The sequence below is a fragment of the Thalia democratica genome, chromosome 3, assembly GCF_965202585.1.
Source record: "Thalia democratica chromosome 3, ktThaDemo2.hap1.1, whole genome shotgun sequence".
Taxonomy (NCBI): domain Eukaryota; kingdom Metazoa; phylum Chordata; class Thaliacea; order Salpida; family Salpidae; genus Thalia; species Thalia democratica.
The window spans coordinates 26,559,283-27,135,998 of NC_139167.1; the positions used below are offsets into that span (position 1 = coordinate 26,559,283).

General features: G+C 24.3%; 1 protein-coding gene and 1 non-coding gene across 2 annotated transcripts; both read left to right on the forward strand.

Annotated features, from left to right (window-relative positions):
• The first annotated feature begins 56,416 nt into the window (after nt 1–56,416).
• Nucleotides 56,417–56,490, forward strand: Trnan-guu (transfer RNA asparagine (anticodon GUU)). Its single transcript has one exon. It is a non-coding gene; the product is annotated as a tRNA-Asn (tRNA).
• Nucleotides 56,491–392,269: 335,779 nt separating this feature from the next.
• LOC145831322 (programmed cell death protein 4-like) lies at nt 392,270–418,215 on the forward strand. Its single transcript, XM_082938532.1, has 13 exons — nt 392,270–392,425; nt 394,660–394,773; nt 397,109–397,206; nt 397,801–397,914; nt 398,201–398,242; nt 398,971–399,091; nt 401,432–401,550; nt 402,080–402,174; nt 403,108–403,219; nt 409,312–409,419; nt 413,971–414,081; nt 417,028–417,167; nt 417,436–418,215. The coding sequence occupies exons 1-13, from the start codon at nt 392,311–392,313 to the stop codon at nt 417,527–417,529; spliced, it is 1,383 nt and encodes a 460-aa protein (XP_082794658.1). The 5' UTR covers nt 392,270–392,310; the 3' UTR covers nt 417,530–418,215.
• The last annotated feature ends 158,501 nt before the right edge of the window (nt 418,216–576,716 follow it).

Here is a 576,716-nt window from a genome sequence, read left to right on the forward strand (position 1 = left end):
ATTCTTTTTGAGTTTTAGAGTTATATTAAGAGCTGTAAAATCGATTTTAAAGCATATTATTTATTTAGAAAAGTCTGAATTTTGTATTCGTAATTAATAAATGGTGCATATGCTTCTTGAACAAGTTATATAGTATTTCTCATGTAAAACTTAGGTTTATATACTTTGTAACTTAATTTTATACAAAATCCTAAAAATATTAAGCTACTCTTTAAGCAAAAATTTTTTTTTACCTCAAAAAAGCTAGCTAACAAGGTGAATCTATTTTAAAATTTTTAAGACCAGCTTTTACTTTTTGTTTTTTTTTAATCCTATTATTATATATAAAATTTTAAGTACTTGTCTAATAATGAAAATTTTTACAAAGAAACTAGTGTTTAACTTAACTTTTGTTGATATAAAATTTCAAAATGCAGGCTTTAACGTATGCGCAAAGATTTAATTGTGACGTAACAAGTAAAACCCCGGTAAAATTTCTTACAAAGCGTAGATATAATCTAACAAACATTTAGTGATAATTAATTATTTAAATCATCAGTAAATTTTCTACAAACTTGAACGCTGTTGTAAATTCAGCTTCTAAATAATATTTAAAAACTATTAAAAGTTTAACTAAATAACACAAAACAGGTCGTTTATTGACCACAGTTGTAAATTCGGCTTTTTCAAAATCTCTTTATATTTACTTAAAGCTTTAAAAATGACAACTGGACTAAAACTTTTCAATATTCATCTATATTGAGTCTAACTTGTTTTACGGTTATTGTGTTGTAGCCATATATTTGGCTTAAAGTTTAAGTAGATACGTAGTTGATATTAATAACTTAACTAAAATAAATATATACAAGTAATGTATTTTAATTTTTACGAGTATTATTTATCATACGTCATTTTTACAATTTGATGCTTTATTTTGTATTTATATTTAAATTAAATTAAGTTTAGTTTAATAAGATTTCGGCTTAAAATACGTCTAAATTAAATCTATATTACGAACTAGCGCTTAATTAGGTTATTTATGTAAAATAATTATCAATTTGAGGATTTGTAACATTTAATGACGTCACATAGTTTTAATTAGCATATTTAAGTTCAATTTTTAAGAATGAATTAAACCTTATTTCATACGCAATGGTAGGTGTTCGTAAATCCAAAATTTAAAGTCATATAATGTGGCTATCTAAAACAGGGGTCGGCAGGCACTTGGTGCTCGCGGGCCAAATTTCAAGTTTTCAAAACCTTCGCGGGCCACAGTTTTAGTTTTATTGATATTTGAGTAGTCTTTTGGCTTTAGTTTTGGTCACACCAGAGATAGTTTTACTTTTATTCATTATATTACTTTAAATGACTTTTAGCGACACATAGAATGCCTATCTAGTAAATAAATATCTATTGGAATAGAATTTAAATTGTTTGTTATACTTAAGTCTTAATACAGTATGTACATTTTAAACACTGAGTAAGTTAAACTTAATAAAATATTTTTATTATTTTACTTACAACCTAACTCTCTATAAAAACCGAGCTTGAAAAACATTAATGGGTCTCATTTATATGTTTTTTATATTAAGAACGACCTCTTCATAAATAAAAAAAATATTAAGTTTTGAATAAGTTTTTGCGTCTTAATTGGTTTGCACTCTTTAAGAAATTCAGTAGTAAGTTAATTGAATAAAATTATTACTTATTTGTACTGTAGAAAAGCTAAATAAAATTTTTTAATGCTGGAATACTTTAAGAAAATACCTTATAACTAACTAATTAGTTATTTACACGGTTGCCACTTTAAAAGTAAAATTTTTAAATTATATTTTAAGTTTATTAAAAGTTAAAATAGCTAAAAACTTTCTTTTAATCAAGATTAAATACATTAATAAAACATCATTATTTTAAAAAAGCACAATATGTAAATTAAAAAAAAATACAAATAGTAATTTTCATTACAGCCATAATAACTATTTTGAAAATTCAAAGATTTATTCAAAGTTTTTGAAATAAAAATTCCAGATACACCTGAGTTTTATAAAAGTTGTTAAACAGCTTTAACCTAGTCTGAATTTAAAAATAATTAAACTGGCCTGTTTGTTTGACAACCCTGTTTAAAATAAAGTTTTTACCGAAGTTCATAAACAGTGAATTAATTATATAACTAAAAAAGTTAATATAATTCAGCTTGAATGAACAATTAAGTTTTTAATCATTTTTAACAAATGTATAGAAATTTATTAAGCTATTAATGAATTAGAAAAACCTATTTTTTATTGAGCATTATAGCAATTCTTTATCTGCAATAAAAATATTGCATTTCAAAAGAGCAAATGTGAATTATAAAAGGATCTATAAGAATTATAATACGTTAGTTTGGAGTTATTGAGATAAACAAAAGCACAAACAAATCGCTTAAGTCAGTTTCAACCACGCACATGATTATTTTCAGTAACTACTGAGTGATCAGAAAAAACTGTTAAGGCAAGCAAAAGTTATTTTAAAAATATATAAACCGTTTAGAGTTGAAAACTTATTTGAATAGTTTGTGTTTATCTTAGTAAAATTTTTTTTTTGTTTCTTCAATATCAACAAGAAGTCGTGTTTAAGAAATGTCTGAAGATTATAAAGCCTACTAGATCAAATTAGGACTTAAATCAATCTGTTAAGATGTGAAAACTGATACGACAGATATTGCTCATTTAAGAATTTTTATTACAGGTGGTATTACTAATTTTGACATTTTAGAAGAATTTCTAGGTCTAGTTCCAATACAAAGCACAATAATAGGTAAATACATATAAAAAGCACAACTTTTTGCTTCTATTTTTAGTATATAAATAAATTAAAAGTTAAAAATAACTGTCTTAAATATTATTAAAATATCAAAGATACTGTTTTGCTACTTTAAATGTGTTTTTAATTAGGAACATTTATATGGTAGATTTTTGGTGTCAAATCGAAATTTCAAATAGAAAATCAAATGTAATTACTTTACATGTAAAAATTAATTAAAATTCCAGGTTTTTTCGATAATTTTCAAATTTAAGGCTTTTACAGGTTTTTTAAATATAAAATGTCAAATTTAAAGTTTTTCCGGAATTTTTTGGCAACACTAATTGTTCACACTTATATGTAATCATTTATTACAAATAATAATTCAAATTATACCAGCTGCAAGACTTAAAATTAAAAATTAAGTTTTAATTCAAACCAACACTGTGCATTGAACAAAACATTCATCATAAATTTAATTTACCATTTTTTAAAGCAAAATATTCAGTTCGAGTGACCGAAACTAGCCTGATATTTTAGCATACAAAAATCAATTCAATCCAAAAACTAAAAAAATGACTAAATTGGTCTGAGATTTGAAGCCTTCAAATAGTCTTAGTCTAAGTGTGGTAATTTCTATTTGTTTTTTGGTCGAATTTGAACTATTTTGATTAAAAAAGTACAAACTTAATAAATTACCATTTTTCAATCTAGTTTGTATTAAAAAGGTTGTTCCAAAAAAACAGCAACTGTGTTAGTATGCAACGCATAAAAGTTAACTCATTTTTCTCAAAAATTTCTTTTTAAAAATAAAAAGTATACCTAACAGAAACCTTTTTTAATTTATGTCATATATATTGTTTTAAATGTGTCTGTACACACTTAGATATTACATGTAGAAACAATAATGTTAGAAAACAAACTTAATTTTATCTCATTAAGTATTAAATGAAAAGTGGTTTAAATATGAGCATCTTTGTTCATTGGTGTGCATAGTAATTAATTTAAAATGCAAAGAAAACTTCTAAAAAGTCAAAAGTGTCAAAACCAAAATAAAGTTAACCTTATTTATTCTTCTTCTATTGTTATTATTTTTATTTTTATTATTATTATATTATTATTATTATTATTATGTTATTTTTATTTTTTTTTGTGCACACTAGAATACAAAACTTAGTAGTAGAACATCTGTATCAAAAAGTTAGGTATAAAAAACGTGTGAAAAATAACTAAACTGTAAAGAAATGACATTTTACTTAATAACTGTGCTCTACTTTTGTACAAAATGGAAAACATTTGCATTTAGTTTTTACCAAAAAGGTGTAATATAACTATCTTACTAATTCAAAGCACTCTTTTTTCATAAATTTATTTGCTGTTGTATGAACAAAGTATATGAAATTGAGAAGCAAAACCTGGTGAAATGCTAACTATTCTTTTACACATTTTAAGCTAAATCAGTAAAGTTTTTAAATTGTTTGAAAATGTTATACAGGAACTTAAAACTAAATTAATCAAACAGATTTAACTAAAAATATATTTTTGCTCAGCGGGCCACATTTACATGCTCGCGGGCCGCAAAATTTTCTTTCGCGGGCCGCATTCCATTTAAAAAAATAACGTGCTCGCGGGCCGCAGATTTAACCTTCGAGGGCCACATTTGGCCCGCGGGCCGCAGTTTGCCGACCCCTGATCTAAAACAACGAACTAAATGTAAAACAAGAGCTTGTAAAGATTGTTTGCATCAAAAAGTGTATAGGGTAATCTTTTTATATTCTTCAATTAACGTTTCATATTTTTTGAACCTAGAATATATTTTAATATAAGTTAAGAATGAGATAATAATTAAATGTAAATTTTGCATTGTAGTCATTTAATACATAATTAACTGTACAAAAAACATTAGACAGAACAATTGTCTTTTATATTTTGTACAGTAAATGTTTAAAACATTTTTTGTTTTAATAAGCTTTACTATCTTTTGATCATTTTAGTAAATACTTCCCATATATAACTAACATTCATTTGTACAAGTTTAACAAAACTAAAGCGTGCCGCAACAGTATTTGGATAAATAAGTTCTGTTATGTACAAAACCCTGCCCAATCAGATATATTAACGTCGTCGAATATTGAAAAGTTCTACTATAACTGATTTATTTATAAAAAACTTAAACATTATTATTTCTAATAATACATTACATATAACTAAGTATTAGTTTTTCATGTAAGAAACAAGCCAAAGTAACTAAGAAATAATCATGTTAACATGATTTTATTATTACAGCTCTGGTCTTGTATGCCATTGAAGAGAAAGTTTAGTTTGTTTTGATTATTATTTTTTAAAATAACTTTATTTTTTTGAGGCTTTATTTTTAGATATTTGCTTAATCTGGTGTTAGCAAAACTTTTATTTAATTTAACTTAATAGTTTCAAAAATGTTTAAATTAGAGAATTTATTAGCCCTAAGATCATGTTATTAAATTAATTGTTAGCTTTTTAAATAGTTTTAGATGTTGCTTTTGTACGATACTTCTTCAACAAAATTAACTTATCAGTTGAAAAATTTTACAGATATAAACACATGCATAAAAAATTTACAAAAGTTCTTTGTATTTTTTCAGTAACAAAAATATACTACTACAAGTTTGCTACTACGTACTTGATAAAAAATAATTTTAATTTTGGTTTACTGTATTACCTGAAACATTTGTAAGACGTTTTGTTTATCGGGAAGTGTTAAAACTTAACAATATTTTATTTTAGAAAGCTAGTTAATTTAATTTCGTACAGTAAAGCTATATGAAAAATAAAAAAATTATGGTTTTATTGACATTAATAGGGCTTAAAACTTTCATCAATCGTTTAAATGGAAAAATTTTTAACAATAAAACTATAAACTTTAAGTTGGTTTATAACTTTTTCGACAATGTTTAAAGTTGTTTATTTTACAGACTTACGATTGAAAGCCTTACGAGTAAAAATTAAATTTAATGTGTTATTTATCTTCAACTTTTATAAACTCCCATTTATTACATGTTTAATTGTTAGTGAGGTTTAAAGAACCTGTGTATAAGTAAAACGATGTCAGCTTAACTAAATTTTATGCAAACAAACTATAACTTGTTTTTTAAAAAGGAACATAAACTTGTTTTTGAAGAAAAATGTAAACACATTCATACTACAAAAGTGTAGTTACTATAAGCTGTTACTATAAATTGAGCATTGAGTTTAATAATTCATAACAGAATTTAAAGAACGTACTTTTTTCTATAATTTAATGGAACCATAGCTGTATTTAAAAGCTTGACCGTTAAAAAATAATCCAACAAACGCTATTTGAACGATATTTTGAATATTTTTTTTACATGTTAAATGTTTGTAGTTTGTGCATTGCAAACTTTGAAGTCATATTAGTGAACATATCTAAACAGTTAGAAATAAAAACTATAATAAGAAACACATAAATTAGTCGTTATAAAATTAAGCTAGCACATTAAAACTATTGATTTAGATTAATTCTGATTCTATCTCTTTTATCATTACAATTAAATATTTTGCATATACAAAATTAAGTTTGTTAGTTTAATCATAAATAGTTCTATTGTTTTAATTTCTTCAAAAACTAACATACCCTACCCTGTTATTTAAAAAATTTATTGAAATAGCAAATAAATCATTTTAATGACTAAGCTTGGTTTTCCGCTAAAATAAAGTTTTAAATAAGTATAATTGTTTGTACTTATCGAATATATCTGTTAAATTTTTCTAGATAAGTTTTAAGCCATATATATGGCCGTAAATAAATGCTTTATGATGTTAAGTAAGAAAGAGAAATGATAGATAACATAAAATTTTATTAATAATTTAGTTTAATTAATAAGCAGCCATGAATATTATGTTTGACAAAACACGTGTGATCTATATTTTAAAAATACATTTTTAACATCGAACAGAGCATAAGCATGCACTTTTATATGTCGTAAGACAAGCTAAAAATAATATAGATGTTCGATATTACCAATTTGATCATCAAAGTACAAGTTTTTCGTAGACTGAATTCTATAATTTTGTCGCAAAAAAATAAAGTACTTAAAAATGTATGAATTTATTTTATAACGATTCATTGACTTGTTTTTGATATTCGTAATGCTACTTTTTATTTACTTTCAAACTTTAGCCTTAGTTACACAAGTCTTAACTTCTATTCAAAATAGCAGATGAAACAAACAAATTTATGCATAAAATAAGTTGTTTTTCATTATAATACTCAGACGTTGTTTTTAAAACCAAAAACTTTTAATCATAAACTTAAAGTATTATGTTTTTTTTTTGAAATACCTATAGTACAGTAATCTGTACAATACCTATAACAAGTTAAAAAAAATTTTATGCCATATTACAGCTAACTTTCTAAATCTATAAAAATAAATCAATTTTGATTGAGATTTTTTAAGTTAGTCTATAAAATTTTGCTAAAACTCGTTATAAAGCTGTTATAAATAAATATTAAACTTGTTTTGCAGTGTAGGTAAATTAAATTAAGATGTTTAGAGAATAATTTACACTTGATGAATTTTCTAATAACTTAAGTAGATTTTTTAAAATTGTAACAATAGTATAAAACCACAATTGTTACAATTACATAGTCTTTTAGCTTCTTTCTTCCCTTTTAATATTTTTTAAAAATTAATGTTGGCAAAATTAAGCAATAATTCGGTAGCAACTAAAAACTTAGAATTGTTTCATCGAATATAATATATATATAATTATGGGTTAGTAATGTCAAGCTCACCAATAAGTTTAAACAAATCATCTAATTGAAATAAAAATTGTTAAACCTTAAACAAAATTCGGCTTTAAAAATATAATTTAAACACTAATTTCAAAATTTTAAATTACATAAAGTAACTTATAAAGTATAAAACCTAAATTTCTTTTTTTTCTTGTTCTTAAAACCCTAAAAGTTAGTCAAAGTAATTATAATATATTACAATAATAACGGATAATAAAAAAGTATTAGAAATAAAAACATTTTTTCTTACAATGTTTTGCTAAACTTAAACTTAGTATACACAAAATTGAAACTCAAAAGTTGTTTATTAGTTCAAAAATAATATTTATATATTTAATAACGACTGAAATGAATGTTTACTTTTTGTTATAGGGTATTTTGACCAGTTCAATATATTAGTTAAAGGTTATAAATATGCTATGTCTCTATGCTAGTATGTATTTATTAGGGTTTAGTCTTATTTTTAATGTAATGTATTTTTAACAAAGGTTGTAACATTCGAGTTTAAAAGTTTTATTTTCTTTCATTCTAAAAGTTCATTTTTAGTTTGTGAAATCTGTTCTAACTATAGTACTTATTCCTGATTAGTTAAGAAGTAGAAAAAGCATTAAATTTGAGTTTATAAAAAGTTTATACACGGTTCAATAGCAAGTTACGCTTAATAAAAGTTTTTTAAACCTTAAATGTGATACTTAGCTATACTATTAACCGATTAAGTGTAACATCTCAGTACAGTAACTAATTATTTTAATATTAAACTTTCATAAACACTTTTAAATTCCTAATGATCTGTTTTTAGTTTTAAGTAAATTTAAGTTTAATTTTCAAGGTACTATAGCTTAAAGTAAAGTACTTCAGGGTACTTCAGACTCGGTTCAAAAAATTAACATTTTTGGGATAGTTTAGAGATTGCATTGTTTGGTTGCATATTTTCAACATTAGTCGTGAACTTATTATGACGAGTATAAGATTATGCTATAAGTTTTTTTATGTGACTACATGTAAGATACATTAATGATTGTTTTAAAAACATTGTTCAAGGTTAAAAAAAATTATTCTAAATGAAAATTATCAAATTTTATGTGAGAACAAAAAGTATTAATCTAAACAAAATTTATAGCAAACTAAATTATCAATTGTTTATTTTAAACAAAAGATTGATATGGAAGTGCTTTTCCATCAAATTTTGAAGCTGTTAACGGGCTTCAAAATAAAGCTTAAGTTAATTATGGTGAAAATATTTTCAAAAATTTAATACAGTAGTCTTTAAATAAGTTACTTGAAATATTTTTTTTAGTTTTTATCAGCCATTAATAAAGCTTAAATTTAGCTACACATGGCCTTCAATCTATTTTAATTATGAACGTTTATCCTTATTCATCAATCCTTTTAAGTTAACTATATTAAACTATTTTTTTAGTATATAAGTGCTCATCTTTATTGCTTATTTTTTAAAATAAAATTTACGTTTTATAGAAATGATTTTTACGTGTACTTTAGTGTACTAAGTTTATATTTTTTGTTTTTCTTCAATTCATAATAATAAATTATTATTAAATTAAAGTTAGTACTTTTATAATTTTATTTTTTGATCAAGTAGTTCAACTTAAAACTTATTATTTTAAATCTTTAAAAATTTTAGCATTTTCCTTGTTTTTATAAATCTGTTTTTTTTCATCATACTGCAAGAAACTTTTTATTTTCTCGTCTAATAACATAAAGTGGTTTATTGCACCAGAGCAGCTATTTTTTTTATGATTAAAGTCATACTTATAGTATTTTTGTTTGACAAAATATGAAATTTTTTATAAATCATAAAAACAGCTTAAAAACTGTTTTAATTAAAACTAGCTTTAACATATAAAATAATACTATGTGTATGTGATTTAAAAAATACTACAGTAAAATTGTAACTAAAAATTGATAGACTAAATTAAACACATTTATTGTTTTCACCTGAAAACTAAATTTAATTAGTAGCTATGCTAGAACTTGCAATACTATTATGAATTTTACCTTGTGGCGAAAATGTTAAACAACTACATCTATGTGTACTCCTTTCGAAAACCATTAACTTTAATTATTTTACTACGATTTTTTTTTATCACTTCTTTCGAATCCGTTTTCAAAAGCTTTTTTTTATTAATGTTTAATACTAAGTTAGTAAAAAAAATAAAAGTTAGTACTTTAATACCAGGTAAATTGTAGTCACATAAAACTAGTATAATTCGCCTGTTTTATTATTTTTGAAAACTATAAAGTGTGTTTTTAGTAAACATTTGTGATATTTGAATTCTAAACTTTTTTAAGTATTAACTACTGACTGACTGATTCTTACATTAATGTATACTGACTTTTAAAAAAATTATCCGGTTTTTACAAAGTTGTCTAAAACTTAAATACATTAAGAATTACTGGAAGACTCGTACATTTTTACACAAGAAATTTTAAGACAAAACACATGTCAACTTAAATGTAAGCTAAAGAAATGCACTAGATTAGCAAAAAGTTTGGTTATGAAAACTATACAACAAACTCAATAAAAAAATTTTTGCAGTCAGTTACAGTCATATTAACCAAAAACAAAGTTAATTTTTAATGATTTCAACTAGTCAAAGTTTGTTTTGAAATAATTCCTTAAAAATTTTAATTAGTAAATAATATCTAAACTCTTTAAAAACAAAATAAAAACATTAATATTGAAAATGATGATAAAGATATGTCGTAATGATTAAAATACACAGTAAGTTGTTTTACTTGTAAAGTATATAAACAGATCGTGTTTTTTAATAGTATCACTTACTAATAGTACATCAAAATGTTCTTTTCGTGTTTGTGAGGTAGTTAAAAAAAAACAAAATATGGATAAACTTAAAATACAAATGTCGATAGTATTGTACTATAAAAATATATTACTATATTTAATCTGCCTTTAGTCTGTTAAAAATTAAATTTGATTTAGTATGAAATTTTGTTTGAATTTTATGACGTCATATGTGATTTGCTTGCAAACTAATGTTTTACATTAAGTAAAAAGTTTTCAAAATATTGTATAAACATACCTTTGTTCTTTGAGCTGTATTTTAAGTCACGCTAATGTGGCTATCAAGAATATATTTGTAAACGAAAGCCATTCTAAAACAGAAATAAAAAAACAATTTGATAATTTATTAGGAAATTAAACTATGTTGATCATTTTGTTAATTAATGCTTATTTTTCTTGAATGCAAAGTTTTGATACCAAATCGATTTAAATATAAAAATTTTAAAGCTATAACCAAAAAATATAAAATAACTGATAAATATCTTGTTTATTTTTTGAATTTGTTTATTACTTCTGTTTTACTTTTTTTTTTAATTGACGTTTACTAATCACTTATTTTTATTTAAAACTCTAAGTTAAACGCTTTAGAAAATAAATTAAAAACTAAAAGAAACCATTAAAGTAAATTGTAAGTATTTTTTTCTTTTATCCTAAAGCACATGTAAGTATTTTAATGTAACAATGGAAAATCAGCGATAAATATTTTTTTTTTAATTTCTAAATACTTTTTATACCTTTATAACTTTAAATTATCGCTATACAGAATAGAGAAATCTTAATGTATATCATTTGTTAAAAAACTACTCATTAAAGAACTACTAGGTGTTTATAATTTTTTTAAATTGTATTAATACTTATTTTAGTCGTTTAAGCACGTTTTAAAAATATCGGTTTTTTTATTTTAAATAAGTGAAGTTATATATTAAATAGTATTAGATAACAGCTACTAGTGTAGCTAAAACTCCGGTAGAATAAAAGAAAAAAGACAAGTGTCATACACTAGTTCGAAACAGATTTCCATTTAAATGCATTTAGTACAAAATTTACAGCTTTCCTGGCTTCATGTATAAAAGTAGTTTAAAAAGTATATTAATTTCTGTAGTTTTAAGAATGTTTTTATTTAGTCAAACTACATGTTATGCTTTAAGTAAATTAAAGTAGAAACTAATTTAAACACTAGGTTAATTTTTTTTAACTATGACTCAATTCTCTTTTAATTTTACTCTTAAGAAAAAATTGTAAAAGTTTTGTTAATAAATTAACATAAAAGAAGCATTTTTCTAGATAAAACTAGATCACGGTTCCTAAACTTTATTAATCTCCTTTAAAGAAATTAAAAAAGTCATGGCTTCATTCAACAAGATTACTGTATTTTTTTGGTCATTACCAACAACTCCAGAATATCTAGTGTAATTTTCAAACTATGACCTCATGGCCTTCTATGTTGCTCCTTTGCTTCTCATTGTCTCCTAAACATATGTCATGGCCCTTTGTGGAAAACCCTTAACCTGATGAACAATGCAATACTTAAGGATGTGTTTTAGTTTTAAATAGCATTCTTCGAATAACTAAAACTTTTATTGCATAAGTTTTATGGTTAGACGCTAAAAATATATTTCTTGCGAAAATATGTTCGTTGCTGTTACAAAAGAAACTTTTTAAATTACATTGGCAATATAAGTAAACTGTTTTAAATTAATGTTTCTTTCAAGTTCTGTTATTGAAGTTATGTTTCGGTTTAAATTTAAAAAGCTAATTTATGATATAACCTTTAATTTCAGTTTGTATAAAAAAAACTTATAAATAATACTAACTTAAAATAAGTTTAATTTTCAGGTTTTTTTTTTCTAGTATTATTTTAAAAGTATTTTTTATTTAAACTCTGTTTAAGAATTGCAATACTGGAATTTTAAATTTTTATAGTAACTTGTAGTTTTATTCAATCTTTTACTAGTATAGTAAAGTAGCTACTGTAGTTTTACAATTATATTTACGTATTCGATGACACAGTTTAAAATACTTAATTAAGTGTAATTAGATAATCCTTTTATGTAAAAAAATTACAACTATTTGATATAAAATAAATAGACCTAGAACAGCCTTAGAAGTATTTTTTAAAAAGTTCTTTAAATATACTTCTAAGCCTCTAACACAAAGTGTAAAATGTTACTGTGAAAACTCTAATAGTTAATACCTTATTTTTAAAAAGAAGAAATTATTTAAATAACTTATTTTTATTTACTATGTACAACTTCGTTTGCTTTTATGTGTGGTAATTATTATTTATTTAGCTTATGGTTTGTTTTCTATTCATTTTCTTATTGACACAACTTTTTGTACTAATACAAACACAAAATTATCAGAAATGTAAAAACATTAATAATAACAAAAAAATACTTTGCTACTATGCCAATTTGAACCTAATGTATTACTCAGATAACTTATTGGTTGAGTTATGCGAGCTTATTTGGTTTTTAGAATCGATTTATGTATCAACTTTTACGTTTCAGACTTTAAACTAATTGTTTTAAAAACATAAAAAAATATGTTTATTAAGTTCTATTGTAAATCTTTCTAAGTTTCTTTAGAAATTTCGTTATAGTTTTAAAAATATATAAGTATTGAAATTAAGGATCAATTGAAATAGAAAGATAATGTTTGATTTAGATTTCTAAAAAACGTTACATTTATATTTTCATTTTATTGTTATCTAAATATTACTTATTTTTTACAAAATATTCTAAATCATACAACTTTAAATATGGTTGCATAACTTAACATGACAAGGTATTCTACATATTTTATATCGTTTTTTGATTTTTTAAAAGAAGAGAAAATAAAAAAATACAAGTTCGTGTAGCAGTTTTAATTTTAAGCCTTATATTTAAGCACATAATAATTTTAATTCATAATTACAAAATTTTAAACATAAAATGCAGTTTAATCTGCAAAAGTATTTATAACAGAAAAATCATTTATTTTGGATTTATTGGATAATCATTTCATGATTTATTTATATTTGTGAATCAATGGTATATGAATAAGGTTTAAGCTAAATTTAAAAACAAAAACAAAAGTTTTGTTTGAAATTAGTTTTGAAATGTTTAACTGAAATTAACAAAACTAATTAGAGTTTGAAATTTGTTATCAAGATTAGTTTTTTTCTTATTCTAACCGAAAGTCTTCGATTTTTTATTTCTAATCTAAGTTTAATAAAATTGCAAATATTCAATTAAAACTTTTTAAATTGAAGTCTTTAGCCCTACTATATAATCAACAACACATTATGTTGTCAAAAAATGTTGTATAAATTTTTAATAGCCATTGACAAGCTAAAATATTGAAAACAGCCAATCGTAATCACTATATTAATTAAATACTTTTTCAGTTTCCTAGCATTAGTTATTTACTTAACTTACGTTACAGTTACTAAAATTTGAAGTAAAAAAGAAAAGACTAAATGCGCAATTATTAAAACTGTAATAAATAAAAGTATGACTAAGGTTTAAATTTTTTTATTAAACTAACAATTTATTTAGTTATATATAACTTACAAAACATAAAAGATAAGCAAATCAAAACAATTTATACGATTTTATTAACTCAGATCTCAAACAAACACTTGAAAATTAAAATTTTAATTAAAGTGTTTTCTTAAAGTTTACTTAAATGGTTTTCAAAAGTAAAAATAACAAAATTAAAACCATCAAGTAGCCACAGAATTAACTTTAATAAAGCTAAAGATTTAGTTGTATCAAAAATTGTGAACTTAAATTTAAAGTTACTATGTGGTTATTAGTTTTAGTTATTAGTCTAATAAGATAGGTCACAGCCAATTCAATTGTTTTTGAAATTTTCGAGAAGGATTGTAAATTTATATAATATATAAGACATTTATACATACAAAACATACTTAAATATTTATTTAAATACATAATGCTTCTACACGTAGTTTATTTAGATTTTGAAATCTACTAACTAGATGACATTAAAATACTTTCTTAAAGCAGTGTAATTTGTAAAATGCAAGCAAGTCAATTAAGAATTTTCAAATACAAACAATTTTTTTTCAATTTAGCTAAATAAAAAAGTACCGTCTGACTGTATGTTATTATTTATATTAATCAAACTGAATATCTGTTCGAAAAAAGACGTCGTATAAATATTACAGCAAATATCACAAGTTTAAATTAAAAAATAGTAAGAAAATAATTTCACCATTAACTAAAAGTATATTTTCAAAATTTTAAGTTGTATAAGCAACTTTTAGCAGACTATTTCAGAAATACATAGACTTTTGTTAAATTCTAGAAATTAGGTTTTAAAATATTTAATGAATTTAAGCCTAAACTTCTAATAAAGCATTAGCAAAAATCAGCTATATATTAATAGTTGCAAGCTTATTGAATTTAGTTTTTTACCACCTGAATTAAATACCAAAACAACATACCCTGAAAAAAGTACCTTTTGAAAATTAAAAAATAGAAAATATAAATTTTACAATAAGCCACTTTAACTTTAATTTTTATATAATTCACTAATTCTGCTACAAAAAAGACAAAAATGCTTACTTAATACATATAAAACATGTCTAAAACAACTTAAATGAAATATTAGTTTAAAATAAACGTCATGGTTCTTTATGGTTAACGTATTTTATAAATTAAGAATAATAATGTGGATTTCAAATTTTTAATGAAATACTAAATTTTATACCCTAAGTGTGTGTAACATAGATAAATAAGGAAATAGTTTAAAAATAATGTAATACATTACGCTTTAGTATTTAAAGTCGCTTATTGTGGTTATCATCATACCTTGGAAGCATAATTATTTTAAGTGCTCAACCTTTGTAGATAAATAAAACTAAAATATTTAACTATATCGATTCGAATCTGGTATCTTATAAATTAATCTTTAGTAAAAATATACATATTTATTATAACATTAATAACTACTAAAACACTGAACTCAAATTTTTTATGTGTTTTATTTAAAGTACTACATAAATTTAATCAAACTGCATAAAAAAATGTTATGTTCATCATCTTTTCAAATTTTTAATTAGTTATTTACGGCTATTTATATGGCTTAAAACTCTAAACATTGTCCAATTCCAACTATTCTTAATTGTAAAGAATTTTTCTGCTTTTTTTCTAACAATATTTTGGTGGTAATAGCTAGAATACATTACAACGGTGAAATCAATTGTCTTTTTCATTTATAGTTGTTAAGACAACAGTGGATAAAAGAACCCCTTTTTCCCCAAGTAAAACTACGAATATGGTATATGACTAATATTATAACCCTAAATATAAAGGTATTAAATTAAAATTGTAATGGTTTTAATTTTGTAAATGAAAACATAGTTATAAAATTTAGTTTTGATACTACTATGCTTTTCTAAACTTAAGAAATTATTATTTTACATTTATTATGACCTAAAAGGCTAAAACTGTAAGCTGTAAAAGTTAGTTGTTTCTATAATTATTTTTAATTTTCAATTTAAAATAAAAGTTTTTATGTACAACAAATTATATAAATGTATCTATTTATTATAACGTAACGAATCCTAACGCATTATTAAAATAAGATATTTTATCACTAAAGTGTTTTGTATTTTATAAAATCAATAAATTTTACAAACCAAGTGAATGAATGTAAATAGTTTCATAAAAGTGGGTTTATAGACTTTTTTTCCAAGATACTAAAACATAACATTTTTTTGAAGTTTATTTCAATAAAACTGTTACTGATGAATAAAAAAATCAAAAAAAAAAACTTGATCATTTTTTTCTTAGCTCTTTCCCATAGACAAATATAATCAGTGTATTTAATCACTTTTTATACATGACAAAGTAAATTTATTTCTAACCACTTAAAATCAGGTTTCAGTATAATTTATTTCTAAAAAGTTCCAAAAACTCTTAAAACTATTTTTTAAATGATGATAAAATAAAAATTAAAAAACGAACCAGATAATTATAGTTTAGCACGTAGTTGAAAAATAAAGCACTTGCTACAGTAAAAAACCTTAACTATTTTGTTTTCGTACTTGTCGTCAGTTCATAAGATTTCTAAGGGCTATACGTAATATAAATAGTTGTTTCGCTCGGTGTAATTGAACATGTTACTTTGAAATAATATTAGAAATTAGATAATATTTCATGAAAGTTTTCAACTTGTTAAAATCTCATTTTAAACCTTTTTTATATTTTCAAAAACGCATTTTTGTATGAAATTAAAATCAGTTAGTAAGTAAAACAATTATAGGAATTGTGGGAATTACATTTTAGAGTAGTTAAAAAAGTACTTAATAATATTTTTTAATGGTTGATAAAGTTGTAAAAACTACTATTCCCAAAAAACTATTAAGTAAAAAGTTAAAAATACTATAAAAAATTAAAAAAAATAGAAATCTTTGATGACGTTACTAATAAATCGCAACAATCGTTATAAACGTGTAAGAAAGTAAATTTGTGAAAAAATCAATAACAATTGTTTTATTAATCTGGTAAAATTTTTAAGCCATTTAGGTGGCTATGCTCAAAATCATTTAATACTTTTAATTGAGAACAATATTTGTTGTACAAAAAATATAAAAATAGCTAAATTTTTAATGAAGTACTATGAATTATTACAGAAAGTTTTGACCGTAGTTTGTTTGGATGGAAATCAAGCTAGAATTGTGCGCAGGTAGGAACTGAGCCTGTAGTACTGTAGTCTTCTCTACGTGCACACATGCATATTAGTGTGGATGAAATTTTATAAACTCAATTATAAAGTTACATTATTAAGTTTTTGATGGAGAGGAAAAAAAAAGTTTTTATTCATACTTTTGTGCTTTTGGTGCTAAGTTTTTTATTATCTCAATTTAATATGTACATAACTTAATTACCTTAAAAACGAAGGAGTATTATAGTTTTCTAGTATTCTAAAACTTGCTATAGTGATTAGTTTAGCACGTCTAGAATATGTCAAAACATTTTTTTACGATTATAATCATGAAACTTAAACAATTTAAAATAAGCGACTGTAAAAACTAGTAATCCATTTACTGATAAACTAAAAATTTAACATTAAGACTCAGTACAGTGTGAAAGTACTTAAATACTGACTAATACGGCCATTTTCACGGCTTAAAATTTTCTGTATTTTTTAAAGAAGATTTATTAGAAATTGAATATAATTAAATTTATTAATAATTATAGATATATTTACTATTAAAGTAGAAGATAGTAAGATATTATTGTTATTTACTGTTACGTCGTTAGTTTCTATTGTCAAATTTTTATTTAGAAAATGTAAAATAATGATGTATAGATTCTTCAGATTAGTTGTCAATACAAAAAAGATTTTGTGTTATTTAAAGTTGTGTTTATACCTCAAAAAAATATTTTTATGTTAACAAAGTTTCTTTCAAACTAAAACAAATTTAATTTAATGCTGAGGTTTTTTAAGTATTGTATGTATAATTTTCTTCACAACTTAATTTAACCTTATTTAAACTCAATGTATTTTTACTAGTTTTTTTTAAACAGTTTAATCAAAACAAATTATCTAACGTAAATTTTATAAAACGATATATATAACTGGAGAAAATCTTTTATATTTGCTAAATTTCAGCAGTTTTATAGTTAAAAATCAAACTCAATTCTATTACTTGTAATAATTTTTACTTATATTATTTACAATCAACGTCAGCGAGCTTGTTTTAGAGTTTTTTAAATTATTTAATCGGTATAAAGTTAATCGGGATGCAATAATAAAACACAATATTAAAAGTTTTAAATGTAATAAAATGATATCAAAACTAAAACAAAATTATAGCTACATAAAATTTTAAGATAATAACAGTAAAAATAGTTAATTATTAGTTTAGAAAATTATTTGAAAAATAATACGAGTTGTTTGATGGACTGAAAAATATTATATGTTTCGCTTTATTGTTACAATCTCTCTTGTAATCTAATTTTAAACGTCTCCTAAAGGTTATTTCTACGTTTTAATGAAATTCGCTTTACTTAAATTTTGCGCAAGTTTAAGTTAGATGCAGTTTAAGGTAAATACTTAAGATTTTAGAGATCATTAACTTGTCAGGAATAATTTTAAACATATGTCATTTCTTTTATTAAGCAGTTAAAGTATCAGTACATGAAGTTCTATAAAGTATTTGTAAAGTTTAAAACGTTATATACAAAAAAAACAATTTAGGTTTTGTTAGTTTAGTTTGTAATTATAGATTTAAAGCTTTAATCAACTGTACAGTGCTTAATAAACCTCTCAAAAATTATAACTTTAAAATATTTGTTGCATGATTTAAACTGCTAAAATATCGTTTTTTAATTATAATCATATTTTCTGCAAATACTTTTCTCTTCATTTCTTTATACTCAGGCTAGCATATTGGTGAACTTATTTGCCATACAAATGGTCTTTGTACTAGTTTACTGTGTAAAATCACAATCAAAAGACAAGTTACCATATTCTAAAAAAGTTAAAAAGTAAATGTAGTTTTTTTTTAATTAGAATGAAAATTCGGAAATAAAGTTTTAGCTTCTATAGAACTGAAGAAAAAGTATAACTTTAGCATTCCTAAAATGTTTTTAAGTTTAAACAAATTAAGTACGGAAAACTTTTATATATCTAAAAGCATGAAAATATTAAGTTTTGAAGTTGAAAAGTTTAATTTATAAGATAAAACCATTTAAAACAATGATTTTATATTCTATTTGCTTGCAATTAACAGAGTTACGATTTTACTAAAATAAAAACTCACGACCATTAACAACAAGACGACCTACGACCGGTTTCGTCCTTTTTAGGAATCATCATGTAGGCTTAGTCGCGAGAAACCGCTGTTTTCTTGAAACAAAAACATATAACAGCTGTAATGTATAATGACTATATGTTAGAAACCAATTTTAGCTGTGAAATGTAAATTTGCTTAAATAAATATCTTAAAAACTTTAAGTTACGATATTAAGTAATATAAATATTACTGTTTATAGTAGTAATACACTATAATAATATTTTATAAAAACTTACATTAAAAAACTAACTATATATTTGAAATTTAAGTACTTCATTTAAAAATTATTGAGAATTTAGGTTCTTTTATGTTCTTAAGTCTGTATAACAACCTGTGGTAATAAAACAAAAACTTTAATTTTAAGTTATTCTTCATGTAATGTTTAATGGTACAAAATAGACTACTTAATCAAAAGATATGGCTTAAAGTTTCGTTTAAGTCAGTTCACTTATCAGCAAAAGATCTTACATATTTATTATTTTTAATGTGTATAACATTTGTTGTAATTCATCTAAGATGTTAAAAATGCTTTTCTAAGACATCAATTCTGGTATTTTTAAATTTGTACACACATCAATTAAAGAACATGCTTAAATTTTAAATAAAAGAGGTGTTTTGTTTTTGCAGGTTTAATTTTGTTTGTAGTTTTTTAGTCTTACTTATGGAGTGTAGTTTGTATATTTTACTATTTTTCAATACAGCAGTTTAGACCACTAGAATTTACTTAAATACGTAGTACAACGGTTACAAAACTAATTAAAGTACATTTAATCACTGAATTAAAACATTTTGTTTTGAGTTTTTATGATATAACTGTAAAACTTTTAAGATTTTTTTCTACCAAAACTATTTTACACTTTTATGTCGTTACATTTTAACTAGTTTAGGTCTACAGTTGTACATAAAATAATTGTGGACATTGAGTCTTCGTTGTTTTACTAACTTTCATAAACATTATATCGAGACTTTTTTTAACTTGTGTAATACTTGAACTTCGATAAGGTTGTATTTTATTTTACCATCTTTATTATACTTATTAAAAGTCAAAAAATCGAACAATGAAGCAATAGTTGTTTACAGATAATTGTTTGAGTAAGTAAGTATAAACTTCATAAGTATTTAATTTTTTTTATTTTACCATATGTTAATAAGCTTTTTTTATGCCTTGTCTTTGTATACTTAAAACTAACTTACAGTAACTGGTTTTTTTATGGTTTCATAAAAATAACAGTTTTATAACAAAATTTTGAGCAATAAAATTGAATCTTTTAAAGTAAAGTTAAGTTTTGTCAGTATAATAAACAAAATAACAATAAAAATGCTAGATAATGTCTGTTAGTTTAAGTTAAGCCTAGTACTTATTATTTAACTTCAAAAATATATATGGCATACTTATATGGTTACAATTCGAATCTACATTATTTATACTTAATTTTTAAATTATTTAATAAACATTTATTTATTAATTATTTTGTAAAGCTGTATGTTTAGATTTAAAACATTTTGTCTTAAAAAAAACTTTTTTTAAACTAAGGTTTTTAAAAAGTGTTCCGAAAAATACCAAGAAACTTTGTTTTTAAAGGCCAAAATGTTTTATTTTAATATTTATAACTTCATTCTTGGCCATTTATGAATCATCATAAATTTAAACAGGTACAATGGATGTAGTTTCTATAGTTTAATCAATTTAAAAAAATGATTTCAGTTTTATTTTTGTGGAAGTTTTTTAAGATGTCATAAAATTTTGTTCTAAGGTTTGTCAATCAAAGTTACAAAAAATATTGTCAAAGTATATATAAGTACATTTCTTTAATGCATACATATAGTTAATAAGAAACTACAATAAAATTCACTATACCAGTGGTCTTCATTGCAAATGAAACAAATGAACACTATACGGATAAATAATCCTGTCCTATCTAAGTGATGAATAAAATTGTCGAAGAAATCTTCGTTTAAATTTAGCTCTTTACTATAAATCAAAGATTACTTAAAGGAGAACTTTACATTACTCACGTTTTGAAGCAATCTATCAAAATAATTTAAATAAAAAAACTAATAACTGAAATTTAAGACATAATTCGTTCAAAAACATATATATTCAAAAAAACAAGACAAGTAAAATCGATTTCAGCTAACTTTTATCTACTGCTAACCCTTAAAACACGTAAAGTGTAGCAAAAAAAGTATTTATAATCAAATTGTTGTTATTAACAAATGCTGACAAAACAATACGTATTTTGATGAGTTTAAAATTTATTTTTAACACAATAGAGTCTTTACAATAATAATTGACATTAAGTAAAACAAAATACCGTTATGTAAGTATGCCACAAACAAGTTTTAATACTTTATTGATATAATAAATTATCATTGAAATAGAAAGTTTAGACTCAATCAACTATTAAAAACTACACTACATTTAGCAATTACTTGCTCATTAGACAACATTTAACCAAAACAGAATTTGAAAGTAAGTTAAAAGTAAAGCACTATCTTTTTCTTTGAGTATAAGTTATATACTTGAATTAGCCATCATACATAGAGCAATTGAAACAAATTAAGTTCAGATAAACAATTCTACAATTTGAAATATCACAACAGTTTAAAACAACACATAAGCCATAAAACTGACTAAAAAGCTTTGATTAAATGGAAAAACGAAATTAATCAATAATATTATTTTTTTTTTTACATAGGTGTATTTAAATGTATAATCAATTAAATTCTCTCTCTTTTCTAAAGCAGCTATTTTCACAGCTTTAATTTCAAAATTCTAATTTTAATCTTTTATGATGTATTTAATAACGTATAGTTCGTTTGTTTAATAAAAGTGCTTGTAACCAGCAATCAAAACATTAAAAATCGACATTTCTAAAAACTAAATAATTTATTAATATTCATTCAATAAACGGAAACTTTCATTCACCTATTTACTAAACAGTACTTGATTAAATATAGTTCTAATTTCTATAAAAACGGTGTTGTTTTCAATTTCAATAATTTTGTACGATTTTGTAACAATCACATTAAAAAGAAATTAAAATAATGACACAGTAAAAAACTATCAGCAAAAATGTAAACATTATTTTATATAACTTTTTGAAACAGTTTGGAATAGTCTACAAACAAATACTTTAAATTTTAAGCTTCATAAACGGCTGTGACTTCACAGAACATTACAAAACAATGAACTTGAAAAAAGTCATAAATATTGTTTAATCGAACACTTTAATAATATTTATTAATTAAAAAAAACTTAAATATAGTCAATTTAATTCATTTAAACGTTATTTTGTATTTGTATTTAACAATTTTTTTGTAGAAAAAGTTGTAGTGTAAAAAAGTTATGATTTAACAAAAAGTTGTTTACTTTTTTTAAAAATTACATTGTTTTGAATAATTCAACTTATTCGATTTTTCTTAACACTTTAACCTTTGTTAACTTGTTTAGATATTTTTTAGTACATCCACTACAAGTTAATTTTTCTCGTTGATTAAGTAAACTAGTTAATATTGTTTTTAAAAAAACCTGACTTATTATTATATTTTTAATTAAGTATTGTTAGACTCAGGCATACGTTCCGGATATTTTTATTATTTGCTTTTAAGCTTTAGTGATAAATTTCTTACTCAAATTTAATTCAGTTAAAATAACAACATGTTGATAATACATTAACAAACACCTCTATTAAAAGATTTAGTACATATATGTTTTATGTTTGATCAACATTGACTGCTTTGTTTTGAAATATTTTAAGCCATTCTAATGACTTACTTAAAATGATGTCATTTAGATTTTATCATTTGGAAAATATTCTAAATATTTTTTTAAACTATTTTCCAACTTGAACCGTATACAAAAAAATACTGTCGCTAAATAAAACGGATATACTTAAACTGTTTATTTTCTTTGAATGTTTTCGCGGACAACAAGAAATTAGCTTAGTTATTTTATAAGAAAGAATCATTAACATAGCTTAGAATTTTTCAGTCCTAGCCATTCATGTGACTCTAAATTTGTTTTCAACCTACGCAACAAAATCTTTAGTAGCAAACATATTTTGTATGATAGAGAAGTATTTCGTGTGGAGGTCTATAAAACGTCATTAAACGAAATTTGTGAGATTAGTTGAAACAATAAGACAATAATAAATAAACAGTTAAAGCTATATCTCAATAACCAAAACACATTTTTATAAACAAATTAATCCCACCTTTAAATTTTTATTTTACATTTATTTTTTATACACAGAGAAAACTATTTCACAAAAACTTTCTTTTAAGATCATAAATGCATTATAATAAATGTCGTACACATTTAATAGAGAATAAATACTAATTTTTGAATCCAAGTTTTATGTCGTCTAAACGGCGCTATGCAAAACTTTAAATTTTTTTAGTCAAATAATTAATTTTGTGCTTTCTTAAAATTAGCTAATTATTATTTTTTTTTTATTCACCATAATTTATAGTTGTCTCAAAATTTTTGCTTGACATATTTGCAAATTTAAAGTTTAAAATGTGTTGGAAATTTTGATAACTTGTTATTTTTATAAATATGAGTACTGTGAAACAATTTTTTTCAAGAAAAATTCCTTGTCTTATTACATTTGTTTGATATCAACGTGAAGGTCTTATTACTTTCACGTCAATTGTCTTAAAGTCGAACGTATTTATAGTTATTTAAAAAAAGCTTCGTTTTTTTTTTAAATCATAAAATTCATTCCTACAAATATCACTTTGATTAAATATAATAAACAACCACTAGTTGATGCATCGTATTAAACGCAATATAGAATCAACCTTCGATCACGCCGGGTTTCATGGTTTAATCAGCATGTTACATCATGCAACCATGTCTTGAACAGATGGAATTGTTATGTAAGAAAGAAACCTAAGTAGCCCGGAGTACATCACTATTAACCTAAATGTTTCCTTTTTATTTATTTTTAACACTAATTTAATCTTTTTATGTTTTTTTTCCGCTGTTACTTAATAAAATTATAGTTTTTAATGTTTGATAATAATTACCCAACCATTCTACTAGCAACAAAGGAAAAACAGAGTAAATTGATTTTAACTTATAATTTATACTTACCTAGGATAGGGTGTGATAATTTTCAAAAACGGTTAAAAGAGAAAGTGCAGTAGAACATGAGTTCACTTTCTGTTTTATTTATTTAGATATTAAATAATGTGGAATGAAGTACTTGATAAAAAAAAATTTAAAATCTGATGCAATAACATGAAATAACAGTTATAAGAAAATTAAGAGTCTGATGTAACATTGCACAGACACTTGTATATTTATTAGATTTTGAGCTATACACATTCGAGCCAAAAAATTCTCCCCAATTTATGTATAATAAATATTTAGATCTAGAAATTGACATAATATCGTTTCATTGTTTTAATTATTTATTTTTTATTTATTACACTGTGTTTTTGTTACATTTTTTTTTCTTCTACTTTTTTTTTTTTGATTTATCGTTGTATTAGGAAAATCTCATTTTATACTAAACAGTTTTCAAAACATCTATCATTAGATATAGTTAACGTGTAAAGGATTTGGACCCATTTAAAGTATTTCCTAATGCATACAGTTTTTGATATTAAGATTTAGCGCATGTTTATTTATTACTGTTAGATTTTACATTTGCTACTTAATATAAAACATTACCACTAATGTCCATTCCTATTTATATAATTTGTTTAAGTAGCACATGTAGTAGCTTATCAATATCATTTATTTTAAAGTAAAATTTAAAATTAACTATGGGTTATTTTAAGGATGTAAAGTATACTAGAACCAAACTACTAGTAAATAATAACTAATATTTATACATTAAAAACTATAAAATTATATTGCGTAATACATATTTCCTACTGAAAAAAAATTATTTAAAAGAAATGAAATCAAAATTATTTGCTGCTAAATTATAAGAGTTTATGGTTTTAACAAAAATAGTGTTATAATTTAAAGCTTGAAATAAACTTTTTAAATAAAAAATTTTGATAAATTTGTAAATTAAATATAAATAGATTAAGCGTTGTCAGATTATCAAAATTCTTCATTTTAAATCAGCAAAATTATTAGTTTTCAATTAATTAATTTGTATAGGTGGTTTAAAAAAAAAACAGTAGAAATATTTTAGTTATTTTTTGTTTTAATAGTTTGAAAAAGTTACAATGACGTCTAAGTTTCAAACAATAGCATCAAGACAAAATATAAAACAACTAGATACATTAAAAAACTCTGTATTACCAGATTTTCAAGTTTTAATGCCATTTTAGTGGTGTTCATGTTCATTTTCAGTATAAAATTAATATTGATCCGCCAATTAATTTTAAAATAATCTAATACTTCTGCAACTGAAACTACAATTTAGAATTAGTTTATACTTGATTGTATTTTTTTTTTTCTCGTTAGCTATTGTTAGATTTTCAACTTTTTAAATATTTAATTCGTAAATAGTTTTTTCATACATTATATTTTGTTCCAGCTATAAATAAATTATTTATTTCTTTAAAAAAAAAAAGTTTTTTTGAAATTTTTTTTTTGAAAAAATAAAAGACGTGATATTTCAAACAACTGTGCACACAACCGACGGTTATTCTTCAAATAACACCTTGGCGCCTTCTCACTTTTCATACTTTTCATTCACCTTCCACATACACACACACATTCACTTAAGATATATTAATACAATTATATACCCTAAGTAACATATTGTTTTATTCATTTATTATTTATATCTATTTACACAAGTCACTTTCTATTCTCCGAAATTTCATATATTCACTTAACCCTCCTATGACTTTTATTTAATTATTTACAGCCACTTCAATAGCTCAAAACTCTCTACAATGTTCCGTATCAAACATATTTATTCATTTAACTTTTTTATATATTTGTTTAAACTATATTTTAGTGGTAAAACCTGACTTATGTCACTACGGTGAGTTTATATTATATTGTATATATATATTTTAGTCAATAGTGTATTAAAAATGATGTTTATCAAAAAAAAATCAAAAACTTGCTGTTTAATATTAATTGTTGTAATATATATACACACCCCATTTTCAGATAATTTTAAAAGTATCAAGTTCCAAAAGTTTTTTTGTATTGTATTTTATTTATTTATTTACCTTTTTATTGTTTCAATGAAAAAATACTCCATTTAAGTATACAATTGTATATATACATATAGTATATTGCAAAAATTCGAACTAAAAAACAAAAGTACATATATTTTATATAAACAATATAATTAATTTTAATCATCAGCTGTATATTAAATAAAAGTATAAACATATTTTTTACAAGCTTTATTTAATTATTACTCAATTCTCTTTTAAATTTACAATTAAGCAAAATTACCAAAACTTTTGTGTATATATACCATATGCTAATAACTTTTCAAGAAGCATTTTTTATAAAAAAAATATTAGATAAACAATGCCGTACTTAAAATGTGTTTTAGTTTTAAATAGTGTCTTATTAATTCAAGTTCTTTATTTTATCAGTTTTTTATTTAGGCCCTAATAATGTATTTTTTACGGAATAATGGTAATGGATTTTACAAAAGAAAATCTTTAAACTACTTTAGCAATATAAGTAAATTCTTTTACAATTAAGTTTTTTCAAGTAGTGTTATTGAAGAATTGTTTATAAGATATGTTTCTGATAAATTTTGAAATTAATTTATGATATTACCTTTAACTTCAGGTTGTATAAAACTAAATTAGAATAAAACTACTTTAATTTTACATTTTTAGAATTAATATTCAGGTTTTTTTTTTGTCATTTCAATTTATAGATGTTTTTTAACATTAACTTCGTTTGGGAGTTTAAATACTAGACCTTTAACATTTCATATGAACTTAGAATTAAGTACGACTCCAAAATGTTAAAATAAAGTAGCTATTGTAGTTATACAAAAATAGTTACGTATCAAATGAAATACTTTAAAAAATTAGTTAAGATACAATTTAGAAAATACTATTATGTTCAGTTTAAAGTCACATGATTTGAACAAAAACTTCAAAGAGTAACCATAAAAATATTAATGACGAAATTGTTAAAATAACTGTTTAAAATACACTCTTGAGGTTCTAATTTTAAGTGTGTCATTATACCTTTAAAAACTTAAATTTTAAGACCTAGGAAATAATTTAATTAACTTAAATTTGTTAAATATGTACAACTATATTTGTTCTTATGTAAAGTATATGTCCTTTATTTTAATTGTTTTTTTAATATTTATTATTCTATTGACACAATAAACTATAATATTAAAAAGAATTTATGAAAGTAAAAACAATTAATTTAAATGCTACGTAACTACTAAGCTTATGTAGACTCAATATTTAACTCATCAAAATTATAAGTTTACTTACTCAAGCCTAGTTGGCTTTTATTATTTTTTTATATATTAACTTTTACATTTACACTTAAAAATTTTTTTTTTCTTAATTAGCAAAAAAATGTATTTTTAGAGTTCCTAGAAGTTATGTACATTTACTGAATTAGTTTTACTGAATTGCATCCTTTGTAAACTTTTTTATCAATTAGTAGTTATTGTTTAGAGAGTAAAAATAAACAAAAAAAACATAAAAAGAAAGTAAAAAAAAAATATATATATATATATGTAAATACTGACCGAGGTTAACGATTATGGGTAACGGTTATAGTAAAAAATAATAACTAATAGAAACTACTATAAAATTAAAGAAAAATAATTAGACAAAAATAATATAGTTAAAAAATAAGTTACAGACCGAGGGTAGGGTTAAAAGTAACGGTGATATAAAAAAATACACTCAACGTAAGCAAACTGTCTCCGTGCAAAATTGTCTGCTCGTGCAAAAGTGTCATTACTCAAAAGTTTCTTAGTCCAATTTAATTCAAGCAATTTTATCCCCTTGTTCAAAAATGTCTTGGTGCAGTTTTGACAGCTAACCATATTTAAAGTTTTGTTATATATATTTACATATTTATATATATATATATAAATATATATAGATTTAAGTTATTTAACTTGATAAATTTTATCTTTGACACTGAGCCCACCTTAATTGATGAGTGATGAGTGCACGAAACTCGAGTCCTTTGAATTTTACATCTTGAGATATAATTTTTTATATACCTTTTTTTAGTCAGCAATTAAAAGTACAAGCTTTAACTAAAATTTAAACATTTAAAACTTATACATTTTGTAGTTTTACTATTCTATTAGTAAAAAATTACAAATAAATTATTTTAATATTATTAAGTATGTGAATTAAGGTTCGCAATGGAATTTTTTTAGTGGTACATCACTATTTTACTTAAAATATAGACCAACATGATAACGAAAAAAACAAAATTACTTCAACGAGAGCTAGAACTGTAAAGTAAAAATTTCTTTAAAAAAGTAACAGTATTTTTCTATTTTATAAATATTTAGTAAACAAAACTTTTTTTCAATTGTTTTAAGGAGTAGCCACATTATCGTGACTTAAGATTTAGATCCACAACCAAAGTACTTTAGCTTATATATATTCTTAAAATTTATATATAAATTTACGAGATTAAGTTGAATGATGTAAGCAAAATTCTCAAAAAATGTTTTGCTTTAGTAAAATTAGGTATACGACTATTTAAGTTTGGACAATTTATTTTCCAAAACTTCAAATTATATAAATTTTGGAGATTGTTAATCATCTATTTGTTTAAATTTTTACAAAAAGCTAAAAATAAGACTTTTTCACGAATAAATAAAAATCATCGTATTTATTAAATATTTTATAATTTATCATTTCTTTATTGTGAAACTAGTGTTAATGAAGCTAAGTTTTAATTAAATGTATTGTGAAAAACAGTAAGTTTTAGATAATACTTGTTTTAAGTTATTGTTAAAATTTATACAAATAATTATAAGAGTATGTTTTATAGACTTTTTTTTATTAATACTTTAGAAAGTTTACATAAAAATTCAAAACATGAATGACGATCTAATGTACACAATTTTTTCTCTTTATTTTTGATGTCTTTTTTTAGAAACTACTTAAAAAGTTGCAAACTTTTAACAAATATGTTTACTCGAACTTTATATATAATAAATATAGTAAAACAGAATAGAATTACAGAGCATTTTGAAGTCATAAGTATTTTTAAAACGATAAACATAATAGTTAACATAACAATTGTTATACACAGCTCAAAATTAGAATAAATCATCTATTTCAATAATTAATGAAAGTTTTAAGCCCTGTTAATGTCGTTAAAACCATAAATCTTCTTTTTCTTTTGGCTTTCCTGTACGAAATAAAGTAACTTGGTTTTCCAAAATTAAATACTTTTACGTTCCAAAACCACCTATTAAGCAAAAACAATTTACAAATGATTTAGGTAGTACAGTAAATAAAATTTTAACTATTGATTATAAAGTACTTAGTAGCAAGATAGTGTAAAAACACTTTTTTAAACAAAACTGCTTTAAACTTGGCTATTGGTTGATCTTATTAACTGTTTAGTATGATTACAGAACTATAGAAACATAAAAATTTAAAGCTTTTACTTACAGGTTACTTTAAATAAGTTTGATGAACTTTTTTATAAAATACAATAAAACTATGTCTTTAACTGTTGAAATAACGTTATAGTGACAGAGGACCTAAAGAATCATTATATAAACTAAGTATTACTATAAAAATCCAACCTTGCTAATACATTCTAAATAGTATCTCTTTGTGATATTTACCTAAGTACTGTTCAATAAGTTTTACAATTTATTACACATTACAATATATACAAAGTAAACACACATTATAAAGAAACCATAACATAACAGTCGATTAAATAATACTCAGCTTAAAAGGAGTTAACAGGTGACTTTGGCTCACCATTCTACCAAAAGTTTATTCAAAGTTATTATATTTAAGCATTGAGAAATTAATCTTTTTTTTGCAATATCTTCTCTTATACAATTAAGAAAGCAGTGAAGCATGCATTACTGCTACACTCCCTTAACCTGCTTTTTTTAAAAGTTAAAATTTGTTTCTTAGATTTCAAAATGAAAACATAAATATTTAATTTAGTTCATATTAGGTTCTTTCCTCCCTTAGGAAAACTAAAAAATCATTACACTGGTTAAGTTATATTTATATTGCTATTCAATACAATAATAACTTTATAGATAGTATCAATAGGTTTGAAAAAAAAAACTTATATACATAACATAAGTGCACATGCAAAATTATAAGTGAAATATATGTGAAGTTCTAACACTTTTTACAAAAAAAAAAACACTTAATATGTTTGTGTTAGTTGAAATGTTTATAAAGTCAGTCAACTGAAGTCCACTTCTTTTCCTATTATCTTGTCGAAAAACTAACGTCTAATGTCCGTACAACTTTTGTGTTGGGTACAAATAGGAAGGTAGTTTCCGCCGACTGAATGAATCCGAACATAAGTCAGACGATGACCTTTAATAAAAGTTGAAGTTGGTGGTGAATTGGTTCATCTAATTACATCGAACTTGATGATCTTCATCAAACTTACGGCTGTGACGTGATAATAGGGTGACATGAACTAGATTGTTCGTTGTAGTTGTCCATTGATATTTTGAAATATCTTTAGTTTTATATTTTTTAAATACATATTATTTTTAGTCACTCAAGATTAAAAGACACTTTGAATGCTTTAAATTTTAAAGTTTTTTTAAAATTAAAACAAGTGTTTCACCAATAATATTAACAAAGTAACTTTATTTTGTAAAGTATTTTTTAATAAGTTTTTGAAAACAATTAAATTGTAATAATATTATCACAAAACTATTAAGTTTTTAGATAAACCTTAAATGAAAAAAGTAATTTAAAATTAGTAAAAAAATAGAGGAAGTAGATGTTTTTAAATATCTTATAAAAAAATCAATTACTCCTTTTCGCTACACAATTTCAAAACAAATGGCTTGAAATAGCTTTAAATATATAACTATCAGACTTCGTAAATAAGAAATAAATTTATTTTTAAAACAATTGTTAAAAATAACTATGAGAGTTACTCCTAAAAATTTTTTAAACTATTTATCAAATATATGCATCGATGAAAATTACTTTAATTCGTAAAATAATGTTTTAAAATCATCCTAAAATAGCTTAAACGAAATTAAGTGATACTTTTAATTGAATGAAAATAACGTCATAAGAGGAGTGCAAAACTTAACTCCCTTTACACATGTACATCAAGTTTTAGTAAAAAATCAGCTATTATTGTTTATTTGTCAAAATATACATTTGTTTAAAGACTACTTAAGAAGCTTTTTTTTTTAACAAAAAAATTTTTTTTAAACTTCACAATAACACACTAACGTTTATTAGCTATTTTTAAAAACTTTAACAATTAAGAGTTGTTTTAATGTGAAAACAAATTGAACAGTTTTTAAAAAAAAGATTTTTCTACTTTCCTGATTAAATTGCTACTTTTTTCGAAGCAATAAAAGTGCTTAAATGATTTGCTAGTACATTAGCTGCTTCCTAAGACTATTCATATATTCTTAACCTCTAGTATAGAGTATTTGCTAAAAATTTTAAGAAATATCACTTTCTTTTTGACTAAACTTATTTTTTCAAATCGAAAGTTTGAAGTATCATTACACATAAGCAACCTTTTCGCAACAAGATTTAAAGAATTACTTGCTCATAACTTATAAGGTAGTTTTTTGCCGTCTGCAGTTATTTAGAATAATCTTTTTCATAACATATATTTTAATTTTGTTACACAAAAGTAAATATAACAATGGCTACAGGTTCAGTATATCTACAATATAACCATTTGTAGCTTACTTGTGCAAAATGCGAAACATTAGTTAGAAGCTTTTAGTAGTAGTTGAGAATAAAAGTCAACAAGAATCCTATTCATCGGGCTCATTTTTTGCTATAAAATATTTTCGTGGTTTAAAAAGTTACTCCCTATACTTTTATAAAAACAATTGCAATGTGCATTTATAGCGCTCGGTTGACGACTTTTGCGTGTGTTGGTATCTTAGATAAACTGCATCTTTTGCTTAAAACTGTGCACCTTAGTACTTTAAAAAACATAAGGAAGGTAAAAAAAAATAACCTAAAATTAGAAAAAATTAAGTATTTCTTAATTTTGGCTAGCTAAAAAATTCCCCGAGAAATAAACATTATTATCTTAATAATATTCAATAGGCTACTACTACATACTTGTAACTTTGATTGTGGACTCACTGTATCAAAAACTGTTGTTAAAACAACTTTTATTACTTTATCGTAGAAAGAAATGCAACAAAGGAAAACTTATACTAAGTCTTCATAAGCTTGTTAAAATTCTAAGTAAATGCTTTCTTAAACTTTATGATTAAGGTATAGAAATGTCTTATTCCTGATTCTCAAAGAAAATATTTAAGTTCTTTTATTGCTGTTTTGTTTTTGTCTTCACTAAAGTTTTTTTTTTATTCAGACTGATCTAATCAAAAGGTTGGCAATTTTACCAATATAACCGAGGACGCCAATATAGTGATAGAGGACCTGAAGGCTCATTATATAAACTAAGTATTACTATAAAAAGCAAACCTTGCTAATACATTCTAAATAGTATCTCTTTGCGATATTTACCTAAGTACTGTTCAATAAGTTTTACAATTTATTACACATTACAATATATACAAAGTAAACACACACTATAAAGAATCCATAACATGATAGTCGTTTAAATAATACACAGCTTAAATAAGAGCTAACAGGTGGCTTCGGCTCACCATTCTACCAAAAGCCACGTTTATTCAAAGTTATAATATTTAAGCATTGAAAAATTAATCTTTTTTTTTTGCAGTCTCCCCTCTTATACAATTAAGAAAGCCATGAAGCATGCATTACTGCTACAACGTAATATAAATATAAGCACACAATATTACAACATGTATAAATATATAAATGGTTTAAAATTTAGAAACTTAATTTAATCAAAGAGCTAAAAATCTTTAATTATTTTATCAAAAAAATTTATGAAAAATTTTTAAGGTTGAGCGTACGACGTAAAACTTCAAAAATATTAAGTTTCATCAATGAAATATTCTGACAAATTTATGAAGAAAACTTTATTATGGGACTTCATATATTTAAGTAACAAAATTAGTTTAAATGCTTTTTTCAAACATTGTAATAACGTAAAGTTATACTCTCACAACAATTGAATTCAAACTTGTAGTTAAATTTGTCAAATGTTTTAAAAACTGCCTAAAAGTTTTATTTCACGAGTATTAAATCATATTAATGGCTATGAATAAGTTTTGGTGAATTATATATGCTTATTTAAAACAAAAACTAATTGTCACTATTAATGAAAATAGTGGAATTTATGAAATTAGTTCTTGTTACTACTTCTCACTACTTAAAAAATAAAGCAGCCATAAAATATGACTAAAAATTTTTGAGAATTTTTTTCTTAATGTTTTTATTAGCTCAGTTATAAAAATAATTTATTTACGATAAGGATTTATGGGATTTCTAATGTCACATCACTACAACTGATAAGGTTTTAACTTTCTTGTTTAGTTTTAGTTTTTCTTTTGATTGAAACTTTATTGAAAAACCGCTTAATATTATTAATTTGTTTAAGTAATAGAAAAATAAAAACTTTAAATTTATAAACTTTAAAGCTTTAATTGAAGCTCACATTTGAGTTTTGTTTTACAGCTTTGAAAAAAAAAACGTTATTATAATTACTGATAACTAATATTAAATTATTTAACAAGAAAACTACATTTGCAGGATTAATAGTACAATTAATGGTTTACAAACAACGAGCAAGCACATTTTTTGAAAACAATTCTAATAATTTCTAATTCTAAGTAGTATAGTGATGTTAAAAAGAAGGAAAACGATATAACATATTTCATTTCTGTATTTCACTATTTGTCGTATTTTTGAAATATGTACTAACAGTAACCAAATGTTGTTATTCTGACCATCTTAACACTTTTCTAAATCATATTTTTAAATATTACCTTTTTATTTCACTTGTATCAAGATAATTTCTGAAATTAATTTATCTAAAATCTATTATTTAGTTTATTACACAAAGTATACATTATATTTCATACAGTGTTAGTTAAAATAAAATCAAAAAGTAATAAAGACCAGTTATTAAGTTTGTATTCACTTAATATTATATTAATATTATACAACAAAATATTGAATTAAACACAATGAAAAACATACTTTTAAAATTTTAATGTTTGTTTTAAAATATTAAAATGTACAATGTGTTTTCACAATTGTTTGCATCTTAATTCTAAAAAAGTAAGTTAAAATTATTTAAGATATTTAAGAAACTTAAGTATATAACAAATTTTAAGTAATGTAATTTATTTACTATATATGTTACAACTAACAAATTGTTTTGATTATTTATATTATAAATGTAACAATACTTAGAAATCAAATAATAATAATAAACTATTAATGATAAACAAAAGAACTTTCCAAAAAAAACTTGAAAAGAACAGGTAAATAGGATGAATAGAAAGAATGTATCATATAATTAATATTTCTAATTTTAGGAAAAAAATATTCCTTTAATATGTATTAAACCTTTGAAAAATAGTAATAAATAAACTTTGCTAACATCAAAAACCGCTATTTAAATTCAACCCTTAACAATTAGTTTCAGTAAATATTTTTTAATTGGATCATCATTGGGAAAACCCACAAACGCTTGCTGGTAGGTTTTGTTTTAAATAAATGAATAATTTACCACAGCTTTCAAGAAATCAACAACATACTAAGTACTTTCTAAAAGCAGCTAATTAAAACTTTATTAATTAAGATATGCAATGTTAATTATTTTGATTTCAAAAACTATAATAGAAATATGATACAATTACAGTTGTATCATTTTCTGTTGACAAGGCGTTATTTCCATGGTGAATGACTCAAAATTAAAATGTTCTTTGTGCACCAAATCTTTAAAACAAATATTTTGAGAGTTTTTTTTTGACGTTCAATAAACAATGATACTACAAAACTTTAAGTTTATTTTATTTATTCACTATCTAATAATAAAAACTATCGCGTTTTTTTAAGCTACAAAGCTTTTTGTTTTTAAGTTTACAAACTTTTTGTTATATCAGTTGTATGTATTAAGTTTACATAAAAACATAAAATTATACATCTTCAAAATGTTTGAAGAAGTCCGAGATATGATTGCACTCTGCCATATTAGTAATTATACAATTTATCACTTGTAAAACAAAAAACGTATGTTTGCTGAGATAATTGTTTAAAGACTTTCTAGTAGAGTATAGTTTTAATGTTATTGATTTAATTTAGTTCAGATATCGTATGAGTCTTACCATCATTTTTTACATTACAACTTTTATAACTAACTTACTTTTAAAATAATTATTAACAAATAGTATTTAGCTGTAACGTAACTTAAAACTCAAATTTATAACGTGTGTACAACAATCATTTCTAAAGTCGATTATCATTTTAATAAACAAAATTTATTTTCCAAAAAAGTAGTTAATTTAGTAATAGACTGTCTAAATATCTTCATAATTTGTAAATTTCAATCATCAATTTTTTTCATGCTTAATTACTGTTTATATAATTTCATTGCTGCCATTAAACAATAAACTGTTACTACTGAAGTATATATACAGGGGTTTTTTTAGTTTTATTTACAGCCACTAACGTAGCTTGAAGTTTTAGAAGAATTGAAATACGCATTTATAGCTGTTGCAAGATTTAAATACTTTATCCCGTAATTTAATTGTTGTGGGAATACTTGAGACTTTTTACATGTTTTTTATGTGAAATTTTACGTTAAGAAATTCTAGATTATTGTACTTATTATTTACGAGAGATAGTTTTAACACTAGTTAGTTTAACAAAAGTTTCGTACAAGATTAATTCTGAATAATAAATTTTTGAAAACTTATATAATACAACTGTAAACTAAAAGATTAAACGAAATCAATTAAATGTATTTAACAATTTTTAACATGATGAAAATATGATAGAAAAAGAGAAGTGATGAGTAGCTGTGGTCTTCGTGTACGGTACATGATCGTCCTCGTTGATTGGTAATGATAAGTGGTTTTTTCAACCATCGCAGTCTCGTTTAGCTCTCCATGTTCACGCTCAAAGTTTCTCGGGCCGATGTCGTGCAAAAACAACAGTATAAAACGTATTATCTATCGTAAACTTGAATTCTGTCAAAAACGAGTAAAATATCTACAAAATTATGTACACTTAGTTAGTAACAACATTTTATCTTTTTTGGTCTAGTTATTTGTGTAAAATTTAAACTCTGGTATTATTTTAAGAAAAAAACGTTAAAAATTATATAAACATAAACTGAAAAAAGTTGATACTATACATAAAATTATGCACACTAAACAAAAAAACATCTGCGTTTATTGTCAAAACAAATTAATTAACGTGTTTTTACTAGTTCAATTTTAGTTGTAACATTTTGAACTATACTTGATAACTTGGTTAGATCTTTATATTTTTAGATCGTCTTTTCGTTCTCTTATTTAAAATGTAATCAAAAATTGTTTTTCTAGTTTTCATAAGTGGCATATATAGAAGCATTAAGTATTTGGTATAATTAGTGGTAGTACTAATTTAATTTGAAATTTTATTTTAAATATTTACGTACGTGTGTAATATATTATAAGAATCCAAGTTTGGTTTAATGTATTCACATATTATTTCGGTTATTATATAGTTGATTAGCACTTGTAATATAATCCGAATAAATTAAAAACACTTTAGAGCTTAAAACTTTCTGATGGACATTTTTATTTTTATCTTATCTTTTGTTATAAAAAAAAACATAGTTAAAATAAAAATTTTATTTCGAGTAGTATTTCAGTTTAGGGTAAAAATTACATAAACATTTATATAAAAAACTTTAAATACTTTTTAAAACAACCAAATAATAAATTATAAAGCCTTGTGAAAACATCTGTTTTAGAAATAATTTTAGCACTATTTATTTAAATTAAGTTTAAATCAATGACAATGTTAGCAACTTTTTTTAAATTATTTAAAGCCTTTAACCAGGCTTTAAACTTAAATGACAAAGCAAAGTGTGTTGTGGTAATACAAAAAGTATATAGCTAGCGTGCAAGTATTTTGTGAGATTTTGTGACGTTAACAAAAGATTTTCATACTTAAAGTCATAGTTATGCCTTAGTCTACTTAGGGTAATATGTAATTTCTTTGTTTTTAAATTACTGTTAATTTTAACCTAACTAAACTAAATAGTAAAACTAAACAAAAACAAAAAATTATAGTAATGACGTGTTAAAAGAAATATCAAGTTACAAACATTGTACAACTTAGACATGTATAAAAAAGTGTTATTGAAAAAATTAAGAACTTGTAGACTTAACTATGATAATTATTAATTGCAATCATTTAAAAAAGATAATTACTATTTTCAAATTTAGCTTTATGTATCTACAAGTATACGAACATTAACTTGTAACCCTGTTAAATTGTTAGTATTTTTCTAAAAACTAAGTTACAGTCGTTGCAACAAACTGAAACTAAACAGTTAAACGTTAGATAACAAAAAACAATATAAAATTCTTCTTATAAAACACTTTAACACTTACATACTACATTGTCTAGTAAGTTTCTTAAAAAAGTTAAATAATATCTTAATAAATACTTTATAGAAAACATTGCAGATAACAGTGGCTAATAATATAAGCCGTATTTAACAGTCAGAATTTAAAGAATATAATACAAAAACTTTCCAGGACACAAACTAATGTTCGTTTATTATTTTTCTCTAACATCATGTAGATTAAATAATCGAATGAAACAAAAATTAAAAACTTTTTGACTTTAATGTGCAATTAAAACCCGTGTTAATGATGGAAAAAAAGTTAACTCTTTACTACGCTACACTGCTTAAGAACATTTTTTAGTTGTTTAATGCGATATTTTGCAATTCTCTAAGTTTTGAGCCATGCTAACGGCTAACAACAATTTTATTACGGTTAGTTATTTAAACTTAAACTGTTTAAAAAACAATACGACCTAGTTAACAGAAACGAAGTTTTACACACCTATATTCCATATACGTGTGAATATTTAGTGTTGCTAAAAAACTTGAATCCCGAAAAAGCTTGGAGTTTGAAAATTTATGCTTAAAAATCTAGAAAAAAACCTTTATTTTGAGAGTTTTGAAAAAACTTGTAATTTCAAACAATTTTTACGTGTAAAGTAATGAAATTTCGATTTGACAAAAAAAAATTAATTATAAATAATTAAAATTATATTTTTGAATTTTAAGAGTTTGGATATTTTTAACGAATGAACTATTTTTAGGAATGTACTTAAAAACAACTTTAACTAGTTGAAATCATGGTTCAGTAAAAGTTAATTTTGTTTGTGGTTAATATGACTGTAAATGACTGCATAAAAACATTTTATTAGTTTTGTTGTATAGTTGCTATAGCCAAACTTTTTGCTAATCTATTGTAAATTTTAGCTTACTTTGAAGTTGATATAGGTTTTGTTTCAAACATTCCTATGTAAAAGTGTACAAGTCTTCATGTAATACTTAATGTATTTATGTTTTAGACAGTACTATAAAAACCGGTTCATTTTTAAAAGTCAATATACATTCAGGTAAGAATCAATGCAATAGTTAATACTTTAAAAATGTTTAGAAATCAAGTTCCACAAATGCTTACTAAAAACACACTTTATATTTTTACAAGACAATAAAACAGGCGAAGTATAATAGTTTTATATGGCTACAATTTAGCTAGTATTAAAGTACTAATTTTTAATTTTTTCTAAATAAATAATAAACATCGCGATAACTATTTCATAAAGCGATTCGAAAGAAGTGGAAAAAAAAATTGATAGTATTAACATTTAAATAAAGTATATCGTTTTCGAAAGGAATACAAGTAAATGTAGTTGTTTACGTTTTTGCTACAAGGTGAAATTCATAATAGTTTTGCAAGTGTTAGAATAGTTGCTAATAAAATCTAGTTTTAAGGCCAAACCAATGGATTTGGTTAATTTTATCTCTCAATTTTTTGTTATAATTTTACTATAGTACTTTAGAAATCAAAAAATCACCAGTTTAATGATCAAAAATTGAAATTTAAAACAATGTAAATGTGATTCGCAAAGGTTTAAGTTACAATAACACGCTTAGTTTCTTGATAGTGTTGTGATCCAATAAACTACGTAAACAATAAAGAATAGCTGTCAACTTTGCACGAGCGTACAAACTTGCACGATAAACAAAATTGTAAGAAGACACTTTTGCACGAAGAAATTTTTGCACAGGTTTATTTTTTATTTTTTGATTAATTTAAAACATTTTTGTCACTGTTCTATATAACACTTACCTTCGTTCAGTGAATTATTTTTTTTTTTTATTATTATTCTTTTTTTTAATCATTTTTTCTTGTAACCTTTACTCTCGGTCAGTAGCTTTTATATGGTTAATTATCATTTTTTCTTTTTTACTAATTTATTATTATTTTTAATAATAATTTTTATTAATTTCTTTTTTATTTTTACTATCACTATTACTCTTACCCCTAACCCTTACCCTTTATCCACAACTTTTTTTTTAATCGTTTTTCTAACAATTTAAGTTCTAGTTTTATTTTTTTCTGTTTTTTTACTCTCGTGCAAAATTGTATTTTTCCAATTTAGTCCCCTCGTGCATTTTTGTCTCTGTAAAATTTTGACCCGTTCCAAAAACACGAGTTATCACGTTTATTTTAACTTGATATTTTTTGTAAATTGTTTTACAAAAGAGATTTAGGTATTAAATGTAAGCATTTTTTCTTCGTTGAATTAATATGGTTATATATTAGAAATCAAGTAGCTATGATTTGTTTTAGTTTTTATATTTTTTACTTTTAAATTCAAAAAACTATTATTCTAGAGCTTTGTTGATTTATTATTGAAAACAGTTGGTTTAGAACTAAATTTAATAAGTTTGCAACTGTTTAAGTTATAGCTTTTTATTGCTTAGGTTTCATTATAAATATAGACTCATATTTATAAATTATTCTAAAACTTGGTTTTTGAAATTTAACAAAAGGAAACTTTTATTTAGAGTTTATTTGTAGTCGTTTAACGACTTACATTTATGGAGAAATTTCTTCGCTAAATTATTTTATATGAACTTCTATCATTTGTTGTTATTTTCATACGACGTCATTACCTTTAAATGAACAAGTGTTCAATTATATTAATCTGAAATAATAAAATTTAAACGTGAGTCACTAATTTTCAAAAAAGTTTATCAATTAAATTCGTTAAGCCAGCTCTCAGAATAATATTGCTAAAAGCAATTGATATTTTAGTGTATTTTTAGTTATGTACAATGAATTTAAAAATCTAGCTAAAAATAGTTACGTCATAAAATATAAAAGTCTGTTCAAAAAGTTTCAATTAGAACTGAGCTGTACTAAGCTAATTTAAATTAAATTACAAGACAAAATTTCTAAAACAAAAATATTCGAAATAGTAGAATTTTCTTTATCTAAAACTAAATTAAATAAAAAGCAGATTACAAAGTACGACAAAAGCGACAACAATAATACTACCTTTAATAAATTAAATTCATTAAAAATTGAAGAAAGCTTAAAACTAACTAAAATGAAACTTTCTAAATAAAAAAAGAAAACTTAAAATAAATATATTCTATTGCACATTCTAATAAAACTTCTAACTTATACGAAACTTCAGTGATTGACTAGAAAAGATTATTAAACGACAATATTATTAAATACTATGTAAAATGTACAGATAAAATTTCAAAATATATTATTGTAGTAATTTTGTTGATACCTTGCGTTGTGAAGCTAACAACAATAACGAAAACTTAGAAAATTAAGAAATTCAACAAGAAGAACTGTCAAAATTATTAATTAACTTGTCTTTATATTAGTAAAACATATTTTATGATATGTAAATAAACTGATAAGTCAGTCGATTCTATTTAAGATAATTTAGCTAGAAAAATTAAATTTTGATTTAAAAATAAAATGTTTTTAAAAACGATTCAAGATTTAATTATAAGTTAAATTTTAATTTTTATTGTTAAGTTTTTTGAATGTTATTCTTTATTATGTAGTTAGTTTTTATATCTGAATACCAAGTAGTTTTATTCTTAATTTAATTGTACATTCTTAAAGTATGTTCCTGTTAGACTTAATACTTGTGTAAAAGAATTGACCACATTTAATGTATTTTCTGATTGTGATGTTCTTTATATATTTAATAATGTTTTCATCTGATCTTTATATAAATTATAATAAATAAATTTCATGCTTAGTTTGTATAAGTAGCACATAATTTGTTCTAAGTATCGATAGTTATCAGTATCAAAGTAGTTAATGTTTAATGTGATTAATAGGCTGGGTGTAACGCATATTGTAACTGTATAAGTTTATTATCTTGATAAGCTTTAAGTAGCTGCCAAAAACATAGGTAAACATTTATATTATCTAGGTTAAGTCTTTATTGTGTGTAAAACTACATAAAATGTTCTGTATTTAAATTTTATAGATATAATTTAGATAATTTATATTTTAAATAAAGTAACAATTTTTAATAAAAATATCTGAGAGAATATAAGTAATCATTTTAAAATAAAGTTGAGTGTTTTAAAAGTTTTATATTCCATGACATGATATGAAACTTAAAGTTTTTATTATACAATTTATGATAAAATACTAGAAGAATTGACTTTGTCTAATGATTTTTTAAATAATAAGTTTACAACATACATTAAAGGTAAAAACATAAGAAATACGATGCAAGTATATAAAATCGCAGATGGGTTTTGCATCTGAAGCTTGAGCCGTGTAAACAGCGATATAAGTTTTTAAACAGCCATTACTAACATAATCAATTGAGTTAAATATGTTAGTCATGCATGTTTGTTAACTATTTTGCAATTATTTAGTTTAAGTATTGTTTTTAAAATTATATAATAAATACAAGTTGAATTAAATCATTAATTCAAAAACTTCGATTTTTAATCTATAAAAAGCTTTGTAAACGCCGTAGGAGTAAATTTGTTTACAGCCGTTAATACAGCTTAAAATTTTAAAGAGATGACTCATTTACTTTAATTTAAATTCTTTTATAAATTTTATAGTTTCAAACTTGCATCATTTGCTTTAAAATTTATATAACGTCACTACCTTTAAATGTACAGATTTTTAGTTATATTATTTGTCTAACCTTTAATATAAACGTGATTTAATTTTTAATTATCTTATTTTAAAAACATGTGTCGTATTTTATTAAAAAGTTTTAATACATTTAGCTTAAAGCTTTAAACTTCAAGTATTTGTTGTAAAACCTTACTGATACATTTAAAAACAAACCAAAATAATCTTTTTATGTGTTTTATACTTTTGCAGTTAGCACTGCAAAGTTTTATGCAGTGTTAACGGCTGTGATTTGATACAAATATAAAGAAGTAAATGATAAAGTGTCAAATTTAAATAAAAGTTCAAAAGATGTTTCATATAATCAAACAATAAAACACACTTTTGAACTAACTTAAGTTTAATTTTCTCCAGTGTTTTACATGAATAAAAAAGTATTATGACTTTTCAGGTGTAAATAAATTAGTAAAACTTTAACTCATACTTTAGCTGAATATTAAAATTTTGCTTTGTTATATTTATAAAAAGTATTATTTCAAATGTAAATTTAACTAAGGATATTGAGCACTAAAAGAAAAGCAATGCTTGAGATAACGTTAGTGTTTAGTTATCAAAAATAAACATTACAATTGTCGATATAGTTAGAATAAAATGTTATACTACAATTAAAAAGCTACTTAGTATTGTTAATAATTGCAAATTATTACATTTTGTTGATAGATTGCTATCTTAGGATGCTTAGTTAGAAAATTGGTCGCTGATACCAAAAAGACAACTAAACAAAAATAGTTTTAAGTTAAATAAGTTAAGAAAAAAATTTCTTTAAGCGGTAGTCACTTCCTAAAAATTAGTACAGACATCTTTATAGAATATAATTAAAGTACTGTAAAATATTGTTTTTAATTCATAAATTGTTTGATTGTCTAGGGTGGGGCGCAAAAATATAAAGTTTTATAGTAAACTTTTGTTGTCAATTTTTTGTAAAGATTTCTGTGTTCCGCTATTACAACATTTATCATTTGTTACAACTTTTAAATGTGTTTAAAACTTCAAAAGCTTGTTTATTTATAATGTAAATAAGTTAAAAACAAAAAAATTACTAGACTTCGACATTTTTATTAATATCTATTCCAAGTATTTTATACATTTTCATTTATTTATATAGAATGATAATTTTAGTTATTTATAATTCTATTGACTTTAGTCCGGTTAAATACTGTTTCAAAACACAGTTTTAAAACTTTTATATTTTAAGTGATTCGGATTAAAGATTTTTGCTCATGAAATATAAACATTTTTAACTATTTATATAATCAAGAAGGTTTTGGCTCCTGAAATTTTTTAAGTAGTTGTTTTGAGTAGTTTACTTAATCTTTTTAAATATTTAATATTAAATATTTTCTTAAATATACCTACACGTTAGCGTGACTTAAAATTAGGCTAAAACCAGTAGATCATTAATATGAAATTTAGCTTCATTTTATTCTTGAAATTAATTATTATTTTGGGTGCTAATGGTATATTACGTCATAAAGCTTTTAAAAAAACTTATACTAAAACAAATTTAATTATTATCACACTTAAAGCAGACTAAGTATAGTACAATATTTTTACTTTAAAATACAAACTACATTTTCATTTTATGTTTTTATGTTCTATTTTTTTTTATTCATTTTAAAAATGTTTAAAACACAAAAAAAAATAATTGTGTGCTATAATAAGTGTTTTTATCTTTCCATTTTGTTCACTCATTTGTTATTTGTAATGAATCAAATAACAACAAATAAATATATTTTGTTTTTAACTTTAGCTGCCTAACAAATTTTTAAACAAAATCAGTTTGTTAAATAAAATACTTATATTTCGACTTTCTGATATTTAACAGCTAGTGATTTCTTTTAAGTTGTTTATTTTTAGTCCTTTATTAGTTTAGTGTATCGAAGTTATAAAAAGTGTTAAGTTTTAAATGACGTTAATCTGACAAACCTATAACTAATTCAAAACATAAATAAAATCTTGATACTTTGTAAATGTCAGTTATATTAGCTATAATAATTGAAAAATTACATAAAAGTTATAAATAAACAGTTTTGTATTTTCGTATTTTTAGAACATAATAATGTTCAAAGATGTTTAAATGACGTTTAATCCCATCTTAAAATCTTACAACATTATTATGTGTAAGATGATGTGTGGAGACGAATAAGTTGAAATTGAAGATGATGTGTAGAGACGAATAAGTTGAAATGGAAGATGATGTGTGGAGACAAAGAAGTTGACATGGAAGATGATGTGTGGAGACGAATAAGTTGAATTGGAAGATGATGTGTGGGGACAAATAAGTTGACATGGAAGATGATGTGTGGAGACGAACAAGTTGAAATGGAAGATGATGTGTGGAGACGAATAAGATGAAATGGAAGATGATGTGTGGAGACAAAGATGTTGACATGGAAGATGAGGTGTGGAGACGAATAAGTTGAAATTGAAGATGATGTGTGGAGACGAATAAGTTGACATGGAAGATGATGTGTGGAGACGAAGAAGTTGACATGAATGATGATGTGTGGAGACGAAGAATTTGACATGGAAGATGATGGGTGGAGACCAAGAAGTTGACATGGAAGATGATGTGTGGAGACAAAAAAGTTGACAAGGAATTCACGAAAAAACTTACATTGAGTTTATTGCATCAAAAAAATGAAAAAACAATATTTAGGTTTTGTTATAAGTTTTTTATGTATTTTTAATTACTTAACTTTAAATAACATTCAATTTTCAAATTAACATAGACATCAGTTTATTTTAAGATTTAATTAGCTCAAAATAAGATTTTTAATTCTACACACACTTTTACTTACATAACTCCTGCTCTGCAAACAGGCAAATAAAAAAATTGAATTGTAAATATGTATGCTAAACAATGATTGTCTATGTTTATAGTTTTTGTAACACCAAACTTAATTCTTACAAATTATGAATTACTGAATCAATTAATTATTTTTACTTTAGAAAATGTTTTGTTATGGTTTGTAATTTTTTGCCGTGTTTCTAATCCGTTACCCACTAACTTTTTATTAACATTTCAATTAAACTTTATATTTTAAGCACCAACAACAATTTACAGTTTTTTAATTCCAAAATTATAATTTTTTTTAAACTGAGAATTACTGATTTAGTTAGTTAATTTTAATTAAGAAAAGTATATACACATGTAATTAAAAATACCATATTCTTGTTAAATAATTAACTTATGTACAATTTTTTTTCTATTTACTTGTTTTTTTATCTTTTTTCTTATTTTTTATTCTACCAATGGTTTCGGAAGGAGTTTGTGGGTACAGGTACTAAATGATAGACGTAAATGATTATTGATACATTAAAAGGTAATGTTGATATAACAATCTTAAGTATAAAAATGTTGATAAAAACTGATACTAAACAGAAATAGAATTTTAAAAAAAATCTTAAAATGAAGACAAAATAGAGAGGTAAGGTAAGAGACTAGATTTAGAAAAATATAAAAAAAAAGCAAGAAAAAAAGAAAAAAAAAATTAAGCAAAAGAAAATGTAACGAACCAATCATTACATTTTATGTTTCGTTTTATTTCAGAAGAGTTAAAGTTAAAGAATTTCAATGTTTTCAGTCACGTCACATCTAGTATTGAGAATAGAAAATGAGAAAAAGAAGCGTGAATTAAATTTGAGAGAAAGAGTTTAAAACTTAGCTTGCAGACGCGAGTCGGCGGATTAGTGACGGGAGAGACGCGAGTCGGCGTATAACTGCCGGGGAAGAGAACGCACACAACGACGTGTTGACGATAGAATTGCGAATCGTATGATGAATAATTGAGAAGGGTTTTGTTGATAGAATGTGGATAGAAGAATTTATCGTCCAGTCTATTTTCTGTACATTTCAACAACATGTTTAGTTGTTAGTATATGTGCCTACTGGGCTCTTATCAGAAGTCATTGGTTTTAGTTTCTTTTCTTTCACTTATTTCACGATGTGTTTATTAATGTTATATATAAAATTACGTGCACTAATAACTAGTTTTTATATTATTATTTTCATGGTAAGTACTAGTATATCAAACAAAGCCTGCGTTCCATCTGAACGTCTGTAATACTTTAAATAACCGTTTTTTGTTATCTTATTTAAGAGAAGCTAAATCAACCTAACAACATCGTAATTGATGACGGTTACAACTTTATAAATGTATTAATATTTTAAATTTAAAAAGTTTGAAAATCTTTAGAAATAAATACTAAATAAATAAAATTTGTAAACAAATTTTTGTAATGTTTCAAAAATTATTCAGGAATAAATGTTTTAACGTTTTAAATTTTGTAAATTGCTGTGACCTCACACAATAGATAAACGTAAAGTTGTTGACAAAATTATGTAAAGCATAAAAATATAGTTTTTAAAACGCATCTTTTTAGTTTAGTCAAGTGTCAAAAAAGTTACACCAACGTCAAAGTAAAGTTATTAATTTCTTTTTTTTTTGTTAAGGTTTTCTTCAAAAAAGAAATCAGAAAACTTTAAAGCTTTAATGATTGAATCAATAGTTAATTACTTAATGATTGATTTGTTTTTATTTACACTAATTTTGATCTTTTTTGACTTGTTTTATTTCTGTTTAAACCATAGTTTTAATTTATATATACCCTGAATAACAGTATAAAGGAGAAAAACTGTTGGATGACTAAAAAAATCTAATAAAAGTTTTGATGTATTTCTAAAATCACTGATTTTGTAAGTGGTACGAATATATAAAATAAGGTGAATATTTAAGCTAAATCACTTTCGACTGAGCCTACTTTTGACTGAGAGATTCAAACTGTTTACCAAAGTGCATATATAACTATAATATAGACAAACTTAGATAAAACTATAATTGTTATAATTTAAATCGTTTATAAACGTAGGAGTTAAACATTAGTAAAATATATTTGTTTATGAATACTAACAAAAAACTGACAAACAATTTTGAGTTATTAAAGACTCATTTTCAGAATTTTTACCTGTTTTTAGTGGAGTCCCTTAAAGAAAGGTTATTGGCCTACAACAATTTTTTATTTACATAAATGACTTAGCTTCAGAAGCTGATGTTAGCAGCAACATTAAGCTCTTCGCAAATAACACAAACATTTTATAACATATTTATAGCTTTAAAAAACTTATAATTATGTAAAACAAACTTCGAAGGTACTTCAAAAATGAAATGAAATATGTAGTAAAATATGTAGTAAAGTACAAAATAGGTTATTTTCCTTGATTTTTTCATTGAGTTTTTGTTGACATTTGGCTAATATAGAAAAAAATAATTTTTTAGATAGTTTTTATTCAACTTAGATAAATTTTTAGAATTATTTTAGAAAGTTCTTAAATCCGTTTAAATTTTGACTACTATGTTAATTTAACACAAGTTAGATTTAGAAATCTTCAGCGACTTAGAGTTTTATTAATGTTTTGTTGACTCTTGGCTTAAGACCACAATTTTAGGCAATTCTTAATTTCATTCAGATAAATTTAAGGTATAAATATTCTATTATTATTATTATTTTTGAATTCTGAATTCAGTTTTTTCTTTGACTTATCATATTAATATTAATTCAATTCGTTTTTTAAAAACTAGTACGAATTTTACCTAAATATACTCTGATATGCTTGAATTTTTGAAGATGCGACATTTTTGTGTTTGTTTATATTATTCACGCATGAATAAGTTTTTAAATAACAGTGTAATTAACTAACATTGTTATATGCAGTTTCATATTTTTTTTGCTTGAAAAGGTCACAATCTCTTGCCACCGAACCGGTCGCGAATAAAATATACAATATGCATAAATCTATTTTTCTTGTTTTAAAGATATAAAAAATTTAATATTCAAAATACAAACATCTTATTGAACTAAAACTTTAGTTGAATAATCAAAATAACTTACATATCTTTTGTAAATTGTGTTGTAGTAGAAAGGTTTTATTACAGCAAACTTTTAATAAATTTATTACAACAAACTTACTACTAAATAAGCGTAAAAAGCATCTAGGATTCTGCTTATTAATTTTATACAAGGCTTCTAACTTAAATTATTACAAACTATTTAAATAGTTTTGTTATAATGTAATAAGTAGTACACAATACTTTTACCATTATTTAGTCAAATGTGGTGACTTCAGATTTATATAACTACAAAAAATTCTACATTGAAAGACGGTAATGACGTATTGATAACATAATTACAAAACGACGTTAAAACATGTAGTATATATCTGTTTTATATTTGTACGATATCTGAGTAAGCTGTATCTGAGTAAGTTTTAAGCTAAACTAGTGGCTAAACTTCAAAAACTATTAAAAAAATTTAGCGTAATTTCTAAATTAAAGTCTCAGCGACAAGTTTGTACAGTTTTGCAAATACGTTTATCAAACTATTATATATTAATACAACGAGTTTAAAGGTGTAGTTAAATTAAATAAACTTTCTCAACAAAAAGATTTGACATTTGTTTTTTCTATTAGCTTTAACTTAGTTTTGTTATTTTGGTAATGTTACCACAAACCTCGGTTCTTTGTTTCTCTTTATCATTTTCAACTTATGTTTGGAAACTCAGGCGAAAATTTAACAGCAACTCAAAATTTATTTCGTCAAAACTATTAAATAATTACAAACAAATAATGCATAAATTAAAAGTGAGTTTATACAGTTCCTCTAGTTGAGATTAAAATTTAAAATCATTGACTAAAATCTAATTTTAATCTTCACATACTAATTACAAAATATTTAAAGATTAATATTTAAAAATACTAGGCTAGAAAAAAGTAATTAAAAATCAAAGTTTATAAAAGATAAAAATTTCACATCGTTTAACTTAGCTGAAAAGATGACTTTAAAATACAAAATTATAAAAAAAAATATATATATAGTCATTTACTTTTACTTAAGGCTTCTAAGTTTAATTACTACAAATCATTTAAATAGTTTGAATATAATGTAATAAATAGTTTTGCATACGTTTACCACTATTTAGTCGAATGTGGTGACTTCAGATTTATATAACTACAAAAATTTTCAAATTTAAAGACGGTAATGACATATCGATAACATAATTTACTGATCTACATTAAAACATGTAGTATATATATGTTTTATATTTGAACAATATCCGTAGATATTTGTGAGCAAGTTTCAGGCTAATTAATGGCTAAACTTTTAAAATCTATTGAAAATTTTAATTAAAGTCACACCGAAAAGTCTTTACAGTTTTGCAATAAATATTTTTAAACTAATATAAGTTAGTTTAACGTGTTTTAAAATGTAGTTTAATTAAATAAACTTTTTTATTAAGTATTTGTAACTTGATATATTTTTCTATAAATCTTTATTTAGTTTTGAGACTTCTGTTACCACAAATTTCAGTTTTTTTTTGTTTCTCTTTAAAAATATTTTAATTTTATTTCGGAAAATCAAGTAAAACTTCAACAACAACTCAGAAATAAGTTTATTTTGTTAAAACTACTTAATAATTACTAATAAGTAAAGCTTTAATTAAAAATGAGTTTATACAGTTCCTTCTTGTTAAGATTGAATTCTAAAAACATTGACTTAAATCTGCCATTAAATTTTATACACTAATTGCAAAAGAAAAAATATTTTATATTTTTGTTGTTCTGAAAACATTTATGGTTAAATATTCTGAATGTTTTGATATACGTAATTAGATAATGATAAGTTTTCAAAAAACGATTTCTAAACTTAAAGTTATTACATACAAAATATATTACAAATTTGTTTCTTTATTTAAAACTTAATGTAAATAACTTGACAGATTTTATAGCGTTATCAGAAACAGTAATACAGATATATTTTTTTGTTTAAGTGAATTTTAAATTTTTTTAACAATATAAGTTACTTTTATGATATTTATGAATAGCCTTTAGGAAAAAAATAGACGAAGACCTTTTTGTACGCTCTTCTTGTTAAACAAGCAATTTTAGGCTGTGTTAAAAGTGTGTACTTGAGAAAAAGACTGCTGCAATTTGTTGAGCAATGTACATAGGTTAATATGTTTTTTATACACTTAGTATGAAAGTATTCCAGCCTAATTTGTTTTTTTAAGTTTAAAGCTTCTATAGAAAAATTATGTTGTTTAAGAGTAATACAAATCAAATATCAATTTATTCGGAATAATATTAGGCTAGATAAAAAGTATAAAAAAAGTAAATAAAAACTAATATTTTTTACATAATTAAACATAAATAAAAAAATTACTTCAGAATACTAATTTATAAAAGTATATATATATATATATATATTCAGGAGCAAAAATATTTTTATATAATAATTCTATTATTAGTTTAATATTAATTAAAACATTGTTTAAAACTATATCATTAATACTTTGTAGATTGATAAATTATAATGTTTTTAAAAAATGTTAATAATTAAAATGTTTTTATTTTAACTATGACATCAAACTAAACCTATGTAAACAATAAATAAGTGTCTAATTTTTCTAAAATTTGATTTTTTTGATGAAATATTTTTTAAACTTCCTAAACTTAAATCTGCTTCAACTTAAGTAAATATTCACTTATTTAGTTTAATTTTAATTAAGATTTATTTATGTGAGTATAATATGAGAACAATTTAATTCAATGTTCTGTATCCTAAATGTACATTATTAAGTTTTATTAAGAATTCTGTATAATATTTTCTTAATTTTAAAAGTTTTATGTTTTAATTTTAAAAATAAATTAAAAAATTATTAAATACTAGTTTATAAAAATGATTTTTAACAACTTGTAAATGTAAACAAATAAGTTTTATGAGTTTAATATGATACTCAACAACACTAGTCTTTAGTTAAATAAAATACTCTATTATATTTATTGATTAATTTTTAAAAATTTGCATTGTGAAATAATTGTAAGTTTTAGTTTAATTTGCGGTTTTTAATTTTTTTGTTATTAATTTTAAATCAGTATATAGCCTTTTATAAGGCTTAAAAACTTTGCGATCAGCTGTTTTGCAGAATCAAATAGTATAGTAAAAATATTTTAAAGTATTTTCTGAACGTTTGTCGTGGAATTTTTTATGACGTCACTGTTAAGCTATTATGATATTTTTTTTTAGAGTTATTAATATATTTACAACAAATTATTTGTTAATTTAAAAACAGTAACATAGTTTATTTTATTTCTGTGCTATTAAAAAATATGTTTATGTTACCTAAATTTCATAAAAAATCTTTATAGAATTTTATTTTATTTATTAATAATTGTTTATTATGTCAGGTCACTGAATTAAATGTGTTCTTCAATTACAGATATGACAAAATTAATTTAAAGCTTAATTTTAAAGTGACAGAAATTAATTTAGTACTAGAGGACTTTTAAAGTTTTTCATAAGCTAAACAGTTAAAAATAAAAAAGATTAAGTAAATATATTTTCTTTACTAAAAATTTTTAAACCTACATTCTGACATTATAAAAAGCTTGTTTACAAAACTTGTAAACAACTAACAAAATATAATTTAGTGAGTTCTTAAATAATCAGACGTCTGCAACCATTAGCAGTGTAAAATTACTGTATACTGACTTTTGTTCTATAGATAACTAGATTAAGTTTGTAAAACTTAAGTTAAAATAGTAGAGCCTGATTAGCTTTTATAATAATTATATCAGAACAATTGAACTGAAGTTTGCATAGAATGTTAGAAGAATTACGTTTTTTTATTTAATTAATTCATGATTCAAAACTTTTAAAGTTATATAATTTCTTAAAAAACAAGAAACTAAACTTTAGGGATACTATTAAAGGATAACCATTAAAGTAATAAGATAACCAAAATATAAACAAAACACCAGAATAATGATGCAATATGTGATTAATTGTTTGTATAACGTATACCCAATATTTTTTATAATGATTTAACATCTTGAACTAAAGGAAGTGAATATGAATTTTGTTTCGTAAAGACTTACATTTAACTTAATAAACTGTTAAAGTTAAAATAATAGCTAAGGTATAAGTTTTATTAATATTATTAGCACTTCAAAAGTAGTAGTAGTTAAAAATAAATATTTTATAACAAATAGTATTATATTCTTTTTATATTAAACAAATTGATTTTTTTTTATTGAACTTAGATTGATTCAAAGCGCTCATTAATTCTGTTTCCAAAGATAACTTCTGATTTTTGAAAAAGAAAATAATATTAAAACTTGTTTTGTTTTTGAGTAAAAATTTTTATTAAAAATTAGTTTTTATCTAATTGTTTAAATGCTACTTTCCATCTCTGTCACATATCTTTTTTAGATTTATTTAAGCACTGACGAGATCTTTGACCGAAACTTAGTTTGTAAAATAAAGTTTTATGAAACCAAGATATTATTTTAGTCGAGTGAGAAAAGCAAATCAGCTTCACTGGCCGATCGCTGATAATGTCGAAGACCTTGTCATCCCATATTATTTGACAAGATATATGGGCAATGATGTTGACGAAAAGTTTTTGCTCGCTGATAGTGGAAACGTACCAAATCGAATCTTAATATTTGGAAGGTTAATGTTTTATTTGAATACTTTTTTACTCGAGAAACTAAAATGTATCAAACTTTAAAAGGTTTCTTAAACATTTTTTTCTTTTAGAGAAGCCCTGTTAAATATTCTACTTGAAACTAGCTGCGTATCTCTTGATTGCACATTCAAGCTCGCACTACCACTGTTTTAACTGTTTATTGCAAGTTAGTTAGAAGTTAAAAGTTTTAAATTAGTTTTTTAAATTATTATAAATATTTTTTTAGAAATATGTTATTGTTTACATATATACAGTACTTAGTTTAGTTTATATTATAGTTTTTTTTTTTTTAAGTTGTGTTTTTGAACTATTTTTTTTCATCTTATAACAAAGCCCAACAAACATATTCACAAATGTTTCAACTAATCAAAAGGTTAATACCAAATTTTTAACCGCCAGCTATATCAAGCGACTTTGAGTTGGCATTGATTAACGCTGTAATCGTTAGTTTTTATACACTTGATAATATGTGAGATAATGTGAAGTTTTTCTATTATTAACATTAATTTCCATACGCCTGCCCGTGACAGACTATTAATATATTAACTTTCTTTTATTAATTTTGTACAAAAGTGTTTATATGTACTAAGTTGTCGCGTTCTATATAAAGCAAATAAGTCTAAACATAGTAATGATTTTTTTATAATTTTAGTTTTGTTAATATTTTGTCTATGTAAACTTTTTGTTGAATATAAATGTTTTTTGATTTTATTTTTCTCATTATTTGTCCTGTTTTAGTGACACAGGTTTTGGTGCCTGAGTCAAACATTGCACACTAAACAAAATAATAAAAAATAATAATAATAAATTATATAAGACCTTATTGACTTTAAAATGAATTTCCGAGTTGCATTATCAGAGGTTGCCTCTTCCATTTAGGACAGAACATTCTTAGAATAATACAAATATGTTGACTGCAGACTAGGTTAATTTTTACTTTCTTTTTTTAATATAGAAGGCTAATATCAAAAAATCTTAAATTGCTTTGATTTAGGTCAGATGTTAATTTTAATAAAGATGCCAAAATGATAATTTCTCTGGCTTTTCTACAAAAGGTTGCAGATGGTCTTCAAGCCTTACTTGCTGCTGTTTGCGATGAACTGGTGCCCATTGTTACCTGGTTCAGATTCACCTACATTGTCAGCCAAGCAGCAGATTTGAAGCCTTTAAATAATTCATCTGAGGTACATACTTTTAAAAAATATTACGATTGCATAAAGTGTATTCAATATTCTTAACCAAATTTAAAAACCTGTGTTTTCCAGTTTTTTAATAATTATTTGATTAAATTATTTTCAATTTTTAGCAATATTCATTTTTATCAAAAATAATCTTAAAACAACATTAGGTGCCAGAAATCAGCCTAACTTCCCTCCTCATCTTTGGAGTCAACACGAAAGGATTTTGACTGGTGGAGACAGAACAAATAATTATGCCGAGGCTGCACATTGGGCTCTGAATAGTGTTCTGTCATTATGACATAATTTTTTAAACAACTTTTTCTTTCTAATATAGAATCAATAAAAAGTTGATCTGTTTTCTAAAGTTTATGGCAAAATTTAATTTTAAAACCATTTTAAATTAAAACTGTAACTTTAAACACAATCTTAAATATACTTTTTATGTGTCTCTAACGTCAGAAAACCTTGCTTATTTCATTGTAACTAAGATTATTATATTTCATAGAAATTCTACTAACATTTTTATTGAATATTTGTTGTTTAGAAAATTGTCCAGAATTGTAGTATTTGATACTTAGAGATTTTTTATCTTTATAAGTTTAAAATCTTAAATACTAAAGTTTTTTTTTCATGAAAATTAAAACGAGGTAATGTGGTTGAGATTATATTTGTCAACTATTTAAATGGTTTTAGTCAGGTAAACTTATCAAACAATTGCTATTAAAAACTAATATTTGAACTTTGTTTAATATGTTTTTGCTATCATTTCTTTTAAAGAATTTAATAAACATCTTAATGTCTGTATCAGGGGCGACTTGTACTATTGTGATGTAGAGTTGGTATTGGTATTGTGCTTGAAGTTGTAATGAGATCTATTTAGTAGAACTTAATTTTATATTATTGCATATTTATGATTTAAATAAAAAACTTACTATTTAAACAATATTTAATTTTAAAAGAAATGATAGCAAAAATTTGAAAAATGATTTGTTTGGTTACAGTAACATTGGTTTAGTCTAGGTTTTAGAATTTTCTATCTAGTTATACTTTAAGATTATTCTTTAAGATTACTATTTTAAATTAAGTTCAGAATACTTACAAATCTTTTTATATGCTTTTAAACTTTTTTCTTATTTTTCTAGCATGCAAATGTAAAAATTAGTTATAGATGTTTCAAATTAAGCAAAAAGTAAAATTTAAGTAGTAATCTAAGATAACGGTTTCTAGCAACCTTAAGTTAAAAAATCAATTTTTTTTTTGAGGAAATCAGATAAAAAATTCTTCTTGTTTATGTTTCCAAATGTTGCTCGATTTTTATTATTACGATTTTAGACTCGGACAATCATTCAAAAAAAAAAGTATGTTTTGAAATAGAAGGAAATTTGTTGTTGTTAAAATCATTATTCTTAAAATAATTATTGTTTTTTTTTTTCTTATTAAAAGCATAAACTTAACAGTACTTATCTTAATATTTTCTTTTATAAAAGTTAAGTTCAGTTATTGCAAAAATCACTTCTTTAAAACTGTTAAACAAATTTTTACAATAGTAAAATACAAGTGTAAAATTGTTTTTACTGTTCAAGGTAAATTATTTAAAAAATAAAAATTATCTTTTTATCACAAAGTACTTATAAAAAAAGCTTCATAAAAAAATTCAGCGTATTAAATTTTAATTTCTTTAAAAAAGTTGTAACTTATAATTCAAGTATTCACACGTTTGTTATTAGTGTTGTATATCTACTTTTAAAAATTAATTTGAAGTGATATATATATATTTTAGTTTATATGTTACTAAACTAAATTTACAGTACATTATTAAACACAAAGTTCAGTTAATTTTCGTTAAGTTTTATTTTCTTTATTATTCAAGAATTATAAAAGTTGCTTCATGTGAAAGCATAATAAACCGCTTGTAGATTGACGGCTGCAAGTTTTTCGGTTGTGACTGACTGATGAGTCCTAATAAGTCTACCGAAACTTAAGGTCTGCTAATCGAATTGGCATGATCAACCCTTTTGTTATTTTTTAAACAGTGATTCTCAAGGTCATTAGTAATCATTCCTACTCGTCTATTTACTTTTGTTTAAGGAATTAAAAGTATTTGTCAATAATATTTATGAAAGTTTGTAAATGTAAGATATGTTGAAATAGTTTAGGTTTAAACGTGCAAGAATTTTCTGATGATTTGCAAAAAACAACTTTACAAGCTGAAGTAAAAACTTTAAATATATATACAAAACAAGCTCAATATTAAACAAGTCTTCGTGGCGCAATCGGTTAGCGCGTTCGACTGTTAATCGAAAGGTTGGTGGTTCGAGCCCACCCGAGGACGGTTTTTATTTTTAAAGATGTTAAGGTTGATAAAATATTAAAATTTAATACTTTTGTAAAAGTTAAAAAAAAACTTTTCTTACAATGCTTCATATACTGCTTAAAAAACCTATTAATACCTAGTAATTTAATATCTAAACTGAATTGATTGTAAGTAAAATAAAAGTACTAATTACTATTTTTATAGGTACTGAATTACTGTTGATAAATTTTAACTCACTATATAGGTAATAAAAGTTTGTGGTAAATAATTGAAAATTTAATTTTTGTACCAAATGTTTTCAGAAAAAAGAAGAAGTTATTTTAAAGTTTATTATTTTTTTATGAATTAATAACTGATATTGAGATTTACTTAATTTAGCAAATAAAATAGAGGTCTTAACCTAAATAGTAATTAGAAGGTAACAAAGTTTTTGCAAAAATACATATATTTATAGTTTACTAATGACATTTAAGTATGAATTTTTGTAAGCAATTAGCTCTTCTAGTTAAAAATATCAAATAAACATTTTTTAAGCTACTCACTCATTAAAAGTTCATAGCAAAGCATCTATATCTAAATTGTTATATTTATTCCTTTGAAGGATAATGATTTATGACCTATTTTGACCACCCTCATCTGTGGAGCTTCATTTAGATGCTTAAATTAACCCAAAACTCTCGCAATCTTAACATTGAACACATTGTCTCGGGAATAAAGCCTGCTGGTGAACAGTTAAAGTATAAACAGGCAGATAAGAGAGTTCATCGGCTCGTTTCTAACTTCAATGATAACAGCAACATAGTTGAATTTTTGAGAGGGATCTCTCGTAACTTTACCTTAGAATAATTCTAAATATTCTTTTTTTCTTTTTTTTTCTTTTTGTTCATTTATTGTGGATCTTTTGAATTGTAAAGAATAAATAGTTGATGATTGGGTTTTAAACAAATAGCTTAGTTGTTATTTTTATAATTAAAAAATATTCTTTATCAAAATATAACTTAATCTTAAATCGTATAAACTGATTGATTTTTAATAGTTTTGATAGTTATAGTTAATTATAAAAAAAATATAGAAGTTTGCGCATGATTTTAACTAACAATTAGAATTTAAAGACTACTAAAAAAATTTTTATACAGTTTTTTCGACTTTTCTATTGTACACTGTTTTTAAGTTGAGATATTATAGAAAATAATTAATACAAAAGTTTTTATTAAAAAGTTACAAATATGTTTCAATTTATATAATCATTCTTTAAAAAAATGTAGTTCAATACATTTAAATATATAATTTTATCTGAGTACATCTTTTAAGTATAATAAAAAATGCACGCAATAGAATTATGTTTTTCTATATGTTATAGATCTAAAAAAGGCGTTTAATTGACCTTCATGCAAAATTGATGCTCCGTGCGAAAAAGTCATAGTGCCAAAATGTCGCTGTGAAAAATTTCATAGCAAAAAAGTGACGTTGTAACAAAATGTATATTTTGTTGTTTTTAAATGACTGCCAGGGGCCGTTAGACGATTGTTTATCAAATCAACACACAATAAAACTTTAGCATTACTTGTTATTTCGCTCAGTTAAGCCATTTAGACCGTGCGAGAGGCACACTAATTGATTATAAAAACTTTTTTAATATTGTCATTTTATAAGATCTTGATGTTTGTTTGCATTATTATATTATATTCTGCTTAGTTTAACCATCGTTGTACATGAAGCACGACATATATTAAGACTCTGTATTATTAGTAGTATTATTAGTAAAACCTATTTTGTATTTAAGATTTGTGACATTCAGACACTTTAAGAACTTTATTAAGACATTTTGACTTGAAGAACTTGGTGTTTACTTGTTGTGGTTATATTCGCAGTTTTATTCAACTGATTTATTAGCTGCTTTATTATTTCTACTTCCTAATTTTCACATTAACATCACGTTTTTAATAAACTAACTTCATTAAAGAAACTATATATATATTAAGTCTATTACATACTTATTAATTAGCAAGTAAACCTAATGAGTAAGGTAAATTCAGTAAAAACCTTAAAAGCTAAACGCGTTAAGAGTTTAGCACAAAAAGGGGACTTCCCCCAATTAAAGGTAGTTCCTACCACAGGCCCTCTAGGACTACAACGTTGTGCAACGATGCTGCCGTAAAAAATTGTCATCATGAAAAAATGTCGCCTAGAAAAAGTGTCTCTTCTTGCAAAAATGACTACGTGCATAAGTGTCTCCTCGTGCGAAAAAGACACCGTGCAAAAGTGTCCCCTCGTGCAAAAGTTACGCTCGTGCAAAAGTGTCCCCTTGTGCAAAAGTGACGTTCGTGCAAAGTTGACCCCTCGTGCAAAAGTGACGCTCGTGCAAAAGTGTCCCTTCGTGAAAAAGTGACGCTCGTGCAAAAGTGACACCTACCCTTATTTTTAAGTTAGCTTTAACTTAATTGAATTTTTTCCAGTTTAGGTTTTAGCAATAAATAATTTTAGTCGATTATTAAGCTGAAAATTATTGTGCAGTCTGATTTTATCCAGCATTAAAACGACTATGATTAAAAACGCATAAGACTTTTCTTGCTTTTAGTCATTAACTTCAGAATATTTAGTGAAAGTTTTAGCATTTTTACATATTTTGGTACTACTATCTTTAATAAATTTGAGTTTTGTTTCCTTACTTGAAGATTTCTAAACTAAAAATTCTTTCATTAACTGTCTCTAAAAACAGTATCGAAAATGTTTATAAAACGAAAGATCTATGAATTTGTTAATTTTTATTTTATGTTAGTTAATTTATATTGTTTACTGTGATAGCCTTTTTATTTGGTTTTTAAAGCTAATTTATTATATATATCTGACTGTCCTAAACTATGAAGAAAAGGAGTACATAAATAAGCATAAATTAATATTTTTATTGAAGTACTACGAAATGCTGTACACTTGTCGATTAAGAACAGTTAAATATGTAATAAATACCTAATATATGTATTGTATGTACCTAATATAGTATCATATTCACCTACTTTTTTTTGTATTTTTTCATCAATTTCTTATATTTTTAATAAATTACTAACATTATTCTTGAAACTGGTTTTTGCTAACATTTGATTAAGCAATTTATAAATGCCTACTAATTTAAGAAAAAATCGGCAAAAGCCTATCATGACAAATCCTGAACTTACGTAATCCGTTGGACAAGCTAACATTAGCAAAGAAATGATCAACTACCTGATCTTACGGAAGTTTTTTTGGATAACTTTGAATTTGATAATCTAAAAACTATATTTTGTTTCTACTTTGTTTTCTCTAAACTCAAATGAAAAAAAAAACTTTTGTAAGCTTTGTGATGTAAAGAACTTAAAACAAAAAAATTAAATAAAATATAATTTTCAAATGTTTTAATTAAATTACACCATTATAAATCTTAGAAAATACAACTATTATTTTAAGCTTAACCGTTAGTACGTGTTTTAAAGTATTTTAAAACGTTAAAATAAGTTAAAAATCTCCATAATATTTTAGAAAATCTAAAATAGTAAGTTTATCCGTTTAAATGGTATTCAAAACTAGTTAGAATTAAAAAACTAAGTTCATCAGCTAAATCGTTAAAATCAAGACTTTTATATTTATTACTTACGACTACATTAATCTGCTTTATTTGTTATTTACTTTGATAAGTAATAAGTTCGTACAGTAACATTTACAGGAAAGAAACTCAAATCAATAATCTATGAAAATAGACTAAAACATTTTTTTAGACTTTTAAATTAAGAAAATTATGATTTTGATAAACTACTTCGCGAACCGATTGAGACACTGATAATATAAAAATTATTTAATTTTTGATTAATAATTTAATGTGGTATAAATTTTCTTATACGAATTATTTTAAACTTTTTAGTTTTTAAGATCATCTAAAAGTATTTATTACATTTTATGGTATGATAAACAATAAAACTTCATTTATTATTATTCTAAGCATGAAAGTAATTAGTCGTATAGTTAAATTACTAGTGTCCAATTATAATAATTTAAGTATTAATTACATATAACGGTTTAAATTTACATTAGAACTCTAAAAAAAAGATTGAAATTAAAGAATTTAATTAAATTAAAAATTTTATTAAATAATTATAGTTAACATATAATAGTAAGTTGCATTGAATTTTTATCTGACTCAGTTGTAATGTCTATGTAAAAGAAAGGTTTAAAACAATTTTTTTTACTATTTATATGAACTAAAACAACTGAATTGTTCGTAAAAATAACTGTTTTAAGGGTTTGCGACATTGTTTATAGTTTTGTCAAAACTTTTGTTTTTCTTTAATGTTTGTATAGCCCTATGTATTTAATAGTTAAAAAGATGACGCCCTATCGACAATGTTTTTCTAAACTTGCTTTTGATACATCTTTGTAATTAATGTATTTTAAACTTAAAATACAGGACTAACTATATAACACAGTAAAAAAAAACAAATAGAAAATTAGTGAAACTAATTTTTTTTTCATTAAAAAATAGAAGAACACAAATATGAAAGAAAAATACTATAAAACATCTTCTAAGATTGTATTTTACATTTTTAACAATATCTACTTATTTTACTATCGAAAAAAAAGTTTAACTAAGCAACTAAATATGTGGTCATTAAAAGAGTAAATTTTAATATAAATTGAAGATACTTCAAGGTAATTAGAATTTATTAATAAAATTATTCTGAATGTTCCTGAATCACTACTATATATGATATTTTAAAAACAAGGTTCCGTATTGTCTGTCTTCTTACATGGACCGTCCTGAATTATAAGGACTACGATAGTTGATCTGAAAACAAAACAAATGATTATATAAATTATATTTTATTATTTGAGTTTAAAGGTTTATTGTTTGAACACTTTTGCGTAATAAAATCAAAATTTAAAATGTTGAATTTTTTTAATATTAAATTTAAATATAGTTTTATAATAAACCTTTTTATTTTTGTTTACGAACTAATTTTTCCAATAAGGCAAAACATTAAAATTAAGTTCTACTTAAAGTAGTCACAATAAAAAAGGATGGTTAGTATTTACAATATAATGAACAATTAAGTTACATACCGCTATTGATAACAGCATCAATTGTTTCATATTGTTGGTGATACTCCGAGTATATTGATCTTTGAGTACTTTTAACACCAATATTACCTATAAAAAATAGATTTTAAACGATGTAAGTAAAATAAACATACATTGCTAACCTTAGCTATTATTTTCACGTCAAACTATAAAAATAAATGATGATAGAATTAAAGATAGCCAACTAAAAAACCTTTCATATGTTAGAACAAAATAATAGTTTTTATACTAACTTGATGATTCTTCAATAATCGTCACAGGTTTCAAATCATGCAGGTCAGAAGTAAAAGTTTGCGGTTCACTGAAATTTAAAATATCTTCCTCATTACTATAATGACCACAACTGTCATGTTCATAGTGAGAATATTGTTGTGAATTATCGTGATATTCTTCCATTTTTTCTTCCTTCTCCTCCAACTCTTCTACTAATTTTTTTTATAAAAGAAAAAAAAAACGTTTAACTTAACAATAGAAGCTATAAACGAAATACAACTTAGTGCGTATTATAAAATAAGTATGAAGTGTATAAGCCTTAAAAGAAAATTTTTATTTGTTTCTAATTACTGCTAAATTAATATCTAGACTAAGCGTTAGGTTGAAGCAAAATTTTTCTTGTGTATAAAATATTTTACATGTTTAACTTAACACAAATAAAGCATTATTAAATTGTTATGTTTCTTTAAAACTAACCGTCACATTTTTGTTCAACAAACAAAGGTTTTTCAAGTTTTGGTGTTGTTTCTATCAATGATCTTTCTCTTTTTATAATTTTCTTTAAACTTCGCCTTTGAATTTCGTCCAGCTCAATTTGTATTTTAAGTTTCTTCCTACTGTTCTTAATGACCTAATAATTAATGCTTGTTAGTATAAAAATAGACTGTGTTAAAGCAAATCAGTAAAACAACGGAAATTGAAAATTCTTGAATTTACAGAAATAAAGCTAGAAAAAGCTTAGTCAAAGAAAATAGTTAATGCCGAAAGTTGGCTTTAATTTAATTTTTTATTGGTTAAAATATACATTAAATTTTAACCTTAAAACATTGAATTTTTAAATACTATTACTTTTGTTTAAACATATTTAAATATTAGTGTCATTGTCTTTACGAAATACTAGTACTTTAAAAGAAAAAATTTAAATGATATTACAGTTTCAATTTTTAAATTTGTGGTAATTTTTAATTGTTTCTTTTAAAATATTTGCTATCAACCTTATCTGGATCAACGTCGGTTTGTACTGCTTCAATTTTAACGAGCGCTTTCAATCTTTTCATCTGTACTTCTGCAGAATTGCTCTCATGGTTATGATCATTTGTTCTTTTAACTACCTGTTAGAAATGTATTAGATTTATATTGTCGGCTATAGTTGTATAAAATAAAAAATATTTATATTCTGAATATAAAAATTAACAGTTTTATTTTCTTTTGCGGCAAATAACAATACTCAAAACTGTTAAATGTCTAAAAAAGAATGTTCAACTTTTCATAGTTTATGGTAAAAAGGTATTTGTTTCGATTTAAGTATAAGACACTTGATCTAAATCTAAGTACACAAGTTTGAAATGTAAACTAAGAGATTTAGTATATTAAAATATTTGTGCATTGTTTACAATATTATTTTTTAGGATTTTAAATACGTTGTAAGTTTAGTAATAAATATAATAGTAATGAAAATGAGGTAGTATTTATCATTAATGTTTTCTAATAAATAATATGCAAATAAATTAATTTAGGGTTTTGTACTTTGAATTAAAAACAGTAAAAAATATTATTTTTGATTTGTTATAAAAACTTTTGCGGAAAAATATTTTGAAAATTTAGGTTGAGAACAAACGTTTACATTAAAATTTCAATAAAAGGTTTTTTAATAATCACTATCATGAATTAATAACCATATTAAGATTACATTTCATTTTCTTTTTACTAAAAACCTAAATTTCAATAGATTTTCCTTTTTTAGCTGAATACTAAACCGCAGTCTGGAGATTTCTGTAAGTGAGCAGGATAAAGCATGTTATGTGTACGTTACTAAGCCCCTATTAACGAATAACAGCAGAAAATAAAAACAAAAACAAGAAATAGAATTTACGTCTATAAACATAGTATATACTGATTTAAGCTTTTAAAAACACTACATCAATATTTTTATCAACTACTTAAGAGTATCAAATTTTACAAAGAATTTTAAAATTAAGTTATGAATGTTACCAAACCATCATGTTTCACACAAAAATAATACAAACCTTGTTAGTTCGCATATCGGTGTGAATCCTAGCTATGCATCCGCCACCTCGCTTATCGCACCTCCAAATTTTTGACGTCATCTTCTTGTTTGGCTTGTAGTAGTTGAACGTGTGGCCCCTGTCGACAAACTTTGCCGGTGGATGTTTGCGCGTTTTACTTCTCTTTTTTGCTTTTTCTATCTTAAAGTTGCTTTTAGGAAAGTGCTGGTTTCCTCCTTGAAATTTACAATAAAATTAACATATTAACAATCGAATACTGTTTGAATCAATACATGATTTTAATTTGGTGTCTAAATTAAATTGAGTTTTAGCATCGTGTGCACAGTATTAAAACAACAAACAATGATCTTTTATCTATAAATTACTAAATAAACTATTTTGTTGAACCTTAAGATAACTTTAATTTTGATGACTTTTTGATATTTTACATGTAAAATAATATCGAATTTAAATTATTAAAAGTTTTTTAAGTTTACAAGTGTTTTTTTGTTCTTAATAAAAATTTAATGTCGTAAAAACTTAAATACCAACTAACTTGTACGTTAAATTATAAAAAAAACTTTATACTTGACCGACCATAGTTTGAATTCGTCTGATGCACACTTGTATTATGGTCAGCAGAGTTTGTGTATAAAATGACTTCCTGCTCTGACATTTTTAGTTGATCTGGTATTGCATAAAAATCAGATGAGCTGCCAAGCGTTTCTGCTTCAGAAACTGAATAATGATAAAAAGATGAAGTTCAAAAAAAAAATAGACTTTAAGTTTTAAACATTACAAAAAACTTTACTTATTTAATTTACTTAATATTTCATTTTAATTTTTCATAACTCTTTTGAATGTTATTATATAGGTATAAAATTGGGTAGTAATTCACAAGAAACCTCTTATATAAATTTATGTGTTATTTTTGTACTTCGAATTCATAAAAAAGTATGAATACCTGAATGATCAGAGTATGAATTGATCTGAAACATAGTTGGATTGTGCTCAGTAGACAAGTTATTTGAATAACTGTTTTGCTGTAAACTATGTTGAGATGTTTCGTAGATTATAGAATTTTCAACGTCAATTAAATTAGATGAGCCTGCCATTTCTACGGTACCTGTATAATAAAATAACAGTTTTACAAAAAATTTGTCAACATAACTACTAGTGAAAAAGTTAATGAAATACCTGACTATCACTTAATTTGATCATTAACTTTTGTAGTAATTCTATAAAGTACTTTATATATGTTTTTCAGTTATATACTATATAACAACAAACAACTTGAATAAATTTTAAATTAATTTTAAGTAGATACACATCTAATCACTGCACCTGATTGATTGGAGTTTGTGCTTATCTGATGCAAACTAGCATTGTGTTCTGTGAAAATGTTAAAAAGATTTTCAACATCAATTAAAATAGGTGAGCTAGTCAATTCTTCGGGATCTGAGTGTTAAAAAGAAAATTTATTAATATTTTTAAATATAGTTAATGGAATAAAAACTATAAAATTTATTATTTAAAACTGGTCATATCTCCGGTAATTTTTTTATGGTATGCATCATTTATATTGTTGTGTAGTTCATTACAATTTACTTTCTGTTACTTAGTTCGTAGATGCTGATAATCTTTCATACATCATGTAAGTGACTTTTTTAACGACTTACCTTCATTCATGATTATAAAGTTAGTAATATCTTCCATTGTTTTTTTTTATGTAATACTATTATTTTTATCTGAAAAAAGACTAAATTATTAATAATAAAACTTGATACTATCAAAAAGTCCTCAAATGGAAACTTTCACGACTATTTTATTTAGTATATGTTTAAACTCTTTCAAAGTATATACCAGCGTTTTTCAATATTCTTCATAAACGCTAACCTACTATAAATTTAATACAAAAATACTGCAAATTTACTACTAAACAGAAAATATGCTTTCAATCCATAACTTTTGTTGGCCTTGTGAGTCAAGACTTTTTTTTTCTGTATTTATATGTATCTAAAAACAAGTATGAACCAGTTTCAAAAAAGAGTAATATTTTACTTATTCAACTCATTAAAGATTAAATAATTAGAACTCATTAGAATAATTTTAATTTACAAAGAGTAGTTATAAGTTTAAGATACTTGAAAAAATCAAGAACTTGTTGTTTAAAAAAACATTAGAATAAAAAGCAGCCACACTACTGAAAAAAGCATTGACAAAACCAATTAACGTTTATTAAATCAGTTGTAAAAATTTATTAAGGTTACAAGCAATAAGGTTTTTTTTTTTAATTTTAATGTTTTTAAATTCAACTGTTTAAATTAATACTTTAGAAATAAAAGTTGCTTTTATAATTCAAAAGTAAATTTTAAAAAACATCAGAAGAATTGAAGTTTATTTAAAAAATACTTATAATATGTAACTATTGTTACAACTATAATTGATTTAAACTATAATACAAATAAATATTGTTTAAGTAATACTTTTTCTAAACAAACCTTTGAAATACACTAGCTAATTTGCATGCAATTTAAACTAAATATTGAAGGTCTTAGTCTCTAAGTCTTATCAACAAAATTAACCCTACATAATGACAAAATCATGGCCTTATACACTTGTGTTCCGCTTAAATAATTTTACGGCACTCAATATTCGAGTTATTAACATTTAATAACGAAACAGTGGGATAATTCATATAGCTCAATGACAAACTTAATAAGATTTAAGTAGGTATGGTAAAATTTGGCAGAAAGACCATTAAAGTAACTTTCCTGATGAATATTAAAAAATGTATAGAAAATGAAACGGTAGAAAAAAGAGAATGCAAATGAAAGAAAAAGAAAAGAAATGAAAAGAAAAAGAAATTAATTGAAATAAAAAGTACTTTAAACAAGTAACTAATTTTACAACTATAGTTTGTTAAAATCTAGAACAAATTAAATGTTGTTAAAGTAATACTTTAATAAAAAAAGACATAAAAATGCACTAGCTTAATTGAATGCAATTTTAACTTAATGATAATGGTTTTTATCTTAGTCTCTGAGACTTATCAACAACAACAACCCTTTATAATGATAATATCATGGCCTTATATATTTATGTTCTTGTCGACTTATTTTGTGACAATCAATGTTCAAAGAATTAACAATTAATAACCAAACAATGGGATATTTTAAACAGCTAAATGACAAATTAGATAAGATTAAAATAAATTTGTTAAGATTTGGCAGAAAGACTAAAAATAAAATTTGGTGATAATCTTTTAAAAGGGTTTAGAAAAAAACTATTATAAACCAAATGTAAATTAAAAATACACAATAGAATATCAAATTGAAATAAGAAATATTTTAAATGAGTAAATAATTATACAACTATAATTTGTTAAATTCTACTAAAAGTAAATATTGTTGAAGTAATACTTTTATAAATAAAAAATAAAAATGCACTAGGTAAAATAAATACAATTTTAACTTAATGATAATGGTCTTAATCTTAGTCAATAGGTCTAATCAACAACAACCTTTCACAAAAATAATATGGAGATAAGTTCTGCAGAAATTCAGTGTTCATACACAAGAAAATTCTACAAATACAATAAGTACTTGAAATTAGGGAGAAATCACTAATAGTATAATATTAAATGATTCTTACTAAACTAAATCATATGCTCAGTTGATAAATTATATCATAATATATTATTATAAAATTAAAAGTAAAGTTTTTCAACCTGCAAACTGAAAAGTTTATGTTAGCAATCTGAGTTAAACTTTAATTTTTTTTTAATTAAACTATAACTTAATATTAAATTTAGAAATAAAAATGAAAACCATCTATAAAATATTAAATCTGTTTAAAATATAGACTTCTTGTGATTGATTAATTATTTTTTAGTGTTGTTTATTTTAAATATGTTTTTGAAAGGACTTTCAGAAATGTTTTTGTGCTATAAGTTGATAAATTCAACAAGACAAGTTTGTTAGACTGCCTTATATTTTAAATAATGATACGCATGAATAGTTTTGCATATATATTTTCTTTCCTAAATATTCTTTTTTTTTTATTGTAACCGTATAATTTAAATTTTATTCAATTTATTTCTCTAAACCTAACCTCTATACATTCAAGCGAATCAGTATAGCACTGCGAGCCTATGAAGCAGTTTTACGAATTTTTCCTTGTTATATTCAAGCAACCCTATAAACTCATAAAAAACTCAGGAAGTTTCTAAAAACAATACATACTAACTTGCTTAAAATAAATTATATAGTTTTAAACTGGCCTGAGTTGACTTTTTTAAAACAGTAAATTTATTTGTGTTAGTTAGAATATTTGGAACTTCTAAATGAAATACATAAATGATATTTTCTTTCAAGTAAGAGTGTGCGGAATTCTCCAAAAAAATGTAATTAAGTCAAATGTTAAACTTAATGTCAGGATAGTTTTTTTTTTCAACAACAAAAACATTACTTATTTTTATAAAAGCTCAAATACATTTTTAATTGTTTTGTAAATATCATTTAATGCAGGGTTTACCAATTTGGGCCATGCCATGAGGTCATACTTTAAAACTTATACTAGATATTTTTGAGTTGGTTAGGCAAAAAAAAAAGTCTCAGGTGTTTTAAAAAATGTTTTTCGAGTAATCTGGAGAGGGCCATAGCATTATTAGTTATTTTAAAAGGGGCTTTTTGAAAACAAAGTTTGGGTAACCTTATTTTAGTGATTATTTATAAAAAGTTTTATATTTTCAATAGTCTAAAATAATTTCTGAATTTACCAAGCTTTAACAATTCACTTTAACTCATGAAATAAAATCAAAATATTATTAAACATGTGTCACAACCTACTAAATAGATTGCAGCAATTACAAAACAGATATATAATAAAACACAAAAAAATTCACAAAAATGTCATGTATATGCAAACCTCTATGATACTAGTTCACAACATTTCATCATGTTAATGCTCTTTGCTGCCTTAGTTAATAATAAATATTGTCTTTTTCTATTATGCATTTAAGATTTAGGAGTTTTACATAAAGTGCAATATGACTCACTTTGGCTTAAAATTGGTAACAACTTTTTGTAACTTATTTATATTTATACTTTGTCAGTTCTACTTTGACTTTTTTCACTAAATTTTGTCAGTTTAATTTTGACTTTTATAAACTTGAAATTTGTCAGTCATATTTTGACTTTTTAATCTAAATTTTTTCAAATTTCTTTTGTTGTTTTTGACTTAAACTGGGGTAAGACCCCTTGTAACTTATTTGACTTAAACTTTGTCACATACTTTTGTGACTTAAGGACTTATATTGTGTCTTTGTACCATTTTGGTTAACTTAGACTAAAATTTTGTTACCTATATTTTGTGATTCAAAAGTTCAAAATGTAATAATGTTCTTTATGGCTTTCTTTGATCTATGCATTGTCACCAACTTTCTGTGACTTATTAGGACTTAAACTCTTTGTATACCCTTCTTACTTAATACCTATCCCACTATAATACTCTAATCAATATGAACCCTGATTATGGGTAAAAACTTAAAGGCTTTTAAATGGGCATATAGTCAGTGTGAGTACTAAATATTAAAAAATAATTGCAATATTTGTTGTAAAATTTTTTTAAACCTACTGTTTAATAAAAGGCAATATATAACAAAAATGACAGAAATATCAGAATGTAAAGATAAAAATGTGATAAATACTGCCTTAAAAATAAAAGGTATTGTACTTGTTTGGGTAAATTACTATCTTAGTAATATTTAACAGTTACCAAAAAAACTGGTTATTTTTAACCCCAGGAACCGTGTAGTATTCTAATGTAGTGTACAACCACACTAAAAACCATAATTAAAATTAATATACACATAATGATGATATTAAACAATATTTCTTCAACCCTATAAGTAAACTAGGCATGGCAATGAATGAATATAATTTATATTAAAAAACTATTGCAAGCACTTACAATTATATAAAGAACATAAAATTTAGAAAAGGCTGTAAATATGATCAAAACTTTTACAAAAGAATTAAATCTAACAGTAAAAATACTTTTTTTAAAATAAAGTGAAAATTAAGTGCTTAAAATTAAAAAAATAAATAAAAAGAAAACATTTAATATTAAAACTACAAAAAAAAAATTAATTTAAACAAATGTCTATCTTTGATTAACATGTATACTGCAGGAAGGCTGTTGCTAAATTGAGCTACCACTCTCTGTGGCTGGTTTATATAGCATTTTTTTTTAATTTTCACAGGAATTTCTTATCACCTTTTTCTTCCTTAACTTGCCCCAGTATAACACTTGACTTTGCAAGCTTTCTTTTAAACGCTTGGATGAACAAAGATTTTAGCTCAAAACACTTTCCATAAAACTTAAACAGTTATCAGTTGCAAATTGATGTCCTGTTACTAAATTATCGGTTTGTTTTAAAAATTTGTGACTAAAGTCTAGTTGTACTATCTAAAGTCAACAAAGTATTAGATTTTATTACAAAAATGTCAAACTACCAATGTGCTTTCTTTATTAATAGGCTTTTATGAAACATATAATAATTATTAACTTAAATATTAAGTGTCTAGTAACACAGGGTTGAAACATACTCATGATACTTACTATAGTAAGGAAACTTTGTACAGTAAAAAAAAAATCAAAATCTCAGGACAACTCAGGCTGATTTTAAGTTTTATATTAAAGCATGTCAGCTTTGGTTATTTACTATAAACTGAGATAATTTTTAAGATTTTTTGAGAATATCAAGTTACTTTATTTTTAAATCTTGAATGAGACTTAGTTGTTCCTGTTTTAAAAATTTAATACTTAATTGCCAGGTTTTCAAAAACTTGATTTTTGTAGTTTTAAAAGAGTAGTTAAACGTTTTATTTAATCATCGTATTAAATTTTGAAGACTTAAAACAAACACTTGATTACCTTGGAAATTTTAAGTTCATTCATTACAGCTTTGAGTAAATTTTTCATGTGAAGTAACAAAGTTTGAAATTGAGACCAAAATAATATATATATATATATATATATATGGTTATTTTTTGTTATCTATTTTTTTCTATGTAAAGAAACATTAAAAGTGACTTAATAATATTTTTTCAATTGTCTTTTACTGTTGAAAAGTTTTTAATAATATACTAAAAACATGTACTTTGAAAAACCTTGAAAAATCTCTGATAATGTTGAAATTTATTTTAAAGGTCTTTTGCAACCTTGTAATTTGTGAGGATTTAAAAGAAAAATATTTCAAATCTTAGGATGACTCAAGACAGTTCAAGGTCACTTGAATAGATTCTCTGGTTCGAATATAAAACCTAGTTTGTCAAAAATTCAGGCTAGTTTTACCTTAGAAATTTTAAATTCATTCATTACAGCTTTTGATCACTAAAAATAGTTTTTTTATTAAAAAGTGGCAACCCTGTAACAGTTGTTTGAAAACAATTAAATGCTAGAAAAGGTAACACCAATTTCTATAACCAAAAATAATCAATAGTAAAAATTTAAAGTTTGTTTTGGTATCATAGATAAAAAATATTAATATATAAGTTAAAGTAACTATCCTTATAGGTAAATTAGTAGTTTTTAAAAAACTTTTAGTTTTATTTAGAGTACAACAACACTACTTTGTAAATATGTACTAAGAAATATTCTTGAACTTCAAATAATTTCTCACTTAGAGTATTTTTCCAATGTTTCAAATTAGCTCAACTTCACTAGATAAATGTTATTAAAAATGGTTTATTTATATGAGTGCGTTTGCTCTGATTTTAACTAGAGAAAGAAAAATTTAGAAAATAGCTTCAAGTAAAAGATATACAAAGTTGTCCCAACTGTAATCTAATCTGAACTTTTAAACTTTTAATCAATAATTCAGATTGAGTTTTTTTTTTTTGCAAAACTGAAGCTAGTTTTGAACTTTTCTCAAATTTCAGGCTTTATTTTTGGCTTTCAAATATGTTTTTCTTAAACTTAATAAATAATATCTAGTTTTTAAGTCATTTAATTTATACAAATAAATAAAAATTATTTTTTAAAATCTTGATTTCTTTTATTTTAAAATTAAAATTAAGTATATTTGTTAGTTTCACAGTTTCCAAAACCCTAGAATCCTAGAACTTAACTATTTAGGCTTAAAAATCTAGATTTTTTTTTTTAATTAAAGTTTTGAAGAAAACCACTTAGAAAAACCGGAATTTTTTCAATGAAGTAACAGATTCCAAATTGAGACCAAATATGTATGTATATATATATATATATATATATATATATGTATATATGTATATGTAAATACAAGTAATTACATTTATATATGTATATATAAATGTATACGTATATATATATTTACATTTTTGTTATCTAATTTTTTTATGTAAAGACATGTTTAAAGTGACTTTATAGTAACTATTTAATGGTGTTATACCGTTGAAACAGTTTTTTACCTTAAACTTTACTTTATAATAAAAATATACCAAAAACATAAACTTTTAAAAACCTTGAAAAAATTCAGCTAACCTTGAACTTTTTCTTTAAATATCTTTGGCAACCTTGTAGCTTATAAGGATCAAAAAAGAATTATTTTTAATCTCAGGATGACTCAAAACAGTTCAACGTCACTTAAATAGATTCTCTGATTCAAAAATAAAAACCTAAATTGTCAAAAACTCAGGATTTTTTTATAAAATCCAGACTTACTCAGGCATATTTTTTCTTTAATTAGACATTTTTTGATATATCCTTAATTTTTTTTTTTACTGTAGTGTCTTTTATTACTAAAATAATTAAAATTTTAAATTTTTCAAACTAGTTGAAAGTTTAAAGCACGTAGAGACATACAGTATATTATCAAACAGGTTTGCCACCTACTCAGTATAACTAAGGTTAGTTAAAACATTTATTAAATTATATGGTTGTTTGGTTCTTTTTGTAAAACACAGGATAGCTTTGATAATTTTCCTAAATAATCTAAACAGTTATTTGTTGACTATTTTTTAATTTTAAATTTATTGACTATTAAATATTAAGTCATGTTATATTTAATTAGAAGCAAAATGCACCAGAAAAGTAATAGCTTACCTATTTATTGAAGTACTTGTAAAAAGGTATCTCAAACTTATTTATTTTACAATTTTTTTTTAATAATACATAATTTTTAAAACTAATTTCATATTTTAACTTAAAAATTAAGTAGTTTTAAACTTGATTAAATTTAAAATGCAAAAGCTGCAACACCTAACATTTAGTAGACGGAAAGAGAAATATCAGCACAGCATCAGATAAACAGACCAGGAAAGTAGGCACATAAGACAAGTAATAAGATGACCAGATAAAAAAGCTTTTAATGGACTTAAATATTTTTATTGTTTTTGTTGTGTCTTTTTTTCGCTTTGTGGTTTATATGAAACAAAAATAACAAATACAATAATAAAATGAAAATAAAATGCGCAGTGATATAATTATGCATTTTTAGATGACTAAGTACCAGTTGAATGTTTGAAATAATTGTGCTAAAATAATATTTAAGTTAGAGGTGTGAAACTTTTTTATTTAGTGGAACAGATAAAAAAAATTAATTATTGATTTGCCACAACATTTAAGTTTTATTTGATATACGTAAAAAGTTAAACTACTTTTGTCTAATGCTAATTTTGTATGTTCTTATTTAATCAAAGATCTGTATAACTTTTAAACATTTTTAGTTCAGTTAAACATAAATAATAAGTTTTTAGTAGTGAATCAAAAAAAAAAGTAATCAAATAAAAATTAATTAAATCAAGTAAGCCGTATCCGGGGTCAGAAGAAAATCCAATTCACTACTTTTTCAGACGATTGTAATTTTAAATATTAAATCAAAAAGGCTATAATAGATCTCATAAACAATCTGTCAAGTGAAATACAAACCGAACTACCATTTACAAAGCTTTCATCTATTTATTACACATTTTTAATATAATAAAATAAACGGCTATTATAAACACAAACACGTTTTAAAAATAAATAAAAATGTTTTAAAAAAATAAAGGCAAAAACTACTTAATTTACAAAATTTAGATAAATTCACCTTTACTTATTAACACAAAAAAATTATATTAAAAAACAATTTTTTTTTACTTAACACTTAAAATAATAAAGTTAGCTTAAAAAAATAAATAAAAAAAAGTACAAATTTATATACAATAAAATGTTTTATATAAGCGAAAAACTTCAAAAAAAAGCATCACCTTACAATATGTACTTTTACTATTTTACCCCTATAAATCACTGTATAGTGTTTTAGCTATATAAATATTTGATTTAAGTTTATTTATCCAAAAATGTTCTCTATAATCTAATTTTTTTAAAACTAGGTCGTTCCAAAAAGGCAACTTGGTATGCGTCATTAAAATTAAGTCTCTCCAAGTTGTTATCATGCTTAAAATGATAGTGTCTAAACAGTGCAATTTCATCTGATGTATCTTCAGAATTAAAGTTTGATATTGATCTGTTCCATATAAATATGTGTGCTGTACATCTGTTACTAAACCTTATTTTAGTTTGGCCTACATAACTGCCATGACATCTTGTGCATACTGCTACGTAAATACTATAACTCTTACAGTTCGGAATTTGTTTCAGTTGTATAGTTTTACCCTCAATGGTTAAAATTTACTTATCTAACACCATGTTTTTATGTTGGCCATGATTTCCGCATAGTGCGCATTTTTTGCACTTTTTGCTGGAAACAGTCTTTGTTTGTTTTTGTTTGGCGGTTTGACTATAGTTATTTAGTTTTGCATCTTTAAATAAACTTTTTTATTAATAAAGCCCTCAAGGTGGGCTCAGTGAGAAAAACTTAATTTATTAAGTTAAATAACTTAATTCTATATATCTATATATATATATACATACATTTTTGGTCTCAATTTGGAATCTGTTACTTCATTGAAAAAATTCCGGTTTTTCTAAGTGGTTTTCTACAAAACTTTAATTAAAAAAAAAAATCTAGATTTTTAAGCCTAAATAGTCAAGTTCTAGGATTCTAGGGTTTTGGAAACTCTGAAACTAACAAATATACTTAATTTTAATTTTGAAATAAAAGAAATCAAGATTTTAAAAAATAATTTTTATTTATATGTATAAATTAAATGACATAAAAGCTAGATATTATTTATTAAGTTTAAGAAAAACATATTTGAAAGCCAAAAATAAAGCCTGAAATTTGAGAAAAGTTCAAAACTAGCTTCAGTTTTGCAAAAAAAAAAAAACTCAATCTGAATTATTGATTAAAAGTTTAAAAGTTCAGATTAGATTACAGTTGGGACAACTTTGTATATCTTTTACTTGAAGCTATTTTCTAAATTTTTCTTTCTCTAGTTAAAATCAGAGCAAACGCACTCATATAAATAAACCATTTTTAATAACATTTATCTAGTGAAGTTGAGCTAATTTGAAACATTGGAAAAATACTCTAAGTGTGAAATTATTTGAAGTTCAAGAATATTTCTTAGTACATATTTACAAAGTAGTGTTGTTGTACTCTAAATAAAACTAAAAGTTTATAAAAACCACTAATTTACCTATAAGGATAGTTACTTTAACTTATATACTAATCTTTTTTAGCTATGATACCAATAAAAACTTTAAATTTTTACTATTGATTATTTTTGGTTATAGAAATTGGTGTAACTTTTTCTAGCATTTAATTGTTTTCAAACAACTGTTACAGGGTTGCCACTTTTTAATAAAAAAACTATTTTTAGTGATCAAAAGCTGTAATGAATGAATTTAAAATTTCCAAGGTAAAACTAGCCTGAATTTTTGACAAACTAGGTTTTATATTCGAACCAGAGAATCTATTCAAGTGACCTTGAACTGTCTTGAGTCATCCTAAGATTTAAAATATTTTTCTTTTAAATTCTCACAAATTACAAGGTTGTAAAAGACCTTTAAAATAAATTTCAACATTATCAGAGTTTTTTCAAGGTTTTTCAAAGTACATGTTTTTAGTATATTATTAAAAACTTTTCAACAGTAAAAGACAATTGAAAAAGTATTATTAAGTCACTTTCAATGTTTCTTTACATAGAAAAAAATAGATAACAAAAAACAACCATATATATATATATTATTTTGGTCTCAATTTCAAACTTTGTTACTTCACATGAAAAATTTCCTCAAAGCTGTAATGAATGAACTTAAAATTTCTAAGGTAATCAAGTGTTTGTTTTAAATCTTCAAAATTTAATATAATGAATAAATAAAACGTTTAACTACTCTTTTAAAACTACAAAAATCAAGTTTTTGAAAACCTGGCAATTAAGTATTAAATTTTTAAAACAGGAACAACTAAGTCTCATTCAAGATTTAAAAAGAAAGTAGCTTAATATTTTCAAAAAATCTTAAAAATAATCTCAGTTTATAGTAAATAACCAAAGCTGACATGCATTAATATAAAACTTAAAATCAGCCTGAGTTGTCCTGAGATTTTGATTTTTTTTTTACTGTACAGAGTTTTCCTGACTGTAGTAAGTATCATAATATGTTTCAACCCTGTGTTACTAGACAGTTAATATTTAATTAAGTTAATAATTATAATAATAATAATAGATAATTATTATATGTTTCATAAAAGCCTATTAATAAAGAAAGCACATTGGTAGTTTGACATTTTTGTAATAAAATCTAATACTTTGTTGACTTTAGATAGTACAACTAGACTTTGGTCACAAATTTTTAAAACAAACAGATAATTTAGTAACAGGACATCAATTTGCACTTGATAACTGTTTAAGTTTTATGGAAAGTGTTTTGAGCTAAAATCTTTGTTCATCCAAGCGTTTAAAAGAAAGCTTGCAAAGTCAAGTGTTATACTGGGGCAAGTTAAGGAAGAAAAAGGTGATAAGAAATTCCTGTGAAAATTAAAAAAAAATGCTATATAAACCAGCCACAGAGAGTGGTAGCTCAATTTAGCAACAGCCTTCCTGCAGTATACATGTTAATCAAAGATAGACATTTGTTTAAATTAATTTTTTTTTTGTAGTTCTAAATTTAAATGTTTTCTTTTTATTTATTTTTTTAATTTTAAGCTCTCAATTTTCACCTTAATTAAAAAAAAATATATTTACTGTTAGATTTAATTCTTTTGTAAAAGTTTTGATCATATTTACAGCTTTTTCTAAATTTTATGTTCTTTATATAATTGTAAGTGCTTGCAATAGTTTTTTAATATAAATTATATTCATTTATTGCCATGCCTAGTTTACTTATAGGGTTGAAGAAATATTGTTTAATATCATCATTATGTGTATATTAATTTTAATTATGGTTTTTAGTGTGGTTGTACACTACATTAGAATCCTACACGGCTTCCTGGGGTTAAAAATAACCAGTTTTTTTGGTAACTGTTAAATATTACCAAGACAGTAATTTACCCAAACAAGTACAATACGTTTTATTTTTAAGGCAGTATTTATCACATTTTTATCTTTACATTCTGATATTTCTGTCATTTTTGTTATATATTGCCTTTTATTAAACAGTAGGTTTAAAAAAATTATACAACAAATATTGCAATTATTTTTTAAGATTTAGTACTCACACTGACTGTATGCCCATTTAAAAGCCTTTAAGTTTTTACTCATAATCAAGGTTCATATTGATCAGAGTATTATAGTGGGATAGGTTTTAAGTAAGATGGGTATACAAAGAGTTTAAGTCCTAATAAGTCACAGAAAGTTGGTGACAATGCATAAATCAAAGAAAGCCATAAAGAACATTATTACATTTTGAAATTTTGAATCACAAAATATAGGTAACAAAATTTTAGTCTAAGTTAACCAAAATGGTACAAAGACACAATATAAGTCCTTAAGTCACAAAAGTATGTGACAAAGTTTAAGTCAAATAAGTTACAAGGGGTCTTACCCCAGTTTAAGTCAAAAACAACAAAAGAAATTTGAAAAAATTTAGATTAAAAAGTCAAAATATGACTGACAAATTTCAAGTTTATAAAAGTCAAAATTAAACTGACAAAATTTAGTGAAAAAAGTCAAAGTAGAACTGACAAAGTATAAATATAAATAAGTTACAAAAAGTTGTTACCAATTTTAAGCCAAAGTGAGTCATATTGCACCTTAAGTAAAAGCTCCTAAATCTTAAATGCATAATAGAAAAAGACAATATTTATTATTAACTAAGGCAGCAAAGAGCATTAACATGTTGAAATGTTGTGAACTAGTATCATAGAGGTTTGCATATACATGACATTTTTGTGAATTTTTTTGTGTTTTATTATATATCCGTTTTGTAATTGCTGCAATCTATTTAGTAGGTTGTGACACATGTTTAATAATATTTTGATTTTATTTCATGAGTTAAAGTGAATTGTTAAAGCTTGGTAATTTCAGAAATTATTTTAGACTATTGAAAATATAAAACTTTTTATAACTAATCACTAAATAAAGGTTTTACATTAAAAATTTACATTAAAATAGTTTGCTTATTCTAAAGAAGAATTTTTTAACTAAAATAATTTCTGCCATAAGAACACTAAAACCGCCAATTAGCAGATAAGCTATTAAAGTAAATTCAAAATAAAGCATCACGGCTATTTATTAATTTAATCTTTAGCTTATTGTTTAAATAAACAAAAAAAAAATTTTTATCTCTTTTATATATCCTAAAAAAATTGTCACCTCTAAATTAGTTTCGTGCACCCTAAAATTTTTTGTGTTCTAAAAAAATCTTTTGTATACACTAGTGTGCACCAGTGTACATCTTGATGATTATTGTATTAAAGTCATAAGAAAAATAAAGTATATGTTTTATTGACAAGGACATGCCTGCAAACTTTCATCAATCATTAAAATAGATAATTTATTATACGAAAAAATTATAAACTTTAAATTATTTAAAAACTCTTTCGAGAATGTTTTAACCAGTATTTGTTTATTTTGTGGGCTATAGAGTGAAAAAAAACTAATGTGTAATTTACCCCAACTTCTATTAAACACAAAATGCTAATGTTATTCTTTACTTTATTTAAAATGCATAAACATGCTTAGAGCTTGATACCCTTCAACTATACATATTAAAAATTCCAAAAATGTTTGAAATTAAAGAGAAAAAATATATTTTGAGTAAAACATGAAGTTGACACGTTAATACACCTCTTTTGAAAAGATAATTTTTTTTTTTTAATTGCAATATAATTTTAACTAAAAATGTAAAAAATCGCACATATACAGTAGTAATTTCTAAGGCGAGCATAAAGTTATTGTTATAGGAAAATTTATTAATTTTTCAAAAAACATAAAACTTTAATGTCAATTATTTTCCTTATCTTAAAAGCTATCTAAAATTTTTTTTTTTATTTTAGAGAACGCACCTTTGCCTTTAATTTAAAAAAAATATTTAGTTTGGGGTTGGAATTATTTCATGGGGTCCCTCCAAAAAAAAGGTTTTTTTTTCGTTTTTTTTCATCAAATGGTATTAGAACCAAAAATAAATATTTTTTTTTAATTTATTTTTTTGATTTCCTTTAGTTTGCATGTTATAAAAACTCTTAAATAGTTATTTTATAAATAATGTTAATATCTTTTACGATTTGGCCCAAAATCAAATTGTAGTATATTACACTATCATTTGCCTTGGCCATTTCCTAGATAAAAAATTGATAAAAGGAAAAAAAAGTTAATAAGAATGTGAATTACATCAAACTAAATTAAAATAAAATAATTTAATTAAATTTGTTGTATATTCACATTCTTATTAACTTTTTTTTTCCTTTTATCAATTTTTTATCTAGGAAATGGCCAAGGCAAATGATAGTGTAATATACTACATTTTGATTTTGGGCCAAATCGTAAAAGATATTAACATTATTTATAAAATAACTATTTAAGAGTTTTTATAACATGCAAACTAAGGGAAATCAAAAAAAAAATTTAAAAAAAATATTTATTTTTTATTCTAATACCATTTGATGAAAAAAAAACGAAAAAAAAAACCTTTATTTTTGGAGGGACCCCATGAAATAATTCCAACCCCAAATTAAATAATTTTTTTTTAAATTAAAGGCAAATGTGCGTTCTCTAAAATAAAAAAAAAATTTTAGATAGCTTTTAAGATAAGGAAAATAATTGACATTAAAGTTTGATGTTTTTTGAAAAATTAATAAATTTTCCTATAACAATAACTTTATGCTCGTACTTCTAAGTCTGTAATTAAACTACTGAAGCAACCCAATTCTAAGAAAAAATTTTTCAACTAAATAGTCTTAATTGACTATAAATTATTTAGTTTACTGTAAATGTTTAAATATACACGAATTTGGCTCTAACTTAAATTCATAATAATAATAATTATTATATGTATCATAAAGGCTTATAAATAAAGGAAGAACATTGTTAATTTGAAATTTTTGTAATAAAATCTAATACTTTGTTGACTTTAAATAGTACAACTAGACTTCGATCACAAATTTATAAAACTAACAGATAATTTAGTAACAGGACATCAATTTGCACTTGATAACTGTTTAAATTTTATGAAAAGTTTTTTGAGCTAAAATCTTTGTTCATCCAAGCGTTTAAGAGAAAGCTAGTTTTGAAATCAAGTGTTATACTGTAGGGGTAGGGAGTTCTTGGGTGATGTTTGCTAGACACATGAGGAGTCTTGAATTGGATGTGTTTTGGTCTAATTCAGAAGAATTATGAAAAAAAATTAAAAAAAAAAAAAAAAAACTGCACCCTAAAAAACTGATCTGGACCCGAAAAAATCACATAATTTTTGATTTTTCGACTTAAATAGTAATAAAGTCACTCATACATGTCCTAGACTTATAAATTATATCTTAAATGATTGCTAATAATTATAGGCATACCTTTAATGACATTTCAACTGCTTTTGATATATTATGACGTCATAATTACACAAAATATGCAAATTTTGACTGTAAAATGGAATTTTTTCTATTATAAAAAGCAAATTTTTCTGCTGGTTTTATTTTTAGTTTCTATGATTTTGAATGACGAATTCTGAAGTCAATCAACCACAAAGATATTACTAAGTCATTTCAATTTTTTGTTGATAAAGATATAAAAAACATTCTAAACCACTTTTAGATATTATGTTTACTGAGAGCACCTGAGTAAAAGTAAAAGAATTAGACATATATTATAAGAACTACATGTAAATTTATTAAAATTAGTGTTATTTTATTTTTTCATTATAAAGCAGGGTTGCCACTTTACCTGAATCCTGGAAAAACCTGGAATTTGATAAATTTTGAAAAAAAACTGGTAAAACCTGGAATTTTTAACAATTTTAACATGTTAAGTAGTATATTAAAGTGTTAAACCCAACTTCTGAGATATGTTGTAAATTACTTAAGAAGATGTGTCTCCATGCCGCTCAAGTTTTTAATCGCCAAACAGGTAGAGAATATGGTTTTGGAAAGTTTTGTTTGTCAAATCCACCACGTGCTACTGAGCTCAACCTATTAAGTAATGAAGAACTGGTTGGACTCCCAACAAACAACTTGGAATCTGAAAGACACCTTGCTGGTTTTGGAAGGCGAGCAGCAGTGGCAAAGTTTAGGAACCAACGATTCACAGCAAAAGGGATAAGAAATGACTGTACATTACTTATTTCTGATTCTTTTCAAACTAAACTTGAAAAAAAAATTAATAAAGTTGTTCAATTTCTGAATGAAATGGTGTAAAGGTGAGTAGCAGATCAAAAAAATTTAAAGCTCAAACAGATAAAGGAAAAAATTGAAAAAGGGAAAAAAAGGGATCAATATGTGTAGAAACGTCTCAAACTGTGTAAAAGTTGGGGTGGGCCTGTAGTGAGCGTGGAAGAGCTGCGTTCTATTTTAAAATCTCATCCTCATTGAAATGAAGTTATTGTTCGTAATGAGTTAATTTACTTTAGAGAGTCTCACAAATCTGAAGTGTTATACAATCCAGAACTTTCAAAGTTAATGGTAATACTCACGAAGAAAGACTTCTAAACTTATGTGCTCTTTTTGAAGAAGATGATGAGTACTCTCTATGTTCTTTACCAACAAACACTGATGCATTATTAATTGTAGGGGGTTCTTCCCCCAATATACAGAAAGAAAAAAATGAAGATATTATGGAAGGGAATTTTTATGTCACATAATTAGTGAAAGGTCATCAGACACATGGTATATTGCTATGTGTGAAGGTAAAAATAATAATGGGACTTTCAAGATGGACCACCTCATGAGAGTTCAAGACAGAAGTAATTGGAAGTGGAAACATCCACCTAAACGTGATTTGCTAAACTTGCATTTAGATTCTATTCTTGATTGTAAATTTGGAGGGGATTGGGATCTTTCTAATGAAAGATCTATTACTTTTTCACTGAGAAACCATGTCCAAATAGATTTAATAGTAGAACAGATGTCTTTTACATAAAGTTAAAAAGTAGTTTTTATGTATTTTTATGAGTATTATGTACATATAGTCAGTTAGATTTTTATCAATCATTTGACAGTTATTTTATACTATTATTTTTAAAAGTATCAGTCATTTTGCAGTAATCTTAAGTGTTAATACTAAATGATACAGTGCAATGTTCGTTTAATTATGCAATGTTCTTTATTTCTTTATTATACTAGTCTCTATTTATTTTGCAATCATTAACTTAATGTTTAATGCCATACAATATTATGTTGCCTATAACAAATTATAACTTTTTTTTTTATTTCGTTATGTTGTTGTAATGCAAATTGAATAACATTCTTAGGTTATTTTTAAATACTTATAGCTAAATGATTTACGACATCTAATATCCCATTAATATACATACAACATTACCTAAATTTTAAAGGTAAGTAAGTATATCTACAAAGTTTTATTTTGAAATATTATGTTTTAATTAGATTAGACAACTAGCTATGCTTCTTAATTTTTCAAAACGCACCATTTTACAGATAAAATTTACATATTTTGTGTGATTATGACGTCATAATATTCCAAAAGCAGTTGAAATGTCATTAAGTGTATGCCTATAATTATTAGCAATCATTTAAAATATAAAATATAAGTCTAGGACGTGTGTAAGTGACTTTATTACTATTTAAGTCAAAAAATCAAAAATTATGTGATTTTTGGGGTACAGATCAGTTTTTGGGGTGCAGTTTTTTTTTTTACAAATTTTTTTAATTTTTTTTATAATTCTGCTTAATAATACCAAAACACACCTAAATCAAGACTCTTCATATGGATTTTACAACATGACCAAAAAAATGTGCTGTATCCCCTACCCCTATATACTGGTGCAAGTTAAGGGAGAAAATAAATAACAGATAAGAAATTCCTTTGAAGTGTGGAAAGTCCTGTGAAAGTTAAGAACATTGCTATATAAACCAGCCACAGCTTTCTGCAGTATACATGTTTTTCAAGGATAGACATTTGTATAGTTTAATTGATTTTTTTTTTTATTACACAATGTTTTCTTTTTATAAATATTTTTATAACTTTAGTTTTAAGCAGTTTATTCTAATCTTAATTTAAACAAAGTATAATTGTTGGTAGATTTAAATCTTGTGTTAAAGTTTTGATCACATTTTAAGTTTTTCTAAATTTGATGTTCTTTATGTATTTGTTATTGTTTGCAATTGTTCTTTTATATAAATATGTTTATTCATTGTCATGCTTAGTATAATTACAAGGTAGCCCAATTATTGTTTAATATAATCATTGTGTAGAAGTTAAATTTAAATTGTTAAAATATACTCCTGTTGGGTTTAATTTTTTAATGTAGTTTTTTTCTATTGTAAAAAAAACTATCAGTCTCAGACTTTTCTATTTACAATGATTAATACTTTCTGGAGAAAAGTAAGTGTGTCACATCATATGTTATTTTACCTTCCCCAGTAATATTTTACTTTAATTATCCATAAAATAGAATAAATTAAAAACTATCTTTTAAACAAACAAAAAAGTCCTTGGTGACACGTCATTTGAAGAACGCTTACAAGGCTAAAATCTTAACACAAAAAACCACAAAGTTTGGGAAAATAATGAAGTTCAAAACCCCAAGTAAGTGTTCACTGACACTACAACAAAAACATTACACCAACAGTCCAATCATGGGGTCACCGCCATAATAGTGAACTCACATATAGTTGTTAAGAAAATACATTAAACTAGTATTATAATGAGTACATTAGCACAAAATAGACATCTTAAAGTTGGATAACTAACTATTTTACTGAAATGTTTCTCAGAAAAAATTAAAAATTGAATTTCAATAAACTAAAACGAAAAATGTGGGTTCTGAAACTTGTATTGGTAAACTTAATTTCACAAGAAAATAATCATGGTTAATGTAATTTCTAAAGTATGATGTTTTTTTATTATTTAGTATTTGATATGTTCTTTTATATATAAAATAACCAGAAAAAGTCATGCCTAGTTTATAAGTAGTATTGATTATTTTTAAGTATCATTTAGTTCTAATGTTAGATTAAATTGAATTCTTGTTTTTAGTGTGGTTTTACATAAAGCTATGTTCTTACAATATTTAATGTTTATTTCTACAAGAATTAAAAATGTGCGGAAAATTTCTTTACGAAAACCATGAATAATATAACCCTGAAATAATAAAATCAAAAATAAGCAGCTTACGTGTTTTTGTTGTTCATATAAGTATAAAATGAATATTGTTTTAAAAATTTAATGTATATTTATGTCTATTCATCAAAATTTCCTTTGTATCTTAAAATTCTTAATAAAACTTCATAACTTCCATAATGTTAACTAAATTTTTTTTTTAATTTTTTTATACTTAATCTTACCAATTTTTTTTCAGTAACGAAATTAAAATAATTAAATGAATACTGATAATTTGAAATTTTCTGAAAAAGAAATCAGAATTTGGTTGAACATAAAGACTCACAAGGAGATAGCATTCGATATTAGGAGCTGTATGAATATCAAACTGAAGCAAAACGATTCAAATCCTGCTGTTTTCAGTCTGTTTCTGTCAGAAAAACTGGCAGAATGTAGAGCTGAATTTGATATTAAGACAATAAAATATTATTGTGGTTTTATTGTATCCATTACTTTTGCTGCTTTGAATATTAGTCCGTTTACTAAAATCATCGAAAGAATTAGTTCACAATATATGATAACTTTAGCTTCCAATAAAGATGTCGGTTTCGCCTTTCAAAAAATGCTTTTACGGTCGCTCTTTAATGGTGATATAATAAGTAACGGAATGCAAGAGACAAGTTTTATAACATTTCTTTTAGATAAGATTGTAAAGCTGCATGATATGAAAAAATTTATAGGTTTATGGATAAATAAAAATCAAAGTTTAGATAGTTTTAAAATTGGGCTTAAGTATCTCAAAAACAGATTGAAAATTCTATCCGAAATAAAGTGTTTTGTCGGAAAATCTAATAGTTCAGAGAGGTTCATCTACTACATTGTTGATTTGTACAAAGAATTTCAGTTGAAAACTTGGATTGAGAGCAAAGAGGAAAAAGTAGCATTTTCGATATTTTTAAAAGCATTTGAAATGACTTTTAGCATTTTCAAGTTCCATCGAGTTCAAATAGTTTCAAAAATAATTAAGTTCTGGCCTACATGTTACAAATATCAATCTCCTGTAATAAAAGTTTTCATGCAGTTTTGTAAAGAGCTTGACACTGAAGAACAGAAGATTCTTGAAAAAATATTAGTTCAAAAGTTTGATGAGTTATTTCTATATTCACAATCTCTAGTCTTTGATACAGCTTGTTTTGAGTCAAAGGAATTAAGCAAAAGTTTTGTAGGTTTTACTAATGTTTTAGGAAAAAACAACAATATCTTTCAAAGCAATTTGTCTAAGGCTGCTTCAAATAAAGAAAGTCTTGTGGGAATAAGATCACGCCAAGAAATCATGGTAAAAGTAGCCAACGAAAAACAGAAGAATAGAAAAGTAGAAGAATACGTTTTTGAAGCTATTAAATCTTTCTAATTTTTTGTTATGTTAATTTTATATTAATTAAAGTTATATTTGGTGTCTCGTCAAATAAAGTATGTGTTTTTCTCAAACTATTACTTCTTAGATACTAACAGAATGAATATAACTTTAAGTTTGTTAAAATACATTTTTTTATAACTGGAACTAAAACGTCATTATACGCACTTTTAAATAAAAACGTGTAAGTTTTAATAATTTTCTTTTTATATCGTGCTCAATTGAATAACCGTGTATTGGATTTGAAAACAATGTTTTTGTTTAATATCTGAAAAAAATTCATCAATAAACCAAAATTACGAACTTATACGATATGAACTAATTTTACTATTTGGATTGATTGATTGCTTATTGGATTGTTTTATTAATCATTAAGAATGATTAATACAGTAATTAAAAGATTTAGCCTTTTAAAATAAGAAAACACTAGCTGAAATCAAAAGAAAACCTAACTGTTTAAATTTTACTTTCTTGATAAAAATAATAAAATTGCTATAACAAAACTGTTAATTTATTTAGAAGCTGTTATACTTAAAGTATCATCAATTACGTAAACCAGAAAACACGACATTTGTGAGCTTAGTTAAAGAATATTTCACATATAAAACCTGCGTTCATAAACTTTTATAATCTAAAGTAAGGTACTGCAGATAACCGGTTCATTTTTTTGCTAAAGTTTTGTAACATCATAAAACATTAAAAAAAAACTATTATTATTATTAAAAAAATTAATTAAATATACTAACTATTAAATAATTAAACTACGAGAGAAAAACACATTATGTATTTGATCCGTGATTATAAATAATAATAATGATAATAAATGCTTTAAAGGTTAAGTGTCAAATAATTTAAATTTTAAGCTTGTATGTTTTTTTGATTATCTATTTTTGCTTATAAATTAATAATGTAAATACTATTTCAATTTAAATAATTAAATAATAGATTAAAGATAAAATCATCAAGTTTAACAAGAAATTAGTTTTCCTATTTGACTAAAAAATATTTAACTTTTATTTATAAAATGAGTATGAGCAAAAATTCAAAGTTTTCATACTTATAAGTTATATTAATAAACGTTTAATTGTTTTAATAACAAGTATTAGCTTACAGACCTGTGTTTATTTTAATAAACATTTATTTAAAATAAGAAACTTTTGTATAACCAGTTTATTAGTAAAATAAATATTATGTCGCTTTATAAGTACGTCAACGTAAAAGACAATTCAACTAAGGTACGTATATACTACAAAGCTAATAACTTTTGAAATAAACCTTTTGATTCAAAACTAACTAAATTATACTTTTTTGTTTAAAATCGTACTTTTACATTAATAAAATATCTAAAAAATAGTCAATAATAATAGAGCTATACTACGAATGCTGTATGTATTTAAAATAATGTTTGTAATTTAGTATTTTTTAGACATTTACAAACAGGAAATGTCCGGAAATATTTCGGTAACTTTTCCCTAAATTAATTTATCAACTGGTAAATAAAAAAACTGAAAATGTTTTTTAACATATTTCCAACTACTTAATAAAGTATACCACCACAATAAAATTTTCTAAAACCGTAAACAGTTAGAAACAGTAAATTTTTTTTCTTTGGTATCTTATATTTCGTTTAGTGATCGATTAAAAACGCTTTCATAGCTGTTTAATTTATTTTAATGCTATAACGAATTTTCATACATAAAGTTAAATGAATTTTGTCGTATTTTAAAACATTTAGAAAAATATATAGCTAACAAATGATATAGCCGTTAGCTTGGACTCAAATCTAAAATATTATAATGCATTATCTCCAAAAAATGCAAAACAATATTAATCTTACGTTGTACTGAAACTTTGTTGGAAATAGATTATATATTTATTTTATTTACTATAATGCTCCTTTGTAAACGGAGCTTTTGTTTTTAACACTTTTACATGAATTAACCTACTTCTCGCTTATCTAAATCGCTTTTATCTTTTAAAATAAATATTTTTACTACTTATTTATATATATTTTTTTTGAATAACAGTACTAAAACGACTTAATGACCTTACCTTTTCTTAAACTTATTTGTGCTCTATGACAGCTCTATAGACAAAATAGAATTAATTATGATATTATGTTAACAACAAATTAGTTTTCTAAACCTTACTTTAAGTAAAAATTGCTTTACTAATAATGAAGTATATTGTTATTTACGTAAAAGTTAGAATTGAACTTCAAACATCAAATATACTTTGTTTATTTATAGCTTTTGTAATTTTATTTCTAAATGTTTTTTATAAATATAAAGACTTACATGAAAACTTATTATGTACTTTTTCTGAAATGTTTTCAGTCGGTTTAACTATTCATTAAATTAGAAAAAAAAGATTTAAAAAGATAAATTTTATTTTCAAAAGGGGTTTATAACGTTTATACAAATAAAATTTTTAAAGCTCTTCTGTTTCTATAACATAACATAAGTATTCATTACGTTGTAGTACTTGCTATAATTTTTTTTTAAGTTTATTTTAGCTTAATATGCTTACTATTTTCATTAAATCAAATAAAAGAAAATTGAAAGCAGTATCTAAATTAGAAATCCTAAAAACGGCACAAAATCTACGTTATTTTGTAAAACAATAAACTAAAAACTAAATGTAAGTATATGCTTAGCTATGGTACAAATAAACTTGTTTGTTCGTTGAATATTTTGTTCAAAAAAATTAATATTACTTAAAAAAAAAGCTTTAGCTCGTAGATTAATTTAAGTTTGACAAATTTAAAACATTTATAATGTTGTTTATGTTGTAAGATTGTGTTCTTATATATATATATAAAGTCATTTGAAGAGTTATTGACATAATTTTATTCTAATTTTCTAAAATTTATAGGCAAATTTAGTTAGAGTAACCTGGTCACAATTTTTTTTAATTTTTATTTTTCTATGTTTCTACTATCAAACTAAATATTTTTAAGATTAACTATTAGCCAAGGTTAAATCAGTTTTGTAAAGAATAGTTTCTTCACTATCTTGCTACTAAGTACTTTAAAATTAATTATTTTAATTTTTATTTACTATACTACTTGTAACTTTCGTAAAACATTTAATTTTTTTTTAAAGTTATCAAATCTAAAAACGTAAAAGTATTAATTTTTGGAAAAATTAACTTTATTATGTACATTAAAGCAGTGGTCTTCAGGCTGATAAAACATTGTGCATTTTAAACTGCGAATAAATTTTCTCTGTATCCCCTAAACTACGCCATTAGTGGTAAGAATAAAAATCTTCAATTTTATTTATAAGTATACTGCAGCAATTTTTTCGCTTTATTTTTAAAACCTTGCTTATTTATTCATGTAAAACTATTACAAATTCATGCACTTCTTTATGTTTTAAATGCTATAAACTACTTCTTATTCTTATATTCAAAAAGTAGTCTTTTTTGTATCGCTTAATTCTTACTTTAGGAACCACAGAGAATAAAACTATTCTGAAACTACTAAAACTTAAAGTGAATCCGGACAGGAGAGGCAAAACTTACGTTAGATATTCTAGGAAATTAAAATATAAAAATTGTAAGTTTAATTTATGGGAAATAAAAAATTTCATAACTAAAAAGTTCATACAAGATTAGCGTTTTTGAAAAAATAATTGACCTATTTCATGTTTCAAATAAAAGTTAAATGTTCTGGCGAAACAATAATAAAACTTTTCCATTTCTTTTCCACTGAACAAAAATGTTTCAAACCCCTAACTTAAATATTAATTTAGCACAATCATTTCAATAAATTAATTGGTACTTAGTCATCTTTGTATGCTAACAAACTATCTACTACGCATTTAACTTATATTTCCTTTATTTTTGTTGATTCTTATTTTATGTAAATTAAAAATCGAAAAAAAGACACAAAAAAAGCAATTAAAAAAATTTGAGTCTATTGAAAGCTTTTTCTGGTCATCTTTTCACTTGTCTTATGTGCCCACTGTCCTGGTTTGTTTATCCGATGCTGTGTTTATAAGATATTTCTCATTTCGTTTCCTAAAGGTTAGCTGTTATTGTTTCTGCAGTTTCAATAATATCAATTTTAAAACTAACTAATCTTAAACTTTTAAGAAGAAATTAATTTTACAACTGAAGTACCAGTCAGGAAAAAAAAAAAATTGTAAAATCAATGAATTTTAATAATGTTTTTACAAGTACTTCAATAAATAGGTAAACTATTACTTTTCTGGTGCATTTTGCGTTTCAATTTAATAAAACACGACTTAATACATAAAAATTAAAAAAGGTCAATATAAACTGTTTTGAATATTTAGGACAATTATCAAAATTGTTCTTTGTTTTAAAAAAAGAACCAAACAAGCCTATGATTTTAAAATGTTTTAACTAGTCTTAGTTATACTGAGTAGGTGGCAAACCTTTTTGATAATTTACTGAATGTCTCTACCTGCTTTAAACTTTAAAATAATTTGAAAGATTATATAATTTTAATTATTTTTGTACAAAACATATTGAAGTAAAAAACCAAACATTTAAAATTTATATTTACAAACGTCTAATTAAAAGTAAATACAGCTTGAGTAAGTGTAAAACTTATAAAGGGTGATTCTGAGTTTTATCAAACTAGCCTGATTTTTTTAAAATCAGGCTTTTATTTTTGATCTGGAAAAACTGTTCTAAGTGACCTAAAAATGACCTAAGTTGAACAATTTAAAATCCAAACTAAAAAAACAGTAAAAGCAAATTAAAATAAAAGTATAAATCTAATATTTACAAATTACAAGGTTGCCAAATGGGTTTGAAAAAAAAATTCGAGGTTATTAATTTCTTCAAGGTTTTAAAAGTATATGTTATTGGTATGTTTTTACTATTAAGTAAAGTTTAAGGTAGAAAACTGTCTTCAACAATATAAAACCATTGAAAAGATTCTATAAAGTTTATTTAAATTGGTCTTTAAGAAAAAAAAAGATAACAAACAATGCATATATATAAAGATTTTTGATATCAATTTGTAATTCTTTCATTTCACATGAAAAAGTCTTTAAAATACCAGGTGTTTTTAGTGATTTGGTTTAAAACTTAAATGTTTTTTTTCAAAAACTTTCAAATTCCAGGTTTTTTAAGTCTAAATTGTTAAGTTCTAGGATTCCAGGTTTTTGGCAACTCTAAAACTAACAAATAAGTTTAATTTAATTTTCAAAATAAATAAACCAAGTTTTTGGAAAAATATTTGTTATTTATTAGTTTAAACAAAAAGACTTATAAGCTAAATATTATTAATTGAGTCTAAGAAAAAACACATTTGAAAGCCAATAAAGAGCCTGAAACTTGAAAAAAAATACTAGCTCAAGTTTTGCAAGAAAAAAAAACCTGAATTATGTATAATAAAAATTCATAAGTTCAGATTAGCTTATAGTTGTGGCAACTTTGTATAAATTTAAAATAAGGCTATTTTTCAAATATTTTCATTTTCTAGTTAAATTCAGAATAAACATATAAAAAAAAACATTTTTTAAATAAAATTTGTCTAGCTAAAATGAGCTAATATAAAACATTAGATAAGTACACTTAGTGTGAACTATTTGACCCTCAAGAATATTTCTTAGTACATACTTACAAAGTATTGTTGTTATACTCAAAATAAAATCAAAAATTCACACAAGATCACTAATCTTCTTATAAGGACTGTGATTTTAACATATATTTTACAACTTTTAGCTATGATATCAAAAATATTTTTAAATGTTTAGTATTGGTTATTTTTATTTTGAAAAACTGGCATTATCCTCTTTAGCATTTATTTGTTATCAAACAACCGTTACAGGGTTGCCACTCTTTTTAAAAATTAAATATTTTTAGTGACAAAAACTGCATTGATTGAATTTAAAATGTCTAAAGTCATCAATAATTTATTAAGAATGTTTAAAAATAATATATAATAAATAGATAAAAATTTCAACTAACTTTTTAAAACAATAAAATCTAGTTTTTATATCATATATCAATTAATTATCAAATATCAAATTTTTAAACTGCAACAACTAAATTATATTCAAGATTTATAAAGAAACTAGCTTGATATTTTCAAAAAACCTTTAAAATAACCTCAATTTTTAGTAAAATAATCAAGCTGGCCTGCGTCAGTACAAAATTTTTAACCAGACTTAATTTTCTTGAGAAATTGAAAAAAATTATACGGTACAGAATACTGTACTACAGAGTTTTCCAAAGTATATTAAGTATTATCCATCAGAGTGTAGCAACCCTGTACCAAAAGACAATAAATATTCATTGCTTTAGAACTATATTTATCTAAATACATCTAAAACTAGTTAAAGAAGTTAATTCATAAAGGTACTTAAAATTTATTAAAACTTATTAAGTATAATAAGTTAAGAAAACTAAATAACGTTTTTGATATTCTATAGGTTTAATGTATCCCGTCTAGTTTGTAGCTAATTACTAGAAGGTCCACATCTCACCAATGTTTGGAACATTTTTATTTCTTTTTTCTATAAATTAAAAATCGAAAAAAAGACACAAAAAAAGCAATTAAAAAAATTTAAGTCCATTGAAAGCTGTTTCTGGTCATCTTTTCACTTGTCTTATGTGCCCACTGTCCTGGTTTGTTTATCCGATGCTGTGCAGACATGATACCTCTCATTTCGTTTCCTAAAGGTTAGCTGTTATTGTTTCTGCAGTTTCAATAATATCAATTTTAAAATTAATTAATCTTAAACTTTTAAGAAGAAATTAATTTTACAACTCAAGTACCAGTCAGGAAAACAAATACTTGTAAAATCAATGGATTGTAATATTGTTTTTACAGGTACTTCAATTAATAGGTAAGCTATTACTTTTCTGGTGCATTTTGCGTTTCAATTTTATAGAACACGACACGACTTAATACATAAAAATTAAAAAAAAAGTCAATATAAACTGTTTTGAATATTTAGAACAATTATCAAAATTGTTCTTTGTTTTACAAAAATAACCAAACAAGCATATGATTTTAAAATGTTTTAACTAGTCTTAGTTATACTGAGTAGGTGTCAAACCTGTTTGATAATATACTGAATGTCTCTACCTGCTTTAAACTTTAAAATAATTTGAAAAATTATATAATTTTAATTATTTTTGTACGAAACACATTGAAGTAAAAAAATAAACATTTAAAATTTATATCTACAAACGTCTAATTAAAACTGAATTCAGCTTGAGTAAATGTGAAACTTATAAAGGGTGATTCTAAGTTTTATCAAACAAGCCTGATTTTTTCAAAATCAGGCATTTATTTTTGATCTAGAAAAACTGTTCTAAGTGACCTAAAAATGACCTAAGTTGAACAATTTAAAAACCAAACTAAAAAAACAGTAAAAGCAAATTAAAATAAAAGTAAAAATCTAACATTTACAAATTACAAGGTTGCCAAATGGGTTTGAAAAAAAAATTCAAGGTTATCTGAATTTCTTTAAGGTTTTAAAAGTATATGTTTTTGGTATGTTTTTACTTTTAAGTAAAGTTTAAGGTAGAAAACTGTCTTCAACAGTATAACACCATTGAAAAGATACAATAAAGTTTATTTTAATTGGTCTTTAGAAAAAAATATTTATAACAAGCAATGCATATATATAAAGATTTTTTATGTAAATTTGTAATTCTTTCACTTGACATGAAAAAGTCTTAAAATTCCAGGTGTATTTAGTGATTTGGTTAAAAACTTAATGTTTTTTTTCAAAAACTTTCAAGTTCCAGGTTTTTTAAGTTTAAATTGTTAAGTTCTAGGATTCCAGGTTTTTGGCAACTCTAAAACTAACAAACAAGTTTAATTTAATTTTCAAAATAAATAAACCAAGTTTTTGGAAAAATCTTTGTTATTTATTAGTTTAAACAAAAAGACTTATAAGCTAAATATTATTAATTGAGTCTAAGAAAAACACATTTAAAAGCCAATAAAGAGCCTGAAACTAAAAAAAAAATACTAGCTCTAGTTTTGCAAGAAAAAAAAACCTTAATTCTTTATAAACAAAGTATAGCGAAAGGTGTTTACATGACTTTATGTACCAATTAATTGCTAATAACAAAACTTTTTTCATTTAAACGGTTTATTGAGCAATGCTTTCAAAATTTAACTAATTTCCTTGTCAAAACAAAATAAATACTCACAAAAAACTAAATAATCAAACGCAATACGAGTAAACTAAAGAAGCAATCAATATAAAACTAATCAAATTAATCATAAAAACTAAAATAGATAATTAGAACAAAAATGGACTATTTAAAAATGTTAATTGTAATTCTAGATCCTTTATCAGGACCTAGATGTTGATTAAGCTTAGGTTTAAGTTTTTTAATCATAATAGCCTCTACTGCAAGTAAAATATTTCTATTTTTACAAAATTTAATTACCTCAAAACAATTAAAAATATCATTATGATTCTGACAGATTCTACATTGTTCTATATGTGAAAAAACTGCGCTATTTGTAGGTTTTGTATGTTCTTTAATTCTGACGAACAGTTGTCGCTCCGTTTCTCCAATATATTGGGTATCCAGGTCACCTGGACATTGAAACTTATAAACGATGCAACTTCTGTAGAGTTTGTTGATCTTTTCTTTCAGTGAAAAATAGTTTCCAACTTTAGATGTTCTGAAAGCTACTTTGATGTTGATTCCAATTGTTTCCAAATTTTTTGTTATATTTTTGCTGAATTTTTCTGAAACCTTTTTTATATAAGGAACTGTTAGATACTGTTGTTTAGGAATTTGTTGCTTATCTTCTAATTTTTGAAGTTTTTCTATTTCATTGTTTATGAAGTTAATCGGATAGCCGTTTCTAAAAAGAAGATTCTTTATTCTGTTTGTTTCTATGTTCTGTAGTTCTTCTGACACTAATCTTTTGTTTCTGATGAACAACTGTCTAACCAAATTTTTCTTCCATGACTTCGGGGTACAAGAGTGAAAATTTAATAGTACATCTGTGTTTGATGGTTTCTTGTAAATTGATGTAGTAAATTTGTTCTCTTCCAGCTTAACACTTTATAAACAAAATTCACAAGTTCAGATTAGCTTATAGTTGTGGCAACTTTGTATAAATTAAACATAAGGCTATTTTTCAAATGTTTTCATTTTCTTGTCAAAATCAGAATAAACATATAAAAAGACCATTTTTTAAATAACATTTGTCTAGTAAGAATGAGCTAATATAAAACATTAGATAAATACACTTTTTTTTTTGAACTATTTGACCCTCAAGAACATTTCTTAGTACATACTTACAAAGTATTGATATTATACTCTAAATAAAATTAAAAATTAACACAAGATCACTAATCTTCTTATAAGGATTGTGATTTTAACATATATATTACAATTTTTAGCTATGATATCAAAAACATTTCAAATGTTTAGTATTGGTTATTTTTATGTTCAAAAATTGGCGTTATCCTCTATAGCATTTAAATGTTTTCAAACAACCGTTACAGGGTTGTCACTCTTTAAAAAAATAAAATATTTTTGGTGACAAATACTGCATTGATTGATTTTAAAATGTCTAAAGTCATCAATAGTTTATTAAGAATGTTTAAAAATAATATATAATAAATAGATAAAAATTTCAACTAACATTTTAAAACAAAAAAATCTAGTTTTTGAAAAGATCAATTATAAAATATCAAATTTTTAAACTGCAACAACTAAATTATATTCAAGATTTAAAAAGAAACTAGCTTGATATTTTTAAAAAACCTTAAGAATAACCTCAGTTTTTAGTAAAATAATCAAGCTGGCCTGCGTCAGTACAAAATTTTTGACTAGCCTTAATTTTCCTGAGAATTTGAAAAAATTTATACTGTACAGAGTTTTCTAAAGTATGTTAAGTATTATCCATCAGAGTGTAGCAACCCTGTATTAAAAGACAATAGATCATTATTGCTTTATAATTATATTTATCTAAATGCATTTAAAATTAGTTGAAGAAGTTAATTCATAAAGATATTTAAAATTTATTAAAAGTTATCAAGTATAAGAAGTTAAAAAAACTAAATAAAATTTTTGATATTCTATAAGTTTAATGATTCCCGTCTAGTTTGTAGCTAATTATTAGAGGTCCACATCTCACCAATGTTTGGAACATTTTTAAAAGTCTTCACAGTTTTTTATTTACATTAAAGAAATTTTCCTTATTCCAGAGAAGAATTTATCAAAAAATTGATCTCTGCCTTAAGAAAACTAATATGGCCAATTAGCAAAATAGCTAATAAATTTAAACAAAGCATCAGGGCTACATTTGAATTTAATCTTCAACTCTTATCATTGAAACAAAAAAATAAAATTAACTTTATATGCTTAATACAACCTAAAACTTTTTTACACCCCTAAACTAGTTTCGTGTGCTCTAAATTTTTCAAGTACCCCAAAAAAAAAATTTGTGTATACCAGTGTGCACCAGTGAACACCTTGAAGACCACGACATTAAAGCCATAAGAAAAATAAAATATGTTGCTTTACCGATACTAACATGGCTTCAAACTTTCATTAATCATTAAAATGGATAACTATTTAGATGATAAAATTATGAACTTTAAGTTATTTAAAAACTTTTTGGAGAATATTTTAACCAGTTTTTGTTTGTTTTGTAGGCTTAAGAGTGAAAAAAAGGTTTAAAAGGATTAATGTGTAAATTATCCTCAACTTCTATTAAACCTAAAATAAAAATGTTATTTTTTTCTTTGTTTAAAGTGCCATACCCTATAACTTGATATTCTTCAACTATACACAATAAACATTTGAAAAATGTTTGGAATTTAAGAGAACAAAAAATATAAATAGAGTGAAACATGAAGTTAAGACAACAAAAAATCTCTTTTGAAAAGTTTTAAAGTATTTTTTTAAATTAAAATATAATTTTAAATAAAAAACTAAAAATTTACATTTACAGTAGTAACTATAAGTTTGTAATTAAACTATTGAAGCAGCACAGTTCTAAGAAAAATGTTTTAAATTCACTAGTCAAATTTGACTATAAATTATTTAGCTTACTGTAAATGGTTGAATACAAACGTTCGTTAGCTCTAATTTTAAGTAACTATGATAATAGTTTTTATATGTAATAAAAAAGTCTACTAATAGAGGAAATGCATTATTAATTTGACAATTTTGTAATATGATCCAACAGTTTGTTGACAATAGACTTCGGTCACAAATGTTTAAAATAAACAGATAATTTAGTAACAGGACATCAAATTGCACTTAATAACTGTTTAAATTTTTTAAAAAGAATTTAGAGCTAAAGATCTTGTTAATTCAAGCGTTTTAGAGAAATCTCGTAAGCTCAAGTGTTATACTGGTGCAAGTTAAGGGAGAAAATAAAAAGCAAATAAGAAGTACCTGTGAAAATGAAAAAAAATGCTATATAAACCAGCCACAGAGAATGGTAGCTCATTATAGTCACAGCCTTTCAGCAGTATACATGTTTTTTAAGCATAGAAATTTGTTTAGTTTAAATGTTTTTTTTTAGTTTTTATTTAACATTATTTTCTTTTCAAAAATGTTCTTATATTTTTAGTTTTAAGCAGTTAGTTCTTATCTTAATCTAAACAAAGTATAATTACTGTTAGAATTAATTCTTGTGTTAAAGTTTTGATCACGTTTAAAGTTTTTCTAAATTTGATGTTCTTTATATATTTGTTGGTGTTTGCAATTGTTTTTTAATATAAAATATGTTCATTTATTGTCATGCTTAGTTTATTTATGGCCCAAGTATTGTTTAATATCATCATTATGTATGAGTTAAATTTAGTTATGGTTTTGAGTTTGGTTGTACACTTTATTAAAACCCTACACGACGTCATCAGGTAAAGAATAAGCAGTTATTTTGGTAATTTTTAAACATAATACAATACATTATTTCACCAAACAAGTTTTACTAGTATACTACCTTTTACTTTAAAAGTAATATTTATCACACTTTTATCTCACATTATTATACTTTGTCATTTTTGTTATATAGTGCATTTTATTTAACAGTAAATTTAGAGAAATTCTACAATTTATCTTGTATTTAAATTTTAAGATTCAGTACTCACATTGACTATATGCCAATTTTAAAGTCTTTGAGTTTTTACCCATAACCAGGGGTCATATTGAACAAAGTATCAGAGGGTAATAATTAATAAGTAAAAGTTGTTTGAAGAGTTTAAGTCCTATTAAGTCACAGAAAGTTGCTGACAATGAATAAGTCAAAGTAAGCCACAAAAATTATTGTTACAATTTAAACTTTTGAATCACAAAAATAGGTGACAAAATTTTAGTCTAAACTCTAAGTAAACCAGATATACAAAGACACAATATAAGTCCTAAAGTCACAGAAGTAAGTGACAAAGTTTAAGTAAAATAAGTTACAAAGGGTTTTTTTACAAGTTTTAGTCCAAAAAACAAAAGTAGATCTGAAAAATTTAGTCCAAAATGTAAAAATAGAACTGACAAATTTCAAATCCACAGAGTCAAAGTTAAACTAAAAAAATTTAGTCCACAAAGTCAAAGTAGACTTGACAAAATTAGGTCCACAAAGTCAAAATAGAACTGACAAAATTTATTCCACAAAGTCAAAGTAGAACTGACAAAGTATAATTATAAATAAGTCACAAAAAGTGCTGATCAATTTAAATTAAAAAAGAGTCATCTTAAATAATAATAAAAGATCTTAAATCTTAATAGCATAATAGAAATAGACAATATTTATCATTAATCAAGGCAGCAAAGACCAGTAACATGCTAAAATTTTATGAATTTGTATCATAGGGGTTTGCATAGGCATGACATTTAAAGAATTTTTTCTTGTGTTTTTTATGTATCTATTTATTAATTGTTGCAATCTACTTAAAAGGTAGTGACAAATGTTTAATATTATTTAAAAGTCGAAGTTTCTTAGCTTGATGAACTCATATGAACTTTATGACTAGTCACTAAAGAAAGGTTAACCAAGCCTCTTTCAAAAGCCCCACTTTAAAACAGTTTATAATGCTATGGCCCTCTCTAAATTACTCAAAAACAATTTTTAAAACTCCTGAGACTATTATTTTGCTTACCCAACTCAAAAATATCTAGTGTAAGTATCAAATTATGGCATGGCCCAATTTGGAAAGACCTGCATTAAATGAATTTTTAAAAACAATAAATTTTTTTTGAAGCATTTATAAAATTAAGTAATGTTTTTTTGTTGTAAAAAAAATATTTTATAACCAAGTTTAAATTTTAATTCGACTTAATTACATTTTGCTTTCAAGTTTTCCATATTCAAGGGTTATACTGATGCAGATTTCCGCACATTCTTAATTGAAAGCAGTTATTTTTGTATTACATTTAGAAGTGCCAAATATTCAAGCTAACACAGATCAATTTAATTTTTTTTAAAGAAATCTAGTATTTATTTTTCTTAGGAACTTTCTGAGGATTTTATGAGTTTATAGGGTTGTTTGAATATAACAAAGAAATATTAGTAAAACTGCTTCATATGCTCGCAGTACTATACTGATTTGCTTGAACGTGTAAAGGTTAGGTTTAGAGAAATTAATAAGTAAAATTTTAACTTATACGCCTACAATAAAAAAGAATATTAAGGAAAGAAAACATATATACTAGCAACCATTCAAGCGTAACGTTATTCTAATTTTCAGGCAAAACGTTTCTTCTTGAATTCATTGACTTATAGCATAAAATCATTCCTGAAAATCCTTTTAAAAACATATTTAGAATAAATAACACTAAAAAGTAATTAATCAACCACAAAAAGTATAAATTTTATACTTTTTTTTTAAACAGGGTTTTCATTTTTATTTCCAAATTAAAATGTATTAAGTTATAGTTTAATTTAAAAAATTTTAAAGTTTAAGTCAGATTGCTAAAATAAACTTTACATTTAATTTTGTAATGATATATTTTTAAAATATAATTTATTAACTAAGCATATGATTAAGTATTGTAACAACCATTTAATATAATACTATTAGTGATTTCTCCCTAATTTCAAGTACTTACTGTATTTGTAGATTTGTCTAGTATATGAACATTGAATTTTTGCAGAACACAAGGATATAAGGTCATATTAGTATTATTGTGAAAGATTGTTGTTGATTATACCTAGTGACTAAGATTAAGATCATTATCATTAAGTTAAAAATGAATTTAATATAGCTAGTGCATTTTTATGTTTTATTTATAAAAGTATTACTTTAACAATATTTAATTTTATTAGAATTTAACAAGTTATAGTTATAATATTAGTTAGTTATTTAAATAATTTTTTATTTCAATTTAATTTCTCCTTGTGTATATTTTAATTTTTGTTTAGTTTATAAAAATATTTTTTTTTTCTAATTTTATTTATTTAAATTGTTGAATTCAGAAACAGTACAGTTCTTTATTAAAACCTTATTGATTGCAATCTTCAGCTGTTCAAATTAAATAGCACTATGCATTAAATCAGGGGCCTTTAAATTTTTCTTTTACTTTTTATTTTTTAATCGTTATTAGGAAATTTACTTTTTACCAAATCTTACCAAACTTACTTAAATCTTATTAAATTTGTCATTAAGCTATATGAATATACAAATCTTTCGTTATTAAATGTTTATTTTTCGAATATTGAGTGCCCTAAAACTAGTCAACCAGAACACAAGTGTATAGAGCCATGATTTTGTCATTATGAAGGGTTAATTTTGTTGATAGGACTTAGAGACTAAGACCTTCATTATTAAGTTAAAATTGCATGCAAATTAGCTAGTGTACTTCAAAGGTTTATTTAGAAAAAGTATTACTGGAACAATATTTATTTGTATTAGAATTTAAATTAATTATAGTTGTAACAATAGTTACCTATTTCAAGTATTTTTCAAATAAACTTCAATTCTTCTGATGTTTTTTAAACTTTTGAATTATAAAAGCAACTTTTATTTTTTAGTATTGATTTAAACAGTTGAATTTAAAACATAAAAATTGTTAAAAAAAACTTATTGCTTGTAACCTTTATAAATTTTCACAACTGTCATAATAAACATTAATTGGTTACATCAATGTTTTTTTTCAGTAGTGTGGCTGCTTTTTATTCTAATGTTTTATAAAATACCAAGTTCTTGATTTTTTATAAGTATCTTAAACTTATCACTACTCTTTGTAAATTAAAATAGTTCTAATGAGTTCTAATTATTAAAGCTTTAATGAGTTGAATAAATAAAATGTTACCTTTTATTGAAACTTGTTCATACTTGTTTTTAGATATATATAAATACAGAATAAAAAACACATAGTCTTGACTCACAAGGCCAACAAAAAATATGGATTAAAAGCATATTTTCTGTTTACTAGTAAATTTGCAGTATTTTTTTATTAAATTTATAGTAAGTTAGCGTGAAAAATATTGAAAAACGCTGGTATAAACTTTGAAATAGTTTAAACGTATACTAAATAAAATAATCGTAAAAGTTTCCATATGAGGACGTTTTGATAGTATCAAAATTTATTATAAATTATTTAGTTAGTCTTTTTTCAGATAAAAATAATACTATTACATAAACAAAAAACAATGGAAAATAATACCAACTTTTTAAGCATGGATAAAGGTAAGTCGTTAAAAATGTCCACTTATATGATGTATGAAAGCTTTTTAGTATCTACCAACTAAGTAGCAGAAAATAAATTGTAATAATCTTCACCACAATATAAATGATTTATACCATATAAAAATTACAGGAGATATTACCAGTTTTAGATAATAAATTTTATAGTTTTTTTCCATTAATTATATTTAAGAATATTAATAAATTTTATTTTTAACACTCAGATCCCGAAGAATCGACTAGCTCACCTATTTTGATTGATGTTGAAAATCTTTTTAACATTTTCACCGAACCTAATACTAGTTTGTATCAGATAAACACAAACTCCAATCATTCAGGTGCAGTTATTAGATTTGTATCTAATATCAAATTAGTTAAGAATTTATTCAAGTTGTTTGTTGTGAAATGTTATATAACTAAAAAACATATATAAAGTACCTAAAAGAATTATTACTAAAATTAATGATGAAATCAAGTAATAGTCAGGCATTCATTAACTTTTTCACAAGTAATTATGTTGACAAATTTTTAGTAAGACTGTTATTTTATTATACAGGTACTGTAGAAATGGCAGGCTCATCTTATTTTATTGACGTTGAAAACTCTATAATCTACGAAACATCTCAACATAGTTTGCAGCAAAACAGTCATTCAAACAACTTGTCTACTGAGCACAATCCAACTATGCTTCAGATGAATTTAGACTGTGATCGTTTAGGTATACATACTTTTTTTATGAATTCGATGTACGAAAATAACACTTAAGTTTATATAAGAGATTTTTTGTGAATTACTACCCAATTTTATGTCTGTATAATAACATTAAAAAGAGTTATGACAAATTTAAATGAAAATTTTAGTAAATTAAATAAGTAAAGTTTTTTGTAATGTTTAAAACTTAAAGTCTAATTTTTCTTTTAAACTTCATCTATTTATCATTATTCAGTTTCTGAAGCAGAAACGCTTGGCAGCTCATCTGATTTTTATGCAATACCAGATCAACTAAAAATGTCAGAGCAGGAAATCATTTTGTACACAAATTCTGCTGACCATAATACAAGTATGCATCAGACGAATTCAAACTATGGTCGGTCAAGTATAAAGTTATTTTTTTAATTTAACGTACAAGTTTGTTATTGTTTAAGATATTTATGACACTAAATTTTTATTGTGAATAATAGAACACTTTAAAACTAAAAAAAATTATAATAATTCAAATTCGATATTATTTTACATGTAAAATATTTAAAAGTCATCAAAATTTAAGTTATCTTAAGTATCAACTAAATTGTTTATTTAATATCATATAGATAAAAGATCCTTAATTGTTTGTTTTAATACTTTGCACACGATGCTAAAACTCAATTTAATTTAGACACCAAATTAAAATTATGTATTGATTCAAACAGATTTCGATTGTTAAAATGTTAGTTTTATTGTAAATTTCAAGGAGGAAACCAGCCAATTCCTAAAAGCAACTCTAAAGTAAGAACAGCAAAAACTCGCAAACATCCACCGGCAAAGTTTGTCGACAATGGCCACACGTTCAACTACTACAAGAACAACAAGAAGATGACGTCAAAAATTTGGAGGTGCGATAAGCGAGGTGGCGGATGCAAAGCCAGGATTCACACCGATGTACGAACTAACAAGGTTTGTATTATTTTTGTGTGAAACATGATGGTTTGGTAACATTCATAACTTAATTTTTAAATTCTTTGTAAAATTTAATACACTTAAGTGGTTGAAAAAAATATTGATGTAGTAATTTTAAAAGCTTAAATCAGTTTATACTATGTTTATAGAGGTAAATTTTATTTCTAGTTTTTGTTTTTATTTTCTGCTGTTATTCGTTAATAGGGGCTTAGTAACGTACACATTACATGCTTTATCCTGCTAACTTACAGAAATCTCCAGACTGCGACTTAGTTTTCAGTTAGGAAAATCTAGTGAAATTAAGGTTTTTAGTAAAATGAAAATGAAATGTAATCTAATATGGTTATTAATTCATAATAGTGATCATTAAAAAAAAAACTTTTATTGAAATTATAATTTAAATGGTTTGTTCATAACCTAAACTTTCAAAAAAATTTTCCACAAATGATGTGCAAAACCCTGAACTTATTTATTTGCATACTATTTATTAGAAAACATTAATGATAAATACTAGTTTATATATATTATCATTATATTTAATACGAAACTTACAACGTATTTAAAATCCTAAAAAAATAAAGTTGTTAACAATGCACAAATATTTTAATTTAATAAATCTCTTAGTTTAAATTTCAAACTTGTGTACTTAGATTTAGATCAAGTGTCTTATACTTAAATCGAAACAAATACCTTTTTACCATAAACTATGAAATTTTAAACATTCTTTTTTACACATTTAACAGTTTTGAATATTGTTATTTGCCGCGAATTAAAATAAAACTGCTAATTTTTATATTCAGAATATAAATATTTTTATTATATACAACGATAGCCAACTATATAAATCTTATACATTTTTAACAGGTAGTTAAAAGAACAAATGATCATAACCATAATAGCAATCCTGCAGAAGTAGAGATGAAAAGATTGAAAGCGATCGTTAAAATTGAAGCGGTACAAACCGACGTAGGTCCATATCAGGTTAATAACACATATTTTACAAGAAACAAAAAAAGTTATCACAAATTAAAAAATTAAAACTGTAATATTTGAATTTTTTTTTAAAGTACTAGTATGTCGTAAAAACAATGACTTTAACATTAAAATATTTTTAAACAAAAGTAATAGTATTTAAAAATTTAATGTTTTAAGGTTAAAATTCAATGTCTATTTTAACCAATAAAAAGTAAAATCAAAGCAAACTTTCGGCATTAACTATTTTCTTTGACTAAGCTTTATCTAGCTTTATTTCTGAAAATTCAATAGTTTTCAATTTTCGTTGTTTGACTGATTTGCTGTAACACAGTCTATTTTTATAAAAATGAGCATTAATTTTTTAGGTCATTAAGAACAGTAAGAAGAAACTTGGAACAAAAATTCATCTGGACGAAATTCAAAGACGAAACTTAAAAAAGATTATAAAGAGAGAAAGATCATTGATAGAAACAACACCAAAACTTGAAAAACCTTTGTTTGTTAAACTAAAATGTGACGGTTAGTTTTAAACAAACATAACAATTTAATAATGTTTTATTTGTGTTAAGTTAAACATGTAAAATATTTTATACACAAGAAAAATTTTGCGTCAACCTAACGCTTAGTCTAAAATCAAATTTAGCAGTAATTAGAAACAAACAAAAGTTTTCATTTAAGGTTAATAAACTTCATACTTACTTTTTAATACACACTAAGTTCTACTTCATTTATAATTTCTATTGTTAAGTTAAACGTTTTTTATCTTTTATAAAAAATAATAGTAGAAGAATTGGAGGAGAAAGAGAAAAAAATGGAACAATATCACGAAAATTCACAACAATATTCTCACTATGAACATGACAGTTGTGGTCATTATAGTAATGAGGAAGATGTTTTCAATTTCAGTGAACCGCAAACGTTTACTTCTGACCTGCATGATTTGAAACCTGTGACGATTATTAAAGAATCATCAAGTTAGTATAAAAACTATTAATTTGTTTTAACATATGAAAGGTTTTTTAGTTGGGTATCTTTAATTCTATCATCATTTATTTTTATAGTTTAACGTGAAAATAATAGCTAAGGTTAGCAATGTATGTTTACATTACTTACATCGTTTGAAATCTATTTTTATAGGTAACTTTTGTGTTAAAACTACTCAAAGGTCAATATATTCGGAGGATCAGCAACAATATGAAACAATTGAAGCACTTATCAATAGTGGTATGTAACTTAATTGTTAATTATATTGTAAATACTAACTATCCTTTTTTATTGTGACTACTTTAAGTAGATTTTAATTTAATGTTTTGCCTTATTGGATAAATTAGTTCGTAAACAAAAATAAAAAGGTTTATTGTAAAACTTAAGTATTTAAAAAATTCAACATTCTAAATTTTGATTTTATTACGCAAAAGTGTACAAACACTAAACCTTTAAACTCAAATAATAAAATAGAATTTATATAACTATTTGTTTTGTTTTCAGATCAACCAATCGTAGTCCTTATAATTCAGGACGGTCCATGTAAGAAGACAGACAATACGGAACCTTGTTTTTAAAATATCAAAAATAGTAGTGATTCAGGAACATTTAAAATAATTTTATTAATAAATTCTATTTAACTTAAACCATCTTCAATATATACTAAAATTTATTGTTTTAATGACGAAATATTTAGTTGTTTAGTTAAACTGTAGTTTCGATAGTAAAATATGCAGATATTATTAAAAATGTAAAATACTTTCTTAGAAGATGTTTTATAGTATTTATATTTCATATTTATGTTTTTCTGTTTGTTAATGTAAAGAATAAGTTAGCTTCACTAATTTCATATTTGTTTTTTTCCTGTGTTTATGTTTAAAATACATTAATTACAAAGATTTATCAAATAGCAAGTTTAGGAAAAAAATATAGATAAAGCGTAATATTCTTTATTATTAAATACATAAAGCTATACAAACATTAAATAAAATAAAAGTTTTGAAAAAACTATAAACAATATCACAAACCCTATAAACAATTATTTATAAGCGTTTATCATATTCTATTCGATAAAAATAAACTAATCATTATAAATATAAATTTAAAACTTTTACTTTAACAATATAAGACGGTGCGCCACAATAAAGCATCACATAATTACTTTTAATAAACATGTGAACAAATGTTTGTACAGACACCAAGGTTTAGCTTAACTTTACAAACTACAATTACACGTATAAAAATACTAATGAAACTATTAGTCAAAGTAAATAATATTTAATAAACTGTTAAAGATCTACTTACATCAATACACTTTATAAAAAAAATAATTCTTATCCAAAACCCAAACCAACTGTAGTCATTTAAATTTATGCAAATTTTTATGCTATAAAATTGAATGATGATGAACAAGTATAACTTTTTTTTCGGAAGATTATTCTATTTATTTTAAACTTGCCAATAATTAAAAATAAACGATTACATCGTTTCTGGCGGAAAATTTCATGCGAAAAAACACCAAAAAAGTTATCAAAACGATAAAAAATAAGATTTATTTCACGATACTTTCTTATGGCAAAGTTGAGCCGGAAAATTAATTTTATCACGTGGTTTCTCTTCTCTCGCTTTGAAAATTTTAAGCTTATTTTAAACTTTTGGCTATAAATTTTTTAAACCTTGTTTTATTTTAGAATAGATTTTACTATCGTTTTCAGCACAAAATTCTACTTTAAAAAACACCAAACACTTTATACAAATGATGAAAAATAGACAAAATAGAAATTTGAAACTTCAAAGCTTTAAATATGAACTATTTGGTTTTTGAACACGTTTCAAACTTGTATGCTTTTGTATGATATGAGTTAGAAATTGAAACAATTATCCGGCACTAGCATGTCCATAACAAATATCACTGCTATATTCCTAATTTCCGCTTTAAACCTTCATTTTAGTTCAAAAATTTTCATTTTTAACCATTAACTAACGGCTTAAACAAAAAGTATTCTACAAGAGTTTAAAATTAAGTCGTGATGTTAATACAATTACATTAAGCTTGTGATTAATTAGTGAAGTGTTTTCTCAATAACTTTTTGTAGAAACTTATTGGTTTGTGTACTTATTTATAAAACAATACTTCACTCTAGTATACTTAGTTGCAATAAGTACGTGAATAAACATTTATGCAGACATTAATGCTTAGCTTAACTTCACAACTCACTATTATCAATTTGGTCGTTATTTTGTACAATAACTTATTTGTACATGACTTAAGCTTAGCATTATTTCTTAATTTAACAGTTTAATACACATAAAACAGTTAAGTTTCGACATAAACACAAAAACAGTTCATCAAGTTTATAAATAAGTGTACATACTTCTTAATACTTGACAATTTCTTTTTTTTCAAGTGTGCATGACAAACTTATCTATAAGACTTGACTGTGTATAGTCAAATAACTTGCTAATGTAAACTTTTAATACTTTTGAGTAGTATTGTTCACTCAGATAATCTGTTCAAAACAGTAATAAATTCAAGTTATTCAAAAGTAGTTAGACACTTGTTTAGTTTTGAGTGGGTCTTTTAATAAACTCCTTATATTGTAACACAATGAACTGTTGAAAACTTAGAAAGATGAACTATCATCAATCCATAATACTGTGTTGTTTAAACTATATACAAAAACCTGCACATTTTACTTATCATCTAACTTACGTAAAAACTAAGCTAAAATATATCATGATTTTTAAAATTTTATCATTCTTCAAAAGTTATTATGTGTGAACTTGTTGCTTTTAAACTAAAGTTGTTTCCTTTTATCATGGTTATTTTAGTATTGTTTATCTAGCTTAACTAAAGTATAATTATATCTTTTTATATACAAAAACTATTTTATGTTTGTCATTTAAAATACAATGATAGAACTAACAATTTAGTCTAATGTTATCTTACTTAATATTTAAGCTAGCAGCTATTATTTGCATTGATAGTTATTTAAATCTAGTTTATAAAGCTTGTTGATTTGTGTAGTACTTATTTATAAAAAAACACTTCAAACTAGTATTAAAGAGAACCGTTAGTTGCAATAAATATGTGAGTAAACATTTATTAGGACACTAAAGTTTAACTTAATTTTACAAACTATATTAACACGTATCAAAATACTAATGAAACTATGAGTCAAAGTAAAAAATATTTTATTAACTGTTAAAGAACTAATTACATTAGTATACTTTATAAAAATGCAGTTTTTGTCTAAAGACAAAACCAACTGTAGTCATTGAAATTTATGCAAATTTTTATGCTATAAAATTGAATGATAATAAACAAGTAAAACTTATTTTTATAATTTATTTTCTTTTCTTTCTAAACTTGCCAATACTTAAAAATAAACATTTCCATCGTTTCTGGCGGAAAATTTCATGCGAAAAAACACCAAAAAAATTATCAAAACGTTAAAAAATAAGGTTTTTAACATTTAATATTCACGATACTTTCTTATGGCGAATTTAAGCAGAAATTTTGTTTTATCACGTGGTCTCTCTTCATTTATTTTTATAACTTTAACCTGGTTTTAAACTTCTAGCTTGTTTTTTTAAACCTTTGTTTTTTTTTTTGCAAAACTAAATTTTACTATCATGTCGAGCACGAAATTCTACTTTAAAAAACATTTTCTTCTTTACATCTTTTAAACGTGGTTGAAGTTATGTTTGAGTACTTTTTTATTGTGCAGCATTTTCAAATGCAAGTATACATTTAAGTAAAAGTATATGTTAGATTGAGCTGATTTAGTATCCATTTTTACTTTAACATTGGATATTGTACAGATAATTAAGGCTAGACCAACTGCTTTTTTTTCGTTGTTTACATAAGATTTATCATAAAATATTCGGTTATTGTCCTTTTTAGATAAGTTTTAAGCAATAAATAAACGTAAAGTATGAACAAAATGTTAATGTTTTTTATTTTTCATAAACATTATTTAAAGTTTGCAGTAAATAAAAAGCTCTCTTAAAAGTTTAACTACTTTTAAGTAAACTATTTATACAACGCTTTAACTTGTTTTTTGATTCACAACTTTTTTTCAATAGTCATATCAGACGTTTTGGATTATATTTCGAAAAAATTCTAAAACATAAGCAACTTAATAGTTTGTTTTTTTTTTCTGACGTGTTAAATAATAACTTTTACTAACTTCCCTTTTAAAACCTTTGATTTTATTTGAATTTTTAATGAGATTTTATAGTTTTTTCTACTTAATCTTTGTCAGATTCTTTTTAAATTGGAGGTTTCGTTTTTTTAACTACAGTCGAATTGTTATTAGTTGTATGAAACGTTTTGATCGTGGTAGTTATTCGGAAGACTAAATGATTTATACTATATTTCGAGAGAATTACACTTCTATTAACAACAGCAAGTTTGCCTAATAGATAGAACCAAGCTTTATCTGAAAACTAGACTGAACTGTAAACATGAAAGTTTATGCAAATTTTCAATCATCAAAACTCAATAAAAATGAACATTTAACTTTTTTTTAACTTGCCTATACTCAAAAACTAATGTCTCGATCATTTCGGCCACAAAATTTTGTGCAATAGAAGAACCAAAAACTTTAAGTAAACGATAAAAAATCAGAATTGTTAGAACAAGTGCGTTAACATTTTTCATGAATAAAACAATACTATTTAGCTTTTAGTCTTATAATTTTCATATTGTGATTAGTTCAACATGCACAATACTTTATTTACTTAGATCGATAAATCCAATACAATCTAAAGTCTTTACTTTCTAGTAAACCCATATAATTCAATTAATAATATACAATTCAATGTTAACAAGTATTATAAATTGTTATGTCTAACTGTGATTAAACTAGAGTAGTGCCATAACTAACTTTTAATTGACCTTTATAAGCAAAAAAACTAAGATATGATTGAATACTAAAGTGGTAATTTATTTACGAGACACACTTCGTATTGAATATTATGTAGTAACATAACTAGTTGAATTACAATATAATGATACTTTTAAATATAATTAAAAAGTAAGCTGAAGTGTTAGTTATAGAATAATATCAGAGTTGTCTACTACAAAATTGTATCATTTGTAGTACGCAAAACACAGGATACATACTATAAAACATAAAACTTTACTTTCAATTCAAATGTTGTAATATTTAATATTGAGTCGAACACAAAAACCAAAATTAAATAGACAAAAAAAGACCTTTCGTTACTATGATAATGCATTCAATTTGTAGAACTTTGTGTGGACAACTTAAGACGTTTGTTATTGAAAATTTTACTTGATTTACTTGAAAAAACAGTTTAATCTTTTAAATTTATAGTTAAATACACATGTTATTTGTGATATGAAACTAGAAACAATCACATAAACCAGCGCAACAATATGATAATTAAATTCTAAGATTTGATTGTATTTTAAAAATTAGATTCCTTTATACGCAACAGTAAAATATTTAAGATCTAATTGCCATATATGTTTGTATCTGTTAGTTTAATTAAGATACACCTTATCCAATACTTAATATGTACATACATTTAGTCTTACTTGAAACAAAATTAATAATTTATAATCCAAAAGATGATATCCATATACAACTAAAGTGTAAGTAAAAATTACTAAGTTTTTACTGTATGAGACTACAGGGTCATGACGTAATAATTGTAAATATGCAAAAAATAAAAATATTACAAAATTACCTGAAAAATCGTGGACATAAACGGTATTTTGTAAGTGTCTAATTTAGAAGATGTCCAAACATTAGTTATACAATTTAAGACGTTAATACTTACTTATGTAAATTGAAAATTTTAGCTTAGTTTAACCATTGTTTTTCTCTTTGAAGCATAACGACGCTTAAATCTCAGTAAGTAATCTACTAATGTAACTCAAACAAATGATACAGGAACTGATTCATAGAGTATCCGGTACTTAAGTAGTGTAAATTGGGATTAGTTAAGTAATTATTTTCCAATAAGGGGTAAAACATGAAAAAAAGCTGGTCTAAAGTATAATTAAACACTAAACTAAGAATTTATTTGCTGTTTCTGAGACTTGGTAACTTGAATTAATATAACTTTTCGAATTGAAATAGAATGATACTGATAAAGTAAACTACAACATAAAACTGTTGTGTTACTTTTTAGTATTCGAATTACTTATAGATATATACTATTAAACATTTCTTTTTTAAATTAAACATATCTGTTAATAACACTAAAACTCAGTTCAGTCTTTACTTTGAGCTATAAATAGAGTTAAATTACTTAAGGACACACAGTAAAAACAAAACAAAAAAGCTAAGGCTTGTTTAAATAATAACATAAATTAGATAGAAGACTTTTATAGGTAAACTAACTGGTATGTACAACTAGTAAATTTATGAGACAAATTACAATAGAATAATGTTAACAAATCAAATTACAATAAGTGAAGTGTCATATATAGAATAATAAATTGATTGTCTACTCCAAAACTATACCATTTGGAGTACTACATCAATGTTATATACTATAAAACATAAAACTTTACTGTAATTCAGATGTTTTAATATCAATCATACATATGGATACTCACAAGTGTATAAAAGAAAAATAACATACTAAAAGAACTTGCGTAACTACTCGTATATCAAAGAAAAAACTAATTAGGTGCCGACCAGCATAAGGACGCGGCCTAAAAGACGGCTTTCGTTATTTGTGCAAAAGTCCCGGGAGCAAGAATTCCTCCGGAGGAGGAACTCTCAGCGGAAGGGACTTATGCACAAATAACGAAAGCTGTCCGCTACCACTTTAACTCAAAACCGAACTACTTCTTAGAGCTCAGTACCACACTTTTATCTGGTTTGGCTGTCAGGCTTACTAACTGGGCTCTAAGCGTAATTAGGTTTTTAAGAAAAAATGGTTGGGAGTAAAAGTGAAAAATTTTTCGCCGGCGGAGCCGGCGAAATCCCTTTAAAATAATTTTTTTTTATCAATCTCAAAAATTTTAACGCCCACTTTCACTTTAGGGAATTCCCCCTAATGTGAAATTTTGTGTTGGGGGCCTTAATAATTTAGTGCGTACCTTATGCAGGTGCGTACTTCTTAAACCGCGTACCTTATAGACATTAACAACACGTTAACACATAGTTACAAACTCAAAAAACGTCGCTTCTGATTGGCTAATATATAAAATTTTTTATTAATCTTAAGTTTGCACTAATAAAACTTGTTTTTCATTTTATTTTTATGTTCTTGGTCTATCACTTCACCTCACAACGTTATGAATGAAAACATATACAGAGCCTTACAACTGCAGCCGACCCACTTAAAATACGGCTTAACTTACCTTATCTAATTACTAACATATTTAAATTTAAACAACCCCTGTCAAAACTATATAGTTTAACCAATAAAACAGAATTACCACCTGAGTTATTACACAATGTTTTAAAAATTCTAAAAGGAATATTAGTGATTTTATTTTTTAAACAGTTTTTGACAGAGTTTGTTTAAATAAAATAGTTAACATGCTTGTATACCATATAAAAAACAAACTTTTATTAACTATTAAAATAGTCTTTGTTAGGAGTCTTTATTGTGACACTATAAACTAGTATAAATGATGAAACTACCGAAAAACACTTGGAAATAAATACATAGCATCAAGTTTGAGATAAAATAAACACCTATGTTAATTTATAATGCCACAATAGAAATTCCAGACAAAGGCTACTTTAAACTATTAATAGAGTTCCAAAAAAACGTTTAGCATGTCTATATAACAATCATATGTAGTCAGATAAAAGTCTGGTTTTGTCAGCTAGTCACAGTTTATTTATCTTTACTCTGTTAAACTCTAAAGGGATATCAAAAATTGTTTTTAACTATTAATTTGATGTTTTTTTCTTTTATTAGCTTTTAATCACACTTTATAACCACTACAAGTAACAAACCAGACTCTTATCTAATTAACCATTATCAATTTTTACACTGTACTACACAATTCTAAAGTTATTTATGTTTTGAACAGTTTTTGTTCAGAGAACATAGCTAACATGCTTGTATATTATATCAAAAACTAACTGTTAATCGTTTAAATAATCTTTCATAAGAAATTTTATGGTAACACTTGTTGGACATCGACGTGAAAATTTTATTATTTTCGCTTCGATAGTCCAAAAGTCGAGTTTACAAGTAATTTGATATTAAAATCTTTTTCTTTACTACTAATTTTTTAAATGATAAAAACACTTTGGTTTTTAAAAACATTGTTTCGAAAAATAATAACAACCGCTAATTGACGCATTTTTGCCATTTAGAATTAACTACCGATCACGCCGGGTTTTCATGCCTTAATCAGCATGTTACATCATACAATCATGTCTTGACCAGGTGATGTTATGTAAGAAAAGCGTATAAAAAGAGCCGAGCGAACGAGAAGGCAGATCATTTGGATTTCGACGTTAACAAGAAGCACCACTACGCCAGTTTCCAGTCCGAAGCGTAAGTCGCCATCTTGGATGAACTCATGGAAAACTTTCTCTTGGCGCTGTGAGTGTAAGTCGCCATCTTGGAAAATCTAGATGATTTCTGGTGAAACATTCTTACTCAAGTATTTGTTTGTTTGTCTGAAACATTTACTTTGTACTTAACTTCATAACTTCGTAGTTTTTATATCTTGTTCTATATACATTTTGTATAACTACTTTAGCAACGTCGACGGGGCGTACAACTTGATTTAAGTTGTTAACGTGCCATACTCATAAGCCTACGCATACTGCAGCAGACAAGCAGCAACAACTTCCAGTTTGGATCATTTTGAACATTGAACTCGACCCATAAGCCCACGCATTCGGTGGCATAAACTTATTACTCTTATCTTTCGTTTTCTTTATTTAAATATTGCATCTTTTTATCTCGCGCGCTCTACATCCAGTGTCAACGAGGAAGTATAAGTCCCTACTTTCTGAACCAGTAAACTGTACGAGCAACCATTTGTTACAGCTCAACTAGAATTGTGAACTGCAAGAATTTTCTTATCGTGTAATTGATTATATTGTATAATAAAGCATATAGATACTTGTTAGTCTATATTTAAACTTAATTTATAAGTAAAATGAAAAGGGTATTAGCTTTTACACACTCTTGCACTCGGTCGCAGACCGAGGTAGAAACTAAAGATAAAGATGGCTTCGAAGCTACTGCTAATCTGGCTCCTGTCGAAACTGCCGAACCTGTTACAGAGGCGGTTTCCCACAAAGCTAGAGACCGCAGTAGTTCGGAGTACATCAATGGCGTCCTCTCCAGCTCTTTCACACCAACCATTGAAGACAACACTAAAAGAATAAATGAGCTAACTAAAGTAGTAGAAAATAAATTTGATGAAATTTTAAAAGCACTCTCTTCACAGAACAGTCAACCAATCAATACCCCTGCAAGAAGTGTGGTAAGTTCAGTTAATGATTTTAATTTACAAATAAACTTGACAGACTCGCTTTCAGCCAGTAAATACATGATGACCAAAACAACGGCTGCCAACAATCCTACGCACTTTCAAGATTCCCTAAATATAAGAACATCGCATATATCCAGCTATCCAGTAACATCTGAAACAGAAACATTCCTTACTACAAACATGAGCCCAATTAGTACACCGTTGGACAACTTTTCACAACCATATTGTCATCAACAAAATCAAAATTCTCACTTAAACTCTGATCAAACAAATTACAGAAAATCAAATCACATTTACGACAATAACTTAACTATTGAGCAGCTTAAACGACAGATCGACATTCTCAAAAATAAGGTAAACAAAAATCCTGAACATTTTAGAAATTCGAATCAAACTAATGGCAGTTATATTTTTTTCAATCAAGAATATTCGCCCGAGAATCAAAACTTCCACCAAACAATAAATTCAAGACAGTTAATTCGTTTTCCAGAGCGAATGTTTAGGAAAATTAAAGGGAAAAACCCTAGAGAAGAATTCAAACTCTTTGAGCTTCAGTGTAAAAGCCAGGGCATTTTCGATGATATAACTCTGTTTGAAATTATAATCCGAATATGGCCAATTGATGATGTACTTTACTATGTAAAAGTTGATAAACCATCTAGCTATGTCTGTTTCAAACAAGAAATCTTAAGCATGACACCATGCTTACCGGATATACACAAACCTCCACCTATTTGGAGTCATACCCCAACTTTTAAAGACATTCATAAGTTGGTATCGAAAAGTCTTACTTGCTCACCAGATGACCTCTATAAACATCTTACTATTAATTATAGTCCCAAATGGGCGAATAAAATTCTAAAAAAAGACCTTGAACTTCCTATTAGAAAGTTTAAGAACCGCCTTAAGTGGGTTCTTGAACAAGGCCCAACTAATTTGAAAATAAGTTATAGTAGTAAAAAATCAAATAACCAATATAAGTCAAATAATAAATTTAGAAGGACATTTAACCAAAATCAAAATAAAAATTGTTCGCAACTTAATCAAAGCATAAACAATTACTCAAAAGACTATAGACAATATCAAAGTAAATTTAGTAATAAGAACCTTAACAGATGCTGCTATCATGTTCGTTTTGGTGAGAAAGCTAAAAATTGTAAAGGCCCGCAATGCAAAATGTACAAAAAGTTTGTAGAAAATAAAATAAAATATGTTAAACAAAAACTAGCAATGGTAAAACAAGCACTATTTCTAGAAGAAACGTTGGAAAAGGAAAAATTGAAGTGCACATGTGAAGATAAATCAATGAGAATCGAAGAAGCAAATTCGGGCTCAACCTATAAAACACTTAACGAAAAACTTAAACAAAAGTCAACTGAACGAAAAAGAACATATAGCAAATTTCGAGAAAATAAAGTAATCTGTGACACAAAGTCAAATATAAGTACCAAACTACTAGTTATTACTGATAAAGATAATAAAATACCTTATTTATTTGATATCAATGCACAACATTCAATTATTTCTAAGGCAATAATTAGTTCATATAAAGAACATGAATTAGCACCTGAAATTTGTGACGTGAGGGGAAATAAATTAAAAGTTTTAGGGTATACAGCTCTGAATGTTAAAATTGGTTTACAACAAGATTTATCTCACAATTTTTATGTAATAGATTCAAACAATTCTTTTGCTATTCTTGGCATAGATTTTATCGTAAAAAGAAATTTAATAAACAATGCAAAAGAAAAAATAATAACCAAAACAGAAACAGGAGTTAACCTCGAACTAACAAATACTTTTTGTAAAACAACCATAAAAAGTGAAGTGAAAAAGCTGAAAGAAATTGTAAAAGAATCAAGTTATAAAGAAAAACTTAAGCATAAGCATGTTCTTGATATTAAACTTAAAAATAAAAGCGTGCCTCGTTGTCAAAAAGATTTCATAACAAATGCAATAGCATCAAAAGAAATAAAAAACAGCTTCAACAAGTTATCAAAAGGAAGCGTTCCAAAAAATTTTAGAAACGATAACAAGAACCTCCCAATACCATTTTTATCAACGGTCGAAAATTATGCAAACAAAACAAATATATTATATAAAGCTGTGATTTTTTTTTCTAAAAAGTGGAACAGTATTCAGAAAGTAATTTCGTTACACAGTAACCAATCTCTTAGTTGCCTAATAGAAACAAAGAAAATTACAAGAGACAACTTTTATCTCCAACAAAAAAACGACCTTAAAGACTACACACATCTAGTCACTTAACGATGATAAGACAACATGAGTTCTGTCAACCGGACTAACGAAAACTCTTAATCCTGTCACATTTACGTTCATTTTTCAAGTTTCTTTTGTCAGTAAATAAGGAGATATAAGTTTTAAACTCAGATACATTACTCTTATACTTTTGTATATGTATATATATATGTATATATATTAATTTCATACTTTTCATAACATGAAACATGACATAAAAAAACACACATTTTTTTCCCCTTTCTAACAATTTTTTTGCGCTCACACAATAACCAAACCTAATACTCAAGTTTACAAAGTTAATAATTAAGTATCTGTTCTTGCAATTTTACTAATTTATATTTTTTCTCGCACAGCTCCACGATAAAAAAAAGAGAATTAATGATTATTCAGTTCATTTTAAATTAAATGTCGGAAGCGTTCACAATAATGTTTCAAAATCATAGATGTTGTTTTTCCAGTATGAACTTAATCCCTTTTTAATAAGCATTAAATTATTAATAAGCGTTTGGTCTTTCTCTGTTTATAATTTTAAGTATCTAATTACTCCGATCGTGCTCTATTAAGAGTGCGCAAACACACTAATCTAAAACCAAAAATAAATAAATATGTACTTGTCGAACTTTTATGTTAAAAGCAAGAAAAAAATATTTTTTAACTTTAAAGTTGGTCTATTTTAAAGTAAACATTTTTGTAAAGAAAACATTGTTTTTCTGGAATATCTGTTCAATAAATTAAACCACTTAAATCATGAACGAATAAGTGTTTTTAAACCAAATCTCGATCTGTCCTTAAGTTAATTAATTAAAAAAGCAAACAATTTTTTTTGCTTGTGCATAAAAAAACAAAAAAGATGACATTTAATAAATTTCTCAAAAACTTGCAAAATTGCATCCGGCATACTAATTTAGTTAACACAAATATAAAGCTGATTTCCCTTTTTTACAAGTTTACTTACTTTCTCCTCCTTTTATGCACGTAACAGCTGCAGCAATAAGATGTATTCCAAAAATATATCAAAAGAACACAAAACACTACTTTATAAATGAATGTTCTCACCGAAATTCTTAAACATTAACAGGTGTTTTTGTTTCCATTATCACATTTTACGACACAATCCTTTCTTAAAATACAAAACACGTGCAATCAAAATTAACTCCCTAGAGTTTAGTTATTGCGCTAAGCTCACTTTAATAACTTAACCAGAAACTTCTGTCAATCAAGTTAATTTCCCGTATTTTGTTTCATCACTTTTGCAGTTCGAAAAGAAACTTAAAGCTTAAATTACTTCCAGCTGTTAAGCGAAATTTTTTCTTTCCACTAAAGAATCTTATCAAAAGGTTCCGTCAATCAAATTGCTTAATCTAAAGGATTTGGAATGTCGCTTTTTCATCTCTCTCTAATTTCAAGTTATTCACTGACAGTGTGAAAATGAATTTATGGCATTTTTCATGGATCTGTTTTTCGATCATCTCGAATAGAAGTAAAAGAACCATTAAAATTAATCCGGTAAAGTCAATTACTAATAGCTTTCAAAACAACTTAAGTCAAATATAAAAGTCTACAGTAACACAAAAGGAAAGTTTAATTTATTTTATTAATTAAAGAAAAACTCATTTGTTAATATTCATTATGAACAAAACTAAAAACTTTATAAATTTTTCTTTACTGTATAATAATTTTTTTAAAGAAATGACTCTTCGTTAATTTGTTTCAACATTTTACACTACTTAAGTGGTTTTATTGAAATTGTCAATTAAGTTTTTAATCTTCTTTTATTTTTACTGCATGAGTTGAGTGGTTGTAGTGCAAATATTTCAAACTAGTAATTAACTTAACAACGTCAAGTTTATAAGCTTATGGTATCAACAAGTTAAATAACAAATTGTTTACTCTGTGTAATAAATTAATTTTGTTATTTTGTTAAAAAGAAAAAAAAAACCTTTACTTTTATGATTACTTTTGCCTTTTGAAAACATTAACAGTTACATGATAAAATGGTTTTTAAATTGCTTAACTTATTTAAAATATATAAAAAAAAAAACTATGCTTAATAAAGTGAGTTTTTTAATCGTTAGTTTTATTAAATACAGCTGCATTGTATTTGGTATGTATTCTTAATATTTAAGCCAGCAACACTCAGATTTTTATAGAATTTATGCCAAAGAAGGTTAAAATTTTTAGTTTATGTGTGCTGACATTAGTTTTTCTTAAAAAGTAAGGTACTTTACAGTTATAAATTATATATACTTTCATTAAAAAAAGAATTTTTTTTCTTAACTAAACTGATATTACTTTAATAATTCGATAAAAAATTCTTATCCATTGCTTCATATTTTATCTTCACTATTTTTAATATGTTAAATGCTTTACTTAAAAAATGCACAGGTATTCTTTTTATATAAAGCTTTAACAAAAATAATTTTACATTTATAAATTTTAAATATAAACATGTCTTATTAAATTTTCTTGTAAGTTACTTTGCTAAAGTATTTTTTTGTTAACCTTTTACTTCATCTAAATTTAAAAATAGTGTCAGTAAACTTTTTTTTTTCTGACTAAATCTAAAAAAAACATATATACATATTTCAAAATTTAAAAAATATTAAATAACAATACAAACTTTTATACAACTAGGAAAACAAATTTATTTTGTCATGTAATGCATTTTATATTTCACTTTTTGTTAGTATGCGTACAGTTTATTTTTTGGATTTTACATCCTTCTTTTTACTCTTCTGTCACCAATTGTACTTAAATTTTATTTTAAAACTTGTATATTATATATAGAACAACTTTTTGACAAGTAGGAATCTTTTTTTTTTTTGCTTTTAAAAATTTACTTATTCAAAAAAAAAAAAAAAAAATTTTAACAGGGTCGATGTTGGACATCGACGTGAAAATTTTATTATTTTCGCTTCGATAGTCCAAAAGTCGAGTTTACAAGTAATTTGATATTAAAATCTTTTTCTTTACTACTAATTTTTTAAATGATAAAAACACTTTGGTTTTTAAAAACATTGTTTCGAAAAATAATAACAACCGCTAATTGACGCATTTTTGCCATTTAGAATTAACTACCGATCACGCCGGGTTTTCATGCCTTAATCAGCATGTTACATCATACAATCATGTCTTGACCAGGTGATGTTATGTAAGAAAAGCGTATAAAAAGAGCCGAGCGAACGAGAAGGCAGATCATTTGGATTTCGACGTTAACAAGAAGCACCACTACGCCAGTTTCCAGTCCGAAGCGTAAGTCGCCATCTTGGATGAACTCATGGAAAACTTTCTCTTGGCGCTGTGAGTGTAAGTCGCCATCTTGGAAAATCTAGATGATTTCTGGTGAAACATTCTTACTCAAGTATTTGTTTGTTTGTCTGAAACATTTACTTTGTACTTAACTTCATAACTTCGTAGTTTTTATATCTTGTTCTATATACATTTTGTATAACTACTTTAGCAACGTCGACGGGGCGTACAACTTGATTTAAGTTGTTAACGTGCCATACTCATAAGCCTACGCATACTGCAGCAGACAAGCAGCAACAACTTCCAGTTTGGATCATTTTGAACATTGAACTCGACCCATAAGCCCACGCATTCGGTGGCATAAACTTATTACTCTTATCTTTCGTTTTCTTTATTTAAATATTGCATCTTTTTATCTCGCGCGCTCTACATCCAGTGTCAACGAGGAAGTATAAGTCCCTACTTTCTGAACCAGTAAACTGTACGAGCAACCATTTGTTACAGCTCAACTAGAATTGTGAACTGCAAGAATTTTCTTATCGTGTAATTGATTATATTGTATAATAAAGCATATAGATACTTGTTAGTCTATATTTAAACTTAATTTATAAGTAAAATGAAAAGGGTATTAGCTTTTACACACTCTTGCACTCGGTCGCAGACCGAGGTAGAAACTAAAGATAAAGATGGCTTCGAAGCTACTGCTAATCTGGCTCCTGTCGAAACTGTTACAGAGGCGGTTTCCCACAAAGCTAGAGACCGCAGTAGTTCGGAGTACATCACACTGTCTAACAGTATATTATAAGTATTTGCTTTATATAGCATTTCATTAACTAACACTGATTTAGACAAAACTAACAAAAAATTGATTTAATGCTACATATGGCATCAAGTTGAAGATGAAACAAATACTTATGATACACTGTTTTATAATGTCACAATTAAAACTCAAGATAAAGAATATTTTAAAGTATTATTAACATTCCAGTTAAATAAGTTTAACATGTCTATACAACACAGTCTTTTTAATATATACTCAGACAACAGTCTGGTTTTTGTCAGCTAGTTACAGTTTACTTATCACAACTGTATCAACTATAATAACCACTTAATGATTATCAATCTTATAATATATTTTAACTTTGAATTTTATCACCACTTTTAATTACAATCACTACAACTAGCTGGAACAAACCAGACTTTTATCTAACATAGTTATATAAACATATAAAAACACAAAGTAAATATCAGTCAGTTGATCAAGCTTTCTGAATGTTATTTGTGTTCTTATATGTTTGTATGTAATAAAACATGTAACTCATACATTTTACTCTTTAGCTTTAATTGCTTAGTGGATAACAACATAATAATAAAACATAAAAATTAATAACAATATGAAAACCAGGGCTGCCAGTTTTCAATTTAAAAACTGTACTCTTGTAAAATTCAGCTCAGTTTTAATGTAATTAGAAACTAAGCAGCAAAATCTGTTAATGCATTATGTACTTTACATATACTTAATGTCAATTGAATTTGAGCACTAAATTATACTAATGATGTTCTATGCTTACAAAAATGAAGACAGGATTTAATTAAATAAGTAATTTTTAAGTATTTAAAATTGAATATTATTAAAACATTAAGAGCTTGGCAACCCTGAAAAACAGTCTTGTATGAAATTTCTCTATCTTATTTAATAATTAAACTAACCTCACTAAGAGCTGCAATAGTCTAAGAACTGACTTGAAATAACCTTCAAAATGCTTAGCAGTAGTGAAGATTGATAAGAAGATAGAAAGATGGTTGATCTTGCATTTAATGAAAGATTTTAGTGAGTTTATGAATATTAAGTAAATCAAAAAATGACCATTGGCATAGAGTAGAAGATACTTTTTAAACATACAGGTAAAGACTTTTCTGTGAAGTTGTGAACAAAAAGAAAATAAAACACATAGTTGTCACAATAAAGTAGAAGACTGTTGATTTAAATCACTTTGACAACACACAGGTAGAGACTTTTCTTTGAAGTTGTGAACAAAAAAATAATAAAGCACATGATTATCACAATGAAGTAGAAGACTGTTTATTTAAATCACTTTGACAACATGCAGATGATGTAGATTTGTTTTGTGTTTTTTTATTTCAAGCATAAAAAGTTCAAGTTTAAACTTTTAAAGACAACTTTGACTTTTTTCATATCAAGTGATTGGTTTCGAATCGTATGTGCTTGTACTTCAAGTAACTTTTATTACTTACACAAACATATAAAAGAAAAACTCTAAAATTACTTATGTAAAGAAAGTTAAAGTAAAAATTTGATGACCTACCACTTCTTTGAAAAATTTTCTAAAATGAATTGCAAATTCTTGAAAAATTTCTGCAAACAGAATTTTTGTATAATTACGTAACAAATAAAAACTTGTTGCAAAAAACGGCGTCTCTTCTCTCGCTTTGGCAGTTTTAAGCTAATTTTCAAATATTGGCTCTAACTTTTTTAAACTTTGTTTTTTTCAAAAATAAATTTTACCATCATGTCGAGTACCAAATTCTGCTTCAAAAAATACCAAACACTTTATAAAAAGGACGAAAAATAACAAAATGGAGCTTTAAAACTTTAAAGTTTTGAGTTTACACTATTTGGTGGTTTCAATACCTTTCAAACTTACTAAACCTATTACTAAGCCAATATTTATTTGTTTTAGAGTTTAAGTCAATTATAGTTGTATAAATATTTACCTATTTTAAATATTTTCAATTAAACTTAAGTTCCTCTTGTGTTTTTTAAATTTACGTTTGGTTTATAAAATTAAATTTTATTTCTGAAGTATTAATTTAAATTATTAAGTTCAAAAACAGTAAAACTGTTTAAAAAAACCTTATTGCTTGTTACATTTAGAAATTTTCACAACTGATTTAATTAACGTTAATTGATTTTGTCAATGTTTTTTGTTTACAGTAGTGTGGCTGCTTTCTATTCTAATGTTTTATTTATACAACAGATTTTTGAGTTTTTTCAAGTACCTAAAACTCATAACTAGTCTTTGTAAATTAAAATAATTTTAATGAGTTCTAATTATTTAAGCTTTAATGAGTTGAATAAGTAAAGTGTTACTTTTTATTAATAACTGGTTCATACTTGTTTTAAATACATATAAATACTGAATAAAAAACACATAGTCTTGACTCACAAGGCCAACAAAAGTTATGGATTGAAAGCATATTTTTGTTTAGAAGTAAATTTGCACTTTTTTTATATTAAATTCATAGTAAGTTAGCGTTTCTGAAAAATATTGAAAAACGCTGGTATAAACTTTGAAATAGTTTAAACATATACTAAATAAAATAATCGTAAAAGTTTCCATTTGAGGACAGTTTGATAGTAGCAAGTTTTAATATTAGTAATTTAGTCTTTTTTCAGATAAAAATAATATTATTACATAAACAAAAAGCAATGGAAAATATTACTAACTTTTTAATCATGAATGAAGGTAAGTCGTTAAAAATATCCACTTATATGATGTATGAAAGCTTGTTAGTATCTACCAACTAAAAAACAGAAAATAAATTTTAATAATCTACACCACACTATAAATGATGCATACCATAAAAAAATTACAGGAGATATTACCAGTTTTAGATAATAAATTTTATAGTTTTTTTCCATTAATTATATTTAAAAATATTAATAAATTTTATTTTTAACACTCAGATCCCGAAGAATTTACTAGCTCACCTATTTTGATTGATGTTGAAAATCTTTTTAACATTTTCACCGAACCTAATACTAGTTTGTATCAGATAAGCACAAACTCCAATCAATCAGGTGCAGTGATTAGATGTGTATCTACTTAAAATTAATTTAAAATTTATTCAAGTTGTTTGTTGTTATATAGTATATAACTGAAAAACATATATAAAGTACTTTATAGAATTACTACAAAAGTTAATGATCAAATTAAGTGATAGTCAGGTATTTCATTAACTTTTTCACTAGTAGTTATGTTGACAAATTTTTTGTAAAACTGTTATTTTATTATACAGGTACCGTAGAAATCGCAGGCTCATCTAATTTAATTGACGTTGAAAATTCTATAATCTACGAAACATCTCAACATAGTTTACAACAAAACAGTTATTCAAATAACTTGTCTACTGAGCACAATCCAACTATGTTTCAGATGAATTCATACTCTGATCATTCAGGTATTCATACTTTTTTATGAATTCGATGTACAAAAATAACACTTAAATTTATATAAGAGGTTTCTTGTGAATTACTACCCAATTTTATATCTATATAATAACATTCAAAAGAGTAATGAAAAATTTAAATGAAAAATTAAGTAAATTAAGTAAGTAAAGTTTTTTGTAATGTTTAAAACTTAAAGTCTATTTTTTTTTTGAACTTCATCTTTTTATCATTATTCTATAATACAAGTGTGCATCAGACGAATTCAAACTATGGTCGGTCAAGTATAAAGTTTTTTTTATAATTTAACGACAAGTTTGTTGGTATTTAAGTTTTTTACGACATTAAATTTTTAATAAGAACAAAAAAACACTTGTAAACTTAAAAAACTTTTAATAATTTAAATTCGATATTATTTTACATGTAAAATATCAAAAAGTCATCAAAATTAAAGTTATCTTAAGGTTCAACAAAATAGTTTATTTAGTAATTTATAGATAAAAGATCATTATTTGTTGTTTTAATACTGTGCACACGATGCTAAAACTCAATTTAATTTAGACACCAAATAAAAATCATGTATTGATTCAAACAGTATTCGATTGTTAATATGTTAATTTTATTGTAAATTTCAAGGAGGAAACCAGCACTTTCCTAAAAGCAACTTTAAGATAGAAAAAGCAAAAAAAGAGAAGTAAAACGCGCAAACATCCACCGGCAAAGTTTGTCGACAGGGGCCACACGTTCAACTACTACAAGCCAAACAAGAAAATGACGTCAAAAATTTGGAGGTGCGATAAGCGAGGTGGCGGATGCAAAGCCAGGATTTACACCGATGTGCGAACTAACAGGGTTTGTATTATTTTTGTGTGAAACATGATGGTTTGGTTACCCTTTAAAATAATTTTTTTTTATCAATCTCAAAAATTTTCACGCCCACTTTCACTTTAGGGAATTCCCCCTAATGTGAAATTTTGTGTTGGGGGCCTTAATAATTTAGTGCGTACCTTATGCGGGTGCGTACTTCTTAAACCGCGTACCTTATAGACATTAACAACACGTTAACACATAGTTACAAACTCAAAAAACGTCGCTTCTGATTGGCTAATATATAACATTTTTTATTAATCTTAAGTTTGCACTAATAAAACTTTTTTTCATTTTATTTTTATGTACTTTGGTCTATCACTTCACCTCACAACGTTATGAATGAAAACATATACAGAGCCTTACAACTGCAGCCGACCCACTTAAAATACGGCTTAAGTTACCTTATCTAATTACTAACATATTTAAATTTAAACAACCCCTGTCAAAAACTATATAGTTTAACCAATAAAACAGAAGTACCACCTGAGTTATTACACAATTATATAAAAATTCTAAAAGGAATATTACTGATTTTATTTTTTAAACAGTTTTTGACAGAGTTTGTTTAAATAAAATAGTAAACATGCTTGTATACCATACAAAAAACAAACTTTTATTAACTGTCAAAATAGTCTTTGTTAGGAGTCATTATTGTGACACTATCAATTAGTATAAATGATGAAACTACCAAAAAACACTTGGAAATAAATACATAGCATCAAGTTTGAGATAAAATAAACACCTATGTTAATTTATAATGCCACAATAGAAATTCCAGACAAAGGCTACTTTAAACTATTAATAGTGTTCCAAAAAAACGTTTAGCATGTCTATATAACAATCATATGTAGTCAGATAAAAGTCTGGTTTTGTCAGCTAGTCACAGTTTGTTTATCTTTACTCTGTTAAACTCTAAAGGAATATCAAAAATTGTTTTTAACTATTAATTTGATGTTTTTTTATTTTATTAGCTTTTAATCACACTTTATAACCACTACAAGCAACAAACCAGACTCTTATCTAATTAACCATTATCAATTTTTACACTGTACTACACAATTCTAAAGTTATTTATGTTTTGAACAGTTTTTGTTCAGAGAACATAGCTAACATGCTTGTATATTGTATCAAAAACTAACTATTAATCGTTTAAATAATCTTTCATAAGAAATTTTATGGTAACACTGTCTAACAGTATATCATAAGTATTTGCTTTATATAGCAATTCATTAACTAACACTGATTTAGACAAAACTAACAAAAAAATTGATCTAATGCTACATATGGCATCAAGTTGAAGATGAAACAAATACTTATGATACACTATTTTATAATGTCACAATTAAAACTCAAGACAAAGAATATTTTGAAGTATTATTAACATTCCAGTTAATTAAGTTTAACATGTCTATACAACACAGTCTTTTTAATATATATACTCAGACAACAGTCTGGTTTTTGTCAGCTAGTTACAGTTTACTTATCACAACTGCATCAACTATAATAACCACTTAATGATTATCAATCTTATAATATGTTTTAACTTTGAATTTTATCACCACTTTTAATTACAATCACTACAACTAGCTGGAACAAACCAGACTTTTATCTAACATAGTTATATAAACATATAAAAACACAAAGTAAATATCAGTCAGTTTATCAAGCTTTCTGAATGTTATTTGTGTTCTTATTAGTTTGTATGTAATAAAACATGTAACTCATACATTTTACTCTTTAGCTTTAATTGCTTAGTGGATAACAACATAACAATAAAACATAAAAATTAATAACAATATGAATACCAGGGCTGCCAGTTTTCAATTTAAAAACTGTACTCTTGTGAAATTCAGCTCAGTTTTAATGTAATAAGAAACTAAGCAGCAAAATCTGTTAATGCATTATGTACTTTACATATACTTAATGTCAATTGAGTTTGAGCACTTAATTATACTAATGATGTTGTATGTTTACAAAAATGAAGACAATACTTAATTGAATAAGTAATTTTTAAGTATTTAAATTGAATATTATTAAAACATTAAGAGCTTGGCAACCCTGAAAAACAGTCTTGTATGAAATTTATCTATCTTATTTAAAAAAAATACTAACCTCACTAAGAGCTGCAACAGTCTAAGAACTGACTTGAAATAACCTTCAAAATGCTTAGCAGTATTGAAGATTGATTAGGAAATAGAAAGATGTTTGATCTAGCATTTAATAAAAGATGCCCTTTTTTAGTAAGTTTATGAATATAAAATAAATCAAAAAATGACCATTGGCATAGAGTAGAAGATACTTTTTAAACATACAGGTAAAGACTTTTCTGTGAAGTTGTGAACAAAAAGAAAATAAAACACATGGTTGTCACAATAAAGTAGAAGACTGTTGATTTAAATCACTTTGACAACATACAGGTAGAGACTTTTCTTTGAAGTTGTGAACAGAAAAATAATAAAGCACATGATTATCACAATGAAGTAAAAGACTGTTGATTTAAATCACTTTGACAACATGCAGATGATGTAGATTTGTTTTGTGTTCTTTTATTTCAAGCATAAAAAGTTCAAGTTTAAACTTTTAAAGACAACTTTGACTTTTTTCATACCAAGTGAATGGTTTCGAATCGTATGTGCTTGTACTTCAAGTACCTTTTATTACTTACACAAACATATAAAAGAAAAACTATAAAACTACTTATGTAAAGAAAGTTAAAGTAAAAATTTGATGGACTACCACTTCTTTGAAAACTTTTCTAAAATGAATTGCAAATTCTTGAAAAATTTCTGCAAACAGAATTTTTGTATAATTACGTAACAAATAAAAACTTGTTGCAAAAAACGGCGTCTCTTTTCTCGCTTTGGCAGTTTTAAGCTAATTTTCAAATTTTGGCTCTAACTTTTTTAAACTTTGTTTTTTTCAAAAATAAATTTTACCATCATGTCGAGTACCGAATTCTGCTTCAAAAAACACTAAATACTTTATAAAAAGGACGAAAAATAAAAAAATGGAGCTTTAAAACTTTAAAGCTTTGAGTTTACACTATTTGGTGGTTTCAATACCTTTCAAACTTACTTAAATCTTATTAAATTTGTCATTAAGCTATATGAAATATCCCATTGTTTCGTTATTGAATATTAATTATTCGAATACTAAGTGCCCCAAAAACAGTCGACCCAGAACACAAGTGTATCAGGCCATGATATTGTCATTATGAAGGGTTAATTTTTTTGATAAGACTTAGTAACTAAAACTAGAACTTTATTATTCAGTAAAAATTGCATGCAAATTAGCTAGTGTATTTCAAAAGGTATATTTAGAAGAAGTATTAATTAAACAATTTATTTGTTTTAGAGTTTAAATCAATTTTAGTTGTAAAAATATATACCTATTTTAAATATTTTTAAATTAAACTTAAATTCCTCTTGTGTTTTTTTAAATTTACGTTTGGTTTATAAAATTAAATTTTATTTCTGAAGTATTAATTTAAATTATTAAGTTCAAAAACAGTAAAATTGTTTTAAAAACCTTATTGCTTGTTACATTTTGAAATTTTCACAACTGATTTAATAAACGTTAATTGGTTTTGTCAACGTTTTTTGTTTACAGTAGTGTGGCTGCTTTCTATTCTAATATTTTATTTATACAACAGTTTTTTGAGTTTTTTCAAGTACCTAAAACTCATAACTAGTCATTGTAAATTAAAATAATTTTAATAAGTTCTTATTATTTAAGCTCTAATGAGTTAAATAAGTAAAGTGTTACTTTTTATTAAAAACTGGTTCATACTTGTTTTAAATACATATAAATACTGAATAAAAAACACATAGTCTTGACTCACAAGGCCAACAAAAGTTATGGAATGAAAGCATATTTTATGTTTACTAGTAAATGTGCACTATTTTTGTATTAAATTTATAAAATAATCGTAAAAGTTTCCATTTGAGGACGGTTTGATAGTATCAAGCTTTAATATTAGTAATTTAGTCTTTTTTCAGATAAAAATAATACTATTACATAAACAAAAAACAATGGAAAATAATACCAACTTTTTAATCATGAATGAAGGTAAGTCGTTAAAAATGTCCACTTACATGATGTATGAAAGCTTGTTAATATCTACCAACTAAGTAAAAGAAAATAAATTTTAATAATCTACACTACACTATAAATGATGCATACCATAAAAAAATTACAGGAGATATTACCAGTTTTAGATAATAAATTTTATAGTTTTTTTCCATTAATTATATTTAAGAATATTAATAAATTTTATTTTTAACACTCAGATCCCGAAGAATCGACTAGCTCACCTATTTTGATTGATGTTGAAAATCTTTTTAACATTTTCACCGAACCTAATACTAGTTTGTATCAGATAAGCACAAACTCCAATCATTCAGGTGCAGTTATTAGATTTGTATCTAATGTCAAATTAGTTAAAAATTTATTCAAGTTATTTGTTGTGAAATGTTATATAACTAAAAAACATATATAAAGTACCTAGTAGAATTATTACTAAAATTAATGATGAAATCAAGTAATAGTCAGGCATTCAATAACTTTTTCACAAGTAATTGTGTTGACAAATTTTTAGTAAAACTGTTATTTTATTATACAGGTACTGTAGATTTTCAGTGGCAGGCTCATCTTATTTTATTGACGTTGAAAATTCTATAATCTACGAAACATCTCAACATAGATTACAGCAAAACAGTCATTCAAACAACTTGTCTACTGAGCACAATCAAACTATGCTTCAGATGAATTTAGACTGTGATCGTTTAGGTATACATACTTTTTTATGAATTCGATGTACAAAAATAACACTTAAGTTTAAATAAGAGATTTTTTGTGAATTACTACCCAATTTTATGTCTGTATAATAACATTAAAAAGAGTTATGACAAATTTAAATAAAAATTTTAGTAAAATAAATAAGTAAAGTTTTTTGTAATGTTTAAAACTTAAAGTCTAATTTTTCTTTTGAATTCATCTATTTATCATTATTCAGTTTCTGAAGCAGAAACGCTTGGCAGCTCATCTGATTTTTATGCAATACCAGATCAACTAAAAATGTCAGAGCAGGAAATCATTTTGTACACAAATTCTGCTGACCATAATACAAGTATGCATCAGACGAATTCAAACTATGGTCGGTCAAGTATAAAGTTGTTTTTTTAATTTAACGTACAAGTTTGTTATTGTTTAAGATATTTACGACACTAAATTTTTATTGTGAACAATAGAACACTTTAAAACTAAAAAAATATAATAATTCAAATTCGATATTATTTTACATGTAAAATATTTAAAAGTCATCAAAATTTAAGATATCTTAAGTATCAACTAAATTGTTTATTTAATATCATATAGATAAAAGATCCTTAATTGTTTGTTTTAATACTTTGCACACTATGCTAAAACTCAATTTAATTTAGACACCAAATTAAAATCATGTATTGATTCAAACAGTATTCGATTGTTAATATGTTAATTTTATTGTAAATTTCAAGGAGGAAACCAGCACTTTCCTAAAAGCAACTTTAAGATAGAAAAAGCAAAAAAGAGAAGTAAAACGCGCAAACATCCACCGGCAAAGTTTGTCGACAATGGCCACACGTTCAACTACTACAAGAACAACAAGAAGATGACGTCATAAATTTGGATGTGCGATAAACGAGGTGGCGGATGCATAGCTAGGATTCACACCGATATGCGAACTAACAAGGTTTGTATTATTTTTGTGTGAAACATGATGGTTTGGTAACATTCACAACTTAATTTTAAAATTCTTTGTAAAATTTGATACACTTAAGTAGTTGATAAAAATATTGATGTAGTGTTTTTTAAAAGCTTAAATCAGTTTATAATATGTTTATAGACGTAATTTTTTTTTCTTGTTTTTGTTTTTATTTTCTGCTGTTATTCGTTAATAGGGGCTTAGTAACGTACACATAATATGCTTTATCCTGCTCACTTACAGAAATCTCCAGACTGCGATTTAGTTTTCAGCTAAAAAAGGAAAATCTATTGAAATTAAGGATTTTAGTAATATTAAAATGAAGTGTAATCTTAATATGGTTAATAATTAATGATAGAGATTATTAAAAAACCTTTTATTGAAATTTTAATTTAAACGTTTGTTCTCAACCTAAATTTTCAAAATATTTTTCCGCAAAAGTTTTTATAACAAATCAAAAATAATATTTTTTACTGTTTTTAATTCAAAGTTTAAAACCCTGAATTTAATTATTTGCATATTATTTATTAGAAAACATTAATGATAAATACTACCTTATTTACATTACTATTATATTTATTACGAAACTTACAACGTATTTAAAATCCTAAAAAATAATATTGTAAACAGTCCAAAAATGTTTTAATATATTTAATCTCTTAGTTTACATTTCAAACTTGTGTATTAGATTTAGATCAAGTGTCTTATACTTAAATCGAAACAAATACCTTTTTACCATAAACTATGAAAATTCGAACATTCTTTTTTAGACATTTAACAGTTTTGAGTAATGTATTTGCCGCAAAAGAAAATAAAGCTGTTAATTTTTATATTCAGAATATAAATATTTTTTCTTATGTACAACTATAGCCGACTATATAAATCTAATACATTTCTAACAGGTAGTTAAAATAACAAATGATCATAACCATGAGGGCAATCCTGCAGAAGTACAGATGAAAAGATTGAAAGCGCTCGTTAAAATTGAAGCGATACAAACCGACGTTGATCCAGATAAGGTTAATAGCACATATTTTAAAAGAAACAATTAAAAATTACCACATATTTAAAAATTGAAACTTTAATATCATTTAATTTTTTTTTTAAAGTACTAGTATTTCGTAAAGATACTGACACTAATATTTAAATATTTTTAAACAAAAGTAATAGTATTTAAAAATTCAATGTTATTTATTGTATATTTTAACCAATAAAAATTAAATTAAAGCAAACTTTCGGCATTAACTATTATCTTTGACTAAGCTTTATCTAGCTTTATCTTGTAAATTCAACAGTTTTCAATTTTCGTTGTTTTACTGATTTGCTGTAACACAGTCTATTCTTATACTAACAAGCATTAATTATTAGGTCATTAAGAACAGTAGGAGGAAACTTAGATGAAAAATTGAGCTGGACGAAATTCAAAGGCGAAATTTTAAGAAGATTATAAAAAGAGAAAGATCATTAATAGAAACTACACCAAAACTTGAAAAACCTTTGTTTGTTGAACTAAAATGTGACGGTTAGTTTCAAAGAAACATAACAATTTAATAATGCTTTATTTGTGTTAGGTTAAACATATAAAATATTTTATACACAAGAAAAATTTTGCTTCAGCCTAAAGTTTAGTCTAGATTTAAATTAGCAGTAATTAGAAACAAATAAAAATTTTCTTTTAAGGCTTATACACTGCATACTTATTTTATAATACGCACTAAGTTGTATTTCATTTATATTTTCTATTGTTAAGTTAAACGTTTTTTTTCTTTTACAAAAAACTAGTAGAAGAGTTGGAGGAGAAAGAGGAAAAATGGAACAATATCACGAAAATTCACAACAATATTCTCACTGTGAACATGACAGTTGTGGTCATTATAGTAATGAGGAAGATGTTTTCAATTTCAGTGAACCGCAAACGTTTACTTCTGACCTGCATGATTTGAAACCTGGGACGGTTATTGAAGAATCATCAAGTAAGTATAAAAACTATTAATTTGTTTTAACATATGAAAGGTTTTTTAGTTGGCTATCTTTAATTCTATCATCATATATTTTTATAGTTTAAGGTGAAAATAATGGCTAAGGTTAGCAATGTATGTTTACTTTACTTACATCGTTATAATCTGTTTTTTAATAGGTAACTTTGGTGTTCAAAGTACTCAAAGGTCAATATATTCGGAGGATCAGCAACAGCATGAAACAATTGATGCACTTATCAATAGCAGTATGTAACTTAATTGTTCATTATATTGTAAATACCAACCATCCTTCTTTATTGTGACTACTTAAAGTAGAACTTAAATTTACTGTTTTGCTTTATAGGACAAATTAGTTCGTTGACAAAAATAGAAAGGTTTATTATAAAATTTAAGTATTTAAAAACATCAGCATTCTAAATTTTGCTTTTATTACCCAAAAGTGTTCAAATACTAAACCTTTAAACTCAAATAATAAAGTATAATTTATATAACTATTTGTTTTGTTTCAGATCAACCAATCGTAGTCCATATAATTCAGGACGGTCCATGTAAGAAGACAGACAATACGGAACCTGGTTTTTAAAATATCATATATAGTAGTAATTCACGAACATTCAGAATAATTTTATTAATAGACACTATTTAACTTAAACCATCTTCAATATATACTAAAATTTATTGTTTTAATGACCACATATTTAGTTGTTTAGTTAAACTGTAGTTTCGATAGTAAATCAAGCAGATATTGTTAAAAATGTAAAATACTTAATTAGAAGATGTTTTATAGTATTTTTATTTGTATTTATGCTTATCTGTTTGTTAATGTAAAGAATAAATTAGCTTCACTAACTTTTTTTTTCCTGTGTTTATGTTTAAAATACATTAATTACAAATATTTACCAAATAGCAAGTTTCGGAAAAACGTAATCTTCTTTATTATTAAATACATTAAACTATACAAACATTAAAGAAAAATAAAAGTTTTGAAAAAACTACAAACAATATCACAAACCCTATAAACAATTATTTATAAGCATTGATCATATTCTATTCGATAAAAATAAACTAATAATTATAAATATAAATTTAAAACTTTTACTTTAATAGTATAAGACGGTGAGCCACAATAAGCATCACATAATTACTTTTAATAAACATGTGAACAAATGTTTGTACAGACACCAAGGTTTAGCTTAACTTTACAAACTACAATTACACGTATAAAAATACTTATGAAACTATTAGTCAAAGTAAATAATATTATAATAAACTTTAAAGATCTAATTACATCAATACACTTTATAAAAAAAATATTATTTATCCAAAACCCAAACCAACTGTAGTCATTTAAATTTATGCAAATTTTTATGCTACAAAATTGAATGATAATGAACGAGTAAAACTTTTTCTTGTAATTTTTTTTTTCTTTTTAAACTTGCCAATACTTAAAAATAAACGTTACCATCGTTTCTGGCGGAAAATTTCATGTTAAAAAACACCAAAAAACTTATCGAAACGATAAAAAATAAGATTTTTTTCACATATTTATTTCAAATTTTATATTCACGATACTTTCTTATGGCAAATTTGAGCCGGAAATTAATTTTATCACGTGGTTTCCTACTCTCGCTTTGAAAATTCTAAGCTTATTTTAAACTTTTGGCTAACAATTTTTTAAACCTTGTTTTATTTAAATAGATTTTACTATCGTTTTCAGCACAAAATTCTGCTTTAAAAAACACCAAACACTATATAAAAACGATGAAAAATAGACAAAATCAAGCTTTGAAACTTCAAAGCTTTGAATTTGAACTATTTGGTTTTTGAATACGTTTCAAACTTGTGTGCTTTTGTATGATATGAGTTAGAAATTGAAACAATTAGCAGGCACTAGTATCTTCATAACAAATATCACTGCTATATTTCTAATTTACGCTTTAAACTTTTATTTTAGTTCATATATTTACATTTTAAACCATTAATTAATTGCTTAAACAAAAAGTATAATAAATGAGTTTAAAATTAAGTCGTGATGCTAATACAATTACATTAAGCTTGTGATTGATTAGTGAAATGTTTTCTGAACAACTTTTTGTAGAAACTTATTGGTTTGTGTACTTATTTTTAAAACAGTACTTCAATCTAGTGTACTTAGTTGCAATAAACTATTTAAATAAAACAAATTTTCTATTCGAACCACGCTGAAAACTTACATAGGTGAGCTTCTGGATCTAAGACGTTTTGTACTGTTGCTGTTTCTACTTGGAAAGTTTAGTTGTATCAATAATGCCAGCATAAAGGATTTAAATGAACACTAACAATATAATAAAGTAAAATACATCTCCATTTTAAAATATTTGACTTTAACCACAGAGAAAGAAATCATTTTGAAACGAGTTCTTTAGCAACAACCATGAATTCAGTGTAAGTAATGTCTTCATTAAGCAATAAATAAATGTAAAGTATGAACAAAATGTTAATCTTTTTTATTTTTAATAAACATTATTAAAGTTTGCAGTAAATATAAAGCTCTCTTAAAAGTTTAATTACTTTTAAGTAAACTATTTATACAACGCGTTAACTTGTTTTTAGATTCACAACTTTTTTCCAATAGTCATATCAGACGTTTTGGATTATATTTCGAACAGATTCTAAAACATAAGCAACTTAATAGTTTTTTTTTTTTTTGACGTGTTAAATAATAACTGTTACTAACTTCCCTTTTAAAACCTTTAATTTTATTTAAAGTTTTTAATAAGCTTTTTTAGTTATCTCTACTTAATCTTTGTCAGACAGAAAGCTTTCTAAATTGTTTTTTTAACTTCAGTCGAATTGTTGTTAGATGTTGGAAACGTTTTGATCGTGGTAGTTATTCGGAAGACTAAATGATTTATACATAGCAAATACGTTCATAAAACTTTTATATCTGTCTCTGATATCATTTGGTCTTCGTTACGGGTTTTTGTATTTGGTTTTGTTAGTTATGCTTATCTTGTACCAAGAGCTGGTACGAAAAGTATACGTTTTTATTTGTAAGCGTATTTTATTGAGTTTTTATTAAGTACTATTAAGTTTAAAATCTTAATTTGTTTTGGTTTAGCCCCTTTGTTGTTTCAAATACCTTTCAAACTTGTATCTGTTTGCATGTTGTGAGTTAGAAACAATTAGCAGATACTAATATTCAAACTATGTTCATAACAAATAGAATTTGTATAAACAAATAGATATTAAATAGAACCTTTAGTAATAAGTGTGTGAAAAAATGCTTATCCACACACTAAGGTTTAGCTTAAGTTTCCAAAATATATCAAAGCACTAATGAAACTGTTAGGCAAACTAAAAAAATCTTTAATAAACTTTGAAAGAACTAGTTACATTCCAGGTCAACGAACAAATATATTTATTGAAATATACAAACACTTTTACTTTATTCATTCAACAAATAAAACTCAAACAAGTTGATTATTTTAGCGCAATACTTCATAACAGTTTTTTTAATTTATTTATAATTTTTAGGTTTGTTTTTGTAAACTTCCATTAGTTTAAATATTCAACTCCATAAACATTTCGAGACAATTACATTTATATTAACAACATTAAGTTTACCTAATAGATAGAACAAAGCTTTATCTGGAAACTAGACTGAACTGTAAACATAAAAGTTAATGCAAGTTTTCAATCATCAAAATTCAATAAAAATGAACATTTAACTTTTTTTTAACTTGGCTATACTCAAAAACTAATGTCTCGATCATTTAGGCCACAAAATTTTGTGCAAAAAAAGAACCAAAAGCTTTATGTAAACGATAAAAATTCAGAATTGTTAGAACAAGTGCGTTATTATTTTTCATGAATAAAACAATACTATTTAGCTTTTAGTCTTATAATTTTCAGATTGTGATTAGTTCAACTTGCACAATACTTTATTTACTTAGATCGATAAATCCAATATATTCTAAAGTCTTTACTTTCTAATAAACCCATATAATTCAATTAATAATATACAATTCAATGTTAACAAGTATTATAAATTGTTATGTCTAACTGTGATTAAACTAGAGTAATGCCATAAATAACTTTTAATTGACCTTTATAATCAAAAAACCTAAGATATGATTGAATACTTAACTGGTAATTTATTTACGAGACACACTTAGTTTTGAATATTATGTAGTAACATAATTAGTTGAGTTACAATACAATGATACTGATAAACATAATTAAAAAGTAAGCTGAATTGTTATTTATAGAATAATACCAGAGTTGTCTACTACAAAACTGTATCATTTGTAGTACGCAAAACACAGGATACATACTATAAAACATAAAACTTTACTTTTAATTCAAATATTGTAATATTTAATATTGAGTCGAAAATAAACACCAAAATTAAATAGACAAAATAAAACCTTTCGTTACTATGATAATGCATACAATTTGTAGAACTTTGTGTGGACAAATTAAGACGTTTATTATTGAAAATTTTACTTGATTTACTTGAAAAAACAGTTTAATCTTTTAAATTTGTAGTTAAAAACACATGTTGTTTGTGATATGAAACTAGAAACAATCACATAAACCAGCGCAACAACATGATAATTAAATATTAAGATTTGATTGTAATTTAAAAATTAGATTCCTTCATACGCAACAGTAAAATATTTAAGATCTAATTGCCATATATGTTTGTATCTGTTAGTTTAATTAAGATACACCTTATCCAATACTTAATATGTACATACATTTAGTCTTACTTGAAACAAATTTAATAATTTATAATCCAAAAGATGATATCCATATACAACTAAAGTGTAAATAAAAATTACTTAGTTTATACTGTATGAGACTACAGGGTCATGACGTAATAATTGTAAATATGCAAAAATAAAAATTATTACAAAATTACCTGAAAAATTGTGGACATAAACGGTATTTTGTAAGTGTCTAATGTAAAAGATGTCTAAACATTAGTTATACAATTTAAGACGTACATACTTACTTATTTAAATGAAAAATTTTAGCTTAGTTTAACCATTGTTTTTCTCTTTTAAGCCTAACGACGCTTAAATCTCAGTAAGTAATCTACTAGTGTAACTCAAACAAATAATACAGGAACTGATTCTAGAGTAACCGGCACTAAAGTAGTGTAAATTGGGATTAGTTAAGTAATTATTTTCCAATAAGGGGTAAAATATGAAAAAAAGCTGGTCTAAAGTAGAATTAACCACTAAACTAAGAATTTATTTGCTGTTTATGACACTTGGTAACTTGAATTAATATAACTTTTTGAATTAAAATAGAATGATACTGATAAAGTAAACTACAACGTAAAACTGTTGTGTTACTTGTTAGTAGTTTGAATTACTTATAGATATATACTATTAAACATTTCACTTTTAAATTAAACATATCTGTTAATAGGACTAAAACTCAGTTCAGTCTTTACTTAACTTTGAGCTATAATTAAATTACTTAACAACATACAGTACAAACAAAACAATAAAGCTAAGGCTGTTTAAATAATAACATAAATTAGATAGAAGACTTTTATAGGTAAACTAACTGGTATGTACAACTAGAAAGTTTATGAGACAAAAAACAATAGAATGATATTGATAAATCAATTTACAATAAGTGAAGTGTTATATATAGAATAATAAGTTGATTGTCTACTCTAAAACTATACCATTTGGAGTACTACATCAATGTTATATACTATAAAACATAAAACTTTACTGTAATTCAGTTGTTTTTAATATCAAACATACATCTGGATACTCACAAGTATATAAGAGAAAAATAACATACTAAAAGAACTTGCGTAACTACTCGTACATCAAAGAAAAAACTAATTAGGTGCCGACCAGCATAAGGACGTGGCCTAAAGGACGGCTTTCGTTATTTGTACAAAAGTCCCGGGAGCAAGAGTTCCTCCGGAGGAGGAACTCGCAGCGGAAGGACTTATGCACAAATAACGAAAGCTGTCCGCTACCACTTTAACTCAAAACCGAACTACTTCTTAGAGCTCAGTACCACACTTTTATCTGGTTTGGCTGTCAGGCTTACTAACTGGGCTCTAAGCGTAATTAGGTTTTTAAGAAAAAATGGTTGGGAGTAAAAGTGAAAAGTTTTTCGCCGGCGGAGCCGGCGAAATACCTCTAAAATAATTTTTTTTTTTATCAATCTCAAAAATTTTCACGCCCACTTTCACTTTAGGGAATTCACCCTAATGTGAAATTTTGTGTTGGGGGCCTTAATAATTTAGTGCGTACCTTATGCGGGTGCGTACTTCTTAAACCGCGTACCTTATAGACATTAACAACACGTTAACACATAGTTACAAACTCAAAAAACGTCGCTTCTGATTGGCTAATATATAACATTTTTTATTAATCTTAAGTTTGCACTAATAAAACTTTTTTTCATTTTATTTTTATGTACTTTGGTCTATCACTTCACCTCACAACGTTATGAATGAAAACATATACAGAGCCTTACAACTGCAGCCGACCCACTTAAAATACGGCTTAACTTACCTTATCTAATTACTAACATATTTAAATTTAAACAACCCCTGTCAAAACTATATAGTTTAACCAATAAAACAGAAGTACCACCTGAGTTATTACACAATTATATAAAAATTCTAAAAGGAATATTAGTGATTTTATTTTTAAAACAGTTTTTGACAGAGTTTGTTTAAATAAAATAGTTAACATGCTTGTATACCATATAAAAAACAAACTTTTATTAACTATCAAAATAGTCTTTGTTAGGAGTCTTTATTGTGACACTATCAATTAGTATAAATGATGAAACTACCAAAAAACACTTGGAAATAAATACATAGCATCAAGTTTGAGATAAAATAAACACCTATGTTAATTTATAATGCCACAATAGAAATTCCAGACAAAGGCTACTTTAAACTGATAGTAGTGTTCCAAAAAAACGTTTAGCATGTCTATATAACAATCATATGTAGTCAGATAAAAGTCTGGTTTTGTCAGCTAGTCACAATTTGTTTATCTTTACTCTGTTAAACTCTAAAGGGATATCAAAAATTGTTTTTAACTATTAATTTGATGTTTTTTTTTATTTTATTAGCTTTTAATCACACTTTATAACCAGTACAAGCAACAAACCAGACTCTTATCTAATTAACCATTATCAATTTTTACACTGTACTACATAATTCTAAAGTTATTTATGTTTTGAACAGTTTTTGTTCAGAGAACATAGCTAACATGCTTGTATATTGTATCAATAACTAACTATTAATCGTTTAAATAATCTTTCATAAGAAATTTTATGGTAACACTGTCTAACAGTATATCATAAGTATTTGCTTTATATAGCATTTCATTAACTAACACTAATTTAGACAAAACTAACAAAAAAATTGATTTAATGCTACATATGGCATCAAGTTGAAGATGAAACAAATACTTATGATACACTATTTTATAATGTCACAATTAAAACTCAAGACAAAGAATATTTTGAAGTATTATTAACATTCCAGTTAATTAAGTTTAACATGTCTATACAACACAGTCTTTTTAATATATATACTCAGACAACAGTCTGGTTTTTGTCAGCTAGTTACAGTTTACTTATCACAACTGCATCAACTATAATAACCACTTAATGATTATCAATCTTATAATATGTTTTAACTTTGAGATTTATCACCACTTTTAATTACAATCACTACAACTAGCTGGAACAAACCAGACTTTTATCTAACATAGTTATATAAACATATAAAAACACAAAGTAACTATCAGTCAGTTGATCAAGCTTTCTGAATGTTATTTGTGTTCTTATATGTTTGTATGTAATAAAACATGTAACTCATACATTTTACTCTTTAGCTTTAATTGCTTAGTGGATAACAACATAACAATAAAACATAAAAATTAATAACAATATGAATACCAGGGTTGCCAGTTTTCAATTTAAAAACTGTACTCTTGTAAAATTCAGCTCAGTTTTAATGTAATAAGAAACTAAGCAGCAAAATCTGTTAATGCATTATTTACTTTACATATACTTAATGTCAATTGAGTTTGAGCACTTAATTATACTAATGATGTTGTATAATTACAAAAATGAAAACAATATTTAATTGAATAAGTAATTTTTAAGTATTTAAATTGAATATTATTAAAACATTAAGAGCTTGGCAACCCTGAAAAACAGTCTTGTATGAAATTTATCTATCTTATTTAAAAAAAATACTAACCTCACTAAGAGCTGCAACAGTCTAAGAACTGACTTGAAATAACCTTCAAAATGCTTAGCAGTATTGAAGATTGATTAGGAAATAGAAAGATGTTTGATCTAGCATTTAATAAAAGATGCCCTTTTTTAGTAAGTTTATGAATATAAAATAAATCAAAAAATGACCATTGGCATAGAGTAGAAGATACTTTTTAAACATACAGGTAAAGACTTTTCTGTGAAGTTGTGAACAAAAAGAAAATAAAACACATGGTTGTCACAATAAAGTAGAAGACTGTTGATTTAAATCACTTTGACAACATACAGGTAGAGACTTTTCTTTGAAGTTGTGAACAAAAAAATAATAAAGCACATGATTATCACAATGAAGTAAAAGACTGTTGATTTAAATCACTTTGACAACATGCAGATGATGTAGATTTGTTTTGTGTTCTTTTATTTCAAGCATAAAAAGTTCAAGTTTAAACTTTTAAAGACAACTTTGACTTTTTTCATACCAAGTGAATGGTTTCGAATCGTATGTGCTTGTACTTCAAGTACCTTTTATTACTTACACAAACATATAAAAGAAAAACTATAAAATTACTTATGTAAAGAAAGTTAAAGTAAAAATTTGATGGACTACCACTTCTTTGAAAACTTTTCTAAAATGAATTGCAAATTCTTGAAAAATTTCTGCAAACAGAATTTTTGTATAATTACGTAACAAATAAAAACTTGTTGCAAAAAACGGCGTCTCTTTTCTCGCTTTGGCAGTTTTAAGCTAATTTTCAAATTTTGGCTCTAACTTTTTTAAACTTTGTTTTTTTCAAAAATAAATTTTACCATCATGTCGAGTACCGAATTCTGCTTCAAAAAACACTAAATACTTTATAAAAAGGACGAAAAATAAAAAAATGGAGCTTTAAAACTTTAAAGCTTTGAGTTTACACTATTTGGTGGTTTCAATACCTTTCAAACTTACTTAAATCTTATTAAATTTGTCATTAAGCTATATGAAATATCCCATTGTTTCGTTATTGAATATTAATTATTCGAATACTAAGTGCCCCAAAAACAGTCGACCCAGAACACAAGTGTATCAGGCCATGATATTGTCATTATGAAGGGTTAATTTTTTTGATAAGACTTAGTAACTAAAACTAGAACTTTATTATTCAGTAAAAATTGCATGCAAATAAGCTAGTGTATTTCAAAGGTATATTTAGAAGAAGTATTAATTAAACAATTTATTTGTTTTAGAGTTTAAATCAATTTTAGTTGTAAAAATATATACCTATTTTAAATATTTTTAAATTAAACTTAAATTCCTCTTGTGTTTTTTTAAATTTACGTTTGGTTTATAAAATTAAATTTTATTTCTGAAGTATTAATTTAAATTATAAAGTTCAAAAACAGTAAAATTGTTTAAAAAAACCTTATTGCTTGTTACATTTTGAAATTTTCACAACTGATTTAATAAACGTTAATTGGTTTTGTTAACGTTTTTTGTTTACAGTAGTGTGGCTGCTTTCTATTCTAATATTTTATTTATACAACAGTTTTTTGAGTTTTTTCAAGTACCTAAAACTCATAACTAGTCTTTGTAAATTAAAATAATTTTAATAAGTTCTTATTATTTAAGCTCTAATGAGTTAAATAAGTAAAGTGTTAATTTTTATTAAAAACTGGTTCATACTTGTTTTAAATACATATAAATACTGAATAAAAAACACATAGTCTTGACTCACAAGGCCAACAAAAGTTATGGAATGAAAGCATATTTTATGTTTACTAGTAAATGTGCACTATTTTTGTATTAAATTTATAAAATAATCGTAAAAGTTTCCATTTGAGGACGGTTTGATAGTATCAAGCTTTAATATTAGTAATTTAGTCTTTTTTCAGATAAAAATAATACTATTACATAAACAAAAAACAATGGAAAATAATACCAACTTTTTAATCATGAATGAAGGTAAGTCGTTAAAAGAGCCACTTACATGATGTATGAAAGCTTGTTAATATCTACCAACTAAGTAAAAGAAAATAAACTTTGATAATCTACACTACACTATAAATGATGCATACCATAAAAAAATTACAGGAGATATTACCAGTTTTAGATAATAAATTTTATAGTTTTTTTCCATTAATTATATTTAAGAATATTAATAAATTTTATTTTTAACACTCAGATCCCGAAGAATCGACTAGCTCACCTATTTTGATTGACGTTGAAAATCTTTTTAACATTTTCACCGAACCTAATACTAGTTTGTTTCAGATAAGCACAAACTCCAATCATTCAGGTGCTGTTATTAGATTTGTATCTAATGTCAAATTAGTTAAAATTTTATTCAAGTTATTTGTTGTGAAATGTTATATAACTAAAAAACATATATAAAGTACCTAATAGAATTATTACTAAAATTAATGATGAAATCAAGTAATAGTCAGGCATTCAATAACTTTTTCACAAGTAATTGTGTTGACAAATTTTTAGTAAAACTGTTATTTTATTATACAGGTACTGTAGATTTTCAGTGGCAGGCTCATCTTATTTTATTGACGTTGAAAATTCTATAATCTACGAAACATCTCAACATAGATTACAGCAAAACAGTCATTCAAACAACTTGTCTACTGAGCACAATCCAACTATGCTTCAGATGAATTTAGACTGTGATCGTTTAGGTATACATACTTTTTTATGAATTCGATGTACAAAAATAACACTTAAGTTTAAATAAGAGATTTTTTGTGAATTACTACCCAATTTTATGTCTGTATAATAACATTAAAAAGAGTTATGACAAATTTAAATGAAAAATTTAGTAAATTAAATAAGTAAAGTTTTTTGTAATGTTTAAAACTTAAAGTCTAATTTTTCTTTTGAATTCATCTATTTATCATTATTCAGTTTCTGAAGCAGAAACGCTTGGCGGCTCATCTGATTTTTATGCAATACCAGATCAACTAAAAATGTCAGAGCAGGAAATCATTTTGTACACAAATTCTGCTGACCATAATACAAGTATGCATCAGACGAATTCAAACTATGGTCGGTCAAGTATAAAGTTGTTTTTTTAATTTAACGTACAAGTTTGTTATTGTTTAAGATATTTACGACACTAAATTTTTATTGTGAACAATAGAACACTTTAAAACTAAAAAAATTATAATAATTCAAATTCGATATTATTTTACATGTAAAATATTTAAAAGTCATCAAAATTTAAGATATCTTAAGTATCAACTAAATTGTTTATTTAATATCATATAGATAAAAGATCCTTAATTGTTTGTTTTAATACTTTGCACACTATGCTAAAACTCAATTTAATTTAGACACCAAATTAAAATCATGTATTGATTCAAACAGTATTCGATTGTTAATATGTTAATTTTATTGTAAATTTCAAGGAGGAAACCAGCACTTTCCTAAAAGCAACTTTAAGATAGAAAAAGCAAAAAAGAGAAGTAAAACACGCAAACATCCACCGGCAAAGTTTGTCGACAGGGGCCACACGTTCAACTACTACAAGCCAAACAAGAAGATGACGTCAAAAATTTGGAGGTGCGATAAGCAAGGTGGCGGATGCAAAGCCAGGATTCACACCGATGTGCGAACTAACAGGGTTTGTGTTATTTTTGTGTAAAACACGATGGTTTGGTAACATTCATAACTTAATTTTTAAATTCTTTGTAAAATTTGATACACTTAAGTAGTTGATAAAAATATTGATGTAGTGTTTTTTAAAAGCTTAAATCAGTTTATACTATGTTTAAAGACGTAATTTTTTTTTCTTGTTTTTGTTTTTATTTTCTGCTGTTATTCGTTAATAGGGGCTTAGTAACGTACACATAATATGCTTTATCCTGCTCACTTACAGAAATCTCCAGACTGCGATTTAGTTTTCAGCTAAAAAAGGAAAATCTATTGAAATTAAGGTTTTTAGTAATATTAAAATGAAGTGTAATCTTAATATGGTTATTAATTCATAATAGTGATCATTAAAAAAAAAACTTTTATTGAAATTATAATTTAAACGTTTGTTCTCAACCTAAATTTTCAAAATATTTTTCCGCAAAAGTTTTTATAACAAATCAAAAATAATATTTTTTACTGTTTTTAATTCAAAGTTTAAAACCCTGAATTTAATTATTTGCATATTATTTATTAGAAAACATTAATGATAAATACTACCTTATTTACATTACTATTATATTTATTACGAAACTTACAACGTATTTAAAATCCTAAAAAATAATATTGTAAACAGTCCAAAAATGTTTTAATATATTAAATCTCTTAGTTTACATTTCAAACTTGTGTATTAGATTTAGATCAAGTGTCTTATACTTAAATCGAAACAAATACCTTTTTACCATAAACTATGAAAATTCGAACATTCTTTTTTAGACATTTAATATTTAATATTTTAGAGTTTTGAGTAATGTATTTGCCGCAAAAGAAAATAAAGCTGTTAATTTTTATATTCAGAATATAAATATTTTTTGTTATGTACAACTATAGCCGACTATATAAATCTAATACATTTCTAACAGGTAGTTAAAATAACAAATGATCATAACCATCAGGGCAATCCTGCAGAAGTACAGATGAAAAGATTGAAAGCGCTCGTTAAAATTGAAGCGATACAAACCGACGTTGATCCTGATAAGGTTAATAGCACATATTTTAAAAGAAACAATTAAAAATTACCACATATTTAAATTGAAACTTTAAAATCATTTAATTTTTTTTTTAAAGTACTAGTATTTCGTAAAGATACTGACACTAATATTTAAATATTTTTAAACAAAAGTAATAGTATTTAAAAATTCAATGTTATTTAATGTATATTTTAACCAATAAAAATTTAAATTAAAGCAAACTTTCGGCAGCAACTATTTTCTTTGACTGAGCTTTATCTAGCTTTATTTCTGTAAATTCAATAGTTTTCAATTTTCGTTGTTTTACTGATTTGCTGTAACACAGTCTATTTTAATACTAACAAGCATTAATTATTAGGTCATTAAGAACAGTATGAAGAAACTTAGATCAAAAATTGAGCTTGACGAAAATCAAAGGCGAAATTTAAAAAAGATTATAAAACGGGAAAGATCATTGATAGAAACAACACCTAAACTTGAAAAACCTTTATTTGTTGAACAAAAATGTGACGGTTAGTTTTAAAAAAACATAACAATTTAATAATGCTTTATTTGTGTAAAGTTAAACATGTAAAATATTTTATACACAAGAAAAATTTTGCTTCAGCCTAAAGCTTAGTCTAGATTTAAATTTAGCAGTAATTAGAAACAAATAAAAATTTTCTTTTAAGGCTTATACACTGCATACTTAATTTATAATACGCACTAAGTTGTATTTCATTTATATTTTCTATTGTTAAGTTAAACGTTTTTTTTTTCTTTTATAAAAAAACTAGTAGAAGAGTTGGAGGAGAAGGAAGAAGAAATGGAACAATATCACGAAAATTCACAACAATATTCTCACTGTGAACATGACAGTTGTGGTCATTATAGTAATGAGGAAGATGTTTTCAATTTCAGTGAACCGCAAACTTTTACTTCTGACCTGCATGATTTGAAACCTGTGACGATTATTGAAGAATCATCAAGTTAGTATAAAAACTATTATTTTGTTTTAACATATGAAAGGTTTTTTAGTTGGCTATCTTTAATTCTATCATCATATATTTTTATAGTTGAAGGTGAAAATAATAGCTAAGGTTAGCAATGTATGTTTACTTTACTTACATCGTTTAAAATCTATTTTTTATATGTAACTTTGGTATTAAAAGTACTCAAAGGTCAATATACTCGGAGTATAAGCAACAATATGAAACAATTGATGCACTTATCAATAGCCGTATGTAACTTAATTGTTCATTATATTGTAAATACTAACCATCCTTTTTTATTGTGACTACTTTAAGTAGAACTTAGTTTTAATGTTTTGCCTTATTGGATAAATTAGTTCGTAAACAAAAATAAAAAGGTTTATTATAAAACTATATTTAAATTTAATATTTCAAAAATTCAACATTCTAAATTTTGATTTTATTACGCAAAAGTGTTCAAACACTAAACCTTTAAACTAAAAAAATAAAATATAATTTATATAATTATTTGTTTTGTTTTCAGATCAACCAATTGTAGTCGTTATAATTCAGGACGGTCCATGTAAGAAGACAGACAATACGGAACCTGGTTTTTAAAATTTCATATATAATAGTGATTCAGGAACATTCAGAATAATTTCGTTAATAAATTCTATTTAACTTAAACCATCTTCAATATATCGTAAAATTTATTGTGTTAATGACCACATATTTAGTTGTTTAGTTAAACTGTAGTTTCGATAGTAAAATATGCAGATATTGTTAAAAATGTAATATACTTTCTTAGAAGATGTTTTATAGTATTTTTATTTTATATTTATGTTTATCTGTTTGTTAATGTAAACAATAAATTAGCTTCACTAACTTTCTTTTTTTTATCCTGTGTTTATGTTTAAAATACATTAATTACAAATATTTACCAAATAGCAAGTTTCGGAAAAAAATATAGACAAAGCGTAGTATTCTTTATTATTAAATACATAAAGCTATACAAACATTAAAGAAAAATAAAAGTTTTGAAAAAACTATAAACAATATCACAAACCCTATAAACAATTATTTATAAGCATTGATCATATTCTATTCGATAAAAATAAACTAATCATTATAAATATAAATTTAAAACTTTTACTTCAACAATATATGACGGTGCGCCATAATCAAGTATCACAAAATTACTTTCAATAAACATGTGAACAAATGTTTGTACAGACACCAGGGTTTAGCTTAACTTTACAAACTACAATAACACGTATCAAAATACTTATGAAACTATTAGTCAAAGTAAATAATATTTGATAAACTGTTAAACAACTATTTACATCAATACACTTTGTAAAAAAATAATTTTTATCTAAAATCCAAACCAACTGTAGTCATTGAAATTTATGCAAAATTTTATGCAACAAAATTGAATGATAATGAACAAGTAAAACTTATTTTTGGAATTTTCTTTATTTTTTATGAAACTTGCCAATACTTAAAAATAAACATTACCATCGTTTCTGGCGGAAAATTTCATGCTAAAAAACACCAAAACATTTATTAAAACGATAAAAAATAAGGTTTTTTCAAATTTTATATTGACGCTACTTTCTTACGGCAACTTTAAGCAAGAAAATTGATTTTATCTCTAATTTCGCTTTGAAAAATCTAAGCTAATTTAAACTTTTGGTTCTAACGTTTTTAAACCTTGCTTTTTTCAAAAATAAATTTTACCATTTTCTTCAGCCCAAAATTCTGTTTTAAATAACACCAAACACTTTATAAAAAAGATGAAAAGTAAGCACAATGGAGCTTTTTTAACTTCAAAGCTTTGAATATGAACTTTTATACTTGTATGTTTTTGCATGACATGAGTTAGAAATTGAAACAATTAGCAGACACTACTACTCGAACTATGTTCATAAGAAATATCACTGCTCTATTTCTGATTTTTGATTTAAACCTTTATTTTAGTTTAAATATTTATACTCATAACTGTTCATCAACTGCTTAGACAGAACGTATTTTGCGTGAGTAATTATAAGTGTTTAAAATTAAGGTATGATTTTAATAAAACTACACTAAACTTGTGATTGATTATAAGATTTTTTCTTGTAAGCATAGAAAAAATCTTAGTGGATTCAAAACTTTAAATTAAGTCCATTTGAAAAAAAGTAAACTGTTTTTAAAAACTAGTAAAATAGAAATCAACAAAAAGCTTAGACGGTAACAAACTTTTACAAAAAGATTACAAACGTTCATATTTATCCACCTTTAATTAGCTATTATAGCAAAACAGATGCAAATTTAATCTAACAGTTTGTATATTATCGAAAATCAGAATATAAAGCAAATGAGTTATATTTCAAAACTAAAATCTACATTAAAACAGCATTTATATCACAAAATATAAACACAATTTTAAGTTATAGAAACATCACCAGCATTTACGTTGTCGTTTTGATATTTTGTAAATTAGCCAGTAACGAAAATGATACGGGTATGAATAAGTATCTAATTTTTTAAAATCATCAATGCAAGGAATTTGAAAGTCTTTTTTACCTGACTGGACTTTTATGTCAAATAAATCCATATGGTTGCTTATAATGCTGATACAATTTAAGATTATCGATTGTAATGTCTAATTGAGCAAAAGTATAATAAAGAATGTAAGGCTAAACTAAATTAAGCCCAGGCGTTTCTACAGTTAAGATATAAAGTTTACCCTCCATTTTACATAGACAAAATGTTTTCATTATTTCAAATAATTAACAGTATAAAGGCTAACCGATAAAAAATATTCGTTAAAAAGCTTAAAATAAATAGATGTGACTTAAAACATTCGTAACTAAGGATATATTAATGTCTTTCAAATTTATTGACAGCAAATTTATGGTTATTTATAAGACATTAGAAAACATTGTATTATTTGATATACAATTCTGTTGTAGACGAAAACCTTGTCTTAAATGTCGCTAAAAAATTTAAGTATATTGTAAATATACAATGGTTAAATTTATAAGAAACCTATAAACTCATAAAAGCTCTTAATTGGATGTTTATTTGAACTTTTATATTACTTGAAAGTTTAATCCTTTAAATTTATAGTTAAATACGTCTATTTTATGTGATATAAAACTGTAAATGACCATATAAACCAGCGCAACAATATGATAACATTATTAAGAGTTTATTGTAATTTAAAAATTAGAAAAAATTATAGGCAACAGTAAAATATTTAAGATCTTGTTGCCATATGTGTTTGTATCTGTTAGTTTAACTAAGATACACCTTATCCAATACTTATTATGTACATACAATTAGTCTTATTCATTAATATATAACTTTAAAATATAGAGCAATTTGAAACAAATTTAGTAATTTATATTTATAAGATGTAACGTTATAAGGCGTTAAATCCTGGAGATCCTGATAAGCTAAGCTTATCGGAATGTATACCACAGATGTTCTTGTGCTAAAACTTTATTTAACTAACGGCGTTTCACTGCTCTCAAATAAATTTAAGAACAGATCTACGGAGTCTATAAAATGTTAACACACATTAGAAAAAAAGCAGAAAAAAGCATGTATAATTATGTATAGTATTTATCTAGGTAGTAACTATAAATGGACTTTATGGTTTAAAAACAAAGTTTGGGATAAAAGCATAAAATTATAAAATTGTCTACAAAAAAAACAAATTTAATAATAGTAGGCACTAACCTCAAAAAGCTCTAAGAATAGGCAAATTTTAAAAATGAAAATTAAATTGAGTTGTGCTGAAATGTTACGTCATAATAATTTTAACAAATTGTTCAATAATTTATACAGCTTAAAAACATGAAGTATTAAACTTGCAAGTATATGTGAGTTTTGTGAAATAAATTAGTACATAAATAGACAGAGTTATTTAAAGTAGAATCGTCGGTTATGGGGACAGATATTCGATAAATCTTGCCGCTTATTCAGAAGTAGGTCTTTATCTTCTGCTGCAATTACTGCTCTTTCTGTATTGCAAGTTGGGCAAATTCTACTTACTCCGTTGGATGCATGTTTGATCTTTGAAACAATACTCCACTCCATGTTTGGCCTTTTACCGTACCTGTGAAAAAAGCTCCAGACATAATCCGATAAACGCGTGCTTTGATTTTTATTTATATTTTTAAAAGTATGTTTATGATTAGCATATCTATCCTTGAAACTACCTGCTGTACTTCCGATATAAATTTTATCTGGGCCCTTACTTTCAACTTTAACTTTATAAATTACATTTTTAATTAAACAATTACCTTTTAATGGGCAGTTATCTTTGTTTAGTTTACGGCAATTACATGTTTTAGGCATATTACTTAACTTATTACTATTAGGGTTAGTTGATTTTGAATATTTATTTATAGTTTTATTGTTATGCATTTTACTTATACCTTTAGCGCTATTATCTCTTACTTGTTCTAAGTTTTCTTTTATCATTTGAGAAATACTTCTAGTTATACGTTGATTATTATAATCTACACTATTGTTAGTACTATTGATATGGATATTTTCATTATCATTAATATTAAAGTTATCATTATAGCTTATATCTTTAATGTTTAAAGTTTTAATATGTTTTACATTATTGTTACCATAATTAAAATTTTTACTATTAGGATTATCATTATTATCACTGTTATTAAAATTATTATTATTATTATTACTGTTATTATTAATTTGATTAGTATAATTAGAAATATTGTTCATATCTACGTTATTACTAACTTTATTACTAGAGTTATTATTTGTGTTAGCTTTAATATGTCTATTTTTAAAGTTTGAAATTACTGTTTTATTGTGCGATTGTATTAAAGTTTTAACACTACTCATGCAACTATAAGAAATTTTAACTGTCTTTCTATTAAAAATTTTGTTATAAAAGTGGCTATCGGGGAAGTGTTTATCGACTAGCTTTAAAAATTCTTTACCTAAGTTTATATTAACTGAAGAGCAATATGGAGGATTATACCACATTATATGTCGGTTACGCGGTTTTTTGCGTTTTTTATCTACATCTAATTTTTCATACTTTAATTTACATTTAAAACCTCGATTTTTTAATTCATTTTCGTACGGTACTTTTATTTCGTTAAATATCTTTTCACTCGAAGAGAGGGTACTTAGACGTTTTTGTGTCATTACCGGGAGGCATTTTTTTACATGATAAGGGTGGTCAGAATTAATATTGATAAAGTTTAATAAAGAATTCGGTTTACGGTACGGACGGTAAGTATTATTAGATAAATTTAAAGTAACATCTAAAAAATTCGTTATTTGCGCTCCTATTTCTAAAGTTATTTTAAAACCGATATCAGACATCAATCTAAACGTTGACTTTTTAATTTTTTCGTAAACAAGAGGTTTTGAAAGATCAATAACACCGAGTCCATCATCTCTATACAACCCACAATTATCAAAAATACTTTTGAGTTTATCTAGGATGTATAAGCCTACAAGATCACATACCTCCGCTCCATGAAAACTACCCATTGGTATATCAAAAAAACTATCGGTATCATTTTTCTTCCATACATCATCACCCGAAAAAAGCAAAGAGTCGCACGAATGGAATATAATGTCTGTATCTGATTTATTAAAATCAGAAAATTGGGATGCATAATCTAGTGCGTTAATTAAGTGCGCTTTTGTAATAGACGGATAAAATTCGACGATATCAAAGCTAATAAAACGCTTACTACTTTTATTGTTAATATTATTAATCCATTGTAATAGTTCACCAGTGTTTTTCCATTGGATTAGACTAGTGGCTGTTCTTACGTCTTTAATTATACTAGTTAAAATTTGTTTAGATATTTTACCAATATGCGTTTTACTTTTACTTATTAGTCTGCACTTGACTGTTGCAGGAAAATTATCTTTATGATCCTTTACTGTTATATATGCTTGCGATCTTTCTAACTTAGGTATACGTTTACCAGTAATATTATTTTCATTTAAAAGTTCTTGTGCACGGGAGTCTATCGTATCAGCCGGATTATTGGTACATTTTTTATAGTTTTTTGTAAAAACTTTTTGTATAATTTATTTATATGTAGTATTTTCAAGCCTCTTTTTTGTTTGTTACAATAAAAAGTGTTGCTTTACTAATTTATCTGTTTATTACACTTAAGTGTTGTTTTAAAATTTTGTGTCATTTATTAGTTTTATTTGTTATATTATTTAGTTTGTGTTGAAATATGTTTAGTTTATAAGTTTTGTTATTATAAATTTATATATTATAAAGAATATTTTTTATAGTTTACAAAAAAAAGTATTTTTTTTAATATAAAGTATAAAAAAAGTGATATGCGTTTGTACTATTTATATTAAAACAAAGTTAAAACATAAATAGTTATATCTTGTAACAACAGTTTTAAAAATCTAAAATTAAAACTTGAATAGTTAAAAAAAGCTTCACATCACCTGAAATAAAACAGTTAAAAAGTTATTGATAATCTAATGATAGTTATTCTAAATTTCGAAGGTTAAAACATAATATGGCTTTTCGGCTTGTTCTATTACATTTTTTAAAAGCACATCAACTCAAGCTAGCTACATTTTTATTGTTTAAACTTAGGCTTATAAAAAACAATAAAGTTTTATATAACTTTTTTTATGGTGTAATTTTTTTAATAAAAGAAACATATATTAGTTACGAAGCTTAAGTTAATCTTTAAACTATACTTAAAATTTCCGTTTACGTCACAATTTTTTACTTAACTAAAGTCGGTGTCATATTTTCTTGCTTTTATAAAGTTTCCATCTTTAAAAAGTAGTAGTTTGACTGTAAACATAAATTAATTTTTTTTTTATTCAGTTTATTTTGGAAACTTTTGTTGTAGGTTGAAACTAAAATATATTACTAAATTTTTAAAGAAAGTTTATAAAAAAATGTGAAGTTATAATACAAAAACTTTAAAATAGTTATTGAATAAGTAAACAATGAATTTTTTTAACGTTAGATAACAAAGTATGTTGGCATTCTTTTTAAGTAAATATGTTTTCTAAAGCATATATGTGAACATTCATTTGTGTTACATAATGTAATTTCTATTTAAACTAGTTTAATAGAGACTTTAAATTTTAAAATTATATTATATATAATATTATTATAACTTATATATAACTTACATATTTAGTATAACATTTACTAAGTTAATTTCCGACAAATATTAAAAATTACAAGAAAGGACATTATTGAAATACAACTAGAATTTACTATAACTGTTCATGATCCTGATTGTGCAAATAAAATTACATCATTTGTTCGCCATAAGAGAGTAGAAGAAAATAGTTTTGTAGATGATGATACCAGCTGGTTAAAAATTCTCAAATGCCAGGAGGTTAAACAATGTCGAACAACTCAATTTGATGCATATAAAAACGAAAATACTTGAAGCAATTAACCAAATGATAGAAAATGATAGGAGTGATGGCAGAGAACAAATAAAAGAAATTGTTCTTCCCACAAAGTAAAAACTAAAACCACATTCTTCATGTAAGATAAATCAGAATGTAGTGTTTGATGTTCAAGCGACAAAAGAAACAGGAGTTTGTCAGTCTGAATTAAAACAACTATTTTCAACTCTCGATAAAAATAGCAAAAATTCGAAAACTTTTGAACGTAACAAAGTTCTGTATGCTTGAAACAGAGAAATCCTTGATGAAGACCATCATATTGTGGTTCCATCTTTTGGACATATGTTATGTTGTAAATGTGCTTATAATGTTCTTGAAAGTAAGAAATGTACAGAAAAAGTTACAGCTTAGTCATTTAGTCTCTTGAAGTTCAATGCCGATTTAAAGATAGTTATACAAAACCAGAGAGTAATTTTGTATTATGTTATCTTTATTATGTTTATTTTATTTAGGAAATTGTTATTTTTGTTAATGAAAAAGATGTATTATGGCAACTTATAATTAGTGGATTAGAGTTTTTCAATAAATAGCACACATGAACAATTTTGTGTTTTATTTTATCTTTAATAATATGTTTTATATTACTTTGTTAAATTAGGATATTTTAATAAAAAATAGAATAAAAGATTAAAAACAGTAAGAAATAGAAACTTATTAATATTAACTGATTTTAAACAAAAAAAAATTGTGTTAGTTTAGTACTGTATTTGATCCCAGTTTAATTTAATTGAAATTTAAAATATTTATTATAAAATAAGCGATTACCGTTTATGATGTCAATTTATTTTATAGAAAGTTTACAAGGTTTTTATTTAATATTCTAAACTGGTAACATTTTTTTTTTCAATTAGTTACATCAAATTAAAATAACAAAAATAAGAATCTTTCACTTAAAAACGTCTCTACGGTCGATAATCATTGTACGATAACTACTCGCTATTTATTTACAAAATAAAAAGATAAAATAAAAAAAATTACCTACAAAAGCGGTATTGACGTTCAAGCGAGATAAACCTCATAATTTGTGGGCCTTTTATTGTAACTAAAAACCTGAAAATTAATTAAAGTGTAAAGACTTCATAAGAGGGTATTTTCCACCTGGTACTGACATTTCCCACCTGATTAAATCACACTAGTGCACAATTCCAACTCTTATTTTTTTAATTTAAAACTTTTTTTTCTCGCCTTATTTTTATTTATATATTTTTACTACCACTGGTACCCCTAACTCATACCCGTAGTCGGTAAACGGTTTTAGAATTTTACCGGGTTGGATTTTATCGAAGATGGGAAATGAGCGGCTCCCCTTCGAGCAAAAATATACGCTGAAACGAAAATATATTTTTTGTCGAATCCGTGAAATATCTGACTTTTTCTTTTAAAAAATGTCTCAACAAAGTAGCAAAAATGATATTAAGTTAATAGGCAAAGTAATTTAAGCATGAAATTTCAAGTTTTAATAAACAACAGTATTCAGTTTTTTCGAAGTTTTGATTTCTAAGATCCTACGTGTAAGTATTCGTTTTACTTATTTAGAAATATAGTTTGAACGCTTTCATGAATGGTCTGTTGTAACAAATTAAGTGTTTTTATTTATGAATCAGTTAAAAGGTTGTATTGTGAATTTTAGTAGTTTGATTGGTTAGATGGAAGATCAAATTTGCACCGATATTTTGTAATGTACAGCTTCTAATTCTTACGTCATACTGCTTTTAGTTTTTTTTGTATAACTTATGCATCTCTGTTTAACAAAGTCCTTTTTGTTTTATATTGAACTAACTGATGGTTAAAGCGTTTAGCTTAATCATACATATGTCCTAGTGTTTTTGCAATTCGTATTTTTCTAATAAATTATTTTAAAGCCCTTAAAGTCCGCTCAAGAAGGTGTATAAGTTCGAATAGTCACCTTTTTTTAGATATATCTTTAAATAAATAAAAAAATATATATATGTGTTTAATATCTTACTAATGATACACCAAACTATCTTTCCCTTCTCTTTTTAGTCAAAAAAAATTATCAGTAAAAGTCTACATAGCCCAAGCTTGAACTTTAGTATGTCATGAAAAAAGCTCAAGTTAACAAATGGCTTTATCATTTCGCTTCGATCACAAAATTACATAATTGATCGAATTTGCAGTAATGGTTTAAAACATACTTAATAATTTGTGAGTTTTGTTTTCTAAAAACGTTTATTAAATTTAAAGTTTAGTTATAGTCTAGGAATTAAGTTAAAGGATATCAAATTTTGTTATTTATCTTTTTGCCATACCTTAACTTGACTTCTTTTCTAAAGTATTTGAACAAATTGTAATCCATTTAATTTTCTTTGTTATTTATGCTTAATGATAAGCTCCATGGTAAAAACTCAAAAAATTTTTTTTACTCTAAAACATTTAGCTGAAAACAAAATTGTTTCCTTAAAATTTTATTAAACATATAAACTTGTAAATGGCTACATAGTAAAATGAGTATTTCATTGTATAGCAAAAGTTTTCAAACACTAGTAACATATATAAAACTAGAAAACTTTATTAAAATATATACTTACACGTATCAGAATTCTAACAATGAGTGATCTAGATACTAAATAAACAAACTTTTGTGAAACTTAAAATGTCATACTAAAACATATTTTGATTTGCCGAAATCATATCTCAAATTTTAAACAATTTTCAATTTATTTATTTTTAATATTTACTTAAGGGTCACAGTGTGAATCAAAATAATACATTCATAATGAATAAATAAAATAAAAAAAGAACGTAAAAACTTATTGTAGTGGAATTGCATATAGTTCATATAAATTTACCTGCATGACACATTGCAGAATGTCTTTATCTTTTTTTTTTGCTTAATTTATTTTCTGAATTAAAAGTGGTTTAACAAATGTTAGTTTATTATATATACCTGATACCATTACTACTTTCCGTAAATACATTAGATGTTATTAAGATGAATCAGATCAATAAATCTTACTTTAAAAACAATAGAACTTTTAGTCAGTTTAACACAAAGCGATAATATAAATAAGTATGTGGTATTGTTATTGATTAAAAAACTAGTTCTTAAAGAGATTTTTTTTCATTCTTTCTAGTTTTGCTATCATAAGTTCATCTAATTTTAAATTACTTTATTGAAAGTAAAATATTTTTTAAAACTACAAAAGAAAACACACGTTTGTTTAAATTTTTAGTTTATTAAAAACACATAAGTATCATCTAACTATAATTTCACTAAAAGATATCTAGTAAATAAACTTTTACAAAAACACTTTTTGGTTACATGTATCAATTTTCAAATCAGCATTGAACTTCATGAGACTGAACGATTCAGCAGTTATTCTTTTTCTGCATTGTGGACATTCTTTCTTACTCTGAAGAATGTTTTCAGCACATTTACAACATAACGGATGTCCACAGGATTGAACGACAATATGAAGGTCTTCATCAAGAATCTCTTTGTAGTTACTGAGACAAACTGAACATTTTTTATCTTCAAAAAAGCTCAAAACTTCACTATCTTTGTCGACAACCGCTAACTTTTGTTTCAACTCAGACTGAGAAACTTCGTTTTCTTCAGTTATTTTTTGGGAAGAACCTTTGTTAGAATTCATCTTACATAAAAAATGTGGTTCTAGTTCTTCATTTGGTTCAATGGGAATTTCTTCTACTTGAAATATTTCAAAACGATCATCGTTTTCTCGCATTTGAAGAACGGTTTCAACTATTCCATTTTTCGTGCGATTTACGTCACCATTAAGAATAAACCTAAACATTTCGTTTTCAACAAAATCGATTTCATTATCATATAAATATTCAAACGATCTATAAATAACATCAGTACCGTCTTCATTTATAGAACAAATTGTTAAATCTATCATTTCATCTCCATCATAAATAAACCTCGTCCTTTCAATTTTCAATGTTTCCATAGACCTTATTAAAATTATGTTACCCTAATGTGTAAATATTTTGTTAGTTTTCAATTAAAAAATAGAGTGCTTTTGGTATTACGAAATAAATATCATAAATAAAAATACATAATCATAGGATTTCTAATCAAAACAAAAGGTCTTTTAAAAAGGCGACGGTCAAATTTGAAAATAGAAAATTTTGCACAAGGGTCACTTCTGCATAATGACAGTATTTCAAAATGACTAATTTACACGAAGGGAAACTTTAGCATAAGTATTGAAAAAAAAGATTAAGAGGACAAAAATAACGACCAAGGGTAAGTACTAAGGGTAAAGTATTAGTATAAAGTTAAAAAAGTTAATAATAAAATTACAGAGTAAGAATGGTAAAGGGTAACAGTCGTAGTCAAAAAAACCAAAAATAATAAATACATAAAAAACAGTAAGATAAAAAATTGCAAACAAAGGGTAAATGTTAGGAGTAAGAACGAGAGTAAAAAAAAATTATGAAAAACAAATTAATCCGTGCAATAAGGTCTTCATGTAAAAGTGACTCTTCAGGTAAATGTAAAGTGAAATTTGAGACCTGTTCTAAAAACATGTGCAAATTTAAGAAAAAAAAAACTAAGTAGTGTGAGTATTGAGCTACAAGCTCAAAAAATAAAATCATATTATTAAACACTCAAAAAAAGTAAACACAGGCGCAAGTTGGCTGTTACTTATGTGTTTTATTTACATCACTTTTTTTTTGATATTCTAAACGTATATTTAAAGATATTTTTCTACATACAACAATATAACATATAACACAACAAAACCAGTTTTTTTGTCTAAATAAATTTTATTTTAAACTACTTTAAAAATGGATTAATTTTAAGTATCGAGTCAAGGTTCAAAATATCAAAGAATATAAAAATAAACTTGAATGAGTCTAAACGAAACCGAAAAATGTTTACTATAAAAAAAATGCTTAAAACTTCTAAAAAAGTTACATCTAGGGGTGGGGAGTACTGCACATTTTCTGGTCCTATTGTAAAATTCATATGAGTACTATCATTAAGAAAGAATCGAAAAAATTAAATAATAAAAAAAATAGTTTCCTGCCAAAAAAACTAATTTCATCCCAGAAAAATCACATACATTTCGATTTTTTGATTTAAACAGTAATGAAATAACTTATACATGTCCTAGATTTATTATTTATGTCTTAAATAAAAAAATGTACTTATTGACATATATTTAGAGACATATTAACTGATTTTGAAGTGTTATGACTCCATAATTACCTTAAATGTGCAAAGTTTTTCTGTAAAATGTAGGGGTAGGGAGTAAAGCACATATTTTTGGTCATATTGTAAAGTTCAAATAAGTACATATGAATGGGATGTGTTTTTTTCATATAATTTTACAAAAAAAAAGTTGCTACACAAAAAACTGATTTCAACCCCAATATCACATGTTTTTTGATATTTCGACTTAAACAGTAATATAACTATTTATACATGTCCTAGACTTATAATTTATATCTTAAATGAAAGCTTATAATCATAGGCATAAGCTAAACACATTTCAACCGTTTTCAATGTATTATGACGTCATTATTAAACTAAATATGCAAACTTTGTCTGTAAAATTTATTTTTTTTTGTTTAAAAAGAAAATTTTTCTACCGTTTTATTTTTAGTTTTTTGATTTAGAATATAAAATGTTCAAGTCAGCTAGGCAGAAATATATTACTAATGTAATGTCATTTCAACTGCACGAATAAAATACATTTTAAATCACTTTCCATTATTAGAAATTATGATTATTGAGAGCACCTATCTAAGAGTAAAATATCAAAACTTATACATCATAGAAAGTGCATGTAAAATTATTATAATTTGTGTAAAATTATTACATGTATTTTTATTATATTTTATGCTTTGAACTTTAGACAAATTACTATTGGTTAAAGTTTATAAAGTATTGTACATTTAAAAAAATAAAAACTTAATTTGTAAGTTTGTTTAAATATTTCAATTCTTCAAGCTTTTTATCAAATCTTTTTTAATTTTAAACTCATAGCAGTTAATTGTTATTAAGTTTACTTTTAAAAAGTGCTCTCAATAATTATAATTTCTAATAACAGTAAATAAATTAAAATGATTTTATACACAAATCAACATGGAATTGAAATTACATTACATCAGTAATATCTTTCTACATAACTGAGTTTACACATTTTATTTTATAAATCAAAAAACTAACACTAGAACGATAAAACAATATGCTTTTTATATTATAAAAAAAAAAGTCAATTTTACAGAAAAATTTGTATATTAAGTATAATAATGACGTCATAATACAACAAAAGCGGCTTAAATGTCTGTAGTTTATGCCTATAATTAAAAGCTTTCATTTAAAATATAAATTATAAGTCTAGGACATGTATAAGTGATTCTATTACTGTTTAAGTCAAAAAATCAAAAAACATGTGATTATTGGGGTTGAAATCAGTTTTTTGGGTTGCAACTTTTTGTTTTTGCAAAATTATATATATTTTTTTAGATTCTTTTTGAGTATTCAAAAACAGATCCTATTCATATGTAAATATTTGAATTTTACAGTATGACCAATAAAATGTGCTGTACTCCCTGCCCCTATATTATACTTAAAAACTTTGCACATTTAGGGTGATATTGAGACAAATTATTTCAAAATCAGTTAATATGTCTTTAAATATATGTAAATTAATACAATCTTTCATTTAAGTAATAAATTACAAATCTAGCATAAGTATAAGTGATTCTATTACTGTTTAAGTCAAAAATCGAAAAGTGATATTTTGGGGTGAAATAAGTTTATTTGGCAGGAAACTTTTTTTTTTAATTTTATTTTTCAGAATCTCTCTTAATGAAACAAAAACCCATCCAAATCAAATGTACTCTCAAGTCAACCAAACATCACCCTAGTACTACGTACCCCTATTACATCTGAAAATGGTAGAACAATAAATAGCAAAACTAGTAGAAATATCTGGAAAATATATATTGCATTAGCAGTTAGTGAACTTATTAGTTTTTTAAAAGACACAAATTTGAAAGGACAAAAAGACTAAAACACGTAAATTTTATTATTTCCTTTATTTTTAACTATTATTCTATGAATATTTAGATATAATCCACAAATATTCAAGGAATTCACCAAAATGAAGCTTATTTAGACTTTCATAATTTAAAAACGACCTTATTGATGATTTTATTCAGTTTTTAGACTTATAAAAGCCTAAAAGTAATTAGAAATGTTTCTTATAATTTTGAGGTTTCTAGCTTTAAAAAGCAAAAAAAAAATTAACTTATAAAAGAGATTTTTTTTAATTAGTCCATGTTATTTTTGTATAATACTAACTTAACCTACCTAAAAAAAAAATTTATCTAAAAATTATATGAAATTGTTAAATTTTAAAAATAAAAACAGACTTCTAGTTTAACCTTCATATAAGAGCTAAAAAGAACTTTCATAAATAAAAGGTTATTTACTTGTTAATTGACATAATAGGTACATATGTACTTATTTTAAAAAGCAGTTATTTTTACATATATTTCTCTATATGTTCAACATTGAATTCATGTCTGAAGATATTTTAGGCATAACTTTTGAAAGAAATATTTGAAATTTCTTTTTTGTTTTTTGTATATAGAATTATAACTTTTAATAACGAGTTTAGGCAAAATACGACTCACATACGGATATCATTAGCTTGCAAAGTTTGCATAAAAAAGAGTAGTGCAAAAATATAAATGAAGCATTTAGACTACGAACAGGTTAATGCCATAGGAAAGTCCAACACATTTTTCTACATACTTTAATATTGGCCCTTATAAGAAAGATTTAGATAAAAACTACAAGCTGGTTTTTATACAATATGAACATTTCAAGTAGTCTTTAAGATATATACACCTAAATATACAAATGTATGAACCATAATTTTTAAATGTTTTTTTTTTTTGGATACTTAACAATTTACAAAAAATACACTTTCTCCTTAATTTTTCAATAAAAAAATTTCGAATTTACAGGAAACATTTTTTTAATTAAAGACTTTAAATATTTATATTTATAAAAAATAAAAAAAAGAATTTAGAAAAAAATTAAAAAGAAATAGTTGAAATTACAATAATTTTTTTTAAGTTATTTATTCTTAATTTAAATCGGCATCAATTAGGTGTTTCTTTTTTAACTACTAAACGACATTCAAAGTTTATGGTAAAAACTATCTAATATTCAATAATTCAGATTTATTAGAGATTTTATTTTAAAATTTAAAATTTTTCACAAAATTTATATAACTAGATTATTTCAGAACTCCAGGTTTTTTGGCAACCTTTGGCCTACAAAGTTAAGTTTCAAGATTAGCACAAAAAATTAAGTAAAGCATTTTGCTATAAATAGGCTAGGGACATAGGAGGGTCCAAATTTGTTTAAGGCTTATATTAGCCCTTCTATAAAAGCTTAAGGATCAAAACTACAAGCTAGTTTTGATAAAATATAAGAGGCCTATTTATTTTTCTATTGAAGAGATCTTAATATACAAACTTATGGACCGCATTTTTTCTAAGACTAAAATATGTCTTTTCCATAAAATATACTGGAAACATTTCTTTATCAGTTAAAAAGACTATAAAGATTATTTAATAAGATTTAAAATATTTAAAGATAAATTATTTAAATAAAAAATACTTTTTTTTTTGCATTTAAAAAAAATAAATATTTTATTTTAAATTTAAATTATTATACATAATGAATTTTATTTTAAATTTATCTTAGCTACTTAATGCTTTTTACTGCTTAACATAGTACAAAATTACACTTGAGATACAAGCAATTAAGATAAAGGAGCTTAACACAGGCTTGCAAAAAAATATTTTTAAGTTTTTTTTTTTTGAGATTTTCTAAATTTCTTCTATGATTTTAAAAAAGTAATTTTTTCTACATTTTTAGTATAAATTTAAGTTTAAGGTAAAAACTTGCCTTAAATAGTATAACAACATTGTAAAATTACTGCAAAGCTACTCTAATTATAGTTTTTATGAACATATAAATGATAATAAAAACATCATAATAGTTAATAAATACTTCAAAATACCAAAAGTGTTTTTGTTATAGACATTTGTTTAACTAAATTACTAATGAAACATCAAGAGATTTTTTCATATACAATTCTCTTCCTAACCTTTTAAGTCAAATAAAATCATCAGTAAAAGTCTAAAAAGACTAAGCCTGGAGTCTGTACTTTTGTATGCCATGAGAAAAGCTCAAATTAACAAGTTATTTTATCATAACGGTTCGATCATCAGACCACATTGATTATCAACTTTGCAGTAATTATTTTGGACATAATCATTGATTAATGAGTTATTTTTGTGTAAAAACTTTTATTAGAAATTGAAAGTTTAGTAAAAGTCTAGGAATTAAATTCAAGCATTTAATTTTTTCCTGTAATTTTTTTCAATCATACCTTAATTTGACTTTTAACCAAAGAATAACTGTTTAAACAAATTGTAACCAAATAATTTTGTTCAATATTTATGATTATTGATAAGCTGAAAGGTTGAAAACTCAATAAAAAAACAATTTTTTTCACTCAAAAACATTTCACTGAAATAAAAAAATTATATTAAAATGTTTTCTATCAAACATATAGACTTATAAATTGCTTCACAGTAAAAAGAATAATTTTTTGATTAGAAACATTTAAAATATAAGTAACATATATAACATTAGAAAATTTAAATAAGATATATACTTCTACGTAGGGACTCAGGATTCTAATAATAAGTGTTTTTGAATACTAAAAAAACAAACATTTGTTAAGGTTTAAAATTTCATGGTCGAGTAATTTTTCGATTTGATCAAAAAAAAATATCAAGCCTGTTTTAATTCTCATTCTTTGATTAAAATTTTAAATCGTTAAAATTAAGTTCTTACAAGTCCTTGTTAAGAACTTGATTTTCTACAATTATTTACTCTGATCGGGTGGACGTAAAGGATCATTACTTTTTACTCTTATTTGTAGGTTTTATGTTCAAAGACAACTGTAATTAAATATGAATTAAAATCTGTTTGATAAATGATGAACGCAAGGAGTAGCTTTTGTCAGTAAGAAAAGTCTTTGTTATTCACTAAACAACCAAATATTCATTTCTTTGCAGTGTGTTTATATAGAAAAAACAATAGAATAAATATTAGGATTTATGAACGTTAAATCGTGTTGTAACGGTAATGCGTATAGTTCATATTAATTTATTATCATTATACATTAAAATATGTTTGTAGTTGTTTTTAATTTTTAACTTTTATACTAAAGCTAGTTAGATAAGTATTTGTTTCTTTTTTATACCTAATACCACTAGTACTTTCCGAAGATTAATTAAGTTGTTAAGATAGATAATAATAATAAAGTTTTAACTAACAAATGAAAATTAAATGCAAAGCTATAATAAAGTAAATAAATGGTATTGTCATTTATTTATCTAAAAATAATTGATCTATTGAGATTTTTCCAATTTTAATATTTTTCTATTATAAAATAACTTATAGTATGAAATACTTCGTTTTTTAATTTTGTAAATAGAAATACTTTTATAAACTACAAAAAAAAAAAACACAAGTTTGTTTAATTTTTAGTTTAATAGAATAATAACAATCCCCTAACTATAGTTACGCAATAAGATATCTTATAAGTAAATTTTTACAAGAACACTTTATGGTTTCGTGCATCAATTTTCAAATCAGCAGTAAACTTCATGAGTTTAAATGAATCAGCAGTAATTTTTTCTCTGCATTGTGGACATTCTTTCATACTATCAAGAATATTATCAGCACATTTACAACATAACGGATGTCCACAGGTTGGAATAACAATATGAAGGTCTTCATCAAGGATCTCTTTGTAGTTACTGAGACAAACAGAACATTTGTTATCTTCGAAAAAGCTCAAAACTTCACTATCTTTGTCGACAGCCGCTAACTTTTGTTTCAACTCAGACTGATACACTCCGTTTTCCTCAACCAATTTTCGGGAAGAACCTTTGTTGAAATTCATCTTACATGAAGAATGTGGTTTAAGTTCTTCTCTTGGTTCAATGGAAATTTCTTCTTGCACTCTTCCAGCATGATCATCGCCTTCTCGCATTCGAAGAACGGTTTCAACTATTCTACTTTTCATGCGTCTGACCTCATGATCGTGGGAATACCAAAACAATTCGTTTTCAACAAAATCGATTTCATCAGCGTATAAATAATAAAACGATCTCTTAATAATAATAGTGCCATCTTGGTTCAAATAACAAATTATTAAATCTATCTTTTCATCTCCATCATCATCAAACCTCAACCTTCTAATTTTCAATGTTTTCTTAGACATTATTTACTTTGTGTTAATCTAAATATGTAAATATTATGTTAGTTTTTAATACATTAAAAAAACAGAGTGCTTTTGGTAGCACAAAAAAAAACATTAATAAAAATACACAATCATAGAATTATTGTCAAAACAAAAGGTCTTTTAAAAGGCGACAGTCAAATATGAAAATTTTACGCGGGTCACTTCTGTATACTGAAAGTATTGCAAATTACCAGTTTACACGAAGGGAGATTTTAATATGATATTAGAAAAAAAAAAAAACTAAGATGACAAAAAAATTCCGATCAAGGGTAAAGACTAAGGGTTAAGTAATAGTTTGAAACAAAATTTGTAATAAAAATATAAACAAAGAGTGGTAACGGGTAACGTCATAGTGAAAAAAAAACAATGAATAAAAAAACAGTAAGAGAAAAAGTTACAAACAAAAGTTAAATGTTAGGGTAGGGATGTGAGTAGATGAAAAAAAAAGTTAATAAACACCAAATCTATCCGTGCAATAAAGTCTTCATTCAAAAATGATTCTTGGTGCATATTTGAGACATACTCTAAACAATGTGCTAATCTATGAAAATTAAAACTTATTATAAGTAGTTTGAGTATTGCGCAATAACTTTAAACTAGCAAAATTATTTAATCAAAGACTTAAAACAGTAAACCCAGGCGCAAGGTGGCTGATACTTATGTCTTTTTTTTAAATAAAGTTATTTAAGTTTTTTAAGTTTCTGAACTTAAATTTATGGATTTTTTCTACATATATTTATGTGTTTATTAATATAATATATAACACAAAAAAACAAGAACATTTTTGGGTAAATAAACTTCATTTTAACTTATATTAAAATGCAGGAAAAGTAGTTCAGTCAAGGCTCAAAAAATCAAAAACTATAAAAACAAACTTAAATGAGTCAAAGAAAAACCAAAAAATTTTTATTATTCAAAACATGCTTAAAACTTCTGTTAAAACTACATCTGAAAATTGGAGAACAATAAATAGCAAAAGTAGTAGGAATATCTGGTAAATATATTTTATCAGCAGTTAGTAAACTTATTAGTTTTTTAAAAGACAGAAATTTGAAAGGACTTTAAATACGTCTTTTTTTCATTTTTCAACTATTAATCTATATATATTTAGATTTAGTCTATAACTATTGAAGAAACTCACCAAAAAATAAGCTTATGTTGTTTAGATTTTCATAATTCAAAAACTACTTTATTAATGTTTTTATACAGTTTTTAAACTTGTTAAATTGATTAGAAATATTACCTTAAATTTTGAGGTGTGTTGCATCAAAAAGTTTGAAAATATAAATTTAAAAAAATTCATTTCAGTCTATGGTATTTGTGTAAAAAACTAACTTTAATTAACTTAAAAAAATTATCTAAAATTTATATAAAAACCATTAGATTACAAAGGAAAAAATTACTTTTAGTTTGACTTTATTACAAGAGCTAATGAGAACTTTTATAAATAAAAAGGTTATGTACTTGGTAATTGACATAATATGCATTTATGTTTTTAAATTAAAAAGCATTTATTTTCACAGATTTTTTTTTCTATGTTCAACATTGAATTTATGTCGTAAGATATTAAAGGTAAAAATTTAGAAGAATTTTTTTTTTAATTTTTTGAATATAGTACTATAAGTTTTCATAATAAGGGTAGGCAAAATGCGGCCCACAGACGGACTCCCTTTCCCTGCAAAGTTATGTAGAAAAAGGGTAGAGCCAACATATAAATTAAGCATTTAGACAACCAACAGGTTAAGTCCATAGAAAGGTCTAACATTTTTATTCTACAAAAAAACTATTATTGGCCTTTATATGAAAGCTTTAGATAAAAACTACAAGCTGTTATTTATAGAATATGAACATTTCAATTAGTTTATGAGATAAAAGCTTCTATATATACAAATGTATGAACAATAAGTTTTTTAGTATTATTTTTCTAGGATATTTGAAAAAATTACAAAAAAGGTATTTTCTTCTTAATTTTTTGAGATAGAAGTTTTGAAATTAAAGGAAACATTTCTTTAATTAAAAACTTTGAGTATAGAGATTAAACAAAAAAATTAGATAAAAATCAAAATGAAATAGAAAGATTTAGAATGATTTTTGATAAGGTTATTTATACTTGACATTATTTCAGCAGCAGTTAGGTGTTCTTTTTTAACTACTTAACAACGTTCAAATTTTTAACAAAAGTTGTTTAAAATTCCAGATTCCTTAGAGATTTTATTTTAAAATTTCAGATTTTTCAAAAATATATAATTCTAGATTATTTTAGAACTCCAGGTTTTTTGGCAACTTTTACATCACTTGTTTTTAGGGTCGCCAGATATTTTTTATAAGATTCTTCTTGATTGTTTTACTATCTTATTGGTTAAAAAAAAACAAGATATTTGGCTTGAAATCGCTAAAAACGTACTTTAATGCTACTATAAATTTGTTTCAAAACGAATTTAGGTCTTAATATATAAACTTTTAATGCCTTTAATAGTTATTTATTATGTCATATAAATTTCAACATGTCAAATGTAATTTTTTTGTTTCTTTTTCTAAAGGTAATAAAGGTATCAAGTTTCAGGCTATTTTTCAAAAAATGTTAAATTTTATTCTAAAATGCGCCAGATGCTAAGGGATAAAATAAATATTTTAGAATTTTCATATGTCTAATTCTAAAGTTCAGAGTTTTCAACAATGTTTTATGTTATGCTCATCATCTTATACAACAAGAGCAGATAAATTTAGGACTCTTTTATCGTAAGTTTTACCATTTAACTTAAAAAGCTCTGAATTGTATGGCACTTCAGATATATATGACTCTCTAAAGTAAATTAACTCAGTATGTACGAACAAAAACTTCATTTTGATTAAGATGGGTAATCCATAACATTTCAAAGTAAATATTAATACCCAGTAGGAATTACTCCTAAATCTATGTGCACTTATTGCAGAAAATTATGATTGATGTAATTCTCTGTGTTCGTTAACAACAAACGCCGATGCAACATTAGTTGTAGGAACTGCTTTCCAAAATATACAGAAAAAAATGAAGATATTGGTAGGGCATTATTATGTCACAATAATTAGTGATTGATCAGCGGAAACCTTTGGTCAGCTAAATTAAGTTAATAAGAATAGCACAAAAAATTAAGTTAAGCATTTTAGCTATAAATAGGTTAGGGCCATAGGAGGGTCCAACAGTTTTGGCCCTTCTATAAAAGCTTGATATTAAAACTACAAGCTAGTTTTTATAGAATAAGAGAGATTTAATTATTTATCTAGATAAAGACATCTTAATATACAAACTTATGAAACGCATTTTTTTAAGACTAAAAATATGACTTTTCTTTAAAATATACTGTAAACATTTCATCAATAGTTTCAAAGACTATAAAGTTTGTATGATAAAATTTGAATTATTTAAAGATAAAAATTTTAGATTAAAAACTTACAATTTTTTTTATTTTTAATAAAATTTATTTTTATTTTAAATTTAATTGATTATTAATAATGAATTTTATTTAAACTTATATCAGCTACTTAGTATTTTTAATTGCTTAACATAAAACAAAATTACATTTGAGATCAAGCAATCACACAGACTTACCAAAAGTATTTTTAATTTTTTTTTGAGATTTTCAAAATTTCTCTATGGTTTTGAAAAAGTAATTTTTTTCCACATTTTTAGTATATATTTAAGTTTAAGATAAAAACTTGCTTTTAATAGTATAACAACATTGTAAAAATACTGCAAAGCTACTCTAATTATTGATTTTAATTAAAAGATGAATGATAATAGAAATATCTTGATAGTTAATAATTACTTCAAAATACCAAAAAAATAACGTAAAGATTTAATAAAAACACAACTTATAAGAAATATAATTTTAAAAAACCTTACATGATTTTTTTTTAATATACCAACAGCCTGATTTTTGAAAAAAAATTTAAACATACCTTAGTTTGTTATTTAAGCCAAAGGAAGTGTGGCAAAAGATATTTGTTTTGTTTTGAAGTTTTTCCTGGTGTCCTAAATGTAATTTAGGTTTTAAGTACAAGTTATCCTTTTGTTCTTTTGGGTGAATTTTTTATATTTTAATTATAATTTTAAACCGTTATTCAGGGTAGCCACTGGTTTTTTGACAAAATTTCTTCAGGTATCCAAAATTCCCATCAGGTTTTTTAAAGTACAAGTAACGATATATTTTAAGTTAAAAGTTAACAAGGTAGAAAATCTGTTATATAGTTTTAGATCACTAAGCAAACCTTTTAAAAGTATTTAATGGTGTTTTTTAGTAAAACAATTGAGGAGATTTACTTATCTTTACGATAGATTGTTTGTGTAAATTTGAAATTTTATTATTTTACATATAAAATTTGTGAAATTTTAAAGATTTCAAGTGATTTTTGAGCAGATTTTTTTCCAAAATTTCTCTTAATCTAAGTTTTTAGTCTGAATTGTCAAATCTTGCTTATCAGTTGTTGAACGTTTTGAGCCTTTCACAAGATTTCTTAACAAAGTAGTTTAGAATTCTAGTTTTAACAAAACTAAACTAGCATGAAACTAACAAAATTTAAAAAATATTGACATTGTAATCTAAAATACTTCGTTTTAAATTTATGATACCTTTTATGCTGTTAAATGAGATTTAAATATCTATATTTGTTTGCATACTTTAAGAGAACTTATATATTAGACAAAAAATCTTCAAAATTGTTAACAAACATTGACAACTTTCTTTTAGGGTATCAATTTTCAGGCTCCTTTTTTATAATGAAAGAAATCAATGATAAAAATAAACTGCATTTAAGATTTTTGTGTCAAATCTAAATTTAAGTAAAAACTGCTTCACGATCTAGTTTTTTTTAAGTTCCTAAATTCCAAGTTCTATTAGCCTTAGTTGTCAAGTTACAGGTTTTTTGGCAAAAATATTACTTTACATGTAAAAACTCTATAAAATTCAAGGACTTTGTTAACTTGTTCAAAATTCCAAGTTTTTTGGAAAACTTGTTACTTGAAATTAAGAAACAAGTTTCTTAAAAAGAAACTAAATCCACTAAACCTCATTTAATATCTTAAGAAACCCTAGAGATCATCATAAATCAAAAATTTTCCTGTGTCAGCCTGAATTTAAAAGCAAAGTATCCTGAGTCATTCTAAAACTTTTAAAGACTTCAAAATATTCTGTAAACTACAAAAGTTGTTTTTTGATAAAAATACTTTATGAAAAAAATGTATATGTATAATGAACTATTTGTGTCAAATCAAAATCATATTAGTTAACTTGTAAAAGAAGATTAAAATTCTATGATATTTCAGGTTTTCGTTCAATGCTCCTTTTTTTTTACAAAACTTCAAAAAAGATGGGGTTTACCAGGTTTTTTCAGCTTTAATTAAATTTCAGGTTTTTCAAGGTTTATCTAGCTACCCTGGTTTTTTTGGCAATAATCAATACAACAATCATTAATATAAAAAATATAATAGAGTTTTTTTTTAATAAGGCTGGGTATTTTATTTTGTCCAAACTATTACAAACAAATAAATTAAAACCTTGTCTAGTGTGATGATCAAATTAATTTAAACTTAAAATTATATGATTAGTAAAAATCTAGTACAAACAAGCAGTTTTCTTTATTGCTAGATAAAATAAAAACCTAAAATTGAATATTTTTATAATTTTCAATATGATATATAAAAACGTTTTTCACCATTCTTTAAAATGACAAACTTTATTCCACTTTCTAAAAAAACATTCACTTATTCTTTCAGTAAAAACTCCAGAATATTCACATTTTGATGATATTTAATGGTGCAAATTGAGTTATAGTATTAACACTTATAGTAAGAGTTCATTATTCGTACTTGTGTTTTAAAATACTTTTGACAACTATCAAGGCTCCGTAATCACAATAGGTGTTTTTTTAAATTGTTTTTTGGAATTTTTTTCATTTTATTTAATCCATGCTCCTTGCTACGAAAATTAAAAATAACAAAGAATTTTAGATCATAAAAAACTTTTAACAAATAAACTGCTACGAAAAACGAGTATCAAGAAATTGAAAGAGAAACCGTTTAACTATGTTTTACTGTCTAACTAAACTAACTTGATTCACATAATTACATCAATATTAAGTTTTTAATTCAAACATACAGGCGTTTACTAAACTTTCAGTATTAAGAAATTTTAAATTTAGGAAACTAAGTCACTAATTTTTATCCAGCTTTGAATCTAATTTATATTTACTCTGAAACAAATACAGTAAAAAAAAAATTCAATTAAGACTAAAATACTTACTTTAAGTTTAAAAATCAATAAGACACACACTGAAAGTTGAAATTATTAAATATAAGTGTAAAAAATTTCTCATTTCTTCCTGGATAACATACAAATCTGTATCTAAGGAATATGACTTTTAAGTTCTTATTTTATCCAATAATATATAAATAAGAATTTGTTATAAAGTACTCTATAAGACAAGAGGTTAAATTGCATCCAAGTGGTGTACAATTTGATAACCAAAAAATATTTTTATACTCCAGGTCCTTGGACCTAACATTTTAAGCTCTTATTTTTTTCAAAAAAAAAGTTTCTTAATCAAAAAATATTATACTTCATTTCGGAGTCTTTATAGTTGTCAACAAATATTTTAAAACATAAATTTTGAATGCTGAATCTTACTATAGGCGGAAATACTGTTACTCATTTCACTACTCATTTAAATTTCATCAAGTAAAAATATTCTGAAGTTTTTATAAGAGAAAAGTCTAGATTTTTTGAGGAATCAGAAAACAATTTATCTTTTAAATATTTTGAACACCTATTTTTTCATGTATCATGTTAAAGTTTTAGCAACATTCCACTTCTAGGATTTTATTTCTAACTATAAAAACTATTGCTTGTTTATAGTACATTTTTACTAATCATACAGTTTTGAGTTTAAACTAATAGTGAAAACACACTGGACAAGATTTTAGTATATATTTTTTTCAAATAGTTAGATAAAAATAATTATCAGTCACATTATTATTTTAATTTTTAGTGATTGGTTCATTGAGGGTTGTAAAAAACCCTGGAATCTTAAAAACCCTGGAATTTATGTAGTTTTGTCAAAAAACGAAATTCGAACAAAAGTTTTGAGAAACCTTGAATTTTAAATAACTTTTACATGTTAAGTAAATTAATATTTATTTTAAACAAGAAATTATCATATTGATATATTTTTTGTTGTTGTCAATATAAAAAAAGACATATAAAGTAGCTTGACAGTATATTTTTAATGTATTAAACTTTTTAAGACAGGTTTTTACTTTTAAATTAATTTTGTACCAAAAATAGACTAGATTATTAATATTTTTGAAAACCTGAAAGAAATTGTCAAAATTTTTTGAAAACTTGATTATTGTCAACCAAATTTTGAGTTATTTTAGTAACATGACTTAAATAAAGTATACTTTGACAGAGTTGGAAAACACCTGGAATCTTGGAAAATCCTTAAAAAAACCCTTAAATTAGACAACTTAGGCTAAAAATACCTGGAATTTTAGAAAGTTTTAGTAAAACTAGAAACCTGAACTACAATCACTAAAAAATTTGGAATTTTTAACAATTTCTACATATTTAGTAGTAAAACTTTAGTTTGAAACAAAAGATCTATCATATACGTATATATATAATGTCATCATCAAAAAATAATTTAAATAAAAACACATTTAATGATGCACATGAGTATCTTTTCAATGTTGTTATACTACTAAACACATTTTTTAACATTAAACTTAGCTTTAAACTAAAATCAGACCAAAAATACCTGAAAAAAATTCAAGAAAAGCTGTAAAGTATTTCTATAAGAGTTTGGCAAACCTGTTATGCTAATTTGTATTTTTCAGTAAAACTAATGATATTTTTAGTTATGTAACTAGTATACAACAGAATATATTTTTCCTATACAATTTCAAAGTATAAATATAAAGGTTTTGATAATAAACATAATTTTTTTTTACATTTACTGGTTTATAACAAAATGTAAATTTAATTTATTTTGTCAGCTAGCAGTCAAAAAATCAGATATAAATATCAATAAGTATTTGTTGTGCAATAATCAAACAAGTATTTTTTTAATCAGTAAAAACTAGAATGAAGTTGTCATCAAAAGTGTATACTATTCTTTTATAATGAAAACACATTTTTGTTACTATAATTTTAAGGACCAGTAGTTGACAAACAACTCTTTGAATTGTTTATGATATTTTTATACTTTTTTTCTATTTATTAACTTATTATTTATACTCTTTAATGAATGTTTTTGCTAAAAATTTTCATTGTGTGACAATTAAACTATTTAAATATAAGAAAATGATTGTATTTACAAAAACTGGGAATACCTGGAACTTGACAATTTATTCAAAAAACACTTGCAATTTTAAAATATTAGAAAAAACCTGGAAAATTCAAACCTTGAATGTAAAATAGCTTGTATATGTGAAATTACAAAATTTAGGTTTGATACAAAAATTTATCATAAAAAGTAAGTTTTTTCTGTTTTACAGGGTTACCACACACTGAGGATATTTTGAAGTCTAAAAATTTCAGGATGACTCAGGACAGCTCAGGATATTTTTCTATTAAATTCAGGCTGACACAGGAATGTTTAGGTTTTAAATCATCTCAGAACATATTATTTTTCTAAATTTTGAATGAGGTTTAGTTGATTTTGTTTCATCTTTAACTATTTTATATTCAATTAATTGCTAAAAAACTTATTGTCCTTGAAAAATCTTAAGTGTGACAATTTTAGCTTAAAAATTCGTAAAAAAAACTAAAAACCTAAATTTAAAAAAACTTTTACATGTATTGTAACAATGTTGCAAAAAATCCTAAAATTTGACAATTTAGAGGGTAAGAGAACCTGGATTTACAGAAATTAAAAAAAATCTATAACTTAAAACAATGTTTATATCATAACATTAAATTTATATTCAACATAAAAAATCTATTATGTAGTTTTTTTATTCATTGACTTCTCTGTTATAAAACACAATTAAGGAAGCTTAACAATATCCTTCAATATTGTTATACTGTCTTCGACAATTTTTACCTATAACTTAATTTCATACCAAAAAAGACCGAAAAACTTGTAATTTTAATTACCTTGAAGGATTTGTCTATATTTTTTAAAAAGTTTGAAGAAATGCTTTCTATATCAAATAAGATGTTTTAAATTTTACAACCATATATAGTTTTTGAATAGATTGGTTTTGGTACTGGTTTTAACTGAAAAATAAAAACATAAGATTTTTTATTTGTTTGAATTTCTAGCTATGAATTTCAAAATTACTTTTTATAAATGAATTTGCAATATATTAGTATCAGTTTTTAGCAAGCTTATACTGATGAAGAGGTAAATGAATTTAATTAACAAACCATTTTAAAATGAGTGACTTTTGTTTAAACATATACAAATATTTAAACATATTTTAAGAATTTAATAGGTATTAACAGTTTAGAATAAAGTTTTATAGATAACAAAGTCAATGTCTTTTAATTACAGTTACTAATTTGCAAGTTTAGTTTTATTACAGCTAGAATGCTGAATTACTTTTACTAGAGACTTTGTGAAAAGCTCAAATCTTTTTTAAAAAACTGATAAGTAGATTTTGACAATTCACGCTAAAAACCTAGTATAAAAAAAAAATAGAAAAACAATCTAAACAAAAATCATTAAAAAAAACTTTTTTTTAATAATTTTACCCACAAAGTATTAAAAACAATTTTCTGAAAGATGAAAAAAATTTTTAAATAATTTTTCCTCAAAAACACCATTAAGTAATTTTAAAATATCTATAATGTTGTTATACTATTTAACAGGGTTTTTAACCTTTAAACTAAATATTAATCAAAATTAGACCGAAAAACGTGTACTTTCAAAAATCTTATGGAAATTTTGAATGCTTTTAGAAAATTTTTTTAAAACCAGTTGTAACCCTGGATGAGGATTTAAAATTTTTATTCATTCTAAACGATTATTCATAAACATTAAATTAATTTACCCCGAAAAATTGTAGTCAAATCCTAAAATAAATTGAGGACCTCTTGAAAAAATTTCAAAATACCATTAGCCACCCTTACTAAAGCTATTTTGACAAACTCAGGTATGCTGATTTTTTATATTTAACTAGATCTCATGTTAGATTTTTTAATTTGAATTAAATTTTATATAAATTGTGTTTTTATTAAACCTTAATGTTATTTTAATTGTATTTATATACATTTACAAATTTTCATTTATAATGAAGTTTTTATCATAGTAAATAAATATTTTGGTAAATTTGTACTGGCTTCATCTAATCCAGGTTGGTTTTTTTGCCTTAAAGAACGCGTACCCTTTAGTTTTCCTTATAGTTGCATGTTAGTGTTGAAAACTCAGAACTACAGATCTAGCTAGACATATGAATATATAAAAATATTTGTCTTACTTACAAGCACCTGGCTAAGAAATTAAAAATTTAATGCAAAACAGCCGGAAGTTAGAAACCTTTTTGAAAAAATAGTTGCCTAGAAACATAAAAAATCAGAGCTATCTAAGTGATTTTTTTCGACTTAGAGGAGATTTACTTGAAAGTTAATCAAAAAAAATGTCAATCTTAATGTTTATAGAACACTAGTTGAACTTATATTTTTGTTATTAGTTTTTGTTTTTTCCGTTTTTGAATTTATTGCTGGTGGTCTCACAAATGGGTGTAAGCAGAGCTGAATTGGTCCAATTTGATTTTATATTTCTTTTTATTACATTTTATTCAGTTTCTTGTATCTTAAATATTATAGTTTAATTTTAGTGACTGTGTTATTAAACTAGTAGGTATATTTTTATTATTTCTTCTACTTATTTGTTTTTAACTTTTATAATTTTTTATTTTTAATAAACTAATGTATTAGTTTATTTTTTCTTTTCATTAATTTTTTTAATTTAGCTGTTCAGTAGTGGGATTGATTATATTTTATGTAGTTTAAACAAATACTAACAGTTACTAATGCTAGATTTAATTGATTACAAGTGCACTGTGTACAAATCATCAAAAATTTAAGGAAATATTTAATAATTTTAGAGTTTTGTATATTTAAAAAAGACTACGTTCAGTTTTTTAAACTACAAAAACTTTTAAATACATTTACTTTATCTAACTAATTAAATTTTGAGCAGAAAGAAAAATGTTTTAAAACGTAGATATATTCCATAATTCAAAAATATTAACCCAAAAATAACATTTGATTTGTTATTACAGCATAAATAAGTAAATAAAAAATTATAGTTTCTTTTGTTTATACTTAACTTAAGGCTGAAAACAGATTTGGGATATTATAAAATGATGGGTAACAAATAATCTTGTTATGATGCTTGTTATGATGCATTATGATTTATATTACTATAAGCCTCAGAAGTATAAGAGACAATTTTAATAAAAACATTTTTTACAATATTATACATTCGTAGACTCCGCACATTTTTAAGAAGCTTAAAGTTTATGTAAACTTCTAGAAGCATTTTTTAAAGACTAAATGTATAACATCTTTTAAAAGTTTGATGTGAAAAATGCAAGTGTTAATATAATGGCTTTAAAATACCTGTAAATTAACAAGTTAAACTAAATAGAATAAAACAAATGTTCTGATAATACAAACAAACTTCTAATTCTTGGATTATTTACACAAAATTTGACTTGTAGTTTATGTTAATATTTTGACGTAGAGTTCAATATATATTTAATGTCTATATAATGTTAGATATATGTATGTATGAAAACATTTTTTTTTGTTGATTTTTTTTAAAGAAAAATTTTCAATGTTGCACAGTTGAATAGTTTTATTATTCATAAAGTTTTTCGTTTTAGAGTTTAAACTTTGACTATAAAGTTTTTTTTTTCATTTGTACCTTATTATAATTTGTAATAAGTTGGCAATGAAACTCGATGACCGAAAGGTCTTTTTGCGTATCCAGGTTCATAAATCAAAAAACTATAGGCAATTTTTCATACTTGTTAAATAAACCACTATTTATGATAGTATCAGCGTAGTAAAACTTGATTGTCTTAAATTCTTTGAGTGGGTGTAAAAAGTCGGTATCTGTCCATTTAAAAAAAGTGAAACATCCAAAATTCAATAAAAACTTTCCCTTAATGAAAAATCATACAATCAGATGAATATAACCTGCTTTAAACCATTTTTTTTCTAAATTTGGTAAAGTATCTTCATTGGGGTCGTTACAGAAATTTAGGAGACCATGAGCAGTAAAGAGCCACATGGGTCATGGTGTCATAAACTGAATTTAAACTCTGTATTTTCGAATTGATGATAAACGACTACACAATGATCTAAACCGTTTTTAATTGTAGTTTTTAAACTTATGATAGATGTTAGAAAAACTAAAGAAAATTAGGGGGCCAGATGGCTACAATCCGAAACTTACACTAGTTATCTTTGAGTTGGTGATAAATGTTTTAGGTTATTTTAATAATATTTTTTTGAGAAATATTGTTTAAAGGGCAATAGCTTTTTTAATTTTTTTAAATGGAACCTTTTGAATGAAAAGTTTGGTAAACCCTGACCTTGACAAATTTACTGCAAAATCAACATCGTTACAGATACGGTACACAGTCATACTTATGAGACCTTGAAAGCTACCTAAACCATGGTTTTAAAAAATCAAGTTTCTTAAAGTCAAAGTAAATATAGTAGAAGCCAAAAGAGAACAGATTAACAAAACTCGGATAACTTGATGAAATTTATGGTTAAAGATGAAATTGTAATTGCAATACAGCAAAAGAAATGTTATATATCAGCCCATAAACTAAGTTTTTTTTTTCTTTTAAGAAATGCCTGCGTAACACTCGGTATAATAAGTCATGATTTTCTACGCATTGGCACAATTATTGTATCCTTTAATGTCAGTGTAAATTGAAATAGTAGTAACTTAATTTTACTAAGCAATCCTCGCCTACCTCCTTTTAAAACATTGAGTTTAAAAGTTATTTTGAATCAAATGTTTGTGATCATAATTATAATAGTTTTTATTTTTTTAGGTTTAAAGTACCTTTGTTATTTTTGTGATTGTTTTTAGTACTATATTTTTTATTACATTGTTGTTGTCTTATTTATTTTAATCTTATTACTTACTTTTTTAATTTGTTGTACAGTAGGACGGTAAATAATAAGTTTTGGTCTATCAGGCTTATTTAATTACATAATGAATGTGATAACTACATACATATGGTTTTATAAACTCTATAGATAATTGATTTTTATTTTTCAACAAGTAAATTTAAAAACAATTAAAAAATAAATAATAATAAGCACTGTTTTTTAGTTTCGTAAAAAATTGATATTAGTTAAGAATAATAAAGTTAAATAAATTATGATTGATATTAACATGTATTTATTAAGATTACTTAAAAAATGTGTTTTTTAACAACTGACAAAAATTTTAAACATTTAGAGTAAATAAAGTATAAAATGTCTAACAAAACCTTACGAATTGAAAGGACAAGGTTTACTTATGATGGAGATGAAATGATAGATTTAATAATTTATTATATTAACCAATATGGCGCTGAGCTTGAAAATACTTGGTTTAAGTATTTATACGCTGATGAAATAGACTTTGTTGAAAACGAAATATTTGAGTATATAGATAATCAAGAAGTAAGGCGTATGAAAAATGGAATTGTCAGAACCGTTCTTCGAATGCGAGAAGACGATGATCATGTTGAAAGAGAGCAAATAGTAGAAATTACAATTATACCAAGAGAAGAACTTAAACCACATTCTTCATGTAAGATGAATTTCAACGAAGGTTCTTCTCGAAAATTGGTTGAAGAAAACGGAGTTTCTCAGTCTAAGTTGAAACAAAAGTTAGCAACTAAAGATAAAGAAAGTGAAGTTTTGAAGTTTTTTGAAGATAATAAATGTTCTATTTGTCTCAGTAACTACAAAGAGATCCTTGATGAAGACCTTCATATTGTCGTTCCATCCTGTGGACATCCGTTGTGTTGTAAATGTGCTGATAATATTCTTGAGAATAAGAAAGAATGTCCACAATGTAGAGGAAGAATTACTGCTGATTCTTTCAATCTCATGAAGTTTACTGCAGATTTGCAAATTGATGCACGAAACCATCAAGTGTTCTTGTAAAAGTGTATCTACAGCATATTTTATTGCGAGATTATAGTCAGCTGATTTTTATGATTTTAATAAATTAAAAATCTAACAAACTGGTGTTTTTTTTGCAGGTTATAGAAACGTTTTTATTTTAATATGTAATAAACGAAGTATTTTAAATTATTTTTTTATATATAGTAAAACATATAGGAAAAATAGTAAAAATCTTAACAAAAAAGTTAATTTTAAAAAAATAACAATATTATTAATTTACTTTATTATCAATTCGCGTTAATTCTTTTTAGTTTAAACCAGTGGCGTAGCGTGGTATTTTGGTCAGGGAGTGCGCAAATTTTTTTCTTCAAAATTCCTTTAATTAAAATTTTTGTAATTACCTATAAAAAGATCTTTTTATGAATAATATAGTTGAAATAAATTCATTAAGTAAAATAAGTTCGAAGTAACTGTTTTAAAAATACCTTTATATTAAAAAATTAAACAATTAAAATAAAGTATAAATTTCATTAAGTTACTTATACATGCACAAATGTAAGCTTACTTATTAAAAATGGTTTTTACTACTTACAGTTAACTTTATATCTTTAAAAAAGAATACATTCAATAAAATGAAAGTATCTGTTTTTTTTTACGAATAAAATATCAATCTCTTTAATATACAATACAACAATGAAACAGACCAACTTTATTACTGTTATTACAATTTATTACAACTTTGTAAAAGAGTTTAAAATATATTTTCTAAGTTTTATTAGTCTGATTGTATTTGTTTAAAATAAAAATCACAAACAAAGTTTATTTTTCATAAGCCGACACGCTTTTTCTTCTGTGTTTGCTATCAAAAAATCAGAAAAATAGCAGTAGTCTATACATGTATTGTAGCATAAAAAAAACTAGTAAAATTATTTAATTTTCCTTTAAGCGTGACGTTCTTTTTAAACATTTTGTAGAAAAATATGCCATAAGGTTATACAGCGGTGAACTTATTAGTTGCATACTTTTTGAGTCTAAATTCTAATAAAGTTAATGAAGTAATAAATTTTTTCTTATTGAGTTTTTCTACAAAAAATCAGTAAAAAGTTCCGAATGGATAGCTGAAATAAGTTCAATATTAAATTATTCTTAAATAATAAATTAAATTTAAAGTAAAATAGAATTTAACATCCTCATCCAGGGTTGCCACTGGTTTCTGGCAAATTTTATTCAGGTTTCCAAAAGAACACGTTTTTGGGTCTTTTAATAATTAAAATTAAGTTTAAGGTAAAAATCTGTTTTCAATGGAACATTCATAAAAGGAAACTTAAATTGTGTTTTTTTAAGTACTTTATTTATGATGACCAATTTTTTTAAACTATAATCTATATGACTGATTTTATCGGTCAACTTGGAATTTTACTGCTTAACAGGTAAAAAAATTAAAAAAATTCGGTTTTGAAGGATTCTTATTTCAAAAAATTAATCTAGCCGTATATTTTAAATGAAATTAAACTCATATAAAAGTATGTTTTTTTTTTGTATTGACTTTTTAATTTAAAATACTAAATTTTAACCTTTTGTTACCTATTAAATGTTTGACTTTTATTTCAGTACTATATTATTTGTGGATTATAAGATAACTTATTTAATATATAAAAAAATTCTTTTTTTTTATTAACTTTAAACCTTTTAATTGATTTAATATTTCTAATACAAGGTTGCCAAAGATATTTTGAAAATTTTTCCGGGATCTTTAAATTTCTTCAAAGTTTTTGAAAGGACTTGTTTTCAGACTAATTTTAGTATAAATTAAATACCATATCTTCATTGGTACAATATTACGGAAAAAATACCGAATGCTACTTAGTGTTCCATTTTACAAAAAGTCTAAATAAAACCAGGATTTCCAATGTTGCACTCAAAAAACTGTCTGAGTGACATAAACTATCATGAGTTTTTCAATTCTTTAAAAAAGTTTGTCTTAACGTTTCGAAATTGATTTAAATCAAATTGTTTAACAATATTGATTAGAAGGTTGCCTAAAGTTGCTAACAAATTTCTTCCCGGTTTTTTATTTTATTTTTGTAATTTTATTATAAAATTGAGTTTTAAGTACAAAACTGATTTAGATAGTATAACAATACTAAACGGAATTTTAAAGCTTCTTTAAGTGTGTTTGAAAATAGATCAATGATAAAAAAAATTAACTACACAATAGATTTTTGTGTCCAATAAAAATTCAATATTTGCTTGTATAAGTTACTTTATGTTTTTCTTTTTTCAAAAGTTCCTAAATTCAAGGTTCTCTTATTCAAATTGTCAAATTACAGGTTTTTGACGACACTGTTACTTTACATGTCAAAACTGTTTAAACTCAAGGATTTTAGTGATTTTGTTAAATTCCAGGATTTTTATAAAATTCCTCAAAATTTAGATTGTTTGACAAATATGTTACTATAAATGTATAAATTTTTAAAAATTCCAGGTTATTTTAGGATAGGAAATTTTTTAGCAACCCTGTGAAATAAAATAATAAAAGACAGCAAGTAAATCAACTAAACCTCATTCAAAATTAGAAAAAATGTCCTGAGATAAATAAAAACCTAGAACTTTTCTGTTCAGCCTAAATTTAAGGCAAAATATCCTGAGCTTTTCTGAGTCATCTTGAAATTTAAAAAACTTAAAATTATTATGAGTATCCATAGTGTGTGGAAACCCTGTAAATCAAAATACTTTTACTGTATACGATAGCATTTTTGAACCTTTCCAAAATGTTTTAGTTTTACATGTGAAAACTTTTTGGAATTGTCAAATCGCAAGTGAATTTCGCTAAAGTTGTCAAATTCCAGATGTAACCATATTTTTTGCAACCCAGTTAAGTACAATTATTTTCTTATATTCGAATGATTCGAATACCGCATACTGAGAATTTCTGAAAAAATAATTCTTCATAGAGCATAAAAAGTAGATTAACAAAAAGAAAAATATTATCAAAAAAAATTCTGTGATAAGCTCAAAGTTTTGTTTGTAAACTGATGCAGCTTAAAGTTATAACAACCAATATGTCTTTTTATCTTTTTATGACAATATCATTTGAATTTTTTACTGATTAAATAAATACTTTCATTATTTTTGCACAATAAAATACTAATTAATATTGATTATTTATTATCTGATTAATAGCACACAATATAAATTCAATTTTCATTTGGGTTAATACCACTAGGTAGGTGTACAAAATAAATGTTAAAACTTAAATTCAAATCCTGCATGATTATATTTTGATAACTTATTACAAACTACTTCTGTTTTTTTTTTTTTTGAACTATAAAACTAAAAATATCCTTAGTTTTACTGAGAATACATATTAACCCAAGTGAGTGACATCTTTTCAAAGAGATTAAATATTGATAACATGCACTATATAAAACTTAAAGTCTAAACTTTAGTTTTTTAATAAAAAATATTAAATGATAACAATAAAATCAATCTATATAATAATTTTTTTGTGTCAAGTCAAAATTTCATTACTTAAAATGTAAAAGTTCTTTAAAATTCCTGGTTATTCCATTAAAAATACAGTTTTTTTACAAAACATCAAAAAATCCAGGGTTTACCAGGTTTTTTCAGCCTAAAATAAATTCAAGGTTTTTTTTTACATCCCTGGTATTTTGGCAATGCTCAACGAAACAATAGTTTTAAAAAAATGTACATAAAGAAACATTTCTGTGAAAATCAATACATTTAATATAATAATTGCTCATTATGTTCATTACTGAGTACATAATCTTATTTCAAAAAGTTCTAGTTAGCTCTTGTATAAAAAAATTAAAAGTCCGTTTGTTTATAATTAAATATTTTTATAAAATTTTTAGATATAATCAGTATTCTAATTTTTAGAAAAATGCAAGGACTTAAGTTTGTTATTTTTTAAAGCTAGAAAATATTTTAAAAAAGTGTAAAAAACATCAAAAGGTTTTTAGATAAAGAAATCTGAATATTCAAATCTTTTTAATGAATTACTTGACTAATCCAGTATAAAAACATGATAGTTTATAAAATAAAGAAAAATATATATTGAAGTGGTTTATTCATATTATCTTCTAAGTTTGTGTCTTTTAATAGTTTTAATTCTTAAATCAAAAAAGGATATTACAAATTTTATAATATTAAAAAACTTTCTGAAAGAAACAGAAATACATACTAGATAAAAATGGCCAGCTTCATTACATTAGGAAGAGAAACAAATGGTAGTGTTTGCTTATTGCTAGATATTGAAGTTTATACAATTATCATTATTATTGTAAAAATATTATTAAAAAAATTTGAGAATTTAAGTCTGATTTTTCTTCTAAATTTAACAAGTTTGAAACTAAATTCTCCAAATATGCTGATGCTATGCAGAAAAGTGAACCAACAGAAGTTATCACAAACATTAGTACCAAATTAAATTTAGTAGCAGAAAAAATAGAGGCTGAAAATTAACAAAAACTGAAAGAAAAAAAGGCTTTAAATGTAATAATATTTAACATTCCAGAAAGTAAAAATCCAACTCATAATGCACTAGAAAGTTGCAAAGTGATCTAAAAAATATTAAACAAGTAATAGGAGAAAATAAAATAAAAAAGAAGAGTTTAAGTCACTTTATCGAGTTATTAAAATTGCAGCTAACAAAATCAGACCAATTATAGTCAAATTAAACAATTTAGCATCCAAACACAGACTGTTAAGACTGAGAGATTTGACAATGTTTAATGGTGAAATTGAATTAAAAATCTACATCAACCCTGACAGAACTTTCTTGGAAATTGAAGGTTACAGAATATTGGGAAAAGAAGTTAAAATAAAGCAAGCCATCGCTGATGAGAAAAAATTTAACGTAAAATATGTTATAAGGAACAACAAGATAGTTGAACTGACAAGACAGCCCTTACGTTACCGCTCCCAGGACATCTGGGATTAGTGGAGGAAATCGTGAGTCAACGGATATAAATTTATTAAGTGATAGGATTAATTTTAACACTAACAAGTTTTCCTATATAAATTGTAACAACAACTATTTAAAAGTTTATTACACTAATATAAGATCTGTTTTAAATAAATTTTATATTTTAGAGAACTATATAATTTGAATAGCATTGATTTTTTTTTTTGACTGAAACATGGTTGACTAATAAGGTCAACGATGCCACAGTGTGTCCTTTAAACTATAACATTTACCGAAGTGATAGGTCTAGTAGGGGTGGAGGTGTTGATATCCTATTCAAAAATTCGCTTAAAGTTATTAAATTCAAAAACGATTCTATCTCTACTAGCAACATCAATTCTGAATACCTATATGTAGATGTAATTATAAAAAAGATAAAATTAACATTTTGTTGTGACTACCTTCCTTCACAGTCTGCAAGATGTACACTGACAGTTTAAAATGTAATTAAAATGATTAAAATGGTTTTTTCAAAGGAGTGTTCTTTTTATGTTCTTGGTGATTTTAATATGCCAAATAAAGATTGGAGGATTTCTAGCACAGATTTCAATAAACCCCATGAGTGTTTTCTTAACTTTTGTACAGACAATTTTTTAACCCAAGTTATTGAAAATCCAAACCATAAGAATGTTAACATTCTCGACCTCATAATTTGCAATCATTTTGGTCTAGATAGAATCATATCACACTCAACTAATTTTTCATTAACAAACACTTGTGATCATAACTTGCTTTCACTAAAAATTAAAATTGAAAATAAAATTGTACCTATTGCTAAAAAAGTCTAAAATGACTATAAAAAAGCAGATTTTGAAAGCATCAATAATTTTCTGTCAAAAAGTATTTTGACCTCTTTATTTAAAAATTTAGAAAATCCCCAGCATTTCTACAATCAATTTATTAGCTTAATCCAAATCTCAATCAAACGTTTTATTCCAATTTATTCTAAAAATAACAAAAGTAAAAAATATCCATCTCATATTAAAAAGTTATTAAAAAAAAAGCAAAAAGCGAATCTATACAAAAAAAGTAAGACAAATAAATCACTTTTGATAAAATACCAAAACAAGTCTAAAGAATATCAATTAGCTGTTAAAAAATACAACTTTGAATATGAAAACAAATTATGCAAAAACCAAATTTAAAAAAGTTTTATAGCTACGTGAAATCTAAACTTAAGTTAAATAGTTTCATACATCTCTTATATGATAATGATAAAAACAAAACAGTAACCTCAGATTTTGAAATAGCCACACTTTTTAACGTAAATTTTCAAAAAGTTTTTACGAGAGTTACCAGTCTTTTAAGCTACCCCAAAAGAATTGTAGTAAAGTGCAAAATTTTTTCATAACCTATGAAGACATTATAAGTTCATTTAGCCACTTAAAAAATAAAATCATAAAAACGCCTGAAAACATTCCACCCTTTTATATTAAGCATGTTATCCAATCAATAATTTTTCCACTATCATTAATATTTAATTGCTCTCTAGAACTATCTGATGGTTCTAAACAATGGAAAACATCTTTTATTATTTCTGTGCACAAGAAAGGTAATATGCACGGTGCGTTAAATTACAGACCAATATCTCTAACAAGTAGCTTTTCAAGAATTTATGAACATATTGTATCTGTAAAAATTCTCAATCACCTCTTTGATAACAAATTATTAACTAACAAACAGTTTGGTTTTGTCCCAAACTGGTCATCAACCATTCAACTGTTAACATGCTTACATTCTTGGTTAGTTCCTTATCTCAAAAATGAATTTACTAAAGTAGTTTATACGGATATTCAAAAAGCCTTTGATTCAGTATCACACAAAAGGTTATTAAAAATTTTAAATCAGTATGGGCTACATGAAAGCTTGATTGATTGGTTTGATAACTTTTTAAATAACAGATCACAAAGAGTACTCATCAATAATACGCTTTCTGACTCTTTAACAATCTACAGTGGAGTACCACAAGGTGGTGTAGTTGGTCCCCTTCTCTTTTTAATTTATATTAATGATATTTGATCAAACATTGATATTAAGAGTGAGTTAAGCTTATTTGAAGATGATGCAAAAATCTTTAGTCAGTCAAATACTTCATTACAACTATCTTTAGGTAATATTTACATATGTTTAAAAACAAGAAAACTAAACTTAAATCCTAGCAAATGTAAAATTCTAACCATTTACAAAAAAAATTCTTCTCCAACTGACCTCTTAATCAATAACATCAAATTACCAGAAATTAAAGTATTTAAAGATTTTGGAATTTATATTTCCAAAGATTTAAAATGGAATGAACATATCAACTATTTATATAAGGTTGCGAAAACTACATGTTATCAAATATTAAAAAGTTTTAAAACTAATTCTGCTCAAATTCTGACAAAACTATCTAAAACATACGTTCGCCCTAAACTTTAGTTTAGTACCCAAATTTGGTCACCCGATTTAAAAAAGGATATCAACAAAATTGAGTCTGTGCAAAGGAGTTTTACCCGTCATATTTGTAGTCGTTGCAACATATCTTACACATCATATAATGATAGAATAATTAAATTTGGCTTGAAATCACTGGAATAAAGAAGATTGGAATTTGATTTATTAATTCTTTACAAAATTATCAATGGCAAATATAAAAGTTTTTTAACCAGTTTTTTAATTTTTCCCAAAATAAATATCAACTAAGAGGAAATAATTTGAAAATAAAATGTAAACATGATTTTAAAAACAGTCAGTGGCAAGGCGCATTTTTTCACAGAGCAAAAGCTATGTGGAACAGTCTACCTCAGGATATAGTATCTTGTGAGAGGGTAGAACAATTTCGTTTAAAGCTAAAAAGATTTGATTTAAATACAATAAATACTAGTAAAATTCTCTAATTTCCACTATAAACAAAAGAAAAAATATTCGTTTCCCTACGCCTCCCCCCTACAAACTTTTAGTTTACTTATTTATTTTGTAATTATGAATTTTGTTTTACAAGCGATGATTTAGACAAACTTCTTTATTCTGTGTACTAAGTAATATATAAGTTTGAATTTTTTGAATTGAATTTTTAATTTAGTTTATTTGTATATCATATTGTGTTTTACTTTGTGTTTTCATTTAAATTATGTTTATATATATATAGTTTATCTTAAAGTTTTGAATATAAGTTTATTTTCTTTTTCTCTTTTTGTGTGTCCTGTTTAAGTGGCTCTGGTTTTGATGCCTGAGTCCAACATTGCACAATAAACAATATAATAACAATAATAGTATAAACAATAAGCTTGTGAAGTCAAAGTTTCTTGGTTTAAAAGAAAAATCTAGAATCATTGAAAATAAAAAAACAAAAAACTTTGCAGAAGAATTTTTGAATGAAAATAAAGTTTTTGAGAAATTAAGGAATCGTACCTTGGATGGTTTCAATTACTTACAAACAATAAATATTACTCTTTTCACTATAGTTCAATAACGATATCTTACTCATTAAGTTCTATATCACATAAATCAATAACATCATCCTTTAAGCCAAGTTTTCAACCCACTTCGTAAGTGTTTGCACTTCTTTTCGAATTAAATGTAGAATAGAACGACAAAAAAATTTTGGGAACATCATTTGTAGGTATTTTAGCTTTAGGCGGTACTAGAGTAACTTGACCAATTTGCTCAGTCTCACGACAACTATGATTTTCTACTTGTAACTTCAGTAGCCTTTAAACTTTTTGTGTGAGATAAGTAGGAAAAAGGTTAAGTCGATACCTTGGATCAACACCTGTTGTGAGTAAAAACAATTCGATATTACAAAGGTGTATTCGTGTGCTGTTACTAGTTGTACAAAATATTTTTTAGAAAGCTACATCTACATTTTCTGCCAAGATTGCCAAGGTTGTAGAACTACTTTGATCTAGACCTGGTGGACTATTAGTTTTTGTGTTATGGGTATATTAAAATAACCTATCACAAGGTAAAGTTACTTCAGTAAAAATTACTAGAATCAAATTAATTACTTTGGTGTTACAAATCACAACAAAGTGCCAACTAGAATTAATAGTTCGAAGGGTTACTTTGATAGATCATTTTTGTTGCTCATAAGCAGAAAAAGATATTGATACTTTTGTAAGATATCTAAGATTACTTTCCGGTTTATATGAGACTTAAAAGTGCAATTTAACAAAAAAAACTTTAAAAATAAAAGCTAAAACTGTCCTATAAGTTTTAAGAACAATTAACTTCTTGGAAAGTAATTATTTGATAATAAAAAACTTTGAATATTACTGCACAGTCATTTTCGACATGATGTTATGTTAACTTTTATGTTATATATAAAATTTAATAACATATATTAACTTGGTATATAAATAAAATTTTCTTGTTAAGATTTTATAATTAATTTACTGACAAGAGCAAACATAAGCAGTTTACAAATTTTTTGGCCTTAATGAAAATGGCAGTTTTAAAGTATAACTTTACGTAATTAGGAATAAAAAAATGCAATACTTAGTAGGTCTTAGAATTAGCTCATAGTAAATTTTTTAAGTTTAGGCTTTTCATAAGTTAGATGAATATGTTATTGTTATTTTAAACTTAGGTCTTTATTTGTAATTTCTTTGCGGTTTAACTAAAATGGTTACAAACTTTAATATAGAAATACTCATATATGACTAAATAAATCGTAAGTTAAGGTTGTAAGTCTTTAGTATACACAATAAATTAGGTTATACAGCGGCTTTTGCATATAAACTGATATATTTAAAGTATTAATAAGATTAAAATAACAGTTAATTAAAAACAGATCAGTTTTTAATATTATAAAGAAGTATAAAATAAAATTTAATTTATAAAACTACTTTATTATTATGAACTACAATATTTAAGACACTAATTGTTGCATGATGTAAAAACTGCTTTTCATATTTTATATACTATATTGTTTTATGAAAACCTAGTGTTGATTCTAGAAAATCCATTTTTTTATCTATATTTTTATATAACAGTATTTATATCAGAGTATATTAAATTTAGACTTAGTGTCTAATTCAACAATTTTTTAGTTCTAATGAAATTAAAAAACTACACATCACTTTGAATATTGTCTAAGTTTATTATTTGCTACTTTCAAAATGTATGTAGTTAAATCAATAAAAGTTTTTTATATCTTAGTAGAACTGTAGCTATTTACAGTATGTAAAAATAATGCTGCGGAACAAAGCATTTAAATTGATTGTATTAGCAACTTACATAAAATAACGAAAAAAATAGTAAACTTTTTAACAGGATGAACTTTATAAAAAACAGACTAATAAATTTTAGTCCACTTTTATCATGAAAACACTGAACGGAACAAAATACTGTTACATAAAAAATAATATTTTAACATATTATTTTAAAAGAAACTCTAAGTACAAAAGTTAATAAGTGAAAATAGTTTAATAGCAATAACACAACTTTATGTTTCAACAAAATTTCAATCTAAACTAAATTTAATGAAAAATTATAACTCTTACCGAAATACGGTAAAAAGACCAATTAATACAAACACTATTGTGTATTTACAAAATCTTATATTAGTTTGTATTAAATTATTATCACTAAACTTAATAGCAAAATCAATCAGTTAATTCTTAATCAAAGTTTTAATATTTCATTGTAACTAAAGTAACTAAAAATAAAAGCTACCAAGGGAAAACTAAACTTAGTAGATTGTCATGCATTCAAATAAATATATTTATAAGTTGTGTACAACCTATGTTTAAACTTAGTTTTAACTCAAATAAAACTTAACATACATAAATTAAAGATTTTATAAAAAAATCTGGTCGATAGTGCTCGACATATTGAGTTGGAGCTAAATGTTTATCTAGTTATATAAAAAACAATAGTTGAGACAGCTGTTTCGTACATAAAAGATAAAACTGAATATTTCATGTACATATTTTTCATGTACGAAATAGCTGTCTAAAATATCGTTTTTTTATATAATTAAATATATGAATATATGTATATACAATTACAAAACACAAAAAAACCTTTCGCTTGAAACGCGTCTTCAGCCAGTATTTTATTTAATGAAAAGCAAACTGATAAACACAGCAATAAATTTATACAAAATTAGGCATTACGTAATATTAAAATAGTTGATTTCAGACAAAATTGTTAACAGAATTAAATAAAAAACTTTTATAATTTATACAGCCAGGTTGTAATTCATTTCTTTTGTTTAAAATTCTTGATTTTTAATGTTTAGAATTTCAATGTTTTCCGCATTGCATAATTTACATCCATTTTTTACACTGTATTTGTTTTTCGTTCTTATTAATATTTCCCAGTGAGTCTTAAAATTAACTTTGTTATTTTTTAGGTTCTAAATGTATTGTGGTAACGTTGTCACATTTCTATGTTTATATATATATATACATAATCATATACATATAAAATAAGGTTAATATTCAAACTTGAACACCTTCTACTGAGCCCACTTGGAGGGCTTTTAAATAATTTATTGAAATGACGATTTTCAAAATACCGGAACATATGTTCCATAAAACAAAAAAGATTGTCTTTATGAAACATATGTTCCGGTATTTTTAAAATCGTCATTTAAATAAATTAATTATTTACGTATATGTATATATACTGATGATTAAAGCTTTATGAAAAATTAAAGCTTTATGAAACATATGTACCAGAATTTTTAAAATCGCCATTTCAATAAATATATCTTTGTTTAGTACAGTGCTTTTTATTTTGAATTTAACTGACTGATGATTGAAACTTTATGAAAAATTAAAGCTTTATGAAACATATGTACCAGAATTTTTAAAATCGCCATTTCAATAAATTATTTAAAAGCCCTCATTAACCTTCTTTACATTAATACATATTTATTTATTTATTTATATATAGACTTGTTAAATCATGTATACATTTATATTTACAGAACATGACGTCTTACTAATAATCATGTTTCACTGTTCTGTTAGGCAGAAAATTACGCTAAGTAGATTATTACAATAATATTTAAAAACATCAATCAAAATGAACATTAAGTTAAGCAAAAAACTTCAAGGATCGTTACGTCACTAAAAAATCATTTTAAAATATAAGATACATTAAGTTTATTATTACGTAAAACTTATACATAATCATATATATATATATACATATAAATGCTTATATACCGTAAATAGACCAATTAAATTATTTATATCATGAAAGATTTTGTTGTGTTAAATGGTAAACTAATATTTATTGATGAAAGGATGATCACAAAGGGCAAAATAGTTATCAATTCACTGAAGATATGTGATTTATATTTTTGTAATCTAACATGATTGCAAACATTTCTTAAAAAATGATTACTGACCATACAATTTTTTTAATTGAAATTATTATAATTGTTACTATTTTTTAAATGGTTTTTACCTTTAGGTATATATTGTTTATTTGGCCCTACTAAAACTTTTCTAGGTTTTTGAACTTTTCTTAAATTAGCTTTTTTTTTACCTTTTTATAACAATACTTTAATAACTGTTTTACTAGTAATATGTAACATATCAAAAAAAATTAATAAATATATATTTATATAAACTAACTCGAACTCGAAACTATGAGTGACTAGTTAGCAGGTTATGTTATTTATTAAAACTAAACATAATTGTTATGCTTTTTTTTACTGATTTTGTTATATAAACTTTTTTTAATTTATATTTTTTTACACAGGAAAAATTGTAAATTTTCAAAAAGTTAATAAAGAGCACTTGTTTAATTTCATCTATAGTTTATTAGAATACATAAATATAACATAACTATGAATTTTAAATAACCAATGTTGTAAATAAATTTTTACAAGAAAAGTTTTTGGTTTTCTGTATCTATCTTCAAATCAGCATTGATCTTCATTAGATTGAACGACTGAGCAGTAATTCTTCCTCTACATTGTGGACATTCTCTCTTCTCACTATCAAGAACATTATCAGCACATTTACAGCACAACGGATGTCCACAGGATGGAACGACAATGTGAAAGTCTTCATCAAGGATCTCTTTGTAGTTACTGAGACAAATAGAACATTTTTTATCTTCAAAATATTTTAAAACTTCACTATCTTTGTCGGCAGATGCTAATTTTTGTTTCAATTAAAACTGAGAAACTTTATTTTCTATTCTTTTGTTTGATGTAGTATCTTCGTAGTTTTTAATAGCGCACGATGTATGAGGCTCACAACGGTCTTCTAATGAAAAGAAAATACTTTTTGAGTCTATCCAGTCATCGCCATATCGTAATTCTTTAAAAGCTCTTAACATTTTAGAACGTAGAAACTCGTAGCGTTTGTATTTGTTTAAAATATCTTCTACAAAGTCTCTTTCAGCTTCATCGTCATCTATTTCAGCATTAACAAATCTACACTCTTCATTAATAATACGTTGATGGTTTTTCCACACACTAATATCTAGATATTGGGTAAAATCATCTTTTTCAAGTATCATGCGGTAGTTCATTTTTATTATAATAATATAATTCTTTTTTTTTTTTTCGAAATTTAAAGCACATATGTATTTTTAGAAAATTAAAAGTTTTAAAGTATTCAACGATAAGAATATAAAGTGATTAAAAATATTCTAATAACCTTTAAAAATAGGTTTGTCAAGACATTTAAAAGTTGACAAAAATAGATAACAAATACTTTTAAAAGTTAAGAAAACTTTAATAAGATGCAAAAAAAAATTTAACTTTTATTATTCTACTGATAAATAATACTAACTATCAGGTAAATTGATAAAAAAATAAATAAAATATTTTGATCATAATTTTAGTAAAACTTAAAATAATTTTAAAAATAAGTGATCTTTTAATCACATACTAAATGGATTAAAAATAAATTAAAAAATTTCAATACTAGCTCAGTTTCATATCACCTAAATTATTATAGATTTAAATATTTTATTTAATTTTATTATAAACATTTTTATTTTATAGTTCTCATTAAAATTTATTGTTTAGTTTTCTTTAGTAATTAAGATCATAACTTATGTTTTACTAATTTAAGTGTAAAAATTATTAAAAAGTTTTATATTTTTGTTATTTCTTTTACCAAAAAAGTATCAAATTTTAAGCTTTTTTGCACAAAGTCTTGAATTTCATGCCGAAATAGCCAGAAGTGAAGAAGTAAGAAAATACTTTAGTCTGTTCTTGTGTCTATTTTCATAGTTCAAAGCTTCAGCAAGGTTTTATTTTAAGTAATTATAAAGAAAACTACAGGGTTGTCATTCTTGAAGGCAAAAACGCCAGACTGAATTAGATAAACCTAGCTTTAATTCATAAAATAACTAAATTGTTTTTTAATATGATCAAAAAACTTCATAACAAAAAGTTAAAAAATATCATAAAATTCTGAGATAATAACATAAGGGTTAAGAAACATTTAAAAAAAAATATGATTGAACTTTTAAAAAACTCGCATGAAATTCATTATAAGTATTCAGATCTGCCTAAGTTTTGAGAAAAAAAAAAACAAACATACCTGAGTTCGTCAAAATAGCTAAAGTAAGGATTACCACTGGTATTTTGAAATCTTTTCAAGATGTCCTAAATTTGTTTTAGGAGTTAAAAAGTTACCTTGTATGTTATTTGGATAAATTTATTACATTTTTGTGAATAATGGTTAAAATTCATTAATGAATTAAGACATTAAATCCTCATCAAGGGTTGCCAATATTTTTTGGCCAATTTTCTCCAGATTTTCAAATTTCAACCAGGTGTTTAAAAGTACGCGTTTTTGGTCTGTTTCTAATTAAAATTAAGTAATGGTAAAACATTGTGTTAAATAGTATAAAATCATTTTTATTGTAGAGAAACTTAATAAGTATTTATAAATAAAAATAATTTTTGATGGTGACAAAATTTTATATCTATATTAAGGATTTTTTGTCAAGTTGAAACTTTACTAAATTATATGTAAAAAGTGTTTAAACTTCAGGGTTTTTTAGCCTAGTTTGTTAAATCCCAGGATTTTGGACGTTTTATTGCAACCCTGCTTATTGGTTGTTTTACAAAATAATGAATTTATCAAGAGATCTCTAAAAAAAGGAGTTAAGCATTCTAGTAACTATGTTTTAAAAATATTTACTTTGTAATTAATAACACTTTACTTTTCAATTTTAACACCTAATAAACTTTTGAATTAAATTAAACTAACTATTTGTTTGTAAATTATAATAGAACTTACCTACAAAACAAAACATTTCTTTCTTATATTAATAACTTTAAATCTTTAATCTTTCATTTTACTGGTTTCAAACAAGGTAATAAAAGAGTTTAAATAAAGGCCAATAAATTAAAAAATAGTTCTAAAGAAAATTTCTTGTAGTTTTATGCTTAAAGTTAAAGTAAACAAGATGCTTCTTCAACTGTTGGTAACTATATCATTCTAAATTTTACTGATTTAAACAAACGCTTGCACTATTATTGAACATTAAATACTTATTGATAATTTATAGAAATATTATTTTAAGTTATTTCATTAAATTATAAAACTAAAAATATACTTAGATTTACTGAAAATACAAAATTAATTTAACAAAAACTGTCAAATTTTCTTAGAATTTTTTTCCGGTTTTCTGAATTTTTTCGGGGCTTAAAACTACACATTTTTGTCTTTGCTTTTAGTTAAAAGCAAAGTTTAATGTTAAAAATTTGTTAAGTAGTATAACAAAATTAAATTACTATTGAGCAACTAATGTATACTAATGAGCAACTTTAAATATGTTTTTATTAAAACAGTTTTTTCATAATGACCAAATTCTTATATCTATATGATAGTTTTTTTGTGTCAATTTGTAGTTTTACTACTAAATTTGTAAAAATTGTCACAAGAATCCTGATTTTCCAGTTATTCTTATTCAAAATTATAATTTTTTTAGCCTAACTTGTCAAACTCCAGGGTTTTTAAGGTTTTTCCTAGATTCTGGGTTTTTCCAACTGTGTGAAAAGATGCACTATTTATGGTTTAAAACCAAAATTTTGGTTGAAAGTAAACAAGGATGCAAAATTTATTTATTAATTTCATTTCAGAATTTCAATAATATTATTATTTGAGTCTATTTTATGTATGAATTTAATTCAAAAGAAAAACTGTCTGAAATAGTATAACAACATTAACAACATACTGTTAAGCTACTTTAAATATTAATTTTGATAAAAAAATCATTACAACGAAAAATGAAATATTTTTATAATAAATTTATTATTCAATTCAAAATATTATAACTTAACATGTAAAAGTTGTTCAAAATCCAGTTTTTCTACAAAATTCCAGGTTTTTTTGCAACCCTTAATTAAACAATCACTAAAAAAAATATAATGTTTTAAATACTTATTTATACCTCACTACTAGAAATTGTTGTTATACTAAACCTTTGTCAAGTGCGTTATTTAAATTATTTTTAAACTCAAAATTATATGATTATGAAAATCTAGTGAATTTTCGTTATTTTGAAATATAATTTAACTAAAGAATAGATTTTACTGTTAGAAAAAAGTGTAGAAGTTGTTTAATTCTAAAATTTTAGACATAAAAATATAAAATAAAAAAACGTGTTCTAAATACTTTTAAAGAACAATTTTATTCCCATTCCTCAAAAAAAATTGTTTTTCTTACAATATGAACTCAGAATGTTCTTAATTTAGTATAGTATAATTGGTTCAGTGGAAAAGAGTTACAGTTTTTGTGCCTATAGGAAGAATTCATTATTCAACTTTTAGTTTCAAAATACTTGTTGACAACTATTAAAACTCTGAATTAAAGTTAAATGCTTTTTTCACTTGAACTAATATTTTTTATTGAAAAAAAAGTGCTTAAAAAATTTATTCAAATGACCTGATTTACGAAAAAACTTATCGGTTATCTAATCGTTTATCACTTAGATGCAATTTAACATCTTGTCTAAAACAGTATTTTAATATTAATTCTTATTTATATACTATTAAATAAAATAAGTACTTAGTATACTGTACGTACATCGAGTAATGCTCAATGGATACAGTTTAGTGTGTTATCTAGAACGAATTGACATATATTTTACATTTATATTTACTAATTTTAACTTTCAGTATCTATCTTATTGCTTGTTTAACTTACATTAGTATTTTGGACTCAGTGAAAGGTTTTTGCCCTATATTTAAATGATAATTGATTAGTTTTATAGCTGAATAAAGTTATATAACTTGGTTTCAAAAAATATAAAAATTATAAAAACTGACTGTTTAGTAAACGCTTGTATGCTTACTTTATAAATTTAAAACAGATGTAGTATGTTAAGTAGACGTATAATGCAATTGTGAATCAAATGAATTAAAAATAGCATGCATGTATGAGATGCAGACCAACTGTTATAGTTAGACAGTAAAAATATTATTAAATTTCTTAATATTGGTCATTTGTAGCAGCTTATTTGTAAAACGCTTAAGTTTTTAACAATAAAACAAACTTTGAACGAATAAACTAATACGAATGACTGTTATCGAAAAGTTAGAAAAAAAACTCTTTTACAATTTTTTACAGTCTAACTTCAACAACTGGTCTGCAACTCATACATCTGCCTATTTTTTTAAATGAAAAAATAACTATAGTTTAAAAAACCATTTAACTTCATTTCGGAGTCTTAACTCTTTACAGTTGTCATTAAATATTTTAAGCACAAAGTTGAATAATAAAATACTTTTATAGAAGAAAATACTGTTACTTATTTTGCAGTGAACCATTATATTTCATCAAAGTGAGAACATTCAGCGGTTTTTATTGAAAGGAAAAACGGATATCTTTTTGAGGAATTGGATTTAGTTTTTCTTTTAAAAGCATTTTAAACACTTATTTTTTTTATACTTCATGTTTAAAACTTTAAAAATAATCAATTTCTAGGGTTTTTTGCTAACAATAAAACATGTTGCTTATTTGTACTAGATTTTTACTATTCATAAGATTTAAGTATTTACATCAATTTAAACAACACATTAGACAAGATTTTAGTTTGTAATTTTTTTCTAATATTTAGGTAAAACTAAAAATTTATCACATTATTATTTTGTTTTTTAGTGAATGTTTCATTGGGGATTCAAGAAAATCTGAAATCCTATACAAACCTGAAATTTTTGAAGTTTTGTAAAAAAAAAACTGGATTCTTGAACAAAATTCTGAAAAAACCTGGAACTTTGAACTACTTTTACATGTTAAGTAATAAAATAATGATTTGACAAATAAATCTTTTACATAATTAATTTTTATAATGTTGTCAATATCAAAAAATACGAATAAAGTAGCTAAACAGTATGTTTTTAATGTTGTTATACTTTTTAAATTATTTTATACTTTTAAATTGGTTTCACAGCAAATATAAACTCAATTTTAATATCTTTGAACAACTGGAAGAAATTTCTCAAAAACATTTTTCAGCCTTGTTTATTGTCTTGAAGTTTTAACCTTGTAAAATTATTACTTAAATAGTGTATACTTTTATAGTTTTTAAAAAACCTGGAATCCTGAAAAACCTTGAAAATCAAACTAGAAAAATAGAATTTTTAAAATGCTGGAATTCTAAAATTAACACAAATAATATTAGTACGTTAAATTGACATGAAAAATCTATCATTGAAATAAACAATTCTCGCCAACATCAAAAAAAACTTTTAATAAAAACACATTTAAAGTAGCTTTACAGTATCTTTTTTAATGTTAAAAATAACATTAAGCTCAGCTTTAAACTAAACACAGACCCATAAATACCTCAAAAAAAATCAGAAAACCTGGAATAAATGTTAAAAAAACAATTTGGCAACCCTGTTAAGCTAACTTCTATTTTCAGTAAAACTAAGGATATTTTTAGTTTCATAATTCGAGGAAGTAATAGATCATAATTTTTTGTTAAAATGTCAGAATATAACTACGTAGGTTTTCTTCATCAATTTAAACATTAAGTCTATACATTTACAAATTAAAAACTAAATGTTAGTTTAATTTATCTTGTCAGCAATCAATCAGATAATAAATATTTAATATCAATAGTTATTTTTTTGTGCAATAATAGTACAGGTATTTTTTTTTCTAATCAGTAAAAATTAGAATGACATTGTCATCAAGAGTTGAAAAGATATCTTTCTTACTATAACTTTAAGCAGCAGCAGTTGAAAACTAGAAATTTGAACTTTTCAGGATATTTTATATTACTATATTTCCATTTATTAATCTTCTATTTATATTCTAATATAATTCTTTTTGCTACAAGTGTTTAATGTGAGAAAAGAAGAAAACGATATATTTAAACAGGGTTGCCAAAAAATTGGGAATACCTAGAACTTGAAGCTTTTGCAAAAAAAAACTTTCAATTCAAGAATTTTAGAAAAAAAAACTTTTTATAATATATAAAACTTTAAACATTAAACAGTTTTTACATGTAAAATTACAGAATTTAGGCCAGATACAAAAAAAAATTTTCTGATTTACAGGGTCGCCATAGGCTCAGGGTACTCAGAATGTTTTTAAATCTTTAAAACTTTTACGAAGACTCGTGACAACTCAGAATATTTTCCTTTTTAAGTCAGACTGACACAGGAAAACTTTTTAGGTATCTAACTATCTCAGGACATATACTTTTTGTTATAAGTAAATTTTGAGTTTGATAACTTTGGCTTAAAAAACCTTTAACAAAAATCACTAAAAATGCTTAAATTTAAATATAATTTTACATATAAAGTAACAGATTTGCCAAAAAAACCTAGAACTTAAGAAGTTTTGAGAAAAACGTAGAAATTTGAAAACGTTTCCTGGAATTTTTATTATTATTTCTATGTTAAAAATTAAGGTCATAAAAAAACCTCTAATTTGACAATTTAGTCTAAGAGAACCTAGAACTTAAAGCATTTTCTACCAGTAAAAATTAAATCGGACTCAAAAAATCTATTTCGTGGATAACGTTTTATTATAATTGTTTGTTTTTATAAAACATATTTAAAGAAGCTCTACAATATATTTCAATATTGTTATATTTACTAAGAAACGTTTTAGCCTAAAACTGAATTTTGTACTAAAGAAGACCTAAAACCTTGTACTTTTGAAAGCTTGGAAGAAATTTATAAAACCTTCAAGAATTTTGAAAAATTCTGACAACACTGTTGTGTATATTTTAAAAGAGCTTGTTTTTTATAAACTTTTCTGAAGATTTGAAAAACTCACGAGAGTTTCAGGTCACTAAGATAGTTTTCTAGGTCCAAAATTGGTAACCTTCGTTTTTTAGATTTTTGAATTAAAAAAACACGTAAAATTATCATTACAGTAGTTTTTCTATACATTTATGACAATTAGAACTCTAGATTTAGTATTATAATTAAATTAGTCTGAAAAACTCTGTAGACATTTAAGGCCTGGAAAAAAAAATCTTCAACTTTGTTTAAAAAAGAACTAAATATAAGATTAAGAAGTTCAAAGTTATAAAAACAAGAAAGAAATATTTTGTATATCAAAAAAGTTTTTTTATAGTTTATAAACAAATAGTTACTAAAATAAAAGTCCGAAATTTAATTAGTGTTAAAAGTTTAAAGTAAAGATTTATAATATAAAAAGTAATATTTTTATAAACATTACTTTTTTTAAACGTTAGTTCTATGAAAACTTATTTTGTTATCATCTAGAAAGCTAAATTAATTTTTCTACAGATCTTGTAAAAAATTTAAAATTTTCTCAAACAACTGATGAGCAGGGTTGCAAAACGTGATATATAACAAGTTAGGCTATAAAAAATTGAATTCTAAACAACTTTGTAAAGTTTCAAATCGACAAAAAATATTTCATAACGATTGTAAAAAAAAACTCATCATCGAAAATTGATTTTATTAAAAAATAACTTTAAAGTATCTTCTCTAGATAATTTCATCGAACTATACTTCTTAAAACAGTGTTTAACCTTAAATTTAAATCAACTAAAAATAGACTAAAAAACGTGTGCTTTCAAAAATCTGGTTGAAATTTTAAAAACTTAGATATAATTTGCCAAAAACAACCCTTGACAAGGATTTAATATCTTAATTAATTGTTGAATTGTAACCATTAATCATAAATAATATAACAAATTTTCCTTAAAATTAGACAAGATACTTTCAAAAATGTGAATTGATTTTAGGACACTTGAAAAAAATACTTTTAAATATCAGTGGCCACCCTTACTTTAGCTATTTTGACAAAATCAGGTATATTTGATCATAGTAAAGAACTATTTAGTTTTCTTATAGCCTTAAGCTTGCTTTATCTAATTCACTCTGTTTTTAAGCCTCAAAGAATGCTAACTCTGTAGTTTTCTTTAGGAGTTTCATAATATAAAAAAAATATAAAAACTTTAAACTATAGAATTAGACATATGAATGTAATAAAATATTGATTTTACCTCCTCAGACTTCTCCAATTTGGCAATAAAATTAAAGAAATTATGCAAAAAAGTCTAAACTTTGATATTGAAAAAAAAAATGCCAAGAAACTTGAAAGATCAGAGCTATCTAATAGCATTTATTTTGGACTAAGAGATAATTAAGATTAAAATTTAATCAGAAACTTTTTTGTCATGCTAAAATTTTAGTCAGAAATCCTGACAATTTTTTTTAATTATTGTTGTGTTAATTTTTTTTTTTAATTAAGAGGACTAAAAGCTCAATTATTTTTGTAAAACTAAATTGTTAGATAAAAATTTGAAATATAAACTGATAATTTATAAAATAAAGTTTAAACAACAATATATAATGACTAACATGTTTATTTTTACTTTTTCTGAACTCATCTTTAGATGTTTATTGAAATATATTATGAAGTTATGTAGTATACTAATAATATATAGTATACTTTTTAAATGTGAAATATAAAATTCCCTTGGTTAATCCCTAAAAACAGCTAGAATTAGTGAGTTCAGTTATAGTTTTAGTAGTATTACTTATAACAGGTCTGCAACAAATAGCTACAAAATTTTAGAAACTGTGCTTAAAAGCACAGTATCAGAGTTTTTAATTTCTGAAAATTGTGTTCTTGCAACGTCGGTTTTTCATTATATTAAGTCAGGGGTCGGCAGGCAGTTGGTGGTCGCGGGCCAAATTTCAAGTTTACAAAGTCTTCGCGGGCCGCAGTTTTAGTTTTAGTGACATATGAATAATCTTTTGGTTTTAGTTTTAGTCACACTAGAAAAAAGTTTTACTTTTATTCACCTTATCATTTTAAATAACTTTAAGCTATACATAGAATGACTATTTAAATTAAATTACATAAAATTAGAATAAAATTTACATTGACTAATATACTTAAGTGTTAATAAACCATGTACTTTCATAAGCACTTACTAATTTAAATTTAATACTTTTGTAATTTTACATACAATTTAACTCTCTATAAAAACCAAACTTGAAAGACAATTTATTGGTTACTTTTATATATTTGTTATATTATCAACCCCTTTTTTCATATTTCTAAGAATATTAACTTCAAAAAAAAGTTTTTGCGTGTTAAATAGTTTACATTCATGAAAAAAATTAGTAATTAGTTAATTTAATAAAATTAATACCAATTTGTATTCTAGAAAGCTAGAACAAATTCTTTAACATAATTAATTCTCGAATACTTAAATAAAATATCTTATTAGTAACTAGTCTTTTACATACCTGTCACTTAAAAAGCAAAAATGTCTGAGTTGTATCAAACCAGCCTAAGTTCATTAAAAGTTTAAGAAGCTAGTAAACCGTTGTAAATCAAGCTTAAGTACCTAGTAAAAATATCATCATTAAAAAGTACACAAAGTGTAAAAATACAAGAAAAAACTACAATTAGTAAACTACACTACAGTCATAAAAACTATTCTGGGAATTTTAAGATTTATTTAAAGTATTTGAAATAAAAGTTTCACAGACATCTGAGTTTTCAAGCTTTTAAAATAGCCTGTTTGTGTAGCAACCCAGTTAAAACAAAGTTCACAACATAAAGAAATAACGAAACTTATTAACAGTAAACAAATTACATGCCAGAAAATATAAGTCAGCTGGAATGGACAATTAACTTTCTGAAACATTTTTAACAAAGGTATAAACTTAATTGAGTCATTAGCGAAGAGAAAAACTTCTTTTTTATTAAGCATTACAGCAATTCTTTATCTGCAATAAGAATTTAAAAATATCAGTTGTAAAATAAAAGACGAGCAACAAAAAAAACGTTAGTTAGGAGTTATTGCGAGAAATGATAAAAAACAAATCACCAAAGTCAGTTCCAACAAAGCACATGATTATTTTCAGTAACTACAGAATTATCAGAAAAAAACTGTTAAGGCAAGTTATAAAGTAGCAAAATTTATTATTAATAATGAGATACCGTTTATAATTGAAAACTTTTTTAAAGAATTTTTGTTGGCAGTAGTGAAAAACTTTCGTTTATTTCTTCAATGACAACAAAAATTCCTATTTAGGAAATGTATTAAGGTTATAAAGTCGCATAATTCAAATTATGACTTTAATCAATATGTTAAGATGAGAGCACTGATAGAAAAACTATCGCTCATCTGAGAATTTTTATTAGAGATGTTTTTTTAACTTTGACACTTTAGTATAATTTCTTGGTTTAGTTCAAACACGAAGCACAACAATCGGTGAAATTTTACAAGTAAAGGTGCAATGCACCAAAAGTTTTCAGAAGTACAATTCCTTCTTTTATTTTTAGTATAAAGTTTAATTAAAGTTTAAAAAGTGTCTTATAAAGTATATCAATATTAAAAAACACTGTTAAGCTACTTTAGTATATTTTTTAATATAGAAATGTTTATTTGCTCAATTTTTTGTGTCAAATCGAAATTTCACTACTTTACATGTAAAAATCGTTTGAAACTCCAGGCTTTTTCAAAAATTCTCAAATTCAAGTTTTTTTTCCAAAATTTTTAAGCATTAATTTTCAAATTCAAAGCTTGAACTTAATGTATTATAACATATATTATAACTGAAACTAACACTTTGGGTTGAGCAAAACTTACATCATAAGTTTAATTTGCCACTCTTTTAAGCAAAAAAGCCAGCCTGAATTAACAAAAACATTCCTGATATTTTTGTATACAAAAAACAATTCTAGCCAGAAACTTATAAAATGACTTAGTTGGCATGAGATTTGAAGTCTTCAAATAGTGATAGTCTGAGTCTGTGTCAATGTTTATAAACTATCCCTAAGTCTAGTTTATATTAAAACAGCAAGTATGTGTATTGATATGCAAAGCATAAAAGTTAATTTAGTTTGACAAAATCAATGTTTGAAAAATGAAAATGTATACCTAACAAAAACTATATTAGTTTATGTCATATATATTGTTTTAATTGTGTCTGTACAAATTTAGATATTACATGTAGAAAAAGCAAACTTAGAAAATTATGCATAAACTAAACTTAAACTAACTAAAGTATTTTATAAAAAGTGGTTTAAAATATGAGCATTTTTTTAAGTTGTTGTGCATATAAATTAGTTCAAGTGCAAAGAAAACTTCTAAAAAATTAAAATGTGTCAAAACAAAACTTATGTAAACATTATTTCTTTTAACTATGTTATTTTAAATGTTTTACACTTAAACATAACAATTACAAATAAAAAATATATAAAAGAAAATTAGGTATAACAAATATTGGAAGGAATATCTAAGCTATAAAGAAATGACACTTTAGTTAATTACTGTGCATTACTTTTGTAAAAAATGGAAAACATTTGCATTTAGTTTTTTTGATAAATAGGTATAATATAACTTACTTATTAAATTCAAGCACTCTTTTTACAGATAATTACTTGCTGTTGTAAAATAGAAGTTATTATGAAACTCAGAAAAATATCCTGTTAGAATGCTAATCTGTATTTTCACATTTTTAAATTAAAGTAGTAACTTATTCTAATTATTTTTAAATGTTATACAGAGACTTAATCCAAACTAAATAAATTAAATCGAATTACCGAAAAAAATTTTACTTGAAGAATATTTTTGCTCAGCGGGCCACTTTTACATGCTCGCGGGCCACAAAATTTTCTTTCGCGGGCCGCATTCCATTCAAAAAAATTATGTGCTCGCGGGCCGCAGATTCACCCTTCGCGGGCCGCAATTGGCCCGCGGGCCGCAGTTTGCCGACCCCTGTATTAAGTGTTTGAGGTAATCAGCGAAAATAACTAAAAATATGTTTTTTTTTGTCTATTTATGTATTGTTGAAGCTAACGAAAGAATATGACGCGAAAAACTTCTCGAGCATCACATTTAAAATAAATTAAACAAGCATTCATCAGTACCATAGTTCTTTAACTTTAAAAATCTGAGAATCTGCGTGTAAGTATTTGTCATATTATCTTATAAAAATGAGCTGTCAAAAAAAACTTTATCTTACATAATAAACACTTTTTTTTTCTATTGTTTTAGTATAAATTACAGTTTCTTTCTATTTTATCAATTAAAAATTATATTTTATAAATTTTTCTTCTTTTAACTAGCTTTTACATTTTTTTGACTATTTTTAACTTATCTATATGACACACTGTATAAGCACAATATTACTTCGATTTGATCGATATTTATGAAACTTAATTTTTTTTTTTGCTTTATAACAAGTTAAATCAAACTTTCTCAAAGCTTTTTTGCTTATTAGATTGGTTTTTTGGCTAAACTGAAGCTGGTTTTTATGCATTTTAGGATTGTTTTTTGGTCACTATTTATATTTTTTAAAAACTAAAAAAAATAATTTTTTAAATTTTTAAAATATGTTTTATATTTCAATTGTTTAAATTTTATTAAATGTGATATTACTTTACAAACATATTAAAAAAATATTCCAGCTATCAAATTAGTTTTGCTTACATTTTGTTTTAATAAATTAATGATTTAATGCTTGTTTGCGACTTAGATATTATTCAAAATAATTTTTTACTCATATGACAATATTAAGCCCTAGTAGTAATGCAGTATGTTAAAAATACAAAATGGCTTTTATCATATAAAGTTCATAATCCACTACAGTATTGCTGGAATTAGTAATACTTATTAGTTTAAAAAAGTAGAATCTGTTTGTAGAAGTATAGTTAGTAGGAACAGTTCAAGATAAAAACCAGTATAATTTTTAGATATGTTTTTTATAACTTTTATTAATTAAAGTTTTATGTCTAGTTTAAGTCTATATATTATAAATTCACATTGTTTTCTAAGCATTATTAGTTTTTTTATGTATTTGTTATATATATTGAAATGAGTAACTTTATATCAAAAATTATTTGTTATCTTTTATAATTTCTTAAAAATTTTGTACCTCTTAAACTTTTAAATAAAATGTAGTTTTATATTTTTTATCTGTCAGGGTTAGAATTCTTTAGGACATGTAAAATTATAAAATTTAAGAATTTAGTCTAAAAAATACTTGGAATTTGGGAAATTATGAATTGTTGCTTAGAGGTCTGAACAAAATTAACTAAAAAACCTATGAATTTTGTTAAGTTTTACTTCTTACTCAAATACTTTTGAATCAAAAAACTCATTTAAATTAGCTTTACAGTATACTTTTAATATAGTTATACTACTTAATATAGTTTTTACCTTTAACTTAATTTTAAGCTAAAAATTAACCTAAAAACAAGTATTTTCAAAATCCTGAAGTTTTTGAAAACCAATAGAAATTTTTCCAAAAAATAAGTGGCAGCCCTGATTTTTTTAAAGTTAATAATTTTAAAACTAATAAAAGAATATAGTTCAAAATGTGAAGGCATTTATTTGATAATTTAAAGAGGAAAATAATTTATTATATTTATATAGGAGATTTTCATAATAAATTATACGCATGTATTTTTAAAAAGACCTATAGAATAGCTGTAACTAGTTTTTAAATATACTTTTAAGACATTTTTTTCAAATTATTAGCATTTTGTGGTAATAAAGGTTGTTGTAAAACTGACGCCAACACTCTTTTAGGACATTATTAATATTTTGATACACTACTTTTTATAATTTTTTTTTATTTTTTTTTACTGTTAACTAAGACGGATGATGTCATTTTAAATATTATCTTATTATTGACCATTTTGTTATTACTTTTATTGGACCAAAAAATTTGTGTCTATACAGTTAAAAATATTAAATTGATAAGTATTATAAATCTGAAGTCATAATACCAGTTCAACCCAGGGTATCCTATGCTGGGCCAAGTTCACTTAGGGGCCATTGCAGGAAATTAGGCGGCCACGAGCAGCAAAGGGGCCATATTGTCATAAATTGATATTAACACAAGATGTTTTTGAGTTGTTAGAAAATATCAAAAAAAAAAATTCAGGTGATGTTAAAGGTAGTTATGAAACTTATACTAGATTAAACACTATGAAAGAAAAAAAGGATATTTAGGAAGCCACAAGCCGTAAAAGGGGGGCCACAAAGCCTTAATTTAAAAATAACAGTAGATATTATGAAATACAATAAAAAAAGAAGATTGTAAGCATTATTAATGGTAGTTTTTTAATAAAACTTGTTCGAGGGGCCCATTGCTTTTTTTGTTTTTTTAAAAGAGAATTTCGGAAAATGGTTTTAGAAACTCTGGTTTAAACTCATAAGTGTAAAATATCACTTTTGTAAAACTTAAATCAATTCGCCCTCAGTATTAGTATTTATATAAAAATGCGATCAGCGGCTAGCAATCTTGTTAGCCCGATCTGTATTTGTAGATAGTAAATTTTGTAAGGATTCGTCGTCTTTTCAGACGGAGATGGTAACATCATTGGGTCGTGAGCTTGTTACGCAGGACTGGCAGCCGAAACTAAATTGGTTTACTGTCCAGCGTCCACTTTTTTTGTGTGTTAAAAAACTTGTTTCCAATTATTTATTTTAATAATTTTCGAATAATGAATGTGATAAAAAACTAAATTTGTTTTTTTTCCAATGAACTTCTTTAGAAAAATTCTGTTTGTAATGCATACTTTTTTAATACAAAATAAATAAAAAATTAGTCGCTACATCGCTCAATATCCGCACTAATACTTTAACAAGTCTGGCCTAGCTAGGCTACCTCTTTCTAGAGCAGTATTATTATGGTTCAATTGTATGTTGTGTTGAAATGCAATTTTAATATGCATTTTCATTGTTTGAATGCTGGTTGTCAGGGTATAAGTCTATCAGAAAACAAGTATCTCAGGCAATGTCATTATTATTAGGATACAGAATTTTTGATAAGACCTAGAAACTAAAGTTAAGAACTTTATGATCTAGTAAAAACTTCATGCAAGTTTATTAGTACATTTTTATTGTTCAAGTATAAAAAAAAGTTTAATTTAAATATTATTTAATTGATTTTGAGTCCTTAAGTACACTATAGCTGATATTAGTTTTGATTTAAAAGTATTTTTTATTTTAAGTTAAATTGTTGTTAACTTTTAATTAGATAATGATTTTAAAAAATAAATATTTTTTGAAGTAGTGTAGTTAAAATAATGTTTTGTGATTTTTTATACAAAAGATACACTTTCAAAACTGTCTTGTCTGATTTACATAAAGTAGACTAAAATAAAATTTGATTATGATGAGTAATACCAACAAATTATGTCGTCCAAATTCTATAAAATGTTTTTAAAAGTGTATATTTTAATTTACATTATTTAATACCTTATTAAAATTCTGCAGAAAAACAGTTTACACTAAAATGATGAATTATATTCAAATAGGAAGAGCTGAATTTGATGGTATTTGCTCATGGCTAGATATTCAAACTTATGTAAACGATGAACCTGTAGATGATTTAAGTCGTGATGTGGAATCATATTCAATAACAACTGAAGATCAAGAAGCAAAGAACTTGGTTGAAGAATTTTTGAATGAGAACAAATGCTATGATCATTTGCGATTGCAATTCTTGAATGGTTTTAAAGATTTGCAAACTAATATGCCTGCACGTAAACTCTATTATACAAAAATAGTTTTTTCGTTTAAACCTCATGTATCATGTGTTACAAAAAACAAAGAAGATTTTACAACAGCAAAAAATGAAATATCTCAACTTGAACTAAAAACCAAACTAGCAGCTGTCGACAAAGGTAGTAAAATTTTGAAATATTTTGAGGATATAAACTGCTCAGTGTGTCTAAGTAACTACAAAGAGATCCTTGATGAGAACCTTCATATTGTCGTTCCATCCTGTGGACATCCGTTGTGTTGTAAATGTGCTGATAATATTCTTGATAGTAAGAAGAGAGAATGCCCACAATGTAGAGGAAAATTATCTGCAGACTCTTTTAGTCTTATGAAGTTCAATGCTGATTTGAAGATAGATACAGAAAGCCAAAGAGTGTTTTTTTGAAACTTAATGTGAAAAAGGTGTAAATGTAATTTACAATTAGTGCATTTAAATGTTTTTAATAAATTAAAGACCAGAAAAATCTTGTGTTTATGTTATTTTAAAGTTAAATGTTTTCAAAAATAGAATAAACTATAGTAGTAAAAACAGTGTCGTATATAAACTCAATGAAGTAAACTGATTTAAAAGATGAAGAAAACATCTGTTCACTAATGTTTAATTTAATCCCTGTTTAATTTTAACGAATATTTTAAGTATTTATTTTAAGGATCTTCAACAGCGTTCATGACATTAATTTGTTTTAAAGAAAATTCACAAGTTAAGCCTTAATATTCAAAACTTTAAATACTTAATTTGTACTACTACCAACAAAATAAAATGATGAATTTAATAATCTTTTAAATTTTAAAATGTATCTACGGTCAAAAATCATTGTACAATAAATACTCGCTATTTACTCGCATAATAATAAGATAAACGTTATTGGTAAACAACTTTTACCGACAAAAACAGTATTGACGGTCTTCATTAAACCAAACGAGATAAAACTCATAAATTATAATGATATCATTGTAACATAAAACCTACAAAGCTAAGGAATATTTAATGATCACATATGAGTACACAGCTACGTTGAAAAAAGAATCAATTTTTTGCCAGCCCCTGCATAATTAAAATTTTCTTGAGAAAAAATGTCTCAACGAAGTAGCCAAAAAAATAAAATAATATCTAAATAGCCGAAATTACTTGAGCGTGAAATTTCAAGTTTAAATAAAAAACCGTTTGTACAGTGTTCAGGATCTTATAACTTAAGAATTCTAAGAACCTACATGTAAGTATTCGCCTAACTTATTTAAAAATAAAGTTAAAACGCTTTCATGAAGGGTTTGTTGATACCTTAGTAAGTAACTTTATTTGTATTCATATGACAAAAAAGTATGAATAAAGGATTTTTGCACTTTATATATGTTACAAAAACATACTTATATAAATGTTGCTTATTTTAAAGCGCCCATAATTTATTGTTATGTACTATTAAAAAATTTTAAAGACTTTAAGTAAATGCACAACTAAAATTTAATTTCATAAAATACTGATGTATTTATTAGAAAAGATTCTACTGAATTAGAAGTTTGCAACGAGATAAACATGATATAACCTTATTTGCATGACATAGGTTTTTTTTGTAGCCATTAAGCTACGAAGAACCCTATTCTAGTTTTTTTCAAGCTGTGATGAAAAAATAAAAAGTTTCGCCGGTTTTATAAAACAATCGATTCCGCTTTTGTTCCTACAAATTACCAACTTCTTATAAAAAATTTTCACAATAAACAGAACATGGTTGTGCCGAAAGATTTCTTCTTGCAAACTTAACAAAAATTGTGTACATTTTTATTGTTTGAGTTCCATCAAGACACGATTTTAGCTCCTAAACTTCTTCAGCAGATAAAATTTCTTCAGCCAAAAAAGCCTTAGTCTCAACTTCCTGATCAACTGAATCTTGTTGCTCACTTTAGTAAGTTTTTGCACTTCTTTACGATTTAAATTTAGGGTATAACGACAAATTATTTTTGGGAACATCATCGTAAGTATTTGAGTTTTAGCTTTTTTAGGCGGTACTAGAGTAACTGTACACCTTGCTAAGTCTCACGACAACTATAATTCTACTTCTGACTTCAGCCTTACAACCTTCTGTTTGAGGGTAGCCGGGGGAAAGTTAAGTCGATATCGTTGATCAACAGCTGTTGTAAGTAAAAAAAAAATCTTAATTATAAAGGCTTATTCGTGTGCTGTTATTAGTAGTATAAAACCTTCATTTGAAAGCCGCTTCTATATTTTTTGCCAAGGTTGCCAAAATTTTAGAACTACTTTGATCGAGACCTGGTGGACTATTAATTTTTTGATTAAGGTATTTTTTAGTACTGCTACATGCGAAATTACACTTGACAGCAATGTGTTGTGTTTGTTATATTTCTGTGTTACTATATGAAAGGTTCGAACAGTTCATTAAGGAGGCTAACAACTTTCCATTCTTCAGCTGTAATATTTTTGGGTTTAAATTTATTGTTAGCCATGTAGTTCTAGACACTTGGTTTTTAATTTTTCTTATCTTTTCAGCATTTGGTAGGTTGAGTTCCACCTTGTTTCAACATCTTGCACAAGTAAAAAGGCTTTTTGTGTTGACACTAATGAACCTTAAGTGACCTCGATTTTTTTAGTTTCTTGCCCGCTGTAGAAAAATGGTTAAAAGGCCAATACCTTGACGGGTCCTAGCTATCAAAACACTTTTGTTTTTTCTGATGAAAATATTCTTTTGTTTAATCAATGCTCTGTCAAAGAAAGATATGATGTCGTTCTCTTCGATTTTTCCAATATGTAACTTACAAATGACAAAAACGTAGCTTTTATATTGTACTTTTATTTTTAAACTTTCATAACTCTGAGGAAGCATTTTATCTGTAAATTAATAATTGCTCGGAATAACGTAGCCTTACTCTGAAGCAGTTTATGGATCCTTGATCGCTAGTAATTGAAAATGGTTGGTTGTCTGGAGCAATTATTTTATGAATTTTTGTTGTTTTTGAATCATTTATTTACCATTGTTTAACAGGGCGATAACTCTCATTACTAGCTTAGTTAATTGCTGTTAGCTTCCTTTGTTTTAGAATCTGGGAGAAACTATCGCTGACTGCTTCATATAATGATGATCTTCTAGCCTCCGAAATTGATCTTTGTTGTTTTGAATACAAATGCTTTAGTAAAAAAAGAGTATTGTACGAATTAAATTTTTTAATGAGTTTATTACGAAGTCTGCAAACTGCATCACAAGGGTTTTCCTCACTAACGTTGAACAATTTCCAAGCAATTAATATTTTATTTAATGAGAAATAAACTATGTAGTTTTAAAAATTAACTATATGAAAAAAATATTATTAGTTTTAAGTTTTTACATGGTTGCCACTCTTATAGCCAATAAACGGTATTGTGTCATCTTGAGTTTTATCTAATGATTAAAAACGTTTTTCAAGTTTTTCAAAATTTTTAAAACTAAAGTTTTTTTCAAAATATATTGTTGTAAAAATTGCGCACGATAAGAAATTAAATGCAACCAAATCTTACATAAGTAAAAATATAGAACTTATATTTTCTCAAATTTTGTATATTCTTTAACTTACAAAACTGTTTTGAGTTTTCCTAAATTTAATGATCGTGTGTAAACCCTGTTTATTATTACTTTTTTACAAGAAGGACCAAATCATATCTTCCTAATTTTGTTATAGTGGAACTAATAAAAAATATTTTCTACTCCAATACTTTTTTTAATTTGCACTAAAAGTAGATTAAATAATGTTTATAAGATAAGAACTTAATAACGTTTATGCAAACTACTGTATGTACCTTAATTTTTAATACAAGTGATTGATTAACTAAATTTTAATAAGTCTGTTTAGCTTAATTAATTTTATATATACATTAAATATTTAAACCTCATAAATCTCAATATTTAAAATAGAACGTAGCTGATCGAGGAAAAGAAAGTCTTTCCAGCCAACTGGATTTTAACCCGGCGAAATTTCAGCTAGGATCTGGCTAGATCTTTTTTTAAATTTAAGATCCGGCCGGGTCCGGATCAGGGTCTTTTTTAATTTAGATCTGGTCGGATCCGGTTATAAATCTAGGATCCGGAGATCACTAAAAACAACAAAACAAACTTAATATTTCTTACAACCTCTGCAGCTTCATTTATTATGACAATATTATATTAACATTTAAAAAAAATATTTTATTATGAAGTCTATTATTTTTTTCTAATTTAGTTTAATAAGTTGATTTTTTTTTTAATTTGAAGTTTAGATATCTTTAAATACTGAAATATCACTCATATAATTATTTTGGGTATGACTCTAATATGCACAAAGGGATATTTTAAACGAAAAATCAAATATACACAAAGTCACTTTTGCACAAAGGGCCAAATTTGCACTAAGAAACTTTTGAACAGGTTGAAAAGTTTATTTTTTTTCTATCACTGTTACACCGGCCCTAACCCTTACCCTCGGTCGGTTTTTTTTTTCTTGATACCTTATTTTTATTAAATCGTTTAATGCTTTAATTTTTTTTTCGATCAGTAATTTTAAACAGGTTTTTTTAACTTTTATTTTTATCACTTTTACCCCTAACCTTTGAAGTTGGTCGGTACTGTTTATGTTTTAGTTTTTTTTTCTTTTTGTTTTTATTAATTTTTTCTTTACTTTATTTTTAATACCATTTTTTTCCTTATATAATTCAATTTTACTGTTTTCTTTGACTTTTAAGAACTTGAACTATCGGAATTTGAGTGGTAATGTAACTTTAATACACAAATACGATTGATGCAGTTTTGTTATAGTTGCAAATTTTATGAAACGAGAGTTACTTTTGCTCGAATAGCCTTTTTTGTAGTTTTGTTTTAAACGCAACTTTAAAACCCATTATTTTTGATATCTGTGCTGCTAACTTGAAACTTTTTTTTACATTCAATAAAATGTTTTTTTTTTCTTTGCTTTTCACAATAGTTTCCATTAAATTGGAGTTTGACTTTAGTACTTGGGCCCTTTTAAATATTTTTATCATTTTTTTTAATTATTTTATTTTTTCTCCAAAAATGTATAGTAATTTTTTTAATTTACTTATTTAGTTAATTTTTTATTATAAAAATATTTTTTGATCCTTCAATTTTTTTTGAAGATATACCAAAAATCCTTATATTAAACTTTCCGAATCATTCAAGTTTATCATGGCATTACTGCAAATATATAATATTCTTCAAATAATTTGATTTTCAATATTCTAACTTAACTAATTTTTTATTAAAGAAATTTTCAGTTTTAATCTTTTTTTTATATGCCCTATGCAAGTTCAAAATAAATTCATAGCATCTTAGCCAGAAATCCCTTGAATAATGTAAATTTACTATTACTAGTGCAGAATACTACATTCGAATATTAATTTATAAAATTAGCTAAAGTTGTTAAAAAATTCTATATTGTTAAATAAATAAAAAGATTTTTTAAACAGTAACTGAGACTTGTTTTTATATTATAAAATAATTGTTTTAGCTTTAGGACTAAAAGTAATGTTTTTATATAGCTTATAACAAAAGTTTTAAGTTTAGAATTTTTTTAATAAAACTAGTAAATTTTGCGCACCCCTTACAAAAATACAGCACTACAATTTTCTTTTTAGTATTATTTCAAAAGCAACTTATCGTGTTAATAAAGTTTCGATGTATCAATAAGGAAAATAAACATTTTAAGAATTAAGAACAGATAAAAAAAAAATACTTTTAGCTATTTTACTTTTAAAATGTTTTTAGATTAGTAATTATTGTTTACGTGATAGCAAATGTTTGCTATTTGCTAAGTTTTAATTAATCGATTATTTTTATTCTTAAGTTAAATAGATTTATTTATCTTAAACTTCAATTCACACATTTTAAAATGTTTGAATCTTAACTTTAATTTAATTAGTACTATTAGCTACATTTTTACTTAAACAATGTTTGATGGAAAATTAACTGTAAGAAAAAAGAAAGCTACATATAGCTTTTATTAAAATTCTTGTTGTTATATTCATTTTAAAACTTAAATGAAAATTAAACTACACTATAAATTCAATCTTGATATTAAAACTTAATTTGTTTAATTTTTAAGTAAAAGTTTTGAGTAAAAGTTTTTTATTTTTTAATTGTTTAAAAGCTATTTTCCATGACTGTTACATATCTTTTTAGAATTATTTACGCACTGATGACGTCTTTGACCGAAAATTAGTTTGTAAAATAAAGTCTTGAACATTTAAAATCAAATACCTTTTAATATATCATAAAATGTTATAACCTTTCTAACCAAAGTATTATCGGTTAGTTGGTCAAATTTATAATTATCAGAAAATTTATAAATATTTCTTTTTTTTATTCAAACATAAATCCAGTTCTAACAAGTTCTCGTTATAAATTTTATTTTTGATTCGTTTTAACACACATTATATACCTTATGTTAGTTTAGTAAATGTGTAAATATTTTCAGGCACTTCAAAAACGTTTTTTACTTTTATCGTTGTTGTAAATACAAATCACAAAAGTATAAAACTAAGTATTGTAACATAATAAATGTTTTTGCTACATACATTTGTTTAACTATTTTACTAATGAAACATCAAGATCTTTATTCATATAAATTCTCTCCCTAACCTCTTGAGTCAAACAAAAGCATCAGTATAAGTCTAAACAGACTACGCCTGGACTTTGGTATGTAATGATTAACATACAAATTATGTAATGATCAAATTAACAAATTATTTTATCATACCGCTTCGATCATCAGACCACATTGATGATCAACTTTGCAGTAGTTATTTGGAAGATACTCTATGAATTATGAGTTTTTATGTTTTTAAACGTTTATTAGATTTTTAAAGATTAGTAAAAGTCTAGGAACTAAGTTCAAGCATCTAATATTTTGCTATTAATTTTTTAAATTTTACCTTAATTTGACTTTTTGCTAAAGTGTTTAAACAAATTGTAACCCATTAATTTTATTCAATATTTATGGTTATTGATGAGCTTTAAGGTTAAAATCTCAATAAAAATAATTATTTTATTTTACTCAAAAACATTTCACTGGATATAAAAATGCTTCCTCAAATTTTTCATAAAAAATATAAAAAATGTAAATGGCTTCGCTGTTTAAAGAATATTTCTTTGAATAAAGAAATTCTAAATATCAATAACATATATAAGACTAGAAAACTTTAATAAGATATATACTTGTACGTAGGGACTCGGAGTTCTAACCATAAGTGTTTCTAAACACTAAATTAACAAACATTTGTTTAAGTTTAAAATGTCATGATCGAGTAATTTTTCGATTTGCTTAAAAAAATATTAAGTTTTTTTATTCTCTTGATTTGTTTAGAAACTTTAAATTGTTGAAACTAAGAACTTAAAAGTCCTTGTTAAGAACTTGATTTCTTAGAATTATTCACTCTGATCGAGTGGATGTAAAGGGTCATTACATTTTACTAATTTTTGCAGATTTTATGTTAAAAGACAACTGTAATTAAATATGAGTAAAAATCTGTTTGATTAATTATGAACGCAAGGAGCCGCTTTTGTCAGTAAGAAAAGTCTTTGTTGTTCACTGAACAACCAAATGTTCATTTCATTGCAGTGTGAATGTATAGAAAAAAAATTAGAATAAATATGAGGATTTATGAACGTAAAATCTTGTTGTAACGGTAATGCGTATATTTCATATTAGTTTACTAGCATGATTCATTAAAATATTTTTGAATCTGTTTTTATTTTTTAACTTTTATAACAAACCTAGTTTAATAAATGTTTTTTTTTATACTTAATACCACAAGTGCTTTCCGTAGACTAATTAAGTTGTTTAGATAGATAATAATATAAGGTTTTAACTAAAAAATTAAAACTAAATGCGAAACGATAATACAGAAAATAATCGGTATTGACATTTATTTATCTAAAAATAATTATATTGAGATTTTTAGTATTCTTGCTATTTTTTCTATTGTAAACAAAATTTTAATATATAATATTTCGTTTTTTACATATGAAAAAAGAAATATTTTATATACTACAAAAGAAAACACAAATTTATTTAATTTTTTGTTTATTAGAACTATAATAGTCACCTAACTACAATTTTGCAATGAAATAACTTGTAGAAAAACTTTTACAAGAACAATTTATGGTTTTGTGCATCAATTTTCAAATCAGCATTGAACTTCATGAGATTGAATGAGTCAGCAGTAATTCTTTCTCTGCATTGCGGACATTCTTTCTTATTCTGAAGAATATTATCAGCTCACTTACAACACAACGGATGTCCACAGGATGGAACGAAAATATGAAGTTCTTCATCAAGGATCTCTTTGTAGTTACTGAGGCAAACAGAACATTTATTATCTTCAAAAAACTTCAAAACTTCACTTTCTTTATCTTTAGTTGCTAACTTTTGTTTCAACTTAGACAGAGAAACTCCGTTTTCTTCAACCGGTTTTCGGGAAGAACCTTCGTTGAAATTCATCTTACATGAAGAATGTGGTTTAAGTTCTTCTCTTGGTATAATATTAATTTCTACTATTTGCTCTCTTCCAACATGATCATCGTTTTCTTGCATTCGGAGAACAGTTCTGACGATTCCATTTTGCATACGCCTTACTTCTTGATTATCTATATACTCAAATATTTCGTTTTCAACAAAATTGTTTTCATCAGCGTATAAATACTTAAACCAAGTATTTTCAAGCTCAGCGCCATATTGGTTAATATAACAAATTATTAAATCTATCATTTCATCTCCAACATAAGTAAACCTTGTCCTTTCAATTCGTAAGGTTTTGTTACACATTATATACTTTATTTACTCTAAATGTTTAAAATTTTTGTCAGTTGTTAAAAAACACATTTTTCAAGTAATCTTAATAAATACATGTTAATATCAATCATAATTTATTTAACTTTATTATTCTTAACTAATATCAATTTTTTACGAAACTAAAAAACAGTGTTTATTATTAGTTATTTTTTAATTGTTTTTAAATTTACTTGTCGAAAAATAAAAATCAATTATCTATAAAGTTTCTAAAACCATATGTATGTAGTTATCACATTCATTATGTAATTAAATAAGCCTGATAGACCAAAACTTATTATTTACCGTCCTACTGTACAACAAATTAAAAAAGTAAGTAATAAGATTAAAATAAATAAGACAACAACAATGTAATAAAAAATATAGTACTAAAAAGAATCACAAAAATAACAAAGGTACTTTAAACCTAAAAAAATAAAAACTATTATAATTATGATCACAAACATTTGATTCAAAATAACTTTTAAACTCAATGTTTTAAAAGGAGGTAGGCGAGGATTGCTTAGTAAAATTAAGTTACTACTATTTCAATTTACACTGACATTAAAGGATACTATAATTGTGCCAATGCGTAGAAAATCATGACTTATTATACCGAGTTTTACGCAGGCATTTCTTAAAAGAAAAAAAAATAGTTTATGGGCTGATATATAACATTTCTTTTGCTGTATTGCAATTACAATTTCATCTTTAACTATAAATTTCATCAAGTTAATCGAGTTTTGTTAATATGTTCTCTTTTGGCTTCCACTATCTTTACTTTGACTTTAAGAAACTTGATTTTTTATAATCATAATTTAGGTAGCTTTTAAAGTCTCGTTAGTATGACTGTGTACCGTATCTGTAACGATGTTGATTTTGCAGTAGGTTTGTCAAGGTCAGGGTTTCCCAAACTTTTCATTCAAAAGGTTCCATTTAAAAAAATTAAAAAAGCTCTTGCCCCTTAAACAATATTTCTCAAAAAAATATTATTAAAATAACCTAAAACATTTATCACCAACTCAAAGATAACTAGTGTAAGTTTCGGATTGTAGCCATCTGGCCCCCTAGTTTTCTTTAGTTTTTCTAACATCTATCATAAGTTTAAAAACTACAATTTAAAACGGTTTAGATCATTGTTTAGTCGTTTATCATCAATTCCAAAATATAGAGTTTAAATTCAATTTATGACACCATGACCCATGTGGCTCTTTACTGCTCATGGTCTCCTAAATTTCTGTAACGACCCCAATGAAGATACTTTACCAAATTTAGAAAAAAAATGGTTTAAAGCAGGTTATATTCATCTTATTGTATGATTTTTCATCAAGGGAAAGTTTTTATTGAAATTTGGATGTTTCAGTTTTTTTAAATGGACAGATACCGACTTTTTACACCCACTCAAAGAATTTAAGACAATCAAGTTTTACTACGCTGATACTATCATAAATAGTGGTTTATTGAACAAGTATGAAAAATTGCATATAGTTTTTTGATTTATGAACCTGGATACGCAAAAAGACCTTTCGGTCATCGAGTTTCATTGCCAACTTATTACAAATTATAATAAGGTACAAATGAAAAAAAAAAACTTTATAGTCAAAGTTTAAACTCTAAAACGAAAAACTTTATGAACAATAAAACTCTTAAACTGTGCAACATTGAAAATTTTTCTTTAAAAAAATTCAGCAAAATAAAAATTTTTTCATACATACACATATCTAATATTATATAGACATTAAATATATATTGAACTCTACGTCAAAATAATAACATAAACTACATAGTCAAATTTTGTGTAAATAATCCAAGGATTAGAAGTTTGTTTGTATTATCAGAACATTTGTTTTATTCTATTTAGTTTAACTTGTTAATTTACAGGTATTTTAAAGCCATTATATTAACACTTACATTTTTCACAACTTTTAAAAGATGTTATACATTTAGTCTTTTAAAAATGCTTCTAGAAGTTTACATAAACTTTAAGCTTCTTAAAAATGTGCGGAGTCTACAAATGTATAATTTTGTAAAAAATGTTTTTATTAAAACTGTCTCTTATACTTCTGAGGCTTATAGTAATATAAATCATAATGCATCATAACAAGCATCATAACAAAACTATTTGTTACCCATCATTTTATAATATATCAAGTCTGTTTTCAGCCTTAAGTTAAGTATAAACAAAAGAAACTATAATTTTTTATTTATTTATGCTGTAATAACAAATCAAATGTTATTTTTGGGTTAATATTTTTGAATTATGGAATATATCTAGGTTTTAAAACATTTTTCTTTCTGCTCAAAATTTAATTAGTTAGATAAAGTAAATGTATTTAAAAGTTTTTGTAGTTTAAAAAACTGAACGTAGTCTTTTTTAAATATACAAAACTCTAAAATTATTAAATATTTCCTTAAATTTTTGATGATTTGTACACAGTGCACTTGTAATCAATTAAATCTAGCATTAGTAACTGTTAGTATTTGTTTAAACTACATAAAATATAATCAATTCCACTATTTAACAGCTAAATTAAAAAAATTAATGAAAAGAAAAAATAAACTAATACATTAGTTTATTAAAAATAAAAAATTATAAAAGTTAAAAACAAATAAATAGAAGAAATAATAAAAATATACCTACTAGTTTAATAACACAGTCACTAAAATTAAACAATAATATTTAAGATACAAGAAACTGAATAAACTGTAATAAAAAGAAATATAAAATCAAATTGGACCAGTTCAGCTCTGCTTACACCCATTTGTGAGACCACCAGCAATAAATTCAAAAACGGAAAAGACAAAAACTAATAAGAAAAATATAAGTTCAACTAGTGTTCTATGAACATTAAGATTGACATTTTTTTTGATTAACTTTTAAGTAAATCTCCTCTAAGTCGAAATAAATCACTTAGATAGCTCTGATTTTTTATGTTTCTAGGCAACTATTTTTTCGAAAATGTTTCTAACTTCCGGTTGTTTTGCATTAAATTTTTAATTTCTTAGCCAGGTGCTTGTAAGTAAGACAAATTCTTTTTATATATTAATATGTCTAGATAGATCTGCTGTTCTGAGTTTTCAACACTAACATGCAACTATAAGGAAAACTAAAGGGTTGACATTCTTTAAGGCAAAAAAACCAACCTGAATTAGATGAAGCCAGTACAAATTTATTAAAATATTTATTTACTATGATAAAAACTTCATTATAAACGATAGTTTGTAAATGTATATAAATACAATTAAAATAACATTAAGGTTTAATAAAAACACAATTTATATAAAATTTAATTCAAATTAAAAAATCTAACATGAGATCTAGTTAAATATAAATAACCAAGCATACCTGAGTTTGTCAAAATAGCTTTAGTAAGGGTGGCTAATGGTATTTTGAAATTTTTTCAAGAGGTCCTCAATTTATTTTAGGATTTGGCTACAATTTTTTTGGGTAAATTAATTTAATGTTTATGAATGATTGTTAAGAATGAATAAAAATTTTAAAACCTCATCCAGGGTTACAACTGGTTTTTAAAAAATTTTCTAAAAGCATTAAAAATTTCCATAAGATTTTTGAAAGTACACGTTTTTCGGTCTAATTTTGATTAATATTTAGTTTAAAGGTAAAAAACCCTGTTAAATAGTATAACAACATTATAGATATTTTAAAATTACTTAATGGTGTTTTTGAGGAAAAATTTTTTAAAAATTTGTTTTTAATACTTTGTGGGTAAAATTATAAAAAAAAAGTTTTTTTAAATGATTTTTGTTCAGATTGTTTTTCTATTTTTATTATACTAGGTTTTTAGCGTGAATTGTCAAAATCTACTTATCAGTTTTTTAAAAAAGATTTGAGCTTTTCACAAAGTCTCTAGTAAAAGTAATTCAGCATTCTAGCTGTAATAAAACTAAACTTACAAATTAGTAACTGTAATTAAAAGACATTGACTTAGTTATCTATAAAACTTTATTCTAAACTGTTAATACCTATTAAATTCTTAAAATATATTTAAATATTTGTATATGTTTAAAAATAAGTCACTCATTTTAAAATGGTTTGTTAATTAAATTCATTTAGCTCTTCATCAGTATAAGCTTGCTAAAAACTGATACTAATATATTGCAAATTCAGTTATAAAAAGTAATTTTGAAATTCAAAGTTAAAAATTCAAACAAATAAAAAATCTTGTGTTTTTATTTTTCAGTTAAAACCAGTACCAAAACCAAACTATTCAAAAACTATATATGGTTGTAAAATTTAAAACATCTTATTTGATATAGAAAGCATTTCTTCAAACTTTTTTAAAAATATAGACAAATTCTTCCAGGTTTTCAAAAGTACAAGTTTTTCGGTCTTTTTCAGTATAAAATTAAGTTATAGGTAAAAATTGTCGTAGACAGTATAAAAATATTGAAGGATATTGTTAAGCTTCCTTAATTGTGTTTTATAATAGAGAAGTCAATGAATAAAAAAACTACATAATAGATTTTTTATGTTGAATATAAATTTAATGTTATGATATAAACATTGGTTTAAGATCTAGATTTTTTTTAATTTCTGAAAATCCAGGTTCTCTTACCCTCTAAATTGTCAAATTTTAGAATTTTTGGCAACATTGTTACAATACATGTAAAAGTTTTTTTAAATTTAGGTTTTTAGTCTTTTTTTACGAATTTTTAAGCTTAAATTGTCACACTTAAGATTTTTCAAGGACAATAAGTTTTTTAGCAATTAATTGAATATAAAATAGTTAAAGATGAAACAAAATCAACTAAACCTCATTCAAAATTTAGAAAAATAATATGTTCTGAGATATTTTAAAACCTAAACATTCCTGTGTCAATCTAAATTTTAAATAAAAACATCCTGAGCTGTCTTAAGTCTTCCTGAAATAATTTTAAGACTTCAAAATATACTTTGTGTGTGGTAACCCTGTAAAACAGAAAAAACTTTCTTTTTATGATAAATTTTTGTATCAAACCTAAATTTTGTAATTTCACATATACAGGCTATTTTACATTCAAGGTTTGAATTTTCCAGGTTTTTTCTTAATTTTTAAAATTGCAAGTGTTTTTTGTATAAATTTTTAAATTCCAGGTATTCCCAGTTTTTTGCAACTCTTTATAAGTCCATTATTTTATTATATTTAAGTAATTTAATTGCCACACATTGAAATTTTTAGCAAATATATTCGTAACAGAGTATAAATAGTAGGTTAATAAAAGAAAAATAGTATAAAAATGTCATAAAAAGTTCAAAGTTATGTTTGTCAACTGCTGGTTTTTAAAATAGTAAGCGTAATGTGTTTTCATTATAATAGAAAAGTATACACTATTGATGACAATTTCATTCTAGTTTTTACCGATCAGAAAAATACCTGTTTGGTGATTGCACAACAAGTGTTTATTGATATTTATATTTTATCTTTTGACTGTTTGCTGACAAAATAAATTAAATTTACATTTTGTTATAAACCAGTAAATGTAAACAAATGTTAGAGTTTATCATCAAAACTTTTATATTTATACTTTGAAATTGTGTAGAAAAATTATCTTGTGTTGTATCATTGAGTTACATAACTAAAAATATCCTTAGTTTTACTACAAATACAAATTAGGATAACAGGTTTACCAAACTTTTATAGAAATACTTACAGCTTTTCTGAATTTCTTCCAGGTATTTTTGGGTCTGCTTTTAGTTTAAAGCTAAGTTTAATGTTAAAAAAATGTGTTTAGTAGTATAACAACATTGAAAAGATACTCATGTACAACAATAAATGTGTTTTTAATAAAACAATTTTTTGATAATGACATTTTGTATATATATATACATATCTATATGATAGATATTTTGTGCAAAACTAAAGTTTTACTGCTAAATATGTAGAATTTGTTAAAATTACAGATTTTTTAGTGATTGTTGTTCAAATTTCTAGATCTTCTAAAACTTTCTAAAACTCTAGGTTTTTTTGCCTATGTTGTCTAATTTATGAGTTTTTAAGGTTTTTCCAAGATTCCAGGTGTTTTCCAACTCTGTGAAAAAATACACTATTTAAGTCATGTAACTAAACGTTTGGTCGACAATAAACAAAGTTTAAAAACATTTTTGACAATTTCTTTTAGGTTTTCAAAAATATCAATATTCGAGTCAATTTTTTTGTATAAAATTATATCAAAAGTAAAAAACTGTCTTAAAAACTTTAATACATTAAAAATGTACTGTTATGCAACTTTATATGTCTTTTTTTCAAAGTGACAACAGTAAACATTTTATCATCATGACAATTTCTTGTTAAAAATAAATATTAAACCACTTAACATGTAAAAGTTATTTAAAATTCCAGGTTTCTCAAAACTATTGTTCAAATTTAGTTTTTTACAAAACTACATAAATTCCAGGGTTTTTAAGATTCCAGGATTTTTCACTACCCTCAATGAAACAATCACTAAAAATTAAACAATAATGTGATTGATAATTATTTTTATCTAACTATTTAAAATAAAAAAAATCACTAAAATCTTGTCCAGTGTATTTTTACTATTAGTTTAAACTCAAAATTGTATGATTAGTAAAAATGTAGTATAAACAAGCAATAGATTTTATTGTTAGAAATAAATTCCTAAAAGTTGAATGTTTCTAAAACTTTAACATGATACATAAAAAAAATAGGTGTTCAAAATATCTAAAAGATAAATTGTTTTCTAATTTCTCAAAAAAAATTATATTTTCCTTTTTATAAAATACTCAAGAATGTTCAATACTTGATGAAATTTTATTGACTAGTGAAATGAGTAACAGTATTTCCGCCTATAGTAAGATTCAGCATTCAAATTTATGTTTTAAAATACTTGTTGACAACTATCAAGACTCCTAAATGAAGTATAATATTTTTATTTAAGTAAAATATTTTTTGAAAACAATAAGTGCTTAAAATGTTAAATCGAAGAACCTGGAGTTTAAAATACTTTTCGGTTATCAAATTGTACACCACTTGAATGCAATTTAACCTCTTGTCTTATAGAGTACTTTAAAAAAAACCTTATTTATATATCATTGGATAGAATAAGAATTTAAAAGTCATTCTCATATACAGATTTGTTTGTTATCCAGGAAGAAATGAGAATTTTTTTACAATTATATTTAATAATTTCAACTTTCAGTATGTGTCTAATTGCTTTTTTAGCTTAAAGTTATTATTTTAGACAAAATGGAATTTTTTTTTACTGTATTTGTTTCAGATTTATTATAAGTTAGTTTTAAAACTGGATAAAAATAGTTACTTAGTTTCCTAAAAAGAAAATGTCTTAATACTGAAAGTTTAGTAAACGGCTTAAGTTTAAATTAAAAACTTCATACTGATGTAATTATGTAAATCAAATTAATTTAGTTAAACGGTAAAAAATAGTAAAACGATTTCTCTTTTAATTTCTTGATACTCGTCTGTCGTAGCAGTTTATTTGTTTAAAGCTTTTTTATAATCAAAAATTCTTTGTTAATTTTAATTTTCGTACACAAGGAGCATGGATTAAACTTAAAAAAATTTGTTCAAAGAACAATTTATAAAAACAACTATCGTGACGACGGAGCCTTGATAGTTGTCAACAAGTATTTTAAAACACAAGTACGAATAACGAACTCTTACTATAAGTGTTAATACTATAACTCAATTTGCACTATTAAATATCATCAAAATGTGGATATTCTGGAGTTTTTTACTGAAAGAATAAGTAAATGTTTTTTTAGAAAGTGGAATAAAGTTTGTCATTTTTAAGAATGGTGAAAAACCTTTTTATATATCATATTGAAAATTATAAAAATATTCAATTTTAGGTTTTTATTTTTCTAGCAATAAAGAAAAGTGCTTGTATGTACTAGATTTTTACTAATCATATAATTTTAAGTTTAAATTAATTTGATCATCACACTGGACAAGTTTTTAATTTTATTTGTTTGTAATAGTTAGGTCAAAATAAAATACCCAGCCTTATTTAAAAAAAAAGAACTCTATCATAATTTTTATACTAACGATTGTTGTATTCATTATTACCAAAAAAACCAAGGTAGCTAGATAAACCTTGAAAAACCTGAAATTTAATTAAAGCTGAAAAATCTTAGTAAACCCTATCTTTTTTGAAGTTTTGTAAAAAAAAGGAGCATTGAACATAAACCTGAAATATCAAAGAAATTTAATCTTCTTTTACAAGTTAACTAATATGATTTTGATTTGACACAAATAGTTCATTATACATATATATATTTTTCACTAAGTATTTTTATCAAAAAACACATCTTTTGTAGTTTACAGAATATTTTGAAGTCTATAAAAGTTTTAGAATGACTCAGCACAGCTCCGGATACTTTGCTCTAAAAATCAGCCTTACACAGGAAAATTTTTGATTTATAATGATCTCTAGGGTTTTTTTTTTAATATTAAATGAGGTTTAGTGGATTTAGTTTCTTTTTATTTCAAACTCACAGGGTTGCTAAAAAACTTGTAGTCCTAAAAAAACTTTGATTTAAAAAATTCTTGAACAAAAGTTACTAAAAAAACTATAATTTTAAACAATTTTTTTATAATTTCAAGTAACAAGTTTTCCAAAATACTTGGAATTTTGAACAACTTAACTAAGACCTTGAATTTTAAAGAGTTTTTACCTGTAAAGTAAAAATTTTGCCCAAAAACCTGTAACTTGACAACTAAGGTTAATAGAACTTGTAATTTGAGAACTTAAAAAAAACTAGATCGTGAAGCAGTTTTTACTAAAATTTAGATTTGACACAAAATCTTAAATGCAGTTTATTTTTATCATTGATTTGTTTCATTATAAAAAAGAAGCTTTAAAATACTTTTTTATGCTGTTGATACCCTAGAAGAAAGTTGTCAATGTTTTTTAACAATTTTGAAGAATTTTTTTGTCTATTAAATAAGTTCTCTTAGTGTATGCAAACAAATATAGTTATTTAAATCTCATTTAAAAGCATAATAGGTATAAAAAATTTAAAATAAAGTATTTTAGATTACGATCTCAATATTTTTTAAATTGTGTTAGTTTCATGCTAGTTTAGTTTTGTTAAAACTAAAATTCTTAACTACTTTTTTAAGAAATCTTGTGAAAGGCTCAAAACGTTCAACAACTGATAAGCAAGATTTGACAATTCAGACTAAAAACTTAGATTAAGAGAAATTTTGAAAAAAATCTGGTCAAAAATTACTTGAAATCTTGAAAATTTCACAAATTTTACATGTAAAATAGTAAAATTCCAAATTTACACAAACAATCTATCATAATGATAAGTAAATATCCTCAATTGTTTTACTAAAAAACACCATTAAATACTTTTAAAAGATTTGCTCAGTGATCTAAAACTATATAACAGATTTTCTACCTTAAGTTAGCTTTTAACTAAAAATCTATCCAAAAACTTGTATTTTCAAAATCTGACATATATTTTGGATACCTGAAGAAATTTTGTCAAAAAACCAGTGGCTACCCTGAATAACGGTTTAAAATTATAATTAAAATATAAAAAGTTAACCCAAAAGAACAGAAGGATAACTGTTACTTAAAACCTAAATTAAATTTAGGACACCTATAAAAGTTTTTAAACAAAACAAAAATCTGTTGCCATACTTCCTTTGGCTTAAAAAACAAACTAAGGTATGTTTGATTTTTTTCAAAAAATCAGGCTGTTGGTATATTAAAATAAATTTTATGTTATATTTTTCAAATTATATTTTTTATAATTTGTGTTTTTATTAAAACTTTACGTTATTTTTTTAGTATTTTGAAGTATTTATTAAATATTAAAATATTTTTATTATCATTCATATTTTAGTTAAAAACTATAATTAGAGTTGCAGTATTTTTAAAATGTTGTAATTTTATTTAAAGCAAGTTTTTACCTTAAACTTAAATTTATAACAAAAATGTAGAAAAAAAATTACTTTTTTAAAACCATAGAAGAAGTTTTAAAAATCTCAAAAAATTATTTTAAAATACTTTTGGTAAGCCTGTGTGATTGCTTGTATCTTAAATGTAATTTTGTACTATGTTTGGCAATTAAAAATACTAAGTAGCTAAGATAAGTTAAATATAAAATTCATTATAAATAATTATTTAAATTTAAACTAAAAGATATTTTATTAAAAATGAAAAAAATTGTAAGTTTATAATCTAAAGTTTTGATCTTTAAACAATTCAAATTTTATCATATAAACTTTATAGTCTTTAAAACTATTTAAGAAGTGTTTACAGTATATTTTAAAGAAAAGTCATATTTTTAGTCTTAAAAAAATGCGTTTCATAAGTTTGTACATTAAGATGTCTTTATCTAGATAAATAATTAAATCTCTCTTATTCTATAAAAACTAGCTTGTAGTTTTAATTTTAAGCTTATTTAGAAGGGCTAAAACTGTTGGACCCTCCTATGGTCCTAACCTATTTATTGCCAAAACGCTTAACTTAAATATTTTGTGCTATTCTTATTAATTTAACTTAGCTGGCCAAAGATTTCCGCCGATCCATCACTAGTTATTGTGGCATAATAATGCCCTACCAATATCTTCATTTTTTTTCTGTATGTTTTGGAAAGCAGTTCCTACAACTAATGTTGCATCGGCGTTTGTTGTTAATGAACACAGAGAATTACATCAATCATAATTTTCTGCAATAAGTGCACATAGATTTAGGGGTCTTTCCTCGTGGGTATTATTATTTACTTTGAAATGTTATGGATTACCCATCTTAATCAAAATGAAGTTATTATTCGTACGTACTTAGTTAATTTACTTTAGAGAGTCACACATATCTGAAGTGCCATACAATCCAGAGCTTTTTAAGTTAAATGGTAAAACTTACAATAAAAGAGTCCTAAACTTATGTGCTCTTATTGTAGAAGATGATGACCATAAAATAAACATTTTTGAAAACTCTGAACTTTAGAACAAGACATATGAAAATTCTAAAATATTTATATTATCCCTTAGCATCTGGCGCATTTTAGAATGAAATTTAAAATTTTATTCGAAAAAGCTTGAAACTTGATACCTTTATTACCTTTAGAAAAAGAAACGAAATGTATGGAATTTTCAAAAAAATTTACATTTGACATGTTGAAATTTATATGAAATAATAAATAACTATTAAAGGCATTAAAAATTTATATATTAAGACCTAAATTAGTTTTGAAACAATTTTATAGTAGCATTAAAGTACGTTTTTAGCAATTTCAAGCCAAATACCTTGTTTTTTTTTAACCAATAAGATAGTAAAACAACCTAGAAGAATTTAATAAAAAATTACTGGCGACCCTGAAAACAAGTAATGTAAAAGTTGCCAAAAAACCTGGAGTTCTAAAGTAATCTAGAATTATATACTTTGGAAAAATCTGAAATTTTAAAATAAAATCTCTAAGGAATCTGGAATTTTAAACAACTTATGTTAAAAATTTGAACGTTGTTAAGTAGTTAAAAAAGAACACCTAACTGATGCTGAAATAATGTCAAGTATAAATAACCTTATCAAAAATCATTCTAAATCTTTCTATTTCATTTTGATTTTTATCTAATTTTTTTGTTTAATCTCTATACTCAAAGTTTTTAATTAAAGAAATGTTTGCTTTAATTTCAAAATTTCTATCTCAAAAAATTAGGAAGAAAATACCTTTTTTGTAATTTTTTCAAATATCCAAGAAAAATAATACTAAAAAACTTATTGTTCATACATTTGTATATTTAGAAGTTTTTATCTCTTAAACTAATTGAAATGTTCATTTTCAATAAATAACAGCTTGTAGTTTTTATCTAAAGCTTTCATATAGAGGCCAATAATAGTTTTTTTGTAGAATAAAAATGTTGGACCTTTCTATGGACTTAACCTGTTGGTTGTCTAAATGCTTAATTTATATGTTGGCTCTACTCTTTTTCAACATAACTTTGCAGGGAAAGGGAGTCCGTCTGTGGGCCGCATTTTGCCTACCCTTATTATAAAAACTTATAGTACTATATTCAAAAAATTAAAAAAAAAATTCTTTCAAAATTTTTACCTTTAATATCTTACATAAATTCAATGTTGAGCATAGAAAAAAAATCTGTGAAAATAAATGCTTTTTATTTTAAAAACATAAGTGCATATTATGTCAATTACCAAGTACATAACCTTTTTATTTATAAAAGTTCTCATTAGCTCTTGTAATAAAGTCAAACTAAAAGTAATTTTTTCCTTTGTAATCTAATGGCTTTTATATAAATTTTAGAAAATTTTTTTAAGTAAATTAAAGTTAGTTTTTTACAGAAATACCATAGACTGAAATGAATTTTTTTTAATTTATATTTTTAAACTTTTTGAAGCAACAAACCTCAAAATTTAAGGTAATATTTCTAATCAATTTAACAAGTTTGAAAACTGTATAATAACATTAATAAAGTAGTTTTTGAATTATGAAAATCTAAACAACATAAGCTTTATTTTTGGTGAGTTTCTTCAATAGTTATAGATTAAATCTAAATATATATAGATTAATAGTTGAAAAATGAAAAAAAGACGTATTTAAAGTCCTTTCAAGTTTGTGATGTTTTAAAAACTACGAGTTTACTAACTGCTAATAAAATATATTTACTAGATATTCCTACTAGTTTTGCTATTTATGGTTCTCCAGTTTTCAGATGTAATTTTATCAAAGGTTTTAAGCATGTTTTGAATAATAATTTTTTTTTGGTTTTTTTTTTACTCATTTAAGTTTGTTTTTATAGTTTTTGATTTTTTGAACCTTAACTGAATTACTTTTCCTGCATTTTAATATAAGTTAAAATAAAGTTTATTTACACAAAAATGTTCTTGTTTTTTGTTTTATAAATTATATTAATAAACACATAAATATATGTAGAAAAAATCCATAAATTTAAGTTCAGAAACTTAAAAAACTTAAATAACTTTATTAAAAAAAAAAGACATAAGTATCAGCCACCTTGCGCCTGGGTTTACTGTTTCAAGTCTTTGATTAAATAATTTTGCATGTTTAAAGTTTTTGCGCAATACTCAAACTACTTATAATAAGTTTTAATTTTCATAGATTAGCACATTGTTTAGAATATGTCTCAAATATGCACCAAGAGTCATTTTTGAATGAAGACTTTATTGCACGGATAGATTTGGTGTTTATTAACTTTTTTTTTCATCTACTAACATCCCTACCCTAACTTTTATCTTTTGTTTGTAACTTTTTCTCTTACTGTTTTTTTATTCATTGTTTTTTTTTTCACTATGACGTTACCCGTTACCACTCTTTGTTGATATTTTTATTATAAATTTTGTTTCAAACTAATACTTAACCCTTAGTCTTTACCCTTGATCGGAAATTTTTGTCATCTTAGTTTATTTTTTTTTAATATCATATTAAAATGTCCCTTCGTGCAAACTGGTAATTTGCAATACTTTCAGTATAAAGAAGTGACCCGCGTAAAATTTTCATATTTGACTGTCGCCTTTTAAAAGACCTTTTGTTTTGACAATAATTCTATGATTGTGTATTTTTATTAATGTTTTTTTTGTGGTACCAAAAGCACTCTGTTTTTTTAATGTATTAAAAACTAACATAATATTTGCATATTTAGATTAACACAAAGTAAATAATGTATAACAAAACATTGAAAATAAGAAGGTTGAGGTTTGATGATGATGGAGATGAAAAGATAGATTTAATGATTTGTTATTTGAACCAAGATGGCACTATTATTATTAAGAGATCGTTTTATTATTTATACGCTGATGAAATCGATTTTGTTGAAAACGAGTTGTTTTGGTATTCCCACGATCATGAGGTCAGACGCATGAAAAGTAGAATAGTTGAAACCGTTCTTCGAATGCGAGAAGGCGATGATCATGCTGGAAGAGTGCAAGAAGAAATTTCCATTGAACCAAGAGAAGAACTTAAACCACATTCTTCATGTAAGATGAATTTCAACAAAGGTTCTTCCCGAAAATTGGTTGAGGAAAACGGAGTGTATCAGTCTGAGTTGAAACAAAAGTTAGCGGCTGTCGACAAAGATAGTGAAATTTTGAGCTTTTTCGAAGATAACAAATGTTCTGTTTGTCTCAGTAACTACAAAGAGATCCTTGACGAAGACCTTCATATTGTCGTTCCATCCTGTGGACATCCGTTGTGTTGTAAGTGTGCTGATAATATTCTTGAGAGTAAGAAAGAATGTCCACAATGCAGAGAAAAAAATACTGCTGATCTATTTAAACTCATGAAGTTTACTGCTGATTTGCAAATTGATTTAAGAAACCATAAAGTGTTCTTGTAAAAATTTACTTACAAGATATCTTATTGCGTAACTATAGTTAGGTGATTGTTATAATTCTAATAAACTAAAAATTAAACAAATTTGTGTATTTTTTTTGTAGTTTATGAAAGTATTTCTATTTACAAAATTAAAAAACGAAGTATTGCATATTAAAAGTTATTTTATAATAGAAAAATAGTAATAATAGTAAAAATCTCAATAGATCAATTATTTTTAGATAAATAAATGACAATACCATTTATTTACTTTATTATAGCTTCGCATTTAATTTTTATTTTTTAGTTAAAACCTTATTATTATTATCTATCTTAACAACTTAATTAATCTTCGGAAAGTACTAGTGGTATTAGGTTTAAAAAAGAAACAAATACTTATCTAACTAGCTTTAGTATAAAACTTAAAAATTAAAAAACAACTACAAACATATTTTAATGTATAATGATAATAAATCAATATGAACTATACGCATTACCGTTACAACACGATTTAACGTTCTTAAATCCTAATATTTATTCTATTGTTTTTTCTATATAAACACACTGCAAAGAAATGAATATTTGGTTGTTTAGTGAATAACAAAGACTTTTCTTACTGACAAAAGCTACTCCTTGCGTTCATCATTTATCAAACAGATTTTAACTCATATTTATTTACAGTTGTCTTTGAACATAAAACCTACAAATAAGAGTAAAATGTAATGATCCTTTACGTCCACCCGATCAGAGTGAATAGTTGTAGGAAATCAAGTTCTTAAAAAGGATTTGTAAGAACTTAGTTTCAACGATTTAAAATTTTAATCAAAGAATGAGAATTAAAACAGGCTTGATTTTTTTTTTGATCAAATCGAAAAATTACTCGACCATGAAATTTTAAACCTTAACAAATGTTTGTTTATTTAGTATTCAAAAACACTTATTATTAGAATCCTGAGTCCCTACGTAGAAGTATATATCTTATTTAAATTTTCTAATGTTATATATGTTACTTATATTTTAAATGTTTCTAATCAAAGAATTATTCTTTTTACTGTGAAGCAATTTATAAGTCTATATGTTTGATAGAGAACATTTTAATATAATTTTTTTATTTCAGTGAAATGTTTTTGAGTAAAAAAAAGTAGTTTTTTTATGGAGTTTTCAACCTTTCAGCTTATCAATAATCATAAATATTGAACAAAATTATTTGGTTACAATTTGTTTAAACAGTTATTCGTTGGTTAAAAGTCAAATTAAGGTGTGATTGAAAAAAATTACAGGAAAAAATTAAATGCTTGAATTTAATTCCTAGACTTTTACTAAACTTTTAATTTCTAATAAAAGTTTTTACACAAAAATAACTCATTAATCAATGATTATGTCCCAAATATTTACTGCAAAGTTGATCATCAATGTGGTCTGATGATCGAACCGTTATGATAAAATAATTTGTTAATTTGAGGTTTTCTCATGGCATACAAAAGTACAGACTCCAGGCTTAGTCTTTTTAGACTTTTACTGATGATTTTATTTGACTTAAAAGGTTAGGAAGAGAATTGTATATGAAAAAATCTCTTGATGTTTCATTAGTAATTTAGTTAAACATGTGTATATAACAAAAACACCTGTTATTGTACAATACTTAGTTTTATACTTTCGTGATTTGTATTTACAACAAAGGTAAAAGTGAAAAACGTTTTTGAAGTTCTTGAAAAACATTTACACATTTACTAAACTAACATAAGTTAAATAATGTGTGTTTAAACGAATCAATAAAAAAAAAGATATAACGAGAACTTGTTAGAACTGGATTTATGTTTGAATAATAAAAAGAAATATTTATAAATTTGCAGATAATTATAAATTTGACCAACTAACCGATAATACTTTGGTTAGAAATTGAGGCATTTTATGAAAAATTAAAATGTATTTGAATTTAAATTTTCAAGACTTAATTTTACAAACTAAGTTTCGGTCAAAGACCTCATCAGTGCGTAAATAATTCTAAAAAGATAGGTAATAGTCATGGAAAATAGCATTAAAACAACTCGATAAAAACAAACTTTTACTCAAAACTTTTACTTAAAAATCAAACAAATTAAGTTTTAATATCAAGATTGAATTTATGGTATAGTATAACTTTCAGTTAAGTTTTAAAATGAATATAAGAACAAGAAAAATAATAAAAGCTGTATGTAGCTTTCTTTTTCTTACAGTTAATTTCCGAAGTAACATTGTTTAAGTAAAAATGTAGCTAATAGTACTAAGTGAGTTAAAGTTAAGATTCAAACATATTAAAATGTGTGAATTTAGATCTAAAATAACTAAAGCTATTCCACTTAAAAGTAAAATTAATCGACCAATTGGAACTTAGCTAAAATCAATTAGCTAAAACTCAAAGAACTAGTATTAAAATTGAAACCGCACTCTATATGCGAAATCAATTGAAGCGTAGAGTCTAAGGATCTTGTATCAGGAGAAACCATCATTTAAAAATCTGAAGTAGAACACAAACAAACACAAATTAGCTACTGTTGATAAAAACAGAAAGTTACAAATTTATTTAATGATAACATTTATTCCGTTTGTCTCAGTAAGTACAAAAAGATCTTTGATGAAGACCTTCATATTGTTATTCGATTCTGTGGACATCCGTTGTGTTATAAATGTTTTCACAACATTCTTAAGAGTGAAAGGAAAAAATTTCAACAATGTAAAGGATAATTACTTACTGCTAAGTCATTTAACCAAAATCAAAACAATGTGCACAAAATTATAGAATACTTTATAACAAATTCTTATTTATATATTATTGCATAAAATAACTACTTAAAAGTCGTATTCATTTGATACAGATTTGTATGTTATCCAGGAAGAAATGAGAATTTTTTTTCACACTTATATTAAATAATTTCAACTTTTAGTATGTGTCGTATTGATTTTTAAACTTAAAGTAAGTATTATAGACTTAATTGAATTTTTTTTACTGTATTTGTTTCAGAGTAATTATAAATTAGTTTCAAAGCTGGATAAAAAATAGTGACTTAGTTTCCTAAAATGAAAATTTCTTAATACTTAAAGTTAAGTAAACGCTCGTATGTTTAATTTAAAAACTTAATATTGATGTAATTATGTGAATCAAATTAGTTTAGTTAGACTGTAAAAAATAGTAAAACGATTTCTCATTTAACTTCTTGTACTCGTCTTTCTAGCAGTTTATTTGTTCAAAGCTTTTTTAAATCAAAACTTCTTTGTTTTTTTAATTTTCGTACACAAGGAGCAAGGATTAAACTTAAAAAAAAAAATTTCCAACGAATAATTTAAAAAAACAACTATCGTGACGACGGAGCCTTGATAGTTGTCAACAAGTATTTTAAAACACAAGTACGAATAACGAACTCTTACTATAAGTGTTAATACTATAACTCAATTTGCACCATTAAATATCATCAAAATTTGGATATTCTGGAATTTTTAATGAAAGAATAAGTGAAAATTTTTTTAGAAAGTGGAATAAAGTTTGTTATTTTAAAGAATGGTGATAAACCTTTTTATATATCATATTGAAAATTATAAAAATATTCAATTTTAGGTTTTTTTTTCTAGCAATAAAGAAAAGTACTTGTTTGTACTAGATTTTTACTAATCATATAAATTTAAGTTTAAATTAATTTGATTATCACACTAGACAAGGTTTTAATCTATTTGTTGTAATAGTTTGGTCAAAATAAAATACCAAGCCTAATTTATAAAAAAATATTCCATCATATTTTTTATTTTAATTATTGTTGTATTGATTATTGCCAAAAAAACCAAGGTAGCTAGATAAACTTTAAAAAACCTGAAATTTAATTAAAGCTGAAAATTCTTAGTAAACCCTATCGTTTTTGTAGTTTTGTAAAAAAAAGGAGCATTGAACAAAAACCTGAAATATCATAGAATTTAAAAATTCTTTTACAAGTTAACTAATATGATTTTGATTTGACACTAATAGTTCATTATACATATATATTTTTTTTCAATTAGTGTTTTTATAAAAAAACATATAATTTGTAGCTCTTAGCATATTTTGAAGTCTTTGAAAGTTTTAGAATGACTCAGGATAGCTCAGGATACTTTGCTTTTAAATTCTGGCTGATACAGGAAAGTTTTTGATTTATGATGATCTCAAGAGATTTCTTTAGTTTTTAATGTTTTTAGTGAATTTAGTTTCTTTTTATTTCATACTCACAGGGTTGCTTAAAAACTTGTAGTTCTAAAAAAACTTTGATTAAAAAATTCTTGAACAAGGTTACTAAAAAAACTATAATTTTAACATTTTTTTTTTAATTTCAAGTAACAAGTTTTCAAAAAAACTAGGAATTTTGAACAAGTTAATTAAGACCTTGAATTTTATAGAGATTTTACATGTAAAGTAATAATGTTGCTTAAAAACCTGTAACTTGACAATAAAGGGTAATAGAACTTTGAATTTGGGATCTTAAAAAATCTAGAACCTGAAGCAGTTTTTACTTGTAATATTAAATTTAGATTTGACACAAAAATATTAAATTCAGTTAATTTTTGTCATTGATTTGTTTCATTATAAAAAAGAAGCTTTAAAATATTTTGTTATGCTGTTGCGCTATCTAAGACAGATTTTTTCTAAAACTAAATTTTGTCCTAAAAATAAACTAAAAACTTGTACTTTTGAAAACCTGTAGAAATTCAGATACCCTGGAAGAAAGTTGTCAATTTTTTTTAACAACTTTGAAGAACTTTTTTGTCTACTAAATAAGTTCTATTAGAATATACAAACAAATATAGTTAATTAAATCTCATTTAAAAGCATAATAGGTATCAAAAATTTAAAATAAAGTATATTAGATTACAATGTCTATATATTTTAAATTATGTTAGTTTTATGCTAGTTTAGTTTTGTTAAAACTAGAATTCTAAACTACTTTTTTAAGAAATCTTGTGAATTGCTCAAAACGTTCAACAACTGATAAGCAAGATTTGACATTTCAGACTAAAAACTAAGATTAAGGGAAATTTTGAAAAAAATCTGGTAAAATATCACTAAAAATCTTGAAAATTTCACAAATTTTACATGTAAAGTAGTAAAATATCAAATTTACACAAACAATCTAACAAAAAGATAAGTAATATCCTCAATTGTTTTACTAAAAAACACCATTAAATACTTTTAAAAGATTTGCTCAGTGATCTAAAGCTATATAACAGATTTTCTACCTGAAGTTAACTTTTAACTAAAAATATATCCAAATACTTGTACTTACAATAACCTGATAGATATTTTGGATACCTGAAAAAATTTTGTCAAAAAACTAGTGGCTACCCTGAATAACGGTTTAAAATTATAATAAAAATATAAAAAATTCACCCAAAAGAACAAAAGGATAACTTGTACTTAAAACCTAACTTAAATTTAGGACACCTAGAATAATTTTAAAACAAAACAAATCTCTGTTGCCACACTTCCTTTTGCTTAAATAACAAACTAAGGTATGTTTGATATTTTTTTCAAAAATTAAGCTGTTAGTATATTTAAAAAAAAATTCATGTAAGATTTTTTAAATTATATTTCGTATAAGTTGTGTTTTTATTAAGTCTTTAAGTAATTTTTTTAGTATTTTGAAGTGTTTATTAACTATTAAAATATCTTTATCATCATTCATCTTTTAATTAAAAACTATAATTAGAGTAGCTTTGCAGTATTTTTAAAATGTTGTTATACTATTTAAAGGAAGTTTTTATCTTAAACTTAAATTTACACTTAAGATGTGGAGAAAAAAATACTTTTTTAAAACCATAGAAGAAATTTAAAAAATCTCAAAAAAATACTTAAAAATACTTTTGGTAAGCCTGTGTGATTGCTTGTATCTCAAATGTAATTTTGTACTATGTTAAGCAATTAAAAATACTAAGTAGCTAAGATAAGTTTAAAATAAAATTCATTACAAATAATTATGTAAATTTAAACTAAAAAACAATTTTGTTAAAAATGAAAAAATTGTAAGTTTTTAATCTAAATTTTTTATCTTTAAACAATTCAAATTTTATCATATAAACTTTATAGTCTTTAAAACTATTAAAGAAATGTTTACAGTATGTTTTAAAGAAAAGACATTTTTTAGTCTTAAAAAATTGCGATTTATAAGTTTGTACATTAAGATGTCTTTATCTAGATAAATAATTAAATCTATCTTATTCAATAAAAACTAGCTTGTAATTTTAATCTTAAGCTTTTATAGAAGGGCTCAAACTGTTGGACCCTCCTATGGCCCTAACCCATTTATTGCCAAAACGCCTAACTTAATTTTTTGTGCTATTCTTATTAACTTAACTTAGCTGGCCAAAGGTTTCCGCCGATCCATCACTAGTTATTGTGGCATAATAATGCCCTACCAATATCTTCATTTTTTTTCTGTATGTTTTGGAAAGCAGTTCCTACAACTAATGTTGCATCGGCGTTTGTTGTTAATGAACACAGAGAATTACATCAATCATAATTTTCTGCAATAAGTGCACATAGATTTAGGGGTCTTTCCTCGTGGGTATTATTATTTACTTTGAAATGTTATGGATTACCCATCTTAATCAAAATGAAGTTATTATTCGTACGTACTTAGTTAATTTACTTTAGAGAGTCACACATATCTGAAGTGCCATACAATCCAGAGCTTTTTAAGTTAAATGGTAAAACTTACGAACTAAATTTAGAGTCCTAAATTTATGTGCTCTTATTGTAGAAGATGATGAGCATAACATAAAACATTGTTGAAAACTCTGAACTTTAGAACTAGACATATGAAAATTCTAAAATATTTATATTATCCCTTAGCATCTGGCGCATTTTAGAATGAAATTTAAAATTTTATTCGAAAAAGCTTGAAACTTGATACCTTTATTACCTTTAAAAAAAGAAACAAAAAGTATGGAATTTTCAAAAAAAATTACATTTGTCATGTTGAAATTTATATGAAAAAATAAATAACTATTTAAAGCATTAAAAATTTATATATTAAGACCTAAATTAGTTTTGAAACAATTTTATAGTAGCATTAAAGTACGTTTTTAGCAATTTCAAGCCAAATACCTTTTTTTTTTTTTAACCAATAAGATAGTAAAACAACCTAGAAGAATTTAATAAAAAATTACTGGCGACCCTGAAAACAAGTAATGTAAAAGTTGCCAAAAAACCTGTAGTTTTAAAATAATCTAGAATTATATATTTTTAAAAAATCTGAAATTTTAAAATAAAATCTCTAAGGAATCTGAAATTTGAAATAAGGAACTTTTGTTATAAACTTTAAACGTTGTTCAGTAGTTAAAAAAGAACACCTAACTGATGCTGAAATAATGTCAAGTATAAATAACCTTATCAAAAATCATTCTAAATCTTTCTGTTTCATTTTGAGTTTTATCTATTTTTTTTGTTTAGTCTCTATACTCAAAGTTTTTAATTTAAGAAATGTTTCCTTTAATTTCAAAATTTCTATCTCAAAAAATTAGGAAGAAAATAACTATTTTGTAATTTTTTTCAAATATCCAAGAAAAATAATACTAAAAAACTTTTTGTTCATACATTTGTATATTTAGAAGTATTTATCTCGTAAACTAATTGAAATGTTCATATTCTATAAATAACAGCTTGTAGTTTTTATCTAAAGCTTTCATATAAAGGCCAATATTAGTTTTTTTGTTGAAAAAAAATGTTGGACCTTTCTATGGACTTAACCTGTTGGTTGTCTAAATGCTTAATTTATATGTTGGCTCTACCCTTTTTCTACATAACTTTGCAGGGAAAGGGAGTCCGTCTGTGGGTCGCATTTTGCCTACCCTTATTATAAAAACTTATAGTACTATATTCAAAAAAATTAAAAAAAAAATCTTTCAAAATTTTTACCTTTAATCTCTTACGAAATAAATTCAATGTTGAACATAGAAAAAAAATTCTGTTAAAATAAATGCATTATAATTTAAAAACATAAGTGCCTAATGTGTCAATTATAAAGTACATAACCTTTTTATTTATAAAAGTTCTCATTAGCTCTTGTAATAAAGTCAAACTAAAAGTAATTTTTTCCTTTGTAATCTAATGGTTTTCATATAAATTTTAGATAACTTTTTTAAGTTAATTAAAGTTAGTTTTTTACACAAATACCATAGACTCAAATGAATTTTTTTTAATTTATATTTTTAAACTTTTTGAAGCAACAAACCTCAAAATTTAAGGTAATAATTCTAATCAATTTAACAAGTTTTAAAACTGTATAAAAACATTAATAAAGTAGTTTTTGAATTATGAAAATCTAAACAAATAAGCTTTTTTTTTGGTGAGTTTCTTCAATAATTATAGATTAAATCTAAATATATATAGATTAATAGTTGAAAAATGAAAAAAAGACGTATTTAAAGTCCTTTCAAGTTTGTGATGTTTAAAAAACTACGAGTTTACTAACTGCTAATAAAATATATTTACTAGATATTCCTACTAGTTTTGCTATTTATTGTTCTCCAATTTTCAGATGTAATTTTATCAAAGGTCTTAAGCATGTTTTGAATAATATTTTTTTTGGTTTTTCTTTGACTCATTTAAGTTTGTTTTTATAGTTTTTGATTTTTTGAACCTTAACTGAATTACTTTTCCTGCATTTTAATATAAGTTAAAATGAAGTTTATTTACACAAAAATGTTCTTGTTTTTTTGTGTTATATACTATATTAATAAACACATAAATATATGTAAAAAAAATCCATAAATTTAAGTTCAGAAACTTAAAAAACTTAAATAACTTTATTTAAAAAAAAAGACATAAGTATCAGCCACCTTGCGCCTGGATTTACTGTTTCAAGTCTTTGATTAAACAATTTTGCTTGTTTAAAGTTTTTGCGCAATACTCAAACATACGTATAACAAGTTTTAATTTTCATAGATTAGCACATTGTTTAGAATATGTCTCAAATAAGCACCAAGAATCATTTTTGAATGAAGACTTTATTGCACGGATAGATTTGGTGTTTATTAACTTTTTTTTTCATCTACTCACATCCCTACCCTAACATTTATCTTTTGTTTGTAACTTTTTCTCTTACTGTTTTTTTATTCATTGTTCTTTTTTTTTCTCTATGACAATACCCGTTACCACTCTATGTTGATACTTTTATTATAAATGTTGTTTCAAACTAATACTTAACCCTTAGTCTTTACCCTTGATCGAAATTTTTTTGTCATCTTAGTTTATTTTTTTTTCTAATATCATATTAAAATGTCCCTTCGTGCAAACTGGTAATTTGCAATACTTTCAGTATACTGAAGTGACCCGCGTAAAATTTTCATATTTGACTATCGATTTTTTAAAAGACCTTTTGTTTTGACAATTATTCTATGATTGTGTTTTTTTATTAATGTTTTTTTTTTGTGCTACCAAAAGCACTCTATTTTTTTAATGTATTAAAATCTAACATAATATTTTCATATTTAGATTAGCACAAAGTAAATAATGTCTAACAAAACATTGAAAATTAGAAGGTTGAGGTTTGATGATGATGGAGATGAAAAGATATATTAAATAATTTGTTATTTGAACCAAGATGGCACTATTATTATTAAGAGATCGTTTTATTATTTATACGTTAATGAAATCGATGTTGTTGAAAACGAATTGTTTTGGTATTCCCACGATCATGAGGTCAGACGCTTGAAAAGTAGAATAGTTGAAACCGTTCTTCGAATGCGAGAAGGCGATGATCATGCTGGAAGAGTGCAAGAAGAAATTTCCATTCAACCAAGCGATGGACTAAAACCACATTATTCATGTAAGATGAGTTTTAACAAAGGTTCTTCCCGAAAATTGGTTAAGGAAAACGGAGTGTATCAGTCTGAGTTGAAACAAAAGTTAGCGGCTGTCGACAAAGATAGTCAAGTTTTGAGCTTTTTCGAAGATAACAAGTGTTCTGTTTGTCTAAGTAACTACAAAGAGATCCTTGATGAAGACCTTCATATTGTTGTTCCATCTTGTGGACATCCGTTGTGTTGTAAATGTGCTGACAATATTCTTGATAGTAAGAAAGAATGTCCACAATGCAGAGAAAAAATTACTGCTGATTTATTTAAACTCATGAAGTTTACTGCTAATTTGCAAATTGATTCAAGAAACCATAAAGTGTTCTTGTAAAAATTTACTTACAAGATATCATATTGCGTAACTATAGTTAGGTGATTGTTATAATTCTAATAAACTAAAAATTAAACAAATTTGTGTATTTTTTTTGTAGTTTATAAAAGTATTTCTATTTACAAAATTAAAAAACGAAGTATTTCATATTAAAAGTTATTTTATAATAGAAAAATAGTAAGAATAGTAAAAATCTCAATAGATCAATTATTTTTAGATAAATAAATGACAATACCATTTATTTACTTTATTATAGCTTCTCATTTAATTTTCATTTTTTAGTTAAAACCTTATTATTATTATCTATCTTAACAACTTAATTAATCTTCGGAAAGTACTAGTGGTACTAGGTATAAAAAAGAAACAAATACTTATCTAACTAGCTTTAGTATAAAAGTTAAAAATTAAAAAACAACTACAAACATATTTTAATGTATAATGATAATAAATCAATATGAACTATACGCATTACCGTTACAACACGATTTAACGTTCTTAAATCCTAATATTTATTCTATTGTTTTTTCTATATAAACACACTGCAAAGAAATGAATATTTGGTTGTTTAGTGAATAACAAAGACTTTTCTTACTGACAAAAGCTACTCCTTGCGTTCATCATTTATCAAGCAGATTTTAACTCATATTTAATTACAGTTGTCTTTGAACATATAACCTACAAATAAGAGTAAAATGTAATGATCCTTTACGTCCACCCGATCAGAGTGAATAATTGTAGGAAATCAAGTTCTTAACAAGGACTTGTAAGAAATTAGTTTCAACGATTTAAAATTTTAATCAAAGAATGAGAATTAAAACAGGCTTGATTTTTTTTTGATCAAATCGAAAAATTACTCGACCATGAAATTTTAAACCTTAACAAATATTTGTTTATTTAGTATTCAAAAACACTTATTATTAGAATCCTGAGTCCCTACGTAGAAGTATATATCTTATTTAAATTTTCTAATGTTATATATGTTACTTATATTTTAAATGTTTTTAATCAAAGAATTATTCTTTTTACTGTGAAGCAATTTATAAGTCTATATGTTTCATAGAGAACATTTTAATATAATTTTTTTATTTCAGTGAAATGTTTTTGAGTAAAAAAAAATAGTTTTTTTATGGAGTTTTCAACCTTTCAGCTTATCAATAATCATAAATATTGAACAAAATTATTTGGTTACAATTTGTTTAAACAGTTACTCTTTGGTTAAAAGTCAAATTAAGGTATGATTGAAAAAAATTACAGGAAAAAATTAAATGCTTGAATTTAATTCCTAGACTTTTACTAAACTTTTAATTTCTAATAAAAGTTTTTACACAAAAATAACTCATTAATCAATGATTATGTCCCAAATATTTACTGCAAAGTTGATCATCAATGTGGTCTGATTATCGAACCGTTATGATAAAATAATTTGTTAATTTGAGCTTTTCTCATGGCATACAAAAGTACAGACTCCAGGCTTAGTCTTTTTAGACTTTTACTGATGATTTTATTTGACTTAAAAGGTTAGGAAGAGAATTGTATATGAAAAAATCTCTTGATGTTTCATTAGTAATTTAGTTAAACATGTGTATATAACAAAAACACTTGTTATTGTACAATACTTAGTTTTATACTTTCGTGATTTGTGTTTACAACAAAGGTAAAAGTGAAAAACGTTTTTGAAGTTCTTGAAAAACATTTACACATTTACTAAACTAACATAAGTTAAATAATGTGTGTTTAAACGAATCAATAAAAAAAAGATATAACGAGAACTTGTTAGAACTGGATTTATGTTTGAATAATAAAAAGAAATATTTATAAATTTGCAGATAATTATAAATTTGACCAACTAACCGATAATACTTTGGTTAGAAATTGAGGCATTTTATGAAAAATTAAAATGTATTTGAATTTAAATTTTCAAGACTTAATTTTACAAACTAAGTTTCGGTCAAAGACCTCATCAGTGCGTAAATAATTCTAAAAAGATAGGTAATAGTCATGGAAAATAGCATTAAAACAACTCGATAAAAACAAACTTTTACTCAAAACTTTTACTTAAAAATCAAACAAATTAAGTTTTAATATCAAGATTGAATTTATGGTATAGTATAACTTTCAGTTAAGTTTTAAAATGAATATAAGAACAAGAAAAATAATAAAAGCTGTATGTAGCTTTCTTTTTCTTACAGTTAATTTCCGAAGTAACATTGTTTAAGTAAAAATGTAGCTAATAGTACTAAGTAAGTTAAAGTTAAGATTCAAAAATATTAAAATGTGTGAATTTAGATCTAAAATAACTAAAGCTATTCCACTTAAAAGTAAAATTAATCGACCAATTGGAACTTAGCTAAAATCAATTAGCTAAAACTCAAAGAACTAGTATTAAAATTGAAACCGCACTCTATATGCGAAATCAATTGAAGCGTAGAGTCTAAGGATCTTGTATCAGGAGAAACCATCATTTATAAATCTGAAGTAGAACACAAACAAACACAAATTAGCTACTGTTGATAAAAACAGAAAGTTACAAATTTATTTAATGATAACATTTGTTCCGTTTGTCTCAGTAACTACAAAAAGATCTTTGATGAAGACCTTCATATTGTTATTCGATTCTGTGGACATCCGTTGTGTTATAAATGTATTGACAACATTCTTAAGAGTGAAAGGAAAAAATTTCAACAATGTAAAGGATAATTACTTACTGCTAAGTCATTTAAACAAAATCAAAACAATATGCACAAAACCTGTTAACTACATTAAAGATATTTCCTATCAAATTTTTCATAAAATATAACTGATTTTTAAGTATTTTTTCCTAATCAAGTCTAAAACATTTTATGCATACCCTAGACAAGATGCTAAAAGGTATCCAAGTGGTGTGCAGCTCGATAGATTTTTTGTACACCAAGTCCCAAGACCAATCATTTAGAGCGCTTTTTTTTGTCGTTCAATAAAAAGTATGCTGAAAATTGTTTAGAATTTATCTTACTTAGCAGCTTTAATAAAAGTTTTTTTATTTTCATGGCAATAAATTTTTGTGATTCTTTGAAGAGTTATTATTTTTCTTTGCCATAATTCAAGATTTTAAAAAGATAGACAAGTTTTTGTAAAACCTAATAATATTTCGAAGGTTAATATTTTTTTCTTCGAGTATAGTTTTTAGTCAACTTTAAGTTAATATAAATACTATAAACTGGTATTTATTGAAATGGCAGCGTATTTTCAGACAAAGTAATTTCTAAACATATTGAATGTATAAGATGATAATTATCAGTAAAAATTTATTAATATCAATAACCACTCGTAGTTTTAATTTATTTTAAAGTTTTATATAAATTTACTAAAAAACTAAGATTTATGGTACATCATAAAACTAGATTAATATAAATTATAAGTGGTTCAATTTGAATTGGTTTAGATTTTTTACAAAGTTTTTCACAATAATCCAGTTTAATTTTGAATAGTCCTGTATTTGATAAAATTTTTAAAATATACAAAAAAAAAGACTTTTGTAAAACTGATTTTAAAGCATAAGTAATCAAAAACTTAATAAAGTAACATAAATATATCTAAGGTAAGCCTAAGATTCTTATAAAATCTAAAATAAACTATAGTATCATGTAGATAAGGGGCGGGCAACATAAGGCCCGCGGAAAAATGATTGGCTTGCAGTGCATATTCAAAATTTATATAAAATCCGGCCATTCTATGTAAATATTACAAAAGTTCTAAAAGACTTTTTTTTACATTATTTTCACAAAACTGTAAAATTTGACCCTTGAAATGTTTTCAAAAATGGCTTTTTTTTGTGTAGTGATAAAAACATTAATTTGTTTTTGTATTCGGTTCGGTTTCAAGTCAGTTAGAATATCCCTTTCTCAAAATATTTAAAAACAATTTGTTTATTTAACTAACTTTGATAATATTACCTACCATAATAACTTTTATAAACAATGGACGTGTCAAAAGTTGATGTTTTTTTCTTAAATAATAGTGAGTTGTTTTTTTGAATGCTAAGAAAGTAAAAAAAAATGTTTTCAAAAAATAATCGACATTTATTTTAAGTCAAACTGCTCAAATTTACATTTAATAAAGTAATCCAAGTTAAGACTACAGTTTACACTATTTTATGCTATTGATTTTTCATTTAAGACTTGTTGATTAAGTATATTGTTAAGTTTAGTGATGACCAATTGATAAACTATTTAAGGTAATATCTCATTAACTTCAAGTATTTGTTTATTTCATTGTATATATTTATAATAACATTTCTATGTATTTAAATTTTGAAAAATATTTTTTTAATTTTAAAAGCATGTTTAGAAACTTTTATGTTTGTTAACTTAACTTTTGTAATTATGTTTGATACTTCGAAAAAGGTTGCTTCATACCAGGGACGTAGCTTGGTACGTTTCTGCAAATTTACTTCATATAAAATAATTTTGACATATATGTTCCCTTTAGCATTTTTAGTGTCGTAAAAAAGTTGAACGATTCAAATACATCCAAATTGTAACATTTAGCGCGTTAAAGCTTTGTTTTGTCAAAAAACTTCAATGCAAAATTGAATCTAATGGAAGCTGTAGGTTCAAAAATCAAAATCATACAATTTTATGTTACAAAAATTTGCATAACTTATTGTTGCCATTGATTTCGTTAAATGTTTGATTTTATACGTTTAAAAGTTGGAATGAAAACAATATTATTGTTTTTGAGTTAAATTGTGATTTTTTTATTCTTACTTTTAATGAATAGTTTCTGGGTTTACACAAGTGGCATGACATAAAGAGTTATAGGGGTTTGGAGAAAAATAAATTGCCTCGTATACAGTTATCACTCGTATTTCAACATTCCATTTTTGATGTATTATTATAACTGCATATTTTCAGATTTAATTTAATAACATTACAGGTAGTTTAAATTGCTGTGTTTCCGCTAGGACTTGTTATTTCAGAAATTTTAGTTTTTGCAGATTCGTAACGTTTTTGAGCTAGCTACGTCCCTACCAAACTGCTAAATAACTCTAGCTAATTCAAAACTCTTTAAAAACTCACTTAATTCAGGATATTTTTTTTTAATTTCATATTATACCCGATCCACTAGCATCCAGCCAGATCCGAATCATTTTCAAAATTAGCTTCCAGTCGGATCCGAATTTTTACCTAAAGCTAGTACCTAGCTGTATAAAGATAATACTTTATGATTAGGATCCGGTTCTAAAAAAGGATCCGGCTGGATCCGGTAGATCACTAACTCGCAAGGACTGAATTTTTCTGAGCCCGGCCCGTCGATTGTATACGTTGCGCATCCTATAGTGTAGAACTTAAAAGTAAAAAGCATTTAAGTTTCAATATTTATACAAGTACCATGTTTATCATAAGTAATATCATTAACAAAATTTTCTAATAAAAACAAACTTTAAAATGTGATGATACTAGCTTGAAATTTAGAAAGTGTATCCAAAAAAGTTAAAGTTTTTTAAAAACATTAAAAGTTATTAAAATATTTTTTATTTAGCCTGAGTTTTTTTAAGTATTTCAAAGTAGTTAAAATTAACATAAGTGTCATGCGCAACTTAAGTAAACCGTGCAAGGAAAGTAAATATTTGAAAAAACCCTAGATGTGATCAATTCTATTGAAAATTGAACTTTTAGTTTAAATAAAGCAAATTTAAGGTTTTTATTTTAAATTTGCAATTATATAACCTCAATGCTAATAATAAAACTAAATTTTCTGTCTTTAATAATCTTACTAACTAAAACTACAACATTTACAACTATTCAAAGTATAAATTTAAGTATTTTTTAATAAAAGATCTTAGTGAAACAAGTTCACTGGAGTATAAAACAATAACAAGTTATAACTCTTCCTCCTTCCATTTCATATCTTAGTTGAAGCGTATTGATTTGTTAACACACAAAAACATATGTCAGTATAATAAATGATTACATATTAATTCGTTGATATTGTAACAACAATGTAGTGATTTTTTAACTAAATCATCAAATATTATCGTTCTTCTTTTTTCCTTATATATGAAAGATATTGAACTATTACAAGTGCTAAAGTCACTCAATTTTAAACAAGTTAATTCTTTTTTTTTTTAATTAAATTAATTAAATATAGACAAACTTGAGTATTTAAAATAAATATATTAAGTTATAAAAATAAGTATTAAATTATAATTTTTAGCTTTCGAAGTAAGTGTTGAAAAATGTACAAGTTTTTTTTTTTTTTTTTTGGTTATTCATTTGGCGTTTTAAAGAAAACGACATTAAATCAATTATACTTTATAGTTTTACAAAAACAGTCTCTGGTTTTTGATATCAATTTCCAAATCAGCATTGAACTTCATGATTTTAAATGATTGAGCAGTAATTGTTTCTCTGCATTGTGGACATTCTTTCTTGTCACTCTCAAGAACATTATCAGCAAATTTACAACACAACGGATGTCCACAGGATGGAACGACAATATGAAAGTCTTCATCAAGGATCTCTATGTAGTTACTTAGACAAACAGAACATTTGTTATCTTCAAAAAATTTCAAAACTTTACTATCTTTGTCGACAGCTGCTAGTTTGTTTTTAAATTCAAGTTGAGAAATTTCATGTTTCGTTCTTGTCAAATCTTCTTCGTTTTTTGTAACACATGATACATGAGGTTTAAACAAAAAAGTTATTTTTGTATTGTAAAGAATATATAAAGGAATATTAGTTTGCAAATCTTTAAAACCATTTAAAATTTCAAACCGTAAAGGCTCATAGCATTTATTTACGTTCAAAAATTTTCCACCAAGTTTTTCGTCTTTTTATCCTCAACTTTTGTTGAATCTGAGCATATAGGACTAATTTTTTTATTTAAATATTCATCGTTTACATAGATTTTCATAGTTAGCCTAAAGCAAAAACTACCAGTTGCATCTCTTCTTAATTGAATATAACTAGCCATTCTGATCTAAAATAGTTTTCTGTAGAATTAAAAGAAAAATTTAATACTGTTAAGTTTGTAATATCTTAATTTGAAAAAAATAGAACTTTCAAAAGGAAACTCTTTAATATTATAACTAATAATATTTATTAAGTACGTAACCTAGTTACATAAGAGTTGTCAAAATGGTAATTCTTATATAGTATGTTAGCACTGAAACGTAATAAAATTTTGTTTATTTTAAATTACTATTGTACACTAGAGTAATAATACAACTTGTTTTAATAAATTGTTTCTAGACCTGTCTTGGTAAATAAAACTGATCTTAATATCAAAAAATTACGGCAGTAAGATTTAAAGAAGTATTTTAGCTGCTGGTCAAAAACCACTGATCCTACTGCTGGATTTTTTTAACCGAAAAAGCATGTCCTTTTTACCAAGTCTTACCTAGATTCTTAATAATAACTCAAAATAAAATAGAGTAACAAAAATGTTTTAGTAAAAATTCTATACAATCTCATTGCTCACCTTGTTTCTCCATTATTGTTATGGCTCAATTTAGAAAACCCTGATCTAGTGTAACTTTCAAAAACTACCGAAATATCTAAAGTAAATCTAAAAAAAGCTTCAGTTTCTGAATAACCTTTTATTTTTTAATATTAAGTAAGAAACTGTCTTAAATAGTATAACAACATTTAAAATAAATTGTTAACCTACTTTGACGGTTTTATTTTAACAAAAAACATAATAATGAAAAAAAATTACATTTGTATGACAAAAATTTGTATCAAATCAATTTTTTATTACCTAACATGTAAAAGTTTTTGTAAATTCAAGGATTATCCAGATTTTGTTCAAAAATTAAGTTTCTGCTAGCCAGTAGGCATAAATTGTGTTGCAAACATAAATGCAGCTCATTTTAAAGTAAAAATACTTTACTAGTTTTAGTTTTACCAATATATATTTAGGCTTTAACAATTTTTAAAATAGTATCTTATAGAATTTTAAACATTAAATATGTTTATTATTACTTATTTTAACAAGATATGTAAGATTTACAACAAGTTAGAATAAACAAGTTAAAAGCACGAATAATAAAAATCTTAATAATTAATGTTTAAAACTTTTTTTTTAACTTAAGAACCATCAAAAAAATCCTAAACAACTGCCTGAGTTTAGGGGAAAGCGTACATTAACATGAAATGACTTCTAACTAGCCTGAGTTGATATGAATTATAAAAAAAAAATTGTCGAGTAATCTGATTGGCATATTTTGTTGAAGGTCTGTAAGTTTAAAAAAAACTGTAATAAGATACTATAATAATGCAGACTATTTTTCACTTTTCAACTTTTTTTTTAGCTTTTGTTTATGTTTTTAATACATTCAAGTTTTATCTAATAAAAATTTTAATTTAAGAAGTTGTAAAATAGACATTTCATTAAATTAAACTGGTTTTCTTTTAATAATTCTACTGTCCATACTTTAATAGACAGAATTGTCTTTAAGAACTAATAATTATTTTATTAAGTGAAATAATACTACAATTGCCAACTTGATAAATATTTGTAAAAACTATGTTAAATAGTATAACTACGTTGAAAATATATTGTAAAGCTTCTTTAAATGTGTTTTTTATTAAAATATATTTCGAGTAGGAATTAAAAATAGTTTAAAGTTCTAGGTTTTTTAGTTATTTTTGCTCAAAACTCTAGGTTACAATTCAATTTTTCTCAAATTCCAGGTTCTTCTAGTTTTTTTTTAGCTTAAATTCTCATTTTTCATTCTTTTACATGTTTTTAATTGATTCCAACCTTGAAAGATGAAATAATTTACAGGCTAAATTTTTTAAAACTTTCATGGCTACAATTTTTTTAATAATTTACAAATAACAAATAAAAAAAATAACAAATATTTTTTGACACAAAATTAATTATTTCAATATATAAACAAATACATATAAAAAGTGATAATGAATAGGAAACAATGTAAATTCATTATATATAGACTTAAACTAGAAATAAAACTTAATAAATAAATTAAAATAAGTAAAATAAAGTTATAAAAATACATATCTTTAAATTGTACTGGTTTTTATCTTAAACTATTTTTTATAACTTTACTTCCACAAACAGACTCTTATTTAACAAAGTGAATTAATAACTTAAACAATACTGTAGTTGGCTTATCAGATTTTGATAGTATTTGTCATTTTGTCTTCTCAACATATTGCAATACACCATGGATTTAAATTTTCATACTAGTAAAGTTTAGAAGTTAATGAATATTTGAATATCAAACAAGCATTAAATATTTAATTTTATAAAACAAAATGTAAGCAAAGTTATTATGATAGCTGAAGTATTTTTTGATATGTTAGTAAAGTTTCATCACATTTAGTTACATTTAGTACATGAAATGTTAGACATATTTTATAAATTTTGAAAACTCGTTTTAATAGTTAATAAAAAAAATATAAATAACGAGTAAAAACGTATCTTAAAACTGTATAAAATTTGCTTTAGTTTAGCCAAAAAACATTCTAATGAGCAAATAAGCTTTTACAAAGTTTTATTTAACATATTAAATTACAATCGATGTTTTTTTAATTGCTTGACTACCGATTTTGTTTTATAAAATTATTAGAATTAATATTATATAGAAATATTATATTATTATGTATATATAACTATATAAAACAATAAATAATAATCAATTAAGTATTATAAAAAATCAAAGTTTTTGGTCAGCTTATATAGTCTATCATTTAAAAAGTAAGAAATAGTTAGCAAAAATTAGAAGCTGCTAAAAACATAATACATTTCCAAAGTTTATTTTATATTTGATACAATAAAAAAAACTGTAATTCATACTTTAACAACAACAAAAAGATAAATAATTATTATGTAATAATTTTTTTTATGACAGCTAATTTTTGTAAGATAATATGACAAATTCTTACACGTTGGTTCTCAGATTTTCAAAGTTAAAGAACTCTAGTACTGAATAAATGCTTGTTTGATTCACTTAAAATGTGATGCTCGAGTAATTTCTCGTGTCAAATTCTTTCGTATGCTTTAATAATACACAAAATGGACAAAAAAATTAGCCTATTTATATTTATTTTTGCTGATTACCTCAGACCAGGCATGGTAACATTTTAAACTCACTAATTACGGCTGTTTTATTGCTTAAGTAACTAGAAAGCTAAATTAACAAAAATTAGCTAGTTTTTTTTTTAATTTTACATTGGAAAAAATTTCAAAATTAATCTGTAATACTTTTGTCGTTACTATAATGTTAAATTACATAATTTTAAATTAAAAGTATACAAAACTATTTAAACACCTTGATTGTAAAACTAAAGCAGTTTATAACAATAATTTTACATATTACCTTTGCTTAGAAATTTTAATCAAAAGTTCTTGTATACGAAAAAACTTTTGAATATCAAATTGTTCATCACTTGGATGCAATTTAACATCTTGTCTAATACAACACTGGAAAATAAATTAGTATTTTTAATTTATTTATTAAAACAAGTACATATAACACATCGAGCCATGCTATATGAATACAGATTGATGCCTTGTCAAGGACGAAATTATATATTTTCACATTTATATTTATTAAACTTATTTTTCAGTATCTTTCTTATTGCTTGTTAAAGTTAACTTTAGTATTAAGGACTAAATCAAATTTTTTTTTTACTGTTTATGTTTTTATATGAATATAAATCATTTACATAGCTAATAAAAATAGTGACTTGGTTTCCCAAAAATAAAAGTTTCTTAAATCCGTCTTTTTATAAACGCTTGCTTGTTTTAACTAAAAAACTCCATGCTGAAGTAATTTAGTAAATTAAATGGATTCAAATTGCAGGTGCATGAGATGCAGACTAGTTGTTAAAGATGGAGTGTATAAAATAGTAAAATTATTTGCATTTTTATTTCTTTACACTCGTCGTTCGTTGCAGTTTGATTGATCAAAGTTTTTACTATAATTAAAATCTGTATGCCATTGATTGTTGCTCGATGTGTTTTATATACTTTCTTTGATTTAAAATATCTAATCAACAGTTTGTTTAAAAATACTGTCTTACTTAGCCAAGTAGTTAAAATGCATCCAAGTGGTGTACGATTTGATAACCGAAAGGTTTTTTTTCTTACACAAGAACTTAAAATTAAACTTGTTAAGAACTTTTTTGTACAAAGAGGATATAAAAAAACAGTTAAACTGATTTTGTAGTCCTGATAGTTGTCAACAAGTATATTGAAACACAAATTTGAATGCTGAACTTTTAATGAAGGCTTAAAGACTATAACTCTTTTTGCACTGAATCATTAAATTTCATCAAAATAAGAATGTGAATAAAAATTTCACTTAGAATGAATATTAAATTTTGAAAATATTAAATTTGAATAATTTTGAGAAAATCGTGGAATTTTTAACAAAACCATTAAAGTCCTAGAATTTTAAACAGTTTTGACATGTAGAGTAACAGGGTTGCCAAAACACCTGTAACTTGACAATTTGAATAAGAAAACCTCGGATATAAAAACTTTGAAAAAAAATAACACAAAGCAACTTATACAAGTAAAAATTAAATTTAGATTGGACACAAAAAATCTATTATGTAGTTAATTATTTTTATCTTTGATTTTTTTTTCAAACGTAAAGAAAAAACTTTACAGTTCCTTTTATGTTGTTATACTATCTAACTCAGTTGTTTACTAAAAACTCAATTCTATATTTTAAAAAGATCCAAAAGCTTGTACTTTCGAAAATCTGGAAGAAATTTGTCAGCAACTTCCGGCAACCCTGGAAAAACTTTTGTTAAAGAGTTTTATTTTTATTTTCAGTCCACTAGTGGAAATTCTGGTTTACTTTAGATGTTGTTATAATAGAATATAGTTAAAGTATCATTACAGCATCTTTTCTGTAATATTTCACCATTTAAGATATTGTATTTAAATTATACTAAAATTAGTCTGAAAACATGTACTTTAACAAACCTTGAAATAATCTTAAGACCCTGGAAAATTTTTAAAAGACATTTGGCATTCTTGTTTCAGAAAAAGATTATAACATTTCAGAAATTTACAGTTAATTAATAAAGAAGAAATGTTTTGTATATTAAATGAGTTATCTTATAATACACAAACAAATATAGAACTGACATGAAAGTCAAACATTAAAAAAACATCAATATAAAAGTCAAAAGGTTAAAGTTTAATATTTTAATTAACAAAGTCAATATAAATAAAAGTTTACTTTTATGCGAGTTTAGTTTCATTTTAAATAAAATGCTAGATTAATTTTTTTAGAGATCTTGTAAAAAGTTCAAAATTTTGGTAAACAACTAATGAGCAGGTTTGCAAAAAAAACCTTTTAAAACCTGGGGTTTGACAAACTTGGCTAAAAAACCTAGATTTAGATAAAATTTGAAATAGGATCTTTAAAAACCTGAGTTTTTAAATTTTGTTACCTGTTAAGCAGTAAAATTCCAAATTGACCGAAAAAATCAGTCATAAATTGGTCCTCATAAATAGATACTTAAAAAAAAACAATTAAAGTATCTTTATAGTTATGTTAAACTGTTTAAAACAGATTTTTACCTTAAACTTGATTTTAACTAAAAGTAGACCCAAAATCGTGTATTTTTGGAAACCTGAAAAAAAAACCAGTGACAACCCTGGATGAGGATGTATTAACTTAGGTTGTAATATTCTATTTTACTTTAAATCTAATTGATCACTAATAAATAATTTAATATTAAACTTATTTTAGCTATCAATTGGGCATTTTTGACTACTTAACAAATTTCATATTAGCTCTTTAGATGCAAGCAACCAAAATCAGTGACCTCAACACAGGCTTGCCAAAAGTTTTTTGGAGTCTTTTTCGGACTTTCTTAATTACTTCTAGGTTAGGAATTAGTAGAAGTTTTTATTTTATATTTTTTATATAAAATTAAGATTAAGGTAAAACTTGCCTTAAACAATATAACAACATTAAAAAGATACTGCAAATCTACTCTAATTGTGGTTTTTAATAAGAAAGTTATTGATAACAATTGTTTTTATCCAAATTATGTTTGTCAAATTAAAATTTAATTACTTGAGATGTGAAAATTGTTTAAAATTATACGCTCTTTAAAGATTTTTTTCAAAATTTCAGATATTTAAAAAAAATTTTAAAGTCTGGCTTTTTCGAAGTTCCAGGCTTTATGCCAGCTCTTACATTACTAATGTTTAAAGTCGTTAATAATTTTTTGTGAAATTCTTTGTAAAAATTGGTTGAATTTCTCTTTAAGTAAAAAAAGGTACAAAATCACTAAAAACAAACTTGAATGCTACTTTAAAGTTTATCATAAAAATCTTAAGTCTAAATGTTTTTTTTTTTTTTTAAACTTAATATTTATTTTCTTTGCAATAAAAATTTTAATATTTAAAACTTGTTAACTGTCCAAAATTCCAAATTTTTCTTATTTTTTCTTTAAAAGTTTCACACACCAGACTTGTTCTAATAAAATTTTTAGTTTTGTGCGAAAATGGCCAGGTGGGAAGAGGTAAAACAACCTTTTTGTATATTCATATGTCTATTTCTATAGTTCAGAGTTTTCAACAAGTTTATATAATATGTAACTGTAAAGAAACCTACAGGGTTAGCTTTCTTTGAAGCAGAAAAGCCAGCCTACAATAGATAAAGAAAGCCTAGTTTAAAATAAATTAAGAAATTATTTAATGATCAAAAAACTACAAAACAAAGAACAGTTAACATATATTTAATAACACCAAAATAATAAAATAATAATTAATAAAACACCATTTAAAGAATTATGATTTAAACTTAAAAAAACTAGACTGAGACCTGAGTCAAATTTACAATTAAGTCTTAGTTTAAAAAAATATCAAAAATACGTTTTTCAAAACAGCTAAAGTAAGGGTTGCCACTGATATTTAGGAAATTTTTCGAGTTGTACTAAATTTTTTTTAGGTTTTTAAAGTACAAGTTATCCTGTACATTTCTAGAGTAAATTTGTTATATGTTAATAAATGATGGTTAAGATTAATTAATAAATTAAGATGTTAAATCATCCAGGGGTGACACTGGTTTCTGGCAAATTTTCTTCAGGTTAAAAAAATTTCTTGTAGGTTTTTTAAAATACACTTTTTTGGTCTATTTTCAACTAAGAACCTACTTCAAGATAAAAATCTGTGTTTAAAAGTATAACATCACTAAAAAGATACTTGAAATATAATTTATAACAAACTATGATGACGAATTGTTTCTGTCAATAAGCTATATGATTGACTCATTGTGTCAAATTGGAATTTTACTGCTTAACATTTATAAAATCTATAAAACTCTAGATTTTTTTAATCAAAGTTTCTCTAACTCCAAGTTGTTTAGGCTAATTTGTCAAATCCCAAGTTTTTCCAGGTATTATTGCAACCCTGCTTATCAGTTGTTTGACAAAATTTTGAACTTTTCACTAGACTTCTAGAAAAAGTAATATACCACTCAGTTCAAATAAACTAAACTTGCATAAAAGTATCATTATTTAAAAACATATTGCCTTTATATTCTGAAATAATAAATTTTAACCTTTTGACAACTTTAAGGCCTTAAAACTATTTATTAAAATTTATTTCTTTAAATATATAATAAAATATATTTAAATATATATAATTTTTAAATAAATTTATAATAAACTTTGTTTGTTTGTATGCTGTAAGAGAAATATTTCTTCTTTATTTTAATAACTTTTAATTTCTTAATTACTTATATCTCTTTTCAAAAAAGGTTTCCGAAGGTCTTATAAAAAATTTTCCATACTTTTTAAATTTTTTTCAAGCTTTTTATAACTTTATCTTTTCAGACTAATTCGAGTATAATATTAAATTTAAGGTCTGACTTGGTAAAAAAGTTTATAAAAGATACTGTAATGCTACTTTAAATGTAATCTATATTTCAAAAAACTGGATAAAACTAAGTTTGCAACATTTGGATCTAAAAAACTGTCTGAGTGACCTTAAACTATCGTGAGTTCTTCAACTCTTAAAAAAATTGTTTATACGATTCAATATTAATAAAAAACAAGCTCATTAACAATATTTATTACAGCGTTGAAGAGTTACAGTTCTTTGTCGGTATTTTTATTATTAATTTTGATTATTTTATGCTAATACTTTACCCTTAGTCCTTACCCTTGATTGGTATTTTTTTGTCATCTTAATGTAATTTTTTTTTGAAATCTCATGTTAAAGTGTATCTTCGTGCAAATTGGTCATTTTGCAATAATTTCAGTATGCAGAAGGAACCCGCGCAAAATTTTCATATTTGTCCGTCGCCTTTTTTAAAGACCTTTTGTTTTGACCGTGAATTCTATGATGATCTATTGTTATTTAATTATTATTGTGATAACAAAAGCACTCTGTTTTTTTAATGTATTGAAAACTAACAAAATATTTGCACACTTAGATTAACACTAAGTAAATTATGTCGAACAAAACATTGAAAATTGAAAGGTGGAGGTTTAATTATGATGGAGATGAAATGATAGGTTTAACAATTTTTTATATGAATCAAGACGGCACTGGTGTTATTAATAGATGGTTTGATTATTCATATGGTGATGAAAATAATTTCGTTGTAAACAAAATGTTTAGGCATATAGATGATGATAATATAAGGCTTACAAAAATTAAAATAGTTGAAACCATTCTTCAAATGCGAGAAAACGATGATCGCGCTCGAAGATTGCAAATAGAAGAAATTCCCATTGAACCAAGCGAAGAATTAAAACCACATTCTTCATGTCAGATGAATCTTAACAAAGGTTCTTCCCCTAAAACGGATGAAGAAAGCAGAGTTTTACAGAATGAGTTGAAACAAAAGTTAGCTGCTGTCGTCAAAGGTAGTGAAGTTTTGAACCTTTTTGAAGATAAAAAATGTTCTGTTTGTCTCAGTAACTACATAGAGATCCTTGATGAAGACCTACATATTGTTGTTCCATCCTGTGGACATCCGTTGTGTTGCAAATGTGCTGATAATATTCTTGATAGTAAGAAGAAAGAATGTCCACAATGTAGAGCAAAAATTATTGCTGATTCATTTGATCTCATGCAGTTTACTGCTGATTTGCAAATTGATACACGAAACCATAAAGTGTTCTTGTAAAAGTTTATTTGCAAAATATTTCAATACGAAATTATAGTTAAGTTATTTTTATAATTTAAATAAACCTAAACTTAAACAAATTCGCGTTTTCCTTTGTAGCTTATATAAGTATTCATTTTATAATAAAAAAAATAGTAAACTTCTTAATGAAATAATGGTTTTCTTTTAACGGGAATACCATTTTTTTAACCGCTTCGCGTTTAATTAAATTAAAAAAATATTTTTTCTTTTTTAAACCTTATTGATGCAATATTTCTTAATGTCTGAACTAATGCTTTTTAGAAATACTCTTGGTATAAGGTATAAAAAAATAACATTTATTAAATTAGTTATAATAAAGTAGTTAAAAGAATAAAAACTCCTTGCGTTTATCATTTATCAAACTGATCAAACACCAAGAAGTTTTTACACTCTTTGATCATTGTATCTATTGTAAATTAATTCTATTAATTCACATTTTAATGAAACGAACATCGTGGTTGTTTAGTGAATGTCAAAGACACTTTGTTTTAATTTTCTCACATACAAAAGCGGCTTCTTGCGTTTATTATTTATCAAACTGATCAAACTCATAGTTAATTACTGCCGTGTTCGAACATATAACCAGCTAAAACGAGTAAAATGTAGTGACTAAATCAGTGTTGTTAATTGTATAAAATCAAGTTCTTGTAAGATCTGAGTTTCAACAATTTAAAGTTTCTGAACAAAGCATGTGAATAAAAAAAAATTAAAAGCTTAAGATTTTAATTGAGAAAATCGAATCTAAGCTTAAGTTAATGTTTTTTATTTAGTATTCAGAAATTTTAATCCTTAGAATTCGGAGACCTTACGTGTAAGTATATATCCTATTAAAACTTTCTAATATTATATATCTTACTAATTTTTAAAATGTTCGCTATTCAAAGAAATATCCTTTTTACTTCAAAACCATTTACAAAATTTGATAAAAATTTGAAGAAAAATCTTAGTTTTTAGAGAAATAAAAATAAATTCCAGTAAAATGACAATTTATTTTGTCTAAGATATTAATATAGTAAGAGTACTCTCGAACTATAGATAGTTTGAATTACTCGACAGTTTTCTTAATGTTACTTTCAAAGCAAAAATAAAAAGTTAACAATTTAGCACGTTTGTACATTCATCCACATGTTGTTTTAAAAAAATAAAATATATAAAAAATCTTTTTTTATAATTGTATAATTTAATTATTTTATAGTTTTATAAATTATACCTACATGATTATTTTATTTTTTATTTTATTTATTGCTAAAATAAGTTATACAACTTACTAAAACATACTTTTTTGTTTTAAGTTGTTAATGTTTGTGAAGTATGTTTGTTAATTTACATATAAAAGCTTAATATTTAAAGCTGAACTAGATTTTTAAATGTTTTTAAACATTTAAAATTAACACTTTAAAATTCAAATTTATATGTTAATTAATATGTTACCAAAAGCAACTAAAAGTATGTTACAAAAAAATTAGATTAAGAAACTATACTATAAAAAAAATTAAAGAAAATGATGTTCTTTCTTAATCAAACTTAGACCCTTTTGTTTTTTTTTTAAACTTTTAGACTTTACATAGGATTGACTTATAAAGCATATGTGAAAACAAAGAGTATCAAGATTTTGATTGATAATCTCAAGAAAATTATAAAAGCTATGTGAGTAAATAGTTTGGTTGATATTTCATTAGAAAGTTTGTTTCTGAGCTATATAGCTTTTCCTTTACAGTTTATTCTAATAGTTTATTCTAACAGTTTATTCTAATAGTTAGTAATAATAATTGGTTTTTATTGTGTGTTATGTATTTTAAAAATTTTAAGGAAATAAATAAACTAAACGTCATACTATGCCTACATGACTTTTTTTTATAAATGGCTAAAATAAGTTATAAAACTTACTACAGCATTTTTTTTTGTTTGCAGTTATTAGTATTTATATGTTTAATAAATAGATGTTTTAAAATGTTTCACTATCAAAGGCTTAGTACTTAAAGTTATATTTAAAAATTGCGTTGCAATGCAATTTAGCTTATAAAACATTATATGTTTATCAAATTGTAAACGGAATGTACAACCACTAATTAGCTAACATACTAATTGCAGCTGTATTAAAACTAAATGTGTTCACTAAACGACTAACTAACAAATTGCAAGTCATTGTAGGTTAAGTACAAAAAGCGTTTTTGCTTTAGTTGAAAAAATTAAAAATAAATAGTATAAATATGATAAATGATACAAACATGCATGTATGTACTTTCTTTTCATTAAATAGATTTTACCGTTTAAAAGGATAATTTATTTTTTTTAAGAAGTTAGCTGCTTTAAATTTGTTAAATAGACTTTGAAATGTATTAATATATTAAAAATGATAAAACTTTATGTAATTTACTAAGAGGTTATAATTGAAAAAGTTACTGTGAAAATTGTTTAGTATTAGTTACTGTTTATACTTTGAACACAATATCTTTCAAATCTTTTTGTTGAGGTAAGGTTTTAATCAAAATTAAAAAAAAATGTACTTTTTTTATAATATAAGTATTTATTATTTTTAATTTAAGATTGAATTTACAAAAACCACTAAATTTAAGAAATAATAACTAGATTTTGTTGATTAAACTATTTAATGTAAAAAATTGTTTTTCTTTGTATTGTAATTGTCTTTTATTTATTTCTTTCAATTACTTTCATTAAAATTATGGAACCTGAAATAAAAAATTCTATTATAATTTACTTTTAATTACAGCTTACTTAATAACTTAAAACTGAAAAGAATTAGTTTTAAATACAAATTTTGTGCACAAAGTGCTAACTTATGCAGCAGTGTAAACTCATAATTTGCAAGTTTAACCGACTGTATGAACTTACAATATGTGAACCCAACTGACAAACTACTGCATTTAAAATTATAAACACTTGAAGAAATATTAAGTATTTTTTTAATCACTTTAAAAACAGTATCAGGATTAGTTCTAATCGGTTGCAAATGCTATAGTTTAAGTATTAATAGTTAGTTATAATAAAATTGACTTTCATAATCTTAACAATTATGGGAAAAGTAATAATATTAAAAAATTTTAACTGCAATCAGTATAATTTATTTTAGTCAAAAAAGTCGAATTTAGCTCTTAGGCGACACTAAACAATTAAAATAGTTTGTATGAAAATGTTCATATATAAATGATAAAAGGGCAATAAAATTCTGGCAAATGTGCTAAAACACACATAATCAGGGTGAACAATTTCCGAAAAACAAACTCTTAGTCAATCCGTGCAAAGTCTGAATTCCTACTATAAAACGTTACTGATGTAAACAGCAAATTTAAACTAAGATATGTTGAAATTATTTTGTGTATTTAATGGACTAAGATAGCTGCCGGAAGAATATGACGAACCGCGCAAAATTACTCGAGCATAACATTTTAAGTAAATCAAGCAAGCATTCTTTCAATATCCAGAATTCTTTATTTATCTGAAAACCTACGTTTGAGTTTTTAGCTTAGTTTTCTAGAAGAATGAAATTTCTTAAAAGGTTTACGGTTACAAAATAATCACTTAGTTTGGTCTTTTTTACGACACAAAAGTATAAACTACGGTTTTTTATTCTATACATAAATATACAAAAAAAACTTTTGTAATTTTTTTCTTTTTAAAAGAAACTTAGAAATTTTTTTGAGTACTTTTGTTTTTGAATTACTTACTTTATATGAACAAGCGAAATTTTTATTTGATCGGTAACATATAATTACGAAAAAAATTCAATTGTAGTTTTACAGGTTAAAAACCACTTTCTTAAAGCTTATTTCTGTATTAGAAGGTTTTTCCAAGTTTCTTAACAAATTATCTCTTTTTTTATTAAAAACTTTTGTTTTATTTCAAACTTAAAAAAAATAATCTTTAAATTTTCAGAAATATGCTAATTTTCAAACTGCTGTAACTTAATTAAATGTTATGTTACTGTAGTACCATAGCAAAAATTACATTAGCTTTCAATCAAATATAGTTTATATTAAGTTTAATAAAGTTATAATTGATTGTTTAAAGCTGACATATAACTTCAAAAATTAAATTTCACTTATAATAAAATTAAAGCCCTGGTGTGATCAAGTATGTTAGAGACAAAATGACAATTTTTAATAAAACTGATAAGCCATTTTAGTATTGTAATATTTAATAAATTTAAGTTGGCATGTTAAGAAGGAGTCTGCTTGTAGAACTATAGTTAGTAAGAATATATAAGAAAATAATTAATTTTATTTTGATATATGTTTTTATATATCACTTTGTTTTACCTTTTTAAGATTATTCATAAGTTTTAGTTATTATATTATAAACTAAAGGTAGTTTTAGCTATCATCAGTGATTATATGCATTTGTTTTATAAGTAGAAATCATTAACACTGTATCAAAAAGTATTTTATATTCCTAAGTAATTTTTATAAGTTGATAAGCTATGAAAGTCTTGAAAATCATTTGCATATTTTATAGTTTTAAATGTTTAATGCTAAGTTTACAAAAAAAAAATTTCAGTTTAGTGACTAAACTTTAGTCAATAACATGTCAATTATTGTATGTTATGTAAACTTAATTATGTAAACTTAATTAATAAAATTATTTTACATCATTTTGCAGGAAAGTATAAAAAATTTCTTTTTAATTATATCAGATGTCAAATGATTATCACAAATTTATAATTAAAAAAATATAATAAGTAATGAAAATTTGCTTAAGTTCATTGATTTCTTGTTCTTTTTTGTTATCTGAAAAAGATTCCTCATTTCTATTTAGGATTTGTCTTATTTAAATATTTTTTGTATATAGTTATTTCAAGCCTTTTTTTGTGTTAGTTAAAACTGAAAATATTTTAACAAAAAACTATATAGCTTTAAAAAAAAATTGTTTAAATTTAAATAGAGTAAACACAATATCTAATACTTGTTTAGAATCTGTTTTATTTTTAAAGCTTAAATCTTATTTATATTAAAATTTTAAGCCATGGGAAAAAAGTCATATGTTAAAAAGACAGAATGACAATAAATAAAAAAAAATGCAATTATAGGATTGTTAAGGTAAATAATATCAAATTAAGTATGTTAAAACAAATTTTGTTTACAAAGTATATTTAGTAGATTTAGTAAACAAAACTTAATTTAAAAAAATATTATAGAACTTCTTACTTTTTTTTATTAAAACTTTATGTCTAACAAGTATGTCTAAGTAAGCCTGTATACTTTAAACTCAAGTTACTTATTACTATTATCAGTATTAATATGTTAATACTTATTTGCTTAAATCAATCATTTTGTACAGAAAATAATTAGCCATTTTAAATTACTAAGCTATGTAAATTTTTAAAAGTTTGCACGTTTTATTGTTTTAAATTGTGTATTTTAAAATTGCTAAGTTATTTATTTAATTAAGTCGTATATGTATAAAATGTGTTAAAGGTTTTATTAATTTAAATAGGAAACTTTAATTAAATATTTGTATAGCAAAATCTTAGATATTTGAAATGTGTTATTAACTATTTTAGTGTCAAAGGGGTGTAACAAAATTATAATTTGAAAATAATACATTAATAAGTTAGAAAATGTGCTCAAATTAATTTGCTTAGCTTTTAATTATGAATAAGCTAATTCCTCAAGTTTGTATAGGGTTTATTTTTTGTTAATAATTTTTGTTTAAAGTTTTTTCAGGATTTTTTTAACTTGTAATGGTAAACAGTCTATCAAAAATTTATTATAGCTTGTAGTTTAAGAAAGTTAATGTTTAATTTTATTACAAATTAGAATTAATAATAATTTTAAGTTTAAATATAACTACTTAAAGTAAAATTTTACTTGTAGTAATGAAACAGGTTGAAAAGACAAAATGACAATTATTTATGAAGTTAATAGGCCATTGTAATATTATTACACTTAAAAAAATATGCTAAGATTACTAAAAGAATTCAGTTTATAGAAGTGTACTTAGTAGAATTAATAGTAAATTAAACCACTATAAGAAATATATGATGTTTAATTTCTTAAATTAAAATATTTACCTTTTTTAATAAAGTCATATGTCTTTTAAGTTCTAGCCTATTTATTAAAAATTCAAATTATTTTTATCTATCATCCGAATTTTAGTTTTTAGTTTTTTATATTAAAATCATTAATTTTGTAAACAAAATTACTACCTAATCCAAAATTATCTTTAAAAATTATTTAGATATGAAACTTTTGAAAAGTTTTTAAATTTTAAATGGGTTCAAGTAATAAATTTCTAAACTAATAAAAATTTTAATTTAGTAAAGTTAATAATGTATCAAATTTTCTTTTAAATTTGTCAAACATATTTATTTTTTGGAGTTTTATATGAAAATATTTAAACATAATGCAATAATGAAATATTAAAAAACTTTGTTATTAAATAGTCTTGTCGTCAAATGGGTATAAAAAAAAACACAAATTTGAACATGTTTTAGGGAAAGTCTCAAATATGCAGGAAAAGTCACTTTTGCATGAAAACTCTATTGAACGGATAAATTTGTTTTTCATTAACTATTTTATTTTATTTGCTCTCATTCCTACCCTAACACTTATCCTTTGTCTGTAACTTTATCTGTTACTGTTTTTTCATTCATTGTTTTTTTTTCACCATGACTGTTACCCGTTACCACTCTTTGTTGAGATTTTTGTTATTAATTTCATTTTAGACTAATACTTTACCCTTAGTCCTCACCCTTGGTCAGTATTATTTTGTCATTAAAGTTTTTTTTTTTTTTTGAAGTATTATATTAAAATGTCCCTTCGTGCAAATTGGTCATTTTGCAATACTTTCAATATGCAGAAGTGATCCGCGCAAAATTTTCACAATTGACTGTTGCCTTTTAAAAGACCTTTTGTTTTGACCACGAATTCTATGATTATGTATCTTTCTTTATGTTTTTTTTTTCGTGATACCAAAAGCACTTTGTTCTTTTAATTTATTGAAAATTAACAAAAAATTTGCACACTTAGATTAACACAAAATAACTAATGTCTAACAAAACATTGGAAATTCGAAGGTGGAGATTAGACTATGATGGAGATGAAATGATAGAGTTAACAATTTGTAATATGAATCAAGACGAAACTGATTTTATTGATAGATCGTTTTTATATTATATGATGATGAGATTGATTTTGTTGAAAACGAAATGTTTGGGTTTATTTCTAATGATGAGGTAAGGCGCACAAAAAATGGAATTGTTGAAACCGTTCTTCAAATGCGAGAAAACGATGATTGTGCAGGAAGTTTGCAAGTAGAAGTAATTCCCATTGTACCAGGCGAAGAACTAAAACCACATTCTTCATGTAAGATGAGTTCTAAAGAAGATTCTTCCCGAAAAAAGATTCAAGAAAACGGAGTTTTTCAGTCTGAGTTGAAACAAAAGTTAGCGGTTGTCGACAAAGATAGTGAAGTTTTAAAATATTTTGAAGATAACAAATGTTCTGTATGTCTCAGTAACTACAAAGAGATCCTTGATGAAAACCTTCACATTGTCATCCCATCCTGTGGACATCCGTTGTGTTGTAAATGTGCTGATAACATTCTTTATAGTGAGAAGAGAGAATGTCCACAATGTAGAAGAAAAATTACTGCTCAGTCGTTCAATCTCATGAAGTTCAATGCTGATCTTGAGATAGATACAAAAAACCAAAAACTTTACTTGTAAAAATTTATTAACAACATTGCATATTTAAATTTCAAAACTATGTTATATTTACGTATGTTAATAAACTATAGATGAAATTAAACATGTGATCTTTATTAACTTTTTAAAAAATTATAATTTTTCCTGTGTAAAACAATATTTTAATAAAAAATAGTTAATTAAGTGAAATCAGTAAAAAAAGCATATCAATTATGTTTAATTTTATTAAATAACATTACCGGCTAATTAGTCACTCTTAGTTTCGATTCTAAGTTAGTTTTTATAAATAAATATTTTTCAAACACTTAAATTTTTTGATATGTTACATAGTACTAATATTACAATTAAATAAATATTGCTATAAAAAGGTTACAAAAAAGAAGCTCAAGTTTAATAATAGAATAAAGTTGTATAAAGGCCAAACTAAAAATATGTATCTGAAGGGGATAAACCATCTTAATAATAGTAACAATTGTAATATTTATAACAAAAATTATAATAGTCAATAAACATTTTATAAGAATTGTTTTCAATCATGTAAGATTACAAAAATATAAATCACATATCCACAGCGAATTGATAACTATTTTCCCTATTGCGATCATCCTTTTATCAAATAATAATAATTTACCATTAACACAACTAAATATTTCATGATATAAATAATTTTATTGGTTTATTTACGGTCTATCAGATTTATATGTATAATTATATATACAATTGTGTATACGTTAATAACATAATAAACTTAGTATATCTTATCGTTATAAATGATTTATTTCATGATGTAACGATCCTTTAAGTTTTTTGTTTTAATTAATGTACATTTTGATTTATACTTTAGATAATATTGTAATAATCTACCTAAAGAACTTTTCTGTCAAACAGAATAGTGAAAAATGATTACTAGTAAGACGTCATGTTCTGTTAATATAAATGTATACATAATTAAACAAATTTATAATTATATCAACAAGTATGAAAAACAAATACAGTTTAAAAAATAAATGTATATTAAGCATTGCGGAAAAAATCGAAACTTTAAACATTAAAAAATCAGAATATTTAAACAAAAAAAAGAATTACAATCTGGCTGTATACATTAAAGAAAACAATTTATTTAAAAAAACTCTTAATATTTTTTGCTGCATATACAAGTTTGCTTTCCATTAAAAAATACTTGGCTGAAGACGCTAACTAATCGCAGAATTAGCTGTTCTAAGCAAAATTTATTTTGTGTATTTAAATTGTGTAACATTTATTTATATAAAAACGATAGTTTAGACAGCTGTTTCGTACATGAAATATACGTACATAAAATATTCAGTTTTGTATTTCATACGTACATAAAATATTAAGTTTCATATTTGATGTACGAAACAGCTGTCTCAACTATTGTTTTTATATAATTAGATAAATATTTAGCTCCAATTCAAATTGTCGAGCACTATCGATTTGAGACACTTTTTGAAATCTTTAATATACTATACCTATATTAATCTATATATATATATACATTAATAAGTCTCAGTTTTATTTCGGTTAAAACTTAATTTAAACATAGGTTGCACACAACTTGTAATTATATTTTTATTGATTGTATGCCTTCTTTTAGCTTAAGTTTTCCCTTGGTAGCAGTTTTGGTTTTTAGACGAAAATAACTACCAAAGGAGCTAAAAAGTAAATAGGAAGTTATTTTTAAAGTGGCACTAAAAGAAGAAGAAATTTGTTTTAAATTTTTGCTAAGTAAGCATATAAATTTGTTTGGGAAATGCTGTACTAGTCTCTTTTGAATTTCTATAAATACCTATAAAAGGGTTGTAGTTTAAAGCTCATCTAAAATAAACTTGAAACCTGATTTTTTTAATTTTTTAGTGTGACTCAAAAAATTAAAATAATATTTTTAGGAACGAACGCACTGTTATTACAAATGTTGAGAGATTATTTTATTTTGAAAACAAATCTTTGTTTTGATATTTTAACCTATATTAGTTATATATAATTAACACTATATGTATTTTTCTTTAGTTTTTTTTTCAATTCAAGTGTTTCGAAATGTGCCAATCAGAGTGTGCCATGTACATAACTGTTGCAAATTAGTATGCTTTAATCAGATTTTTCAAAGTTCTTAACTTTTTTATAGATACTACAAAGTGTTCTATAATATTTATTTTATTTATTTTAAAATTGTGTTTATTGTTTTCTTTTTAATTGTAGAACTATCTGTAACTTGTTATGCCTATTATTTTTAAAATAGCACTAAGTAAGTCAATAGTTGACTATCTGCGAAAGTGTAAGTTTAAAACACAAGTATTTGTCTACTGCACACCCTAAAAAGATATCCCAACTAGAATATCACTGTCTCTTCAGCAGAAGCAATTGAAGTGATTTTGACCTATTTCTAACTTTTCCCAGGATTTTTTTAACCTTCTTCAATTAAAGTTTAATAGGTATTTTTTTTCTAAATAGTTAAGTTCTAGGTTTTACAGGTTTATTAGCAACCCTGTATATTGTTAATGATCTGGGAGACAATGTTGCCTCAAATAGTTAACCAGACTAACTTGAATGTTAAGCATTCATATTTCATCAAATGTTATAAACAGGAGATGTTTTCTAAGATTTAAAGTTTAAACTTGGAAACGTAAGACTTTATAATTTCCGAGTACTTATTATTATAATACTTATTATTATACTTATAATTAATATACTTATTATTATAATACTATTATAATTTTCTAATAATATTAAATATTATTATTTATAATACTTATTAAATAATAATAATTATTATTATGTTATTATTATTAATTATTATTATTAAACTTTGCTGCTGGAGGGTGTTTCTTTTTTATTTCTTTTAAAGACTTTATAAACTGTATAACAAATTTTATAAGGATATATCAGTAGAAACTTTTAATATTTTAAAAATTTAACTAAATTTTGATTTCAAAACTAAGCTACAATGTTTATAAAACAAAAACTATAGATAGGTAAATAATAAAAGGTTTTTTGAAATGTTTAATATTAATTTAACTTTTTTTAAAAATTTATTTTAAACATTTTATTAAAAAAAAAACTTATACTAGGGTTATACTTGTTAAAGAATTATTTATTTATTAAAGTCTGAAATTTAAATGTAAAGAAACAAAATCTTTTTATGCTTTATTTTTCAATTATTCAGAATAATAGCATTTTTATATCTCCGGCCAAGGGTTTCTTTTTTTTTTAAATATGTTTGTAAACTTAAAAGTTTTTTAAAATATTTTTTTATAAATTATTTTTCTCCCACAAAGACCTAACTTACAGCTGCTCTAGAAATGATAAATTTAAAAAACTCTGTTTATTTATTTCAACATTTTTAATTTCTTTAGGTTTATAAATTGTTAGTAGTATTCCTAGTTTAAAAATTACGGTATAACTTTTCCTTAATTCAGTAGTATCAAGTAATACAAGTGGACTGCAACAATAAGTAAAAGCTCTTGACTTTTGTAAATCATTTTATGACTTCTAAACTTCTTTTTTGTTAGTAAGCTTTTGAGAAGCTTTGAATAATATCATTTTTAAATCAGAACATATAAACGTAGACTAACTAACTATCCAATTACTTTTTGCCGTCTTACTAACTTTTTCCATCTGATAACCAATAATGACCCATAAGTAGTTTTCCACAGTTTGTAACCTTGATCTTAACATTCGATATACACTAAGTATATATTAATTATAAAACTGAAGTAAAAAGTAAATCAAATCTCCAATGTTTGTTAAAAGTGTTAAGATTTTTTTTCAAAATCTTCGTTTATTTGTAAAACAATTTTTGGAAAGTATAAAAATCTGTAGAAATACATAACTTCTACAAAAAATATTAGAAAGTCTTAGAGACTACTTAGAACTGAATATAACCTGAATAAAAGCTTATTTTCTAGAAAATTAAAAATATAAATTGTAGCTTTTAAAATCAAAAACAATAATAAATCAGTTCAGTACTTTTGAGTGGTTTAAAAAAAAAGAAATGTTAATAGAATAGAAACAAATAAAACTACTAAAGTTTTCAAATGAATTACTAGGATTAAATTCAACAAAATCATACTTAATAACAAAGTTTAAGAAAAAAAAAATTCAAACATCTTGAGTTAGACTGTGTCGTCAACCAAAGTTTTTAAAATATTTTAAACTCGCTAAAGTTAACCTAATCAGCATAAGTTACTTGCAACCCGCAAGTAAACATATAAAATTACCCTGTTTATTAAAAAATTTTAATAAAACGCAGTACCTTTCAAAGTTTTTTATAGAGGTAAGTTTTTAATCAAGATTCAAAAAAATTTGTACTTTTTTTTAATAATATATGTATTTATTACATTTAATTTGAAATTGAATCTACAAAAAAACCACTAAAATTAAGAATTAATAAATAGTTTTTGTTGATTAGACCATTTAATGTAAAATAATTGTTTTTCATTTTAATGAAATTACTTTTTAAATATTTCTTTCAATTATTTTTATTAAAACAATTTAACCTAAAATGAACAAATTTCACTATAATTTACTTTCAACTACAGCTTACTTAATAACTCAAAAATAAAAAGAATTAGTTTTAAATACAAGTTTTGTGCACAAAATGCAAACTTATGTAGCAGTGAAAACTCATAATTTTCAAGTTTAACCGACTGTATGAACTTACAATATGTAAATCAAAATGGCAAACTACTGCATCTTAAAATCATGAACACTTAAAAAAAAATTAAGTAATTTTTGAATTAGTTTAAAAACAGTATCAGGATTTGTTTTGATCAATTGCAAAAGCTATAATTTTAGTATTTATACTAGGTTATAAAAAAGTTAGCTTTAATAAACTTAAAAATTATGGGAAAAGTATTATTAATAAAAATTTTCAACTGCAATCTGTATAAGTTATTTTAGTCAAAAAAAGTCAATTTAGCTCTTGAGCGACACTAAACGATCAAAATAGTTTGTACGAAAATGTTCTATAGAAATGATAAGAGCGTAAAAAATTCCTATAAAAATTAAAATTCTGGTTTTTGTGCTTAAACGCACAAAATCAGGGTGAGTAATTTCCGTAAAACAAACTCTTGGCAAACCCGTGCAAGGTCTGACTCCCTACTACAATAAATTTCTGATATAATCAGCATAAATAAACAGTTATTTGTTGAAAATTTTTTGTGTATTTTATTGATTAACATAGCTGCCGCAAGAATATGACGAACTGCGCAAAATTACTCGAACATAACATTTTAAGTAATTCAAACAAGCATTTTTTCAGTATCCAGAATTCTTTATTTATCGCAAAACCTACGTTTAAGTTTTTAGCTTAGTTTTTAAAAAATGAAATTTCCTAAAAGGTTTTCTGGTACAAAATAAGTATTTAGTTTTGTTTTGTTTACGGCCTAAAAGTATGAACTACGGTTTTTAATCTATGATTTTATAAAAAACTTTTGTAAGTTTTTCTTGTTTCAAAAAGTTTTTCAATTTTGCTGATTACTTTCAATTTTTTTGAATTGCTTACTTTTTATGAACAAAAGAAGTTTTTCTTTGATGGATATTCGTTTAATTACGAAAAAAAAGTTAATCGTAGTTTTATAGGTTAAAAAAGACACTTTCTCAAATCTTATTTCCGCATTAGAATGTTATCAGCTAAACTTAACCAGGTTTTATACAAATTTATTATCAATTTTTTAGCAAAAAGATACTTTTTATTTCAAACTAATAAAAAAAATCCTTAAACTTTCATAAATATGCATAATACTTAAATTGCTGTAATTTAATAAAATGTTATGTTACTTTAGTACCATAGCAAAAAAATGCATCAGCTTTCAATTTAATTTAGTTTATATTAAATTTAATAAAACAAAAAATTGATTGTTTAAAGCTGGCATATAACTTCAAAAAATAAAATTTTAATTATAATAAAATTTTAAGTCCTGGTGTGATTAAGTATGTTAAAAAGACAAAATGACAAATTTTAATCAAGTTGATAGTATTGTTTTAGTATTTAGTATTTAGTATATGATTTTAGTATTGTTTTAGTTAATAAATTTAAGTTTGTATGTTGAAAAGGAGTCAGCTTGTAGAATCAAGTTAGTAAGAAAATATAAGAAAATAATTAGATTTATTTTGATATATGTTTTATATATCACTTTGTTTAACCTTTTTTAAACTATTTGTTAAGTTTTAGCTGTTATATTATAAACTAAAGGTAGTTTTAGCTATCATCAGTGTATATATGTATTTGCTTTATAAGTAGAAATCTTTAAAACTGTATCAAATAGTATTTGCTATTCCTTAGTAATCTTTAAAAGTTGTGTAGCTAAGAAAGTCTTGAAAATCATTTGCATATTTTATAGTTTTAAATGTTTAATGCTAAGTTTACAAAAAAAACTTCAGTTTAGTGACTAAACTTTAGTCAATAACATGTCAACTTAATTAGGAAAATTATTTTACATCATTGTGCAGAAAAATAATATTTTTTTTTTATTAGTTATATAAGATGTCAAATGATTATCACAAATTTATAATTAGAAATAAATAATAAGTAAAAAAAAATTGCTTAAATTCATTAATTTATTGTTCTTTTTGGTTATCTGAAAAAGATTCCTCTTTTCTATTTAGGATTTGTCTTATTTAAACACTTTATGTATCTAGTTATTTCAAGCCTTTTTCTGTGTTAGTTCAGACTAAAAATATTTTATCAAAAAACTATATAGCTTTAAATATAACTTTGTTTAAATTTAAATACATTAACACAATATCTAATACTTGTTTAGATTCTTATTTATTTTAAAAGCTTAAATCTTATTTATATTAAAATTTTAAGCCATGGAAAAAATGTCATATGTTAAAAAGACAGAATGACAATAAATAATTAGAAAAATGCAATTATAGGATTGTTAAGGTAAATAATACTTAATAAAGTATGTTTAAACAAATTTTGTTTATAAAGTATATTTAGTAGATTTAGTACATGAAAAAAATTAAATTAAAAAAAAAAGTGTTATAGAACTTCTTTTTTTTTTTAATTAAAACTTTATGCCTAATAAATTTTAGCCTGTATACTTTAAACTCAAGTTACTTATTACTATTATCAATATTTACTATATTACAATTTACTTAAATCAATAGTTTTGTACAGAAAATAATTAGCCATTTTAAATCACTAAGCTATGTAAATTTTAAAAAGTTTGCACGTTTTATTGTTTTAAATTGTGAATTTTAAAATTGTTAAGTTATTAATTTAGTTGAGTCGTATATGTTTAAAATGTGTTAAAGGTTTTATTAATTTAAATAGGAAACTTAAATTAAATATTTGTACAGAAAAATCTTATTTGAACAGTTAAATATTTGAATTGTGTTATTAACTATATTAGTGTCAAAGGGGTGTAACATAATTATAATTTGAAAATAATACAATAATAAGTTAGAAAAATGTGCTCAAATTTATTTTTTTAGCTTTTGTTTATACATATATAAGCTGATTTCTCAAGTTTATATAGGGTTTATCTTTTTTTAATATTTTTTGTCTAAAGTTTTTTCTAAACAATTTATCAAAAGTTTATTTTAGCTTAGGGTTAAAGAAAGTTAATGTTTAGTTTTATTACATATTATAATTGATGATAATTTTAAGTTTAAATATAACTATTTCAAGTAAAGTTTCACTTGTAGTAATGATACAGGTTAAAAAGACAAAATTACAATTATTTATGAAAATAATAGGCCATTGTAATATTATTACACTTCAAAAAATGTAAAATAGATAACTAAAGGAATTTAGATTATAGAAGTGTACTTAGTAGAATTAATGGAAATAAAAACACTTTAATTTTAAAAAATATATGATGTTTAACTTCATAAATTAAAATATTTACCTTGTTTAATAAAGTCATATGTCTAATAAGTTCTAGCCTATGAAATAAAAATTAAAATTATTTTTATATATCATCAGAATTTATGTTTATAATATAATCAAATTAGTTTTTTATATTAAAATCATTAACTTTGTAAACAAAATTACTACCTAATCCAAAATTATCTTTGAAATTATTTAGCTATGAAACTTTTAAAAAGTTTTAAATGTTAAAAAAGTTCAAGTAATAAACTTCTAAACTAATAAAAATTTTATTTTAGTAAAGCTAATAATGTATCAAATTTTCTTTTAAATTTGTCAAACATATTTATTTTTTGAATTTTTATATGAAAATAGTTAAACATAATGCAATAATAAAATATTAAAACTTTGATATCAATTAGTTTTGTCGTCAAATGGGTATAAAAAAAAAACAATAACACAAATTTGAACAAGTTTTACAAAAGGTCTCAAATATGCAGGAAGAGTCACTTTTGCATGAAAACTTTATTGCACGAACAAATTTGTTTTTCACTAACTTTTTTTTTTTATTTGCTCTCATTTCTACCCTAACACTTGACCTTTGTCCGTAACTTTATCTCTTTTTGTTTATTTATTCATTGTTTTTTTTTTTCACCATGACTGTTACCCGTTACCATTCTTTGTTGAGATTTTTGTTATTAATTTTATTTTATACTAATACTTTACCCTTAGCCCTCACCCTTGGTCAGTATTTTTTTGTCATTAAAGTTTAATTTTTTTTGAAATATTATATTAAAATGTCTCTTCGTGTAAATTGGTTATTTTGCAATACTTTCAGTATGCAGAAGTGATCCGCGCAAAATTTTCATAATTGACTGTTGCCTTTTAAAAGACATTTTGTTTTGACCACGAATTCTATGATTATGTATTTTCCTTTATGTTTTTTTTTCGTGATACCAAAAGCACTTTGTTCTTTTAATTTATTGAAAACTAACAAAAAATTTGCACACTTAGATTAACACAAAATAACTAATGTCTAACAAAACATTGGAAATTCGAAGGTGGAGGTTAAACTACGATGGAGATGAAATGATAGAGTTAACAATTTGTAATATGAATCAAGACGAAACTGATTTTATTGATGAATCGTTTTTATGTTTATATGATGATGAGGTCTATTTTGTTGAAAACGAAATGTTTGGGTTTATTCTTAATGATGAGGTAAGGCGCACAAAAAATGGAATTGTCGAAACCATTCTTCAAATGCGCGAAAACGATGATCGTGCAGGGAGTTTGCAAGTAGAAGTAATTCCCATTGTACCAGGCGGAGAACTAAAACCACATTCTTCATGTAAGATGAATTCTAACGAAGATTTTTCCCAAAAAAAAATTCAAGAAAACGGAGTTTCTCAGTCTGAATTGAAACAAAAGTTAGCGGCTGTCGACAAAGGTAGTGAAGTTTTAAAATATTTTGAAGATAAAAAATGTTCTGTTTGTCTCAGTAACTACAAAGAGATCCTTGATGAAAACCTTCACATTGTCATCCCATCCTGTGGACATCCGTTGTGTTGTAAATGTGCTGATAACATTCTTTATAGTGAGAAGAGAGAATGTCCACAATGTAGAAGAAAAATTACTGCTCAGTCGTTCAATCTCATGAAGTTCAATGCTGATCTTGAGATAGATACAAAAAACCAAAAACTTTAATTGTAAAAATATATTAACAAAATTGCTTATATAAATTTCAAAACTATGTTATATTTACGTATGTTAATAAACTGTAGATGAAATTAAACATGTGATTTTTATTAACTTTTCATAAATTTATAATCGTTCATGTGTAAAAAAATATTTTTTTTAAAAATAGTTAATTAAGTAAAATCAGTAAAAAAAAGCATATCAATTATGTTTAATTTTATTAAATAACATTACCGGCTAATTAGTCACTCTTAGTTTCGACTCTGAGTTAGTTTATATAAATAAATATTTTTTCAAACACGTTAATAATTTGATATGTTACATAGTACTAATATTACAATTAACTAAATATTGCTATAAAAAGGTTACAAAAAAGAAGCTCAAGTTTAATAACAGAAAAAAATTTGTAAAAGGGCCAAACTAAAAATATGTATCTGAAAGGTATAAACCATCTAAAAAATAGTAACAACTATAATAATTTTAATTACAAATTTTAATAGTCAATAATGATTTTATAAGAAATGTTTGCAATCATGTAAGATTACAAAAATATAAATCACATGTCTTCAGTGAATTGATAACTATTTTCCCTATTGCGATCATCCTTGTATCAAATAATAATAATTTACCATTAACACAACTAAGTCTTTCATGATATAAATGTTTTTGTTGGCTTATTTACGGTCTATAAGATTTATATGTATATTTATATATAAAATTGTGTATACATTTATAAGATAATAAACTAAGTGTATCTTATATTTCTTAATGATTTATTTCATGATGTAACGATCCTTTAAGTTTTTGGTTTTAATTAATTCACATTTTGATTTATACTTTTAGATAATATTGTAATAAATTACCTAAAGAACTTTTCTGTCTAACAGAATAGTGAAACATGATTACTAGTAAGACGTCATGTTCTGTTAATATAAATGTATACATAATTAAACAAATTTATATATATATCAACAAGTGTGAAAAACAAATACAGTTTAAAAAATAAATGTGTATTAAGCATTGCGGAAAACATCGAAACTTTGAACGTTAAAAAATCAGAATATTTAAACGAAAAAAATGAATTATAATCTGGCTTTATACATTACAGAAAACAATTTATTTAAAAAAAATCTTAATATTTAGTCTGAAATCAACTATTCTATTATTAGGTAATACCTAACTTTGTATAATTTTATTGCTGCATATACAAGTTTGCTTTCCATTAAAAAATACTTGGCTGAAGACGCTAACTAATCGCAGAAACAGCTGTTCTAAGCAAAAATTTATTTTGTGTATTTAAATTGTGTAACATTTATTTATATAAAAAACGATAGTTTAGACAGCTGTTTTGTACATGAAATATTCAGTTTTATTTTTCATACGTACATTAAATATTAAGTTTCATATTTGATGTACGAAACAGCTGTCTCAACTATTGTTTTTATATAATTAGATAAAAATTTGGCTCCAATTCAAATTGTCGAGCACTATCGATTTGAGAAATTTTTTGAAATCTTTAATATACTATACCTATATTAATATCTATATATATATTAATAAATCTCTGTTTTATTTCGGTTAAAACTTAATTTAAACATATGTTGTACACAACTTGTAATTATATTTTTATTGATTGTATGCCTTCTTTTAGCTTAAGTTTTCCCTTGGTAGCAGTTTTGGTTTTTAGACGAAAATAACTACCAAAGGAGCTAAAAAGTAAATAGGAAGTTATTTTTAAAGTGGCACTAAAAGAAGAAGAAATTTGTTTTAAATTTCCGCTAAGTAAGCATGTAAATTAGTTTAGGAAATGCTGTACTAGTCTCTTTTGAATTTCTATAAATACCTATAAAAGGGTTGTAGTTTAAAGCTCATCTAAAATAAACTTGAAACCTGATTTTTTTAATTTGTTAGTTTGACTAATAATTGACTAATAAAAATGACTAAAAAATAATTTCTTTAGGAACGAACGCACTGTTATTACAAAAGTTGAGAGATTATTTTATTTTGAAAACAAATCTTTGTTTTGATATTTTAACCTATATTAGTTATATATGAATAACACTATATGTATTTTTCTTTAGTTTTTTTTTAGTTCAAGTGTTTCGAAATGTGCCAATCAGAGTGTGCCATGTACATAACTGTTGCAAATTAGTATGCTTTAATCAGATTTTTCAAAGTTCTTAACTTTAATATAGATACTCCAAAGTGTTCTATAATATTTATTATATTTATTTTATAATTGTGTTTTATGTTTTCTTTGTAATTGTAGAACTATCTGTAACTTGTTGTGCCTATTATTTTTGAAATAGCACTAAGTAAGTCAATAGTTGACTATCTGCGAAAGTGTAAGTTTAAAACACAAGTATTTGTCTGCTGCACACCCTAAAAAGATATCCCAACTAGAATATCACTGTATCTTCAGCAGAAGCAATTGAAATGATTTTGACCTACTTCTAGCTTTTCCCAAAATTTTTTTTAACCTTCTTCAATTCAAGGTTAATAGGTTATTTTTTTCTAAATTGTCAAGTTCTAGGTTTTACAGGTTTATTAGCAACCCTGTAAGTAGTTAATGATCTGGGAGACAATGTTGCTTCAGATAGTTAACCAGACTAACTTGAATGTTAAGTATTCATATTTCATCAAATGTTATAAACAGGAGATATTTTCTAAGATTTAAAGTTTAAACTTGGAAACGTAAGACTTTTTAGTTTGCGAATACTTATTGTAAAACTTTGCTGCTAGCGGGTGTTTCTTTTCTACTTTTTATTAAAGATTTTATAAACTGTCAGTTTACTAAAAAGTCAACTATTGATTAAATAGAAAAAAATGGAAAAATTAGTTTTACTTTAAATAAATTAAATTTGTTTATATAAACATTAAGATAAAAATGTTGTACTTATTAGATTCCTACAGGGTTGCAAAGATTTTAAGATTTTTTACCAGGCTTTCTAAATTTATTCTAATTTTTAAAGTAACAGGTTTTCTGAGAATTATTAGTGAAAAATTAAGTTTAAGTAATAAATTTGTCTTAAATGCTATAAAAGTATAAAAAAGATACTGCCACTTTAACAATGTTTTATGTTAAACAAAGTTCTAAATGATACAAAAATACTATAGTAGATATATTTTTGTATATAATTAAATTACAATAGTTTACATGTTACAATAATTGCTGTTCTTAGATATTTAGCTGTAAAATCATATTACGGTAAACTTAAACTTTTATGTTTGAAAGAATTGTTACTAAATATTTAGTTTAACATTTTTTAGCTTAATTTTTTTTAATGACCAGCCTAACAAATAATTTAAGCTTTAAAGTAAATTTTATGTCGATGTGAAACTTTTTAATCTTTAAATACTATATTTTATTAAAATCAATAAAAACCTTCCTAACATTCAGAAAAAACTAAATTACTTAAGGTTTATACTTTATGTTTAATAAACTTTTATTCGTTTGGATATTTCATAAAAACCAAACTCTATTGGTTTATTCAAAAACTATTTCGTTAAATTTTCTTTGTAACGACAAATTTTTAGTGGTAAAGGTTATTTCACAACTAAGCTCTAATTTTATTAGAAAGATCTAGTTCAAAAATCTACTACAGTAAAGGCTACTGTTAGTTAGTTGGAAAAATTTTTTCTTACAGTAAATATAACGACTTACAGTAAATAACAATTAAAAAATTAAACTATTCTGAAATTATATTTAAGCTAAACTAGGTTGGGTCATTTTTTTTAAATTTTTGTTGAGCCGGAACCGGTATCATATTTGTTTTTTAAATTAAAATTTGATCTTGACTTCTAAAGCTATGAAGAATTAGCCAAGTCCGGCGTTTGGATCCGCTTAAACTGAAATGTCAAGTTGCCAGCTAAAGCTGTAAAACCTTAACTGTACAGCAGGGACGTAGCTAGCTAAAAAAAGTTACGAATCTACAAAAATTAAAACATCTGAAATGACGGCAGATAACGTCCTAGCGAGAACACAGCAACTTAGACTACCTCTAATGTTATTGAATTTAATCTGAAACTATGCAGTTATGTTAATTCATCAAAAATGTTGAAGTACGAGTGATAACTGTATACAAGGCAATTTATTTTGCCTAACACCCACTATGACTCTTTATGTGTTGTTTTGTGTAAACCCAGAAAAGTATAAGAAAATCACAGTTTAAGTTATTACATAACAAATAACATTTATATTGTATTCAAAAACAATCATTTAACTTAGTCAATATTAACAACAAGTTGTGCAAATTTTTGTAACATAAAATTGTATGATGTTGATTTTTGAAGCTACAGCTTTCATTAGCATCAATTTTGCAGTGTATTTTTTTTGACAAATTGAAGCTTTAACGCGCTAAATTTTACAATTTGGATGTATTCAATTCGTTTAATCTTTACGACACTAAAAGTGCTAGAGTTTACATAAATGTCGAAATTTTCTCTCAGGAGTGCATAACTAAGTTTAAATGAATACTTAACGTTAAGAAAGCAGAGTCATTTTAAGCTGAAATAAAAGCAAGTATTTTCGCAAATAAGTATACGTTTCTGTAGATTTGCAGAAACGTACCAAGCCACGTGCCTGCTGTGCAGTATAAATAGTATAATATTATATAAAATAACACAAATTTGTTTAACTATAGAATGTTTATAAAAATACTTAATATAGTCATTTTTCTCCATTAGAAGAGATTGCTCGATTTACTGAAAAGTAAATAGATTACTTTAATAGAAATGTGCAAATTAAAACTTACGAGGTTTCAGTGAAAAAAGTTTAGACCTTTACAAGTGTAATAAAATAATAAACCGATTAATAGAAATTTACTATCTAATTCACTTGAAAAAGTCGTGATACATTTATAATCGAAACCTGGAGTCAATAAAATACTTAATTTGCACATTTGTATTGAAAAAACTTTATAAAAATTATCGCTCACAATCCGTAGTTAGGTCTTTCATGATTTTTCACTGTGTAGTTTTAAACATACATTTTACACAAGTGGCAACATAAAACGTAAATGTCGCTGACAAAAATAGAACGTCTATTACCTAGAAGACTAAGTTTTGTTAACAATTAATTATTCATTATAAGCTAACTTTTTAAGAGATTATAAAAAAATTAACTTTCTTTTCATTTCACTTAAGTTGATTTGACAAAAATTCCCTAACGGTGGGAAAAATTTCGGCTCGTGAAGGGTAAAAGTGCAGTCGCGAGCAAATTACAATAAAATGGGATGTAGAAGTTATATTTTGCTACTAGCGAGCATGCAAATGTGGCCTGAAAATTAAAAAAAAAATACTGAAAAAAAAGACCTTGTATATTGTCAGGTATGAAAAACATAAAAGAAAAAGAAAAAACTCGCAGTTAATTCTAAACTTATCCCTTGACATTATCATTCACTTTAGATAAATACTTAACATTAGAATGTACATCACAGTGTTCTTCGTTAATTAAAACACTTATTAAGTATATTTTCAGTACTAGTTAACAGTTTAAACTGAAATTTTTAGCTATAGGATACTTTTTGACAGGTACTTAACTACTATTTTCCGCCTCTACTTTTTTTTTTTGAAATCAATTATTGAGTTCATGCACGGACTGGACAAAAACTAGATTTTGCTTTTAACGTAGTTGTGTGCTCATATGTGATCATTAAGTTTTTCTTAGTTTTTTAGATTTAATTTACATTAATTTATGAGTTTTATATTGTTTGATTTAAGGAAGACCGTCGATACTGTTTTTGGCGGTAAAAATTGTTTATCAATAATGTTTATATTTTGATTATATGAGTAAAAAGCGAGTATTTATCGTACAATGATTTTCGACAGTAGAGACATTTAAAAACTGAAAAGACTAAAACTGATCAGTAAATAACTTATTATAAAAGTGATCAGTAAATAACTTTTTTTAAAATTACTTATAATTTTTAGGCTTGCTTTATCTAATTAGGCTTTTTTTTTCTCTAAAGAAAGCCGACCCTGTAGTTTTTTTATTCTTGCATATCATAAAACTTGTTAAAGTTTTTTACTTCATCATACATCAGAATTTTTACACAAAATTTAAGACTTATTTCGTTAAGGTTCTAAATTTAAGCTTTTTTAGAGTGACATTTTTTGTAATGGAATAGCAGTTACACTGCTGTTTAATTTAATTGAAGACTGAATTATGTAGAAAAAAGTTACAGTTAGGAGAAAATGAGTGATTTTATTGCATACTGGTTAAATCATGTTTAACAAAAAAGTAATCTTAGAACAAAAAAATGTAAATAATGAGTTGTTTATTGTTTAAAATTAGTTTTTTATAGCTAAACTTCAAAGTCTGTAAAAGTTTTTTTTTTAAGCTAGGTCAAAATTTAAGTTTAAGATCAGTTTGTAAGTCTGAGAAGATTTCCTGTAAGTAAACGTTTACTTTAAAAAGATCTGTTTCAAAGGGATCCATAATGCACTTCGGAACGTTCAATTGAAAAACGGCAGTAAACCGTTTATCAATAACACCTCCAAGCTGTTCCAGATGAGATGAAATAACTTCTACTTCACCTTCACTTATTTTAAGTTTTAAGCTTTCCAAACTTGCAAACTGTTAAAACTGATTATTTATGAAATTTCTTCCATACAGTTCAAGTTGGTTTTTGAAACTGGTTATCTTACTTTTGACTTTCAAAAGGTTCAAGTCTTTACCTTAAAAAGTTTTCTTCAGATTATTGAACTTACCACACAAGTCTGACACGTAAGCAATGTATATTTTTCTTTTAATGATTTTGTCTTCAAATACCTTATCCTTTTGAGAGAAAAAAAGACTGAATTAAAAAAAGCCATAAAACCTTTCTAACCAGTTTTATTTTGATAACCATCTCACATCTGTACGCATTATCAAATTGTCAAAAACCTCATCATTGTCATTGCACAGCTGTTTAAACAGACGAATTTGTAAAGCATGCCTTTTTATTTTGTTGACAGATATTATCACGAGTTCTCAGGTAAAGTGGTTTACAGGATTCCAGGTAATGTGGCAAGATTGTGTAGTTTTACTTTTACTCTAGCTAAGTAACTTTTCAAAAAATTATGGGAAAAATCATGAGGTGATAGTTAATAGTAGATAAAATAGATTTTTACAAACCATTAATTATCCCAAATAGCGTATATGCCAGGTTATGAAATGGTGAGAGGGATTCCGATCATCTATGAACTATGTATTAATGAGAAAAGTATGAATAAAAATATGCAATTTACATGAAAATAGGATTTAAAAGCACTTTTTTTTCTATATTTTAAGTAAACACAATGGACTTTTTTGTTTAAGCTTAACCTCAGGGTCAAATATATAAAGGCAAGCTAAAGTTAGTAAAATAGCAAGATAGAGAGTAAAAACTTTATGACTGCCAAAAATTTTAAAATTGCCCTCCTTTTTGTCCCCTTACTAGTCATCGCCCCCTCCCCTCCCGACCCTTTCGCCCCTTTACTAGTTTTCGCCCTCCTCTTTACTAAAATCGTCCCAAGGGGGACGATAACGCCCACTTTGGGAAACCCTGACTTAGTTTGATAAAGGAAGACCTTCAATGCTGCTTCTGTCAGTAAAAAAATAGTTTTTGTAAAACGTTTGTCCGTTGATTATGTAAATAAATAGCTAGTATTTATCGTACTACGATTATCGGCAGTAGAGAATTGTAATATTCTTAATTTTTTCATTTTATTTAATGAAACAAAATTAAAACAAATATTATCAGTTAACATTTTTAAGAACTAGTTTTGTAATATTTAATAAATTAAATTGATACCATAAACGCTGATCACTAACCTTTAAAAATATATTTGAAACTTTTAATTTAATTATTCAGAAAACAAACACACTAAACGGACAGTATTTATACTTTTATCAAATCAATTAACTACATTAAATTAATATTCCTTACTGTTTTTATTCTTGTGGTCTATTTTATTTTAAAAATATCTTATTTTAATAAATTAGTCTACAACATTTAATTAGAAAACAAAAAAAACTAAGATTGTTTATGTCTTTAATTTATTAAAAACATTCTATTCTCTAATTATAAATTGCGATAACACATCTTTTACGTAAAGTTTTACAAAAACACTCTTTGGTTTTCTGTATCTATCTTCAAATCAGCATTGAACTTCATAAGATTAAAAGAGTCCGCAGAAATGTTTCCTTTACATTGTGGACATTCTCTCTTTTCACTATCAAGAATATTATCAGCACATTTACAACACAACGGATGTCCACAGGATGGAACGACAATATGAAGGTCTTCATCTAAGATCTCTTTGTAGTTACTTAAGCATACAGAGCATTTGTTACCTTCAAAAGTTTTCATAACCTTGCAGTTTTTGTCGAGAGTTGATAATATATTTTTTAATTCAGACTGACAAACTCTTGCTTCTCTCGTTGCTTGAACATTAGACACTACTTTTTGATTTATCTTACATGAACAATGTAGTTTTAGTTTTTCTTTGGGCGGAAGAATAATTTCTTTTGTTTGTTCACTTCCATCACCCATATCATTTTCTATCATTTGGCTAATTGCTTCAACTATCTGCGTTTTCATCTGTGGTAAACCAAACCTTTTAAAAAAGTTTACACAGTATTCTTTGTTTTCTAGGTAAGAATTTTCTTTTTCTTTCTTATAACGAAAAATTGATGTACTAAAAATTTCATTAATATTTATAGTAAAAACTAGGGTTATTTTAGTAACTCCGCGTCTTGTTATATGTAATAATCTTTCGGACATTATTTTACTTTATATTAGTCTATATATGTAGATAATTTGTCAGCTTTTTAATTTATATACATTTCATATAAGAAAGTTTTAAAAATGAACTGCTTCTTTAAATAAGGTTTATAGATTATCAAAAAAATTTTTGCACTTTTTTGAAGAAAAAATTATTCATCTTTTTGAAAAAAAATTAAATAGTTTCCATTATAGTTAGCACTAAAATTAAATTATTAATTTCTAGTAAATTTTTCTAATTTTAGTCTGCAAAATTTTCGGTTTCATTTTGCCATCTTAACTCTATAGTAATTTTAATAATTTTTACAATTTGAACGTATGAAAAAGAAACAAATTTTGAGGATTTACATAAAAAAAATCTGACGTTTCTTCAAATATCGTCAAATTTCCTAACTTTTTGTAACATTTTTTTTTCCGGAATTTTCATAGTTTTTGCCATTATTTTAGTTTTTATTACTTTCCCTGATATTTTTTGACTTTCCTGACCCAAACTTCTTATATGTATTGAACTACATTTTTTTTTTTATATAATTATGTTTTTTATTAATGGTTAATCTAAAACTTTTAAAACATGAATAAAAAATGTACATTTGAAAACGCTGCTAGCCAACCGGTATAAATTGTGTTGTAAACATAATTGCAGCTCATTTTAAAATAAAAACACTTAACTAGTTTTAGTTTTACCAATATATATTTAGGCTTTAACAATTTTTTAAATAGTTTCTTATAAAATTTTAAGCTTTAAATATGTTTATAATCATTTTTTTCAACAAAATATGTAAGATTTATAACAAGTTAAAACAAGTAATGTTTAAAAAAAAACAAGTTAGAAGCATATATGACAAAGATCTTAATGATTAATGTTTAAAACCTAAAAAATTTTTTTTTAAACACAAAAATCATCAAAAAAATTCTAAACAACTGCCTGAGTTTAAGGGAAAGCGTACATTATCATTAAATGACTTCTAACTAGCCTGAGTTGATGTTGTGAATTATAAATAAAAAAAGGCGGGTAATTTGAGTAGAATTTTTTGTAGAAGGTCTGTGAATTAAAAAAAAATTAATAAGGTACTATATTAAAGCAGATTCTTTTTCACTTTTCAAATATTTTGTTTTAGCTTTTGTTTAAATTTTTTAACACATTTAATTTTTATCTAATAAAAATTTGAATTTAAGATATGATAAAAAAGACAAATCTTTAAATTAAAATGTGTTTTTTAAATAATTCTACTATCCATACTTCTTTAGACAGAATTCCCTTTAACAAACTAATATTAACTTTATTAAGTCTTTCAATTACTATAATGGCCAATTAACTTGATGAATAATTTTATAAACTATATTAAGTAGTAAACTACGTTGAAAATATACTGTAAAGCTACTTTAAATGTGTTTTTTAAATCAAAAAGTATTATGAGTAAGAAGTAAAAGTAGTTTAAAGTTCCAGGTTATAGAGCAATTTTTGTTCACAACTCTAGGTTACAACTCAAAATTTCTCAAATTCTAGGTTCTTCCAGGTTTTTTTGGCCTCAATTCTCAAGTTTTATCTATTAACTCAATTTTAAAGGTTTGCAACCCTAAAAATTAAAAATTATAACACGCCAAATTCTTTCATAGCTACAAATTTGTTAATAATTTATAAGAAATAACAAACATTTTTTGATACAAAATTAATTACTCAATATATACAACAAATACTTTTAAAAACTAATAATGATTATAAAATAATGTTAATTTAAAATTTATAGAATTAAAGTAGACGAAAAACATTAATTTAATAAAGTAAAATAATTTTATAAATATACATATCTAAAAATTATACTGGTTTTTATCTAGAACTATTTCTTTTAACTATACTTCTACAAACAGACTCTTACTTAACAAACTATATTAATAAATCCAACAATACTGTAGTTGGCTAATCAACTTTTTACGATAAGTGCCATTCTGTCTTTTAACATATTGCAATACTATTAGGGCTTTGTATTTTTATATAAGTTAAATTTAGATTTTAATGAACATTTTCATTTAAAACAAGCATTAAGATTCTAATTTTGTAAAAGAAAATGTGAGCAAAATAAATTTGATACTCGAAAGAATTTTCTGATATAATAATAAAGTTTTATCACATTTAGACACATTTAAACAGTTGAAATTTTCGAAATATTTTAAAAATTCTTTAAATTCATTTAATAAGTTTATATAAAAAATATAAATAAAGATAAAAAAATTATCTTAAAAAAGAATAAAACTTGCTCTAGTTTATCCAAAATACTTTCTAATAAGCAAATAAGCTTTAAGTAAGTTTTATTTAACTTAAATCGACTTTTTTTTTAATTGCAATCTATGTTTTTTTAATTGCCTAAATACCAATCAAATCAAAGTTTCGGTCTGCTTAAACAATACGTCATTTACAAAAAGTTAGTTAGTTATAATTAAAAGCTACTTAAAACATAATAAATTTACAAAAATTTAATTTTTTAATTGATAGAATAAAAAAATTTCAATTCATACTTTAACAACGAAAAAAAAAAATTTACGTAAGAAAAATAATTTTATGAAAGCTCATTTTGTAAGATACTATGACAAATGCTTGCACGTAGGTTCTCAGATTTTCAAAATTTAAGAACTCTGGATACTGAATAAATGCTTGTTTAATTTACTTAAAATGTGATGCTCGAGTAACTTTTTGCCTTATATTCTTCCGGCAGCTTTAATTATACTTAAAACACACAGAAAATTAAAAACATATTTTTATTTATTTTCGTTTATTACCTCAAACACTTATTATAATGAAAAGTCAGACGTTGCAAAGACTTGGCAAGAACATATTTTTCGGAAACTATTAACCCTGATACTGTGCATTTAAGCACAGTTGCCAGAATTATATAGCAATTTGTTGCCGATATGTTATAATTAAAAGATCACTAATTCTAGCTGTTTTTGTGGGATGTTATATCTCAAATTTACCGACGGAAACTACATAAATTCATAATATATTTAATAAACATATAATGATAAGTTGAGAAAAATTAAAAATTAACATGTTAGTCATTATATTTTGTTTTTTAAAGTTTATTTTATAAATTCTCAATTTTTTTTAACTCTTGGTTTAACAACTTAGTTTTACTAAAATAACCGAGTTTTAGTCCTGTTTTCAGTCAAAAATGAGTACAAGTGCTTTAACACTAACAATTATTTATAGAAATTAGTCAAAATTTGCAGCTGTTGTTAGAAGTTATTTATTCATTTGTTTTTTATTGTTTTATCTAATGTATTGAAAATGTTATGACCATCTGAACTTTACCCTAAATATGCATCTTTGTTTGCTTTAATCAAAGTATAAGCCATTACTTAAAGCATCGAATTATCTCATTAAATTTTAAAACTGAAATATCCTTAGTTTTACTTAAAATACCGATTAGTCTAAATGAGTGGCCACTTTCGAAACTAATTTATATGTTAACAAAATGCACATAGTAAGTCATTATAGTTGACAATAAACAAGGTTGAATGATTCTGATAAGTTCCTTCTATGTTTTAAAAAGTACCACTATTTGGGTCATTTTTTTTTAACTGAGTAAAAATTAAAAATAGCTGTCTGAAGTAGTATAACACCAATGATAACATCATCTAAAGCCACAACGACAGTGAGTTAAAATAAAAAATAAACTTAATCATAACAAATGAATCAACAATATGATTAATTTTTTTTTTTGAGATCATCATTTTTTTTTCTAAGAAAAAATTGTTCTTAATACAGTGCTTTTCCAGATTTTAAAAAATTTTTTGTTTTTTTTTACTTCAAAAATTTCAGATTGCCATAAAACCTAGAAATCTGAAAAACTTTAACTTTATAAATTTTAAAATCTTTAATTTTGAACAAAAAACTCTAAGAAACCTGGAATTTCAAAGATTTTTACATCTAAGTAATGTAATTTCAATTTGACCTGACAAAGCTATTATGTAAATAAAAAAATTGTTAACATTATTTTTATATTTTAAAACATATTCATTGCAGCTTTGCAATATTTCTTCAACTTTTGTATCCTATTTAAGTCAGTTTTTTACTTTAAACTTAATTTTATCCTAAAAATGTTTAAAAAAAGTTCTACTTTTTTAAAACTTGTAAGAGATTTAGAATCACTCAAAAATAAACTACAAAAAACTTTTGGCAATCCTGAGTTGAGCTTACTGATTTTGATTGCTTGTATTTTAAAGGTTAATTAAAATTTTGACAAGCAGTTAAAAAAACTAATGGAAAAATAAATTATAAATAAAACTAAATATAAACAATAAGTCATTTTTAAATAAATATAAATTATATTAAAAAAACCACATATATATTTTTTTATTTTTAACTTGTTTATTTATTTTGTGATACTTTTAAACCCTTAACATACAATCTATTTAGAACTAGAAAGGAAATGTCTCCCACAAAATTGAGGTTTTTAGGTCAAAAAAAAAGAATGAGGAGATGATTTTAATGAACTTTTTATTTTCAAGAAAATAAACATGATAAAACAGCTGTCCATACGTTTGAAAATTAAGATGTATGTATCTCATAAACTAATTAAAATGTTCGTATTCTATAAGAAAATAGCTTTTAGTTAATGTTTTAAGCTTTCATGTAAGAGCAAATGTTGCTTTTTGTTACAAAAATAATAATGGAACCCCGACGGCATTAACATGTTTGTAGTGTAATTGCTTAACTTTTACTTTTTGCACTACCCTATTTTAACTTAATTTTGCAGAGCAAAGATTTCGGTATAAGGGCCGCATTTTGCCTACCTTTTCTAAAAAATGTTAAAACATCATATTCAAATGAGTAGAGAAATTATAAAGATTTTTTTTTCAAAATTTGTATCTGAAATATCTTCAGACATAAGTTCAATGATAAACATAAAGAAAAGATTATGCTAGAAGTAATGAATTTAATATAGAAAAATAAATGCACATTATGTTAATTAACAAGTAACCTCCTCTTTTTTTTTAAGTATTAAATAGCATTGGTAAGAGACTTAAACTAGAATGCTGTTGTTTTTTAATTTTAATAGTTTTCATATTATAATGTAATATAAAATCCTTATACAAAGTAAATTTTGTAGTTTTTTACATAAATACAGTGAAAAATTTATTTCTTAAAACTATACAATTCTTTTGAGTATTTAAAGCTTTAGACCTCATACTTTTAGAAGACATTCTATTATTTTTTGAGGCTTTTACAAGTTTGAAAAATGTATATTAACATTATTAAGGTAGTTTTTAAGTAAAGAAAATCTAAATAACCAAATTTTTTTTTGGTAAGTTTCATGAATATTTATGGGCTATATCTAAATTTTCATAGATTAGTAGTTCAAAAATGAGAGAAAAGATAATTTATAGTATCTTAGTTAAAGTTTTTTTAGTGATTTATGTTAAAGGTTTTTTAAGCCAAAGCTATCAAACTCAATGTTTTTTTTAGAATAACAAAAAAAAAAAAAATCATATGAGATATTAAAATACTTAAATAGTTTTCATGTGTCAGTCTGAATTTAATAGGAAAACATTCTGAGTTGTCACGAGTCTTTGTAAAATTTTTAAAGATTATAAAATATTCCTTGTACCCTGAGCCTGTGGCGACCCTGTAAAACAGAAAACTTTAATATAATGATAACTTTTTTGTATCTGGCCTAATTTCTGTAATTTTACATGTAGAAACTGTTTAATATTTAAGGTTTTATATAATATACCAAGTTTTTTTCTAAAATTCTAAAATTGAAAGTAATTTTTTCATAAGTTTTAAGTTCCTGGTATTTCCAGATTTTTGGCAACCCTTTTAAAAAATAATCGTTTTCTTACATTTAAGTGATTTTATTCCCTCACACTGCAAACTTGTAGCAAAAAGAATCATATTAGAGTATAAATAGTAGATTAAAAAATAGAAATATAGTATTATAAAATATCCTGAAAAGTTCAAATTTCTAGTTTTCAACTGGTGCTGCTTAAAGTTATAGTAAAAAAGATGTCTTTTTAATTCTGATGACGTTTTCATTCTAATTTTTACTGGTTAGAAAGAAAAAAACCTGTACTATTATTGCACAACAAAATAACGATTGATATTAATTATTTATTATTTGATTGATTACTGAAAAGATAAATTAATTTTACATTTAGTTTTTAACTTGTAAATGCGTAGACTTAATTTTTGAATTCATGTAGAAAACCTACGTACTTGTATCTTGACATTTAATCAAAAAGTTATGATCAATTACTTCCTCGAATTATGAAACTAAAAATATCCTTAGTTTTACTGAAAATAGAAGTTAGCCTAACAGGGTTGCAAAATTGTTTTTAAAAATTTCTTCCAGGTTTTCTGAATTTTATCCGAGTATTTTTGGATCTGTGTTTAGTTTAAAGCTATGCTTAATATTATTTTCAACATTTAAAAACATACTAAGCTAATTTCAATGTGTTTTAAAAAAAAAGGTTTTTTGATGTTGGTGAAACTTTTTTATCTCAATGATAGAATTTTTATGTCAAAATAATGTTTTATTAGTATTTATGTTAATTTTAGAATTCCAGCTTTTTAATAATTCTTGTTCAAAATTTCAGGGTTTTCAAGGTGTTCCGAGATTCCAGGTTTTTTCAAAGACTATAAAAATATATACTATTTAATTTATAATTTTACAACGTAAGATTTTAAGACAATAAACAAGGTTACAAACTGTTTTTGAAAAATTTCCTCCAGGTGTTCAAAAGTATTAATATTTGAGTTTATTTTTAGTTTAAGAATTTAAAACTATAAAATAAATTAAAAAGTATAACAACATTAAAATTATACTGTTTAGCTACTTTATCTGTCTTTTTTGATATTAACAACAATATAAAAAATATCTATGATATAATTTTTTTTGTCAAATCAATATTATATTACTTTACAAGTTAGTTTTAAAAGTTGTAAAAAGTTTCAGGTTTTTCCAGATTTTTCTTAAAATTCCAGTTTTTTTACAAAACTTCAAAAATTCTAGGATTTTATAGGATTCTAGATTTTCTTGCGACCCTCAATGAAACAATTACTAAGAAACAAAGTTATAGTTTGATAAATATTAATTTTTAAATAAGTATTAGAAAAAAGTTTATAAACTAAATTCTTGTCTAATAAGTTGTTTAAATTGATGTAAATACGTGAATCTTATAAACAGTAAACATCTAGTAGAAATAAACAACATTTGTTTTATTCTTAGCAAAAAAACCTAGAAATTAAATATTTTTAAAGTTTTAAACATGAATTATAAAAAAAAAAGTGTTTAAATTACTTAATAAAAAAATAATCCAACTCCTCAAAAATACATTTATTTTTCCTTTCAACAAAAACTGCAGAATGTTCTCACGTTGATGAAATTTAATGGTTCAGTGCAAAATTAATAACAGTATTTGCTTTAATATAAAGATTTCAGCATTCAATTTTTTGTTTAAAATACTTAATAACAATTATAATGAGTTAAGACTCCGATATGAATTTAAATGTTTTTTTTAACTATAGTTAATTTTTCATTAAAAAAAAACAGGCAGGTGTATGAGATGCAGACCAGTTGTTAAAGTTAGACTGTAAAAAATAGTAAAAGAGTTCTCTTTCTAATTTTTTGATAATAGTCATTCGTATCAGTTTATTCGTTCAATGTTGTTTTATTGTTAATAACTTATAAAAGCGTTTAACAAATAAGCTGCTACGAATGACCAATATCAATAAGTTTAATATTTTTACCGTCTAGCTCTAACAATTGGTCTGCCGTCTGCATATCATACACCTGCTATTTTTAATCTATTTGATTCACAAAACTACGTCTGTTTTTAATTTAAAAAGTAAACATACAAGCGTTTACCAACTAGTCAGTTTTTTTATAGATTTTATACTTTTTTAAACCTAATCAATGATTTTATTTAGCTATGAAACTAATTAGTTATCATTTAAAATCATATACAGGTAAAAAACTTTTCACTTAGTCCAAAATACTAACGTTAAGTTAAACAAGCAATAAGAGAAAAACTTAAAGCTGGAATTAGTAAAAATAAATTTAAAAAGTTTGTCATTTTGTCCTAGATAACACACTAAACTGTATCCATTGAGCATTACTCGATATATTTAAGTACTTATTTTATTCAATAATATATAATTAATAGTTAATTTTAAAATACTGTTTTAGACAAGATGTTAAATTGCATCCAAGTGATAAACGATTAGATAACCGAAAGGTTTTTACGTAAACCAGGCTATTAGACTAAAACTTTTAAGCACTATTTTTTCAATAAAAAATATTACTTCGAATGAAAAAAGCAATTAACTTTAATTCGGAGTTTTAATAGTTGTCAACAAGTATTTTGAAACTAAAAGTTGAATAATGAATTCTTCCTGTAGGCACAAATACTGTAACTCTTTTTCACTGAATCATTTACACTTTACTAAATTAAGAACATTCTAAGTTTATATTGAAAGGAAAATAATTTTTTTCAGGAATGGAAATAAATTTGTCTTTTAAAGTATTTAGAACACGTTTTGTTACTTTATATTTTTTATGTCTAAAATTTTGAAATTAAACAACTTCTACTTTTTTTCTAAAAGTAAAATATATTCCTTAATTAAATTATATTTCAAAATAACGAAAATTCACTAGATTTTTACTAATCATATAGTTTTGAGTTTTAAACTAATTTAAATAACACACTTGACAAAGTTTTAGTATAACAACCTTTTCTAGTAGTTAGGTATAAATAAGAATTTAAACAATTATAATTTTCTTTAGTGATTGTTTAATTGAGGGTTGCAAGAAAACCTGGAATGCTAGAAAAACCCTGGATTTTTTTAAATTTTGTAGAAAAACTTTTACATCTTAAGTTATGATATTTGATTTAAAAAAAATGCATTACACAAATATTTCATTTTTTGTTGTAGTGAAATTGTTATCAAAATTAAAATTTAATGTAGCTTAACAGTATGTTTTTAATGTTAGTATACTATTTAAGACAGTTTTGACTTTTAAATTAAATTTATATTCAAAATAGAGTCAAATAATAATTTTATTGAAATTCTGAAAGAAGTTTATCATTGAAATTTGCAACCTTGTTAACTTTCAACCAAAATTTTGGTTTTAGTACATAAATAGTGCATTTTTTAACATAGTTGGAAAAAACCCAGAATCTAGGAAAAACCTTAAAAACCCTGGTATTTGACAACTTAGGCTAAAAAACCTAGAATTTTGAACAATATTAACTAGAAAATCAGGATTTTTGTGTCAATTTCTACCTATTTAGTAGTAAAACTACAAATTGACACAAAAAAACTATCATATAGATAAAAAAATTTTGTCATTATGAAAAAACTGTTTAATAAAAACATATTTTAAGTTACTCATTAGTATACATTAGTTGCTCATTAGTACTTTAATTTTGTTATACTTATTAACAAATTTTTTAACATTAAACTTAGCTTTTAACTAAAAGCAGAGACAAAAATGTGTAGTTTAAAAAACCTTGAAGAAATTCAGTAAACCGAAAAATTTTTTTAAGAAAACATGGCAACCTTGTTAAACTTATTGAGTATTTTCAGTAAATCTTAGTATATTTTTAGTTTTATAATTCAATGAAATAACTTAAAATAATATTTTTATAAATTATCAATAAGTGTTTGATGTGCAATAATAGTACAAGCATTTGTTTAAATCAGTTAAATTTGGAATGATATAGTCACCAACAGTTGAAGAGGCGTCTTGGTTACTTTAACTTTAAGCATAAAACTACAAAAAAAATTATTTAAAACTATTTTTTAATTTATTGACCTACTGTTTGTGCTCTATTATAACTTTTTTTGCTACAAATTTTGAAAGTGTGGCAATTAAATTACCTAAATATAGGAAAATAATAGGTTTTCATTATAATGATTAACAAAATATAATAAGACCACATAATTAATAATAATTAATATAAATTAAAAATGCATCTATGTAATTTCTTTTCATTAAATTGATTTTACCGTTTAAATAGATAATTTACACTTTATTTTATTTTTTGTTTTAAATTTCTATATAGACCTTGAAATGTATTAATAGATTAAATATGATAAACCTTTATTTACATTACTAAAAGGTTTTAAATGTAAAAGTTACTCTAAAAAATATTTAGTATCAGTTATCGTCCATACTTTAAACACAGTATCTTTCAAAGTTTTTTATTGACATAAGTTTTCTATCAAGTTTTTTAAAATTTACACTTTTTTTAATTAATATAGTTATTTATTACTTTTTATTTGAGATTGAAATTACAAAAAACTACTTTAGTTAAAAACAATGAATAGTTTTGTTAACAAAACTTTTAAAAGTAAAAATTGTTTTTATTAAAATTATTGAATTTAAAACAAATAAATTTTACTATAATTGCAACTATAGTTTACTTAACTCTAAATTGAAAAGAATTAGTTTTAAATACAATTTTTGTGCTCTAAATTTAAACTTATGCATCAGTGAAAACTCATAACTTGCAAATTTAACCGACTCAATATGTGAACCCAACTGGTAAACTGCATTTAAAAATTATAAACACTATTAAAAAAAACAGTTTTTGAATGTAATTTTGAATCACTAAAAAAACAGTATCAGTATTTGTTCTGCTCGGTTGCAAAAGCTATAGTTTTAGTATTAATACTAAGTTATAAAAAAATGACTTTCATAAACTTAAAAACTATGGGAAAAGTACTATTATTACAAACTTTTAACTGAAATTTGTATATTTTATTTTAGTCAAAAAAGGTCAATATAACTCTTGGGCGACACTAAACGATTAAGATAGTTTGTATGTTAATTTTCCTACAAACATCATAGGAGTGCAGCAGATTGCTGTTAAATTCTGGCATTTGTGCTTAAACACACATAATCAGGGTGAATATTTTTCAAAAAACAAACTCCTGGCAAATCCGTGCAAGGTCTGATTCCTACAATAATACGTTACTGATGTAATCAGCATAAATAAACAATTATATGTTAAACATTTTCTGTTTACTTTATGGATTAACTTAACTGCCGGAAGAACATGACAAACTGCGCAAAATTACTCGAGCATTAAATTTTAAGTAATTCAAACAAGCATTTTTTCAGTATCCAGAATAAATAATCCAGTAGTAACCTACGTATAAGTTTTTAGCATATTTTTTTAAAAAATGAGCATTTTCAGAAGGTTTTTTGTTGAAAAAATAGGTATTTGTTTTAGTTTTTTTTTATGGCCTGAAAGTATGAACTACAGTTTTTTATTTTATGAATTTATAAGAATTACTTTAGTAAGTTTTTCTTGTTTTAGAAAGCTTTTAAACTTTGCTGATTACTTTTAACTTTTTTGATTACTTACTTTTGATGAACAGCGAAATTTTTATTTGATCGTTGTTTATGTAATTACAAAATAATCAATTGTAGTTTTATAGGTTAAAAAAACGCTGTTATAAAACTAAAAAATGATTGTTTTAAGCTGACATATAACTTCAATAATTTAATTTTACTTATAAAAAAATTTTAGGCCTTGGGTGATCAAATATGTTAAAAAGACAAAATGACAGCTTTTAATAAAGTTGATAAGCCATTTTAGTATTGTTATAGTTAATAAAATTAAATTAGTATGATAAAAAGGAGTCTGCTTGTAAAAGTATAGTTAGTATTAATAATGCAAAAAAAGATCTAGTTTAATTTTGATAGATGTTTTGTATATTAGTTTAGTTCACATTATAAAAAAAATCTCATGTTTATTAAGTTTTAGCTGTTATACTACAAACTAGTTTGAGCTACTATCAGTGTATATATGTATTTGCTTTATAAGTAGAAATCATTAAAACTGTATCAAATAGTATTTGCTATTCCTTAGTAATCTTGAAAAGTTGTATAGCTAAGAAAGTCTTGAAAATCATTTGCATATTTTATAGTTTTAAATGTTTAATGCTAAGTTTACATTTTTTTTTAGTTTAGTGACTAAACTTTAGTCAATAACATGACAAACTTAATTAGGAAAATTATTTTACATCATTGTGCAGGAAAATATTAAATTTTTTTTATTATATTAGATATCAAATGATTATCACAAATTTATAATTAAAAATAAGTAATAGGTAAGAAAAATTTGCTTAAATTTATTAATTTATTGTTCTTTTTTGTTATCTGAAAAAGATTCCTAATCTCTATTTAGGATTTATTTTATTTAAATATTTTTTTATCTAGTTATTTCAAGCCTTTTTTGTGTCAGTTAAAACTGAAAACATTTTATCATAAAAATATACAGCTTTAAATTTAACTTAAGATAAAAAAGCTTAAATCTTATTTAGATTAAAACTTTTGGCCATAGAAAAAATGTCATATGTTAAAAAAACAGAATGACAATAAGAAATAAAAAAAATTGCAATTATAGGATTTTTAAGGTAAATAATATTAAATTAAGTATGTTAAAACAAATTTTCTTTATAAAGTATATTTAGTAGATTTAGTACATAAAAAAAATTAAATTGTAAAAAAAAATATTATAGAACTTCTTACTTTTTTTAATCAAAACTTTATGTCTAACAAGTTCTAGCCTGTATACTTTAAACTCAAGTTACTTATTACTATTATCAGTATTAATATGTTAATACATATTTGCTTAATTCAATAATTTTGTACAGAAAATAATTAGCCATTTTAAATTACTAAGCAATGTTAATTATAAAAAAGTTTGCACATTTTATTGTTTTAAATTGTAATTTTCAAAATTGCTAAGTTATTAATTTAGTTAAGTCGTATATGTTAGAAATGTGTTAAAGGTTTTATTAATTTAAATAGAAAACTTAAATTAAATATTTGTACAGAAAAATCTTATTTGAACAGTTAAATATTTGAATTGTGTTAATACTATTTTAGTGTCAAAGGGGTGTAACATAATTATAATTTGAAAATAATACAATAATAAGTTAGAAAATTCAAATTCATTTGCTTGGCTTTTGGTTATATATAAGCTGATTTCTCAAGTTTATATAGGGTTTATCTTTTTTAATATTTTTTGTATAAAGTTTTTTCTAAAAAATTTATCAAAAGTTTATTTTAGCTTATAGTTTAAGAAAGTTAATGTTTAGTTATATTAAATATTAGAATTAATGATAGTTTTTAGTTTAAATATAACTATTTCAAGTAAAATTTCACTTGTAGTAATGAAACAGGTTAAAAAGACAAAATGACAATTTTTTATGAAGTTAATAAGCCATTGTAATATTATTACACTTCAAAAAATATACTAAGATTACTAAAGGAATTCAGTTTATAGAGTGTACTTAGTAGAATTAATGGAAATAAAAACACTTTAATTCTAAAAAACATATGATGGTTAACTTCTTAAATTAAAATATTTACCTTTTTTAATAAAATCATATGTCTATTTAATTCTAGCCTATATATTAAAAATTCAAATTATTTTTATATATCATCAGAATTTAAGTTTATAGTTTTTTATATTAAAATCATTAACTTTGTAAACAAAATTACAACCTAATCCAAAATTATTTTTAAAAATTATTTAGCAATGAAACTTTTGAAAAGTTTTTAAATGTTAAATGGGTTCAAGTAATACATTTATAAACTAATAAAAATTTTATTTTAGTAAAGTTAATAATGTATCAAATTTTCTTTTAAATTTGTCAAACATATTAATTTTTTTAATTTTTATATGAAAATAGTTAAACATAATGCAATAGTTAAAAATTAAAAAAACTTTGTTATTAAATAGTCTTGTCGTCAAATGGGTATAAAAAAAACAATAACACAAATTTGAACATGTTTTAGAAAAGGTCTCAAATATGCAGGAAGAGTTACTTATGCATGAAAACTTTGTTGCACGGATAAATTTGTTTTTTACAAACTATTTTATTTTATTTGCTCTCATTCCTACCCTAACACTTATCCTTTGTCTGTAACTTTATCTCTTGTTGTTTTTTTTCACCATGACTGTTACCCGTTGGCCGTTACCACTCTCTGTTGGGATTTTTGTTATTAATTTTATTTTAGACTAATACTTTACCCATAGTCTTTACCATTGGTCAGTATTTTTTTGTCATCAAAGTTTAATTTTTTTTGAAATATTATATTAAAATGTCCCTTCGTGCAAATTGGTCATTATGCAATACTTTCAGTATGCAGAAGTGATCCGCGCAAAATTTTCATAATTGACTGTTGCCTTTTAAAAGACTTTTGTTTTGACCATAAATTCTATGATTGTGTATTTTCATTAATGTTTTTTTGTGCTACCAAAAGCACTCTATTTTTAATGTTTTGATAACTAACATAATATTTGCGCATTTAGATTAATACAAAGTAAATAATGTCTAACAAAACATTGGAAATTCGAAGGTGGAGGTTAGACTATGATGGAGATGAAATGATAGAGTTAACAATTTGTAATATGAATCAAGACGAAACTGATTTTATTGATGAACCGTAATTATGTTTATATGATGATGAGATCTATTTTGTTGAAAACGAAATGTTTGGGTTCATTCTTAATGATGATGTAAGGCGCACAAAAAATGGAATTGTTGAAACCGTTCTTCAAATGCGAGAAAACGATGATCGTGCAGGAAGATTGCAAGTAGAAGTAATTCCCATTGTACCAAGCGAAGAACTAAAACCACATTCTTCATGTAAGATGAATTCTAACGAAGATTCTTCTCAAAAAATAGCTGAAGAAAACGGAGTTTCTCAGTCTGTGTTAAAACAAAAGTTAGCGGCTGTCGACAAAGGTAGTGAAGTTTTAAAATATTTTGAAGATAAAAAATGTTCTGTTTGTCTCAGTAACTACAAAGATATCCTTGATGAAAACCTTCACATTGTCATCCCATCCTGTGGACATCCGTTGTGTTGTAAATGTGCTGATAACATTCTTGATAGTGAGAAGAGAGAATGTCCACAATGTAGAAGAAAAATTACTGCTCAGTCGTTCAATCTCATGAAGTTTAATGCTGATCTGGAGATAGATACAAAAAACCAAAAACTTTTCTTGTAGAAATTTATTAACAACATTGCTTATTTAAATTTCAAAACTATGTTATATTTACGTATGTTAATAAACTATAGATGAAATTAAACATGTGATCTTTATTAACTTTTTAAAAAGTTATAATTTTTCATGTGTTAAACAATATTTTATTAAAAAATAGTTAATAAAGTAAAATCAGTAAAAAACAGCATATCAATTATGTTTAATTTTATTAAATAACATTACCGGCTAATTAGTCAATCTTAGTTTTGAATCTGAGTTAGTTTATATAAATAAATATTTTTTCAAACACGTTAATAATTTGATATGTTACATAGTACTAATATTACAATTAACTAAATATTGCTACCAAAAATAAAGGTTACAAAAAAGAAGCTCAAGTTTGATAACAGAAAAAAGTTGTATAAGGGCCAAACTAAAAATATGTATCTAAAAGGTATAAACCATCTAAAAAATAGTCACAATTATAATATTTATAATTAAAAGTTTTTATAGTCGTAATCATTTTATAAGAAATGTTTGCAATCATGTAAGATTACAAAAATATAAATCACATGTCTTGAGTGAATTGATAACTATTTTCCCTATTGCGATCATCCTTGTATCAAATGATAATAATTTACCATTAACACAACTAAATCTTACAATGATATAAATAACTTAATTGGTTTATTTACGGTCTATAAACATTTATGTGTATATATATATATATATATATATTAGTATGTATAAGTTTTACGTGATAATAAACTTAATGTATCTTATATTTTAAAATGATTTTTTAATGACGTAACGATCCTTGAAGTTTTTTGCTTAACTTAATGTTCATTTTGGTTTATGTTTTAGATATTATTGTAATTATCTACTAAACGTAATTTTCTGCCTAACAGAACAGTAAAACATGATTATTAGTAAGACGTCATGTTCTGTAAATATAAATATATACATAATTTAATAAGTCTATAAACAAGTCTGTTTAACAATTCAATTTCATTAGTGATTTTGTTTTGTGCTTTATTTTAAACTTGTTTTGAAGCTGATGAGTGATAGTCACGAAACTCGAGTCCTTTGAGTTTTGCATCTTTGAATAAACCTTTTATATATATATAATTATATTATATAATTAGTTTATTGAAATGACGATTTTAAAAATACCGGAACATATGTTTCATAAAGACAATCTTTTTTGTCTTTATGAAACATATGTTCCGGTATTTTTAAAATCGTCGTTTCAATAAATTATTTAAAAGCTCTTCAAGTGGGCTCAGTAGAAGGTGTTCAAGTTTGAATATTAACCTTATTATATATGTAATATATAAATTAACCTTATTATATTAACCTTATTATGAGGATTTTGTTCAACATTCCACTTTTTTACACAACTTCAAATCAAGTACATATAAGCACTATTTATATTATTACCAAAATAGAAAAGAAATTGAACTTTTCTAAAATTTTAAACATGAAATATGTAAAAATTAGTTATGCACAATACTCTCATATGAAAAATTGTATTTCATTTCCTCATAAAACATCCGTTTTCCCTTTAAATTAAAACTCAAGAATAACTCTCATTTTGATAAAACAAAATGATATGGTCCAGTGCAAAACGAGTTATAGTATTCCCAACACGAGAATGAACTTAGCTTGAGAGCGTTTTTTAGGAATTTTATAAAAATCTTTAAACTTAAGACCCAATTATTTTCCTTATCTTAATAGCTAATTAAAAACCTTTTTTTTTTATTCTAGAGAACAGTCCTTGTATTTAATTATAAAAAATCTGTTGAATTGCGTTTTGACTTTTTGAGTAGGGCCCATTTAAAAATTTTGTTTTTTTTCTATTTTTATTTGTACAACCTTTTCTCCAAAAGCAATATTTTTTTTCTTTTTTTAGTAACATATTTATTAAAATGAGTTTAATAATGTTGTTTTTTTTTTAATTTTTCTTGTACTATAAGCCTGAAAAAAATTTTGAAAAAAATCCAACTGTGCACGATTTTCGTTTTTCAGATATACAACCTTTTATGCGAAACCAAAATATTTTTTTAATAGTTTTAATTTTTAACAGACTAGTATAGTTGTGCTTTATGATGTTGTGATAACTTTTTCCAGTTTATTATTGCTTGTAGAACATACGCATACAAGTTTTGCATAAACTATTAGCAACGCTACTTAAACGATTTCTTGCTCAAGTGCTAAGAGTTTACGAAAAACTTGTATAGGTCATATATTCTAAAATTAATAATAAATTGGAAAAAAATATCACAACATCATAAAACATAACTATACAAATCTGTTAAAAATAAAATTTATTAAAAAATATTTTACTTTTGCAAAAAAGATTGTATATCTGAAAAACGCAAATCGTGCAAAATTGGATTTTTATCAAAAGTTTATTCAGGCTTATGGTACAAAATAAATTAAAAAAAACGGAAAAAAATATTCAACATCATTAAACTCATTTGAATAAATATGTTTAAAAAAAATTTTTTTAACAAAATTATTACTTTTGGAGAAAAGGTTGTATAAATAAAAAAAGAAAAAATACAAAACTTTTTATTGGGCCCCTATCAAATAGTCAAACCGCAATTCAATAGATTTTTTTTAATTAAAAACAAAGGACCCTGTTTTAGAATAATAAATGTTTTTTATTAGCTATTAAGTTAAGGAAAATAATTGGGTCTTAAGTTTGAACATTTTTATAAAATTCATAAAAAACGCTCTCAAGCTAAGTTCACGCTCGTAAGATTTCACTGGATGCTCGTATTCCCGATTATATCAAGATTTCGTTATTCAGGTTGGTGTTTTAAGATACTTGTTCACAACTTTCAAGACTTCGAAATGAATAGAGTAATTTTTGTTAAAAAAACGGTGCCTAAAAAAGTTTAATCCTAGGTTCTTGTGTACGAAAAAAACTATCGGTCATTAAATCGTTCATCACTGAGATGCAGTTTAAAGACTTGACTAAGACAGTATTTTAACACTAAATTATTTATAACATGTTATTGAATAAAATAAGTACTTAAAATACATCGAGTCATGCTTAATGAATGCAGATTGATTCTTTGTCCAGGATGAAAGGCATACTTTCATATTTATATTTATATTTACTAAATTCAATTTTTGTATCTGTTTTATTGCTTGTTGTTATTTTACATAAGTATTTTGAACTAGATGAAATATTTTTTCCCTGTATATGTTTTTAAATGATAAGAACTATTTTCATAGCTGAAATTAAAAAGGCGACTTGGTTTTAAACAATACAAAATTCTTAATACCTACTGTCTAGTATACCCTCGGATGTTTAAACATAAAAAATTCATGCTGAAGTAATTTTTGAATCAAATGGATTCAAAATGACAGGTGTATGAGATACAGACCACTTGTTTTAGTTAGACGGTAGAAATAGTAAAAAAAAAATTCTTGATATTCTTCATTCGTAGCAGTTTATTTGTTCAAAGCTTGTTTTATTATTAATGACTTTTTATATTGAATTTTGAGATACAATATTTTTTAATACATTATTTTTAACATTATGTTAGTTTTTTTTTTATGTTATTTTAAAACTCGATTTTACTATGATTTTTTAAACTTTAAAATGCAGCTTTGTTATATCCATGATTAGAATGCGAAATTAATAGCTTCAAAAAAAAAATAAACTGCAACGAATAACGAATATCAAAAAAAAGATTTTTAATGTTTTTTACCGTCTAACTTAAGAACTAGTCTGCATCTCATATACCTGCAAATTTGAATTCATTTTATTCACAAACTTACTTCAGCATGAAGTTTATAAGTCAAACATCGGAGCATTCACTAAACAGTCAATTTTTAGAATTTTTATTTTTGGAATTTAAGTCGATCTTTTTATTCACCTGTGAATATGAATTATTATCATTTTAAAGTATAAACAGGAAAAAAAAATTAATCAGTTCAAAATACTAATATTAAGTAATAACAAGCAATAAGACAGATTAAAAGTTAAATTTAGTGAATATAAATGTAAAAGTATGTCATTTCGTCCTTGATAAGACATAAAACTCGATGTGTTTTATGTACTTATTTAAATTAATAATATCTAATCAATAGTTTTTTTTTAATACTGTCTTAGCCAAGTCATTGCAAATGGTGTACAATTCGATAACCTAAAATAATTAACGTAAACAAGAACCTTAGATTAAACTTTTTAAGCAGTGTTTTTGTTCATAGAACAACTTACTTTAATTTAAAAAAACCGCTCACTTGATTTCGGAGTTTTGATAGTTGTCAACAAATATCTTAAAACACAAATATGAATAACGAATTCTTACTATAGGTGCAAATTTTTTTCAAATTCTAGAGAACGGTTCTTTGTCTTTAATTAAAAAAAAAGTCATTGGAATGGAGTTTAATTTTTTATGTGGGGCCCCTTTAAAAAATAAGTCTTCTTATGAATTTTTACTGAACTCGAATTTATTAAAATAAAAGTATTTTTTAATTTTTTTTTTAATCTATTTTTTTTTTCAATAAATGCCGTAAAACTTTTTTTTTCCAACTATTAATATTTAGTACTGTTTGGCCTCGTTCCAGAACTCCTTATTTCGGAATAAGCCTAAACAAAACGAAATATTAACAGTTAAAAAAAAAAATCAGTGTGGCATTTATTCACATATTAATATAAAAAAAAAATAACAATTCGAGCTAAGTAAAAATTGATAACAAAACTCATATTTCGTACTATTTTGCCTTATTCCGGAATTAAGAACTCTATAATAAGGCCAAATAGTACAAAATATTAACAGTTGAAAAAATAAATATTGTACAGTATTTATAGTCAAATAAATTTAAATATTTTTAAAAAATAATAACATTTTTACTTTTTTATTAAATTCGAGCTTATGAAAATTAACAACAAAATTCATTTTTTCTAAGGGGCCCCATACTAAACGTCAAACCCCAATCCATTGGACTTTTTTTTTAATTTAAGACAAAGAACCGTTTTCTAAAAATAATAGTTTTTGTTTAAATATTAAGAAAAGGAAAATAATTTGGTCTAAAGTTTGGAAACTTTTTAAAAATTCCTGAAAAATGTCACCAAGCTAACTTTACACTCGTTATTTTGCACTGAACCATTATATTTTATCAGAATTAGAACAATCTAGAGTTTTTATTGAAAACTTTGATGTTTTTTTTTGAGGAAATTGATCACATTTCGTCACTTAAAAAAATTGTGAACAACTTTCTTTTTCATATACAATGTTTAAAATTATAGAAATATTAAATTTAAGGTTGATATATTTTCTAGCAATGAAGAATACTGCTTGTTTGTAGAATTTTCTTACTAATCATTAAACTTTGATTCTAAATATATTTGACCAACATACTGGACAATGTTTTAGTATATAAATTAATTTGTAATAGATATGTAAGAATAGGTATTTAAATACCCAGCCTGGAATAAAAGATATCTCATTATACATTTTTTTAAAACTATTGTTTCTTTGAGGATGGCCAAAATACCAGGGATGTAAAAAAAACCTTGAATTTATTTTAGGCTAAAAAACCTGGTAAACCCTGGATTTTTTGATGTTTTGTAAAAAAACTGTAGTTTTAATGGAATAACCAGGAATTTTAAAGAACTTTTACATTTTAAGTAATGAAATTTTGACTTGACACAAAAAAAAATATTATATAGATTGATTTTATTGTTATTATTTAATATTTTTTTATTAAAAAACTAAAGTTTAGAGTTTAAGTTTTATATAGTGCATGTTATCAATATTTAATCTCTTTGAAAAGATGTCACTCACTTGGGTTAATATGTATTCTCAGTAAAACTAAGGATATTTTTAGTTTTATAGTTCAATAAAAAGAATAAAACAGAGGTAGTTTGTAATAAATTATCAAAATATAATCATGCAGGATTTGAATTTAAGTTTTAACATTTATTTTGTACACCTACCTAGTGGTATTAACCCAAATGAAAATTGAATTTATATTGTGTGCTATTAATCAGATAATAAATAATCAATATAAATTAGTATTTTGTTGTGCAAAAATAATGAAAGAATTTATTTAATCAGTAAAATTGAAATGATATTGTCATAAAAAGATAAAAAGACATCTTGGTTATTATAACTTTAAGCTGCATAAGTTTACAAACAAAACTTTGAGCTTATCACAGTATTTTTTTTGATAATATTTTTCTTTTTGTTAATCTACTTTTTATGCTCTATGAAGAATTATTTTTAAAAAAATTCTCAGTATGCGGTATTCGAATCATTCGAATATAAGAAAATAATTGTACTTAACTGGGTTGCAAAAAATATGGTTACACCTGGAATTTGACAACTTTAGCGAAATTCACTTGCAATTTGACAATTCCAAAAAGTTTTCACATGTAAAACTAAAACATTTTGAAAAGATTCAAAAATGCTATCGTATACAGTAAAAGTATTCTGCTTTACAGGGTTTCCACACCTTATGGATACTCATAATAATTTTAAGTTTTGAAAATTTCAAGATGACTCAAAAAAGCTCAGGATATTTTGCTTTTAAATTTAGGCTGACACAGGAAAGTTCTAGGTTTTTATTTATCTCAGGACATTTTTTTTTTTAATTTTGAATGAGGTTTATTTGATTTACTTGCTGTCTTTTATTATTTTATTTCACAGGGTTGCTAAAAAATTTCTTATCCTAAAAAAACCTGGAATTTTTGAAAATTTATACATTTATAGTAACATATTTGTCAAACAATCTAAATTTTGAGGAATTTTATAAAAATCCTGGAATTTAACAAAATCACTAAAATCCTTGAGTTTAAACAGTTTTGACATGAATCGAAAATCTCACGCAAGTTATGTCACTCAGACAGTTTTTAGAGTGCAACATTGGAAATCCTGGTTTTATTTAGACTTTTTGTAAAATGGAACACTAAATAGCATTACAGTATCTTTTCCGTAATATTGTACCATTGAAGATATGGTATTTAATTTATACTAAAGTTAGTCTGAAAACAAGTACTTTCAAAAACTTTGAAGAAATTTAAAGATCCCAGAAAAATTTTCAAAAAATCTTTGGCAACCTTGTATTAAAAAAATATTAAATCAATTAAAAATTTTAAAGTTAATAAAATAAAAAAGATTTTTTTATATATTAAATAAGTTATCTTATAACCCACAAATAATATAGTACTGAAATAAAAGTCAAACATTTTATAAATAACAAAAGGTTAAAATTTAGTATTTCAAATTAAAAAGTCAATATAACAAAAAAACATACTTTTATATGAGTTTAATTTCATTTAAAATATACGGCTAGATTAATTCTTTGAAATAAGAATCCTTCAAAACCCAAATTTTTTAATTTTTTACCTGTTAAGCAGTAAAATTCCTAGTTGACCGAAAAAATCAGTCATATAGATTATAGTTTAAAAAAATTGGTCATCATAAATAAAGTACTTAAAAAAACACAATTTAAGTTTCCTTTTAGTGATGTTATATCATTGAAAACAGATTTTTACCTTAAATTTAATTTTAATTATAAAAAGACCCAAAAACGTGTTCTTTTGGAAACCTGAATAAAATTTGCCAGAAACCAGTGGCAACCCTGGATGAGGATGTTAAATTCTATTTTACTTTAAATTTAATTTATTATTTAAGAATAATTTAAAATTGAACTTATTTCAGCTATCCATTCGGAACTTTTTACTGCTTTTTTGGTGAAAAACTCAATAAAAAAAAATTTATTACTTCATTAACTTTATTAGAATTTAGACTCAAAAAGTATGCAACTAATAAGTTCATCGCTGTAGTATAACCTTATGGCATACTTTTCTACAAAATGTTTAAAAAGTACGTCACGCTTAAAGGAAAATTAAACAATTTTACAAGTTTTTTTTATGCTACAATACATGTTTAGACTACTGCTAGTTTTCTGATTTTTTAATAGCAAACATACAAGAAAAAGCGTGTCGGCCGTCGGCTTATGAAAAATAAACTTTGTTTGTGATTTTTATTTTAAACAAATACAATCAGATTAATAAAACTTAGAAAATATATTTTAAACTCTTTTACAAAATTGTAATAAATTGTAATAACAGTAATAAAGTTGGTCTGTTACACTGTTGTATTGTATATTAAAGAGATTGATATTTTATTCGTAAAAAAACAGATACTTTCATTTTATTGAATGTATTCATTTTTTAAGATATAAAGTTAACTGTAAGTAGTAAAAACCTCTTTTAATTAGTAAGCTTACATTTGTGCAAGTATAAGTAACTTAATGAAATTTATACTTTGTTTTAATTGTTTAATTTTTTAAAATAAGGGTATTTTTTAAAACAGTTACTTCGAACTTAATTTACTTAATAAATTTATTTCAATTATATTATTCATAAAAAGATCTTTTTATAGGTAATTACAAAAATTTTAATTAAAGGAATTTTGGAGAAAAAAAAATTTACGCACTCCCTGACCACAATACCACGCTATGCCACTGGTTTAAACTAAAAAAAGATAACGCGAATTGATAATAAAGTAAATAAATAATATTGTTATCCGTTAATATTTAACTTTTTTGTTGAGATTTTTACTATTTTTCCTATATCTTTTACTATATATAAAAGAATAATTTAAAACACTTCGTTTTTTACATATTAAAATAAAAACGTTTCTATAAACTGCAAAAAAAAAACACCAGTTTTTTTGATTTTTAATTTATTAAAATCATAAAAATCAGCTGACTATAATTTTACAAAAAAATCTGCTGTAGATACATTTTTACAAGAACACTTGATGGTTTCGTGCATCAATTTGCAAATCAGCAGTAAACTTCATAAGATTGAATGAATCAGCAGTAATTCTTTCTCTGCATTGTGGACATTCTTTCTTATTCTCAAGAATATTATCAGCACATTTACAACACAACGGATGTCCACAGGTTGGAATGACAATATGAAGGTCTTCATCAAGAATCTCTTTGTAGTTACTGAGACAAACAGAACATTTATTATCTTCAAAAAACTTCAAAACTTCACTTTCTTTATCTTTAGTTGCTAACTTTTGTTTCAACTTAGACTGAGAAACTCCATTTTCTTCAACCAATTTTCGGGAAGAACCTTCGTTGAAATTCATTTTACATGAAGAATGTGGTTTAAGTTCTTCTCTTGGTATAATAGTAATTTCTACTACTTGCTCTCTTTCAACATGATCATCGTCTTCTCGCATTCGGAGAACGGTTCTGACGATTCCATTTTTCATACGCCTTACTTCTTGATTATCTATATACTCAAATATTTCGTTTTCAACAAAATTGTTTTCATCAGCGTATAAATACTTAAACCAAGTATTTTCAAGCTCAGCGCCATATTGGTTAATATAACAAATTATTAAATCTATCATTTCAGCTCCATCATAAGTAAACCTTGTCCTTTCAATTCGTAAGGTTTTGTTAGACATTATATACTTTATTTACTCTAAATGTTTAAAATTTTTGTCAGTTGTTAAAAAACACATTTTTTAAGTAATTTTAATTAATACATGTTAATATCAATCTTAATTTATTTAAATTTATTATTCTTAACTAATATCAATATTTTACGAAACTAAAAAACAGTGTTTATTATTAGTTATTTTTAATTGTTTTTAAATTTACTTGTTGAAAAATAAAAATCAATTATCTATAAAGTTTCTAAAACCATATGCCTGTAGTTATCACATTCATTATGTAAATAAATAAGCCTGATAGACCAAAATTTATTATTTACCGTCCTACTGTACAACAAATTAAAAAAGTAAGTAATAAGATTAAAATAAATAAGACAACAACAATGTAATAAAAAATATAGTACTAAAAAGAATCACAAAAATAACAAAGGTACTTTAAACCTAAAAAAATAAAAACTATTATAATTATGATCACAAACATTTGATTCAAAAGAACTTTTAAACTCAATGTTTTAAAAAGAGGTAGGCGAGGATTGCTTAGTAAAATTAAGTTACTACTATTTCAATTTACACTGACATTAAAGGATACAATAATTGTGCCAATGCGTAGAAAATCATGACTTCTTATACCGAGTGTTACGCAGGCATTTCTTAAAAGAAAAAAAAAAGTTAGTATATGGGCTGATATATAACATTTCTTTTGCTGTATTGCAATTACAATTTCATCTTTAACCATAAATTTCATCAAGTTATCCGAGTTTTGTTAATATGTTCTCTTTTGGCTTTTACTATCTTTACTTTGACTTTAAGAAACTTTATTTTTTAAAACTATGGTTTAGGTACCTTTCAAGGTCTCATAAGTATGACTGTGTACCGTATCTGTGACGTTGTTGATTCTGCAGTAAATTTGTCAAGGTCAGGGTTTCCCAAACTTTTCATTCAAAAGGCTTCATTAAAAAAATTAAAAAAATCTATTGTCCCTTATACAATATTTCTCAAAAAAATATTATTAAAATAACCTAAAACATTCTTTTGTGCTTTATTACCAACTTAAAGATAACTAGTGTAAGTTTCAGATTATAGTCTTCTGGCGCCCTAATCTTCTTTTATTATCTTATTATCTAGTGTAAGTTTAAAAACTACTATTAAAAACGGCATAGACTTTATTAAAAACGTTTTTTTGGCTGTTAATCATCAATTCCAAAATATATAGTTTAAGTTCAATTTATGACATCATTACCTACTGTGGCCCTTTACTGCTTATGGTCCCATTAATTTCTGTAATGACCCCAATGAGGATACTTTACTCAATTTAGGAATCCATGGTTTAAAGCATGTTAGATTCATCTGATTGTATGATTTTTTATCAAGGGAGGTTTTAATTGAATTTTAGGACGTTTCCGGTTTTTTAAATGGACAGATACCGACTTTCTACACCCACTCAAAGAAGTTAAGACAATCAAGTTTGACTACGCTGATACTATCATAAATAGCGGTTTGTTGAAAAAGTAAAAAAATTTGCCTAAAATTTTTCGATTTCTGAACCTGGATACGCAAAAAGACCTTTCGGTCATCGAGTTTCATAGCCAACATATTCAAAATTATATTAAGCTACAATTGAAAAAAAAAAACTTTATAGTCGAAATTTTTACTCTACAACGAAAATTAAAACTATTTAATTTTACAACTTTAAACGTTTTTCTAAAGAACATATAAAAAAAATAAAATGTTTTCATACACACATATATATGACATAATATACGTATAAAATATATATTAAACTCTATGTCAAAGTATAAAAATAAACTGTAGAGTCAAATTTTGTGTATATAATCCACGGTTTAGAAGTGTATTTGTATCATCAGAACATTTGTTTTATTTCGTTTTATTTAACTTGTTAATTTACAGGTAATTCAAAACCATTACAAAAACACTTTAACTTTTTGCATCAAACTTTTGAATTTTCTTATACATTTATTCTTTAAAAAAACTTCTAGTAGTTTACAAAAATGTTAAGCTTCTTAAAAAAGTGCAGAGTCAACAAACGTATGATTTTGTAAAATATTAGTTCATCAAAATTGCATCTTATACTTTTGAGGCTTATAATAACTACTAAATGCATCATAAATAAAAAAAATATTACTTTAATCATTACTTTATATTACCACAAGCCAGTTTTCAGCCTTAAATTAAGTATAAAAAATATATATATAATATTATATTTGTTATACTTTTTTTCAAGCTGTAAAACAAATCAAATGTTATTTTTGGGTTAATATTTATGAATGATGGAATATATCTAAGTTTTAAAATATTTTTCTATCTGCACAAAATATAATTAATTAGATAAAGCAAATTTATTTCAAAATTTTTCTATTATATGATACTGAACGTATTCTTTTTTAAATATACAAGTTTAAAATTATTAAATTTTTAATGATTAGTAAATATTTAAGTTTTAATTAAATTAATCTAGTATTAGAAACTGTTTAAATTTGTTTAAATTAAATAAAATAAAGTCCATCCTAGTTATGAACAGTTAAAAGACAAAAAATCAAATAAAAGTTTAAATTAACTAGTATATTATTTTGTTAAATATAAAAGAGTATAATAATTTAAAACAGATAAAATTAAACAAACAAAAAACTTAGGAAGTAAGGTTTAAAAAATTTTTTTATATTTTGAAAATGATATAATACTTAAAAATACATAGTAGAACAATTATTAAAAATATACCTACTAAACTAAAAACACAGTCACTAAGAACAAACTTTAATACTTAGGATACAAGTAACTAAATAAAAAGTATAAAAATAAATATAAAAACAACTTAGACCAATCCAACTCTGCTTACACCTAGTCTGTGGGACCACCCGCAATAACTTCAAAAAAGTAAAACACAAACACTAATAACAAAGATATAAGTTCAACTACTGTTATATAAATATAAAGCTTTAAATTTTTTAATTAAATCATCTGTAAGTCCAAAAAAATTTTTACAAACAGCTCTGATCTTTTAAGTTTCTAGGTAACTAAATTTTTCTAAAAGATGTATAACGTTCGGCTCTTTTGCATAAATTTTAAATTTTTGGCCAGGTGCGAAAAGGTAAAATAAATATTTAAGTATATTCATATGTCTAGCTAGACCTGTAGTTCAGAGTTTTCAACACGTTTTTTTAATAAACAACTATAAAGATAACTAAAGGATTGACATTCTTTGAGCCAAAAGAGTCAACTTGAATTAGATAAAGCTAGTACAAATTCATTGAAAGATTTATTTACTATGATCAAAACTTAATAATAAATGACAGTTAAACATGCATACACATACAAAAAAATAACATAAAGACTTGATAAAAACACAATTTATAAAAAGTTTAACTTAAATTAAAACATCTAGCATGATATCTAGTTTAATATCAAAACTATCCTGAATTTTACAAGAAAAAAAAACATACCTGAGTTTGTCGATATAGCTTAAGTAAGGGTGGCCACTAGTAATTTGAATTTTTTTCCAGGAGTCCTAAATTTATTTTAGAAATGAAGTACAAGTTTTTTGGGTAAATTTATTTAATGTTTATGAATGATGGTATAAAATGAATATAAAATTTAAATCCTCATCCAGAGATACCACTGGTTTTAAAAAAATTTTCTTCAAGTTTTAAAATTTTCAGAAAGTTTTTGAAAGTACACGTTTTTTGGTCTAATTTTGATTAATATTTAATTTAGAGGTGAAATACCCTGTTAAATAGTATAACAACATTGATAAAATATTGTAGAAGTACAGATGGTGTTTGTGAGTAAAAATTATTTAAAAACAATTGTTATCTTTCATAAAAAGAATTTTAGTACTTCACATGTAAAATTATAAAAAAAAAAAGTTTCTTAAGCGATTTTTTTTTGATTTTTGTTTTAAATTTCTTTAAATCCAGGATTTTAGCGTGGATTGTCAAATCCTACTCAGTTTTTTAACACAGATTTCAGCATTCAAAAAGTCTCTAGACAAAGTAATTAATTATTCTAGTTAAAATGAAACTAAAATTGCAAAAAAGTAATTGTAATTAAAAGACCTTGATTTTGTTATCTATAAAACTTTATTCTAAACTTTTGATACCTATTAAGTTTTTATGTTTTATTTAAATAACTATTTATGTTTAAACATAAGTCACTCATTTTAAAATATTTTATCAATTAAATTCATTTAGCTCTTCATCAGAATAAGCTTGCTAAGTACTAATCTTAATATATTGCAGATTTAGTTATAAACAGTAATTTTTAAAATCATAGCTAAAAATTCAAACAATTAAAAAGTCTTATGTTTAAACTTTTTAGTAAAAACCAGTACCAAAACAAAACTAATTTTAAAGATCTTATTAAATATAGATAGTATTTCTTCGAAGATTTTGACAAATACAGTCAAATTCTTCCAGGTTTTCAAAAGTACAAGTTTTTGGGTACATTTTAGTATAAAATTCTGTTACAGGTCAATATTCTCGTAAACAATATAACAACCTTGAAGGGTACTATTAGCTTCCATAATTGTGTTTTATAATAAAGAACTCAATGAATAAAAAAAACTACATATCAGATTTTTTATGTCAAATATTAATTATATGTTTACATATAAAAATTAGTTTAAGTTCTAAACTATTTTTTTGAATTTCTGGAAATCCTGCTTCTCTTACACTAAATTGTCAAATTACAGGATTACTTTACAAATTACAACTTTGTTACTTTACATGTTTAAGTTTTTTTAAACTCTTGGTTTTTAGTATCTTTTTAACGAATTTTTAAGCCATAAGTGTTAAACTTGAGTTTTTTTCAGGTTAACGTTTTTTAGCAACTAAGTGAATATGAAACAATAAAAAATAAGCTAAATGAATTAAACCTCATTCAAAGTCTTAAAAAATAATATGTTCTGAGATAATTTAAAACCTAAAACTTACCTGCGTCAGCCTGAATTTAAAAGCAAAACATCCTGAGCTGTCCTGAGTCATCCTGAAGTTTTTAAACTTCAAAATATCCTTAGTGTGTAGCAACCCTGTAAAACAGAAAAAAAAAAACTTACTTTATATGATAAATTACCTAAATTTTGTAATGATGCATATACAAGCTATTATACATTCAAGGTTTAAATTTTCCAAGTTTTTTCTAAAATTCCAAAATTACAGACGTTTTTTGCATAAATTGTCAAATTCCAGATATACCCAAATTTTTGCAACTCTTCTGAATAATCATAACTTTCTAATACTTAAATATTTTATCACTACACATTAAAATTTTAAGCAAATAAATCCATAACAGGGTATGAATAGTAGGTTAATCAAAAAAAAATTATATTAAAATTATCCTAAAAAGTTCAAAGTTAGGTTTGTCAAGTTTTGGTGCTCAAAGTTATTCTAACTAAGATGTCTCTTCAACTCTTGATAACATCATCATTTTAATTTTTACTAACTAACAACATACCTGTTTTATTATTGCAAAACAAATACTTATTGATATTATTGTTTATTAAATATCTGACTGATTGCTGATAAGACAATTTAATTTACATTTGGTTGAAAACCAGTAAATGTAAACACTAAATGTTAAAGTTTATGATCAAAACCTATATATCTATACTTAGATTTTGCATAGAAAATTATATTCTCTTATTTCTTTGAATTATAAAACTAAAATTATCCTTAGTTTTACTGAAAAAACAAACTAGCCTAACAGGTATGCCAAACTTTTATAGAAATATTTTACAGCTTTTCTCAATTTCTTCTAGATATTTTTGATCCTGCTTTTAGTTTAAAGCTTAGGTAAATGTTAAAAAATGTATCAAGTAGTATAAAATCTTTGTAAAGATAATCAGTAGCAACTTTGAACGTGTTTTTATTAAAATTTATTTTTTGATGATGACAATTTATTTTTGTATACATGATAGATGTTTTGTGTCAAACTAAAGTTTAACTACTAAATATGTAGAAATTGTTTAAAATTTCAGAAATATTAGTAATTCTTGTTTAAATTTCTAGGTTTTCTTAAACTTTCTCAAATTCCATTTTTTTGCCTAAATTGTATAATTCCAGGGTTCTTGAGGTTTTTCCAAGATTCAAGTTGTATTCCAACTCTGTCAAAATATACACTACTTAAGTCATAAAACCAAAATTTGGGTTGACAATAAACAAGGTTGCAAAACATTTTTGAGAAATTTATTTCAGGTTTTCAAAAATATTATTATACTAGTCGAGTTTATTTTTGGTATAAAATTAATTTAAAAGTAAAAAACTGTCAAAAAAATTATAATCACATTAGATTGTACTGTTAAGCTACTTTATCTGTCTTTTTTTTATAATTACAATATAGTAAAAAAATATCTTTATGACAATTTTTTGTGTCAAATCAATGTTTCATTATTTAACATGTAAAGATTGTTCAAAATTCCAGGTTTTTCCAAAAAAAAATTCAAAGTTTCAGTTTTTTACAAAACTTTATAAATTTCAGATTTTTAGAATTCCAGGTTTTCTTGCAACCCTCAATGAAACAATCACTAAAAAATAAAACTATATCGTGATTAATATTTATATTTACTTAACTATTAGAAAAAAGCTAGTATGATAAAACCAGTGTGTTTTTAATATAAATTCAAACTCAAAATTGTATGATGAGTAAAAATATACTACAAACAAGAAATCTTTTTTATTGTTAGAACTAAAAACATAGAAGTTGAGTGCTTCTAAAACTTTAACATAATAAATGAAAAACATAGGTGTTCAAAATATTTTAAAAGACAAGTAGTTTTTTAATTCCTCAAAAAAATCTACATTTTAATTTTAATAAAAACTCTATAATGTTCTTATTTTGATGAAATTTAATTGTGTAGTGCCAAATGGGTAACAGTATTTCCGCCTATAATAAGGATTCAGCATTCAACTTTATGTTTCAAAATACTTGTTGACAACTATCAAGACTCATAAATGAAGTTTAATATTTTTTTAGATAATAGTAAAGTAGACTACTGCTTAAGTACGCAAATTGAACCCGACCAAAAAGTGCGTACTTAGCACGGGTAGTGCGACGACTTTTTGACTTTTTGACGACGTAGTAAAAATATGAAATTTAGTTGTTTGTTTTCTTTCTTACAACTAGCCACCAAATAATTAAGCCAAATAAACAAGTTTTTTTTATTTTAAATAACATTTAAACATAATACGAATATGCTAATTTTTTTAATAGATTTCGAAATATTTTTTTTCTATACAAAGTTTCTACATAATTAATATATACATTTAATATAGAAAGTCAATGTCAGTCAATGATATATGTTGCCCATGGCCACAACCAGCAAACTTATTTGATGATGCTTGCTACATCACAGAAGCCTGGAATTATGTGACAGCAAAAGCAATCCGAAATTGCTTTCGGAGAGCTGGTCTAAAAATTCGATTTGTCGATCAAGAAGATGACTCAAGTCCAGTAAAGGATGTAGATGTTGAAGACCTTGCACACCTGTTCAACGTAATAAAAGTTGAAATCAATTATTAACTAATTGAGCAGTTCGTGCAAATTTACGACGAAAATAGCCCATAGTATGTTGAAGCAATTGCGATTGAAAATCAACAGGCAATTGATGAGCTAAAAAGGGGTGCTATTCACTTTCATGATAAAGAAAATGATGAAATGGCTGCAGGATCTAGTCAATGTCAATTTCGTGGGTACACCAAGCTAAACACTGAAGCTGTGGAAACAGAGTGTCAGCTCTCTAGTGAAGCAGTATTTGGTATAGCTCCTGAGCTCTATAACAAGCTAAAGTGCACCCATGAAAAATATCAACGTTTGCCAAACAGGCAGCTTTATCTGAGCGGGGCTCTCACAGAAAGAATACCAAGCAGCTCACACTTTTTGACATAGTTAAATAGAGCCATATTTTTTTTTTCTGAATAGGTTGCTAGTCAAGCTAAGTTTAGTTTTATTTATTACTTAAAACAAATTTTCCGTCATTTCCTCAATTGTTTCGGTTTAGAATGAGCCTAGTTTTGTTTTTTATATCTGAGATTTTTATTAATGATTTAATTTAGAAAGTATAATACATTTATTATAATTTTCCATCAGCTAAAAAGCGTTTGATTTTTTTCTTTTGAAAGAAAAACGTTTCAGGACTGCTTTGTATGTCCTTCTGGATAAGTGCGTACTTAAGGAAGGGTGCGTACCAAACAAAGTGCGTACTTAAGCGGTAGTCTACTGTATACTGTTTTTTGAAAAAATAAGTGCTTAAGATGTTTAATCGAAAGACCTTGAGTTTGAAAAATCTTTTGGGTATCACTTTGTACATCACTTGCATGAAATTTAACCTCTTGTCCAATACAATTCTTAAAAATAAATTATTATTTGTATATTATTGGATAATACAAGAATTTAAAAGTTATTCTCAATGGATACAGTTTGGTGTTCTATCTAGGACGAAATGACATAACTTTCACATTTATATCTACTAATTTTAACTTTCAGTATCTGTCTTAGTGTTTTTTTAACTTAACGTTAGTATTTTGGACTTAATGAAAAGTTTGTTTTACTGTATATGTTTCAAATTTAAAATAAATTAGTTTCACAGCTGGATAAAAAATAGTGACTTAGTTTCCTTAAATGAAAATTTCTTAAAACTGAAAGTTTAGTAAACGCTTGTATGTTTTAATTAAAAACTTCATGCTGAAGTGATTTTGTGAATCAATTTGATTTAGTTAGACGTTAAAAAATAGTAAAACGATTTCTCATTAATTTAGAGATACTCGTCTATCGTAGCATTTTAATTATTCAAAACTTTTTTTATGAAAAAAAAAGTCTTTGTAAATTTTAATTTTCGTACACAAGAAGCATGGATTAAACTTAAAAAATTTTTTTGTCCAAGAATAATTTAAAAAAAACAGTTATTGTGATTACGGAACCTTGATTGTTGTCAACAAGTTTCTTGAAATACAAATATGAATAACGAGCTCTTACTTTATTAGAACTCATTTTGCACTTAACAATTAAATTTCATCAAAATGTGAATATTCTAGGGTTTTTACTGAAAGGAAAAGTGAATGTTCTTTTGAGGAAGTGGAATAAATATGTCCTTTTAAAGAAAGGTGAAAAATCTTTTTGTATATTATGTTTAAAATTATAAAAATATTCAATTTTAGGTTTTAATTTTTTCTAGCAAAAAAGAAAAGTGCTTTTTTTCTACTAGATTTTTACTAATCATATAATTTTGAGTTTAAATTAATTTGATCATCACACTAGACAAGGTTTTAATTTGATTTGTTTGAAATAGTTAGCCTTATTTATAAAAAAGATATCTCTTTTTTCATATTAATGATTGTTTTATTGATTAATGCCAAAAAATAGGGTAGCTAGATGAACTTTGAATAGCTTGGATTTTAATTTAAGCTGAAAAAACCTGGTAAACCATAACTTTTTTAAAGTTTTCTAAAATGAAAATGGAGCATTGAACAAAAACCTAGAATATCATAGAATTTTGAACAACTTCTACAAGTTAACTATTAGGATTTTGATTTGACACAAATAGTTCATTATATAGTTTTTTTTTCCATTAAAATATTTTTATCAAAAATTACATCTTTTGTAGCTTACAGCATATTTTAAAGTCTTTGAAAGTTTTAGAATGACTCAGGGCAGCTCAGGATACTTTGCTCTTAAATTCAGGCTGACACAGAAAAGTTATTGGTTTGTGATGATCTCAAGAAATTTCTTCAGATTTTTAATGAATTTAGTAGGTTTAGTTTCTTTTTATTTTTTACTCACAGGGTTGTTATAAAACTTATAGTCCTAAAAAACCTGGATTTTAAAAATTTTGGTTAAAAAAATTCTTGAACAAAAGTTACTAAAAAACTTATAATTTAAAACATTTTTTATTTAATTCAAGTAACAAGTTTTCCAAAAACTTGGAATTTTGAACAAGTTAACTAAGACTTTTGCTTTATAGAGTTTTTACATGTAAAGTAATAAAGTTACTAAAAATCCTTTAATTTGGCAATTTAGAGTAACAGATGTTGGATATTTGGAATTTGAAGAAAAAAATTAGATCGTCAAGCTATTTTTACATGTAAATTTAAATTTAGATTTGACACAAAATTTTTTTATGCTGTTAATCTTTATCATTGATTTTTTATTATAAAATAGAAGCTTTAAAATACCTTTAAATGTTGTTGTGCTCTCTAAGACAGTTTTTTATCTAAAACTTAATATTATACTAAAAACGACCTAAAAACTTGTACTTTTGAAAACCTTTAGAATTTTTCAAGTATTCATTTGAAAAGCTCAAAATTTTGGTAAACAAGTGATAAGCAAAATTTGACAATTAAGGCTAAAAACTTGGATTAAGAGAAATTTTGAAAAAAAAATCTGGGCAAAAATCACTTTAAATCTTAAACATTTCACAAATTTTACAAGTTAAGTAGAAAAATTTCAAATTTACACAAACAATCTATCATAAAGTCAAGTAAAAGTCCATAATTGTTTTACTAAAAAACACCATTAAATACTTCTACAATAATTTCTCAAAGATCTAAACTATTTCACAGACTTTTTTACCTTGAACTTAGTTTTTCCTAAAAATATATCAAAAAACTTGTACTCTCAAAAACCTTATGCAAATTTTGGATACCTAAAGAAATTTTGTCAAAAAACCAGTGGCTACCCTGAATGAGGGTTTAACATTATAATAAGCGAATAAAAAAACTACCCAAAAAACTACAGGATAACTTGTACTTCAAACTTAAATTAAATTTTGAAAGCTGTAAAAATTTTAAAACAAAACATATATCTGTTGCCACTCTTACTTTTGCTTTTTTAACTCAGGTATGTTAGATTTTTTTTCTGCAAAAATCAGGCTAGTTGGTATATTTGTTATAAATTTCACGATATATTTTTGTCTAATCTTATTTCTTATATGTTTTTATTAAATCTTAACGTTATTTTTTGGAATTTTAAGTTTTTATTAACTATTAAAATATTTTCATAATCTTTCATTATTTTATTAAAAACTATTATTAGAGTAGCTTTTCAGTATTTTTTCAATGTTGTCATGCTATTTAAGGCAAGTTATTACCTTAAACTTTAATCATAATAAAAATATAGAAAAATAATTACTTTTTTTAAATTCTATTAGAAACTTAGAAGTTCTTAAAAAAAAAATAAAAAAATATCTTTTGTAAGCCTGTGTTGAGCTCCCTGATGTTGATTGCTTGTATCTCAAATATAATTTTGTACTATATTTAGCAATTAAAGTTATTAAGTAGCTAAGATAAATTTAAAATAAATTTTAATTTATATAATAATTTAAATTTAAAACAAAATAAAATTTTGTTAAAAATGCAAAAATAAAAGGTTTTTTTTTTCATTCAAATTTTTATATTTAAATACTTAAAATTTTATCATATAAACTTTAAAACTATTAAAGAAATGTTTCAAGTATATTTTAAAGAAAAGACATATTTTAGTCTTAGAAAAAATGCGGTCCATAAGTATGTATATTAAGATGTCTTTTTCTAAAGATATAATAAAATCTCTCATATTCTATAAAAACTAGCTTATAATTTAAATCTTAAGCTTCTATAGAGGGCTAATATTAGCTTAAAAAAATGTTGGACCCTTCTATGGCTCTAGCCTATTTATAGCAAAATGCTCAACTTAATTTTTGTGCTAATCTTGAATCTTAACTTTGTAGGCCTAAAGTTGCCAAAAAAACTGGAGTTCTAAAGTAATCTAGAATTCTAAATTTTGTGAAAAATCTTAAATTTTGAAATGTAATCTCTAAGAATCTTGAATAATAAATAGTTTTTACCATAAACTTTGAACGTCGTTTAGTAGATAAAAAAGAAACACCTATTTGATGCTGTAATGAAATAAGGAATAAATAACTTAAAAAAAATTTTAATTTTATCTATTTCTTTTCGATTTTTATCTAATTTTTTTATTTTTTATATTTATTAAATATTAATATTCAGAGTCTTAAATTAAAGAAATATTTCCTGTAAATTCGAAATTTCTACCTCGAAAAATTAAGGAGAAAATACCTTTTTTGTAAATTTTTAAATATCCAAGAAAATTAACATTTAAAAATTATGGTTCATACATTTGTATATTTAATCGTATATATCTTATAAACTACTTGAAATGTTCATATTGTATAAAAAACAGCTTGTAGTTTTTGTCTAAAGCTTTCATATAAGGGTCAATATTAAATTTTGTAGAAAAATATGTTGCACCTCCCTATGGCCATAACTTGTTCGTAGCGTAGTCTAAATGCTTTATTTATATTTTTGCACCATCCTTTTTTAAGCTAACTTTTTAAGCCAAAGATTTCCGTCTGTGGGCTGGATTTTGCCTACCCTTATTATTAAAAGTTATAATCCTATTTACAAAAAAAAAAGAAATTTTAAATATTTCTTTCAAAAGTTATGCCTAAAATATCTTCAGACATAAATTCAATATTGAACATAGAAAGAAATTTCTGTAAAAATAACTGCTTTTTTATTTAAATACATAATTGCCTAAAATGTCAATTAACAAGTACATAATCTTTTTATTTATAAAAGTTCTCTTACTTCTTATATAAAAGTTAAACTAAAAGTCTGTTTTTTTGAAATTTAATAACTTCATATAATTTTTAGATAAAGTCTTTTTTTTTAGTAGCTTAAGTTAGTATTACACACAATAACCATGAACTAATTAAAACAATTTCTTTTTTATAATTTATAACTTTTTTTAGCTTTTTAAAGATAGAAGCTTCAAGTTTTTAAGAAACATTTCTAATTAGTTTAAGGCTTTACAAGTTTAAAAACTGTATAAAAACATCAATAAGGTCGTTTTAAAATTATGAAAGTCTAAATAATTGTCATTTTAGTGAATTCCTTGCATATTTAAGGATTATATCTAAATATACATAGAATAATAGTTGAAAAATAAAGGAAAAGATAAATTTTACGTGTTTTAGTCATTTTGCCCTTTCAAGTTTGTGTCTTTTAAAAAACTAATAAGTTCATTAACTGCTAATGAAATATATTTTACAGATATTCCTACTAGTTTTGCTATTTATTGTTCTACGATTTTCAGATGTAATAGGGGTACAGAGTACTAGGGTGATGTTTGGTAACTTAAGATTACATTTGATTTGGATGTGTTTTTGCTTCATTAAGGAAAATCTTGAAAAAATAAAAAAAAAGGTTTCCCGCCCAAAAAACTATTTTACCCCAAAAAATCGCATACTTTTCGATTTTTTGAGTTAAACAGTAATAAAATCACTTTTACATGTGCTAGATTTATAATTTATTTCTCAAATGAAAGATTATATTTATTTACATATATCTAAAGACATATTAACTGCTTTTGAAATATTATGTCTCATAATCACCCTAAATGTGCAAAGTTTTTTAGTAAAATGTAGGGGCAGGGAGTACAGCACTTTTTTTGGTTATACTTTAAAATTCAAATAAGTACATATGAATAGGATGTGTTTTTGATTAGTTAAAAAGAATCTAAAAAATGTGTATAACTTTGCATAAACAAGAAGTTGCAACCTAAAAAACTGATTTCAACCCCAATAATCACATGTTTTTTGGTTTTTTGACTTAAAAAGTAATAAAATTAATTATACATGTCCTAGACTTATAATTTATAACTTAAATGAAAGCTTATAATTATAGGCATAAACTACAGAAATTTAAATCGCTTTTGTTGTATTATGACGCCATTATTATACTAAATATTTAATTTTATCTGTAAAATTGTACTTTTATTTTCTAATATAAAAAGCATATTTTTTAACGTGTTACTTATAGTTTTTTGATTTAGAAAATAAAATGTGTCAACTCAGTTAGGTAGAAAGATACTACTGATGTAATGTAATTTCAATTCCATGTTGATAAGTGTATAAAATCTTTTTAACTCACTTTCTGTTATTAGAAATTATAATTATTGAGTGCATTTTTTATAAGCAAATTTAATAACAATTAAATGCTATGAGTTTAAAACTAAAAAAGGTTTAATAAAAAGCTTGGAGAATTATAATATTTAAACAAACTAACGAATTAAGTTTTTATTTATTTAGATTATTTAGATGTACAGAACTTTAGAAACTTTAACTAATAGTAATTTAAAACAATAAATTATTAAAACTAAAAAAAACTCAAGATAAACATTTATTATTTAATTAAAAAAAGTATTAAATTTGTAGCATAAAATTACAAGAATTATAATAATATACATGAACTTTCTATGATATATAAGTTTTGATTTTTTACTCTTAGATAGGTGCTCTAAATAATCATAATTTCTTATAACGGAAAGTGATTTAAAATGTATTTTATGCATGCAATTGAAATGACATTACATCAGTAATATATTTGTGCCTAGCTGACTTGACACATTTTATATTCTAAATCAAAAAACTAAAAGTTAAACGGTAAAAAAAAATTCTTTTTAAATTTAAAAAAAAATCAATTTTACGGAAAAATTTGCATATTTAGTATAATATTGACGTCATAATACAACAAAAGCGGTTTAAATGTCTGTAGTTTATGCCTACAATTAAAAGCTTTCATTTAAGTTAATAAATGATAAGTCTTGGACATGTATGATTAATTTTATTACTTTTTAAGTCGAAAAATCAAAAAACATGTGATTATTGGGGTTGAAATCAGTTTTTTGGGTTGCAATTTCTTGTTTTTGCAAAATTATGTATATTTTTTTAGATTCTTTTTATTAATCAAAAACACATCCTATTCAAATCTACTTATTTGAATTTTACAGTATGACCAAAAAAATGTGCTGTACTCCCTGCCTCTCATTTTACAGAAAAACTTTTCACATTTAGGGTGATTATGACGTCATAATACTTCAAAATCAGTTAATATGTCTCTAAATATATGTCAATAATTATAATATTTTATTTAAGACATAAATTATAATTCTAAGACATATATATGTGATTTTATTTCTGTTAAGTCAAAAAATCGAAAGTATGTGATTTTTTGGGGTGAAATTAGTTTTTTGGGCGGAAAACTTTTTATTTATTTTTTTATTTAGATTATTTTTTAATAATGTACTCTTATGAACTTTACAATAGAACCAGAAAAAAGTGCAGTACTCCCCACCCCTAGATGTAATTCTATCAGAAGTTTTAAGCATACTTTTATAGTAAACATTTTTTAATATTGTTTCGACTCATTCGAGTTTGTTTTTATATTCTTTGATATTTTTACCTTGACTCATTACTTAAAATCAATCCATTTTAAAAATAGTTTAAAATCGAATTTATTTAGACAAAAAAAAACTGGTTTTGTTGTGTTATATGTTATATTGTTGTATGTATAAAAAAATCATTAAATTTACGATTAAAATGTCAAAAAAAAAAGTAATGTCATTATAAAATAAAACACATAAGTAACAGCCAACTTGCGCCTGTGTTTACTTTTTTTGAGTGATTAATAACATGATTTTAGTTTTTTGAACTTCTAGCACAATACTCACACTACTTAGTTTTTTTTTTTTTCTTAAATTTGCACATGTTTTTAGAATAGGTCCCAAATAATCCCGAAGAGTCACTTTTACATGAAGGCTTTATTGCACGGATTAATTTGTTTTTCATAATTTTTTTTTACTCTCGTTCTTACTCCTAACACTTACCCTTTGTTTGCAATTTTTTTTCTTACTGTTTTTTATTTATTTATTATTCTTGGTTATTTTCACTACCACTGTTACCCCTTACTACTTTTAGTCGGTAATATTATTATTAATTTTTTTTAACTTTTTACTAATACTTTACCCTTAGTACTTACCCTTGGTCGTTATTTTTTGTCCTCTTAATCTTTTTTTTTTTTTAATACTTATGCTAAAGTTTTCCTTCGTGTAAATTAGTCTTTTTGAAATACTGTCATTATGCAGAAGTGACCCTCGTGCAAAATTTTCTATTTTCAAATTTGACCGCCCCTTTGAAAAGACCTTTTGTTTTGATTATTAATCCTATGATTATGTATTTTTATTTATTATTTTTATTTCGTAATACGAAAAGCACTCTTTTTTTAAATGTATTGAAAACTAACAAAATATTTACACATTAGGGTAACATAATTTGAATAATGTCTAACGAAACATTGAAAATTGAAAGGACGAGATTTATTTATAATGGAGATGAAATGATAGATTTAACAATTTGTTCTATAAATCAAGACGGTACTGAAGTAATTCATAGATCGTTTGAATATTTATATGATAATGAAATCGATTATGTTGAAAACGAAATGTTTGGGTATATCCTTAATGATGACGTAAATCGCACGAAAAATGGAATAGTTGAAACCGTTCTTCAAATGCGAGAAAACGATGATCGTTTTGAAATATTGCAAATAGAAGAAATCCCCATTGAACCAAACGAAGAAATAGAACCACATTTTTTATGTAAGATGAATTTTAACAAAGGTTCTTCCCAAAAAATAATTGAAGAAAACGAAGTTTCTCAGTCTGAGTTGAAACAAAAGTTAGCGGTTGTCGACAAAGATAGTGAAGTTTTGAGCTTTTTTCAAGACAAAAAATGTTCAGTTTGTCTCAGTAACTACAAAGAGATTCTTGATGAAGACCTTCATATTGTAGTTCAATCCTGTGGACATCCGTTATGTTGTAAATGTGCTGACAACGTTTTTCAGAGTAAGAAACAATGTCCACAATGCAGAAAAAGAATAACTTCTGAATCATTCAGTCTCATGAAGTTCAATGCTGATTTTAAAATTGATACATGTAACCAAAAAGTGTTTTTGTAAAAGTTTATATACTAGATATCTTTTAGCGAAATTATAGTTAGATGATACTTATGTTTTTAATAAACTAAAAATTTAAACAAAAGTGTGTTTTTTTTTTAGTTTTCAAAAATATTTTATTTTATAAAAGTAATTTAAAATTAGATGAACTAGCAAAACTAGAAAGAATTAAAAAGTCTTTTTAAGAATTAGTTTTTGATTTAATAACAATACCATTTATTTATTTTTATTCTCGCTTTGTGTTAAAATGACTAAAAGTTTTATTGTTTTTAAATCAAGATTCATTGATCTTATATATCTTAATAACATAAAATGTGTTTACGGAAAGTAGTAATGGTATAACGTATATATAAGAAACTAACATTTGTTAAACCACTTTTATTTCAAAAAATAAGTAAAGCAAAAGAAATAAAGACATTCTGCAATGTGTCATTCAGGTAAACTTATATGAATCATATGCAATTCCACTACAATAAGTTTTTACGTTCTTTTATTATTTATTTATTCATTTTGAATTTATTCTAATTCACTGTATGTTATTATTACACTGTAAAAAATTGAATATTGTGACCCTTTAGTAAATATTAAAAATAAGTAAAATGTTTAAAATAATGTAAAAAAAAAACTTACTTAAAATTTGAAACGTGATTTTAGCAAATCAAAACTATTTAAATATGACATTTTTAGTTTAACAAATGTTTGTTTATTTAGTATCCAGAAACACTCATTGTTAGAATTCTGACACGTGTGAGTATATATCTTATTAAAGTTTTCTAATTTTATATATGTTATTAGTGTTTCAAAACTTTTGCTATTCAAAGAAATATTCTTTTTACAATGGAGCCATTTATAAGTTTATATGTTTGATTAAATTTAAGGAAATATTTTTTTTTTCAGTTAAATGTTTTAGAAAAAAAAAATCGAGTTTTTACCATAGAGCTTATTAATATACATAAATATTAAAGAAAATTTTTTGGTTACAACTTGTTTAAACATTTTAGGAAAGAAGTCAAATTAAGATATGTTTAAAAAAAATAAATAGCAAAATATTAGATGGTTGAATTTGATTCCTAGACTATTACTCAACTTAAAAAATTTAATAAACGTTTTCACACAACATAACTCACAAATTATTGAGTATTTCTGAAACAGTTACTGCAAATTCGATCATCTCTGTGGTCTAATGATCGAAGCGGTATGAAAAACGCCATTCGTTAACTTGAGCATTTTTCATGACACACGAAAGTCAAAGCTTAGGTTATGTAGACTTTTACTGATGTTTTTTTTTTGACAAAAAAAACGTGGTGAAAGATAATTTGGTCTATCATTAGTAAAATGGTTAAACATATAAAGATAGATATTTGACCATAGAACAGAATAGTAAATTTGTAAAACGTTGTAATTTATTAATATTGAGATGTATTTATATTTATAGGTATGTAAAAAATAAATTGACTATTCATACTTGAAAACCTTCTACATAGCTCACTTAAAGGGCTTTTAAATAATTTCTTAGAAAAATACAATTTTGAAAAATACTAGGACATATGTTTCATTAAGTTAAACGCTTTAATCATCAACTAGTTCAATTTAATACAAAAAGATTTTTTTAAACAGAGATGCAAAAGGTATACAAAAAAAAACCGGTATGACGTTAGAATTGAAAGTTGTACATTACAAATATTTTGTGCAAATTTGATCTTCCATCTAACTAATCAAACAACTAAAATTAACAAAACCAATTTTAATAAGTATACCAGTTTACTTGTTTTTTTTTTTTTGCTACTTCGTTAACACACTTTTTAAAGAAAAACTCAGATCTTTTACGTATTTGACAAAAAATAGATTTTCTTTTCAGCGTATACTTCTGCTCTTAAGGGGAGCCGCTCATTTCCCAATTGCGATCAAATCCCACCCGATCAAATACCGACCGGTCAAATCCTAGAACTGTTTACCTTCTAAGGTTATGAATTAGAAGTAAGCGTGATAGTAAAATAAAGACAAAAAGAATTAAGACAAAAACCATGAAAAATGAATTATCAAATAACAAAAAAAAGTATAAGATTGAATTGTGCGCGAGTGTGATTTAATGTGGAAGTGTCAGTATACCCTCTTATGAAATCTTTACACTTTACTTAATTTGCAGGTTTTGTGTTACAATAAAATGATTATGAATTTTATCTCGTTTGATAAACGATAATAGTACCGCTTATTTCGGTAAAAATATGTATTTAAAAATATTTATTATATATTCATTATATATATATTTTATAAACATATTCATCACGTAAGTAAATAGCGAATGTTTATCGTAGAACAATTATCGACCTTAGAGATAATTTTAAATTTAAAATAATCTTAATTTTTTCATTTTGTATTGATGATACTACTTTAAAATAAACAATATCAGTTTAGAATCTTAAGCTTTGATTCTGCAACCTTTTTATAAAATAAATTTATATAATAAACGCTGATCAATAGTTTTAGCAATTCATTTTTTATTTCTAATATATTTAACTGGGAACAAATACATTATTAAACAGACAGTATTTTTATTTATTTCAAATCAAATAAGTTTTTGAAGTTCTTTTCCTTACTGTTTTTATTCTTGTAAGCTATCATATTTTAGTAATTGATGTAAAACATTTAACGGCAAAAAAAAACATAAAACACAAGATTGTTTATGTCTTTAATAAATTAAAAACATTCTAATTCATTAGTTATAAAAAGCAAAATCAAATCTTTTACATAAAGTTTTACAAAAACACTTTTTGGTTTTTTTATCTGTCTTCAAATCGGCATTAAACTTCATTAGATTAAATGACTGAGCTGAATTTTTTTATCGTACATTGTAAACATTTTTTTCTCGCTATGAAGAATGTCATCATTTATAACATAATATGAACATTTGACACTACATTCTGATTCATCTTACATGAAGAATGTGGTTTTAGTTTTTCTTTTGGTGGAAGAATAATTTCTTTACTTTGAACTCTTCCATCACCCCTATCATTTTCTATCATTTGGCTAATTGTCTCAAGTATTTGCAATTTAATATGCGTCAAACCAAGTTGTTTGAGATTGTTTAACCAGCTGTTATCATCTACATGAACATTTTATTCTCCTTTCTTATGACAAACATATGCTGTGATTCTATTTGCACAATGATGACAATAAACAGTTATAGTAAATTCTAGTTCTAATTCATTAATTCCTCTTCTTGTAACTTTCAATATTTGTCGGACATTATTTTACTAAATATTGTACTAAATATATAAGTTGTATTAGTAATATATATAATATCATTTTAATAATAATTAAAGTCTAAATTAAAAAGTCTAAATTAAACTAGTTCAACTAAAAAATACATTATCAGTATATTTTAAGAATTTATTTATCTTATGTAACAGAAAATAAATGTTAAAATATATGCTTTAGAAATCTTCTTAATATAAAAATAATGCCAACATACTTTGTTACCCAACGTTAAGAACACTCATTGTTCACTTATTGATATAACTATTTTAAAGTTTTCATATTATAATTCACATTTATTTATAGACTTTCTTTAAAAACTTAGTAAAATATTTTAGTTTCAACCTACAACCAAAACTTCCAAAATATACTGATCTTAAAAAAATAGGTTTAAATTAATGCTTACAGTCAAACTACTACTTTCAAAAGATGGGAACTTTATTAAAAAAAAAACATATGATACAGATTTTAGTTAACTAAAAAATGGTGTCATATACAGAAATTTAAATTATAGTTTAAAGATTAACTGAAGCTTCGTAACCAAAATATGTTTCTTCTATTAAAAAAATTTACACCATAAAAAAGTTTTGTGAAACTTTCAAGGTTTAATTAAAAGTCTAGGTTTAAACTATATAAATTGTAGCTAGCTTGAGTTGATGTGCTTTTAAAAAATGTAATAGAATAAACCGAAAAGCCTTATTATGTTTTAACCTTGCAAATTTAGAATAAATATCTAAGATTATTAATAACGTTTTAACTGTTTTACTTCAGCTTATGTTAAACTTTTTTTAACTATTCAAGTTTTAATTTTTCAATTTCAAATCTGTTGTTACAAGATATAACTATTACTGTTTTAACTTTGTTAACTTAAATAGTACAAACGTATATCACTTTTTTTATACGTTGTATTTAAACTAATATATTATTTTGTGAACTATAGATGATATTTCATTGTTGCAAACTTTAGAAATAGATTTTTTTTTGAATAATAATTTTATTGGAATTATCAAGTTCAAAATGCCGATTAAATTTATGATAGCAAAAGTTATAAAATAAACATACTTCAAGACAAACTAAATCATATAGCAAATAAAATTAATAAAGCACATAAAATTTTAAAACAATTCTTAGTGTAATAATTAGATAACTTAGTTAAACAATACTTTCTATTGAAAGAAACATAAAAAAGGCTTTTAAATACTTAATACATAAAAATTAATTGTATTTAAAGTTTTTACAAAAAGTTTATAGAAGCTTACACAAAAACTAAATTTTTCTAAACCCATTTGACACCCAACATTATTAAAAAGACAATGTAAGTAACTTTTTATTTTCTTATTCATGTATTTCAAAGTATTTCAAAAAAAATTTATAATTTTACAACTTTAAAAGATAACTTTAAAAAAGTTAGTATAATTCTCTATGAGGATAATTATTTCAATATATAAAATTTAAACAGTGATGATAGATAAAAATAAATTGAACTTATAGTATACAGACTAAAGATTAATAGAAATTAGACTTTACTTGAAAAAGGTATAAATTTTTGTTTAATAAGTTATATAATAGATTAAAAAAACAAATTTTTTTGTACTAATTCTACTAACACTTACGACACTTCTATAAACATTTTATTTAATAAACTTAATGTTGTTTATCTAAGTTTAAAAACACTGAAATTTTCATTTACATTAGTTTGTAATTTTATCTTTTCAGCTTATTGCAGTACTCCCAGGTCTTTAAACTAAAAAAAAAGTGAAGTTTAAATTTTTAGTTTACGTCTTAATTTTATTCAAGCATTAAACGTTTAATTTAAAATAGTCGGAAAATTAGTTTTATATCAAAAGATAAAACAAGTTTTTGATCTATTACTTCCAATTTCAAATAACAGAACAGAGTCTTGAAACGTTTTTCACAAAAAGTATTATAAAAAGACAATCCTTATAGAGAAAAGGGAATCAGCTTTTATATAACAAAAAGAAAAACAAGACGCAATTGAAGTTAATCAAACTTTTCTTATTTATAACTTAACTATTTTCATATTACAAATTTGCAATACCAATGTGATACTAAACATAATTATTAACAATACAATTGTTTTTATATTTTTCCTGTACAAAGATGTAAAATACTTTTCTTATTAAATTTTTATTAAATCTTTGACATATTTTAACTTTACCGATCTAACAACTTTGTAAATTTTGAAATTTAACATTCAAAACCATATAACATGCGAAAATCTTCAAAAGTTTAATAGATTTATAACTTTTAAAAGAGGTTTCCATATTAGGGATCTTAATCTAAAAATTTTATAAACATTAAGTACATACTTATACTAGATTAATGTAAAATGTAAATCAAATGACATATATTAATTTTAAACAATAAGTATTTTGTTACCATTCATTTTATTACTTATGTTTTATCAACAGTTTTTTTTCAAAATAAAGCAAGTGTAAGAAGTTTCTTTGATTTAAAAAATTGTCGGAAAGTATAAAATTCTGTAAAAACACATATCATCATTAAAATATATATAAAAACATTTATGACCAAAAAGAAGTTTAAGTAGGATATAACCTAAGTAAACGTAGTTTTTCAATAAATTGTAAAAAAGGTGTAAAATTTTAAATCAAAAAGATTTTTTAACTATTTTAATTATTCAGGAAAAAAAATGTAGTAAATAGAATGAGAACTCAATTTGAAGTTTGTAAAGTTTTTAGTTCATACACTAGCCTGTAATTCAATGAGACCATAATTATAAGATGAGTTTCAAAAAAAACTTCTAACAAATCTGAGTTAGATTGAGTAAACCAAGATTTTTTAAATCAAAAACTAGCTTGAGTTAACTTGATAGGCAAAAGTATCTCGTTACCCACAAGTAAGCATAGGCTATTAATGTTGTTCTAAGTTTTAATAAATTATAGTTATTCGTATAAATAAGTACAAATGAGATAATATTGAAAGCTAAATGTACTTCATGAAAGCGTTTTGGCTTAATTCTGTAAAAAAATAAGACAATTACTTACACGTAGGTTCGTAAAATTCAAAATATATTCAATATTATTCGTAATATTTTGAATAATATATAATTGGTTGCTTATTTAAACTTAAGATGTGTTGCTAGAATACTTTAAGCAATTTACTTACTTTTTTTTTTTGCTACTTTGTTAGACTTTTGCTATCGTGGAAATTCAGATCTTGCACGGACTTGACAAAAATTAATTTTTTTTTGTAACGTAATTGTGTGCTGTTAAATAATTATTACAGTTTTTAAAATTTCGCAGGTGGATGTTCAAATAAGTTAAAATAAAAACTATGATTTAATCTAGTTTGATAAAGAAAGGCCTTCTCAAAAAGACAAATGCTACTTTTGTCGGTAAAAATTTTATTTTTGTCAAAGGCTTCTCTCTTGATTATGTGAGTAGATAGCGAGTATTTATCGTACAATGATTATCGACAGTAGTCACTTGTAATACTCTTAATTTTGTCATTTTATTTTGAATGAACTTAATTAAAATAAATATTGTCATTTCACATTTTTAAACCTTAGTTTTGCAACCTTTTAGTCATTAAATTTATACCAAAAACGCTGATCACTAACCTTTAAACAAATATTTAAAACTTTCAATTTAATTAAATAGAAAACAAATACACTAATTGGACAATATTTATATTTACTATAAATCAATTAACTTTATTGAATTACTATTCCCAACTGGTTTTATTTTTGTAATATTTTCTATTTTAAAAATATTTAATTCTAACAAATTAGTATACAACAGTTAATTCCAAAACAAACAAAAAAACTAAGAATGCTTATGACTTTAATTTATTTAAAACATTCTATTCACTAATTATAAATTGCGATAACACCTCTTTTACGTAAACTTTTACAAAAACACTCTTTGGTTTTCTGTATCTATCTTCAAATCATCATTGAACTTCATGAGATTAAAAGAGTTAGCAGAAATGTTTACTCTGCATTGTGGACACGCTTTCTTACTATCAAGAATATTATCTGCACATTTACAACACAACGGATGTCCACAGGTTAGATTGACAATATGAAAGTCTTCATTTTAGATCTCTGTGTAGTTACTCAAGCATACAGAGCATTTGTTACCTTCAAAGGTTTTCATAATTTTGCAGTTTTTGTCGAGAGTTGATACTATATTTTTTAATTCAGACTGAAAAACTTCTTTTGTTGCTTGAACATTAGACACTAGGTTTTGATTCATCTTACATGAAGAATGTGGTTTTGGATTGTTTTTGGGCGGAAGAACAATTTCTTTTGTTTGTTGTATTCCATTACCCCGATCATTTTCTATCATTTGGCTAATTGCTTCAACTATCTGCGTTTTCATCTGCGGTAAACCAAAACTTTTAAAAAAGTTTACACAGTATCCATTGTTTTCGAGATAAGCATTTTCTTCTTCTCTCTTATAACGAAAAAATCTTATAGTACTAGAGTCTGTTTCATTATCATTTTTAGTAAAATCACTAACTGTTATTTCACTAACTCCCCTTCTTGAAATTAGTAATTCTCTTTCATACATTATCTTACTTTATAATAGTCTAAAAATTTTGATAATATGTAATTTTTGTTAATATGGATGCATTTTATATAATAAATTTTTACAGGTGAACTGCTCCTTCAAGGTAGTCATTCAGGATTAAAAGAAAAGTTTTTGCAGTTTTAACAATAAGTTTTAAATAGTTTTTATCAAATGAGAGCATTAAAATTTAGTTAAACATGTCTAATAAAATTTTACAAATTTAGTCTGCAAAATTATCAGTTTTATTTTTCTATCTTAACTTTATAGTATTTTTAATTATTTTTTCCAATTTCAAGGCGTCGAAAAGTAAGGAATTTTAAGGATTTTTATAAATAACGTCTCTCCTATTAATCTCAAATTTCCCGACTTTTTTTTTAAACCCAACTTTTTTTATTTCCTTTCATTCCCTGGTTTTGCCACTATTTTAGTTTTTTTGACGTTCACTGATTTTTTTTACTTTCCTGACCCAACCTTCATACATGTATTAAACTACAATTTTTTTCTTAATATTTATGTTTTTTATTAATGATTAGTCTAACACTTTTAAAACAAGATAAAAATTAATATGAACATTTGAAAACACTGCAAGCCAGCAGGCCTAAATTGTGTTTAAACATAATTGCAGCTCATTTTAAAGTAAAAATACTTTACAAATTTTAGTTTTACTAATGTATATTTAGGCTTCAACATTTTTAAAAACAGTTATTTATAGAGTTTCAAACTTTAAACATGTTTATTATCATTTATTCTAACAAATATGTAAGATTAACAACATGTTAGAATAAACAAGTTAAAAGCATGAATAATAAATTACTTAGTAATTAATGTTTAAAACCTAAAAACATTTTTTTTATAAAAAATAAAAATCATCAAAAAAATCCTAAACAACTGCCTAAGTTTAAGGGAAAGCAAACATTAACATTAAATGACTTCTAAGTAGCCTGAGTTGATGTGGTGAATTATAAAAAAAAACTAGCAGAGTAATATGAGTGGCATTTTTTGTGGAAGGTCTGTGAATTTAAAAAAACTGTAATAAGGTACAATATTAAAGCAGATTCTTTTTCACTTTTCAACTATTTTGTTTTAGCTTTTATTTACATTTTTTGATACATTCAAGTTTTATCTAATAAAAATTTTAACTTGAGAAGTTGTAAAATAGACATTTTTTTCAATTAATTTCTTCTTCTTTTACTTACTCTACTGTCCATACTTCATTAGACAGGTTTCGCTTGAAAAAACTAATAACAATTTTTAAAGTCGGACAATACTATAATGACCAACAACTTGATGAATAATTGTAAAACCTATGTTAAGTAGTATAACTACGTTAAAAATATACTGTAAAGCTACTTTAAATGTGTTTTTTAAAGAAAAAATATATTGAGTAAGAAGTAAATATAGTTTAAAGTTCCAGGTATTTTAGTAACTTTTGTTCAAAACTGTAGGTTACAACTCAAAATTTCTCAAATTCCAAGTTCTTCCAGGTTTTTTTAGCTTAAATTCTCAAATTTTATATCTTTACATGTTTTTAAAGGATTCCAACCCTGGAAGTTTGAAAAATTTTACACGCCAGATTCTTCAAAAGTTTCAAAGCAACAAATTTGTTAATAATTTATAAAAATAACAAATGCTTTTTGATACAAAATTAATTATTTCAATATATATAACAAATACTTATAACAACTAATAATGATTAGAAAATAATGTAAATTTAAAGTATAGAGATTTAAACTAGACATAAAATATTAAGTTAATAAAGTAAAATAAAGTTATAATAAAACATATCTTAAAATTATACTAGTTTTTATTTTTAATTGTTCCTACTAACTATACTTCTACAAACAGACTCTTCTTTAACAAACTAAATTAATAACTCAAACAATATTGTAGTTGGTTTATTAACTTTATTTGATAATTGTCATTCTGTCTTTTTAACATACTGCAATAATACCAGGGCTTTATATTTTCATATAAGTGAATTTAAATTTTAATGAATATTTGAATTTCAAACAAGGATTAAATAATTAGTTTTATAAAGCAAAATGTAAGCAACATTAGTTTGATAGCTGAATTTTTTTTTTGATATGTTAATAAAGTTTTATCACATTTAGTTACATTTAAACAGTTAAAATACTAGACATATTTGAGAAATTTAGAAAATTTGTTTTATTAGTTTATAAAAAGGTGTTCAAAATATTTTAAAAGATAAAGTTGTTTTCTAATTCCTAAAAAAAAAATACATTTTTCCTTTTATTAAAAACTCAAGAATTTACTTATTTTAATGAAATTTAATTGTGTAGTGCAAAATGAGTAATAGTATTTCCGCTTATAGTAAGGATTCAGCATTCAACTTTTGTTTCAAAATACTTGCTGACAACTATCAAGACTCCGAAATGAAGTTTAGTAATTTTTAAATTCGACTAAATTGTTCCATGAAAAATTTATGTACTTAAAATGTTTAATCTATGGACCTGGAGCTTGAAAAAACCTTTCGGTTATAGAGCTGTTCATCACTTGGATGCAATTTAACCTCTTGTCTAATACAATACTTAAAAATAAATTATTGTTTATATATTATTGGATAAAGTAAGAATTTAAAAGTCATTCTCAATGGATACAGTTTGAGACTTTTTTTCATTAGACCTTATGGTTGAGTAATTTTACATCTCTTAGTGTTCAGAAAAATAAGTTGCTTGTAAAGTTAATTTTGTTCAAAACATATTAAATTATTTTTTGCCAAATGTTTACAAATGTTAGTGTAAAAAATTAATCTAAAATCCCTTTTAGATACCTTTACTGCTCATGGTTCCCTAAATTACTGTAATGGCCCCAAAGGTAGTCACTTGGTCCACTTTGGAAATCCCTGGTTTAGAGTTTATCTGGCTTTTCCAAAAGCGATGATAAAATAGCTAAGCTGATATTGGAATTTCGAAGGAGATCAAACTAATCTATTGTTAATTGAATGTAGCTGATTTTAAACAATTTTCTTTCAAATTATAAAAGTTTGTCACTCCTAAAAAGAAGCTTTTTTTGAGTAAAAATTTGACTGATTTTAAAACAAAAATATATACTATAGCGTGACCATTTTAAGAATCAACACGGTTGGTTGAACAACTGTAATTAGTGAAACTTGTTTTATAACAAGTCTGCTCTATAAACGACGATACTTTTGTACTTTTTGTACTAATTTGTTTTGTGTTTACCTTTAGCTGATTTATTAAAAAGTAAAAATAATGAGTTTAAACTCCTTTAAAAATATATTTTTAAGATCATCAGCAACTTTCTTAGAAACAATTTAAATAAAGCTTATCTAATGGTTTTTTTGGAGTGGCTACTATATGAAAAATTATGGTTTTGTGAACCTCTAAACTAAATATAAAGACAAGATTATGTTTAGTGTCATATTATTTTGAATGAAGGTTAAAAACATTATTAAAGAAATTTCTTTCTCAAAAACTAAAAGAAATATAAAGGATTATAACATCTACTATTTGTTAACTAATAACATAGTTTATAGATTGAGGGTATTCTAGGTATTATTCAAATAGGAACATTAATAATTTGGTATTTCTAAAAAGTGAAATAGCAAGTTAATTTGATTCTAGCAGACTGTAAAGTTGTGCTATCAATGATTATTTTTGAAACTGATTATGATATATAAGTATGGTGCACGAATTTTTATTTTTTTGCATTTTAGTTTTTACAACTTAGTTCTAATAATTTCAGTTATTGCGTTTTATGTACTTAAAAAATATTAAGAAAAAGAGTGTTAAACATTCATAGCTTTATAAGATAGGCCTACTTGACTAATTTTGTCATTTTTATGTATTATTAAAATAAGTAAAATAACTTACAAAGTTTTTCTTTTTGGTCATCGTTAAAACACATATGTATGTTTGAAAAACAATTGTTTAAAAGTTTTCACAGCCATAAAATTATTATTTATGTAAATAATTGCATCTTTGATATGCTATCCTTAGTTTGAATGTTTGAGTGTTGGATATCAGAAAATCATTTAACAATAAAGCAAGTATCTCAGGCAATGTTTTAATTATTATGATATAGAGTTGATGATAAGACCTAGAGACTGAGAATTAGACACATATCGTATAGTTATAACTACTTGTAATTCTTTTAATGTATGTTTATGATTTAAGTATAAGAATTATTATTTTAACAATTTAAAATTTATTTAGAATTTTTTGAAGATTTTGTAGTTCATATTAGGTGAAGTTTTGAATTGTTTTTGACTTTAACTGAAGTAGTTGTTAAATTTTGTTTATTTCAATATAACTTTGTAAGTATTATATACTATTGATATTTTGTTTATATAAAAGTTTTTGTCGTTGTTATATAACAGATACGTTGTTTAAACTGTTTTGTCTGATTTATACAACTTAGTCTCAAAAATATCTTGTAGATTTAAGATAGTAATTAAATAAGGTAAGATTTAGTTATGTAAGTAGTACTAATACATTAAGTCTACCTACTACATCATTACCATATACTTAAATGAAAATTAGAACTTTTCACTTATTAAAAAAAAACCTTAATTTCGAATAATTTAAATTGTTACGTAACAAGTAAACACTAAAGCAGGGTTTCCAAGACTTTTTTCAAAAGGCCTGCTTTTAAAATTTAAAAAATGCTATGGCCCACTCAAACCAGATTACTCAAAAAACTACCTTTAAAAATACCTGAGAACTTTTTATTGCCTTTTATCATCCATTCCAGAATATCTAGTGTAAGTTTCAAACTATGATTTCATGGCTAGGCCTACTTTTGAAACCCTGTACTTAAGGTATCTTTAAAAACAATAAAAATAATCAAAGCTTATATGAGAACAAGCAATGTTTTAATCGGTATATAAAAATAAATATTGATTTTATTTTTATTTGGCTTAATTAGATTGAGATTACAAGTTTTCCATATACAAGGCTTAAATTGGTGCAGATTGCTGCACAAATTTACTAAAGTATTTTTATTTTGATGGAAAGATTGTATTTTTTCTTACATTTAGTAGTGCCACATGTTCAAGCTATTTCACTATTTTTGTGTTTTTAGGCTAACAAAGGTCAATTCAGGCCAGTTTAAAATATTTAAGTTTTTTTTAAACGAATGTATTTTTTACAACTTCTGGTAGTCTTTTATTACTTAAAATGTGGCTTAGATATACTAAAGACAAATGTTTAAGACTGCTTCATACACATACATTACGATAATGATAAGCTTTAATGAGTAAAGGTTAGGTAAAGGAAAAATTTAGATTTTTTTTTCTGTTGCAGTATAAAAAAGTTATAGTTTTAAAATACGAATACAAATTTACAAACCAATTAAAGCGTAACGTTATTCAAGTACAAGTATAGGATAATGTCTAAGACATTTATTATATTTGATTAACCCACTTTAAGCACAAAACCATTCCTAAATTTTTCTTCATAAATATTTTAAAATTAAAAATACTAAAAAGTAATAAACCAACTACAACAAGATTAGACTTTAAATTAAAACATATATACAGTTTGACTAATAACTATTCTACCACTAAAAACCAACAACAGCATGTTTTTATTTCAAAAGTGTCATTGTGCAAAGGTGACCCTTTGTGCGAAAGTACATCAAGCAGTTGGTTTATTATTTTAAAATTGTTAAAGTTAAACCTTTCTACCAGTGAATATTTTACCACTTTTAAACTAAAAACAACATATTTTTCTTTACTAAAGTTCTTTATGCAAAAGTCCATTTGTGCATTTTTGACACGCACTCGTAAGTATAATTAACTGATTATAATTATTCAGATATTAATAATAAGTAGAATGTTTATTCAGTACTAATTTTAAAATAAGACCTTAATACAGCCGAAAACAACTGATTAAGTAAGTTGTATCTAAAAGAGCTATAGTAAAACTTAAAATAAAATGATATATTCTTTAAACACAATATTTTTTGACCTCAAATAAACTTAAATTATTTAAATTCTTGACCTCAAATAAAAACACTTACTAAACAGGAACTAGAAAGCTTTTTGTTTATAGAATTTAAATATTAGAAAAACTGGAAGAAATTTCTTAGTACTATGCTTTTATTTATACAGAGTTTTAATTCAACTTTTAGATGTAAATGTATAAACAGGTAGTTTGGTTGATAATAAACTAAAGTTTTACTCAGGTTTTTAAAATATTATTTTAGTTTTCAAATTTAAAACCGCACTTTGAAGTCTATAATGATATGGATTTTTTTTTATTTATTGACTGAATATATTACTAAATTTAGTGACAATCATTTCAGAAATATTAATAGCGATTTCCCCTTAAGTTAAAGTGCTTATTGTATTCATAGTTTTTTTGTGTATGTTTACATTGAATTTTCATCTTTATTGTTATCTCTAATTAAAATAAACCTTATTTTAATAAAGTACTATGAAGTTGTTTTTTAATAATTCTCCTTTGATTATACATTATAAGTACTTAAAAGTTTACCATAAACTAATTACTTTCATTTACTTTCATAATTTAATCTACTTTTACTAAAACAGAACTTAATGTTTTGTATGTAAGAAAAATTAAGTTAGTTTAAAATTTTGTTTTAAATTTAGATTAATTAATATTAATTTAAATGAAACTTGAAGAGTTAGTAACAAAATAAATGTTTACTAAGATTTTCAATTTCTTACTGAACAATCTTTATTACTTATATAACTAGTTTAAAAGACCTGTTTATCTACCTGTTTATTCATTTTAAAATAAAAATTCATAATTTATTTTTTTTTAGCGTAAGCTAGTAATAATAATAGCTTTTCCCATTAAATATAAATTATATTTCATTAAAATTAAAGCAAAATGCAAAGTAAATTTGGTTTTTGTAACTTCAAGTTTTGTTAAAATAAATTAAATATTGAAACTTTTTTAGAAACTTACAAATTAATAAACTTTAATTAATAAATTAAGTGATAAAAATATTTAAAAGATATTTTTTCTTAACACAAAGTAATATTTATTTCAGTCGTTTTTTTACTGAATTTTTATAAGATTTACTATTTTTCATTACATTTAGTTTTTATTTAAATATTATTAAGTAAAAGTTTATCTTTTTGCTATCAAATTTATAAGGGAATGTTCCTGATTTCTTTATATTGAGTTTACATTTAAAACATTATTGAATTAAAATTTTTCATGTGAAAGATTATTTGAATTCAGCTCGTAATACTTTAAGAAAAAAATGTATTATAACTTGAAAGTTTGATTAATTAACAAGTTTTTTTTATAAAAAATATATCCTTTTTTGTTGTAATTTTATGTTAATAGCTCATAAAAGTACTCTAAATGCTTCCTTTCCAGGCATTATTTTGAAATACAGTAAAAATTTACAATTCTTATAAAGCATAAAAATTTTGGAACGATTTTTTACTATTGAAACTTATAAAGTATTCAACAAGATAACTTAGACAATGTTTGAAGTGATATGTAGATTTATGTTATAAGAACTAATAAAAGTTGACAACTTTTTTTTTTGTAGAGTACTAAGTAGAAATATATTTTAAAAGATTAATTTAGAGTTAATTTACTATTAATATAAAAAATCTCCAGACTTAAAAGTATATAAAAACAATGGATGAATTGGAACCAAGACCCGGTTTTTTTGCTGAAAGAAGGTATGGAGACTATGAAAATCTACTTCTCCATCATGCAACAGTTAGTGTGCTTAACTTTTTAACTTATAACAATGACGTCAAGTAATTAAGTATTTTTTTTTTACTTTTTGTATTAAACTCATATATTTATTTTCAAAACGGTTTTAAATAGCTCAGTTTATATGCAGAATTTCCTGTATAACTTAATTGATTTGTTTTTAATAAAAATTTACAACATTAGCTTAAGATTTATTTGGCCCTTTATAGTTATATATGTTCTTAAATAATGTCTACTTTAGTTAATCTGTCAAAACAATACACACAAAGACCTAAAATCAAAACAACAATAAAATTTTTTGTAAGTTATTAAAAGCGTTAACAATTGTCGATAAGTTAATTCTATGACCTACTACTTTTGCACTAACTTTTTATTTTATTTTCATTTTACGCAAGAGTTACTATTTAAAACTGCCATTTTCATATAGGCCGCATTGAAATGATTATTTGTAGTTTGCTATCTGTGCTGAACGCAGGCTAGTGTAAAATTTTATTATAAGACATACTAATTTGTATGTAAAATTACAAAAAGTTTAAATTGTTTTCAAAAATTATTCTAATTACAGACAAAAGAACTGGATGTACTGCGAAAACACAATTTAAATAATTACGAAGCGAGCAAACTTCAGCTTCGTCAGCTAAAATATCTACACGAGGTTGACGTTTTTGAGAACTATGAACGAAATAAAACACACAAACTATTGAACTTGATGTGTGACATTGAACGGTACAATCCGCACAAAACTGATGAATCGTTCAAGAACAAAGTTGAACAAATTAGGCAAGATGTTAACCGACAAGCTCAAGAAATGAATGATATTGTCGCAGCAAAAATGAAAAACCTCCACAAAGGACTTTCTCCCGGAAGAGTTCAAGAGTTTTTGCAGTTTGAAGCTGATGAATCCCACGTAGGAGATCAATGCCAAGTGTGTCTTGAAGAATTTGAGGTAGGAAGATTGATGAAGCAACTAGACTGCGGAGGTCGGCATTCTTTTTGCAGCGAGTGCATCGAGCAATGGTTTGCTGAACACAAAACCTGTCCTATCTGCAGACATGTTTTTCTTTAATTGTAAATGCATTGACGTTTTAGTAATAAACTAGTATATTGAATAAGTTTTGTCATTTTTTTATTTTAAGTACAATTGGTGTTTTTAAAAGCTTATTTTAAGACGTTAAGTTGAGATGCATCACTTTACTTATCTTTAAATTTTAAATTTACTCTGTGTAACTCCTTCTCATTTTAATTGTTTTTTAAATACAAATTACATTAAAAGTAATTCTCAATGGATTTGTAAGATTTTTATTGATTTCTACCCGATCAGTTAATATACAATTGTTCTAAGTACTGTTAAATTAAAAAAATTATAAAAACAATGGATTATTTTGACCAAAACTTGGTTTTTACAAAAGAAACAAATATAAAGAATATGAAAAGCAGTTTTTACATCATGCAACAGTTAGTATGTTAAACATAATTTAACATTAACAAAAAATTAATAACATAATTTTTGAAGTCTTATGAAGTAATTTTTGTTCTATATTTCTCTATAATATAAATACAACACCTTTTTTTATCTAATATTTCTGTTATTTTTCGTATATTACTTTAAATAGATCAGTTTAAATGAAGAAGTCGCTGTATAATTTAATTTGTTGTGGTATTATAGACTTACAACATTAACTTAAAATTTATTTAGTCATTTATGAGTATGTCTATTATAAAATTTGTGTCCATCTTAGTTAATCCGCTAAGACATTATAAGTAAAGACCTAAGTTTAAAATAGCAATCACATTTTTATATAAGTTATAAAGAGCCTAAACTTATAATATCTAATTATGAGCTAACTCCATGACCTACTAAGTATTGCACTATGTTTTTCTTTTTACATAAAATTTATACTTCGAGTTTTCATTCAAAAAACATAGTTTGTAAAATGCTTATGTTTGTTTTTGTTAATAAATTAAATAATAAAACTTTAAAAATACGTTTTTATTAACATATTAAGTAAATATATGTTATTGAATATTAGATGAAATAAAAAAGTTAACACAACATCAAGTTGAAGAAGACCTTACAATAACATTTAAATTTATTTTTATTATCAAATAAATTCTTAGCAAGAAGTTAATTGTACCTATAAGTATTGGAATATTTTTAGCTTTTATTTTTAAAGTTTTTTCATTGAATTGCACTTTTAAGTCTTAAATAAAGCCGATAGTGATCTAATATATCTTACATAAGTACGAATAACTTATCTTGTGATGACCAACAAATATTATCTATCAAAGTACCCCAAATTTTTTAATTCTAGTCTGGACTTTGATAAGATTTGTAACACCAATGCAATTAATTTGACTCACTTACACTTTTAATGAAGTAACAAGTCATGTGATAGGTTGTATTAATATATCCAAATATAAAAATTACTTTATAACTATATATATATATATATGTTCTAACAAAAAATCTGAGAAAGTTGAACTCAAAAGTTGAAGCTCTAGAATGACGATATACATTAATATATAACAGAATATTTTTAAAGTATTTACTTTTAATTCCTACGGATACTCAACCACTTGTTTTTATAAAAAAATTGTTTTGTGTTGTCGTTGCTTATTGTAAGCAAAATCATTAGAAGTTCACATAAGAATGTAACATTTCATGAGTTTACTACTGAAGAAAAGAAAATTTCTAACTGTAAAGTGACAGATTTTTGTCTAAGATAGCAAAGTAGTAAGACTACTCACGAGCTATAGATAGTTTGATTACCTGATAGTTATCTTAAAGTAAGTTTCAAAGCAAAAAAAAAATTAACTACTAAGCAAGTTTGTACATTCATCCACATATTGTTTAAAAATTATATATAAATAAAAATGGTTTTTCTGAAATTGTATATTTTATTTATTTATAATTTTATAAATTATGTCTACAAGACTATTTTTGTTTGATTTTATTAATCGATAAAATAAGTTATATAGATCACTAAAACAGACTTTTTAAATTTTAGTTTTGAGTGTTAATACTTTTAATATACAGTTTATAAAATATGTTTATTAATTGACAATCAAAGGCTTGATATTTAAAGTTTAATTGGATTTTTAATGTTTTAAAAATAACAACTTTTCATTTCTAAATAAAATTTATAGTAATCTAAATTAATATGTTACCAAAAACAACTTAAAGTATGTTACAAAACAAATTAGATTAAACAACTATCCTATAATAAAATATTAATGAAAATAAGGCTTTTTCTTAATCAAACTTAGACCCATTTGTTGTTTTTAAACTTTCCAACTGTCATAATATTGACTCATAAAGCCTGTGTGAAAACAAATAATTTTAAGATTATGAATGATAATGTCAAGAAAAATATAAGAGCTTTGTGAGTAAATAATTCGGTTGATATTTCATTTGAAAGTTTGCTTCTAAAGTATAGTGCTTTTTTGTTTAGAATTTAATTCTAATATTTTGAGTAATTGTGTGTTTGTTTTTTAAAAATCGTAAGAAAAAAAATAAACTAAACATCATCGTTTTAAAAACTATACCTAAATGACCTTTTTTTATAAATGGCTAAAATAAGTTATGAAACTTACTACAGCATTTTTTTTTGTTTGCAGTTATTAGTATTTACATGTTAAAAAAATACTTGTTTTAAAATGTTTGACTATCAAAACCTTAACATTAAAAGTTTTATTAGAATATTGCTTTGCAATGCATCCTTATTCATAAAAAAATTATATGGCCATCCAATTGAAAACGGAATGTACAGTCACTAATCAACTAACATATTAATTTCAGCTGTATTTAAATGAATGTATCATCATTAATCAACTAACAAAAAAATCGCAAGTCATTGTAAATTAAGCATTTTAGCATTGTTGTTGATATAACTTTAGTTAAAACAATTAAATGATAAATGATTTGCATCAAAACTTACTGTTGTTTGTCAACAAGTTTTTATGTTTGGTTTTTAGTAGTTGATTTGGAATTCAATTAATTGATAACTGATTTTCAGTTGAGTTTACTGCTTATTTGTCAACAAGTTTGTTTCCAGTCTGAACTAAAATAATACTTTTTAATTAGTGGTTTTTCAATTTTTAGTTTAAATTTACTTTTTAATAAAAACCAGTTAGGAATTTTTTTATGTTTTTTTTTGACGTTGTTTGTTCTTATGATTAATAATTTTTAAATTGCTGTCAAACATTGATTTTAGATAAAATTAATTTATTAAAAAGTTAATTTAAGATGTATCACTGGTTTAAATTAATGAGGATCAAAAAGAATTAAAAAACCAGCTTAAAATTTAAAAAATGTATATCTAAGTATTTTTCATTATTTAAAGGATATACTGTTTATCAAGTGAACACACAATTTTAAGTTACTCTAGATTCAAATAATCAATTTCTTCAGTTAATATTAGACTTCGATTCTTTCTTAGTATCTCATATGTAATATGCCTTTTGTTGATTCTAGCTTGTGTTTACTATTTCTCTAAAATAGTTTAAACGAATTTTAAAGATTTGTTGGTGTGGTTTGATCTTTTGTTTAAATTTTATATTTATATAAATAAACAACAGACAAAAAGCTTAATTAGTATAACTTTTTTTTTACTAATTTGTTTTAACACATACCAATAGAAGTATTTCATTATAAATAGCTTTTAGCTATAAAGAGCTTTTCATTTATATAATAAACAAAAAATATTATATGATCAGTAATAATTTAAATAAAAACGCATATATTTACTTTCTTTTCATTAAATAGATTTTATTTTACCGTTTAAAGAGTTAATTTAAACTTTTTTTAAGAAGTAAGCTGATTTGAATTTGTTATATAGACTTTGAAGTGTATTAATATACTAAATATGATAAAACTTTATTTGATTTACTAAGAGGTTATTATTGCTCAAGTTACTGTAAAAAATGTTTATTGTTAGTTTACATGCTGAACAAAGTATCTTTCAAAGCTTTTATTTTAGGTAAGTTTTTAATCAAAATTAAAAAGAAAAATGTAGTTTTTTTTTTCAAAATATAAGTACTTATTACTTTTAAATTGAGATTGAATTTACAAAAACCATTAAGTTTAAGAAATAATAATATTTTTTGTTAATTAAACTATTTATTGTAAAAACAATTATTTTTTAATGTATTGTAATTATTTTATATATATTTCTTTCAATTGTTTTTATTAAAATTATTAAACCTAAAATAAATATTTTTTTTATAATTTCAACTATAGTTTACTAAACTCAAAACTGAAAAGAATTAATATCAAATACAAATTTTGTGCACAAAATGCAAACTTATGTAGCAGTGAAAACTCATAATTTGCAAATTTAACCAACTGTATGCACTTACAATATGTAAACCCAACTGGTAAACTTAACTAAAGAGTTATGGGAAAAGTACTACTATTACCAACTTTTAACTTAAATTTGTATATTTTATTTTAGTTACAAAATGTCAAATTTAACCCTTGGGCTACATTAAACGATTAAAATAATTTGTATGTAAATTTTCCTACAAACATCATAGGAATGCAACAGATTGCTGTAAAAATTCTGGCAACTGTGCTCAAATGCACACAATCAGGGTGAATAATTTCGAAAAACAAACTTTTGGCCAATCCGTTCAAGGTCTGATTCACTACCATAATACGTTACTGATGTAATGAGCATAAATAAACAATTATATGTTAAACATTTTCTGTTTACTTTATGGATTAACTTAACTGCCGGAAGAACATGACAAACTGCGCAAAATTACTCGAGCATTACATTTTAAGTAATTCAAACAAGCATATTTTCAGTATCCAGAATAAATAATCCAGTAGTAACCTAAGTATAAGTTTTTAGCATATTTTTTTAGAAAAATGAGCATTTTATGAAGGTTTTTTGTTAAAAAAATAGGTATTTGTTTTATTTTTTTTTTATGGCCTGAAAGTATGAACTACAGTTTTTTATTTTATGAATGTATAAAAATTACTTTAGTAAGTTTTTTTTGTTTTAAAAAGCTTTTAAATTTTGCTGATTACTTTTAACTTTTTTGATTACTTACTTTTGATGAACAGCGAAATTTATATTTGATCGTTATTTATGTAATTACAAAAATAATCAATTGTAGTTTTATAGGTTAAAAAACACTGTTATAAAACTAAAAATTGATTGTTAAAAGCTGACATATAACTTCAAAAAATTAAATTTCACTTATAAAAAAATTTTAGGCCTTGGGTGATCAAATATGTTAGAAAGACAAAATGACAGCTTTTAATAAAGTTGATAAGCCATTTTAGTATTGTTTAAGTTAATAAAACTAAATTAGTATGATAAAGAGGAGTCTGCTTGTAAAAGTATAGTTAGTATTAATAATGCAAGAAAAGATCTAGTTTAATTTTGATAGATGTTTTGTATATAAGTTTAATTCACATTATAAAAAAAAAATCTCATGTTTATTAAGTTTTAGCTGTTATACTACAAACTAAATTTAGGTTGAGCTATCATCAGTGTATATATGTATTGGCTTTGTAAGTAGAAATCATTAAAACTGTATTAATTAGTATTTGCTATTCCTTAGTAATCTTTAAAAGTTGTGTAGCTAAGAAAGTCTTAAAATTCATTTGCATATTTTATAGTTTTAAATGTTTAATGCTAAGTTTACAAAAAAAAAATTTCAGTTTAGTGACTAAACTTTAGTCAATAACATGTAAAACTTTTTTAGGAAAATTATTTTACATCATTGTGCAGGAAAATATTAATTTTTTTTTTATTATTTTAGATGTCAAATGATTATCATAAGTTTATAATTAAAAATAAGTAATAGGTAAGAAAAATTTGCTTAAATTTATTAACTTATTGTTCTTTTTTGTTATCTAAAAAAATTATTAATCTCTTTTTAGGATTTGTTTTATTTAAATAATTTTTTATCTAGTTATTTCAAGCCTTTTTTTGTGTTAGTTAAAACTGAAAACATTTTATCAAAAAACTATACAGCTTTAAGTTTAACTTAAGATTTAAAAGGTTAAATCTTATTTAGATTAAAACTTTTGGCCATGGAAAAAATGTCATATGTTAAAAAGACAGAATGACAATAAATAATAAAAAACAATTGCAATTATAGGATTGTTAAGGTAAATTTTAAATTAAGTATGTTAAAACAAATTTTGTTCATAAAGTGTATCTAGTAGATTTGGTACATAAAAAAGCTTAAATTAAAAAAAAATATTATAGAACTTTTTACTTTTTTTAATTAAAACTTTATGTCTAACAAGTTCTAGCCTGTATACTTTAAATTCAAGTACTTATTACTATTATCAGTATTAATATGTTAATACATATTTGCTTAATTCAATAGTTTTGTACAGAAAATAACTAGCCATTTTAAATTACTAAGCAACGTAAATTATAAAAAAGTTTGCACATTTTACTGTTTTAAATTGTAAATTTTAAAATTTCTAAGTTATTAATTTAGTTAAGTCGCAGATGTTTAAAATGTGTTAAAGGTTTTATTAATTTAAATAGGAAACTTAAATTAAATATTTGTAGAGAAAAATCTTATTTGAACAGTTAAATATTTGAATTGTGAAGTTTATTATAGCTTATAGTTTAAGAAAGTTAATGTTTAGTTTTATTAAATATTAGAATTAATGATAGTTTTTAGTTTAAATATAAATACTTAAAGTGAAATTTCACTTGTAGTAATGAAACAGGTTAAAAAGACAAAATGACAATTATTTATGAAGTTAATAAGCCATTGTAATATTATTACACTTAAAAAATATACTAAGATTACTTAAGGAAATTAGTTTATAGAAGTGTACTTATTAGAATTAATAGAAAATAAAAACACTTTAATTATAACAAATAAATGATGTTCAACTTCTTAAATTAAGATATTTACCTTTTTTAATAAAGTCATATGTCTATTAAGTTCTAGCCTATATATTAAAAATTCAAATTATTTTTATCTATTATCAGAATTTAAGTTTATAGTTTTTTATATTAAAATCATTAATTTTGTAAACAGAATTACTACCTAATCCAAAATTATCTTTAAAAATTATTTAGCTATGAAACTTTTAAAAAGTTTTTAAATGTTAAATGGGTTTAAGTAATAAATTTCTAAACTAATAAAAATATTATTTTAGTAAAGTTAATAATGTATCAAACTTTCTTTTAAATTTGTCAAACATATTTATTTTTTGGATTTTTATATGAAAATTGTTAAACATAATGCAATAATAAAATATTAAAAAACTTTGTTATTAAATAGTCTTGTCGTCAAATGGGTATAAAAGAAAACACAAATTTGAACATGTTTTAGAAAAGGTCTCAAATATGCAGGAAGAGTCACTTTTGCATGAAAACTTTATCGCACGGATAAATTTCTTTTTCACAAACTATTTTATTTTATTTGCTCTCATTCCTACCCTAACACTTATCTTTTGTATGTAACTTTATGTATTTCTATTTTTTTTATTCATTGTTTTTTCTTCACCATGACTGTTACCCGTTACCACTCTTTGTTGGAATTTCGTTACTAATTTTATTTTAGACTAATACTTTACCCTGGTCAGTATTTTTTTGTCATCAAAGTTTAATTTTTTTGAAATATTATATAAAAATACCCCTTCGTGCAAATTGGTCATTTTGCAATACTTTCAGTATGCAGAAGTGATCCGCGCAAAATTTTCATAATTGTCTGTTGCCTTTTAAAAGACATTTTGTTTTGACCACGAGTTCTATGATTATGTATTTTTCTTAATGTTTTTTTTTCGTGATACCAAAAGCACTTTGTTCTTTTAATTTATTGAAAACTAACAAAATATTTGCACACTTAGATTAACACAAAATAACTAATGTCTAACAAAACATTGGAAATTCGAAGGTGGAGGTTAGACTATGATGGAGATGACATGATAGAGTTAACAATTTGTAATATGAATCAAGACGAAACTGAATTTATTGATGAATCGTTTTTATGTTTATATGATGATGAGATCTATTTTGTTGAAAACGAAATGTTTGGGTTTATTCTTAATGATGAGGTAAGGCGCACAAAAAATGGAATTATTGAAACCGTTCTTCAAATGCGAGAAAACGATGATCGTGCAGGAAGTTTGCAAGTAGAAGTAATTCCCATTGTACCAGGCGAAGAACTAAAACCACATTCTTCATGTAACATGAATTCTAACGAAGATTTTTCCCAAAAAAAGATTCAAGAAAACGGAGTTTCTCAGTCTGAATTGAAACAAAAGTTAGCGTCTGTCGACAAAGGTAGTGAAGTTTTAAAATATTTTGAAGCTAAAAAATGTTCTGTTTGCCTCAGTAACTACAAAGAGATCCTTGATGAAAACTTTCACATTGTCATCCCATCCTGTGGACATCCGTTGTGTTGTAAATGTGCTGATAACGTTCTTGATAGTGAGAAAAGAGAATGTCCACAATGTAGAGGAAAAATTACTGCTCAGTTGTTCAATCTCATGAAGTTCAATGCTGATCTGGAGATAGATACAAAAAACCAAAAACTTTTCTTGTAAAAATTTATTTACAACATTGCTTATTGAAATTTCAAAATTCTGTTATATTTATGTATATTAATAAACTATAGATGAAATTAAACATGTGATCTTTATTAACTTTTTAAAAATTTATAATTTTTCCTGTGTAAAACAATATTTTACTAAAAAAAAGTTATTAAAGTAAAGTCAGTAAAAAAAAACACATCAATTATGTTTAATTTTATCACATAACATTACCGGCTAATTAGTCACTCTTAGTTTCGAATTTGAGTTAGTTTATATAAATAAGTATTTTTTCAAACACTTAAATTTTTTGATATGTTACATAGTATTAATATCACTTTTAACTAAATATTGTTATAAAAAGGTTACAAAAAAGAAGCTCAAGTTTAATAACAGAAAAAAGTTGTAAAAGGGGCAAATTAAAAATATGTATCTGAAAGGTATATCCCATCTAAAAAATAGAAACAATTATAATATTTATAATTAAAAATTTGGATAGCCAATAATCATTTTATAAGAAATGTTTGCAATCATGTGAGATTACAAAAATATAAATCACATATCTTCAGTGATTTGATAACTATTTTCCCTGTTGCGATCATCCTTTCATCAATAAATATTAGTTAACCATTTAACATAGGGGTGGGCAACGTACGACCCGCGGGTCGGATCCGGCCCGCGGAGTGAAAACGACCGGCCCCCAAACCATTTTTAAGTTTAAATGGAATCCGGCCCGCGGACAAAATTGATCCGGCCCGCGAGTAGGTGATCCGGCCCGCTAGGCATTTTTTAAATTTATATGAAATCTGAAAAGCCAATGTAATAATTACAGAATTTTTTGCAAAACCTCTTTTGAATTGTTTTCACAAAACAAAACTTTAAGACTTTGACCCTGATAACGGTTTTGAAAATGGCTTTTAATTTTTTGTGGTGAAAAAACACCATTTTGTTATGGTATGATATTTTGGTTTAAGTCAGTTAAAACAATCCTTTCTCAAATTACCCTATAAACATTTTTATGCTGTAACAACTTACTTGATGAGACAACCTACTCAGACATGTTAAAAAGCTCTGCTTTGTTTACTCGAGCGTGAAATTACTAACTTAAAACAAACCAAAGTTTATACGCTTCATTGCTGAATTACCATAGTAACTATTAGCATTTTACCAACTCTGAACCTACTATATTCACCTTCATAAAAAATGGACGTGTAAAAAATTGCTGTCCAACGCAGATGTGTAGTGAGTTGATTTTATAAAAGTTAACTTTTTTTTTCATTTAGACATTGACAATTATTTTAAGTTAAAGTGCTTAACTTTACATTTTAGTAAAATATTCCAAGTTGAGATAACATTTTACACTCTTTTCTGCTATTGATTTTTAACTACGGACTTTTTAATAACTTTAATGATTAAATTTAGTTATAACCAAATTATAACAATATTTCAAAATAATATCTTATTAATTTCAAGTATGATTTGTTTGAAAATTTATTTGTTTATGTTTGTAGTAACAGTTTACAATCTAGTAAAATTTTGAATGATAGTTGTTAAATTCTAAAAGTAAAGTACAAAAATGTTTCTTATCTATTAATTTTACTTTTGAAATAATTTTTCATGTTTTGAGAAAGGTTGACTCACACTAAGACTACTAAATAACTAAAATTCTATATAAGCTCTGCCAACTTAAGATATTATTTATATTTTTATAAATGGCAGGCAAAATTTTATAGTTTGGTTATTAAAACTTTTAATTTTATTCTCATTAAGTATTTTATTATTATTTTGATGTTATTAGGTATTTAAGATTGGTAAATGGTTAATTTTTCAAACTTGGATGACATTAAATTTTTATTTGACTTTTCTTTTAAACTCAGACTTATTTTTGTTCAACAAGTTAAATTTTTTCAAAAAGAACAATCCTATTATAATTTAGAATAAATAAAACATATTTTGCAAGATGTTTAATATTTATAGATTTGTTTTATCTCCTTTAGATTGTAGTATCAGATTAGATATTTAATCTATAATATTGAATGAACCTTGAACTTGAAAATTTTGGCAAAGTTAATTTTTAAACATATGTCTGCTAATTTTAATTTTTATACATAAAACAAGTCTTTTTCACAACACAAATATATTTCAACAATTTTCTTCAGTGTGATTACAATTGTAACAAGGTAAAACAAATTTTAAACTTATATAGCCTTTTTAATTATATGAGAAATTATCAATCAATTAGTAAAAAAAACCCTAAACTATAACAAAAAATTAAAAACAACAAGGAAAACATAATAACTGTAACATTTAAAACAAAACAAAATTAGTCTAATTTAAACAAGGATAAAGAGTAATCAAACTCTCTTTGTTTGCATAATTCTGGCTTGTCCAAGTGAATATAAATAGCTTCTATTTTAATTAAATCAAAAATGTTCGTGCAACTTCTTAAAACTTTGAACTTTGTCTCACTGTAATTATTACCACATTTAGGATTTTTTACTAAGTGCTCTGAAATTGATGATCTTTTTGTTGCATTTAAGGTTGCAATACTCATTTTCTTCGGTTGATTTTTGATATGGTCTTTCACGCACTTAGGTACGTGCTCTTTTATTCTTGTTTCTAAATGCCTAGATGTTTGTCCTATATAGCTGTTTGCGCAACAGCATTTATACGTGTATACCACGCAACTTTTGTGCTTGTAGGATATTAGATCTTTACCTCTAGGATTTAGGATAGCAGTAGATGTAAAAATTACTCTTGGTTTAGAAGCATGGTAAACTTTTTCTGTCATATTCTTGATATCTCTTTCAACTTGTTTTGATTTTTCACCCACATAGGGCAAAATTAATAGAACAGGACATTTCTCTGGTCCATAAGGTTTTGTGTACTTTAGTCTTCTCAATTCAGTTTTGAATACCCTATCAATCAACGGATTAGGGTATCCATTCTTTATTAGTAATTCTTTTATAACCTTAAGTTCATTCTGAAATACTTCTGGCGAACATATTTTATTTGCTCTATGAAATAGGGTTTTAATCAAACCAATTTTTCTTCTTTTACTGCAATAAGATTGAAAATTAAGGTATTGACCAGTAAATGGTTTTCTGAAGATAGACGTTATGAAATTATTATCCTTTCTTTTGATTAAAACATCTAAAAATGATATTTGATCATTTTCTTCATTTTCTTTTGTAAATTTAATAGCACTATGCAAAGAGTTCAACCTCTCAAACAATAAATTACTAACTTTTACACTATCACTGATAACAAAACAATCATCCACAAATCTCATGTACTTACAATTTGAATCGAATTCTGGTAGAACTTTGTATTCAAGATAGCCCATAAATATGTTTGCCAATGTAGGTCCTAATGGGGAACCCATGGCAATACCATCAATTTGTCGGTATAATATATTATTAAAACTGAATTCAACTTCTTCTGTTGCGAGTCTCATTAGTCGAACAAAATTACTTCTTTTCAGAGTCGGATTTTCAAGGTTATATAACATTTCTGCACAAATATCTATCACTTCATTTAAAGGTACACTTGTAAAAAGAATTTTTAACAGAAAGAATAAAAGAGCACGTACCTAAGTGCGTGAAAGACCATATCAAAAATCAACCGAAGAAAATGAGTATTGCAACCTTAAATGCAACAAAAAGATCATCAATTTCAGAGCACTTAGTAAAAAATCCTAAATGTGGTAATAATTACAGTGAGACAAAGTTCAAAGTTTTAAGAAGTTGCACGAACATTTTTGATTTAATTAAAATAGAAGCTATTTATATTCACTTGGACAAGCCAGAATTATGCAAACAAAGAGAGTTTGATTACTCTTTATCCTTGTTTAAATTAGACTAATTTTGTTTTGTTTTAAATGTTACAGTTATTATGTTTTCCTTGTTGTTTTTAATTTTTTGTTATAGTTTAGGGTTTTTTTTACTAATTGATTGATAATTTCTCATATAATTAAAAAGGCTATATAAGTTTAAAATTTGTTTTACCTTGTTACAATTGTAATCACACTGAAGAAAATTGTTGAAATATATTTGTGTTGTGAAAAAGACTTGTTTTATGTATAAAGTTAATTTTATTGCCAAGAATTTAGTACTTAAAAAATAACAAGATAAAACCTTAACAACTTTTACATAAAATGATGAAATTTAGATAAAATAAAAAATGTTGTATATATGTTTTTATATTTTTTAATTTTTAAATATATTAAGTATCTTCATTAATTCTATACTATTAAGCACAATTTTTGACCTTAATTGTAATCTTTTACTAAAAACAAGTAGCAAAAGTTGTACTTTTTAAATTCAAAAAGTCCTCCATAACCTCAAGATATCTACACAATCAGGATATTTGGTGTAATCAGGATATATTTTTTATAAATTTCAGGATTACTCACGATAATTTAAATTTCAAAAAAAAAACAAGATTTTCTCAGGCCCTGTTTAGCTTTTAAAAAAAAAAATCAAATGATTATTTTATCATTTTTAATAATCCCAGTCCAGTTTTTTTCTAGATTTTGAAAAAGGTTTAGTTTCAATATTTTCTTATATTATCTAAGTTTAAAAGTTTTGTAAATAAGTTGATAAAAAAATTTAAATCAAACATATAATTTTTGTTGTTCTTAGTAGATTTTTAGATAGATTTTATGTACCATTGAGCAAGCCAAAGTTTGTCAACTTCAAAAGATGACAATGAAACCAGTTGTTTTGTTCGAGACTTTATACATTTGCAGACAAACATTTCCGACCTTAAAAATCATTAAGGATTAGCTTATTTCATACCGAATCAGTATTCCAGTGCACTTGCAGATTTTTCCAAACCGTCATGCAACTTTTAAACAACTCTAATACATTATCAACCTTATGTGTTTCATTTGCATCATTTAATTTTTTATTGCTTTTTATGGTAAAACTGTTTATTATATAAAAATTATTTGTTCTTTCGATTCTTTTATACGTGCAAAAATATGTAATGAATCTTTATAAGTTTATTTAAATTAAAAGGTAGTAGTTTAACACCGTAATGTAAGTAAAATTCTGAATAATATTATTAATGTAAACTCCAGCCAAGGATTGTCAAAGTTAGAAAGTTTCGAATAGTTAAAATTTTTTTAATTTACAGCTTGAAATGTTAGGCTCGAGTAACTTTTAGTAAGTAAATTTTTGGTTTTATAAGATTAAGTAGTATTAGTTCGGTTCAGAGTTATAATCAATATAGAATTAACATAAAATTTCATACTTAATTCAAAATTCTAAAATACTCGATCAATTAGCATCCAGCCGGAACCTTGTATAAAAATAGTATTTTGCCAGATCCGGATAATATTATTAAATAAGGATCCGGATCTATAAAAGGATCCAGCTGGATCCGGTAAATCACTTACTCTAAATGCTCCGGCCCGCTGAGGATTAACTTTTTTTGGATCCGGCCCGTCAATTATTTACGTTGCCCACCCCTAATTTAACACAACAAAATCTTTCATGATATAAATAATTTTATTTGTTTATTTACGGTCTGTAAGATTTATATGTATATTTATATATATAATTGTGTATACGTTTATAAGATAATAAACTTAGTATATCTTATAACTCTAAATGATTTATTTCATTATATAGCGATCCTTTATGTTTTTTTTGTTTTAATTAATCTTAATTTTGATTTATACTTTTGGATAATATTGTAATAATCTATCTAAAAAACTTTTCTGTCTAACAGAATAGTGAAACATTATGACTAATAAGACGTTATGTTTGTTAATATAAATGTATACATAATTAAACAAATTTATATATATATATCAACAAGTATTTTTAATTTAATAAAAAATTACAGTTTAAAAAATAGATGTATTTTAAGCATTGCGGAAAAAATCGAAACTTTAAACGTAAAAAAATCAGAATATTTAAACAAAAGAAATGAATTACAATCTGGCTGTATACATTAAAGAAAACAATTTATTTAAAAAAATTCTTAATATTATGCTAAAATCAACTATTCTATTATTAGGTAATACCTAACTTTGTATAATTTTATTGCTGCATATACAAGTTTGCTTTCCATTAAAACATTACTTGGCTAAACACGCGTACTAAACGCAGAAACAGCTGTTCAAAGCAAAAAATTTTATTTGTGTATTTTAATTATATAACATTTATTTATATAAAAAAACGATAGTTTAGACAGCTGTTTCGTACATGAAATATACGTACATGAAATGTTCAGTTTTGTATTTCATACGTACATTAAATATCAAGTTTCATATTTGATCATGTTGGAAGAAGGCAAATAGAAAAAATTCCCATTAAACCAAGCGATAAACTAAAAACACATTTTTTATGTAAGATAAATTTTAACGAAGGTTCTTCGGCTAAAAATTTTCAAGTAAACGAAATTTTTCAGAATGAGTTGAAACAAAAAATAGCGGTTGTCGACAAAGACAGTGAAGTTTTGAACTTTTTTGAAGATAACAAATGTTCAGTTTGTCTCAGTAACTACAAAGAGATCGTTGATGAAGACCTTCATATTGTCGTTCCATCTTGTGGACATCCGTTGTGTTGTAAGTGTGCTGATAATATACTTGAGAGTATGAAAGAATGTCCACAATGCAGAAAAATAATTACTGCTGACTCATTCAATCTCATGAAGTTTAATGCTGATTTGAAAGTTGATACATCTAACAAAAAATGTTCTTGTAAAAGTTGATTTACTAGATATCTTTTAGCAAAATTATAGTTAGATGATACTTATGTATTTAATATATTGAAATAATCAACAAATGTGTGTTTTCTTTTGTATTTTTCAAAAACATTTTACTTTCAATGCAAGTAATTTAAAATTAGATGAGCTTATGATAGCAAAACAAGTAAGAATGAATAAATATGTTATTAAATTTTTTTTTTTATTAAGCAACAATACCATTTGTTATCTCTATTTTCGCTTTGCGTTAGATTAATTTAAAAGTTGTATTGTTTTTTAATTTAATATCTTTGATCTGATATATCTTGATAACGTAAACTGTGTTTTCGGAAAGTACTAATGGTATCAGGTTTATATAAGAAACTAACATTTGTTAAACTAAACCGGTCTCAGTCTACCGAAACTTGTGGTCTAATGATCGAATTGGCATGATCAACCTTCTTGTTAAACTTGAGCTTGTCTCACGGCAAACGAAAGTCCATGCTTTTGCTCTGCAGACTTTCGCCGATGTTTTTTGTTGAATTGTTAAAATAATTTAATTTATTTAAAAAAATAAATACAGCACCAAAAAAGATAAAGACATTCTGCAATGTGTCATGCAGGTAAACTTATATGAATCATACGCAATTCTACTGCAATAAGTTTTTACGTTCTTTTATCATTTTATTTATTCATTATGAATTTATTCTATTTATTCACTCTGTAAAAAATTGAACATTGTGACCCTTTAGTAAACATAAAAAAATCATTAAAACTTTCAGCTGAGATTTGAGCAAATCAAAAAATTGTTAAATCATTAATTTTAAGTTTAACAAATGTTTTGTTATTTAGTATACAGAAACACTCATTATTAGAATTTTGATACCCAACGTGTAAATACATATCTTATTTTAGTTTTCTACTCTTATATGTCTTAGTAGTTTTTAAAATTTTTGCTATTAAAAGAAATATTTTTTTTACTGTGGAGCCATTTACGAATTTATATGTTTGAAAAAATTTGAAGAAACATTTTTATTTTCAATTAAATGTTTTAGAGAAAAAAAAGTTCTTTATTGAGTTTTAACCATAAAGCTTACCATTACGCATAAATATTAAAGAAAATTATTGTATTAAAAGTTGTTTAAACACTTTAGGAAAAAATTCAAATTAAAGTTTTTTTAAAAAAATAAATAGCAAAACATTAGATGCTTAAATTTAATTCCTAGACTATAACTAAACTTTAAAAATTTGATAAACGTTTTTCAAAACAAAATTTAAAAATAATTTAGTATGTCCTAAAAATTTACTGCAAATTCGATCATCTATGTGGTCTCATGATCGAAACGGTATGATAAAGCCATTTGTTAACTTGAGCTTTTTTCATGACATACGAAAGTCCAGGCTTAGGCTATGTAGACTTTTACTAATGTTTTTTTTGACAACAAAGCGTAGGGAAAGATAATTTGGTGTATCATTAGTAAAATAATTAAACATATATAAATATATATTTAATTTATTTAATAAATTATATATTTTTTTAACCAAATTGTGTGTTCTTATAAGATTATTACATTATTAATCATTTTGCAGGTGGATAAGAAATAATAAAAACTACAAACTATGACTTGATCTAGATCAGGGTTTCCAAAACTCATTTACTAAATCGCCTCCTTTTCAGAAATTTGAAAAAAAATTGAAACAAAAATAAAAAACTTATTATGTAAGAAAATTTCGTTTATGACAGCTCATTTTGTAAGATACAATTACAAATGCTTACACGTAGGTTTTAAGACTATGAAGTTAAAGAACTCTGGATACTGATTAATACTTGTTTAATTTACTAAAAATGTGATGCTCGATTAATTTTTTCGTCATATTCTTCCGGCAGCTTTAATAATACACAAAATAGACAGAAAATTTTTAGCATACTTTTATTTATTTTAATTGTAATAGTATAACACTAAAAATACTTATTGATAATAAATATTTATTATCTGACTAATAAAATAAGTACTTTAAATACATACAGTCAATTTCAATTTCAAATAGTTTTGTGTCTTGTCCAGGACGAAAAGCCAATTTTTTTACATTAATATTTACTAATTTAAACTTTCAGTATCTTTCTTATTGCCTGTTTAACTAAACGTTAGTATTTTGGACTTAATGAAATGTTTTTTTAAACTGTATATGTTTTGAAATTAAAATAAATCAGTTTGATAGCTAAATAAAAAATAGTGACTTGGTTTCCATAAATTAAGCTTTCTTAAAACTGAATGTTTAGTAAACGCTTGTATGTTTAAATAAAAAACTTCATATTAAAGTAATTTTGTGAATCAAATTAATTTAGTTCGAAGGTATAACAATTTCTGTTTTAATTTCTTGATACTGTTATTCGTAGCAGTTTATTTGTTCAAAGCTTTTTTTATGATCAAAATATCTTTGTTATTCTGAAATTTTTGTACACAAGAAGCATGAAATAAACTTTTTAAGCATTTTTTTGTTCAAAGAACAATTTAGAAAAAACAATTAAATTGATTTTTGAGCCTTGATAGTTGTCAACAAGTATTTTAAAATACAAATATGAATAACGAACTCTTACTATAAATGTAAATACTTTAAATTTATTTAAATACTATAACTCATTTACGAGCATAAAGTTAATTTTATAGGCAAATTTATAAACTTTTCAAAAAACATAAAACTTTAATGTCTATTATTTTCCTTATCTTAAAAGCTAACTTAAAAAAAATTTTTTTATCTTAGAGAACGCACCTTTGTCTTTAATTTAAGAAAAAAAAATTGGTTTTGGGTTTGAATTATTTCATGGGGTCCTTCCAAAAATAAAGAGTTTTTTTTTGTTTTTTCTATTAAAATTGCTTTATAAACAAAAATAATTTTTTTTTAAATTGTTTTTTTTTATTTCCCTTAGTTTGCATGTTATTTAAACTCTTAAATAGTTATTTTATAAATAATATTAATATCTTTTACGATTTGGCCCCAAAACAATATGATGTATATTACACTATCATTTGCCTTGGCCATTTCCTAGATAAAAAATTGATAAAAGGAAAAAAACAATTAATAAGAATGTAAATTACAAAAATTTTAATTAAACTATAATAATTTAATTACATTTGTTGTAATTCACATTCTCTAAGATAAAAAAAAATTTTTTAGATAGCTTTTAAGATAAGGAAAATAATAAACATTAAAGTTTTATGTTTTTTTTTAAAGTTATAAATTTGTCTATAAAATTAACTTTATGCTTGTAACTCATTTTGCACTTAACCATTAAATTTCATCAAAATGTAAATATTCTGGAGTTTTTACTGAAAGAAAAAGTGAATGTTCTTTTGAAGAAATGGAATAAAATTTGTCACTTTAAAGAATGGTGAAAAACATTTATATATATTAAGTTTAAAATTATAGAAATATTTAATTATAGGATTTTATTTTTTATAGCAATAAAGAAAAGTGATTGATTCTACTAGATTTTTACTAATCATATAATTTTAAGTTTAAATTAATTTGATTAACACATTGGACAAGGTTTTGATTTGATTTGTTTGTAATAGTTAGGTCAAAATAAGATACCCAGCTTGATTTATAAATAAATATCTCATTATTATAGATTGTTGCCAAAAAAGAGGGTAGCTAGAAAAACCTTAAAAAAACCTGGAATTTAATTTAACTGAAAAACCCTAGTAAACCCCAAAAATTTTTTGAAGTTTTGTTAAAAAAAAAAGACTTGAGCATTGAACAAAAACCTGGAAAAACATGGAATTTTAAACAACTTTTAAATGATAACTAATATGATTTTGATTTGACACAAATAGTTCATTATATGGATAATTTTTTAATTAATAAAGTACTTATTTCAAAAAACACATCTTTTGTAGATTACAGCATGTTTTAAAGACTTTAAAAGTTTTAAAATGACTCAGGACAGTTAAGGATACTTTGCTCTTAAAATCAGGCTGACACAGGAAAATTATAGATTTTCTAATATGTAAAGACTTTTTTTTTTATTTTTAATGAGGTTTAGTTAATTTAGTTTCTTTTATTTTATACTCACAGGATTGCAAAAAAACTTGTTATCCTGAAAAAACCTTGATTTTCAAAAATTTTGGTTAAACAAAATCTTGGACAAAAGTTACTAAAAAACCTATAATTTTAAAGAGTTTTTTTTGTTTGAAGTAACAAGTTTTCCAAAAAACTTTGAATTTTGAACAAACTAACTAAGACCTTGAATTTTATAGAGTTTTTGCATATTTATAGCAATTTTACATGCAATATTAAATTTAGATTTTACACATAAATATATTATGCAGTTAATTTTAATTAATGATTTTTTTCATTATAAAAAAAAAGCTTTGAAATACCTTTTAAAGTTGTTGTGCTATCTAAGACAGTTTTTTATCTAAAACTTAACTTTATACTAAAAACGACCTAAAAACTTGTACTTTTGAAAACCTGTAGAAATTCAGATGCCCAAAAAGAAAGTTGTCAATGTATGTTAATAATTTTGAAGGATAGTTTTGTGAATTAAATAAGTTATCTAAGAGTATACAACCAAATATAGTTATTTAAATCACATTTAAAAGCATAATAGGTACCAAAAATTTAAATAAAGTCATATAGATTAAAAAGTCAATACTTTTTAAATTATGTTACTTTCTATCTAGTTTCGTTTTTTTTAACTAGAATTCTAAACTATTTTTTTTAGAAATCTTGTTAAAAGCTCAAAACTATGTTCAATAACTGATAAGCAATAATTGACAATTCAGACAAAAAACTTGGATTTTGATAAATTTTGAAAAAAAAATTGGTCAAAAATCACTTAAAATCTTGAACATTTCACAAACTTTACATGTAAAGTAGTAAAATTTCAAATTTACACAAACAATCTATCGTAAAGAAAACTAATAGTCCTCAATTGTTCTACTAAAAACACCTTTAAATACTTTAACAATATTTTCTCAATGATCTAAAACTATAAAACATATTTTTTTACCTTGAACATAATTTTTAATTGAAAATATATCCAAAAACAAGTACTTTCAAAAACTTATGCAAAATATTGCAAAAAAATTCGAAGATATTTTGTCAAAAAACCAGTGGCTACCCTGAATGAGGGTTAAACATTATAATAAACACATAAAAAATTTACCAAAAAAACAAAAATATAATTTGTACTTAAAACCTAAATTAAATTTAGGATACCTGGAAAAATTTCAAAACGAAACAAATATCTGTTGCCACCCTTTCTTTTGCTTTTTCATGAAACTCAGGTATGTTTGATTACTTTTCTTTTTGCAAAAATCAGGTTGGTTGGTATATTTAAAATAAATTTCATGAAAGATTTTTTTAAATCCTATTTCTTATAAATTGTGTTTTTATTAAATCTTTACGTTGATTTTTGGTATTTTTAAGTATTTATTATTATTTATTAACTATTAAAACATTTTTATTGTCATTTATATTTTTTGACTTTTTTAAAGTTGGAAACTTCATTTTATCGGAAATATCATCTAACTAATTTAAAGCTTTTACGAGTTTCAATAAAATGTAAATCACCAATATGGTAGTAAGTAAATAAGAAAATCTAAAAATTTTAAAAAAAAGTTGTGAATCGAACATTAATGGACTATGCCTAAATATTTTAAATAAAAATAGTTAAATAATTGAAAACAAAGATATTTGTTTAGTGCTTAAGTCATTTTTAAACCTTAAGATAAGACGATCATAACATGGGCTGTATATAGAGAAGACGGAATTAATGCACTAAGAGAACTTTCTGCTATTTAAGAAAAATGAAACTAATTTAATAAATAATGATAGAGACAGCAAGGCTTTAAATTTTCTTATTCATTCATAAAAACAAGCTACAACGCATTCATGAAGGCTTACAGAATATGTATTTATTTAATTTTTTAATTACCACAAAATTAAAAATAATTGTTTTTGTTATACAATTTTTCAAATAGATTTTACAAATGTTTCATCTACTTGAGATGCTGAAACTTTTCTTAACTAAAATTTCAAATTTTAAAAGATATTGTATATAGCCAAAATCATAAGAATAGAATTTTACAAAAATATTTAAATAAATGTAATTAATTTTTATATGAACTTTTATTTTATAACCTATATAAAGTTATTTTAAATTTATATGCTTATAGTCATATTTGTTTTTGGCTAATTTTTGCAGATTTTAAAAGACTTTTTAGCCCAGTATTTTAGTTTGAAACAGTTTTATAAATAGTTAAAATCTTGAGGTTTATTTAATGGTATTTAATGACTCAACCATTAAAATTTTGTTTAATGTGATATTAGTGTACTAACATACCAAAACTGTATATCGATTCTAAACTTATATATTTTTTATATAATTTTCTAACTTTAAAACTTAGTTATAGTTCAAAGTTTAGAAGTATCTTAATATATTGAAATGTAACTTAAATAAAATTTTTAAGCCTTGGTAATATTTTAATGTCTTTCAAATATAAAATTTCAAAGATAGAAAATGATTTATTATTTTGTAGTGTAAATATATTTGAAAACTTAAATTGCTTTATTAGTTATGCAGGGTGCCAAAAAGGTACTTAAAATATTTCGTTAGAACTAGATCTTAAAAACTAACGCTTAAATTCCTATAAAGTATTTTTTTACAAGTTTAAAGAAAAGAGTAAGATAACTCTACCTAAAATTTTTAAATGTTTAAATTTGTTAATAATTTGCTTTAAAATTTTAGTAAGCTATCTTTTAAACTTTTTTTAATAAGTTAGCTTTTATGTATTAGCTTAGTACAGTATTTTGTTTATATTTAAGTTAATTCCTGCTATTTTTTATGTGAAATTTAAATAAAATGTTCTCAAACTAATCTGACAAATCATTATTACATTTAGGCTAGATTAGAACAATACAATGTCTTTTAAAACGATACGCATTAGAAGAATGATGTTTCAGTCTGTTGACTGGGTAGGTATATACTCTGTAGTAGACGATACCAGATATACTTATTATGTAAGACATCATTTCATACCGTTGGAAAATGAGAATGAATCTGTAGAAGAACGAATGGACAGATATGGAGTGTTTGAAAATCATGATTTAAGGTTCATGAAATCAAAAATACTAAAAGCTATTCATGATATACTAGCAAACGATTTAGTTGATGTAGTAGATATACCTGTAAAATTAGAATCACATTTTTCATGTAAAACTAATCAGAATGTTGGTATTACTGTTCAAGCAACAAGAGAAACAGGACTTTGTCAATCTAAATTAAAAAAAAGATTATCAACTCTCAGCAAAAGTAGCAAAGTTTTAAAAAATTTTAAAGCAAATATTTGTTCTGTATGCTTAAGTAACTACAAAGAGATCTTAGATGAAGACCTTCATATTGTCATTCCATCTTGTGGACATCCGTTGTGTTGTAAATGCGCTGATAATATTCTTAATAGTGAGAAGAGAGAATGTCCACAATGTAGAGTAAGAATAACTGCTCAGTCTTTCAACCTTATGAAGTTCAATGCTGATTTAGAAATTGATACTCAACACCAAAGAGTGTATTTGTAAAAGTTTAACTAAAAGATTTCTTATTGCAATTATAGTAAGTATATTTAGTACATTTTAAATAAATTTCAAAATAAAACCGAAGTTGTGTTTTTTTTATTTTTTTGAAAAGTTATTTTTAATAGACTGCATAACAGTTTTTTTAAGGATATTGCAGTAGAATCATTTTATAACTTTAAAGTTTAACTAAATTTAGATTTCAAAACTAAGCTAAATTGTATATAAAACAAAAAAGCAAGTAGTCAATACAATATAATAAAGATCATATGACATGCTGAATATTTATTTAACTTAATGTTTCATTTAATATTATTATAAAAGTTTTCTCTAAAAAATATAACCAGCGTATACTTGCTAAATAGATTTTTTTTATTAATTTGAGTCTTAAATTTTAATATAAAGAAATAAAAGCTTGTCTTGCCTCATTTTTCATTTGTCTCAAGAATTTAGCATTTTGACATCCTCGGCTAAGGGTTTTCACTTTTTTTTTTGTAATAATTTTGTAAAACTATTATTTCTAATACTTTCCTTTAAAACATTTTTCTTCCACAATAAGGACCTAACTGACAGCTGCAAAAGAGAAATTAAAAAAAATCTGGTCTTAATTCACTTGAAATCTTGAACATTTCACAAATTATACATGTTAAGTAGTAAATTTCAAATTTACCAAACAACCTATCATAAAGATAAGTAAAAGTCCTCAATTGTTCTACTAAAAAACACCATTAAATACTTTTACAACATTTTCTCAATGATCTAAAACTATATAACAGACTTACTTTTTTACCTTTAACTTAACTTTTAACTAAAAATATATTGAAAAACTTGTACTTTCAAAAACCTAATAGAAATTTTGGATACTTGAAGAAATTTTGTCAAAAAACCAGTGGCTACCGTTAAAGAGGGTTTAACATTATAATAAACATATAAAAAGTTAACCAAAAAAACTACAGGATGACTTGTACTTATAACCTTAATTAAATTTAGGACACCTAGAAAAATTTCAAAACAAAACAAATATCTTTTGCCACTCTTACTTTTGCTTTTTTTAACAAACTCAGGTATGTTGATTATTTTTTGCAAAAATCAGGTTGGTTGGTATATTTGAAATAAATTTCATGCTAGATTTTTAACTCATATTTCTTATGAATTGTGTTTTTATTATGTCTTTACGTTTGTTTTTGGTATTTTTAAGTATTTATTAAAAATTAAAGTACTTTTATTATCATACATCTTTTTAGTAAAAACTATAATTAGAGTAGCTTTACAGTACTTTTTTATTGTTGTTATACTTATTAAGACAAGTTTTTATCATAAACTTAAGTTTATGCTAAAAATGTAGAAAAAAAATACTTTTTTTAAATCCAAGAAGAAACTTGGAAATTCTTAAAAAAAACTTAAAAATACCTTTTGCAAGTGTTGAGTTGAGCTCCCTGATTTTAATTGCTTGTATCTCAAATGTAATTTTGTACTATGTTAAGCAATTAAAAGTATTAAGTAGCTTATTTAAATTTAAAATAAAATTCATTATGTACAATAATTTAAGCTTAAAATAAAATAAAGTTTTGTTAAAAATGCAAAAAAAAGGGTATTTTTTTATTTAAAATTTTTATCTTTAAATACTTTAAATCTTATCATATAAACTTTATAGTCTTTAAAACTATTAAAGAAATTTTTCCAGTATATTTAAAAAAAAAGACATATTTTAGTGTTAGAAAAAATGTGGTCCATAAATTTGTATATTAAGATGTCTTTATCTAAAAAAAAATAAAATCTATCATGTTTTATGAAAACTAGATTGTAGTTTTGATCTTAAGCTTTTATAGAAGGGCTAATATTAGCCTTTAAATTTTTGAGTATCCTATGGCCTCAAATATGCCATAGGTCTCAAATATGCTCGAAGAGTCACTTTTACATGAAAGCTTTATTGCACAAATAAATTTGTTTTTCATTATTTTGTTGGCTCTCGTTCTTACCCCTAACACTTATCATTTGTCAGTAACTTTTTTTCTTACTGTTTTTTATTCTTTTCTTCAGATTCTTTTTAAAAATACCTTTTGTTTTTATTATGAATCCTATAATTATATATTTTCATTTAGGAATTTAGTTTTGTAATATTAAAATCACTCTATTTTTTAATGTATTGAAAACTTACAAAATATTTACACATTAGAGCAGGGTTTCCCAAACTCATTTACTAAATCGCCCCCTTTTCAGTAATTTGAAAAAAAATCGCCCCCTTTCTGATTTCACAAAGTAGTTTTTCTTTTGAGTACAAACTTTTGAGCCAAAAAAAGTTGTGTTCCAAATGTAATTTAGTCTGGTACTTCTTATGCACGCACTTTTGTGTTCAAAGTAGTTTACAGGGCTTGAGAAAATAATTTACAGTTATTTTCTTAGAAGCCCAGTAAAGTGTATTAAAATACTTAATTATTAAAAAGCCTTGTGTTATCTGTTATCAATCCTGTTTAAATATGAACTGTTTTGAAATTAATGAAACTTTTAGGTCAGTGGTGGACAATTTTTGTACTCAGCAATTCATATTTACTAAAAAAAAATTTCTAGTTTCAACTCGTTAAAAAAATGTAATTGCCGGCTGCATGATTTTAAAAAAATAACAAATAAGAAAATAAAAAAACTCGAGCAAAATTGTAATTAACTCATGTACTATTATTGTGATCTAGGAAATAATATTGTAAACTGAAAACGAAATGAAAGCGTATTTCAAAATATTAAGTATCAAAAAACTAAATTTTATTTATTATGCACAAGTAGTTTTCAATTTACTTAGCGGGTCGAAATTCGACCGGATCTGCGACTGGATCTGAGCCTTACCTTACCCATCTGAAATCTTAACTTAAACGTGACAATATAATAATATCTCATATAACAAATTTTGGACATTTAGAAGTTAATACTTAGTAACTTATTTAAGCCGCACAAAATACTTAAATTATTTTATAAATAGGCATATTCTAAAATAACTATACCAGAGATTAAAAAACTAAAAAAATGAACAGTTTATTATACACATAATAAAATAAAAATTAAAATTTTATTTCTGATCTAGTTTGAGGAAGTTTGAACGACTGGTTGATTTTCTCACATGAAAAGTGGTTTCATCAACAGCTTCAGTTAATGCAGTAAATTTATTAATTTCAATACTAAGATATATGTAAGCAAGTTAGTTGTAAAATTAAAAATTTAATTTTAAACTTTTTAAAATATTTGTTTCGTAGTAGAATACCATGAAATAGTACTTGACTTAGTATAATCTTTAGGGAACTAAACCTTAATTCTATAACCTTTTTTTTTCTTTATTTAAACTAAAAAAAAAATCCAATGTTTTACACTTAACTCTGTGAACAGAAAGTAATCAATTAAAAAAAATTTTAAACTAGGTTAAAATTTTGTTTTGTAACTGTAGCAGTCTTTTTGATGGCTTATTTAATTCTGTTTAAAAAGAATATTTTTTCTAGCTATTAGCCCATAATAATTTAACAGAGGAAAATAGTGAAAAACTAAAAGCTAGTGTTGAAGTATTAAAATAAACTAAGTATATTCTAATTGCTAATATAATTAAATTAAGAAAAAACAAAAAACAGTTGTACTAATAGTCTAAAACTCCTTATATAATAATGATTTTTTTAACAATAATAAATCAAGTTAGAAAATAAAATTGAGTTTAAGAAACTTTTAAATGAAAGAGTAGAAGTCATTTAAAATAGAGACTTCAAATTTATACTCTTTTAAAACCAAAAAATTCATTTTAGAATTTAAAACTTTAATGGTTATCAAAATTTTACAATCAGATAATAGTTATATAGTTATATAAGTTATATACGGATTAAACAAGTAATAACAAAAACCTGTCAAATATAGGTCTTTCAAACAAATATTTTAATTTTATCACTATGCTATAAAAACTTTAATGTAAAACGACGAATATGCACTACAAAATTAACCAGGTCAAAATAAAACTATTAATAACTTTAAAACATAAACCATTTAATTAACATAGTAGACTTCCGCTTAAGTTTGCACTTTGAAAAAAATTAAAAAGAACAATTTAAATTAAAAATTTATTACCATATTTTTTTTTACAAAATGACAAATTTCAATATGTTATATGCAATAATGTTATGAATTAACATGAAATCCACTAAAACATAAAACAAATTTTCATTAAAATAAAACAGATCTATATAAGCTAACAAATACTACATACATTTTGTTTTATTAATATTTGGTTAGTAATAGACTTTACTTTAGTTATATATAAGAAAATATAAATTTGCCCTTTTTATTTGGGTAAAAAGTGCGAACTCAAGAGGAAGTCCACCGTAATTAATATTCATTAGGCATTATGCAAACCTGTTGTAGAATAATCAGCTTAATAAAGTTGTTATTATAAAAAGACTACTTAAATACAATACAAACCAGGTTAAATAAGAAGTTTTCAAAAGATCAAATCAAACAAAAAACTTTCATAAAATAATGTGTGCTACTGAAGTCTAATATAATGTGAAGGATGAGGTTCATGACTGCTTGCAAGTTTTTCTAATCTGATTCTTAATCAGTAAAATAGAGCCTTAAGTCACCTCCTTTATAAATATCTAGATTAGATCTTTTGCTCAAGATGTTGATAACTGAACTAAAAGCTTTCTCAACAACATAGCTAGAAGGAAAAGCTATAAACAACAATCTAAATTCCTCTTAAATGATTGGATACTTTTGCCTTAGTTTTTGTTGAGTCCAAAAGCTTTCATATCGTTCTTTGGAAGAACTTACTTTAAGTTTAAGGTCAGTTTGTAAGTCTGAGAAGGTCTCCTGTATGTCGTTTATTTCAAAAGTAGCTGCCTCGAAGGGCTCCATATTTTTATCTATATGATAGCTTTTTTGTGTCAAATCTAAATGTTACTACTTAATATGTTAAAATCGTTAAAAATTCCAGGTTTTTTTTTGCCTAAATTGTCAAGTTCAAGGTTTTTCCAGGTTTCTGGGTAAATTGGCAACCCTGTATAGTTTTATTTCTTAGTCTAACTTGGTGAATTTTCAAAAAACAACTGGAAATATCAAGAGGTGATAGTTAATAAAAAATAACATAGATTTTTACAAGCCTTTTATGATACCAAATAACATATATATCAGGTTATAAAATAGTGAGAGGGATTTCAATCATTTATGATATATGTAATTGTTAAACAAGGAAATATATGAATGAATATATAATATTTACTTGAATATAGGAATCATAACCACTTCATTTTTTTCTATTTTTTACATAAATAAAATAAACTTTTTTGTTTAAGTTTTACCTCAGGGTCAAATAATCAATAGCAAGCTAAAATTAGTAAAATAGCAAGAAAAAAAGTAAAAATCTCATGACAGCCCAAAATTTTAAAATCGCCCCCTTTTCGCCCCCTTACTAGTTATCGCCCACCCTTTCGCCCCCTTACTAATTATCGCCCCCCAAATTACTAAAATCGCCCCCAGGGGGGCGATATCGCCCACTTTGGGAAACCCTGCATTAGAGTGACATAATTTGTATAATGTCTAAAAAAGCATTGAAAATTGAAAGGACGAGATTTATTTATGATGGAGATGAAATGATAGATTAAACAATTTGTTTTATAAATCAAGACGGTACTGAAGTAATTCATAGATCGTTTGAATATTTATATGATAATGAAATCGATTTTGTTGTATACGATTTGTTTGGGTATATCCTTAATGATGACGTAAATCGCACGAAAAATGGAATTGTCGAAACCGTTCTTCAAATGCGAGAAAACGATGATCGTTTTGAAATATTGCAAATAGAAGAAATTTCCATTGAACCAAACAAAGAACTAGAACCACATTTTTTATGTAAGATGAATTTTAACAAAGGTTCTTCCCAAAAAATAATTGAAGAAAACGAAGTTTCTCAGTCTGAGTTGAAACAAAAGTTAGCGGTTGTCGACAAAGATAGTGAAGTTTTGAGCTTTTTTCTAGATAACAAATGTTCTGTATGTCTCAGTAACTACAAAGAGATCCTTGATGAAGACCTTCACATTATTATTCCATCCTGTGGACATCCGTTATGTTGTAAATGTGCTGACAACGTTCTTCAGAGTAAGAACGAATGTCCACAATGTAAAAAAAGAATAACTGCTGAATCATTCAGTCTCATGAAGTTCAATGCTGATTTTAAGATTGATACATGTAACCAAAAAGTGTTTTTGTAAAAGTTTATATACTAGATATCTTTTAGCGAAATTATAGTTAGATGATACTTACGTTTTTAATAAACTAAAAATTTAAATAAACGTGTGGTTCTTTTTTAGTTTTCAAAAATATTTTATTTTATAAAAGTAATTTAAAATTAGATGAACTAGCAAAACTAGAAAGAATTTAGAAAAAAATCTCTTTAAGAATTAGTTTTTGATTAAAAAACAATACCATTTATTTATTTTTATTCTCGCTTTGTGTTAAAATGACTAAAAGTTCTATTGTTTTCAAATCATAATTCATTGATCTTGTATATCTTAATAACATAAAATGTATTTACGGAAAGTAGTAATGGTATAACGTATATATAAGAAATTAACATTTTTTAAACCACTTTTATTTCAAAAAAAAAGTTAAGCAAAAAAAAAAAGATAAAGACATTCTGCAATGTGTCACGCAGGTAAACTTATATGAATCATATGCAATTCCACTACAATAAGTTTTTACGTTCTTTTATTATTCATTTTGAATTTATTCTAATTCACTGTATATTATTATTACACTGTAAAAAATTGAATATTGTGACCCTTTAGTAAATATTAAAAATAAGTAAAATGTTTAAAATAATGTAAAAAGAAACTTGCTTAAAATTTGAAATATGATTTTAGCAAATCAAAACTATTTAAATATGACATTTTAAGTTTAACAAATGTTTGTTTATTTAGTATTCAGAAACACTCATTGTTAGAATTCTGACACGTGTGAGTATATATCTTATTAAAGTTTTCTAATCTTATATATGTTATTAGTGTTTCAAAACTTTTGCTATTCAAAGAAATATTCTTTTTACAATGGAGCCATTTATAAGTTTATATGTTTGATAAGAATTTAGGGAAATATTTTTTTTTTCAGTTAAATGTTTTAGAAAAAAAAATCGAGTTTTTACCATCGAGCTTATTAATAAACATAAATATTAAAGAAAGTTGTTTGGTTACAACTTGGTTAAACATATTAAGAAAGAAGTCAAATTAAGGTATGTTTAAAAAAAATAAATAGCAAAATATTAAATGGTTGAATTTGATTCCTAGACTATTACTCAACTTAAAAAAATTAATAAACGTTTTCACACAACATAACTCACAAATTATTGAGTATGTCTGAAACAGTTACTGCAAACTCGATCATCTATGTGGTCTAATGATTTAAGCGGTATGAAAAACGCCATTCGTTAACTTGAGCATTTTTCATGACACACGAAAGTCAAAGCTTAGGCTATGTAGACTTTTACTGATGTTTTTTTTTTGACAAAAAAACGTTGTGAAAGATAATTTGGTCTATCATTAGTAAAATAGTTAAACATATAAAGATAGATATTTGACCACAGAACAGAATAGTGAATTTGTAAAACATTGTAGTTTATTAATATATAGATTTATATATATTTAGAGGTTTGTAAAAAATAAATTGACTATTCATACTTGAAAACCTTCTACATAGCTCACTTAAAGGGCTTTTAACTAATTTGTTAGATTAAAATTTTGAAAAATACCAGGACATATGTTTCATTAAGTTAAACGCCTTAATCATCAACTAGTTCAATTTAAAACAAAAAGATCTTTTTAAACAGAGATGCAAAAGGTATACAAAAAAAACCGGTATGACGTTAGAATTGAAAGTTGTACATTACAAATATTCTGTGCAAATTTGATCTTCCATCTAACTTATCAAACAACTAAAATTAACAAAACCAATTTTAATAAGTATACCAGTTTACTTGTTTTTTTTTTTTTTGCTACTTTTTTACTACTAACCTTTAATCAAATATTATAAACTTTTAGTTTAATTAAATCAAAAACAAATACACTAAACGTACAGTATTTATACTCATTTTAAATCAATTAACTTTATTGAATTAATATTCTTTGCTGTTTTTATTCTTGTAATCTATATTATTCTAAAATATCTTATTTTAACAAATTAGTATACAACATTTAATTACAAAACAAATAAAAGAAGCTAAGATTGTTTATGTCTTTAATTTATTAAAAACATTTTATTCACTAATTATAAGTTGCGATAACACATCTTTTACGTAAAGTTTTACAAGAACACTTTTTGGTTTTCTGTATCTATCTTCAAATCAGCATTGAACTTCATGAGATTAAAAAAGTCCGCAGAAATTTTTCTTCTACATTGTGGACATTCTCTCTTTTCACTATCAAGAATATTATCAGCACATTTACAACATAACGGATGTCCACAGGATGGAATGACAATATGAAGGTCTTCATCTAAGATCTCTTTGTAGTTACTCAAGCATACAGAACATTTGTTACCTTCAAAGGTTTTCATAATTTTGCAGTTTTTGTCGAGAGTTGATAATATTTGTTTCAATTCAGACTGACAAACTCCTGCTTCTCTCGTTGCTTGAACATTAGACATTAATTTTTGATTCATTTTACATGAAGAATGTAGTTTTAGTTTTTCTTTGGGCGGAAGAATAATTTCTTTTGTTTGTTCACTTCCATCACCGATATCATTTTCTATCATTTGGCTAATTGCTTCAACTATCTGCGTTTTTATCTGCGGTAAACCAAAGCTTTTAAAAAAGTTTACACAGTATTCATTGTTTTCTAGATAAGCATTTTCTTCTTCTCTCTTATAACGAAAAAATCTTATAGTAGTAGAATCTGTTGCATCATCATTTATAGTAAAATCTAGTGTTATTTCACTAAATCCTCTTCTTGAAATTAGTAATTCTCTTTCGGACATTATCTTACTTTATAATAGTCTAAAAATTTTGATAATATGTTATTTTTTTTAATGTTGATACATTTTATATAATGAACTTTTACAAGTGAACTGCTCCTTTAAGTAAGGTAGTCATTCAGCGTTAAAAGAAAAGTTTTTGCAGTTTTTAGAAAAATTTAATAATTTTTATCAATTGAGAGCATTAAAATTTAGTTAAACATTTCTAGTCAATTATGCAATTTAAGTCAGCAAAATTATTGATTTTATTTTGCTATCTTAACTTTATAGTATTTTTAATTATTTTTTACAATTTGAAGGCGTCGAAAAGTAAAGAATTTTGAGGATATAAACAAATAAATCTGACATTTCTTCTAATATCGTCAAATTTCCTGATTTTATTTTTGAAACACACATTTTTTTTCTAGACTTTTCCTTGTTTGTGCCAGAATTTTAATTTTTTGACGTTCCCTGATTTTTTTGACTTTCCTTCCCAAACTTCTTAAATGTATTAAACTACAATAAACATTTTTTTTAATAATTATGTTTTTCATTAATGGTTCATCTAACAGTTTTAAAACATGAAAAAAATAAATATGAACATTTGAAAACGCTGCTAGCCAGCAGGTATAAATTTTGTTGTAAACATAAGTGCAGCTCATTTTAAAGTAAAAGTATCTACTAGTTTAAGTTTTACCAATATATATTTAGGCTTTAACAAGTTTTAAAATGATTTTTATTTAAATTTTAACCTTTAAATTTGTTTATTATCATTTATTTCAATAAAAAGTGTAAGATTTGAAACAAGTTTAAATAAGTAATGCGTAAAAAGAAAAAAAATTAAAGTATAAATAATAAAAATCTAAAAAATTAAGTTTTGAACCTTTTTTTTATAAAACCTAAGAACCATCATAAAAATCCTTAACAATTGCCTTAGTTGAAGGGAAAACGTACATTAACATTAAATGACTTCTAACTAGCCTGAGTTGATGTGAATTATAAAAAAAACTAGCCGAGTAATCTGAGTGGCATATTTTGTGAAAGGTCTGTGAATTAAAAAAAAAACTGTAATGAAATACAATATTAAAGCAGATTTTTTTTTCACTTTTAAACTATTTTGTTTTAGCTTTTGTTTACATTTTTTAATACATTCAAGCTTTATCTAATAAAAATTTCAACTAAGAAGTTGTAAAATAGACATTCTTTAAATTAAATTGTTATTTGTTTACTAATTCTACTATCCATACTTTAATAGACAGAATTCTCTTTAACAAACTAATAACAATTTTATTAATCAAACAGTACTATAGTGACCAAGCAACTTGATAAATAATTGTAAAAACTATGTTAAATAGTATAAATACGTTAAAAATATACTGTAAAGCAACTTTAAATGTGTTTCATAATTATTAAGTATTTTGAGTAAGAAGTAAAAGTAGTTTAAAGTTCCAGGTTTTTTAGTAATTTTGTTCAAAACTCAAGGCTACAACTCAAATTTTTTCAAGTTCCAGGTTCTTCCAGGTCTTTTTAGCTTAAATTCTAAAATTTTATCTTTTTACATGTTTTTGAAGGATTCCAACCCTGAAAGATTGAAAACTACAAAACGCCAGATTTTTTAAAATTTTCATAAGTATGAATTTTTTAAGAATTTATAAAAAGTAACTAGTATTTTTTGATACCAAATTAATTGTTATATATATAACAAATACTTATAACAACTAATAATGATTAGAAAATAATGTAAATCTAAAGTATATAGATTTAAACTAGACATGAACATTAATTTATTAAAGTAAAATAAAATTATAAAAATACATATCTTAAAATTATACTGGTTTTTATCTTGAACTTTTTCTACTAACAGTTCTTCTACAAACAGACTCTTCTTTAACAAACTAAATTAATAACTCCAACAATACTGTAGTTGGCTTATTAACTTATTAATAATTGTCGTTCTGTCTTTTTAGCATATTGCAATACTACCAGGGCTTTATATTTTCATATAAGTGAAGTGAAATTCAGATACTAACGAATATTTGAATTTCAAACAAGCATTAAATCTTTAATTTTATAAAACAAAATGTAAGCAAAACTAATTTGATAGCTGAAATAATGATATGTTAGAAAAGTTTTATCACATTTAGTTAAATTTTAACAGTTGAAACACTAGGCATATTTCAAAAACTTTAAAAATTCGTAGTATTAGTGTAAAAAGTGCTTATACAGTGTGTCATTTAAAAAAAATAAAAAATAGATAGCAAAATTTAAAAGCTATTTAAAATAAGAAAAATTACAAATCTATTTTTTTAAATTGATGCAACTGCTTACAAGTAGGTTCTCAGATTTATTTAGTTAAAGAACTCTGGATTCTGAATAAATGCTTGTTTAATTTACTTAAAATGTGATGCTCGATTAATTTTTCGCGTCATATTCTACTAGCAGCTTTAATAATACACAAAATAGACCTAAAAATTTTAACATATTTTTATTAATTTTCGCTGATTACCTCAGACCAGGCATGGTAAATTTGAAAATCACTAATTACAGCTGTTTTATTGCTATAGTAACTAGAAAGCTAGAGTAATAAAACAATATTTTTTTTCTCTTATATTTTATATTATATAAAATTTCAAAGTTAATTTTTATTACTTTTGTTGTTATAAACTTACTATAATGTTAAATTACATAAGTTTTAATTAAAAATGTACAAAACAAATTTAACACCTTGATTGTAAAACCAAAGCAGTTAATAATAATATTTCTACATATTACCTTTGCTTGAAAAATTTAATCTAAAGTTCTTGTATACGAAAAAAACATTTTGGTTATCAAATTTTTCATCACTTGGATGCAATTTAACCTCTTGTCTAATACAATACTGAAAATAAAGTTATTAGTTATATATTATTGATTAAAACAAGTACATAAAACAAATTGAGTCATGCTTAATTGATACAGATTAAGTATTACAGATAAGCCTTGTCAAGGACGAAATTACATATTTTCACATTCATATTTACTAAACTCATTTTTCAGTATCTTTCTTATTGCTTGTTTGAGTTAACTTTAGTATTAAGGACTAAATGAAAAGTTTTTTTTTCCAAGTATATTTTTTTTTATGTGAAAAAAAATCATTTACATAGCTAAATAAAAATAATGACTTGGTATCCCAAAAATAAAAGTTTCTCAAAACCGACTGTTTAATAAACGCTTTTTCGTTTTAACTAAAAAACTTTTTATGCTGAAGTAATTTAGTAAATTAAATGGATTCAAATTGCAGGTGTATGAGATGCAGACTAGTTGTTAAAGATAGAGTGTATAAAATAGTAAAATTATTTTCATTTTTATTTCTTTACACTCATCGTTCGTAGCAGTTTATTTGATCAAAGTTTTTTACTATTATTAAAAATATTATAAGACATCAATCTGTATGCCATTGATCATGGCTCAATGTGATTTATGCACTTATTTCAATTTAAGATATTTAATCAATAGTTTATTTTAAAATACTGTCTTACTTAGCCAAGTAGTTATTCTGCATCCAAGTGGTGTACGATTCGATAACCGAAAGGTTTTTTTCTTACACAGAATCTTGGATTAAACTTATTAACAACTTTTTTGTACAATGAGCAATATAAAAAACAGTTAAATTGATTTCGTAGTCCTGATAGTTTTCAACAAGTAAATTAAAACACAAATATGAATGCTGAATTCTTACTGAAGGCGTAAAAACTATAACTCATTTTGCACTGAACCATGATTTTCATCTAAATAAGAACATTCTTAAGTTTTTATTGAATTTTTTTTTTGAGGAAACAAGATTTAATTTGTCAATTAAAAAAATTGTGAACAACTTTCTTTTTCATATATCAAGTTTAAGTTTTAGAACTATTCAGTTTTACCTTTTTTTAATAAAAAAGCTGCTAGCTTATACTATGTCTTAATTCTAATCATTTAACTTTGAGTTTAGTACATTTAACAACACACTGAACAAGGTTTAAGTATAAAAAAATTTTATAATAGTTTCTCATTATATATATTTTTGAATTATTATTTCATTAAGGGTTGCAAAAAAACCAGGGATGCTAGAAAAACCTGGAATTTAAATAAGGCTGAAAGAACCTGGTAAACCTTGGCATTTTGGGAGCTTTGTAAAAAAACTGGAGCTTTGAACAAAAACTCAGAATTTTAAACAACTTTAACATGATAAGTATTGAAATTTTGATATGACACAAGAATTTTATTATATAGATACTTTTTTTATTATTAAAGTTTTTTAATTAAAAAAAACATACTTTGTAGCTTACAGTATGTTTTCAATGTTAACGGTATGTTAGAATAAACTTTTAATGATAGTATTTTTACGTTTGACTTTGTTTTATACCAAATTGTACGCAAAGATTTTTACTTTGGAAAACCAGGAAGAAACTTCTCAAAACCATTTGGCCACTTTATTTGTCAACCAAAGTTATGGTATTGTGATTTATATAGTGCATATTATCAATATTTAATTACTTTAGAAAAATGCCACTCACTTAGGCTTATTTGTATTCTCAATGAAACTATCGATATTTTAGTTTCATAATTCAGTAAATTATTACAACACAAGTTTCCAGTAAAACATCAAAACATAGTTATGCAGGTTTTAATTATAAGTTTTAATACTTATTTTATACATATATAGGTTTGAACCCAAATGAAGATTCAATTTATCTTGCTAGGATTTATTTAGATAATAAATAGTCAATATGAATGAGTATTTTGATCTGAAAAAATAATGCAAGTATCTTTTTTTAGTTAGTAGAAGTTGAAATGATATTGTCATCAAAAGTTGTAGAGGCATCTTGGTTATTTAGGGTTTACAAACAAAATTTTGAAATTTTCACAGGACTTTTATTTTATTTTAGTTTTTCTGTTTATCAATCTACTATTTATGTTGTATTAAAAATCATTTTGCTAGAAATTTTCAATGTGTGGTAGCTGAATTACTCAAAAATCAGGAAATTGTTATGCTTAATAGGGGTTGCCAAAAATATGGCATTACCTCGAATTTGAAAACTTATGCAAAATTCACCTGCAATTCGAGATTTTCAAAGAGTTTTTACATGTATAACTAAAAATTTTGGCAATATACAAAAACTTTATCATATATTATCAATTATAAATATTCATTTATATACATATATATATATATATATCAATTATATCAAATACTATAAAAATGTTTTGTTTTACAGGGTTTCGACACAAAGAATACTCAGGATATTTTCAAGTATTTAAAGTTTCAAGATGACTTAGGACAGCTCAGAATATTTTGTATTTAAACTTAGGCTGACACAGGAAAGTCTAATGTTTTTAATTATTTTAGGACATTTTTTTTCATTCATATTTGATTTTGAATGAGGTTTAATTAATTTAGTTTCAATCTTATAATTTTATTTTCACAGGGTTGCTACAAAAATTGTTATTAAAAAAACCTGGGATTTCAGAGTTTTGGTCCAAAATTTTTTTTAAATAATTCACAATAAAACTAAAATTTTTTATAAATTTTTACAATAATAGGACAGGTTTGTCAAAAAATCTTAAATTTGAGAAATTTTGAGTAAATCCTAGATTTTTTAACAAAATCACTAAATCCTTGAGTTTTAAACAGTTTTGACTTGTAAAGTAACATTGTTGCCAAAAAACCTGTAACTTGACAATTCGAATAAGAGAACCTCGGATAAAGGAATTTAAAATAAAAGAACATAAATCAACTTATACAAGTAAAAATTAAATTTAGATTCGACACAAAAAATATATTGTGTATTTAAATTTTATTATTATTTATTTTTTCAAACACGTTTAAAGAAGCTTTTTAACTTCTTATAATGTTGTTATACTATCAAAGATAGTTTTATACTTAAAACTCAATTTTATACTAAGAAAAGATCCAAACACTTGTACTTTTAAAAACTTGAAGAAACTTTTTCAGCAACTTCCGGCAACCCTGTAATAACTTTTGTTAATGATTTCGATTTTTTTTTAAGTCCAACAGTGGAAACCCTGGTTTTATTTAGTCTTTTGCATAATAAAACACAGTTATAGTATCATTACAGCATCCTTCCGTAAAAATACAATTTAAAATATTGTCTTAAATATATACTAAAATTAGTCTGAAAACGTGTATTTTAACAAACCTTGAAGAAATCTAAAAACCCTGGAAAAATTTTTAAAACACATTCGGCAATCTTTTTCAGAAAAAGATTAAATCAATTTAGAATTTTAAAGTTAATAAATAAAAAAAGAAATGTTTTGTATATTAAATAAGTTATCTTATAATATACAAACAAATATTGAACTGAAATAAAAGTCAAACATTAAATAGGTGTCGAAAGGTTCAAATTTATTATTTTAAATTATAAAGTCAATATTCATTATAAGTTGCTTTTATGCAAGTTTAGCTTTATTTCAACCAGAATGCTAGAATACTTTTTCAGAGATCTTGTTAAAATTTCAAAAACTTTGTTTAACAACTGAAGAACAGGATTGCAATAACACCTGGAAATACCTGGGATTTTACAAACTTGACTAAAAAACCTCGAATTATATATATTTTGAAAAAATCCTTGAAAACCTTAGTTTTTAAATTTTTACCAGTTAATCAGTAAAATTAAAAATTTACACAAAAAATCCGTCATATATACAATAGATTGAAAAAATAGGTTATCATAAAAAAATACTAAAAAAACACAATTAAAGTATCTTATTAGTTATTTTATACTATTTCACACAGATTTTTAAAAACTTTATTTTAACTGAAAATAGACCCAAAAACGTGTAATTTTAAAAACCTGGAAGATAATATGAAAACCTGATGAAAATTCGCCAGAAACGAGTAGCAACTCTTGATGAGGATTTAGCATCTTAATTGATTAATGAATTGTAACCATCATTCATAAACATATAACAAATTTACTTTAAAAATGGTCAGAATAACTTGTACTTTAAAACCCTAATACAAATTTAGGACATTTTGTAAAAAAGTTACAAAATACCAGTGGCCACCTTTATTTTACCTTTCTTGACAAACTCAGGTATGTTTAATTTCTTTTTATCAGACCTGATTTTTAGTAGCTTTACTAGATTTTCTTTGTCAAAACTCAGGCTTATTCGGAAGCTTTTGGGACATAAATTTATTTTTTGAATTTTAAAACATATTTTATATATATTGTGTTTTTATTACATCTTTATGTTATTATTTTGAATTTTTGAGTATTTATTGATTATTTTTTATGAAGCTTTTTGGTCAGTGAATAATTTTTTAGATTTTTTATAAACTTAGGTTAACTTTATCTAATTCTGGCTGTTTTTTTTTCCTCAAAATTTACCGACCCTGTAGTTTTTTTATAGTTGCATATTAAAAAGTTTGTTTTAAAAATTTGAACTGTTGAACTAGACAAAAATAGACTGCAAAATGTTTTTTTACCTCATCGCACCTGGCAATTTTGGCACAAAATTTAATATTTCATTCGAAAAAGGCATAAGTTTTATAATTTTTGAAAAAAATAAAAAATCTTGGGATTTGGAACAATTTATAGATTTTAAAGGTAAAAATTTATTTTACATAATTAATAAGTATTAAATACAATAAAACTTTATAGATTTAGACTCAAAATTGTTATAAAACACTTTTAAAGTACCATTAAAGTATTTTTTATATATTTTGTGCTAATAAAACTTATTTTTATAAATCCCAGAAGAAATTTAAACAACCTATAAAAACTTAACAGAAAATATCTTTCGACCCTGAATACTAGTAATGTAAGAGCTGTCAAAAAATCTGGAATTTTGAAAAAAAAACCTAAACTTTTATAAACTTCAAGAAATTTCGTTGACTTTGAACAAAAAACTCTATAGAACAAGGAATTTTCTACAATTTCTACACTTAAGCTAATAAAATTTCAATTTGACACAAAAAATCTATCATATAGATAAAACAATTTTGTTATCATTAACTTTTTATCAAAAACTATATTTATAGTAGCTTTGGAGTATCTTTTCATTTTTTGTACTATTCAAATCAAGTTTTCACCTTAAATTTAATTTTAACCTAATAGGTAAAAAATCACTTCTAATCTTTTAAAAACCTAGAAGAAATTTATAAACCTGAAAAAAAAACTCCAAAATACTTATGGCAAGACTGCTTTTAGCTCACTGATTCTGATATTTGATATCTCAAAAGTTACTTTGAACTTTTTTTAGCATTTATAAACACCTAATTGATAGCCAACATAATTTTGAAAAAAAATAAAATACAATAAAAACTGAACTTAAAATAAAAAAAATTAAAAAACACCTATTTCTTTTTCATTTTTATCTAACATTTTTTTCAAATATTTTTAAAATTCTAACATTCAAAGTCTTTAAAAACGTAAAGAAATGTTTTTTTGTAAATTTTAAGGTAAAAATAGATCCTTTTATAGATTTTTAGATATCCAAAAAAATTAACATAAAAAAATTGCTGTCAATACGCTTGTTTTCAAAAATATATACTCCTCAAAAACTAAAATTTTCACTTTATTTGAAAACCTAGCTTGTAGTTAATTTCTTAAGCTTTTATATAAGGGCAAATACAAGATATTTTTTATAAAAAAAAGCGTTTGAAATTCCTATGGCCTTAACCTTTTTATAGTTCAAATGCTTAATTTAATTTTTATTTCCGATTGTGAGCCACATTTTGCCTACCCTTATTAAAGAAAGTTATAAGATAATATTAGACTAAATTAAGAATAATTTTAAATTTAGAAATTTCAAAAATTTGTTTATAAATTTGTACCTGGAATATCTTCAGACATAAAATTGATATTAAACATATGAAAAAAATCCTGTGAACATGAATGCCTTTAAAACAAATATAAAAGTGCACACTATGATAATTACTAAGTACTCAACCTTTTTTTTACATAAGCTCGTATTTATAGGTAAGTTATTTAGTGTTATTTTAAGTTCTTAGTTTATATTCAGCTTGTATTAAAACTGAGATCTTATCAGTAACTTAAAACTGATAAATACTTATTTAACTTTTTTATTTAGATATTATTTAAATAAAGTTAGTTTTATCATATAATAGTGTGTATAACTGTTTTTAAATAAAAATATAAGTATTAGTCTTTAATTGCGTTTTATAAATTTCTTATACCATTAATAAACTTTTTATAATAATTTAATTTAGTATTTTGAAAACGCTTAGTTAAATAAATAAGTTTGTTATAAATTTACAATATTAAAAATCCATACAGAAATTAAGTTAGTTAAAAATGGCCAACTACATCAAAATAGGGAGGGACACTGGTGCTATTTCCATTTCTCTTCACATCAAGGTTTATGTTAACGACACGTTTGTAAGTTCTAAATATCTTAATTTGTATGGCAACTCTAAAAGCTCTGAAGATCAAAATGCAAAAAAATTTGTGGATGAGTTTTTGAACAAATATAAAAGCTTTGAGAGTTTACGGTCCGAGATGCAGAATTGTTTTAAAACGTTGCATACTGTTGATGCTTGCTATAATACAATGAAGATTAATCTTCCATTAGAAGATTATAATTTTTGTGTACCATGTGCAAAGATCGGCAAAGAAGACTGCAGAACAACAGAAAATGAAGTTTCTCAATCTGAATTGAAACAAAAACTAGCAGCTCTCGACAAAGATAGTGAAGTTATGAAGTTTTTTGAAGATAACAAATGTTCAGTTTGTCTCAGCAACTACAAAGAGATCGTTGATGAAGATCTTCATATTGTCATTCCATCCTGTGGACATCCGTTGTGTTGTAAATGTGCTGACAACATTCTTGATAGTGAGAAAACGTGTCCACAATGCAGAGAAAGAATTACTGCTGATTCATTTATTCTCATGAAGTTCAATCCTGATTTAAAGGTAGATACAGAAAACCAGAAACTTTTCTTGTAGAAATTAGTTAGGATAATCTTATTGCAATTTTAAGTGTGCATCTAACTTTAACTTGTAAAATTTTACGTGTAAACGATAGAATAAAAGAAACCTGTGTATTTTTTTGTTTGTTATGCTTTTTTTTTTCACTAAGTTTGTAAAACTAACCATAAAAGAGTTATTTGGCGTCCTGATATTTTTTGAAATTATTGTTGTGGTTAACTAGAATTGTTAATTTTTGAAGTTAAAATTAAGGTTGATAACATATTCACGGTAACTTGTGTGTATTTACTAAGCAGTAAATGATTTTTTTAATATGTTTTATATGTTTTTTGCAGGTGTAATATGCTATTAGCAGGTTATACCTATATTTTCTTGATCTTTCTTTAGTTTAAATCAAACATGCTCGCGGCAGCACTTCTACCCTTCACGGGTTGCAATTTTTTCCATCGCTAGGCTTTGTTATAGGTTTTTGCTTCTTTAAAGTTACTAACTAAATAAAAAAGTTATTAAAACTACATTTGAAAATGTTAGTTTATAATAAATAGCTTAGTCTTCGAGGCAATAATCATTTCATTTTTGTGTTAGCAACATTTAAGTTTTATGTTACCATTTGTGTAAGTAAATGTTTAAGGCTAAATAGTAAAACAATCATAAATAACTTTGACTATGAGCGATAACTTTTATTAAGTTTTCGCTAAAACATTTTATAGTTAAATAAGTTAGTGTCAAGTTACACTATTATTTACTTTTTATACTGTGCTGTTTAGGTTTATAACTGCAGCTTACTGGAAACTTTACATTTCGAATATTTTACCGGATACAAACGCCTGGTTTGACAAGATCTCTCACGGCTTTTCGAAATTAGGATTTAAACAAATTTAGTTTGAAAAACAAGCATGATATTGGATCAGAATTATTCATAATTTGAAAAGAAGTGTTTTAAACTGGTTTATCTTAAAGTTCCTGATCTAGACATGATTTAAATTAATTTAGCATAAGTAGATGGGGAAAAGCTTAGAGGAAAAATAACTTAAACTTTAATGAAACTATTATTTTTTTTTATTAATTTTTATTTTTTAGTATACACTAATTTTATTAGTTTAGTTTGTCCTTTTAATACTAGAACCTAAGTCAGTATTTTAAAATGAGTACAATTAATTGTGATAACTATAAGCATGTTTTATTTACACCGAGTTTGAAAGCAAAAATACAGAACACTTATACAGTTTATTGAACAAAAAAAGTGCTTAAAATATTTGGTCCTAGGACCTAATGCACAAAAAAATACTTTTGGTTATCGAGTCGCACATCACGGATACCTTTTAACGTCTTAATTTTTAACGTTGTTTGAAATAATATCAAGAAAATTTGAAATAAGACTTAAAATTCTTTAAATGAACAATATACTATAGTATTTTATATAAAACAAACCATTCTTTTTATATAGAAAGAAACAAGGTTTTCAAAAAACTTAGTGCTGGTCTACATTTTGATGAAAAATTTAAAAACTGTGTTTTGGAGCAGTACGACTCTTTTGGCTACTTGCGCCATAATATACAAAATACTACTCAAAATTTTCCACTGCACAAGCAATATTATATTCATGTTTCTGATATGAGGTTGGTCAGTCTGGTGATTTTTTGAAATGTTCTTATAACAGAAAAGTGTGATATCAACAAAAAGTAAAACTAATAAATTAAATGAGAACAAAAAAAACATAAGAACTGTATATGATTATAATCATGCCACTTTCTATTAACTTTTGTTCATATTATGTTTGATTTCAAAATTTTATTGGCAGAAATGGGTATAAAAAGAGTGCACACAAATTTTTTCTTTTAAAAACAATTTTTTTATTGATAAAACTTAATTAATAATACTTAGAAATAAAAACGATTATTAATAATAATATAGATATTTTGTTGATCTTAAGTTTCATTTTAATTGTTTTAATTAAAACTGCTCAAAAAAAGTTTGTATGGTGTGAGGCTCTATGACCCAAAGGTCTTTCTCCACACCAATCCATTGACTATAGTTGTGAGCTCACATTTTTCTTTCTTTCTTTGACTGAGCACTTTTTCATTAACAATGTAAAGCAAACTACAAACAGTTTATAAAATTATTAAAAAGTCTACAAAAAGTCTAGCCACATGAACTTCCCTTAGTTTTTATTCTTTTTTAATGTTGAAATTTTAACTCAGTGTGTATTTTCCAAATTTTATGTCACCAAAATTTTATTGTTGTTTAGTTAAATAGGTGAATTTGATTGTTAGTTACTTGACTGTAAATATTTAGTTAATATATTTTAAAACAAAATATTAACTAAAAAAATAAACCTAATCTTGAAGCAGGGTTTCTAAAAAACCTGGAATCCCAAAAACTTTAAGATTGAAAATTTGGCATATAAAAACTGGAACATGAAAAATTGTGAAAAAAACCTGTAGTTATGATCAAAAATTTCGAAAACCTATGATTTTAAACCATTTTTACATGTAAAGATGAAAATTCTGATAGAATATAAAAAAAAATCAAATTGATTTGTTGTTAATCAAAATATTTTTCATTAAAAACACATTTAAAGTAGCATCTCTTCAATGTTGTAAAATTTTTTCGGCAGTCTTTTTACCTTAAGTTTAATTATGTACTATAAATGGACCAAAAACTTTGTTTTTAAACCCTGGAAGTAGTTCAGAAAATCTGGAAGAAATTTACAAATAAACCTTGGCAACCCTGTCTTATGTTAGTTTAACTATATAAAACTATATATTTTTGTTTAACTATATAAAACTGAGCTGAAAATATTTACTAACAAAAGTTATCACTTAGGTTATTACAGTCAAAGTAAATTGACATAAAGACCTTCTGAAATGAAGTCTTAAGAAAATTTGGAACTTTTTGAAAAAATGTAAAACTAAAATTTTGAACTAAAATAACAACGTGTGGTTGTAATAAAGTTTTGTTAAAAGTTTTGCTGGTTAGAGTATGATGTTTCTAAATTCTATTAGAAAGAAATAACTTTTAAATTACTTGGTTAATGCCTTCAAAACTAATGTAACCCCTGGAAATCTCATATTTTCTGTTTTTTAAAATATGATTCAAATTAAGTCACATTTACATGTCCTAGTCTTATAATTTACTGTATAAGAATAGTCATAAATTAACAAGAATAAAATTTATGTTAAAAAACATCAGTCTTTTGAATTACTTTGTATATTAAATGACTTCATCATCATACATAGTATTCAAATTATATTTTATACTTTTTATCACACAAAATATTTTATACTATCAGCAACATGTATTGACCCTGAAAATAATTACAGGCTTGTACACCAAAAACATGGAAGGAAGTCATAAAACCTGGAAGAGTTTTTGAAAGCCACTGGCCACCATATTTAAAACCATTTAAACCAAAAATGTTGGGTCATAGTATATTTTACGCAAAGTGACATTTAGGTTGTTTGAAAGTTTTTAATATTAATGTGAAAGTCAGGGGTCCTTCATTGTATTAAATAAAAACATTGAATTTTATTCTTAAGCAATAAAATCATCTTTTAAATACCTTTGTTAAGTATTAAATCAAATTGTTGTACTTTAATTGATTAAATGACAAAAAATGCTTTTTTAATTGAATTTTTATCATGAAATTTTTGTTTTTTATTTAATTTTTGTTTTAACTAAATTTTAACTGTTTGTTTAACAAATTTTTTTCTCTTTTATTGTAACATTTTTATCTTGTAATTAAAAAAAATGTTTCAAAAGTTTTTTCTGAATGTTGCAAAGAACATCTCCTGTAAATGTGAAGTACTTATTTCAAAAATTGTAGAAGTTTGATTTTTAGTGATTTAATTTTATTCCCTTTTTTAATTTTTCCCTCCAATAAGAAACCCATTGTACTCTCTGACTTTAACTTGCTATATCTAAGCAACTTGTAGCTTGGTTAAAACTCAACAAGTTGTGAAAAAAGTAATTACCCTCCTGTGCCCTTGAATTATCATCATGTTCAAATTTATAACAGTTTTTTGTTTTTGCTGCTTGTACTAATAGAAATAAATATTAAGGCTGTAATCTGGTTAATATCATAACTGTTTATTCTTCAATAAAACAGTGTATAATATTTAGCCTGTAAATAATCATTTTAATTAATTAAAAACTAGAAATAAACATTAGTTATTACTCACACCTTGTGTAAATGTCAAGTGTTTGAAATGTTAGAGTTACCATAAAACAACTATTTTACTAAATGATGACTTATTGTTCTTATATATTAAAATTTACTGCCAAGTTTTCAAGTCATCTAAAAAATTTAAGGTGTAATACTTTCCAGAGTGTTTCTTTGTTTATGATTTGTAAAACAAAGTTTAAGACATCAAACAAAAAAATTCATATAAAAAATGACTTAACAAGTAAGTTTTGCAAACTCTTTTAGAAGCTAAAATTGAAATGATCAAGTTCGATTTTACTCATTTACCCTAAATTTGTAGCAAAGCTATTTGAGGGATTTCTTGCTTAAGTGCTATGGATTAAGGTTAAATTTGTATGGGTCATATTTTTAAAAAACGATAATTATTTGGGAAAAAATATAATTACATCATGAAACTTAAAAAAAACAGTGTATTTTTGCAGAAAAACCATAAACAAAAAATTAAAAATTGTGCAAAATTGGAATTTTCCTGAAAAATTGAATAAGGCTTTTGGTGTTAAGAAAAAAATTAAAAAAAAAATCACAAGTTTAAACTTAGTGTAATAAGTATGTTAAAAAAATTGAAAAAAAATTTTTTTGGAGAAAAACTTGTATAAGTAACAAATTTGAACAAAAAACTCAAAATTTTTAAAGCAGGTCCACTACAAAAGTCAAACCCCAATTTGATGGAAATTATTGTTAAAAGCATAACAAAAGAACGTTATTTAGAATAATAAAAGTTCAAACTTAACATTTAAGACTTTGAAAATAATTTGTTTTAAAGTTTGGTTATAAAAAAAAATACAAAAAAGCCATTCAAGCCAAATTCACACTCGTACCAAAAGTTAATAAAAAAATTAACATAATAAATTGTGTTTAAAAGAAAGTATACAAGACTCTTATAAAGTTAAAGTTTTATTACTTGCTGCTATCAAGAATTTGAATGTACTTTTAGCAAATTTTAGTATTTTTTATTGAAAAATTTGTTAGATAAAAAGTGTCTTTTTTTACCATCTTAAAAAGTATACATTTTTAATGCAATTAAAATATTATCCTATATTTTATGATATAACTAGATTTATATATTTTGAGGATAACATTACTTTACAAGTTTAAAAGTTTTTAGAAAATGTGTGAAACCATAGCATTTTAAAATATACTAAGTACAATTACTAACAAGTTAATTTTTAAAGAATTTATTATAACAAAATATGCTTTTGTTTAATATTAATTTACATATATTTTTAGTCTTTTTTGTAAAAGTTATAATTTCAATAGGTTATAGAATAATCAAGATAACACACTAAACTTTTTCATAATTTTATGATCTTTTCAAACTTCTAAAGTACAAAAGTCAAATAATTTATTTAGCAGTGTTTAATCATCCAACTCAACAATGATACTAAATGAGCCATTTGCATAAAAAAACTTGCATATTTACAAAATAGCATTAAGATAAAAAAAGTATCTCAATAATTGCCCCAGTAAGAAGTTCAGTTTTTCTAATTTTGATAATAGCTTATATTGTAATTTTCCTAGTTTAATTGCATTAAAAATGACTTTTTTCTTAACAAATAAACTTTTTCACTAGTAGATAGTCTTTTTCTGCAAAACTTGAAGCTTTAGAAATTTGTTCCGTACTTGCCCAGGCAAGAAATTTTACTTTTAATTTTAAAACTTTTTTTCCCTGCAAAGTTTCCCCAAGTACTTTTCCCAACAAGATTTTTGCCCAGGCCGGAATCAAACATTGAAACTGTAAACTGATTTTTTCTTTTTCTTCTAAAAGTTGTGATTTAAAAACTTAAAAAACTTTAATGTATAAACTGATTTGTTTACCCTCGAAAGTTCATAATGTAATCTAAGATTAAATTGATATTAAGAGCCTTAAATTTTACTCAAACTCAATCACCAAAAACTGGTGCGTTTAGTTCACATAAAGCTGTTAGTATTTTCTTATTGAAAATGTTTTGTACTTTCTTCTTTTCCGTTTCCATACAATTATTTGAGACAAACTCAAATTTAATTAGAAGTTAGAAATGTTGATTGAGGAAAATGTAGATATAATGAATATTAATTGATTGTATTTTGACGGTTCACTAGTAATGATTTATTCTGCTGAAATTTTATTTGGGTCTCAACTAAATTAAATTTGATTTTTTTTTCGAAATTATTATATAAATTTTATTAAGTTTAATTAAAATAGTTATTTGTTGTTTTAAAAAGCGGTTCAAATTTGTTTAGTAAAATTCCTTCAAACTTTACATTGTTCAATTGTATGCCTTATAATTTTGATTTTTTCTAAACTATAGTGCATTAATCATCAATTACAAGTTTAACATAAATTGTGTTCAACTTATGGTCTATAGCATAGCTAAAATTTGTAATCAATCCAATATATAATTTATAGAAATATACTAATTTGTAGTTATTATTGAATAAATTTAAAGTTTGCTGTAGAATGCACAAGTTAAGCCAAGTTTTTTTAAACTCCTAAATTAAAAAAATTTAAACTGGATTTCAAAAAGTTCAAAATCATTGAAACTTTTGAGTATAAGTAAAATGCGACTGTTACAAAAATTTGTATAAACAAGTTAATTTTGATACTTTTTTGAAATGTTTGCTATAAAATATGCTATACATATATTTATGCAATAAAAAAATGAAACTGTAGTTTGCACAAAATTAATTCATTCGAATTTTGATTGGTAAAAATAAAATTTTATTTCAAACAACTACAAAATTAAAGGCATTGCATAACTCACATTCAAACACACCTTTTACATAAGACCTACTTTAAATAAATTCGAAATCAAAACAGCAATTGTTTATTTTTGAGCCCAGTTGTAGGAAAAATGTCAAGAAAAGCCAGAAAGAATTTCTTTCAGCTTGAAGAGGTTACTAATGTTCATTTTCTTTCTAAAAGAAGCTTTTGAATGGGAGAGAGCTGAAAAAAGGTTACTAAAGTTCGCGTTTTGAAAACGAGAGACAGTTGAAAAAAGCTCATTGTCACAAGACAGCATCAGGCCACTTGTGTGAGCCAATCAAAATTGAGCGCTTTAAGAGAATGGAAATTTTTTTTGCTGCATTTAAAAAGCGTGCAGCAAGTTTTAAATTCAATTTACAGCTGTATGTTGAGCTGATAATACATCAGAATCTTTTGTGGTTTTTTGTAAGCTTTTCTTGTGTTGGGTTTATAACAGCTTGTTGTTGTTGAGTTGGTTTGTTTGCTTGGTTCTCATTAGCTGTTAAATATTTAAAAGTAGCTACTTCCGCATGAAATAACCCCTGTTTTTTTAAGTAGAAATAGTTTTTAGATTTTAGTTTTGATTACTTTTTGTGAAAATAATGTTTTATTGTCATATAATTGAGTGGAGTTAAATTCAGCTTTTGATATTTAAATTGTAAGTTGACTCTCTAAGGTATATAAAGATATTGATAACAAATTAATTATTCATTTAAATTTCTGAATGAGCTGAAATTGCATCATGAATTTTTGTGGTTTTGTTTTCATCAGTTTGCGGTTAATGATTTCGGTTTGTTATTTTACTGAGGTTATATAGTTGATGTGTAGTAAATTTAAATGCTAATAATATTAGTTCTATTCTAGTTGTAATTGTTAACTTTTATATATTTTTTATTTTAGTTAATGAAGTTAAAAGCATATGATATTGACATAATTAAACTGTAGAGCTGTTCATACTTTGTAAGCAAAAAACATATGAAACATAAATTTTTTTTTTTCTAATACTAAACTTGTATTGTAGAACTCATAAAAGTTTTCTTTAACACATTATTTTATTGACTTTAAAATAAAACTAGCAAGCATGCACATGCTGTTATATAAATTATAAGCTTATTTAATTAAAAAAAAAGTAAAATATATATATTTATTGTTAACCTTAAAAATACAAAAGAGTAGTTTGTTTTATAATACATATTGAAATGTTGTTTTTAATGCAGTTTTTCTCCTTACTTAATGCTTGAAACCAATTCAATCCATTGGCTGCAAGTGTAGTAGTTTCATGAAGTGTTTGTTTTGCTGTAGTTCAGTTTAAGGAAGTAATACTTGTCAAAGTTACTACAGTTTTATCAAAATTTGTACAGTAAAGCAGTTGATTTTCAATTGTCTGTTTAAATTAAATCCAATATTTCAAAAATTTTCAAAAAAAAAAGCATTAAAAAAATGTTATAGATTTAACACAAAGCAATTTAATCAGTTTTATCTTTAAACAAAAATACACAACAACTTAATAAATAGTTTTTATTGTTGCTTTTCGCAGTTGCAATCTCACAAGCCTACTACCTATACAAACTACTACCTTGTGATTTACACATCCTGTTTTCGATTTATTTTCATTAAAAAAACTAAATAATTGTTTGTTTTCCTGCTTTCAAAGTAGCTAAGCTTCAGTAAATCACAAGCTTTCACCCACACAATAATGTGATTTTCCATCCTACTATACATAGTAGTTATATTAAATAAAAACACAAATAAATGTAGTTATCAACTCATTATAATAATTAATTGAAAGTACTTAATTTATGTAACAATATTTAATATTATTCCACATTATCTTTATACTTACTCACCAAAACTCACCAGTGATAAACTCACCAAAACAACTTGATAATCTGGATAACAACCAAGTAGCATAAAAAAAAAACATTAGTAATTAGTAGCACTACTCATTTAAATAAGTGACAAAAATTTCTATATAAATGAGAACTAATATTTTATTAATTTATTCATTCATCTAAACAACTTACTAATGCGGACCCAGTAGTAGCACTGACTTATTTCAATTAAGTAACCTAAGTAAAACGTTAATGTTTTCCACAGTATTTTATACTTAGTCAATTATCACACAACTCATCTACATTCAATATGGACAACAACCCCGTAGTAGCATTGACCCCTTCATTCGAAGCCTTCCATATCCAGTCCAAGAACCGCAAGCGGGTAAGGAGGGATTCGCAGAAGGCAAGGGATGCAGCAGCTTGTTAGTGTTTATTTTAATTTATTTAAAATTTATATTACTTTCATATTGTTCTTGCTTGCAAAATAAATAATTCTCTAGTTTAACTTGTATGGCCTAAGTTGTAATTTAAAGATAATTGATTTATATTAATAGTTTTCTGATACCAGTTTTTTGAATACTTGTTAACATAATATTGTTGGGTCAAATTAATAATACTGAATTATGTTATTTAATAAAAAGTTTATCATTTGTTAGATTGAAGCATGACTTGTTGAATATTTTACATTAAGCTGAGTATAAATTATATTTTTATTAACTTATCTTAAATAAACTAAATATTAGTTTAATTTTTAATGTCACTAGCTGGTTAAGTTGGAATAAAATAAAATAGTTTTATTTGAAATTTGTATTTAACTAATACTACTAGTTAAAAGTTGTTATCAATAGAAGCTTGATTATGTAAATTTAACAATGAGTTTAAAACAAACAAATGTTTTGATAGTTCTACTTGAGCTTTTAGGATTTACTCAAAAGATAAAGTCAAAAATTTTGCATGTAATTTTTAACCACAGTTAAATTCAATGGATAAAAAGTTTAAGCTCGTTCTAGCTTAAGTTAATGCTAAAAAATTCCTCTAATAAAAGTAAAGTTTTATTCTGAGAAAAAAATGCCTGCTACATTATGTTTATAGAAATGAAAAACAAAAAAGTTTATGCATGTATTAAATTCTGAGAAACAGCACAAGCTCGAACTTTCCTTTATTTACATTTTTGATATACCAAAGCTGACAGCATACTGAGGATTAACTTGCTGCATTCTGAAATGTGCGTCACAAAATCTCATTGTTTGCGGAATAATGGGATTTGGATTTAATGCGAGGCTTAAAGCTTTACACTCATCAATAGTTTTCTTACCAATGTATATTGTATATATGTAATTGTTGTGCGTCACGAAATCTCATTGAAATTTCTCAACTTTTTGAAGCTTCACATTTATCAATAGGTTCGTAATATGTATATAATATCTATTGTAGTTGTAAAAAATTGTCAAAATAATACTAAATCAATAGTTTAAAATTCTATATAAAAACATATCAAACAAACTAAGCTAATGAAGTTTTGTGCGTCATAGAAGAATTTCATTGTTTGTGAAATAATATGCTTTAGATTTAATGCGAGGTTTAAAGCTTTACACTTATCTATAATTCTCTTATCATTTGAAAAATAATGTGTAATTTGTGCTAAATCAATAGTTTAAAAGTTTATAGAAAATATAAAATATATATGATAAAGTTAAACTGCTACTTTCTGAGCGTTCAAAAATAATATGTTGTTCAAACTATATTATAATGCGCAACTTATTGGAGGTTTACATTTATTTTAACGGGTTCTTATTTTCAAATGTTGTATCTGTTGTAACATAATTTCTTCAATGTGTTGTATGTATTGTAAGTTGTTATGGTTTAGTAATCTAAAGAAAAGTCTGTTTATAAAAAGTTAAAAACTGCTGAGTTGTAAGGGAAATAACTAAGTTATAACACAAATAAACAGCAAGTTATATTTTGCCAAACATAGTTTTGAATTTTTATTTTTCAGTATTATGTGACTTTAAGTTGTATTTATTTTTTTAAACTAAACATAGTAATATTACTGTGTTTAAGTTTAAGTTATAAGACACTATTTCTTTTTATACAAGCTAAAGGGAAAAAAACACTTAAACCTTTAAAAATTTCTTGTGCAGTGTTTTCAAACAACATGACTTTAATTATGTATAATTATAAATCTTTATAATATATGATAATAGTGCATAGTTGACAACCGCTAAATAATTTGTTAATAAGTTTATTTAAGCAATTCAAACAGAGATTAAAATATTTCATAATTGTACATTTTGTTAATTACCTGCTATAGCATCTGTGAAAAATAAAATTAAAATTTATTTGTATAATATATACCAAGTTAAAGTTAAAAATATAATGTTATTATTTTCAAATTTAATCACCAGCAGCTGTGAACAGCCATAGAAAGCCAAGTGTAATTAAGTATGTGTATATAGATACCTATTAAATTAAAAAGCTGTGTATAGTTTAAAGTTTCCAAACTTTAATTTTAATGAGTTTAATTACCAGTAAAAGCATTTGCTAACAACCAAAACAAATATAAACATACATTTAGTGATCAGCAATCATCAATAAGATGTAAATAATATACAAATAAATGTTTAAAGCATGTAATTTTATTAATTTTGTGTTCCAGTGATAGCATCAGTGAACAACCACCAGAAAACTGCGAACGGTGGCAACTTCAAACATTACAACAAGTTCGGAGACAGAAAATCAAGGAGCCACAAGAGCGGACTGCCCAAGAAAGGTATATTAATTTATTTGTTTTATAAAGTAATTTAATTGAGATTTTTTAAAGGTTTGCTGCTTGATTTTTACTTATCAACTTTTATTTGTTGTGCAAATACTCAAGTTTTGCTTGAAGTTGCTTACTAAGCGTTGTTTTTTATGGCTTTTAAATAATAATTTGTTTTAATTATGTTAAAACTATGGTATTTATTAATTATTAAAAATATATAAAAGCACTTTTTTGGTATTTTCATTGGTTTGTGCTTAGTTTTGGCACTTAATAAAAAGAATAAAAAATATTTAGTAATTTTTCTGCAAAACTCATTTTGCCCATACTAAAAAGTCATCTATTTATTTGCCCAGACAAGATTTTTGGCTATATTTTCCCTTCAATATTTTCCCTAAATAATTTTACCAGTAACGTTACTGCAAAATTTTGTCTTGCCTTAACGCTTTTTGCCTAGTCAAAAAATTACCCTTGAAAAATATTTTGAGTATTTTTTCTCAAAATTTTCCACTGATATTTTTGCCTGGGCCGGAAATTAAGTTTGATAGTTTGCCTAGGCAGGAATAAGTTCTAAATTTTATGTCTAAGTATTTGTGTGTCATTTATTCAAAACTTTAAATGCTTATTGCTGTAATAACCATTAACACATATTTAATACTAAAAACATAATATACAACACACGTAAAGTATAGCTTGATTATAAACAAATAAAAATATATCTAAAACATATTATAAATGTAAATTTATATACCTACAAATTAATTTATACCTTGGTATGGTATTCTTGATAATTAATTAATTCAAAGTAAATTGTAAAAATTTAAATAAACTATTCATGTAACACATGAGTTATTAAGTAATTTGTTATAAATAAGTTGATTGATATTTTTGTAACAAAAGTGCTTCATTGCTCACAAAAATTTCACTTATTTTGAGCTAAAACCTGTCTTACTTTCAAATTTAAATGTTTTTATATTTATTTGGTAATTTTTTATATAGTACATAATTAGTCAAAAAAGTTAGTATTTTTTTCACAAACTTATTTTACAGGAAAAATCATTAAACTTTATAACTTTTCTTAACATATAACTTACATTTTGTTTTAAACATTTTGGAAAAGATCAATTAAAATTGTTACACAAACTAACAATTATACTAATTAACCTTTTACAACGTATTCATTTAACATATTTTTTTTCTTTGATTTATAACAACTGTTCACAATAGTATGACCGCACAATTACTACAATGTAGTACATATAATTGGTAGGTAAAGTTCAAGTTTTATTAGCAATTGACCCTTTCCAAATTTAGTCCTTATACAAGCTCGATTGTTTTGTAATTGTTTAACGACTGTTTATAACTGTAAATGCTTGTTTTATACAATTATTTACGTAACAGTACAAGTGACAAAATATCAGTTGCAAGAGTAATTGGTGTATAAAATTAAATTAGTCATTGTATAGTTTAAAACATTGTAATTTCTACTGGAACTGAATGGTTTTTATCATTTTTAAGTATGCAGTGTAACATAATTTTCTGTTATTGCAAATATTGTGCTCCTTTTTCATTAGAACTTCAAAATAACAAATATACAAAATTAAAGTTTACTAATGTTTGTAAATAATGTAAAAAGTTGTACTTTTGTATGACAGCTGTAAGTATGAATGATTACCTCAACAAGTTTTCTATACAATTTTGCACTCAACACAAAAGTAATTGTAGTTTGCCATCGCTTGACCTTTATTTCTGCGGTTTCAAACCTCAATAAATATTTCAATGGGCAATGTGTTATGTAACAATTTTATTTCTGGAAATGCTGTAAAAAGTTTTGTTGTACTGCATTTAATTCTGTTGTTGCAAAATAGAAATTCAATAAAAGGAACTTGTTATGTTATTTTTGCATTCATTTTTCTTAGAATACAGTTATCTATAATTTTACAGCTAAACTATATTAAAAAAGAATAGAACTATTTAACTCAATCATTTACGGTTATATCCTATTATTTATAATTATAAACCAATGGTTACAGTTGTTTAAACTAACGTTTAAATTCTTCCTGCATATTTTATTTTATTGCGTCTTTCAAATAAATCAAAACTCAAATTGTGTAAATACTATTTCATATGTTATTAATTAAAATTATGTTCCTTTAAAGAACCTTACTTTTGAGTTTACCTTGTGAAAAAAGCTAACTTTTAACAACAACATACACACATTAATTGTCACAATGTTGATACCTACTGAGTAGTTAATACCTACTGGCACTGCTATTCCACACAAAACTACATTAACTTATTATTTACCCAAATAATATACTCAACTAATAAAATCAATTATTCTCAGGAGGAGCAGGGGGTAAGGGAACTTGGGGCCAACCCGGTTGCGAGCTGATACCCAGCTACATGGACGACCACGACCCCAACTACGATTCAGAAGAATTTGTTAGTTTGTGTTAAAATATTTGTTGTGTTAAACATTATTTTGTTGCAAATTAACACCTAGTCACATGTATGTTCATGAGCCCATTCATTAAGTAGCTAAAATGCTTTTACATCTACTAAATCATACTATTATGAGCAAGGTTTCAATCAGAAATATGATCATTTGTAACAATAAGTATGTAAGTACACGTGCTTAGAATACACGTTAGTGTCTAAAACATGTATAAGGGTTGCCAAAAAACATAGAAATCTGGAATAACCTGGATTTTTTAACAATTTTAACATGTTCAGTAGTAAATTTCAATTTTACACAAAAATCTATCATATAAAAAAAAAAACTGTCATCATAGAAAGTTTTTTATTAAAAAACACATTTAAAGTAGCTTTACAGTATCTTTTCAATGTTTTTATACCATTTTACACAGTTTCTTACCTTAAACTTAATTTTAAACTAAAAATAGACCCAAAAATGTGTACTTTTATAAACCTAGGGGAAATTTTGAAAACCTGAAGAAAATTTGCCAAAAAATTTGGCAACCCTGATATTAGTTATGTACATGTTATTTCAGTTAACCAATTACATACTCATTGTAGGACGAATGGACGTTCAAAACGTTCAAGCCAGTTTGGACTGACGACCAGGTGGAAGAAACCGTCACACCCATACTGAAAGACTACATGCAGAGTGGGGATCTTGTTGACGTATTGGTTAGTTTTTATTAATAAAATAAATAGTACTTTGTCACTCCCATATTGAAAGATTATATGCAAAGTGGTGGTTATGTTGATGCGTCAATAACTTAATAAATTAAAAAAAACATTTATATACGTAAAAACAATTAAACTTTTTTTTATTTGGATTTCAAAAAAAAATATTATTTAGAATGAATTTTTTTAGTTATTAATTTATCAAATTTATTTGGCATTTAATTTTTTTGATTAAAAAATCTTTTTATTTTCTACGTTTTATTACTTCAATAATTTTTTTCAACAGATCGAGCTGAACGGAATTAATGTCGAAGGAAAAAAGCATCTGGTAAAAAATTTAATTGTTTTTAATTTTTTCAATTTGTGTTTATCTAGTTAATCTTTCATACTTATTGATTATTTTCAGATGAAACGCTGAAACTGAAAAACATAAAACAGACAGAATTGATTAATCAATTGTTTGGCATAATTTACTTACTTTTAAATATTAATCTTATTTTCAATTAAACGTCCGCCTTAATTATTGATTTTCCCGGTCAAAACGTTCGGTTTTTGGAACTGTTAAATTAATTGGTTTATTGATTTCTTAAATTGTAAAAAAAACAATTAAAGAGTGGGTGTGTAATAGAAATTCTCATAAATGCTATAATAAACAAAGAAGTTTTATTCTCAGTACCGTTTCCTCACGAATTTTTTATGAAGTGTAGAACTAATTATTCTATTAATTAATAAATATTAAATTGATTCAACTGAGTTGGTGTACCTGATATAATAGTTTGTTAGTATAAGGTCAGCTCAGCTTCTGTAACTAAATCTTGAAATTTTTTTTTTGATCAAATTTAATATCTGCAAACAATTTGTTTTGAAGTTAATGGTTTAGAATTATTTTGAAAAGTTATGTTCAAATGAAAATAAAATTACTCTTTGCAAGTCAATGATGTGCACATCTTAAAATTTTTGTCATTTGTGTTACTTTAAGTTAAAACCTAAATAGTTTCTTACAATGAATTAATGATATACTATTTTATTCATTTAAAAATTAATTTGTTATTCCAGGTGGTAATATGCCTGATAACAATCGCATTGGAAATGAAGAATGAATTCAGAGAGCTCGCTTCAATACTGATAAAAACTTTTGTTTTTCCAAAATATTCACTAAATCTGTCTAAATATGAAGGTTTGTCTTTAAATATATTCTGACTTTTTATTCTTTTATAAAATCTAAATATTTTATGTGCTTTAATACCGATAAAAACTTTTGTTTTCCGAACTATTCTTTCGATCTGTATAAATATGAAGGTTTGTCTTTAAATATATTCTGACTTTTTATTCTTTTATAAAATCTAAATATTTTATGTGCTTTAATACCGATAAAAACTTTTGTTTTCCGAACTATTCTTTCGATCTGTATAAATACGACTGTTTGTTTTGTTAAAAATATTTAAACTGAGTTAAATAACTGCTGTTTTATTTATAAAACATGCAATTTAAAAAAGTGTGAACTAGGTGCCTATTGAAATTCTGTTACCAAAAAAAAAAGCCTATAATTATTATTTAGCATGTTTTAATAGTAATATTCTGTACTAAAGCTTCTGTAAAAACAGTTTTGTTGTATAACAAAAATTCATTCTCACGTAATAGAAACAAAGTTCAATGTTTTGATTTATTTTTCCACAAAAATGTTGTTTATTGACACTATAAAAACTTGGAGGTCTCCGCTAAAGAACACATTTTCGCCTGGTAAATATTTGCTTAGTTTTATAACACAAAGGTCTATTAGAGTGCATGCATAACTGATCATTTTGCAAACATATGCATTCTATCTCATATTTTGATACTAAAATGAGAAGTAATCTACCAATTTAAACATTTTCAATTAAAAGTTGTAGTTTTTGTCTATAAATTTTAATGAACAAATTTTAAATAATACAGATTCGGTCTCATGACCTGCAGTTTTGATTATCAGTAGACGAATTAATTTCCCGTATATTGTTTTTACCATAAATGCAGTTTGCAATCTGTTTTTGTTTGAACAGCAAATATAAATGTTGATGATAGCTTAACTCAAGTTCTTTAAAAATCAAAAACAAGGTGTTTTAGCAAATATTTACACAGTTAAGAAACAAGTCATTTTAAATGGTTTAAAAATGTTTAAAAAGATATATTTTTTTGGATTTTTCTTTGCCAGCTGTTCAACTGTTTCAAAGGTTGAAAATTCCAGGAAAAAATACCCTATACTTTATATTTTAATTAATTCAACATAAAAGTAGGCAAACAAAAAGGTGTTTACTTATTTCTCAAACTTCAAGGCTTTTCAAACAAAAACGTTTCCCATAAAATATTTGCTGTAATATAACAAAAAAGTTTCCAAATATTTACCAACTTAACAAATAACAGCAGTAGTAGGGTATCTGAGTACATAATGTTGAATTTTTGTGGTTACTACTCTTGTGTATTTGAACAGTATGCAGTAAAGTTATGTAATTTTCAAAAGGTTTATGACCAAACGTTGGTATATTTTAGTAGCTGACGTAACTTGTTATACATTTAACCATATTGCTTTTGTTTTTGGTTTTAGTTTTACTTTTTTATAGTGTCATTGTAACAAAATAAAAAGTATAAGATTATGAACAAAAATTTTATTTAAAAGAAATCTGTGAATACTCATTTGTTTAACTTTTTATCAAAAACAAGCAAAGTTTGTTTTCTAATTGACTAAGTATGCTTATAATATTTATAAGTCGGATAAAATTACAAATTATGATACAGTAGTATGAAATATTAACAAGATCAGCAAAAAATGATTGATTTGAAAGCAGTTTTAAACTTAATTAGAAGTTCACCAACCAAAATAACCTTACAGTAAAACAGCTTACTAATTAAAATTTAAAAACTGCTGAGTATTGCTGCTAATTAAGTAGTCAGCTATTTTTATAAACTGTTTTTTTTTGGTGATTGAAGCCCACTTTTTATTATTTGGTAAGGTTTTATAAAAATATTCAATTAATACAGTGGTTATTAAAATTAATCATACTTACAGCTATGCAATTGAAAGTAAACAAACCTTATAAATTACTCTTTTAACGAGATACATTAATTTCTATGAACCATGTAATAGTTTTCAAAAAATAGTGACTAATATTTTAATAGTTAATTAACAATTACTATACGTAAGTTCAACCATTATAGTGGTTATTGTTATAAACCATAATAGCAGCTAGGCGATTGAAAATTATGACACTTTTAGAAATACTCTTTTAGATGCATTTAAAATTTCACTTTTACGGGTAAAACATACAAGATTTGGGTTCTTTTTTTCAATATAAATTAGCAAAATTCTGAAACAAGCCTTCCTTACAAGCACTGATGTTGACCAAAAAATAAGAAAAATATTTGAATAATATCTGATTAATTTTCTGGTCAAACATACAACATGTTGAAACAACCTTTCCTAACTAGTAATCATGTTGAACAATAAATAAATATACAGTAATATTGATTTATTTTAATTATACAGGTAAAACATACAAGATGTTGAAGCAACCTTTCCTCACCAGTGATGATGTCGAACAAGGTCTTCTTTCTTGTTGCGAATATTTGAACGAGCTCATACTTGACACTCCAAACGCCCCAAAGGTTTGTTTAATATTTAATAAAAAAATTTAATATATATTAGTATTATATATTTTTTTAAAGTTTACGTATTTTGATAATAAAAGTTCCGTTTCAGCCAAACTTAAATTAAGTAATCAAGTTAAGTTGGGTTCCATGAAATAGCTAAAATATGTTTCATGTATGTATACATTTTGAAACCTTAATTTGGTTATCAACAAACATATTAAAAGTCACGTAGTTTTAAGCAAGTAATTAAACAGATTAAATTTCATTATATTTTCTCACACTAATTGCAACCTTTTATCTTTTAGCGGTACTGCGTGTTTGATGAATTACTAAGTAAAGCTAACTTACCAGTTATTTACACATTATTTTTTTACACTATTTTTTATATATATTTATATTTACATTATATTTACACATCGTTTTTTCACATACATGCACGTACATATTTTTGTTAAAAAAAACACGAAGCAAATTTGTTGAACAAAAACAAATTCTATACTTAATATTTTTTATATTTTATGTAAAATATATTTTTTAATATTAGGTAGTTGGAAAGTTCATAGCACGAGCAATTCATGACAAGGCGTGTGGTGAAAGTTTGATCAAAAAAGTTGAGGAATTAGAATGTGATCACGCACTGTCAGTTCGAAATTTTTTTATTACAGTAACTTAATTTTTGTCCTGTGAATTCTATTTATAATTGATAAGGTTCTAAATTAGCTGTTGGTTTGTAGTGCTAAGCAAATCAACATCATATTATTTAAATTACCAACTGTGCAATTCTATATAAAATCAAGCATTTAAATTTTCCATTGAAGGTAATGTTCAGTAAATCAAAAAGTTTGAATTTTATTCTTTTTGTCCTGTTAATTTTATTCATCACTAATAAGATTTTATAATTCGACTTTTAACTTTGAGTGTAAAGTAAATAAACATCATAGAATTAAAAATATTAATGATGCAAGTTTTATTTAAAATCAAGCATTTGATTTTGCTTTTAATGCTTATGTTCTGAAAAAAATCAAAATAATTATTTTTTTTAAAAGTGTCAACATTATTATCACTGGCCATCAGTGTGCCATAAATTAAAAATAAAATCAGAATTTCGAGAGCTGGCTTTTTTACAAGATTTATTGTCACTTTACAACCTCTATGCTGTAAACATTTTATTGCTTTAATGCAGTAGTGTGCGTAGATTAAGTTTGCAGTTTATTTATTAAATACAGAAAATGCAGTGCAGTAAAATTGACATAGTCTTATTCGTACGTTCAGTTTGCACAAAATTAAAAGCGTAGATAATGTATGATTAACAAATTAAGTTGTGTTGGTTAGATTATGAAATGTACAAACATAAACAGTTAATTAAAAAACCATGTAGAATTATTCAAATATTATAAAGTAAAATGCAGTTCGGTAGCATCATCATTGTTACAAGGCGATGTTCAAAAACCATTTTATGTCAGTTTTAGTCTCATGTTTACTTGTAAAATGCGATTAACAATAATTGCATATTCAATCAAGTAAGTCTTAATTATTAAAATATTTTTAAAATCTAATCAAATATTATAACAGAAAATGCAGCACTGTTGCGTCATCGCTTCTGAACGACGATGACGTCAGCAAAGTGAAGCGGGTTTGGGGTGAAGTCGGTGGAAAATTACCCTTGGAAATATTGAAGACCAAGGTTTGAAATTTATTACAACTTGTTTTAATTGTTTAGTTATTTATGTCTTAAAAGCAGAATTTTTATTTGAAGCGAAGTTGGTGTAACATTATTCTTGAAAATATTGAAGACTAAGGTTTGAATTATTACGATTTGATTTAATCAAATGTTCTGTGTTGTTACTTTCCATATAAAAGCATTTTAATTTACTAATATGATAAATTGGTTGATGTTTCTGCTGGGCATACTTAAGTATTAATAATGAAAATATAAAATCACTTAATTGTTATTATTTTCTTGTAAAATTGTAGCTTTGCTGTTGAAAAAGCTCAGTATTTGTTATTGATCGAAAGTCGTGAGTTAGTTTGAAATTATAAAAACATTAAAAAAAAATTAGTCTGCAATGTTCAATGCAAATCTTAAACTCAACTTTCTTAAAACTCCGCTGTAAAAACTGCTTACAACCATAATATGCGTATTACCCGTGCTAAAAGGGTCATGTTTCAGAGATCAATATTTTAAGCTCTCAAAACTAGAGTTTCTTCTTGTGTTTAAAGTAAATTCACGTGCACCAAATGTTTTCTAGTTTGTTTATGAAATAAGTTAAGTCAACCTGTTGTAACCCTAACACGAAAAACTCATGACTTTTTTAAAGATTTTCATGAAAAATCCTAAAGTTTGCAATAAAAAAGAGTTTTTAGATAAAGTTAACCTCAGAAATCTGTAAAAAATTAGTTCTATTGTAAAAGTCATATATGTATATATATAGAAAATTAGAAATGCGGTTTTGATATGAAATTTATAAAAAACAAAAGAACACCTGTAGTAAAATTTAGTAAAAATTTCGAGTCATTTATTTAATGGGTTTCATACAATAAATTATTTTATTGTTTATAAAAACTCATATTTGTTCATTTGGAACTTAAAAATATACTGAACATGTTGAATTTATGACAAATTTTTTTTGTAAAACAAACAAGTTCTAAAATCTCCAAAAAAATGTTGTAGGAATTTTTGCGGTTTTAATATAAAAAACATGTTACTTAATATGCCAACCAAAGTTGTTTCGTGTCACAAGTTTGTTCTAAAATGTTTAAAACAATGGTACTCATTAAATTCTTGTTAATATTCTGATAGAAAGTTAGTTTAAGATGATGAACTTTAATTTAATAAATTTTTTTATAACTAAATTTTGTACTAGGTTAATTTAATTAAAATATTTTAAAATAAATAGCATGTGGTTTTGATTAATGAATATAATTTAAAAGTTTTTACAGACTCTAGTACACTTAAATACATTAGTTAATAGAAGTTAATAATCTTTTGTAAATGTTTTCCTACAAATAACATTTAACAATATTCATATTTCATTGACGTGTAACATAGTATTAAAAGTTGATTGAGGATTCGTTTAAGAAAAAAAACTTCCCTCAGAGCATCAACTGCTTCAAACTACAGTTTAATTCGAAGTATCATTGAATTTTTTGCAATTCACTGAAACGAAACTTCAGTTTCTACTCCGAAGAGTTTCCCAGAAAAATTATAGTCTTGACATCGTGAACATGCCATGTCATTTTAAATATAATTATACAATGACCCATGCCAAAAACATGCTGAAGTATCCACAGCGCCTTTAATTTTTAACCAATGAATGAACGATTGTTTGTTTAAAGTTTTTTTTGGTAGTTTTAAATTAAATTTACGTTAAATTTTAAACCATTCAATATAAGTTTAGTGTGACTTGGTTCAACACTAAGTTCTCGAGACTAAAGTATCTACTTACACATGGTCACACTCAAACAAACAGTTCTATTCACTAAAAGTTGTTTTGACACATCTCTTAGAACTTTATCTAAAGTTATCTACAAGTAAAAGTCAATTTGTTTCAAAAGTTTACTATAGAGCAATTTAAAAGAAAACCAAATAATGCATATATCTTTCTAAGAAATACCGCATTATTGATAAGTTATAAGTTTTTCGAGGTAAATAAAACTAAAATAGAGTTACATTGCATACAACATGTAGGTCCACTTATAATTTATTTTTTTTTCCAAAAAGTTTTTGAAAAATAAATCTACCAGCTAAGCTCAAAATTGTTTTTTTGCTGCAAAAAGTCAAGTTTATGACGTAACAGACGAACTTGATACTTCGTGCGTATATGACGTTACCATTAAACAGTCACGAGTTTTAAAGTTTGCAAAAATGACGCTTTAAAAAATTGATATTGTAATTGCATCGTAAATGTGTAAACGTAGCCACTAAAGCGATTGTTTGACTTTTAATGAATTGTGATTAAGCATACAACAGTAAAAACTAGCTGTTTATGTGTAAGTGGTTTACATGTTGTAAGAATATTTTTCATTTTAACCTAACATAATTTTATTTTATAAACTTACTGTTAAAATCTTTAAATAGAATTTAGTACACTTCATATGTACAATTAAAAAAAAAACAAATATTTTGACTGATCGCATGATACATGACCTTAAGAATATCACATCGTACGCAAAAACCAGCGTAGTGAAATTTATTAAGCACATTTTTAAGTTTTATATAAGATATCTCATTTTTACATACTTACCATAATTACACGTTTTTTCGATCAAACTAGTAACGTTGCATCAGATATATTAGAAATTTATTCCATTTTCATCGTTTAACCTCAAAGTTTTGTCTTGAAAATAATTTAATTCGGAAACATATACGAAATTAATCTCATATCCAGTGATTTAGTCTCAGACAAACAACTTTTTAAGTTGATTTCTTTTAGACCCAACGTTTTAAATCTCAGTTTTTTTTTAAACTCAATTAATTATTTTTTCAATTTTGTAAATAATCATGCAAGTTCATCACTTAAAACATAACATATAATCATAATAAATTTTTATTTAATCAAAAAAATCGAGTTGCAACTAATTTTAGTAATTAAGTAATGCAGCATACTTAAGTGGTTAACGTCACCCTTATCGTCCGTGCACTTGAATTCAATCGAGTGTACTACAAATGCATTTTGAATTAGCACTAGAAAGTTTAAGTTGTGTTATCATGGGTTTATGTTTGTTGTATTACTGATGACCTAATCTATTACCGTCATACTGTTATCACGTGTAACAACAATTTAGTTTCGATGATGCAATTGACGCGTTTTGAAACAATAGTTGAAAATGATAACCGATTCAATGAGTAAATAGTGTGTTTAATATTACAGTGATTGAAAAATGACTGCTGTTTTAGTGGCTGATTAGTTTAGTTAATATATATAAAAACTGTAGTGATTGTTGTTTTTGAATTGAAATTAGGTTCTCACCTCTATATATCCATTTGTAAACCCAATAAGTTTATAAAACATTTTATCTGATTCTCAACTGCTAAAATGTTTGCTCACATACATGAATTACTTGTTATACTTTTGTTTGTTAAAACAAAAATACATATTGAGTTGGTCTTGAAAAGTATAAAAGGGTGTAAATGTTTAGAGGTAACAAACATTATGGTAAATATTATAAAATTAAAATCTGTTTTTAAATGATCTTTTTAACACTTTAACAGTTTAGGAAGTAGTTTGCTACTTGAAATTTATTTATAAGTATAAGTTGTTTTAAAAGATAAAGTTCTGTCAGGTGTTTAAAGATGAAAGTGTATCAAATTTGAAACGAAATTAAGCAATAAACATTACTTTTGCAAAAGAGTGTACTGATAACATTGAAAAAGCAATGTAAAGAAACAAGTTAACAAAATTATTGCACCATAAGAAGAAATTTTGATCAAACAATTTTAATTTAATTAAAAGATAAAAGACTTCTCCACATGACAATTATTCATACTTCCTTTCCTATGCAGTGACTCCATATGTGCACGTGACTTTGATTGTAGACATTTTGCAAAAGGGTTTGCAGCATTTCCTTTCATTGTTTTCTTCCTTATTTATTTCAACTGCTACTGTATTTATTTCCCTCGTTTTTATTTTAACCGTAGGCTTTTATGATCATGAGTATTCTGATTTAAACTTGGCATTTTAAAACTTCTGCGTTTCCTTTAATTGATAAAGTGCCTTTTTTTTTGCTGCCATTGTGTATTTTATCCTCATTTTTATTTTATACTTTTGATTTTCCTCATCACATAACAAACTAATTTTTATCAGCATTTTTAATCAGCTCGACATGACATAAAAAGCTTAAAGGAGTTTTATAAATATGTTATAATGGCAAGTAGACCTTATTTGAATTTTCAAAACTCCTGCTTGCACAGATAAGCCTCTTATATTTGAATAGAGATCTGTTTTTTTAATGTAATGATCTAATAAACTCAAAGATAAGCATTGGAGAGCTTGTCAATAATATCAAATCTTTTATTTAATATTTGTTCTATTTCGTTTTCTTATTTCTTATGTTTTTTTTTCTCTGAGTATACATTATCTTTTCATTTACATTTTCTGCAACTCTATTTAAACCTAAAGCTGCCAAGTTTATTAATTATATTCAGCTCATAAGAAGCTTGGGACAAATATAAAAAGCTTGTCCAATAGAATATATTCTTATAGAAAGCAACAAAAAATATTATAGTTTGTGCATAACTGGAATGATAAATTTAGTTAGCTAGGTTTATTGCGAACAGTTGTAATAAACAGCATTAATTTTAATTAATTACGCGTCAATTACGCTTAGACGAAAAGTATTATCCGCTTAAAATATCATTTTAACTGTAACATATAGAACAGTTTATCATAAATGAACTTAAATTTCATTGACATGTATAAAATAAATCTCTCGTGGCTTATAACTCACTGTCAATAATAAGTAGCCTTCTTATCTTTATCTCAAGGGAGAATAAGTGCGTCAAAAAGAAACTTAAGGTCATAGGGGGGGGGGGGGTAGGCCATGTTTTTTACAAGTAGATCTTATTTTATAGAGTTTTTACTAAGCTTCAAGTTGCTTTTTACCGTTTTTAAAAATTCGAATTAGTTTTTGAGATATGACCGGCCAAAGTCGGGCCGCATAACAGGTTCCTTATGGGGAAGGAAAAACTAAAACGGCAAAAAAAGACTAATGCATTCAAAATCTATCTCCTCCTTCATTTTTTAAGCAATCTTCTTCAAACTTTCACAGTCTATTCTTTATACAATAACAAAAAAACGTTATTTGTAACTTTAAAAAATTTCAAGTAAAAATACCTTTTTTTTTGAAAAAAAATTTTTTTTTGATAAAAAATCACTTTTTTTTTTAATTTTTGACATAAAATTTTATTTTTTAAAATTATTAAAATTCACAAATAACGTTTTTTTCTCATAATGTAAGGAACATTTCCTAAAAATTTGAAGAAGATTGCTTGAAAAATGAAGGAGAAGATAGATTTTAAAGCCCGTTTTTAAAAACTCGAGAAAAACGGCTTTAAAGTTTTGGTAAACTTTATTTTTTTATATAAATATTTTTATATAACCGGTCATAAAAAAAAAGTTACTTAATATTTTTAAAATCTAAAAAAAGCATCTGAAAGATTATGAAATTTACTATAATATAAGTCTATATGTTATTTTTGGTCAAAAAATTGCTTCTACCCCCCCTATGGCCTTAATAATGTTTCCCAAGTTTATACAAGGTTTTACATATTAATATTTCGAGCATGTAAATTCTTTTATTGGCATTTATAAGAATAGAGTTTGACAGTAAAATGTATTTTTTATAAACTTAAGTAACATTACTAGGTCTAATTTGATTTGATACCACTAGATAATTAGTACAAATTTATTTGTCTTTTTTTGATTTTTTTGTCATTGTAAGTGAACATGAGATATTAAAGTTTTGTCAAAAAAAATTATGTAAGTAAAGATTGTTATTTTCAAAGAAAGCAAATTTAGATCAATCAACTAAGCTCCAATTTTCTTACGTAAAAAGTCTTTTAACAATCAAAACGGTTTATTTTTAGACTGTTCTGCTTGTTTATTGGTTTACAGTAGTTTAAAAACAACTATTTCAATTTAAGTTTAATTTAGTAGTTTTTAGATGTATTACCAACCGTTTGCACAGTAATCTATATTATTTAATGTATGATAGTGTATTTTTACAAACAAAAGAATTAAATTAACGTTGTTATATTTTATTATATTCTACTTGCAGATGAGGGACTTGCTTCAAGATTACGTTCAATCCGGAGACAGTGAGGCTACGATGAAGCAGATTAAAGAATGGGATGTACCACATTTCAATCATGAAATTGTGTATGATGTTAGTTTTTAGTTTATTTATTATTTTAGTTGTACATAAAATTAAAGTATGGGACGTACCACACTTTAATAACGAAATCCATATGATGTTACTTTTTATTTATTTGTAATTAATTTTATTAAATGAAGTTAAATGTCAAATGTTTAATGTCACACACTTCAATCATGAAATCGTTTATTAATTTAAGTTTTTAATGATGTAAAAGAAGAAATATTAAACTATGGGAAGTCCACCATTGAGTTTTAAAAACTGTTTACAATGTTCTTCTTTTTTTTTTACATTGAAAAAAAAGCATACAAGTACACATTTATGTCATCCTATTGTTACTTAAGCTGAATACTTTAAACAAAATACAAACAATCCGTACAACAATTTTACAAAAAAATCAGTTTTCTGGATTTCAAGCTTACTGCCAATCAATAATTCTTATGAGGGGTTTAAATCATTAGGGTAAAAAATATCGATTTAAGAAAAAGCTCTTGTATTTATAGATAGTATACATAATGTTAACATGAATAAAAAACGTATTAGAGCCTTTTAAAACACATATAAACGTTATAGTGAAATAATAAATAGTAAATTTAGCTGTCAAATTTAACCAAATCAACAAAAGATAAACATCTATAAGAAACATTGAGTTACTTCAGATTAAAAATTCAAAAATTAAAATAAGAAATAGTCAGGTTTTAGTTGTACTTAAAGTATTTTGTATTGTTTATAACAAATGAAACAAGTGAAGTTATGTCTATTAGTTTTGTAATGTAAAAAACTCTTCATAATGTTTTATTGATTTAAGGAGTAGAATAAATTAGTGAGAAAATATGAATTACAACTAAAGATCAAAGCAATTTGTAAATTTCAAAATGATCAAATAAAGAAAAACATATTCAAAAACAATTATTTGTTTGGGGAGTCTAAATAAATACAAAATATTGGAAACAATATTTAAAAGTAAAATATTATCAAGATTGTTTTGTAAAACATGTAATTTTGATATTTTTAAGTTGTTTTTAAGGACTTTCAAAAAACTTATGGACAATGATGCTTGAGTTTTCTTAGCATTTGAATAAATTACACTTTAGTTATTTTCTTTTCATAGGTTGTTACTAGTTTGATAAAATATTTTCAAACATTTTATTCAATATAAATACATTTAAAACTTAGGTGTTAAAATTTAGTATAATCTGTACGGCATTTCTGCTTATGACATTTTAATAAAAATTTAAAAGCACGAAATGAATTAAAACAAAAACAGATGAAAATGTTTAAATAAACAAAAAAATCGTTAAGATGTGTTAACTTGCAGCTTAAATATGCACAAAAAACTATCAATAAATTGTTCTCCAAAAATGTAACCTGACACGCAAAATTGTTGTATAATCTGTTTTTTGAAAAGCATCCAAAAAGCATTTTAGATTTTGTAGTACAATTTGTCTGTTGCTATTTCTGTTTTTCAGCCAACCAAATCAAAAATATCCTGTTTTTATTTTCCCTTTCTTATAAGAATAACGAAAACTCAATAAAGCGTAGGATATTTTATTTAAATCTATTATTAAACAAAAAACTCTGTATGATTGAAATTCAAAAGTTGTTTTGACAAGCTCTTTTGTTTGTTTCTTGTATTTACTTATAAATAGAGTTTATTTTAATTGATTATTCTGTTTTAGTGTCCTTTAACCTTATTTTAAACATTTATGAAGTATTGATTGGAAATTTGTGCACTAACAAAGATTAATTGTGTAAAAACAAATACTCTTCGAACTTACATCCTACTTATTTTCAAAAACTGGTTTTTTCTACTTATTTATATAACTGGAAATATTTTATTTTAAGAAAAAAAATATTTTGAAAAAACTGTTCAATATTATTTTTTGAAATACACAAAAATGGAAGTTAAATAAACTATTGAATTTAAAAATGTTTAATTATTAAAAAAAAAAACAAACCTCAAAAACTTTTACTTTTAGAGTTTCAATATAGCTTAAAAAATCACATAAGCAATAAAAAAAGATAGATATTAGTAATAAAATAAGTAAAGTGCTTCCTTTAAAACAAATAATTGTGTTCAATGTTAATGTTTTTAAGTCATTATAATCTTCAGTAATTGTAAATGATTCGTCATAGATAAGTTATCACAAAAACAGTGTATTTAAAATCATCAAAAAGTTAGTCTTTAGTTAATATCTGTTTCCCTTTTAACGTTTTCAAAATAAAAAAAATAAATAAATTCATTGACTTGAAGACTGTATACAAATCGAAAGTAAATCACAATATAATTCTATGTAGCATATGCGTTCTACATATTTGATAAAAATAAACAAACTTCTAGCAACTTGCTTCGATTAAAAAACTATTTATTAGGATAAAGACATTAATTAAATTTATTAATACAAAAACACATTTATATATAAAAAAGCAATAAAAATAATATATTAAACACAACTTGTAATTTTTCCAATAAAAAATGAAGCATTATATTTTAAATTAATGAGAAGAATACTTTTTATATATTACGTTTAAAAAATATTGATTTACTGAAATAATTATTTGAATTAAACTTTTCTATAATAAACTACAAAAAATGCACATTGTATAAATATTTAGAAATTGAAATAAGCATAACAAATTCTACTGAATAATTCATATACGTTAAATTTCTCCACACTTTTCCAAATTGCACATTGGAATTACTTTCTGTGGTCTCTACTGTAAACTGCATGTAAAATGCGGTTTAAATTTACTATAAGTTGCGTTGCATACCATAGTAATGAAATAATAGTAATATTGTAATGGGCCAAGTATTTGTGTATTTTAAGTATTTGCTTGAATATATAGAAGAATCGAATAAAAATTAAAGCTGTAAGTTTAATAAAATAGGAATTTTTTATGTAGTATAAATTTAGTTTTTTTATTATTAAATTGTAATCTGTTTACAAATTTTTAAGCTTTTTAACTTATTGCAAATTGACTGTTATAACTACTATATTATAAACCAAATAAGTTAAACTTTAGATTAGTAAGCTGAAAAATTGTCTTTATTTCAAATTGTGAACATTAAATTAGTTTGGTAAAATACTCCACTTATAAATTTATTTTACTACGTACACCAATTTAGCTCTAAATTATATTTATAAAGTAAATTACGAATACAAATTATTGAACTAAAACCACAGTTTGTTTAACATGTACTGAAGTATATTATTTAACTTAGTAAGAAAAGTTTTAATTTATAATTATACTGTTGTTAATGGTTTTAAACTCTCATATCGAATTTTTAAATTAAATTTTCACAGTAATAAATTACTTTAAACAAACTATTTAAATTTACATACTACATACCAAAGTATTAAAATTAATTTTAATGTAATTTTATGCTAAATTGGAATTTTGTCAAAATTTCACGTGTCATGTTAATATATGCTTAAATGTTTTTTACCTAAATTTTTCGCTCGTTAAGTCACGTGAAATCGTGTTGTGCGTAGAACTAATTTTTTGTTTAATTTTCCATAACTTTTTCTTTAGATTTCTTAGCTTCGAGTGTAACTTAATTAATTAAAAACTGTTAATTCAAGCTTAATAAATTGATGCAAATTAAAAAATTTTAAGTTTTATTTATTTTTTATGCACATTAACCTCTAATTTCTTTTAAAGTTAACTCTTAAAGATATAATTAACTGTGAAAGCTGAAATTATAGGCTTTATTCATGTATACGCCTCGGTAATTACAGCTTAACCTCTGTAACATATATACTACTTTATTTAAAGAATAGAGGTCTCGTAAATGGCTTTTGTCAACGCAAAATACTTAATAGTCACTATGACATTTTTTTAGCAACGAGGTTTTAAATAGAAAATACTTTTGAGCCAACGTTTAAAAAATATTCTAAAAATGTTTACAAATCAAGTAAGCAAATGAAACTAGAATGTTCATATAAGCGAATGACATGAAATTTAAAATCAAGCAATAGTTTACAGCTCAACGCTCTCATAACAAATTGTTATCAGCTTGAAACAGACCTCGCTGATATAAGATAAGCATTCAGCTTTTATCAACCTTTTAAAAATACATGAAAGCAAGTAACTTATCTATCATCACAGTGTGTTTAAGATTTAAACGCAGTCTGTCGATAATAAAATCAATCAACATGCATTTATAAGTTATTGCTCGCTTAGCTTTTTAATCAACCCGTTTTTTTTAACTCTCCTTCTTATAATGTTCGATCTTACATTATAAAAAGTTGTTGTTTTTATTAAAGATTTGCTAAAAATAAATTTGTACACACCTTGAGTAATGTAAGTAATAACATGTTTTACAACAAATTATACATAAACATACCATAGCCTCTTTTGTAAGTTTTAATACCTATTCAGTACATTCTTTATTCAAAAACGTTTTACTTTATATCCATTGTTTGTATGTTACTTTTACTTTCTTTCTATCTTATAACTATTACTGTTAAACAGGTTGTGCATGGTTAATTTGAATCGTTAAATGTTTTACAGAACTTTTTATTAATTTAATTTCTATTTTTCAACATTTTTATTAAACAGGCTGTGCTGATGTCAATTCGCGATGTTACTGACAAAACAACAACTTTGCTGGTTCATTTGCTGAAGAGGTTCGCAGATACTAACGTTGTTACTTCCACTCAAATGACTGAGGTATTTTATTTATTATAAGTATTTTTTAAATTTAGAAGTTCAACACATAAGTTTGAAAAAAGTTGAGGAAACTTAAACGAAGTAGATTATTATAATTTAGAAAGTTATCAAATTAAGGTTTGAAATTTTTTTTGAGCTTGGAGGTATAACTGATTAATAATTAGTTTTAATTTAAATTTAATTTTTTGGGTCATTAAACCAAATTATTGAGTTAAGTTGTCGTTAGACTTTTAATGAATAAAGTAATCATTTTAAAATTATCATTTTCACTTAATGCAAGGCTTAAGAGCTTATCTACCTGTAAAATTAGTCTGAGCTTTTTTTAATACAGTATTCAAAATTTTTCGTGTGTACAACTGTTTTTAAAAGCTATGAGTATGTTTAATTTTTTCATGCTAAATAAGTCATTGTATCAGAAAAAGCAGTTCATGTATTTGAATTATACTTCATTATCCTGTTTGACATTTTTTTTATTAAATAATAAAAAGCTAATCAGGTTTTTTAACAAAAGCCAATTTGGTATTTGAGTATTGAAAACCACTTATATTTAAACCCGTTCAATATCAGAGCAATTTAATAAATTTTATTAATAAACACTTCTGTAAGATATTTACTTAAAAGTCCTACTTTATCTTATCACAACAACACATCTCAGATTCTTATCACTTACAAAAAATAAGGCATCTTAAAATCTACTTACACAATACAGTTTGAACCCAGCATTATATAAGTAAATATCTTTAAAAAATTTCAAAACAAATAAAATATCTTTGTGTTGAAAAGACGAAATATTTGTAAAGTCAACAAAATCCAAATTGAATAGAAATATCAGACACTCGACGAAATATCGACGGACAATTGAAATTTTGCAAAAAGTGTCTGCAATCGATTGCAGCAAATTATATAACTCTCGCGTTCATACTGATACGTTGCATAGACACGCTTGACTGATTTTCAAACTTTTCAGAGTTATCTCTCTCGTGTTTGTTGAAAATTTTCCATGATGAGTTGTGTTTGGTATACGTGGCCATTTAGAAAAAAAAGTTAACTTAACTTGGGCTGTTGATATTGAGCTCTGTTAAATTGCAGATAAACTTATACATCGTTTGTTCAGTTTGCGTCATATGTACATCTTCATATTTTTTGCATGAGGTTATAATTTAATTTTGGTTAACTTTACACAGTCCTTAAAAAATACCATTCTTTATTATTTTTCCAAAATAAATTATCAGAAATGATTTAATTTCATGCTACGTAAAAAAACGTGTTTTATCAAGTATTTAATCAGGTAATTTTATTCAATCCAGGAAAAATAGAAGGAATTTCAACACGATTGTTATCATAAGTAGAAAATATCAGTCATAGGATTTCGTATAATTTCATGTATCAAAAATAAATATTTTGTATTTTGCTTTTGAGTGTGATTTTTCAAAATTGCAACTAATGTTTTTTAAGAACTTAACGTTCTAGTTGTTGAAAAACATAAAATCTTACGAATGGTTGAAAGCTAATATAATTTTTAAATCTGATAAGTTTAACTATTGTGGTGCGTCAATCAAGATAAGTGTTTTAAAATATAAACAAATTATAGCGAGTTTAATTCACATTTTAACTTACATTGACAATCTACGTAGGTATTAAGCCAATTAAAAGGCAAAATCTATAATGTTTATCAAACATGACTAACACTTAAATCGCACCTTTATATTTACTAAATAAGCATTCTATCATTTTAGTTTACAAAGTGCTGTTTTGGAAGCAATGTAAAACTGTTAAGATTTTTTATCTTAGATTTAATTTCCATCCAACAGTATCAATCGAGTAAATTAAATTCAAGCAGCATTTTTACAGCCTTTTATGTAATTGAAAAAAGTTTTTAAGAAACATAAGTTAATGGTAGAATTAGAAGACAATGTTGTTACAATTGTATGAGTCAGCAGTAGAGTAGTTATGAGTCACCAACTGTCTTACTGCTAATTGTTCCATGATGACAAGTACTTTTTTAAAAGTTGTAACATTTCAATTATTCATGTTAAGCTTTCGTTTCATACTGACAACTTGTTTGAAAGTTTCCATTTAGTTGACTGCCGAAAGTTATTTTCCATCATTCGCAACATGTCACCTTTTAAGTTACGTTTTCTCACACATTTTGAAGTGTTGGTTATTCAAACTCACAGAATTGTTTAAAATTAGCATTTTCTTAATCTTTTGTGACTGCGGGAAGTTAATTTACTTAAACTATTGATATTCTAACATATCAAGTTATTACTTTCATCGTTTATTTAACTTTTCCTTACCTTATGTCCTATAACAAAAAATAAAGAAATTAAAAGTCAAAACACAGTATGCTAAGCTTGTTTAAATGTGAAACGTATCCTTATATAAAATGTTTAAATGTTGTGAGAATCTGTTTGGAACTTAAGCATTTAATAACATTTCAATTGGAAAAGTTTTTGAAATAATATACAGTTGTGTATTAACATATCTCTATTACTTTATAGGTTGTTTATTATTTCTCACTAGATATAAAGTTTATATCTAGTGCGAAATAATTGTAAAATGTAAATATTTTAGTTTTTAAATGTTAGAGTATATATTAAACAGATGTTGGTATTTGTCCGATAAAAATAGAGTTGTATGTAAACAAAACACAAACAAATAAAAATACAAGATTTAGTCACGTACAAAAATACTTACATGCTGTTTTTTGTCTACAGTCAATTGAAAACAAGTAGTAGAACAATTAGTCTGAAGATAAAAAGTTAAGCTAAAGAAAAACTAGTAGTTTGAGTTTAATAATTTATTTCTTACAAATAATAACAATTATAAAACATTATGATACAGGTTTTCATGTGTGTGTATAGCAAATTGCCTGAAATAAAAACTTGTTGTTTAATTATTATATATAGCTAATATAATTATTTTTTATGAAAATAATTTAAACAGGGCTTCATGAGAGTTTACAGCGAGATGCCGGAGATCAACATCAGAATACCGAACAGCTACGTTTACTTGGAAAGACTGGTCAACAAGTGCTTCGATTTGAAAGTCATCGACAACAAACTGAAAGTCAAGGCTCCTGTCAGGTTCGCGAAACGTTCGAATATTTGTTTGAGATATAGGTTTAAATACTGATTTATAGTTGGATTTATCTTGTAATTCCGACACACAAATAATGTGATATTTATTATAGAGCATTTTTTGGTATACTGTTTTACAAATCAAAGTGTATTTTTTTAAGAAGCACTCTACAATTATAACACTTAACAAATAACTATTTTGTACTAAAACCGACAAAACAGTTTTTTTTTACACATGAAAACCAACATTGTTAATATAAAACCTTCCTAGCAGATCGCGCAAGAGATTCGTGTCTGAAGGAGACAGCGTCAGAATGAGGAACAGCAGACTGACCCTCAAGTTCCAAGACCCCTTCGCAGACCTGTAATCACGACGTCACGACTCTTACGTCATAAAATGATGTTACGTGACGTCACCATATGCTGCTCACATACATTTTTGTACGCGACTAAAATTTCAGTTTTTTTCTTTTTTTTTGTTTGAACACGAATTTTGTTTGAAAAAATCACTGGTGAATTTAAAATGAGCTTTGAAAAATTAAAAAAAATATTTAAAACTCTTGTTGAATATTTTCAAAGTCGCCACTAAATTTTGTTTGAAATATCATGGAATGTTGTATTTGTTTTCTTTTATTTTTGTTCCAAAAAATAGTCGCTTTTTAACGCATATTTCCTTACACTTAGTTAAATTTCGTTACATTTTTCGTTTCACCACTTACAACTGACAGAAGTCTCATTAGAAATGCCTTACACTTTTTTGTTTTATTTCAAATAGTTAGACCCAATATATATACATAATACTGTATCCTAGTCGAATTGCTTTGTTACTACGAAAGTTTTAATTGTGTCAAAACTTTTTCTTTGTTTGTTTTTTTTTGCTGTACTAAAAACTCTATATGTTAGCGATGCAGGTATTCAAATTTCGTTTTGTGAACTTTTTGAAACTAATACTTTTTGTTTTTTTAGCAGACGTATAAACTGGAATTATATTTTTTTCTCAGCACTCTACTTTTATTTTAGTTATATTTTGAAAATAAATCATTCCTACAAGCGTTTTAATCTGTTGTTTTTTGTATATATAAATACACGTTATTTTTTTAAGTTTTAAATTTTAGTAAAAGGTAGTATGATTATAAGCCCAATTTGAATGGCTTGAATAAAAAGTATAGGTTTATAACTAAATAATGGTAACAAGGCATAACTTAAATAAAAAATAAATTTACAAAATTTAAAACTAACTAGAGTTTTCTTAGTTATTAGTTCTTCAGTCACAAAATTATACTTAATTAAAATACTTAATAAGAGACTCAAGCGTGTTAGAAGGTACTACTTTTTATCAAATTAATATGAGGCACATAAGAACTGTAGGTGTCATTATATACTATGAATAAAAAAGTTTATCTGAAACAATAGTTTCATTGGTATTTTAAATTAGACTGGATCATAAAAAAAATATACAATTAACTTTCTAGAGTACCATTTAAAAACAACTAGAAATGTCTTTAAGTTTGAGTAATAAGTCTTTTTAGCTTGAATAGATTTAAGAAAAAAACTTAATTCAACAACTTTTCTACCCGTTTAGTTTTTTATTGTTTAAGAAACATTTAATTTCAAACAACAGTTTTACTGGTGTTGCAAGTTAAACCAGATTATAAAAAAAGAAACATACAGTTTACTCTATTCCAGAGTAAATAAGACATTAAGTGTTATAAAGCTTAAGTATTAAGTCTTCTTAGCTTGAAGGGATTATATTTAAGAAAAATACAATTCATATATTAAATCGCTTAAGCTTAACGGATTATATTTAAGGGGAAAGCTCCAAAGAAGGCATGCGTTTAAATAAAACTTGTAAAAAATAATAGTAAAACTAATAAGTTGAGTACTAGGACGTATACACTGAATAGTAGTTACACTAAATACTTCACCAATAAAAATTAGTCGATGATATTTAGCTAGTTTTAACAATTAGTGAACCCAAGTACAGTGCTTTCTCACTTATCCGGTCCTCAATTATGTGATTCCTCGCTTATCTGGTCAGTTTAGGTTGAGAAGTAAATGTATTTAGTTTAGCTAGAATTAATACTTAACTATAAATACATGTCTAACTTGACTTCAATAACTAAGCAAGCAGTTTAAAGTAACGTTATAGTTCTTAAAAAAAATTAAAATTGTTGTTATAAATTATATTTCTAGCGCTATACAAATATAAGAATATTAAATACTCCAAACATCAAACTTTTAATTGCGATAAAACCAGATTGTAACTATAAATGTTGCTGGGACACACACCTTAGCGTTAGGACATAACCGGCAGTATGAAACAAAAACCAGAAATTGTTTCCTAATACACCTGATTCGGTGAATTTATGGTAAGAAACAAGAAAGTTATGTCAAACAAACCTCCATTCTTTCTGTTTTCAGAAAGAGTTCCGATATTAATTTAAAATTTACGATGTATTTTGTTTTCATTAAATTAAGTTTAGATTTTACAAAACTTGTTTCGTTTATTTTTTAGCTGTTTTAGTTTTTTGGTTCGTTAAAGAAGTTTAAATAATATTAAGTTATAATATTATTAATTGTAAGTTCAGTTATATGCATTGTATAATATTAATGAGATACAGTATTATTTAAGTTTTAGATAAAAAACGATACTTGTTTTTATCCGGACATAGGCTAATCCAGCCTTATTTACAAAAAAAAGCTTGCCCAACATGGCCGGATAAGCGAGGAAACACTGTATTAAGTTAATTTTTATTTTTGCTAAAATATTCAAATATAAACTAAAAAATTCGTACATTAACTTTTTAATTACTACTGTATAATAAAAGAAAATTATGTGTCTTTTAAAATAAAAACTTTTTTGGAAACCCAAGATTTTTGCTTACTGAAGGGGTGGTTGTTTGGTACGCCCGACCTTTTAAGAAAGTCTTAGCGAGTAATTAATTTTGAAATTTTGGACTACTGCAAATAAATCTAAGGAACTGCATGTAAATGACAATTTTGTAAGCATAAATGTATATAAAAAATAAAACTGCAAGCATATTTCCAAAATGTTTTAGTTATTTGAACAATAAGTTTTAATACGTCGCGGGTCCGGTATTTCTAAAGACTAGCCAGATCTGGCCAACGGGCTGTACGTTGCCAACCCCTAGTTTAATGTGTGAAAACTTATAACTATAAATTTAAAGCTTAATATGTAATATCTACAGCTTTTAAAATAGTTGTTTATAGTTAAGCTTAACGGTTTAAAAACACTAGACAACAAATAATGAACTTTACCAACTAATGAACTTTTACCAAATAATGACCAACAACAACAGTATCCGAGACAACCTACGACCGGTTTCTTCCTTAACAGGACTCATCAGGCATAGTCGCGAGAAACCGCTGTTGTGATCTAACCAAGCGGGTTTAAGTGTATATGCACTGGAGCAACAGTTAAAAAATATAAAAATTCTTAGAAGAATAAACCATTCTTTGTTTTCTTCATTCAAATTTTAGTACAGCTCATATAAAAAGCATAAAAACTTAATATCAGGAAAGCCGTAAAATACAGAGTTAAAAACATATTCAAACTTTAAACATTTCAGACAGCTCCGTCACAATTTTGTTAATAAAATTCTCTTTAACTTTAAAACAAACTGTCCAAATGAAGTATACCGAACATTAATTTTCAAAGCTTTTGTCGTTTATAAGACAGTTTCAATGAATAAACCACAGTATAGAATAGTTTTCATAGAAATACATTTAAAACACAATTTTTGATCAAAATACAAACCTAACATAAAACTTGTTACTATATCTATTAGTTATGAAATTTTTTTGTTATTTTTTCATGAATTAAAATTTAAAATTTATGAATAACATCCAATTATGTAAGTCTGTAGTCTGTACCTTTATAGGGATTAATGTTTATTTCAAAGTTAATTTTAGTGGTTTAGTTGTTTTACTTGATCAAAAACTTTGATTAAATTTTAAAAAATACACATTAGTTTGTTATTGAAAATATCTTAAAAAACGGCGAAAGCTTTGAAAAATATTATTTGTGTAAAGTATAATACCAATGATAAATTTTTAAAATTTTATTACAATACAATGTTTTACTCGTTTAAAAAAACGAGATCTTCAGTTGTTTAAAATATTATTCAAATAGCTTTAAACAACTGAAGATTTCGTTTTTTTAAACGAGTGAAACATTGTATTTTATTGTAATAAAATTTTAAAATTTATCATTGAATCATTCTCCTTTTTAAGTCGAGAACTATGATTGCAACCTTTAAAGCAAAAAGTACGTAAAGTATAATTTCAACAAATTGTTTTTAAAGCTCTAGAGAACTTTCAAACATAACTTCTTAAAATTAGTCAAAGCTTTCAAGATATATTCATTATACATGCTATTGTAAGATTTTTGTAAGGGCTTATAAGTAAACATATAAAATTGAAGTTGTTTAGTGTTTTAACAAAGTGATTATGCATATTTATTATGTATTAAGTTATTTGTTTACCTTTAATTTTAATTTAATTTTTAATTTTTTTTTTCAACTTATTTTATAGTTTATATAAGCAAAAATGTTTTTTAGCATTTGCTAAACCGGAAACTTAGAACAAAAATATTTTTATTTTTTAAATTTTATAAAATCAACTGACACTTCCTATTACCTGACGCAACTTTTAACAGTTTTTAATGTTATTAAAAAACATTGCATCAGTCTAAAATTTGATATCCTAAGATAAAATTTCAGTATATAAACACACTGCTGGGGCTTTACTTGGTTTGTTAGTTAAAAACTTCAGAGATGTATACTTATTAAACCTAGATGAGTTGTTAATTTAAAGTTTTCTATTTACTAAACAGTTTATATTTGTTTTTATATAAAATGTTTGATTTTGAAAAAGACAAAAGTTAAAACTTTTTGTGCTGTTTACAAACAAAGTCTAGTTGAACTGATCTTTTAGCTTGATTTTTTATATTTTCAAACCAAATTTGTTATATTTTTATGCAAATTAGTACTTTTGATTTTATAAAAGGCATGTAAGTTTAAGCTTAAAATTAGTTTTATATATTTTAAAAGCTCAAAGTACTTAATGTTTTAGTAACTTTAAAGAATTTAGACTAGTGCATATTAAACTTTAAACTTTTTCCATTTGTAAACATGTGTTTGGTTTAAAGCACTGGTATTAAAAAAAAGTTAAATGTTAAAATTACAGTAGCCTGTTTATACCATGATAAATAAGCTTAAATTAAATTTTTATACATTTTTTTTAAGCTTTAATATAAGCTTATTGTCCAGAAAAAAAATTAAGTGCATAAAATTTAAAGTCAAATTAAATTATAAAAACAAGCTAAGCAAATTAATAATTTCAGTCAAAGTAAAGAGAATTTTTTTAAAGCAACGTGTTGTTGGATATCACGTGATTTATCGAACCATGCTAAATAGTTGCATCAGAAAAATAAATGTTATATATGTGCGGCCTGTTAAATTTCAGTCATTATTAAAAAAGCCTTGTGTTTAACACATCATTCTTTTAGAAATTTTGTTTATAGAAAACTTTAAAGCTTTATTTTAAATAGTTTGTTGTTTCTTTTAATAGAAAATTATTAGTCAGCATGAATAATTTTGTTTCAAATCTTTTTAGCTTGTTTATTTAAAGCTTTATTTTAAAAATAATTTCATCAATAAAGCTACTTTATAGTATTTGCTTGATTAACTAATCACTAATTTATTTCACTTACTAATATAGTTGCGTCAGGTAAAAAAGATCAAATTACTTTAAATAAGACATTTAGTTTTATCATTTGAAAAATGTTTTCTTAAATTTCTGCTATAACCTTAGGGTGGTTATCTAAAACAAAAAGCTTTCATTTATTTTTACTATAAAACTGTTTACATTTAATTACCATTATTCGTTAATGTTATCAAAAAAATAAGTAAGAACTTGTTTGTTTAGATAAACACTTGTTTACAAGTTGTTTACTATTTACAGCTACAAATGAGAGAAAAACAGATTAATATATGAGAGTCAGAAAGAGTTTCATTTTATTATATTTTTATATTTTTTCATTTACTTACTTTTTGGTTATATGGTTTTTTTATTTTGACGGATCTATGTTTTAGTGTCTTGTATTTTGCACATATTTATTTTTTAAACACAACACGCATAACCGATTTAAACAGATATCAGACCTATTATGTGTTGTACAGATACAGCCTGAACTTGAAAATAAGTTTCTCAATAAAGTTAAGCTCCTTATTGCAGAATGAATTTATTGGTTTAACCAAAAATGTTTTCAAAAAGAATAAGTTTGCAATGTCTCAATCATAGTTTTAATTTTTTTTTGTTTTTACTATTAATATATTTCTTAATATTGAACATAGATTTACACTTATAAACACAATACTTTTTTTGAAAAATCATTCCAGCTTGTTTATTTTAAGTTTTATTTAAAAAATATTGCTAATTTCATTAACAAAGCTGCTTAATAATGTTTGCTTGAATACCGAATAACTAATTTATTTCACTTACTACAGTAGTTGCGTCAGGCAAAAAATATCAAATTATTTTAAATAAACTTTAAAAAACATTTAGTAATATCATTTAAAAATGTTTTCTAAAATTTCTGCTATAACCTTCAGTTGGTTATCTAAAACAATAAGCATTGATTTGTTTTTACTAGTTTATAATAAAACTGTTTACATTTAACTACAATTTTTTTTTGATGTTGTCAAAAGAATAAGTAAGAACTTGTTTCTTTAGATAAACACTTGTTTACACGCATTTAACTATAAATGAGAGAAAAACAGATTAATATATGAGAATCAGAAAGAGTTGTATTTTATAAAATTTTTATATGTTTTTCATTTACTTACTTTTTGGTTATATGGTTTATAGTTTTGTCGCAACTGTTTTTTTGGTGTATTTTGCACATATCTATCTTTTTTAACCACAACATGTATAGCTGATTTAAGCAGATAGCTGACCTATTATGTGTTGTGCATGCAGGTACACGTAATGAACTTGAAAATAATTTTCTCAATAAAATTAAGCTCCTTATTGCAGAATGAATTTATTGGTGTAACAAAACTTGTTTTCAAAAAGAATAAGTTTGCAATGTCTCAATCATAGCTTTAATTTTTTTTTGTTTTTACTATTAATATATTTCTTAATATTGAACATAGATTTACACTTATAAACACAATACTTTTTTTGAAAAATCATTCCAGCTTGTTTATTTTAAGTTTTATTTAAAAAATATTGCTAATTTCATTAACAAAGCTGCTTAATAATGTTTGCTTGAATACCGAATAACTAATTTATTTCACTTACTACAGTAGTTGCGTCAGGCAAAAAATATCAAATTATTTTAAATAAACTTTAAAAAACATTTAGTAATATCATTTAAAAATGTTTTCTAAAATTTCTGCTATAACCTTTAGGTGTTTATCTAATACAATAGGCATTGATTTGTTTGTACTAGTTTATAATAAAACTGTGTTACATTTAATTACAATTTTATATTATCAAAATAATTGTTAAAACTAATTTGTTTACACAACTTATTTATTATTTACAGCTACAAATGTGAGAAAAATAGAACTTTAAAGAACAAAAGCAGATATGTAGGAAAAAATCAGAAAGAGTATTTTGTATGTTATTCATTTACTAATTTTTAGTGTTTATCATTTTGATGCATCTGTGTTTGTTTTTAATAAATTTTGTGTAGTAAGCACATGATTATTTTAAGTTTAACACGCACAGCAACTGATTGCAGTGTCATTGTTGGTTATACATGCAGATACAGCCTAAACTTGAAAATAAGTTTCCTAATAAAGTTAAACTCCTGATTGTAGAATAAATTTACTAGTTTAATAAAATTTACTTCCAACAAAAGTTAGCAGAGCTTTTTTTTAGATGAAATTTTAGTTTTAGTAAGAATGTTTTTATTTTTAATTTACTAAATTTGATGATATTGAACACAGATTTATACTTGTAAACACAATACCTTTCTTTATGTAGTATAATTTATTTTACATTAGTATTTGCAAACTTGGTTGTTTTAAATACAACTTTGGTTTGCACAACATAGCTTAAGCTCTACACATAATCTTGCTGAGCTGTGCTTAAATTATGTTACTTAATTGTTTTTAATTACTTTTTATACAACCCATAATTTAGTTAAAAAGTTTTATTGCTTTGTTATATGATAATCCAAATTACTTCTAATAGCTAATTTTATTTAGTAATTGCTTTAACAACCTAAAATTTAGAACACTTTACACAACCAAGCTGGCCTTTGTTTAATTAAATTTACTGTAAGTACTAGAAAATTTATAAAAAGAAGTAAACAGTTTAGTCATCTATTTGTCACATCACAAGTCAAAAGTTTTTGCAACCCAATCTAAAACTATTATTTACTTAAATTAAATGTCTAAGAATTTCGCTTGCTGGCTGGCAAATGATTAAGTTGATTAAGCTTAGACTAAGCTGAATGATCTTGTATTGTGTTTATGTTTATCAAATTTAAATTCGTTTAACAAGCACTCTACAAGTAAGTTAAGAGCTTAGAAAATTATACCATTCCATTGTAAAACTAACAGAAAATATTTTTACAGACTTAAAACAAGAAAAAAATTATGAATACCTTTGATAGCACTACTGATTCAAACAAGAACAAGGCACAGGATGTAGACATGCTTGTACTTCAGGATCAAATCAGCATAGAAGGATCTCAGCTTGATGAATCTGATCTTGAAGGATCTGAATTCGAAGAATCTGATTATGAAGGATCTGATTTTGATGAATCAGATTCTGATTATCCGTCAGACTTCGAAGAGGATCCGGAAGAAATTGCAAGAAATGAGCGAGTTTTGAAGGAAATTGAAGAAAAGGAAAAGCGATTGGATGAAATTACTAAAGAAATTGAAGGAATGAAAAAATTTATTGAAATGATGAACAATGTTCATCGTGGCAGTGGTGAAGCTGATAAAATGAAAAAGAATATTTGTAACATTCTTCAAGAAAACTGTAATAGACACAATAGATAGTTTGTTTTAAACATCAACACTTTAAATTTTTCAAATTAGTAAAATTATTTCTTATCGATACTATTTACTCATTTCTAGATCTTTACTTATTGTTTAAAGTTTTTTTTGTACTTCTCACTACCTATTAATTCAAATAAAGTGTTGAAAACAATATAATGATAATATTGTTTAGTGTTTTTTATTTTTTGCTGCTATAAAATACTGCACATTATTTTGCTAATTATGTTTAGGTAAAACATGAAAGTGAATATGAAAGGCTTATCAAAATCTTATATCAAAGACATTGAGTTTATTTTCACTTTATTTTCTAAATTTTAGAATTGTCAATAACAATGTACTAGTTTTGGAATGTATTTGGTATGCAGTATTTTTTATTGCTTATAATAAAAGTAAATTACACTAAATTGTCTTTTAATTGCAGAAAACAAACTTTTAAATAGAGTTCAAGTAGTTTTTAGTTTTTTAAGGTTTCTTTCAGCGAATTTCATAGGTACAATTGTAATAAGTAACGTGGTTTCTAAAAAACAATTAGCGTTATTTATGAGAATTAAGCAATGTTTTAAGCTTAGTGATAGCTTTTGTTTAACTTATACCATTTACTGTTGTTTATTTTCACAGCTGTTACTTTAGAAAAATAGTTAAATACTTTGATACAGCTGCAAAATTATGATTGTAAATACGTTTTTTAAAAACCAGCTCACTCAGCTTGCATTTTTATTGATAAAGTTTGCAACTGTTCTCCATTAACAATAGAATCTTTTCAATATAGATTTTATTTATTCCTAAAAATTAAAAAAGATTTTTGTGCTGAAATTGTTGAAATGCTTAGCAGTGGTACTCTAATGACGTCATTGAGTGATACGGGCAACATTTTAGTCGGTTGGGAAGATGTGAAAAATTAAGTCCTTAGCGGGCCGGGACATTTTATTTGTTATAACTCATGAAAATTAGTCAATTATTCAAATCAATAGACAAAATTTTAATTCAAATGTGTAGTTTTTCTAACTATATCTTCTGTAAGTTTTAAATCTCCTGTAAGTAATTATACCTGAGACTTTCTTGCTCTTGTAAGTTGTTTTTTTTTACAAATTAAATATTTATGTTTGAGGGCTGCAGTTTTACTTTACGCTGGCCGTATTCCACTAAAATTTAAAAAGATTGGCGGGCCGGTTATTTACACACCACGGGTCTTACATTGCCCTTTCTTATCTTAAAATGGTGTTAGTAACTCAAACTATCTTATCTACATTTTTTTCTCATGCTGTAATGTTTTGTAATTTCAAAATTTATACTGTATTGCTTGGATAAGTTTAAATAACTTCACAATCTCTATGACGTAATAATTTGTCAACCATGATGCTAAAGTACAAACGTTGATTTTGAAGTCAAACGAATTTTAAATCAACGTGTGCAAGTTTGTAAGTAAAAGCTTGTTACCTAATTTTCTAAAAATTTTCAAATTTGTTGATTACAACTTCGTTTGGAACTTTTTAAAATTACTTTCAAGTTTATTCTAAGGAGACTTTTATAAGTTTCATGACATGTTTTTTTAATTGTTTTAATTTTAAACTTGTTCCATACATCAAAGTATAATGATAAATTATCAAAAAAGGTAAAAATAAAGATAAAAGAAATATTTTAGCCACATGTTCAATGCGCTAGGAATAATTCAGTCTGTACAAAACTGAATTTATATTTGTATCAGGTTTCTTAAAGTTTTAAAACCTTGCTCAGTTTTATATGGGAGTAAAATTTTTCGTTAAAAGTAGGATATGAAGGCTTTCTAAGTCTAAATAGGGAATTCTAACCCGTATATGGTAGTCTTTATTGTAACAGGCAGAAATTATTAAAGTTAAATTTACTTCAAAACTTGCTAACGACTAAACTGTTACGAAAATAACTATGAATACAGTATCGGTTTTAGTGATATATTATTTAACTTTTATAAATATATGTTTATTAATTTGTGTGTTTAATTTAAACTTTTTAACAAAAATAAGTCTTCGAAATGATAGTTTGACTTAGAGGGTCTCGAGTTCTTAGCTTAGGAGTCGGTGGTTTTTGTAATGCTTTTCTATACTTTAAAAAACCTTCTAAATCGTTTTGAAGTGAATATATAAAGTTTTATCTGTAAAGGTATGACACTAAAAACGTACTACAACTATTTATGTTTATTATATTTTTGAAAAAAAAACACTTTGTGTTAGCTTATTAATTAAAAATCTTAAAAGGCTGATTTTTGCAGACAGCTTTTAAAAATTTATAACAGAATGCATTTCATTTTCTTTAAATTTATTTAAGTACTTTCAAATAGGACTCGTCAGAAATTGTTTCCTACTGGATTGGAATGAATACAAATTGAAAAAAAAAAAAATACTGCAGTTTAAAGTTTTAAGATATAAAATGACGTAATAATCAAATGTTAAAAATTAAATAAGTGCTAATGCTAAACAAATTGGTACACTAATAAAACTCGGTAGAATTAAAACGATCTAAATAAAGAAGCGATAAAAATTTTAAATTAAAACTATGCTTGAAAATAAAGTTTAACAAGAAACTCAAAACATCTCAAAGGTTTCAGGTAAGAATCGATCAACATGTTCCGAAAGTCTTGAAAAAGTGGTTTGATGGCCGTTCTGAGAAACCAACTAAAAAATACTTCTCGGCGATCGGGCAACATTTGTTGGACAATCCTGAGTGTGCTAAAAATTATAAAAAGGACAATTTTTCAGTCTTAGTGAGAGCGGAGAACTCTTTTTTAATTGCATATTCTGGGAGCCTTATGTATTCAATTTTTAAGGCCCAGTTTATGTAAGCAGAAAAAGTTCGTTTACCAAACTAGACTTTTTAAATCCTTATATTAGTAATTTTAAAGTAATTAGTTTCTTGTTAAACTTTATTTTTAAGCATAGTTTTAATTTAAAATTTTTATCGCTTCTTTATTTCGATAGTTTTAATTCTACCGAGTTTCATTAGTATACCAAATTTGTTTAGCATTAGCACTTATTTAATTTTTAACATTTGATTATTACGTCATTTTATATCTTAAAACTTTAAACTGCAGTATAATTTTATTTCAATTTGTATTCATTCCAATCCAGTAGGAAACAATTACTGACGAGTCCTACTTGAAAGTACTTAAATAAATTTAAAGAAAATGAAATGCATTCTGTTATATACTTTTAGTAAGTTATGCACCGGAAAAAAAGCTGTTCAGACAGTTTTTACTTTATAAACTACAAATCTCAAAGTGTTTAATTTATGAAATTTTAAATGATCAAATATTTTTTTTAAAATTATTTTCAGAACTTTTGTTTAAAATTAGATCACTTGTACATATTAGTTACATTAAATATTTGTTAAACTGATCTAAAAGTTAAGATCTCGGTACTTTTTGTTTACCTCGATTTCAATCTAACAAAATTATCTGACTGGATATATTTTAAACTATAGCATATTTTTAATTTTACATAAACGAAAATCTGTAAAAACAAATTAAACGATTCTGACAGCTAATAATCAGTTTTTTCTATGAGTAATTGCTGTTTGAATAATTTGCGTATTAAACTAATAAATGTGTGAAAGTGTTATTTATCTGTAAACTATTTGTTTTTAAACACAAACATTGCGCAGTAAACGTACCTTCGCATTAATTATTCAAAAAACATAAGGTTTACTGGTCTACAAAATACATTATTAGTCTTTTAAAAGTGTCGTATTGTCATATGAACAATAAAAAAGAAAGAAATTTCAAACAGCTTACTAGAGATGTTAGATTTCTGAAACTAAAAACAACTAGTAAAAAAATGGTTACATTACAAAATGAATAATTTAAACGTTACAACTTTTACCAAGTCATCATAAAACAATTAGTTGTATAAAACAAGATACTTAGTGAGTCATATATAACCTACTTGTTGACTCGTAACTGATTTTTGTAACAGCATGTGTTACCTTGTATGAATTGATTAAGAGTTTTGTTTACTAAATACATGGTGTAAGCTTAAAGTTTAGCAAAAAATTTATAATTTCATTTTATACCCTTCACTTGATTCATTTAACCTGACCATTTTTGATTAACACTTGTATACTTTATACTTGTACGCTTTAGGCTCGTTTAAGTTGATGTGAGACGTGCAACATTGTTTTTAAAACAACTTAAGTATTCATAAAGATAAAGTTTTTAAAAGAAATTAATTTAATCACAAAAAGTTTTAATAACATTTGATACAATGCTTGAATTAAATAAAGATTCATTTACTAAACTTGTGTATAAGTGTAAAGACTTTTGTATTTTCAGAAAACCTTTTTAATTTTAATAGTTTTAATTTATACTACATTGATGAGCCTCTGTATTACTTGTTTTAATACTCAAGATAAAAAAAATTCTTAAAGTAATTTTATGGGTACAAAAGAAAACATGTTTTGTACGCAAATTCTTTATCGACTTGTGACGTATGGCTTAATTTTTTTAAACAAATATTTTCGTAGTTGAGTCATTGTTGCCTTAACAATTACAGTCTATTTAAAAGGATTATTTTTTTGTTTACTATAAAGTAGTAAACATTTTGCTACTTAATTTAGAATTTAAGTTCTAATATAAACTTTAACACTGAAGTTGTTTTTGTTATACACTAAGGCTCCTGTAATTATTGTAATTAATTTCGACAACAAAAAGTAAATTTTGTTGTCCTCAATTGTTTAAGCAACCTTTATTTAGTAAAAAAAAAATTGGGTTATAAATTCAAACTAAAGAGTTTAATATGCTTAAATTGTTTTCAAATAACATTTTCTAAACTTTTTTATATCTCAATGCTTAATTAATTTTACATAAAGATGCAGATTAAGTTTAAGTCACGTTCATAGATTTCATTGCTTATTTTTATTTGATTTAATACTTATTTATTTATTCAACAAATTTTATTATGTAAATTTAAACTTTTATAAAACATAAATACTTTTTTTTAAGACACTTACCTTCACGGGTATAATACATCTATTTAAAAAAGATTCTTATAAAAAGTATAAATGTTTCTCGACTGTTGTTAATAGTTTTAGTCTTTTCTATCAATTTAAACAACGCAGCTGATAAAATCATGCAAATAAAAAACTATAAAAATCTTTCCACTTATTTTAATAATCACATTTACGTGTTTTTTTTTTTCAATTTTCATAAATTTTACATTTAGTTGAACAAAATTACCTGATTGCAACTTTGATAGAACACGTTTCATGCGTAGCATGGAAATTACAAAACGTTATGCTTTAATTTGAAAGAAGTATCAAGCATTGAAAATTTATACTATGGTTATAAAAACTTCATTAAACTAAAACGTTTACGTTCAACAAAATTATGAGAACACGCGTTGTGCACTATAAAGACAAACGAATGAACTAAAAAACGCAATTGTTCACTTGTTTTTACCACTGTTGAATTCCCAGATTTCAACAAACTTTTTCATAACGGACACGTATCACATCATCGTGGAAAGTTTTCAACAAATATTAGAGATTTAACTCTAAAAAGTTTGAAAAGCAATGAAGCGTGTCAGTGCAACGTATCAGTATACGGAAGAGAATTTTATAATTTGATGCAATTGATTGCAGGCTTTTTGCAAATTTCAATTGTTCGTCGATATTTTGTCGAGTGTCTGATATTTCTATTCAATTCGGATATTGTTGAATTTACAAATATTTTTCTTTTCAACACAAGGATATTTTATTTGTTTTGATAATTGTTAAGGTGTTTATTCAGATAATTCGGGGTTAAAACTGTATTGCCTAAGCCTTTTTAAGAATTGATAAGATATTAAGATACGTTTTTGTGATAAGATAAAAAAAAATTGTGTTTAAGTATCTGACAACAGAGTTTATTAATAAGATTTATCAATATTTTATGTACAATGAACATGTTTGGAAATAAAATTCAATACTCAGCATACCAATTTGTTTTTGTGATTTTTTTTTAATCTTTGTACTTTTTAAGTTAGAGATAAAAAGTTAGATATTAAAACCTTTAAAAACTGCTTATTAACGAATAATAATACGAACTTATGAACTAAGGTACTTTTAATAATATTTTAGTAGTATTTTAAGAAACTTTTATATTTGTTAAAAGCGAAATATTGACAGTAGATAGGTTTTTTGAGCCCATATTATTAATCACTTTAGTCATCATAATAGGGCAAGAACGGATTTTTTTAATAGTTTTTTTCTAACAATCTAAAAACAGCTTAACTTAAAACCGGTTACTGTGTCTAAAGACTTAACTATTAAAAGTAGAGTTGATATGTAGTTTTGAATAATATCTTAAAACATGAAATTTCAAGCATGTTATATGTTGTTAGCATGAAAAGTTAACATTATAAAATGACTAATAATATTTAAGACCTATATTACATTTAGAATACTAATTGTTGATTGATATTATTACAAGTAAGTATAATAACATATAGTGATAAGTGATAAACTATTTGCTTTGATTTATATTTTAAAAGGTCGATAAAAAACCTTACGCTTATTTTATATCAGCGAGGTATGTATTTAGCTGACAACAACTTATTATAAAAACTTGAGCTGTAAATTATTACTTGATTTTTAAGTTGACGCTGTTTGCTTTTGTAAAACATAAGAATTATGAGATAGTATTCTTTATATTAAAAACATAAAATCTTTTTGAAAGGCTTCTTAAACGTTAATTTTAACGCCTCATTAACTTAAAACAAAGTCACTGTAAATTATAATTCATATATATATATATATATATATATATAAAGGTTTATTCAAAGATGCAAAACTCGAAGAACTCAAGTTTCGTGATTACTCACTCATCAGCTTCAAAACAAGTTTAAAATAAAGCACAAAACAAAATCACTAATGAAGGTAAAAAATTTTTTGCATAAGTAGATTATGACGTAATTTTGAACTATCAAAAATCGTGCAAAACGGCTTGTGCAAACACTAATCTACCAACAGACAATAAACTAGCGAAAATTCATATAACTTCAGTGAGTAACTACATATTAGGACAGATAATTGGAAGAGATAAAGATAAAATTAAGATGCAAATTGAAATTTAGGTTATTTTAAGATGAAATTAAAACTTGTTAAACTTTAAAAGCGACTTTTTTATATGTCTACAAGACGATACAAACTCGCTTCTTTTGTTCAAACATCTTTTGTCTTTCAGTGCATATACAACGGCTGATGCTTCTTTGAGACACAGCCTACATATCGGGCTATTGCCGTCGGCTATAGGCTGTGCTCTTTTTATAACTTCCCAGGATATTTCGTAGTCAATGCCGCTGCGCTTTAAGCCACAAACATACTTCGAAAGTTCAGTGTCATTTTCATATATGCCGCCTTTAAAAGATTTTTTATGATTGGCATACCTGAATCTAAACTGAGTCGAGCACAAGCCGACATAGAACCTAGTCTCAACGCCAGAGTTAACTGTGGCCTTGTAGACGATGTTCTCTGAACGGCAATTACCCCCTTTCAAATTATATTTACAGCTACCAGCGCAGCCGCATCGACTTTGAATTCCTGAGTTTTGATTTAAAATTTTTTGGTTGTGTGCCTTAATGATATTCTCTAAATTTGCCGTACACGAATAACTTATTCGCATATTATGTTTGTTGAAGATTTTAGTTAGCGGATTTTGTTTATTGAAGTGTTTCTTGACTAGATTTATAAATTTTCTTCCAATATTAGTTTTTACAGAATTGCTAAAAGGAGGGTTATACCAGATTAAATTTCTTTTTCTTTTGTGTTTTTGATTATTAGGTTGTTGCTCAGGTTTTTCGAATTTAAGTTTGTTGTCGTATCCGCATTTTTTCATTATATATATATATATATATATATATATATATATATATATATATATATATATGTATATATTTTTATATATATATATTTTTATATATATATATGTATATATATATACATATATAAAAAATGAAAGTCTAATTTGCTAACACAAGCTATTTGTGATAATTAGTTCTTAGTGTTTAAAAAAAATTAATTTAAACAATTCTAAATTAGACCTTAAAGTATTATAACAACTGTTCAAATCTAAAGTGCAAACTTTTATATATTTTTTGAAATACTATGGCATATTAAATATAGTATATGTTAAATATACTTTTATAACAATAAACTTGTACTTAATGAATTTTTCAAACATTTTTTGATTTAAACTTTACAGATTTCAAAATACTACAAATTTGTTTATCAATAAGTTTAGGTAAATATTTGAATTACACAAATACTTGGCGCATTACAAAATTACTATTGTTTCATTACTATGGTATGCAATGCAACTTATAGTAAATTGAAACCGCATTTTACATGCAGTTTACAGTAAATAAAAACCACAAAAAGTTTTCCAATTTAGAAAAGTGTGGAGAACTTGTATGAATATATAAGAATTATTCAGTAGAATTTGTTATGATTATTAATTAAACTATGTTGTTAAACTTATTATGTTAAACTAATTAAACTTTTATACTTTATTTTAAAAGCGACTGTTATTGTATTTTATGAATATTATTTATATTATATTAAGTAATCTTGAAAAAAATATTTTTATTATAATACAAGAGTTAAGGTATTTAGTTGCTAAACAGTATTCTACTTCTCAATGGTTACAGCCTTTTGACAATCAATATTTAAAGAAATCATACTTCGAAAGAGGGTTAAAAAGAAATAATTTTTAAGTAAACAAATTTCTGGATTGATTTGTGTTGTTTAAAACTTGTTTACTTATTTATTGCTTATCTCAGAGTAAACATTTACAATAATTGTAAGTTTAATAGGTTGGATACATCTACAATAAAAGTAAAATGTATTTCATATATGAATAATTTTAAACTTACTTTATGAGTTATTAAATATCTAATATTGTTTAGAATTATTTCAATTAATCTAATAAAACTTTGCTAAATTTAAATATTTATTTATATATTTAAAAAACATTCATTAGAATATTTTTTAATTTTTTCTTATTGACACTTAAAAAAAAGATTACTACTTTTTAATTGATTATATTTACACATAATATTTATTTTATCTATAACTTATATTTTATCTTTAAGTTCTACTTTCCGATATAAAAGGTTAAAATAGTTAAATCATTGATTCATTTAAATTAAAAAAAAAATTTTTGTTTCATTTCAAACAATCTTTAGGTTGTACTAAAATGATAAATTATAAAAAGGTTGAATTAAGCAATTTATTTAGCAAACTAGGACAAGAGTTCAAAAGGTTAACGTTAAAGTTATTTTACATAATTCGGTGACGTTAGCTTACATATTTTCTAATAAATGCTTCATAAGTATTTAAGACGAGGTTGAAGCACACTAAAGAAGAAAATTTAATTAAAAAAAACTTTATTTACGTAAACAAAAAAACATTCAAAAGTTCAAAGCCTATTTATTTTAGTTATTTTTGTTTTAAAGTAGGACTTCTCATTAAATATAGCAAGTTAAAGTAAACTGTTTATATAAAATGAGTAAACAAAAAACAATTAAATGTTTAATACTATTTCAAGTTATAAACATAAATAATTCTTGTAAGTTTTTAGATTAAGGCTCAAAATTAACATAGAACCAAGAAAAAAATAAAGCATAATATTGTATAAGGTATTTAAACATATTGCGATTTACTAAAGAGCAAAAAATTGTAAACGTCTTTTTAACATATGATGACTTATCACATGAAATTTAAATAAAGTTTTGAAATTAGTAAAAATTACAGCAAAACTGATTTAAACACATTATATGTACATTTATAAAACTTATATACAAAACGTTTGTTATATGGTAGTTCCTGGATTTTAATAAAATCAACTTTTATAATTTTAAATTATAGTTCAAAATAATGTACCTACAAATTAAGTTTAAAATACAACTTTTAAAGTATGTTGCATATAGCAGTGGTCATCAATGTGTACACGAAATTTATTTTGAGGTGCACAAAACTTTTAGGGTACACAAAACTCATTTAGGGGTGCACAACATTTTTAGACTACAAAAAAAATCAAGTTTTTATTTTAGTATTTATCCAGTTTAAGCGACATTAAAATATTAATTAAAACATATTTACTGTACTGTACTGTACTGGGAATTTTGTAGTTATTGCGGAGATTTTTCAATTAATAAGTACGTAAGACAAAGTCATCAAAACAAAGTACAAAAATAAATATCATTGTGCAAACAAGGTAGACCAAACAAAAAGGATTATTAAGAACAGGATCAAATGATAAATTCTAGTTTTAGTTGTTAAAAGGTTTGCATGTAAATATAAAGTGAGTTATTAATTTAAAGGAGAAATGCATTAGTAAAAGTATTTACGTAGTGACACCACTAGCGGAACTTAATAAAATTAGATCTTAGGGTGCACTGATTTTATTTTTGCATTTTGGTGTACACAGATTTTGATTAGCTTCACGACCACTGGCATATAGTACATGGTAAATAAGTTGTTATAGTAATTATAATATGTGATGAAGAAATTCTTTAACTTCTAATTATTTTTAACTTTTTTCTGAAAATTTACAGAAATCGAAAATTTTTAAATCAGTTTATCAAGTTAGTTTATTAAGCAAATAAATAAACTGCACAAGCATTCAACGCATTACAAACATACTGTAAACTCATTACTACGGTATGCAGTGCAACTTATAGTAAATTTAAACCGCACAATTATACATGTAGTTTACAGCTAGTGGAAACCACAGAAAGTATTTCCAGTTCGAATTAGAAAAGTATGGAGAAATAGTGCATATATGAATTATTCAGTATAATGCATTATGACTGTTTAAAGTGCTACATTTTGAAAATATTGCATAAAATCCAACTTTTACTGTTTTTATTTAGTTTCATCTTTCCATTTTAATGACTTGTTTTATTACGCATGTTTAAAATGTTCTTGATTTATTATCTTGACTTATTCTCATAATACAACCGGTACGCCGTTTGGTTGATTAGTAGTATATATTGTGTTTCTATTTCAGTTTTACTACAGCCTTTAGTTTTGGCTTTTTTATTTATTTTGCAAAACGTTTAAAATAAAGCATGTTAACTAAACAAACATTCTGAATTGATTTGTTTTGATAGAAAAATGTTTACTTATTGATCGCTTATCCGAAGCAAACATTTATACTTACTGTAATTATAATAATTAAAGTACATTAACACAGAAATAAATTTCTTTTATAAAATACTATACTGATTGTTTTAATAATTTAATGTCTAAGCATTTATTTAATTTACTTAGTTAAAACATTATACCTTCGATAGTTAAAATATAATTCAATATATTTAATTTTAAGTTTACGCTTTCTTAAGATTAGATATTATTAACTTTTAAAGTTTTAATACTTCCCAAAACAAAAGGTTAACGTTTTTTCAACATTTATTTAAAAAAATGTTTTGTGCCAATTTTTTTTTAAATCAAAACATCTTTAGGTATATTATAAAAGAAATAATTGAAAAAAAGCTTTTTTTTTATATAATTAGGATCAGAGTTCGAAGAAGTTAGAAACGGAATTAAAAACTGATAATGTTGTATTTTTCATATATTAATAATAAATTTTTGTATTTATTTAGACTTCCAAGACACATTATTAATTTTAAAATTTTAAACTCTTAATTTAAAGTAAATGCAGTATGTTGTTATTTAATTCAAGTTTATGTGAATGAAGATACAGGTACTCAAAAAATTTCTTTCGACTAAATAAACAAGAGATAAAACGAAGGAAGCTTTTCTAAAGCAGCAGTAAAGTAAATGATGAAAGAGAAGCATAACAATGAAAGGAAATGCTGCAAGCCGTTTTTGCAAAATGTCTGCAATCAAAGTCACGTGCACGTATGGAGTCACTGCATTGGAAAGGAAGTATGAATAATTATCATGTGAAAAAGTTATTGTATTTTGAAATTAATTAAAAGTTGTTTGATCAAATTTCCTTGTTGTAGTGTGACAAATTGTTGATTTGCCTATTAATTACTATTTACTTTACTTTAATATCATTTTAACGATTAGTTGGTATGAATTAGGCTTAACAATTTTTATATAGGGTAAACCAAGTTCTTATTTAAATGAAACTATAAGTATCTAAATTAATATTGTGTTAGCAGTTATATAAAACGCTTTAATATAATAAATTTAAACTGTTAAAATACTTAAATAACTTTATTAACTTTTTTAATTAAATTTATAAATGTATGTAACAAGGTGATAACAGACTTTTAAATCAAAAACCACAACTCTTATATACTTTATTAAACTCCTAAGTTAATGAAACAGAAACAAATTTAATTAAAGTCTCAATGCTTGTCAATTGCCAAATGTATAATATTAAAGTTGCATTATTGAAACTAAATTTTTGTTAAGCACACGTGAGCTAATATGAAGGTTAGGTAATTGATTAGGTCATTAAAATTACAAAAAATATAAACCCATGATAACAACTTAAGCTTTCTAGTGTTAATTCAAATGGTGTGTTGAGTGCACTTGATTGAGTATGCAAACTTTTCAAGTGTGTTATTTGATAAGAGGTTTATTACGTGATTTCGATATTGCATTACTGTACCACTAAAAATAAAATGATCATGTGACTAATGAGAATATTTAGTTTGATAACAAACTAAAAATGTCAACAATTAAAAAAAGTTGATCATATAAAAAGCCTTTACTTAAATATTTTTCTTGATATACCAATACAATACATGATTAATTTAAGTAAAGTATCGTAATTTTAATTACTAAAAATCTTTGTCCCTAATAATATAAAGTTTGAAATGTTTGTAAGTATTACAAGTTAAAGTTTTGAATTTAGTTTATAAAAACCTATAACAATACTGCTTTTTGCATAAAAAATAAAAATATATAGTTTGAAAACTCTTCTAATATAACCGTAATTTTTGTCAATAAATTTATGTAGGTTAAGCAAACGAGTTTTGTGACTTGTACAGCTGTTCCAATGTTTACATACGTTAATTATTATCAAAAAAATATTTATCACTTAAACGTTTTGGTTATGAAATTGCCATTAAAAGTGGTTCAGTTTAAATTATGTTACGTTGATAAGCATTTCAAATATAATTTATAGTGGTAGAAAACTAAAACAAACTTAATTTAGTTCATAAGCGTGCATAATGCGGTATATTTTTTTATAATACTAGAGTTCTGTACGACGTATTTTTAATTGTACTGGTTTCCGAGTTTATTTTGTTATAAGAAAAAGACAATTAAATATTGATTATAAATTATGAAATAAAGAGTGATTTAAGTAATATCTCAACAGTTTGTTATATAAAAAAAAAAAAACTTTATATATACATAAACTTTAATTTTTATTATTTAAACCTAATTGTTGTATAAAAACAATCAATTAAAACATATTTTTTTGGTTTGCTCGTACGATACAAATTCTTGTGGTTAGAAAAAATAATCTATCAAAACTGTTAATTAAGCTTGACCTTACACCAGATAATTTTATTATAAAAACAGTAAATCCATTTTTTAAAGGTATGTTGGCTAAAAAGATGTAACTTTTTTTTGGTTTATAGTAAAGTAATAAAAATAGTACAAGCATTTAACTCTTCACAATAAAGGCGCTGTAGATACTTTAGCATGTTTTTGGTATGGGTTACTGGGTAAACTTATAATTTTGTTTGAAATGATATGGCATGTTGAAAATGTCAAAACATTTTTTTTCATAAGTTCGTTTGAGTAAAAATTAAGTTTTATTTAAAATCTTCCCATGAACTTGGAAAAAACTAAAAGATATTTTAAATCAGAGTGTATTTTGAGCAGTCATACTTTAAGAATAAAAAAATACAAATCTTTGTTTTATACAAACATAAATATAATAGTTGTTTTATACGTATATAAAGATAGTTTATGCACTTTGTAGGAAAATAATTGTATATGACAAGTAACTGCAATTAAAAAAACTTTTTATGATGAAGCTTGTTATAAAATTTAATAAAATAATAAAGTCTATTTAAATATAAATGTTTTATTTGCTTATAAAACGATTTTGTTTTAAGCTATAAATCAGTTTACTTTAGTTCACACCTTGAGAGGAAATATAAATTATAATTGAGAAATAGTTCATAACATCAACTGTTAATTAAATAGCTTGGTGCAACTTTACAAATTGAAACCAAGTTTGTAAGTCTTTGATTGTGAATAATATGTTTAAAGTACTCTAGTACTATATTATTAAACGTAGTTTTTTAATTACTAAAAGATATTAGTTTCATTGAAACACAAACAAAAAAAATATGAACATATTCGTTAAATTATATTACAGGTGTTCATTTTTTTGAAATTCATTTTTCGATACCACATTTTAAACTCTTTAAAACAAAATTTAAATGCTATACAATAGCTTATTTAAAGTAATATGATACTACTTATCCAAGAAATTTTTTTATAGCAAACTTATGTCTTATAACACAAAAACCAGTAAAAACTCATGATTTTTTTTGTGTTAAAGTTAACTACAGAATGTCAAAACTCTAGTTTTTCGTAAAAAAAACTAACACAATTTAAAATAATAGGTACATGTGACTTGTTATGTGTACAAGTAAAAACTACAGTATTGACAGCGTAAAATTTAAGCGCTTATGTTCCTTAAAGTACAAGTTTAATAAAAACAAGTCAATTTAAACGCAGTTTATAGTGAAGTTTAATGAAGTTCATAATCGTAAACAAATTTCTTCAACATTTTGAACCACTAATAAAGTTTAATGCAGCATTTATAATTTTTAAACCAATTGTAATATTATATATGTTTTTGATAAGAAAAAAAAATAATAGTAGTTTTGTTTTTATGTTAAAACATGTCTAAGAACATTTTATTAAATACTTTTATTATTATGAAAACGCTCTGGTAAAAAAAAGTATTTTAGATGGATCAACACAAATTGTACTACATTAATGAACACGTTAAATTTTAATTACTGTTGGTACAAAACTGATACAAATTTTATTACGTTTTTAAGCGGAAAAGGAAAATATTGCGGTTTAAAATAATATGCCATAAAAATTATAATAAAAAATAATGCTATCTTATACAATAACTGTCTATAAGACAGATTAACATTTTTTATTGGTTTCCTAGTTTCATTTGTCATTTTGCAATTAAATGCAAAAATTTTAAAATGTTAGTTAATTGTAAATACATAGACAGACGCGATAATAATTTATTGTTTTGAAAAATTACAGTTAGTTATTTATAAGTAAAACAGTTTTTATTATTATTTTTTCGAAGTTAATTGTGTTTACTCAATAAAAATTTACTTATCCGTATTATAAAAACGTTTATGGTTAGAAAAATCACTCAATGAATAAATGGTAATAGAAAAAAAAATAGTTTTACTTTGCACCCAAAACATAAATACATAAATAATAAGTTACCTTTTAAGAAGACTGTAGCTACCAATATAACAAAAGGGTATCCTTCATATTAAAAAACGGTAAATGTTTTAAACAGAAAATTTTTAAAAATTAAGTGCAACCAAATGGTTATTTAATAGAGCATATTAAAACAAAACATGAAGTTATATAACATATGTTTGTGGTAAAAAATTAAAACCGCTTAAAGCTAGTAGTATATTAGTATAAAGTTTTACCTCATCCAAAAAAAAAAGACAATGATTTCAATTTTTTGACGGTTTTCGAAATAATTTTTATTGAAAGGCAGCTTTGATGTTTAAAGAATGCATTAAGCATTAACTTGATGTAAACTCAATTTTATAGTGCTTTGAAAAATTTCACAACTACTTTTAATTCAATCACTTGTGGTAACTAAGTTTAAAATCATTATGACATTTATAACGTTATATTAACCATTTATAAGCGTCATTTTTGCAAACTTGATAAATTGTCACGATTTTGATTGTGACGTCATTTTTGCACGAAGTTGAGTGTCAAGTTCATTAATTACGCGTTTTTATTTTTAGGTGAAAAAAAAGTGATTTGAGCTTGAAAAGTTTTATTTTAATAATATTTTGAAAATGAAAAGATATAAGTTAAGCTTATATTTTGCTTTTCTAATACTTATTTGTTTAGTTTACCTAAAAATCAATATATTGAATTTTTATTTTGTGCTTAAAGTGAATCTGATTAAAAAACTTAAAAAAATTAATATTTTATTTTTAAATGTTCAATAAAAATTACTTTAACTTGTAAATAATTTCAAGCTAAGTTTAGTCAAGTCAACCGCAAATAAACGTGTCAAAACAAATTGTTATGAATCTAGAACATCTTTTATCTGTATAAAAATACGTAAGTGGGTACTTTAGTCAATTTAATTTATGTATCATTGAACTAGTATATATTAAACTTTTTATTAAAAGATTTTGATCTTAATCTTAAAAACTAGTTTATTAACTACTAAAAAAATTACTGGCTAGTTTATTTTATCAAAACAAATGTTATGTACTTATTTTCGCATTCTTAGGTATTGAGTCAATGTACAGCATTTGAATTATATTTACAGTGTCATGGCATTTAAAAATGTCCAAAAAAAGTTTATTCTTTATTTCTCAAAAGTATAACTAGTAGAACCTTAACTTTTATTTAAAAACATTTTCAATAGTACTTTGTAAATCTGTAACTTGAGCAGTCGTATTACTAGAGAAGTTTTGATATATTTTTTATAAAGTAAATCCTTATGAGCGAAAAGTGTTTCTAAAGTAAATCCTTGACTGTTTTTTTTTCATACGTATACTAAAAACTTAATTTAGATAAGTAGTAGCATTTAACAATTTTTAGTGGTAAGATTTTTACAATTAGTCAAAACCTAAGTGTTTCGTTTATTAATCGAAACCACATGCTAAACTTTTAATAAACTAGTGAAAAAATATTACATCATAAAAAATATAACTATTACTAAGTTACTTTGGTTTACGAAAAATAATGTTTTAAATGTTTCACAATAAACCATAAAAAAACTTTGTACGCAAAATAGCTTTGGTTGGTATATAACGTAAGATACTTTTTTTTTTATTAAAACAGCAAAAATTTTTTAAATAAATTTGTTATAAAGTTTAATAGTTCTTGCTTCGATTTTGAAAACTAAAATATTTTTTGTTATTAGTTTTGTGTCTATATGCTCACAATGTTCTCTAGAAGCATTCGAAAAAGCGTGTTTTTAGTAGTGATGTACCGGACCCACAATTTCGTGTCCGGCCGGACCCGGATCCGGATTTTTTTTTCAAATTAGAATCCGACCGGAACCGGATCCGGACTTTTTTTTCAAATAGAGTCCGGCCGGAATCGGATCCGGACTTTTTTTTCAAATTAGAATCCGGCCGAAACCGGATCCGGACTTTTTTTTTAAATTAGAATCCGGCCGGATCCGGATATCAGACAAAAATAGTAATATCCGGCCGGACCCGGACCCGGATAGTGAGTCCGGTACATCACTAGTATAAACTAGCCTGAGTCAGAATTAGGTTTTTAAACTGAAAAAAAAAGAACTTTAATCTAATAATAAGTAGAACAGCTAGCCACAAGGTTTACAAATTTAGTTGTTATTTACAATTAAAAATCTGAAATCAAGTTATTGAAGAAAATACACTAGAAAATTACAAAATATTGAAAACTGGATCAGCTAAAAATCATTCAAGTTTTTATAAAAAACTAAACTAGTCTGAGGCAGTCCAAGATTTTCTAAAATTACCAAAAATTTTCAAACTAGCAGGGTTGCCACTGTTTAAGTCAATAAAACTAGCTAGAGTGAGTATAAACAAGCCTGAGTCAGAATGAGGATTTTAAAAACTGAAAAAATGACTTTAATCTAATAATCAGTAGAACAGCTAGCAAAGATTGACAATTTGGTAGTAAAGTTGTGGACTGATTGTGGTACACTTAACTTATTAGTACTGCGCATCATAATTAAATCCTACCTTATTTAATTAATATCTAACAAATACTAAATTCTAACTGAGACTACTTTCTAAAATCAGACACGACAGTTTTGAGTGATGAATCTTTTATATAAAACACAACAAGAAATAAAGCATATACAAAATTATTAATTACTTTGGTAACACTTTAAAAACTAGAAGCTATTTAAATCTATATCAAAGGACTTAAAGCAAAAAACTAAAAATTAAATAAAACTTTTAGTAAACAAGAAACTGTAAAATGTTTAATAAACTATTAAACTATAAACCTCGCTTAAATATTTAAACAATTAAACACCAGTTGAAATATTCACTTTTAAAACAAAACACTACTTACAATAAACATTCACAAAAAAGTTCAAGATTATTGTTGCTTCAAGCTGCACACCAAACTAACTAACTGCTTACATATAAACTGCCTGTCATGTTCTGATGTTTTGTTGAATCAGTATTTAGTTTAAAAAATTTCGTCATATGATTCTCATTGGCTCGTACATTCAACCGTATTAACTCTAAATATTCTCTGAGCTCAACTTTAAACAGTAAATAATGCAAGCATTCATTCCAAAGTTTTCAATTTTACAACATATGTAAAGAGTTGCATTTCTGAAATGTTTATTTCATAGTTTAAATGTATACAAATGTAAATTAGTCACGTGTACAAAATAAGCAAATCACGGTAGGTGTTTAATTTTCACTGACGAAATTGACCCTTATTAATTTACACAGGGTTTGTTTTTGAAAAAAATGCTTTTCAGTATGCTCTTTTTTACTAACTAGATCCGGGTCCGGACTTTATTTTCAAATTAGAATCCGGCCGGAACCGGATCCGGACTTTTTTTTCAAATTAGAATCCGGCCGGATTCGGATATCAGACAAAAATGGCAATATCCGGCCGGACCCGGTTAGTGAGTCCGGTACATCACTAGTTTTTAGTAACATTTTATGTCATAAAAAATTACATAAACTTTTTTATTTAAGTTAAATATAGGCGCTTATTTATATTTAAGAATAAAAGTAATAAAGCCACATTATAAACTATTTATAAGTCAAAAAACATTCTCTAAAATTACATCTAGTTTATTTTTTGATGCTAGTTTGCAATTTAAATGACTTTTAGTCGACTTTTTGTTATGAAAAACTATTTTTTTTAGTCACGACAATTCTGTGTTAAAATTTTTTAGAGGTTATTAACACTGTTTTTTATAAACAGACTAAAATCTAATTTAAATTGTTTGTAAACGTTAAATTTATACCAAAATAAACAAAAACTTCAGTTTTGAGAGCTTTAGACACTAATCTTTTAAGTACAACCTTTTTATCACAACAAAAACACGGATTGTTTTTTTGAAAAGAAGTTAGTCTAACAGCAAAGTAGTTTAATTAGAAACTGTAGTTTTCAATATTAAAAAGTATTCGCGTAGTGTTTCAGGCAAAGATATTGTTTAAAATTCAAACTTAAAGCCACTTACCTAAACATAGTTTAACATATAAACCTTTGTAGAAACTCCATGTAAGTTTTATACACGTATACATGTATATAAAAGAAACGATAATATTTTAAACCTTGGTTTCAAGCATTCCAGTAGCAAGTTTTCACCAACTTAAAAAAAAAAAATTGATGGAAAAATATGATGAAAAAAAGAAAATTGTCTTCGTGAAATTTTGTCTCCTCGTGTTAATTTTTTTTCGTGCAAAAGTATCTTGATTCAAAGTTTACCCTTCGTGCAATTTTGTCTTTGAGCAGTTTTGACCGTTTGAAACGTTTAATTATGTTTTACTTTAAGTTAACTTATAAATTATAAAATACTTGACTTGTAATACTTTCGTTGATAACTCAGCTTAGAGGTTTAACAATTTTTAATCGAGTTATAACATGAGCTGTCTTATTTCTTAACGCTTATGTAACTTAATTTAAAATGTTTTTCGAAACGTTAATTCATACACTATAAAAAGTTCAACCCGTCAAGTAAAAGCAGCCTTAAAATCGTAAGCAAACTTAAAAACATCCTTCTAAATTGTCATGTTTTTAGTATTTACTAATTAAATACAATTAAAAAACTTAAAGCAATTACTACACCTGTAAAATATTTTTATGAATAAATAGAAACGTTACACAACATCAAGTATTATAAATTCAACTAAACCACTTTTTACAATAACAACTTACTACTTAAATAAATTATTCACTTTTAGATATTTTTATTAGCAAACTGTTTTGATAAAATTTTGTCATTGTTAGCAAACTTTTTATCAAGTTTATAATTCCTGTCACATGAAAAATTATCTGAGATTGTTAATCATACCAGTCACTATATTCTTACCGAAGTAAGAATATTACCAATATAGTTATGTGTAATTTTTTTTGGTTTTAATTTATGATTTCAATGCCCTGTTTTTAAGTTATATTTAATCAAAAACAACACTGTGTAAAAAATGTAAATTTATGGCTTGTACTGTTGTTTTAAACTAGTATTCACTTTAAAGTTCGAAACTATTTTGCAACCCACATACTTGATAATCAACTGAATACAAGTCAATAGTTTCATAGAGTTCGTAAAAAATCTCTTGATAAGTTTTTAAACAATTGTATTTACAATCTTGTACTATTTGATTTATTTTATTACTCAAAAATATGACTATTGTACTTTTTAGGTATTTTGGTAGAAAAAACACACTATAGTAATCAAAACACTTAGCTTCACAGTTTACAATTAAAGCTTTCTCTTTATTAACAGCAGACAGTTTTAAAATTTTTTAGAAGTAAGCATTTTTACTAGAAGGTTATGGAGGTCAATGAACTTTTAATTAACTTTAAAACTGCTGTTACAACAAATAAAATTTGCTGAGCTTGTTGAAATTTTATACTAGTCATCAAGCTAGAATACTTCGTAAAGAAAAATTTAAGTTTTACTGTTATCTTGTAAATGTTTGAAGTAGTTTTTTGTTGCAACACTGACTTTAAATTTAAATAAAAAAATAAAATCGTTTGTTAAAAAAACAAGCGATTGACTTAATGTTAATAAACTCAAAGTTGTTTTACTTGAAATAATAAGCTTAAAATTTTAAAACTTGAAAAAATGAAAACAAATTAGAATTCCAATTTTTTTTAAGTACTTCTTAAAACAAGCAAAGATTTTAAAAACCACATCTATTTTTTTCCTTTTAAGTTAAGCTAAACAAAAGTGCATATAACAGTAATATTTTTTTCTCAGTACCATTATTAAAAATGAACTATTTACATGTATTTTATAATATATTACTACCCCAATTATAGCACGGTTTTATTACTTTTTTTTTTTGCTAATTAAAAAAAATAACTATTATACTAGAATCAAGATGAAAACGAAATATAAAACATAAAAGAGTAATTTATCATCAAATTACAATAAACTTATTAAAAATTAAACAACTTTTCGTAACTTTACTGCATGATTTTTAAATAAACAAGTAGTAATGACTATAGATTATTTTAATTTCCAAACTCAGATACCCAACTGCGTCATTTAAGAAATTAAAAAATGTTTTGAAATTTAATATTATAATAAGTCAAATACTTTATGAATACCTATTTTTGTGTTAATTTTGTTGTTTGAAAAACTTGAAGTTTATGCCACGAACACGAAATTTTTTGTTTGCTTTGAGTTATAGTTTAAATAACACATAAAAATTCTAAGAAGTAGATTTTCCTAAACTTTAATTCTTTATAGTTGTATTTGTTTCAACTTTTGTAAAATGTGTACTGCTTACAAAGATTATATAAATAAGTACAATAAACCAACAACAAAAATTAAATTACATAATTTTACTGGATATCGTTTAAATACATATGAGTAGTAACCATTAAATTTATTAAACTATTATGTACTCAGATACCTTACACTGCGTTTTTTAGTAGTTTGGTAACTATTTGTAAAATTTTTAACGGTTTTTATAGTTATATTTAAGCGAATACTTTATAGTTAATGCTTTTATTTCTAAAATTTAAGAAACTAACAAACGCTTTTATGTTTGCCTAGTTTTATAAGGAGTATAACTAACTATCAAAAATATTCGAATAAAGATTCATTTTTCTGTAGTCTGTTTTTATAAATTGTGGAAAAGTTTACAGCCGGCAAAAGTAATGAAAAAACTAACTTTTAAAATTTAAATGAATACAAATTAAAGAAATACTAATGTGACTTTTCATTTAACTTTGGAAATGTTAATTAACAACTTTAATTTGATTTGACTCATCGGAAACACATTTTTGTACTCTTTAAATAAAAATCAGATTACAAACTGTAATAAATTGTATTTATAGTAAAAGCGTCATACAAAAAAACTAGCTTGTTTACTATAAATCAAATAAGTGTGTGAATAACTTAATTTTAATCCCTAACAAATATAATTTTTTTTGAAGTAGTTTTTAGGTAGTTTAGATGAAAAGCTATCAGTTAACTTTCGAAGATATAAAAAAGTTAAAATTTAAATGCTCCTTTAATAAGCTAAACATGGTTCTAAATGTTTTAAACTACTAGAAGTCCAAAGTTTGAAATATTTTGAAATTTTTTAAGTAGATATAAGTTTACTTTCATTCAAAGTTTAAAATAGTTTTGGTTTTGTTTAAAACAGAGTAACAATTACAAACATAAAAATATAGGAAAGCATGAGTTTTAATTATATCAATAGTGTATATATTTATAGTTTTGTGAATTCGTTAGGTAGAATTAAAATTTAACATCTTTATTATTGTACAAAAAAGTTGTTAAACAAAGTTGCTCAATATGCATACCACTAAGAATTTGTAAGGTATGAGCTTTTATAAAACTTACTTTAATTATCAGCGAAGAGTCAAAAAAAAAACAATTTTATCTAAAAGTTTTCTAACAGTTTATAAAAACTACTAACATGGAGAATTCTAAACGTATAATAAATTAACCTACTGCCTTATATTTTTAATAATTTTTATTTTTATAAGAACTATTAGTGACAACAGTGTCGATAAGTGAAAATCTAAATTATAACCTCTCATAAGTATTAATTAAGTAAACAATTATAAACTATTTCAATCATCAAACTTTTTGAAAGCAAGTCAAAAAGAACCAGTTTTTTAGTGAAATCCAAATATAAAATAAAATTAACAAGCATCACTTGGATAATACTTAGAACTACATCTAATTAAAATGTCTTTTGAATACATTGTAAATATGTTTTTTAAAAAATATTTCTTTAACTCTTATATAAAATTTGCAAGTAAAGCCTAGCTCGAAAAAATAATGCATTTTAAGTTTTATAAGTTGTAATATTTCTTTTTTACTGTGATAACCGTCTAAAGTGGGTATCATGTTTTTACTTAGGGACAATTTTGCACAAAGCTTTAATTTTGCAGTTATTTTGAATTCAACCTATTTAGTTGCAATAAAACTTTTACAGCTGTACTGAATTTTTTTTTGTAAAATATCTTTGTAAAAGGATTATTCGTTAAACAAATTAAATAAACTTTAAATATTGCTTTTTTTCAACTATATATCAATAGCAGCTTATTTAGAAAAATATACTAGTTATTACAACTCTTTATACAAGACTATCTGTTAATCTGTTATATGTTAAAAAGAGTTTCCTATTTGTCTTTATTTACAAAAGTGCTTTCATAACTCATGTTTGTAAACACTCCTTGGCGGATATTAAAAAAAAATTGTTCATACTTTAAAAATATCGTCTCTTTACTGCTTAATTATCCATTTAATTTTCAACCGTATGTTAGCAGAAATCGCCCTTAAAAAGCGATATTTCCCACTAAAAGACCTTTAAAAAAAAAATTATTAAATAAAAAACGACAAGATTCAAAATATTTTTATTTAGTAAAACAACAATTACTGATTTCAAAATGTAGTTCAAATCTCACGCATCTACTAACAATACTTGTAAAGTTAAAAATTTGTATAATATAGTTAGTCTTTCAAATTCATAGTAGAAAATCTTAATACAATTACACACCAAACTGTGTAAAAAACACACTTTAAAGCAGCAAAGTAAAATAATACTAAATTGTGTCACTCGATACTTTATTATTTTAGAAAGGTACAACACTTAAAAAATGGTAAAAAATCTGAATTAACAAAGTTTTTACTAAGTAGTAACGAGATCTTAGAATTAGGATAGAGTAATGTGTAATAAAAAGGAAAAAAAAAAGATAAAATTGCATTGATAATATAAAATAAGTTATTTATTATTTCTTAGATTGTTGCTGAAGAATGTTATTAACACGAATTTTCATTTTATCAGCTTCATCGCTCCCAAGTTGAATATTGTTCATCATTTCCATAAATTTCTTCATTCCTTCAACTTCTTTAGTAACTTCAGCCAATCGCTTTTCCTTTTCTTCAATTTCCTTCAAAACTCGCTCATTTCTTGCAACTTCTTCCGGATCTTCTTCGAAGTCTGACGGATAATCAGAATCTGAATCATCAAAATCAGATCCTTCAAAATCTGATTCTTGATTTTCGAAATCAGGCATGTCGACATCTTCAATTCGATTCATGTTAAAGCCAAAAAGAAAGACCTGGAAAAAAAATTGTTATGTAAGTTAGATGTATAAGTTTTTAAAAATTTTTTATTCTCATACACAAAACTTGAGCGGGGGGTTTAAAAAAACAAAAAAAAAAAACATACATATTTGTGTTTAAAAAAGCAGATTTAACAAAAGGTTCTTAAGTTTTTATTTAAGTATATAAGTGTTATAATACAAAAATTTGCATGAATTTTCTATTTACAAATTATTAGTTTGAATAGTTATTATTTAAATTTAAACAGTTTTTAACAAAACAAAATATTTTTAAATTCTAATAACAAAATAATTCTAGTTTAATTAATTACATACTTTTAAACAGCTATAAGTTTTATTTTAACTAAAAAAATAATCGTATAAAGAATATGTACATGAAAGCAGTTTTAATTAAAATCTTTACATTAAATCTTTACAATTAAACGCAAATAAGCTTTACTCTAACAAATCAATTTTTAGAAAAACGTTTTTTTATACAAATAGGACATACTTTTTAGTAAAATTTAAATTTTGAAGTGCTTAACTTTAGCGTAAATTAAAATAAAGACTGTAAATAATTAAAAAGTCGTTGTAGTTTTGTTAATAATTATGAAACAGACTAAAACTAAAGACATTATCTAAAAAGTTTAAACTGCTTTATATTTGTTCAAACAGAATAATAAGTAAACATAAAAAGTTAAGATTGATTTTAATTGAGCCAGCAAATGTTTAGACAAAACATATTTTAATTCCCTAAGAAACTTCTATTTTTTTTACTCATACATTACATTTTCATGATTGTATATCAAGTAAAGTTTATTTGCTCGAACTAATAGAAATATAATTTACACTATAGACATAAAAAAACTATGAGTATATTAACAATTTTAAGTAGGTTAAAATGTAAACTTCAAACTGGATAATTTTTGAAAAGAAATAAAATAAGAAATTATATCTGAAAACTAAAACAAATAAATAGTACAAAAATAAAATTTAGTGTCAAAATCTTAATTTCTACTTGTCGATATTCGAACTCGAAATTCGTACTTCTCAGTAGTTACAAAAAATATAAAGCCAACAGATAAAATTTCTTTAGGTAAATTATTTGTGTACTGATTATAATATTTTTAAACAAAAAAGAAAAATTTAAAACAAGTATTTTTTTACCTGACTTGTAATTTTTGCTATTGAAGCAAACTGAAAAATAGTTTGAAACACTAAAAGCTAAAAACCATAATAACTCTATAAAAAAAAACTAAAAGTTGATGTGCTAAACACAAAGTAATTCAATAAAGAAAAAAACTTTCCAAAAACATACTGCTTTTATTTTTCTGATGCAATTATTTAGCATGGTACGTAAATCACGTGATATTCAACAGCACGTTGCTTTGAAATGTTTCTCATTACTTTGTTTAGCTTAACTGTTTTGTATCAAATAATAAACTTAATAGTATTTTTATGCTTACTATTTTTTTTAATTTTCATAAACGATTTATCACTTTTTTGTAACAGTAAATAATATATTCACTTTATAAACTTTACTATTGAATTTCCAAATGTTTCAACTCAAAGTATTTATCAACAATATTTTTAGCTCAACAGACTTTTTATAACAACTATAAACTTAAAGATATCAGTGCAAGTAAAATAATCTGAGTTAAAATGAGTATAAAACAAGTTTGGGTTTTGAACTCTGATTTTTAAAACAAAATTAGCACTTTTTAAAAACTACACTGTAAAATTTAAACTAACTGTTAGCATAAATTAAAACAGATTTTATGAGCGTACAGCACTGACTCTTTGTGGGCTATGTATTGTGGTACACTTAAGTTATTATTACTACCCATCATAATTAAACCCTGCCTTATTTAATTACTATCTAACAACAACTAATTTCTAATTTAGACAACTTTATATAATTAGACACGACAGTTTTGAGTGATGAATCTTTTATATAGAACACAACAAGAAATACAAGCATATACAAAATGATAAATTACTATTATAGCACTTTAAAAACTGGAAGCTATTTAAATCTATATCAAAAGACTTAAAGCAATAAACTAAAAACTAAATAAAACTTTTATTAAACAATAAACTGTAAAAGGTTTAACAAACTATTAAACTATAAACCTGGCTTAAATGTTTAACAATCAAACACCAGTTGAAATATTAACTTTAAAACAAAACAATACTTACAATAAGCATTGACAAAATAATTCAAGATCAGTTGTTGCTTCCAGCTGCACACAAAACAAACTGACTAACTGCTTACTTATAAAGTGCCTGTCATGTTCTGATGTTTTGTTGCATCAGTATTTAGTTTAAAACATTTTATAATATGATTCTCATTGGCTCGTTCATTCAAGCGTATCTAACTCAAAATATTCTCTGAGCTCAACTTTAAACAATGAATAGTACAAGTATTTATTACATTTTTTTTATTATAAAGCAAAGTATAAATATTTTATGTATACAGAAACTTGATGAAAATTATAGAGAGTAAATACTGATGCAAAACTATCAATATACAAAAACTATTACGTCAGCAAAATAGTGACGTAATAAAACTGTGTCCGGTGCAAAGAAAACAAATACATTTTGACGTTAACTTATAATTTGAAAAATAAACGGTTTATAACTTTTATTAAATTCAACCTTATTATTTTATTATATAGGTTAGCTATATTTATTTACTTTGTTTTGATTAAAAAAGATAAACCAGAAAACTTAATCTACATTTTTACAAAAAAAAAAAAATGTTATGTTAAATAATTGAATGAAAAAAAAAATTCAATTTCAATACAGAACAACTACCTTATTTTAAAACCAAATTCAAGTAAATTGTACGAATGGAAATAGACAACATTTAAATTCACAGTTTTAACTAACTTAATATTTAAACAGCAGAAACAAGAAAAATAGCAAAAGAGAAGCCAAAAATAAACTACAAATATTGTAGTATTTTTTTAATGATTTTTAAAGTATATAAAAAATGTTCAAATGTATTAAAAGCACTAACTTTTTAATGATCGATTTACAATTTAAGTAATTATGATTTTCAAAAATATAAAACAAATGAAAAATTTTATAATAAAAAACGTTTGTATGACTAGTATACATTGTAAAATAGATCATTTACAGTTAAAAGCTTTTAAATAGCTAAAAAAATACATATCTATATATATATATATATAAGTTTCAAATACTGAAATACTGGTGTAACTTTAACATTGTTTGATATATGTTTGATTCTTATTTAAAGTAACTTAGAAAGGAAATTATTATTTACAGTACGGCCTGTTATTAAACTAAACAAGAGTTTTATATGAAATATTGTACTTTTACGTCTATCAATTTATTCGTTGTAAATATAATAAAATTTTAATTGAAAAAGTCATTTTGATCTAAAACTAACTTTAAAACTAAATTACATTTTTCATTACATTTCTGCTTATTAAGTTGTATCATATAGTAAGGGCTATTTTAAATCTAAAATATTTTTTCGCAAAAACAACAAAACTTAACAGCTAACTAAATTTTGATTATTTAATTAATTTCAAGCTAAGAATTAAACAAGAATATCAAGTTAATGAGTAAAACAACTTTTAGAGCCTAAATGAAAAGTTTTTCTCCATATAGATTTGCATAACATTAGCACAATGTAAACAATTAAAACAAGATACATATTTTATGCAAACATCTCTAAACAATAAAGTTAGTATTGAATATAAAAGCTCGAAGAAAGTGTTTTATTCTGGAGTAGTATAAAGAAAATTTCAGAAACATCTTTTAATATTTAAGCAGTAACATTTAAACAAAAGAAATAATACTTTTACAAATATGGACTTTAAACTTTTTATAACCAAAAATTTTAGTTGTTGAATTTTGTATTATTTAATGTTGAACACTTAAAAAAAAAAAATTTCAAATGAATTGAACAGAAAAATGTAATTAAACTATCTAAACATTTTGAAACATAACAAGATAAATCTTTTTTTTTTAATCAAAAAATAAAATGGGAATGAATTTTTATTTATTATTATTATCTAAAAAAATTGTTTTTATATTTATATTTTATAAATGGCTTATTTTTTGACTAATCAAAACTTATTACATTATTAATTGTTTTAAAGCTGCTTTTACTTATTCAACGTCTACAACTATTTTCCTTACAAAAGAAAAAAAAAAAACACTTAAAACTAAGTTAATTGTAAAAACACCAACAACAGTATAAGGATTTTACTTTAAAATTTTGACAAAAAATAATTTAATTTTTTTAATGGGTTTCTCAACATTGTAAAGTTAAGTGAAATTTGTTATTAATTACATATAACAAGCAAAATGAATAAAAATGTAAAAAAGTAGTTTCTAGTAATTAAACAAGCTAAACCTTTAAAAATTAGGGTTTATTTTTAAAAATAATAGCTAAATATTGACAATCTAAATAAGCTGGATATTTGTATACATGCAGTTTTATTTGAAAAGATTCTACTAAAATCGCACATAGAATGAACACAATTGTAACGTTTGTTTAGCGTTTCTATTCTGATGCACTGTTTGCAAAACAAATTTGTTGTATGTACAATACTGATGAAATTATAACATGGTTAATTTTTATAAAAATGTTTTAGAATGGAAGTTGTTATTTGCAACAGCTGAAGTTATGTATAATTTCATATAAATGAATTTTTTATTTGTTTTTATATATTGAAATTTTAATAAATTACTTTAAATAAAAAAAAACAGGCTACGTTTTTAGTAAATAGATTAAAAAAAGTGAAAACAGCGGTTTTGTTATTTTAAAATGCAAACTTTTGTTCTTTTTTTGATTATTAAACTTTATTTAACAACAATAAAATAGAAACTTTAACAAAATGATTTTATAAATTTCTACAATTTTTTTTTACAAAATTAAAGTTATAAAAATAAAAATCATAAAATAGATTATTAATCTGTCAAAAGTATAATTAGTAAATCATTACATAACAAAAATTTATCAACAAAAAAAAAATACAAATATAATCTAACATGCAATTCACCATGTTCCTAAGCATCAAAATTTAATCGAACTCAAAATAGTTATAAAAAATTCAAATTTTATTGTTAATTTATGTACCTCAATTTCAAACTAAATATAAACAACCTAACAAGTGATAAAACTTAAAGTTTTTAGTTTACTATCTAAATCTTCAATGCCATTACTTATTAGTTAATTAAAAACAGTTTTTCTCGCATTGATTTTTATTTTTACTGTTTATAATTATATATATATATATATATATATATATATACATACTGTATTACTATTTGCTTAATTTATATTTTAAGCTATGAATGGGCTTATCGTTTTTAAGAAGCTTATAAAACTTTCTAACCTTGTGTGCTTGTTAAACTTTATTTAGGTCAAGACAATCTTAAGCTCTTTTTAAACTGTTTAAGTTGGGGTTTAGTATAAAGCACTTAATAATAGATTAATACTTTTATGTTGTTAAAAAGAGATAGATTAATTAAGTAAAGGTTGTTAAAAATATTTCTTATTTACTTAAAATCATCATTTCATTTAAAAAAATTTCATCATCACAGCCAAAACTTTTACATATTTTCGGTAAACTACCTGTTTGTATAACCTCCAGTTTAAGCATATAACACAGTTTATTAAACTTTTCTATTGATAATTTAAAAATTACTAAAACAATTTGAATAAAAAAAATTAAAAAAAAAAGTAGCCAATATATATTTCTAAAATATCAACTATGTACTTTTTACTCTCAAACAAGTTTCAATACTGATCAAAAAATTTAAGTAAATTATATTTTCTTTATAATTAACTGCTGAAACAAGCTAGCTGATGAAATGTATCTACTGACAAAATGATTTCACTGATGAAATTTTTTTACGGCTCAAATAACATAAAAGAGCTTCAGCTTAAAAATGATGTATTAGCTTGATTGCTTTGAATTAGATATAGTTAACAGAAGACAATGGTTTCACTATATTAGATGTTAATTGTTGGTTTATGACTATTTAGAAAAAAACAATTTATCATAAAATACTTGAAAAACAATAAAAATTTAATCCGAGGTATACATCCAATAAAAAAAAAAAAGAATGATCTTAATTAGAAAAAAATTAAGTACACTTTTATAATCAAAGAGATTTAAACTTATTTAATATACAGATATTTCGTTATCTGTAAATACTTAAGCTAAATATATTTTTGAAATTTAAACACGAGTTTAATGTAAATTCAGTGGCTTCATTAAAAAAAATGTTTTTCTATTAAGTTCTATAATTGTTAGTATTTTTTTTGTGAATTTAAGTTAACTTTAATTATTTTTGTAGTTTTTTAAAAATGGTATATTTAATTGTGTATTTCTTTCATCTTTTCTTAAAAAAAACGAAAATATTGTGTATCAATATTATAAATCTAAATTCTAAAAGAATAAGCAAAAAAAACACATTCAAAAGTTTTAAAACCATAACAGTTCTAAAAAAGGATTACGATTATTTGATTTTTCAATTTGTACTACTCTTAGTAAAACACTAGATAAACCATAATTTATAGTAGACAAGCAAATCACTTTCGCACGGCAGCATTTTTACAAGACGTCATTTTTTCCCGGTACGTCTATTTAGCACAGTTGGTCACTTTAGCACGGCCTAAGTTTATCACCGAACGTCATTTTTAAACTATTTCTTTCTTTTCTATTTTAGCTTAAAGCGTTTTAATTTTTTTGACTTAGTGTTATTTTGCAGAAATTAAACTTTTTAAAAACTTCATTTGTGACACTAAAACTTTTTTTATGTATTATAAATATAAATTATTAACCAAAGCGTTTTAAAAACTTTTTTATTGTCAGTAAATAAGTACTTGTTTACTTAAAATATATTTATATAAATAAAATAGTTAAGTATTACAAAAAACAAAATTCCTTTTTTGTACTTAATTCCATTATATGTTTAAATGGCTTTAAAATTGTCAACTTTGATATTTAAACACTGAAAATTTGGTAGTTTTGTTGGTATTGTTAAAATAAATTTGTTTATTATGAATTAAAAAAAATTATATTAAGATATAAGTAAATCAAAAGTATGTTTATTGCCAATATAGTTTTTAAGTTTTCGAAAACATTTTTGTTCTTATTTCTTTTATTACGTCGTTAATTAGTCTTATATTTAAAAACATACCCTAAGTTATTTTCTGGCACTATACATATTACTAACAACGATTTATTTTAGCAATAAGGTATTTTCAGTAAAAATTAGGAAAATATTATTTTTGTGACCATCCTATAAACCTTTTAAAAATTTTATAAGTTTTTTATGGTTTAAAGAAATTCTTAAAAATTAGTTCAAATACTGAAAGAGATATTTTTAAATTAAAAAAGTATAAAAAAAAAGATAAATGAGCTTTATTTAATATGTACCTTTGTATGTTAATTTTTATTTAATATGTAAGTAAGTAAAAAAATATAGTAAAACCTAATAGCATTACAAACACTGACCTTAAATATAAACTAATTCTAACAAATAAAAGTTTAAACTGGACGACAGTAATACCAAAAGTTTTATATTACTCATAAAAATAAGATTTTTAAAACATAAAACTTAAACTTATTAAATTTTAGGTTTTCATTTTTGTTGCGATATTTTTTGCATAATTATTTTTAACTAAGCCAAACAAACAAGCGTATTTAAAATTTGAAGATTTTGTCAACTAAATCAAATAAGCTTAGACTACTTATAAAAAGTTTTTTTTTTTTAACATTTATAATATAGCTAAATTATTTAATTTTTAAGAAATATTTTTTTCATTTCAATTAAAATTTATTCACTATTAAATGAAAAAAATACTTATCTGTAAAATGTGACTACAACTAAAATACAAATAAAACTAAAAATGCGATAAAAGCTTAACTGTCTAAAACAAAGATCGTTTCTAAGTTTTTGTTTATTTGTTAGAAAAGTAATGAGGAACAACTTATCCTCTTTCAAATTGTTATTGCAAGAACATGTGAGGTTTTTAAGTCAATTTTTTTATTTAAATAATAATAACAATTTATGTTGTTGCATCACTACAGCGCGCAAATGTAAAATCAGACGTGAAATTTTACAGTGTTAATAAGTTTAGTATGTACATTTTCAACTAATAAATCTAGTTATTTATAAATATTAAACGTTTATAAACTTAAATTATTTTGTTAAAATATTTATGGTATATACTATTTCAATCCAAAAGTTAGCATGCGTTACAATAAATTAAAAACTAAAAATAAATCTACTATATTTTTATCCGAAATGAAAGGGTGGTCTTTAATATTTTTGACTATGTTTTAATTAACTAATACAAATGATGAATTCTAATAAAATATGTATAAATATACGGATAGAATATTAGAAGTTTTTATACACACAAATGTTGCACATAGCTTGTAATAGTTATTGTCTCTTTATTTTTTTTGATACTTTTATATCTTAAATAAAAATATTAAAAAAGTAAGTTTTGCTAAAAAAAGTCTGTTCAAGAATTTATGTTGACGTTTATTTAATTTAAATAACACAAAGTTTAATAAATATAATTCTTATTTACTCTATGTCGACACTAAAATTTTTATATATAAAATAATTTTTAAAATTATTAACCAAATCGTCTTTGAAACACCACTAGTGGCAGCAAATATTAGTTAAATACACGTGGTCATTTATAACGCTTTTGTATATTTAAAATTGTTTAGCACTGTATCAAGTTGATTCCTATTTTGCACTACGTTCCAAAGTATTTTTAGATGGTTGTAAAACCTTTAAATTCGAAAAACGAATTTAATATGTTTATAATCAAAGTAAATAAAGAAAAACAAATTTCATTTGTTTATGGATTATTTTGAATTTAAATTTTATTTAATTGTTTTTTTTTGTGGTTTTTTTATATTTCTGACAGCCTGTGTAAGTTAAAGAAAAATTCGAAATCATTCTTAATAATTAAGTAAATATTGTTTTGAAATGAAATTTAGACAAACAAATAGTTACCAAATAATATAAAAACTGTCAGTATGTATTTAACTGTATTGGTATATTAGCAGATTACTATTTTAGAGTTTTCGATTTCCCTATGTATAGAACTAATTACATTAGACAGCAGTGCTATTATTTGAGTTTTTGATAATATTTATGTTACGCCATAATGTGCTAGTATCACTGTTTTAAGATATTGGTGTTTTGTTGTATGTCGAAACGGCTGCTGCTTGATGAAACAGATACTTGCTCTTCCATTTTATGTAGATTTAATTAAACACAATAGTATGCTTATTGCAATATTAACTTATTTAGACATAAAATCTATTTTAAAATGCTTAACATAAAACTAAAACTAAATGTAGCAGAAAAAAGAACTATTTTATAAAAGTATCAAACTGTATAAAGTTGTATTAAGCTTGAAACTAACTTGAGTTTTTAACATTAAATCCGGTTTAATGACATTTTAACAGTGCAATAAAAATTAGTTTTAGCTTAAGTTGATAACTTACACTTGATATACTGTAAAAATAGTTATAACGATCTAAAACTTAAATTCTTAGTAAAAGCTACTTTTTGTTATTAGAAAAAACTCAATTAATTTAAATAACTTTGAAAGATTTAAGTTGTTACAAAAAAAAATCTTTAAAGCATGTTTCAAATAATTAAAAAGAAATTCATTATATGTTTACCGTTATGCTAAGTAAAAAAAATTACTACACTTTTATTGCCTAGTACACAAAAAAAAAACTTTAATTTTAATAAAAAGATGTATATAAACTGTTTAATTGAAATCATAATTGGTTTATTAGCGACTATAACAATCCTTAAAACAATTTAGTACATGTTTCAGTCTAACTAGTACATACTAATTATGTTTAAATTTTAGTTTATATCATTGAAATACTTTTGTAAACTATCTGAACATGTATTTCTTCATTATATTATAACTTCAGTAGTATAATTTTATTCTATCTTAGGATAGTTAAGAAAAAGCTAACTATTTTAAACACATCTTGATTAAGATAGTGAATAAGAAAAAAATTTACTTTAAAGACGAAGATTTAAAAATAGATTTTTGTTAAATTAATTATAAAACATAAAATGAAATTTTTGATAGTAATATATATTAACAAATATGTACAAAGTTAAACAGTTTATTTCGATTGAAATATTATACATCTAATAAAAAATAATAAAACTTGACTATGTATAGTTTTGTATGAACTCTCAAGTAACTGATCGTTTAAATGATGATGCTTTACTGCAAGTTTTTGCTCATGTTAACATTTACGGTGGCTTATTGGTTAAAGATACTGGACCTAAACACAAAATAAAACAAAGATCTTGGGTTCGATTACAGCCGCAGGAGCATTTGCACAGGCTTTTTTTGAAGAGCTTTTTTATTGGTTTCTCGAATTATTATAAACTATTCTGCAGTGTGCAGAGACCTTTTATATAAAAAGTGGACGTTAATAACTACTTAAAGGAAACTTGGCCTATTATTTATAAAATACAGCCGATCCCTGCTCTAAAGAAAAGTAGATAAAACTTTACAAAAGATCAAAAGTCCCTCATCTTACACTAGGGTAGTTTGAAAATTATTAAAGATTACTTTTGTCGACAAATCCTAACTTTATCTACTGCACATTTCAAAAACATACTCCCAGGTCGCACTTTTACCCTTCGTAGACCGTATTGGGCTTGTATACCGCAGTGTGCCGACCCCATGTTAAGGTTGTGAAAGCGTGTAGTTAAATTTTGTTGTAGAAACTCTGAAAACTATATTAAATACATTTAAAAAAAACTTAAAAATACTTCAGTCATTAAAAACTTTTGAAACATGTCGAAAATAACTAGTTTTTTAGTAAACTACGACTATAAAATATAACTTACAAACACCACTTAGAAAAAGCTAAAATAATAAAATGAAACTAATAAAAATATTATTTCATTATACTGTATACTTTTTTAGTTTTTAATAATCATTTTTGAAATAGTCTTTTTTTCTTAAAAAAAAATTTCAAGTAAAGTCTAGCTCGAAGAAAAGAATGCTAATTATTTTTTTTAATTGTATTATTTTTGTTTGTACTGAGATAGCCTACCAAAGTAGGTTTTAATTTTTCAAGAAGGGATACTTTCGCACATAGATTTACTTTTGCGCTTTTTATGAATTCAACCTATTTACTTGCAGTAAAATTTTTACAGCTGTACTGACTTTTAAACTGCATATTATATTTACAAAAAGAGTTAACAAGTTTAATACGCTTTAACTGTCGCTTTTGTTAACTATATACTAGTAGCTGCATATTCAACAAAACGTACTAGTTCTTACAGCTCTTAAATACAAGACTGCACTTGATGTCAAAAGATGAAAAATAGTTCTCTGGTTTGTTTATTTATATGGGGTTTCCATATCTTATTTTTATAAACACCCCTTGGCGGAAGTTAAAAACAATAATCGTTACTATATTAAAACTTATCGTTTCTTTACTGTTTAATTATCTTTTTAATTTTTCACCGCATAGTGGCAAAAATCGAACCTTATGGGGAGATGTTTCTTACCAAAGAATATTTTTGAAAAACCTATTTATTATTAAATTAAAAATAATAAGGTGCAATATGTTTTTATTTAGTACATCACGAAGTATTACATTCTAAGGCATTTCAAAACTAACGCATCTACTAGCAATACTTGAAAAAAAAAAAAAAAAAAACTGTTTAGGTAGTCTTTAAAACTTATAGTACAAAATTATAGTACAATAACATACTAAAAAATGTTATATAACACATTTCAAAGCAGCAAAAATAAAATAGTACTAAGTTGTGTCAATGAATATTATATTTTTTTCAAAATATACAAAAATTTAAAAATGCTAAGAAATCTAAGCCAACAAAACTTAAACTAAATAGTAACGCAATGTTAGAATTAGGGTAGAGTAAAATATTGTAATAAGATAATATAATTATTAACTTGATAGAACTGCATTTATACTACAAAAAGCTATTTATTATTTCTTAAATTGTTCTATAAGAATGTTAGCAATATTCTTTTTCATTTTATCAGCTTCATCACTGCCACGATGAACATTGTTCATCATTTCCATAAATTTCTTCATTTCTTCAACTTGTTTAGTAACTTCAGCCAATCGCTTTTCCTTTTCTTCAATTTCCCTCAAAATTCGCTCATTTCTTGCAACTTCTTCCGGATCTTCTTCGAAGTCTGACGGATAATCAGAATCTGCGTACTCTGAATACTCAAAATCAGGTTCTTCAAAGTCAGACCCTTCAAGATTTGATTCTTCAAAATCCGATTCTACATAGGTGGGTCGATTTTTCAGTACAGGCATTTCTACGTCTTCCATCTGATTCTTGTTGGCACCAGAAGTGTTGTTAAAAGTATTCATTATGTAAAAAGCAAAAAAATAATCTGAAAAAAAAAACTTGAGTAAAACATAGTTTTATAAGTTTTTTGTTTTCATACACAAAGCTTAAGTAAAAGAAAAAACTTGCAAATTACAAATTTTATTATATACATATTTATTTGAAAAGGCTGTTTAAATTCTTTTTCACATTTTTTTTTGAATAAAAAAGTATTATAATATAAAAAGTAGCACTATTTTTTGATAACAACTCATTGTTTTAAATAGTAATTATAAAAACATAAACAAATGTTAAATAAATTGGTTTATTTTAAAGTTATTCTAATGACAAAATAAACCAATTCAATTAATATGATTATATTAAACAGTTATCAGTTCTATCTTAGCTTGTTAAAACAATTAGTATAAGAAGTTATTCAATAAAAACAGTTTGAATTAGAATTGAGTGCACCTGCTAATTAGCTCAGATGTTACAAATTAAACTCTAGATTTTTTAGTTTAAATTCATATTCATTAACTAATGTAAACAAAATTTAAGTAATTCTAAGCGTTCGATTATATTTTAAATCATTTAATTTTTTTCAAAACTTTAATTTAAACATTTTGTAACTGAAAACTTTTTGTAATTTTGTGAAAAGCTAGTGAGCTGAGAAGAAGTCGAAAAAATCAAAAAACTAAGTTTAAACTGCTAAAAATACCTTCAAATAGAATAATTAGTAAACATGATTAACTAAGATCGATTTTATTGAGACCACAACGGTTTTTCAGTTTCATGAACGAGCTTATAATTTTAAAAGTTTAAAAAATTCTTAAATATTACATACATCACACACTAGGAATATATTAATATTTAATGCAGATAAGAATATAGAATTCAACCTAATGCATTTTTTATAAGAAGTAAGAAAGTTGTGTTATAAAACTAATTAAACATAAAGATTTTATTTTTGTATTCTAAAAATAAATATTTTAGTGATTAAGTATGAGTTCTTACTTGTCGCAATTTATACTCAACATATTACTGAGACATTTAAATAAAATGTAAAGGTCAACAGCTAAACCAATTAATCAAACTACTTAGACATATACTACAGTTTTTATTGGATTAGAAAATTTTAGAGCTGTATTTCTTATACTAATTCATAATACTTACTATTATAACATACTAAAAAATTTACTTTAGATACTAAAAGCTAAAAAAAAAATAACTCTTTAAAAAAAAATTACTTAAAGTTATATACTAAACACAAAGGAATTCAATAATGAATAAAATTTTCCAAGCACATATATTATTCTATTTTTCTGATGCAATTGTTTAGCACGGTTCGATAAGTCACGTGATATTCAACTTAACTTTAATTTAAAAATATTTTTATTACTTTATGTAGCTCAACTAGCTTGTAACAATTAACAAACTTTACACAACTTTTGATTTGTTTAGTTCAGTTTTTAAATAATTATGAACCACCTATCACTTTTTTCAACAGTAAGTGCTGTTTATATTTATAAACTTTAACATAAGTTTTCTAAATATTTTTTTATTCAAAATATTTATACACGATCTCTCTAACCCAATAGCCCTTTTATAGCAATTATAAACTAGAAAGATAACTGTGGAATTAAAATACGCTAAGTTAAATAGAGTATAAAACGAAGTTTGGATTTTTAACTTTGACTTTATAAAAAAATCTTAAGTTTCTTTAACAGCTAACATTAACGCTAGATAAAAAAATTAAAACTAAACGTTTAGGCAACTTAAAACAGCTTTGTGTACATCACTGATGCTTTTTGTTATAAAACTAATTATAAGCAGTACCTGTTTATAGAACTTTGATGAAATACATATAAATTAAATACCAGTGAAAAAAAATATTTAAACCATTACGTCAACACAATGATAACGTTATATATTTATATCCGTTGCAACAAAAAACTAAAATAATTTTACTAAACTGACAAACTAAATCAAAAGTGACTGAAATAATATGTCTTATTAAGTTTTATATTTTTAAAGCTCTACTCAAGGTTAAAATAAAACGTAAAAATATTGTTTTTGTAAACTTAAATATTAAAAGTTTATTTTGTGTTAATAATAATAGAAAAGTATAACACAAACACAAACAATAGTTGTTATCTTTTAAATTAAAATTTTCAAAGTTTTTCAAAGATGAAAATAACTAAAAACATCAAGAAGTATAAGCAAACTAAAGTCTTTCGTTATTAATTCATTATTATGAGTATTAAAATGTTACTAAAATAATTCAAGCATTCATTATGATATTAAATTGTTCATGCTTATTCATATAAAGCATAGTGCTTATTTGTTCAGAATGTAATGTAAAATTAGATTTAAACCACAAACTATTTAATTTTACAAAGACTAATTTTTAATTAGCTTAACAAACTTAACGTTATCTGAAAATAAGCAGATAAGCTTATTCCGTTAATTAAATTTTTCGGTTTTATATCATTATTATTGGTTAAAATGTTAAACCTTATACGTTGTATGAACTGATGAAACTTTTGAAAAAAAATTTATGAAATTAATAGAAGCTTTGATTTCCGTTTCATTTGAATTTTCAATATAATAAATTATCTTGAAAATATTTACAAATATTTCATGATGCGCTTTACGGAATAACTGTTGCATCTTACATCATTCAAGCTTTTTGCATAGTACAGACGCAATTTTTGTAGAGTTTGATTATAACGTGGTTATTTTTATATAAAAAGTTTAAAAGAAGTTTGTTTACTAAAACGTCTGTATTATTATTTATAACTTTCTTTTATAATTTCATAATATTTCAGCTAATTTACTAATATAAGTGATTTCACTAAATTGCAATAAAAAAGACCATATATAAGATTTTTTACCATGCAGCATTTTTTTAGCGAAAATAGACTTTATTAAATTTGATAATTGTTGTTTAAAAATTGAAGAATAAACTAATAGCTCAACCAATAAAATTTACTGTAAAAGACAAAAATAAGTTAATAGAAATGGCAAATAGTAAATCAACTATAAAAAATAAAATTAATCTTTTTTTTGAAAAATAAAACTATAATCTCACTTTATAATATTCCTTAACATCAAATTTTAATCAACTGAAATAAACTGAAACTGAAATAAAGCACTAAATTTTATTTCAATTATCTATAAATTAATAAAATACTTTAACAGCCTAATAATAGATAAAACCTTGAAACATTTATTAACCTATATAAGTCTAAACTGCCAATAAATAATTCTTAGTACAAAGTTACTATTTTTTTTACACTGTACAAATTATTTCAAAACTTTTAAGTCTTTATATATTAAAAGCTGTATGCATAAAACATGCTGATGAAATTTTTACATGGTTTAATAGTCAAATTATTTCTAATTAGAAAATAACTTAAAAATTAAGTTTTTGGTTTCAACAACTAAAATGGATTATATTACCAACTAAAGAAAATTTCAATGCATTTTCTAACTGCCATTATTTGAATCCTTTTTTAACAATTTTAAAAGTCTTACATCCGATTTCAAAAATTCAGAAATTTTTTAGCAAAGATATATCAAAAAATGTGTTTTTACATTCAATATGCTAAAAAAGAACATTAGAAGCTCCTAACATTTATAATTTTTGTATTTTGTAATGCAAACTTTTTTTTTGGTTATTTAACTGAGTTGAACTATAACAAAAACTCTACATTAGCAAATTAGTAAGTTTTGTTTAAAATTAGAAGCTAAACACAATTGTTAAAAAAAAAGTTAAATCTTAATAGGAGTAGCAATAGGTAATTCAACTATCAAACACGAAATTTATTTTATTGACAAATTAAACGATAATTTACCGTACAGTTAATGATGTTTCTAAATATCAAAACTTAAGAAAAAGTAAACAAAATTTTTATTTACGCATCACTTTAAATATCCACAATTAGAAAGTAAATTTAGACAATCTAATAAATAAAAAACTTAAAAAATCCGACTTAAGTCTAAAGTGTATATATAGTTATTATTTAACCCTCTTTTGCATTGCTGTTGGTTTTAGTGTTTGTAACTAAGTCTTAAGATTGTAAAACTAATCACTTTTTTATGTCTTAAGCCCTTAAAATGCTGATAACTTTTTAAACTACTTATAAAAAAGCTATACTTTATGTGTTATTGAGATTAGTTGCAATATAACAATTTTGTGTCTTTTAAGCTATTGGTTTTACGGTATGCAAGAAATTATTTTATGTTTGAAACTTGCACCACAAAAGTTCAAATTGATAAATCTTGCTAATTAACTACATGCTTATTGTTTTAAGTTTTTTTATAAAAACAACCTGTTTAAGCATATAACATGCTTTTTAAAATCATTCCTATTGATAAAATTATTAAAATTTACTAACTTAAACACTTTTCTCAAATATAATATGATAAAAAAAAAGTCTATTAAATCAAACAAACACTTTTTACTTTTACAAATAAGTTTTTATACTGAGTTACATAACTAAGCAATTCAGAAATTGACACTAACTGCTCAAACAAGCTAGCTGATGAAATGATTTATCTGACGCAATGATTTCACAGATGAAAATTTATACGTTTCAAATAACGCCAAGAGAACAAAGTTTTTCCTTAAAAATTATGTAGATTTAAAAAAAAAGCCAAGGTTTTTCCATGTAAAAATTAAAGTGATAATAGCAAAAACATATCAAAAAATTTTGTTTTTAAACTCAACGTGTAAAAAAAGATCATTAAAGCTTGTAACATTTATAAATATTGTAATTTTGTAATGCAAATTTGTTTTTGATTATTGAAATTAGTTTGACTAAAATTATATCACTACATGAGCAAATAAGTAAACATTGCTTAAAACTTGAAGCTAAAACAAAAGTTATAAAAAAAAGTAAAATAAAACAGTTACATCTTAATAAAGGTAACACTAGGTAATTCAACTACCTAAAACAAAATTTGTTTTGTTGAAAAATTAAGCTATAACTTAACGCACACTTAATGATTTTCCTAAATATATAAGTTTTATCCAACAAAAAAAAGTTGTAAATACCATTTTATTTAAACATAACTTTAAACATTCATAATTTAATACTAAATTAAGACAACCTAATTACTGAAAAACTTTAATAAAAAATCCAACTTTAGTCTAAAATATTAATATATCTATTAATTAAGTATTATAATTTTACATTTCATTTTATTCTTACTGTTTTTAACTAAAAACTTAACATTGTGTTATTATTTGCTTTATTTAAATCTTAAGCCCCAAAAATTCTGATAACTTTTTAAACTACTTTTAAATCAACTATATGTTATGTGTTATTGAGATTAGTTCTAATAAGACAATTTTAAGTTTTTTTAAAGCTGTTGGTAATATGGTATGCAATTAGTTATAATTTAATACATTATGCTGCTTTAAAGACATAAATTACAAAACAATAAATTATTAAAACTTTTCTAGACTTAAAATATTTTAATAACTAAAAAGATTTTTTTTATTTATTTTGTATTAATTTTATTTTTAAACCTTGCACCTCCAAAGTCATAACTGATAAATCTGCAATAAAATACTTGTTTATAAATTTCTATAACCTCCTGTTTAAGCATATATCAAGCTTTTTAAAACAATTCCTATTGATGAACTAACATTTACTAATAGATACTTTTCTAAAGTATAACATGAGCAAAAAACAATCTATAATATCAAACAAACACTTGTAACTTTTACAAACAACTTTTTATACTGAGCTACATAACTAAGCAATTCAGAACTTACACTAATTGCTTAAACAAGCTAACTGATGAAATGATTTAACTGACGCTAACTGATGAAATGATTTAAATGACGCAATGATTTCACTGATGAAATTTTTTACGGTTCAAATAACACCAAGGGAGACAAAGTTTTGCCTAAAAAATTATTTAGATTGTTTTTAATTAGATCTAGTTTATAAAAAAGCCAAGGATTTTCCACATTAAAGTTAAAGTGATAATTTGTTTATGTAGTTAAAAACATTTCTTCGGAAAATACATTAAAAGCTAGAAAATCTAAAATAATAAAACATCCGATAAAAACCTAATTAATTCATTTATTGCCAATAGAGAAGTTTAGTATACTTTTAAAATCAGAGAGTTTTAAATTTAGCTACTATACTATATACAACTTTCTGTTAAACTATTATAGCTATAAAATTTTAACGTATACATATACTTAAACTAAAACACAAACTTGGTGTAAATTCAACTGGTTGAATTATAAACTGTTTTTTATCTTATTTTATGATTTATATATATCTTAACTTTTTGACAATTTATTTTTGATCATGAGTGAACTTTTATTGGTTTTTATAATTTTTAAATAAAAAATACATTATACATTACAATATTTTTATAATTTTTCTGCTTATTTAAGTACAAACTAGAAAATATTGTGCATCAGTTTTAGAACCAAATACTGTAAAAAGTTAAGAACCACAAACATATTCAAAGGTTTTAAAAATATAAAAGCTCTGTGAAAATATTACGAATGATTAACTTTTCAATCTGTGTTACTGTTAGTAGAATACTTAACAAACCTTAATATTAATGGGCAATATTTTAGTCGGCGAGCAGATTTAATATAAAAGTTCTTTATTAGGCTAAAGTACTGACAAACAGTTTTAGCCTGTTTAAAAATTTTTAAAATACAGCTTTATTATCATTTAAATAAAAAATATAAATATAAACATTTGATAAAACTGAAGAATTCAAAACTGAATTGAGAGCACACTTAAAATCTAACTGAAAAATACTTCGCTAGCCTTACGTTTCCTACCTCTAGTCTAGTCTTTAGATTCAAAAAAAGAGTCAAAAATGTTTACTAAAGGTAAAAAGTTAGCTGAGGCTGTCATGTTTTTGTTTATTTCAAAACATAAAGACTATATAAGTATAATTTCATGAACTATATACTTTTTGTTTTTTAAGAGTTTAACTCGTGTTAACATTTGTTTTCATTTATAAATACAAAGTACGTTTAAGAAAATATATGCATATAAAAAACAAAGCGTGGCTTTAGTATCACAAGAGTTAATTGTAACAAAAAAAATTGTAATAGAATACTTTCGTACTTTTTACTCAAACAAGTTTACAAAATTTGTAATTTTTATTAAATTGTGTTAATTTAGTTTTCAGTTTTTTAGTTTTTTTTATAAAAATGTTATTTTTTTTTTATAAAACCTAACTAGTTTAATAGTTTTTTAAAATAACGTTAAGTTTATTAATAACATTTTGTGATCATGACTTTTAGTTTTCTTTAGTTTTAGTGTAGTATTACAAAATCAGTAAAAATCAACCAAATACTTGGTTTTGAGAACTTTCTAATTTCCAAAGAGTAGTTACAAAAAATTGCTTAAAAAATTAACGAAAACAGATATTTTTAATAAACATATTTTAAAGGACTTTTTGAACTATTTTATTTTTAATTATTTGCAACTATTTAATAACTATAAGATGTAAACAAATAAAAAGAAGATATTGTTAAAATAAATATTAACAAAATTACTTTTAATTGGTTGCCTTTTAGCTTAATTTTTTTTGTTGTCTTTGTCAATTTTGGTTTGATTTTCGAATATTTGTTACCTTTTAAGTGGACATGCTACGCTAATTACTAGTTTAATTTAAAAGTTTTTTTTCATCTTAGAAAGTAGTTTCTTTTAATTTTTTTACTTAAACTTTTGGCATTAAATCTTAAATCTATTAAATATTAAAAAAAAAATTGTGGACAGTAGCATACTTTTGAAGCAATTTTTTTTTAGTATTAATCTAAACTGATTGTTAAAAAGAATTTATTTAAAAGCGTAATTACTCTTTTTTCATGTTTTAAGAAAAAAGATGACAATTTTTTTTTTTCAATTTTCAAAAGTAGTATGTACCAAATGTTTTCTCTCCTTTTTACTCGTTCAAGGAATGTACTAATAAAGACGAAACCTGGGTCTCAGTCTACTAAAGGCTTGTTATCTAATGATTAACTCGGTATGGTGAAATCTTTAACTATTTTTCTTTTTACCACAACAACATAAGGCATACTGAAACTATATTTATGATAAACTGTAGTTTTTGTAAGCTATAGTTTCTAGCTAGAGACAGTAGTATAAATACATTCTTTTTAAACCTTTATTTCTTCTTTACTTTTAGCCAGTATTTATTTCGGCCATCGTCATCAAGTTGAGATGATTTATGCCATCGAATATAAACAATGAACTTCACCGCACGATCAACAATAACAGCATCCGAGACAATCCTACGACCTAGAAATTTTTTTTCGGACTTTACCTACAAGCGATCGCGTCAGTACTTTGTATTTAAGCCTGCTTGGTTAGATCACAACAGCGGTTTCTCGGAACAATTCCTGCCTGATGAGTCCTAATAAAGACAAAACTGGTCGTAGGATTGTCTCGGATGCTGTTGTTGTTGATCGTGCGATGAAGTTCATTGTTTATATTCTTTACTTTTAGTAATACATTATTTTATAAATTGTTACTATAGCTTTATAAGATATGGTCCTATTGGTAAGAAATGCTTTAAACATTTTTTTTTATAATACTTTTAAGTAAAGCTTATTAATATTTCGTGTAATATCAATAACTTATTGTATTAATGTTAGAATAAGAAAGCTTGCCGTACAAACACTCGAGCATAAAATTTTAAATTAAAACTTACAAACGTTTTTTTCTAATATTAAAGATATTAGACAACAAGAAATTTTCACAATCCTGCTTATATGCATAATGGATTATAGATCTTAGCAAGTGATTTTAAATAAGTTGTGCGTTTTTTTTTGATTAAAACTGTAAAAAAAAGGATTTTAATGTTCTAATAATCTAGTTTATGAATAAGAATTAACTAAAAACTTTACTAATAACAATAGTAATAGAAATTTTAAAATAATTAAAAAAATTTTTTGTGATTTGAGTATTATTAAAACTAGTGTTTTTATCTTTTCGATAAGTGTGTTTTTTTACCTTTTAAAGAAATAACTAAATAAAGTTTTTCATATAAAAAAGTTTTACATTTCTGGAAAATAATTTATAAGCAGTTGAAATGCAAATTCTTCAGTTATTTTTCAACATGTTTACTTTCTTTGTTCATCAAAACTAGTACTAATACAAACTAATTCTCATAGATAAAAAGTTGCTTAATCAAAATTTATAACCGTTTATTAAATTTCAATTAAGCTTTCTATCGGTAACTTTAACAAGTTTTTAATTATTTCTATATTAGTTTTAAATAAGAACATTTTAAAAATATTTCAATTTAGGGACAAAATCAGCATATTTTTTATGGTTTCTATTTTTGGTAAACTAAAAGTATTAGCATACTATCAAAAGTATATTTTAGTAAAAATAAAAACATTTCAATAGTGTCAAGAATTTTTATATCACTTTTAAAACACTTTTCAACAATAGTAAATAGTCAAAGTAGTTTTATAGGTTTAAAAATAATTTTCAAAAGTGTATTAGTAATTTTTTTTTTCTCAAATTTTTTACCATTTAATATAAACTAAATTAAGCTCATAACTAAAGGTTTTTTAAGTATATATAACATTATATATTTTTAAGCATAAAATTATAGTTTAATAAATTACATAATTAAGTTACTCAAACCTCCACTAATTAACCCACTCATTTTACTGTTTTATTTTTATCAGTCTAAATAAAGTTGTAAGTAAGTTTAAAACTGTATTAGTTTAAGTGCATTACATTTTTCTAAGATATATAAAGTGTTCAAAAACTTGGTTAGATTAAGTTTTATGCAAAAGTATGTATGTTGATAATATGTTACTCCTCTTTATTTCTAATTTTTTTTTATATATTAACTTTTGTTCATTGAATGTTGTTAAAAAATAATAAATCTTTTGATTTATTAGGGTAAGCAATTATGGCTAAAAGGATGCATGTATTGGTCTTATTTTCCGTTTATAAAATAAAACATCAGTTTCAAAATAAATTTAACAAACTTTTAGTATTTCTAAATGGTCAAAAAATAGTATTAAGTATTAGTTTTTTGGTCAATAATTAGTTTTAAAGCTCAAGTTTTCTAAATTTTTTTATAATTAATCAAAGGTTTACTTTAAAGAAGTAAATAAACACAAAAATAGAGCTATTACTTATTACATGAATGGCCGTAACACTAGGGCATTACAAGCTTTTTTTCATTTCTTTTTTTTTAAATTAGGATTCTTGTAACTGAAACTTCCTCGATTGTAGAGGTTTAAAACTTTTTTCTTTTACACGTTTAAGTGACCTGCATTAGACACAAAAAAAAATTTGGAAATTAATATATAGCTAATCTGCCTATATATAACAATAAACGTTATAGAAAAGTTCTCACAGGAACCACACTTTTTAGAAAAAGTCTTCCACAAATTAAAAGTACTAAAATGTCAAATGCTATAGTCAATACAAAGTACTTTTTAAAAACAGAAATTGACAAAAGATACAAAAGCCAATATTAGACAACAACGATTCGGTAGACTAAGACCCAAGCTTCAATAAGAACAAAACCCTGGTCTCAGTTAACCGAAGGTTTGTGGTCTGATGATCGAGTTCTTATGATCAAACTTTTTTAATTTGAGTTTCTTTCACGGCATATTAAATCTTTCACCGATGTTATCTTTAATCAAAACCCAAATGTTATAAAGCATGCAACGTTAATGCACTAGTAAAAATAGTATAATTGTAAGTTATTTTAGCAGTTTTGTTGTTTGTTATTTCAAAAAGTAGTATACTTTTAGCTAGCAACAAACTCCCAGGCAAGCAGATTTTTGCTTTGTGACCGCAATATTTTAGACCTCTGTTATCACACTTGTTAAAAAGAACGTTGTTTATCAACATTTTATGATCCTAGTTAAGCGGAGTTAGTAGTTAACATGTTTATAAGGGTGGTAATGAAAGATATATTATTTAAGTTTTGAACTGTAAAAATTTTGTAATCATAAAAATTTCATAAGCATATTTTGTGCAAAGTTTAAGGTTATAAAAAAAAAAAAAAATTAGCGAGCCTTTACTCGTTTTTCTGAATACAAGCTCAAGTTAAACTGTACGAAATCTTACAAATTTGAAACTAAAGTTTTAATTTAAAACAGTACTAGATGCAAGGGGGAATTGTTTATATTTTTTAGATACAAAACATTTTTTTAAATTGAATTAAAAGAATGCATTTCAAGAATCATATAGCTTATATTACGGATTGTTATCAGAAAATTGAGCCAAACAAAAAACTTAAAGCTTTGGACGCGACGTTTTTGTTATAATACAATAACTAAAACGATTTCAGAGTTGAAAACTCAAAAGTCTTACTTTTTATAAGCGCCCTATTGTTCATTTTAAAAGCTTATAGCTAAAAATAAATCACGCAAGCAAAATAAAAAAAGTTAATCGCCGAAACTGAAGCTTTTCCCTCTTGATATTATGACGTAGGTAGCAACATTAAAAGTACAATTTTTATTGAACTTCTGCAATTATTAAAATTTCGTTTGTATAAGACTGCCTAGTATAGGTAATACTGCACCAATGTATTCCAAACTTTAACTTTTACATTCTTTTTTTGTATAGATTAATTATTTATGTAGTTAAACGAAGAATAAATTAAAGTTAAACTGGAACTTAAGTATCCAAAAAAAGTTAAAAACTATTGTTCTGTTAAATAAAAAAAAATAATTATATTTTTTACAAAACATTGCTAATTGTGTATAAAATTAAAAACCATGTATCTTTAAAAATATAAGCTTATAATAATGACTTTGTTTTAGCTGTAATTTAATTATAAATTTTAAATGCTGCTTTTCGGTTCATTAAACTAAGCAAACATAGTTTTATGATATATTAGAGAAGATAACATGTTTATGTGAAAATTGTTGATGCATATCATTACCAAACATAAGCTGGTTTTAATAAGTATTTAATTGCTTAATATTTTAAATTAAATACTTTAATGACCATACATTAATGTATTACTTTCTAAATAAAGCTTACTTAATTTTTTGTCTTAATTATAAGAAAATTCAAAATATTTAATATAGATTTCAGTTAGAGCATTAATTTATAACAATAAAATAATATAAATTCAAATTTTATCCAATAAATTATCAATTTTTATATGTACTTTTTATTAAAAACTATTTTAAAAAAGTTTTTAATGTAAAAACTTAATACATTTATTATTTACTTAAAATCTATATTAAATATTTTGAATTTTATTTTTTAAGTTATTTAAGTTATTTAAGAATAGTTATTTAAGTAGTAAAAATGCAAAAAAAATGTTTGAAACTTAAAACACTTTTATGAAAAAAAACTACTATAAATTAAATAGACATTTTTGACGGTTTTACAGCAGTCTCAAGAGAATTTAAATGTCAAGGTTGTAAAGTTAATATTTTATACTGTAATTAATTTATTAAGAAAATTATAATAATATATTGATTTTTATTAAAATACGCTACTAGAAGCTTTTGAGTTGTATTTATTCGAAAAAAACTTACGATAAACAAACTTAAAACTTAACGATTCATAAAGAAAAATTTATGTAAGAGTTATGTGTTAATTAGAAGACTATAAATTAAGTATAGTAATAATTTAAATTACAAGAAAAAAATGTTTTTACTACTATTAGTAAGTTATTATTTACTATTATTATATCATTGTTAGTTACTATTAGTTTTTAGTACTTAAAAAAATTTATTCTAAATATCACTTAAATATTTTTAAACCTTTGTTTTTTGAAATTTTACTACTTAAATAACTATTTATACCATTAATTTAACAAAAAAAATACTTATCTTCTGAAACTTTGCAAAATAAATTTTCTAATAATTTTGTAGATTTTAACATTATTTGTTTAGTTAATATAATTTGTTAAATATTAAATATCCCTAGCAGTTAAATTATAAATTTGTATCTGGCTTTTGGTATATAAAATAAATATTTATATATTATGTTTACGAAATATTTTGTTTGACGGTTTTACAACCGTTCAAAACTTGCTGAAAACATCAGCTTCAAAAAGATTAAAAATATATCATTATAAATTTAATTTTGAATAACTAATATTTTTTGAAACAAGTAAGTGTAATATTAATTCAAATATTACCACTAGAGGCGTTAAGTATATATAAAACGTATCTAGCATAAAACATAATTCATATATAATTTTGAGTTATTTAAGAAAAAATTTTTACGTAAAAATCTTATTTTTTAAAATTCTTTTAAATAATTATAAAATATTTTAAATTAAAGATAATCGAATGTCTGAACTAATTTAGATTTTTATGTATAGCATGTTTTTAATCTACACAAGTGATAACTCTATAAAGTATAGATAGTTTTAAAAACTGAAGCAAGAAATAAAATCAAAATATTAATAATTTAAATTTTCAGTTGTTATATAAACAGTAACATAAGCTAAATTAACAAATTTTAATAACTAATAATTTTTTATATGTATTATATTTTAGCACTGTGTAAAGTTACCAGGTATAAGCTGTTCTCGTTTTAAGTACAAAATTTTCACAAGACAAAACTAAAAACTTATTGTGTTTACTTTAAAATTGTATAAAAGCTTAATTCTAATGTAGAAAGAGAATAATATTAATATCTAATTGTTATTAATTCCTAATAAAAAGTTTCTTTAACGACAATTTAAACAAGTTGAACTGAACAATTTATGTAGTTTTAATAAGTGAGATTAAAATCTTTTCTCCTTAAAATATTGAAGCGTATTAGCTTGATATAACTAAAATACGATCTAGTTAAGCAACTTTTCTGAGTTATTAAAGTTTTATTCTAAGTAAACAAATATAGAGTTGTTTAAAGACTGATTGAGATAATAGAAAAGTGTTTTTTAAAGTTACTAATTCTTTTAATAATACATATAAAATTATAGCGTAACTGTAAACTTTTCTTTTTTTATGACAACGCTGGTTTAGTGTTATCTACTGAACATTTTTTATTTATTATAATTAAGTACTGTTGAAAAATATTTTTTGTGATTTGCTAAAGATATTCTAAAACGTATTAACTTGAACTACTATTTTAAAATATTTAGTTTGTAAGCTGAGTTGTTTTTTTTTTTTTGAAATAATTTAGGATGTGAAGTTGACTGCTTTACAGCAGTCTCAAAATATTATTTTCATAATAATAAACAAGGATTTTTGTACAAATACTTAAATATTCTCTTTTACTATATAAGTGTTCAATGAAACAATTATTGATATTTTGGTTCAAAAATAGCCACTAGAGGTATTTAAATGTTATGAGTAAAACTAAAACGCTAACTTTTATTAAAAAATTAGATTTTACAAAAAAAAATACATGTAAGTAGCGTATACTATGAAAGAAGAATAATAATCAGCTATAATGTAAAATTGACTACAAACTAAGTAATATTTTCTTAATATTAAACTTTTATTTAACGTAGAAAAAAATTTTATTAAAAAAAATTATAAATATTGCTTTAAAATGACTAAAACTTTACTGTATATATTTATAACCTAAACATTTGATGAGTATTGTAGGCTTATCAAACTTATTTTTCATTTAAGTTAAATAAAATCATATTTTTCAAAATTATTTTTATTAGTATTATATATTTCATGTATTAAGTAAACCAGTGTGTATTTATGAACAACAACATGTTAAAGCAAGTTAACCATATTGCTTGTATGTCGTTTGATGAATCTTGTATAAGTGAAAATAAAAAATAAACTGAAAAAAAGTTTTTGTTTTTCTTGAAGTTTTAGGTTATTCTTTTATTTTTTCGTTATAATAAAACGTAATAACTTTAAGATAAAATTTTAGTTGGTTTTTGTTTATTTCTTATATAAAAAATTAAATCTTTTTCAAACTTCTAAAAATAAAGTAAACTAATTCTAAAAACAAAACACTTGTTCACAATCTTGTTAGTTGATAACCTCTTTAAGATATTAAATAAAAGCATAAGCTCATTAGTGTTATTGTATAACTTTAAGAAGGACTTCTGCATCCAATATGAAATATAGCTTATTAAATCTAACAAATTAACTTTAAACAACATGCAATTTTAGTAAAGCACTCGCAATGACAAACTACTTTAATTTTTTTTTTTTCGAAAAAGAAACGAAACTAGTAATACATATTTGAAACTATATGTTATATTTTAAAATGAAATAAGTTAGTATTTGCATTAAGCTAATGTTTTATTTAGTCTGTTTATTAGCTTTTGTTGTATTAATGTCATGATTAAGCTACTGTTTATATATGTTATTGAATGTAAAATAATTGACTTTTTCACATTCTTTTACGAAATAGTTTATACTAATACATTTAATCAGAAAATTTTACAAAATACATTTTATAAGTATTTATCTATTTTTTACGTTTAAGTAAGACTTATTAAAAGTACTTAAGTAAATAATTAATGATGAAATACGTTTTGTTATATTTTTAAATAAGAAATGCACTGTAAAACTTTATTCAAAATATATTTTAAGCAACTATATGATTTTGGATCATTTTTGTTGTGTTTGGATAACTCATAATTTCAGACTTATGTATAAAAAAATCACTAACTGCTACGTTTAAAATTATATTTAATTTAACTCTATATCTTTTAAACTATTTATTTAATAATTTCTATCAACAAAATATCAGTTTAGATATAAGTTAAGTATTTAATAAATGAAAACAATAACTCATTTAACCAGACATTTCTTGCAAATTGTAATAAAATTATAAATAACATAACCTGTAATTTTTTATTTCTACATGGACTGTTTACAGCCATCTTAAATTGTTTAAAAAGTTAAGTTGACCACTAACGTTTTAAAACTTAATTCTAACTTTTTATTAAATATTAATAATAATTAGTTATTTTTAGTTAAATATTTATTAAACTTAATCTGTTATCATGTAAATAAAGCTGAAACAAAGATTAAAAAAAATTATAACTTTCACAGTTTCAAAATAATATTTAAATGCAAGAAGTGTATAATTAAATAACAAAATATATTTCAGGTTAACACAATATTATTCAACCGATTTAGCAATTGAATAGTATTGTGTTAATAACTTCTAATGATTGGATAACTTATCAATATAAACTTAGAAATTTCTGTTATAAATATAGTTTAAAACTTCTAAGAGACTGTTTTTTATTATATTTACTAACCTAAAAGGTAATACTATCGCCTTCAAGCACTTATACATGTACAAAGTTCAATATTAAAACTAAAATGCTTGTTTTCTTTACTTTTAATAAATACCTAAACCTTTAAGACACTTATGTTTTTATAAGATTAATTTTATAAGTTTAAACTTATAAATTATTAAATTGTTGTTGCATCTAAGTATTAAGATAAACATTGAGGTGGCCAGTTAACTACTACAAATTACAAATTACGAATTTATTTTGTCATAAAAATACATTGAATACTATTTTTAACAAGTTGTACCTCAAACGAGAATATGTGTGAAATGCTAATTACATATAAACGAGTTAAAGCCTATTTTATTCTATAAAAAGCTGTTTATTTCTACTTTCAAGTTTTATCAGAACATGTACTTGTTTTTAAAAATAATTTGTTCTTTTTTATTGAACAGCAAAAAAAAAGCTCAAATATTTGATCTTACAACCTAGCGTGCGAAAAAACTTTCCATTGGATCGTACATCACCTGGATAACGTCTTATTAAGGACAACTACAATTTTTTTTTAATTAAAAAGTTTATGTATTCAACAAGTTCATGGGCATCAAAAGATAATAATCAAAAAGTGCTTAACTTTTCAGTTTTTGTAAGTCTGTTTTATCCATAAAAACTTAACGTAAATAAATATTTAAACTAAAACACAAAATTGGTGTAAATTGAACTAATTGAATCGTAAAACTGCTATTTTATTTAATAATACAAATTATACATATTTTAACTTTTTGATAATTTATTTTTGATTGTTAGTGAACTTTAATTGGTTTTCGGTGATTTTTAGATAAAAACTATTTTAAAAGTTTTAATATTTTTCTAAATTTTCTGATTATTTAAATACAAAATAGAAAATAATGTGCATCAATTTTAGAACCTAAAATTGTAAAACGTTATGCAACACATACATATTTAAAAGTTTTAAAAATATAATAGTTCCGTGAAAGTTTTACTTTTCAATGGTCTGCGAGATTATTTAATGTATAAATTCTTTTGTACACTAGACTAGTTACAAACATTTTTGGCCTGTAAAATAATTTTGAATATTTTAACAGTATATGTTAATTTTCTCTTAAACGAAAAACATGAATATGAACGTTTTATATAACTGAAGTATTCAAATCTGAATTGAGAACACAATTAAAATCTAACTGAAAATACATCTTTAGCCCTACGTTTCCTACCTTTAGTCTTTAGATAAAAACAAAAGATTGAAAATGGTAAAGGTAAAAAGGTAGCTTGGTTTTTTATCTTTTTGCTTATTTTAAAAGATAAAGAATATACAAATACAATTTCTTGAATACTTTTGTTTTTTAAGAGTTGTACTCAAAAAAGGTTAAATTATTTGTTTTAATACAAAGTACGTTTAGGAAAATAGAGGCATCGAAAAAATAAAGCGTGTCTCTAGTATCAAAAGAGTAAATTGTAAAGAAAAAATTCTAATAAAATACTTTTATACTTTTTACACAAATAAATTTACAAATATTATAACTTTTATTAAAATGTGTTATTTTAGTTTTGAGTTTTCGTGATTTTGTTTTTTTAAATGTTGTTAATTTTTATAAAACATAACTAGTTTAATATTTTTATAAATAAATTTAAGTATAATAAGTTTAATAAAATTACAAAAAATAACCAACTAATTTATTTAGATACTTTTCTAATTTCCAAAGAATAGTTTAAAAAAATCGCTTAAAGAAAAACAGATGTTTTAAAGGAATTTCAGAACTAATTTATTTTTAATTATTTTAAACTTTCAAAAACTTTATAACGTAAACAAAAAAAAAAGTATTATTTAGTTAAAGGTTTACAAATTCATTTCCAATTGTTATTCTTCAAACACAAGTTTTTTCTCAGTGTTGTGTTTTTCAACTTTGTCAAATTTTTACCTTTTAAATTGACATGCTTCGCTAAGTAACAGTTTTATTTTTTAATGGTTCTTTTTATCTTAGTAAGTAGTTATGAATAATTTTTCTACTTAAACTTTTTGCATAAAACCTTAAATATATTAAAAAAAAAAAAAAAAAGTGGATAGAAGCATACTAAGGAAACAAATTTTTTTTAGTATTAATTTAAACTATTGTTAAAAGGAATCCATTTAATATCTAAATTATTATTTCATTATCTTTTTAAAAAAAGATAAGATTTGTTTTTAGTTCTAAAAAGTAGCATATACCAAATGTTTTCTCGCTTTTTTATTGGTTCATTGAAATTATTAAAAAAAAAACCTGGGTCTAAGTCCACTGAAGGGTTGTGATCTGATGATTGACTAGGTCTTGTCAAATTTTTAACTATTTTTTGTTTTACCACAACAGCATAAGGCATACTGAAACTCTATTTATGATAAATTTTAGTTTCGTAGTTTCTAGAAGCTGCGGTTTTTAGCTGGACAGTAGTATAAACACATTATTTTTTTATTGTTGAGTTGTCCTTTTTTACTTTTAATTATGTATTATTATTATTATAAGTTGTTAGTACAGCTTTTTAAGACCTCGTCAATTTGGTATGAAATGCTTAAAACAGTGTTTCTAAATAAAGTACTTTTAAGCAATTTTTTTTTATATTTTGTGCGTTCTAATTAAGTGGTTATACTTATGCTATAATTATTCAAGAAATCTCGCGACAGAAATACTCAAGCATAACATTTTAATTTAAAAATAACAAACGTTTTTTGAATTTATATTAATCTTAGTAGTTGATTTCAACTAAGTTATACTTTTTCATTGATTATAACTGTAACAAAAAAGGATTTTAATGTTAAAAAAAATCTTGCTTGTAAATAAATTGTAAACAACAATAGTAATAGAAATCTTAAAATTATTAAAAAAATATTATACGATTTGAGTAATTTTAAAACGAATATTGTTATTTTCTCGATACGTGTTTTGTTATTTTACTTAAAAAGAAATACCTAGTTAAAATTTTTCATATGAAGAAAGTTTTACATCTTTGGAAAGTACTCTATAAACAGTTGAAATGCTAAATTTTTTAAAAAACTTAAGTTTAAAATTTATCGTTTCAGTTGTTTTTCAACGTGTTTACTTTTTTTGTTTAGCAAAACTAGTATCAATTCAAACAAATACTTGTAAAAAAAAGCTACTTAATCAAAATATATAAGAGTTTACCAAATTGAAATTAAGTTTTCTATCCGTTACTTTAACAAGTTAGTAATTATTTGTTTATTAGTTTTCACAACGAACATTTGAAAAATATTTCAACTTAGGGACAAAAGCAGCATATTTTTACTTGTTTTTATTTTTTTTAAACTGAAAGTATCAGCATACTATCAAAAGTGTATTTTTGTAAAAAATAATCTTGTATCAATAGATTTACAGAATTTCTATATCACCTTTTAAGAATCTTTTCATCAATTGTTAATTATAAAAGTATTTTTATAGGTTTTCCTAATGTTTAAATTTAATTTTTTAAAGTAAAGTATGGGTAAATAAAAAAGTTGTTTTTTTAAACTTTATTACCATTTAATTTTAGTTAAGTTAAACACATAACTAAAGGTTGTTCAAAGTATATGTAACACTATATATTTTTAAGTATAAAACTATAGTTTAAGAAATAAGTTACTCAAACCTCCATTCATTAACCCACTCATTTTGCTTTTTTATTTTTATCAGACTAAATAAAGTTGTAAGTAAGTTTAAAACTGTATTAGTTTAAGTGCATTACATTCTTCTAAGATATATAAAGTGTTCAAAAACTTGGTAAGATTAAGTTTTATTCAAAAGTATGTATGTTGATAATATGTTACTCCTCTTTATTTCTTTTTTTTATATATTAACTTTTGTTTATCGAATGCTGTTTAAAAATAATAAATCTTTTGATATATTAGGATAAAAATTATGGCTTAAAGGATGCATGTAGTGGTCGTATTTTCTGTTAATTATACGAAACATCAATTTCAAAACTAATTGAACTAATTTTCAATACTTCTCAATGATAAAAAAGTATTATTAACTATTACTATTTTGTCCATTAATAACTTAACAAATTCAGGTATTTAAAATTTGCTTAAAATTAGTCAGAGATTTATTTTAGAGATGTGAATAAACAAAAATGGAGTTTCTGTTACAGCATGTATGGCTGTAACATTAGGGCATTATAATTTTTTTAATACGATACTTGTAACTGAAGCTTTGTTGATTATAGAGGTTCAAAACTTTGACATTTTACACTTTCAAGTCACCTATAATAGTAATTAAAATTAAGTTCTGGAAATTTATATATAGCTTGTCTGCCTATAACAAGAAACCTTGTAGAATAATTTTACAAGAACCACACTTTATACCACAGATTTAAGCTATTAAAATAATGTTTTAAATGTTCATACAAGTACCTTGTGAAAAATTTGAGGTGATTTTAAGAAAATTTTAAGAAAGTTTTACTCGTTTTTCTGAAAACAAGCCCAAATTAAACTCTATGAGATTTTTAGAACTTTAAATTAAAGTTTTAGCTTAAAACAGTTTTACATTGCGTCAGTTAATTTTCTTTTAGATCTAGAATGCAAAAGAATTTTTTGCTAAAACTAAAAGAATGCATTTAAAAATTCCATACAGTTTACACTACGGGTTGTTAACAGATAATCGACCCAAGCTTATCTAAAGTTTCGTTAAAAATCCTAAAGCATTAACTAAAACTATCGCAGAGCTGAAAACTCAATAATATCATTTTATATAAGTGGCCGAATGTTCAATTTAAAGCCTTGAGCTAAAGAGAATTACGCAAGTAGAATTATAAAAGAATATTGTCTTTTTTTTCTCTCTTGATAGTATGACGTAGGTAGCAGCAGTAGAAACAACATCTTTATTAAACTGCTGCAATTATTAAATCTTTGTTTATATAAATCTGCCAGGTACAGATAATACCGCACCAATGTATTCCAGGTTTTAACTCGTACTAAATCTTTTTTGTTAGGTTAAGTTTTTATGTAGTTGAACTAGGAATAAGTTTTAAAACTTTGTTAAAGTTAAAGTTAAAGTTTAACTGAAGTTAAGTATCAAAAATAAAATTAAAAGTTATTGTTTAGTTATTTAAAAAAAAAATATTTGTTAAAAAATATTGCTTGTTTCGTACAAAATTAAAAATTCCATTTTTAACCTCTAGAAATATACTTTTTACATAATTGACTTTGTTTTAGCTGTAATCTAATTATAATGTTTAAATGCTGCTTTTTCATTAAATAAACATAAGCAAACATAGTTAAATACTTTAGAGAACAGAACATTTTATCTTAAAAATTGTTGATGCATATCATTACAATACATAAGCTGGTTTTTATAAGTGTAAAGTTGCTTAAAATATTAAAGTAATTAGTAAGTTGATCATCCATTTATGTACAACTTTCTAAACAAAGCTTACTTAGTTTTTACTGTTCATTATTAAAAAACTATAAAATAATTAACACATATTTCAATTAGAGCATTCACTTAAAACAATAAAATAATTCAAATTTTATTTTTATCTACATAAATAATCAATTACTGTTTATTACTTTTATTTAACACTATCTAAAAAAATTTTTTATGTAAGAACTTAAATCTTTACTTATTATCTTAAAGTTTATATGCTTATAAATTAAATCGCCATTAGTTTACTTGACCATGATGTTCAAAGATAAAACTAACAAAGTATAGTTCGTTAGAAAGTTAAGTATTCAAAAATGTTGATATCTAATGAAATCATAACTTTTAATCAAAATTTAAATGTTTTTAAATAACTAATAAAACAACTAAATTCTTAAAGTACATATTGACATTAGCACTGACTGCAAGAAATATATTCGAAAATTTTTAAGGCAGAATCATTCTGGCGCCTTTTCAAAACACACCTATAGGCACTATCTTATCTGCGGATGAGTTTCTAAGCAGATATTATTTGATTAGCTCAAATATTGCACGTTTTAGTCTCATTGGCTCATTTGGTGTGGTTATGCAAAAACAAGTCACAAAAAATGCTCTTACTTAATTTTTTTTATTCTCTAAGGTAAGTTCTACGCTTGAATGAACGCAAGCTACACACATCATCAAATACAGTTACACAAAAAATAAAAAGTGTAATTTTATACAGGCTATAGTTTGAGTGGATTTAATGTCTTACCAAAGTAAAAGCAGCTCAATAGAAATTAACTAAACGTAATAATATTATTCTTAGCTTAAAATATATTTGAAGTAACAAAACTAACTCAAATAAGTAGTTGAGTAGTTTTGAGAAAAATTACAATGTTTTTTCAAGCTGGTCAATTAAACATTAACTAAAAATAAAAACATATTTCAGTTTTAAACATACTTGAACTAATAAGTTTACTTAAATAAGTAGTTTTGCAGATTATAAAATCTTTAAAAGTATAAATTAATCAAAATTTTTATAAAATAATATTAAATTAATTTTTAAGTCGTAGTTTTAAAAGTATATAAAATGAAACATAAGTTTTTAATTAATAGCTTATCGCTTTCATGTTACGCTAGTTGGCCTTACTAATATAAATTCTTAGTATAGCTTTTTGAGCTTATAATTTTTAAGAAAAGTAAAAAATTCACACTAGGTTAATGAACTAAGTAGTTGACACTTTTTAAATAAAAACAAACTAAAAAAAAATATCGGTTATGTTTTAAACTAAAACAAAAACATTAACTGTTTCAATAATATTAATAATTAAAAAACTTTACCTCAAGATCAAAAACAACAGCATTCGAGACAATTCTACGACCGGTTTTGTCCTAATTATTATTGATTATTATAATATTCTCTTTTATTGATGGCGCGAAAAATCTCAACTCTGTTAATGGTGACCATAATAACCACTGGTTGTTTTAATAAAAAAGGAATACCAGTGTTTTTTGCAACCATACTTAATAAATTAAAGAACATCAAGCCTAGGAAGATTTTATTCTTAAAATAAGTTTACTTTACATAATCTTGTTAACTGTACAATATTTATAATCATATAATGATTAACCGTATGTAGATCATTATATTATTTTTTAAATTTATATAGTGAATAAATTTTAAGAAAGTTTAAAAGAACTACTTTTAAAATCATATTAGAATTATAACTCTAAAAGGGTTATTTTTTTTGTGTTTTGAATTTTGAACTAACTCCAAGTTATTAAGTTTTTAAAATGTTATCTTTTTTGAACAACTTTTACCAGATGTAATAAAAGCTACTAGTGATCTACTGGATCTAAAACTGCATTATCCAACCAAATCTAAACTAATGGTCCGTTAAATAACTAGTTTTTACATAAATAATCCATTACAATTTTGAATTAGTATACTTAAAGTCCCTAAAAAATCTTTTTTTTTCATAGTCCCTAATATAAAACTATATTATTTGGGATTAAATTTTACTTGAGTTATCAAAAATGCATTAATGGTATTGCATTAATTTCTTTTTAATATATATGTAAAACAAAAAAATATTTTAATAGCTCAGTACTCATTTTTAGTTTTATTGCAAATTTATTAACAAACGAATAATTTTTTCTTTTTAAACAAGTATTTAAGCTGCCTACTTTATGTCAAGCCTCTTTTTAGTATGGTAACAGTTTTGCAACTGTTGTTAAAATTTCGGAGTGTATTCTTTTTAACGATGCACTTAAGCTATCAAAAATTACTTATATATTTGTTTTATCTTTCACTAAAATTTTGAAGTTTAAAGTTGTTAAAATGCCGCTAGAGGTGTTAGAGATTTTATAAGAACAAATAAATTTTAGTAAAACTATCTTGTAAAACAGATTAATATGCTAGACAAACAAAAACTCTTTTTAACTTACTTTAACATATAACAATAAATTTTATTTTTCTTTAACTAGTTTAATCTATTTTAGAAGGTTTTATAAAGGTATTATCAGATGTTATATTTTTACTAAAACAAACAATTAAATTTATATAACATAATAAATGCCTTTTTTTAAAAAGCGGAAAAATTTGTATTTACATTACACAAGTTATGAAAATATCTATTTTGACTGTTTTATTGAAAAAACTTTTACGTTTTTCAGCTTGTATATTAAAACTTATAAAACTATAAATAATTATATGTGCAATCAAGGTACTGTATGTTGAAGATGAATGTATTGAATGTCAAATTGTCATTAAAGGAAGTATTATAACCAAGTTTTGTATCAAGTTAGATAGTTAAAGTTTTATAAGAACTAAAAAAAATTGAAAATCGTTAAGTTTGTTACGATAATTATTTTTTATTACAATACTTGTAAAACAGTTTTTCTTATTATTTTACAATTTATTTCTGTAAAAAATTACTTAATAGAATTTAAAAATATGAAAATGATAAAAACTACAATAAAGCTACAGTTTATAAGTATAACAAACTTTAATTGTTTTTAATACTAACTACAAGCTATACAGTCGTTTGTACAAACAGCTTGATAAGCTTAAGTAGTTTAACATATTTATTTTAACTAAATACAAACCAGTGCTTTGAATTTTAAACTTAGTGTGAAGTATATTGTAATATCCATGGGTATAACTTTATTATGTGTAAAATTAAAGTGAATTTTTAAAGAACAATAAACAAATTTATTCTTACTAAAAAAGCTAGTCCTAATGACAAAAACAAAAATATTTTTGTCACTAACGTTTTGTAAAATAAAATTAAGTTTTAAAGCTTTAACTTACAGTCAATTTATAAACAGCAATAAGTAAATTTCGGAAATGAAACAAGCACTTAAGGGTTATATGTTTTCCTTTAAAACATCGTTGATAAGTAACATTGCAAATAATAAGATTTATAATTTCGAATTTGATTTTTTTTTGTTAGAATAACTTGTGTAATCCTCTTGTTGACTTTAAATTACAGTATCCCTTTATTTATTAGTTTATCTTAAATAGATAAACTAGCTTAAAACAGTTGTTAAATGCTTATTTTTTTTAACATGCTCTAAAGTTTTTTAAATAAAGCTACTATTAAATTCGTTATAAGTATCGTAAATTACTTTGAAAAATATACCTTTTAATTATTTTATGTAATATTTAAACTTATGAAAAAATAATTAATAATAATCTAAAAACAGAAACAATATTTCTAAAATATTATTTTTCTTTTTTGTATATATTAGTACTAAAAAAGTCTATTTTAGCTTAAAACTTTGGAAAAAGTTTTGTCTAAGGTACCAATTTTTATTTTTAATTTAAAACTAATTTTAAACTTTAAAAATGATGCTAGAAGTTAAATTAAAATGTTAATAATTTGTGTCTGCTGTTGTTGTATAAAATTTACCATAAACTAATTGAACAAACTTTTAACAGCTTATAAGGTTTTTTATGTATTACTTTTTAGTAGCGTGTGAAACTACTAAGTATAAGCTGTTTTTGTTTAAAATACAATATTTCTCAGAAGATAACATTAAAATTTAATCTGGTCTACTAAGAAATTGTACCAAAGCTTGTTTCTAATGTAGAAACAGAATAATATACAATGAACTTGCATTTATATAATTAACAAACATTTTCTTTAGCGGCAGTTAAAACAAGTTGAATTTAAAAACTCATAAAGCTTTAGTAAGTGAGCTTTAGATATTTTATCCAAAAGTATTGAAGCGTGTAGGTTGATATAAATAAAGTACAAGCTACTTAAACTATATTTCCGAGTTAATAAAGTTTTGTTCGAAGAAAGTAAATTTAGAGGTGTTTATAAGCTGATTGAGATTACAGAAAAGTTTTTTTTTTAAGTTGTTAATTTTTATCAATAATGTAAAAAGAACTATAGTACAAGTGTTTCTTTTTTTATGACAACGCTGGTTAAGTTTCATCTACTGAACTTTTATTCTTTTTTAATTAAGTACTGCTAAAAGATTAGTTTTGTGATTTGTTAAAAACTTTTTATTACTACTTATAAAAGATAAAAAAAGGTAAAAACTTACACTACTATTTTAAAATAGTAAATTTGTAAGCTGAGCTGTTATTTCATTTTGAAATAAGTTAAAATTGAAGTTAACGACTTTACAGCCGTCTCAAAATATTTAATTTAACCTATTCTTTTTTGTATAAGGCCTTAAGAATTCTTTTATACTATATAAACTTTCAATAAATCAACTAAAGGTATTTTAGTTCGTAAGTAGCCACTAGAGGTATTTCAGTTTTAAGAGGAAAACTATAAACGGTAACTTTTAGGTAAACTTTTAATTTTACAAAAAAATACATGTATGTAGTGTTTACTATGACTGAAGAATAAATATCAGCTATTATGAAATATTAAATAAAAAATAAGTAATGTTTTTTAGTAGTAACTTATTACATAACATTGCCTGAAAAAAAAACTTAATAATTTATAACAAAGCTAAAACTTTACTGTATATATTTCTAATTAAAAAAAATATTGAATATTGTAGGCTTATCATAGTTTTTTTTTTTCATTTAGGTTAAATAAATAATAATCTTAAAAATTATATTTAATAATATCATACACTTCATGAAATAAGTAAATCAGTGTGTAATTATGAATAACAGCATGTTAAAGCTGATAAACTTTATTACTTTTATTTAAAGTTTTTGATCAATTTTATACGAGTGAAATTTAAAAAATTCATAAGAAAAACATATAAACTAAACAAATGTTTTGTTTTTTTATGAAACATTAGGTTATACTTTTGTTTATTTTGTTATACTAAACAGTAATAACTTTAAAATAAAGGCTCAGTTATTTTTTGTTTATTTTTCATGTAAAAAACAAAAAGTTTTCTAGATTTAAAAAATTAAATAAGCCTAATATAAAAACAAAACACTTGTTAACAATCTTGTTAGTTGATAACACCTTTATAATATTTAATATAAGCATAAGCTCATTAGTGTTATTGTATCATTTTACAAAATACTAATACATCTAATCTGAAATCTAGCTTGAGTTATTATAACTTAACTTTAAACAACATGCAATTTTAGTAGAGCGCTAGCAATGACAAATAGTTTTAATAAATTCTTAACTTTTTTCTTCGGGAGAGAAACGAAATTAACAATAAATACTTGAAATTATAGATTATTTTTTTCAATTAAACCAAGTCATTATTTTTAATAAGCTACTGTTAAATATATATCATATTACTAAGCTACTGTTTACATGTTTTATTGAATATAAAAATAATTGACTTTTAAACGTTTAAACAAAATAGTATATACTAATACATTTAATCATAAAATGTTACAGAATACATTTTATAACTAGTTATATATTTTGTACTTTGAAGTAAGACTTATTAAAAGTACTTAAGTAAATAATTAATGATGAAATATGTTTTGTTATATTTTTAAATAAGTTGTGCACTGTAAAACTTTATTCAAAATATATTTTAAGGAAGTATATGATTTTGGATAATTCTTGTTGTGTTCAGATAACTCATAATTTCAGACTTATGTATAAAGAATCATTAACTGCTACGTTTAAAATTTTAGTTAATATAAATTTTAAATCTTTTAAAGTATTTATTTAATAAGTCTTATCATCAAAATATCAGTTTACGTATAAGCTCAGTATTTAATAATTGAATACAATAACTGATTGAACCAGAAATTTCTTACAAGTTAAAATAAAATTATAAATAACATAAGCTGTATTTTTTTATTTTTAGATGGACGGTTTACAGCCATCTTAAATTATTTAAAAAGTTAAGTTGACCACTAATGTTTTAAAACTTAATTGTAACTTTTAAAAAAAATGTAATAACAATTTGTTATTTGTTTTTAAATGTTTATTATATTTAATCTGTAGTCATGTAAATAAAGCTAAAACAAAGATTAAAATAAAATTCATATTTTGCAAAATAATATTTAAATGCAAGAAGTGTACAATTAATTAGAAAAATATATTTCAGGTTGACACAATATTATTCAACTGATTTAACAACTGAATAGTATTGTGTTAATAATTTTTAATGATTAAATAACTTATCAATATAAACTTAGAAGTTGCCGTTATAAATATGGTTTAAAACTTCTAACATTCTGTTTTTTTTATTTACTAATCAAAAAAGGTTATTAAGTTTCATTAATTAAAAATAAAATTTTTTTTTTTAAATAACGTAAAAATTTTATTATATTGTTAAGTTTATAATTGATAAGCCTTAAATAAAAATGTAGTTAGTTTGTGTTTAGTGCTTTTTTAACACCATTGCCTTCATGTACTTATACATGTACATTAGTTCAATATTAAAACTAAATCGCTTGTTTTCCACTTTTGATAGATACCTAAACCTTTAAGACTTTTATATTTATATAGGATCAAATATATAAGTTTTAACATATAAATTAACAAATTGTTGTTGCAGCTAAATATTATGATTAAAATTAAGCTGGTCAGTTAATTATTACAAGTTACAAAGCAACTCATTATTATCTCTAGCAAAAAAATAATATTGAATATTATTTATAACAAGTTGTACCTCAAACGAAAATACGTGTGAAATGCTATTAATGTTTAATAGAGCTGAAACCATATTTTTTGTGAGTATTTGTTCATTTAAAATATGTTCTTTTCTATTCTTTAAGTTTTTATCCTACCATGTTGTTATTAAAAAAATAATTATTTATTGTAAATTGAACAATAAAAAAGTGCTCAAAATAATTTATCTTACAACCTTTTGTGCGAAAAAACCTTCCATTTATCGGGTCGTACACCACTTAGATTCAGTTTAACGTCTTGTTTAGGACAGCTACGAAATCTATTCATTATCTAATTCAACCATTTCATGTGTAAAGACAAGATGCTTTATTAGAAAATACGCAACTTTAAGCAGTTAAGTTCATTTAAAACAAATGCGCAAAATAATATTTTTAAATATATTTCTTCGTTTAAAGTATTTTTTTATATGTGCAGTTGTAGTATACTTAATAAATTCTGAATATTTTAGAATTAAATGGTTATTTGCAACACCGACAAACTTATACGCCTGAATTAATTTACTTTACAAAAATAAATTAACGATGGTTTAAAAATCTACCAGTTTATTGCACGTTTTCTTCAAATTAATTTCGGACAATTGTCCTTCATCAGTGAAACTTTAAAACTACTAGCCGATTGTCCGAAATTAATTTGAAGAAAACGTGCAATAAACTGGTAGATTTTTAAACCATCGTTAATTTATTTTTGTATTTACTGATGCAGGGGAAAAAATCACCAGTAAAAACAATTGACTTGTGTCCTGGATCGATTTGCGAATTATTTATAAATCTTTAATTTACTTTAAACATAGTTACAAACAAATGAATTATTGTTTTTTTAAAGTTAAAGGTAAGAGAAAAAATACTTTTATTTATTAACTAAGTGGTTCTTGGCAAGACCGACCAACTTATAAGTCAAAGTTAAGTTACTCTAAATATAGTTACATTAAAATATTTTTTATTATCTTAAAACTTAAAGGTAAACTCAAAATTGTATATATTTTTAAACTAAGTGGTTATTTGCAAGATCGACCAACTTATACACCTAAAATAAGTTACTTTAAATATAGTTACATATAACTATATTTTTAATTCTTTTAAAGTTAATGGTAAGCTAAACAACAGCTCCTTTTATGATAAAGCTACGTTGACGGCGTTAATGACCGTTCGAAAATAACTCACAACGTTAGCTTTAACATGTATAACAAATTAATTGTTCATATTTTCAAAAATTTTTTCTTGAAATAAGCGAGTTTTGTATAAATTTATTTATTGCCACTAAAGACGTTATAATGAAGTTAAGCTTGTTATGCACAATGCTTATTTAGTTAAGATTCAAATTAAATAAAAAACTTTGTGAACTTTTCAATTTATAAACAATTTTATATCTTTAAATAAGTAATTTGTACTTATAAAACACAATAGACTTTTTTCTAATCTAATTGTTAGATAACATAGGTATACTTTGTTTATGTAACTTTATAAACTTCTGCTTTAAATAAACATAAATGTTAAACCATTATACGTTAGACTACAAATTGGCCTTTTCAGTTTATAAAAAAAACAAATTAAAGTTACTAAAAATAATAAAGCAGCTCGTTTTTCTAAACAATAAAAACATAACTAAAGCTGTTACAGTACTAGTATAATATAATATTTAAGTTTGTGTTGTAACAACTTTTTTTAATGTTATAGATATGTTTCATGCTTAAACATGCCTGTTCATACATGTTTTTATTGAAAAATGTCAATCGTTTCTGGTTATCTAAGTTTCGACTTTACAACTTTCGGAAGCTTATTAATTCGTGTTTAATCTCTAAAACAGACCATTAAATAAAATTTAATTACAATTTAAATGTACTAATTTTTGCCTTTGTTTAGTAGTTGCTTTATCATGTTAGTTATTAAAAAAAAAGTAATCTTATTTCGTTTTTTTTGTTTCTAAAAATTTTTTACAACTTGGTATTTATTTTTACTAAAATTTACTTTACTAATTTACTATTGTTTTATAGTATTGAGACCAACAGTAAAACACACAAAATAACATAGACTTATTTGTTTTCATTAAGAAATTTACTATTTTTTACTAATAATGTCAAACAAAAATACAATATAGTTTTTTTTTGTTGCTAGAGTATAATATGTTGGTTTTCTTTTTGAAAATTTATCAAATTATTGAATAGAAAACTAAAAATAGAGTTAATCTTTTTCTGCTTTGTTTTAACTTGTTTTATAATAACGTATGTCGTAAAAAACAAAGGTAAATACTAATTTTTAGATTTTACTTCATATAAAATATAGGTAACTAAATAGAATTATAAAACAAGCCCTAAAAGTTTCTATTTAACGAAAATAGGTTGTTTAATTAAATAAAGCTGTATTAAATAATGGATAATAAACATTTCAAAAACTATTTTTAGAGTAAATGTCAATAAATTAGTCAAATTTTAAATATTGTGTTCAATTAGCTTTGTAACTATATTTTTAGCTACATAAATAAAACATTGAAATTTATCTTTGCTATAAACTGCTCTTAAAACAATGCAAAGACACTTCTCACATTTTTTGTTATTTTTAAAGTGTAAGTAGTTATTGATACCAATGTTTTAGTAGGTACCTTTAAACTAATAAAATCTAATCAATTTATTTAACACTAGTAGACTATTGCAAGAAACAAATATAACGTATTTACTTATAAGTTTTTTTTCGAAACACAAAATGCTTAAAATGATTAATTAAAGAACAAAAAGTTGCCGGGTCTTTGGCTTTCAAGATAGCTGAGTATTAATCAGTATGGTTTAATACAGGGGTCGGCAGCCTTTTGTAACTCGTGGTCCAATTTTCTCAGGAAAAATACTCGCTGGCCGCTCAATTTAAAATGAGGGCCGCTTTTGGTATGCGGACCACAGTTTGTCGACCCCTACTTTAATACATGCTACTTGACAGGTGGATTTTGATCTTACAACCTTCTGATTATCGGTTGGTTCTTAAGACTACTATACTAGTTTTATCAATTGGTTGGTTTTTTTATCATTATTATTTAAAGTATTAGTTTAAACAGAAATAGCACCATTCTCAAAATCTTTTTTTTTTCAGTTTTTTCAATGTTTAATATTCATTTTTTTAGTTCTAGTTCATTCAAAATATAAGTAACTAAATAAAAGTTCAAAAAAACAAACAAAAGTTAAACAGAAAATACAAAAATAGTAACTTATTTTCATTTTTTAAGTATTTTTTAATATATTAAGTATGATTTAGAGCTGTAGTTCTTAAGAACCTAGAGCTACAGATATATTACACTTTTCAAAAAAATACTGCACTATAAACTTTAGAGACTACACTTTAAAAACATTTATTGGAAACTTAGTTCAATTGTAGCTGACCGTTTTTTGTTTAATGCTAGCAACTTTCATGCTACTTTTTTTAATCACAATCTTTCAAGTTTAAAAAAAACGAGTTCAAAATTAAATAGTTTCTCTCTTAATACTATTTAAGCTGTTAGTTAAATAACTCTTATTTAAGCCTTACAAAAGCAAAATTTATATAAAAAGGTTTATAAAAATATTTTCACATTAGTAGTTTTATATGTATTAAGATATAACATATATTAATGTGAAGTTTCTTAGTTTTTTTTTAGCTTGTTATTAAAAAGCTTACATGTGCAAAATTTATTGGTATATAATTAATCAAGTTTTTTCAATAAAAAATGATTATTAAGGTTGCATATAGTTGTCGCATTGCATTATAAGTTTTATTTATATTAGTATTAAAATAAGCTTCGGATAGATTAATGAAAATTTTGACCATATGCGTGTGATATTTAATAAGCAATTATAATTAGTTATCTTTTCTTTGTACAGTTTGAAATTGCTATGCATAAACAGTTAATGTAAATATATTTTGTAGTTATGACATATCAGTGTTTGATTTTTTATTTCTGTTTTCGTTTTTTTTTTAAGTTGTACAATAGTTAACTGACTTAAGACATCCTTTAGCTTTTTACTTTAATATAACTTTATTAGAATACTTTTCAAAACTGGTGTTTAAGTCATATAAAAAAAAAAACTTTAATCTAATTAAGCTAAGTAATCCAAATCCGGTTTTCAAACTGCTGATATTCTAAAACTATCTTTAACTTTTTCAACATATTTTTTTACAAAAGCTGAACTGTTACAATTCTTGTTTATTGGAAAATTATTTAGGTATTTTTACATAACAAAAATCTAATTTATCAAAGTCTTCATTTTAACTAATTTATTTTCTTTAAAGACACTTTGTCTATTTTGAGTCAAAACGTAACTAAATTTGTTGCGTGCTACTTCCAACAGTGTTAAATCAAATATTCATATAACAAAAAATTATATGACATTTTATATTAATAATATTTGTTTAATAATATACCAAAATAATTGCTCTAGCTACAAAAAAAACTAAGCTAGATACATTTTACAATAATGTGCATATATGTTTTTTTTTACCAATTTATAAATAGTAAACTAAGTCTATACAATCAGTCTTTGTTAAAAAACAATAAAAATAACTTACATAGACTAGTAACACTAGAACACTTATATGAATTAAATAAATATCGTATAGGTCTGTTTCAAATTCATATTTAAAAAAAAAAATAATCAGTTGTGTAATCATAACAAGTTGTTTAATAAGATAATTTCGCTGAAAAAAATAAAAAAAAGTCTAAAAAAAGATACTTCAAAAAAGCTATAAACTTTCAAATACTTTTTATTTGTTTATTTTGTGTTATAATATTTTACACTAGTAATTGAGTTGTGAATACTTACTGCACAATTTTCAAAAATTTAAGTATTTGTTCAGCCAAAGCTGTATAATATGAAGAAAAATAACAATTTTATAAATGTTTTTAAAATTGATAATTGGATTGAGCCAATTTACATTTAATCTATTTAATTACTTCATAATTATCGATATAGCTAAATTATTCTAAGATAAAATGTATTGTTTTGTTTAGAACATTTGTTAAAATTTAAAAATTGTAGACAAATATTTTGTAAAGCTATTTCTTAAATTTTTTTATTACTGCAAGAAGTATAAATAGCTATCAATATTAACAGTTTGGTGTGTTCCATAAACTAGAAAAAAAGAATTTTTACTACAATTAAAAAAAAAACTTCAGCGTATTTTAGTTAAAACATTGCATTTTAAGAACCGCAAAGTGATTTAATCAGTAATTAAAGAATAAAAATTGCCCGGTGAGGACTTTCAAGTTATAATGTTTAGAACTACATTATAAGTTCATGCCACTCGACGGGTTCGTTTTGATGTTACAACCTTTTGATTATCAGTTAATTGTTAAGACTACTAAGCCACCACGCCGCGCCTTTAATTACAAATACTTTGTTTTATAAATTGATAAAAATCTATATGTTATTAAACTAGTATTTGAAAATGTTAGTTTAATAAACTGTATTTCTTTACATTGAAAATTTTATCATTTTTTACCAAAGTTGTCAAACAAAACATAAAGCAAAATTTCTATCTCGTTGCTATAGTATAATATAATAGTTTTTTTTTTAAAGTTTATTAAACTATTAAACAGAAAACTATAAATGGATCTAGCAAGTTCTGATTTGTTTTAAGTCATTTTAGATGACATATGTAGTAAAAAAAAAATTTTAATACTTAAACTTAGTTTTTAGTTCATGTGAAATAAAGTTAACAACATAAAATTTTAAAATAAAAGTAAAAGTTTTTGTTTAACAAAAAATAAGGTTTATATTTAACCACAGCTGTATGAAATAAAGTAAAATAAAAGTTTCAAAAACTCTTCTTTTTAAAAGTTAATTTTAATGAAATTAAGCTAACTTGAATTTATTTTCTCTTTAGCCTACATAAGTTAAACATTAAAATTTAATTTGTTAAGAACATTTGTAAAAATATTGTAATTTGTTTTATATATTTTTTGTTCATTTTAGAGGTATAGTAGTTATTGATATCGATGTTTGAATTTATTTCTTCCTACTAATAAAATACAAGCTTAATTAGTTCTTTTAAAAACTGAAAAGCTTTTCAAAAAACAAATGTAATATATTTTTTCTTACCTTGCGTTTTCGGAACCCAAAAATGTTTTAGAAAGTGATTAAAGAATAAAAATTGCCCGGTATAGGGCATTTAAATTACACAATAAAGTTGCATGTGAGTCGTATATTCTAGTAAATGTCGCTCAACGGGTTTGTTTTGATTTTACAACGGTTGGTTATTGGTTATCAGTCGTTTGTTAAGAATAATAGGCTACAACACCGCATGTTAAATCTTAAGTAAATTGTTTTATATTTTTTTTCGTAGACTAAAATGTCAATAAAAACATTATCTTAGAAAAAACATTCATTTTTGAATCTTCGAAACTCTCAGCGTTTTGTTCATATTTTGATTTATTAGTTATTATATTAATTTTTTTAATTGATATCAATTTATACATTATTAACTACTTTATATTTATAATCTTTATTTTAAACTGTTTTTTTTGTTTTAAGTTACATTAAAAAAACATATCAATCATAGTTAATGAAAATCGAAAATATAAATTTATAATTAATACTTGAATCTTTAAAAAAATAGGAAAATAAGTATTGACAAAATTGCGTTTTGTCTGTATTACATACTTGACTGATTGACTAATAAAAGTGCTTGTTTTTTTTTTTTGGTTATACAATTTTTTTACTTAAAATATTCATATATTGTTCAGAACTTGTACTACTGCTAGTATCAGTTTTAACTTCTGAGTAAATTTAAAAAGATGTTTAATTAAAACTTATTCAGTTTTAAAAAACTGTTTAAAAAATGTTACCTAATATCGTTAATAAAATAGGATTTTAAATGTTTACTGCAATAATTTATTACAAAGTATTTTATAAGTTACTTGATAAAACTTGACGAATTGAGTAGTATTACACACTCTTTTTATGTATAATAACAAATTTAATACAGAGTACTATTGTTTAGGAAAATTAATAAGTAAATTTTATCTAAAATTGTTACATTGCTGTTCATTTAACAACGTCCTCGGATGGGTTCAAACCGCAAACACATTAATTAACAATCAAACTCGCTACGCAGTTTCGCCACGATACTTAAGTATATTAGCAGTTCGATAGTTGTTATACTAAAAAGTCAGTTTTTAAAGTCACTAATCTACCTAGCTGCATATTTGATTTAAGTTATTTGCTTTAATATATTGTTTCTATATTCCGTGTATAACAATTTTTTTTTTCTAGTTTATCAATTTTCAACAATTTAAACAGAGTTTTTGTACTCTTGCCATTGCTTTGTTCAATTTTTTATCTTTAAGTTATTGTATTAATCTTTATACTTCACTTTAATTCAACTATATTCAATATCTGAATTTTGTTAGTACATATTATTTGAAATTTATTCATCTTAACTTAGTTTTGAAGTTTAGTTTTTAGTTTTCATTCAATCAATACGTTTTTATAGCATTACCATTGTTTACGAATATTGACAAAAAAGCGTTAAAACAAACTCCTTTTTTGTTGCTAGAGTAAAACACTTCGCTTTAAAATTTTTTATTAAGTTATTTAAAAAAACTATAAACACATTTAAAATATGTCTATTTTAGTGTAACTTATTTTAACAAAAAGTGTCCTAAAAAATATGTTAGTACTTGGTTTTCAGTTTCAGTTCATATAAAATAAGTTTATCTAGATAAAATTTTTAAACTTAAATTGAAACTTATAGTATTTAGGATAATAAAGGATTTACACAGCAAAAGATGCATTAATTTATGTGTAAAAGGCAATTCTTAAAATCATGATTTTAATGAAGATGATAATAGTATTGAGCTAGATTAAAATTAAGTAGTTCAATTATTTTTGTAAATAACTTTTAGGCAACATGATCTTAAAAAAGCTCTTTTCTTAAAAACAATCGAAAAATAATAGAAAGATAAATAAAGATAGATAGACGACTAATAAAATATTACAAAAAGTATAAGTACCTACTTATAATACCATTTAAGTTTATTAAATTCAACAGAAAAAATGAGCTCAATCAGTTTATGTATTTCTTACAATAGTAGAATTCTGCAAAAAAAACAAATGTAATGTGTTTATATGTTTAAAACACCAAACTAACTTGATGAGTAATTAAAGAATAAAAAATTGCCCGGTCTGGGGCTTTCAAATTATCAAATTACACAAGCTTTTTGATAGTTATTTTAGTAGATGCCACTCTACGAATTCGTTTTGATCTTACGACATTCTGAATATCAGTTGTTAAGACTACTAAGCCACCACACCGCGCGTTAGATTACAAATATTTTTTAATAAAAATTGATTGTAATTCTTTTGTTTAAAAAGTAGTATTTGAAAAAAAAAACTTAAAACAAACGAATCAGAAGTTATTTTTGATACTCTCGCCTAAAACTTTTGTTTTTCTACTTATAAGCTCTGGTATCGATCAGTATAACTGAAATTAACTACTTTCTTATCTAAAACTTTGTGAATTTTGTATCAAATAGTTAATTAATATATATGATTATAAAAACTACTTTAAACATAACGTTAGCTAGTTTACATGTAAAAATAAAAGTTTTTTTTTTTTTATTAAGTTTTAACTTTTGTGCATTATTTAACTTATTAAACATTTTTAAACATAGTTTAGTGTTATTTGTCAAGGTGAGTTAGATCGATATTAGACTTTAATTTTATTTATAACGTTTGAAAATAGCTGTTTCCAACACTTTTGAACTCAAATTTCGAAAAAGATAATTACTAACAAATGGTGATGAAAAGTAACAAATTTAAACGCTGTTAACAACATGATTCTTAATTTTATTGATATATAACTTATTTTTGTTAAGTAAGACGACAAAATTTTCTTGTGTAGCGCTGTTAAATAATTTCTTTTATGATTGATTTAACAGGTCTATGTAATTTTTTTTCAGTCAATCTTTGTGATAGTTAATTAAGTACCTAAGTATTATAAAATAATATTTTTATTAAACAAAGTAAAACTTATTTAACATATCAAAAAGAATTCTTTTAGGTTATGTATTAATTTATTTTAAAATTGTTAACTTCTTATATTTTGTTGTAAATAAGTTTATTGTATTTAACTCTATAACTGTATATTAAAAACTACATTACTTAAGTAAGTTTAAGACTTAAAGGTTTGTTAAAAGAAAATGTTTTAGTATTAAAGAGTAGAAATATTATCTAATGATACTTACAAACTAAAACGGTACTTCAGTATAAACTAAACAATTTTTAGATTTTTTGAAATTCAATTGTTTTAAATCTTTTATTTATAAATTTTAAGTATTGCAAAAGCCAAATATAGTGTATTTCTAGTTCTTACAATGCGTATTAATAACCGTTAACTGGTAAATGAGTAATTAAAGAATAAAGTATAGCCCTGTTCAGGACTTTCAAATTATAATTCACGTTACGCTCCAATATCGTACATGAATTCGACGGGTGGGTTCTGATTCAATAACCTTCTGGTTTCCAATTAGTTGTTAAGAATATTAAACTACCACGTCGTGCATAAAATTAAACACACTTAATTAAATATGTTTTGTTTGTTATGGATATAGGTATACAAAAATTTATAATAAGTTATTAAATGGTTTGGAAAAAAATTAAAAAAAAACTCTTTATGATAATTAACGACTAATGCTTTGTAAGATTAATACTAAAAATGTTTTTTTTAATATTTTGAATAAAGTATTTTAAAAATATTACACTAATTTACTTCATATTCAAAACATACGTAGACAAAAGGGAACGGATCAAAATTGCACAAAGCTAAAACTTCACGAGGTTATCAAATATTACGAGGGGACTAAATTGCACGAAGACAAATTTGCAAAAGGTAAAAAGTTGCACGAAGGGTCAACTTTGCACGAGTCAAACTTTGCACTGAGGGTCGTTTTTGCACGAGAGTAAAAAAAACAGAGAAAAAAAGATATAAATTAATAAAAAATCAAAAATAAAACAAAAGATACAGACCGAGGATAATTGTTAGGGGTAATAGTGATAGTAAGAAAATAATTATTAAAAATTATTATAAAAAAAAATAAAAACCAATAAAAAAATAAAAATTATTTAAAAAAATTATTATAATAATAAAATAAGTTACCGACCGATGGTAAGGATAGAAGTAACAGTGATAGTAAAATAAAAAAATTAATAAACAAAACTAAAATTGATAAAAAAACATTAAACAAATAAAAAAATACCCCTCCAAAAATATCTCCGTGCAAAATTGTCTGCTCGTGCAAAAATGTACCCTCGTGCAAAGTTTCTTTGTGCAGTTTTGTGCCATCGTGCAATTTTGACAGCTACCTAGACAAAGATACATTGCTAGTAACACTTATTAGTCTTATTTATTATATGTTTTAACATTATAAATAAAAACTATTTATATCTTTGCACTTTTAGGTTATAAATTATTTTTAATAATTTTTAAGTTATTATATAGTTAAAGTTTATTCATATAACAAAATGTTTCAGGTTTATGCAATTGTCACAAAAAAAGCTTTTATTTAACATATAAATTTCACTAAAACTACCTTATTGTAAAATATAATCGTTTTTATATCAATGCTAAGTTGAAGAGTTATTAAAATAATAATTCTCAAATTTTCGGCTGTGAAATTATAAACGTAAGATTGATTAAACAATTTACAAACAAAGATTTTTGCTACACTAAAAAATTGCAAAGTTATAACTTGCATTAAGCGTACTATTGTTTTTTAGTTGAATATTATGACATAACTTTTATTTTTATATATTTATACATTATTTGCTATTTGTTTTTTTGTCCTATAAACTTTTATATTTCTTTAACAACAATATTTATTTATTTGATAAGCTATTTTTTTATATTTTCATTAATTTGCAAGGGCTGTCAGCAATATAGAAAAAAAATTAAAAATTAATTAAAAAATTAATGATTAAAAATTAATTAGAATATAACGTTAGTTAGTTTGCTTGTAAAAATGAAAAGAATTTTTTTCTTGATTTTCTTTTGATACTTTATTGACATATATAATTTTTAAAACAAACTTAAAATTATTTAAATGTTATTGATGAAGCTGGCTTTAATTTTATACATTACACTAAAAAATGTTTTTGATCACGTCTTTAAACTTAAAGTTTTTGAAAACCTAATGACTAACAAATGTTAATGAAAAATATCAAACTCGAACTCCGTCAACAATCTGATTTTTAATTTTATTGCTATTTTAATTTTTTGATTGATAAGAGAACAAAAGTTTATTTCATAGTGATTTTTATTTGATTTTTTTTATTTTTAGTTTTTTAGGTCTATATAGATGTTTTTTTAACTTAAATGTACTCATTTTAAGTACACAACTTAATATTTTAACAAAGATTTTTTAATATTTATCATTAAAAGATAAATTCCAAAATTTGTTAAACTTTTAAAATGTTCATTTTTGAAACGAAAAAGCCTGGTTAGAGCCTCATATTTTAGAAACTAATGTATAAAGTGCAACCATTTATCGTAAATGCCCCGACGCCACGAAGTTTTAATCTTACAACGTGATGATTTTAAGCTCGTCTTTGAACATCTACGCCACAGCGCCAGGTAATAATATTGTACTTATCATTAATTTCAATGTTTTTAGTTTCTTCTTTATTTTGCGATTAGTAGAAATTTGATTTAAGTTAAATTTATCTGTTTATAATTGTACTGCTATAAAGCTTAGTTTAGATTTGTAATTCTTCGTACTTTAATTTGCGGTTCTAGTTTTTGATAGTCCCAAATAAGTGTAAACTATAATTAGAGTGCTAAAACTAATAATGATATGAAGTTAATGATCAATTAAAGTTTTTGTTTTTTGTAGTAAAAACACTTGTTTTTTCATTTCTAGAGTAAAAAACTTCAGTTTATAACAGTTTATTGTACTATAAAAATTCTTTGAAAATTAAATCTTTTAATAATTAACGACTCATCTCTATAAGCTTCACACCAAAAAACATTTTTATAAGTTTTATAAAAATAAAGTAATTAAAATTAAAGTTATTCTTTTTTTTTTCATAATATAAGTAGACAATATAATTTTGTATTAATTTTAACTAACTTTTTATGCAAAAAAGTGTGAAGTAAAAATGTTATTCTTTAAAGTAATTTGAGCTAACTCGATTTAATTGAAGAAATCATCAAATCTAAAAAGCATATATTTGTTTTGCATAATAAATAAACTATTATTTAGCTAAAGTTTTTATGTGATTATAACGTGATATTTCCACAATTAAATTTCAGCTGATAATTCAGCTGAAATTTTTTTAAAACTTTTGATTTAAAAATGTTAAAAACAAAAAAAAAACAAACACCGTCTTTTAGTTTGCTTATAATCAATATTTAATAAAGTTTATACTATTGTTTACGAAAACTGAATAAAAATACTTTAAAAAAAGTTCTTTTTTGTTGCTTAATAAACGTATATTAAGTTATTAAACAATTAACTACAAACACATTCAAAAACCGTTTGCTTTATTGAAACTTACTTTAAATAAAAAAGTTTTGAAAGACATAATGTTAGTACATAGTTTTTAGTTTTAGTTCATATAAAAGAAAATTTAATTAAGTAAAGTTTTAAAACTTAAAGTAAACCTTTTAAAATGTAAGAAAATAAATAATTTGTTAAGCAAAGCTGCATAAGTTAAAGCAAAAAAACTTTTTCAAAACGTTATTTTATGATAATGATGTTATATGGATTGAGCAAGATTGATTTTGATAATTAAATTTATAGTTACATTTTTGGTAAGAGAACTTAAAAAAAGGTTCCTTTCTTGTAAAATTTTGTTCATATCATCAAAAAGATAGATAACTATTTTCGTAAAACATTTCTAATGGTTAAAAAATTAATGCAATAAGTATAAGTAATTAATTATATTAACCTATTGATTTACTTAAACAACTAAAACTAAAAAACTAAAAAAAAAACAAGCTTAATCAGTTCATTTATTTATAAGAAAAATCAATTTTAGCATAAAACAAATTAAAAATTTGTATTTTTAGTTTCTCCATTAAATAAGTAATTAAAGAATAAAAATAGCCCGGTAAGGACTTTCAAATTAGATAACTTTTTTTCAAACATTTCTACCATTTGTATATGCCACTCGACGGGTTTGTTTTGATCTCACGAACTTCTGATTATCAGTCAGATGTTAAGACTGATAAGCCACCACGCCGCGCGTTAAATTACAAACATTTTGTTTTATAAATTGTAACTTTTTCTGTGTTTGCTGAAGAGTCAATAAAGTTATAAACTTAAAAAGAAAGATAAGTTTCTTAGTGTTTCGTTAGTACCTTGATTATGAATTTTTCTTTTAAATAAATAACTGATTTACGTTCATATGCTTATATTTACTGCATAATCATCAGTTATATTTTAAACCTTTTATGTGCTTTAGATTATACCTAATAAAATCATTTAAGTCAAACTTAATCAAAATTAAAAATAATAATTATTATTATTCAATTAAAAACTCTTAACAAAAACAAAGAAAATAATAATTGACAAGATTGTGTATTGTATATATTATATATCTTTTTGTATGACTTATCATAATTGTTTATGATTGTTTATTTTGGTTTTTACTTTTTATTTACTAAAAGTTTATATAACATTATAAAATGTATACTGCTACTTTTAAATCTAAACTTTAGTTACTTCAGAATAGTTTAGGAAGAACATTAAAATTATACTTATGCAGCTTAAAATATTTTTATAAATATTTAACATAATCGCTTTAATAAAATAGGATTAGAAATTATTTGATTTATTATGGTGTATATTTTAACTTCTGCTAACACTTTTAGTTTTAATTGAATTATTTTTTTTTAAACTTTTATTATAATCTTATCATATTGTGATGAAATCAAAGCATTTGCAGAATTAAAAAAACTTATTTTTCAGTGTAAACAAAGTTCCTAAAAATTAACTAAATAGATAAATTGTTTATATAAATTAAACTAATATCTTTTTATTAGTATAATTAGAGTAAATAAAATTTTTAAGAAAAAAAATAATTAAAAAAAAATGTTTGAAACTTTGAAACAGTTTATTAAATAATACTTATCGGTCACTTTTTATAGTTACTTACCCCTTTTTTATTATTACAGTAAACAATAAAAAACTTAACTTGAATTTCTAATTAAATTAAATTTTTTACCTTTTAAAATGTTAATAATTTTGTGAAAAAATTTAGATTATAAACTAATTTATCTTAAAAATTGAAACCACCTACTAGTTTCGAATATTAAACTGCTGCTTTTCTATTCGTATTTCTGTTTTTATATTGTTGATGTCTTCAATTATTTTACAGATACATAATTAATTAAGGAAAAAAAGGTTTACAATTTTTATGGAACCTACTTAACAAGATGACAATGATACAACTTCAATTAATTTTTTTTTGTCGGTGTTTTTTTTAATTTATTTTGCAATAACTTTTTTTTCTAAGTTCTATTAACGACTTTACAGATATTATATTTTTTATTTCAACTCGTATTTAACTTGAACTTTGTTAAAAATACACTATAACTGATAATTATCAAGGTGCAAAAGAACATAACCATCTTGTTTTGTTGTTTTTTGCTTTTTTCTATTTAAATTCATCTTACTATTGACAAATTTTCAGGTCCATCAACAACTTTACTGATATTGCTATTTGTTTTATTATATATTTAACTTGAGTTTTATAAGAACTACTCTACAGTTACTAAAGCGCAAAGAAGTATTAGGTTTAATTTAGTTCTCGTTAGTTGAATAAACTATTAGTCTGTCAACCACGGTATTTTAAATACTACTTAAGTATTTCAGTTGGTTGTAAATAAAACACAACTGTTTTTTAATATATACAAACAGCTTTTAATATTTTAGTAATTTACTTCAGATTAAGAAAATGTATTTAATACCAAATAAAAGATATCGTATAAATAGTTGAGAAAATTCTTGTGCTTAACAACTAACGCTTTGTGAATGTCGTAAATACATTTATTAAAAACTTTTAAATTTATATACAAGTAAAACATGTTAATATTAGATAAAAAAATTTAACTTTTTTTGATCGTTTGTTATGTTGTAACTTTAGTGATTTATATAACTTCTAAAACATACTCTAATTTGTTAAGTAATTCTTTATAAAGCTAAGATAATCTAACACTAAAGATTTTATTTATAACATTGTTAATATTTTTTTTCAACTAAAATAAAATAGTGAGTGTTTTAATTTGAGCAAAAAAGAAATAGCTCCGACATTACCTTTCAAGCCTCTCTAGCGCTCTGCATTTCGCAATGACTCAGTTTTCGTCGACCATTATAAGCGATCATGAATTCAGTAATATCGTCACTATTTTAAGCCTCTAAGTAGCTAGATTACAGGCGCCTGCCAACGCGCCCAGCTGATAAAATGTATAAATGTACGGTTTTATATGGTACCTAAATAATAGATTAGTTCTAGAAATTTTCTATCCAATCGAACTTTTTAATTAACTTAATTTTAATTGATAGAATGCTTATTGTATAGTTTTATAACAGTCGGATTTAATATTAGGTATGTTACCTATTATTAACTTTTATCTGTAGAAATTATTTTATTTTAATGAAAACATGTATACACCTATCTTTTTCTATGCTTCTATTCTTTCATTACAGTAGTTTTTTTTTACAAAACCGAGTTTAAGTGTGTTAATTTGTTAATACACAGAAACATATGTCGGTATAATAAAGGAAGATTACTGTGCAATTTGTTTTTATTTAGTATTTATGTATGTTAATTTAAGACACATATAATGCACTTCTAGAATATTTCATATTACTTCAGAATTTTAATTAAATTCCTTTTTCAAATTGACTATTTGTTTAGTAAATTTATGTCCGATTCATTTAAGCTTTATTATTTTGTTATTTGTTTTTTAGCCGACATAACTTTATTTATCTAATTTAAAGTTTGTAAAACTAAAGCTGATTTTATAATTGTTATAATTAAAATAAAATAGTAAGTGTTTTAATTTGAGAAAAAAAAGAAATAGCTCCGACATTACCTTTCAAGCCTCTCTAGCGCTCTGCATTTCGCAATGACTCAGTTGTTGTCGACCATTATAAGCGATCATGAATTCAGTAATATCGTCACTATTCTAAGCCTCTAAGTAGCTAGATTACAGGCGCCTGCCAACTAATCTATTATTTAGGTACCATATAAAACCGTACATTTATACATTTTATCAGCTGGGCGCGTTGGCAGGCGCCTGTAATCTAGCTACTTAGAGGCTTAAAATAGTGACGATATTATTGAATTCATGATCGCTTATAATGGTCGACGAAAACTGAGTCATTGCAAAATGCAGAGCGCTAGAGAGGCTTGAAAGGTAATGTCGGAGCTATTTCTTTTTTGCTCAAATTAAAACACTCACTATTTTATTTTAATTATAACAATTTTAAAATCAGCTTTAGTTTTACAAACTTTAAATTAGATAAATAAAGTTATGTTGGCTAAAAAATAAATAACAAAATAATAAAGCTCAAATGAATCGGACATAAATTTACTAAACAAATAGTCAATTTGAAAAAGGAATTTAATTAAAATTCTGAAGTAATATGAAATATTCTAGAAGTGCATTATATCTGTCTTAAATTAACATACATAAATACTAAATAAAAACAAATTGCACAGTAATCTTCCTTTATTATACCGACATATGTTTCTGTGTATTAACAAATTAACACACTTCAACTCGGTTCTGTAAAAAAAACTACTGTAATGAAAGAATAGAAGCATAGAAAAAGATAGGTGTATACATGTTTTCATTAAAATAAAATAATTTCTACAGATAAAAGTTAATAATAAGTAAAATACCTAATATTAAATCCGACTGTTATAAAACTATACAATAAGCATTCTATCAATTAAAACTAAGTTAATTAAAAAGTCCGATTGGATAAAAATTTTCTAGAACTAATCTATTATTTAGGTACCATATAAAACCGTACATTTATACATTTTATCAGCTGGGCGCGTTGGCAGGCGCCTGTAATCTAGCTACTTAGAGGCTTAAAATAGTGACGATATTACTGAATTCATGATCGCTTATAATGGTCGACGAAAACTGAGCCATTGCGAAATGCGGAGCGCTAGAGAGGCTTGAAAGGTAATGTCGGAGCTATTTCTTTTTTGCTCAAATTAAAACACTCACTATTTTAATTTAATTATAACAATTTTAAAATCAGCTTTAGTTTTACAAACTTTAAATTAGATAAATAAAGTTATGTTGGCTAAAAAATAAATAACAAAATAATAAAGCTTAAATGAATCGGACATAAATTTATTAAACAAATAGTCAATTTGAAAAAGGAATTTAATTAAAATTCTGAAGTAATATGAAATATTCTAAAATTGCATTATATCTGTCTTAAATTAACATACATAAATACTAAATAAAAACAAATTGCACAGTAATCTTCCTTTATTATACCGACATATGTTTCTGTGTATTAACAAATTAACACACTTCAACTCGGTTCTGTAAAAAAAAACTAATGTAATGAAAGAATAGAAGCATAGAAAAAGATAGGTGTATATATGTTTTCATTAAAATAAAATAATTTCTACAGATAAAAGTTAATAATAGGTAACATACCTAATATTAAATCCGACTGTTATAAAACTATACAATAAGCATTCTATCAATTAAAATTAAGTTAATTAAAAAGTCCGATTGGATAAAAAAATTTCTAGAACTAATCTATTATTTAGGTACCATATAAAACCGTACATTTATACATTTTATCAGCTGGGCGCGTTGGCAGGCGCCTGTAATCTAGCTACTTAGAGGCTTAAAATAGTGACGATATTACTGAATTCATGATCGCTTATAATGGTCGACGAAAACTGAGTCATTGCGAAATGCAGAGCGCTAGAGAGGCTTGAAAGGTAATGTCGGAGCTATTTCTTTTTTGCTCAAATTAAAACACTCACTATTTTATTTTAATTATAACAATTTTAAAATCAGCTTTAGTTTTACAAACTTTAAATTAGATAAATAAAGTTATGTTGGCTAAAAAATAAATAACAAAATAATAAAGCTTAAATGAATCGGACATAAATTTACTAAACAAATAGTCAATTTGAAAAAGGAATTTAATTAAAATTCTGAAGTAAAATGAAATATTCTAGAAGTGCATTATATCTGTCTTAAATTAACATACATAAATACTAAATAAAAACAAATTGCACAGTAATCTTCCTTTATTATACCGACATATGTTTCTGTGTATTAATAAATTAACACACTTTAACTCGGTTCTGTAAAAAAAAACTACTGTAATGAAATAATAGAAGCATAGAAAAAGATAGGTGTATACATGTTTTCATTAAAATAAAATAATTTCTACAGATAAAAGTTAATAATAGGTAACATACCTAATATTAAATCCGACTGTTATAAAACTATACAATAAGCATTCTATCAATTAAAACTAAGTTAATTAAAAAGTCCGATTGGATAAAAATTTTCTAGAACTAATCTATTATTTAGGTACCATATAAAACCGTACATTTATACATTTTATCAGCTGGGCGCGTTGGCAGGCGCCTGTAATCTAGCTACTTAGAGGCTTAAAATAGTGACGATATTACTGAATTCATGATCGCTTATAATGGTCGACGAAAACTGAGTCATTGCGAAATGCAGAGCGCTAGAAAGGCTTGAAAGGTAATGTCGGAGCTATTTCTTTTTTGCTCAAGTTAAAACACTCACTATTTTATTTTAATTATAACAATTTTGGAATCAGCTTTAGTTTTACAAACTTTAAATTAGATTAATAAAGTTATGTTGGCTAAAAAATAACTAACAAAATAATAAAGCTTAAATGAATCGGACATAAATTTACTAAACAAATAGTCAATTTGAAAAAGGAATTTAATTAAAATTCTGAAGTAATATGAAATATTCTAGAAGTGCATTATATCTGTCTTAAATTAACATACATAAATACTAAATAAAAACAAATTGCACAGTAATCTTCCTTTATTATACCGACATATGTTTCTGTGTATTAACAAATTAACACACTTTAACTCGGTTCTGTAAAAAAAAACTACTGTAATGAAAGAATAGAAGCATAGAAAAAGATAGGTGTATACATGTTTTCATTAAAATAAAATAATTTCTACAGATAAAAGTTAATAATAGGTAACATACCTAATATTAAATCCGACTGTTATAAAACTATACAATAAGCATTCTATCAATTAAAATTAAGTTAAATAAAAAGTCCGATTGGATAAAAAAATTTCTAGAACTAATCTATTATTTAGGTACCATATAAAACCGTACATTTATACATTTTATCAGCTGGGCGCGTTGGCAGGCGCCTGTAATATAGCTACTTAGAGGCTTAAAATAGTGACGATATTACTGAATTCATGATCGCTTATAATGGTCGACGAAAACTGAGTGATTGCGAAATGCAGAGCGCTAGAGAGGCTTGAAAGGTAATGTCGGAGCTATTTCTTTTTTGCTCAAATTAAAACACTCACTATTTTATTTTAATTATAACAATTTTAAAATCAGCTTTAGTTTTACAAACTTTAAATTAGATAAATAAAGTTATGTTGGCTAAAAAATAAATAACAAAATAATAAAGCTTAAATGAATCGGACATAAATTTACTAAACAAATAGTCAATTTGAAAAAGGAATTTAATTAAAATTCTGAAGTAATATGAAATATTCTAGAAGTGCATTATATTTGTCTTAAATTAACATACATAAATACTAAATAAAAACAAATTGCACAGTAATCTTCCTTTATTATACCGACATATGTTTCTGTGTATTAACAAATTAACATACTTCAACTCGGTTCTGTAAAAAAAAACTACTGTAATGAAAGAATAGAAGCATAGAAAAAGATAGGTGTATACATGTTTTCATTAAAATAAAATAATTTCTACAGATAAAAGTTAATAATAGGTAACATACCTAATATTAAATCCGACTGTTATAAAACTATACAATAATCATTCTATCAATTAAAATTAAGTTAATTAAAAAGTCCGATTGGAAAAAAAATTTTTAGAACTAATCAATTATTTAGGTCTCATATAAAACCGTTCATTTATACATTTTATCAGCTGGGCGCGTTGGCAGGCGCCTGTAATCTAGCTACTTAGAGGCTTAAAATAGTGACGATATTACTGAATTCATGATCGCTTATAATGGTCGACGAAAACTGAGTCATTGCGAAATGCAGAGCGCTAGAGAGGCTTGAAAGGTAATGTCGGAGCTATTTCTTTTTTGCTCAAATTAAAACACTCACTATTTTATTTTAATTATAACAATTTTAAAATCAGCTTTAGTTTTACAAACTTTAAATTAGATAAATAAAGTTATGTTGGCTAAAAAAGAAATAACAAAATAACAAAGCTTAAATGAATCGGAAATAAATTTACTAAACAAATAGTCAAATTGAAAAAGGAATTTAATTAAAATTCTGAAGTAATATGAAATATTATAGAAGTGCATTATATCTGTCTTAAATTAACATACATAAATACTAATTAAAAACAAATTGCACAGTAATCTACCTTTATTATACCGACATATGTTTCTGTGTATTAACAAATTAACACACTTCAACTCGGTTCTGTAAAAAAAAACTACTGTAATGAAAGAATAGAAGCATAGAAAAACATAGGTGTATACATGTTTTCATTAAAATAAAATAATTTCTACAGATAAAAGTTAATAATAGGTAACATACCTAATATTAAATCCGACTGTTATAAAACTATACAATAAGCATTCTATCAATTAAAATTAAGTTAATTAAAAAGTCCGATTGGATAAAAATTTTCCAGAACTAATCTATTATTTAGGTACCATATAAAACCGTACATTTATACATTTTATCAGCTGGGCGCGTTGGCAGGCGCCTGTAATCTAGCTACTTAGAGGCTTAAAATAGTGACGATATTACTGAATTCATGATCGCTTATAATGGTCGACGAAAACTGAGTCATTGCGAAATGCAGAGCGCTAGAGAGGCTTGAAAGGTAATGTCGGAGCTATTTCTTTTTTGATCAAATTAAAACACTCACTATTTTATTTTAATTATAACAATTTTAAAATCAGCTTTAGTTTTACAAACTTTAAATTAGATAAATAAAGTTATGTTGGCTAAAAAATAAATAACAAAATAATAAAGCTTAAATGAATCGGACATAAATTTACTCAACAAATAGTCAATTTGAAAAAGGAATTTAATTAAAATTCTGAAGTAATATGAAATATTCTAGAAGTGCATTATATCTGTCTTAAATTAACATACATAAATACTAAATAAAAACAAATTGCACAGTAATCTTCCTTTATTATACCGACATGAGTTTCTGTGTATTAACAAATGAACACACTTCAACTCGGTTCTGTAAAAAAAAAACTACTGTATTGAAACAATAAAAGCATAGAAAAAGAAAGATGTATACATGTTTTCATTAAAATAAAATAATTTCTACAGATAAAAGTTAATAATAGGTAACATACCTAATATTAAATCCGACTGTTATAAAACAATACAATAAGCATTCTATCAATTAAAACCAAGTTAATTAAAAAGTCCGATTGGATAAAAAATTTCTAGAACTAATCTATTATTTAGGATATTTATAAAACCGTACATTTATACATTTTATCAGCTGGGCGCGTTGGCAGGCGCCTGTAATCTAGCTACTTAGAGGCTTAAAATAGTGACGATATTACTGAATTCATGATCGCTTATAATGGTCGACGAAAACTGAGTCATTGCGAAATGCAGAGCGCTAGAGAGGCTTGAAAGGAAATGTCGGAGCTATTTCTTTTTTGCACAAATTAAAACACTGACTATTTTATTTTAATTATAACAATTTTAAAATCAGCTTAAGTTTTACAAACTTTAAATTAGATAAATAAAGTTATGTTGGCTAAAAAATAAATAACAAAATTATAAAGCCTAAATGAATCGGACATAAATTTACTCAACAAATAGTCAATTTGAAAAAGGAATTTTATTAAAATTCTGAAGTAATATGAAATATTCTAGAAGTGCATTATATCTGTCTTAAATTAACATACGTAAATACTAAATAAAAACAAATTGCACAATAATATTCCTTTATTATTCCAACATATGTTTCTGTGTATTAACAAACTAACACACTTCAACTCCGTTCTGTAAAAAAAAACTACTGTAGAAAAAGATAGGTGTATACATGTTTTCATTAAAATAAAATAATTTCTACAAATAAAAGTTAATAATAGGTAAAATACCTAATATTAAATCCGACTGTTATAAAACTATACAATAAGCATTCTATCAATTAAAACTAAGTTAATTAAAAAGTCCGATTGGATAAAAATTTTCTAGAACTAATCTATTATTTAGGTACCATATAAAACCGTACATTTATACATTTTATCAGCTGGGCGCGTTGGCAGGCGCCTGTAATCTAGCTACTTAGAGGCTTAAAATAGTGACGATATTACTGAATTCATGATCGCTTATAATGGTCGACGAAAACTGAGTCATTGCGAAATGCAGAGCGCTAGAAAGGCTTGAAAGGTAATGTCGGAGCTATTTCTTTTTTGCTCAAATTAAAACACTCACTATTTTATTTTAATTATAACAATTTTAAAATCAGCTTTAGTTTTACAAACTTTAAATTAGATAAATAAAGTTATTTTGGCTAAAAATTAATAACAAAATAATAAAGACTAAATGAATCGGACATAAATTTACTCAACAAATAGTCAATTGGAAAAAGGAATTTTATTAAAATTCTGAAGTAATATGAAATATTCTAGAAATGCATTATATCTGTCTTAAATTAACATACGTAAATACTAAATAAAAACAAATTGTACAATAATCTTCCTTTATTATTCCAACATATGTTTCTGTGTATTAACAAACTAACACACTTCAACTCCGTTCTGTAAAAAAAAACTACTGTAATGAAAGAATAGAAGCATAGAAAAAGATAGGTGTATACATGTTTTCATTAAAATAAAATAATTTCTACAGATAAAAGTTAATAATAGATAACATACCTAATATTAAATCCGACTGTTATAAAACTATACAATAAGCATTCTATCAATTAAAACTAAGTTAATTAAAAAGTCCGATTGCATAAAAATTTTCTAGAACTAATCTATTATTTAGGTACCATATAAAACCGTACATTTATACATTTTATCAGCTGGGCGCGTTGGCAGGCGCCTGTAATCTAGCTACTTAGAGGCTTAAAATAGTGACGATATTATTGAATTCATGATCGCTTATAATGGTCGACGAAAACTGAGTCATTGCGAAATGCAGAGCGCTAGAGAGGCTTGAAAGGTAATGTCGGAGCTATTTCTTTTTTGCTTAAGTTAAAACACTCACTATTTTATTTTAATTATAACAATTTTAAAATCAGCTTTAGTTTTACAAACTTTAAATTAGATAAATAAAGTTATGTTGGCTAAAAAATAAATAACAAAATAATAAAGCTTAAATGAATCGGACATAAATTTACTAAACAAATAGTCAATTGGAAAAATGAATTTTATTAAAATTCTGAAGTAATATGAAATATTCTAGAAGTGCATTATATCTGTCTTAAATTAACATACGTAAATACTAAATAAAAACAAATTGCACAGTAATCTTCCTTTATTATACCGACATGAGTTTCTGTGTATTAACAAATTAACACACTTCAACTCGGTTCTGTAAAAAAAAACTACTGTAATGAAAGAATAGAAGCATAGAAAAAGATAGGTGTATACATGTTTTCATTAAAATAAAATAATTTCTACAGATAAAAGTTAATAATAGGTAACATACCTAATATTAAATCCGACTGTTATAAAACTATACAATAAGCATTCTATCAATTAAAACTATGTTAATTAAAAAGTCCGATTGGATAAAATTTTTTTATAACTTATCTATTATTTAGGTACCATATAAAACCGTAAATTTATACATTTTATCAGCTGGGCGCGTTGGCAGGCGCCTGTAATCTAGCTACTTAGAGGCTTAAAATAGTGACGATATTACTGAATTCATGATCGCTTATAATGGTCGACGAAAACTGAGTCATTGCGAAATGCAGAGCGCTAGAGAGGCTTAAAAGGTAATGTCGGAGCTATTTCTTTTTTGCTCAAATTAAAACACTCACTATTTTATTTTAATTCTAACAATTTTAAAATCAGCTTTAGTTTTACAAACCTTAAATTAGATAAACAAAGTTATGTTGGCTAAAAAATAAATAACAAAATAATAAAGCTTAAATGAATCGGACATAAATTTACTAAACAAATAGTCAATTTAAAAAAGGAATTTTATTAAAATTCTGAAGTAATATGAAATATTCTAGAAGTGCATTATATCTGTCTTAAATTAACATACATAAATACTAAATAAAAACAAACTGCACAATAATATTCCTTTATTATTCCAACATATGTTTCTGTGTATTAACAAACTAACACACTTCAACTCCGTTCTGTAAAAAAAAACTACTGTAGAAAAAGATAGGTGTATACATGTTTTCATTAAAATAAAATAATTTCTACAGATAAAAGTTAATAATAGGTAAAATACCTAATATTAAATCCGACTGTTATAAAACTATACAATAAGCATTCTATCAATTAAAACTAAGTTAATTAAAAAGTCCGAAAGGATAAAAATTTTCTAGAACTAATCTATTATTTAGGTACCATATAAAACCGTACATTTATACATTTTATCAGCTGGGCGCGTTGGCAGGCGCCTGTAATCTAGCTACTTAGAGGCTTAAAATAGTGACGATATTACTGAATTCATGATCGCTTATAATGGTCGACGAAAACTGAGTCATTGCGAAATGCAGAGCGCTAGAGAGGCTTGAAAGGCAATGTCGGAGCTATTTCTTTTTTGCTCAATTTAAAACACTCACTATTTTATTTTAATTATAACAATTTTAAAATCAGCTTTAGTTTTACAAACTTTAAATTATATAAATAAAGTTATGTTGGCTAAAAAATAAATAATAAAATAATAAAGCTTAAATGAATCGGACATAAATTTACTAAACAAATAGTCAATTTGAAAAAGGAGTTTAATTAAAATTCTGAAGTAATATGAAATATTCTAGAAGTGCATTATATCTGTCTTAAATTAACATACATAAATACTAAATAAAAACAAATTGCACAGTAATCTTCCTTTATTATACCGACATATGTTTCTGTGTATTAACAAATTAACACACTTCAACTCGGTTCTGTAAAAAAAAACTACTGTAATGAAAGAATAGAAGCATAGAAAAAGATAGGTGTATACATGTTTTCATTAAAATAAAATAATTTCTACAGATAAAAGTTAATAATAGGTAACATACCTAATATCAAATCCGACTGTTATAAAACTATACATTAAGCATTCTATCAATTAAAATTAAGTTAATTAAAAAGTCCAATTGGATAAAAATTTTCTAGAACTAATCTATTATTTAGGTACCATATAAAACCGTACATTTATACATTTTATCAGCTGGGCGCGTTGGCAGGCGCCTGTAATCTAGCTACTTAGAGGCTTAAAATAGTGACGATATTACTGAATTCATGATCGCTTATAATGGTCGACGAAAACTGAGTCATTGCGAAATGCAGAGCGCTAGAGAGGCTTGAAAGGTAATGTCGGAGCTATTTCTTTTTTGCTCAAGTTAAAACACTCACTATTTTATTTTAATTATAACAATTTTAAAATCAGCTTTAGTTTTACAAACTTTAAATTAGATAAATAAAGTTATGTTGGCTAAAAAATAAATAACAAAATAATAAAGCTTAAATGAATCGGACATAAATTTACTAAACAAATAGTCAATTTGAAAAAGGAATTTAATTAAAATTCTGAAGTAATATGAAATATTATAGAAGTGCATTATATCTGTCTTAAATTAACATACGTAAATACTAAATAAAAACAAATTGTACAATAATATTCCTTTATTATTCCAACATATGTTTCTGTGTATTAACAAACTAACACACTTCAACTCCGTTCTGTAAAAAAAAACTACTGTAGAAAAAGATAGGTGTATACATGTTTTCATTAAAATAAAATAATTTCTACAGATAAAAGTTAATAATAGGTAACATACCTAATATTAAATCCGACTGTTATAAAACTATACAATAAGCATTCTATCAATTAAAACTAAGTTAATTAAAAAGTCCGATTGGATAAAAATTTTCTAGAACTAATCTATTATTTAGGTACCATATAAAACCGTACATTTATACATTTTATCAGCTGGGCGCGTTGGCAGGCGCCTGTAATCTAGCTACTTAGAGGCTTAAAATAGTGACGATATTACTGAATTCATGATCGCTTATAATGGTCGACGAAAACTGAGTCATTGCGAAATGCAGAGCGCTAGAAAGGCTTGAAAGGTAATGTCGGAGCTATTTCTTTTTTGCTCAAATTAAAACACTCACTATTTTATTTTAATTATAACAATTTTAAAATCAGCTTTAGTTTTACAAACTTTAAAATAGATAAATAAAGTTATGTTGGCTAAAAAATAAATAACAAAATAATAAAGCTTAAATGAATCGGACATAAATTTACTAAACAAATAGTCAATTGGAAAAATGAATTTTATTAAAATTCTGAAGTAATATGAAATATTCTAGAAGTGCATTATATCTGTCTTAAATTAACATACGTAAATACTAAATAAAAACAAATTGCACAGTAATCTTCCTTTATTATACCGACATGAGTTTCTGTGTATTAACAAATTAACACACTTCAACTCGGTTCTGTAAAAAAAAACTACTGTAATGAAAGAATAGAAGCATAGAAAAAGATAGGTGTATACATGTTTTCATTAAAATAAAATAATTTCTACAGATAAAAGTTAATAATAGGTAACATACCTAATATTAAATCCGACTGTTATAAAACTATACAATAAGCATTCTATCAATTAAAACTAAGTTAATTAAAAAGTCCGATCGGATAAAAATTTCTAGAACTAATCTATTATTTAGGTACCATATAAAACCGTACATTTATACATTTTATCAGCTGGGCGCGTTGGCAGGCGCCTGTAATCTAGCTACTTAGAGGCTTAAAATAGTGACAATATTACTGAATTCATGATCGCTTATAATGGTCGACGAAAACTGAGTCATTGCGAAATGCAGAGCGCTAGAGAGGCTTAAAAGGTAATGTCGGAGCTATTTCTTTTTTGCTCAAGTTAAAACACTCACTATTTTATTTTAATTCTAACAATTTTAAAATCAGCTTTAGTTTTACAAACCTTAAATTAGATAAATAAAGTTATGTTTGCTAAAAAATAAGTAACAAAATAATAAAGCTTAAATGAATCGGACATAAATTTACTAAACAAATAGTCAATTTAAAAAAGGAATTTAATTAAAATTCTGAAGTAATATGAAATATTCTAGAAGTGCATTATATCTGTCTTAAATTAACATACATAAACACTAAATAAAAACAAATTGCACAGTAATCTACCTTTATTATACCGACATATGTTTCTGTGTATTAACAAATTAGCACACTTCAACTCGGTTCTGTAAAAAAAACTACTCTAATGAAAGAATAGAAGCATAGAAAAAGATAGGTGTATACATGTTATCATTAAAATAAAATAATTTCTAAAGCTAAAGGAAATAATAGGTAACATACCTAATTTTAAATCCGACTGTTATAAAACTTTACAATAAGTATTCTATCAATTAAAACTAAGTTAATTAAAAAGTCCGATTGGTAAAAAATTTTTTAGAACTAATCTATTATTTAGGTACCATATAAAACCGTACATTTATACATTTTATCAGCTGGGCGCGTTGGCAGGCGCCTGTAATCTAGCTACTTAGAGGCTTAAAATAGTGACGATATTACTGAATTCATAATCGCTTATAATGGTCGACGAAAACTGAGTCATTGCGAAATGCAGAGCGCTAGAAAGGCTTGAAAGGTAATGTCGGAGCTATTTCTTTTTTGCTCAAGTTAAAACACTCACTATTTTATTTTAATTATAACAATTTTAAAATCGGCTTTAGTTTTACAAACTTTAAATTAGATAAATAAAGTTATGTTGGCTAAAAAATAAATAACAAAATAATAAAGCTTAAATGAATCGGACATAAATTTACTAAACAAATAGTTAATTTGAAAAAGGAATTTAATTAAAATTCTGAAGTAATATGAAATATTCTAGAAGTGCATTATATCTGCATAAATTAACATACATAAATACTAAATAAAAACAAATTGCACAGTAATCTTCCTTTATTATACCGACATATGTTTCTGTGTATTAACAAATTAACACACTTCAACTCGGTTCTGTAAAAAAAAACTACTGTAATGAAAGAATAGAAGCATAGAAAAAGATAGGTGTATACATGTTTTCATTAAAATAAAATAATTTCTACAGATAAAAGTTAATAATAGGTAACACACCTAATATTAAATCCGACTGTTATAAAACTATACAATAAGCATTCTATCAATTAAAATTAAGTTAATTAAAAAGTTCGATTGGATAAAAATTTTCTAGAACTAATCTATTATTTAGGTACCATATAAAACCGTACATTTATACATTTTATCAGCTGGGCGCGTTGGCAGGCGCCTGTAATCTAGCTACTTAGAGGCTTAAAATAGTGACGATATTACTGAATTCATGATCGCTTATAATGGTCGACGAAAACTGAGTCATTGCGAAATGCAGAGCGCTAGAAAGGCTTGAAAGGTAATGTCGGAGCTATTTCTTTTTTGCTCAAATTAAAACACTCACTATTTTATTTTAATTATAACAATTTTAAAATCAGCTTTAGTTTTACAAACTTTAAAATAGATAAATAAAGTTATGTTGGCTAAAAAATAAATAACAAAATAATAAAGCTTAAATGAATCGGACATAAATTTACTAAACAAATAGTCAATTTGAAAAAGGAATTTAATTAAAATTCTGAAGTAATATGAAATATTCTAGAAGTGCATTATATCTGTCTTAAATTAACATACGTAAATACTAAATAAAAACAAATTGCACAATAATCTTCCTTTATTATACCGACATATGTTTCTGTGTATTAACAAACTAACACACTTCAACTCCGTTCTGTAAAAAAAACTACTGTAATGAAAGAATAGAAGCATAGAAAAAGATAGGTGTATACATGTTTTCATTAAAATAAAATAATTTCTACAGATAAAAGTTAATAATAGGTAACATACCTAATATTAAATCCGACTGTTATAAAACTATACAATAAGCATTCTATCAATTAAAACTAAGTTAATTAAAAAGTCCGATCGGATAAAAATTTCTAGAACTAATCTATTATTTAGGTACCATATAAAACCGTACATTTATACATTTTATCAGCTGGGCGCGTTGGCAGGCGCCTGTAATCTAGCTACTTAGAGGCTTAAAATAGTGACAATATTACTGAATTCATGATCGCTTATAATGGTCGACGAAAACTGAGTCATTGCGAAATGCAGAGCGCTAGAGAGGCTTAAAAGGTAATGTCGGAGCTATTTCTTTTTTGCTCAAGTTAAAACACTCACTATTTTATTTTAATTCTAACAATTTTAAAATCAGCTTTAGTTTTACAAACCTTAAATTAGATAAATAAAGTTATGTTTGCTAAAAAATAAGTAACAAAATAATAAAGCTTAAATGAATCGGACATAAATTTACTAAACAAATAGTCAATTTAAAAAAGGAATTTAATTAAAATTCTGAAGTAATATGAAATATTCTAGAAGTGCATTATATCTGTCTTAAATTAACATACATAAACACTAAATAAAAACAAATTGCACAGTAATCTACCTTTATTATACCGACATATGTTTCTGTGTATTAACAAATTAGCACACTTCAACTCGGTTCTGTAAAAAAAACTACTCTAATGAAAGAATAGAAGCATAGAAAAAGATAGGTGTATACATGTTATCATTAAAATAAAATAATTTCTAAAGCTAAAGGAAATAATAGGTAACATACCTAATTTTAAATCCGACTGTTATAAAACTTTACAATAAGTATTCTATCAATTAAAACTAAGTTAATTAAAAAGTCCGATTGGTAAAAAATTTTTTAGAACTAATCTATTATTTAGGTACCATATAAAACCGTACATTTATACATTTTATCAGCTGGGCGCGTTGGCAGGCGCCTGTAATCTAGCTACTTAGAGGCTTAAAATAGTGACGATATTACTGAATTCATAATCGCTTATAATGGTCGACGAAAACTGAGTCATTGCGAAATGCAGAGCGCTAGAAAGGCTTGAAAGGTAATGTCGGAGCTATTTCTTTTTTGCTCAAGTTAAAACACTCACTATTTTATTTTAATTATAACAATTTTAAAATCGGCTTTAGTTTTACAAACTTTAAATTAGATAAATAAAGTTATGTTGGCTAAAAAATAAATAACAAAATAATAAAGCTTAAATGAATCGGACATAAATTTACTAAACAAATAGTTAATTTGAAAATGGAATTTAATTAAAATTCTGAAGTAATATGAAATATTCTAGAAGTGCATTATATCTGCATAAATTAACATACATAAATACTAAATAAAAACAAATTGCACAGTAATCTTCCTTTATTATACCGACATATGTTTCTGTGTATTAACAAATTAACACACTTCAACTCGGTTCTGTAAAAAAAAACTACTGTAATGAAAGAATAGAAGCATAGAAAAAGATAGGTGTATACATGTTTTCATTAAAATAAAATAATTTCTACAGATAAAAGTTAATAATAGGTAACACACCTAATATTAAATCCGACTGTTATAAAACTATACAATAAGCATTCTATCAATTAAAATTAAGTTAATTAAAAAGTTCGATTGGATAAAAATTTTCTAGAACTAATCTATTATTTAGGTACCATATAAAACCGTACATTTATACATTTTATCAGCTGGGCGCGTTGGCAGGCGCCTGTAATCTAGCTACTTAGAGGCTTAAAATAGTGACGATATTACTGAATTCATGATCGCTTATAATGGTCGACGAAAACTGAGTCATTGCGAAATGCAGAGCGCTAGAGAGGCTTGAAAGGTAATGTCGGAGCTATTTCTTTTATTCTCAAGTTAAAACACTCACTATTTTATTTTAATTATAACAATTTTAAAATCAGCTTTAGTTTTACAAACTTTAAATTAGATAAATAAAGTTATGTTGGCTAAAAAATAAATAACAAAATAATAAAGCTTAAATGAATCGGACATAAATTTACTCAACAAATAGTCAATTGGAAAAAGGAATTTTATTAAAATTCTGAAGTAATATGAAATAAAATGAAGTGCATTAGATCTGTCTTAAATTAACATACGTAAATGCTAAATAAAAACAAATTGCACAGTAATCTACCTTTATTATACCGACATATGTTTCTGTGTATTAACAAATTAACACATTTTAACTCGGTTCTGTAAAAAAAAACTACTGTAATGAAAGAATAGAAGCATAGAAAAAGATAGGTGTATACATGTTTTCATTAAAATAAAATAGTTTCTACAGATAAAAGCTAATAATAGGTAACATACCTAATATTAAATCCGACTGTTATAAAACTATACAATAAGCATTCTATCAATTAAAATTAAGTTAATTAAAAAGTCCGATTGGATAAAAATTTTCTAGAACTAATCTATTATTTAGGTACCATATAAAACCGTACATTTATACATTTTATCAGCTGGGCGCGTTGGCAGGCGCCTGTAATCTAGCTACTTAGAGGCTTAAAATAGTGACGATATTACTGAATTCATGATCGCTTATAATGGTCGACGAAAACTGAGTCATTGCGAAATGCAGAGCGCTAGAGAGGCTTGAAAGGAAATGTCGGAGCTATTTCTTTTTTGCTCAAATTAAAACACTCACTATTTTATTTTAATTATAACAATTTTAAAATCAGCTTTAGTTTTACAAACTTTAAATTAGATAAATAAAGTTATGTTGGCTAAAAAATAAATAACAAAATAATAAAGCTTAAATGAATCGGACATAAATTTACTAAACAAATAGTCAATTTGAAAAAGGAATTTAATTAAAATTCTGAAGTAATATGAAATATTCTAGAAGTGCATTATATCTGTCTTAAATTAACATACATAAATACTAAATAAAAACAAATTGCACAGTAATCTTCCTTTATTATACCGACATATGTTTCTGTGTATTAACAAATTAACACACTTCAACTCGGTTCTGTAAAAAAAAACTACTGTAATGAAAGAATAGAAGCACAGAAAAAGATAGGTGTATACACGTTTTCATTAAAATAAAATAATTTCTACAGATAAAAGTTAATAATAGGTAACATACCTAATATCAAATCCGACTGTTATAAAACTATACAATAAGCATTCTATCAATTAAAACTAAGTTAATTAAAAAGTCCGATTGGATAAAAATTTTCTAGAACTAATCTATTATTTAGATACCATATAAAACCGTACATTTATACATTTTATCAGCTGGGCGCGTTGGCAGGCGCCTGTAATCTAGCTACTTAGAGGCTTAAAATAGTGACGATATTACTGAATTCATGATCACTTATAATGGTCGACAAAAACTGAGTCATTGCGAAATGCAGAGTGCTAGAGAGGCTTGAAAGGTAATGTCGGAGCTATTTCTTTTTTGCTCAAATTAAAACACTCACTATTTTATTTTAATTATAACAATTTTAAAATCAGCTTTAGTTTTACTAACTTTAAATTAGATAAATAAAGTTATGTTGGCTAAAAAATAAATAACAAAATAATAAAGCTTAAATGAATCGGAAATAAATTTACTAAACAAATAGTCAATTTGAAAAAGGAATTTAATTAAAATTCTGAAGTAATATGAAATATTCTAGAAGTGCATTATATCTGTCTTAAATTAACATACGTAAATACTAAATAAAAACAAATTGCACAGTAATCTTCCTTTATTATACCGACATGAGTTTCTGTGTATTAACAAATTAACACACTTCAACTCGGTTCTGTAAAAAAAAACTACTGTAATGAAAGAATAGAAGCATAGAAAAAGATAGGTGTATACATGTTTTCATTAAAACAAAATAATTTCTACAATATAAAATAAATTCAATCTTTTCAAATAATTTTATATTTACCTTTCAGGCTACATAGACTAAAAAATGTTCTTTTTTTGAAAAGTTTGTTAAAGTTTTCTAAAAGATATATAATTTTTTCGTAAGAAATTTCAAACGATAACAAAATATAATACAAGAATTGTAAGTAACTATTTATATTAACATTTTAATTTATTCCACTCAACTAAAATAACAAGCTTAATCAGCTTAATTGTTTGTAAGAAAAATGAGTTTTGCATAAAACAAATTAAAAACTTGTTTTTTTATTTTCTCCATTTAATGAATAAATAAAAAATAAAAAATTTCCGGTCTAGGACTTTCAAATTAAATATATTTTGTATATTTGGATTTTACTTGTTTGAGCCACTCGACGGGTTCGTTTTGATCTGACAGCCTACTGATTTTGAGTCAGTTGTTATGACTACTAAGCCACCACGCTGCGCGTTAGATTACAAATATTCTGGTTTTTAAATTGATAGTAGTTTTTGAGTTTACAAATTAAAATTTGAAAAAAATATCTTAAAACAAACTAAACAAAAGTTATTTTTGATACTTTCGCTAATAACGTATTTTCTATTTATAAGCTCTGGTAGCAATCAGTATAACTAAAATTACATAACTTTTTTATCTATACTTGTAAATGTTGTATTAAATAGTTCTTTATTATACTTGATTAAATATTTATTCTAAATTTAACGTTAGTTAGCTTATTAGTAAAAATAAAAGTTTTTCTTTCCTGCTATAAAGTTCTAACTAAATTGACTTATATAAGTTTTTTTACACACTTAAATTTATCTAAATGTTATTTATTAAGCTGAGTTAAACTTTAATTATAACACTAGAAAAATTTAAGGAAATCTTCAAACTTAAAATTTTTAAAAACCAAATGATTAACAAATGTTGATGAAAAGTAACAATATCAAACTCCTTTACCAGTATAATTCTTAAATTCATTGCTATTTTAATTTTTTTATTCAGTTAGAGAACAGAAAATTATTTAAAATTTTAAATTGTTAAATTTATTTTTTATGATTAATTAAACTGGTCTATGTAGATGTTTTTTTAACTTAATGGTATTATTTTAAGAAGACAACTTAAAATCTATCGGAGGTACTTTTATAATTATCATTTAAATATTAATTTCAAAATTTGTTAAACTTTTAAAACGCTCTTTTTAGGAACAAAAATACCTAAGGCGTCAAATTTGAGAAACCATATATCCAAATTAACTAATATAGACCTTGACGTTATGAGGATTTAATCCTACAACGTGATTATTATAAGCTCGTGGTTAAATATCTACGCCACCACGACAGATGAAAAAGAAGTTTTTATATAGGATTTATTGGTATTGAGTTTCTTTTTTATTTTACAATAGAAATAAAATTTAATTATGTTAAATATATTTGTTTATAATTGTACTGCTATAAAACTTAGTATAAAGTTGTAATTATTTTTACTTAAATTTAATAGTCCCAAATAACTGTAAATTATAATCTTAGTGATAGAATTAATAATAATAATAATATGAAGCTAACGATCAATAAAACGTTTTTGTTTAATGTAGTAATTTGTTCTACTTTTAATAAAAGTAAGTATAAAACACTTGTTTTTTCATTGCTAGAGTAAAAAAATTCATTTTTAAATAGTTTGTTGAACTATCATAATATAAAAAGTATTGAAAAATAGAACATTTTGATAATTAACGACTAATGTCTATAGGCTTCGTACTGAAAAACATTTTTTTAATTTTACTGAAATAAAGTAGTTTTAAAATTTAACGCTAATTTATTAAACTTTTATAGGATAAGTAGATAATTTAGTTTATTTTGTATTTTAACTTACTTTTTATACAGTAAAAAAAGTGTGGAGTAAAAATACTGTTCTATAAAGTATTTTGAGCTTAATCGATTTAAATGAAGATATCATCAAGTTTAAAAAACATGTACTTATTTGGAATAATAAATAAACAATAATTCAAATAAAATTATCACAAGGTTGTAACGTGATATTTACACGATTAAAATTCAGCTAAAAACTTAAAGCTAGTTCAAATAACAAGCACCTCAATATGCATGCAGAGTTATTTTGATAAATATGTTATTTCAGCTGTGAAAAATTAGTAACTGAATTTTGCACAAATCTTAAAAAACTAATTCATTAGTTTTGTATTACGAATTTACAACAAAACTATAGTCGTGTTTGCAACGACTTTCAAAAGAAATACAATAAAAACATTTTTTGGTTTATTGAAATGTAAATTTACTTTTATATATAAAAAAAGTTATGCTGATTAGAAAACTTTGAAACAAGCTTTAAGCCGCTTGAGGCGTTAAATGTTATTATTAATACTAACTTTTATTCCTGGTAATATATTAGTTTTAATCACTATTTTCTTTAATAAAAACCAAACATTTGATGACAACTATAAAATACTATTTAGTTTTTTACAATGTATACAAAATTTGAAAAAATAGCAAATTAATGTTTTATTAAAATTTTTTCCAAAAAGTTTATATTCAAATATTTCAGTTTAGTTAGGTTTATGAATTTTAGTTGCAGTAAAACAGTAGTTTTTAGGTGAAAAACAGTGCAGTTTCTACATTTACACATGGTCAGTATTTTCAACTAGAAGCTTGATGAACATTACAAAAAGAGCCTAATAAAATTATGCTCTCAAAGAGTTAATTTACTAAGAAATCAAAACAAGTTTTTAATCATTTTTCTTAAAAAACAGCTAATTTTTGGTTTAGAATATAAATTTTAGTTCAATTGTTGTGAACTCATTGTTCATTAATAAGAAATAAGTTTCAAAGCAGAAGAAATTATCTAACATAAGTTAAGGTTTTGTTTGTAACGCCTTTATTATTTATTATGAGCTGCATAATTTACGGCACTTATTATAATTTATGATTTTTTTTGTACTTAACCGGAATGATGCTTATCCAGACATGTTTGAAAAAAGTCTTGTCCATCATTTCCGGGTAAGTTAATAAGTACTGTAAATTTTTTGTATACTTATTTAAATAGTAAGAATCATAGTTAGCTAAAAACTTATAATCTTTTTAAACGTGTTTATAAGCTAGTAATGAATTTATAACAATGAAAACAAAAAATAAAATATAACTAATTAACATTAATACAAAAAAAAAACTAAAAGATAAATGAACAAAAAAAATAAACTACCAATCGAGGGTAAGGGTTAGAGGTAAGATGATAAAACAAAAAATAACTAATAAAGATTATTAAAAAAACCAAAAGTTTTTTGTCCGAACTAGAGTAGTCGTGCACCCTATATATTTGGACCTGGTATTAAATTGATAATGAATATTAATTTGAAAAACGTTACTTTTAAGTTAATTTGAGAAGATCACAATAAAAAAAACGAGTTTTGAAACCACCTGTTCTAAACTATCTTTTAACTATCCCTTGAAAAACTTATAAAAAATAATTCAACTTTAAAACATCTTTCAAACTATATGTAATAAATAAGCTTCTATTCTAATTCAAAAAGTCGTAAAACTTAGTATGAATAGATAAATTGAAAGTTACTATGTTCGAAAAGTTTTGATTTATATAAATATTAACTTTTGTGCCGTAAATCGTTTGTCAGCATGGTTGAAGCATTACTATGCTAACTTGCACTATAGTAGAACAAGCACTTGTGGATTCGAAATCAATTGACGTCAAGTTATTTAAAGTGTACACAATCTTGACGTTGCCTGTTCATTTTTTTTTTGTGCTTACATATTTTTTTACAGTTTGTAATTTTTTAAACAACGTTCATGATATTAAATAAAAAAAATGATATAAATGCATGAAATATAATGATTAAAGTGATTTTCTCAAAATAGATAGGTCTGGTTAAGCCTGACACCATTTATTTTTGATATTGATTCATTTTTTTTAGCATTTTTTTTTACTGCAAATATTTTAAACGCAAATCAGTTAAGTACGAAAAGTAGTGATCTTTTGCATCCGGTAATTTTTGCTTAAATTCGGATTCGGCTTTATACTATTTTATATACAAAATCCAATAAGGCCAGATCTGAATTTATAAAATACCCTTAACCGGATCCGGTCGGATCCTAAATAATAAATCCGGTAGATCACTATAATTGTTTTATAATTGCCTAGAAAATATAAGATATTTTGTACCCAAATATAAGTATTTAAACCTGTTTTGTTTAAATAATAATCACCTTTTTTATATTAAGCTTTGAAATTGTAAACCAAATTAAACAAGTGTATTGTTAACTGTACTTATTGTTAACTTACTAAACTAAATTATTGTCCACTTACTAAAATACTTAAAATTTTAATCTTGTCTGTTAAATCATCAACTAAGCATATTATTAATATTTAAATTTTCGAATACATTTTATATGTTAACCGTACTTGACGGTACCTCTTGTTAAAAAAATGAATAATAGGGGTTTCATATAAGCGTAATTTTTTATTTCGTAGTATTGCTAGTTTGAAATAAATTATAAAACTAAAAAAAATATATAATAAAAGTAATTTAGTTTATAATCATCTTTACAAACAACGTAATAAATAAATCAATATTACAAATTAAAGAGTAGTAAAGTTTAGCTCGAACAATAAAGTTAAAAATAACTGTGTTTGCGAAGTTTTAGTTTATATATATATATAACCTTTTGCGTTTACTAGCGTGTTTCAGGATAGCCGAGGGATTACTATGCTAACTGTCACTCACGCAGAGTGAGCACACGTGGGTTCGAATCCCATTAACATCAAACTCTTGTTAAATATCTATATGCTTTATATTTTGATTTTTATTAATTTTCATAATAGTAGAGTCTTACAAAAATAAAGTATAGTGTATTTTTTGTTCTTACAATGCGTAAAAGAACCCCGAAGTGATATAAAAATTAAATAAAACATTAATTTTTGCCCATTCTACAAATATCAATGTTGAATTCATATTACGCACTAGTATTGTCTATGAAAGGTTCTGTTTCAATAATCTTTTGGTTTGCAGTTAATTGTTAAGACTATTAAAAAATACAATAAATGTTCGAATGCTTGTCATTATTTTGCATTCTATTTTACTGCTCGTCAGGTAAATTAATTTAAAGATTTTAAAATAATATATGTGTCAAAATAATTTCATGCAATTATGTAAGAGACAGTTTTGTAGTTTAACAAAGTTTATTAATAAAAGCTTCTACACAAAAAACTATATCAATGAATATGAAAATTGTGCACTGATAAAGTATAAACACATCCTTGCTACAGTGTTAATGTAGTTACAGAAGCTTTTAAGTAATTATACTCCAGTACAACAGACAAGTACATGTATATGACGAGCCGGTTGCAAACCAACAACCATCTAATTAGTGGTTAAGACCACCAATCAAAACGAAAAAAACTGTCTTTATCCGTTTTAAAACATTGAACTTGTTATTAGCTCTTAGATTTTATTTAAAAGACAGTATGAAATGTGTTCAATCAAGTTCCTTTAGATATTTGTATACTTGTGTAATTTTATTGCTGTTGAAAATGAATATCGTTTTTTTTTCTTTTAATATCAAATAGCTCTTTTATTTTAAATACTTACATGAGCAAACGTTAACTATTGTTTTTAATTATATTTATTTAAAAGTATAAAAAAAATATTCACCGTTTTCTAGTTTTCATATAATCAATATTATAAAAGGAACTACTGTTATTTACGAAAATTGATAAAAAGTATGAAAAAAGTTCTTTTTGTTGCTAGAAAAAAGCAGTTTGCTTTATAAACGTTTATTAAATTATTAAACAACTTTTATTCTACAAACACATTTAAAAATTATCAGCTTCATTATAACTTATTTTGATAAAAAAAAGTCCTAAAAAGCTCTAAAAACGTTATAATGTAAGTGCCTAATTTTAAGTCTTGTTTTAATTTTATCTCGATAAACTAATTTATAATCAAAAATATGTATTTACTAAAGATTTAAGTTAATAAAATACTTTACTCAAACCTTTTGAAATATATAACTATCAAAATATTAATCACAACTCTATTACAAACATTTCACCTCTTATTTATTCCAAAAAAAATACATGTTAGACATGAAATTAAAAGTTAATATTTGATAACTCTTTAAAATAAATAACGTTATTAAAATAAATTATAAAGCAAAATATTTTACAAAAATAAGCTAAAATTTATAAGTATTTACTGATACTTAAACTTTACTTATAACTAAGTGCTAAAAGTCTAAGAGCAAAATTGTTGATGTAAATTGTAATTGAAGATTAGCAGCTGCTTGTGCAGCTTTAAAAGTTTAGACTAAGATTTTGATTCAGATACAAACCTAGCTGAGTATAAAATGTCTAGCTGAATATAAATGATTAAGTTAAACTAGATTTTGTCGGAAATTATTGTGACGTCACAAAACGAGAGTGTCTTTTATTTACCCGTTTAAACGAAGGAAAACATAAAAATTTGTAAACATTCTTGGATGCAAAATGTTTCTGGAAAAGTTTTTTAAAGTTTTATACGACTGAATTCTCCGAGAGTTTTTAATATTAGATGACAACTTTGGTTTTCAATCTATTAATATAACATTAAAAATTGTTTAACTTATTATATTAATGTTATTAAATCAAAAATACATTATAGTTAGACTCTATCGGTTGTTTTGTTTTATATTCTCTGTTATATTTTGTTAGCTAAAAGGTTTAATCGTATTAAGTATAACACTATACTATTTTTTTATTTTTAAGTTTTTTGCTCTAGTGCATAACATAACTATGGTAAAAAATTGACTCTTTGTGCAAAAGAGTTTTCGTGCAAAAGTCTCTGTTCGTGCATATTCAACCCGTTCACACTTCAGATAAGAGAAGAAACTTTAAACTTGTTCCTGTGCAGGTTTCAAAACATATTTTTATAATATTTTTTATAAGGTTTTTTCAAATACGGATAATTTTTATTGTAATTATCTATATATAAGTTTATTATCTTTTAACATTTAAAAGCTGTTTTATTTTAAATGCTTACATGATCTAACACGAACTATTGTTTTTAACCATATTTATTTAAAAGTCCTAAAAGAAACATTCACCGTTTTTTTAGTTTTCAAAGAATCAACATTTAAAAAAGCATTTACTATAATTTACAAAAAATAACAAACAAAACGTTAGAAAAATTTTTATTTTTTTGTTGCTAAAGTAAAGTAGTTTGCTTTAAAAGTGTTAATAAAGTTATTAAAAAAAAAACAAACATATTTAAAAAATTTCTGCTTTATTGTAACTAGTTTAAAATAAAAAGTGTACTAAATAACAAAATGTTGGTTCTTAGTTTTTAGTATTAGTTCATATTAAGTAAATTTAACTATATAAAAATTAAAAATTTAAATTTAAACGTTTTATATTTAAAAAAAAACTGTTTTGCAGAAGCTACATAAATTAAAGCGCAAACTAACAATTTCTAAAATTCTTTTTATTATAAAAATTTAAATATATTGGGTTTAATTCAATTCAATCTGTACAAATAATTCTATAGTTACCTTTTAGGCTACATAAACTGAAAAAATGTTCTTTTCGCAAAAGGAGGTTGTTAAAATTTTCTAAAAGACAGATACTTATTTTCGTAAAATATTTTTAAGGACTAAAAAAAGTTGAACAAAAGTAAATGAAGCTATTTATATCAACATGTTAATTAATTTTATTCAACTAAAATAACGAGTTTAATCAGTTTATTTATTTCTAAAAAAAAGAGTTTTGCTAAAAACAAATTTAAAACTTTTATGTTTAGTTTCTTCATCTAATATTAAAAAGACTGAACTTATTTTATAAGTAAAAAAACAATAAAAATAGCCAGGTGAGGACTTTCAGCTGACATTATAATCCTCATGGTGAAATTGGATATGCCACTCAACGGGTTCGTTTTGGTCTTACAACCTTCTGATTATCAGTCAGATGTTAAGACTAATAAGCCACCACGCCGCGCGTTAAATTACAAACATTTTGTTTTTAGTACATTTATTTTTTTTTAAATAGTTTCAATAAAGCAGACAATATCAAAAGCACTGTACTGAATTTATAAGCAATAAAAAAATCAAAATAGCCCGGTGAGGACTTTCAAATATGATCATTAATTTTCTTGATAATGTCGTATGTGCCACTCGACGGGTTCGTTTTGATCATACAACCTTCTGATTATCAGTCAGTTGTTAAGACTACTAAGCCACCAAGCCGCGCGTTATATTTGTAGTGTTTTGTTTTATAAATTGATAGTAATTATTGTGTAACAAATTAAAATTTGAAAATAATAATTTAAAAAAAACAAAACAGAATTTGTTTTTGATACTCTCGCTAATAACTTTTTTATTTATTCATAAGCTCTGGTAACAATCAGTATAAATGAAATTATCAATTTTTTATCTAATGCTTTATAAATTTTGCATTAAACAGTTACCTATTATACTTAATGGAATAGACTATTTTTAGTTTAATGTTAGTTGGCTTACTTGTAATAGTGAAATGTAATTTTTCTTGTATTCAAGTTGTAACTTTATGACATATACAATTTTTTAAACAAGTTCTAAAAACAGCTAAATATATATTGATATCGATGATTGGATTTATTCCTTCAAACTAACAAAAACAAGCTTAATTAGTTATTTTAGAAAAAGTTAATTTCAAGAAACAATTGTAACGTGTTTTAGTTATTACTTTGCTTGTTCAGAACCCCAAAATGCTTTAATGAGTAATTAAAGAATAAAGAATTGCCCCGTTTAGAGCTTTTCAGTTATTAAACTCTGAATCTAAATTGCATAGGTATATGCCACTCGACGGGTTTGTTTTGATCTTACGACCTTCTGATTATCAGTCAGTTGTTAAGACTACTAAGCAACCACGCCGCGCGATAGATTACAAATATTTGTTTTATAAATTCATAATAATTTTATGTAGGCTAAAACGTCAATAAAATCATTATCTTGAAACGAAAAACAGAAGTTTATTTCGAAATTCAAAAAATAAAAAAACAATAAAATACTTTTCATTTCTTTTCATATTTAAAAATAAAGGATAATCTTTGTCATTTTTTTTTTTAATTTAAAAACTTGAAATGACAATAATTTTTTTTCTTTTCTTCTTTGGTTTTACAGTACATTTTTAACACAATTTAATTACTAAATGATAGTTAAAAATATATGTTGTACTTTGATATACGCTGAGAGGAATAAAAAATCCAATATGTCCCAATTTTTATAGGCTATATCACCGACTTTATTAAACAAGCTAAAAATAAAGCACGTTTTATTTCCGCTTTATAAATTTAGTTATTAATTTAAGTAAAACAAATATTAAAAACGAAGAAGTTGTTTTGTTTTGAAATATCTTAATACTTAGTGAAAAAAATACTTAGTGTTGCCTTTTATTAGAATAATTTACACGTAGTTGATATTTTAAATTAAAAGTTCGATGCATTTTACTTAGAGGGCCTAATGCAATTACAGCAACAATAAAGAAAAAATATATTATTTGGATACTTTTTATCATTTTTCATTCTGTTTTACTCGTATTTTTAAGTATTTAAATTTTAAACATTTTTTGTACTTAAGACATTTTAGACAGTTATGTAGAAGACAATTTTGTAATTTTCGAAAATGTATCAATAAAAGATACTACACAAAAAGTTATATAAATAAATATGAAACGTGTGCACTGAAAAAGTATAAACACATCTCTGCTACAGTGTTAGTGTAGTTACACAAACTTGTAAGTATTAATACTTTAGTACAACAAACAAGTACAAATTTATAACGAACAGGTTGCGAACCAACAAACATCTGAACAAGTTGTTAAGACCACCAATCAATAGTCAACACGTAAAAACTGTTTTTAGTAGTTTTAAAACATAGAGCTTGGTTTATTCTTAATTTTTGTTTTAGAAGACCGTGTAAAATATGTTTAATCAAGTTTTTGCAGTTATTCGTATAAATGAGCAATTCTGTAGTTTTATTAATATTCTAAGTGAAAATTGATTTTTCTATTTCGTAATAGTTTAAAGCTATTTATTTTTAATGATTTAAAAGTCATTAAAAAAAACATTCATCGTTTTTTAGCTTTCATATACTCTATGTTTTCTAAAAGAGTTTTTAAATAATTACGATTGTTGACAAGAAAAAACTTTATTTTTTTTAATATGTTTTTCGAGTAAAATTGTTTGCTTTAAATTTTTATTAAGTTATTAACGAAAAAACTTAAAACACATTTGTAATTGTCTGCTTTATAATAACTTATTCAAAAGAAATACTAAAAAACATAATGATGGTACTCGTTTTTAGTATTATTTTATATAAAATAGGATTAACTTGATAAGTTTATAAAACCTAAAGTGAAACACTTAATATAAAAGGAATTAAAGATTTTTTCAGCCAAGTCTGCATAAATTAAAGCAGAAATAACGAGTTCAAAAGTTATTTGCATAATTAAGATCTTTATGGGATTTAGCTAGATTAAATTTAATCTGTTCAATTAGTTTTTCACTATCTTTTGGCTAAACTAATTTAAAAAAATTTCTTTTCATAAAAAAATAGTTTTATAATATTCTATATGATAGATTACTATCTTTAAAAAAGATTTCTAATGATTTTAAAATTTTACAAGAAGTAAAAATAGCTATCAATATCAATACTTGTATTAAATACATCGAAAACGAGCTTGATCAACTTTTTTAAAACAAAGTTAGAGTTCTGCAAAAAAAAACAAGTTTCTTTTTTGATTTTAAATTTCTCTATTTTATGTTTTGAACGGATTTAAAGAGTAATAAAAAAATTAAAAAAACCCGATGAGAAATTTCAAATGACTAAACTTCATTTTAATAATATGTTTTCGTACATGCCACTTGACGGGTTCGTTTTGATCTTACAACCTTCTGATTATCAGTCAGTTTTAAAGACTACTAAGCCACCATGCCGCGCGTTAAATTACAAATATTTTGCTTTATAAATTGATTGTAATTTTGTGCTAGCAAGCTTATATTTGAAAATAACAATTTAAAACAAACATAACAGAAATTCTTTTTGATACTCTGGTCAATAACTTATTTTCTGTTTATAAGCTCTGGTATCAATCAGTATGACTGAAATTATCTAATGCTTTGTAAATTTTGTACTAAGTAGTTATTTAAATTCAAAAAGTTAAAAAAAAAAAACTGTTTTGAAACTTGTAAAGATATATAAGTTATTTCTAAATAAAAATTCAAACCCAGCTCAAACAACAACCACCTCAGTATACATGCAGAGTTATTTTATCTGCGGGTATGCTACTTCAGCTATTAATAATTTTTAAACTAGGGTTTGCAAAAGTTTAAAATTTGAATTTTTTTTATTGTAAATTGACATTACAATACACTTGTAGTCATGTTTGTAACGAATTTCAAAATAAATTGAAATAAAAGCAATTATATATTTTATTTAATTAATAGCAATAGAAATTATTTTTTTTTTAGAAATGTTAATTGGATTAGGCTATATTGAATTTAGTCTATTAAATTAGTTTTAAAACAATCTTTTAAGTAACATAAACTTAGAAAATGTTCTTTTCGTGAATGAATTTGTTTAAATTTTCTAAAAGATAGATAACTATTTTTGTAGAAAATTTCTAATAATTAATAAAATTTGCACAAAAAGTTTATGAAGCTATTTATATCAAATTATTAAATTCATTTATTCAACTAAAATAACGAGCTTAATCAGTTCATTTATTAAAAAAAAAATTAGAGTTTTGCATAAAACAAATTAAAAAAAATTATATTTAGTTTTTTTTCTAATATTAAAAACACTGAACTGATTTATTAAGTAATAAAAAAACAAAAACAGCCCAGTTAAGATTTTCAAATGAGTTGTTAAGACTACTAAGCCACCACGCCGCGCGTTAGATTACAAATATTTTGTTTTATAAACAGTTGGCAATTTTTGTATTAACCAATTAATATTTGAAAAAAATAATTTAAAACATAAAAAACATAATTTGTTTTTGATACTCTCGTCTATAATTTTTTTCTATTTATAAGGTCTAACAACAGAAATTATCTCTCTTTTTTATCTAACGCTTTATAAATTTTGCATTAAGTAGTTATCTATTATACTTGATGGAAAGAATCAGTTTTAGTTAAACGTTAATTAGCTTACTTGTAATAGTAAAAGGTAATTTTCTTGATTTTAATATGTAACTTTATGACTTATACAATACTCTAAACGAGTTCTAACAACAGCTAAGTATTTATTGATATCGATGTCTGGATTTATTCTTTTAAACTAACAAATTACAAGCTTAAATAGTTATTTCAGAAAGAGTATATTTCAAGAAACAAATGTAACGTATTTCAGTTATTACTTTTCGTGATAAGAACCCCAAAATGCTTTAATGAGTAATTAAAGATTAAAAAATTGCCCCGTCTAGGGCTTTCAAAATATTAAACTCTGAATCTAAGTTGCATAAGTATATGCCACTTGGCGGGTTCGTTTTGACCTTTTAACTTTCTGATTATCAGTCAGTTGTTAAGACTACTAAGCCACCACGCCGCGTGGTAGATTACAAACATTTTGTTTTATAAATTGATAGAAATTTTTTGTAGGCTAGAACGTCAATAAAATCATTATATTAAATCTAAAAACAGAAGTTTGTTTTAAAATTCAAAAAAAAAAAAAAAAACAATAAAAAACATTCGATTTCTTCACGATTCGAAAAATTAATGAAAACTTGAATCATTTTTCTTAACTCAAAAATTTGAACAACAATAATTTATTTATTCTTTTAGTTCTTTGGTTTTTGAGTACATTTTTAAAGAATTTAATTACTAAATGATAAATAAAATTCTATGTACTATTTTGATATATGCTTAGAGGAATAAAAAATCGAACATGTCCCAATATTTTCGGGCTGTAGCACCAGTTTTATCAATACAAGCTAAAAATAAAGCATGTTTTATTTCCTCTTTATAAATTTAGTTGATAATTTAAGTAAAAAGAGTATTAAAAAGGAAGAAGTTGTTTTGTTTTGAAATATTTAAGTCAACAAAAACACTCAATTTTCCCAATTTTTATAAGAATTATTTACACGTAGTTAATATTTTCAATTAAAAGTTTGATACATTTTACTTATAGGGCCTATTGCAATTACAGCAGCATTAAAGAAAAAATATATAAAATTTGGTTGCTTTTTATCTTTTTTTATTCTGTTTTACTTGTATTTTTAAATATTTTAATTTTAAACATTTTTTGTACCTAAGACATTTTAGACAGTTATGTAGTAAACAATTTTCTAAGTTTCGAAAAAGTATTAATAAAAGCTTCCACGCAAAAAACTTTTATATTGAATATATGAAAAATGTGCACTGTAAATAGTATATACACATCCCTACTACAGTGTTAGTGTAGTTACAGAATATTATAAATAATAATATTTCAGTGCAATTGAGAAGTACATGCTTATGACGAGCAGGTTGCTAACTAAAAACAATCCAAATAAGTTGTTTCAAAACTCATCACGTAACAACTGTGATTATCAGTTTTAAACGAATAACTTCTTGTTTATATATTTGATTTTTGTTTTAGAAAACCGTGTAAAATGTGTTTAATCAAGTTCATTCAGTTATTTGCATACTTAAGTAGTTTTATTGCTGTTTAAAATGAATATTATAATCTTTTCATTATAAAAATCAGTTTTATTCTAAATGTTTACATGATTTATACAAACTGTTGTTTTTAACAATGTTTGTTTAAAAGTATTATAAAAACATTCATCGCTTTTTTAGTTTTTGAAGAATCAACATTTAAAAAAAGCATTTACTATTACTTACGAAAAATGAAAAAACAAAACGTTAGAAATTTTTTTATTTTTGTTGCTAGAGTAAAGTATTTTGCATAAAATATTTTTAACTTATTAAAATAAACTACAAACATATTTATAAAAATTCTGCTTTGTTATAATTAGATTTCAATAAAGAATTTACTAAAAAAACAAAATGTTTGACTTGGATATTTTATTTGAGTTCATATAAACTATAATTAACTATATATAACTTAAAAATTTAAGGTAATAAAGTTTATACTTAAGAAAAAAACTGTTTAACAAAAGCTACATAAATTATAAATTAAAAAAAAATTCAAAAATTCTTATTATTATAATGGTTTGAATATATTGGACTTAAGTAAATTCAATTTGTTCAGTAAATTTATAACTACCTTATTGGCTTCATAAACTTGAAAAACGTTCTTTTCTCTAAAAAAGTTGTTAAAATTTTTAAGAGATATATATTTATTTTCGTAAAATAATTCTAACAATGGAAAAAATTTGTACAAGAAGTATAAGTAGCTATTTTTAAAATCATTTTAATTTAATTCATTAAACTAAAATAACGAGCTTAGTCAGTTTATTCTTTTGTAACAAAAGTGAGTTTTGCATAAAACAAATCAAAAACTTGTATTTTCTGTTCTACCATTTAATGAATAATTAAAGAATAAAAATAGCCCTGTGAGGACATTTAAATGACTAAACTTCATTTTAATATGTTTTCGTATATGCCACTCGACGAGTTCATTTAGATCTTACAACTTACTTATTATTTGATTGTTGTTTAGACTACTAAGCCTTGGCCGCGCGTTAGATTACAAATATTTTTTGTGAATACTAATCAATATTTGAAAATGATAATATAAAATAAGTAATACGGTTGTAATTTTTGATACTCTCGCCAATAACTTATTTTCTAGTTATAAACTCTTGTATTGGTCAGTATGAATAAAATTATCTAACGATTTGTGAGTTCAATATAGCACCTTAGTACACATCAGGGACGTGGCTTGGTACGTTTCTGCAAATCGTTTTAATTACTCAAGATTAATTAATGAATGTTTTTGGGTTTACTCAAGTGGCAACACATTAAAAGACATATGGGGTGTCGAGCAAAATAAATTGCCTTGTATACAGTATACTTCAACATTCTTCTTTTAATGTATTAACTTAACTGCATATTTTCAGATTAAATTAAATAAATTAGAGATAGTTTAAGTTAATTTATTTCCGCTAGGACATTATCAAGCGTCATTTCAGATGTTTCAGTTTTTGTAAATTAGTACCTTTTTTGAGCTAGCTACGTTCTGGTACACATTTTATCAGATAGGTATGCTACTTCAGCTGTTAAAAATTTTAAACTAAGACTTTAAAAATTTAAATATTTAATTTTCATGACTTGTAATTGACTTAACAACAGAATTGTAGTAGTGTTAACAAGAAATTAAAGAAAAAAACAACTTTTTGGTTTAATAAAGAATAAACTTGTTTTTATAGAAGTAAAAACAAAATTATGCTGATTAAAAAAAATTAAAATAAATTTTAAGCCGGTTAAGGCGTTAAATGTTATAACTATTAATTTCAATTCCTTGTAAAATTTTAAGTTAAAATAACTTTTTTATTTAATAAAATCAAACATTTTTGTACAACTAAAAATTCGTTATTATTGTTTTAAATGTACACAAAGATCCTAAAAAATTTAACTAGAAGCTTGATGCACATTACTAAGAGGGCCTAATGCAGTTACAATAAAAATGAAGAAAATTTAAAGAGTTCAGGTACTTTCTAATATTAAGCAATCTGTTTTATTAGTATTTTCAAACGTTTAAATTTTAAATTTCAATGTACCGAATAAACTTTTAGAAGTTATGTAAAAGATAATTTGTAATTTTCCAAATATTTTTATAAAAACTACTACATAAAATAATTTTTACTGAATAGAAATTAAATGCACTAAAAAAAGTATACATTACAGTGTTAGTGTAGTTACAGAAGTTTCTAACTAATAACACTTTAGTACAACAGACAAGTACATGTTTATAACGATCATGTTGCGAACCAACAACCATCTGAATAAGTTGTGAAGACCAATCAAAACGAAAAACTTTGTTTTGCAGTTTTAAAACATTGAACTTGTTATAAGTTCTTAGTTTTTGTTTTAGACAACCGTGTAAAATGTGTTTAAGCAAGTTCTTGAAGTTATTTGTGTACTGGAGTAGGTTAATTTCTATCTAAGATGAAAATTTATTTTATTATTTCTTAATACTAAAAAGCTGTTTTGTTTTAAATGTTTTAAATTTTGTTTGCAGGTGTTAATAAAAAAATATTAGAAAAAAGTTCTGTATTGTTGCTAGAGTAAAGTAGTTTACTAAAAAATGTTTATCAAGTTTTTAAACATTGAACTAAAACACATTCAAAACTTGTCTTATTTAATATAACAATTTTTAAAACATAATGTCCTTGGAAACAAATTTCTGGTACTTAGTTTTTATTTTTAGTTAATACAAAATAAATATTTTTAAAGTTAAACTTTTTTTTTAAGAAAATAAAGATTTTGTTTATTAAAAATTACATAAACTAAAGCATAAAAGACATTCACGAAATTTATTATTATTATTAAGATTGTAATGGATTGGGCTAGATTAAATTCAGTCTGTTCAAATAGTTTTATTATTACCTTTACATAAACTTTTTTTTTAACTTTTGAAAATAACTTGTTCAAGTTTTAAAAATGATGATTAACTATTTCGTAAAATACTTCTAACGTTAAAAAAAAAATTATAAAAAGTGTAAGTAGCTATTCATAACAGCATCTGAATTTATTATATTCAACTAAAAACAAGCTTAATCATAATATTTATTTCTAACAATAATAGAGTTTTGCATAAAACAAATTACAAATTTTAAATCTTAGTTTCTCTATTTTATGCTAAAACTATTGCAGTGATTTAATGAGCAATTAATGATTAAAAACGGCCCGGCAAGAACTTTCAAATTACCAAGAAATAATTGTAAGCTTGTAATTGTATATGCCACTCGACGGGTTTGTTTTGATCTTACAACTTTCTGAGTATCAGTCAGTTGTTAAGACTACTAAGCCACCATGCCGCGCGTTAGAATACAAATGTTTTGTTTTTTTGAATTTGTAGTAGTTTTTGAGTTTACAAATTGAAATTTGAAAAAAATATCTTAAAACAAACAAAACAAAATTTTTTTTTTGATACTTTCGCTCATAACTTGTTTTCTATTCATAAGCTCTGGTAACAATCAGTATAACTGAAATTACCTTACTTTTTTATTTATACTTGTAAATGTTGTATTAAATAGTTCTTTATTATATTTGATTAAAAAAATTATTTTAAATATAACGTTAGTTAGCTTACTTGTAAAACTAAAAGTTTTTCTCTCCAGATTTAAAGTTCTAACTTTATTGACTTATAAAAATTTTTAAACACACTTAAACTTATTTAAATGTTATTTATTAAGCTTAGTTAAACTTTATTTATAACACTAAATAAACTATTAACGACATCTTTAAACTTGATTTTTTTTTTAAATTAAATGATTAACAAATGTTAATGAAAAGTAACAAACTCAAACTCCGTTAAAAGTAAGTTTCTTAATTTTAAAACTATTTTAATTTTTTTATTCAGTAAGAGAACAAAATATTATTTCGAATTTTTAACTGTTAAATTGATTTTTGTGATTAATTAAACTGGTCTATGTAGATGTTTTTTTAACTTAATGGTACACATTTTAAGTACACAACTTAAAATTTATCAGAGATTCTTTTATACTTATCATTTAAATATTAATTTCAAAATTTGTTAAACTTTTAAAACGTTCTTTTTAGAAACAAAAAAGTCTAATTATGGCGTCAAATTTGAGAAACCATATATCCAAGTTAAATCGTATAGACCTTGACATTATGAAGCTTCAATCCTACGACGTGCTAATTACAAGCTCGTGGTTAAATAACCACGCCACCACGACAGATGAAAAAGCAGTTTTTATATAGGATTTATTGGTATTGAGTTTATTCTTTATTTTACAACAAAAATAAAAAAATTAATTCAGTTAAATTTGTTTGTTTATAATTGTACTGCTATTAAACTTAGTTTAAAGTTGTAATTCTTTTTCCTTCAATTTATTATTCCCAAATAACTGTAATTTATAATCTTAGTGATAAAATTAATGATAAAAATATGAAGCTAACAATCAATAAAACGTTTTTGTTTTTTGTAGTATTTTATTTTTATTTAATACAATTAAGTATAAAAAATTTGTTAACTTATTGCTAGAGTAAAAAACTTTGTTTTCTAAATAGTTTATTGAACTATCATAATATAAAAAGTATTTAAAAACAAAAAAAATTAATAACTAACGAATAATGTCTATAGGTTTCGTACTAAAAATTTTTTTTTTAAACTTATTGTAATAAAGTAGTTTTAAAATATAACGCTAATTTATCTAATTTTTTTAACATAAGTAGACAATTTAATTTTATTTGAACTTTAACTCACTTTTTATGCAGTAAGATGTGGAGTAAAAATACTATTCTATAAAGTAATTTGAGCTAACTTGATATAATTGAAGATATCATTAAGTTTTAAAAACATGTACATGTTTGGCGTAATAAAAAATCTATAATTCAAATAAGTTATCACAAAGTTCTAACGTGATATTTCCACGATTAATATTCGGCTTTATACTCAAAGTTGGATCAAATAACAAGCACCTCAATACATTATTATTCAATAAAGTTACTTTAATAAATATGTTATATTAGCTGTCAAAAATTTGTAACTGCATTTTGCACAAACCTTAAAAAACTGATTCATTAGTTTTGTGATAAAACTTTCAACAAAATTATAATCGTGTTTGCAACGACTTTCAAAAGAAATACAATAAAAACATTTTTTGATTTATTAAACTGTAAAATTACTTTTATATATAAAACAAAATTATGCTGAGTAGAAAAGTTGAAAAAAAATTAAGCCACTAGAGGCGTTATAATTTTATTTAAGTACTTATTTTAACTTCTGCTTATAGTTTTAGTTTTAATCACTATTTTATTTAAAAATATCAAACATTTCATGACAACTAAAACATCTTATTTATTTTTTAGAATGTATACAAAGTTCCAAAAAATTAACAAAGTAATGTAAAAGTAAAAGTTGTTCAAAAAGTTTATTGGCAAATAATTCAGTTTAGTAAGTTTATTAATTTCAGTTAAAGTTTTATTAACAATGAAATCTAAACTAGTTCTTAACACTTCTCATAAAAAACAGCTAATTTTTAGTGCATATTATAAAGTTTGAGTTAATTCTTGTGAATTCAAAGCTCATTATTAAAGACTTAAGTTTCAAAGCAGACGCATATTTACTAAAATAAGTAAAAGTTTCTTTTTGACAAAATTTTTAGTGAACTTTCTATGACTCTTTATTTTTATCTTATTTTTAAAAGCTCGGAAAGTAACTATAATAAATAAAGCTGTATTTTAAAAGTGTTTTCACTTTTCACTAAAATTTTTGTCTTTAAAAGCTTTGTTCTTGTTAACTAATTGTTAGAAAAAATATTTAAAAATAAATTAAAGTTTTCAAATAGTCTCAGGTTTTTACAAAGGAACACTTTTGCACGAACACACTTTTTGACGGCGTCTGTTTTGCAGGTAGTCAGTTTTTACAAATACTACCTGACATTTACCCTGATACTAACTCTAACTCTTAATTAATCTCGTACACAAGTAATAACTCTTGGAAATATGACACTTCGTGCAAAGTTACAATGTCTAACAACTACAAATGGTGCAAAAGCAACTTGTTTCCAGTTGCCATCATTGTTATCTTGACGACTAAAAGGTCTTTATTTACACCAGGTTGTTGACTAAAATATTTAAACGTTAATTATTTTTTTGTGTTTAATTAATTAATAATATTGTAATATCATGCATTCACACTATAAAAATCCAATAAAAATTTTAAAGCTATACTGACTTCTTTTATAAACTATCTTTGCAAATTTATTATTAATTTAAACGGTAAATAAAGTTTTGAATATTGCTTTTTGTCTAACGATATAGCAGAAGCAACCAACTTTAAAACATACTAGGCATTGAAGTTTTTTAAAAGCAATACTAAACTTGATGTTTTATGCTAATAAATAGTTTCATAATTTGTTTGTTTATAAAGGCTTTCGATATCTAATTTTTTATAAACACCCGTTGGCTTAAATTAAAAAACTAGTTGTGTTATTTTCTTAAATATGATCCTTTATCGTTTCATTATCCATTTTTTTCCACCGTACATTTTCAACTAAATTCTTAGAAGTATTTTAAAAAATTCTTAATTTTAAATTAGTATAAGTATTATATAGTAGTGTTAACAAACTATGACGGGACTTCTGTTTAAACTAAATAACTTTTTAGACTTGATAAAAATTCCTTTGCTTTTAGTTTTTATTAATTTTCAAAATAATAGAGTATTACAAAAATAAAGTATAGTGTATTTTTTGTTCTTACACTGCATATAAGAACCCCGAAGTGATTTAATAAGTAATTAAAAGATTAATATTTGAACGGTATAAGACTTTAAAATTGCAATTTATATTACGCACGAGTATCGCCTATGACAGGTTCTGTTTCAATAACCTTTTGGTTTTCAGTTAATTGTTAAAACTATTAAATAATACAATACTTTTTGATTACTTGTCATTAATTTGCATTCTATTTTACTGCTCGACTGGTATTTTAAAATAGTTATTTTTTTAAATACTTTATGTATTAAAAGAATTTCATGCAATTATGTTACAGACAGTTTTGTAGTTTAACAAAGTTTATTATTAAAAGCTTCTACACAAAAAAATCTATATCAATGAATATGAAAAGTGTGCACTGATAAAGTATAAACACATACTTGCTACAGTGTTAATGTAGTTACATAAGCTTATAACTAATGATACTCCAGTACAACAGACAAGTACATGTTTATGACGAGCCGGTGGTAAACCAACAACCATCTGAATAAGTTGTTAAGATCACCAATCAACACGAAAAAACTGTGTTTATCAGTTTTAAAACATTGAACTTGTAATTAGTTCTTAGTTTTTATTTAAAAGACAGTATGAAATGTGTTCAATCAAATTCTTATAGATATTTGTATACTTGAGTAATTTTATTGCTATTGAAAATGAATATCGTTTTTTTTTTCTTTTAATATCAAAAAGCTGTTTTGTTTTAAATGCTTACATGAGCTAACGTAAACTATTGTTTTTTATTTTATTTATTTAAAATTATATAAAAAAAACATTTACTGTTTTCTTGTTTTCATATTATCAATATTATAAAAGGAATTACTGTTGTTTACGAAAATTGATAAAAAGTATGAAAAAAGTTCTTTTTTTGTTGCTAGAGTAAAGCAGTCTGCTTTATAAACGTTTATTAAATTATTAAATAACTTTTTTACTACAGACACATCTAAAAATTATCAGCTTCATTATAACTTATTTTGAATAAAAATAGTCCTAAAAAAGTTCTAAAAAACGATATAATGTAAGTGCTTTGTTTTTAGTTTTATTTCAGATAAACTATATGTTACTAAATAAGTATTTAAACTTTAAAGTAAAACTTTTTATTTTCTAGAAAATAAATATAGTGTTTAGAAAAGCAGAATAAGTTAAAGCGAAAAGGACAGTTTTTAAAGTTCTTTTTAAACTAAAGGTGTTAATTCCACTAAGCTTGACTGAACTTAATCTATTTTATTAGTTTTATAATTATTTTTTAGATTACAAAAACTTAAAAATTAATACAAGAAGTATAAGTAGCTATTTATATTATCATTTTGATTTACTATAAATAACTAAAACAACGAGATTAGTCAGTTTATTTTTTTTAAGATAAATAGATTTTTGCATAAAACAAAGCAAAAACAAATTATTTTTAGTTTTTCTGATTAAAGAGTAATAAAAGAATAAAAATAGTCCGGTGAGGACTTTCAAATATCTCAATCAAGTTCTGGTTACTCTCCATCTAGATATTGTATATGCAACTCGACGGGTTCGTTTTGATCTCACAACTTTCTGATTATCAGTTAGTTGTTAAGACTACTAAGCCACCACGCCACGCGTTAGATTACAAACATTTTGTTTTATAACTATTTTCTTTTTTTCCGTTTGCTGAAGAGTCAATAAAATTATAAACTTGAAAATAAAGATAAATTTCTCAGTGTTTCGTTAATATTTTGATTATGAATTGTTCTTTTAAATAATATACTGATTTACGTTCATATAAATATATTTACTCTACACTCATCTATTTTATTTTAAACCTATATGTGCTTTAGATTATATTTAAAAAAAACTATTTAAGTTACAGTTAATTAAAATTGAACATAAAAATTTATTAATATTCAACTGAAAACTCTTAACAAAAACAAAGAAAATAAATATTGACAAGATTGCGTATTGTCTATATTATATACTTTGCTGTATGACTTATCAAAAGTTTTTGTGATTATTTATTTTGGTTTTTAATATCTATTCACTTAAAACATTTATTAAATGTATACTTCTTCCATTAGTTCTAAATTTTAGTTTCTTCCAAATAGTAAAATGAAAAATACTTAAATCATACTTATTCATCTTAATTTTTGTTTTATAAATTTGTTACATAATCCCTTTAATATAAAAGGTTTACAAAATGTTTCGTTTATTAAAGTGTATATTTTAACTTCTGCTAACACTTTTAGTTTTAATTATATTAATATATTGTAAATTTTTATTATAATCTTATCAGTTTGTAATAAAAAAGTTCCTGAAAGTTAAGTAATTAGATAAATTAATTCAACAAATTAAGCTAATATCTTTTTATTAGATTACCGAGAGTAATTGACAATTAAAAAAAAAATTTTACTGTTTGAAACTTGTAAACAACTTGATAAGTAAAACATGTCGGCCATTTTTTTTAAGTTACTTTCCCCCTCTTTTGTTATTACAGTAAACAATAAAAATTTAAACTTAAATTTCTAATGAAACTAAATTTCGTACCTTTTGAAATTCTAAAAGTTTTGTGAAAATTTTAAATTATAAACTAATTTATCTAAAAACTTGTTGTAAAACCGAAACTACCAACTAGTTTCGACTGTTAAACTGCTACTTTTCTTTTCTTAGTTTTGTTTTTATATTGTTGATATCTTCAATTATTTCAAAAATATTTAATTATTCACGGAAAAAATGTTTTAAAATTTGTACTGAACCTACTAAACAAAATGTCAATTATACACTTTAATTTAGTTTTTTTTGTCATTTTTTAATCTATTTTGCTTTCATTTTTTTTTAGATCTATGAACGACTTTGCTTATGTTATAACTTTTGTTTTAATTTGTACTTTACTTAAAATTTGTTAAAACTACACTATAACTAATAATTATCAAGGTGCAAAAGAGCATAACCATCTTGTTTTTTTGTTTTTTACTTTTTTCTATTTTAATTTATCTTACTATCGCCAATTTTAAAGGTCTATCTACTACTTTTCTGATATTTTTTTTTGATATAATATATGCTTAACTTGATTTTTATAAGAATAACTCTACAGTTACTAAAGCAAGAACAAGTAACAGGTTTAATTTAGTTCTCGTTAGCTAAATTAACCATAAGTCTGTCAACTACGGTAATTTAAATACTACTTAAATATTTCAGTTTGTATTGTATAAAACACAATTGATTTTTATTATATTCAAACAGCTTTTAATGTATTAGTGTTTTACTCCAGATTAAGAAAATGTACTTAATACCAATAAAAATATATCCATAAATAACTAAGAAAATTCTTGTGCTTAACAAATAACGCTTTGTGAATGTCGTAAATACATATAATGAAAACTTTTAAATTTATATTCAAGTATAAACATCTTTATGTCAGATAAAAAAATTAAACTTTCCTTGATTGTTTGTTATGTTGTAACTTTAGTGATTTTCAACTTTTAAATTATACTGGAATTTATGAAACTATTTGTTAAACTAAGATAATCTAACACTAAGAATTTTATCTACTTATAACATTCGTAATAAAATTTGTTTTCAATAGCATATTCAATCCAAAGTTTCGAAAAATTAATGAATATTAAATGTCATTGCAAAACAAAAAAGGATTTTTTTATGTTCATTGTGATATTTTTTTATAAAAAAAAACTTTATTGTTCATTAAATGTAACTTATTTAGGTAACAGTCAAATTTGCAAGAGCGAACTAAATTGCATGAGGGGATAAAATTGCACGAAGATAAAGTTCGGGAAGGGTCACTTTTGCCCGAAGACACTTTTGCACGGTGACATTTTTGCATTGTTTTGTTTTTTATTTTTTATTTTTTTATTAATCTTAATTATTTCAAATTAAGATTGTGTTTTACTTTAACTGTTAACCCTAACCCTTACCCTCGGTCGGTAAGTGACTTTTTGTTTTTTATTTTTATTTATTTATTTTTATTAATTATTTATATAACTATTTTTTTATTACTTTAGTTTTTACTGGTACCCCTACATTACCCTAGGTCAGGAATTGTTTATTTTCAAACTAAATGTATTTTTTATTTCTGTATTTTTACTTTCGTGCAAAAAATGTAACTTAAGAAAACCCTTGGTGCAAAGTTGAAAATGGTCATATATGTTAACCTTCATGCAACTTTGTTCCCTCGTGAAAATTTGTGTCGCAAATTTGGCTTCGTGCAATTTTATGCATTCGTGCAATTTTGTTCTCGTGCAATTTAGTCTCCTCGTGCAATTAAGTAAACTTGTGCAATTTTTTCCTTCGTGCAATTTAGACCCATCCTATTTAATTAACTTTAAGTTTATTTTTATGTAGAAATTTTTTAAAACACCTCCAAAGGTCTTCAGTCAGAGGATTTTAAGAGGGAAAATGTAACAAAATATTTTTTGTTATTTTGATTTTGACTTCTACTACACAAATTTGTAATCTTGACGCTTAAGAGTATTTATGTTTTTTATGATTTTTCTGTGTTATCAGTTGTTTCAAACTTAGTTAGTGCATTTACTTTGTTAGATAAACACATAATCACAGTTATTGCTAGAATATATATGTTTCAGTAGTTAACTAATAAAAATTTACAATAATAATTGTAATTTAAAAGACTCGGGTAGTATTTTAAGTGTTTAACGCTCAAATGGAGTGGCTAAAATAAGCAAAGCTATCACCCCTAAAGGTAACAACCCTAACCAGACTCTACACTTCTACCTAAAACTAGTATTCATTTGTTGAAGGGTTACTTTGGCTTGTATAGTTTTTTTTTTGTAATTTGTTTTTAACCAAACTTTAAAACCATTGATTTTTATTTGTTTAATGCTGACGTGGATTTTTTTTCTAAAGTACTTTATTTTGCTTCGCTTTTACTATAATTCCGAGGATTTTTACTTTAGCAGCGGGGCGCTTCAAAAAATTTACGTTTTTACAATTGTCATACTTATTTTAACTTTTGTCCAAAAATAAAATAATAGTTATATTTTTTGAGAATATTTAAAATAAGTAAAGCAATTAGAAAAATAATAAAATTTAGTTTTAAAATTTTTTAACTCTCTTATCGACCTAAGTTTGTTATTAAGAATATTATTTTTTTCTTTAAATTTAACTTTATAAGGTATACAGTTTTTCCTTTAATTTTTTTTTCAAAATGTACAAACTTATCAAAACTTTACTGCAAGTATATAAAACTAAAAAAAATACTTTTAATATGCTTATTCTACTAAGTTCTAAATTTTAGAATCCAAATTAAGAAAGTAGTTATTTTTCCATTTTTTTTGTATGACCTGTGTAAGTTTTACATAAGTTCAAAGAATTTAAGCAAGTAGTTTCTCAAAAATGTAAGCAATGCTATAAACTTATGAAAAACTTAAGCAAGTCATATCTTATTATAGAAAATAATAAATTTATTTATTATATTAATAAAAATTTGAAGAAAATATTTTCTTCATAAAAAACTTAGTTTGATAAGTAAGTTAAAAAAAATATTATTTTATTTTCGGAAAGTTATTCGAGCCAAAGTAACCCTCGTCCTACGTGGAGACTCTTAGTAAATATAATAAAAAGAATAACAATAAAATTTGCTTGTTTGAACTCTTTGTGTTTTGAAATATTTTATTTAAATATATTTATTGAAAGGTTAAGTTACAAAAAAAGGTATTCAAAGTATTTCAAAGTTCATTGTCGCGTATACTTACCAACTTTAAAGTGATTAAAACGATAAATAGTAAAAAAAAGTTGACTTTTATAAAGTAGTTTTTTTTTTACTTTCGTTTAAGTAAAATACAGAAGTTAACTAAAAAAACATTAAGCAAGCAAATGAAACTTAACAAGCTTACCCGTAATATTTTATAGTGATTAATAACATATTTGTTATACTTAAACCAATGTGATTTCTCATTTAAATCTTTTAATTTTGTAATTGAATCAAACAAAATATATCTCATGTATTTAGTGTATATTTTGATAAAAACAAACGAAATAAAAACAAAAATAGAATTTTTAATATGCGTACAATACACGTAATAAAAAAGTAAAGGTGAAACAAAACTATTAAAATTTTGTAATTATTTAAGATAACGCACCTAAAATGATTCAAAAATCTGTTTTTATACTAAAAGAAAGTAACTTTAAAAAACTGCTCTAAACTAATTTATTACTTAAGATACTATAATGATTGGATAGGTGTAAAATTTCCACGAGCATACAAAGTTGCACGAAGATAAAATTGCAGGACATTTTCACAGTTAGAATTTTTTTTTAAATATTATTGTTAGTTAATATAATATTTCCTTTTCTATTTTTATAATTTTTCTTTTTATTTATTTTAAAAATTAGATTATTTTCTTACTATCATTGTTGCCACTTACTCTTACCCTCGGTCGGTAACTTATTATTCAAATTTATTTTTTTAGAAATTATATTTTTAAAATATTGTCAGTTACTATTTTTTTTACTATCACTGCTGTCTCTAACCCTTACCCTCGGTTGGTAGTTCTTTCACACATTTTTCTTTTATTTTTTATAGTAATGGTTTTTAGTTTTATTTTTATGTTTACTGTCACTGTTAACCTTAATCCTCAGTTGGTAACTTTTTTTATTCTTGTTAATTTTTTTAATTTATCTTTTAGTTTTGTTTGTAGTTTTGTTTTGTTATTTGTTTTTCTTTGCTATCACTCTTGGGGAAAATTGTCTTCGTGCAATTTGGTCCCCTCGTTCAAAATTGCCTTCGTGCAAATTTGACCCGATGTCATTTTAATTAGATTATTTTAATTTACTTTTACAATTTCAATACGCAAAAACAAATAACCTTAAATTAGTTAAACATAATTAAACTTTTTAAAATTATTGTTTTAATTCATAAATGATGAAAATGGTTAACTGTTCAACTATAAAAAATTTAAAAATATAAAATGTACTTCTATTTAATACATTTTTATTGTAAAAACGAAACGAAAAACAAAACATAACAATCATAGAAAACTAAGTGTATGAAATGTAAAATGTTTAAATAAAAAAGTCAGTACCAAACAACAGATTCATTGTACAATTTGTACTAGTTATCAGAAAACAAATATGTTTATAATTTTCAACTAAGAGGAAGCTTTGAAAGACATACAAAACTTTCAATTTCAAAAATAAATTTCGTTTTAGTATACCATTCATTTTTGCTAACACTGTAAGTGAAAATTTTTGTTTTATTATTTCCTTTACCTAAACAAATTATTATTATTTCGTCACCAAGAATGACTGCGGAAATATATTTAAAACAACTGCGTTCTAAGTGCTTAATACAACAGGACGCTAAGTGCTTAATATTAGTGAACATCATGGAACTGCTCTCAAATACCTCGCAAGTAGCAGTGTTTATTCCACCAATCACAAACAACTTGTTACCCATGCAGACTGCCCCATGTAGATGTCTTTTATGAATCATGCAAGGCAGGTAGTCCCATTTATTCTCGTAACAATCATATGCCTCTACTGAGCTTAAACTTACTTGTTTGCAACCTTCATAACCACCAGTCATGACTATTTTACCTTTAAAAACTGTGGAAGCTGCAAACTGCCTAAAATCATTTGTTTCATCTATAACTATCCACTTACTCTTGTTGGTATCATACTTATAACAACTTTTGAGGCAAGTTTTTTTAGAAAAACCACAAAAGACATATATGTTTTTCATAAACGAACAAACGCTAAAGCTCCTTCTATCATCAGGTATTTGAATTATATTAATCCATTGGTCAGTTTTATCAAGATAAATTCTAAATGAATCAATATATTTGAATGAAGCCCGTATTCTAGGCTTGCCGAAATTTGGTACTCTTGAGCAAACAGTCCAAACATTAGACCTTTCACAAATTGTTCTGTCTACTCTCGAATGTCTTTTTGAATGATACACTTTTTCAACTTTATCAAAGTCTTGCAAGCTCGTTCTAAAACTAACTCTTTCTTCTGAGTGTTTTAACACTTTAGTGGTTCCAGAAACAACAACATCAAAGTTTTCCTGTTCACAAAATCTACTTTGGTACAAAACTTGTGTTACATCAGAAGAAAAATTAATTGCCATTTTAAACCTGTAACTTTAACATGTTTAAATTCACAGTAACTTGTGTGGTTTAAATGTATTGGGTTTCACAAATTGAATAGCAAAATAACTTTAATTACTCTTAGTAAGTCGAAAAAATATTTGCTTTATTCTAGTTATATAAAACTATGAATTTAATTAAGTTAAATGTAAATATTATTTCTTCTATGAATTAATACAACAAGTTTAAAAATATAAATCAAACAATGTTAACAAAATTTTAAAATGACTTATTATTTTTATTGTTTTGGTTTTTCAAACTTGCTTTGTTGACTTTTCAAAAGTGAAAATATGTTTTATATAAGAAAAATGAATTTATTATTAAATAATTTAAAAAGATCCTCCATTTATACTTTATAAAGTATTAATTATTAAATTTTGATATATTTTAATACATTATACAGCCTTAGCATGTTATAAAGTTTTAAGAAAAAACGATATAGTATTTAAATTAATTGTTATGTTCGTTTAGTATTTCTTACCTTGAAACGTTCTTAAACTTTGTTGTAAATATGATCACCTCGTTGTCATATAATATATAATAAACTCTACCACACAACCATAATCAACAGTACCCGAGACAACCTTCGAACGGTTTCGTTCTGATTAGGACTTATTAAGCAGGCATAGTCAGCAGAAACCGCTGTTGAAGTCTTACTAAGAAAGCTTAAGAACAAAGTGATGAAGCGATCGTTTTTAGTAAACTTGAAAAAACTGACACAGCTGAAACATACAAAGCCCAAGGTCTCATACATTACAGCTTGTTGTGAGATTATAATCTGTGCTATGTTATATTTAGACTTAATCTCACAACAAGCTGACAATGTCTGATACGTTAGGCTCGAATGATTTAGCTTTGTCTTTTTTTTGCTTTACTCTCAAACGGTCGCGTGAGTACTTTGCATTTAAGCCAGCTTGGTAAGAATTCAACATCGGTTTCTCATGACTATGCCTACCTGGTGAGTCATAATCAGAACGAAACCGATGGAAGAGTGTCTCGAAAATTATTGTTGATGGTCGTGTGATAAAGTTCATTTTTTGTTGTTCATGGCGCAGTGCATTTCAACTTTGTTGATAAGGCCTTACAATTTTCAGTTAAGATATATGTGTAGAAGTCGTTAGTTAAACACTACTTTGAAAAGTAGTTCTGTTTACTAAAATATAAAATACAGCTGTATAATATTTCTATCGTGATTTACCATTGTGATGTGTATTAAATTTAATATGAATAAGCAGAACAACTAATTTCTTTTTAACACTAAAATCAAAGATCAGATGCAATAAACAATTCAAACTTAAACTTTAATTTTTGTTTACATTGTTTTTAAATAAAACTAAAACGTTGAAATCTTTAAATCAGAGGTGTTTGTTTAGTTGATAATAAAATAAAGTTTACTATATTGTTCAAACTTGTACTAGAGGTTGTTCATGTTTAAAAAAACTTTTTAAATACTAAGCATATATTAAACGTTGGATTTATATAGATATTAAATAAATTCAATAGAAAAAAAAAGTCCATTAAAGACTAACTGTATTTAACTTAGATTAAATTTGTATTTCCTGGTAATTTATTTTTAATTAGTTCAAACAATTAACGTTTAAAAATAGTTTTTAACTCTTAGTGATATTATAATTTTTACTATTTTTAACAAAGGCAACAACATACTATTAATATACTAAAAGTTCAAATATAACAAATTGAAAATTAATTAATTAAGTACTTTATAAATTGAATATAAAACTTGATTACTAAATTAGGATTTTAACATTTAAAAACATCATATTTGTTATAAAGGCATAATTTAAAGTTGTCGTAAACAAGTAACACAAATTACAAACAACAAGTAAAAGTTTTCAAATAGGGAATAACATATAAATGTTTTTAACACTTTTTTTTTATTGTAATTAACAAAATTAAATAAAGAATATTGATAAAATAAACTATGTGTTTTTTTTATCATTTTACTAGAAAACATTTAACAAACTTAAACTTAACACGTATTAAGTACACTAAAAAGCTTTACAGTTTGAGAAATTAGTATTAGTGTGCTAATTAATTAAATTAAACAATACTAGTTCTTTATTTTTAGAATAAATCAGGTAGCAAATGTTTAGGCAACTTATCATAAAATACTTAGTATTTAATACTAAATAAAACCCACTGTTTTTTAAGGTTACTATTATTTGATATTTATAATTTACAAACTTTTTTTAATGACTTGTTTAAATTGCTTATTTATAATATTTATAACAACTTTTAGAAAAGTTTTTTTTTCGAAAATAATGAAACCACTATGTTTAAACTAAAAACGACAACTATTGTATAAACAACATTGTCGATTAAAAAATTTGATGAATTATGTTTTAAATTCAAAGCATAATAAAAAAAATTCTTGAAAGTTTTATGGAAAGTTTCGAGATTTAGTTGTAACTTTAAAATAACGCATAACAACTTAAAGATCAAATATTATTTGTGATAAAAATATTTAAAAAAATATCAATAAAACTCTAAAGTTCTATATATTTTGCGTTTAATTTACATTTGTGCACTGTAGTGACGTAACAACGAAATTCTCACTAAAATACTTTTTAATTTTTATAAGTACTAACTTAAAATCGTAATATTAACACTCATGTCCCCATGGTAAAATAGGTAAATTGTCAAAAGATATGTTAATCCTCTATATTTTTCAAACAAGTAAACAGAAAGTTTAGAATACTCGGGTTTATTCGAACTTATAGTTTCATTCAGTTTTAGTTGTGTTTACACTGTACAGTAGGATGTTCAAAATAAGCCGAGTGGCCCCCTTGGGGCAATTACAAAAATTTAGGCGCTTATAAACATAAAGAGCACAAAAGGGAGGCATGAGTGGTAAAGTGACCATATTGAAGCTATGAGGTCCTAAATTGAAACTTACACTATACATTCTGGAGTTGACGATTAAATGCAAAAATAAAATTTATTAGGGTTTCTAATGGCAGTTTTCAATTTTATACTAGATGTAATTGAAATTTCAGAGTTGATGATGAAGATCAAAAATAGGTCTTAGGCAGTTTTAATAGTTTTTGAGAAATCTTGTGGGAGGAGCCATATCTTTTATGTTTTTTTTAGGAATTTCTTTTGTAAAAAAGTTTGGGAAACAGTGCTCTACAGTGACGCAGGGAAACGTTCTGATTAAAATTAATAGCTGATAACAACTATTTTCTCATTTTTGATGTTTTAATGTTGTTTTAAATAATATTTTGTTTACAATATAATTTTTAACTTTTTTAATATATAGCTTTGTAGAAAAACGACATTCTATAAACTTTTACAATAATAATAGTAATTTTATTAAAAGAAAAACCTACCAATATTAAACTTTTATAATTTAAGCAACTGGATTTTTTTTAGTTAAATAATAATGGAAATTAAAATTTAAATTTTTTGATTTAAGTATAATGGGAAACAAAATTAGTTTTAATAAAAACTGATTGAAATTGTATATATGCTTTAAGTCTTATTACTAAGACTATAATATTGCGATTATAAAACAAGATATTGAAATTAGTTAAAATTTAATTTAAACCTCACAGCAAGAGTAACTAATTAACACTCTTATAAACACTAGTTTCCAAACAAATTAAAAAAATTAACAATACTTCTGTGAAATCATGTGTCGAATCCTACAGCAAATAATGAAATATTTTCACAAACTTAAGTCATTCTAAAGTAAATTTCCTTAAATTATCTAAAATTTTTCTAGAGATCTTAACGTGAAGTCTTTACAATCAAAAATCAATTGATAATTCAAAGCTAGCCCAAATAACAAGTATCATAATATACATGCAGAGTTATTCTAACTGACAAATATGCTATTTAGGTTGTTAAAATTTTATTTCCTGAAATTTTCCGAAATCTTAAAAATTTGATTCATAAGAAAATTAACAGTCGTCTTTACAAAGACTTTAAAATAAATACGAAATAAAAAAGGTTTGTTTGATTTAATGAAATAGTAATTTATTTGTAAAAATAAAAGAAGTTAAGCTGTGAAAGACGTTAAATGTTATTTGTACTAATTTTGCCTTCTTGTAACAGTTGTAATAAATATTTATATATAACTAAAGATCTTATTTAATTTTTAGATTGTATACAAAGCTTCAATAGTTTAAATAATTAGTAATTAAGTAAAACTTTATCCATAAACAAATTTATGTAAAATTTATTCAGTTTAGTTAGGTTTGATTATTTCATATGACACAAAACAGTAGTTTGTAGTTCAAAAGCAATGCAAATTCTCCATTTACACATAGTTAGTATTTTCGACTAGAAGCTTGGTGCACATTACTAGAGAGCCTAACCAAATTATACTATTAAAGTTTTAATTTACTATAAAATCAAAACAAGTTCTCAATTATTTTTCATTTAAGACAACAAATTTTTAGTGCAGAATATAAAGTTTGTGATAAATTCTTGTGAAGTGAATATTCATTATTAAACAATAAACTTTCAAAGCAAAAGCAAATATGCTAACATAAGTAAAATATTCGTTAGCAACATTTTAGGTGAACTTTCTAATTTTTTTCCTTTACTTTATTTTTCGAGTCTCTGAAAGCAAACTTTGTTATGTTTAAGTAAAACTATTTGCAAATTCCATTTTGCTTTTTTGTTAATTAAAGAATATAAAATAAACAAAGATGATTTAGTAGATTATTAGTGTACTATATAAATCACCAATGTCAATTTAACTCAAATTTGTTTATACTCTAAAAAAATACGAGCAAGAGTTTTCATAACTATTCTACTCTCAAAAATTCTCAAAAGTATTACTTACATGATCCACCCTGAAGTTTTCCAAACTATCCAGAAATAATAATGACCGCGGTAAAAAGAGTTTTTTTTAATAATATTTTACTTTTCACTAAAAAAATTGATAAAAGCTGTGTTTTTGCTAACTAATTTTTAGAAAAAGAATTGAAATAAATTAGACTTTGGGTAGTTGTTATTATTTTTAAATCTTTTTAATTGATATTTTAAAGTTGTTAAATTTGTTTTACACCCAAGACATTTTAGAAAGTCATGCAGTAGACAATTTGCATATTTTAAAATTTATTATTAAAAGCAATTACACAAAACATTTTATTATTTAACATGGACAACTTTTACTTAAAATTGTATATACACACCCATGCTACATCACAGTGTTAGTGTAGTTACACAAGCTTCTAACTATTAGTTCTTAAGTACAAAATACAAGTACATGTTTATTACGAGCAGGTTGCGAACCAACAACCATCTAAATAAGTTCTTAAGAGCACCAATCAGTACGTAAAAACTGTGAAACTTAAGATCTGAAACTTATTATTAGTTCTTAATTTTTGTTTTAGAAGACCGTGTAAAATGTCTTTAATCAAGTTCTTGCAGTTGTTCGCTTACTTGAGTAGCTTATTTCTATATAATATGAACAGTGATTTTGTTATTTCTTAATATCAAAAGCTATTTTATTTAAATATTTTAGATTTTGTTTACGAAATTAAAAAAAACGTAAGAAAACAGTTTTAAATTGTTGCTTGAATAAACTAATTTACTTTAAAAATGTTTTATAAGTTATTTAAATAAATACTACAAACATATTTAAAAATTTTCTGCTTTATTATATTTTTTTTTTTTCAATGTCCTATAAATTAAATGTTGTTGTTTAGTTTTTAATTTTAGTTTATATAAAATAAACAATTAGATAAGATTTTAAGATTTACAGTACTCATTACATTGCAACAGATTATAAAAACTTCCTACAATCACTTCGCAGGCGGAACGCCACCTAGTGGTGTCTTAATTATGACATCTATCAAAAACATTCACTTACACGCTTGTGTTGGTAAACAAGGCTGTTTGCTTAGGAAGCATCAATTTATATTGAAAAAGGTAAGTATCACCAACAGAAAGCAATTCCTTTGTTATAATTTCATACTGGTCATCAAACTTGTGCAAAATATTTTGCTGAACTTTAAAAAAATTAAAACCTACTCAGCTAAGGCGGCTAAAAACATACTTAACATTTTGCTTAGTTTTTTCACCTTTACATCTACATCTTAAAAAAGTTTAACACCTTAACCACTTTTTCTAATTGAAGACTTTTAAATTTTTACTTAACTTACTTTTTAAGAAATTTATAAGTTAATATGCGTTCAGCTAAATACTTTAAGCAGCTTAAGCATACTTTGAAGATCGTATGTAAACATGAAATTATATTCTTTAAGAAAACAGTTAGATCTTATACATGCTTGTTCCTGATCACCTGTCAATGACAAGCATCTTAGTTTTTTTTCTTAAAATCCCATTTATCCGATGTTATTTTCAAAACGACTTAAGTTTACACTAACTAAGAGATATATGCAATATTAAAAATTTGACTAAAATATGCAAAAATTGATCAAGTTATATTTAAGTTTAACAATGTTGCCCCTTAAAGGAACCCACATAAAAGAAAAAAATTGACCAACAAAAACTAATAAAAACATGTAAAAGTTTGTCAGGACGTAGCATAAGCACCAGCTTACATGTGAAAAACAAAATTTTGCAATAACTGTCAAATTAACAGAGTTTGAAGGGGTGGCCCAACCACTAATACTGACCAAAATTTCAAAAATTCCAACATGATGCTTAATAAAAATAACTCTGTTCATTAAAACGCACTAAAAATACTCAGACTACGCCCATAATTACCGTGGCCTACTTTCCACTAAGTTTTTGGGGGTACTTGTCGGGGTCCGGAAAACAAAAATTTTACAGCTGACGTCTTTTTTGGCTTATTTACAAATTGGCACGAAGACCAAGGACTAATTGTATTAATTTTCTGTTCCTTACTTGAACACAAAATCTGACGATTCAGTAGAAGTTTATTGTTAGTATTAATAACTTTAGATGTTTTTTAACTGTATGATTTTTTTAACTAGTTAAGAAATTAAAATTAAATTCTCTTTTTTTTTCCCGATGTTTTTGATTGTAATGTCTCTGAGAATAGAAGAGTCGTTTGAAATGAAAATAAACAAAAAAACTTTAAATATTTTAAAAATAAAAAGATTTAATTCTTAAATTCCAGCTTTTGTTAAATTCATCATCTATAAGCTGTTGTAATAATTCTTATACTTGAGGTTCATATATGTTCATAAACTGTCTTTTTATCAGTAAAAATTAGTTTATTAAACAATTTTAGTTTAGTTTTAAATCTTTTAAATGTATCAATCATATTTATATAAGTTAAAAATAAAAACATTTTAGTACACTATTTTAAACTCCTAAAAAACAATTTAAATAAGTGTTTTGATTTTTTTTTGTCTCAATTATCTACTTTGCTGAATGAATAATAAAAAGTGTTTTAAAAAGTAATTAATGAATAAAAAATTACCCGGTCTAAGGCCTTCAAAAGACGAAATATTGTCAAAATAAGACTAATTACATGCAACTCGACGGTTTGTTTTGATCTTTCAACCGTTTGATTATCAGTCAGTTGTTAATACTTCTAAGCTACAACGCCGCGCGATAAAATACAAATATTTTGTTTCGTAAATTGATAGTAATTTTTAGTGTTAACATATTAATATTTAAAAATAATAATTTAAAACAAACAAACCAGAAGTTTTTTTTGCCACTCTCGCCATTTATTTTCTATTTATAAGCTGTGGTATCAATCAGTATAACTGAAGTTATTTACTTTTTTATTTTACTTTTTTTAAATTTTGTATTGTATTTATATATAATATATCTGAATGAAAATGAAATATTAAATGTAACGCTAGTTAGCTTACTTATAAAAACAAAACTATTTTTTTCTTGATTTTAAGTTGTAACTTTATTAACTTATTAAACTTTCAAGCAGACTTAAATTTATTTAAATGTCATTTATTTAGCTGAGTTTAATTTTTTTTTGTAACACTGAAAAAAGCTTTTAGCAACATCTTTAAACTTTAATTTTCAGAAAGCTAATGACTAACAAATTTTGATGAAAAGTAACAAACTCAAACTCCGTTAGTTTATTAAATTGCTAGAACGCCTTTCAAGAAACAAAAAGCCTGAATAGGGCATCAAATTTTAGTAACCATGTATCCAGAGCAACCAGTAATCGTACATACCTTGAAGCTATGAGCCTAGGCCTCTTACAAGGTGCTGATTACAAGCTCGTCTTTAAATATCTACGTCACCACGCAAGAGGATAAACATTTTTTGTTGAGAATTTGTACGCATTAAGTTTCTTCTTTATTTTGAGATGAAAAGAAATTTGATTTCTGTTATATTTATTTGTTTATAATTTTACTGATATAAAACTTAGTTTAAAGTTGAAATTCTTTATACTTTATTTTAATAGTCCCAATTAACTATAAACTATAATTTTAGTGCTTAAACTTATAATAATAAAATGAAGTTAACGGTAAATTAGACGTTTTTGTTTTCTGTAGTAAAATGTTTATTTTTTCGTTAAATAACAGTAAGTGTAAAACACTTGTATTTTTTATTGCTAGAGTAAAAAACGTCAGTTTACAATAGTTTATTGTACTACCATAATGTGAAAAGTGTTTAAGAATAAACTCTTTTCATAATTAACGACTAATGTCTATAGGCTTCCTACTGAAACACATTTTTTATATTTTTTTTGAAATAAAGTAATTTTAAATCTAACGCTATTTTATTTAGTTTTTAACATAAGTAGACAATTTAATTTTATATAAATTTTAATTTACTTTTTATGCCTATAATGTGGAGTAAGAATATCATTTTCCAAAGTAATTTGAGCTAACTCGATTTAATTGATGATATCATCAAGTTTAAAAACATTTACTTGTTTGGCATAATAAATAAAAAATAATTTAAATAAAATTATCACAAGGTTCTAACGTGATAATTCCACGATTAAAATTTAGCTAAAAACTCAAAGCTGGATCAAATAACAATCATCTCAATATACATGCAGAGTTATTTTGATAAATATGTTATTTAAGCTGTAATTATTTAGTAACTGCAGTTTGCACAAATCTTAAAAAACTGATTTATTAGTTTTGTAATACGACTTTACAACAAATTTATAGTCGTGTTTGCAACGACTTTCAAAAGAAACACAATAAAAACATTTTTTGATTTATTGAATTATAAGTTTACTTTTATATATAAAAAAAAAATATGCTGAGTAGAAAAGTTAAAAAAATTTAAGCCACTAGAGGCGTTCTATTTTCTAATAACTACTAATTTTAACTTCTGGTTATAGTTTTAGTTTTAATCACTATTTTCTGTAATAAAAATCAAATTATACTCCAGTACAACAGACAAGTACATATTTATGACGAGCCGGTTGCAAACTAACAACTATCTGAATAAGTTGTTAAGACCACCAATCAAAACGAAAAAACTGTGTTTATTAGTTTTAAAACATTGAACCTTTTATTAGTTCTTAGTTTTTATTTAAAAGACAGTATAAAGTATGTTCAATCAAGTTCTTTTAGATAATTGTATACTTGAGTAATTTTATTGCTGTTTAAAATGAATATCGTTTTTTTTTTCTTTTAATATCAAAAACCTGTTTTGCTTTAAATTCTTACGAGAACTAACTTAAACAATTGTTTTTTTAATATTTATTAAAAAGTCTAAAAAAAAACATTCACTGTTTTCTAGTTTTCATGAAATCAATATTATAAAAGGAATAACTGTTGTTTATGAAATTTGACAAAATTATAAAAAAAGTTCTTTTTTGTTGCTAGAGTTAGGAAGTTTGCTTTATAAACGTTTACTAAGTTATTAAACATTTTTTTCTAAAACACATTTAAAAACTATCTGCTTCATTATAACTTATTTTGAATAAAAGAAGTCCTAAACATTATAATGTTAGTGCTTGGTTTTTAGCTTTAGTTCCGATAAAATAAATGTAACTAAGTAAATTTTAAACTTTAAAGTAAAAGTTTTTATTTTCTAGAAATTTAATATATAGTTTAGCAAAGCTGCAATTGTTAAAGCAAAATAGACAATTAAAAAAAAAATTTTATTATAAAGGTGTTAATTGGGTTGATCTTGATTAAATTAATTCTATTTAATTAGTTTTATAATAACCTTTTAGGTTACAAAAACTTAAAAATTTGATACAAGAAGTATAAGTAGCTAATTATATCTAAATTCAATTTTACTATATTTAACTAAAATAACAAGCTTAGTCAAATCATTTATTTTAAAGATAAATAAATTTTTGCATTAAACAAATTCAAAACTTTTATTTTTAGTTTTTCCATTTAAAGAGTAATAAAAGAATAAAAATAGCCAGGTGAGGACAATCAAATAATAAAGGATAATGTATATGCCACTCGACGGGTTCGTCTTGATCTCACGACCTTCTGATTATCAGTCAGATGTTAAGACTACTAAGCCACCACGCCGCGCGTTAGCTTACAAGCATTTTGTATTATAAATTGTCGTATTTTAAAAGTTTGCAGAAGAGTCAATAAAAATATCAACTAAAAAAAAATCCTTTCAAATCTCTTATTGTTTTGCTAGTATCTTGACTATGGATTGTTCGTTAGCTTATTTAATAAGTTTAGGTAGGTTTTATGTAAAATTAAGCTAATATTTCTCTTAAACAAACTAAAATTTGTTTACAATACTATAATGAAGTTTTTTAGTTTAGATATTCTTAATATTCTTTATCTTAAAAATATAAACTGAATACTTTTTATTGTAATTAACTCTATTACATTTTCGTTAAAAAAGTAAACCATTAACTTGAAAGTTTGTTTAAAAAAAGACTATTTGTTAACCAGTAGAACTATTATCCTGTTTTATTATTAAAATAAAACTGGACTTTTGTTTAAACTAAATAACTTTTTATACTTGTTTAAAGCTTAACTAAATTAAACATTGAATCAATTATTCTTAACAATAGTAGAGTATTGCAAAAATCAAATATAGTATATTTTTAGTTTTACATTGCGTGTTAAGATTCCCAAAGTGCTTCAATGACTAATTTAATCAAATAAAAAACATATTAAGTGTTCTAACAAAATAAACTAGCGTTGATAAAAGTTGTTATAAAGTTTATTTTAATAGTTTTAAAAAATGCGACTTGTAAGATTAATTCCTAATCTATATGTTTTTAGAAAAAAATTGAATTAACATATTCTTTAGAATGAAAAATATGCAAAACTATATAAATGTTTTAACTAAAAAAGACAAACAAAAATTATAATTTAGTAGATACTGATATTAATTATTATTTTATGGTTTGAAAATTAAAGAAAAAGCGTTAAAGTTATTCGGAATGCAAGGTTAATTTAAAGTTTAAAATTCTAACTAAAACTGACATCTTTTAAAGATTTTACAAAAGTTGAACTCTTGAAATTGAAACTGAAATTTATTTTAATGATTCTTGTTTTTAAAATACTTATTTGCCTCGTGACAGATCACTATTTTTAATATGTTATAATTAATTCAATTTTAATAAATTAACGAAATAAAACTTTATTTCATTGTTTTTTTTAACAAGGCGCTGGTTATTTTTAAAAAATATATTCTTTAAAATGAAAATATTCCAATTTGTTCCATCCAATGAAAAAAGCAAACACATGTTATTATTAAACCTTTTGTTGAGCTGGAAGAATCAACAAATTGTAAAATATAATTGATTTATTTACTTAGCTTACTTAATATAATTTAATAATAAAATAAATGTATATATTCTTTTTTTAAATTTTCATCTTGTGCAAAAACTTGTGTTTAACTATTGTACTTTAAACTAAACAAAAATTTATATTTTAGTTTGATAAAAAATATTAGTCGTATTAGTTAAGTATAGAAAAATAGTTTATTAAAGTTAGGTGTTTAGTGATTGTTAATTAAATAAGGTGTTTACTACACACGTAATTATAGTTTCAGTTATGTACTATTAAAAAAATTGTTTTTTTTGTGCTTAGATTTTTTTCTTTATTAAACTCATACTTATTTATAATAATAGATAGAAAAATGTTTTTTTGCGAGTAATTGTTTTTTAAGTACAAAAGAACTAAATAACTTCAAGTTTTGTGTTTAAGTATATACGTTTAAGCGTTTTAGTGACGTACTGTGTGAATAAAACTAAAAAGTTTTCTAAACTTTGTACATAACCAGCAGTCATGTAATAATTTTACAAAAGTGATTACATTGAAACCGCGCAAGCGTAATTTATGTTTTTTTTTTAAATTTATTGGTATAAAGAAAGGGTTTTGGTCATAAAACTACGCATAAGTTTCTTAATTTAATTATTTTGAAGTACAACCTTCTGATTATCAGTTGTTAAGTTTAATAAGCCACCACACCGCGCGATTGATTACATATATTTTGCTTTATAAGTTGGTAGTAATTTTTGTGCTATTTTAATATTTTAAAATAATAATTCTAAACAAACAGAACAAAAGTTTTTTTGATACTTTTGCCAATTACTTATAAACTTTTTAAATATTTATAAGTTCTTGTTTTAATATTATAACAGTAATACACCCATATTTTTTTTAGAACTGTACTTTTATTAGTGTTAGTAAAAAAGCTTTATCTGTGAAGTTTTAGTTGTAGAATGAAACTTTCAATCCTATTTTATTAAAAATTAATATCCAATTGAAAAACTTTAAGAAAATTATAAAAATAAGTAAAAACACTAAAAAAAAAAACGCCATAAACATCTAAATACTGTTGGATTAAATACTAAAGGTTGTTTTAAAATGTTTTAAATAGACTTTGGAATAACTAAATGAGCAATAGTGTAGTTTTCTAATTAGAATTAGTAAATTTATACCAACGTTTAATATAAATATAAGTGTAATTTTTTTAAACTATTTTTTTATGTTAATAAGGTAGTTGTTTTAAATAACTTAACTATAATTTGAAATGTAAAAGGTTTTTACAATGTAGTTAGATTTTTTAGTTTTGATAGTCATACTTTCGAACGCAAAAAAAACAGTTCAGAGTTATTATTTTGCAAAATAAATCAACACTATTTTAAAATTATTCTTATTTCACTTCACGACTTTTGCCAATTAAAGATCTTAAAGCAAACTGTTATAACTTAAAATAAAAATTTAATTTTGTGTAACAAAGCTCAGAAATGTTTAATTCTCATTCCGGATTACGTATGTTTCTCTTTTTATGACGTACCAACCTAAAACCAAAAAATTAAAAGTCACTTACAAACAGACGCGTATAAATATGAATTTCGTATTATTAAATTATGCGTAGCAGTACAACCATGTATCTAAACAAATGTATAATATATGTATGTCCTTTTACGCCTTGTTTTTTTTAACTATCTTAAACTTTATGATAAATGCATTTCCTAAAACAATAAGTAAGTAATTCAAATATACTTTGGTACTTGCTTTTAATTTAATAGTAAAAGCAGCTCTAATAAGAATATTATAATTTTTTGTTAATTAACTTGTAATTTTACGTTTTAGTAGTAAACTCTGAATGTGTTTAAAATATAAACTTTATTTTCTTCGCATTATTTTTCTGATTTACTTAATTTTAATAAATTACTCAAAAATGAAATAGATCAAAGTTTTTGACCAGGGGTCGGCAGGCAGTTGGTTCTCGCGGGCCAAATTTCAAGTTTCCAAAATCTTCGTGGGCCGCAGTTTTAGTTTTAGTGACATTTGAATAATATTTTGGTTTTAGTCACATAAAAGAAAGTTTTACTTTTGTTCACTTTATTAATTTTTATGATGTTTAGCTACACATAGAATGCCTATTTTATTTATAAATATTTATTGGAGTAACATTTACATTGACAATTATACTTAAGTCTTAATAAACTGTTTACTTTTTTTAACATAATTAATGCTCGAATACTCTAATAAAGTACCTTATTAGTAATTAATTAGCTTTTAACATGGTTTCAACTTTTAAAAAAGTGCAAAAATTTGCAACTAATCAAACTCAGATACCCAACTAAAACATCATCAGTATTAAAAGTACACAATGTATAAGTAGACCATAAAAAAATACAATTCGTAAACTACACTAAAGTCATAAAAAATGTTTTTAGAATTTGAAGATGTATTTATAGTTTTTAAAATAAAAGTTTACCTCAGTTTCTTTTAAATTTCTCGAACAGGTTTAACCTAGTTTAAATTTGTCGAAATTTTTAAACTAGTCTGTATGTTTGGCAACCCTTTTTAAAATAAAGTCTTAAAATAAAGAAATAACGAAGTTTATCAACAGTGAATTAAATACATAGCAAAAATAATGTCATAAGTCAGCTTGAATGGACAATTACGTTTCTTAAAGATTATAAAAAAATTTAAAAATTTATTGAGCTATTAATAAAGTAGAAAAACTTAACTTTAATTGAACATTATAGCAATTCTTTACCTGCAATAAAGATTTTGTATTTGAAGAGTAAATGTAAAATATAAGACGAGCTATAAATTTTAAAAAACGTTAGTTAGGAGTTATAGCGAGAAACAAAAAAAAATACCTATAGTCAGTTTCAACAAAGCAAATGATTATATTCAGAGTAACTACAGACTGATCAGAAAAACTGTTAAGGCAAGTTATAAAGTAGCAAAATTAATTACTAAAAAGAAGATACCGTTTAGAATTTTTTTAAGAATTCATGTTGGTGGTAGTACAACATTTTTGTTTTTTTCTTCACTGACAACAATAAGTCGTGTTTGGTAAATTTCTTAAGATTCTAAAGCAGCATAAATAAAATTAGAACTTTAATCAATCTGTTGAGATAAAAGAACAGGTACAACAAATATTGCTCATCTGACAGATTTTATTAGAGGTGTTTTACTGACTTTGATTTTTTAGAAAAGATTCTAGGTTTAGTTCCGGTGCACGAAAATAGGTGAAGGCGTTTTAGAAGCAAAAATGCAATGCACTTACATAAAGTTTTTAAATGTATAATTTTTTGCTTCTTTTTTTTGAATAAATTAAATTACATGTATAAAAACAACTGTCTTTAGTAATATAGCAATACTAAATAGATACTGTTAAGCTACTTTTAGTGTGTTTAAAAAAAGTATCTATATAATAAATTTTTTGTGTCAAATCGAAATTTCATTACTTTACACGTAAAAATTGTTTAAAATTCCAGTTTTTTTTTTCATAAATTCTCAAATTCAAGGTTTTTTCCAGAGTTATTACGCAAAAAAATTTTAAATTCCAAGCTTTTCCGAGATTAAAGTTTTTTTACAACACTAATTGTTCACACCTGTATGTATACAATTAAATAAATAATATTTAAAATTTTATCAGCTGCAAGACTTAGAGTTTAACATATATTATAATTTAAACCAACACTGTAAATTGAATAAAACATACATCATAAATTTTACTTGCCACTCTTAAAGCGAAAACGCCAGACTAAATGACCAATAACTAGCCTAATATTTTAGTATACAAATATTTATTTTAAATAAAAACTGAAAAAATGACTAAATTGACTTGAGATTTGAAATCTATAGATAGTCATAGTTTAAGTGTGTGGCAATGTTTAGTTGCTTGTTTGCTTGAATTTAAACTACTTTGATTAACAATAAACAAAGCTTATAAATTTACCATCCCTAGATTTAGTTTGTATTAAATAAACAGTAACTGTATATATTAGTGCATAAAAATTTACTTAGTTTGTCAAAAAACAATGTTTGAAAAATGAAAATGTATACCTCTCAAAAAATGTTTTAGTTTATATCATGTATTGTTTTAAATGTGTCTTTAACACCTAGATACTACATGTATAAACAAGAGTTTTAGAAAATTATGAATTAACTAAACTTAATCTAGTTAAAGTATTAAATAAAATGTGGATTATAATGGGAACCGCTTATTTCCAACCCGCGTTCATTTCCCACCCGATCAAATCCGAGAACTGCTTACCAACTAAGGATTAGGGGTAACAGTGATAGTTTAACATAAATTAATAATAAACGAAAATGAAACAAAAATATTAAAAAAAAATTGAATAAATAAAGAAAATTAAAAATATTTTCGAGTGGGAATTGTGCGCGCGTGGGATTTAATCGGGGGGCAAATGATTCTAGTGGGAATTCTCAGTTTGCCCATTCAAATATGAGCATCTTTGTACATTTTTGTGCATAGGAATTAACTTTAAGTGCGAAAAAACTTTAAAAAAAAATCAAAATGTGCAGAAATCAAATAAAATAAACCGTTTTTCTTACTAATATGTAATTTTAATGTTTTTGTGCACACTCAAATATAACTTTTAGTAATAAAACATAAAAAAAAGAAACTTAGTTTAAAAAAAACTTGTAAAAAACACCTAAACTTGCTGATGTAAGAAGAAAATTATGATAAAACTAAGAAAAAAATCTGGTGGAATGCTAATCTTTCTTTTTTTACATTTTCAAGCTGATACTGTAAAGTTTTTTAATTGTTTTAAAATGTTTTACAGGGAACTAAAACGAAATTAACAAAAAACCAAATTAAGTTTAACTTAAGATATATTTTTTGTTCAGCGGGCCGCATTTACATGCTCGCGGGACACAAAATATTCTTACGCGGGCCGCATTCTGTTCAAAAACTAAACGTGCTGGAGGGCGGAAGATTTACCCTTCAGGGGCCGCATTTGGCCCGCGGGCCGCAGTTTGCCGACCCCTGATGTAATTGAGGATTAGCAGCTGCTTGTGCAGCTTTAAAAGTTTAGACTACGATTTTGATTCAGATACTAACCTAGCTGATTAAGAAATGTCTAGTTGAATATAAATGATTAAGTTAAACTAGATTTTGTCGGAAATTATTGTGACGTCACAAAACGAGAGTGTCTTTTATTTACCTATTTAAACGAAGGAAAACATAAAAATTCGTAAACATTCTTCGATGGAAAATGTTTTTGAAAAAGTTTTTTAAAGTTTTATACGGCCGAATTCTCCGAGAGTTTTTAATATTAAATGACAACTTTGGTTTTCAATCTATTAATATAACATTAAAAATAGTTTAACTTAATATATTAATGTTATTGAGTCAAAAATACATTATAGTTAGACTCTATCGGTTGTTTTGTTTATAGTCTCTATTATATTTTATTAGCAAAAAGGTTCAATCGTATAAAGTATAACACTATACTATTTTTTTTATCTTTATGTTTTCTTCTCTAGTGAATAACATAACTATTGTAAAAAATTGACTGTTTTTGCAAAAGAGTCTTCGTGCAAAAGTCTCTGTTCGTGCATATTCAACCCGTTCACACTTCAGATATGAGAAGAAACTTTAAAATTGTTCCTGTGCAGGTTTCAAAACATATTTTTATAGTATTTTTTATAAGTTTTTTTTCAAACACGGATAATTTTTATTGTAATTATTTATAACTAAGTTTATTATCTTTTAGCATTTAAAAGCTGTTTTATTTTAAATGCTTACATGTTCTGACACGAACTATTGTTTTCATTCATATTTATTTAAAAGTCCTAAAAGAAACATTCACCGTTTTTTTTTAGTTTTCAAAGAATCAACATTTAAAAAAAGCATTTACTATAATTTATGAAACATGACAAACAAAACGTTAGAAAAATTGTTCTTTTTTGTTGCTAAAGTAAAGTAGTTTGCTTTAAAATTGTTTATAAAATTATTGAAATAAAACACAAACATATTTAAAGAATGTCTGGTTTATTGTAACTAGTTTAAAATAAAAATGTACTAAATAACAAAATGTTGGTTCTTAGTTTTAAGTTTTAGTTCATATAAAGTAAATTTAACTATATAGAATTTAAAAATTTAAAATTAAACGTTTTAAATTTAAAAAAAAACTGTTTAGCAGAAGCTACATAAATTAAAGCGCAAGATAATAATTTCAAAAATTCTTATGATTATAATGGTTTGAAGATATTGGGTTTAATTCAATTCAATCTATACAAATAATTCTATAGTTACCTTTTAGGCTACATAAACTGAAAAAATGTTCTTTTCGCAAAAAGAAGTTGTTAAAATTCTCTAAAAGACAGATATTAATTTTCGTAAAATATTTTTAACGATTAAAAAAAGTTGCACAAGATGTAAATGTAGCTATTTATATAAACATGTTAATTTGTTTTATTTAACTAAAATAACGAATTTAATCAGTTCATTTATTTCTAAAAAAAAAAGAGTTTTGCACAAAACAAATTTAAAACTTTTATATTTAGTTTCTTCATCCAATATTAAAAGCACTGTGCTGAATTTATAAGCAATAAAAATAGCCCGGTAAGGACTTTCAAATGACTTTATAATCCTCTTGATGAAATTGTATTTGCCACTCGACGGGTTCGTTTTGATCTTACAGCCTTCTGATTATCAGTCAGTTATTTAGAATACTAAGCCACCACGCCGCGCGTTAGATTAAAAATATTTTGTTATATAATTGATAGTAATTTTTTGTAGGCTAAAAAATCAATAAAAACATGAACTTGAAACGAAAAACAGAAGTTTATTTCGAAATTCATAAAAAAAAACAATTGATTTCTTCACGATTCGATACAAAAAGGAGAATTTGAGTCATTTTTCTTAATTCAAAAACTTTATAACACAATAACTTGTTTAATTTTTTTATTTTTCGGTTTTAGAGTACATTTTTAACAGAATTTATTTACTAAATGATATTTAAAACTATATGTCATATTTTATTTTTAGCACTTTAATTAGTTTTGTTATTATCTTATAGGTTACAAAAACCTGTAAATTAATACAAGAAGTAGAAGTAGCTTATTACATCAACATTTTAATTTTTTATTCTACTAAAATAACGAGCTTAATCAGTTTATTTATTTTTAAGATAAATATACTTTGCATTAAACAAATTAAAAATTGTATTTTTAGTGTCTCCATTTAATGAGTAATTAAAGAACCAAAAATAGCCCGGTAAGGATTTTCAAATAAAATCACTAATTTTCTTGATAATGTCGTACATGCCACTCGACGGGTTTATTATGATCTTACGACCTTCTGATTATCAGTCAGTTGTTAAGACTACTAAGCCACCACGCCGCGCATTAAATTAGAAATATTTTGTTTTATAAACTGGTTGTTTTTCTATCTTTGCTGGAAATTCAATAAAAACATCAACTAAAAAAAAAGTATTTTCCTTACTAGTCTTTTAGTGTTTTGTTAATATATTGATTTTAAATTGTTCTTTTATATTATATAGTTGGTTTACGTTTATATATTTATATTTACTGCTTATTGATGAATTTATTTTTAACCTTTGTGCTTTATATTATTTTTGATAAAAACTATTTAAGTCATAGTCAATTAAAATTAAACATAACAATTTATTAATATTCAACTCAAAACTCTCTACAAAAACAAAGAAATTGACAAGATTGCGTATTGTCTATATTACTTACTTTGCTGTATGACTTATAAAAAGTGTTTGTGATTGTTTATTTTGGTTTTTATCCTTTATTAAGTTAAAACATTTAGATAACATTAAATGTTTATTGCTACTATTAGTTGTAGTGCTTCTAGTTACTTCAAAATAGTTTAGGAAGAATATTTGAGTCATACCTATCAAGCTTAATTTTTTTATAAATATTTTATATAATCTCTTTAATAAAAAAGAATTTTAAATTGTTCGATTTATAAAAGTATATATTTTAACTTCTGCTAACACTTTTAGTTTTAATTTAAATTATTGATTATAAAGTTTTATTATAATCTTATCAATTTGTTATATCCACAAAGCATTTATTTAGAGTTAATTTTTTTTATTTTTAGTGTAAACAAAGTTTCTGAAAATTAACTAATTAGTTAAAATATTTCTACAAATTAAGCTAACATCTTATTATTAGTTTACTGAGTATTTTGAAATATTTTAAGAATAAAACTTAATTTTTTTTTTAATTTTTAAAGAATTTAATAAATAATACATATCGGCCATTTTTTTAAAGTTACTTACACCTTTTTATTATTACAGTAAATAATAAACATCTATACTTAAATTTATATTAAAATTAAATTTCGTACATTTTAAAATTTGAAAATTTTTGTGAAAATTTTAAATTATAAACTAATTTGTCCAAAAATTTTTATAAAACTTAAACCACCAACTAGTTTCGACTTTTAAATTGCTGCGACTAGTTTAGTTTATATTAGTGATATCTTCATTTTTTTTACAAATATTTAATTATTTACGGAAAAATGTTTTAGAATTTTTATAGAACTTCTGAAAAAAATGTGAACTATACACTTTTAACTATTTTTTTTTGTTTTTTTTTTTTAATTTATAATTCTATTACTTCTTTTTTAGGTATATTAACGACTTTACTTATATTACTATTTGTTTAAATTTATATGTAACTTGATTTTTATAAAAACAACTCTACAGTTACCAAAGTGCGAAGAAGTATTAGGTTTAATTTAGTTCTTATTAGTTACATAACCCATTAGTCTGTCATCTACGGTCTTTTAAATACTACTTAAGTATTTCAGTTTGTTATATATAAAACACATTTGTATTTTAGTATTCAAAAACAGCTTTCAATACAATAATTTTTTTTATTCAGATTAAAAACATGTATTTAATACCAATTAAAAAATACTTATAAATAATCAAGAAAACTCTTGTGCTTAACAACTAACGGTTTTTGAATGTCGTAAATACATTTATTAAAAACTTTTAAACTTATATACTAGTATAAAGATCTTAATGTTAGATATAAAAATTAAACATTCCTTGCTTGTTTGTTATGTTGGAATTGTAATGAGTTTTAAATTTTAAAACATACTAGAATTTTATATGAAACTATTTATTAAGCTAAGATAATCTAACACTAAACATTTTATTTATTTATAACATTCGTAATAAAATATGTTTCAATAGCAGTTTCAATCAGAAATTTTTAAAAAATTAATGAATATTAAATGTTATTGGAAAGCAAAAAAGGATTTTTTTATGTTCGTTGTGATATATTTTTGATAACAAAAAAACTTTATTGAGCATTAAACAGTAATTTATTTCGGTAGTTGTAAAATTTTCAAGAGCGAACTAAATTGCACGAGTGCACAAAATTGCACGAAGATACTTTTGCACAAAGACTATTTTGCAAAAGATGATAATATTGCAAGAGGAAAAAGTGGCACGAAGGGTCACTTTCGCCCAAAGTCACTTTTCCACGGAAACATTTTTGCTTTGGTTTGTTTTTGTATTGTTCAAATTTTTTATTAAACTGAATTTTTTCAAATCAAGTTTTGTTTTACTATCACTGTTTCCCCTAACTTTTACCCTCGGTCGGTGAGTGACTTTTTGTTTATTTATATATTGTTTTTTTTTAAATGTTTTTTGTTAATTAATTTATTATTTATTTAATTAGTTTTTTATTACTTTAGTTTTTACTTTTACCCCTAAACATTACCTCAGGTCAGAAATTTTTTTTTTCAGATTGAATATTTTTTTTTAATTCTGAATTTTTACTTTCTGCAAAAAATATAACTTGTCAAAACCCTTGGTGCAAAGTTGAAAATGGTCATATATGTTAACCTTCATGCAACTTTGTTCCCTCGTGAAAATTTGTGTCGCAAATCTTATGCACTCGTGCAATTTTGTTCTCGTGCAATTTAGTCTCCTCGTGCAATTAAGTAACCTTGTGCAATTTTATTCTTCAAGCAACTTAGACCTATCCCATTTATTTAACTTTAAGTTCACTTTTTAGTAGAAATATATTAAAACAACTCCAAAGGTCTTCAGTTAGAGGATTTGAAGAGGTAAAATGTAACAAAATATCTTTTTTTTTTGATTTGACTTCTACTACACAAATTCGTAAATTTGGCGCTGAAGAGTGTTTATGTTTATTATGATTGTTCTGTGTTATCAGTTGCTTCAAACTTAGTTAGTGCATTTGCTTTGTTAGATAAACACCTAATCACAGTTCTTGCTAGAATATATGGTTGGCAGTAAATAACTAATATAAATTTGTGATAATAGTTCTAATATGAGTGACTCAGATAGTACTTTTAGTGTTTAACGTTGAAAACGTGTGGCTAAAAAAAAGAAAAGCTCTCACCCCTAAATGTAACAACCTTAACCAGCCTGGATCTGTTACACTTCTACCTAAAACTAGTATTCATTTGTTGATAGTTACTTTGGCTTGTATAGTTTTTTTTTGTAATTTGTTTTTAACCAAACTTTAAAACCATTGTTTTTTTTTTGTTAAATGTTGACTTTGAGTGCTTTATTCTTAAGTACGTTCTTTTACTCGGCTTTTCACAATAACTTCCATCGAATTGGGTTTTTACTTTAGTAGTAGGGCCCTTTAAAAAATTTACGTTTTTTAAAATCGTTATACTTATTTTAGCTTTTCTCCAAAGTAAATAATAATAATATTTTTTTGAGAAAAGCTAAAATAAGTAAAGCAATTAGTAAAAAAATTAAACATAATTTGTATATTTTTAACTTTCTTATCAAACTAAGTTTATTTCTTTAAATTTAATTTTCTAAGATATTACATTTTTCCTTTAATTTTCGTTCCAAAGTTTTCAAATTTTTTAAAGCTTTACTGCAAATTATAACATTTAAAAAATACTTTAAATATCCTTATTTTACTAAGTTTAAATTAAAGAAGTATTAATTTTTTTGTTTTTTTTATTTATGACCTTTACAAATTTTACATAAGTTCAAGCATTTAAGCAACTAGTCTCTCAAATAATGTAAGCAATGCTATGAAATAGTGTAAAACTTGAACAGGTCATATCTTATAATAGAAAATAATAAATTTTATTATTATATTAATTAAAACTTGAAGAAAATATTTCCTTAATAAAAACCTTATTTTAATAAGTAATTTAAAAAAAATATTAGTTTATTTTCGGAAAGGTATTCGAGCCAAAATAACTCTCGTCCTACGTGGATATTCCTAGTAAATAAAAATATTTAAAAAGAATTACAATAAAATCTGCTAGTTTTAACTCTTTGTGATTTAAAATATTTTATTAAAATATATTTATTGAAAGAATATGTTACATAAAAAAAGGTATTATAAGTATTTGTTTTAAAATTTTTTTGTAATTCATTGTCGCGTTTACTAACCAACTTTAAAATGATTGAAATTATAAAGGGTAAAAAATTAAGCTGACTTTTTAAAAGTTTTTTTTTTTTTTTTGCTTTCGTTTACGTAAAATAGAGAAAATAACTAAAATGACATTAGGCAAGCAAATGAAACTTAACAAGCTTACCCGATAAATTTAATATTGATTAATAACATTTTTGTCATACTTTAACCAATCTGATTCTTTATTTAAATCTTTAAGTTTTGTCAACGTAATCAAACAAAATATATTTCTTGTATTTATTGTATATTTTAATATAAACAAATCAAATAGAATTGATAATATACATACAATACACGTAATAAAACAGTAAAGTAGAACAACACTAAAAAATTATGTAATTATTCAAGTTAACGCACAAAAAGTGATGCAAAAGTCTGTTTTTATACTAAAAC

Bases quoted from the DNA above. Each gene is read 5' to 3' on its own strand.
- LOC145831322 (XM_082938532.1), top strand. From the start codon at position 392,311: ATGGACAACAACCCCGTAGTAGCATTGACCCCTTCATTCGAAGCCTTC. The intron at 398,243-398,970 runs GTAAAAAATTTA...TTGTTATTCCAG, and splicing joins TCGAAGGAAAAAAGCATCTG to GTGGTAATATGCCTGATAAC. The intron at 403,220-409,311 runs GTTTGAAATTTA...TTCTACTTGCAG, and splicing joins TGGAAATATTGAAGACCAAG to ATGAGGGACTTGCTTCAAGA.